The 567,918-nt window shown below is 45.6% G+C and overlaps 6 protein-coding genes and 2 long non-coding RNA genes across 47 annotated transcripts; 5 read left to right on the forward strand and 3 right to left on the reverse strand.

The window, feature by feature from the left end:
- Positions 1-19,061: 19,061 nt before the first annotated feature.
- Positions 19,062-111,587, reverse strand: TMCC2 (transmembrane and coiled-coil domain family 2). 6 transcript variants are annotated; one of them, XM_048826558.2, is made up of 8 exons: positions 111,486-111,587; positions 101,557-101,694; positions 101,326-101,438; positions 100,197-100,430; positions 82,645-83,151; positions 35,966-36,903; positions 33,520-33,655; positions 19,062-30,907 (listed from the first exon to the last, which is right to left on the reverse strand). In XM_048826558.2, exons 4-8 carry the CDS (start codon positions 100,386-100,388, stop codon positions 30,596-30,598), a joined length of 2,085 nt encoding a protein of 694 aa, XP_048682515.2. In that variant the 5' UTR covers positions 100,389-100,430; positions 101,326-101,438; positions 101,557-101,694; positions 111,486-111,587; the 3' UTR covers positions 19,062-30,595. The 6 variants fall into 6 exon arrangements, with proteins under 6 accessions (XP_048682515.2, XP_048682514.2, XP_074978053.1 ...); XM_048826557.2 differs by lacking the exons at positions 101,326-101,438; positions 101,557-101,694; positions 111,486-111,587 and adding an exon at positions 100,776-100,914; XM_075121952.1 differs by lacking the exons at positions 82,645-83,151; positions 101,326-101,438; positions 101,557-101,694; positions 111,486-111,587 and adding an exon at positions 100,776-100,914.
- On the forward strand, positions 111,303-174,479 carry DSTYK (dual serine/threonine and tyrosine protein kinase). 3 transcript variants are annotated; one of them, XM_048826394.2, is made up of 13 exons: positions 111,304-111,777; positions 133,919-134,307; positions 151,003-151,666; positions 157,025-157,257; positions 157,828-157,911; positions 161,073-161,249; positions 161,653-161,782; positions 162,896-163,052; positions 163,831-163,963; positions 165,719-165,832; positions 166,406-166,520; positions 167,479-167,613; positions 169,963-174,479. In XM_048826394.2, the coding sequence occupies exons 1-13, from the start codon at positions 111,495-111,497 to the stop codon at positions 170,148-170,150; spliced, it is 2,802 nt and encodes a 933-aa protein (XP_048682351.1). In that variant the 5' UTR covers positions 111,304-111,494; the 3' UTR covers positions 170,151-174,479. The 3 variants fall into 3 exon arrangements, 2 of the variants coding, with proteins under 2 accessions (XP_048682351.1, XP_074978052.1); XM_075121951.1 differs by lacking the exon at positions 111,304-111,777 and adding an exon at positions 123,887-123,904; XR_012665688.1 differs by lacking the exon at positions 169,963-174,479 and having other exon boundaries at positions 111,303-111,777; positions 166,406-166,779; positions 167,479-167,588.
- A 1,600-nt stretch (positions 174,480-176,079) lies between these two features.
- Positions 176,080-253,754, forward strand: RBBP5 (RB binding protein 5, histone lysine methyltransferase complex subunit). 7 transcript variants are annotated; one of them, XM_075122071.1, is made up of 14 exons: positions 176,080-176,204; positions 177,649-177,674; positions 178,547-178,719; positions 179,517-179,657; positions 180,256-180,418; positions 181,016-181,125; positions 181,751-181,870; positions 182,282-182,435; positions 182,551-182,622; positions 183,261-183,378; positions 185,241-185,310; positions 186,029-186,258; positions 187,178-187,372; positions 253,568-253,754. In XM_075122071.1, exons 1-14 carry the CDS (start codon positions 176,186-176,188, stop codon positions 253,588-253,590), a joined length of 1,614 nt encoding a protein of 537 aa, XP_074978172.1. In that variant the 5' UTR covers positions 176,080-176,185; the 3' UTR covers positions 253,591-253,754. The 7 variants fall into 7 exon arrangements, with proteins under 7 accessions (XP_074978172.1, XP_074978173.1, XP_048682946.1 ...); XM_075122072.1 differs by having other exon boundaries at positions 187,178-187,255; XM_048826989.2 differs by lacking the exon at positions 253,568-253,754 and adding an exon at positions 191,689-194,600.
- Positions 196,515-197,725, forward strand: TMEM81 (transmembrane protein 81). Its single transcript, XM_048826994.2, has one exon. It carries the CDS (start codon positions 196,822-196,824, stop codon positions 197,617-197,619), a length of 798 nt encoding a protein of 265 aa, XP_048682951.1. The 5' UTR covers positions 196,515-196,821; the 3' UTR covers positions 197,620-197,725.
- On the reverse strand, positions 215,584-266,928 carry CNTN2 (contactin 2). Its single transcript, XM_048826987.2, has 23 exons — positions 266,696-266,928; positions 246,417-246,521; positions 240,599-240,743; positions 239,360-239,535; positions 238,443-238,538; positions 237,869-238,078; positions 235,340-235,439; positions 234,845-235,020; positions 233,702-233,838; positions 232,953-233,082; positions 231,815-231,965; positions 230,102-230,229; positions 229,480-229,655; positions 229,107-229,227; positions 228,583-228,741; positions 228,306-228,455; positions 227,057-227,127; positions 226,310-226,544; positions 225,721-225,836; positions 224,857-225,043; positions 223,922-224,034; positions 223,656-223,824; positions 215,584-222,736 (listed from the first exon to the last, which is right to left on the reverse strand). Exons 2-23 carry the CDS (start codon positions 246,469-246,471, stop codon positions 222,627-222,629), a joined length of 3,111 nt encoding a protein of 1,036 aa, XP_048682944.2. The 5' UTR covers positions 246,472-246,521; positions 266,696-266,928; the 3' UTR covers positions 215,584-222,626.
- A 15,329-nt stretch (positions 266,929-282,257) lies between these two features.
- Positions 282,258-466,878, reverse strand: NFASC (neurofascin). 21 transcript variants are annotated; one of them, XM_075122073.1, is made up of 32 exons: positions 466,737-466,878; positions 413,541-413,627; positions 387,527-387,711; positions 380,637-380,654; positions 378,219-378,324; positions 377,302-377,498; positions 376,302-376,424; positions 374,940-375,110; positions 370,379-370,429; positions 361,630-361,741; positions 360,484-360,668; positions 359,444-359,575; positions 357,529-357,672; positions 356,714-356,825; positions 356,445-356,611; positions 355,407-355,554; positions 354,381-354,505; positions 352,037-352,138; positions 351,698-351,895; positions 350,671-350,741; positions 349,554-349,776; positions 344,220-344,335; positions 342,510-342,714; positions 331,419-331,541; positions 330,235-330,408; positions 324,007-324,045; positions 311,528-311,692; positions 307,186-307,302; positions 304,453-304,608; positions 297,758-297,889; positions 296,080-296,146; positions 282,258-288,606 (listed from the first exon to the last, which is right to left on the reverse strand). In XM_075122073.1, the coding sequence occupies exons 3-32, from the start codon at positions 387,618-387,620 to the stop codon at positions 288,378-288,380; spliced, it is 4,002 nt and encodes a 1,333-aa protein (XP_074978174.1). In that variant the 5' UTR covers positions 387,621-387,711; positions 413,541-413,627; positions 466,737-466,878; the 3' UTR covers positions 282,258-288,377. The 21 variants fall into 21 exon arrangements, 20 of the variants coding, with proteins under 20 accessions (XP_074978174.1, XP_048682927.2, XP_074978180.1 ...); XM_048826970.2 differs by lacking the exon at positions 466,737-466,878 and adding an exon at positions 434,573-434,874; XM_075122079.1 differs by lacking the exon at positions 466,737-466,878 and adding an exon at positions 434,573-434,873 and having other exon boundaries at positions 324,031-324,045.
- LOC142069768 (uncharacterized) lies at positions 338,012-350,681 on the forward strand. Of its 6 annotated transcripts, none has more exons than XR_012665723.1 (5): positions 338,012-338,097; positions 339,815-339,953; positions 346,027-346,317; positions 348,105-349,801; positions 350,109-350,681. It is a non-coding gene; the product is annotated as an uncharacterized LOC142069768 (long non-coding RNA). The 6 variants fall into 6 exon arrangements; XR_012665725.1 differs by having other exon boundaries at positions 348,105-348,935; positions 349,326-350,681; XR_012665724.1 differs by having other exon boundaries at positions 348,105-348,158; positions 348,870-350,681.
- Positions 466,879-527,420: 60,542 nt separating the features above from the next.
- On the forward strand, positions 527,421-543,116 carry LOC125625197 (uncharacterized). Of its 2 annotated transcripts, XR_007353476.2 has the most exons (5): positions 527,421-527,932; positions 535,989-536,196; positions 536,693-536,862; positions 536,996-537,201; positions 542,640-543,116. It is a non-coding gene; the product is annotated as an uncharacterized LOC125625197 (long non-coding RNA). The 2 variants fall into 2 exon arrangements; XR_007353475.2 differs by having other exon boundaries at positions 536,996-543,116.
- The last annotated feature ends 24,802 nt before the right edge of the window (positions 543,117-567,918 follow it).

The raw sequence follows: 567,918 nt of genomic DNA on the forward strand, positions 1-567,918 counted from the left end.
GTGCCACAGGACTCTTTGCCGCTTTTACAGCCCTCCAGGATTGTCCTGGAGTCTCCAGGAATTAAAGATTAATCTATAATTAAAGATTATGTCATGTGGTAAAACCTCCAGAAATACATCCAACCAAAATTAGCAACCCTATCAGAAACTGAATTAGTTAGAAACAGTTCAAGAGCGTCTTAAATTGGTTTATCGTAAATCTAAAATGACATAACCGAAAGAAATTTAAGACACACACTTGCATACATTTAACTAAGCAGTTTAAAATCCCACTTTTAGTTAAATTGGTGCAATTTTGTGTGTAGATAAGGTCAGACTAAGTAATTATCTGGGCTCCTTCAGGCCTTAAAATCCATTAATCTAAGCCAGGTTTCAATTGTATTATGGGTGTCTCCACTGTGTTTTGCATCAGTTGAGCTAAATTGGTTATTAAACAGATCCAGCTGGTGCAATTCTGAATATAGGCAGGGCCTGGTGCCTGAGGGGCCTTTCCCTCCCATGCTGCCACACATCAGTCTGTTGCCTTCACTGTAAAAGAGAGGGACAGCCAGAAACTGGGTGGTGATGGGCAGGAGGTGAGACAGCCTTGCCCCTATACACTCCAGCGCACCCTGCAGTCAGCTTGGCACATTATAAACAAGTCCTGGTAGAGCTAACGAAGCTGCATGAGCGATTATTTTTCTAATCTTATCTAGCTGTCTTTCCCCTGCTTTCACTTGCGAGCTCCATCCCTCTCTCTAGTCCTCTCTTTGACTTTCCCTCCCTCTCTCGTACTTTGTACCCTCCTGACAATAACAATTCTCGCCCTGCCAGTAATTTCCTTTGATCCCAGGAAGAAGCAATTGATCCTCCTTATCTCGGTTGTGGCAGAGACATTCCCGGCATTGCCCTTAATTAAATTCCTCTTCCTTTTCTCCTGCAAGCATTTTTTTGCCCCACTCCCCCTCCAGACTCAAGTTTATTTTTAAATGTGCAACTCAATTATTACATTGGTCAGGAGAAAGAACAGGAACCAGACCCCCCCGAGGTTCTATTTTTGAGCTTCACTCTGATTCATGCAACTGGCTATGGATGTTGCTTCCCAGTTCTCACCCCACTGTACCATCAGCCCCAACAAAGCCACGCAAGGTGTTCTACTGGCAGAAACCATTTCCAAATGGATCCTTCCAAAGGCATTGGAGCCTCTTTTTTCAAAGGGGAAGAGGCTGCTGGTAATCTTACCTATGTATCTATCTAATCCTTCCCAGAGCTCCCGTCACTGGAGTAGCTAAGCACTAAATACAATAACTGCATTTGCAAAGCATTCTCCATAGCGGATAGATGGCTATCAGTAAAGGCCTCAGCTCTGGACCATCCTCCCTCTGGGCGTCTGAGCTGGCTGTGACGGAGCTGTCAGTGCGTGCTGCCTGGCTCCCGTCTGCTTCTCTGGGTGGGGTGGGGGTGGAGCAGGTTCAGAGACAGATGTCTGGGGAAGGTCTTTGCTGGCATGGAGCCATTGTAATTTTCCATGGAGTTGCTTTTAGGTGCTGCATGTGAGCTCAGAGACTTGAGATCCCAATATTATTTTAGGCATTTTAATAAATAAACAAACGACATTCTTCACTGGGCACAGACAGTGCTGACAAGCTCCCTGGCAGGACTCCACAGCCTGCTGTGGCATGAAAAACACTCCCTGTGCTGATCCCTCTCTTAAAAGGGGGCAAGCTGGGGCTGCTCGTCCTCCTCTCGGTTTGCATTAAACCACAGAAAAACACAAGCCCTGTCTGTATGAAACTAAGATGCTGCATGTTGCAAATAGCCAAGGACTGATGTCATTCAATGTGACTGCGTGGGGGTGGGAGATACGATTCCCGTGTCATTCTCCTGGGCAAGCCACTTCTGCTAATGCATTTCCCACTACTAGATTTGAAAGTGGAGACCCTCTCCTCCAGTGTTGTCTTCCTGCATTTGATTTAATCAGGATGTCCCATCATCCAAGGTTGAGCCGGTTGTGAGCGGGCCAGACAGTTCTGTGTCAACGCGCTGCTCTAATACAGTGCTCTATCTCAACAGTGAAGGTAATTAACCACTGGAACCCCTGGGACTTGACTTGACGATGTGATGGATTCTCCATCATTTCAAGTTTTTAAATCAAGACTGGATTTCACTCTAAAAGACATGCTGTCATTCAAATAGAGGTCACAGGCTTGAGGCAGAAATTAATGGGTGGGATTATCTAGTCTGTGTTATGCAGGAGGTCAGCCTAGAATGACCACATTGATTCCTTCTGGATTTAAAATCTCTCTCTCTCTAGGCTTTGGTGTCGTGGCCAGCACCAAGGAACATGAGCCAGCTATCACCCTATGAGCCAGCTATCAATGGGGTTGCTTCTGCTTTCCTTATCTCCTAAACATGACACAGGGGTTTAGCTGTGTGACTCTGAATGAATGGGTGTTGCAATGCAGAAGCAGCCCACACAGGGTGTTGAGCTCACAGGGGAAGACCCAGGGCAGATCTGCTATCTTTCTTGCCCCAAATTCCTGCGTTGCCACCCACCTCTGCATCTCTGAGCACACAGGATTAGAAACAAAGCCCTGACATATTTCTAAGAAAGGGCTGGAGCAGAACATGAGAGCAACATGATGATGACGTATCCACTTCTCATCACTTCCCCAGCAAGCAGAACTTGCTCCTGTCTCCTTTCCTTCCTCTGCCTGCAGACCTGACTCACACATGGATCTCGACATTGTGCCTGGACATTTCCCTTCTGGGCAAACCTAGCTTAATTTCCCTTCCCCCTAGCAACACACCTGGAAGGCTTATGAAACATTCTGTGGTATCCACATAGAGCCTAGCTTTGTGAGGGCTTCTCCAAATCTCCCCCCCCCCACAATGGGCCTGATTCTCTTCCTTCCACCAGATTTAGACCAGTGTAACTCTGTCAGCGTCACAGGATTTATCCTGATTTACACTGGAAGGAGTGTAAAGGAGACTCTGGAAGGAGACTCAGGCCCAGTAAAGGGAATGGACCTGATTTCCCATCTCATATACACAGGTATGTATCAAGTGTAGTCAATAGAGCTACACAGTGTAAGTGGAGAGAGTATCAGATCCAATCTATCTCCCTCCTAAGTATTCATTCTACAGGATTTGGACTCATGGCTCCAAGCAGTGCCTGAGCACGACCACCCAGGTGAATGGATACATCCAACCAAATGCTTTGACATTCAAGCCAGGATCCCCTCTGGCAGAGAAGCAGGTGAGTTTCTTGTATTGCCCTACAAGGTTTTTGGTTCAGTATGTGTAAAAGAAAGGATGGATGGTGCAGTGGTTAGGGCACTAGCCTGGGACTTGCAAGACCTGGGTTTACTCCCCTGCTCTGCCACAGGCTCCTTCTGTGACCTTGGGCAAGTCATGTAATTGCTCCGTGCCTCAGTTTCTCCACCTGTAAAATGGTGGTAATGGCACAAGGGTGTTGTGAAGATAAATACATTAAAGACTGTGAGACACTCAGATACCAGGGTGTAAGGGGCCAGATAAGTATCTAAGACAGCTTCTTCTCTGAGGTATGTTCCTTTAGCAGATGCTTGGGTACAAATGGAACCCAATGGAGGATGGCTCTGCGGTTGGCACCGGTAGTCCATCCATCCATGTTAATATGCCTGGGGCAGTTCTCTGACAAGTGTGATCTTCCCTTCCCCTGCAGGAAAGAGCAGCATTTGGTCCTGGGGGCTGGATGTGAGGGGGTTAAGCTTTTCCCAATGGCAGAAGGACGGTGCTTTTCTAACAGCCGGCACGTGCAGGCACCTGCCTTTTCAAAACAGAGTCAGAGGAGCTCCTGTTTCGCTGTGCTAAGACACACATGGCTGATGTGCTCTGACATGCCTTTTGTGCTGGTGGATCCACTCAGAGAATTAGCGATGGTCCCAGTTAATGCCGCAGAAAGCCCTTCTGTAATCATGAGCATCTGCCTTGCAGAGAGAGATGAAAGCGTTAGTCCCCCACCATGCTCACAGCAGAGGCTGGGTGTGGAAGTGTGTGAGGGCCCAATCCCCCAGTGAGTCAGGTGGAGCCGCATACACAGCTGAACCACATCAAGCTGGGAAGAGCCTAAGCAATCGTATCAGCTGCGAGTTCTTTTTTTTTCCCAGACCATGTTAGACAGCCAAGCCCCGCTTTGATCCTCTCAACCTTCCGCACAAGTGTGCTCCCCGGTGAGTAACAAGGCAGAGTGCACACACTGCGTGTGTGTGCCTGGACATCATCAATTCAAAGGCACCAGCTCCAAACTGCCTTCAAGCGAGAGTGAGTTTGTAAAGATCCAGGCCACGGGGTTTACTGAAGCAGACTGGGAGGTCACTGACGCCGAGGGAGCGATCGCTGGAGTGGTTCAGATGTTTCACGTCCCAGGTGGGCTCAAGTCTGATCAGGTAGCCAGAAATGGACTCAATACTGAGAAAACAATTTATTCTTATTTCATATGAATGTATTGCTGCGAATGGACAGCAATGGCCTGGAAAATGGATCATGTTGATGGAACCACAACGCAGGCCCAGCACAGGCAGGACTAATCCAAGCCCGACAGCCCTCCTGTGTCCCCAGCTGCTTGGTTCTCAAACTCTTTCATTCTGTGGCCAGTGTGAGAATCCCTGCTTGTGTGAATGGCCACGTGGTTAAAGGACTGGCCTGGCAGTTAGTGCCTTAACCACTGTGAGTCAGATGAAGTGGAGTTTGTGGGGTATTTTCTGATCTCCGGTAATCCAGGGTACATCAGGAGTAACCCCACTGGGTGCTCGACCCTCGGGGAACTCCATTGCATTGCAACTGAGAGCAGAATCCAGTCCAGGCAGGGCCAGATCCTCCAAGGGCAGAGCTCCTTTGGCTTCAACAGAGTTTTATCAGCTCATGCCAGCTGCGATCGACACCCAGTGCAATTGAGGAGCCCCACTCTTGTTTGACTGCACTGGAGCCATGGACCAGTGGTCTGGATCTGCTCTGTCCATTGTACTGCTATGGCAGCCTTTACACAGACTCGTTAGAACAAACTTCGGACAGTCAAACATGTTTTCTGTAGTCAGGCACCCCAGAGGGTCCCCCTTCTCCCCTCCTGCTCCTCCTCTTCCTCCTCACACTTGGGGCTGGCGATGGAAAGGACTTTCCAGTCTTACCAAAGCTACTCAAAAGAAAACAGGTGTCCGACTCTGACCTTGGAAAGGAATGTGGACGCTGTGTTAGGGGCGAGTGCAGGAACGCTGCAGGCTTTTCCTTTGTCTAGGGTTTGTTTTGTATTCCCCTTGCCGACAGTGCAGGTGTGAACCATCGATCAGTGTGGGTGGAGGGGCAGAGGGGAGGAAAGAATAAAACCCCGGGACTCCACAGGATGGGGAATTCAACGCAGAGGGCTTTTTTTATGGCTATTCTCCCTTTCCCTTGCTGCAGAAAATCAAGGTAAAATCACTCGAGGGAAAACACAGAGATCCCCCTATCTCCATCCCAATCAAAATCAGCAGGAAGAAGCCAAGAAGGTTTAAAGGCAGCTGCAGCAAAAATTCTATTGCCATGCGTGTCCTGCCTGAACTGGGTGCTGGAGAAAGGTGTTGCAATGACAGCTCAGGGGACCAAACCCGCTGGCTGCAAATCCGGAGCCGGAACATCTACCACAGGGTGAGCCCCACGGGCCTGTACACCTGGGCTCTGAGACTTGCTGCCAGGTCCACAGGCTTGTACCTTAAGTGACTGGCCCAAGGTCAGAGAACAGGTCAATAGCCAGGGATTGAACCCAGATCATCTGACGCCACTAGTATCTTAATCACAAGGCTTCTTCCCAGCAAACCTGCTGGCTCAGCATCTCAGAGGCAGCATCGATTGCTGCTTACCACCTGTTGTGCTGATTGCACTGGCCAAAGAGCGCATGCCCCTGCCTGAAGCCTTTACTGACAGGCAGAGCGGGACTTGGCTTTGTCTCTCACCAGCTCTCTCTCATTTGCTGCTCTGTTTCCCATTGCACACCTGTTTCCTCCTCTCCTTCCCCCCAGAAATAACTCTCCATCTCCCAGTCCTATCTCCCCCACCCAGCCAAGTTGCTTTTGCAGTATCCCAGGACAGACCTAGCTAGAGTTATTCCCTCCCCTGGGGTTTGTCTGGCCAAGGCCCGACAGGTGAGATGAGACTGCCCGAGACCTGGATGCTGACTGTGGCTCAGCTCTGACTTCATTAAGCCTTTCCGCTAGGAAATTTGTCCTTCAGATGCTTTGACCTCCAGTGTGGTGGAGCATTTTTCTTGTAAATCCATCGAAATTCCCCTGGAGACAGCAATGGAATGCAAAGCATGTTATCCTTGGTACCAGCTCTTTCTTTTTACTAAGCTTGCCCAAGCTGGCGGGGTGGGGAGGGGATTCCTCGACGTCTGGGATCTCAAAGTCTCTCTCTTTGATGCTGTCTGTCCTGTGCTTGCGCCCCCGCCACACACATGCAGGTCTCTTGCCCCCCGCCCCCTTCCTGCTTCTTGGGATGCAGGCTGCTGAGCAGTGAAAGAAAGAAAACTCCCCTTCCCAGGTCGGACTTTTACAGGTTTCATATCACTGAAGTGTCTCTGTGATAAACAGGTCAAGGTCTCAGCCCTCCTCCCTCCCTCCCTGCTGGTACGAGTGCCTGTCTCACCCAGTAACCCCAAACAAGGGGTCAGGCTCCTCCACTGCCTCGCACCTCACTGGGATTTGCTAATGTTACCAGACCACAGTGCCCCGCTCTCGGGGGTGGTGGCATTTTTACACAGGTAAACAACCACACAAGGAGCGAGGCAGGGGAGAATCAGGCCCAGTTCGCCCCTCAGGAGCAAGGGACTGTCCTCAAGCGCCACACAGAGGGGAGGAAAGTGCTTCTGGAAGCTTTGCCTCCCCCCAGTGCTGGGAGGTGATGTGCAGTGTAACAGGAGCGCTTGGGGTTGCTGCCTGCACAGCACAGAGGAGAGGCTGCTCCGGTAGGTCTGCTAGGGGCACATCTTCACTGCAACACCCCCAGTTAGTCTGGCGCTGACTGGATGGATGCACAGACGAGCTGGTTGCAGAGATTTTTAAGGCGCAGCATTGGGTGGGAATGGGGGAGCTGGCACATTATTTTACTGTCTGACCTAAATGCAGCTGGAAAACTGACAGTATAGTCTTATCAAGATGAATCACTGGATTATTCATCTCCATTAAATGTAATTACCTCTTAGATACAAGTCCTATTCATTATGTTTTTTTACAAGCTCATTGCACTGAAGGGTAATTACACACACAAAACATGTTCTCCTTGTAACATAGGCAAGGGGCAGGCCGGCACCAATGACTGACCAAGCCTTTAGCGGACGAAATCAGTTCTTCCTGTCCACTTCCTACTCGCATACTACGGGGGAACATGCTCTGGAAACAATACCTTGCATGTATATTGCACTTTCCATCGCATTTCACTTTTTCAGACCTGACATAGGGATCACTGCAGCCAGCGCTGGGGTGGAACAAGGCAGCTGTTTAACAGCACAGCGCAACACTACAGAAAAGTTTAGAACAGGACATGAAGAAGAATGCCTTATCTCAATGGAACTGCAGAGGGAATCTCGGTTGGCAGAATGTAGTTACCCACCTTGAATTTTCAGAGTAACAGCCGTGTTAGTCTGTATTCGCAAAAAGAAAAGGCGGACTTGTGGCACCTTAGAGACTAACCAATTTATTTGAGCATGAGCTTTCGTGAGCTACAGCTCACTTCATCGGATGCATACCGTGGAAATTGAATTGGTTCAGATCACCAAAGGTCATGACCCTACTTCTGCAAAAAGTGCTATGGGATCTTTGCTGGTCACATGCAGTTAGCGTCTTGGTTCTGTATCCCTCCTGAAAGATGACACTGTAACATTGGCCACTGCGTGCTCTGTCCTACAGCTTGGCCTGCCTCCTGTATCAACTATTGCTGATGAAATAGGCTCTTTGAAAGGCAGCCCCCCCCAGCACCATGCTGGGTCATTGGCTAAATATGGACTCAAAAGGTGTCACCTCACCACCAATTGCTGCAGACCCCTGGGTTTTTTTCCTTTGAGGGCCGTATACAGATCAAGGTAAAGACTCTGTATAAGCTCTGATGAGCTCACACTCCCAGGAGGTGCATGTGGCAGACAGAATAAAAGTGGAGCGGGTGATGAACTTAGATCACATTGGGCCAAATCCTGCCCTTTTTTACATCAGTGTAAATCCAGTTTAATTCCATCATAGTCCAGTAAGGTTGCTCCAGCTTTTGACAGGTGTAACTGGGTAGAATTTGGCTCATTATCTTGATTCACTGGTGATTAAGCAGGCAGTCTTGGCTGTGAATTTTAGGAGAAAGACGAGCATTGTATTCAAGCCACATTCAGGTCTCAGGAGCTAAGATGGAAATCCACAAAAGGTGAAACTAATTTAAGCCACTGTCTAGCCTATCGTTAAAGGCAATTTGATCTTGTAACCATTATATGTAATAGTTGCTAATCTCCCACCAAGGCAAAACAGGACTATTGTAACCCCCCACTGGTAGATCTCTTGGACTTTGCAGTGCTGTTGCATGATCGATCAGGAGCATGCTTCAAACAGAGCTCAGGCCTGTCTGTACTGTCAAGAACCAGCCATGTCAGGCTGTGCTGAAACGAGGCCCCCCCAGCTTGGTAGTTTTGATAGTGTAGATGGGGCTTTAGAGGAAAGCCAGAATAGCAGCTAATGCACCCATCACACACTCTCTATTGCCCTGTCTTCCCGGTCTTATTGGAAGAACCTGGGAAGTGAGCGGGCGCAAGCCCACCCACTGCTAAAGGCCCCTCCCCCAGCCTAGCGGGAGGGACCACTGGACCCAGGGACCAACTGATTACGGAGGACAACTAATGAAAAACAGGGATCGGGGTGAAGGTCAGAGGTTCAAAATGAGGAGAGCGGATGGGGACACCGAGCAGAGAACCCCGGACAGCGCCCACTGCTCACCTGGCCAGGCCCATCTGTGAGTTGGTTGGCTAAGGCTCTGTCTACATGGGCAAGTGGCAGAAAAAACTTTTGTCGTTCAGAGATGTTAAAAAAACACCCCCCGAAAAACACAAGTTTTGTTGACAACAAGCGCCAGAGTGAACAGCGCGTTGTCGGCAGGAGCACTCTCCTGCCCACAACGCTAACGCCGCTCATTGTGGGTGGAAGTTTCTGTTGGCAGGAGAGGTCTCTCCTGCTGGCAAACAGCAGCTACACTGCGCGCCCTATAGGGGCATGGCTGTCGCGGCACGGACATGTCGCTAAAAGCTGCATAGTGTAGACAGAGCCTGAGACACAGTTAAATGGGCTAATCCTGGGGAAGTGTGTCAGATGTGCTTGGACCGAGATAATCCAGTGCTGCATTTGTGACCTACGGCACTGTGGTAGCTCATTAACAAATGCCAATATTTTGTTGTCGTTTATAAAGTCATACTTGGGAATTCATGCCTGGTCATTTGCTACGTGGGATAGTAGGCTAGTGGACAAAAATATCTTTCTGCCAACAAGATCTAGTCTCTTGGTGTCTTTGTCCAAAGGGTTGGACCAAAGCTGGTGCAGCCTGTTTCACTCCATGGCCACCTGGACCACGAAGGAGTTGGGATTAGGGAGGGAAAACAAGGATTTTGCCCCTTTGGAGGGCACAAAGCACTTCTTCTCAGCCTTCTTTGAGATCGGGCCACAAGTGGCAGGTGTGCACCAAATCTCTTTAGCAGGATCCAATATATCCTCGTTACTAGGGAGCCCTGCTTTGGAAGGAACCTAGCCTGGAGAATATCCAGGAGATCCAGGAGATAGTGGGTAGGTTCCTGAACCTCCTCTAGTAGGAGGTGAAGAAATTCAGCGATCCTTTTCAGAAGGTCTAAGTACTGCCTGTGTTCGTCTGGTGGCGAGGGAGAGGCCAGTGTCTGCCTCATCCGGGCAGGCAGAAGAAGGCACTACCAGTGGATCTGCCGGTACTGGCTGTACCGGCGGCTCCTCCTCAACCAAGTGCTCCTGGGGGGACTGTGGCTTCTTGCTGAGAGCAATGGCCAGCGTCCTCATAATCTGGTGCCTGAAAGTACAGATCCCAGGGCCCCAATAAGGTCAGTGGACAGGATGATAAGAGTAGGGAGATGGGCCCAAGGCTGGAGGATACCATTGGTCCTTTGGCCAAAAGTGCAGTTCATGAGGGCACCAAGACATCTGGGTGGATCTGGAAGCCATGCCAGGGCTGGTAGCTTTTCACCAGATCACCATGGAACCACTAGTACTGGCCCCTGTTCATCTGCAGAATAGGAGTCCTCTGACTCTACTGGGGGAGCTGATGGTACCAAGTGTGCCCTGTCTGACCATGAGTCCTTTATTGCTGGGTCGACAGATGCTCTGGGGCTGGGACTGTCTTTTTGTTATAGGTGTGTACAGCACCTTGCACAACAGGACTCTGGGGCCTCCAGGTGCTACCATAAGACGAATGAACACAACCAATAAGAATTAACCCCCTTCCCCCCCTATGAGTATGTTGTTGATAGTCAATTGTTTCTTAATGAAAGTGACAGGCAGCCCCATTAAAGATCAGGCTTTTCACCTGCACAACCCGCATGGATTACACAAGGAGCAGGTGATAACGGGCTTATTAAATGGCATCCAAAGGTGCCCTGGGGATCTCCGGAGTTCATGTGGCACCGAGAGGATTGTGAGTGAACGTTGTGCAGTGTGTGCTCGGAGTCAGAGTAGATAACCATGCACGCTCTCAGGGTTGCTGGGATGCGTGGCAGCAGCCCACCGCTGTGTGAGGCTTTGCATGACAATGCTAATAGTGGCAGGAAATTTATGAAAGGGGGCAAAGAATTGAAATCAGGAGGGTCAGCAGAAATGGAGGAGTTTCACAACCAGATGGCAATTGCACTTGGTGTGGATTCCATCATTCCAGCTCTCTTTATTTTATTCCTTCTTTTTCCCAGTCTCTGTCTCACCCCCCTTCCTTCCCTCCTGTTTCTCTGTTACAGTCCCTTCCCTCCTTCTCTGCTTTTGTCCCCCCTGCTCTCTCCTTCCCTTGACCTAGCATCAATTCCCATCACAGCCCAGAACTCGCTCTTTTGTGCCGAGACTGGGGAAGGCGTCTGTCTGGCTTATCCTATTGAAAGTGTCTTGAATGCTCCTGTTTCCACTAAACAGTGGGGGGAAAGGCCTGGGACAAGTCCCTGGGAACTGCCTGGCAGTGGCAGCCCTTCGTGGAAGCATCCTCTGTTAACAACCATGCACAATAATCTCACATGGGCAGGGAGCACAGAGGACAGAGGGAGCAGCAGCCTCAACCTGGTCCCTCCTGTTAGAGGCCTGTGTGCTCCTCGGCGGGGGATTTGCATGCTTAACCTACTGCCAGCACCGGCTCCTGCTGCCACGACAAGGGCTCTGCCTAGAGACGTCCTTTTGGGACTTTTCCAGCTACCTTGGACCGGCCCCACGAGCCTGATGCTGCTGAGGAGCCCCAAGGCTCCACCCATTTGGGGCTCCTGTGCCCCCCGCGATGTGGCTCTGCAGCAGCCCTTGTTTGCCTCCTCAGGGGCTCCGTTCCTGTCCCAGACCTGTGAGCCCTGTCACTCTGAGTTATCCCGCTTTCAACAGAGGAATGGGCACCCAGCTGCAGCTGTTACATAAGGTGCAATTAGCGACGCAGGCCAGGGAGGTTTGAATGGCATTAAGGAATTCTACACAGGGTGACGTCAAAGCCTCCCCGCTCCCCCCTGCCGCAGGGACAAAGGGGCCCGTTATGAGCCAGCCTGGACCCGCTGAGTGAATGTGGCCGCTGAGAATGCAAGTCATTAGGAAGCCTGGAGATGCACAGGCTGAAGCAGAGGAATTGTTCTGAGGACAAGCTAAATAAAACAATGGGCACATCAGGGCTTTTCAGACAGGGCCTGGCGCCCCTCTGCCCCGACGGTGCATGTTCAGAATGTCATTTGTCACCCTCTGTTGGCTGCGCGGGGCTGCTGGCTGGGTGAAAGCAGTTTGGGGGATTTCAGGCTGGCTGCCAGCGGACAGGTGATCGCATTGCAGACAGAACCCCTGCCTGGCTGTGTCAGCAAAGAGGCCAAGTCCTGAATGGGACCTGGAGACTGAGCTTTCCCTCTTATCCCTCTGGGGCAGGTTGGAGGCACATTGGTGGGAGTAGCTGTCCCTTGCTGACACCTCTGCTGGGTGAGCAGAGGCCTTCAGCCCTCTACGGAGTCAGCCTGTGCCTTTCACATGAGCACCAAGGCCCTGATCCAGCAAAGCACTTAAGTGCTTGGTTCCCTTAAGTCAGTGGGACTTTTCAAAGGGCTGACATGAATCCTACCTAGCCCTTTACAAAGAAGGTCAGTATCCTTATTCCCTTTTACAGATGGGAAAACTAAGGTACGGGGTGGGGAAGTGACTCTCCCAAGGTCACCTAGCAGGCCAGTGGCAGAGCTTGGATTATAACCCAGGGCCCCTGAGCTCCGGCCCTGTGCTCTATAATACACCCAAACTTCAAAGCTTAAATGTAAGCATGTGCGTTAGCACTTTGCTGGGCTGGGGTTAAATTAGCACACTTACTTTAAAACAAAAACCCAGAGCAGCAGCTGCAGATTCACTTGCCCTGATTGGTGCAATGACAAAGGCTCCTGTTCTGAAGGCTTCAGGTCATAAAAAGCTCCCCCAGCTGAGGTCAGGAACAAATTCCCACCGGTGGTGTAGCCTTGCACTACTGAGTGCTTTCTGGAAGCCTTACGCTTTGCCCTGAAATATCCACCACCAGCACTGATCGCTCCGGCCTGGACCCAAGGCTGGAAAATGCTGCAAGGAAACCCCAAGGAGCTCTGAGACCCTGGAAGCTACAGGGAATGGTGAGGAACCAGCCTGTGTGAGCCTGTTGAGATGCCAAGAATGCTGGAGAGCACAGAGACTGAGGCAACCCTGAGGCCAACCTTGAAGGCCTGGAAGACACCCAAGAGTGAGACAAGATTTGGAAACAGGTGGTATCAAGGGACCAGGAATGCAAGCTGGGCCAGGTGCTGCCAGACAACCACTGGCTTCTCAGCATTATGATTATTATTTGTATTACCATAGCACCTAGGAGGCCTAATCATGGACCAGGACCCCATTGTGCTAGGCGCTGTACAAACAGAGACCAAAAACCACTGGCCTCTCAGCACGCTCAGTAAAGATCTCTCTCCTACAACTCTGTCTGCCTGAACCACTACCCAGTGAGAGACATTCATCCCTGCCTCCAGCGTCATCTTCACTATGAGCTCCTTTGTGCTGGCCAGCTGCCATGTGAAAACATGCCATATTAATCTGCCCTTGATTGTCTTCCTCCACTTGCCACCAGTTCTGCCATTGCCAAATAGCCACATTGGAGAGCAAGATGCAGCCTCCCTCATACGCAGCAAGTTCTCTGTGCACTGGACTGGCAGAGAAGACCAAACCGTAATCAGAGCATGTGGTTTTACAGAGCTGCACAGTGGAGGAAGAGCTGGGGTGGACGGGCCGAGTCTCAAGCCAGGAAGCTAGTTTATAAATTAATCTGGTGCAGCTGCTACTGGAATCCTGTGTCCGATCCTGACGCCCTCAATTCAAGAAGGAGGTTGATGAAGTGGAGACCATTCAGAGAAGAGCCATGAGAATGATTATAGGGGCTCTGATCCCCTGAAAATCAGAGCCTGGGGGGGCCTAAATACTGAAGCACCCAAACTCAGTGACTGCTCTTGAAAACATTGGCCAGAGACCATTTACTGCAGTGGTTCACCTGGGGGTTGAGCCCTCCCCACCGGTCCATGCGGTGGTATATTTTGAGAAGCAAGCAGTGGGGGGGCTTAGTGGGGTGGCAAGGGCAGCTGGTATGTGAGAGGAGCCTCACCTAATAGAACAAGGCGCAGAACAAAAAAACTGGAGGAACGCTGATTTATTGAAGATACTCATCTGACCAGCTGCTGTTTGGTTGACACGTAGCCCTCACACAACACTGGGATTGCTCAACAGCCATTTCCCAGCCCCTTCACCTGTACAAGCTACTCCATGTGTGGGATTTCTCATACTCAGAGCCTGCATCGTACGATTCTCGATCTTCATTCTGCTACATCCTTTAATTCTAAGCATCTTCTCTGCTTCTTCTCCTTATGCCCAGCATTCCAGACACAAGAGAAGAGAAGCAAGATCCGTTAATGATGCCTCTGACACCCAACGGAAGGACAGCGATGGTGTAGGATACATGCTCCCCTGATCCTGAGTCACTGCCAGAGGGGAAGACAAACAATCCAGCCTCCCCGCAACAGGAAGTCTAGTGATCAGTGCTGCTTTTGTCATGTGAGCATGAATCACCAGGGTTTAACAGCTTTGCGTGATTTCACAGAATTATAGAAGTTACAGATATTAGGGTCCATCTATTCCCTCCCCAGTGCAGGATTGGTCCCCATGGCCTGTCTATTCCCCAGCACTTGATCCAGATCTGTTTTTAATGTCCCAAGGAATGGGGCTCCCAACCTTTCTGATAGATCCCACCGTCATGACCATCCCTTAATTTTCTCTATTCTTTTCCCTGCAGATCCTGTATTTCTTGCCCTAACCCGTCATGGTGTATTGCTGTGAGTTGTTAAACAGCTTCCGTGCTCCACCCCAGTGGTGGCTGGAGTGATGGCTGTGTTTAATCTGCATAAGCCTGTTAAGTATGTTGAGATCCATTCATGATGAAAGCTTATAAGCATTCCTGTAAATCCAAACTGTTGTTATTGCTACTCTCACTTGTCTGTAATTTCTCCCCAGAGGAGCAGAGCACCTTTAATCATTCTCGTGGCTCTTCTCTGAACCAATTCATAACTGGGTCCCTGATCCCGTCAGATTCTAGCTTGTGGGCAGCTGGGTATGAGATTTTCATCATGAGCTTCTTTGAAACCAGACTGTCTGCAAGAATTGCTGGCAGGGTTGACAATAGCAACACTTTGCATTTACGGAGCATCTTCCATCCAAAGATCAGAGAACACTTTACAAAGGAGGTCAATATCATAACCCCCAATTTTAGAGCTGGGAAAACTGAGGAACAGGGAGGTGTCTTTGCTCACAGCACACATCAAGTCAGTGGAAGAGTTCTAAAGAGGAACCAGGAGTCGCCTGCTCTAACCATTAGACCACACTCCCTTCAAGAGCTGAGCATAGGATCCAGGAGTCCTGGCGCCCAGCCCCGTGCACTGAACAGGAGAGATCTCTTCCAGTGCAATTTATCGTCAACACGGAATGGCAAGCAACTCTGCCACAATCCCATTTCCGCCCACTCCTATGCATTCCCTCTGCAACACCCTGGGGGAGGAGCCGGAGGCAGCAGCCGCCCGCTCTTTAGACGTGTTTTGGAAGAAAAACAGCAAGGAGCTCAGGCTTAGGAGCAGCAGTGAAATATCTGTGGTGAACATTTCAACAGCAGAACTGTCTGCTTCCCCACCCCAGCATCACAGGAATAACAGAGCATCCCCTGGGGGTCACCAGGGTAAGCCACCCAGGCAGGGGAAGCCAGTTCATGCAGAATCCAGAGGGCCTCACCTATACCCTTTGTTAGCCATAGGCACATAGGATTTACCATGCCATGCAGAGGCCACTACCTGATGGTTCAGAAGGTGGCCCTGCCCATAATGCACTGGGGCAATTGTGCAGCCCTGTGTTTGGCATGTAGGTAGGTGAGATGGGGCACACATGTTCGCTCCTCATCCCTGCTGTGGCCTGATGAGGCCATCCAGCCCTGGGTCTACACCTGGGCCCAAAGGGACATGACCCTGCTGAAGTGGGCACAGGGGAGTTCTGTCTGTGGTAGAAGTGATCTCCTGGCCCTTCATGAGAATGCCCCGGGAGGTGTAAGTGTAACAGCCCTGGCCCTGACACTAGTCCCTGCTGCAGCTGGAAGGCAGCTTGAGCTGGGGTGGGGGCTCGGAAATGGCCCAAAGGGGGCAGCGGAGAGGCAGTTAGAGAAGGAGGAGGCAGAAGGAGGCAGCGCTGGTCGAAAAGGGGATTGGCTGAGGAAGCTGGACCATGAAGCGCCGGGTGCAAGGAGCTCATCACGAGGGGCACAGAGCTCTGCCCAGTGGGGTTGCCCGTTGGGGCACTGATAGCGGGAGATGGTTTGGGCGCCTGGGGCTGGCTCTCGTGGGTGGACCAGCTGGAAAGAGGCACGGGCGTCACAGTGTTGAAGCCAGGAGCATCGCATGCCGGAGAGAGGGGAAGGCAGGACAGCTGGGGTGAAGCTGAGCGCAGCCAGGCAGAGGAGAAGTTGATTCCTCTTGGGGTGACAGCCAGGTGCTGAAAAACTTCGTTTCTGGTGATGGTAATTTACAGTTTATTGCCCTCGTAAGCGAGTATTTGATGTTACTCTATATTATTTATTGTGTACTATCCATCTATTCTTTCTATTCTGTTATTAGTTCTGACATATTTCTGGATTTTTCTTGTATAAAGTTGACAATGTTAAGGTTCTCTCCATTGTGTTGGTTTGCCCCTGCCTCTGCTCATGGTGGGCATAGGCTAGTCGAGGCTCGGGGCACCAGTCAATCCACCCTCTCCCACCACTCTCAATCAGCACTGTCACTGCCCCAGGGCTCTGGTCACCAAAGGGGCTGCCGTAAGAAGGGGGTCCCATGAGCAAAGACAAGCCCCTAGCTCCAGTTCTGCCCCTCTCTCTGATCCAGCATCCCTGTCGGCGTGGAGCTTATCCCTGGCTCCTAGCCATGCTTCTGGGGAGCAAATACTTCTTCCACCCCATGTTCTCTTCTCGTTCTCTGCCTCGACTCCAACAGGCTCCCTCCACGGGCTCTCTTGCTGCTGGGGGTCACGCCATTGCAATGCTAGTTCCTCCCATGAGGAATCTCCCACAGCACCAGCCACCTGAGGGCACATCAGGAAACAGCAAGGCTGCCAACACTCCCCCATTATATTAGAAGTCCCTTATTTACATAAAACATTGCCTGTCTCCTACTCAGTCAGCACGGGCCCTCTTATATCCCATGTAATGCCCTAGTGCATGGGATCACTGCACCACTCAAACTTGGCCTGGTCACCCCCCATCCCGGTCATGGCAGAGGCTCTCACTTAGCTCCCGACATCCATGTGGAACTTGAACAGGAGCTGCAGCGGCTTCCTGGCCCAGCGCCTGAGGCCCTGGGTTCTCTGCAGTGCCCCGGGCTGGGAAGAGCGAATCCCGAGGAAGGACGGTGCAGGGAAGGGACTCACCCCCCCGAGGCTCCAATCAAGAGTGGGGCCATCTCAGGTCTGTCCCCCTATTTGAAATACACTGTGGGCCACCGCAGGAAGTGGAAGCAGGTGCAGAGTCTCCAAAGGGTTAACCTTCACGCCAGGGCGCTGCAGATCTTGATCCACTAATTGCACCCACCGAAAATGCACTGGGGCTAACCCAGGCACTGGGCAACCCCCGCGAGGAGGCAGATAGGGCGCTAGAGGCAATCACGGCCAGCACACGAGGGGAATGTTGCCCCTTAGCCACCGAGCCAAACACTCAAGCTGTGTCATAGCCAGCATAGGGCCAGCCCACCCCCTCCATCCCCAGAGGGATCTTCCAAAGCCCCCTTCTCAATGGCCAGGAGTGTCTCTGGACACTGCTGTTCTGCGGTGTTAAACAGAGAGTCAAAGGTGGAAGCTTGGCGCCCTCTTGTGGTTAGAGCTGAGGAGCTTCTTTAAAAGTTCCTTTTTTCAAACCTGCCTTCACTGCCAGGCCCTTGGGAAACTAATTCCAGCCTGTACAGTCTGGGGTCCGCGGGCACTGGCTCACCCAGGCTGGCTTTCCAGGGAGCTGGCCTTAGAAAGCCCACCCCTGCTGCTCCTTCCCTTTGCACCCTCACCCTTCACATTTCCACCTTGAAATCAGCCTGATGATAGCCCTTGAGATGGGTGTGTATCCACCTAGCAGGTACAACCTGGCCAGAGGCAGGGCATACTTCCCACACTCTGCCACCCCAGCATGACCCACAGGGAACCCTTCCGGCGGTAAGAGGAGGGCTGAGTCTCCATGGCCCAGCTGTTCACTGGCCGCTCCAAGCAGAGTAACAGCAAAGAGGGCATTGTGATGGTGAAGGCCAAGAGTGGGGCTAGGGAGGTAGATGGAATTAGCCTGCTTGGAATGTGGGCAGGTGCCGGAGGTTAATAAACCCTCTCCCCCCCCCCACCACCACCTCCATCATTCATGTCCCAGGATTTTCATTCCCACTGGAGGTCTGGCCCTTGGTTTTGCATTTCACCTGCAACTGGCCCCTCCAGCAGCGCGGCCCCGAACAACACGCTGGGTCTTTCATTCAGTACTGGCTCCAAGGGATGAATGTAGCCAGCTGCCCTTTACTGCAGCTCCTTGGGGCGGGGGGGGGGGAAACTAAGTCACCCCACTATGAGGGACCCCGGATTTGCTAGAGCCTGACAGTGGTTTCTTCTTTCCACACCATGGCATGTTCTAGTGTAGACAAGGTGCTGGTGTTTTGTTACTTGTTGTAAGTCTAGAGGCCATGGTGCAAAACTTGGAAAGAAAACTGGAAGAGGTAACTCAGGTTAGACAAGGCCTAAGGCACTCTGCTACTGCAGGGATCAGCAGCGTATGCAGGCGCAGCTAGGCCAGACTCCCAGTGTATTTAGCTTGGCAGCCCTGCCAGCCTTACATTGGCCTCCGTGTTCTTAGCCTTCCTTCTGGGTGAAAATCAACCCAGCGCAGAAGCCAGCCCAAGATATGAGCAGCTCTTGAGTTCCCACTTACACTGTTCATTAGTAGCTCACCGTTTCCTTGCATGCCCCTTGTCTGTCTGTACCCATCTGTTGTCTCAGGCCTGCTTCTTAGATTGGAAAGTCTTTGGGGCAGTGACCAGCTTTTTGTTCTAGATTTATACAGCGCCTAGCACAATGGTGGGCTTGGTCCACACCTAGGTGCTAGCTCAATACAAATAAATAAAATAATGAATGTAAGTGCTCCAAACCAGTTTTAAATGGGGCTCGGTGCCTAGCCTCTCAGCACGGGGTGAATATCAACCGCACTAAAAGCGCTTAGGTCCAATTTTTCAACAGAAAATGAAAACCAAAGGGCCAAGGGAGCTCTTTTTGGAGATTTCAGACTTTGAAAGTTTATTCAATTTTTTTACAGCTATTTAATGGCATAAAATCTGACAATGGTACAGACACAGAGCCCCTCACCGCTTGCTCCTTGCCAACGATTCTTTTCGGCCGACTGGGCAAGGTGTGCTGAGCAGCCCAGCAGCAGGTGCCCGGTTCCACAGACCAGAACGGGGAAACCGAACAGGGGAGGGAATGAGGTGGGGGAGGAATTCCATGCCGCACTCCAGCAACAGCCTGAAGATAAGACGAAAAAGCTTCCAATCGGGTGTCAGCCGCACAGAAATCACACACAGCAGAAACGCAAATGCTCTAAGATGCACCCAACTCCACCTCCCAGAGATGTCGTATAAAGATCCTCAGCTCAGATCCTCAGCTGGTGTAAACCGGCACAGTGTAACTTCAGTGGCGTGGATTTGCACCAGCTGAGGAGCTGACCTGAGGCCGACGCTCTGGAAGCTCTGCCCAGGGCTGGAGGACAGGGGTTACTGTGTTCATTGGGCCACCTTTTTGGGGCTGTGCTGTGGGGCGGCATTTGCCCCTCTCAGCTTCACACCTCTATTCTTGCGTACCCTGTAGGCAGCTGCTGCCCACTTCCCCTCCTTCAAGGGCCCCCTCTCGTCTTCTTTGCCCCCCTCCACACTGCTCGCCTCACTTCCAACCTCTTCCCATTGCCCTGGGTTTGGTCTGCATTCCAGCATGAGCTCTTGGGGGCAGGCGCCATGCCCTTGGTATACATCCTCTGTCATGCCCCCAGCCTCTGTACACGTGTTCATTAGCCAGACTATAGTCCCTAGCTGCGAATCAAGTAGAAAACATGAGCTCCGGGAGACTGGCCCAGGGTAGGAAGTCATCCTGCACCCTCGAGGGGATGAAAGGCCTCCAGAGTACACTGCTCCATAGACACACGCCAGGAGGGACACATTGGGGGTGTGCTGGGTAACACATGCAGAGGTGCTGGCTGCCCACTCGGGCCCTACAATGGAAGGGTAGCTCAAGCCTGGGGGTAGACCCTTTCCAGTTGGTGTCTAACCATTCATCTGCTCTCAGTGGAACATAGAAAATTGGCAGCCCCTCCCCGGGGCCTTCACGAGAGCCACTCCACCCAGAGAGCCAGCTTCTTGGCTGGTGTAAAGCCGTGCAATGCCACTAAGCTGCTAGAGTCAGCAACGCTCCATTGAAAGCAATGCAGCGGTGCTGATTTACACCAGCCAGTGAGTGCCAGGGGGCCACTGTTGCACAAAGGGAACCCATCACGCTCAGAGAGCAAATTAACCCCAGGCGGCATTGGCCTCTCCGCTGAGCTGGAGCCATCTCACCATCCCTTTGGCTGGCCGGGCATGAAAGTTCTCCAGTGGGGAGGGAAGGAATCGCATCTGGAGCCCACTTGCCAACTCTCCACTGCCCTCCTCAAGCTGATTTCACATACAAGTAGCCTGGTAGGGAGAGGTCCTGCCCACGCACAACGCCCACCAGCACTCTCAGGGATGCTACAGCACCTGCCCCAGGCACAGCAAGTGACTGCCGCCCCCCCCTCCCAAGATTTGTAACTTGAGAGCCAGCCTGATTTGCTTCTCCAGCAATGGGAAGGGAGTGGGGAGCCCCTCATCACCTGATTTCCCTCTTCGGCCACAGAATCAGGCTGGGAGTGGGGGGGAAGCTTGCCAGTCACTCCTTCTGGTAACGGATATGGAGGCAACTCACTGTCTACTCTTCCACTCTAGCCATAGGCTGGAAGGGAAGAGGGCAGAAAGGAACAGGGGCCAGTTCACCCTCCAAGCCAGCAATGGCATCAGCTTACTTTGAAACATCAGGCCCCAAATCCCTGGTCTTGTTTGCTCAGCTGCTATTTCAGATTGCTTCGGTACTTTTCTAGGTCAGTGCAGGCAGCTGAAATCCAACCTGGGATTTGGCTACCTTATCACTTTCCAGTGGTTAAGAAATAGCACAGGATCCCATAGCAGCTGAGCACCAAAACAGACCTAGCCTGTTGGATCTCTGCTCCTGCACGTGTGCAAAGGGGAACGTGGGCAGAGGCCCTGGCTGATTATGAACATGCGCCCCCATGATCCAGCCAACAACCTGTGAGGTTTATCCTCAGTGCAACATAAAAAGCTCTTAAATGCAGTTAACCAGGATGGTACCTGGTTGGCCTTTCAGCAAGTTTTCAAAGTTTTCAAAGAGATGTTAAGAGTAACAAGAAGGGTTTCTTCAGGTATGTTGGCAACAAGAAGAAAGCCAAGGAAAGTGTGGGCCCCTTACTGAATGAGGGAAGCAACCTAGTGACAGAGGATGTGCAAAAAGCTAATGTACTCAATGCTTTTTTTGCCTCTGTCTTCACGAATGAGGTCAGCTCCCAGACTGCTATGCTGGGCAACACAGCATGGGGAGTAGGTGGCCAGCCCTCTGTGGAGAAAGAAGTGGTTTGGGACTATTTAGAAAAGCTGGACGTGCACAAGTCCATGGGGCCGGATGCGTTGCATCCGAGAGTGCTAAAGGAGTTGGCGGCTGTGATTTCAGAGCCATTGGCCATTATCTTTGAAAACTCATGGCGATCGGGGGAAGTCCCGGACGACTGGAAAAAGGCTAATGTAGTGCCCATCTTTAAAAAAGGGAAGAAGGAGGATCCTGGGAACTACCGGCCAGTCAGCCTCACCTCAGTCCCCGGAAAAATCATGGAGCAGGTCCTCAAGGAATCAATCCTGAAGCACTTACACGAGAGGAAAGAGATCAGGAACAGTCAGCATGGATTCACCAAGGGAAGGTCATGCCTGACTAATCTAATCGCCTTCTATGATGAGATTACTGGTTCTGTGGATGAAGGGAAAGCAGTGGATGTATTGTTTCTTGACTTTAGCAAAGCTTTTGACACGGTCTCCCACAGTATTCTTGTCAGCAAGTTAAGGAAGTATGGGCTGGATGAATGCACTATAAGGTGGGTAGAAAGTTGGCTAGATTGTCAGGCTCAACAGGTAGTGATCAATGGCTCCATGTCTAGATGGCAGCCGGTATCAAGTGGAGTGCCCCAAGGGTCGGTCCTGGGGCCGGTTTTGTTCAATATCTTCATAAATGATCTGGAGGATGGTGTGGATTGCACTCTCAGCAAATTTGCGGATGATACTAAACTAGGAGGAGTGGTAGATACGGTGGCAGGTAGGGATAGGATACAGAGGGACCTAGACAAATTGGAGGATTGGGCCAAAAGAAATCTGATGAAGTTCAACAAGGATAAGTGCAGGGTCCTGCACTTAGGACAGAAGAATCCAATGCACCGCTACAGACTAGGGACCGAATGGCTAAGCAGCAGTTCTGCGGAAAAGGACCTAGGGGTGACAGTGGACGAGAAGCTGGATATGAGTCAACAGTGTGCCGTTGTTGCCAAGAAGGCCAATGGCATTTTGGGGTGTATAAGTAGGGGCATTGCCAGCAGATCGAGGGACGTGATCGTTCCCCTCTATTCAACATTGGTGAGGCCTCATCTGGAGTACTGTGTCCGGTTTTGGGCCCCACACTACAAGAAGGATGTGGAAAAATTGGAGAGAGTCCAGCGAAAGGCAACAAAAATGATTAGGGGTCTGGAACACATGACTTATGAGGAGAGGCTGAGGGAACTGGGATTGTTTAGTCTGCAGAAGAGAAGAATGAGGGGGGATTTGATAGCTGCTTTCAACTACCTGAGAGGTGGTTCCAGAGAGGATGGTTCTAGACTAGTCTCAGTGGTAGAAGAGGACAGAACAAGGAGTAATGGTCTCAAGTTGCAGTGGGGGAGGTTTAGGTTGGATATTAGGAAAACCTTTTTCACTAGGAGGGTGGTGAAACACTGGAATGCGTTACCTAGGGAGGTGGTAGAATCTCCTTCCTTAGAAGTTTTTAAGGTCAAGCTTGACAAAGCCCTGGCTGGGATGATTTAATTGGGGATTGGTCCTGCTTTGAGCAGGGGGTTGGACTAGATGACTTCCTGAGGTCCCTTCCAACCCTGATATTCTATGATTCTATGATTCTGGTAACAAGGAAGGGAAAAATCCCTGAAGAACCATAGCAAAACCTTCACTCAAGTTCATCCTCCGAAGGTATAAAATGGCAGTCCCCCAGCGTGTGGGAAGTAGCTTTGCTAAACCAGAAGCCCCACGGTCCACAGAGAATGGCAAATGACACCTTCAGCGTGTCTCTTCCCGCACACCTCCATCCGTCCTTTGAAATATTTTCTCATGCTTTTCCTTCCTTCCTTTCTTTTTTTGCTTTATCTTTTGGAAAACGCTCTCATCATAGGATATATTTTTTTAAAGTACTTTCCAATTTCAGAAAATTTTTTCGTTTCATTTAATTGGTTAGCTGGTTTTTACACATTTATTGGAAAAAGTTAACAAACAAAAACAAATAGTAGCAAGGTGAAATTGAAGCTTCCCATGCATGGAAGTGCTGATGGGAAAGAGACAGTATAGGACAGAGAGAGGTACAAGTGTCAAGCAACGACAATAAATACAGCCACACACGGCATCAGAAAGGGTCGTGGTGCCGAGGGGAGCCGTGCCTCTTTCAAGCAAGGCTCGGGTCCTGATGATGCCTGCACCTGTTTAAGCCTGAGTAGTTCCCATTGACTTCACCTGGGATTTTCAAAAGGACCTAAAAGAGTGAAGTTCTTGTCTCAGACGATGGGCCAGATTTTCAAAGGTGCAGGTAGGCGCCTACTGGAACTTACAAAAAAGCCTCAGTAGCTTAGAAATCAATGGGCGTTCGGCAGTTATTTTAAACAGACACTTTTGCAAACCACACAAGATGCCTATCCGCGTCTTTAGGCACCTGAAAATCTGGCCCCAAGCTCTTGGGGTAGGGCCTGTCTTTTCTTATGTATTTGGACTGCACCCAGCACACCGGGGTCCTGCCTATGAGCAGGGCCCTCAGGTGAACTGCAATGCAAATATATGACAAATAATAATCATGAAAAGTGCCTACTGCTGATGGAAATTCAATGGTGGTGGGGGGGTGCTAACGTCTCTGGAAATCACAGCTTTCAGTGGGACTCCCCACGGAAGTAAAGCTACTCATGTGCCTGCGTGGTTGTAGGCTCGGGACCCTTCTGTCCTTGCTGCTCTGTGGCATTTGTGCTGCAGTCACACGGATGATCAAGGTGAGCAGGGATGGGTTTGTGCACCTCAGTATTGGTAAACCCTGCGGTTCATTCACTGCACTGTTGAAATCCCTAGCACTAAACATACGATTCATGATATTTTTTGGTTTAATGTTTTCAGGTCTGATGCTGCAAATGATAACTAGCTGGCACGGGGTCTGTCCCATTGGCAGGAGGCTTTCCAGTGACTTCAATGGGCTTTGGAGCAGGACCATTGTGATTATTACCATGAGCTTGCAATGGCTTGATGAGACCATCATGGTAATGACACTAAGCACAATGCTACCTAGCAGTTGTTTGGCAGGATCAGGCTCTTAGGGTGAAATTCACCCCTGTTCATAAAGGCTACAAACCACATAATGCCATGATTTAAACCCTGTTTTGAGGCTCTGAATAATGCCTCAACCTTGTGCTGGTGGGAATTTCACCCTTTGTTCTCCAAAGAACACTGTCAGATGACAAATATAAATGATAAAAAAAACAACAACAAAAGAGCAAATTCCTCATCCACGTCATTAACGATCCCCCCCCAGGAGAATCACTTCTGAAACCATTTTTTTACACGCTAAATGGCTTTTTGCCATTTACACAGTCGTTCACTTTTTGCATTTGACTCCTCTTGCACAATGGAACCACAGTGGTCAGTTTAAACTGTTGGGATTTTTTTTAGTCAGTTTCAATTCCTGGCTGTGAGGTTGGGTTGCAAAAACTGCAGGAAACTTTTAAGTTCTGCACAAAAAATCTGTTCTGGTAGAAATCACAAGAAAACCCAGGAAACATTTCTGTAAAACTTGAAACAAAATCTAAATTTGGGGGCTGAAACTCCCCGCCAGTGTCCCCGAGACAGAATATTTGTGGAGTCTCAGGCCCAGATCCTGCAAATACTTAGGCGTGTGCCTAATTATATTCATGTAAGTTGTCCCATTAAGGTCAGTAGGAACAACTGAGTACAGTTACCTGTGTGCCAGGGTCGGGGCCACTGTCATTGAAGAACAGGGACATAAAACTGCCCCATAATATCTATTAAAATCATTTTTAACATTTCAAAAGTTCTCTGCAATTTTTCCTAAAATAAACCATCTCCCCACCCTGGCAAATAACTGCAGCTCTTGCAGAACAAAATCAAGGCAAATATGCCCTGAAAATCCAGTGGACTGAGAGTCTGACACTGCCCTGATGTGTGACCATGGGCATGACAGTTGCCACGCTCTGTGCGTCTGTTTCCCCTCCCATCCTTTGTCTATTTAGATCATAAGCTCTCTGAGGCCAGCACTGTCCCTCATTATGGGTATGTACAGCACCTAGCATCATGGGGTCCTGATCTCAGTTGGTTGTTACCATAACACATATAATGATATATTATAAAACAGACAGTGATAGGGAGTAGTACTACCCCTTTAAGAGACAGTCTGGAGTTTACAGCCAAGAAAGGCTGGGCACAATCAAGGAGCACCCTGTCCCACCCTTGTGGCTTGGCTACATAAACAGGAAAAGGCAGCAGCTGGGCTGCTAAGAAAGAAAGGATCAGTAGCTATGTTGTCTGCTGCAGATCCCCAGGTCACTAGCCTGTCATGGGTCCTAGAAACTTTGCTATTTCTGCATGTAAGTCTGGTTGCCCTGAAGTAAGGGTCTTATGATTGTGGTTAAGTGGTTCCTCCCTGATCTGGTGCCTTGGGAAAAGGGAGAAAGCCTGCCTCCCTCCTACAACATTAAGGGTATGTCTGTGCTCCAGCCACTTCTGGTGCTGCTGCTGAAGTGTAGACTGAAGTCTACACTGGGGGTTAGGATGCCCTAACAGGTGCTCAGCGCTGTGACATTTTTCACAGCTCTGCATTGTGTAGCTTGGTTGACCTAACTTTTAAGTGTGGACTAGGACCTCTAGTGATGGGGGGGGGGGTGATTTGGAGGCTTTCTTAAAAGTTTTTTTGTTAGTTTGGTTTTGGCCTCCCCCCATTCTTGAATCCTGTGCAGACCTGAGAAGATCTGTTTGCTCAAAACAGCTGTGGCTTGTCCTTTAAAAAGTGCTCAGAGATAGAGAGGGAAACCTGTCAGCCAAATGAAACTTGGGAAGCTCTACAGTGCAGCCTGATCACTACCACCAGGTTAGCAACCCTTCCACTCTGTCTACTGCACCTCTTTGCCTTCTATGGCGTGTCTCTGACACTTAGATGGGAAGAGCCAGTGGTCAGCAATTGCCCATATCTCCATAAGGGAGAGCACAGGTCCTGATTCTGATTTTATACTGTTGTCAATTAGGAGCAGTCAGCGGACAAGTGGTGTAAGAGGAGATTTAGCCCCAGCCACCCAAGATGCTGCCTTGCATCTTGTCATAATTTGCACTTGAGTGGCACTTCCCCATCACTTGGCGTGGATGTAAATGATGAGACGCAGGTCAGGGCAAGGGCAAGGGCGAATCAGGCCCTACACTTCCCAAGTCTAATCTCCACTACATTTTGCATTCAAAACTTCCTCCCTTTATTTATCAACATGTCCCATCCCAGATTTAGTTCAGCCTCTAAATACTGCCGCTGGTGTGTGTGTGAGGCACCTCTGCCTGCCACCTGAACGGTTGTCACCAAGTCTTTGAAACCCAATTCCTCCAGAGAAACAACCAGCCATTAAAATGCAGGAGAAGCAAGATATTCTTCTGTTTCTGCTACAGTGTGGGCAGGAACAGCAGAGCTATACTTTGACTCAGGTGGGCCTGGCTGCTGAGGAGAAGTGGGTTTGGAGGGTAGCTTGGGAGTCCGCCTTGGAGTTGTTTTGCCTGTTCCCTGCTTTATAGCTCTGGTGCAGCTCATAATGCAGGAGACAAGGGGTGTAGCTGTGTGGAAGCAGTCAGAGACCACAGTGATCTGTGAACCACTGTTCCAGGTAGTAACACTGCCCCTGCAGCCTGTACAATGATACTGACAGTGATCGGATTAGGGATGGACAATGCTTTTAGTACGATAGACAGGCAGAAAGATCCCACAGATTCCCATCCATTGGGCAGCAGGAGAGTGGCTGATTGCAGGGAAATGCCTCATGCTCTGTCAGAGTTCTAGCTGCAGGAGGAGAGGATCAGGTCAACATGTGGGTCCTGAGGCATCAGGGAAATAGAGGGAATGGCTTATTGAGAGGGGGAGGAAACTTAATGGAGGGGTTAAAGGGCCCCTCTTCCTCTCCTTGCTCCTGGTGGAGCACACGTGACCTTGGCAGCAATAACTGGTGCTGCAGCCTAACTGAGACCCGACCCAGGAGTTAGTGGTCATCTCTGAAGAAGGGATGGTCCTCGCTTATCACCTTGCAGACCATGATCGCAAACTGGTTTTGCGCATGTAAAGAGCTGCTTGAGGGGTGGCCTGGTCCAGGGGGTAGGACATTGACCTAGGATGCAGGAAACCTGGATTCTATTACCTGGTGTGTCTCCTATTTAAACTGTAAGCTCTTTGGGGCAGGGACTTTCTTACTACATGCTAGTTTAGCACCCAGCACAATGGCGCTTGGACCTTGATTTGGGGCCTCTAGGTTTTACTGAAATAAAACAAAAATACCTTTGCAACGTCTTATTTACACTAGAGTGAAAAAACAATCGGGCCCCCTGAAAGGAGCTCAACCTTTTGTCTAATTAATCAGATCCCCTGCCTACTCCAGACTGGATGCTCCGTTGAAGTCCGTGGAGCTACCCCAGTGAAAGGGGAACCAGAACCTTAATTATTAGGCCCCAGTGCATGAAAGCATTTAAAGCATGTGCTTAGGACTGCCCTTCTCCAGGACAGCACTTAAGGGTGTGTTTAAATCCTACAGACTTCAAAGAGACTTTAGCAAGTGTTTAAAGTTGAGCATCTGCTTACATGCTGTCCTGAAGCAGGACACTTTCCTGAACCTGGGCCATAAGTTGTAGCCATTTGGAATTATCAGTGTATTAAGATTTCTGCCCCTCGGGTCTGAGAATATCAAACCTGGTGTCAATACATAAATTAGCTCGTCGTTTCCAACAGAATCCAAGTTTCCTTGGATAACTGATAAAATCAGGAATGTTAACTCTAGCTAAATCCTTACAAAAATACAAAATAAATAGGTCTATAGAAGAGAGGTTGGGGCTCACATCCCCCCAGTCTCCAAGAAGGCTCAGAGCATTGCTTGTACGTTTCATGTGAGCTTTTCCAACAGAGGTCTCTGCAGTATACGGCTGATCATTCTAAAGAGCAGTCCCCACCACCTAACACCAAAGCCGAACATGGTGGGGTGTTATTTCAGGCGTGCCCCCTCCCACTGCCCAAATGTTCTAGGTCCAGCTCTTAACCAGGGGTGCCCAACTCCAATGGATGCTCGAGGTTCCTGGACCCAGTTCCAGGTGCTGGTATGAGTGGCAGAAATGCAGGAGCCAAGCTTAGGTGCCCATATTTGATAAGTGGACACCCCACATGTGTTCATCCTTCATAACCGGCATGGAAAAAGGCAAAAGGATGTCGGAGTTTTTGAACGGGCATTTGCAAATGTCTTGCAGGAAGGATTGCCATGAGGAGGGAAGCAATCTATCATCTAAAGAACTCCTGGGGTCTGATTCTCCACCGCGTTGCACCCTGTGCCCTTCCCACGCTACATCAGAACAGGAACGTTCCACACCTACTCTGCACAGATGTGTCTGCACAACATGGGGGGAATCAGGCCCAATGCTTCCTCCTCCCAATCCATCCACCCTCTAGTCATTTATTCTTTATCATGTATCCATTCTGGCAAAGGTGCAAGGATTATACACAGACCAAGATCTGGAATGGGAAATGCAAGCATGTCCTTTATCAGCCATGCTTCTTGCATATCGTTTGCAACAACCCTTGAATAACTGACCTTTGCATCATACAAATGGGATCCTTGCACTTCTGCCTATAGGAGCAATCCTAGCTAGGATTCATTGGTCAATGAAGTTAGACCAGGAATGAATTTCCTGGCTAGATCTTTACACTCCAAAGTCACAGCATATCCCCAGTGTTCAGCTGAGAAACCAAAAGATAGCATAGAGGAGCCCATACCACCTTCTAGGTGTCAAAGCCCAAGAAACAAGGGGAGAGACAATGCAGGCGTTTTCCTTTAACAGACAAAGGTGACTGGCTGTTCACCAAATTAGGACAATCCCTCCTTCCAAGCACTCAATCCTGCATTCCGTGCCACACCACCACATCCACTGACTTCTTTAGTACACCTGTAGAATTTCTGGCTGTGTCAGGAAAGCAGGAATGAGCCTCAAAGATACGAAAGGCCAAATTCTCTGTGACTGTAAACTGGAGCTAAACCCAGTTGCAACAGGAGAGGATGTGATTGTGTGTGTGTGTATGTATACATACACACACGCACATAAATATGAAACCATTCAAGAAACTTTTGAGACAACATGCTCTGTCTTCTTTAGCAACATGGAGGCTGTGATAGCAGCTGCATTTTACCCCCACGCTCGATTCACAAATGGAAACAGAACCTCGAAATAAATTAAAACATGCGCACAACACTTTGCGTAGATCGTAAATTTCATAGGTGCAATGTTGGAAGGTCCACGTGTCCCTGAAGAGATCAAACAAAAGCCAAAGTAGGAAAAAAACTAACGCCAACCCACTGTGTTTCACCTGTGCCAGAAGTGTATGTGTTTTCTGATCAGAACCAGAACTGGTATCCGCTGGCCGTACGCCAATGATCAGCTGTGCAAAGGAAGCCATCCTAATAATAAATAGCAACCCCAATTCTGTGTTCAGCTTGTCAGCTGTTTGGTAACAATGGGAATGAACAAGCGTCTGGTCTGGAGAAGCTGGTGTGATGTGTACATTCTGTTTCATCAAATATGCAAGCTCTCCCAGGAGCAGAAACATTAGAATATTCACTTTGAGCACCACTTCTTCCTTTTGCTATTGATTTCTTTATTGCATCCCAGGTATGAGCTTTTCACCAGCCTTGTCTTTAAGAAAAAACTTCTCCTCTCGCTAGAGAAAGTTTCCCGGTGGCTGGGTTCAAAGGCAAACTCTGCTCTGGATACAAAGCTTTTAAATTACAGTCCCGGTAGCAGCTGGCATGTAAAGAAAGCCTCGTGCCCAGAGACTATTATGATAATGTCATTAAAAACAAACAAACAAACTAAGAACATGCCAGTTACAGGCTTCTTCCAAACTCTCCATCGCTCTCCCCATCCTCAACTCCCAGGGCTTCGCGGAGGAGTGAACAATTCTGGCACAACAGCCCACATGTGCTCCTGGCCACAATGAGGATGCAGGATGTGAATACGGATGGGTGCAGGGGGTGGGAAACCAGGCTGAACCGAATGAATGAAGACATTTTATGGAAGGCTCCAGTTTCTCCCCCACCCGCCAATCCCTTTCCTGTTTTCTCAGTAGGAAAATGGAATGCTGCCCCCAGGGAATCAGCTGGGGAGCAAAACATGCGCCAGGAAGTAAGCGATGGAGTCCCAGTGCTTCCAGAGGAGGAAGAGGAAGAGGAGCAGCAGGGTGGTGCTGAGGATGCGCATGCGGGTCTTCATGAGGGGCGTGATGAAGTTGGCGATGGTGGAGACGAAGACGAGCAGCACTGCCATGAGGGCCAGGATGACGTTGATGAATTTGCCTAGCAGGGCCCGGGCATTGGCGTTCTCCACCCCTTCCAGCTGCACCACCTGCTGCTGCTGCTGCTGGAGCTCCAGCTTGGTGACGCGGGTGAGGCACGACTCCACCGCTTCCTGCAGAGGTAGACGTGAACCACGGTTAGTTTGGCCGCAGGGTAGGACACCACAGCGTAGCGGCTACACCGCTACGTAGAGAGTGCTGTCTGGTGGTTAGAACCAGGACTCCTGAGTTCTGTGCCTGTCTCTGTGAGGGAGGGGAGGCTGGTGGGTTAGAGCTGGGGACTGGGGAGCCAGGACTCCTGGGTTCCGTGCCTGTCTCCGTGAGGGAGGGGAGGTTGGTGGGGTAGAGCCAGGGACTGGGAAGCCAGGATGCTTGGGTTCGGTACCCAACTCAGGGAGGAAGTGTAGGTGAGAGTGCAGCGCTCCTTGTTTCTGTTCCTGGCTGTGACACTTTGGGACAAGATGCTTAAACAATGCTGGGTGCCTCAGTACACCCACCCGGAATAGGGGAGTGTTATTCACCTACCTAAGGTAGGTTGCAAAAACAAAAGGAGTACTTGTGGCACCTTAGAGACTAACCAATTTATATGCTCAAATAAATTGGTTAATCTGTAAGGTGCCACAAGTACTCCTTTTCTTTTTGCGAATACAGACTAACACGGCTGTTACTTTGAAACCTAAGGTAGGTTGTCAGGCTCAATTAACATTTGCAAAGTGCTTTGAGATCTGCTGAGCTATCGCTGTGCAAAGTAGGGTTATTATTAGGGTTCTGCCCTGATAATCTTGTACCATTGAAAGCATCACCCCGAAGAGCCTTACAATGAAGGCGTATGATAGTCAGAAACAAACATGTTGCAAAGACTCCATTTTGGGATCCCTGGTTGACGGGATTCTTGTGCACATGGCACAAAACTTTCCTCAAAACCTTCCCCACCTGCATCCACGCGAACCCGCTATTCTGAGCGTTAAACAGAGGTATCAGAGAAAGGGGAAGTATATAGTATGCACTATGCATTGGGGGGAGGGCAGAGATACAGCTATATCTGCCCACACGTGCCTGGTGAAGAAGGTGCAATGCATGTAAGGAAAGCACAGAGCTTTTCCATTGCTTTGCAGATTTGCATTTTGCTTGGTTTGTTCTTAATTCACTTGAAATGTATTTGCTTCCCTTCCACGATACATGTGCTATTTTTTCCAAAGGCCAAATAAAACCTGAGCATCAAATATAGTCAATTCCACTGGGAAGTTCCCCCAATTGCCACGTGAGGGCAGAACAGTCCTCTGCAGACTGTGCTGAACAGCGACAGTCAAATCCACCCACTGGGGGCCTCTGATAAATGGCCCGTATATTATTGACACCCGAAAGGCGACAATGCAAAGGGCGGTGCGATGTGACAGTCCTAACGGAGCACTTTTGATCAGTCCTACGTACTGGGTGCAATACAAAAACCCCGACAGGTAGACAGACGGATTGACAGAGACATAGATTTCAATGGTCTAGCTGGTGCTGTCCGTAAGACCCCAGCAGCCCCGTTTTCAGAGGTGCTCCAGAGAGACGTTGGCAGCTGAGCACCTCTGGAAACCAGAACAAAGCAGGGAGCTGGCATCTGCTCCCATAGGTTTTAACAGGAATGTTGTATGTAAGACATGAGAGGTAATTGTCCCATTCTACTTGTCAATAATGAGGCCTCAGCTGGAGTGCTGTGTCCAGTTCTGGGTGCTACACTTGATGTGGACAAACTGGAGAGAATCCAGAGGAGAGCAACACAAATAATCAAAGGTTTAGAAAACTTGACCTACGAGGAAAGCACGCTTAGTCTTCAGAAAAGAAAACTGAGCCGGGACCTGATCAGTCTTCAAATATGCTAAGGGTTGTTATAAAGGGGATGGTGATCAATTGTTCTCCACGGCCACTGAAGGTGGGACAAGAGGTAATGGGCTTATACTGTAGCAAGGAAGATTTAGGTTAGATATTAGGAAAAGCTTCCTAACTCTCAGGGTAGTTAAGCTCTGGAACAGGCTTCCATGGGAGGTTGTGGAATCCCCAACATTGGTGGTTTTAAAGAACAGGTTGGACAAACACCTGTCAGGGATGGTTTAGGTTTACTTGGTCCTGCTTCAGCACAGGGGGCTGGACTAGATGGCCTCTGGAGGTCCCTTGCAGCCCTACATTTCTGTGACTCCATGGTCCCTGCAATGAGCCCCTCTGCTCACCTCAGGCTGCTTCTCTGCCCTGCTGCTAAGTGAGTGACTCAGACCTTTGCACTGTTCCCAGAAACATCCTGTGTTTACCTCTTGTTTAAAGTGAATTTAGTTCACTAGGAACTGGACACATTCCAGGCACACATTCCATGCGGGCCACGGAACAGCCCTCAGTAGTCCATCACTAGTCCCCAGAGCCATGCAGCTCTCTACCGGACTAAGAGTCTCGGAGGGTCATGGCTAAATTGTCCCACTGCTGTCTCTTCTAGGCTCTCTGCCTCTGAACAGCGTATCCCAGCAAATGACTGCTTTGGAAGGTGGTAGCTCATTCCTTAAAAGGGAATTCCTTCCCCTCCATCTTTCAGGTACTAGCCCCACACTTCCCCCCGAGGCACGTAGTGTCCCTTCTCCCATTGCAGAAATCTGCGCGCCCCCCGCCCCCTGCCCCTTTCCTATCTCATCTGCAAAAAGATGCCAGTTCAGCTGAGTAAGGATGGTGGCGTGGCCTCTCTGGGTTCCCATACCTGGATGTCCCTAGCTCTCTCATAGGACTGATAGGCCACCTTCTCCTCCATGCTGGCTAGCTCCTGCTTCAGGTTGGTCATTTCATTCTGGTGGAGCTCCGTCAGGTCATTCAGCTGCTCTTCCAGGCGTTCGTATCTGCGCGGGGGGAGAAGGTGCATGGGGAAGGTGTGAATGCTGGCAGCCGGGTTATTACATTTGATTCATCTTTCTCCTACCATGCAAGGAGAACAGCAGGGTAACAGTCTGTTTCCATCAAATTGAGATTCTATTAACTCCAGTTCCCCCCAGCGCAAACCTCACTGGCGCCCCAGATATCTAGCATACAGAGGTGACTTGGATGACATGGAAATGACTTTGTGTATCAAGCAATTGAGGCACTCCACACAGCAATGACACCATGGCACCTAAAACAAATAGGACAGGTTCCAGTGCTGCCTGGAGTCAACAAATGGACACTTTGAAGGATGCAAATTAGAAGCAGACAGAGGGGGCTGTGTGCATGCAGCGATTGATAATGTGGAGTTTATTTCATCTCTCTTCTGTTTTGTCTCTAGGATGTCTGGTTTGTGCCGCACTCCCCGAGGAGCTGGTCTCGCTCTCAGAAGCAGCCACCTCGGATTCTCCAGAACTCCCTTAGCCGTGGAAGGAACTCAAATGGCCCTGAAACCACAGGTCAGCGGAGCTTCAGAATCTCCTGGTTACACAGCTCCTAAGCCTCTCCTGTGCCTCCCTCTCTGAGATGAAATGTGTTGGAAGGGCACCTTGTGTCTAATGGGGTGGGGGAAGTGAACCTTCCACCCCATCTTATCCACAGCAGTACAAACAGAGCCCAGTGCCTTAGCCCTGATCTCTAAGGGTGAGAGGACAGCTCAGCTGCCTTTGTCACCTGTTCAGTCCTTGGACTTTGTGTCAAGACTGCCATCCAAGTGCACACGACAGGGGTGGCTGCCACTTGAGCTGCACTCCCACTTCGCTTCATATAGGCCACCAGATGGTAATGGCTTTCCTCCTGAACCTGAGCCCCTAAGCCGCATTCAAACCAGCACACTCTAGTCAATGAGAAAGGCTCTGTGACCCTTACCCCCAGTCCCCTTTGTTGGAGGGGGGAGGAAGGAAGGGAGGGGAGTTTCTTTGGCCACTTAGGACTATCTGGATTTGGGAACACGGTGTTTTATTTCCATCTCGTCTGACACTCGCAAGGATATTTCAGGACATTTTCCAGCTTCCGAGAAGGGCTTGGAAGACCCTTCAAATAGCAGGGCTGGGGGGAAAAAGGAACCCCAATGACATCACAAGCCGGCTCGCAGTTGGAGAAGTATTTTTAAACAGGGTTTCAACTTTTGTCCTCAGCCAAAATGATCTAAAATAAAGCAAGCCCAAGCCAATGCCCCCTTTGGAGGCTGGTCCTTGTTTCCCGTTCCCAAGAGTTGAGGGGGCTGGCACTGCCTGTCAAGCATTTCCTCTGGCCTCTTATAAATAGCAAAGAGCCGTTTTTCTCAGGGTGATTGGCAGAGGGGAAGCATCATGGGATTCCTTCAGGGCTACGGGCGGCTGGGAGGTCCTACAGCTAAACAAACGAGCAGAGCCTGGCTCGTCAATGTGGAGGCCACACGCAGCTTGCTGGGCTCAGTGTAACAAATCCTGGTTCCTTTCCCTAATGGGAACAGAATCCCACGCTTCCTCTTCCCATGGAAAACAGAACGCTCAGGTACTGCAGAACCTTTCCCCCCTAGATTTGCCCTTTTGAATGGCTCGGCTTTATATCTCATTGCCTAAGCCAGTGGTTCTCAGCCTTGTTATTGATCTGTGACCCACAAAATGGCCAATAGACCATCCCAGGATCTACCTTATTCCAGAATTCTTTGTAGCTGGGTTTGTGGGTTTAAACTATAGTGCCCTCCCCCCCATTAGTAAAATATATTGGAATTTACAACCCCCTAAAAAGCCAAGTGCGCTCAGTAACACCCAATTTTTGTTTCTTCAAAGACACTGTCAAGGTGTGTGGCATCATTGCGGTAAATCAGTTACTTTCCATATTGGGAAGCTTGAAACGTGAATCTACTTCCTTACCAATATCCTCATCCACTGTGCACCCACATTTATTTGTTATTGTTGTTCAAGCATGCACAGCGGCTTGTTATTGTAGGGTTGCTTCTGGGGGCCAGGCTGCATACACGGCTTTGTTACTGTGGAGTTGCTCAGGGGGTGCACTGGAGCTGCGCACAGTGGTTTGTTATTGTAGGGCTGCTCCTGAGCAGGGTGGCAGTGGGCGTTGAAGGCATTTGCTTTAACTGAACAGCTCTGCACAACGAATTGCAAAGAACTACATATAAAATAGCAATGCTATGAAGGGCCAATGGAGATGCAGGCCCACTGGTGTGAGCCACGTAGGAACAGCCTTGCAGAGACAGGGAGATGGCACCCATGCACTGGGGCTGGCCCTACCTGTACCGCTCCTCTTGCAAGCACTGCGTCATGTAGGTATAGTCCCTCTGCAGCTGCGCCTTGAGATCCTCCATTGAGTCCTCCAGGTGCGACTGACTGTCCTTAATCTCCCGGAGCTCCTCCAGGATGGTGTCAAAGTTATTGTGGTGACTGTCCAGGGTATTGGACTTTGGGCTCCCCAAGCCGCCGGGCCCTGCCCCTGAGTTGCTGCCCCCCGCCGATCCCGAGGTGGCGCTGGAGCACTCGTCATCGCTGCCGTACTTGGGGCTGGACACCAGGGTGACGCTGCCGCTCAGAGTCCTCGAGGCCTCCTCGGGGTGCCCGTCATCCAGAGCGTCCTTCAGGTGGGCGATGTTGTCGGCGCTGCCAAACTTGTTCCGGATCAGGCTAGCAAACTCCCGGGGCTTGGAGACCACAGCCGTGTGGGTGGCCTGGGACAAACCCGACAGGCTTCCCTTGACGCCTTCCACTACCCCACCTCCGAAGCCGCTGATGCTGGACCGGACATTGGCCCCCACATCCTTGAGGCCCTGGTGCATGTCCCGAAACACATCCTTGGGCTGTCGGGAGAGCCCGTTCTGTTCAATCTCCTTTAGCTTCTTGTGGTAGTGCTCAAGCTTCTTATGGAGCTGGGCGATGGTCTGGGCCGACTTCTGGTTCTTCTTCTCAAAGACTTGCTTGATGCGGGAGGCCTGCTGCTTGTCGGCGTTGTTGGCCAGCTTCAGGTACTCAGCTACGTTGTCGTCCCGAGCCTCCTGCTCGATCTTGATCTGCTCGGTGATCTTGAGGATTTTCTGGTGCAGGTGGTCGATGGCTGCTTTCGTCCTGTGCGGGTCTGGGGTGCCATCTGGGACATCCAAGCAGATGTTGCCGACGTCGGAGTCGCTGTGGCTGGCATTGGAAGGCAGGCTAAGCGTGCTCACGTCTCCTTTGTCCAGCTGGGAGCAAAGAGAAAGAAGAAGTCTGAATAGAGGGGTCTAAAAACAATACACCCAGGGAATGGGGGGAGCCTCAGGTTCCACAGCAATGAACAAACAGGGACAGAGAAAGAAGAGAGACAGACAGAAGCAGGTTGGTTCCTGGTAGATGTTTCCCATCAGTAACACCATTACCTGCACCATTTGTAGAAGCCAGTGAGCAGATGCAGCAACAAAACTGTTGCATTGGGTACCCTTAGGGCAGATAGGCTATTGTTTGAGTAAACTTCTGCTCTAAGGTCACCTGCACAGGGCAGCTTGCCTCTGACATTTTACACTCGTTCAGTGCAAGGATAGCGTGTTAGACGCTCCGGTGTTTTACTAGATTTGCAAATCCAAACCATCTGGGGAAAATATCATTGAAAAAAGTTATAAGTTTGGAAGCATTTCAGGTTCTAACATCTTGTACTCAGGATCTGTCTCCTCTCATCACAGACAAGTTACTGCTTTGTGAGTTCTAACAAGGCTTAGCACAACTTCCTCCCAAGCTGCAAAGGTGAGGAAGTAACATTTTCTCCACTTTCCAGATGAGGAAATGGACGCTTCGAGAGGGGCAGTGACTTGGCCTGAAGCCATTCAGTGAGTCAGTTTTCCCCCTGTAGCACCTGGCATTGGCCACTGTCAGAACACAGGATACGGTCTGACCCAGTGTGGCCATTCTGATATTCTTAATCAGCTGTAGAGTTACGAATTGAACCCAGGAGCCCTGGCTTACGTTGCTTTGCCACACCCGCTGAATCAGACTGCTTGAGTGGGGAAGACTAGGAAACTGAAACCAATGGTCAAATCTGCCACCAAAACAGGAGCACATGCAGAGATTCAGGAACCAGCCTGTATTTTGGCCTCTTTTTTTCAGGCTTTGGTTTCTAGAGCACAGACAAATGCCCCGGATTTTCACAAACAGGAAAGAGAAACCCAGGCGTGACCTGGATTTACAAATGGGGAAGAGACTGTTCCTTCTAATACTGCGATATCAGAAGGCTGAAAACACATTAACCCCCTTCCCCATCCCAGTGACACCTTGTCTTCTGCAAGAGGATTCCAGATCCCTTTACAAACATTTTCAATCCCTCACGTTCCGTCCCGCAGGGAGGGACAGGAGTGCTTTAACTTACATTTTACAGACAGACAGCCTGAGGCATAGAGAGGGGACGTGACTAGCCACAGGCCACACAAAAATGTCGCGGGTAAAGCCAGGAATAGAAACCAGGCCTGTCTCCCTATGCCCAGTTTGAAATGCCTAAAGCACACTGCCTTCCCATTTGAAAACCACACATTTTCCAGTGGCTGAGTTTTCTATGCAAACTGTTATGCAAATCTAGGTGATACATAAATGGTTTGTGGCTTCTAATGAAGAGTTGGCGAACAGTTAAATATTGTTGGCAGACATGGCCTGATTTCTAATTTCCATCACATTTTCACAGAATGACCCTTTAGTACAGTATAATTTTGATAGATTGTTACTTTGGAATACATTATCCCCAGGGAGCATCTTGCACAGGAGGAGTGGCGCATTCTCCAGAGACTGCACGTAAAGGTTTAATAAGTGACGTGTCCTAGGTGTGGATGAGACAAGCACAGATTTCATTACTAGGAAGGGATTTGCCTCTGTTGTTCACTGTTGATTCTCCTCTCCTCCATGGGTTGCTATTATATTAACCATATGGAACCCCCTATTAATGACATCAATGGAAGCAGAATCAGGCCTTTAGACAAATAAGCTTCTGGACACAGTGATCTTGTCTTCCTAGATGTCTGTGATGTCTCATGAGCACCTACAGTGCTATAAAAATAATAGGGAGTCTGATCTTGCATGGAACACCATTGACTTCAATGGAAGTTCAGCGTGCAGAGGGCGCAGAAGATCATGCCCAGGAGGTGATCTGCACTGTTCTGTTGCATGCTTTACTCCCCAGGCTGCAGTGGTCCATCCACGCAGTGACCAGCCAGTCCTTCTGTTGGGTCCATGCATGGCTCCTGGCAGCCAGCGCTACTACGTAAAGGTAGCGGGGGCTTGCGGTGGGATGTGCAGCATGTGGATCCTTCTAGGGAACTCGAAGGGCACTTCTGGAGACCAAAGGACGGAGAACATTAAGGGCCCATCCATGCTGGGGAGAGTTGTAGCAGTGCAGTACCTACGCTGGTGCAAACCCCCAGCGCAAAGGCATTGTGTCAAATTCGGGGCTTGCATTCGTGCAAATTTTCCTGTTTAACCCTGGTGCAGCACATCTACACTGGGGCTTTGCACCAGTACAGACAGGCCCTACGCTGAGGATTGAGATGATCTTTCACAATACATAGCATAAAGCGTTTTCTTTAAGATCAGACATGTTCCTTCTTCAGGCCTTGCCCCCATCCGTGGCCAAGAGAGAGATTACAAATGTGTGGAGGGAGGGGGGAACAGCTAATTCCCCTTTTTGGGGTGTTATAAAGACCCTGATTTCTAAAGATATTGTTAATATCTGCAAAGACCTTTGAAGATGCAGAGAAAGCCTTTGTCCCCTGCTGGTATGTTTTGCAAAGCGTTGGTGCTTGGCCAGTAATAACATCATGCCATAATTGTTATATACGGTAATAGACTAGGAGCAAGAATGTCTTTGAATTACAAACTGTTTGCCACAGGATTGAAAGCCACCTGCTGCAATATACTCTGGAGGTAGTTTTACTGTGTTTTTTTTAAATTTCTGAGTGCAATCCTAGCCACAGTGAAGTCAGTGGGAGTTTTGCCACCTACTTCCAGGGGGCCAGGATAGAATCATAGAACTGGAAGGGACCTCGAGAGGTCATCTAGTCTAGTCCCCTGCACTCAAAGCAGGACTAAATATTATCTAGACCATCTCTGATGGGTGTTTCTCCAACCTGCTCTTAAAAATCCCCAATGATGAAGATTCCACCACCTCCCGAGGCAATTTATTCCAGTGCTTAACCACCCTGACAGTTATGAAGTTTTTCCTAATGTCCAACCTAAACTGCCCTGGCTGCAGTTTAAGCCCATTGCTTCTTCTCCTATCCTCAGAGGTTAAGAAGAACAATTTTTCTCCCTCCTCCTTGTAACAGCCTTTTACATACTTGAAAACTGTTATCATGTCCCCTCTCAGTCTTCTCTTCTCCAGACTAAACAAACCCAATTTTTTCAATCTTCCCTCACAGGTCACGTTTTCTAGACCTTTAATTATTTTTGTTGCTCTTCCCTGGACTTTCTCCAATTTGTCCACATTTGTCGTGAAATGTGGCACCCAGAACTGGACACAATACTCCAGTTGAGGCCTAATCAGCAAGGAGTAGAGCGGAAGAATTACTTCTTGTGTCTTGCTTACAATACTCCTGCTAATACATCCCAGAATGATGTATGCTTTTTTTTTTTTTTTTTTTTTGCGCAGCAGTGTTACACTGTTGACTCATATTTAGCTTGTGATCCACTATGACCCCCCAGATCCCTTTCCACAGTACTCCTTCCTACGCAGTCATTGCCCATTTTCTGTGTGTTCAATTGATTGTTCCTTCCTAAGTGGAGTACTTTGCATTTATCCTTATTGAATTTCATCCTATTTACTTCAGACCATTTCTCCAGTTTGTCCAGATCATTTTGAATTTTAATCCTATCCTCCAAAGCACGTGCAACCCCTCCCACCTTGGTATGGTCCACAAACTTTATAATGTACTCTCTGTGCCATTATCTAAATCAGTATTTCCCAAACTAGGGCCGCTGCTTGTTCAGGGAAAGCCCCTGGCGGGCCGGGCCGGTTTGTTTACCAGCCGCGTCCGCAGGTTCGTCCGATCGCGGCTCCCACTGGGCGCGGTTCGCTGTGTCCGGCCAATGGGGGCTGCGGAAAGCAGTGGCCAGTACATCCCTCAGCCCGCACCGCTTCCCGCAGCCCACATCGGCCTGGAGCAGCGAACCGCGCCCAGAGGGAGCCGCAGTCGGCCAAACCCGCGGACGCGGCAGGTCAACAAACCAGCCTGGCCCGCCAGGGGCTTTCCCTGAACAAGCAGCGGCCCTAGTTTGGAAAACACTGCTCTAAATCATTGATGAAGAGATTGAACAGAACCGGACCCAGAACCGATCCCTGCGGACCCCACTCATTATGCCCTTCCAGCATGACTGTGATCCCCTGATAACTACTCTCTGGGAATGATTTTCCAACCAGTTATGCACCCACCTTATAGATTTTCCAGCCAGTTATACACCCACCCTTTGCCTTCCTTTTTCACGAGACTTCCCGATGCCCCGTTAGCTGACCAGCTGTGTATTATGCTCACACTGAGAGACCCTCAACCAAGGTCAGGGCCACATTGTGCAAGGTGCTGTACAGACATGAAGCAAGAAGCAGCCCTGCCCCCAAAAGCTAACAAAGGAAGGACTGTTACCCCGTTTCACAGACCGAAATAAGTGACTAGAACAAGGTCCCATAGAGAGTCTGTAGCAGAGCCAGGAACTGAAACCAGGTCTCCAGTCTGGTGTCTTAACCATATACCCATTCTTCCTCTGTCATTCACCTCTCTCCCTACAAACAGAATAAGAAACCTCCTTCTGGGCATGGCCCTTAGAGGAGCTCAGAATGCCTGGTACTTGGCACACCTCAGGATCACACCCAACCCCCTCAGCCTTTTGCTGCTGGCAGTTTCTCATTCAAGCCACACAGATCAGCATTTACATGGTACCTTCCATTTTTCATCTGGATCCACCAACCTCTTCCGTCTCATGGTAGTTCAATCCTCATGGCTGAGCAGCGTGGAGAATCCAGCTAAGCAAGAGCAGCAAGGAAATACAGTCTGGGGTTTGTAAATGATGTCAGCAACTCATCCAGGCAATTATCGCTTTGTTTCAGATGCCTTACTTTACATTGGGGCAGGGAGAAGAAAGACACGGGAACAAAACTCAACCCATACGCAACCCTGGAGAGAGTTGCAAACTTGCTTCATCCTTATTTAGATCAGCAAATTTTAAAAAAACCCTTGTAGACTTTATAAACTGCGCCTGCCCAGCTATTCTTAGCTATTTGGTTGCTCCTGTCCTTTTCCAGGCCCAGCGCCCAGGGAAGGCTTCACCCTTGTCTCTTATCGGCTGGCAGGAATTGGAAGCTGCAGGAAATGGATTTTTTTTCAGCTGTATATTTCTATACACAATAAAGGATAAAAGCAATTTTAAAAAAGAAATAAACCAACCCAAGATAGCAGCTCCGATGAAAGCTGAAAGAGGAAACTGGGCTCAGCTCAGCCAATTAACTGGAGAAGTTGCTCAACTTTGTTTCCGTGAAATGCGTAATTATGGCGGAGGCTGGGTCATTTAATTCCCCTTTTTATCAAATACACAGCCCACGCTGAGACGGAGGGAAGTGATCACTGAAAAATACTCCAGGTCACCAGCGTGACAAACCTATATCAATGGGAGATGGCCTTGAAAATCTATTTGCTTGCAGTGGTTCTGGAGATGGCTCTTCTGTAGGGTGGGATCATTTAACAGGAAGGCTGGCTGATTCCCAAACTTCTCGGCCAGATTAATTCAATCTAGTGATGCTAATTTACACCAACTGATGATCTGATCCTCAGTTGACCACGAGACTGGGGGAAAGTAAGAGGCTGGAACAGCAGCAAATACATGGAAAATACCCTGTGGCCCACATTTTTAAAGGTATTAAGATTTGCTATGCTAAGCACTGAAACGCCTAACTGATTTAGGAGCCTAAATCTCATTTTCAAAAGTTATTCAGGCACTTAGGAGACAAAATCCCTCGACTGTCAATGGGATTTTGGCTCAGAAATCCCTTTTGGGAATGAGATTTATGCTCTGAAATCAGTTAGGCATTGCAATGTGGATCGCACCACCACCTAAATAACTTTAAATATCTGGGCCTAGGTCCCTAAACAGTGCAACTAGTGGCCAATACACAGGAGACTGAGGCCAATACGTTCAAATGTGGGTGGCCAAAATTAGGCCTCTATATCCATATCTCAGTACCCAAAGCACTTGCCTCTGTGGAAGCTGTTTGGGTCACTTCTTTAAATGCACTGACTTGGACAATAGTGGCTAACAACTGGTGCTAGCCTGCAGGCAGAGACAAGGGCTGGCCGGGGTTTGCATCTATTGAGCTAATTAGGATTTACTCTTAATTACATTTAAGGTTGAGCCTTGACCAGCCCAGTCAGTAAAAACCCCTGTATGTCCTGATCTTCACTTAGGAGTGCCGTTATACCGACAACTGCATCGGGGTTATTCACAAGTACAGACAAGGCCAGCTGATCCCCGTGGCATTACCCAAAATAAAAGCCACTGGTTATTGAGAATTCTCTAATCTCTACATACATTCTCCCCCATATATATATATGTACGAGAGAGAGAGCATGCTTGAGCAATCCATGCTAGAGGAGACGTAGCACTGCACTCGGATGCTCCTAAGACATGCTGAGAACTGCCAGGCGATGCTACACCAAACACCTTCTGATAGGGAAATCAAATTGCTCACGGAGCCACAGAAATTACACTGCACTTAATGCAAAGCAGCATGGTTAATGCTCGCTTTTTAGAGAGACGTCCCTGGACTCAAGAAGCACATCAAAGAGGCAGAAGCACTGATGAAAGGGAGATTAAAGGAGTACCACACCCTGCCTGGCATGTATTATTCAAGAGTCCTGTCTCTTTCAGAAAGAGCAGGGCATGTCCGACTGGAGAAGTTCCATCAGGGGTCACGGCTACAAAGTCGTTGGGTTTTGATGTTAATCTTTTAATAAGAAATCCCATTTCACGCTGCTTCGTTAAATTAGCTGGGGCACCGATGTCATTAAGTGAGGTTAAAAGGTTGACGTGGAAACGAGACAGAGCCAGACAGTGCAAAGTCACTTTAAAGCAGCACTAAGGGAATAATCCTGCCAGGGAAAGGGGAAGCGAAGCAAAGAAAACACCGTCTCTCTGCACCGGGCAGCAGGACGACAGCCTCTCTCTGTCTGACTCTGCCCCTGATGGTATTAACAGCCCTGCGGATTACAGACTTAAAACCGTGAGGCTGGCATTGTTGAGATACTGAATGCAGGCAGTTGGCCACCTTCAGACCAAATTTACCCTTGACAACCATGGCTGCTCTCGCTGACTAATGGGTATCTGCCTCTTATCTCTCTGCACCGCTCTCATTAGTGCCAATGGGTACTCTCTCTCGTGTGTGAATTCTATTACAATGCAGCCCCTCTTTGGGAGTTTGTTTTCTCCTACACAGATATAAACACCCAAATTGTGAGCTCACTGGGGCAGGGACTCTCTTCTTCCTTACTTCTCTTCACAACGAAGCCCTGAGAATAAGAACACTTCATTTTCCAGAGAACAAAAGCAACATCTAAGCTTTTTTGTCCACCTGCCACTCTCCACAAGGAAAACCTGCCTAGGAGCTAGGAAACAGCTTAAGGTTTCCAGTGAGGGGCCAAATTCTGCTCTCAATACCTCTGAAGTCAGTGGAGTTATTCTGGGTTTACACTAGCATCGTTCATGGCAGAGTTCAGCCCAGGGCATTTGCCCTGAATTGCTCTGTGGGGAGAAGGGGATGTTTGCACTTGGCTGACAGTTCCGTGCCCCAAAGCTGCAATGTCCCGAGATTCATGCAGATCTCAGGATGGATGGAGAAGTCAGGAGCCTCTGTAGGACCTGGAAGTCCCCATCCTGAGCCCTGGGACCCATGCTGCCATGACAGTAGCTGCAATCACCCACTTCAGAGGGGGGTTTGCAGCTACATAAATGAATGTGGTGGAGGGAGGAGCTGCTCCCTAGCTCTTCTCTTTCCTTACTTCAGACCATGTCCCCTAAGCTATGAGGCTCCTACCAGGTGGAGAGGCACTGCTGCCGATGCTCTCCCCTTTCCACATGCTGTGCATGGTGGAGGGTAACATGAAGCCTTGGTCCTTAAACTCCAAGCAGTTTCTCCCCGCCATGGGGCTCCAGCTCAGAAGCATGGAGTGGGGGGATTCCCACACCCCAGTGCAGGAAGGCTTTGCACTTCCTTGCTTAGCACAGAAAGCGGCTTCCTCAGCCTGACCTGAGACTGATACCAGAGCAGTGCAGACTGCCTGGGCACTGAGCTTGCAAGCCCCTGAGCGAGAGCTTGTGCCGGAGCCGTGAGGACAGCCCTGAAAGGCTGCTAACCTAATGAGACATGACAAGCAGGCTGGCTGCTAATGGCAGAATCGAGGGGAAATGTCTGAGAAAACCCGATTCCTGGATGACTGTGTAAATAGCATGGGGGGAAGCAGCAAAGCAGCTCATCTTAGTAAGCTGGAAAGGGGACGCAGCCACCATTCAGGGAGGTTTACAAGGACACTGCGGCCGGACACCACTTGCATTGACTGTTTGGTGAAGAAAGCTTGGCCAGAGATAGGACACCGGCCTGGGGCTCAAAAGATCCGGGTTCCCTCCCTATGCTGCCACAGATGCCCTGTGTCACATTGGGCCAGTCACACAAGCTCTCTGTGCCTCAGTTCCCCAAGTGTGCAATGGAGATAGCAGCACTGCCCTACCTTGCAGGGGTGTTTGGAGGATACATATATTAAAGATCTTGAGGTGCTCAGATACTACAGTGCTGGGGGCAAGCCATAGGTGCTGGAACTAGGGGTGCTTCTGCACCCCCTGACTTGAAGTGGTTTCCATGATATCCAGGGTTTACAGTTTGGTTCAATGACTCTCAGCACCCCCTCTCTACAAATTATTCCACCACCGCTGGGGCCAGCTAAGTACCTAAGACGGAAGGCTTTGGGACAACTATCAGATAGACAAATCTGAGATCCAGGCTCACCTTAAACCTTAATTTTCCCGCCCACTTCTAACAATACACGCTTCACACACGTGCACGTGCAGGAACGATCCTACACACAAGCACCCATGAGAATCTAGCCCCACATTGTGCTTGGCAGGACTGTAATCTATAGAACATTAACACTCCATTTCTGGCTTCCAAGTTCGCCGCAGAAACCTCAGACACAATGGCAGGTCACGTATTCTGGAAGACAATTACTGTTCTCATTTGGAAAGCGGCTTTGCAGATACCAGGGGTGGGGAAGAGGAAAAGACAACTGCCGCATGTGATGTAATCGGACTAAATGGAATAATAATAATAATAATATAATAAAAAAAACCCAGCAGTAGGACAAGATTTTCAGGGCAAAGCTGTTTTAAAATCATAATGATCAGCCACATCTGGGGAATTATTTTGTTTTTCATTTTCAGCCTATGACAAATATGATCATTTTAGGCCTAATCTTCAATAAGGGCTTGATCCAAAGCCCATCAAAGCTAATGGGAGCTGCAGGGGTTCAGCGTCTCTGAAAATTCAGGCCATTTCTATTTAGGTGCCCAACTTTAAGCAGCCAGGTTTGGGCTTTTGGGCTGGCCCTCGACAGCTGAGCAGCTCCCTTTCTTTGCCTTGTGCTCACTTTGTTTGGTTCTGTTCCATTCTCTATAGTTTCTTATACTGCGTTCATCACCGTCGTATCTGAGCCCCATCCAGTAGTGCGGGGAGCCATGGGACTAATATGTGTCATGTATTGTTTGTTCTCTCATCCTCTCCCCAGGTCGGCAACTGGCAGCAGGATACAGGACATCTTACCTCCCAGTCTCCCAGGTCAGCTGGCTCTTCGGTGGCTTATGTGAAATGCATTCAGTCCAACTCCTTTTGAAAAAAAAGTTGATCTCACCAAAGCTCCCATCGCTGGGCCTGATCCTGTGCAGCACTGAGGGTATGTCTACACTGCAATTGGATACTGGCGGCTGGTCCATGTCAGCTGACTCGGGCTCATGGCACAGGGCTGTTTAGCTGAGGTGAGGACATTTGGGCTTGGGCTGGAGCCCAGGCTCTAGGAGCCTGCAAGGTGGGAGGATCACCAAGCACCTGAGCCTGAATGTCTACACAGCAATAATACAGTCCCTTAGCCCAAGCCCAAGCCAGCTGGCATGGGCCAGCGTGTGTTTCTAATTGCAGTGTAGACACACCCTGAGTGCCTCAACTCCAGCTGGAGTCAATGAGAGTGGAGAACACGTGACACCCCACAGCCCAGGGCCTACCCTCAGTGCTAGCAGACCCAGCAGATAAAATGGTGTCGATGGGGCTGGAAACCGAAGTCTCCTCTCCCAAGAAGGCTTCTCCAGGACAGGGTTACAACACACCAGCAGGGGGAGCATGGGAGTAACCTGCCCTGCTTCCACCCATGTTGCAACTTGTCCTGAGACTAGAGGACTTTGGTGTTCGGGGCTGTTTACCCTGCCCCTCTCAGGTGAATGCAACTCACGAAGCTCTGCTCTGTCTCAGACCCATAGCAACCCAGAGGGAAAACCAACCTGGTTACTGTTTTCCAAGCAAAAGGCCAGTACAGCTTTCAGCAGCATTAACAGGCAATGCCATTTAAATCCCAGCAAACCTAAATGACTGCCCAGTGGGTTTAACAGAGGGATTACTGAAAGCCGTACTCTCCATACACGACGAAAGCCTTTCAAACGTCAAAGCAAAATTAAACTTCCATTTGTTTCCCATCGTTTCTTTTCCTAGGGAGGCTGGGGAGGGAAGAGCAGGGATTGGTGTGCCTCTGGTGAGTATGTGGGATGCAGGAGGAAAAATGATTCTTATAAACACAGTTTGAACCAGGAGAACTGAGTTCTAAACAGAGCTCAATCTAATAAGCTGAGCAAGCATTACCTTAAAGGCCACAGCAGGCGCACAGTTATGCAACATTGATTTACTACTGCTGTTATGATGTCACCGCCGTTTGGACGCAGGAAAGCTACGAGGACAGAGCTTGTGTAGACAGCTGTTTTTGGGTCCTTAGCAAGCTCTCCTGAGAGCTGAGAAACTTCCTGAATCCCAGGATTCTGTGCTGCCCTGTGGCCTCCCTGGTACAATGGTTTGGGTCCCACTGTGCACTGAGCGTGCATTTATGAGTAGTCTATAAAATGATTAACAGATGTTTAATAAATGGTCAAGCAGCTGAAAGAGCTCCACGGGTTCTGTAGTGACGGACACCTGTGCAAAGTGGATCGTAAAGTGTCACCATTCCGATCCAGTCGCTGGGCCTTATGTCACTGGAGGGACCAAATGGTTTCGATGATATAATTTGAATGCATCACGGGGTCTTTGTGTATACAGGGAAATGGGAGGAACCTTTGAGGCCCTTTGCCCTGAACTGAACAACCCCAAAGAAGGATGTGGAAAAACTGGAAAGAGTCCAGCGGAGGGCAACAAAAATGATTAGGGGACTGGAACACATGAGTTATGAGGAGAGGCTGAGGGAACTGGGGATGTTTAGTCTGCGGAAGAGAAGAATGAGGGGGGATTTGATAGCTGCTTTCAACTACCTGAAAGGGGGTTCCAAAGAGGATGGCTCTAGACTGTTCTCAGTGGTAGAAGAGGACAGAACAAGGAGTAATGGTCTCAAGTTGCAGTGGGGGAGATTTAGGTTGGATATTAGGAAAAACTTTTTCACTAGGAGGGTGGTGAAACACTGGAATGCGTTACCTTGGGAGGTGGTGGAATCTCCTTCCTTAGAAGTTTTTAAGGTCAGGCTTGACAAAGCCCTGGCTGGGATGATTTAATTGGGGATTGGTCCTGCTTTGAGCAGGGGGTGGGACTAGATGACCTCCTGAGGTCCCTTCCAACCCTGATCTTCTATGATTCTATGAAAGAACACAAGAACTATTGTTGCTGGCGCCTACTCTTCCTGTAATCAGTGCTGCATTCCTCTTCCATAGCCCCTCTCATCTCAGGATCTCAAAGCACTTCACAAACATTAATGATACTTGCAACAGCCTTGTGAGTTAGGTCATTATAATTAGCCCTGTATCATAGATGGGTGCACTGAGGCAAAGGGGTTTGCCCAGGACAAAGGAGTGGAACAGAGAATAGAACCCAGGAGTCCTGACCTGCAGTCCCTACTGCTCTAACCATTTATGCCACGTTCACCTTGCAGAGCGGAGAACAGAACCCACTCCTGACTCCCAGTTCTTCACTTCTCCTCTCCTTCCACGGCCAGGAACAGAGCCCAAAATGCCCAGACCCCCCTCTACTCCCTGAGCACTCTGCCTTCCTTCTTGGGCTCTGACTACCATTGTTAATGACTGCAGCATTGCCTAGCATACAAGAACGGACTGTGGAGAAAAGTGAACAAATTAGATAATAGCAGATTCCTCCTCCAATTCACCAGCTTGAGAATATTTCTTTTATTTAATCTGGGGAGCTGAAATCAGAGCTTTCCATGCAGTCGCAGATGCCCTGAAATCAAACATGCCAGCCGATTTTATTTATTCAAGGAAGCCTGTCTCAATTCTGCAACGCGCTTTAGAAATGGAACTACTGACTGCCCCTGCAAATCCAGGTCCGTTTTAGAATGATCCTTCCCTCAACATTACTGTAAGATCAACAATTGCCAAGACCTACCTCCATCTCACGCAGGATACAGGAACCCAAAGGTTAGTCCTCATGGGCTTTTCTGCTGCTTCGCCTTAGACAAGCTGAACTGGAATGTGATGTGCCAATGCAAACCTGACACATCATGCCGACAGCTCTCCCTGCCATGCTGAGCAATGCTGGCGAGGGGAAGATGCCCATCCAATTACCTGCGAAGTTTAGAAGAGAGGGAGGGAACTAGGGGTATGTCTAAACTACAGCCGCACAGCTCCGACACTGCCATGCTGTAGCGTAGGAGCTTCCCGCCCCGACGGAAGAGGTTTCTCTGTGGCTGTAGCTAATCCATCTCTTCGAGAGGCGGTAGCTAGGTCAACAGAATTCTTCCATCAACCTAGCCGTATCTTCGGAGTGGGTTAGGTCAACCTAACTACATCGCCCAGGATGAAAAATTTATCACAGCCCGTAGCGATTTAGCGAGATCAGCCTAATTAGACTGACTCCAGTTAGAACTGAATTACTAGGGCGCTGTTCTGCAATTCCAATGCACTCAAAGCTCCCACTGAATTCCCTGGGAGTTTTGAATGAATAGGGACTGCAGGATTGGAGCCAGGCTGCTTTGCCCAACTAAGGACTGCTGAATCAATACATCTATTCTATCAATGCTGTTTAAAATCCCCATCGTTGTAGTAGCTAGACACAGAGAGAGACATAATATCTGACTAACTACCTGTGTATCTGGGTGCTTATACTGCACCTATCGATGTACTACCTGAGCACTTAACATGGCAGGTATTACTATTACGTGCCTATGGTCTTGAACGGGTACGTCCTCAGGGTGGCTAGCCCCCCCACTGCTCACGCTGCCACAGCTATCTTCTGTTTTTAGCGCTCTAGCTCCTACTGACTGGCGCAAGTACGTCTCCTTGGGCTAGCTGCCGGAAGCGTAAACATACCCTCACTCTGACACTGGTGTGACTCCACTGAATTTCGTGGGACTTACTCCAGATTTGCCCCAGCAGACATGAGATCCAAAGCTGACCCAATGCCGTCTCACTCTTCTGACGTCTGATTTCATTTCTTTTTTAAACTGTAAATGAGGACAAGATGCAGCCAAATAAGGGATGAAATGAGGGAGAAACCGCCTCTACCAATCTAGGAAGAAGAATGTGTTTGTTTCTATAAATTGCCATATTCTCCTGTGACAGGCGTAGCTCGTGGGCACCTGAGCCAGTCTCTGCAATCGCTGTGTTTGTGCTTTGCTGAGTGAACATTTTGGCATTTCTTCAGCAAGCAAGCCCCAGTTCTTTCCCAATGCACAGAGCAGCAAAGCTATTAACTAGTCCTGACACAAGTGGCAGGGTAGGGGTATTTTTCTGATCAGTCATTTTGTTGTTGGTGGGTTTGTTTTTCTCAGACTGGACTTTGTTTTTTAGATAAGGGAAAGGGTGTGATGCTTGGGTGTCCCCTGCTTACTGTGTCACCCTGTCTATCTATGCACAGTAGCTTGCAAGCTTGACGAGAAGAAGCACAGGTGTCTCCTCATGCTGGGATTCACACACCCCACTCCAAATGTAGACATGTCCCGAATGAGACCAGCCTCACTGTAGTTAGAGATGGGGCCCAAAGTAAACACCATGTAAACATGTCTAATGATTATGGCTGCCTCCATTTTTGGGTGACCAATTTGAGACATCTGAACTTCAGAGGATGGGTGCTCAGAACGGTCTGGAAATCAGGCCCTTTTAAGGTGTCTCAGGTTGGTGCACCGACAATCACTAGCCACTTTTGAAAATCTAGATTTAGGTTTGAACATCCCCAAACTTTAAGGGTGTTTGGAACCTAAACCCAGCTCTTTATCGTAATGCAAACCAAATCACTAGAGCCAAACACGCGCAAGCTTTGGGTTGTCCAAAAATCCAGATCAACACAGTACAATATACCAGAAGCATTTACACACTCTTATCATACAAGCTACAAAAGCAAAGGTTCATTTCCAGTTCTCCATTAGTCCTACCCCAAAAGCTACTAGAGACAACAGCTTCCAAGATATTCTTTTCAATGAATGTAATTGTACAATCCAAAATGATGAGCCAGTCTTGCCCCAGATATGTGTTGAATGGGGAAGACCAAGTAGATTATTTGCACTATGACATAATGATGCTGCAACGACTCAGCATGAATTTTTGTCTTGCTGCCGCAGGGGCAGAAACCTGCAGCCAGGGTGGCAACTCTACTGAATACTTATTGTTAGTCATGTTTATTCCGGGAGCGCCTAAGGGCCAACCAAGAATGGGGTCCCATTCTGCTAGGTGCTGTACAAATACAAAGTTCCTGCCCCAAACTGCTTACAATCTAAACAGACGAGAGCGCCCCATGGTGCAGGAAGGGGTATAAAATGCAGGCACGCTGAACAATGTTATGGCAGGACATGGCATGTTAGTGCCACTTTGGGGGGCAGGGGTGGGGAGGGAAGGGGGTTACTTAGAAGGGGATCAGCTAAATGGAAAGAAAAATGCAGGATAAATTACTTAGCTGTCACTGGGACTTGCCTATTCTAGACGCAACATACCTCCCCTTGTTTACACCAGAATGGGTTAAAAAACCTGGTGCTTTAGAAGGCAAGGTGGTCCAGTGGGTAGGGTAGCAGACTCACTCAGGAGATCTAGGTTCTGTTCCCAGATTTGGGGTCAGCTGGTTGAGTGCCCTTCCTGTGTCTCAGTTTCCCCATCTGTGAAATGGTGATAATGATACTGTGACCCACTTTTGAGCAGTGCTGCGTGTTGTTATTCCATCTCTGATCACCCAGAGAATGGAAGACATTAGGCCAAGTTCTAGCCAGCGTTGTCGCTGCTCCCTGTGGCCCCATCTACGCTAGAAAATGGATCCTGACCTGCTTTACCTGCTAGTGTAGGCAGCATAAAACCATCCTCTAAACTGACAGCACTCAAGACTCATATCTATCAGCCCTACAAATGCCCTGACCCCAAATCCCTATGCCTCCATGTGCTGGGACCGTGGGCTCCCCAAATCCTGCCACCACCAACTCTTCACAGCAGAAACTCTTATATTCTATTAAAAAAAAAACATGTCAAAGAGTGGCTGGCTCCTTTAAGAGGGAGTGGTGTTCAGAGATCGTGTGACTCACTAGCTGCTTCCCAGGTATGTGGGTCAGAGAAGGGGAAAAAGACAGGAAAGGCAAAGTGTGACCTGTCTGAGAACAGAAGAGAGACAGAAGGAGCAGCAGAGTTACTCAAGGAAAAGAGCTGCAGGAAACCAGGAGAGCAATAACTGTGAGCTACTGGTGATGGGTGCTGAGGAAATGTATGGAAGCTCTGGCTAGAGCTGGGGAACCCTGCCCAGTTGCAGGAAGGCATACGTAGGGGCCCCTAGAAAGATGTGAAGAACCAGGGTGGTTGGTGACAGCCAGGCAGCAGCAAGGGGTTGACTCTGGAGAGAGGTCCCCAGATGCAGGAGTAAAACTCACAGGCGAGGAGGCCTTGGGAGTGAAACACTGCAGGGAGCCCTCTTGAGGGAGACCTGACTTGGGACTACAGGAGAAGATGTGTGGGTGAGAAGCGGGTCTTGCAGCTCTCAGGTAGATGGTATGGAGAGTGGGGCCCTGGAACAAGGACCAGAATGGCACGGTGACCCTTGAACATGACTGAAAAGCTCCTGCATTGTCACCTTGTTTCACTATGGGGCTTGGGAAGGACCTGTTTTTACTATGAGGGATCTGCAGACTGTGGCACTTTACATGTATGAAAGCGGTTGAATTTGCTGCTTAAAAAGGCAATTGTCCTTGGCATGGGCTATAGAAAGGGGAAACTGAGGCAGGTGTTCATGCAGTGCCGTGGCCATGTTGACAAGTTATGAGCTTTTGGTAGATACTTTACATGTTACTCTTTTGGGATAAATGTCCTGCAAGACATGTGTTTGGTGTAATGAGTTTCTCAGGTCTGAAGTGAGAGTTGCCTGCAAAGAACAGGGGACCCTTTGTCAAGTTGTCTTTCTGTCACAACTGCCACCGAAGGGCACCCCAGATGGAGGCTGCCCTCTGACAAACTAAAAGGGAACATTTCCATTTTAAGACGCATACATCCACTGGCAGGTCTGAGGACAGGTCCATGCACTGGCTGCCTGCGTTATTTAATAGAAGGAATGCCTGCAAATTTTGAGATAAGCTAACCACTATGAAAGGAGGAAATAGCCACAAAAGCAGCAGGCCTGCTGTCAAGCTGCAGAGAGACCATAAACTGTCTGCAACCAGCCAGTCTTCAGCTGGCAGAACCGTTCCTTATAAGTGCCCTCACGCAGCTCCGACATTCTGGGGGCATCAGGTCCTCAAAAGCCTACTCTGCATATCTTGAAAGGGAGTGAAGCCTCCTTAGATAGCTAATCTTTGTAAAAGCTGGCTTTGCAAAGAAGGTGGGACCCAAACTGCTCACAGAAAGAGGGAAACAAAGTCACAAAAAGTAACATCCCCAACTTGTTCTCTGTATAAAAAAAGAATTTGACCTCAACAATAGCCCAGTAGTCAGAGGTTACCACTTTACCGGCAGATCAGAACACTTGGGTCCATATTTATCCCTCAGTACCACTCCTGCTACCTCACAAAGTTGGGCAAGGGTGTAAATCAGGGAAGAACTCATCCCTATGCACATCTGGTTTGTGTCTGCTTGTCAGAAGTAGAGTACTATAGCCCTAAAATGTTTAACAGCAGTTCATATAATATGGTATACTCACAGCGCCTTTCATCTCAGGATCTCAAAGCACGTGATCATTAAGACTCACACCCCGCTGATGAAACTGATGCACAGAGAGGAGAACTGACTTGCCCACACTGGGCCTGTGGCAGAGATGGACATAAAATCCTGTAGCCTTGAAACATCATAAACTGCTCTAACTACTAGACGACATTCCCTGCCAGGTTCCATGGCCAAACCTTGCTCTGAGGAAAATGAACCATGCTGGCACCAGGAACTGACGTGGGAAAAGAATCTCAAACCCAGTGACAGTGACACAAAACATTCCATCTGGGGACCTTGAGACTGAAGCTGTCACTCTGGCCCTGCCCTCTTTCCTCTAACCATGTCCCAGCCTGGGCAGCGGGGGCCAGGAGGTGGCTGATGCAGGAGCTAGCTATGTCAGCTCTGTGCCATGCAGGGATTTCCCCAGCATGGGGGAAATTCGGCCGGCTTGTTACACTGAGCTTTCCAGCTCCATCATGACACATTTTTAAAAGACAGTTCAATCCTCTCCTTTTCTGGTGTGTGGCTTAAAAGCAGGGAGAAGGCTGACAAACTAAACCACATGGATCAGCAGAGCTCATAGGAATAAGAGAAGGGAAAGAGATGCAAAATTCAGATCTGGTTCTCAAACAACAAAAGTTGATGATGTCTGGCTATATCACACATGAAAAGCAAAACTCACATGTATCCAAATACATATGTCCCTGGGTACGCAGCTTTCTGATGGAGTGATAGAGAGAGCGGTTTGACACAGACTGAAAACCCTCTGCTGGGATTCCAGCATCTCGATAAATCAAACGCCCAAGTTAACAGTGTCTTTAAACGGTTTGCTTTTTAATTCCACTCTTGGGTTTGCCTCTCCTGATAGAAAAGAAGTGCTTACTCAAATCCCACCACCATAATCAATTCCCAGCAGGCCAGGAAAAATCCCCCAGCATTTGAAACATGCATTGAATACCCCCTTCCTTCTCCACGCTGAACTTCCACTTATTTTTTAAACTTTCTGGGGAAACCCTGGATTAAATTCTGCCCTCACTCACTGGAGCAAATGCACTACAGTCAGTAGGGGATGCACTCATCCCTGCTTTTACGGGGTGGTGATTACAATCATGATTCAGAGCTAAGATTCTCCTTTCATGGCCCTTCTGTTAATTCTGATGCTATCGAGAGCCTCCTTAGCCTGCGAGCCAGTCCCACGGAACACATGCAAATCCCATGTCACTTGCCAGGCTCTTCTGAATCAGTTTAGGAAAGACTGAGATGCACAGACCTTCCCCCAGGATGTTCCAGCAACACTGATAAAAGTCCCAGAGCTCAGGATCACATCCTACACTTAGCCTGCATCTGAGGGAACCTGGAAAGCAGTTTTATATGTTCACTGATGGTCCCAAGTTCGGGGGCAGGTCTAGTCACAGGAGATCGCCTGTTTTGACCTCCCCAGCACAAAGGAGGTTAGTGGGCCTCCTAGCCTGATAGGATGGAACGTGCACAAATGTTTCCTCTTAACGTTCTAACTCCTCCAGGGTTAGCAGGCTTTAGACGACACACTAGTGCCAGTGTTTCGCAGTGTCTGCCGTCAAGGGGACTGACTGCACTTTTCAAACATCCATTCACTTATCCTCATGCCCTCCTATGATGTGGGTACGAATTACTACCCTCAGGTGGCACAGAGATCACCTAACGCACCAACATCATGGCTAGGAATAGAACTGAGATCTCCTGAGTAGCCAGCCTCTCCTCTAACAACTGTGCCACACTGCCATCTCAAAAAGCCTTATCGAACTGGTTCTCACTTGGCCCCACAGGGACAGCGGCTTGGTGGGGATCCCAGCAGGCAGGTAGGGAAAGTGGGTTTTTTTCACCAGGGTGTTGGCCATTGGCCTTGCTGGTAGGCTCCCTCTCATCTTTAGCCCTGGCCTCTCGCTAGCAGACATAAACCACTGCAAGAGCTACATATGTATTTCAGGTCCTGCTAATATGAGGCAGATTTTCAAAAGAGTTCATTTCTCGTTTAGGCAGCTAAAGAAGTGGCTGGATTTTCAGAGGCGTGGTGCACACTTGGCGCTGAGCTCTGGAAAATCAGACCCTGAGCTCTTTTGAAACCCTGGCCCCAATAAGCAAAGGGTCACCTAGAAATACAAGCCATACGCACCCAGCACTTTCAAGAGCACTCAGCCACACTGCCAGAAGCCCGTCCTCCAAGCTGCCAAACGCTGTGGCAGGGCTTAGCGGAAACACCTGAGGTACTTGATGAGATCAGAGCAGCTTCCAAATCAATACACGCCACTGAAAAAGTCAAACCATGGCAAAGCTCTGCGGCAGGGTGAAAGCCAAAGACTTCACCCATAAAGGTGAGAAAGTTGGGTCCTTAAATGTACGGGTTCACTGAGGCCACAATACTGATATATGCAGGATCTGCAAGTTGACCCCCTCCTATTCCACACTCACCCCAGCCCTCTATGTACCTGTCAGCCCTCGTGCTCAAAGCATTACAAATCATCTCCCAGCCTGGGCCCCAAAATGCTGCAGCTGGGCTCCTTACAGACCTGAGAGCCAGCCCCTTAGCAGCCTACTTAACAAACACAGGTTCCAGGCTGGTACTCATCCCTGGAAATCTTTTCCTTGTCCCAGCACAGAAGCAGGAAGGAGGAGAGGGATGTACTTACAAAGGCTCCCACTAGGGAGTTTAATAGCAATATCCTTTTCCCAGGATAGGAGTTGGAAGGGTGCATTTCTGGCATGAGGACGCTCCAGTGGCTTCTGCAAAGCGTCTGGCCGGTGATCCTTGTGCTGGCAAATTCTTCTCCCTCTGTCATGGCTGAAGTTAAGGATTAGAAGGGTGAGCGGAGGCGGGGGACTATGTATATCTACAATAAAAGAAAGCCGCTCTATGGGAAACTGAAGCTTCTGTATCAGCAGTCAAGAACAATTGTCACAGGCTGGTGCCAGTGAGAACAGAGGGAACCCGGAAGCTAGGTGCCGGAGGGAACGCTCCATCTCTCTCACATTAGCTTTTCCAACTGCGTTCTGAGAACAAATATCACTGTCGAGCCTGTTTGATCAGGTTGCCCTTTTTTTGTGCGACGCAGTTTAAGAAATAAACAAAAAAAAATATCTAGTGATATTTAACAGTACAGCTACCAGAGATATTATGGGATAACCTTTCCACCACATGGAGCTAGCAGTAATAGATATCTACCAGCAGCAAAGTACGAGTTCTCTCTTGTTCTTCCTTGGTATTTTGCAAAGAGCGACTGATCGAGCCACATAGTCTCAAAGGAAGGATGGTCTTGTGGCTAAGGAAATGGGCTCAAAAGTGATCTATAGGTGGTCAATTCCCTCCTCTGCCACAGCCTCCTGTGTAACCTTGGGCAAGTCACTTAATCTACCCTGTGCCTCAGTTCCCCATATGTAAAATGGAGATAAATGCTTCACTTCTCCCACATGATGTCCATTTAAATTACAAGCTCTTCAGAGCAGGGACTGTCTCTTACTAAATGTAAGTGCAGCCCCTGGCACAATGGGCTCCCAATCTTGGTTAGTGCCCGGGGACACTAGTAATAATGAAGTGTTATCATTCCCCTTTAAAAAAATGGGAAAAAATTCACAGCTTCAAATCTTGCCCATTCTTTGCATTTGGGCAAACTCCCATTAATGCTGAGGGAAGGTTTGTCCCAATAAAGGCCCCAGGATTTGACTGACTGAGAAATAAGTGTTCAAATGCCAAGGGAGCTCGTTCTGTGGAGAGTGTGGGTATGAGGGGTCGGCTTATACTTGACTCAGCCAGGTGGGTCAGTTGTGGTAAACTGGGGCTACGTTTTTGCAGAGATGAGTCAAAGATGATCCCTTAAGTGTGGGATTTGCTACTTCCTAGGTGGCTCCCAGGGTGATGTTATTTAAGGACCTGCTGACACCAGGGGAACTTCTGGAAAATTTCCCCCAACTGCTAATATCTGGTCGGCTCCACCAGAGAAAACATTGGCTGCGTTAGGGCTGGAGGTGTTTAAAGCATCAGGGCAATTAGGCCTGCTCTGAGTATAGTTAAATGACGTGGCAGCCCAAAGCCCAGCTACTCCAGGACACCCAGTGCTGCTAACAGCAGTGGAGACGAGTTGGCGTTAGTGTAGACAGGGCCACGAAGTAGGATGAAACTGAACAGACAAAGGCTGTGAATGTAACGGGGGTGAGGAGTCTAATGGTGACCTAGTCACTATACAGGAATATCCTTGTTTGTTCGATCTGACTTGGGCGCTGAGAGCCAAATTCTGCTCTCAGCCACAAAACCTCACTGGCTGAACTGGACTGCAACAGATGTAGAGGAGAGAACAACGTGGCCCTGGGAGTTTCTGAATGTCCTGTTGTCCACCACCAAAAATCTTTCCAAGTCAGCTTTGAGAGAGCCACCTTCTACATGAGTTAGCTTATACTGCTATCTGTACAGGGGGCATACAATGTGAATCTATATCGATTGCACTCTTCAAAGGAATCTGCAGTCTCTTGTAGCATTAACTGAAATGGCAAACAACAGCCATAGGTCAAAGGAAGCTTTGCAACACCAAGTCTCTTTGCTACATGGTGCATTGGTACCCTAGCTACATCCCCTTCAGGATTAATTAAATGAGACTATCTAGGAGCAGTATCTAGCCTCTTCTTGTGAATTAATTTTGACCTCTTCTAGCACCTTTCATCCAAGGATCTCAAAGCACCTTACCAGCATGAATGAATGAAGTTCCACAACACCCCAGGAGGAGCTTATCACTTTACAGATGGGGAAATGGAGGTGTAGAAAGTCTAGGGCTGACACGGTCACAAGTGGCTTCTGATGCCTCTATTTTCTTGATGCCCAACTTAAAACAACTTGGGCCTGATTTTAAGAAATGGCCTACAGAGCCCATTGACTTCCACTGGACTGGCAGGCCCTCAACACCTCTGAAAACCAGGCCCAAGTTGTTTCAAGTTGGGCACCCAAGAAATTATAAACCACTTTTGACAATACGCGTCCCTACCTGACTTATCCAGGGTCACAAAGGAGACAGTGACAGACCCTGGAATAAAACTGCAGCACCTTGTCTTCAGCTCCTACTCTACCACACTTCCCTTCTAAAGGGAATAAAACCCAGTGGTCTGGCCTGCCCATCTCCTGCTCCACTCACTAGACTGCGCTCCTGCTCATAAATGGCTAGATCCATGTCTGTACACTCCATTCAAATTAATGGATGCTTGCTGAACTTTTGAACTGAGGGGAGAACAGGCCCCGTAACTTCAGAAAAGAATCATGAAACAAGCAGACATGATGAACTGATCTCTCCATTCTCAGGGTGGAAAAAGCACTCAAAAAGCACATCCAAAGAACAATCCATGCTGAGGGTGCTGTATCTATAATGCATTCACTTGCCCTGCTTGCTTTGATTTCCCTGAAACATTGGTATTATTCATTATTATTAAATATCTGCAAGGTGTTGCTGGGGTGGATTTATTCTACCAACCACAGCATGAAATATCCCTGAGCTCTGCAGCTGTTATGAAATCACAAGAAAGGCATGTGGCAGGAATTCCCCAGGTCTGGCTAACACTGCTGCTGCAATCAATTTACATTCTCCAGCTAAGTGGGTGGGGACACGAGTCAGGGGCTGGGAGGGGACATGAGGCAGGGGGGTCAGAGGAGTGTGGGGGCCAGATTACATCATCTTTACGCTGTTTTCTTCTCTCAAGAATGGTTTGACTCTTAGCCCCTTTCTCTGTGACTTTTAAACCACGAACATTTTCCGAAGGTCCTGGCGTGACTTACCCTTCGCCTCCCTTGAGCACCGCCTCCTTGGGTAAGGAATTGAGTCTCACAGTTATTCCCTTTTTACAGATGGGGAAATTGAGGCGCACTGGCCCAAAATCCCACATGAAGCTTGAGCCACTGTTAGAAGCCAAGTCAATAGATACCTATGTGAATTAGGTCTGATTTGGGAGGCAGTGTTGCTTAGAGGATAGAGCACAAGACTGGGTCTCAGGAGACCTAAGCTCTATTCCCAGTTCAACCACGGGCCTGCTAGGCGATTGTGGACAAGTCATTTCCCTTCTCTGTGCCTCAGTTTCCCCATCTGTGGGGACAGTGCTACTGACCTTCTTTGTAAAGTGCTTTGAGATCCACAGTACTATTATTATTAATTGTTAAAAGGTGTTGAGCACCTCAGCTCCTATTGACTTCAGTGCAATTTGTGCATGCTCTGCCCCTCTGAAACACAGGATGCTTACTTAGGTGCAAACTATAGCCATAGGTGCTTAACTTTAGGCTCCTTCCTACGTTGGCCTGGATTCTATGCCCACAACCATCCTTTCTCCTAGCAAAAATGGTATTTAAAGGTCAAACAAAATTGCACTGGGAATGGCTGTGTGTCCAAGCAAGGTCACAAACTGAAGGTGGGCACTCAGTGCTGATTTCACTATCATCGCCCAGCAAACTATGATGCGACCAGGAGGGAAGCTGACTTTCTATTTTCTTTACAATTTTAAAATGTGCTCTGATGCCGTGATATATTGGTATCTCAATCTGTTCAGCTATTAGTGTCCCAGGCTGTGTCAGTCTATCCAGTTACTGCTATGGTTTACTCCTAAAACACAGGCAAATCACTATAATAAAACCTTGCTAATTTGTTCTTTGCTAACCCGCCAGCCTGATCATTCTCCTTACAAAAGCGATGGGCTTATCCCACTGCTGAGTAAAGATTTAACGGCTAGGAGCGCAGCAGTGAGTTCTCACGGTTGTATGACTTCACGGCCCAAATTCAGCCATTGAGTAACTCCACTGGCTTCTAAGGAATTACACCGGGAAACAACTGGGCCCTATTCCTTAATAAGAGAACATTTATTGTTACACTATAAATAATTGAGGGCCAGATCCTTAGGTGGTATCATAGCTCTAGTGAGGATCTGGCCCTTAAAATTAAACCACATTTGTCAGATTCAATCAGCAATGCAGCATCATACAATTCAGCATCCTGAAAATATACATATATTTAAACCATGCTTGCTAGTTAACACCTTACTTCATAAAACACACAATCCACTTTGGGTTTGCCAATAGTTAGGGTGAATTAATGAGACTCTTCTGTGCTAGCGGGTCCATCCAACATTGAACACGTTTTGATCTAAGCCAGCTGGCTTACTCTCTGCTCCCATCTCCTCATTCCAAGGTACAAGCAATACGCAAAGGATACTCCAAGGGTGCTGGGATTCCTCGTATCCCCTGTCTGACAGCTCACAGCACTGGGGAATTTCTGCTCATTCTTCAGACTCGAAATTGCTTCCTGGAGATGAAGTCTCCTTTCACCATCTTCTCGGCTTTAAATTCTTCCCCTTCTGAATTTGCTCGGTGTTTGGTCTGACTCAGGAGGAGTCACTGCCGGATGTGCAAACCCCTCTGGCTCTCTCCCGCTCTGCAGCATAATCTTTCACTGGACAGTTGTTAATTCTGACAAGTTCTACGTAACCTGATCCTTAAAAGGGGGAAAGCTCCCCACCTCCCTTGAAACCTAATTCCACCAGATGCCAGCTGGCGCTGAGGAAGGAGCCATTGCTGTGCCCGGTCCGTCGCAGCCAACAAGAACGCGCCTTGTCAGAAACGATGAACTTTGACTGACTTTCCTGAACTCTCTGCCCTAGGCTGCACTGCAGATGGCTAATTTATCTGCACTGAAGACCTTTCAAGGCTGAGAAATGGCCAGTCCTCAATGTTACAGGGACCAGTCTGGAGTTTTCCATAATACCAGGTCTCCATATAAGACCAGATAGGAACTGGGGCAAAGGTTGTGACCCAATATCTGGGGAATAATTCTTCCAAGGCGATCTCTCCAGAACACAATCCCTGTGTTAAAGGGCCTGATCCAACGAAACACTCCCATCAAGTTCAGTGGGATTTCGATGACGCCCTAAAAGCAGAGTCATAACTTTTTGTTTTTTCCAGAATTTCTGGGTTCAATGAACTAGGAGCAAAGATAGCCCCATAATTACACAGAACTGGGTAGAATTCAGCAGACAGCATGCAACCTGGAGCAACCAAAGGCAGCAATTTTGAGAAGGAACAGTGCATCTGAACAAACACTGCTATGGAATCCCAAAGAAGCAGAAGAGGAGAAAACGGAAGGCTACAGAATACATGTGAAGAACAGGGCATCTGGATACTCCATTTAAATTAGTGAGGGAGTGGGAATCAGGACACCTGGGCTCTATTCTCAATTCTTCTCTATTTTGCTGCACTTATTGTCACTGAGCCTTTAATGTGGACAACACACAGGAGCTCGATTTTTAAGGTTTCATATGCAAGACCCACCACATGGAAAACCACATGGAACTCACGCAGGAACCCATGATCCTTAGGCCCCCCTAAAACTGCCCAAACTCTGAGAATCCTCAGGCAGGAAATACCATTTACGCAGGGATCAGCACAAAGAAAGCATCTGGGTGGGAGGGTGTGGAGACTGACTAGGAAAAGATGATCGTGAAGCTAATGGTTGCCCTGCCTTACATTTGAGGCTACATGAACAGGGCAAGAGTGAAGTAATAACGGGGAAGGCTGGGGTCAGGAGGAGAATATTAAGAATGCCACAGAGCTGTCCTATTTTTGTCAGTTAGTATAAACAGAGTACGCAATTTCATCCCCCTGACTGCCGTTTACTGCAACCAAACTACAGCACCCCTTTTCACCCCAGAGGTGATTGCATTTCAGTGCTGGACCAAGTCACCCTTGTGTACAGTCACTGTATCTGTTTGTGACGAACTCTGGGCTCTTCTGTACTAAAACAGCTTGGTATAAACTCATCAGGTCAAATTCCCCACCCCCATGGCGCAATTCTATTGGCATCCATGTAGTTACACCAGGGATAAGGCTGACCATTTACATCCAGAAATGGATCTCTCTGTCTACTCAGAAGCCGATCTGAGGTATTAGCCCCTGCCTGTCTAATTACTGAAGTATCTGAAAAGCATGAAGGTATCACTGCTGGGGGGGAGGGAGGAGGAAGAAGGAGAAAAGAGCCCACAGCTGGTGCTGTCATTTGTTACTGTAATTTTATCCTGTCAAGAGAGTGAAGGGCAGCCATGCCAGGAGCCGACTGAAGCATTTGAATGCGCTGACAAAAAATTCAGTGGTTCTGTTACTGAGACTAGCTTCTCCCCCATGGCTCTATGGACCCCCACACGATGTATTTCATACAGCTCTCTCAGCATGGCTAACTCCAGCTACTCCAGTTCATCGGGTCAGTCTGCCTCAGGACAATTTATGTCTTCTCGTGATTATCTCACCTAGACGCAGCACCTACGGATCGAGGCCCCCAGGTGCTGAGTGCTATACACACAGCTAACAAAAGAGGGCCCCTTCCCCAATGGGCTTAAAGGCCAAGTACCCAACAAATCTCTTATCCTGGCTCTTCTCTCTAGCCCCCATAATTTTTGTTGGCAGGGAGATTTACGCTAGAGAGAGAGGGACAAATTCAGTTGCCCTCCCGAGGTTGTTCTGTCTTCAGCCAGTACCCAGCCAGGGGGCTCCCGGGGTGTTCACAGAGCGTGAGTGTCAATGTCCTCTCTTCTCTTTGGACAACAAGGAAACCCACCTTGCCCATGCAGGCAGACTCTCTGTGCAAGTCCTTCCTCCACCCAGCTCTGCTGATGCACCACAGCCCTGACCTGAAACAACCCCTGCTATTCCCGTAATGGACCCCTGGGACAGCTCTGCTGATGTGCCTCAATCCTGACCTGCAATGCTCCCTGTTATTCCAGTCCTAGGTTGCCCATCCACACAGCTCTGCCAGTTCACCTTGATCCTTACCCACAGCATCCCATGCCATTCCAGCCCTGAGTCCCCTCTGTGTTCTCTCACTGCCCCTCAGTCCTGATTTGCAATTCTGCTATTCCAGTCCCACCCCTCCTCACATGTCTACAATTGCATTTCAGTTCTGACCTGCACCCTCCTCCCCACAGCCCACCGCCGCTATTCCAGCCATTCACAGGGAATGCCAACGGGATCAAACTGCTCTGCTTCTGAAAGGTAGGCAAGGAACCACAATGAGTCCTCACACATTCGTTGCTGCCTTCAATCCAAACTGGAATCTTCTAGGTGTAAACCAGAATTGCTCCATTTACAGCCCAGCTCCTTATGCACACACACACACACACACACACACACACACAGACTTTCCCACAGTATCTTAATCTCTAGTTTAAATTCTGCTAAAACAATTGAATTAGGAAGCCTGACATATATCCCCATAGCAGCCCTGATGCAGGGAGTGATACAGTAACAATGCCATCTAATGACCAAAGGAGTGACCAACAATTGCTGCTGAAACTTCTTTTGGAGAGTAATATTTCAGCCCAGCACCTGGGCCCATGAAACTGTTAAATGGATCTCACACGCCTAATTCCCTGAGTCCTCTGCTGAAAACACACCTGTCAATATTAGAGGTGCATGGCTCAAATCTGCCCAGCTCTGATCTTCCCACTATGGCTTTGTTTGCAGGCTGGATGCAAAATTGGAAGAGGCCGATTTTCCACACCTAAGATTCTGCAGGTGCTCAGGCCCAGAAACGGGAGTGAGGAGCCTAAATACCTTTAACGATCTGGGCCTCTGTTATTATGATACTGAGAGCCTGATTTGACTGAGATGCAGCCCATGATGGGAGAAACAATGTGTGAGCAGCCGATCGAGGCCAGTTTCCTCCTCCTGCAGGACAAAATTTCACAGGAGCAACTAGTGAAGTTTAGGCACCAGCCATATGGGAACTCGAACCCGCTGGCAGAAGCTCCCACAATGCTCAGCAGCAGCCCCAGCCAGGCGATTAAGAGGTAGCAACAGGCTTAGAAAGATGGCCCATCTAGTCATGGTGAGACTGGCTGTGATGTGGAGTCTTGAGGATGATAAAGCAGAAGAATCCACAGAGCTCTGATGGGGACGTGGTAGATTCGGCAGGTTGGGACAGGGAGCAAAGAGTGAATGAGGAGTAATAGGTCTTTTATTGAGGATGGGAAGTCCCCACTCTTCTGCTCTCACCCAATAGCTATGTAAAGAACTCAGCAGTCCTTGTCTCCTCCCTGACGCCTCTGAAGCAGAAGATGATCAGCCCACTCCATCTCGGCCCCCTCCAGCCTGTGGTCTCACCCACCATTAGCCTCTGATCTGTGCAGCTTTCCATCAGGAACAGCAGCCACACATACCCCTCCCACACCCCTACGGAAGGTCTTTCCTGACCTCAGCAACCAACTGTCTCCTGCACTGTGCATGTGATGAGGCTCCTGCCACGCCTGGAGACAAAGGCATTAACCACTGCCTTTAGTTTCCATCAAGAAACTGATTCAGCACCATCAAGAAATAATAATAAATACTAGCCACTATTTTAACGAATCCCATAAATGCAGGAATACCCATCTGCTCAGAACAGGGCTGAGTGCTGCCACACAGCCACTGGGTAGAAATAACCCCCACGGGCTGGATTTGAATCAGCAACCTGGCCGCAAAAGGCTTTCTAGCTCCTTACAAAGCCCCTGCACCGCCACCTGTACGAACAGCTTCCTTCTCTGAGGGTCCCATTCTCTGGTTCCCAGCTCCACTGCAGTCCATTCCATGCACCCTCTTGCACCTTAGCTAGACAACGTACTTCCAGACAGGGAAGCACAGACAGCATCCAGTCGTGTTGGAGGAATCCTGCTTTCCTGTGTGGGATGGGGTGTGGGTAGGGTGACCAGATGTCCCGATTTTATAGGGACAGCCCCGATTTTTGGATCTTTTTCTTATATAGTCTCCTATTACCCCCCCATCCCCTCTCCTGATTTTTCACACTTGCTGTCTGGTCACTCTAGGTGTGTGTGTGGAATAGTCAGAAATGAAGGCACTCACCTGGTCATGAACCATCTTGTCGCATCAGGCAGGTAGTGCAATCCCAGGTGACCTTGTGCTCGGCTCTCTGGCAGCACTACGTTCAAATCTGGCTCGGGTCCCCTGTTCCTGCAACCCCTCTTGAGGAGGGAGGAAGGACGGGGAAAGGGGGAATATTCCTTCAACTGCACACAGAGGGAGCAGCCCCAGAGGACGCCATCGATCTGCATCAGCGCTGCTGTTAATCTGACAATGGCTGCAAACTATCCGGTCGGAGCAAGGGCCAGGGAGGGTTAGGACCCGCGAGCACAGTGCCACGGCTTCCCACCCCTCCCTCCCAGATGCGCAGCCCAGTGGGGTTGCGCCTCGGCAGCCGACTCAGCAGGGTAATAATCCCCTTCTGTCGGCCTCTCCCAGGAAGGCCTGGCAGGTCACCAAGGGGAGATTAGTGTGATAATGAAAAAGCTCCTCAGAGTGCGCCCACCGCCATGGCCGGCCTGCCTCCACCCTCCCCCAGCCACGGTGCCTGCACCACTCTTCCCATCAGCCAGCATTTTGAAAAGTGCTCGGCTGTGCAGGTGGTAAATCCGCGTCTCCCACGGCCTTTGGAAGCAGCGCTCCAATGTTCTTCCCCTGGGCTGCAGCAACACCTGCCGGCCTCATCCAGACATGCCACGCCCTGGGGAACGCGGCCCACCTCGCAGCACAGAAAACACCCCCATCAGCACAGGAGCAGGTGCTGCGGCTGCTACCCAGCCTCTCTCTCCTCCCCCTCTGCACATGTGCTGCAGAGACACAGAGGAAGCTCTCCACACGCGCAGAGCTGCAAATGGGTTAGGCGCATTAACAGGGGATTTATACCTTCCTCTCATAGGTATGGGTTGCTGTCTAAGGCAGGATATCTGATTTCAAAGACCAACGATCTGAACCTCTGCAGCTAATCCTATGTTTGTGCACACACACTGCAAAGGTGCAGGGAATATGCAAGAGTATCTTTACCGAGACACGATCCTTGCATTAAACTTTGAATAACTGATCCTTGCATCAACCAGGCATGATCCTTGCACCTTTGCTGCTATGACCATGCAACATACATAAATACTCACACACAATACACCATACCCACATGCCACATACAGACAGTCATTCCCACACACAAACCACACATACCAAGCACACGCAAGTCATGGGAACACACAGACCAAACACACCACACAAAAAGGGCCAGAGCCTCAGGTACTGTAACTCAGTATACCTCCACTGACATCAAAATGCACATACACAAACCACACACGCATATGCCATGTATACTCCATACCCAAAGGTAGCACACTCACACACTCCAACACACAAACCTTCAGCCAAATGCATCATACGCACACCCACCACGGTCATGTCACGCAAGTAAGTCTACACATCACAGACTGCTGGAGAAGCAAAGAGGTGGCAGACTGTGTAACACAGACCCTGACATAATTGGAGCCAACTCAGCAACCACAACCCATTAGCCTGACAGCTCCTAACCCAATTAAGCGATAGGTAGTGACATGGCAGCCCCTGCCAATTGACTCCATGTACATTTTTTCGGGGGGACAGCGGCATGTACAAACAGGGGGGCTGGTTCTCTGTAATGTGATGTTAAGCGGGTGCAGCTCTGTGCAGGAGATCCAGGGGCAAACGTCCACTCATCTCACCCGCCCCCCTGCACCCTGACACACACCCAGTGACCACAGCACAGTAGCTACACCGCTCCTGGGAAGCCTTCCCCGACCTCCAGTCTTCAGAGGGCCTGACTGGCCTTGCGCACTAACTATCTGCCCCAGGCTGACCACTGTAACTGAATCAAAATCCTGAGCAGCTAAGTTCTGGCCTCCAACGTGGCCTCTTCACACTATTCCAGCCACACAGAGGGGTTATAATAGCGCCCCAGGGCATATTCTGAGCGCAAGGGTGGCACTCCAAGGCACCCTTCTGTGCAGTCCCTGATGTTGGGGCATGCTGGGGTGGAGTGGGAGAAGGAGGGTGTGTGCCTGTAACACTCCCGGGGTTCTGGGAAGCAGAGCAGCCCACAGGAAGCCATGCAAGCCTGCTGTAGGATTGAATTGATCTAACATAGGCTGGGGGCCATCTCGGCCTTGCAACAGCCCAGAATTATGAAGGTGCACTTGTGGCATCCTTTGCCCTCTCCACCCCAGGCTGCACTGTGTCTCAGGAGAGGCGCAGCACAGAATCAGGGCTGGGCCAGTCCTTAAAGAAACCCAGCACAAGTGGCTGCATTGCCTCTGGTACAAACTGCCCGACTTCTGACCACATGTGGAACTTGAGATGGCTCCAAGGTGCAAAGTCTGTGTCTGCATCCAAACTACCCCATGTTCTAATGTGTTGGCATCTGGGGCTCGGTCTGAACTGGCTCTGTTTTGGAGACTAAATGCTCTAAGTATGGCCCTTGATGGGGACCATAAGAAGAAAGAAGGTGCAAATGAGGCACCCTGCTGGCTGATCAGCCCAGAGGAGAGTTGGCCAAGTGCTGGGTGGGACAGAGGATAAAAACGCTCGAACCCTCCACTGCTGCAAACTTGAGATCCTGGCTTGGCTCACTAGTGAAAAGAAGTCGTCCAGTTTCAACCTAGTGCCCAATGAGACATCCGTCCAAATCATAAAGCCAACACAATGGCCCAAAGCAGAAAAAGGAAGTAGAACATGCAGCCACTGTCGGTCAGAGCAACTGAAGTTTTAAGCCACCCACAGCCAGTCAAACAAATCTACATCAAACGCAAGGAAGTCAAATGCAATCGCTTGAAATCTGAATTAGTCACAAGATGCTCATGACTATATCAATCGCGTCCGCATTCCAGGAGAAAAGAGCTTCACGGAAGAGGTGGGGGACTCGGTTAGCCACTGAACTGAATTGTAAAGTGGCAGATAAAGATTCTCACTACCTGACTGGCAGATAAAAATGCAAGTGCCACGTGTTGTCTTGCAATAGCATGTAGAATCTGTGGAATTCTCAGTGCAGTGGGAAATAGCCATACATCAGAAGTTGTTTGCAATCATCTAGCCAGAGAGCAAGTGTTCCCTGGCTCATTCCATAATTATCCCGCTCTTAATACTCACCTGCTTTTCTAGACTACACAAAACAATAGAAAATGTAGAGTAGGCAAAGCATCCTGGGAGGAGGACTAGAGAAGCTGCTCTCAGGTCCTTTTCATCTGATTTCAGGAATTCATAATAGAAAACAAAGGTTTGCTCTAATTTTAAGATATTAATTTACCAGGGACTGGAGGCTCAAATGTCAGATAATGAATTACATTATGAGCCTGTCAGCTCCAGGTTGATGGTTTTGAATGCAGATCATGTCAACACTGATTAAAACTTGTTGCCACCTGAAGGCTGTTTGATGGTCTCAATCCAGTTCTTAGGAGACAAAGATCAGTGTCATAAACCTGGCCTCCGATGCAGATAAATATTATCCAGTTTTACAGAGGGTTATAATGAGGCACAGAGAGGGTAAGTGACTTGATTAACATCACACGGCACATCAGAGTCAGAAATAGAACCCAAGAGGCCTGAATCCCAGTTCTTTGTCCTAACCACGAGAGTTCCACCCTACCAGTCCACCTGGGTAGCATGCATCCCACTCCTGTTGGCTTCAGGGGCTAGGATGGGGCTTATTTACCACTTGTGTAACATGGATCTAGATCCTCTGAGAACATAGCTGAATATCAGCTTAGCCCAGACAACTGTTTCTTTACAGCGGACTTAGTAGAATTTGTGGAATTTCAGAAAATAATTTTCAGAAAATACTGTCACCAGTAGAGGGGGTTCTGGGTCAAAAGAGGCAGGCCTCAGGGAAATAGGCAGAGAGATCTTTAAAACAGAAGTGCCTTAAATTAAGTTTGGTAAGGCGGGCAGCGGGCTGCAGGGACCTAATTAAAAAAATGTCCATGGCTGCTCAGAGAACACTTGCTAAGGCTAAGCAATTATGTAAAAGATAAATACAGCTCTTATACTTAAGCTGTTATGCAATGAACTCAAAATTTAATACAAAATGCCTGGGTGAAAAGTTTATTCTTATTAATGCTGCATGTTAACATAGCAATCTGCTTTTAACAACACAGCTGGGGTTGGGGTCAGCCACCACTACCCATGTGGACGCATGCCAGGCCTGATTCAGAAAGCAAATCGGAGCTCAGCACACAGACAGCTTGCAGGATTCATCTTGTTGGTGCCACTGGGAGTTGCACAAGCTTCTCAGGAGCAGAACAAACACCTGCATTTGGAAGTGACAGGTCACTTTGCTTCTTGGTGCCTCGGTTTCCCCATGTGCAAAATGGAGACAATACTGACCTGCCTGCCATGGAGGTGCAGGGAAAACTAATTATTATTATTATTGCAGTAACACCTATGGACCACAGTCAGGGACCCAATCCCCATTGTACTGAGCACCATACAAACAAGTAACACAAAGGCCTCTTTGCCCCCCGATTGTTTGCAGATTTACACAATACACAACAGGAACCAATCAAACAAAGCCCTTAGGGCCAGATTTTAGAGGTATGTAGGCTCCTAAAGATGCAGAGAAGAGCTTTGGTGCATTGGCGCCTAACGCCCACTGGAATCAATAGGAACCAATGGGAGTTGGGTGCCTGGAGCTTTGGAAAATCCCATTAGGTGCCTATCTCCATCTTTAGGCACCTGAATACCTTTAAAAATCTGGCCCTTAAGCACAGGCTTCAATTTAAGTGCATGAGCAGTACAATTGCCCCTGGCAGGCAGATCATATTATCACCCCCATTTTGCACAGGGAGAACGAGAAGAACTGACAAGTGAAGGGACTTACTTCAATGGAACAACGTGTGCTCAACGTTAAACGTGCTCAGGTGCTTTTCGGGATCAGGACCAATATGAATAAACCAACACACAGGGCATGGGGAGAAAGCAAGGTGAGACTAGAGCCAAAGGCGTGTGCAGAAATTGGTAGTCACCCCAGCCTCAGCAGTTACAGGTGGTCACCTGCTAAAGTAATGCCATAAACTAGGGTTTGTCAAGCAGCCTGGAGACAAAGGCATTAACCACTGCCCTTAGTTTCCATCAAGAAACAGGTTCGGCACCATCAAGAAATAATAATAAATACTAGCCACTATTTTAACGAATCCCATAAACGTACATGGTACAAGATCAGCATGGAACACTGGACGGCGTCAGTGAGAACAGCAGTACGGTCACAGCCCCCAGTTACGGCTGCAGCCCGCATTTTGTCGAGTCTAATGTTCCTGAGTACACACCACACTCATTCCATCCTTCACCCCATTTTCATGCCCTTTCTGTACTAAAAGAAAAACCCCGCTCTTTGGTCAGAAATTACCTAAAGTTAGAACCTCAGCTGCAGCAGGCATGTTCAGTGCAGCTGTGGAGAGCGTGGGGCAAAGGTGGCTTAAAGTCACTCTTAAATATTATTTTTATTTGTATTACCGTCGTGCATAGGGTCCTCAGTCATGCACTAGGACCCCCCGGTCCTAGGCACCGTACAAACAGAGAACAAAAAGATGGTCTCTACCTCCAAAGAGTTTACAATATAAAGTCATCTTTGCATACCCCAATCCTGGGCCAGGTATGGACTCACAGTCCCCACAGTAATTTACAGCATCCAGTACCACAGACTGCACCCAGGATCTGAAATTCCAGCCAGGGTCTTTCTGCCTCTTATGTTATCCCTGGTATTATTCTTATTTGTATTCCAGTCGTGCCTGAAAGCCCCAACTGAGATCAGCACCACATTACACTATGCGCTGTACCAGTGCATATAGGGCTGAGAGACAGTCTCGGACCTAAAGAATTTACAATCTAAATAGACAAGGCAGATTAAGAGTGGGAGGAGAAACAGAGGCACCGAGAGTGGATATGACTGGCCCGTGGGCACACAGCATGTCACTGACACAGCTGGGAATAGAATCCAACTATTCTGAGCCCCAGTTCCATCCCCTATCCGCTGCCTCTCTCTGTAGTGAAGATTTGGCAATTGGCACCTCGCTGACAATGGTATTGAGGATGTATGAGCCAGAACAGAATGCATCTTGTTCACCTGCAGCTGTACAGGCAACTGCACGACTCATATTAATGAACAGTTTGTTTGTGTGAGCAGAGAAAGCGGATCTGAGTCAGAGAGATTAAGAAGCAGAGATGTTGAGTAAGACAAGGCAATTTTTACAGAGTCACATGATTTTAACCGCATCTGAATGCACCAAACTTTCCCTAACCACAGAACGTGCTACTGAAAATCAAAACAAAACATTCAGAACAAACTGGCAGAGGTGGAAACTCCCTGTGACTCAGAAATAACTGAGCGACTGCTTGAACCATTTCCATCAGACAATACTAGTAGCATTACAAGACACAAAGTGTAGGAATGCTAAAGAGACAATTACCTCTGAGTTCAATCTTGCTCTAAATTGTATCAGTATACTGCACAAGTTGGTCCTGTGTGTCTCTTTGCCCTGTCTGTAAAAACAAGGATAATAATACTGCCCTATTGTAATGATTAATGAATGAATGTGTGAAATTTGCCCATGTGCAGAGGGAAAACCACAAGGCCGACGTACCACTTAAGACCTCATATCAGAGCTCAAGTGGGAATTAAGTGGCTCTCTGCACAGGAATGAATTTCATCCAAATGTCTGTAAGGTGCTTACATACAATCTTCTACAAGCTGGGAAAGCGGTTTCATTGTCTTAACTCTCCCTAGCACATTTGATCGGGGGTTTTCACTTCAGGAAGAGGAAGTTCGGGTTATTTTAAAAAGTAGGATTGTTGGGGGGCTTCCTAGTCATAGGAAGTGGGGATTTTTTAGCCTGCAAAGTGTCGTTTTACTATTGATTTTCAGCAGTCTGGGAGCGCAAAACATTTTAATCATACCGAGCGACTCTCACCTGCATGTGACTCCCGCAGTCTGAATGGCTACTGGCTTTGCACGGATTTATAGCCCTAACAAAGGGACAGCTGTTTGGCAGAAACCCAGCAAGGCAGGCATCCTCTACAGTAATCTTCCTGGCTCCCAGACACCAGCCGGTGCATTCTCTCAGGCCACAGCCATTAGTTTAATTACAGTTAGAAATCTACACTGCTGAAATGCACGGCTAGATGCCCCATGGCTTTAGAGCAAAGAAGCACCTTTCTGAGTAACACTGAAAAGAGGGAGGGGAGGGAGGAGAGGCTAGATACAGGGCAAGATAATTTATGGCCGTGTGTGTCATGGACTCTGACATGATGAGAAATTCCCTTTTCTTGGTACTTTTCTGTGGATGCTAAAGGTTTTCTCGTTCCGTCCTTCTTTCTCCTCCCTCCCAAAGGGTGAACCAGGGTGTCAAAGGAGCAAAGGGCAGTATTTCTGCATGCTATACTTAGCATCACTGAGCCCAGCTCTCCCCTGCATGGCACCTTGTGCAGGCATTTACCCTTGTGCAGAGTGGGTGTCAAATGCTCCCATTTGGATATTTTATCCCCACTCTGCAGAGACATAAATGCTGACTCCAGAAGAGAGGTAGGAAAGAATCAGGCTCTGTAGTCAGACCTTGACCCTCCAGCTCCATGTGCTCCCGTTTCAATACAGATATTCACCCTTTATTATTATTTGTTTTGTGGTAACACATAAGGAGCACTAGTCATGGACCATGACCCCATTGTGCTATACAAACACAGAGCAAAAAGACAGTCCATGCTCCAAAGAGTTCTGGTTTTCTTCCCCTTCAGCCAAACCTTCCCCTATTAATGGCACCCCCAGGAGACCAAAAGTTTTGGAGAGTTTTCTTTACAGCCCAGCAGGCATATGCCTGTTTGGAGAAGCATGTGTCAGTAATGGGGGCAGGGCAAAAGAAGAAAGAGGAGCTCCGAACTCAGGAGCCCTGGCTGGCAGAGTCGGGACAGGGAGTTGGTACTGAGATTATTCTGACCGCTCTGCCATTTGTGTGTTTGTACTGTGGGAGTGCATGTGCGTATACTCATGTGTGCGTAAGTATTTTAAGCGCATGAAAGGGTAAGTGCATGTGAGTATGTGTGTGTGTGGGTGCATCAATTAATGTGTAAATGTACTTAAATGTATACGGGGGGGCAGGGTGTGAGGATGTATATGTAAAGATACGCGTTCATGCATATGTATTTATTAACCCTTTCACTACTGCTGGACCACTCATGTGTCTCGACTGCAGTTTTCATTCAGACTCCATCCATCTGAGCAGCACATCGGATTGCACCATGCACCACACCAGGGAGGAGCCGCCAATTTCCTGCCTGTACATAAACTGCCACCTAGCACGAAAGGGGTCACTAAAGAATAGACCCTGGATTAATTCCAAACAGGAGGCTTTATTTTTTCCCAAGGCTATGGACAAATAATTCGTGAGAGAGTTAATATTACAGAGCACTTGTCTTCCTAGAACACGTTTATTGTTTCCATTGCCCTAAGAAGGTCTCTCCGCCACAATATCACCTCTAATCTTACTTTTCTTTATCTCTTGTGCCTTTAATTATTCATCTGCCCTTTTTGTGCTCGTTTATGCAGCCTTATCAGCTGACATGAGCCCTGCTTTGTTTTCAAGTTCTGATATGTCAGTCTGAACTACCTGGTACGAAACTCTTGTGACAAGCAAACAGGGGTCAATGAGGCTGGGTGCTGCAGAAAAGGCCAATCCTAGACCATAAAAAAGGCCAGAACAAAGCAAAGCAAAACACATAACACAAGGGGCCAGAACAGATTCCCATGTCCAGTAAGTTCCTTTTTTACACTGCTCGGGCACTGCAAAGGGAGCTTTCAGGGGGGAGTGAATTTATGCACTACACTTGTTTGAAGGCGAGTGTGTATGTATACAGGTCTGTGTGCTTCTAAGAGCATGTCTGTGCCTGAGCAACTGTGTGAACAAGGGCTCGTGAGTATTATGTGAGTGTTTCCGTGTGTATTTGTAAGATGGTGTGTATGACCTGTGTGTGTCTGCGAGGTTGTGTCTCCATCTCTCAGTGTGTATGTGTGTGTTTTTTAATTTATGTGCGCAACTCTGTGTGCATCAGTGTGTGTTTGTGTCTGTGTGTAACTGTGTCCAGGTCTATTCATGTATGACTCTGTGTATATATGTGTGTGTGTGTATGTGTATATATGTGTGCGTTCCTAGAGCTTTAATTTCTGTAGCAGCTCAAAGTACGTACATAGAAAAAGCCAAATGCAGACAGCAAAAAAAAAAAAAAAAATTCTGTTGTTTTTGTTTCCATTGCCTCATCGGGCAATGAAAGGGTCCAGGTCATATTTCATTCCTCAGAGATTCAGTATAACATATAGAGAGAAATTCATTTCAGGCACCAAAGGAACAACCATAGGCCAGTCCTGCCGAAATTCATCTGTCCTGCTACCCTGGATCCCTTTCTTCTGATTGTACAAATCAGGTTGCCAGGAGGCTGCTGCATGGTATCTGCTTGGAACAGGAGGCTGTCACCTGGACCCGCAATCTCCCATTTGAGCCAACAAAGCTGTATCGGCATCCATCAGCAAAGAGAGCCGGGCCACAAAAATGAACAGAACACTGAGGATTGGGACCAGGGAACTAGTTTTTCCTCTTTGGGGTCCTGCCAGGCCATTGCTGATGTGAGTGCAAGGATCTGTTGTCATGACTTTTTCTATTTCTCGCTGTGAAATTACCTATGGATTTTGTTGCTTGCTGTAAGACAAGGACCACTCTGCACAGAGCTAGGCAGAGTGTAAATGGCTCACACTGAGCCTAATGCACATTCACCCGGCCACTCCAGCCCTATCCCGCCCCGCCCCACCCCACCACTCGGCCAGTGCACCTGGAGCCTGACCTGCAGCACCCCTACTAGTTCATCCCCGGAACCTCATCCCAGCATACAGCAACCCTTGTTAGTCCAGCCCAGAACCCCAAAGCACCACAGCCCGGACCTGCCACCTACCCGATGCACCTGAATCCAGACCTGTATCACCATCACCCCTTTGCTATTCCAGGCCTCTCCACCTCCTCAGCTCTGTCCACACACTTCAGTCTCCATCTGCAGCCATTCCTACTCTTCCAGACCTGGGACCCTCACCTCACCTCTGCCTGGCAGTAGCCTATGTTTCGAATCCTGGCCCACCCCCCACAGCTCTGCCAATTCACTCCAATCCTGACCATCTTTTCTTCCTCTAGGTCTGACCCCAGCCTATTCACATACCCAGCACTGCCCAAGTATCTCAACCCAGGGCTGCTATTCGAGGTCCCAGCTGTTCCTGAGGCCAAACAATGTTGCCCACTCTTGCGATTTTTGGTCTTTTTCTTAAAGTCCCAGCTCCTGGAGTCATGTTATCCCATGAGAATCTCAGCTTTCATCTAAAGCAAAAATAAGTTTCCAGCCCTCATGACTGCGGAGAAAAGCTTGAACATAGGAACTCTAAAGGCTCAAAACCCAGAAGGCAAATCAAAAGAACCCAAACTATATTATTTTAAGCCATGTTCCTGATTTTTGAGGGGCAGACTAGTGAGTTTTGGGGTTGGCGATGCTGCTGTGTGAGCAAGTGGCATTTCAGTCATGTCTGCCGATTGTGCAGCTGAGACCACCAAAATCATGACATGAGAGCTCCTGAATCCGCTTTGAACCACAGATCCCAGAGTGACAGTTTGGTGCATTGGGCAACTGCGCCTGAGAATGAAGTGAACAATAAACTCATCTTCTCCTCCCAGTCCCTCTGAGGCAACAGAGCTGAAAGCTGCTCCCAAGTAATGAGCAAGTGTCTTTTCCCTCACCGGCTGCACTTTGTCCTCAGAGTGCTGTGCAGCTGTGTTAATCTGCACTGTTTCATAATTAAGACGGCTAAATGCTAGATGGAAAGATCATCCTCTCTATTAGCTATGTGCAAAGCAATTTAAAAATCACTTTGGACAGTCCCAATTTGCAGCCACTTACCCTGTCTGCATACTTCTGTTGGCTGTGTTTATTGCTGATCCAGGATGAAAGCCTTCAGAAAATCTCGGCTAACAGGTGCCTGAGGTCTGGAGGTAGGAGACTCAACCCCCTACCCTGTGTGCTTGATCCTATACCATGTAGGCAGGAAATACTTCAAGCACTGTGCTGAACAGGCCAGGGGAGTGTGGGGGACCTGGATCTCGCATTAATGAGATGCTGCCACAGGAGCAGGAGAGAGGCCTGAGATAGGGGCATGGCGCTTAGCGCCCATTAAGCAGGATATGGGTCCCATATGAGACACATCCAGGCCCACGCCCCCTTTTTAAACCTTTCCAAGTAAGAAAGTGGGCATGCAAGGGGCGGGCATGCTCAATGCACTGTGCTACACATCGCACACAACCTTACATAGCCGCTGCTCATGCACAACACCACCCTGCATTCCCTGCTGAGCCTGGTGCTAAGACTTCCGGGATCAAGGCCTTTATGCAACACCAAGGATGTAAGGTCTTTGGGGGTCGCTGGATTGATTTATTAACTGTGCGCCCCATTCAGTAGCTCATGCCAAGCTGGCTGCATCGTAATAACAAACAACTAATAATAAAAGAAAGAAAGAAAATAATAAAAAAACCTCATGACACCATGAGGGCTAACGATGGAAAGGATCTGAAGGACGTGACACAACAGAGAAATGGAAATGATCATTAGCTGGCCCTATAGCACTTTCCACTCCTCCCCTGCATGCCTGGCTGCTGGGATGGAACATGGTCCATTTCCCCTTTCTCCCCACTCCTCCTGGATGCTTGTGGGGGGAGAGTGGAGTGGCAGGGGTTCCAATACATCTGCTCAGCTCTATCCTGCCAAATGCTAATTTTTTCAGTAGGAAGCAGTCTCATGATAAGTAAGTTCCTTGGGACAGAAATTTCTGGTACAGTGCCCAGCACAGTGTGGCCCCAATCCTGACTGTGGTCTCTGGGTCCTGCTATGATAATAAAAAACATCTGTGCTCTCTCTCTTTCTCTGTCTGGGACCCAGAATTTCATCTTTAAAACAACTGGCTATAAATGCAGCCCTTGCTTATCCCAATCTCTTCCAGGCAAATAAACAAGCTGGCATCCTTGATGTCTTTCCAAGCTCGGACACATTGTAGGAAGAGCCAGTGGTTCTCCAGGTCTTCTGCACCAGGCAGACACAGCTGTTTGTTTACAGTGAGAGAGAGGGAAAGTGAAGATTAAATGCAGGCATCAGGACTTCCAGGTTTTGTTCCCAGTTCTGGAGCAGATGTGATGTCTGATAGTTACAGCAGAGAACGGAGTCAGCCAGGATTCCTGGATCTTATACCTTAGTGTGGGAGACAGTGTGATCAGGAGATCACAGGAGATCAAGAGCCAGGATTCCTGGGTTCTGTTGTCAGCTCTGGGAGGGATGTGTTTCTGGTAGGTAGGGCTCAGGAATGGGAGTGAGGACCCATGGATTTGTCAAGAACAAATCACGCCAAACCAAACGAATTTCCGGCTTTGACGAGGTTACTGGCCTACTGGCAAAGGGAGAAGAGGTAGATTCTGATTTTGATGCAGTCGCAACATGACTTTCTCATAAGAAAACTAGAGAAATGTGATGTGGATGAAATTACCATAAGGTGGGTGCAAAACTGGCGGAAAGATTGTACTGAAAGAGTAGTTATCAATGGTTTGCCCTCAAACCAGGAGGATGTATATAATGGGGTCCAGCAGGGATATGTCCTGAGTCCAGTGCTATTCAAAATTTTCATTGAGGGTTTGGATAATGGAGGGGAGAGTATGCTTATAAAATCTGTGGATGATACCACGCTGGGAGAAGTTGCAAGCACTTTGGAGTACAGGATTAGAATTTTAAACAACCTGGACAAATTGAAGAATTGGTCTGAAATCAACAAAAAGAAATTCAAGAAAATTAAGTGCAAAGTACTGCCCTTAGGAAGGAAAAATCAAAAGCACAATATCAAAATGGGACTAGCTGGTTAGGCAGTAGGATTGCTGAAAGGGATCTGGGGCTTTTAGTGGATCATAACTTGAACATGAGTCAACAATGTAATGTACTTGGTAAAAAGGTTATTATTTTTATTGTATTAGCAGGGGTTTTGTACAAAAGACACAGGAGGTATCTGTCCTTCTCTGTTCACCACTGGTGAGGCCTCAGCTGGAATACTGTGTACAGTTCTGGGCACCACATTTTAGGGAAGATGTGGACAAACTGGAGAAGGTCCAGAGGAGAGCCACAAAAATGAAAATCTGACCTATGAGGAAAGGTTAAAAGAAACTGGGCACGTATAACCTTGAGCAAAGAAGACTGAGGGGGGAACCCGATAACACTCTTCAAATAGGTTAAGGGCTGTTACAAAGAGGAGGGTGAACAAGTGTTCTCCACGGCCACTGAAGGTAGCACAAGAAGTAATGGGCTTACTCTGCAGCAGGGGAGATTTAGGTTAGTTATTGGGAAATACTTTCTAACTATAAGGATTGCCCAATTTATGACCTACGGATGAAAAGCGCTGTGTAAGAGGTAGGTATTATTATGGTACGGGGCACTGAAAACACACAGAGTGAGATAGAGTCCCACCGCAACGAGTTTACAACTTAAAGAGACAACAGATAGGAGGGGAAACTGAGGCACAGAGCGGCAATGTGACTGCCCAGGTCACAGGCGGAGCTGGGAATAGTGCCCCAGTCTTCTGACACCCAGTCCAGTGCTCTACTGCATAGTCCATACTGTTCTTAATCATTGGGCTATAACCCATCATCGCAGCTGTTTAATTCCTCTCCTCTATCATGAGGGTATCTCCTCCTACTGGAGGGGAATGGACTGGATGATTTAACAGGCATTCTCCATTTACGATCCTATGGTAAATAACTGTATCTTTGACTCTGCTTCCCCCTGCCTGCCGCAGCTACTTTATAGGAAAACTTTAATCACGGAACAACGGGCAGCGTGTTAGAAAAAGCCATGGGGACAGATGGCTTAGCAGTCAAGTGACGTGGCACTCCTTAGGTGAAACGACCACGCAGTCCATTGTTCTCATAGCAGTTTGGGTCTCAAAAGCTGCTAAAGTCCTTATGCAGGATTTATACAGCTCTCCGCAAGATCCCCTTCTCTCTCCCACAAATCCCCTTCCCGGGAATATGCAACGGCACATTCCTCACCTTCATTTCACCCAGAGACATGCCGAAACAGCCGGCAGCCACCAAAACCAGCAGGCTTGTTTAGTTAGGTTGAGCTGCTAGCTAGCATTAAAATTCATCTCACGGACTGGGATAATTACAGCAGCTTCCTCCTGGAAAGACATCCTCTTTCCAAAGGTGCTTGGGCTGCTCTACTTTTCAGCAGGGCTCTGTCAAACGTGTGCGCTTTGAAGCTGTTGACAGGAAGGGTAGGGGGAGGCAATGGGCTAGGAGATCAGGATCTGGTATGTCGACTAGGCACTGTCTGAACTATTCACCTCATTGCTCTGGGGGATGGAAGGAGAGTTGTACATAAGACTTGAATCTGGTCCCACCAGAGCTATTGGGAGCAGGATTAGAATCTATCTCCGGGGAGCGCACAAATCTACCTCAGACTCTTCTCTCCCTGCTCCACAGGAACTAATGGCCTGATGACACTCTCTACATGAGCGGCATTTACATCAGCGAACCCAACTTCCAACATCCCTTCAGCATATCTAGGTGTGCAGCTGATAAGGTTCACGCTATCTAGCTAAGCATTTGAGTGCACGCATGATTGGTATTTTGGTGCCAGGTTAGATATCAGGATGATAGACCTCCCCCCCAGAAATACCTCAGACAGAAAGAAATAAAATCTCTGCCTATCAGTGTACACCTGATATGGAGGCTGCTTAAGACCCAGCCCCTGAAGGGTCCAATCCTGCAAGGTGCTTGAGCCTTCAATTCTGGGTTTTGAAGGTGCAGGATCAAGCCCTATGTGCTGCCAGACCTCTCTGAAGAGCACTTGAAAAACCCTGTGAAGCAGAATCCCATTCCTGGCACCCAGGGGCCATGAGTGGCAGGGCAAAAGCTTAGAAACAGGACTTGGGTTGAAGATATCAGACTGGATATAAGGCGTACATTTTTAATGGTGACAGTAAATAGCCACTGGAGCAATTTACCAAGGGTTGTGGTGGAGTCTCCATCACTGACAATTTTTACATCAAATTGGAGGTTTTTCTAAACACTTTGCTCTAGGGATTACTTTGGGGCAGTTCTCTGGCCTGGGTTACACGGGGGGGTGGGGTGTCTGTGTGTGTCAGACTAGATGATCACAGTGGTCCAGTCTGGCCTTGGAATCTATGAATTTTCACTCTCCGTCAGGCATAAGGCTGCAGATCTGGAGCCAAAGCCTGTCTCAGTTACACCCATGCACTCCCCAAAGATGTTCACATGGCAGTAACTCAGGACAGAACACTGTCGTGTAACGGAACACCCAGCCAAATAAGACCATGACTGCCCAACAAGCCAGCTGATAAGTTCATTAAATCAAAATGATTGCAAAGGGGGGATGAGTTATGAGTTAAAAATAGGCATTGAGGCCAACCCCAGGAGGAGGAGGAGAAATTATTGAGCACATGATGTTCTCTTTATGAGCTAAAAGATTCCCGCCCAGGAGACTACAGGGATTAAGCAGGAGCCCACAGTCTGATATTAGCTGAGTGGCCACTATGTGAGCTATGAGAAGTGGCTGGTTATGGTGCATAAGGCTTTCTGGACAATACATCGACCTGAGCATGCTTCTGCAGACAAGCTGCAACCATTGGGGGAGGGGAAGGGGAAGATAAGTACATTCCTCCCCACCCAATCTTTTTACCTTTCTTCGTGAGGTCCTCAGTGTAACTGCAGGACTCATGCATTTTCCCTTCTGGCTCCCAGACACCCACTGACACCACCCCCCAGGTCCTACTGCATTGACTCAGGGCTGGTTGACAGCAAGAGGAATTGGATCAAACTCCTCCTGGCTACAAAGTTGCCTGGGAATCCCTGCGCCTGAAATCACAGTCTGAAGGGATGACTGGCAGCTATGCTTCATGAAGGGGCTTCACAAAAACAGCAACACCAAGGGCAGCAGCTGGGGAGACCAGAAACTAACCACATCCGGACACAGCTTCCGTGCTTCTGTGTGTGTGTGTGTATGTGTCCTTCTGAAAGATGATCCCAACACTCCCCACAAAGCAAGCAATGCCGCAACGTGGTCAGACAGGGTACATGCAGGGGGCAGCGCAGGCTGAGTACCTCTCTACAGGATGCTGGCTGTGGCTGGCTGACTGTGTTGTACCCAGATATGATCCCATCGTTCTATACTCTTCCTGTTATAGGTTCTTGGGCCCCATGTCCTCTCTAGAGCAGACTCTAACAATCCCCTAGTTCACCTTCTGAACAAAGCGCGACCACTACATTAAAGACAGGGCCTATTAAGGGTGCTACAGGGTTTAATCCTACGGAGACGCTGGCAATTGCAGCCATCAGACAATCTGTTATTTCCTAGCATTAATGCCCAAAACAATGAGAGTCACAGTGGCAACCTGCCTGGAGCCTGAGGAACACACCTAATTTCCTTACAATGGAGCAGACGGCAGCTCCTGCATCTTTAATGTGGAGATACTGCCCATGAATACGGCAGGTACGTGGATCAATAAACACCATTGTGTGCTGGGACTGGCCTCTGTATTAAAGATGGGGCCACAGCATGGTAGAACTCTGCAGGCCATATTTGATTTCTCGTGGGGAGTGGGCCAGGCACTCCCAGGCTTACGTCTTTCCACGGTTAGCCCTACCTTGTCGGCGAGGCACTCCGACTCCTCCGGGAGGAGGTACACAGCCCCACTTTCAGCCAGCAAGATGGCGGTGTCTGTGGCAGATGAAGACCTTGGCCGGCCCTGGTGCTGATGCAGTATGGCTGTGAGGCTACTATCCTGGGGAGCCTTCCGGACCAGATGGGGGCTGCCTTTCTGGGGATCAAGGGAGCTGCTTTTGCTCCGGCGGCTGCCGCTGTGCAAGCTGCTCCCTCTCTTGATGGATGGGCGGGAGCGGATCTGCTGCAGCACCCTGTTGAAGGCAGTGGGGCGTACAGGGAGGTCGTGGAGGGACATGGCATAGGAGACACGGTGCATCTCTGGCGAGCGTTCCTTCTCATCAGGGGAGTCGTGGTCAGACATCCCGTAGTGCTGCGACAGAGAGTCCTGGGAGTTCTGGTGCTCTCGTTCCCGCGACCTGCGGCGACTGTGGAAAAGGTGCTTCAGGCCATGGCCAAACATGGAGCCTTCGGAGAGCTGCTGTATTTTCTGTGACAGAGGAGAGAAAACAAAGCACACGACCCACTATTATTATACCCTGGATTGTATGTCCCTGCTTTTAATCAGTCCATATACAGCAGCTAGATAGTACGGTGACGGAATGACAGATGAAAAATACCCTTTAATGACATTACAGCCCTGGGGCCAAATTGTCCACTGGGGTAAAGTGGTGCAACTTCAGTGAAATCCACTAAATAACACTGGGATCGGGTAAAAGAAGACACTGCTTCCCTGCTTGGCTGGAGGGCTTTCAGAAGGCTGGGACTGTGTTGAACCTGGGCACTTCAGCATGTGCTTTAGAAAGATCTCACTGCTTACAGCAGTTCCTTGCAGCATGCAGGCACAACAACCTGAATGAAGGCTGGTGTGGCAGCTGTAACTCCACATCTCTGTGTTCTTCCCACTCAGGTTTTTCTTTTGCATGTCAGTTTCCCCAAGCCCCCTATTTTTGCAGTTCTTTTCTGCCCTCCTTGCCTTTCAACCAGGATCCCTCTTCTCCCCATCCTGGGATGTCAAACCAACCAGATCCTAATGTTAGTGCCTTTCCCTTTGTCCAGTTCCCCATTGCACCCTTGAACCCCTCCTTCTTTTAGCAGAACATTACCATTGCCTCCCTCACTCGCACTATGCCATGGAGGTTCTGTTGCTTATCTCTGCTGGCAGAAGGGACCACCCTGCTCTTCCCAGATAACAGGTGCTAAGCTCTGCAGGCCTGTGAGAAGAACATGCCAGAGTCCCGTGAATAGCAGCACGCAGTGCTGCTATTGCCAAGCCTCCAGACCAGTTCAGGCTGCAGACATTTAAGTCAAACCTAGCTCTGATACACCTTGCAGGGGCCAGGGAGGAGTTAACTCCTCTAGCTACCAGATACTGCATTGCACAACAGGCATTCTGGGCAGAGAGATTCTCCTTCCTTTGAAGCACTACACATTGGCCACCATGGGAGGCAGGATATTGGCCTTGCTAGACTGATGGCCCTATACGCTTATGTAACAGCACCAACAGTCAGGGAGGGCAGCGTTGTGGTGCGGCAAGCGCGCCAGCCGCTGACTGTTCAGTAGACTTCGCTCTCATAGAAAGGAGCCAGTGACGATTCAAGATGAGGCAAGGTTATGGAAGAAGAGAGGCCAGAAACAATGTGGCATCTCTCTATAAAGATGACAAGGACACACGGTGAGTCGCAGCTCCACTCCGCTCAGCTGTGAATGGCTCCGATAGGATGTTCACTTCCTGTTAGGTTTCAGAGGAACAGCCGTGTTAGTCTGTATTCGCAAAAAGAAAAGGAGTACTTGTGGCACCTTAGAGACTAACCAATTTATTTGAGCATGAGCTTTCGTGAGCTACAGCTCACTTCATCAGATGTTTACCGTGGAAACTGCAGCAGACTTTATATACACACAGAGAATATGAAACAATACCTCCTCCCACCCCACTGTCCTGCTGGTAATAGCTTATCTAAAGTGATCAACAGGTGGGCCATTTCCAGCACAAATCCAGGTTTTCTCACCCTCCACCCCCCCACACAAATTCACTCTCCTGCTGGTGCTAGCCCATCCAAAGTGACAACTCTTTACATAGTCAAGTCGGGCTATTTCCTGCATAGATCCAGGTTTTCTCACATCCCCCCCACCCCCATACACACACAAACTCACTCTCCTGCTGCTAATAGCTCATCTAAACTGACCACTCTCCAAGTTTAAATCCAAGTTAAACCAGAACATCTGGGGGGGGGGTAGGAAAAAACAAGAGGAAACAGGCTACCTTGCATAATGACTTAGCCACTCCCAGTCTCTATTTAAGCCTAAATTAATAGTATCCAATTTGCAAATGAATTCCAATTCAGCAGTTTCTCGCTGGAGTCTGGATTTGAAGTTTTTTTGTTTTAAGATAGCGACCTTCATGTCTGTGATTGCGTGACCAGAGAGATTGAAGTGTTCTCCGACTGGTTTATGAATGTTATAATTCTTGACATCTGATTTGTGTCCATTTATTCTTTTACGTAGAGACTGTCCAGTTTGACCAATGTACATGGCAGAGGGGCATTGCTGGCACATGATGGCATATATCACATTGGTGGATGTGCAGGTGAACGAGCCTCTGATAGTGTGGCTGATGTTATTAGGCCCTGTGATGGTGTCCCCTGAATAGATATGTGGGCACAATTGGCAACGGGCTTTGTTGCAAGGATAAGTTCCTGGGTTAGTGGTTCTGTTGTGTGGTATGTGGTTGTTGGTGAGTATTTGCTTCAGATTGCGGGGCTGTCTGTAGGCAAGGACTGGCCTGTCTCCCAAGACTTGTGAGAGTGTTGGGTCATCCTTTAGGATAGGTTGTAGATCCTTAATAATGCGTTGGAGGGGTTTTAGTTGGGGGCTGAAGGTGACCGCTAGTGGCGTTCTGTTATTTTCTTTGTTAGGCCTGTCCTGTAGTAGGTAACTTCTGGGAACTCTTCTGGCTCTATCAATCTGTTTCTTTACTTCTGCAGGTGGGTATTGTAGTTGTAAGAAAGCTTGACAGAGATCTTGTAGGTGTTTGTCTCTGTCTGAGGGGTTGGAGCAAATGCGGTTGTATCGCAGAGCTTGGCTGTAGACGATGGATCGTGTGGTGTGGTCAGGGTGAAAGCTGGAGGCATGCAGGTAGGAATAGCGGTCAGTAGGTTTCCGGTATAGGGTGGTGTTTATGTGGCCATCGTTTATTAGCACTGTAGTGTCCAGGAAGTGGATCTCTTGTGTAGAAGCCCTCTACACCAACATTCCACACAAAGATGGACTACAAGCCGTCAAGAACACTATCCCCGATAATGTCACGGCTAACCTGGTGGCTGAACTTTGTGACTTTGTCCTTACCCATAACTATTTCACATTTGGGGACAATGTATACCTTCAGATCAGCGGCACTGCTATGGGTACCCGCATGGCCCCACAGTATGCCAACATTTTTATGGCTGATTTAGAACAACGCTTCCTCAGCTCTCGTCCCCTAAAGCCCCTACTCTACTTGCGCTATATTGATGACATCTTCATCATCTGGACCCATGGAAAAGAAGCCCTTGAGGAATTCCACCATGATTTCAACAATTTCCATCCCACCACCAACCTCAGCCTGGTCCAGTCCACACAAGAGATCCACTTCCTGGACACTACAGTGCTAATAAACGATGGCCACATAAACACCACCCTATACCGGAAACCTACTGACCGCTATTCCTACCTACATGCCTCCAGCTTTCACCCTGACCACACCACACGATCCATCGTCTACAGCCAAGCTCTGCGATACAACCGCATTTGCTCCAACCCCTCAGACAGAGACAAACACCTACAAGATCTCTGTCAAGCTTTCTTACAACTACAATACCCACCTGCAGAAGTAAAGAAACAGATTGATAGAGCCAGAAGAGTTCCCAGAAGTTACCTACTACAGGACAGGCCTAACAAAGAAAATAACAGAACGCCACTAGCGGTCACCTTCAGCCCCCAACTAAAACCCCTCCAACGCATTATTAAGGATCTACAACCTATCCTAAAGGATGACCCAACACTCTCACAAGTCTTGGGAGACAGGCCAGTCCTTGCCTACAGACAGCCCCGCAATCTGAAGCAAATACTCACCAACAACCACATACCACACAACAGAACCACTAACCCAGGAACTTATCCTTGCAACAAAGCCCGTTGCCAATTGTGCCCACATATCTATTCAGGGGACACCATCACAGGGCCTAATAACATCAGCCACACTATCAGAGGCTCGTTCACCTGCACATCCACCAATGTGATATATGCCATCATGTGCCAGCAATGCCCCTCTGCCATGTACATTGGTCAAACTGGACAGTCTCTACGTAAAAGAATAAATGGACACAAATCAGATGTCAAGAATTATAACATTCATAAACCAGTCGGAGAACACTTCAATCTCTCTGGTCACGCAATCACAGACATGAAGGTCGCTATCTTAAAACAAAAAAACTTCAAATCCAGACTCCAGCGAGAAACTGCTGAATTGGAATTCATTTGCAAATTGGATACTATTAATTTAGGCTTAAATAGAGACTGGGAGTGGCTAAGTCATTATGCAAGGTAGCCTGTTTCCTCTTGTTTTTTCCTACCCCCCCCCCCAGACGTTCTGGTTTAACTTGGATTTAAACTTGGAGAGTGGTCAGTTTAGATGAGCTATTAGCAGCAGGAGAGTGAGTTTGTGTGTGTATGGGGGTGGGGGGGATGTGAGAAAACCTGGATCTATGCAGGAAATAGCCCGACTTGACTATGTAAAGAGTTGTCACTTTGGATGGGCTAGCACCAGCAGGAGAGTGAATTTGTGTGGGGGGGTGGAGGGTGAGAAAACCTGGATTTGTGCTGGAAATGGCCCACCTGTTGATCACTTTAGATAAGCTATTACCAGCAGGACAGTGGGGTGGGAGGAGGTATTGTTTCATATTCTCTGTGTGTATATAAAGTCTGCTGCAGTTTCCACGGTAAACATCTGATGAAGTGAGCTGTAGCTCACGAAAGCTCATGCTCAAATAAATTGGTTAGTCTCTAAGGTGCCACAAGTACTCCTTTTCTCTTTCCACTTCCTGTTAGCATCACAGCTCTGTGGCTCCACAAAACATCTGTTCCTGCACTTTCACTAGAGCTGGAATGCACCAAAGACTAGTCAAGGTGGTTCAGTGCTCAGTAATACTTAACAGCTAGCACTTACCCAGTCCCTTATGAACTTCTCCTAAGTAAGCCGCAGTGGGCATCTCTGCAGCACTAATCCCATTTCACAGGAAGGATGAGCAAGAGGGAAAAAGGCTACCCGGCTCTCCCAAAGCAACAGAGGGCATAAGGATCAGAGCTGGGATTAGAATGCCACAGTCCCGATTCCCAGCCCTAGACTCAGGTATAAAGTCATGGCTTATTTCCGCGCAATGTATAAGACAGTGGCTGCTCTGTAAAGTCCCACCGAGGTTCCCACCCTGGCTTTGTGCATACTGCCGGTAGCGAGGTACAAAAGCCCTTTCAGAGTAGAGGGGCCCAGAAGGCCCCATTCCAGTGAGCTGAAATGAACAAAGGCCTGGGAAATGGTCTAGTAGTGGAAGAGAGGAAGCAGTTCTGGGGAATTAGGAGTTGGATGGGGGAAAACCCAGGCACACTGTTCCTTTAAGGGCTTGGGATCAGCAGCCCTGTAATAAAGGTTGGGTTAGGGCTCCCCTCCCTTCCAGCCAATTAGGAGGAGTGCACATTGGAGGAGGGCAGTATATAGTCTGCCTTCTCCAGCAGAATAAGGGAGATGCTGGCAAGAGGAGATTGTTAGAGCCATAAGGTCAAGTTCCAGGGAGAGACAGTGATGAGCTGTGACAGAAGAGCTCAGTGTAGAGCCAGGGGTAAGTGTGATCCTTTGGTTTTCAGTGTTGGACTTTATTGGTGGAAATGTTTTCAACTGTTTGTGGTCACTAAACTAGCCCCAAGTAGAGGCTTGTAGGACTTATAAGAGAGGTTGTAGGGAGGTCTGTAAGGGGCCCTGGAGAGGGAGGATTCTCCCTGAAAAGGGAATTCTGACTATGAGAGACTACTCAGTAAGAAGCAACCTTGTTAAATGCCCCATCCAAAGACTTCAGGCACTAATTCTCCAGTTTTACCTATGCAATCTCACTAATTTCAAGGGTGTTTCATAGGTATTGCAGTGAGGAAAATTTGACCACTTGGCTGTATTTTAGCCATGAAGTGGAGAAGAGAACTGGCTCCATGGTGAGGAAAGAACAGTTTGGGATATACAGGTATAGATTTTTTTTTTTAAAAGCTAAATCTTAGAGTCAATGTGACAATTTCTCACAGCCCTGTAAGGATTCTTACTCTTAGCACAAGCCCCAGGAAAAAGAATGAGGCTGTTCTTCCTAATGATTTCTGATGATTAAACACACCTGTGAGGTTTCTCTACAGAACCTTTGGAAGGGTTACCATGTAAGGGCCTGATCCCGCTATCAGATCTGCACAGGAGACCCCCTGTGTCCCTACAGAGTCCTGGTGAAATCAAAGATCATCTGTGCAGGCACAGGGATGCAATGCCAGGACTGAAGGATTGGGGTCTAATTCACCCCTCCTGGAGCCCAGCTGGCAAACCCACTTTTCAGGCAGAATCTTGTCACACCATAGCTAAGCTTGCAGAAGGAAACTCTGCCACCATCCCTCCATGCCCATTGCAAGGCATGATAGGTTCTAAATTACAGATCCACTCCTGCAGGCCTTCCTCAGGCAAAACCCTAATCTTCTAAGGCAACCAGCCACCCCAGAGGTGCTTATTTGTGATACCTTTATTCATTTCAGGGCAGATCCTCCACTGGTGTAAACTGTCCTAGCCCCACTGAAGTCAATAGAGCTATGACAATTTATACCAGTTGAGGATTTTTCCCCTAAGCTGTGAGTAGCTCCACTGAAGTCAATGGAAATACTTGGAGTAAAGCATTACCCACTATGAATAAGAGCATCTGGCTTTCATTTTTTTTACTTCTTGCATAACAAACTCCAGTAAAAGCCAATAGGAGTTTTCCCCAGGTAAGGGGCTGAGTGGGGGGGGGGGGGGAAGAAGGACCCAGGAATTAGCCCAAAATAAGTAAGTTCAGCTAACCATTTTCTCTGAAAAGTTCATGCAATCCCTGAAATCTTCACTGTATGACTGCAACATAAAGGAAAAGAACATAAAAATAAAAACCCAACCTTTTCTTTAGCTAGAAAAACTATAGTTACTAGTTTTTTTTTAAACTTTGCTGCCAATGCATGACAACGCACCACCTGTCCTGATCAACATGCTCCAGAAATTAAACAGCTGGAGTTCTGTCAATGTGCTCTTCCACTTCTTGAAACACAGACTGCAACTGTCTATGCCTCGTAAGATTAAACTGCAGCTTGTGGTCCAGGTGGAAGAGGTGAGCAGCAACCTGGAGACTGCAAAAGGCTCCTCACACTGCACAAGATTGTTCCAAGACATTCTTCTTGTATGGGACACCCATTTATTCGTGCCCAGAGACTACAGGTATTTAAACAGGTGCTCAGTTTCTGACATTAGCTGGGTGGCCACTATGTGTGAATTATAAAAAACAAAACAAGCTGGTGCCTTTCTGCACGATATATCAGTTTGGTCATGCATTGCTTGGCTATTCGCAATAGCTACAGAAAAGAACTGGTAATGGGATATAGCAGGCAAGATTCTGATCTTGAAGCTTGTCTACAAGGGGAGCTATTCCCAATTAACTGCATGTGTGGATGCTCTTATTGTGGAACAAGAGCGCCTTATTCCAAATAAAAGGGGATTTGGAATCCACTTCCTACCTTATTCTGGACTAATTTTCAGGTGTAGAAAACTCCCTGGTTACACCAGTAAAAACGTAACACCCAGATTTCTACCTGTTTAAGTGAGATCAGGATTTAGCTGATTGCCTTCAACCTCCACATCACCAATTCATATCTAGCTAGTGACTGACTGTTGCTGCCATTGGATGGCTGCTCAGTGACCTCTGTGAAATGAGCTTGTTGGGTTTCAGTCCAGCTACCAGTAGGTCGGATGATCCCATCTCACAACCCACCATTCTCATTGGCTGGGGGCTGAATGAGCTATGGTAGCTAGCTTATCCTCTCACCCCTCAGGGCAGCATCTCTATATCCATTCAGGCCTGAGGCTTGTTGGCAGGACAATGTGAGGGAAGCCTGCTGTGTCACTACCTGTGTGGTCTCTGCTTTGAGGCTAGTCTGAGCACTTCAGTGCAGTATTGAAATCCTTACCCTATGGAGGCAATGGGAGTCTTACTAGTTACTTCAGTGAGGCCAGAATTTTGCCCCACGACTGCTGATGTGTCACTTTCACCTACATGCACATTTTCTCCTGCCTGAAAAGATGATGTGATGTGGGCTCAGAACCAAGAGCTGCTTTTAGCAAAGCCACCAAATTCTGGAAAGGCAGCTGTGTTTGCAATACAAATTCTACAGGAACTTGCAGGTGACTGCAATATTCCATGGCTGGCCAAAAAAAAACCCCTGCAAAAAACCCAAAACTGTTTATAAACCAGAGTCTAAGTCCATAATCGTTCTGCTTCTGATATTTACAAGAATCAGAGTGATAACTAGAGAGAATTACAGCACTAGCCACTACAATTACACCATAGCCCAAAAACTTTAATCCTCTCATTATCCAACCATCATGCAGATGATATTCCCAAGGTTCTACCTGAGAAAAATGTAACAAATCCGCTGTGCTGTCTCTACTTCAGGAAATCGTGATCTAAAGTTTATTCTAGTTAGAGTTTCTATGGAAACAGAGACAGCATTAGATAACCATAAACCCACAGATTTTTACCATTCGGATAGAAGGTTTGTTTGCCCTTTAGAAGCTCCCTGGGAAAAGAAATGACCAGCCTGCATGCTTTGAAAGTAACAAAAAGAAAATAAAAGGAGGCTTTGAGAAAGGAGGGAGAGAATAAAAGAAAAAGATAACTTTGATAGCATCTAGGAGTTCCAGTTATATCAGTTTTTCCAATGGATACACAAGGCCCGTATCTTTCACTGATGTACACTGGCATAGCTATAAAGATCCAATGGCATTAAACCAGTTTACATCACGTAAAGATCTGGAGTGAAATCCTCTACCACTGACGGCAATGGGAGTTTTGCCATTGATTTTAATGTGGCAGGATTTCACCCCTGACCTACAGCTTTTTCAGTAGGTTCTAAGCATAAAAAAAATCATTTTGGCCTAAAACTGGTCTTAAAAGTCATCCTGGTGATTACATCATCCCAAATTTTTGAGGGGCTGTACCCACAGGATGCTCAAAGGAGATCTGCATGCAGAGAAAGTCAGAATCATGTATTGTGTTGGATGGGGCAGATTCAGTGCTACATTGAAGTCTTGTAAAAGTAAAGGAATTTACAAGGAAATTGATCAAAATAAGTAAAAAAAAAAAAATTCTGTTTTTAAATACGTGTGAGCCAAAGCTTTGAGTCCTTCAGTTTTTAGTTGGTTAAAACTTCCACTTGTTTCCAGTGACTTTAGCCTCAGTAAGGACTTGAGGGTTTGGCCCTATATACTTTAATCTGAAAGGAATAGAAAAGAATAAAGCAACTGTTCACTAGAGTCTTGTTTAGAAATAGGTTGGGAAATGGCTGGTGCTCATATGTTGGAGAAAACAACTTTGTTTTTCAAAACTTAACTTTACAGATGACTAGCCCAGAAAGCAGAATAAGCCAATTTAACAAACAAAAAAGCCTTTAAAAAGTGAGCAACATAGGCTGAGACCGTGGGTGGCCAAATCGCCTTAGAAAAATCTCCATCATAAATCTTTATAGACTATGGTGACTTTAGAGATTGTTTCATAAAGGAATTAAGTTTCTGAAGTCTTCATGCTGAAGTTTGATATAGTTTGATAAAAGGAATATCATCCAAAATATCTATGAATCAAGGCCAAAAAATTCATGGCAATCTGTTTGGTTTAAAAAAAATCCACTGTTTCAAAAAGTGACTAATGTACAAATCTCCATGACAGATCTCTTAGGCTTCAGATCTACCAATTATGCCTTGGGCTTTTTTCAGTACAAAGGCCCTGATTCTCCTCTCACTTATACCAGTTTGATTCTATTGACTTCACAGGAGTTACTCCTGGTTTACACCAGTGCGTGTATGAAAGGAGAATTGGGCCTGAATTGTTACTAGCTTTGGCAGGGTTAAATCAAAGGTTTTCACCTTGTTTGAAAATGGTTCTGGATTAAAAATGGTGTTTCACCCTATTCTCCTGTTAACTATTTACACATTGATAACATTTTAACAACCAGTTTTATCAAACACAAATGAAGAAACAGGAGGAATTTTGTAAATACTAAGGGACTGCTGGAATTTCAGATATCTTATCAGTCACTATCTGAACCTCCTGGTTGTGTATTCCTTTGTATACCTAAATCTTTCAATCAAGATCTGCAGCAGTGGCTCAAAGCACAGCCTTCATATACCATGTAAGTCCCACTTTATTTCTTTAATACAATTAATATCACCTAGAGGCTCCAATCAAGACTGGGCCCCCAGGGTGGTAGGCACTGTACAGACACAGTGAAAGATGCTTCCTTTTCCAAAGAGCTAAACAGAAACCCACAGGTGAGGGAAACTGAGGCACAAAGAGGAGAAGGGACTTGCCCAGGTTCCCACATCATGTGTTTGGCAGAGCTAGGAACAGAATGCGGGTTTCCTGACTCCCAGCCCTATGATCTATCCACTAAGCCCTGCTGCTCTCCTGTCTTCGTTGGGACTTAAATTGTATAGACAGACTCCAGTGCTGGTGCTCTCACAGGGGCAAATACCATCCCAAATAGAGGACTTAGTTCTTTAAGACCATTTCAGATTGCGTGTGCATGGACAACTAACTCAACTCTAACCCTGAGAGGTCGGGGGCCAGGCCAATCTAGGAATAGCTAGCAACTCTAGTGGAAAATCAGACAGGCCCTATTAAATATTTCAAATGGTCTCTGAGCTTCTGCTGGTGGCTCAATTGGTCCCCACTGGTCTCTTGCAAGTTTCAGCTGGAGGATGGGTAACCCCAACAGAACCACTGATCTCTTCCAAAATGTTGCTGACCAATTGGACACAGTGGAAATTTTTCCACATGGAAATTCGATTAGCTATTGCTGATGCCTATGCCATGCCTATCCTTCGGAAAGCCAGGTGCCAGCACTCGGCAGTCTGCTCCCTTTCACCAGCTCCACCTTCATATGGGAAATAAAAAAGATGGCAGTGACTTAAACAGTACAGAGCAATGGGTATATACACATATATTATCCAAAACAAGACTCTCCTGTATGCACGCTTCTCCCCCAGGGGAGAAGATGAGAGAACAAATGTGACAGATGTAAATCACACTGCTTGGTGCATTACTGGAAGGTGCTGATACTCCTGTAATGAGCACAGTATAAGAATCTATATAAAAATAGAATCTTTAGCACCTGTAATTATTTTTCAATAATGCTGTGACCTGCTCAAACGCCAAACTTGGAGTGAAATTTGAAGAAGGGCTTCAAAGCAATTCAGACTTTGACCATGTCCCCTTCTCCTGCCCCATGCATTAAAACAGCTAGATCTGTATCCTAAAGAATGCAATTCCTCTCAACGCACAAGCATTTCACCCTCTCCTGTCACCTATTTGTTTTCTGAACTGATTCCAAAGAAATTAAGAATCAAACTTTTCCTTGCTGAGGGGTGAAAGCAAGGCTGGCTTAACTGCTTGGATGATGATGAATATCATAGGTGCGTTTAAGCTGAATGCACCTGTATTTTCATTGTCCGAGGTACAAGCAGGTCAATTGCCCTGGTTCTGCGGCTGAATGCAGCCTCTATCTTGTTGAATGTACTAGACCTATCCAGAACACTGTTGGCTTCAGTGGAATGTTCTTAATGGACAAAGGTGAGTTCCTGAACCGCAAGGGACATTCAAAGTGAGCAGTAGCAGGGGGCGTAATGTGTAAAGGGGATTCACGGTTCTAAACCTGACCACATGTGTGAAATTCTCCCCTCTGCAGCCCAAGACCTGTGCACCATCCCCCCAGCTCCCTCTGGAAGGCTCAAAGGGGATTGTAGTGGCACAGGGTTTTGTGGCCGCTCACTGCATGGGGTGAATTTCATCTTGTGTGAGGTCACGTGCATGAAAGGAGAACGTGAAGGAACAACGGCATGTTGATGAGCCCAAGAGATCTGGGATCCTGTGGAAGGTTCAGTTAACCTGAGGCCTCCTCCTAGATGAGGCATGTAGATACATTTTGCCAGTAAGCCCCAGCGAGGCCTTTAACAATGAAAGCATGGAAATGTTAATGCTCACGAACGCAAGAGGCTGATATGTAGAAGCACAGTGCAAGCTTCCTCCAATTGCTAGTCCATCAATGCAACACCATCCTGAGCCAGGAAAGGAAAACAGGGCTTCCCCCTACAGAGACTGCAACACCACAGGGCAAGGTACTTTTGCTTTTGGCTGAGACCACCCACACTCATATCATTTGATGTAATTCACATTTGAACCCAGAACCTCTAGATGTGTGAAATGAACTTAGGTGCCACCCTTTTAATCTACTCCATGCCTCCCCACACCCAATGAGCAAGACTACAACTGATGTAGAGTGTGGTCAGTTGGTTATAGCAGGGAACTGCGAGTCGGGAACCCTGGGTTCTCTTCCTGGCTCTGTCACTGACTTGCTGTGACTTTAGGCAAGGCACTTCCTGTCTCAGTGTCCCTATCTGTAAAATGGGGATGATGATCATCATTCAGACATACCTCCCCACGCTATGTGAGCATGAATTATTAACGCTTGTAAAGTGATTTGAGATCCTTGGTTGAAACATGATGTGGAAGGAAAATGTCATCATCATTATTAATTAACTGCCTGGAGTTCTTGCCTCTGAGCAGTGTGAATCGTTAGAGAACCTACTCACACCCTCACACTTTTGAAACAGTGGTTGACATTAGCCAGGGTCATGCAGCACAATCCCCTCTATGTGCATGAGAAAGAGGCAGAGGGAATTGGAAAGGTCTGTGCCTAAGTGTGCTAAGCAGCATCTGATAAATAAGACCATTCCAGTGACCAAGGTACTTCTGTTCAGGCCATTTGACTGCAGGGACATTCAGGTAACTTGGGGGCAGGGACTTAACTTACCTTCATGGTGTCCTTTGAATGGCTGATGCAAAGGAGTGAATTCCAACATATGTGGAGGTGATGGCTTTTGTGGGGGAGGAAGGAAAAGTGTCTTATCTTCCCCCTCTAGGCAACCCATAGGTTGGGAGCATCGATAGTCTCTGGCTGGAACTGCAATGAGGGGCCTTGTAAGGCTCTCTAGGAGGGGAATCTGGAAGAGGGGGACTCTTGGCAGGTTCCTTTGTGGGGTCCAAACCCACACGACACAGACCCACACGAATAAGGAATAAAAGAGCAAGAGTAAAAGCTGAGTAGAAAGTTCAGGGTTTGGCCCCAATGAGCGTTTTTCCCTGGGGAAAGTCTAGGTTCCAACTGAGTTTAGCTTTTAGGGTTTGGCTCCACAGACCTGATCCAGTGCCCACGGAAGCCATTGTAAGTTTTTCCGTTGACTCCAATGAGCTTTGGGTAAGACTGTTTGCAAGGAGTCTAATCCTGATCTCACTCTAGGCCCAAACTGTCTCCTCCATTACAGCCAGGGAGCTGCCACTGATTCCATTGGGAGTTGCACCCAGGTGACCAGAAGCAAGGGCTTTGCCCTAGGAAGATGAATAATTCTGTCTTTAAACCATGCTACTACAAACTCATGTCACAGTGACAACACTAAACCGCAGCCCAGCCCACAGAGAATGAGACCTTACCTATGAAATCCTGCCCACAAAGTCAACCACCCCACCAGGGAAAGTCTGGGTAAAGAGCACCATGCCCTGATAGCAATAAACTGACCAAGCTGGAGGAGGTAAGTGCTAAAGTCTGTGATCCCCATCTAGGCACTGTCAACTTCAAGCCCAGATCATCTGCTATGTCCAGCTCAGGGACTGCTCTAATCTATGCCAGCTGGTTATGGCTTCCGAAGGACTCCCCACCAGCCAGAGACTGCCACAGCTCAGCGTACTCTGGCTGCTCCCCTTGCCCCAGGATGGGGTGTGGTGCCAGAACTGTCTACGCTGGCTCTGCAGAATTCCCCTGTAGCAGAGTGGGAATGTGCAGAGGGGATCTGGCTGCTTTCTGCTCCCTTCGCACACTGGAGCAGCACAAAGCGGGTCTGTTCTAGAGCTCACGGAAGTCAATGGGAGGGTTTCCACTGACTTCCACGGGCTTGCAATCAGGACCAAGGAGAGGAGTGGAACTCTGGATGGAGCCTTCAGCTTTCCAGCTGCTCTTAACTTCCAAGGCCAAACACATGGAGGCATGGGGACCATTAAGATTGACGTGGTGATGATTTTAGATCAAAACCATGGCTGCATTCAGCCCCTGGTTTCTGTGGCCATCAAATTCATCCAATTACAGACAAAAGAGAATATACACAGATCTTCACTGCCTGGGGAAAGGCAGGAATGAGATCTAAGGGGTAAAATGCCTTTATGATACATCCCACCCCCCCGGACACTCTGTCTACTGTCTCTTACAGTAAAAGATCTGAACAATTTCTTTGGCAGTATTTTGTACAGATTCAGCCTCTCTGCTGCAGAGCTCAGAAATATCTACCACCTAACATATTTTTAAGCAGAGTTGTGTCCCACATCTGCTCTTCTTGCCAGGACTTTTTTGGTCATGGGAAGCTTGCTCATACCAAAACAGCAGGGTTCTTAATTGTGTAAGAAAATCTGCCATGCACTTGCAGTGAGGGGGGGACCAGAGAAGTAAGGAGACTGGCAAGAACAGAAAAGAGCCTATTGTTTCCAGGTTGCTAGCACAAATCCAGCATAGGCCACTGGTGACTGAAAGTTACCATCTGATCAGTAGCCTCTGAGATTGTTTGGAGGGTAGGTCTCAGTCCACAGCACAAAACCACCATAATTAGCATAGCTGGTAGTCTCTCTGTACAGGAGCCAAGGGCTAAAAAAGCCATTGAGACTGATCTCACCTCTCAGCCCTTATAAGTAGCTGCTTCAGTTCAGGATGAGATGCACTAGCAGGTGACAGTGTGGGGCAGCTTGCCCCACTGTCTCCCTGTTGGATCTATTCTCTCATCTTCTTACCTCCCAGAACTATTCTCCATCCCTTCCTCTCACCTGCTTTCCCCCCTTCCTCTCTTAGGGGATCCTCCTGCCCACTTCTGCCTCTGCTCTGTTTCCCTGGTCCCGCCTCTTATGTTTCCTTCTCCCCTCATTTTTCTGCCCTACAGCATGAACATATCACTGCAGGCACAATCAGAACAGCTGAGCAGTTGGATCAGGTGTGCATGGAGCTGCTCCAATTGCCATGTAAGCCGAAGACCAAGTGGCTGTCAAAGGAATCAGCCAGCAAGAGCTACTTTAGAAGTGCTCTGGGTGAGTGAGGCTGCATGCCAGGTGAACATGCTTCTAAAAGCATGCCACTGTGGGCTCTGGTCATCTGTCTTACACATCATTCACTGCTGTTTATAGGACAGCAGTGACAGGTGCATGCCATTCCAGTAACTCCTAAAGCACAACAGCTACTGAAAAGAGCCAATAACTAGAGCCGAGAGCTCCACAACTCTAAGGTTAGTTGTTATACTTGCTCTTTCTTGAACTACCTAATGGACACGTTCACTTCACATCTGCCTTTGGGTAACTGGCAAGCATTGGCACATATGGATGAAGCCATGACGCCTACATACCGTTCATGGTTCGCTGTGTGAACTTGGTCAAGCTGTTTAAACTCTCTGCCAGATCATCGGCAGATATAAATCAGTGTAGGTCTGCTGGAGCCAATGAAACTATGATTTATACAAACTGAGGCCCTTGCATTCTGTGCCTCAGCTTCCACATTTGCAGCTAATCCCACATACCTTTGAAAAGCACTATAAGTTAGTAGTATAATAATGAATGCATTGCTAACTAACTAGGGAGGAGAACACGTTTTAGATGCAGTGAAATGTACAGCTGTGCATGGAGATTTTGAAGTGCAGTTACAGTCAGAATATTAGCCTCTGCAAAAATAAAGCAAGTCAGGTTTCCTATTTATCCCCTCTCTTTTTCAATGACTACACTCAGTACTGCTCATGTTTCAAATCAAAGGGGGGCTTGGCTAAATGTCAGTGCTGGAAACTCCACCTGGGACCTCCACCAGTGCCCTTTCTGCCTCTTGTATCACTACCAGTGACAAATAGGAACTGATTAGCCAGCAGCTCCAATGGTGATGTGCAAGACAAAACAGAACCCAGCTCTCTCTCCCAGAGCTGTACCAGCTCTGCAGTGCTAGTAAAAGCCTATTGTTGTAAGTATGACCTGAAGACCCCTCAGGGAGCAGCTCTGGGGAGTGAGAAGGGGGCATTTTTACCTAGTCATTGTTCTAACTGCAGCTGCACTTGAATCAACGCAGACAAGATATGTTCTCTAGTTTAGCTCTGCAGAACCTGCTGCCGTGGATTTTATTTAATGTGATCTGCTAAGTTCTTCTGCAGAATGCAGGCCCTGCCACATTTCCTCATCAAGAAAGGCCCACCTAAGCCACAGCTTCTGACCATGTTTAGCACCAAGCCAGATTCTGATTTCAATGCAATTGTATAACCTCATTTAAATCAATGGAGTTTCTCTGAATTTACACCAGTATAAATGTGGTCAGAAGTTGGTGTATAACTGTTCTTCTTCAACCTGGTCTTTTTTTTAAAGAGAAACATCAATTTATAAACTCATGACTCTTACCCCTTGACTCTTCATGTCCTATAAACCATAACCTTACCATCACCTGTAGCACCCACAATCAAAACCAAGGCCCACTTATGCTACTATAACTGCATATTAGAGCCAGCCCATGGTTTAAAGAACTTATCCTCTAATAACAATAACACCTAGCTCTTATTATACAGCACTTATCTGTAGGTTGCAAAGTGCTTTACAGAAGAGGGAACTCTCAATCTCCCCATTTTACAGATGGGAAAACAGAGGCACAAAATAGCAAAGTGATGTGCCTAGGGTCACCCAGCACACTAGTGACAGAGCCAGGAAAAGAATCCCAGTCTCAGGAGTCCTAGCCCAGTGCTCTACCCACTGTGCCATCCTGTCTTTCATAAGCACTATCCAGCCTGTGGCAAACTCTTCCAGATGACTTTTATCTAGTACCATTGCTCAGCAGATCACATAATCTCCACAAAGCTGAACCCAATACCAAGAGCCCCTTTTATTTTTTTAAATAATCAAAGTTTTGGTGAACAGTCTTATAAACCCATAAAATACTGACACACATCTGCAGGTATGATCCAGGAGACCTAAAAGAAAATACTGTCGTCATGTCAGGTCAATCATCGCTATTAAAGTAGAAAGTCAAGTTCCCATGTAAATAATAAGCCAATAAGGATCATTGGATGGAACTCTGGTTCCAGCTGCACACAGGAAAAACCCAAGTCTCTTTGTAATACCAGCTAGGGAGGCTTACCTTTAAATCGGGAGGCTTGCTCCGGGGAACAGGATGGGGAGCAGGATTCGGATTAGCAGCAGTGCCCAACTCTGACAGGGCAGAAGCGCAATCCCCAGGTTTAGCATCCATGGCAGCCAAGTTGGGGGCATCTTCAGCCCCAGCACAGTCCTGCTCAGGCTGCTGCAGCTCATCCGATGTGCACCTCTTCATGCTGACGAGGTGGGGTGGGAGGGCGATTTTGTACTTCCACTTCTTGAAGGAATGGCAGAGAAATGTAAATGAAAAGCAGGAAGGGGCGGGTGGGAGGAGGGAAAGGAACCAGAGGAGCCTTGGTCAGTGCCCAGACAAGCTCACTTCACCTGGGAGAGGAAGGCAGGCCACAAACAGGGGCTGGGGAGGAGAATCCTTTATCCAAACTCATTGCATGGGGTGGAGGGGAAGGAGAGAGTCTCTGACCCCCCCCACCTCCCCCCCAAACTTTCTCCTCTAATTCAGCCGCATGGGGTGCAGTGCGCAGTGACTGCATTTTTGCTTGGGGAGGGTGCATGTTTCATGCAATTTATCATCTCCTCCCCCCTCCCCAGTTCTGTTACTCACTGCTCAGGAGAGAAAACGAGTGATGCGAAACCCTGGAGCCTTGCATGGCTGCAGATCCTCGTGCCTTGGGTGCATCTCGTCTCCCCTCCCGCCCCCGCCCCGCCTTGACATCTGCTGCTTCTCTCCCCCCCCCAGCCAAGGAGCCGCTTCCCACCGCAAAGCTGCTGCCGCCGCGGCTCCTGCTCGGGAGGAGCAAAGCGGCTCAGCCTACCCCCTCCGCCTCGCCGGCTGGGGCGCCTGACGGACGGCCGCCTCCGCCCAATCAGAGCTGGCGGATCGAGTGGGGCGCCTGGAGGGGGGCGGGGGGCGGAGCCCGTTTCAGGCTCGGTTGGCCGGCGGCGCTGCCCCCCCCCCCCGCCCGCGTCCCCAGGAGCTGTCAGCGGCGCTGGTGCTGCACCGGGCGGCGGCTTTGCCCTGTCGCCGGCGGGCTGCGGCAGAGGCTGGCGGGGAGCCAGGGCAAGCCCCCCCCCCCCCCCAGGCGGTGGCCCCTAGGCAGGAGCCCACCTTGCCCTAGTTCTGCGAGGGGCGGAAGCTAGGCTGGCACAGTCACCTCTTCATTGCCATGGAAACTCCTCCCACCAGCATGCGACTCTTGGCCAGAGCCTCTCCTGTCCTTTATTTATTTCACCTCGGCCTCTTGCAACGCAGGTCAACTCAATTCCCCTTAAAAGAGAGAGAGAGAGAGAGATTTTTTTGGGGTGCCTTTCAAGGTACATGGACCTGCAGGGGTGCACACCCAGAGATTTAACCCTTGCGCACTCAGAGCTTGCCACGCTCCTACCTTGCTTGCGTCGACAGAGGAAAAATCAAGACGACCTTTAGCGCGAGGGTTGTTTTCAGGAGAGGCCTGAAATTCTTTATTTTTCTTGCGTGGAATTTCTTGTGCCCCTTTGCTGCCATCTTGCCACACACGTAGACCCTGAAAAATACAAAACTCGGCGGTGGTCTCACTTTGAAATGAAATGCCTTTTTTTTTAACTCAAACCACATAAACTTGCACTTTTTCACATTGTGTTTTAGGAGAGAGCCACACACACACACTCGCTTGCTTTTCTTCAAAGACTGGTTTATTTTCTGTGGAAAGTGAGGCCACTTTTAACACACAACTCTGTAACTAAAGCAACATTTTCTGGCCAAGATGGGCCGATGTTTAACCTTGAAAGGAAATTGGGGAGGGGGGGGGGGACGGACCTTGAACTGCACAGTTTTGTATTTTGTTACAAATATTTTACTGTGTTTTACCACCACTGGTTGTCTGAATGTGAATTCATTTAACTAGGGATGTCCTAGGGAGAAAGTGGGATAAGTGAGGAAGGGGTGAACAGAAAGGGAGAGTGATAGAAGAGGACAGAGAAGCACCAACATACATACATTCTGATGAGTTACCAGCTAGTGTAACTATAACCATATTTAATCATAAATTTATTCTGGGTTGAAGCCAATCTCTACCTATTGAAGAACAGCATAAGACCTATATGGGAAAAGTGTGTCCCACATCTGCCAATGGCAGGGTTCTTACATTTTCCTCTGAAACATCTGGCACTGACCACTGTGAGAGACAGGGTAATGTACTAGATGGATCATTGGTCTGAGCCAGTCTGACAATTCCTATGTTCCTACGACAACCTCTTATTGATCTAATGACTCAGGAGCAAGGTGTAGTGTCTAGAGCAGGGGTGGGCAAACTATGGCCCACAAGCCGTTTTAAGCTGGCCTACAGCTCCTGTTGGGGAGCTGGGTCAGGGGCCAGACCACACGGCTCAGCCCCGCTCTGGCCGGGTCGCTGGGTCAGGGGTCTCGCCATATAGTGCGGCCCTGCTCCGGTGCTCCAGCCAGGTCGCAGGGTCAGGGGCTGCACCACGTGGCTCTCGGAAGCCGTGGCATGGCCCCACTCCAGCTCCAACATGCTCCAATGGCCCCATCTGGTGCTCCAATGGGAGCTGCAGGGGTGGTGCCTGCAGATGGAGCAGCATGCAGAGCCACCTGGCCACACCTATGCGTGGGAGCCGGAGAAGGGAGTAAGCACCGCTCAGAGCCTGCAACCCTGAGCCTCTCCCCACGCCCCAGCCCTGATCCCCTCCCACTCTCCAGACCCCTCAATCCCAGCCCGGAGCACCCTTCTGCACCCCAAACCTCTCATCCCCAGCCCCACCCCAGAGTCTGCACCCTTAACCAGAGCCCTCACCCCCTCTTGCACCCCACTCCCAATTTTGTGAGCTTTCATGGTCCACCGTTCAATTTCTATTCCCCGATGTGGCCCTCAGGCCAAAACGTTTGCCCACCTCTGGTCTAGAGCCCAGGTTGTGGTTTCAAACGTCTGTACTTTCTCTATCAATTACTTGCTATCTGACCTTGGACAAGTCACTTAGCCTCTATATAAAAGAGGGATGTCACTCATTGGGGTGAAGTCAACAGGAGTTTGGATGCACAAAGTATGCAGGATAGGGTTACCACCTGGCCGGCATTTGACCAGCCTGGCTGGTTTGTTTTTTTATGGATTTGCCAGTGGCCAGAAAAATTATTTAATTTGCCAGGGTTTTCTTTTAATGTGGGTCTAAAGATTTGCATTAAATACACTGGGACATCAAATGTTGAGTGTCTGCGTCCAGCTAAAGATGCAGCAATGTTCCCATTTCCGTAGTTTAAATAAGAAAATTTTATTCAATCTTATCTGTGTTATCTCTCTAGATACTATAATAAGAGGCTGTTGAAGCGGGGAAGGGTGAATTGCAGAGTTGCCTTGTGGTTGGGGCAGGCTTGCCTCCTTGGGTAAGGGGTGAGTGCCGGGTTTTTTGCATATCATAGTTGATAACCCTAATGCAGGAGGAGGCCTAGTGTTTGTCGAACGCTTAAAAGATCTTTGGATGAAAGAAGCTATTCAGTGTTAGTCATGGTCACATTCAGTAATAGTACTGATTCCGTGTATCAATGGGTAAATGATGATGTTATAACCAATGGGCCAAACCCTGAAGTCCTTACTCATATTTTGCTCAGCCTTTATTCAGTCACAACTCCTGTACAATGGCTAAAAATTACTTCAGTAGCTAAAAAATAATTAAGAGCCTCAGAACATGGCCCTCTAACAATATCTTATTTGATGCTTACAGATAATTAGCAAAAAGAAAAGGAGTACTTGTGGCACCTTAGAGACTAACCAATTTATTTGAGCATAAGCTTTCGTGAGCTACAGCTCACTTCATCGGATGTAGCTCACGAAAGCTTATGCTCAAATAAATTGGTTAGTCTCTAAGGTGCCACTAGTACTCCTTTTCTTTTTGCGAATACAGACTAACATGGCTGCTACTCTGAAACAGGTAATTTGATTTACCCCAATGAAACAAAATGGTTTGGGTATCATAGAATCATAGAATCATAGAATATCAGGGTTGGAAGGGACCCCGGAAGGTCATCTAGTCCAACCCCCTGCTCAAAGCAGGACCAATTCCCAGTTAAATCATCCCAGCCAGGGCTTTGTCAAGCCTGACCTTAAAAACCTCTAAGGAAGGAGATTCTACCACCTCCCTAGGTAACGCATTCCAGTGTTTCACCACCCTCTTAGTGAAAAAGTTTTTCCTAATATCCAATTTAAACCTCCCCCACTGCAACTTGAGACCATTACTCCTCGTTCTGTCATCTGCTACCATTGAGAACAGTCTAGAGCCATCCTCTTTGGAACCCCCTTTCAGGTAGTTGAAAGCAGCTATCAAATCCCCCCTCATTCTTCTCTTCTGCAGACTAAACAATCCCAGCTCCCTCAGCCTCTCTTTATAACTCATGTGTTCCAGACCCCTAATCATTTTTGTTGCCCTTCGCTGGACTCTCTCCAATTTATCCACATCCTTCTTGAAGTGTGGGGCCCAAAACTGGACACAGTACTCCAGATGAGGCCTCACCAATGTCGAATAGAGGGGAACGATCACGTCCCTCGATCTGCTCGCTATGCCCCTACTTATACATCCCAAAATGCCATTGGCCTTCTTGGCAACAAGGGCACACTGCTGACTCATATCCAGCTTCTCGTCCACTGTCACCCCTAGGTCCAGCTCACAGATGTCCTGTTTTATCAAGAAGGAAAAGCTCAGATGAAAATGGATTGTGATAGGTATGAAAGCTTCTCATCTTGTCTGCAGCATTTTTCTTATCTTCTGTTTCTGACTGATGCATGTTATTTCAGCACAGAGCAGATGTGATCCAGTAGGTGGTCTTATTGCTTGGACTATTTCTGCAAAGAGTTATTTTTACTCTGTCCTGATATAGCTCCATAAGCACATTAGTTCATCTGCATGAGGTTTAGTATGCCTGTGTTATTCTTTGTCAAACACAAAACCTTAATGAACAAAGGTGCCCTTTTATTGATGTGGGTATGGAACAGGTTTTTTGGGTATTGAGGCTAATCTCTCCTGAGTGGAATTAAGCTTTGATTGATAAATTCACAAACATGGGAGTTTTCTTTAATTTTAAGGTATAAAATTTAAACAAACTATAATACATTGGTTTCAGAGGAACAGCCGTGTTAGTCTGTATTCGCAAAAAGAAAAGGAGTACTTGTGGCACCTTAGAGACTAACCAATTTATTTGAGCATGAGCTTTCGTGAGCTACAGCTCACTTCATCAGATGTTTACCGTGGAAACTGCAGCAGACTTTATATACACACAGAGAATATGAAACAATACCTCCTCCCACCCCACTGTCCTGCTGGTAATAGCTTATCTAAAGTGATCAACAGGTGGGCCATTTCCAGCACAAATCCAGGTTACATTGTTACAAATCCAGGTTACAATACATTGTTCTCCTACAGACTCTTCATTTGAAGATCTGAAAGGAGTTTACAAACATTAACCAGAAGAGTTTCCCAACACCTGTGGGCTACGTATTGTTATATTCATTTTACAGGTAACTTAACTAAGGCACAGGACGGGGAGGTAATTTTGTGTGCAGTCACTCAGTGATGCCATGGAACCACCAGGACCAGAACCCACAAACCTTTATTCCCTAGCACCTGCTCTAACCACTAAACAGCACAGCATTATCACACTATAGCCCCAATCCTGAGAAGTGCTGAGCACCTGCTGCCTCAATTGTCCATCATTCCACCTCTTACAATAAGGCCTAATGGCTGCATGATCTGGACTAAACAGTGAAGATACAATATATTGGTGAAGTTCCCTGTGCAGAAGGCCAGCAAAAGGCATACGTACCACTTAAGTGACACCTGAATCTTCAAAATGTGACTTAAATGGCATTCAGTGGTGGACAGGCCTCATGTCATCACTCTGCAGGGGGGGAGAATTTCACCCTTTGTGAACTATTCCAGCCTCCATAAACAATTTATTTCGCCAAACAACGTTGCACCGTTTTCATAAAAATCCTAACAACTGGGCATATCTTCTTAAAATAAAACATGGGAAAATAAAGGACTGTTTGTGTGAAGGAGAAGTTGCTATTTATTAGATACATTTTCCATTTGAATGGAAACAGTGTCTGTGGGATCTGTGCCAATTAGTTCTGTCTGGCACTCCAGAGATCAAGAGGGATCAGGACATGCCATTTGCAATAGGGGCTTAGTATTTCTTCTCTACGCTCATCCACTGAAAGATGCCAAGCGCCCTTTGTTGTGTAAGATACCGTAGATCAAGTCAAACGTACAGACTGACTTGTATCTGATCATAAAGAGCCTGATGTATAGTACATCTCATTGGTTTGTGGCGGCGCAGTGGGATTCTTGCTTTGTGGAGCCATGGTCAGTTTCTGCAGTCTTGGAAAGGGATCACCACACTCAAACAACTGCTAGGAGTTTGCTGAGGGTATTGTGGCCTCAGCAGCTCAGATGCCAGGAAAGAGCATGGAATATATAGATGTGATTGAAATGCTAGCATCTATATATTATGGTGATGTGCAGAGAGAGAGAATCTGGTGGCTTTATTTTTATCAACCACAAGGCAACAAAATGTATTTGATTTCAAAAGAACAATCAATTACATGCAAGATTTCCCACCATTCTTTTCTCAGGAAAAAAAAAAAAGCAAGTTAGTTTATTCGGTCTCTCTCTCTCTCTCTCTCATATGACCTTACTACAGCACTAACATAGAACAGCAAATTAATCAGCTCTTTCAACCATACGCCCTTTTAGCATGCACAGCAAAGAGGGCCATGCCCCTTTCTGGGATACAGCCTTCCAAAATTCTGCTTCTGACAGTGCCAACTATTTGGCTCAATATCTTGGGAAAGAAAAGGAACTGGGGGGGGGGGGGGAAGTGACTGTGGCAGTTGAAAAGTGCAGCTTAAGCTGATTTTATGACTGAAAGGTTAAGAGTAGGGAGGAGGGCACATTTAAATAGCGTTTTATCAGCAGGAAATGATATATAAAAAGGGAATCACAACCTCACACACAAAAATTGAATGTAATACTATGGATAATTTATGCATAAATCACTTATTTCAGCTCAACAGAGACCATAAGGGCCTAAGGGCATGGAAGGAGATCAAGAAAATGTGGAGAAGGCATAAAGAAGGGGTTTTGTTTTCTTTTTTTCAGATGGGAAATGGGCCATCCTGCTCTCAGTTACATAAGTGTAAATCTGGAGTAACATCTTTGAAATCTATGGAGTTATTCTGGATATACACCAGGTAACTGAGATCAGAATCTGGCCCTAAATACTGAGAACAGCCTTGGTGGACAACGTCACCATGGCAAATACAGTGGTGTTTTTGAAGATGCTGTTATATGCTTTCCTTAGGACAATGATGTGTTTTTTCATAGGGCACATGTCAGGGTGCATGGGATAGGCTTGGTACATTTTGTTATTACGGGGAAAAGTTCCTTTAACTAGTACAGTGAAAACAGAATTCTGGTCCCAAAAGTAGCATGCAGTTTGTTTTTGCATGTCACTGAAAACAAGGGAAGTCAGAAAGACCGGTGGGGTGGTTGTTTTTGAGGAAGTCTAATTCATTTCCACTTCAGACCCTATTCCCCATCCCATGCAAGGCCCAGACATTGGACTATCATTTGGAGAGGAGAAGGAGAATAACACAAAGTGCTGCCAACTCGTATCAGTGTCAAGTATCAGGGGGTAGCCATGTTACTCTGTATCCACAAAAACAATGAGGAGGCTGGTGGCACCTTTAAAGACTAACAGATTTATTTGGGCATAAGCTTTCATGAGTAAAAACCACTTCTTCAGATACACGAACTCTTTTCAGTGACTCCCCACAGTAACTGCTATCATCAATGCTGCTAACCGTCACGATTTCATTGCGAGTCTCACAGAATGTTGTTTGTGTTTGTGCACAAACAATTACATGTGAATCTCAACTTCCATTAAAGTACATTTCTGGCCCTTGGGTTGCAGAGAGAAGCTTGAGACTAGGACCCAAGTGCACCCTAAAGGTTGAGAAACAAGAAGACAAAAAGAACCCCACAGTTATTTTAATGTCTCATGATTTCTAAAACCATCTAATCTGGGGATCCTGAGTCATGATTTTTGCGCATTTGGAGTTTGCAACACTGTGTCATGCTCCAAAAGAGTTTTGAGCCACCTCTTTCCAAACTCAGCATCATCAATACAGCTGTTTGAATTCTTCATTGTCATTAATATTAGCTGAAAATCTAGCTCTTTTTGTTTTGCTTTTGAACCGTTCATGAACTGATCTCTGCTACAGTGAACAAGTTAGTTAATGGTAAGTAATCACTGAAGAGTTTGGATGGACAATTTTTAGCCTTTGAATTGTCTGGCAATGATCCACTGCAGCTATTCATTCTTGGTTATATGTGTAATTAATTGTCTAAGTCACATGGTACTGATTTCCTCTTTGATTGAATGAACTTTTTAAACTGGAGAATGATGAAAAATAAATATACTTCCCAGTAGTTATTTGTGCTAACATCCATGGAACTTCTGGAATTTGCAAACATTTTCATTAGTCCAAATACTTATGGATCCACAAATATAAGAGTAAAGCCAGTTTGTTCATTAATATACTGACAAGTTACTAAGATGGCTCTAACCACATGGCAGAAGGAGCAAAGAGAGCAGGTGCCCTAACGGAGCTGGGTTTACAAGGAATGTAGGATCAGATTCTTGAACTATAATGTTGACAGGGATTGTGAGAAATATTAAAAAGCAGAATGCTAAATTCTAAAGCAGAAAGCGCAAATGGAAAATGAATTACATGCGTATTACCAATATGTCAAGACAGCAATGGAATACTGTAAAAGAAACAAATTGTTCTTTACAAGGTAGGGAAGCTGTGGAAATTGCTTTACACTTGTCCAGGTCTGTGACATAAATAACTGTAGAGGGGTTTGGCAATAAATAATAACTTTAATTTAAAAAAAAATTTTTAAAAAGGGTCATCATCAGGATTAGACCATCTTTGTCATTCTTGCTGTAATACTTTTTTTTAATTATTATTTTTATCTTTAAATGCTGGGTGAATTTGGTGCTTTGAAAGCGAGTAAATGAACGACAGATCTGGCTAGAAGCCAGGCAGAATGACAGAAGCTACTGTGAAACCTTCCTCTTTCAGACCTGTGCTAATATTAACTCTGAGATGAACTGCAAGACCTTGGGTTGTCAAACTCAGGTAATTTGAGTGAGTGAGAATTAAAAACAAAAATGATGAGGTGAGTTCTTAAGTGATTCGTTTTATCATCATTACATGAGATCCAATTAATATTTCTTTCTTATCACTGTCCAAAACCAGTGCTGAAAAATGTTTATCAATACTAAAAATATTTGGCGGGTAGGGCAAAATATTTCTAGCAGGTCATGAGGTTTCAGGCTTTTAAATCATGTCATTCTGATTACCACCTTCTAACAAGTGACTCAGTGGGTCTTCAGCAGAACATAGGAATTCCCATACTGCATCACACCCTGTGGCTCACAATCTCTCTGGTCCCCAATCAGCAAAATATTTAAGCATGTGATTCAGTCTATCCCTATTCAGCAAACAGTTAAGCACATACTTAGCTTAAGACAATGGGACCTAAGCATGTGCTTAAAGTTAAACTCTTTAACGGTAGAGGGAAGGACTGCTGAATCAGGACCTCGCTGCCTCAGGTTCCTCAAGAACAGAATGAGTATAATACTGTTTACCTGCTTCACCAGAACTGTTGTAGGATTTAGGCCCTGATCCTGCTAAAACAAATTATGGGCAGATCTCTACACCTACATGTCCATGGGGTTCCACGCAATGACAAGGTTCTGCCCACTGAGAATCAGCTGGGACTTTAAATAGTGTTTGTAAAGTAGTTTGATGAAAGGTGCGAGAAGAGGGAAAAATATTATTAAACATCTTCAGTGGCTATATGTTCATAAAACACCATCAACAAAAGCCCTATCACACCAAAACACCATATTGCACACACAATTTTCCCTCTGGGAAGAGAATGAGAGAAAGAACAAACCACATGTGACAAATATTAAGTCATGCCACTTATTGCCCCTACTGGAAGGCACTCAGATGGTATGGGGATAAGCACGCTATAAGAACCTATATAGAGCGGAACAGAAAAGCATTTTTTTCTCATCCTTAAATTCAAGGCTCTTTGTGCTCTCCTTGTGCACTAAAAGTTCCTGTCACCATTTTTGTAAGTATGCAGCTCCTCATCTTTGCCCTGGTGTCCTTGCTAAGACTTCCCATCCCCTTTCCCCACCGTTGAGCTGCAGCTTAACATAGGAATTGCTAGACTGGGTCAGACTGGTAGTGTGTCTAATCCAGTATCCCATCTTTGACAGTGTCCAATACCAACTCCTCCAGAGGAAGAAACCCTCTAGTAGGTGCAATGGGGTAACCTACCTCTAGGGAAAGTATCCTTCTACCCTCCTGCCCCAATAAATAGAAGTTATAAAGGTCCCCATAGAAAGGGGATCTGACCTCTCTCCCCACAGAAAGGAGATGTGCCCCCTATAGAGGGGTGTCTCCCCATAGCAAGGGGATCTGCCCTCTCTCCCCCTAGAAAGGGGGTGTGCCCCCTATAGAGGGGTGTCTCCACATAGCAAGGGGATCTGCCCTCTCTCCCCCATCTGATGAAGTGAGCTGTAGCTCACGAAAGCTCATGCTCAAATAAATTGGTTAGTCTCTAAGGTGCCACAAGTACTCCTTTTCTTTTTCCCCATAGCAAGGGGATCTGCCCTCTCTCCCCATAGAAAGGGGGTGTGCCCCCTCTAGAGGGGTGTCTCCCCATAGCAAGGGGATCTGCCCTCTCTTCCCAGAGAAAGAGGATGATGTGCCCCCCACGTAGGGGTCTCCCCCCACGCGAAGAGGCCGGCCCTGCACCAGGAGGCTCACCCCCCCAAAAAAGGGGCGTGGCGACGGCAATGCAGCGCTGGTCAGGAATCCTATTGCAAAGGACTACACATCCCATGGTGCACCGAGGGGCAATCGCCGCAGCAAGCACCTCCCCACTAGAGGACTACAATTCCCACAGTGCCCTGCCCCAGAAGCGCAGATACCCTAGGCAGAGGACTACCATCCCCATGGTGCACTGCGACACGGGGGTCCTCCCACCCGCCGCCTCCCCCTTCCCTCCGCGGCGCCCGGATAAAGGTTCCGCTCCGTGCGCACTGCGGTTCGGCGCGGCGCTGCCAGTGAAGACGGCGGCGGGGCCCGGCCGCGGGGCGCTGTTCCCTCGCGGAGAAGGAGGCCGAGGCTACAGCCTGGCAGCGGCGGAGTCTCCGCCGGGGTGGGGCTGGGAGAGCGGAACCGACCTGGAGGACATGGACGGCGGAGGCGCCCCCCCGCCTAGGGGCCACGGCACCGGGGGCGGAGTGATCCGCGAGCTGTGCCGCGGCTTCGGCCACTACAACCGGCACCTGGCGCGGCTGCAGCACAACCTGCGGGAGACCAAGAAGTTCTTCCGCGACATCAAATACTCCCAGGGGCAGCCCTTCCCCGTCGTGGCCGTCCCCCCCGGGCCCGGGGAGCCGCCGCCGCCGCCGGCCGTCCTCCCCACGCCTGGCTCTCGGGACAGCGCCCCCAGCGGCAGCGTGCTGCAGGCCGGTGAGAGGGAGCTCCCCGACTGGGCTAATGGGGGGAGCACCTCTGGGGTGGGGTTCAGAGGGGGGAGGGGCAGCTCGGGGGGTGGGGCCGCGTAGTGGAGCCTCCGTGGGCGGGGGGAGCCTGTGGCGCAAAGCTGGGTTTAGGGGTGATGTGTAGGGTGGGGAGCGGTGGGGGGACCCCTGGAGTAGAGTGTGTGTGACTGTAGGAGGGTTGGGGGGCGGTGTATTGGGGGTGAGGGGCATGGCTGGGGAGTATGGCCGGGGGGGACGGTATATTGGGGGTGGGGGGCGGGAGCTGGGCGGGGGGGGCATGGCCGGGAGGGGTGGTGTATTGGGGGCGGGAGCTGGGCGGGGGGGGGCATGGCCGGGAGGGGTGGTGTATTGGGGGCGGGAGCTGGGCGGGGGGGGGCATGGCCGGGAGGGGTGGTGTATTGGGGGCGGGAGCTGGGCGGGGGGGGGCATGGCCGGGAGGGGCGGTGTATTGGGGGCGGGAGCTGGGCGGGGGGGGGCATGGCCGGGAGGGGTGGTGTATTGGGGGCGGGAGCTGGGCGGGGGGGGGGGCATGGCCGGGAGGGGCGGTGTATTGGGGGCGGGAGCTGGGCGGGGGGGGGCATGGCCGGGAGGGGTGGTGTATTGGGGGCGGGAGCTGGGCGGGGGGGGCATGGCCGGGAGGGGTGGTGTATTGGGGGCGGGAGCTGGGCGAGGGGGGCGGTGTATTCCAGGGAAGAATAGGGCTGATCTCTGGGCAGAATAAGTGGTTTATGGGGCTGGTGCAACAAAAACGGGGTAGAAAGCGTGGGTGGGGGAGACATAGGGAGAGATGCACAGAAAGGAGGAAAGGGCTGAGCTCCAGTGGCGCATTGGGGAGGAGAGGGGAAACTCGGTGTGACAAGGGGGCATCCATACAAAAGGTGAGATGTGGTGGCAAATTACAGGAGGTGAGGCTCTTGCTAGGAGATTATGGGTGCTGATTGGTGGCAGTTTTGCAATTACTGTAAAATTGAATGATTTATGTACATTGCAGTTTGCTTCAGTAAAAGGTCTCAGAAGTAACCATGTTCAGTTCTTTTCATTTCCCCCCCCCCACCTATGAGCGGTTGTAAACCGCCATGATACAAACCTCTTTATGGTATGTACAGGTTTCAGAGGGGTAGCTGTGTTAGTTTTTATTAGTAAAAACAATGAGGAGTCCTTGTGGCACCTTAGAGACTAACAAATTTATTTGGGTATAAGCTTTCTTGGGATTTGTTAGCCTCTAAGGTATCACAAGGATTTCTCATTGTTTTTATGATATGTAGAAGTTCAGCTTCCAGGGAATATCTTTTATGAGAAGGACCTACTGCAATTAACAGCTTTATAAACCTTTCCATTCACTCAGAAGTAATTCCTGAAGTGTACATGAAGTTTTTCTTTATTAGCTTTTGGCTCAATAGGCCTTGTGCCCCAACTGTTAAACATCCTGATATAAAAATCTGTTGTTCTTGTGAGACTTAAAATCTGTCACACTCAAAATAAAGTGTCCTATATAGAACACCTGAGACTGAAACGGCTACTCTAAAAATCCAACCTAATTCTTACCACTGATGCTTTTTGTTTACATTCTATTTTTTGTGGTTTTTGTTTTTAGTTTCCGAGGCAATAGGAAACAAACCAATCAGTTTCACTTCTGGTTTTAGCCAGCTTTGATGTGATTTGTGCATTGTCACAATACTGAAAACACTTGGCTTGCAAACATTGGAGGAGAAATGTTTAAATACAAATAAAACTGTCTGCAGTGATATTTTTGACTTCTATAATGTAAACTTTTTCCTTTTGGGTGTTAAACTTGTTTAAAAACCTCTCAGTTTAGGGCATAAACTGTACCTGTCTTCAACCCTTTAAACTGTTAGGTTATTCAAAATTTTACATTGTTTCTGTTTTTCAGTAAAAAGAAAAGGAGTACTTGTGGCACCCTTTAGAGGCTAACCAATTTATTTGAGCATAAGCTTTCGTGAGCTACAGCTCATTTCGTCGGATGCATACTGTGGAAAATACAGAAGATGTTCTTATACATACAAACCATGAAAAAATGGGTGTTTACCACTACAAAAGGTTTTCTCTCCCCCTACCCCACTCTCCTGCTGGTAATAGCTTATCTGAAGTGATCACTCTCCTTACAATAAAAAGAAAAGGAGTACTTGTGGCACCTTAGAGACTAACCAATTTATTTGAGCATGAGCTTTCGTGAGCTACAGCTCACTTCATCAGATGCATACCGGGGAAACTGCAGCAGACTTTATATATACACAGAGAATATGAAACAATACCTCCTCCCACCCCACTGTCCTGCTGGTAATAGCTTATCTAAAGTGATCATCAGGTGGGCCATTTCCAGCACAAATCCAGGTTTTCTCAAACCAGAAAACCTGGATTTGTGCTGGAAATGGCCCACCTGATGATCACTTTAGATAAGCTATTACCAGCAGGACAGTGGGGTGGGAGGAGGTATTGTTTCATATTCTCTGTGTATATATAAAGTCTGCTGCAGTTTCCCCGGTATGCATCTGATGAAGTGAGCTGTAGCTCACGAAAGCTCATGCTCAAATAAATTGGTTAGTCTCTAAGGTGCCACAAGTACTCCTTTTCTTTTTGCGAATACAGACTAACATGGCTGTTACTCTGAAACCTCTCCTTACAATGTGTATGATGATCAAGGTGGGCCATTTCCAGCACAAATCCAGGGTTTAAATGTTGGATAAAAAGCCTCACCAATTTGCATAGGTGACCACAGACCCAAACCCTTGGATCTGAGAACAATGAAAAAGTATTCAGTTTTCTTACAAGAAGACTTTTAATAGAAATAGAAGTAAATAGAAATAAATAAATCCCCCCTGTAAAATCAGGATGGTAGGTACCTTACAGGGTAATTAGATTCAAAACATAGAGAACCCCTCTAGGCAAAACCTTAAGTTACAAAAAAGAAACCCTGGATTTGTGCTGGAAATGGCCCACCTTGATTATCATACACATTGTAAGGAATCAAGGTGGGCCATTTCCAGCACAAATCCAGGGTTTCACAAGAACGTCGGGGAGGGGGGGTAGGAAAAAACAGTCTCTATTTTTTTTTTTGTTTCTGCCGGGGATAGACCAGGAATGGAGTCTTAGAACTTTTAGTAAGTAATCTAGCTAGGTATGTGTTAGATTATGATTTCTTTAAATGGCTGAGAAAAGAATTGTGCTGAATAGAATAACTATTGCTGTCTGTGTATCTTTTTTGTAACTTAAGGTTTTGCCTAGAGGGGTTCTCTATGTTTTGAATCTAATTACCCTGTAAGGTACCTACCATCCTGATTTTACAGGGGGGATTTCTTTTTCTATTTACTTCTATTTCTATTAAAAGTCTTCTTGTAAGAAAACTGAATGCTTTTTCATTGTTCTCAGATCCAAGGGTTTGGGTCTGTGGTCACCTATGCAAATTGGTGAGGCTTTTTATCCAACATTAAACCCTGGATTTGTGCTGGAAATGGCCCACCTTGATCATCATACACATTGTAAGGAGAGTGATCACTTCAGATAAGCTATTACCAGCAGGAGAGTGGGGTGGGGGGAGAGAACCTTTTGTAGTGGTAAACACCCATTTTTTCATGGTTTGTATGTATAAGAACATCTTCTGTATTTTCCACAGTATGCATCCGGTGAAGTGAGCTGTAGCTCACGAAAGCTTATGCTCAAATAAATTGGTTAGTCTCTAAAGGGTGCCACAAGTACTCCTTTTCTTTTTGTGAATACAGACTAACACGGCTGTTACTCTGAAACTTGTTTTTCATTGTTGTTTCAACATGAGCCCTTGCATGACTACCTAGTTTTGAATGTCCAATCACGTGACCTTTAGATATCAAGGTGGCAAAGAAGGCCTGAGCAGCCTGTTAAGCACTCACTGGGCAAGTTACTGTGGCCATGTACATAATGTCAATGACTGGTCCAGAACTGCAGTTTGTTCAGTGGCTGTGTAACATCCTGCCATTGTAGATATAAGAATGTCTTAAGTTATGACAAGACATGAGCATCTGCTGCATGCATGCTAAGGCCATGGTCCTGCATGTTATCTCAGCATGTGAGTAATCAACTTGGTTGAATGGAACTACTTGCTTGCATAATGTTGTTTCATGTGCTTAAGTGTTTCTTGGATGGGTGTCTAAAGCTGATATAACTGTGTGAGATTCTGGGGCTGCTTTCTTCTGGTTAAAATATTTAAAAGAAAAAGTTATTATCTTAGTGCCCGAACTCGTGTTTTGTAGAACCTAATTGTAACAGAGGGGAGAGACTTTAAGAGCGCCTTAGGAATCAAGGAGCACAGCTCCTATTGATCTTTCAGGAAAGCACTAACCTTGCAGAGTTTGCGTCTTCAATGCTGTAGCATTCTGTACAGTGCATGTGAATCAGGAAGTAAAATATACTAGTGTCTTTATTGTCCAGGGTTGAGATAGACTTCCTGAAATGCTACACTTCTAATTTACTTTCTAAATTCAAAAGGTGATATCCAAAGAGGTCTATTAAAATAATAAAAAATAACAAACCTATCCCTAGCTTGTTTTCAGTCATGGCAGCTAATGTTCTAAAATAACATTATAGAAATACCTGGCCCCAAATAAGCCACTGGGAAACAAGCTATCTAAAAGTTAGCTTGCCTTCACTTTGTTCTGTATCAATATCAAATGCATCTGGTAAGCTGAATCGCAGCCATTCTGGTTTTATTGAAAAAGGAGGTTAAAATAATAGTTGGCTGGTGGTGGGACCTGAGAGCCCTGTCTTTCATGTTGTATTTGAAAGACTTTTAAAACAAATCTTAACACATCTGGTGATTAGGAGGGTGACAGTTAAAAGCTGTTGGTAATGGACAAATGAATGATCACAGATTGAAAGGATGGGTCTCCTCTACCCAGTGTGCATCAAGCACTAAGACAACTACTGTAATTTCTTTGTCAGCAATACAAGCAAAATTAACTTCAGAGGATGGAAGCTTGGGGATTATGCTAGTTACTGTTAAAGGGAGAACACCTTTGTAGCATCACTGTTTGTGTGTCTTGGGTTTAATAACAAGACATTGTCACGGATACACATGTATCAAGAAATTTCTACTGTGGTTTTATAACCATGAAAAATGTTTCTAAAGAGAGGCTTCTCATTAGCCTACTTCAGTGTTAAAGCTGCTTCTTGTACAAAACGCTGGCTGTTCCTCTTTGTCTTCCCTAGCCGTCATGTTTCATATTGAGTCTTTACATAATGGAATCTCCCAGGGGTTCTGATCAGGGCTTTATTGATGCTACCAGGTTATACTCTCGTATGTAAAGAAATGGCAAAATAAAACCCACCAGACAATTGAGTAAGGGTTGTTTAGGGTTGCCATAACTCTAATTGAAAACTGGTCCCCTTTTGGCAGTGGTGATGGGGCAAGCTGTTTGCTCCATCTGATAAAAAGAGATCAATTAAGATATCTCCTGTGTAACGTGCACCTTAGGAAACTGAATCCTGTGTCTACTGCACTGAACAGTGATTAACAAATTGCAAAATACAAATGGAATCTAAAAAGAAGAGAAGATGCCTTACGTAACTCAGTGTTAAAATTGGTACCAAAGAGAAACCATGCAGTAATCAGGAATTGAGAGCTGTGGTACCAGTAGTGTTTAGAGTATCTGCAAAGATGAAGAGGTGACATCTGTAGGTGCTGCATGGAATGGAATGTGATCTAATTGAATTGTGGGATGGAGGGCTAATCTGAATTGATGTTGTAGTCAAGGTGAGTAAATGGAATGAACATATGTGGCTCTTAAATAAGGAATGCTGTGGTCTTGAACATAGCATGGTTGGCATATGTGGTAGGATAGCAACAATAGTTACCCTGATTTTATTTTGTGTATCAGCGGTAATTTAAACAAAATATATAGCAAAGAAAACACCATACTTTGCAAAAAGATGCATTCATGGGAGACGTACTTGGCTGCATACTTTTCTTAATTAAATAAAGTAACCAGGGATGCACTCGTAAATAGGTACTAACAATCCCTTTTACTGTTTGAGAAACTGTTTCCCTTACTCTAGACCTAGCATCCTTATGAATTCTTCTGAAACAAGACCCTACCATACCATGAGAGCTGGGGAAAGTTTGAGATGGGACTGGTGTGGAAAGGAAGGGAAATCCTCAGACACTGTTTTGGAGAACAGACTTTAAAACTGCCATGCTGCTCAATGTCCCTATCCTTACCTTGAGGTGATTAGCTCACTCTCCTGGTCTTTTACATCCGGTCCTCCAATAAACACAGTTTTGTTCTCTTCAAGCTCTGCCAGCAGTTTATTTGTAAGGTATATCATTCTGAAACCTAAAACCGTTTAGCCTGGGTTTCTTAATGTTTTGGCCGTCTTACTTTGGACCCTATTGTGAAGTTCAGTTATTTTCCTCTTTTTTTTTTTTTTTTTTTTTGGTATATAGGCATCTAGAGATGAACCCAGAGGTTAGTTTGATCCGCTGGAGCAGTGCTTCAGAACTGACAACAGAACATCAAGCGTAGCAGTTTTACACTTGACTTTGTACAATGCTGTATATACAACTATTGATCATTACTCTTTAGAAAGTGTTCTTAAACAGCAACCACAGAACGCTTGTCATGGCTTTTTTATGACCTGTTTTTGCTTCCTGTTCATCTAACAAGGTTACACATCATGCTTAAAATAACCACTTGCTTTATTTGTATTGCAGCAATCCCCAAAGGATTGAGGACCCCATTGTGCTTAGAGCTGGCAAAGATATGAAAACAAGATTCCTAACACTGAGACTAGTTTTAAAAGGCTATTAGACTACTTGCTGGGTGGTACTTGGCACTACTCTGGCTCAATGCTGCTTTGACAGATCCTGTTCAAATAGATGAGAGAAATGCTGCTGTGGCTTACAGGGTTCAAGATAAGGTATAGACAGGGCCCAGCTCCACATACCATGAAGACAGTGGCCATGTTATCAGTATAGTCATGGCTGCTCTTATAAGAGTCTGCTTTGGCATGTTGATTAGCAAAGTGTGTGTGTGTGTGTAAATATGTATGTACGTATGGTCTTTTTTTTTTTTAAAGACATCCGCAAAATCATTTTGCGGGGGTAAGGGCGCTTCACAGACACTTTCAATCTATGTACTTATATTCTAAATTATGTAATAGATCAAAGGGGTGCACTTGATCTATACAGGGCAGAAATGCCCCTTACTGGAACTCTTCAACTCCATAGTGCTGCTGTGTTCAAAATGTGCTATCCTTTGTATAGCATAGGAGATGGGGTGCCAGAATGTGGGGGTCACGGGGTCATGGCCCCACCACTTTTACTGGCCATAAGGGTGAATGATAGGTATGGGGGTGGGGAGGGAAAGATGGGGGAGCCTTGAGGAAGGGTGCCATGGGGGTCTATGGTTTGGGCACCAGTGACCTCCCCCCACTTTTAGGAAGCTTTCCACCGCTCATGATAGGAGGAAACTTACACCCATGCACACTGTAACTTTAGCTTCTATAACTCTTTCAAGGTCAGTAGTATAGTTATCGGTTTCCCATAGCTTACTGCCTCCATTAAAATGTAACTTGGGTGACTGACTGCAGTGCTTTCCCCTCTGGTGCCCCCAAACCAAATTTGTGAGTGACCTTAGATTTCATCTTTGCTGTACAGCCAGTTCTTTGGTTAACAGATTGTGAATCCTTCAGACAGGGATCATCCTTACCTCTGCCTAGCAAATGAGCCACTGGCTTTGGTCAGGGTTTCTGAGTGCTGCTGTAAACTTAGTGGTAGTAAATAGTTCTAAATGGGGCACAACTGCTGCTTTGGGCATGGCAAATGAGCAATACTAACCACAAGGAATATCCTTTCTCCAGTAAATCTTGTCATCTAATTTTAGTCTTGAGTTGCTGATTCAAAGGCTCTCATGGTACCATACATTTTTAGGTGGCCCATGAGTGAGAATCTCAGTTGCAATGACACTTACAGACCCAGGGTCTCTTCTCCTTGGATTCTGGAGCAGGAGGAGAGATTCTGTTGGTGGAGAAAGTGAAGTCACTTCAGGTGGACCTTGTTCACTTAAATCTTATTGATTTCTTCTTCAGCTAGTTTCTCTGATGCTGGAGGTGGGTACCTTAAACGTACTTTGGGATGCTTCAGGAACTTTAGGGAGTGTGGCTTCAAGTGTTTGAATTTTTCCAAGCTGCGGGCCACCAGACAGATACTGACTAGCTATTCTGTAGATTTCAGTAATCGCTGTTTTACCTTTATTGCTGAGGTGTGTTGGCCTCATATGGTTGGCTGTGGAACTGATATTTTCTTAATGATTTCACTTATACTTTTAACTTCTGTCTTGGGTGCCTAGAATATAGAGAAGGTGCTTTTTAAAAATTCTGTATTGCTTGATTGATAAAACCAAAACTGGCAGTATAGGGAATACAGTTGTATTCCGAAATGAGATGAGCCATAGGTAGTGCACAACTTGGCTTTGCATAGAAATGGATAACTGCAAGAGTGAAGGTGAAATTCTGCCCTATTTATGCACTAACAATCTCTAAGTGAATGTCAAAGAAGCCAGTGCAAGTACAGTGTGTAGCAGAAACTCTAGCTCTTTTTTCTTTCTTTCTTTCTTTTTTTTTTTTTTAGTGGATGGGTGCATGTGTGAGTTGATTTGTAATCTGTGAAGAAATGCCCTCAGCAAACTAGACTTTTTTTGCCAAGTAGTTGTGACTCTGAGTTATAAAATCCATTTTGGTGAGACACTCTTGGTCCTGAATTGGCTATTTTCATCAAAAAACTAAATAGGACCCACTTGTTTGGAAGCTTCCCTATGGGTACTTATTTGAAGTTTGTCCTATAACATCAGCTGATGTGGTGTAAATTCCCCCAGTAAAATCAGCATAATTGCTTTTGCCATAAGCGCACTTCATCATCTGCAGTACTCTGGATTTGGTTCACTCGTTTCCTAGTAAATAGCTTTAAAAATTATCTGACATACCAGTGACTTATTACGGAAATTGGGGTTTCAGATTCCCCCATCCTGAACCTTTCTGTGCTGACCAACTGCATCTGTGTCCTCTGAGTGCTGTTTGAACCTTCCCTTTGATTTCTTTGCTCCCAGTATCTTTCAGTCTCTTGATATGGCAAAAATAGTACTGTCTGGTGCAGTTTATATTTCAGCTTGGTGAATGCAATTCTAATTTTTTTTATAATTTTGACCGATACTATTTTGTTTTTTTTAAGCATTTTTATTTTTATCAATTTAAATCTTCAGTTGTTTAAAACACATAATTTTGTGTGGTGTTTTTTTTTCCCCCTATTTTTATTGATGTGAATTTTCACACTTGCGGGAAATTGTGTGTGACAACAGTGATTGACTTTTTAAATCTCAGTGTCTGCAATGTCACATGTCAAAATATATAAAGTAAATTTCCTCAATTTTAAGTTCTCAAACAGCATTTTTCTTACTTTGCCTGTTTGTAAATTTCAGTTATTATTGATAGAAATATTTTTTCGTGTACAGTGAAATCAACGTTTACCAACCATTACTGATAAAAATGTAATCTTTCCAAACCTTTTTTATATTTATAGAAGGACAGTCCTTAATGAGTTTACTGTTTAGAGGTTTGTTTGAATTGTTTTGCATCTCAGTCCAGTGTAGGCACAGCACAGAAACCACCTTCATAATTAAGCCCCTGGTGATAGACTGGTATCACATGTGCTACGGATGTCTTTTGTTTATGGTGTAAGTTCCAAGTTTGCTCTGAGCATGCATACTCTAGTCAAGAGTTGACACTGTATTATGGTAGGTTTCAGAGTAGCAGCCGTGTTAAACTGTATTCGCAAAAAGAAAAGGAGTACTTGTGGCACCTTAGAGACTAACAGATGCATCCGATGAAGTGAGCTGTAGCTCACGAAAGTTTATGCTCAAATAAATTGGTTAGTCTCTAAGGTGCCACAAGTGCTCCTTTTCTTTTTGTGTTATTGTAGTTGATTTAATTCACTGGCTCAATCTCTTACACTGACTATAACAAATTAACTTGTTGAATGGATGCTGGTCACTGATGGATGTTATGTGCAGGAAGAAGGATGAGAATATACAAGCTTGTAGCACCAGGCATGTTCTGATCCACTCAGTAATTCATTTTCTTTAGGCTGCTATATTCTAACCTTATCGATGTCTTGGTGAGAGGTGTGGGGGTGAGTGTGCAAGAGCATACATATACTTGTGATAGCTTTCCACACTAGTCAAGGAAAGTCTGGAAGAATCCTTACAAACTGTTTGTTTGAACATGTCTTCACAAGGTCCTGCTGTATTGAGTGTTGCAGCTGCAGTGATGACTTTGTGTGCAGTGTTTGAGTTTGATATGTTCATGCTAGGTCTTGGTGGAACAAGCTTGCATTCCAATCTAAGGTGCAGTAGGTCTGTAAGTATGCTAAGACATGATTCACTTCTTGCTTTGTCTCAGAACTTTCAAACCCAATGTTTTGTTGGCTGAAATTTTCAGTGCAGTCAGTGCTGAGGCTAGTCTGATGTGGGTATGAATTCTGGAAAGGTGTAAACCACAAAATTAGCCTTTTTTGGTATTCAAGATGCAGCTTCAAGTTTTTTCAATAGAAGAAATTAATCATTTCTCAATATCTGAGGGTTTTATACTGCTACCCATCACTGAGGGCCATCTGGGTAAAATCAGTACCAATAGCTAAGTCCCTAATGGAGTTTTGAGCACTCTTTCATTTTCAGGGTCAAATCTGTGTTTGGGGAGTCGGGGACACGTCTAAGGTGGAGGATGTTCATATTGTGAGCCTCACTTTTATGGTGGAAAGTTTTTTTCTTAATAAAAGTAAGACTTATTGAGCGTTGCTGTTGTACACTTGATGATCTGAATTATGGACCGGTAAACCTCACATCTTTTGTTTTGCTTAGACACTTAATTAACAAAGTGTGCTGCCCCTAATCTGAATGATGTTAGTAAAATTAGATTAATGGATAGCTATTGTAATGTAGGCTAAAATAATAGCCCTCTTTGTCAAATGTTAACAGACTTAGTAGTACTAACTTAGAAGTTAGTAGTATTGGGAAATATTTCCCAATATCAGAGGACTCATTGTTTCCTCAGGATTTGAGGTGCTGAACACAATAGCTGTTAGTTTAAGCAGGTTCCCTTCATAGCAAACCTGTTACAAAACCACACACTAACTGGCCATCTGGTCTATGGTGGCTTTTTAGAGATTCTACTGAAGACCTTTTAGATGGTGTTGATAACGCAGTTTTCCTGTGGAAAAGATTGTATTAAATGCTGTGTATGCTTACAAAAGCGTCAAGGAACCGGGGGAAAGTGTATTTGTAATTGTTGAAGTCAAGGGGAATCTTGTACATATATCTAGGGTGATGATGGTCCAGACTGTGTGCATAGAAAGGGCTGTTTTGAAATGGTCTGAATCCCACATAGTGGATTTTCTTCCTGTGCTTTCAGTGAGACAACGTACTTTCCTGAAAGTGCAGCCTGTGAAACATGTAGTCTAAGGCCATGTTTACGCTTCGTGGAGATGGAAGCTCGATTTTTAGCGGGTCTAGTGAAGACTCGCTAAATAGGGAGCGCTCTGCAGTCAGGTTGACTCACCTTACTCCTCTTGTTCCGGTGGCGTACCGAAGTCGACGGGAGAGTTTCTCCTGTCAACACAGCATGGTATAGACAACACAGTAAGTCGATCTAAGCTATGTCGACTCCAGCTACTTTATTCACGTAGCTGGAGTAGCATAATTTAGGTTGACTTACCCCAGTAGTGTTGACAAGGCCTAAGACTATTATACTCATGTCTGATTCAATTTGATGTATGGAAACTTCCCTAGGTCACCTTAATAAAACTTTTAGTGTGTTCAAAGCCCACTCTCTTTTTAACTAGTCTTACTTCATATGTCCACCAGGTATATGATCAAGGCTCTTCCATTTATGAAATGAACTTGCTGCTCAAGTATTGGCATGTGGTATTCATGGTGGTGTTGCATTGCTGATCTGATTATCAATTGAAGGATGAACAATTAAAAGCTCTGGAACATTAGCATCACATCATTTCTCAATGCTCTCTCAAAGTATTGGGGTGTGCTTACTGGCACATACATGTAAGTGTACTTAGTCTCTTGTAAGTGAAAATGTTATGAAACGCATTGAGTCTTGTGAGAAGTGTGTCTCTGAAACTAAACCTAATCCCTGAGCCTTATCAAGACCCATGTTACCTAGTGTCCTTAATGCTGCATAACTTCTGTTATGTTGAGCTTATGCTCAAATAAATTGATTAGTCTCTAAGGTGCCACAAGTACTCCATAACTTTTGTATGTGATACCTACAGGAATCACTTGACCTGACACTGAAGTGCAGACCCTTGGGGATACAACAACTGTTTAAACACTACCACTGTATAGTAACTTAGGGCAGGAAGTAGAAGAAATCCATATCCAATGGAAATTCAAAAGGGAATTATTAGGTGAGCAAACTACTACTCAAGTTAGAGTTGGACCAGGATACCTGGGCAATGCTCCTGGCTCTTCCAAAAATTGGGTTCTGTAGTTTCCCAGTGGTCAGGACCTACAAGTTAAGTCCACGATGCTCTGTCTGGCTGCACAGCAACCACTTGGCATAGGGTATCGGTTCATTATCGACAGGGCGTTAATGACAAAATAGATGGCATTATTTCTGCAGCATTTTGTTTCTTCCTTTGATGTTTACCAACCAGGTACTGACAAACTGTTGCTACTAGACTTATAAGAGCTTACCGGATAAGATGTAGGTGTGATTTATGGTCTGCTTCTGTGAGCTATTGGAAAAACCAAGTTAATTTGACAGTTAAGATTACATCCAGCACAACCTAAAATACAAATCAGGCAATTAAGCATCACTTGTTATTCATAAATATGGCACCCTATTTTCCCTAAAGAACAGCATTTTGGACCCAATCTGGCTTGTTCTCCATGTTTTTTCTATGAGCAGCAATTCTGTAACGTTCCTACAGTAAAATGTGGTATTGATGCAAGAGAAGTCCTGAGAAGGGTTTTTATTTTTGTACATGAATATATAATTAAGAGAAACAGCCCTTGCTCTGTGATCTTTTGTGTAGATGAACTGGATATCCCAGCTCTGCGTTTCTCTTAAATGTCCTCTTCAGACTGATTATAGTGGCAGAGGTTTTACCCACAGATACCAGGCAGCTGTTAAACTTCCTGCTTCTGGGTTGTCTTGTATCACAACGCACACCACAAATGACAGAATGGAAGCAAAGGTAATTTTAGGGAAGAATATCTGACCTCCAGGGTGCAAACGTCTCTTCTGTACCGATCTTGTGCTGCAAGCTGTTTGTCAGAACAAACTTTTCTTTTTAAAGTGGGTCATTGTAGGGCAGTTGCTTTTACAAGGGGTTCTCAAACTTCGATCCCCTTCTGACGATAAAAATTACTACACGACCCGGGGAGGGGAACCAAAGCCCAAGCCCCACTGACCGGGGGGTTGGGGGGCAGTGGGACAAAGCTCAAGTCCTAGGGCTTCAGCCCCAGGCAGGGGGGCCTGTAACCTGAGTCCCAACATGCAGGCCTGAAACCCTCAAGCTTCAGCCTCGGATGGTGGGGCTCAGGCTTTGGCCCTGGACCCCAGCAAGTCTAAACCAGCCCTGGCGACCCTATCAAAATGGGGTTGTGACCCACTTTGGGGTCCTGACCCACAGTTTGAGAACCGCTGCTTTTACTATAATGTGTAAAATAACAGCGTATGACACTTGTGAAGTGGTGGTGGATGGTGCCACACAAATGCCTCAAACTTGCAGATTGAAAAGTAGCAGATGCTAAGTGAACAAACCTTTTCTCCCCACTGGGAATATTGGGTCACTTCTGTGGCTGCTTCCCTGTCACTCTCTAAATGTATATTAGATGGTATGCAAATAAGATTCTTTGCTGGGTGCCAGAGCAAAATTTTAATTGCAAGGCTGCCTACTTCTCAGGGCTGGATAAATTACAATTGGATAAGGGGCTGGACAGCATCCGCCTGCTCATATGGAAAACTACTTAGACTCTGACAAGGCTTTTGCAATACTAATGTAAACATTTTCAAAATCTATCCACTGTTGAGTTTAAAATTACACAAAGCTTATCTAGAATAACAAATGCCTCTGAAGATAACCTGATCAGTTCATGTGTAGCATTGGCATTTCACTTGTTCAGGAACATGTCCTCTTGCAGCTTGACAACATCATGCATTTTGCTACTATCAAGTAAACAAATTTATTTTGCTTATCAGTATTTCACTGATGCCATCTGCTGATAAATCTAGATTCAGGTAAGGGAATTGATTAACTGGAAAAATGGTTTGTGGAAGTCTTTTCTGTTTTGATGTTGGGCCTGTGTTGTAGCAATGAAATCTTACCAAAACAAAGCGCTCTAAACTCAAGACTTAGAATTGAACGCTCGCCTTGTTTTAGCTGCTCTGTATCTGCAGGAATGTAAATTATGTGAGCCGACCAACAAGGAAAAATAAATAGTTTTGCTGAACCCTTTCCTGAAACTCTCCTCTCCTGATTGTGATGTCTCACTTAATCGACATATCAACAGTGGATTAAGGCCCCCAGATTCTGCACTTCCACATCAAGTTCTGTGTTGTAGTAGGAAATTGCTAGCAAGGCATGAATTAAACTCTACCTTTTTGTGCACATCTTTCACACGCTCACTGTAGGTGTAAGGCTCTTGTCCTGAACTTTTATGATGTCCATTTTATTCGTGGACAGTGAGGTTGTCCATGCTTATCTTAGAGCTAGAGAACTTTCTTTTCTGTCCCTACAACCCATTACAAACACTGCATTGTAGCAATTCTCCCTTCTGGCCTAGGGTGCCTTCCACCACTTCTTTGTTGGGGACAGTTGCTAGAGAATTATGAGAGGGAACTGAGCATGCTGTCTTTGTATTAAACTGTCACTGGGAGGTCAAGCTAGTTCTAGTGCAGAAAATGACACCACCCCCCCTTCAATTCAGTCTTGTGACAACTATTTCTAATTACAAATACTTGATGAGATTAAGAGGACAAGTTTGGGTTAGGTGCCATAGAGCAGCAGGTTTGGAATCTGCCCGCTTGAGTTTTATTTTTGGCATTGAGGGTTTAGCCCAAGGTTGCAGTCTAGCCACCTGTACAACAGTAATACTTGATGTAAGTGACAAGGGGGTTGTGTGGCTTAATGGCTTGCATGGTGATTGAGACTTTTTTTTGTTTAAGGGTCTAAATCTAAGCATATGAGGTTTTTAAAGTCTCAGGCGCAAATCAAAAATATTACGTAAAGAGCTACTTGAAAAAGTGGTTTTATGCCTTCTACTTCTCTCTTCTCCAGAAGACTTCCTTGATGCTGGAGGGTTAATTTTGGTTAAGTGCGGAGAGGCACAGTGATAGGTGGAGTTCTCCCTTCCCCCATCTTTAATCCAGCAGTATACTGGAGATGTTACACTCCTCTTGTCAGTGGTAAATGCAAACCCCATCGGCATTCCTTAACACTTGCAAAACGTGGATGGTTTATAGTCATCCGCCTGTGTGAGTAGTGCAGATAGGGTTTTTTGTTTTCTTTAATCTTTTTAAACTGACTTCGGCAACAGAAGTCTGAGAGAAACTTGACCAAAATAGGTAGTGACTTTCTTCCAAACTTTCCTGTTTGTAAGGATTTTATTCAATATAGAGCATCATCCTGTATGGAGTGTTATAGAAGGCGTATCCCAGAATGCTTTAGAGTTGAACAGAAGAGAAATGGAGATGTAGAAGGGAAGAAAATATCTGGTAGATTTGGAGAAATATTGGCAACTTTTGGTAGGGCTCTTTGTTCTATGCTCTGCACTGGCTTTACGCCGCTTTTTTTTTTTTTTTTTTAAATTGAGGAATAGGCACTAGACAGGCCCATGTCTAGGTGTTGGCTGCTGCTGCTCCTGAAGTCTTGTGGTTACACAAGAATCTTGGCATCCATGTAAAACAGCAAGTTTCTAGCCCTCATGGCTATGAAAAAAACTTGAAAATGTGACTTAAGTGTAACTGATTCAGGGATGTCTGCCTGAGATCATAGTTCTGAGTGTGGTAAATGGTCCCATTCATCTCATTATGGGGTTACCAATATGCAGTGCTCCTGCGGGTACGGGGGGGGGTACACTACCACTACCCCATCAAGTGAGGCTGTGGGTACACCTACACCACAAAATAAAGAACCGTTGCACTGAGTCTGAGCCTGGGTCAGCTGACTCTGCTCATGCTACGGGGCTTAAAAGCAGTGTAGATGTCTGGGTTTAGAGTAGAGCGTAGACGAAGATACCTGCCTGGGTTTCAGAGCCCAAGCTCCAGTCTGAGCCCAAACATGTCTACACTGCTATTTTTAGCTCTGTAATGTGAATCTGAGTCAGTTGACCTGGGCTCCGAGACTTGCTGCCACAAGTTTTTGCTGTGTAGATGTACGCTGTGGGAGGAGAAGAGTGTAGTGAGTCTGGCCACTCCATCCTGACTGCTGGCTTAAGTGTTGAGTGTCCCAACCCTGCCTTTTAGGGGCAGAGGACGCTTGTTGACAGTGGGAGTGAGGGCAGAAAGGTCTGCCATGCTGCTGCCCCAGCCTCTTGGGTGCGGGTGAACGTGGCAGGGGCTCTACCATGGCTGCTCCAGGACAAAAGGGCAGGTCCGTAGCATGGTGGTGGGACTCCATTTTGTGCTGTGTCTCGGGATCCAGGTTATCTTACTGGCAAGTGTTGGATTAAGACAAAAGCATACTTACTCCTTTAAATGTCTAGTCAAGCAAATAATCAGGACTCCATAAACTTCTGGAAGAATCAGCAGAGTGGTTTTTTTTTTTTTCTTCCCACAGTTTCAGTGCTCTTGTGAAATGTTGTATAACTGCCATATGACCTCAGAGGTTCCATTTGTAAAAGGGTTTTCTGTCCTTTTGTTAATAAAGTAGCATATGAGAGATTAGGTCCATAAAACTTCTACAATAACGTTCATTTGACCTAGATATTTGTAGTAACTCGCAAGCCAAATCTGAAATCCAGTGCACTTCAGCATTTTGAACAATATCATATATATTATATGCAACATCTTTGAATGGAAGCAGATTCAATTGGGTGCTCCTCTTGGACAAAAAGGCTGAAATGAAATTAAAATAAAAAACAAGGCCCTGTACTTGGACACAGAAATGCAGTAGTTTAGAACGTATATTCCCAAGCAATAGTTAGGCAAGATTGTAGCAGGAATATATGCCAAACAACTGTTTTTGAGCATAATAGTATGATGGATAAAGATATATATATTTTTTTGAGTCCCCCCCCCCCCCTTCCCCTCTTAAGTCTGGCCTTGTTAGCTCTTGCTGGCTGGACAGTTAAATCCATCTGTAACACTGGACTTGTTTCAATCTAATTTAAGGCCTTTCCTCTAACCTAGAGTAGATTGAATGGGGAAAAAAGTCAAAAAGGTCAAACGAAGTACGAACACCAAGTCTGTATTTCGTTTGACTAGTGTAGTGATGTTGACCACGGGGCCCCAAGGCAAGAATCTGAATCCTGGCTTAGCAATTGACATGCTCTGTAGCTTTGGGGAAGTCACCTAAACTTTCTATACCTCTGTTTCCTAATTGGGATGGTTTATCCCATTCATCAGGTAAGGATGGATTGTATAGTATTGGAAAGATGGAGAAAATGCTATATAATTGCTTAAGGTGCCTATCGTTATAGTATTTAGACTACTAAAGAAACTGTAGGACAGGAATCAAACTCTTGTCAATGATTGAAGGTGCTGCTACAGTGATCCATGGCTGTTCCTCCCACTCACTTCTTAAAGAAATCTTGCAGTGTGACCTGAAGATGCAGGAATTGGATGACTCTGCATGACTCTGTGCCATGGTATTTGACTGCTCAAGCTTCTTCAGTGGGAATGCCCTGTCTTACTGACTGCTCTTGAGAAGGCCACTTGTAGCTTCCTGAAGACCACGTGGATCAAAATAAGGAAGAGTGCATTGTAATGTGGCTTTGCCCTTGGCCCACAAGTAGAGGGTGATGGCACTAGCTTTACTGGTGCTCAAAGATTGAAAAACATTCCTGGACAGTGCTGCAAGGAATAAGAAATGTCATCCATTCATCTTAGTATTTATTATCTCTGACCTTGGATGTTGCCTGCTTTGCTACAGAGAAATCAACAACTCTCTAGCCTTCACTGTAAGCTAGTGCAGTGTCACGCTTTTGAAATGACTAATGACTAAATGACATTGTAAAACTATTGTAGCTTGTATGGTTTTTTTGTTACTGGGCAATAAGACATACTGTGTAACCTGCATAGAAACCGCTGCATTCCATCTGGTGACTTTGGCTGTCCCAGAAGGCAGTGTCTTTCCAGGTGACTAGACTATCTTAAATTGCAATTAAAATTAAAGCCATGAAAACAAAGCTCTTATCGATGCATTAGATTCTGGTATTCCATCAAGGAAAGCTGGTCTGAGCTGAGTTTGTCTATAGATGAATAAATCTGTTGTCCAATAACTTAAGAGCATATGCAATGTGATCCTACATGGGCCATTAATACAACCGTGGGGCACTTTGTTAGACCTTAATATTTGAAACAGTTTTTATAACATACATTTGACTTTTTATGCTACCATTGTGCTTCATTAGTAAGCTGCTATTGTGAGCCGCTTGCATTTTCAGTGGAAGGATGAAAATTATAAGGCCATTTGGGAATTAACTGTGAAGCTCAAATTAGGATGGCTGGCAAGATAACACTCAAACAGCATGAGCATTCACTCTCTGAATCTGCTCAGGTTTCTAGAAACAGGTGATCACAAGTTACCTTGTAATGTGAGGACTATCCTTCCATTGTTCATAAAAAAGAAAGCTCTCTAGTACCCTTATGGGTGCACAAAGTGAATATATAGATACATGAACAAACCCAGAATAACTTGGAGATTCTTTAATCATAAGAAGTTGTTTCAGCTTTGAAAGATTTCTTCTTTGCTGTTCCTTCCCCAAATTCACTTATGTTCTAAATCGATTTACCATGTTTGATGCCAGAGCTTGGTGCATTTTGTCATACGACACTACTTATCAGGGTGAAGTTCCTCCTCCTCCACCCCTAACAAGTCTTGTGCATTCCATTAATTTCTATTTTAAGACTAACTCTAGATTGAATTGGATCTCTATCCTTTTTACAGACATCAGTAGCTTGTCCTGTTTTGATGCATTCATGGGATGGGGGTGGAGTAGAAGAAACTCTGTTCCACCTTCATAATTGGCTTGGCTCCATGCCAGAGTCTGAGGTGTAAACTGAGTCTCGTATCTTTTTACTTCTACTATCCCTAACTCGTGCTTTCTTTTGAAGTTTTAAAAAGCACATCCCTGTGAAGTCTCTTCCCCCTTAATTGCAGAATCCAATTTAAATTTGCCTCTGTTTTGAAAACTTGTTGCATGGATATCCACCCCCCCCGCCCCATCTCATGGATCTTGGCTCTTTGCTATTAACCACCAGTCTAGCACTCATCTCTTCCCTGTTTCTGTGTGTACTGTTGGTGCAAGAATCTTAACCTATGCAGATCCCACTACCTAGAAGAATCGTTCTATATATCAGTCTTTTCAAATCTCATTCAAAACATGGGCCAGATTCTGGGCTAGTTTAAATCACTGTAGCTCTTTTGAACACAATGAGAATCTGGCCCCATATCAGTTTTTTTTTCCCCTCAATTTCTTATACTATCTAGAATTTCTCTGTAGTTGGATTTAGCGTAACTCAAAAGTCCTTAAGATGTGGTTTATAGGGCAGACCGTATAGGACAAAATCATCTTGTACAAACCAGGAATTAAAAAGGGCCAAAACCAGTGCTGTGCAGTAACTCTTCAGTTATGCTGAGCATCTCATATTGGCCTTATTGTGTAAGCAGGGGAGCAGACAAAGTATAGGTTAATGGATCAAGTATTCAAGTAATTCAGACTTCTCAAATGAGAAGGTGAGGGAGGGTGTGGCAGCAAGAAATATCACAGCTGCTGTGTGGGAGATGCAGATATTTAATAGACAATCTGTAGTAATTTTGATTATAAAGCAGTTTAGATTAGATTAAAGTTCAAGTTAAATCATATGTAGTGTTTCAAATCAGTATTTTTTCGTAAGTGAACTAATTTTGCATTTTGTGGCACTATTCTTACTCCACTCAACCTCCAGTATTGAAACAAAAGGCATATGTAAGAGGAGTGAAGAAATAAGGATCAATACGTGGCTACTTGCAACGACAATGTGGAGCTTCTTCCCCCTCCCCAGGTCAACTATTTTGTGACTTTTATTTGTTCAGCCTGACCTTTGACCTTCCCATGTAGCCCTCCAACACTTTATCTATTAGGAAAAAGTCAGTCAGTGAAAATTAAAGTAAAAGTAGACCCTAATTGTTTCAGACAATCTCACTGCAGCTCACTCAAACGACAGTACAATATTTACCTCTGACAGCCAGTGAACAAGGTCTCGCTTACACTGCATCCTGTCTTATCCAGATGTGAAAGCATTTAATTTCCTCAAGTTTTTGTAATGTATCAATATCTAGCCATGGGGGAAGCTTTACAGTAGCATTCCTGTAACTACTTTGATGTTACAGCCAGAATCTTCAGAAACTGTCACTTCTCATGTCAATGAACTTAGGCTTTGAAGGTGAGCAAGCCTGTCTTTCTTGTAACCCTCTTGGATGTGTTACGCACTGTGCGGGTGGTTTTAGTTTATCTGGGGCTGGGAGGAACTTCAACCAATTCATTGCTTGTTGGATTTTTTTTTTTTTTTCTTCCTGGTGCATGGCTCAAAGCATTCTATTCAAACAGGGCATTGCAGCTTGGGAAGCGTTTGCAAAATGCTTAATGGCATTCCTAATTCTGTCAGTCCATCTTGTTTTGAAGCCCCAAGATGAAGCACTATTCTAGCACGCTTCAGTATGGTACACAACCACCAGTAAATGTAGGTGCCTCTTAATCATGTCAACCTTCCCAGTTTCCTCATCTCTCTTCTCAATAGGAAGAGCAAGGGGTGGCTTTTAACTTGCTGAGGAAAGACTATTAAAAACTTACTTTCATACGAAGGATGTCTGGGTGTTGTTTTTCTTCAAGTACTTGCTGTAATAAGCTGCCAGTTGCTTTGCTCTGAACTCTTCTATGGAGGTTTAGAACACATCTTGAGGGATACTATAGAATAAGCTGATCTGTGAATTTCACATGGTGGGCCAAGGTGAGGGAATATATTGTACACAGGTAAAGGTAGAAAGAATTTTACAAGTCTCGAGGTGGTGGTCTAGCAGTTAAAATATGGGACCAGGTGCCAGTGCTCCTGGGATGTTGTTCTGGTCAAGTGACTTCCCTTGACCAGAACATTATCCAGCTTGCAAAATTGGGGTGGCTAGCCCAGGGATGTTAAGATTTGTTTAGTTTCTCTCCTGAGACTTTGTAGAAGTACAAAATTAAATTACAAAGATCATATGACGTTCCTAATAGTTGTAGCTATTCATTCAACCACCTCCCCAGCCACAACCCAGGCTTGCCTGGATCTTGTCAAAGTGTTACCTCTTAATTCCAACTCAACTTTCTGTTCAATTGATTTAGTAAATACAGAAACAGTGATGAGATCCTTCCTAACAAGACCATTGCATTTCATTTTGATGAAATTTAGGAACTTCTGCTGTTGGTATTAAGTCAATACAAGCCCTGAATGGGTTACATTAGTTTGAAGGAGCAGAAGACTTTTAGGAAAAACTTTTTCACTAGGGAGGGTGGTGAAACACTGGAATGCGTTACGGGGAGGTGGTGGAATCTCCTTCCTTAGAAGTTTTTAAGGTCGGGCTTGACAAAGCCCTGGCTGGGATGATTTAGTTGGGGATTGGCCCTGCTTTGAGCAGGGGGTTGGACTAGATGACCTCCTGAGGTCCCTTTCAACCCTGATTATGATTTTAAGACAAGTAAATACTTAGTGTTATTAAACATGAGTGTCTGGCTGGATTTCTGCTTTGCTTGTACAGGGCATGCACCTTTCTGAAGATAATGCTGTGCTGACTATAGATACAGAACTGTATGGCACGCATTCTATTGCGTATGTTAATCAGCATTCCTAATGCAATCTGTTTGTTTGAATTCTAGGACAATTGATTTCCTTATCCTTTCCCCGCCATGAAGAGGAGTACCTCCAACTGACAGTGAACTGGCACCCATGCCTTCTAATCCTTGGTCAGAACTGCAATGCCAAATGCCAATTACTAAACATGCTTTTGGGTGAGAAGCTGCTACCCACTACCAAAATAAGCAGTGAGGAGAATTGTAAGAGGCGGCGGATCCGTTTTACACATGGGACACAAACGCAGATTAGTCTGGCGCTGCCTGGGCAGTATGAACTGGTGCATATGTTGGCAGCCCATCAAGGGCAATGGGACACAATACCAGAAGAGGACTTGGAAATCCATGGGGACAATGAGGATCCAGCACACCAGATAGCAGAGCTGGAGGTGACGCTGCCTTACTTGCTACTAAAGGTACTGATCAGAGGCACGCATGTTATTGGTGCTTGTACTTGTCATATTTAGTCTTATCAGAAGATGATAAACTTTATTGCACATGAAAATGTTAAGATGTAAAACAATGTGAAGGAAGCTGGAAGAGGCAATATCTCCTCCCCCCCCCCCCCCCCCAAGAGAAGCCTGGAAGTGTGGTGGTGATGTAACTGATAGGTATGCACGTGCACCCTATGTTTGTTGCCCTAGCCACAAATAGATCACTTTTTTTATTACTACCCATCTCAAAAGACAAATTTAAACAGATGCGCCTTAAGCATTTCTTAAACCTGAACGACTGCAGTCCCTAATATCTTCAGAATCTGCCTCCTGTCCAGAATGACTGAGAGAGCAGATGTCTCCTCCAAGTATGACTTGCTGCATAGCACTCGTGTCAGCCCTGTGGGCACAGCCAAAGCATTCCACATCCCAATTCTGTGTTGGAACAGAATGACTTAATGCTCTGTAAGGGCTGAGTACCTTCCGCTCCCAGGCAGCTATGTGAGTTGAGAACTATTGGCGCTTACTCGGCTCAGGTTTTATAACAGAGTGCCAAACCAGGTAAGGCTTTTTTAGGTGGTAACACCCACAGGCGTGTGTGTGGTTTTTTTGTTTGTTTGTTTGTTTTTTTTCCCCTATATCGGCTAGAGCAGGGAACTGAGAATCTGTTCCTAGTTTTGTCACAGCTGTGCTGTGACCTTGGGCAAGTCCCGTAACCTCTCGAAATATCCTCATCCGTAAGATAAAGATAATGCAGTCTTACCTCGGGAGTGTTGAGACTCCACAATTATTTAACACATGCTTTTAAAGACGAAAGACTCATTTGCTGGGACTTATGTTCAAAAGCATTTACCATGTTGCGGGGTATTCTTATTCCTAGAACACAACGTGGTGACTGGCAAATATCTGCAGTGGGAGATACAGTAGTTGATATCTACTGTCTCTGATCTGTTTCTCAGATCAGTAAGATTATCAATGTACATCTACAGAACAATAAAATAAGTCAGCATTTTCTGTCAATGAGCTACTTACAAACAAGTCTGGTGGGGAGCTACCTTTCATCACTTCCAAGTCACCACATATATTGTATAAACCAGCCTACAGCTAAAGACCAAGTCAGCCTATGATCATTGAGTGTGGTTTTCTTTTGTGACTTTTTTTTCCAATAGCCATGAGTATTCATGTTGGAATATGCCATCATCTTTATACTGGATCTCTTGGGCATGTGATCATGTGATATCCAGTGGAGTTAAGCTTGAAAGTGTTTAGTTTTAAATTCAAATATCTAACTTATTTGGTTAAATTTTTATATAGGACATCTGAGCATGGTGCAGCTCACAACCCTCTTGCAAATTTCTCATGCAGGTGACAAAGATCTTTGTTTGGCTCCGATTATATTTAGGACATGATGAAAACAGTCACTCGGATTAACTTGAAAAGGGATGGCAAAGTAAGGAGACATTCTAGCAGAAGAGGGAGTGTGGGGGTTACTGCTTGCCTCAACTTGGGCTGAAGACTTTTTTTAAAAGATGAAATTTCATGAGACTAAAAGCAGGGAAGATCAAACATCTAAGAGTATTTATTTAATACATTGCAACAGTGGGAGACTTTGTTAATGTACATAAGGATCAGTTCACTAGGGATAGCTTTCTGTCGGTGTCAAATCATCTGGGCCTAGTCAGGGCCGGCCTTAGGGAGAATGGCGTCCTAGGCCCCGCTGCCTCCAGCCAGTGCTTAATTTGTATTGAAAGAGATGCTGGGGCTCAGGCCCAGCACAAATTAAGCACTGGCTGGGCACTCTCCAGCCACCCAGCTCTCAAGATGGCATACCAGAGAACCACTAAGTGACAAGAAATTTATCACACTGTCACATTTGATTTGGGTAAAAAAAAAAAAAAATTCAAAACGCCATATAGATCTTTCTATACATTATAAAAGATGCCACTTTGTAGAGTTCGTCTCTTATATCTGCTCTATCTGGCTGGTTTAATATAATGCCATAAGAAAGGATCATTTATAGATCAGCTTTCCCTCTTGCTGGTCTGTTACATATTTAATAATTTAAAACCAACACAATAAAGACTTATTTTATCTGTTTTTGTATTTGTAATTTTAAGTGATCTAAAAGAGAAGTACGCTCTTCTGCACATTCCAATAAAATAGGATGGATGCTGCATAGTCAACTACAGGAATTTCCACTGTCCGTAACTGGAATTGGAGTCTCAAGAGATTAAGGCTAAAAAACACATTTACTATAACCAGTCAAACAGAATACAGAACACAGTGTTTGCTTCACCAGGGTTCTGTTCTTATTATTGTATAATTTAGCAACCACTTAACAACTTTCTATGTTAGCTAAAATGTATAAAGTTCAGAAACCATGGCATAAAGGGTATATACATTTTAATCTTTGACTTGCATTGACTGCTATTAAACAGTTTTTACAAAAATAATAATTTGATTAGGCTAATAAATAAATTATTGCAGAAATTGATTCCAGTGCTTATTCAGAAGAAATTAACTTTATTAGGAATTAATTTATAGGGAAATTCCTCCTATGCAAACCCATGCATTCTAGCTTTAATAACATTTTACATCTGCAATGTCAGTCTCTGAATCAGCAAGAAAAACATGCTTTATCTCTCACGACACATTGGGCGTGTGTATAAAAAGAGGAGTCTGCCATATGTGATTTTTTTACTTCAGGATACAAAGACTGTATGGTAGAACATACAGTCGTTCTTTATTTCTCGTGACAGCAACAAAACTTAAATATGTTTGCAGACAAAGCAACACAAAAATAGTGCTGCTCCAAAACTCTGAACTGCTGAGCTACAGTGGGAGCTGGGGACAGATCCAGCAAGCTTCATGAGTTCAGTGGGATTAAGTGTCTGAGTAAGGACTCCTTGCAGATTAAAGGTTTTCAGGATCAAATCTTTGGCTCCCACTGATCGGTTTTTGCATGCTCACAAGAAAAAAGTAAGGGAGGGAGAGAACCCAAGCAGACAGAGGGGGAGAGGGAGCCATCTTGTGCTAGCGCAGAGAAGCTGAGAAATGGTAGTCACTGATAAAAATTTGTGTGAACAGGCATCTAATCTGAGAGGTATGTCTGAAATCTGTAAAATACACTAACAATAATGAATAACCCCTTCTCCCCTAAGACCTGCACTTGCCTCCTGCACCCCCTTCTCCCCTAACCTCTTCTGTGCCCACATAGAATCATCTCCTCAGTCAGCTCCTGGAGTATTCTAGGATGCATTTCATCAGGCCCTAGTGACTTGACAACATCTAACTGTCTAATTTTTAACTTCTTCTTTCCCTATTTTAGCCTCTCCTACCTCATTTTCACTGACATTCACTATGTTAGACGTATAATCGCCACCAACCTTCTTGGTGAAAACCAAAACAAAGTTCATAGGCATTTCCACATTTTCTGTTGTAATTTCCTCCTCTTCTCTCCCCCCCCCCCCCCCAAATTGAGTAACAGGCTAGCTAGTTTGATCTCATTTTGTGCCTTGGCCTTTCCAATTTAGTTTCCACTTTTTGTAGGACTCTTCTTTGGTTTTCAGATCACTGAAGATCTCCTGGGTAAGCCAGGGTGGTCTCTGGCCAGACTTCCCATCTGTCCTATGCAGTGGGATAGTTTACTCTTGTGCCCTTAATGTCTCTTTGAAAAACTGCCAACTGTCTTCAGTTGTTTTTTCCCCTTAGACTTGCTCCCCATGGGAGCTTACCTACCAACTCCCTGAGTTTGCTAAAGTCTGCCCTCTTGAAATCAATTTGCGTTTATTTCTCCCTCCTACCATTCCTTAGAATCATGAACTCATCATTTCATGTTTCAGAGTAACAGCCGTGTTAGTCTGTATTTGCAAAAAGAAAAGGAGTACTTGTGGCACCTTAGAGACTAACCAATTTATTTGAGCATGAGCTTTCGTGAGCTACAGCTCACTTCATCGGATGCACGGATTTCATGATCACTTTCACCCAAGGTGCCTTCCACTTTCAAAATTCTCAACCAGTTCCTCTTTGTCAAAATCAAATCTAGAACAGCTTTCTCCACTTTCTGAAATAAATGGTCTCCAGTACATTCCAAGAACTGGATAATCTGTGCCCTGCTGTGTTGTTTTCCCAACAGATGTCTGAGTAGTTGAAGTCCCCCATCACCACCGAGCCCTGTGCTTTGGATGATTGTTAGCTCTTTTAAAGAGCCTCAACCACATGGGGGGGTACAGACCTGGAAATGCGAAGCACCTGGTGTTGCTGCTCACTTCCCCCTCTCCCAGCTCCCTGGGGACGGGGGGTACCGAGGAACATGGGGGGGGGTGAGCAGTAACACCAGGTGCATCACTGTTCACCCCTCCTCACCAAAACATTCCTTCATAGGGAGGAATCAGAGAGAAATCTGGGCATCCCCCACATCTCCTCTGCGAGTTTGGGAGGTGGGGGATAATGCCCCTCTACCCTTCCAAACTCCACCTATGTGCAGCACTCCCCTCTGTCACTCGCTGCTCTGAGTGCTCCCCTGCCCACCGGCAGTGCACATGTCTGCACTGTGCCTGGTGCCCCCCTGACCATGGAAGCCTGGGTGGGAGCCCATGTCGCTGGTCCTGCCTGGAGTACATTGAAGGCTTTCTGAAATTCTTCCACCATTGTTCTGGCTTTGATGGGCTTGTTGAGCAGACTAGACCCACACCAAGCAGAGGTAAGTAACACAGTAGTAAAATGCCTGCTGGTGATGGACCGTAGTGCTGGCACATTATCAGAGCAATAAGAGGATTTACAAGAATACTTAAAATAGACATAACCCCTAATCTGCACCTCTGTAGCATGGCTCTTGCAAAGAAATTCCTGCTTGCTTTGACTAGAGACACAAAGCTAGTGAGCTGCTAGTAACAATTGCATGCTGGTGGAGATCATGACTTTAAGGCAGGGGTTCTCAAACAGGGGGTCGGGGCCCCTGAGGGGGTTGTGAAGTTATTACGTGGGGGGTTGCAAGCTGTCAGCCTCCACCCCAAACCCTGCTTTGCCTTCAGCATTTATAATGGTGTTAAATATATTAAATGTTTGTAATACAGCCTCTGTTTGTCAGAGGGTGGAGATGGATGGCAGGAGAGAGATCACTAGATCATTACCTGTTAGGTTAATTCCCTCTGGGGCACCTGGCGTTGGCCACTGTCGGCAGACAGAATACGGGCTGGATGGTCTGACCCACTATGGTCTGACCCACTATGGCCTTTCTTATGTTAATTTATAAGGGGGGGGTCGCATTCAGAGGCTTGCTATGTGAAAGGGGTCACCAGTACAAAAGTTTGAGAATCCCCACTTTAAGGCGTAAGTGTCCACACTACGGTTATTTTTTTACCAGAGGTTCTGAGCATCCCAGTTCCTGTTGACACCCACTGAGCAGAAGGAGCCCAAAGCTTTTGAAAAATCAAGCTGCAGATGTACCCTTGCTCTAGCTGTTCTCTGTTATTTCTGATAGTCTCATCTTTTTTTAACCCCCCCTCCCCGCCCCCAACAGTATTGAATCTAGATTGGTGCTTACAGATCTTTGTGCCAAGGATTTTGTTTGTGACACCATCTCCCCCTCACTAGAGTCACTGAAGAAACATTGTCCTGCTATGCTCTAAAAAAATTAGAATGGGCTTGACTGTGGCGTTGCCTTACGGACTCTGAACACTGCTTACTAGACCTACATTTGAATTCAGTAGAACTTGTTCTGCATTTGACTTAGGTGTTGCTCATAATGGTCATAACCTCTAATTCTCTCTCTTAAAATGTTTACCAATAGAAGGCAGTCTTGATCGTGGAAATGCTGACACATCCATTGTTTGTAATGGATGTTGTGTGGGTTTAAAAAAAATCTAGGCAAGATGCTTAATTACATAGGCAGGTTTGGACTGGGCACTTATAGAAAAGTGAGACAGACCTCATCTAAAGAACAAAGTGGCTCTTAAGTGACAGTACATCCTAGAAGGTTCTGTAAAGCTCTGTAGGAACACAGCAGATCTGGAGCATTATGCAGTCGGCACATGTTTGGCAGTCTTAACATGTTAACCTTTAGCTTGAGAAACTTCGGTGTTTAGGATAGGATTTGCTACTTTTTTCTGGGTTACTAAAGGATATCCTCGCTGAAATAAACATCTTGCTTCACAGAAAGAAGAGCCAGGAATTTGACTCTATGTGGGTATGGTGGTTTGGGAGCACAATTCTGTGCTGGCAGGTATATTTGCTCTTAAGCATATTTATAATATAGATGGCCCCAAAACCCCTCACATTTGGCAAGGCTATTCTACTCCCTGGGGATCACTTGTACAAAGGAATGCCTCTGGACCACAGAGGAATAATCAATGCAACCAAACAGATTTATGGTGAAAGTAAAAAGAAAAGGAGTACTTGTGGCACCTTAGAGACTAAGCAATTTATTTGAGCATGAGCTTTCGTGAGCTACAGCTCACTTCATCAGATGCATACCGTGGAAACTGCAGCAGACTTTATATACACACAGAGAATATGAAACAATACCTCCTCCCACCCCACTGTCCTGCTGGTAATAGCTTATCTAAAGTGATCATCAGGTGGGCCATTTCCAGCACAAATCCAGGTTTTCTCACCCTCCACCCCCCCACACAAATTCACTCTCCTGCTGGTGCTAGCCCATCCAAAGTGACAACTCTTTACATAATCAAGTCGGGCTATTTCCTGCATAAATCCAGGTTTTCTCACATCCCCCCACCCCCATACACACACAAACTCACTCTCCTGCTGGTAATAGCTCATCTAAACTGACCACTCTCCAAGTTTAAATCCAAGTTAAACCAGAACATCTGGGGGGGGGGGGGGGGTAGGAAAAAACCAGAGGAAACAGGCTACCTTGCATAATGACTTAGCCACTCCCAGTCTCTATTTAAGCCTAAATTAATAGTATCCAATTTGCAAATGAATTCCAATTCAGCAGTTTCTCGCTGGAGTCTGGATTTGAAGTTTTTTTTGTTTTAAGATCGCGACCTTCATGTCTGTGATTGCGTGACCAGAGAGATTGAAGTGTTCTCCGACTGGTTTATGAATGTTATAATTCTTGACATCTGATTTGTGTCCATTTATTCTTTTACGTAGAGACTGTCCAGTTTGACCAATGTACATGGCAGAGGGGCATTGCTGGCACATGATGGCATATATCACATTGGTGGATGTGCAGGTGAACGAGCCTCTGATAGTGTGGCTGATGTTATTAGGCCCTGTGATGGTGTCCCCTGAATAGATATGTGGGCACAATTGGCAACGGGCTTTGTTGCAAGGATAAGTTCCTGGGTTAGTGGTTCTGTTGTGTGGTATGTGGTTGTTGGTGAGTATTTGCTTCAGGTTGCGGGGCTGTCTGTAGGCAAGGACTGGCCTGTCTCCCAAGACTTGTGAGAGTGTTGGGTCATCCTTTAGGATAGGTTGTAGATCCTTAATAATGCGTTGGAGGGGTTTTAGTTGGGGGCTGAAGGTGACCGCTAGTGGCGTTCTGTTATTTTCTTTGTTAGGCCTGTCCTGTATGGCTGATTTAGAACAACGCTTCCTCAGCTCTCGTCCCCTAAAGCCCCTACTCTACTTGCGCTATATTGATGACATCTTCATCATCTGGACCCATGGAAAAGAAGCCCTTGAGGAATTCCACCATGATTTCAACAATTTCCATCCCACCACCAACCTCAGCCTGGTCCAGTCCACACAAGTGATCCACTTCCTGGACACTACAGTGCTAATAAACAATGGCCACATAAACACCACCCTATACGGGAAACCTACTGACCGCTATTCCTACCTGCATGTCTCCAGCTTTCACCCTGACCACACCACACGATCCATCGTCTACAGCCAAGCTCTGCGATACAACCGCATTTGCTCCAACCCCTCAGACAGAGACAAACACCTACAAGATCTCTGTCAAGCTTTCTTACAACTACAATACCCACCTGCAGAAGTAAAGAAACAGATTGATAGAGCCAGAAGAGTTCCCAGAAGTTACCTACTACAGGACAGGCCTAACAAAGAAAATAACAGAACGCCACTAGCGGTCACCTTCAGCCCCCAACTAAAACCCCTCCAACGCATTATTAAGGATCTACAACCTATCCTAAAGGATGACCCAACACTCTCACAAGTCTTGGGAGACAGGCCAGTCCTTGCCTACAGACAGCCCCGCAACCTGAAGCAAATACTCACCAACAACCACATACCACACAACAGAACCACTAACCCAGGAACTTATCCTTGCAACAAAGCCCGTTGCCAATTGTGCCCACATATCTATTCAGGGGACACCATCACAGGGCCTAATAACATCAGCCACACTATCAGAGGCTCGTTCACCTGCACATCCACCAATGTGATATATGCCATCATGTGCCAGCAATGCCCCTCTGCCATGTACATTGGTCAAACTGGACAGTCTCTACGTAAAAGAATAAATGGACACAAATCAGATGTCAAGAATTATAACATTCATAAACCAGTCGGAGAACACTTCAATCTCTCTGGTCACGTAATCTCTCTTCACCGTTTGTCCATTACAGGTGGCAAAGAATGTGACTGCATTTCCCTGTGGTCTTAACTGTAAAGAACATTCTAAGCAAAGGCTGAAGCAAACATTGGTTTCCTGTCTTGTTTCTGAGACCCTAAGGGTATGTCTACACTGCAGAGTTGTCAACTGACTCAAGCTCATGCTACAGAGCTAAAAATAACAGCATAAACATTTTGGGTTGGGCTGGAGCTTGGGCTCTCAAACCCAACGGGGGGAGGGGCCTTTGAGTCCAGGGTCCAGCCTGAGCCCAAATATCTACACTGCTATTTCTAGCCTTGTACCCAAGCCCAAATCAGTTGACCTGGGCTCTGAGGCTTGTTGCCACATTACCTTTTGCAGTGTAGATATATTCTCTGAGGCTGGCTTCTGGCTGAGCCTTTCCTCCAAACCCCAGTATAGCACAGCTGCAATTAAGCTTGACTGAGGTGCTTTTGCTGAGCACCAGAATTAAATATCTGAGAGTTGTTCTGTTTAGGTCTTACACTGGGCCTATCAACTTGGGTTCAGTGCTAGAGGGACGGTATTCTCAGAAGTACAATCACTGGGAAATTCATATTTCCTTCCACCCGTATCTGATTAGAGCTAGAGTCTGGGTCTTGTGCTATGCTCTGAATGTCACTACTTTCAGTTTTTGCTGGCTTAGAGTGATTTCTCTCTCTCTCTCTCTTGATGGGGCAGGTTCTGTGGCTTTTGCAGTAGGGTTAGAAGAGTCTAGTGTTAAACACTATTCAGACTGTTTCCTATGTCTTGTGTGTTATCTGTAGACTTGTTTAATTGGCCCTCTTGCTGATGGAAGAACACAAACTTCCATAGTGGAGCAGGATTCCTATTTATGACACAGATGGTCTTTATCCAAAGAAACAAAGTAGCACTAACAACCTTTTTATTTGCAAAGGGTGCTGGCACAGAGTGTTACTGTCAGTTTTAGTTTAGAGTGCTGGCCTGGGATTCAAAGTTCTGGGATCAGTTCCCTAATCTGCCATACACTTCGTGTTACCTTGAGCAAATCATTTAATTTCTTGATGCCTCAGGTCTCTCTGTTAAATGGGGATAATGGTACTTCCCTACCTCACAGGGATGTTGAGGGTAAACATATCAAAGATCATGAGGTGCTCTGATACTTTGGTAACCCGGCCATATAAGTACCTCCGATTCATAGTGCAGTTGTATAACTTGCCCCTAGCAGCGTCTGATTTTAATTATTGTGTTGCTTGTGTGCTGTGGTAGATCCATTCTCGGAATCCGAAGAGTACTGGAATTGGTTTAGTGTTTGAGTGAAATACTGAGTTGAGACTTGAGTCTCACTAAGCGTAATTTGCTGCAGCAAAAGCTTGTCTAACAGAGGATAGCCTCTGAGCACCTCTAACTACAAAAAGTCTTTCCTCAATAAATGGAAAGTGAAACTGTGCCAGGTCTAATAATCTGGGGTAGGGTCATTTTTGGAAGCAGCAAATGAATCTTATTCTTAGATGAATAGGAGGCAGGTATATGAAAATATGGCAATCCTCTGCCAATTTTTATCCTAAAGGACAAGGCAACTGTCTGTGTCCCTAAATAGCTTATTGCACTGAGATAAAGATCTTCAATTGCTTGTCTCTTCTTCATTATGTATTGTGTATAGTGTCTCTCCTTTTACCTGTATTTATTTAGTACTGGGGCTAACTTCTCTCTTTGAATAGAGGTGTACAGAATTTAGTCCATAGAAATATGCATAGGCTGTCAGAGAGAGGAGAATGGAATGCTTTTTTCCTAATTGGGTACATTGTATTACAGTTCTTAATGAGTAGGTGCTGTCAACATATGTCAGGCAATATTCTCTCAAGAAGCAGAATTGTAACCCAGCTAGTTGTGTAGTTGGTGTTTAGGTCTCCAAGTGTTCAATAAGTCTTGATTTTTAGACCAGGTTTTAACTTTGGAGAAACATGGACGTAATTATTTGATAGTAATGTATTTGAAGCTTTTGCTTCAGCAGAGCATACTGACTGAGAACTCTGATTTAGTGAGAACTGACTTAAGGTTCCAAGATATTTCCATAAATCACTGTGTGACTGCAGCAATTCTAGCTAACAGTCCTCTCAGTGAAACTGCCCTATGAGGTGTACATGCTGCTGGGCACACACAAGAAGACTAGACTGGTGCCTTGAAGAGTTTGTAAGTTTAAGAACTTACAACTGAATAGCATATGGAAATATTCAGAGAAGCACCATAAATTGGGGAAAATTACCTCATAGAAGTAAAAGCAAACAAATGATGCAAATGTTGCTAGAAAACCCTACAAGGTCTCTGCTAAAACAAGGACCAGTTGCTCACGCTGCATTTTGTGTTGGGTTTTTTTTTTAGCCCATCTCCTAGAGACAGTACTGGCTTCCTCCTTTGTTTATAGTCATCTGTGTGAGTCATCTTTCAATGTGAATATTGCAGAATTGCCTATCCAATTTTTCTTTAACTTGTACTCTTGTTTAGCCACGGACTTGGGAGTCCCATGACAGTAATAGCAGGAAAACTGCTGGCAAGACTTTTTTAGGGCAGAAAATGGGAGACTACTCAAGTCTTTCATTTGACTAAAAATTCGTATTCATGTTTTTGCTCGAGAGCTCAGTGGCTTCCTCTGGTGCACAGTGAAGATCTCACTTATGCCTTCATTTCTGGATTATTTGGGAGAATTTTTGAACTCTCTTAATAAAGTAGCATCCAAAATTGTAATTCTTTCAGCCACACCCAAAGGGGAATATTTAACTCTTCATCAAATGGAAAGGAAGTTTGTTTCAGAGCTGGCCCTTCATTGCAAGTTTTTAGTATTGGGACTTCCAAGTTGCATTGTCAACCAGTGGGGAGCAATCAGGATGTAGGACACCTCAGAGCAATCAATTTAAAGCACAGAGCAACCAGGCACTGGCTAAATGGAAGCTCTAAAAATGCATGCATCATGGTTAGCTAGTTAAAACAGAGAGCAAGTTATAGCTCAATCTAGCCTTTGTTAGCAGAATTATTTTGTGCCACCTCCTCCCCCCCATCCCCTTTTAAATGGGAGACTACTACTGTTGGAAACAAATAATACTGAAAGAACTGACTAGGTGAATGTTTACTCAAAAGGCTACGCATATGTTAAAATCATGCTTAAATTAAACCTGAGTCTGAAGCTACCCCCCTTGTGGACAAAGGCAAGGTATCCTACATAGGACTTCTTGACTACCCCAAAAGGTGACCCTATTTGTGTTGCCTTGCACCTCTTTATCAAAGGATCTGAAAGCACCTCACAGATATCAGAAGTATCTGATTAAGTCTCTACACGTGAGTAAATTGCATCCATTCTATTGAGATTTGGCTTCAATACAGAAGTCAAAAATGAGCTTTACAGACAATCTTATCTCCTCCACCAGCACTCAATTCCTTATGTAAATAAATAATCTAATTGCCCAAATGAAGGTCTAGACCGAACAAGTGAAAGTGAATCTTAAACTGTATCCTTAAAACTGCTCAGCTCTAGGGCTATTGGCCCTCCTCCCACAGCTCTGCCCTGAAGATGGAGCCCAAGAAGCTACTTGAATTTTAAAAAAAGGAATGGTTTCAGAGTAACAGCCGTGTTAGTCTGTATTCGCAAAAAGAAAAGGAGTACTTGTGGCACCTTAGAGACTAACCAATTTATTTGAGCATAAGCTTTCGTGAGCTACAGCTCCGATGAAGTGAGCTGTAGCTCACGAAAGCTTATGCTCAAATAAATTGGTTAGTCTCTAAGGTGCCACAAGTCCTCCTTTTCTTTTTGCGAAAAAAAGGAATGTTTTTCTCACCTTTTGCCTAGCTCTTGCCTTTCATTGTGATTTTTTTTTCATGGTCTAATGCAGTACTGATTGGGTTTCCAACTCTGCAGGGCAATACTGAAATTCAAAAACTTTTATATGGATGTGAAATTTTGTCTCTTGTTTGTAATTTTTTTTAAAGACCCTTTTTTCTTGGGCCTGTACTGCTGGAGTGTTTTATTTCTCTTCTCAGGGAGCACTTCTCCCCTAGCAAAAATCTCTAGTAAAATTTTTAAAGGAGACTCCTAGAGTCTCAGATTCTGTGGAAGTGAGTGACATCCTCCACTTGGTTCCACAGCAGAGAAACTAACTGGGATACTTTGCTCATAGCTTTTGAAGCCAATGCCATTAAATCAGATTTAAATAGTTTTGCCTGGCTACATAAAAGCATTTCCAGTTAATTTAAAATATTTTTTCCCTTCTAAAATAGTGATACTCCACTACAAATAACTGACTAATGTGCAAGCCCAGTGCTGTGGGGAAGTTCATGTAATGAACTGTCTGTAAACATGAAAAGATGATGTACTTGCATGAGAGGATCCCTGTGACAGCTCAACATCTGGTCCCAGGCACCTAAGGGACTCTGATACTGCAAGAATCAATAGCAGAATCTTGAGGAACAACACTGATTTGTTACAGATGCATTTCAGTTTTTCAGGTTCAGATTAAGGAAGGCTGTCTAACCATAGTGTCTAATGAAGATCTTCAATTTAAATAGACGATTGCCCTGTTTAAGATGCCTTCCTAATGTTCTCTCTTGGCTGTGAAATCTTACTTGTTGCACTGTAAACCGAAATGCCAAAAACTCTATTTAGAATGTTGATACCATACTTGTACCCAATGTCTAATTGTCACTGAAGGTAAAATGGTATGAAGATTGCAGCCTCATCCCACCCAAATGACGACACTATTGCTGTCATCACCATCAGTACATGCTTAACAGCTCATCAGTTGTCATCAGCCCCTTCCAAGTGACCAAATGGTAGGTAATTCATTTAACAACTGGTAGAACAAAGTGTATAAGCCACTGGAGTGTTTAGCTAATTGCATGATCTGATTGGTTGAGCTCTTGAAGCCCATAGAAGGGAGTGGTCTAAATACAATACTGGGAACTAGGAACCAAGTTCCAGTCATGTCTTGGACACTGACTCACTCCGACCTTGGGCAATTCACTTAATTCAGGTTTCAGAGTAACAGCCGTGTTTAGTCTGTATTCACAAAAAGAAAAGGAGTACTTGTGGCACCTTAGAGACTAACCAATTTATTTGACCATAAGCTTTCGTGAGCTGCAGTTCACTTCATCGTATGCACTTCATCCGATGAAGTGAGCTGTAGCTCACGAAAGCTTATGCTCAAATAAATTGGTTAGTCTCTAAGGTGCCACAAGTACTCCTTTTCACTTAATTCAGTACCTCAGTTTCCCAATCGTTGAAATGGTGTGAATACTGGACTGCCTCAAATTGTTAATTCTCATTTAGAGTACTTTGAAGCAGGAAAAAATTGTAATCTGTAAGTGTTAAGTACCTATACCGCTCCTTCTTCCAATTCATAGTCATTTCACCCATATGAAAACTTACCTCTATAGCACTTGAGAAAAGAAGGTAAGTATCTGTTACAGAGGAGGGGTTAAGTGACTGGCCCAAGTGTAACTTGTTTAATTCTTACTGTGTTGCAATGCTTATTCATGTTCCTATGCAACATTCACTGGGCATTACGTCAGTAATCAAAATACTACAGTTCTGACCAACCTCTAGACAGCTGTTGGTGCAGTCATTTGGGCAATTACTCCACAAGGTAGGCATTCTCCTGGAGCCTTTCCATCTATGAACACTGTGGCTAAGAACTGTAGCTAAAAATTTGTGGTCTAACTCAATAAAGTTATACCATATATGAATTTTACCTGTAGCTAATAATGCAGCCTCCTAACAGTATTTAACTCCTATTCAGGTGGTAGAGTCCCAGAGTCACACCAACAACTGAACTCTTACCTTTACAGCTGAAATGTTCAATGCTTGAATCACTCATTAGAAACACAGGATATGACTGGCAACTTAGGTGGGCCAGTCTGAACTTGGGTATCTCTTCTAGCAGTGGCCAGTGTCTCTTTCACCATAGGCAGGTGAAGAGCCTACAAATCAGTATATTGTGGGAAGGGTGAGGGACAAATTCACCACTGGAAGTGCCAGGAAGTTAACTTGTACTTGATTGATCTTCTTGGCTTGCATATCTACAAACTTTGGCAGTTTATAGTGTCATTGTACTTAACCCCACTGTAATAATGGTCACTTAGCTATTTTCATTTATGCAATAACTATAAGTTGTAGTAGCAGTGGATAGGAGTCTATTTAGGGCAGTAACTGTGTGCTTGGAATACACGCTTAAAGTTGAAAAGAGGCTTGATGCAGGATTTTTCATGACTTGTGTCCGAGCCATACAGGATCAACTTACAGTTGGTCTAAAGAGGACCAGTACAAATAACTGCAAAGTGGATAGAAGAACTTCTTGAAGCGTCTAGCCAGAAAATGTAAAAGCTCTCCTGCATGTCCCCACACAACCTAAAATTTACCTGACTGTCTGCTTGTATGTGTGGTGGTGTGCAGGTGTATTTGTTTTTGCACCTGGGAGAGGGGCTAGCTACTGTTTTTTCTGTGGTAGAAGTAATAGTAACTGAAAAATCAGGGATGGTCCTTAAAGATTTGGTTCAAGGTCAACAAACAAAAGTGAGTAAAGCTAGTTAAGGATTTTCCTTTCCTTTTGCTAAAGGTACAAATACAGAAGGCATCGGATCTTAACACTAAGTCACTGATGAGACTTTGAGCTTTTAAACTGTTTGGCCAACAGGTGGTTATAAAACAAATACAGTAAACAAATGTGGCTGCAATGTAGTCTTACAGGAAAAGCAAACTTTGTTAGTAAGCAGTGTCGTCTTTTTAAAATTAGAGAGAGGATGTTGGCATCTCGGACAAGCTTCTTGAGAGGTAGCGTGGATGGTGGAAATGGTTCTAAGATAGCCTTTTCTCTAGGTCAGTGGTTCTCAAACTGTGGGTCAGGACCCCAGAGTGGGTCACAACCCTATTTTAATGGGGTTGCTAGGGCTGGCATTAGACTTGCCAGGGCCAAAGCCTGAGCCGCACGACCCGGGGCCAAAGCCGAAGCCCAAGGGCTAAAGCCCTGGGTGGGAAGGCTCAGGTTACAGGCCCCGCATCTGGATCTAAAGCCCTTGAGCTTCAGCTTTGACCCCACCTCACCCCTCCCACCTGGGGTGGCGGGCTCAAGCTGTGGGTCCCCGCTTCTGGGGGTCATGTAGTAATTTTTGTTGTCAGAAGGGGGTCACCGTGCAATGAAGTTTGAGAACCTCTGCTCTAGTAACTAGTTCAGATCCAGCTCTGTGCAGTAGTGAATGCAAGCCACCTCAGTATGGTAACTTTTTTTGCATTAGCGTATGTATAATGAGTTGGTTGATGCAACTGGATTTCTAGTGTCCAGAAATATCTGCACACTGACTACCCTTTGTTGGCAGTCTAGAAATGGACCGAGAACTGAATAGGCCAGGGAGGCTGAACTCCCTTTTGTCCTAAATGGGGGATTTTCAAGACAGGTTTGAGTCATGCCAGCAGATAGCAGAGAGAACAGCACACGTGTCCCTGAGCTATTCTTGTGTTGCGGATCTACTGATTTCATTCTCCAGGCTGGCAGTGTGCTCTCACTAGTTCCTGTCCTAAAAATCATCATAGTAGTTTAGAAAACCTTCAATGCTGAATCACAAAAACATGGATCTTGTGTCAGTGACTTCAGTAGCTTTAGCTGATTTGAAGCATTCTAGCCATATCTCAGCGAGACACAATGAGTAAAAATTCTAAATGAAGTGACTCGAGTGAAAAGTCTGAAATATTGAAGTGAGCTAGGATATATTCTCAGTTCTCCAATCTTTCACAATGAAAATGAAATAAAAAGTCAGCTCTTGCAAGACCGAGAGGCTTGAGGTCTAAAATAGGACCATGGATCCTGTACTGCCACGTGAAACTTGGGTTGGATTTGAACCTTGTTTGCTGATTCCAAGACTTCATTGTCTAGTATTGCTGTAGACACCCAAAAGGTTGAGAAATGAGCCTTGAATAACTACTTCTATAGGCTAATACAAGGATCTGGGAGAAGCTCCAATCAGCCCCATGGATTCATGGGAATTGCATGTTTAGACCATGACAGGTCCTACCACAGGGATGAATTTTTAGTGGGGAGAGGGAAGTTGGGAGTTAGTAGCAGGGTTAATTGCTAAAACTTCAATGTGGTGATTTTATTTTATTACTCTTTCAGGAGGTGGACATTGTGGTAGCCCCTTGTCGGGGATTCCAGTCTGCTGAAGTCACCTTGGGAGAGTATGTGAACCATGTCTTGCCTGTCGTCACCTTTGCCATCAGTGAGACTAAACTCTCAGCATCTGATGAAAATGAACTGCGGGAAATCCAAGAGAAATTCTCTTTGCCTGTTTTCTTTTGCAAAGTGCCAGAGTCGGAGGCTGAATTGATCTCTCCCAAAAAGGCTGAGAATGAGAAGTCATCCCTCTTCTGTCAGCTGATGGACCTAGATTACCTTAGTACCAACCACTGCAGCTGTGGGGCCCCCAGCTCTGATGCCAAAGCCCAGAGCATGCTGGTGGAGCAATTAGAGAAATTCCGCCTCCTGAACACTTTCTCCAGGCAGGTGCTGCAGAAGCACCTGGTGGATGTAGCCACCATCCTGAACCTGGTGCACTGCCGCTGCCTGGACATCTTCATCAACCAGGCTTTTGACATGCAAAGAGACTTGCAGATCACCCCAAAACGGCTGGAGTACACGCGCAAGAAGGAGAATGAGCTCTATGAGTCTCTGATGGGTATTGCCAATCGCAAGCAGGAGGAGATGAAGGACATGATCATAGAGACACTCAACAATATGAAAGAGGAGCTGCTGGAAGATGCTGCTAACATGGAATTCAAAGGTAATCTCTGGTAAGAGGAGAGAGATGGGAAGAGATCTGAAGATAACTAAATTTATAAGCCCCTCCACAAACTTTGCTTCTTGGGCCAATGTAAATGTGGATCAGAAGAAGTCTGCCTTCCTGTGTGACCTCTTCTGAATCATCTAGTCCGTAAAGCAATCAACGGGTAGTCTGCTACACTGGACTATTTTCTCTAAGCATATCACTGAAGTAGGTTGGAGCACACAACTAGACCAGGAACACCTGACTTCTAATTAAGTCTGACAGTGATTCATGCTGCGTAGACCAGAACAGGCTACTTAGGCCTGGCCTACACTAAAAGGTTAGGTCGACCCAGCTACATCATTGTGGGGTGTGAAAACTCCACGCCTGTGAGCAACATAGTTGAGCAGATCTAACCCCTGGTGTAGACAGCACTAGGTTAATGGAAGAATTCTTTCACTGACCTAGCGCTATCTACTGCTGCTTAGGGAGGTGGATTACCTACGCTGACAAGAGAGCCCCTCCCGCCTGGGTAGGCAGTGGCTACACTGAAGCACTACGGCAGCGCTGGAGCTGTACCGCTGTCGTGTTTCAAGTGTACACAAGCCCTTGGCCTCTTTGCTTTAATGTGCTGTCTTACAATGGGAGACACTAATTGTCTACATTAGTGATGGGAAAATGGCTGTGAGTAGTCAAAACTGAATAATAAAACCACTTTTTTTTCAGCAAAAAATGCAAGTTTGTCGACACCAAAACATTTTGCAAATTTGTGTTGACTTTGTCAAATTGTTGGTCGCAGAGCCTCGATTTTTTTTCAGAATTTTTAGAATACTTCTCATTCTGACACTTTAAAATCCACTTCTCTAGAAACTTCCTTTACTATTATAAAAATAACTGTAAACATACGCTAAATAGGAACATTGTTTGACCCCAAAATATTTTTTTTTACTTTTCAACTTGCCAAAATATTAACAAAAACCGTTTGTTCTGGTTCAGCTCCACCAATCTTTGTAATAGTCAGTCAACTGAAATATTGCCAGTTTGCCTAGCTGTGGTTGTGAGGATAGTAAATCTCTTAAAAGAAAACTGTGAAGTGCAAGCCTCTACCCTGCATTCCTAGAATTTAAAGTTTCTTTCTCTTTCTCTCTGTCTCTTTCTTTCTCTTCCTTTCACAGGTGAGGACTGTTGTCTTAAACAGCTTTACAGTATTGAACCTTCTAAAATAAAACACTTTTATATAGATCCTTGGTTGTCCTTCTACTATTGTTTCCTGCTGACCTCTGGGCAGTTACCTGGTGGTGCATCAGAAAGCATGGATTGTTGCCCAAAAGTCTATTTGTCATGCTCAACACATGGAAGAATGCAAGGACATGTGGTGTAAATTTTAACTAGGATGCAATTTTATTAGTCAAATTACATCCAGGGAACAGTCCAGTGTAGTCACTTGGAGCACATCAATCCTTTTGGCTCCCTTACAGGGGGAGCACTCAAGAAGTGACAATCATCATACGAGAAGGTTCTCAGGGTGCCCCCAGCTGCCCACTATCATCCCATTTTTGGGAGTTGAGGTGACAAGTGACTTCGACAGCCAGAAAGCACTGCCATGAAGTGCAGTGGTGGGGCAGTTGCCCCAAGGTCATATCCCAGTCCTTGGTTTGCACTTGACCCAGGGTGGGGGTGAGGAAATGGACAAGTTGCCCCATCTCATAAGGAGATAACCTTCGGATGCCCACTTTGTTAAGACTTTGGACCTGGAGCCTAAATCGGAGAGTTCCTGCACTCGGCACCTTCCAAAAGTTGCAACAGCTAAACAATTCTCCTGTAGGTTCTAATGGTGACCTTCAGGAGCAGGAGAATCCCAGCCCTCCTGTTGCCCAAAACTCAGCCTCTGGGTTTCTCTGTGAAGACAAAAAACCCAACCAATCTTGGTCAATCTGGTGGAATGGGGAAAAATTCTTTCCCAGCCCCAAAGTGGCAATTGGCATAGCCCACTGTGACCTAATAAGGAAGGGTTGGGGTGAGCTGATTGTTGGGAATTAGTAAACAGGAAATGGCCCTGAGTACAGGTCTCCAAAGCTCATGCCAAATCCCGCACAATCTCCACCCTACCCTGCAAGTCGTATGTAGGCAGGAAATCTCACTGTCCTTTTTGCCCTCTCCCATCATGGAAACCACCAAGCTCAACTGTGGTTAGGCTTGGGGCCCTCTTTTGGGAAGAGTTAGCAAAACCTGCTCTGTTCCTGCAAGCTGAATGGCATGGGTGGTCTTTTTGTGTTTGAAGATGCATGGCTTCCCAATGCACTTCCTAGTGAGGTGTAACTTCTGTTGGTAGCTTTTGAGCTCCAGGAGTGAGGGGTTTATTAACTGTTGTGAATGGTTAAACTTAAGTAACATATTCTCTCTGAGTCTTTTGGTCTGGGGCACTAGATAGTCCCATGATTAGCTACAAATGGGTGCTTTGATGTGGCAAGTTTTATAAAACTTTCTCTTGTCAGGCAATGGTTTGCAATAAGTATTTTTGGTCCTTCAGGAAGGAATGTTGACATGGAAATGCACTTTGAAGTGACATGAAGGGGTTTTCTGCTTGAAACGAAATTGAAAATAGCTTTAGGCTGTAAGATTGGAGGAAGTGGTTTGCTTTTCTTTACGTTCAAAAGGCATTGAATGCTCTAAGGAGGCTTTTAAATCTCTAGGCCTGCACTTTAATTTTAAAACTGGAAAACAAATGCATGCAGTCCTCTAGGAGAGATGGAGGGTGTGGAATAGAGCACCTGCCATAAAGTAGAGAATGAGCATGTGGAATACCATGTATCCAGATTTTTGTCTCTGGAGTGCAGTCACGGTTGGGAGGGAGAAGGATTGTTCTGTGACTTAGAATATGTTTGCTTTGTATCAGTCACGTTAAGTACAGCCATAATCATGAAGGGTTGGTCTGCACTGCAGTGTTGGTTTGAGTTAATTCTGCTTGAGTGAGAGTGTCCACACTGAAATAACACTTGATTAAAAGTGTTATTAGTGTCCTGGAGTAATTAAATCCCCACTGTATTATTTGAGCATCAGCAGCACTCAAGCTTCAGCCCACATCCCCTGATGGGCCAGGTAGCTAGAGTTTAAAGCATCATTTAACTGGAGCTAGAGACTTTGTGTGAATGGGAGTTGGGTTATGGGCACCATGTTGCGCTTGGAGCTAAACAAGTCCTCGGGCTTTATCTGTGCTACAATCAGACTGCAATCAGATGTGACTGCAGTTTGGGGAGGTGTACCTACACCTAGCTTTAATCTAGCTAGTGCAGTTAAAAATAGCAGTGAAGACATGATTGCACAGGCTAGCAACGAAAGTATGTACCCCAAGTCCCTAGTAAGCGTGTACATCCCATGCTGAAGTCTGTGCTGCTATGTCTCCACTGCTTTTTTCTTTTAGCTGCATTAGGTAGTTTAAAGCTAGTGTGAGTATGTCTACTTGAGATCTAATCGCGCTTTCAACTGTAATGTAGACGTAGCCTTTAGTGAGTACATGCCTTCAGCGTGCACGCTGTTGTATAGAGCTGGGCATTCAGGAGAATGTAAAACCAGACTGCAGTAACTTGAGGGCCAACAGCATTTGAGAGTTTTTGCTGCAGGAAGGAAGGTAGATTCTCCTGTTGTGGCCTCTGATGTCATAAGTCAGTCACTTGATTTTATGTTTAAAGAAGCTAGACTCTCTCCCTTTGGATTTTGTGTTCAAATACAGGGCTCCAGCCTGACCTCTGAGCGTTGCTGTAGAACTGGGGAAACTGGCTGTGGTGCATGCAACTTGACCAGCTAGTTACCTCTTGAATAATACTTGGCATTTTATATACCAAGCATTGAATAAGCACCAGATAATCTTTGTGATGTGAGGAATAATATGGAGGAACTGAGGTACAGCAATAAGTGGTTTGCATGAGACCTTGCTTTTAACAGAGCTCAGACCAGATTTCAGTTCTGACTGGGAAATCGCTGTGATGTGCATTTGAAATCAGAGGGCAGGGTAATCCTTGTTCTCTTCCATCTTGAGGGTTAGATGGGAGGTTGGCAAGTACATCACGAGAGAGACTGACTCGTATGGCAGCCTTCTGAAAACAAGCTTTAGTGTCCAATTGGGAGCTAATTATAAGCTCCTTGGGGCAGGAGGGACCCTTTTGTTCTGTCTGTATAGTGTCTACACAATGGGGCTCTGTTCTATGACTGGGTTACTACAATACTACTGCTAATAATAGTCCTATAAATGTAAACAATCGGGCACAAGCATTGCAGTGGTGTGTATGTTGTTCTCGCAGGCTATTAAGTTGGCTTGAAATTGCCGTAGGACGCGCAAGGAATCAAAAAGTATATTTAGAGACTTGAGTCTCAAACTTTTTTGCATTTAGTGGAGCAGATAGCTTTTCAGTGAACTTAGTGCTGAGAACTAAAAAATTCTGTGTCTGAAAATGAACTGGAGGGGGTGAGATTGTGGCTTTGGAATGTCTGGGAATCACTGAGTTAGTTAAAAACAGGCAAATGGCCTGAATTCCCCCACCCTCCCAAATCACCATTTGAATATGCTTCAGAAACTACGTACTCTCTGCAAAGAAAGTTAATCTAATATGTAATGCTTTGCTCATCTTTTTTTTTTTTTTTTTTTTTTTTAAGCCTTGAAACATTTGCTAGTTGAATGGTGAGCAAAATATTTAGTCACATCAATAGCAGGAGTGTATTAAAACCTTCCTAATATTTCTCTTACTGAGAAACAAGTACACAACAAAGAAAAGTACACAGCTCAATCACCAAGGGGTCAAATGGTGAATGAATTAGCCTTTCATCTGTGTCTTTGGTCCTAGATTTAGTATATGGCCCTAGGGATGCAGTGGGATGCATGCCTGTAGAACAAGCTTGCACAGCTTCCACCTGCTTTTAAGCCCAGTTTGTTGTGATTTTGGAAGAACAGTGCTAATCATCCTACTTCAGAACATCTCTTCTTTCCTCCCTGCCCACCCCCACCCCCCAAAATAAAACAAAACCAAAGCGCGCCCCCCCCCCCAATCTCAGTCTTTTCATCTTACTGTAATGCTCCCCTGGGAGCAGTGGAGGGGCCCCTGTCCACATGGTTTCAACTAGCTTTCTTTCACAAACTATTGTTAGCAGCAGTTTGTCCAAGAGCATAAACAGGACCTAGAAGTCAAAACTCAAGATAATTTAATAGTGTTAGAAGGGGTGGAGGGTGAGCAGAAAGTGTCGAGACAAGTGCTGTCATAAGCTTGTGCTGTAGCTGCTTTGCAAAACACAGTGCAGAAGCTTGTCATGTTTGACTGCTAATAGTACAATTGTGATGCCTTTGTGTCCTGGCTGTACAAATTTTTCCTTCCTTCCTTCTTGCAGACATTATAATTCCTGAGAATGGGGAGCCTGTGAGTTCCAAGGACATTAAATGTTGCATTAAGCAAATCCAGGAACTGATCATTTCTCGGTTAAACCAAGCGGTTGCCAACAAATTGATAAGCTCCGTAGACTACCTGCGTGAAAGCTTTGTGGGGACGCTGGAGAGATGCCTGAGGAGTCTGGAGAAGTCTCAGGATGTTTCAGTACATATCACGAGCAATTATCTCAAACAGGTACGGTAGCTCAAACAGTTGCTGAGAATTTTCGTAGCGTTACTTTTTTACAAAGAATTTTGTTGGACTGTCACAGCAAGACTTGACTTTATCCTGATAGCATAAGAGAGCAGCACTAAAAAAACAAGGAAGAGTTGGGCAAAGCTATAATGTACAAGCCCTACTAAAATCAATAGAAGGAAGCAGAAATCTTTGAGAAACTGACGTAGTGGCTAGAGAAGAGGGGGTAGAATTGGGGAATTGTAGATTCTATTCTCCCCTCTTCTCAGGCTTGCTGTATGATCTCTGCCAAGTCACTTAACGTCCCTCTCGGTTTCCCAGTCTGTAAAATGGTGATAATTACCTGTCTATGTAAGGGTGTGGTAAGGATTAAATACACGGAGTAATCTGGTCTGGTAGACTGGGAGCCATCTGCAACATCGGGTATAGACCATTGCCAGAGGCAAGATACAAGATTTGCAGGACCAGTGCTCTTATTTGTTCTAGGTCGGTTTTCCATACTGAATCAGAATTAAGCAAGTCATGGGTCCTACTTTGCTAATTCTCCCCCTCCTCCCCTCCCCCCTCCAGATATTAAATGCAGCCTATCACGTTGAAGTCACTTTTCACTCGGGTTCATCAGTAACCAGAATGCTTTGGGAACAGATCAAACAGGTACGAATTGTCTACATTCCTTTCTGTTTGGACTGTAAAATAGACTAGTTACTATCACACCCTGAGTCTCGTACTAGAACGATGGACTGCTTGGATTATAAACGCTGCAGGGATTGCTTACGAAACTTTGATACTAAATATTAATAACTTCTGCTTGTCTCTGTTCTGCAGAATTATACTTCTTTTTACAAGCCATAAATGTGCAAATTAATAATGTGCCCCTAAAAGGGTGCTGGATGTTTCACAAAGCGAAGAATTGACTTGACGGTTGCTTGTTACAAGTATTCAGGCAAACCACTATATTATTATTATTTATTATTTGAGTGAGTGTCCATACAGATTCTGCTCTTCGTACATGAGATTAGATTCTTTTGTGATTGTGCCTGTGCCCGGAGTACCTTTTCATTCCTCATAATGGAAGGCATAGGGGGCGTGGGGCAGCAGCCTCCTGCAATCAGTTCCTTCTTACTGCCCGTTGCGGTTCCTGTATGGATGTTCCTAACTTTGTGCAGCTAGGACGCTATTTTTTTTTCTTCCTACTGTGGGGGGCGGGGGGAGTGCTGGTCTTTGTCTAGTGTTGATCGATCGGTTTTCTTTGCCAATTGGCTTTACTTACTTAATCTTAAACAGAGTAGTGAGAAGGTTTCTACTACGCAAGGAATCCCTTCCTTGTATAGATCGACTGTACAAGGGCAGACCCAAGTCATTGGAGTTCAAGGTCTGCCCATCCTGCACCTGCTATTCCTGTGAATGTCTAGCAGTCCCAATGGCTATTGTGCTTTGGAGCAGTGAGGATCTGGCAGAGTTCAAGATCATTTCTGAGAGGCACTGGAAGATCATCAGGGATGCAGAGCAGCCCTCCTGGTACCCACTCATTTGTCATCCTCCCTGACCGTACCAGCCATGGCAGTACTGGTCTCCCTACAAGTGAGCCTCTGTTCTAGGAAGCGAGCTTCGTCCACTGTCTCCAGAGCCAGATCCCCCTCACCAAAGAAGCTGTCTTGGGTTTCTCTCCTGTCTGTGTCTGCTTATGGAGGGTGAGAGGGAATATGGTGGAGATTACTACTCTCCACAAATTTATCAGCCTCTGGCAATCTCCATCTGCAGATAGACGTAGTTAAGCTCCCAACTGCTACTTCTGTGGATGAACTTAAAGCCCTTCCAAGACCTTGCTAAAAGTGGTGAAGACCCTAGATATTCCACTGGAAGTCATGCAAGAACATGCTGAGTGTCTGTCTTCTGAATGTCCTGCAGCCTTCCTCTGCAGTGTAACTGGCCATGCCCATTGGTGACTGACCACTTGACTTGGCATACAGTGGCCTCAGTCACAGCAACATCAAAAGGGGCTGTTGGATACCAGGTACCTGTGAAAGGGTTTGAATATTTTACTAGCACCCTACCCCGGGACTCTTTTTAATAGCGCAGGTGGCTCATGGGAAGTTGAGGCACCAAAGCCCGCCCAAGTCTACCCATGTGGATAAAGACCCCAAGAAACGAGATCTATTTCAAGAAGAAGGTATACTCCTCAGCAAGCCTTCAGATATGAGTGGCAAATAATCAGGTGCTGCTACCAGAGAAGGACTTCCTGTTATGGTACATTTTCCATTTTTACCGACAGACTCCTGAAGGGCCAGCACAAGGAATTGAAATCCCTTATAAAGGCCAGCTCACTGCCTGAATGGCACTTCAAGCAGCATTTGATGCATTGGCTGCAGCAGCCAGGTTCATGGCTACAGACATCAGGAAATCCACCGGAGGTCCAAGTCACTATCAGCCCTCCTGTTTGAGGGCAACAAGTTCTTTAATCGTGATATGGATGAGGAACTTAATTCCCTAAAAGACTCCAAAGCCACCTTGAAATTCTTGGGTCAGTATGTCCCAGCCCCAGAGAGGAAGTTACCATGATACAGACTGAAACTAGTCTCAATGCTATCCGCAGCTACTGACTTTAGAGCTGCTGAGGAAGGGGTAGTGATTTTACTGAGTCTGCCCCACAGTGTGGGGCTTCAAGCAAAAATGGTGTTTTATTTGTTTTTTTGCATTTGGGCGGACCTCCCTCAGCTCCTCCTTCCAGGCCTCTCTTTGACAACAGCCTGTCCTGCTTCCAGGAAGCCTGGGATGGGATAACCAATGACTGCTGAGTCTTGATGATCCAGGTTCAAGCTGTTTTTATCCCCTAAGTCCTCCTTCAGGGGCCTTTCTCATCAGAGGCTGAGGGAGTCCACTTCTTGCTTTACTTAAATGGGAGTGGTAGAGGAAGTCCACACCCCCACAGAGTTCAGGGGCCAGGGACTTCATTCCCACTGCATCCTAATTTCAAAGTTGGGAGACTCCTCACCTATCTTTGTCTCAATGCTTTTTTAGCCATTGCTTCAAATTCTGCATGGTTACCCTGGACTTTATAATCTCCTCTCTGGATCCCATGGACTGGCTCACTGCTCTTGACCTTCAAGGTATGTATTTTCCCATCTTAATCCTTCCAGCTCATGGATTCCTGGCAAGAACTTCCATACTATCAGCAGAGTTCTACCCTTTGGTCTCTCAGCATCCCGATAGGTGTTCACCTAAGTCCTAGCTGTGGTGGCTGCCCACCTAAAGGCAAGGTATCAAGGTGCATCTGTAATGGACAATGGTCTGGTTGGTACAGGGGAGCTCCCACAGCAAGTGACCGACCTTGCTTCAAAAGACACTAAACTGCTTTTTATCACCAAGTGTAGAATCTTTGTGGACAACAACTTGAACAATTACTTACAGTAACTGTGATTCTTCAGATGTGTTCTCCACAAAGATGCCATGACCCACTCTCCTTCCCTGATGATTGAAATCCTGCTCCTAGGGGATCCTTATTGGAAGGAATGGAGTACAGGTGCAGCTGGCCCTGCCCGCTTAGCTACAGGGAGCAAGGGGGTGCAGAGTGCAGATGTGGCTCCAGTGAAACGTTGCTATTCAAAAGAAACTGGACTCGTGCACATAGGGCACCTGCATGCCGAGAGTAAAAGCTGTGTGGGCAACTCATCTCAAAGAACCATACTTGCTCTTCTTTCTGAACCCAGTTCTGCCCTCAGATGACCTCTTAAGATTTCAAAAGAAGGAAGTAGCATATCAGGCCTTAGGGCAAGATTTGGCCCTTCAGTTTAATTGGTTTAGTCCTGTTCTGTTAGATAGTTCAGCGGATTACCTGGGTTAGCCCACCTGCTATCACCATGGAGTGGAAGCGGAAAGTAGCTCAGGATGCTATTGAGAGCCTCAGCGCCTCCAAGCTGGCGAAGAGCATCTGCAGCCAATTCCGGACCAGGCTAAACAGCTCTCACGAGGCTTTTGCAGCCTCTCTGCGACAGGTAGGTGTGGGGCTGTGAGGTGGGCAGTGCAAACGCAGAGCCCTATGAGGAGAAACAAATTGGGGTTTCTGTACAGTGCCACTCTGGGAAACCAGAACTGTCACAAGTGAGGTGGCCAAATGGTGGGCAGAATAGCCAGCCCATTGCTGTCCTCTTCAGTGTAGAAGTATTGCCTGTCTAGTGGGAGAGACACTGGCTTGTGATGCTTCAGCTTCATCAGCATGGCAAGCTAACTTAGAGCCATCCCTGCAATGAAGTGGGTGCCCTAATGAAATGAGCCATCTTGAAAATGGGACCCCATAGACTCCAGTGTCTTGCCTTGCTTTCACCTTTTGCTTCTATGTGAGGCATGTGACCATGTGGAATGACTCTACACATAATCTCTGGCCTTCTGTCTTGGTAGCTAGAGGCTGGCCATTCAGGCAGGCTGGAGAAAACAGAAGACCTTTGGCTGAAGGTGCGGAAAGACCATGCCCCTCGGCTAGCACGCCTCTCGCTGGAGAGCAGGTCTCTGCAAGATGTGTTGTTACATGGTGAGCATCTACACCCGATCTTTCCAGCCTCTTGCGAGGGTGTGTCTTGGATTAGTTCTGTCCTGCTTCTGCAGGGGTTGGGAGAGCAAGGGCAAGGGGGACTCCTCATCTAGCTGTAGATTATTATACCAGAATAGTGTTGGCTGGAACGCTGATTTGCTTCTGACTTTGCTTCTACTTGACACTAGCCAACTAAGTCGACGTATTGGGTATGGTTGCTCCGAGGCCTGCAGGCCTATGAAAGGGGAAAACCTTGCCCATCTTCTAGTATAGGATGTTGTGGGAAGGCTGATCAGGGGGCAGTAGGATGGATAGCTAAAAACAATTAGTTTGTAGACTCAGAACTGGGAGAATTCTATGGAGGGGCGGGGTGTAAATTATAGAACTTTGCAAAGCTAATTGTTTAAATCAAATATACTTCAATGCTGTGCTCATATTTAAAAAGAAAAACTTTACAACAAATTTGTGGGCCTAACAAGAACTTTTAGGCAGGCTCGATAAAGATAGAGATTTGTTTTGAAGACTTACTCTTAAATCCTATGAGACTCCCTGGGATGATTCATAGGGTTGGTAATGGGATATGGAACCACCAACTTCTGTGGTCATGGGATCAAACCCAGCCTTTGTGGGTACTGACCAAAAAGCTTGTCTGAGGGTTGTGTGGCTTGTATGCTGCTAGCTGGAATGATTCCTGTTCGTTTACAGATAGGTGTCTATATCCTAACCACCACAACCATTGCTATGTCTCCTGCGTTGGCAGTCTCAGATTAGACAAAGGATTGAATGAGCAATGAAGATAGAACTCCCCTTTTTCCTCTTTGGTACCTCATCATATGGGGGTGAGTCACACTTGCAGAAGAGTTCAGAGAGAGATTGTACAGGGCTGTTGGCTGTTCTGCATATAAATATTGTGGCCTATACCAGTTCCAATATAGCACCGACCTAACAACTAAACTATCTGATTTCAAGAAGGACCCACCTACCTCCCTCTGAATGTGAATGTGAAATACTAGTTCAGTTTATGGCATCATCCTAGCCAGATACTGATGCTAGAGGGGAAGAACGTGGAAAATTTACCTCTGATCAAACTGACACATTGCTGTGTGTTTGCAGGTAAACCGAAGCTAGGCCGTGAGCTGGGCCGAGGGCAGTATGGAGTGGTGTACTTGTGTGATAGTTGGGGAGGCCATTTCCCATGTGCACTCAAATCCGTCGTCCCTCCAGACGAGAAGCACTGGAATGACCTTGCACTTGAGTTTCACTATATGAGGTGTGTATTGGTAAACTCTCCTCTAATCTGCAAATGCCAGCTGAACCTGGTTAGATTCAGATAGCTATGCAGGTTGGCTTACGTGGCTTGAGGCAGAGACTTTGGTCCAATGTAGTTCCTTGCTGCTCCCAGTAACTTGGTCAGTGCTGAGGATTGCCACTAAATGCTGCACAACTTTGAGTGAGGACTTTCAGATGACTGTCAATGCTACTTATAGAATAGACAAGACAGTGCAAAGCTCACCTGCTGTCCCACCTCATCTCTCCCCAGGGCTGATTCTCTTGTGTCTGCAATACTCGCGTCCTCTGCTGCTTCATGCAATAAAAGTCAGAGTTAGTATTGCATAGTGTTGCACAGTTGTCCCTGTCCTGGCCTTGGTATCTAATGTACTGTCTCTCCCTTCATCTAGTACCGTGCACTCTTTCTGCCCAAAGTGTACTATTCTGCATTCACTGAACAAAATGACAGTGGGACTACAATGTAGGAAACGTAACCAGCCTTGGCTGTATAGAGCTGCCTATACTGCAGTGCAGACAATTCTGTTACAACACACTGACTCAGTGATCTGTCCTTTGCTGTAGCCATAGTGGTGGTAGCAATGAGCAGCATTGTCAGTCCTCTCCTGTCTTGTCCTACTATGCTTGTTAAGAGCCCAGATGTTGGGTCCTTTATAAGGAGGCTAGGCTTGATTTAAGAGGGAAGGAGGGGAACTAGGCAGAATTGTAGTCTATGGGAATATATTCCCAGATGTTTATCTGTTCTGATTTTGTTTCTACAGGTCTTTACCAAAGCATGAGCGACTGGTAGATCTCCATGGGTCTGTGATAGATTACAGCTATGGGGGAGGTTCCAGCATTGCTGTCCTACTGATAATGGAACGGTTGCACAGAGATCTCTACACAGGACTAAGGGTGAGAAGGAAAAATGGCTGGAAGCACCAATTGAATTCATAAACTGGTCTAGAAGAAAGCTATTGGTCTGTTTACCACTTTCTGGTGTCATTTCCCTCAATATATTTGTAACTGACTTTAGTCACAGCAAGTATTTGTTTAGCAATACATGGAAGGCATGTCATGCATCCATGTACAATCTCAGCAGCACTCAAAGTGATGAGAATGGCAGATTACTTAACTGTGACTGTTGCAAATTTTGTGTTTGCATGTAAAATTTAGCTTTAGCCAGTTCTGGTCTGTGATTCAAATGGCCAGGAAGCTAAATGTGCAAGTGGACCATATCTTTGATTTGCTAAATTTGGGCTGCAGAACAACCATAAAAATACATCTGAGCACATCTTTGGAGAACTTTTGACATACCTAGGCCGAGTTTTAATTATGGATCTGTAATGTTTTAGGAGCTTCCAATTCTCCTTTACATGAAGGCCCTCTTATACTGCTGGAGTGGTGTAAAGCGACATTAGTGTAGCTGAGAATTCAGGCCTGCAAATGGCCATTTTAAGTAGGAAAAGCTGTGTTGGCCTATTTTAAACAGGCTACCATACTGCCAGTGTATCTGACAGTGAAAGTCCCCTAAAAGGTAAGTCACTAGCTGAAGGCTCAAATGCTAGATGGAATCGGTACTTGAATTTCCCAGGGTATAACTCTCAGCTTCTATGTGAGAGGTCCAGTTCAGGTGCTTTTTCAGATTGCGGTTTGCAGCTATGTTCTGCAGCACCTTACACTTCAAAAATCCCTCTCAGCCCAGGGAACTTTTGGGGAATCACTTCTCCCATACTGCCAACCTGAAGCACATCCACCTGTGGGGTGGAACACAGCAGCTGTCTAGCAGAACAGTGATACTAGACTATCTAGACCAGAAAGTGAAGAACGCTCTTTTGCTTGACAAACCCAATTGAACAGTTGGTGCTTCAAACTGTTATGAACAGCACAAAGCTAGGATGCTGTGCCCTGTGTCGGTATAGCAGTAGAATGGACAACACTTAGTTTGATTTAAACACACGAAGGCATAAAATATAAGAATAATAAAAAACCTAGATTGTGTACTGTAGAAGTGAAAGGAAACATGACTTCTTGGGGTAGTGGTCTATAACCAAGATCTTCCTGAAGGGGAAGTCTTCAGGATGGAGTACAGTTGCATTGCTGTAATAGTTACATAATCCTTTAATCTGGCTGAGACTACTGTACTGTGTTTGATCTGACCGGTATTGGTGAAGGTGGCATAAGAGATGTTGCATTGCTTGATCTTTAGCAGCTGACAACTTGGAATGTTTCGGATACCTTACTTTCAGAAGTCATGTAGCCTTTTTGCTGTTGGCACATCCATCCCTTTCATCTTGCTGCCTGCAGTCCTCGCTGACTCCATCAAGCTGTCTGTACCAGTTTAGCAGCCACTTCAGGAGTAAATAGTGGGATCATGACGGCATGTTTCGTTACTGATCAAAAGAACTAAACAGACCAGGATAAGCAGATACCATGTTCAGAATCTTGTTAAACTAATGTACCAGGATGTTGGCAACAAAAGCAGCTCATGCCAAGTCCATTCCATTGCTTGGCATTCACCCATGGCTCTGGCAGGAGCTCCTTGCATGTGTTAAAGGGTCACTTAGTAGCTAGATATTATTTACTGGAAAGGACCAGGAAATCCCACAAATACAAAATAATTTACATTTGTGGGATTAGTAAATCCTCCTGTGTGCACCTCTTCCTCAGGCTGGGCTGATACTGGAGACACGATTGCAGATTGCCCTGGATGTAGTTGAAGGGATCCGGTTTCTGCACAGTCAGGGGCTTGTTCATCGGGACATCAAACTTAAAAATGTATTGGTAAGGGTGATCTTTCTATACTTCACTTTCTCTTGGTTAGTCTCTAAAAGCCTTTTTATCTCCACTGCCAAAGGGGAACTAATAAATTGTTTGTAACATTGACAGTAAATGAAATAATGGCCTTATTCACGTAAATGTTTCCGTAAGAAGACTTGTGAACAAATGCTTTTCACTTTGATGGCACTCTTCATGAACTCCTCAAAACACTTACTACAAATATTAGTATCACAATGTCCCTGTCAGCTGTAGAAGCATTATTATTATTTTGCAAGTGGGTTAGAGGTGAAATGACTTGTGAGAGGATAGTTTGTTACAGATGGGATTAGATTTAGGACTTTCTGGTTCCTGGTCCTGTTCTCACACTGCTAGACCATACCTCCTGGTTAATAAACATGTAAAAACTTGTCCTGTTACTTACTCTTTTCTTACAGTCCTATAGCAGTCAGTAATTAGAGCAAACTCCCAACAATTCAAACACGAATACATTTTGTAAAGTTGCTTTTAATATTAAAAAGCCAATAATAGGGTTGAAAGCATGATTAACCATCACCTGATGTATGGATGGCTCTACAGCTTGACAAAAAGAATCGAGCCAAAATCACGGACCTGGGATTCTGCAAGCCTGAGGCTATGATGTCTGGCAGTATTGTTGGGACACCCATCCATATGGCTCCTGAGCTCTTTACAGGTAAGGTGGTGAATGGAATCTTCTATTGACTGTCTGCAGCTCCAGTCCTGAAGGCCCCAAACTCTGTACTATGCCTTTTAACTCTGGAGGGGGAAAACATAGTCAAAACTGTGCATTTAACTTCACCTTCCTGTATTTTCAGTCTAAGTGATGATCATCTCCATTCTTTTTTTCCTTTTATGAGGAGAGAGATTACTATGGGATTCATATGGCCTACAGAAGTCAATAACAAATTAATACACTGGAAGGGCTATTGGAGGTATTTAATCTCTCTGGTACAAACCATTTTAAAAAAAAGGTCAGCTGTGTTTTAGGGTCTGATAAACGGTTTCATACAAATCGTAGAGTAAGTTGGGGAAATTCAGAGTTGAGGATGGGAAATGAACCTAGATATCCTCCCCAAGATGAAATAAATCTTGACTCAAAATTTGACTCGCAGCATTATGGTTCTGACACCAACTATTTTTCCTTTTTAAATTCTCTCTCCCCCCCCCCCATTTTTGGGGGGTCTATTTCATTTTTTACAGTAGTTTCTAAAGGGCTCCACCAGGATCAGAACCCTATCCTGTTAGGTGCAGCACAAAAACGTCACCAGGAACAGCATCTTTTTTAAGATTAGAGTGATCACAGCAAACCTGTTTGTGTATCCTTCAAAGGGTAACATGCAGATGCTCCTGATTTAATAAAGTGTTCATAGTTAACATGCTAGGTTCTGATCCTGAAAAGACTTAAGCATCTGCTTACCGTCTGTACATTGTAAGTAGTCCCCTGGGCTTTACTAGGACTGCTTTGAAGGATTGGAGGCCTTAGGTTGTTTCCATGCTGTACAATAACACACACCAGGCTGTGATGCAAATACTCAAATTAGTTTTGTACCTTTTATTTTATATTGGTGGCAAACTCTGGAGACGTTCATTTGTCCTGTTGCTCAAACCTGTTTGTTGCTCATTTGCCACAGGGAAATATGATAACTCAGTGGATGTTTATGCATTTGGTATCCTGTTTTGGTACATCTGTTCAGGACACGTGAAGTTACCAGAGGCCTTTGAGAGGTGCGCAAGCAAAGACCACCTTTGGAACAATGTTAGGAGAGGTATGTATGATTTTATGCTGCACTGCTGTTAGGTGATCTACTACTGTGTGAAACCTCTTGGGAAAACTAAATCCTTTTTACCCCCTTCTAGTTTTTCTTAACTAGGAACTGTATTTCCAGTTCCAGCCTCCCTGTGGATTTACTGGCCTTTGAGTAAAAAGTGCACTGCAGACTGTCACCCTCCAAGAGTATAGATGGGTAAATGACACTGGACACTTTTTCCTCTCTAAAGATTAGCTGGAATCTGGGCAGACTTGAGTGGGATATGCTGAAGGCCTGTCACTTAAGGTTTAACTGAAATCTCTCTAGTTACTGGCACGGTTCTAAAATAGTTTCCGATAAAACACAACCTGTCCCTGCTGATTACTGTAACGGTGCTAGCACGACGTTTTAAATGCTATTCTTGCCTCCAAAGGACGATGTATGAAGGTGAGAAGGTAGAGTAAACCACATCCCAGAAACAGCCGGATATGTCATCATCCTTTAAGGTTTCAGAGGAACAGCCGTGTTAGTCTGTATTCGCAAAAAGAAAAGGAGTACTTGTGGCACCTTAGAGACTAACCAATTTATTTGAGCATGAGCTTTCGTGAGCCACATCTGATGAAGTGAGCTGTGGCTCACGAAAGCTCATGCTCAAATAAATTGGTTAGTCTCTAAGGTGCCACAAGTACTCCTTTCCATCCTTTAAGGAATGCTTAATTCCTTTCTCTTTCCAGGTGCCATCCGAATCCTTCACCCTCAAGTGTTTTGACTAGGTGCTAAAATTGTAAAATGCTGGGGATCATTGATGAGTAGAAGGTTGAAAATCTTTTACCGTGGAAGACTGTCTATTATCGTTTCCCATTCTGAGCAATGAACTTCTACTTCCCAAGTTAGAAAATAGTTTAACAGTGCAGTTGCTATACTGTGGTAGCACATACTTTACGTGTATAAGTGCCTTATTCTTTTTAATCCCTGTCTACAACTTTTCCATGTATGAGAGACACTAAACCATGAATTTGTTCAGAAGGAAGCAAGATGTGCATTCATTCTCGTGTTCCAGGTCTGAGTTCTGCAGTTGTGGGCTAGCTACTGAAAAAGATCTTTCCCCTGTACTATTAAGCCTTTTCCTGTGGCCAGCTGCTCCAGTGGATCTGAATCATGCACATCCATACTTGGCTTGGTGCCTCCTGCCATTACCAGCTGTGGGATTTAACAGTACGCATTTCTACAGCTCCTAAAACCCCATCTGAAGTGGCTGGGGAAACTGCTGGGCACTGGTCTATTAATTTAGATCGACTAAATGGGCCAAAAGTATTAATGTAACTCGGTCATTGTCCAACATTAAACCGTGTTAAACAAGGTCTGGGGTTTGGTATACAGGGACGCCAGGTCACTTAGTGATATGGCACAAACACCATTAAAAATCCTTATAACCTTTAATAAAGGATGCAGAAAAGGAGGGACAAACCGTTAAAGCATTTGAAATGTAAAGTATTAAATAGGGCTTTCAATTAATATCCCTTATTCCCTTTCACTGAAGAGAGTTTTAGGACCGTCCCTCTGTTCGACAGTTTTAGATGGTAAATAACTGTCCTTTTGGAAGAAAGGAGAAGTTAGTTGAGATGGTGGTTGTTAAAGTTTGATCCTGTTTCATCCCAAGTGGTATTTGGGATTTAGCAGGAGCCGGTAGAGTTGGTGAATTCATCTGGGTCCCTCTCTCTGGTCTGGTCCGGCCTGGTCTGGTCTGGTCCGGTCCGGTCCGGGCATCTCTCAGGATCCGGTTGATGAAGGACAAGGACCCAATAGATCAAGGGGGGTGGCAGCCATGATGTGAAGCTTGTTCCCATAGCCAGATTTTTTTCTCACCAAAGTCTCTTCGTTATGGACCCCAAAAGGGAGGGATGTGTGTAATAGCTCATCCCCTTCATGATTTGGTCCACCAATTAGACCTAGTTTTGGACACACCAGTTTTGATTTTACCAATTTTTGGTTCTACACTTTTCTTGTTTACCAGGCACAGTCTTAACACAGTCCTGGGGTTATAGCAATAGGGCTTTTTGTTTGGACTAATTGTCTTCTGACCTCCCTTTCTTACCTTTTTCCCATCATCATTTGTTGTGATAGGTTATTATTACATCTTATGATCTTAGGCTCATTTTTCCCAGGGAAGCTCCTAATTAGGATACATTTCTAGACCCAGTTATCACAACAGCACCTTCTTTACTAGGAGTGTCTTGAGAACTGCTAACATTGACTCTTCCCTAGCCACTATAATCTGAGCCACAGTGACTAACATCAAAGGATCTCCTATGCCTATTTAGTCAAGATTTTATAGCAGTTACCAGCCCCTGTTCTTCCTTTTTCCAGGAGTACGCCCAGAGCGCCTCCCTGCATTTGATGAGGAATGCTGGCAGCTGATGGAAGCTTGCTGGGATGGAGACCCTTCCCAGCGTCCCCTCCTGGGCATTGTCCAGCCCATGCTGCAGCGGATCATGGACAGACTCTGCAAGTCAAGCTCTGAACAGTCAAACAAAGGGTTAGATGATTCTACTTGAAGGAAACATGAAAGAACTGTTTTATTATGGGAGCACTCTGACCCCCTACTTGCAGTTGTCTTTTTGGAAGAAGTAGCTCTTTCTCGGTAACAGGAATTGCACTGGAGCAAACAAAAGATGTCTCGCCTCTGAGAGCATTATGGATGTTCCGACTTGGGTAGCAGCCAGAAAAATTCCACTCCAGTGCACAAGTTACCCCAGCCCCCATTTTTATTACAAAGATGAGTGAATAAATAAAAGATGGAGAATCCAGGCCATTTGGACTGCAAGGGATCTCTGCTAATCACCTCCGGACTGACCAAAGGAAAAGCATCTAATGCTTTAGGTAGCAACTGAGTCGCTAGGGCTTTATTACTGCAGTTCTCACTCCCTGGTAACAGTTGAACCAAAGTATCTTCCATCTGCTGCTATCTGTGGTTGATCTTTAGTATATCCACCAGCTTTCCTTATCCTCAAAATGGAGCTTGGATGGTTTGGGGGACAAATGACGGTAACTACCTGGGGTGGAACCCTTAGGCTACAAGGGGTGGGGGGATATGAGTGTCGTTGTGCATTAGCTTCTTACAACACTCAGTATGTTTACATTGACAGGATCAGAGCATCCACACTTTACCTAAGGGGGAATTTCTGCATTCCACTGCAGCAGAAATACCCCAAAATCATAAGCTATCTGACTTTTTTTTTCTTTTCTTCTGACTTACTCTTAACCTGAAAGACCACTTTTTGTAAACAAGTTATTGCTTCAGATAACTCTGCTTAATAGTGGTTGTTGGGGTGTCTAACCTGGCCTTTCTTTCCCAGGCTTTTGGGAAGATGGGGACTTCAAACAAATGGCTCTGAGAAATTGCACATAGCGTGTTAGAAACACAAGACGTCATTAGCAACTATTGACTGGTGTCCAAACCCACTGGAAAATTACCAGTTTGTGTTTTTAATTAAAATGCTTTCCTCGTTTTGAACTAAGTGTAAAGGCAGTGACTGTTTTAAATTCTGGTAGAGACATTTTAAATAAGATTTCTTCAACTTTTTTAAAGTCATTTGCTGGGTGAAAAAGTACCCAAGGCAAAACAGGTCGGGGGGAGTGGGGGTGCAGCGGTTGCTGTGTCCACATCTGATCTCTTCACTTCCTTGGGCTTTGCAGTTTGGTTGTATTAAAAATTAGAGGTCAATTGCAGGGTGTGTGTGGGGCAGGACAGTCCTGATACCCCTTACATGAAGGGCTCCTTCTGAAAATACACCCTTGCCACAGTGATTCCTCTGTATTTGGTTGGGCAAGGTTGATACTTAGTAGTGCTTGCGGGAAGGTGGGGGTAGAAGAATGGAATCTGAATGGAGGACACCTTTTGTATGTGTGAGGAAACTGATTACTTGGCAGTTTGTCCCCAGGTATAACAGCACACCCCCCCACCCCCCGGCTTCAGGAGATGGGGCAGGCAGAGGCTTCATTTTAACAGGAAATCTAGTGTGCCGTGTGCAAAACCATGCAGGCATGTAAAATTATTACACCTTGCTGCTGGAATTGACTGGGTGGTACAAAGCAAAATTACAGCCAGTCGCCTTTTGCCTGTTAACAGCTTGAACAAAGGAGAGGGATAAATAACCCTGCAGTGTTACTCAACAGTCTAGTTTAAGCCATCTTCTGTGTGCAATAAAACTGAAATAATGCTTTTTAAAAAAGATTGCTTTTTACTTAACTACAGACGATGGCATAAAAACTGTAGTCATAGTTCCACAGACAGCTTGCAACCTCTCCAGTAACTTGAATAGAAATGGGCAGCAGCTATAAATCACATGCCCAGAAAAACCAATCTTTTCAAAGCAGGACTATTACTAGGAACGTCACTGCCTTGGTGTATATCTATGCCACCAATGACTTTAACAGTATTAATCAGTTTTATATCCGTTTACTTTGTTCTGTGGTGGCTAGTAACTACGTTGAGAACTAGAAGAGTATAGGTCAGTATTTTTGCAGCGATAGACATAGTTTGTGTAACAAAACAAAAAAAATAAATGAATAAAATTTAAATCTATATATGCAATTCCAGAAATGTCTTGTATAGCTTTCTCCTTTGTGGCACCTTCCTGACTTTTATCCTGTGCCTTTTTAATGCTGATTGTAAGTACCTTGAAGTCTTTGGGTTTTTTTGTTTTTGTTTTAAATTCCCCTGGGATTGTTTTATGTATCCACAACAGAGGCCTGCACAAGTTTTCCCACACTTAATACACAGCCACTTTCCTACTCTCTCGCCGCCCCCCCCTCCCCCGTTTGGCACTTGACCTCTTGCATAGCAGATTTCACATCACCTCTTTTTTTGCTTCAGAAGTAAGAACTCTTCATTAAAGCAAAGGGAAAACAAGATGCATAAATGATTATCCTGTTAAAAGGCTTTACTAGCTAATGATGTAACCAAAGGCAGTTATGTGAGTCTAATTCTAGCAGACCGAAAGGCAGTAACAAACTTGGATATTTGTTAATGTGTAATTGACAGATAGCCTTGTATAGGCTCTGTATTTCTCTCATATGAAGCAGCCTTCATGGCCTGCAGATGAATAGATAGATGTACTATAAAATGTACCCTCGCTGTTAAGCATATAGAAAGAGCTCCATGTTATTTAACAAGAATTCTGGTGGCTTCTGTTAGTATGTGGACCCAAATCAGTGGTGAGTGCCAGTAAAATAGTATCATTTGCTTATTTTAAACAAGACTCTCTCTGCATAAGACAGAAATCCTTCAAAAGGCTCAGGCTGCCTTAATGTGTGTTGCAAAAATATACAAATCAATGGCACACTCTGCCCCCAAAATCCACTAGATCTACCCAGCTTTCATTTCTAGCCTCTCTAAAGATGCAGAGGTGGGGTTTAGACCTAAAAGGATTTGAATGGAAGCTTTGCTTACTAAGCTGCATTCTGAGGTTTACGAACTGCCACTAATTTGCTGGCTGTTCCAGGTGCTCCAGCGTAAAGCTTATTCTTCAGTCAGTGAGTTGGAAGCATGTAATAATAGGATAAATCTAATTTACCGAGCAAACATAGTTGCAAGGTTAAGACTTAAACTTGAAAGCTGATAGTAGCTTACTGTGCAAAGATAAGAGCCACTCATCCCTGATTGATTTACCAAGGTAGCAACTTTTCAGCTATTGCTCTGTCCAGGACAGAAGTGACTTGATTGTTTCATTTACTACATATTGTGGAATGAGATGGAAGAAAATGCTTCCTAAATGCAGTGGAAGACTGGATCATTGTGATGCTGGAGGACTCCAGCCTCAATGTTCTGATGCTTTGCCACTGCTGTTACTCACTGTATAGCTGTTAAATGTACTGTATATCTGGATGTATAGGACTTTCTTTGGCTGGGCAACTGCTGGTTGGTGGGTGGGGGAACCCAAACATGTATCTAAACCTACTTGAGAGGGTTGCTAACTACATTAAACAAACTCTACAGCTTGCTCGTTCCTTTTTAAACTAAAAAGCAAGCTGCTCCAGTTTACGCTTTGCACATTTTTTTTGAATGGTGTTGCTAGCCTCTTTTTCCTCCTCAGTTTCTCTTTGGAGGGTTAGAGGATATTTACATTTATATTGGTTTACACATGGTGACAAGTTCTGTAGAATTTCAGAATGGGATTGAGTAATCCCTTTGCATCACGTGGTGAAAGAATAGCTGTTCTTTCCTTTGTGTTTATATTGCATTCTCTGGACCTGCTGGTCCTACTTGAAGATCTAAAAGTGATGTGACTTTTTTTTTTTTTTTAAAGACTTTAATATTACAAGGGTTTCCTCTCCAGGAGAAAACAGGAGCACATCTGCATTTAAAAACTCCCTCAGGGGCTTAAGTGGCACTAATGTTAAAGGTTTTTATTTTTACTTTATGCCCTTTATTTTGGGAGCCTGTTGAACCTTAGCTGACTGAAGTTCAGTGGTGAAAACTGTTACATTTTTGGGGTTGGGGGAGAAATTAAGAACTGTACAGCCCCATTGTAATGCCTTTAGATTTTTGTATTGCTTTTTTTATTTTAAACTTTAAAGGACTGATGTATATTACATTGTTAAAGGAAAAGGTAACAAACTTACCAAGTGTGTAGGAAAAAGTGCAATAACCAGGAAATTGACATCCAGAACAAACTAAAATTTTCCCCTTGTATTGTAACTTTCTGCAATACTAATTTCCTTTCTGTACCAGGTCCATAAGGGTATTTTTAAGAGATGTGACTGTGGGTTAAGAAGGCTTCATTTAGTGCTATTCTCAACTGTCTGTTTTATAGATATTATATATAATTGTTAGAATGCACAGAACACTGTGCTGTATAATAAAGGTCACATTAACATTTTAAGTTTTTGCATTATGTCTGGCTTGTTTCCCCCCTTGACTATACCGTCCCACCCTATGTGTCTTCAGATAAAGTCCATAACCCATAAGTGCCTAGGAGCATTTGCTGAACTCCAGTGAAATGTTGCAAAGCTAAACCTAGCCCTTGGGATTGACACTGGTTTGCCTCTTATCACTGTAGTTATTAATTTACACTAGTATATCAGTGGAATTGGACCTGCATAAACCTGGTATGAAATGACTTCCCTCTTGTACTCTGCTATGGAGGATACTTTGGAATGGATAGGTAGTGCTCTGAGCTGATGCTTTCTGCACAATCCCCTTACTTTCATCATATTCCCTTTCAGTTCACTCTCAGTAAGCTTTCCAAATTAATTATTGCTATTATGGCTGTAGCTTTTACTGAGCAGAGTAAACAGAATTTTGTTCCCAGCCGGTAGCTATGAAGGTTGAACTCTGTCATCTAGCTAAAACTCCTGTAGTAACCCTATAGTGCTTCTCTGCAACTCAATCTCATAAACTCTGTCTTCCTATCTAATGATCAACCTTGCATAAAGTGAGTGCCTAAGCAGAATGAAATGACTGACTCAGTAACAGGCAATAAGTGTGGCTTTCATCTTACAGGTAAGTTAGTAAAACATACCTCCTGCCTGTGTCTGACACTAGCACCATGGTCTATTAATGTCTTCTTTTGTATGTGTGTTTGGGGGTAGGGTAAGGTATACTGTCACCTAATGAGTGGGAGCTCTTGCCCCTTGCTTTTACTAGTTTGTCAAGTTTCTTAATTTTGCCCTTTTGGAAATGGCACTCTCCCTCTTTTTTTTTTTTTTTAAGCAACTGGTCTGCTGGAGAGTAGAATCCTCCAGTGCAGAATCCTATCACAACCTCGCGAAGGAGTGAGAAGAGACACTTTACTGTATGAATGAAAGCTGCTTATCAGGGTCTCAAGCCATGTTCTTCATACAAGTCCAGCTTCTCTTTCACAACTGAAGTCAAGTCAGTGTCAATTTTCTCTAACATGCTCCATTACAAACCCTGTTAAGCACAGGCAGAGGGCAGGGTACTGTAGGGCTAGGCCTCTTCCACTACAGAGCATGGTTAGTTGTTTAGTCATTTCTGTGCAGAGGGAAGAACAGACTAAAGATAACCCAGGGCCTGCTGATTCCACACCACTCCCTGGGGCCATTGCACAAACCATAGCAATGCCCCAATCAAAAGTCTGAGCATTAGAGAGGGCTTTAGTACTGGTGCTGTACAGTAACTCAGGAGCCTGGAGCAGAGCTTGCCCCCAGCAGGGAAGAGGGGAAGTCTGTTAGGATAGTAGGACTCCTCCCACGTGATGTTTCACTGAGTCCCGCCTCCTCTCAGCTGTTCCTAAGCCCTGCCCCTGCCCCTGCCCTCGTGCACCCGGAACCTCTCTCTCGACTGTCTGCTGCAGGAAGGAATCTTTTTCCCCGTGCACCACTACGGGGTGCCTGCGGCGGTGCCTGACTCCCTAGTCCGTGGCCCGGCTCGTGAGGCTGTGCTTCCCCTCCACCCTGCGCTCCAGAGCCGGCCGAGGGGAGAAGCCGAAGTCGGGGTGGGAAGCCGTAGGAGATCTGGGGGGGGGGAGGAGTTTATCAGGCAGCGCTTAGGGCAGCCCCGTTCAGGGAGGAGGCCCCCGGGGTCTTCGACGGTGAGCGGCGGGGACGGAGCGAGGCAGCGGCCAAGATGAACCTGGAGCTGCTCGGTGAGTGGGCGCTGGCGCTTTGCACCCCCCCCCGGAACCCCCTCTGCTCCCCTCCGCCCCAGAGGGGCGGCCGCGGAGACGGCGGGGAGGGGCCTCCTCGGTGGGGTCCCCGAGGTCGGGTCCCGTCTCTGGAAGGGTCCCCCAGCGGGCGTGTGGAGTTCTGAGGGGCTGGGCTGGGCTCGGGACGGGGGGGGGGTTCCTGGAGGGAGGAGGCGCGCTGGCCTGGGGAGGGGCCGGAGAGCGGGGCTGGCGCGGGCTTGGCAGGGGGGAAGGGGCCCCTTGTCCTGGAGAGTCCAGGGCCCCACGAGGTTCCTGGGGCGGAACTGTCTCCGCGGGGGGCCCGGGCTTTATGGGGGGGGCTCAGGTCTGGTCCCCTCGGGTGACACTTGCTGGTGTGTTAGCGTCATGCGTGGCCTGCGTTGTGCTGCTCCCGCTGCCCCTCGCCCCTACCTCCTGCCCCTCGCCCTGGGCAGACGCAGAGACAGCACCTTGCCTGGGTCTCCCCCCGGAGCAGCAGGCAGCGCCGTTCCCACCCTCCCCGCTGGCCGGGGTGTGAAGCAGGTGAGTGTGGGGCTGTCCTCCTTTAGGCAGAAATAATTACTCATCTCCCCTCCCTTCCCCCATATAATACTTCTGTTTTATTATTCTGAGAAATAGTCCCATATTTGGAGTCTGCAAATCGGAAAAACAGATTTTTGAAGCAAAATCATGGAGCACCTGTTACAAAGAGATGGGGAGGCAGGAAGCTGCCTGTTGGAGGGTTTTGACAAGTGTTTGGGGGACAAGAGTGCTTTTGATTCTCCTCTTTAACCCTTTTGTCTTTTCGCCTGTCACTTAGCGTGGGTGGGAGCAACTCTGAAATAGGGTTACCAAAAACTGGAAAACCTGGCCAAGAGGCTGGGTTGACGTAAAAAAAACAAACAGAAAATTCTAATTTTGCAGTACAGAAGGACTCAGACTACTCATGCGGGTGGATGAGGTGTCAGCCTGATGGTGGTACTGATGCAAGCATGCTCTCGGTCAGTTTCACCAACACAGCAGCTCATTCATGTAGCCAGAGTCTATGCAGATTTATGAAACCTTGGGTTGGGGGGGAAGAATCTTATTTGAGAACTGACAGCGACACTGGGACAGGCCTCGATAGTTGGGTAAGTCTCATTACATCTGGGGTAAAACTTGAAGACCCACAATGATATATGCATGATTTATCTATGTTCGTTTAAGACATGATCCTGCTATATGTAGAGTGCCCTTATTTCTCATTGACTATACTAGGAGTTTAGCGTGCTTGTAGGATCAGACCATCAGTGTGTTTGTAAACCTAATCTATTAGAATAAGGACAGCAGACTTGTGTCTAAATGGAAACAACATGGGATTGTTCAGTATGAAGTATGTGATTTTTATAGAATTTAATTAAAGCATTATGTTTTTGTTTTGTTGCAGAGTCCTTTGGACAGAACTATCCTGAGGTAAATCCTGTTTTTTGAGTGGTCACTCTGTCTTTAGTTTTTGTTGGATTACTCACTTGATTTTCCTTGTATTCAGTTTTAATCTTTCTTGTATCATTTAATTGTTGTTTTTAAAAAGCCAAAAAAACAAGGCAGCTGTTACAGGGCTATGCTTAATTGAGTCTCTAAAATAGGAAAGTCATTATGCTTTGCAAATATATCCATCCCAAAGTTAGCTGTGCTAATGCAGCCATTGTGCATGTCTTGTTATGTAAACAGTCAAGTGGAGTAGGGAAGAGATGGCTGTGTGGGTATAAATCTCTACATTGAGTAGTTCGGTCTTCTTTGAGAACCAAAAAACTATTCATTCATGAACTTGTTACTTCTATATTATCATCAAATCTGGCATCAGGCTATTTGACTTTGAAATCTATCAGGTTAAAATTTGTGGCTCCCAGAATTCATGAAAAGTACGCTGCTAGTTTAAAACTTGGATTAAAAATAAAAAGTAGTCTCTGTCTGTCTTACATCTGTGCTGGCTATTTGTTTTGTTTTGTTTGCCATTTGGCTTGGAGAAGGGGAATTTTAAATATTCTCCCTTTTCTGCTTCAAAATAAATTGTGAACATATTTCTATACTTAGTGAGCTTTAGAAAAAGCCCTTTTAAAAGCAATTTCACTCCTAATAGTTGGGCTTAAACCTGGTTGAGTGTTCCTTCAAGATCGGGCTACTGATCATTCAAACATCTGACTTTTGGTGTTCAACTAAAATCTCAGGTGGTAGCTCATACATTTTGCACTTAAGGTTTAAAAGCAGGTAAAGTAAAGTGGGCACAAAGCTTGAAAACAGAAGTTTGGCTTCTCACTGTCTCTTCTGCCATTGTTTATTTCCAGGAGGCTGATGGGACACTAGACTGTATCAGTATGGCTTTGACGTGTACCTTTAACAGGTGGGGCACTCTGCTTGCAGTGGGCTGTAACGATGGCCGCATTGTCATCTGGGACTTCTTGACGAGAGGCATAGCCAAAATCATAAGTGCCCATATCCACCCTGTCTGTTCTTTATGGTAAGAAATTATTTTAGAGGTTGAATGTGAGTTTAAGTATTATGACATTTCTGTACTAAACCAGAGTTTATGGGAGTCTCCTAAGGGATTATCGTATTCAGTTAATTAATGCCTCATTCCTTACCTCTCCTCTGAATTTCCTAAGATTCTCTTTCAAGTTCAAAGATTCTCCACCCCTTTGATGTTGGACGTCACACTTTCCTCTCCGGGTTCCTTTGCCTTATTTTGCCTCTTTTCTCAATAGTTGTGAATGGCAGCCCTTTCAAATTTGATGTATCAAGACCACACTATCAAGAATGCACTCCTATAATCTAAAAGAGGTCTCTTTTTGTCGAGATGTAATTGGCACTTAAAAGCAAAGAGTTTTAGAGGATACTTTTTCATAAAGCAACTTCATTCCAAGCTTTCATTCTATTCAGGATTATAATCTATGTATTATCATAATATTTCTGCTTTGCTGTGAATGGAATTTGGTCAAATCAGTGCTTGCTATGGGCCAGATACTGTGAAGTGCTGGCCGTTCTCAAGACCCACTGAAGTCAACATACAAAAACAAATAAATGACTGTCTAAGCCAGTGCTTTGTAGGATCTGATCCTCTAAGTGAGTTTTAAAGAAATGATGTGCATAGTCAGTTTGTGGAAACACAAAGATAAAAGCTACTTGGAGCTGTCCAATAGACAGTTTTATAATAGCAGCTCATAGTTCTAATAGACTAGTTAAACTATTTTTTTTGTGAGCATAGGTTTTGTGTGTGTTTTTTTCCTGAAAGGTTAATATGTTTCTCTTCTCTTGCAGCTGGAGTCGAGATGGTCACAAATTGGTGAGTGCTTCAACTGATAACATCGTATCACAATGGGATGTTCTGTCTGGAGACTGTGACCAGAGGTTTCGGTTCCCTTCACCCATCTTGAAAGTTCAGTATCACCCCCGAGACCAGTAAGTTGTATGAGCTGAATGAATGCTCTCTTCCCTATGGTTATATAATCATGAAAACATGTTTATTAGATCTTGTAAAAGGATTTTCTAAAAACCTGAATGTTGTGTCTAGTCCACCAGATGCTCTCCCTTTAACGTGTTAGTAATGTGAACAAAATAAAAATGTTTTTGTTGTGACTCTAACCTGCTGAAAAATAGTTTTGGGAAGTGGAAGAGGTTAAACAAAAGGATGTGTGTTAACAATTTATTTACAAATTTCTTGTTGAGTTGGCACAATTGATGTATAAACTTGGAAAAACATCCATAAAGAGATGTAAACAAAAAGGAAAAAATAAACACCAGATCATATTGTTTTACGATTGTATGCAAGAATCAGTCAGGACAAGAAAACAAAGATATTAGGGTTTTTCAGTTAATATCTGTTGCTCATGAATGCAAGAGAGAAGTCAAGGAAACAAAAGAACTTGTATCATGGTCAGCTACAATACGGCCCTGCTTTTCTCAAATTCCTTCAACTTTTTTCATACTGGTAAATGTGAAAATTGGAGTCTCTAGGAAAAAAAGACAAACTGTTAAACCTTCCTTTTCTCCTCTGCAGAAACAGGGTTTTGGTGTGTCCCATGAAATCTGCGCCAGTGATGCTAACACTGTCTGATTCAAAACATGTTGTTCTACCCGTGGATGATGACTCTGATCTGAACGTGGTGGCCTCTTTCGACAGGCGAGGGGAATATATCTATACAGGCAATGCCAAGGGGAAGGTGAGATGACACTGTGCTGCTGCTCAGTGAGTGAAATAGTTAAAATAATGCAATTCATGGTCCAGGTGTCTAACCCTTCTAGGGATGAAGTCCTTTGTTTTGGCCAGTGAGGCATGTTCCCTGAGAGCTTCTTGACTCATTTCTATTATAATGATGCTGACCTTCCTTGGTAAAGCACTTTGACTCTATCTTTGAAATCTATAGATGAAAAATGATATTTAAGCACTCTAAGTATTACTTGTATTGCTACTGTTTTTGAGAAGATTTGTAGGGGTCTTTCTTCCTCTAGTGCACATAAACTGCATGATAAAAGGTGCTATAGATGTATAATTCTTATCAGAGGTACTCAGTAATGTACACCTGCTGATTTAAGCCTCTCACTGTGAGGTAGATATTCTCCCTATTTTCCTGAGAGGCAGCATGGGGCATAGAGTGGACAAGTTCCTTGTTGTTCAAGGGCACAAGAATTAGTTGCAGAAACAGGAACTAGAACCCAAGAATTCTGCCTTAGTCCTCGGCACTATACCTAGGTTAACACTTGCAATGTGAGGCTGCGTAATGAAGACACTGATTATTTTCTGTTTCTTTAATCTTCAGATCTTGGTCTTAAAAACAGATACTCAGGATCTGGTTGCTTCCTTCAGAGTAACAACTGGAACCAGCAACACCACAGCTATTAAATCAATAGAATTTGCCCGGAAAGGAAGGTGAGTAGGAGGAAAATTGGAGGTGAATTGAAAAGTTTTAAGATGGATGAATGGGTTATAAAAATACTAACAGAACATATGTTAATCCGTATAGACGCAGACATTAAAAGTAAATATATTTCCTTTCCAAAATTAGTTGCTGTGGGGGATGTGTCAACTATATAATTCGGGGGAATCCTAACAGCAATACACTGTCTGTTATGTAAATAGAAAATATGAAGAGCTGGACATATAACAGAACCGTGTGTTGGTTTCACAGTTCTGGCTAGGTTTTAAAGGATAAAACCTTTAATTTTAATTTTGAATTAAAAGTGGGAGAAATAGAAGGAGGGGAGATTAATACATCTCTGGCATACATTTTTTTTTCTTGTTAGTGTTGGTTCATGTCATAGGAAATGTTTTGTTTATATGGGGCCCATACCTGCAAAGTGGTGTGTGCCTTCAACTCTCATTGACTTCAAGAGGGAGTTGTGAGTGCTCAGTATCTTCTAGGTACATGTTGAATGTATAATAAAAATTATGGTATTTTTCATGTTAGTTTAGGATTTAAAAAAAAAATACTTTAAAAAAAAGTCCTTGTTTCAATGTAATGAACTCTCTTCTAACGGTGTTCTCCTTCCCACAGCTGCTTTTTAATAAACACAGCTGACCGAATAATCAGGGTTTATGATGGTCGGGAAATACTAACCTGTGGGCGAGATGGAGAGCCTGAGCCAATGCAGAAGCTGCAGGATTTAGTAAACAGGTAGGAAGCAGCAGAGAGATTGGTGGCTTGAGATACAAAGCTACTTGCTTTGATGTAGCATTCACTGCTCGGTGTGTTCAGATAAAGAATTGATCTCATTCAGGGTGGCCTTTGGTGTAACAAGGCTTTTAAACAAACTATAAGGCACAGGTTTCAAATGAATAAAAGAATTCAATGAACCTCTCACCCAAGAAAACCTAATAACCCTTTCCCATGAAACCTTCGCTAGAATCCTTTCTTCTCCGCATTTGCTTTGTTTTATGAATGGATCACTTGATGATTACCTGTTCTGTTCATTGCCTCTGAAGCACATGGCATTGGCCACTGTCGGAAGATGGGATACTTGGCTGGATGGACGTTTCACCTGACCCAGTATGGCCATTCTTATGTTTTTAATTCGCTTGCATGCAGGACACCGTGGAAGAAGTGTTGTTTCTCTGGGGATGGGGAGTACATAGTGGCAGGATCAGCACGGCAGCATGCCCTTTACATCTGGGAGAAGAGCATTGGAAATCTAGTGAAAATCCTTCATGGGACCAGAGGAGAACTGTTGCTAGATGTAGCAGTGAGTGTGTCTCCCATAATTTTTCTGTCAGTTATAATTCTAACAAACAAATGTTCTTAATCCACTTAAAAATAGACTCTTTCTTTCTCCCCTTTTACCATCTGAATAATTCCAGTGGCATCCTGTCCGACCAATCATCGCTTCCATTTCCAGTGGTGTTGTATCAATATGGGCTCAGAATCAAGTGGTACGTATTTTACAGATTAATTTCCATAGGGAATAGTAGCCAGTTAATTCTCTCTGGGCGGGTTGTGTTTTAGGCATTCTGGCAGGCGATGCACCGCAGAATTTTCTTTCCAATATGTTACTGAATTAGGTCTTGAGTGAGCAAAATACTTAATGTGTGCTTAACTTTAAGCACAGCAATTAACATTAAGGGATTACTTATTTTCTTAAAGTTAAGCCTGTGCTTAAGCACCTTTGCTGAATCTGGGCCTTATTGCAGAGCCTGAATTCTCAGATAATGGGAGCAATGTCCTTCTCAATTTATTATTCGCAGATAACAGATCTGAGAACATAATCACAAACAAAAATGGTGAAACAGAGCATGCATCCTTCTGGTTATGGGAGTCCTTATCTATGTGCAAAGATTCTATTAGATTTCAAGGGATGAAGGAAATAAAAATGACCAGATGACCACAGAAACTCACTTTTCCAGTGTTGAGTCTGCCATGTGACTATGAAGCTCAAAGAGGGGCTGGTCTTGTGACAGTGCATGTGGTTTGGAGGATTTTGGGGCAGAGCTAGAGTACAATTACACAGATGTCTCACTGCAGCTGCTGCTTGTTTGCACAAGGTAAAGTTCTCTTTGAATTTGCGGTTTAGGAAAACTGGAGTGCCTTTGCGCCTGACTTTAAAGAGTTGGATGAAAACGTGGAGTATGAAGAGAGGGAGTCAGAGTTTGACATTGAGGATGAAGATAAGAGTGAGCCAGAGCAGACAGGTAACATGTAATGCGAGTATGTATGTAAAAGAGGTCTGGCTATCAGTGCCATTGTTTATTAAATAATTCCTATGTCTGGATACATAGTAAAATAGAAATTAAAGATATGTGATTAAAAGCAGTGGTAGCAAAATGATAGATGATAAAACAAGCTAGGATTATTGGTCATAGGCAAAGCAACACGCTTCACTTATGCTTTTGTTTCCAGGGTTTATATCTGACATCCAACACTTCATGTAAAAAATGACTTCAGCACCTATCATAGGCCATACAAAGTGAAATACCTCTGCACAAACAAGATAAAAGCAGTAAGCATACATGCAGTCAACCTCTTGGAGGGAGTCACTATTATTAGTGGGAGAGGAAATGTTGAATTTCAAGCAGTAACAATGGCAGGTTTCAGAGTAGCAGCCGCGTTAGTCTGTATTCGCAAAAAGAAAAGGAGGACTTGTGGCACCTTCACCACCTGGTGGTGCCAAAAAAACCCACCAGAGGGAAAGATATTTAAACCAACAAAGGGTAGGAGCTTCCAAATGACTTATAAAATTCTGCCATTGCCAAACACTTTTTGTGTATGTTTTGTAGCGCATGCAATGTTTAAGATTACTTGATGTCGGGGCCTTTTCAAGCATAATCATGGATTCATAGAATTGTAGGACTGGAAGGGACCTCGAGAGATGTTCTAGTCCAATCTCCTGCACTCAAGGCAGGACTAAGTATTATCTAGACCATCCCTGATGGGTGTTTATCTAACCGACCCTTAAAAGTCTTCAATGATGGAGATTCCACAACCTCCGTAGGCAATTTATTCCAGTGCTTAACCACCCTGACAGGAATTTTTTTCTAATTTCCAACCTAAACCGCCCTTGCTGCAGTTTAAGCCCATTGCTTCTTGTCCTATCCTCGGAGGTTAAGAAGAACAATTTTTCTCTCTCCTTCTTGTAACAGCCATTAATGTACTTGAAAATTGTTATCATGTTCCCCCTCAGTCGTCTTGTCTCCAAACTAAAGAAACCCAGTTTTTTCAATCTTCCCTCATAGGTCATGTTTTCTAGCCCTTTAACTGTGTTTGCTGCTCTTCTCTCGACATTCTCCAATTTGTCCACATCTTTCCTGAAATGTGGCGCCCAGAACTGGATAATGTGGATAATGTTGGAATTGAGAATGGAATCAATTTTGTTATGATTTTAAAAAGTTGTTTAAATGGCAGCAAAAGACATTTAATGGTAGTTAAGTTATTCTTATAGATAAATAAAAAAAGACCTATTTAATCACCTGCAATCTGTACAATAATTTAAGTCCATTTTAAAACATGATATAGAAAATAGTAAAAACTTGAATTTTTTACTTATAAACCTGTATTTTTAGCACTCATTGTAAGATGTGGTTTATGACTAAATAGAATCAAACGTATTTTTGACATGCTACCCTGTAATTTAAGATCGACCTACACTAGGAAAATGCTCTGCCATTTGCAATGGGCTCCCCCCATTTTCTCCCTCAGAAAAAAATGGTTTGGCTGCTGGTGTAGATAAGGGCTAACCCTTTGCAACCATTACAAAAAGCATGTTAGACACCTGAACCTGTCTGCTTACGTGATTTTTACAGATTCCAGCTGCAGTCAGATTAACAAGGTAGAGGTTGTATTTTAAAACATTGTTGCTGCTGGATTACCCAGACACTTAGGGAAGAGGTGAAAAATCTGATTCTGGTGTATTCAAGGGAAATGCCCTAGGTCTTTCTGCCTAACTTCAGGATTCCAGATCTTGCATGGTAGACATTCAGGCATCAGCTAAAGCTTCCTAAGGAGAGGTCTTTGTTTTCCCTGTCAGGCTATATTGCTCCATTTCTTTGTTTTTCAGGTGCTGATGCTGCAGAGGATGAGGAAGTGGATGTAACCAGTGTAGATCCTATTGCTGCCTTCTGTAGCAGGTAATTTTTTTTTAAAAAAAAACCTGGAAATTCCAAATGTGTGCCCAAGATTCTCTTTGTAATATATAAATTGCACTCATTCTATATGTAACACATGGCTGCGTTGGGGTTTTGCATGTGTTCCCAATAGTGCTGAGAGGAGTTACATGTCTAGAGAATAATTTACTGAGACCAGACTATATCTCAGAGGGTACAAAATGATTGTATTCTGCAGTCTTACATGCTTCACTAACAAGGTGTAAAACCCTAGCACTTCACACTAAAGCTCAATCTTTAGTTGGCCTTGAGAAGCAATAAGATTATAGTCCTATCCCATTGCTCTCCCCTGTTGTTTTCCTCCATATCCCTGACAAACTTCTAAAGATACTTCTATTTCTACCTTTTTAATTTGCCTAATCTTCAAATCTTACATCATAGCCAACGTAATTTCAATCCAGGGAGACCTATGGAAATCCATTAGCACAACTTTGTGTATCGTGAGGAACACTGTGCCTCCTAGGGGTTAAATGCCTTGCCTCCACAATACTTCCCCTTCCCTTCTCAATCTTCTTTGTTGTTGGCAATACATATTTTATTCTCTGGAATATTCTGGTAACTGTGTAGTGTCAGTGTATGGCTGGTTTCTGCATGAAGCAGCCACACAGTCTTACTTTAGGGACCTAGAGAAAAGCATATTAAATGTGCATGTTTTAAAATGAAAATATTTTCTCCTTTACAGTGATGAAGAACTGGAGGACTCCAAAGCGTTGCTGTATTTACCTATTGCTCCTGAAGTGGAAGACCCAGAAGAAAACCCTTATGGACCCCCACCTGATGCTGTCCAGACCTCCCTAACTGATGAGGGAATAGGCTCTGAGAAGAAGAGGCAGTCATCATCTGATGGACCTCAGCCACCAAAGAAGAAACCCAAAATGACCAACATTGAACTGCAAGGAGTACCTAATGATGGTGAGTGAAAGCTGCCATCATTTTAGTGCCCATTCTGCACTGAAGATGGGTGTTTCATCTTTGCAGCATTCCCAGCTCCCACCAGTTTCAAGACCAGGTGTTACAAAATCAATCTCTGATCGTGCTAATAGTCAAAAACCTTTATGTTGCTTTTGATAGTAGTTGTCTTTGGCCATCACCCTGAACCAAGTTCTGTTATAACTCATATTCTTTTACGAATGAGTGAAGTCATTCTAAAACAATGATTTTTAGTGTTCTTTGTACTTCATTCATTCACTCATCTGCTCATTTAGCCATAGTGGGATAAATTGGAAGAGCTTTGCCATTAAATAAGTCACTTCTATCTCTGCTAGCCCCCGTATTGAAATAGAATTAGAGCCTAGGCCTACACCAACAGAAATGCAGCATTATATGACATTAGGTAAAGGTGGCAAAGTCCAGGTATATTAGAATTCATAAGGAGGACCAGGAATAGCAAAATACATTTCTTCTGTGTTTGTGCCACGGTATTTTGCCTCAGAGGGTCAACTTCTGCTAAAACTGAATTTGTCTCCTTGATAAAAAGCTGACCTGCATCCTGTGGGAAAGCGTTCTCTCCCGCTGCATTGATCTAGCTGTTGGAGACGGTGACACTTAGGCCAATGGTGGCTGCAGGAATCGTTGTCCTAATCCTAGTCTCTGTTTGCGCTCACTCCTCTGATTTCATGCAGCCAAAGTGATTGGGGTGTTTCTTATTTCTTGAAATGACTACACTGATCCATCTCTTTTACAGATTTAAAAAAATGTTTTTTCCTTCTTATAAATCCCATCTTGTGACATCAGAAATGTAAGGGGAGTGGCGGGTCATGTGACTTCAGTTTGCCACTCCAATGGCTATAAAGCATATGCAGGTATTTCAGGTGTTTCTGTCTCTTTGCAGAAGTCCATCCGCTGCTGGGTGTGAAGGGAGATGGTAAATCCAAGAAGAAGCAAGCAGGCAGGCCTAAAGGATCAAAAGGTAAAGAGAAAGATTCTCCATTTAAACCGAAACTCTACAAAGGGGACAGAGGTGCTTTACCTCTGGAAGGAGCAGCGAAGGGTAAAGTGCAGGCGGAGATGGGACAGCCTTTGACAGGTAAGGACCCAGCGTGAGCGTCGTTGGCTTGCTTGGTGGCCTTGCTTTGTACAGACCCTGACTTGATATAGTCTTACCACTTTATCTTCCCAAATGGCATTTGCTCACTAAGTGTTTAGCTGCTGTCAAGGATAGGCAAAATTTTCCTTTCTTAAAGTGTAAATGACTATATATTGATCACAAAACCAAAACAATGTACAAAATCAAAACACACACCCCATTGCATATACTGCAACTAAAGAACATACAGGATTTTCTAATATAATATAATAATTCAATGTTATGTCAACAGCAAAAATGGTGGTAGTGGTTTGATTCTTTAATGTAGTATGTGACAGCTCTTACATTCATAATAGGCTTCAGTTTGCCAGTCAGGGCAGTTGATTCTTGAAATATGTGTTAGGAAAGAATGTAAGTGGTGGAGGTTTTTGAGGTGTAAGGTATTGCTCCATGCCATCATCAGTAGTGGTTGGTATGCCAAAGAACCTAAAATTTGCATAAGCAAAATTGAGAGAAAGGGGAAAAACTGCTAGCAGTGGCTGCTTTCCCTTGGTTGCAGACGCTTAGCAGTGCAAAGAGTATTGCTGCATTTTAGAAGCTTCTTGCTGACTTGATTTTTCTGTTCCTTGTTTTGGTATATAGTACATTTTAGGGATTATCTCTGGTTCTTAATTAAATAGGTAGCTTTCATGTAACACTGTTCACCATACAATCCTTCCCATTCAGTACACACGCGCGCACACACACATTCTGCAAGGAACTAACCATTTACCATGAAGTAATTTATTAATATTCAGTGGATTTCCACAAAAAAGTATTTTTTTTTGTTGAGGATAAAAGTATTTTCCAGTAACTTTGCTTATGAAATCCTTTATTTTCTCAACCTCTGGGCCTCTTCTGAATGAGCAGCGACCAAAACTCATGTTTTCCTTACTGTATCAGAGTACTGTCTGTGTTTTAAATGGTTTCTGCCAAAATATATACCTGTAACTTTCCATTAGGTAAAAGCTTAATTTCCTATAAAGAAATGTTATGATCCTCCTTTTAGCAGATGTACAACACTCTGATCTGGCAGGGGAAGAGGAGCTCTACTTCAGCCTTTATTTCTTAAAGGATATTTTAAAAAGGACACTGTCAAGAGAAAATTAATTTTTCTCTTATATGTGTGTTGTAATTTCATTGAATTCAGCGGGAGTTGTATTGCTGTAAGTGAGAGCAGGATTTGCTGACTGTATCTACATTTTTTGGGTCACTTTCTGGTTCCTGTGCACTAACATTAGGTTGTGTTTGGCTTACCTACGTATGGGGGTTTAGCTACTTGACAATGCCCTTTTCAGCTGAAATTGACTGAAAGCAAAGGTCTGCGTCTGACACATGCTGTGGTAATAGATTGGGAAGCTGCTCTTCTACCTGCGTGTTTGGAAAGGCTCATTTAGGTACAGAAAAGCAAAATATGAATTGGAGTTTGCTGAGTTGAGTCCCATTTTCTAGGTGTGTTTAAGTTAAGAGTGATGCACAGAGACCCAAAGACATGATTGATTCATACACAAAATTTTGCACATCCTTGAGCTCAGCAGCTGCTGCTATGGATTTTAGGCTGTCCAGATTTGATTTTTTCCCCCTCCTTCTCCACACTGCTGGTCCTATGTTACCCACCTTGCTCATTGTCCTTCCTGCTCTGCTCCTGTTATGTTGCTTGTATTGGTATCAATAAGTGCTTGTTCTTTGCATATGAGGGGATATGATATCAGAAGTTTGTCTACCTACCAGGGCAAAATCTGTCCATTGAGTGTGCAGCTTGACTGGTTTTTATTGTTGCTATTTAATCTCTTGATGTACTGCACACTCCAAAATGCTTGAAATTAAACTGAAGCTGTTAGCCCAAAACAAACTTGACACTATGCAAAAATTACTCCTGATGATGATGTTGTTGAATGGCTTCAAATGTCATCCTCATTTTGGCACTTTAACGTCTCTAAAATTATCCTTGATTGCCCAACTAACTAAGCACCATACGTTTTCTTTTAAAGCAAAAATATAGTGTTAGAGTATCTGGGTTCTGAGGATTCTAAATTACCCAGGCAGGCTTCCATTGCACATCGTGACTGCACCATGTCGTGCTGGAGGAACCGAACCAGTTTTAAAACCAAACAAATATAAGAATGAGTGTTTGCAGAATACCATACATTTTTTCTTTTATCACACTGCTAATTAACATAACTGTATTCAGGCGGCTATAAATGGAAAAGCATTATACACTGTTCACCGTTCACCACTATTTGCAAACAAAAGAAAAAAAACACAAGTTGTTCAGTGCTTTTAATAAATGTACAAGGTGTCTAACCTTTGAGCTTCTGTGCCAATGTAGTCTACCTGTTCCTAGCCTAGTGCCATTATCATCATTAGCAGGTCTTTTCCAGATACTGTGTTTGTGCAGTCATGCAGGTGTAGCTTTATGAATATGTTTGACTTGCCTGAGACATTTTTTGAAGGCGGATCACAGCCTACATTTCCTTTGCAGCTTGCCATCAGTATTACTTCCATCTCCTCTATAATTCCCTTTAAAAGAAATTTCCCCGCGTGTATTTTGAATGCAGCAAAAGTTAAAATAGGCTCCTTCTTCTTTGTTCTTGCACATCATTATAAACTCATGGATATCAAAGCTAGATGGAACCATTACGGTATAGTCTGACAACCTGTAGCACCCCGGCTATAGAATTTCACCCATTATAGTTGTTGATGTTGGGATCTGAGCACCTGTATGGCTTGTGTGAAATGGTGGCTACAGGGCCAGTGGAGGCCACATGCTTTTTCAGAGAGCCTGAAAAATGGGGGCTCCTCTCTCCTAAGGAGTAGTGGATTTAAATAAATAAATCTTTAGCCATTCCCCCACTAACTTTAGCAATCTTAGTGGATGTTAATGGGCAGTGGAGCCTTTTATTTATTTATTTATTTATTTATTTGCTTTGTGCAATCAGTACGGATTTTATTTTTTCATTAGTGTTAATTCAGATGTTCTTGGGCATTAAGCAGTTAATTAGTATTATTTTTACACAGTACATATCTTATAATGAGATCCATGAGTGCAGTGTTTCTCAACAACTGGTCCGTGGACTGGTGCCGGTCCCTTAGATCTCCCTGACACAGTTTAGGAAGGCAGCAAGCTGGTCCCTGATACCAAAAAGGTTGAGAGACACTGCATTAGTGCATGCCTCTGTGGAGTCATATGGACTTACTGGGCCTGCTCATAGATCCATGTTCGTGTATCTCAGGGTAGGACTGAGGTCAATATGAGGAGAACAAACTGGTGAATCAAGTTGATGGAGTAGCTGGAGATGCCCTCCACAGAGGAGCATGCACTCTTTCAACTCCTGGAGCCCTGTTATCTCAAACAGAAATGTTCAGGCCTACCTTCTTTCTCTCCTTTCCCTTGTCCACCCTGTATTCATGCATGTTCCGTTAGACAACCAATCTTTTCTTGAGGGCATTAGTGTACGCCACTTGTGGATAGTCACCTTCAAACTCAGCCGGCTTCCCCTCTGCTTCAGGAGTCTTGCCTGCTTATAGTCTGACTCACCATGTAGAAGCAGACACTTGGCTAGCGAAGACTGATTTTTACCATACCTCCTGCTTAAAGCCACTAATTTCTTGCAGTGCTGCTTTGTGAATTAGTCAGTCAGTTGTTAAAACAGCAATGCAACATGCATACTTCCTCTGGAAGCTGTTTGCTGCACTGCTGTGATGCATTCCATCTCTGCAAGTCAGCCGCCTGGGATGCTGAGCCCAGTACAGATGAAACTCTGCCATTGTACTGCCCAGTCTGAGAGTAAATGCATTTTCTTCAAGTGAAAATGAGGTCTCAGTATAAACAAGCTCAATTGCCTTGGCCCTTTGATAATTTTAAGACTGAAACTGTTTTAAAAAAAAAAACAAAAACAAAAAAAAACCTGTTTAAATCCAAAACCAAGTGGAACTTGTGTTTGAGTTCAGTTGTGTTTTGATCGGAGTTTGGGGATTAATTAAAGTCCGAAACTTAAACCTGGTAAGTTTGCTTAAGTTCCTGCAAAATGAGATCAGAGTTCCTCTAGTCCATATCTGGTATTTCTGTACATGTTTAGGATTCTGTGCACAGACAACTTGAGTGGTGGTATAATCACCAAACCAGTGTCTGTCATGCTTCTGAAAAGCGTCGCGCTACATTGAAAATATCTGTTTTAGCCTGCTCTTCTGGCAATGTTAGCATATTTGATGGCCTCCAGTTGTTTGGGTTCCCTGATGATGAAATATTTTTCACCTGTCTTTGATCTCTTTAGCAGGTGGTGCAATCTCAGAACTGTTATGAAGACATTCTGCTTTCTCTTCCTCTGTTCTTTCCTATGTTGGCACCATAATGTGGAATATGGACAAGGTGCTCAGTCAGATAATGGACTGACTTTAACTTAATACAGCAACCTGATTGCTCGTGGATGCAGGGAGTGACTTTTATAAGAAGTGAATTATGGAAGAGAAAATGGCCTGCATTCCTTCTCCTCAACCCTCTTTCCCACAAACAGTGTAAGATATTGACTCTCAGGACAGGAGATTTGCAAAGAAACTGTGTGGATTGTCTCCTTATAGCATTTGCTAAAGTGAAGCACCCTGCTTTCCTCAAGCTAAGAAATCATTTTCCGTTTGTTTCTTTCAAAGATTTTAGTTCTGAAACTGAAGCATGCCAAGATTTTTATTCCCGGGACCATGTACCCTCTGACTATGTATTCCTAAGAACTTCCATTTAATTAACTCTCATTTCAGTGAATTGTTGTGTGTTTTATTCTTTCTTCTGTGCCATCTCTACAGTACTTTACAGTGAGTTAAAAGAAAATCTGTTAATATCTTCATACACACACCCCTTTTGTACCACCACTGCGGGTTGTGTGCAAGGTCTGATGCCTCGTCATCAGGCAAAAATTTCGGATTAGGAGCTGAGATAGTCTCTGACGTCTACAAAGAATGGTCGGTTTGTGCAGGTGAAAGATGCCAGCTTCATGACACTGTTTTGTTGGTAGAATTGGGGAGGGAGAAGATAGAAGTAAGTCTAAATAAAAGACCCAAGAATTTGACTTTGTTGCCTTTAGGCTAAGGTATAAAAGGTTGCATTTTGCTACTTTATCTCTTTGCCTGCAGTGTTGGTTCTTTTTATATTGTCATGTCAGGTACCATAGTGTAGGCAGCTGGTTCCCTCTTTTGCTGACCCATTCTTGCAAGTGGAGAAGGAAGAGAACCCCATCTTTATCTCAAAAGAAACGGTAGTATAAATATTCAGGCTTTTTTTCAGTTAAATATTGAAGACCTTGAATAAGAGCCAAGAAAAGCCAATCATGAAACAGTAACACGGGTTTAAGAGCCAAGGATCCTTATTTATTGTTTTAAATGGTCCGATTTATTTCCCCTGGTGAAATAAGGGGAAGAGAAAGATGGAGGTTTGTGTGTTCTTTCAAAATCTCAACCTTTCTTCTTCTTCCCGTGTATGCTTTAATTCCCTTGTCCCCCCCATGACCTGTATAATGCTGCCACTTTCCTTCTGTGCAAGGAGAACTAGATGGCAAGGTCTCTAAAGTCAGTCAGCATTGTTCCTTAACAACTGCCCCTGCTGATGATTAAGTGACATTGATTAATATGTACACAGAATAGCTAAGTTATAGAACATGTACACTGGGCATTGTTGAGGTCAGGCTCAAGCCACCATTTGGAGTGTGCCACAGGAATGGTCAGGAGAGAACTTCTTGCAAACTTGTGGAGATAAGAAATTAGGCAGCAGATGTCTTGCAAATTATACTCCTGGTCCTTCAGTGTGCTGAGTACCCTCAACTCTCATTGAACTCCTTGGAGTTGAAGGCTCCTAGTACTTTTCAGGAGGTACTCCGGACTATGTAAGAGAGGACCCTACATAAATAACATCACTATCTTAGCTTGAGTAGCAAAAATGGACCATTGGACTAGCTTCCACACACAGTCTTGCAAAAGTGGGCTTTGGGGCTAGTTTCTGCATGCAGTCTGGGAGATCAGTTGTTAGTTTAATTTGTACAGTTTTTGTGTAATATTTTTCATAAATGCTTACTTATTTAATACTTTTTAAACCTGTGATTCCATTATGGGATGTCATATTTCATGGTGATAACACCTAGAATGACAAAAATTGGCAGGTGTAGTAGAATGATGCTACCTTCTGAATCACAACCCATAAGTTGTGTGGCTGCTCATTCTTTCCATTTCAGATGTAGACGACAAACCACAAGTGACAGATACACACAGAAGTCATGGAAAAACTGAAGTTTAACAGTACCATCTCCCCCAGTAACCTCCTTGTATTCTCAGGATTATGTGGGCTACACACATCTGAATTTAAGGTGATCCTTATTCAGTCCCTGAGCTGAAGAAAGTCTGTTCTGCTTGAGACTTAGCAGATGGGACATCATAGAGATTCTCTTTCTCCATCCCTGCCTACTTTCCGGGTGACAGTAGCATGTTATTGGACGTTTTGTGCAACAAATTAAAATAGAGCTTTCAGTCTTAGTGCTCCTCATTGCTCAGGGTGTGTTACACTTGCTCTTCAGCTACTTTCATTTATTTCCTTGGCTTAGTAAATTCAGCCTGTTTTCACTGCTTCTTTTAATTTCAAAACATCCTTCATACAAAAGTATCCACTCATACCAGAAGCCCAAGAAGTGAGTCAGGCAGTTACCTATGTTAGGTCTAATTTAAGCAAAGCAGCCAGTAGCAGCATTGGAAATAAAAAAGTTCATAAGAAAGCTGTTGGTTTTGTTCCTAACTTGCAGTCCAGTGTCTTGCTTCATTTAATGAAACTATTTTTGATTCCACCCTCACATATTCTGATAAGCTTTCTTTGCCCTTTGAACTCTCTGGACAGCTCATTTCGTAGCTTAAACTCTTATGGTGTGTCTGAATCCATCACAAACCCTAATGCTGCCCAGGTGATGGCTCTGAAGATTGTCTTAACGCATATGAATTTTCATGGACTCCAGCCTTCAGTTGTGTTGAATGCTTCTCCAATTGTACAGTGTATGTCCTTGGTTTATTTTCTTCTGTCTTTTTAATTCATTATTTTGATATCTCTGTAGTTTTTGTACAAAATGTGTCAGATAATGGCCAGTTGGTAGTCATCGCTGCAACATAGCAGTGATGTTAGCTTCTGTGTTTGTAAATAAAGAGGTATGTTTTATTTCTTAAACTTGTGGGTAAGTCTCTGTGTTCCTTTCATTCTATTATTATTATTTGTGTATTGTGGTAATTGTGACACTCCCTGGAGGTCCTAGCCATGGATCATGACCTCATTGTGCTAGGTGCCATAGAAACTTAGAAAACAACCATCTCTGCTTCAAAGAATTTACAATCTAGGGATTATTTATTTATTTTGCAGCAAGAATTTGCTTGAAAAAATTTCTTTATTTAACAAAAACAAATTCTTAGTCTAATAAAAATATTTCCATATTCTATTAAACAAACAAAAAAACAGTGCGAACAGATGGTCTTAAGTATGAGTTTGCATTTGTGTGCAACACAAAAGTTCCTGGACAGAGAACCTGAAAGTGAAACTGACCATAAGGAAAAGAGAAATTGACTTAATTGAATTTATGTTCCAGTACTCTCATGCTATGCTGAGCTTAGTATCGATATTGAGAGAATGTAGAGATGGAGAAAGTGAACAGCATAAATAGAGAACAGTAAACTGGATTTTAAAAATTCTTTCAGATTTAATAATCTAAGGTAGTGGTGGTAAGAGAGGTGTAGTTATTTGTTAGCACTGTTCATTTTTAAGGAAAAAGTCAGTGTTCCTGCAATCTGACCATAGGTAATCCTGATCTTTAGTAATATCAGTTTGCTGGTCAGGGACTACTTTTGTTTACTGGACTATTGTCACAATACTGTATCGCTCCATCAGAAATAAATACTATGTTTACTTCTCATGACACATGATACTTGGCACTTCATTGCACCTGTCTTCGAAGACTTTCACAGCTCTTTGTGAACCATTGCTTTGGAACCATTCTCTTCTCTCCCTGCACCAACACCTGTGTATTGTAAGTGGTGGCTTCCATTTTGCTAATGTATCAATTGGAACGTGAAGGTTGTGACTCTCCGACGGTCACTCAGTGAGTCAGTAACTGAGTCCAGAATACAACCTGGGAGTCAAATTCGCAGCTAATATAAGTGGCATTTGAAGTCAGTGCAGCTGCAGCCACCTCTGCAGAACCTGGGGCTCCTGACTCCCAGCCTTACGCATGAACGCTGATACTGTCAGCTCAAATGGGGCTGCCTGGCTTTACTAACTTCAGTATTCTAATGTGCTGTGGCCATTTTGGAGCTTTCTTCATCAAATCATCCATTTAAGATGCTTACCTGGATGAGTGCGACGTTCTTTGTGCCATCATCCTGCCTTGTGGAAGGCTGGAATGGTAGGCAGGAGTGGTGTCCCTAGCCTTTGTTTGCCAGAAGCTGGGAACGAGCAACAGTGGATCACTTGATGATTACCTGTTCTATTCATTCCGTCTGGGACACCTGGCACTGGCCACTGTCGGAAGACAGGATACTAGGCTAGATGGACCTTTGGTCTGACCCAGTAGGGCCATTCTTATGTTCCTATGCTGGTTTATGACATCATCATTGTTTCACAGTAGCATGTGTTATGGAAACTTTAGAGACTTAATTGAGCCATGGAAGGAAGTGGAGAACCAGGTCACCTCTCTGCATATACAAAATGTCTGCTGTCCTATTAGAAAGGAAAATAGCCAAGCATATAAGTGGTTATATTAAAATATTTACCAGTTTGCCTTTAAACTCTTGATGTTCTGATGACAATGAAGTCAAAAGCTTATCTTCGTGATCCTGGAGATTTGGGGAATGCTTTAAATTTCAAGGTACAAATATGTAAGACAGTACTTCTCACATGGTAAGTACTATTTTCCTATTGTTTTGTTGGCATTGTATTGGGGTTTCAAGATTTTATTATGGATTGTGTTTTATAGTTTGGGGTTGGAGAAATTCAACTGGAATAACTTCTCTTTGCTGCAGAAGTTGTTTTAAAATCATTTTTCGGTTCTCCCTTTTGCTCCCTGAGAGTTTAAATTAAAATATTTTGTATCAAAGGGGGTTTCCTGTTGTTCCTGGAGTTGAGTAGTTTAAAATGAGCTATGAAACATCTGTTATAGAAATAGGAACCCATGTGACGAACAAGGACTAACCTATTAATAGGTTGCATTTTCTTTAGCAGCGTTTCACTTCAAGTCCTTGTTCTTGGAGGATTTAATGTATGTGGGGAGTTAGTTCATGAAGATTCTGCTGCTGGAATTTCGGTAATAAGTAGGATGAACACTTATGAAGAATGACTTGCACTTGTTGGACTACTAACTGCCATTGACTTAGAAGTGGCTTATGAAATTGACTATGCAGAGATGAAGACCTTGGAAAACAGTTGTATCTGTGGGACATTAGCTTTTGGTTTCTATCTGCCTTTGTTGGCAGCTTCCCTTGAGACAGTTACCATCCCAGCGCAGCTGAAGTCAGCAGTGGCTAAGGTTTTGGTCAGTACCACATCCTGCAGTGTCACCTGTGGCCTGGGCTTCAAGGTGGAGGAGATATGTCAGATTGATCCGCATGGCAAAAAGAGTCATTGTATCTTCCGCAGGTCAGACTGCCTGACCAACTGGATCTGTGGGTTACTCCATTTCACTGTCCCCGTTGGCAAACCATTTGAGCTCAGCTGCCTGACTTCTGAGATGATTGGTGTTGGCAGTCAGGCCTTTATCTACACTTGGAGGCTTGCCAGAGGCATAATCACCACAGATGATCTGCTTTTCAAACCTTTCAAGACCCCAGGCTATGTCATTAAACTTTCCCCTGCCAAAGAATCTGATGCAGGGACTTACAGGTGTGATGTGCAGCTGATGAAGACATTCAAGCTCGTCAAGAGGATCTACTTTGGGCTTCGAGTGATCCCTAATGATTTAGTGGATCTGAACTTTCAGAAATCCTTGACTCTGGAACAGAAATTAGCAGCAAATGAAAAGGAAGCAAACCAACAGAATGCCACCAGTGTTGTAGTACAATGGCATCAGCAGCCTTGGCAAAGAAGGGCCTTGTTGGTGTTCCTGATAGGAATTGGAAGTGGGGTGGCAGGAGGTGTGTTGGTGGGCACAGTTCTCTACTTTTTGCTGGAGGCTCGCAGGAAAAACAGACCCACAGAGGAGTGAACTGCTTTTTAATGTGGTCTCTCCTGACAGAAGGATAGCTTATTGCAATACTTATGCTGTCTTAGTGGCAGTATTTCAAACTGATGTAGGTGTGTGTTTCTGATAAACTGAGATTTAACTATTAAAGCAATAAAATAATCTCTCATAATGTGCTTGCTTTTAGTTTCATAAGTCTGTGGTACGTCACCACAGGACTTCGGAACCAGGAACTCCTGAGTCTTAATGATAGCCCTGCTGCAGACTTGGGCAAGTTACTTAGAACCTACATTTTCAAAAAGGTCCATTAATTTTGGGTGTCCAACGGAGCCACCTAAGACTTGAACTTTAGGAGGGTATAGATGATTGTTGATAGAGTAGACTGCTCATTGCTCACCAGTTGCCATCCTGCTACCCTCTGACTAGTTCAGAACAGTATTTCCCTAGCTAGTATTGATTCCACTACTGGCTTTTGCAGCTAGTTTTCTGGGCTCCCTCTCCATACCTTAATTGTACTGCAGTAGTGCATATAGGTCCTGCCTGAGATTGGAGCTCCCTTGTGCTAGGTGCTGTGCAAACATGTAGTGAGACAATCATAGTACTGGAAGGGACCTGAAGAGGTCTTATAGTCCAGTCCCCTACACTCAAGGCAGGACTAAGTATTATCTAGACCATCCCTGATAGATGTTTATCTAACTGACCCTTAAAAATCTTCAATGATGGAGATTCCACAACCTCCCTAGGCAATTTATTCCGGTGCTTAACTACCCTGACAGGAATTTTTTTCTAATTTCCAACCTAAACCACCCTTGCTCCAATTTAAGCCCATTGCTTCTTGTCCTATCTTCAGAGGTTAACAAGAACAAGAGACACTCCTCTTTGTAATGACCTTTTATGTAGTTGAAAACTGTTATCATGTCCCCCCTCAGTCTTCTCTTCTCCAGACTAAAAAAAATCCTATTTTTTCAATCTTCCCTTATAGGTCATGTCTTCTAGACCCTCAGTTCAATCATTTTTGTGCATTGTCTACCTTATCGCATTGCCCCAGTGATGAACTTCGTTGCTGGGTCTCCACTGCCTTTTCTGTGGGTGCGTATGCGCTCTCTTCCCCACTGGACCTTGGACAGTTCTAAACCCCAATCATGCAACAGTTTGGAGCCACTCAAGCTTCCTTTGCAGGCCAGAATGGGGAGGCTGCAAGCATTAGCTGGCACAACCATAATTTTCATCTAAGTTGGCACATGTACCGGGACCCAACCACTTCAGAGTATGGATAAGTCCTCCTTCAGCCATTCAGAAACCAGTTTATTCTTAAGGATTTTTTTTTTTTAAAGGATTCAGTGCTCTTATGAATCTGCTGATGTCACTTTCCCTGTGTTGAGAGAATAAATCACGTAGCAATCAACAGTAGGGAACAGTGCCCCACTGGCAGTGAGATCCACAGAGGTCTTTTCTCACTCTAGTCTCTGTCTCTGGTTTACTGGGTCTTTCACTCTGTGAAAGAAATTAGGAAAGCAGAAAAATCTACAGTACATCTAATTCAGGGAAAAATTATGACAAGCTTTAGTACTGACATTTGAAATGTATTATGCAAATCCCCATGGTTACTTCTTTACAAAAATGTGATATTTTATGGCAGAAGGGGATGAATACAAAAGTAAACAAGTTCTCTGCAGAGCATCTTCGAAAAAGCCAGTATGAAATATATTATGTTTAAATACACAGGGCTGGGTCTTCAGCTAGTGGAAACTGGCACAGCTCCTTTGACTTCTGTACCTTAATTGCTAGTCATTGAGAGTGCGCATACTGCAACCTCTTTGAAAAGTCAATTTGATTATATGGTTATAATAAATGACTGTCCGTTACTACTTTGTTTCAGTTTCCAGAGCAAATTCCTACTTACTCCACAGATGTATTTGCAACAATGTTTCTTCAGTTTAAAGGACTTCTCAGAAAAATAGGGCTAGAACCCAAGCTCTGGAAAATAAAAACTGTATTACCATGCTTGGGGAACAATAGGTGCGAGGTTTCTTTGATGTACTTGCAGCATTTCCTCTCTTGTGCTGGCCCTGAAAACTGGCCTTGTGGGACTACGGTAGGTCAAGGATTTATCCATAGTCCTCCAGGGTAGTGAGGAAAGTAAGATCTGTGAGTTGCTACCACTTGGCTATATAAATGAATGTAAATGCAGAGGAAGAGGAATTCAGGGTCACCACTGGGGGTAGATATGAGGTGCAAATGAAGGCAAGGAAGATTTAGGCTGAGTACCAGGAAAACTTTCTTTTCTGTGATGTCCATATTGTGATATAATCTCCTGTGAGAAGTCTCCAAATCCCTGTCACTTATAGATAACGTACTGTAGGGAGAAAAGTCCTGCACTGGCAGAAGGGAGAGGGAGACTAGACGCCTCTTCTGTATCTGTTTTCTAATAGTCCACGGATGTGCATGCGTGCCAGTGTTACTGAGAATTCAGTGTACTCTGTTGGCTTCCTGCAGGGGGTCAGTGGTACGTGGAGCTGGTCACAAACCTGTGTTTCACATTTTGCTGAGCCCTGTCGGATGTCCACTCTGGAAAGAGACATTGGAGCTCTACACTGTGGTGACTGACAACAAAGGGCTATACATTGTCCTGCCATCTAGAGATTTGGTCCCATGGGATAGAAGCTCCTGGATAGTGATCCAGTTGTCCAAGACTCTCCTGCTTCTCCTCTTCATCAGCTTCTTCTGACTCAGCTCAATAATACTAAGATCTCTTCTGCGCTCAGTCCCTGTTCTGTCATCTTCCTTCAGCTGCTCCATCCGGCTTTGCACCATAAGCTCCTTTCTTTGTTTCTGCTGCTTGGACAAGAGCAAGTGTTGCCTCCTCTCAGCCTTGTTCCAGTACTTCCCAGTCTTCAGCTCGCTCAAGGCATCGTCATCTGTTGTCATTCCACTGCGTTCCTCCATGATCCTCAGTGCCCTGTCCTTTAGCAGCTGACTCTTCTGCTGTTTATTCAACAGTTGTCTGCTCCTTTTGCATGTCAGGCTCCACCTGTTCCCCTCATCTAGTTTGCCCTGGATGCCTTTGCTGCATTGATGTGAGAGCATTGGTGGACTAGGCTGGTTGCTTAAGCCCTCTACAGAGGCGTCTTCCTGCACTAGGTTCATATAGCTCACGTAACGGCGTGCATGATACGGAATCACAAGTGCTTTTGGTCCAGTAGCAATGTTCTCGGGTGTAAGAGAAACTGGTTCTGGCTCCTTCTGCCCTTCTGTTGATTTATCCACATTTGCTTGTTTTCTGACTCCATTCACTGCATTCTGAGGACGAAGTCCAGCTTTGTGGTTTGTCCCTTTTTCTTCGCTCATGGCGCTGTCTCCAACCAGTGGAGGGCAGTCTGCATGAGACTGGCCCAAAGGATACTTAGCAAGCCATTGGTCTTGCAGTGAGGATTGCTCAGACCCCTCCTCCTGAGCTTCTGAAGCATGTGGTGTTCTTTGGTCTTGATTAAGAGTCTTAAACAACTGATATTGGTGGCATTTTCTTTCCAAGATTTCTTGAAATCTCCTGTACTCTTCTGGGCTTACACCATAGAAACTGGAATCACTTAACTCCTCGTAGGTTAAGAACTCCTCAGTAGCTAGCTCACTACTTGCACGTGTCCCGCCCGCACGGTGATCTGCCCTCTCCCTCTTCTGGACATAGGGGAGTTCAGCATCCATATCGGGTCCTGAATTCTCATCCAGCTGGGTGCTTCCATCGGTACAGCCAACCCCACTGTCCCAGTCATGGGGGAGCAGAAATGTCTGCTCTCCTCCCTTTTCATCCTCCTCATCTTCCTCTTCTGTCTAAAAATGAACACACACACACAGTTTTTAGTTTTTCCTAATGCAGTTTTCCTACCCAGCTATGCAGGAGTCCCTAAGCCAGCTATCAAGAAATGGAAACACAGCACTCAGTAAGCTACTGCAGATGGATTACAATGCATTGCAGACTTCATGGGAGTGGAACATTTCCCATCTAATGCATTACATCAAAGGCAGATTATAATAACTGGCTGAATAGGGAAATGCAGGATTAATGGAGTCTTGTAGCAAATTATATTTTAATTTGCCTCCTCACTCGCTTCCATGTTATCTTCCTTGCTTCTCACTGAGCAGAATATTGTTAAACTCTAGGGAGATGCTCTGAGGCATTTTTATTGAGACTTGCTTTGGAAATACATTGCAATGCAAACGCATTCAAATCCCAGCCCTCTACACAGCTCTACCAGTACCTTTCAGTCCTAACCTACAACACCTTTCTATTGCAGGCATGGACGGACCTCTACTGAGCAGAGGTTGACCAAACCATAAACCACAGCACACTGGACAAATATGGGATCAAATTTCATTCCTGCCTCAACCCAGGGCTTAGCACCGTCCTTCAGAAGTTCAAGAGTTGCCCGTCACCCTCTTCGGTCCCCATGTTTGCTGTATAAATACGTTTGGGCCTGTGCTTACCAAGCTCAAGCAGATGCTGTAGTTATCTTTAGGGGTGGTATGACAGCTGCTGAAGCTCAGCTCCTTTTGACGAACGAGGGCCAGTTCCTGAAAGAGAGAGAAACAAAATGTTACATGTACAGAGAATGTTATGTCTAATTTAGCAGCCCTGACTCAGGGTAAGGCTGAGGTGGCTGAATAAGATTTTCAGAGCCTGACTGCTCCAGTTCCCTTCCTCCCCAGCCCAGGAGAGGAGTCTGATTTGATTCCATTATTAATTAGTATTTATATTAGCATAGTGCCTAGGAGCCTCTCTATGTACAAAGGCAAATATGAAGAGGGAGAAATGCTACCTTGTAGTCCAACTCTTCTTCGTTTTCCACGTCACGAGGTGCAGTTGGCAGGTAACCAAGTTCATTGTCATCATTCTGATCTTGGGGCAGCAAGTAATTGTAGCAGGACCTGCGGGGAGTGTTAAATAAAAGACAGACAGTGATCCCCTAGGAGGATGGGTGTGGCCTATGAATCTGAAAGCTTTCCTTTTAAATGTCATACACTCAGGCAGCGGTAGTGGTTTGCTCTTATGGTGTGATTGGCCAAAACTGAACGGGCAGGGCAAGAGCTAGATTGGGCTATACTCAAGTTACAGGATGTCGCCCATTAGAAATCCACTCAGGTTGACAGGAACCAAAAATGAGTGAGCAGTCTGTGTGGGAAGCTTGCATTGTTGATAGCTGTGTGACGCACAAATCTCTCCGGAAGTAGCACTTCAGTAAGAATGGGCTTTGTGTAAATCAACACAGCATTTACTAAGCCTAAAAGGATTCAGATGGGGGAAATATTGGTCTTTCAGCTATCGGTTAACTTGTGAATAACCAGTGCTGGGCCGTCCATATTCATAGTGCTCACTGCAGGATCTTTAATCACAGGATAGTGCAGTTGTGGACCCAGTGAACCTTGTGGCAAGGCTACTACAGTGGGAAGGCCAAGGAAAGCATGAAGAGCTTTTCCAAAGCATTCACCAACTTGCTGAGGCATGGGGAGTCTAAGAGTAAGATTCATATGTCTATTGCAAAGCTGTTCAGGGCAGGTCCAGAGGTGAGAGATGGATAATTATCCCATCTTTGCTTCGTGGAAGACCCCCAAGCAAAGCCATGCACATACCTGCCAAGGAAGAGATTAAAACCCGATGGGGTGAAATCCTCCCTGTGTGGGCACTGCTCATCCCACCAGCTGGAATCCGTCTGGGTTGCAGCATCGGATGTTTGGGGCGGTTTGTGGGAGGACTTCTCTCTCTGCACCTCCAGCGTGATTTGGTCGTCTGTGCTCTGAAGTATTTCTAGTGCCTCCTGCAGGGCAAAACTGGAGATGTCCTTCCCGTTGACCTGGTGGAGGTTTACGAAATGAAATGTTAAACGTCTACTTTAGCAAGTAATATTCTGTAAGTGAAACACGTTTCAAATTTGTCAGTAACTAAGCCCATCCTCCCTGCCACGGGCTGTTCCCCATCTCAAAGCAGTACTGACTGCTATTTCTGCTATGGCGTCACTATTCAGAATTTATCTGTTTCTAGGGGGCATAGAAATCTATCCCATTTTAAGAAGAAGATCACTGATGGTAAGGCTTTTAACAGCTGCCCTATTCTACTGCAGAAGTAGCGAATGAAGTGATACCTATGTATCTGTAAAATGCTTTTGGGATCACTGAATATATTATAACAATAAGAATAAGGGGTTGTCTACACCTAGTAGTGCACTGATTTAGTTAAACTGGTGAAAACTCCTCTTTGGACGCTATTCTTTTCAAAACAGACTTCTTTTGGTCTAGCTTCAATCTGTTCCTAATTTTTTTAAACAAAACTGCAATAGGCCTGTTTTAAATGGAGGTAAACATGTCCACACTGCAGCAGCTTTTGCAATGATTTAACATGACATCTCCAGTTAAACCAGCACAACTCTGCATATGCACAAGTCCTTAGATTCCTGTTTCTCACTGCCCCCAGAATTCTTATCATCCAACGCACAGGTCTGCTCTTGCCACGGTTTTTGATGAGCAGCATTTTAGTGGCCTTAGTGTTAAACTCCGTAGGAGCTGCTTGTTTGTCTGCTTGCACTGGTATTCACAAGTGCAATCCAAAACACTGCCGTGATGGTTGCCTTTGCAACTGATGCAACGCATATCCCAGGACATACAAAGGTCTCTCACCCACCCTTTTTCTTATATGCAATACACAAGAAGGCAGATCTTTAATGGAGAGGAGCAAGAGGGGCTTTGTAACTCAGATTCCCTCTCTGAAATCTCCTGCCACAAGGGGAGGAGGTTGCTGCCAGCAATCCCATTGCATGAGCTTTGCTTTTCATAATGCACTGTGCATCAACTGAAGGAACAGGGTGAGTCCAACTCTGGTCACGTTTGGGGCAGGCTGCCTCTCAGTGCCCAAAGAGTGGGGGCAAACTCATGCTCAAGTTGTACGCTAACAGTTAAACCAGCAAAGAATTTGCTATCCCATCTGGACAGGTCTCCCTGCCCTTTGCAACCTACATACAGAGCTTATGTGCTATGGTGATGGTGACTTTAGATTTTGAGGGGACAGACCAAACCATTGTCTTATTCCCAGGTGGAGGAGGTCTCATGGTGGGAAAGGGAGAATAATGGCACTTTTGCCTCTCAATAGCAACTGAATGTCTCAATTGCTTTACAAAGGCGTTCCCATTTTAGAGATGGAATAACTGAGGTCTAGGTATGTGAAAGCCAACATTTTCCAAAAGTGTCCACTAATTGTGGGTGCCCAGATTTGGGCATGATGGTTCTGATTTTTCAGATGGGATGAGTCTATGATTCACCTTGAGCAGCCAGTGTGTTAATTGTGATTTGCCCTGTCTCACTAGAGATCTAAAACATGCTAGTTAAAATATGTTGGCTAACATAGTCCAGCAGACTTGCTGGGAGGAAGATCCCAGAGTCTGTACTGAGGTGGAGGCATAGTCTGACCTCCCTGAACAGATCCAAAATGGATGAAGTCCTGAAGGATGCTGGCACTGTCTAATCTTTATCCATCTCTGCATTTGTTAATCCTCTTTCCTGTTATGCTGTGTATCATGCCCATTCATACAAGTAGGCCATCCCAGCTCTACATGGCTGCTCTGCAGGAGAAAAAACATTTTCTGCCCCTAACTTATAGTGCACTAAAAAAAAAAACCTCTTTCCCATTGTTATCTAAATCCCCCTTCCCCCTGCTGATGCCATCTGCCCGTCTCGTTCTCTCTCTCTCTTTCTCATGCACGGGCAGAGCTGGGTGAGCTGCTGCTGTCTAAACTCAACTCTTGCTACGTGGATTCTTGGCAGGAGGCCCTTGCAGCACAAATGTCAGGTCCCTGCCAATGGTCCTGATAATTAGGAAACAATTATCTTTGCCCATTCTAAAATCAGCCAGATTGCATGCAGGAAGGAAGTCAAATTTGCTAATGGCATTACCGTGTGCATAACAGAGTAATGGGGCAGAGGCAGCTGTTTAAATCCCTGTTTGCTATTGAAGTTTATCTACATTGAATAACCAGATTGCCTTAACTTCTGGAATTTTGATGGTGATGAAGAGGAAAATAAACCCCATATGCTGCTTATAGAGCAGAGATGTGGCTGGTTAAGGTCGCTGAGCTTTTTGAGGTCACTGCTGATCCTTCTCTGTTTGTCACTCCAGTACTCCACCCATTTGAACTAAGGTCATCAAAGAGAAGAAAATACTGTGACAAATCTGTGGCCATCTAGGGTTTTATGGATCCCTCTGTCCCTGCACATCACAGCTGCTCAGAACTTCCAGGAGGCAGTGGAGATAGAATTGGCTCTTTCTTTTCCAAAAAAACCCTTAGGCTTTTACCACTTGAGCCTAAGGAGAATCTCTGTTCACCATTTACAGGATTTATGACACAGATGAGCGGTTATGATTCCATCCAGTAGAGGGCAGTGGTATACGAGGCAACATTCTATAGATTTTGTATTCTATGCGGTAAAGAGAGTGTTTCACACTATCTCTTGATTTTGGTTCTCCTGAACCACAAAAATAGAGTAATTCATCTGCTTAGCAGAGAAATTGATTGGGTGTTTTTATATGCTTGCTATCTACCACAAGAGCTCTTGTTCTTTCACTTGTTCCTGCATCGTGTGTTTTACCTTGAACACTTCCCTCAACTGCTAGAATAAATGAAACAATCCAGCTTGAAGAGTACTGCACTTTTGTGTCACATCTCTTCAGACATCTCAAAGCAAGTTACAAAATAATCATGAATACTGTGAGAGCAGCAACTGTGCGGATGCTACTAGGTACTCTATCGACAGCTCATGGACAGCCTTGAGGATTGATTGTGCAAACCCTTAGCTCTCGGTGATTTCAGGGAGTCCAGGGGGGGGAAAGTGTGACATATGCTCTTGAGTGCTTATATGAATACATAGAATGTCAACTGGCTAAAGTGCATATAAGTGTACCCCTGCCCTGTAGGGGAAAGGACCATAGCTGCCCAGTTGTGTCACACGTGCTCTCCTGATAATGAAGATTCTCCTTTCACTCAAGTAGTAGGAGTCTGGTCTCTTGGAAAAGCTGGGGGATAAGTTTAGTCTCTGCTGCCCTCAGTGCCAAATGGCCAAGGTGTACGGCGGTGAAATCAGTTGGGAGGCTTGCAGGTTCTGGTGTGGTATGTTAGAACTTTGTTTTAGAGATGGGGAGAGAATGTTGGCTGGTGGGGATGCTCGGATAATTGGAGTTTAGGCAAATCGGAACATCTTAAATAGCATGAGTACACTGGGTAGCTGTTACAATTGTAGTACTTGCCAGCACTTTCCCCTTATACTTAGAAAAGGAAATAACTATCTGAAATAACTGACTGACTTTTATGGCGACTTCTGTGGATTAATTAACTTCTGAATTTATTTATACTCTTCTAGTAATCACAGTTTATATGTGAGGAAGCCTTGTACATAAAGAAGTATAGGTGATAAGAAATATCATTTTACTCCCCTTATCACATTGGTCTTAGATATTACGAAAACCATAGTGGATCTAGCACTGCAGCATTTATTCTAAGCAGTAATATTTATATGAACTGTGTTAAATATACTGAATTAAACAGATTATTCATGTCTTAGTTATTACAGCAGGAATTGTACAGTTGATATGCTGTGAGTATGCAGCAAATTAAATACCAAATATGTAAATAACATAAATCTATTATTACAAAGTGACTATACATTTTTCCACTTAGTTCAGTCAATTTTTAATTTTGCTCCTCTGATTTGATCAAGGTCTCTGGAATCAAATCATCTGACACTAAAAACAACCCAACTTCCACCTTTTACTTTGATTGCTCTGGGTCTCATTTTGCTCCCATGGATTTTAGTGGGAGTTTTGTGTGTGGCTTCAATGAGCTCAGGCTCAGGCTTCTATGCAGATATTACTGCAGAGCCCAAATGCATCCACAGAAAGCTGCCACTTAAGGGCAGATTTTCAGACGAACTCAGCTTCCACATAGATACCAAAATAAATGGCCAGATTCTCAACCATTGGGTGCTGAGCTCTTGTGAAAACTTGGCCCCCTGATGTGAGTACTGGGCCCTTGAAAATCTGGCCCTGAGCTCGCTTGAAAACCTAGCTAAACACGAATAAGGAGGCAAAAACTAGAAGGTAAAAAACAAGAAACAAAAAAGCCCTGGAGGAAAAATCTAAAGACCCATGTGATGTTTTTAAAATGCCATTCACCACTGTTAATAATATAAGCACTGCCATGTGATGTGGACACTGGTGTCCACAGAGATAATGAGATCAACTGCTAATGTTTTAATAGGAATTTTTTGGGAAACTGCAATGTCTGATCACTTATTTCAGCCTCTGTGATAGAAATGTATTTGACTGAAATAAGAGGAAGGGTCCCTCTATGTTGTTGGTGTGAAGCATCACCAGTGTAGAGAGCAGATTCTACCATCTATTGCACCTCTTGGCATAAGGATTTACTCATATGGAAGCAAAAGATAATTTCTCTGTACCTTAATTCGGTCCCAAGAGGAGAAGAGAAAGATCATGTTTGAGCCGTCCCTTTTTCTTGGGGCTGTTTTTGTTGTTGGATTCTCAGAATCTTCAAAGCCTTGTTCAGTTCTTTCCCTCTGTCTCTGCCCCAAACTTTTGAGTTCACTCAAATGAGCAATCGTCCCATTCTTTCTCTGTGTCCCTTACATTTAAAAGGGCTGCACTTGTTTATGTTTCCAATGGGTGAGGGGCCTTCATTACTGCCCTTTGACCAATCCCAGGGCTAGTTTGTCTAAGCCTGTTGGCTTATTGTGGAGACAGACTGTTTCTCCTTAATGCTTTTTCAGTATTGGGTTTATTTATTTATTTTGGTCTTTCTGCATCCTGCTGAGGCAGGGGGATGGGTTGTGTGATCCCTTTACTTGCCCATTTGGAATTCACAAAGTGACGCAACAGTTGTGTAGGAAGTAATTAACAAAATCTCTTGAGAAGCTGAGCCTGGGTATTAGCAATCTCTAGGGATCTAGAAGGCAGTGTCCAGTGTTGGGTCCACAGCAAACATTATAGAATCAAAACAATAAACAATGCAAAAGTTGGAAGCAAGAAATCCTCTAAAATGTCCTTGATGACTTGAAGTGGTGATTTTTTTTCCCCCCAGGTGGGATACAAATCATGGCTCTTGATTTCATGACTGCAAAGCAGCCTCCTCTTGACTCCTGGAGTGCACTGTTTTGATGTTACTGAAAGCATTTGCTTAAATCATCCTTTTTTTGCACGTTGGAGTGACAGCTTGTCACAGCTACATTTCACTAATTACCTTGTGCTGGGAGTGATATATCAGTTCAGATCAAGCAAATACTAACCTGAACCTTGAACTGAAACTTTTGTAAGGATGACAAAAATTTGGCTAACTTTTTACTCCTTAAGTATGGGGGGGTAGCCGTGTTAGTCTGTATCCACAAAAACAACAAGGAGTCTGGTGGCACCTTAAAGACTAAGATTTATTTGGGCATAAGCTTTCGTGAACACCACTTCTTCAGATGTATGCAGAGTGAAAATTACAGATGCAGGCATTTTATATAAGTTAACTCCCTTCCCTTCATGTGTCATTATATAATGCCTGCATCTGTAATTTTCACTCCATGCATCTGAAGAAGTGGTGTTCACAAAAGCTTATGCCCAAATAAATCTGTTAGTCTTTAAGGTGCCACCAGACTCCTTGTTTTTTCTCCTTAGTCACTGTAGTTACTGAATCAGAATTGTGCTGGGGACATATGCGGAAATGTCACAACAAAGGCTGTACTCATGGTATTCCTGGTCTGACTCAGATGTCCAGGCTGTCCCAGATGAGTGTTTGAGGTGGTTCCTAGAAACATCTGAACTTCTGCAGTATATAATATTTTGCAAGTCTTTAGTGCTTTGGTTTGCTGATCTGAAATTAATATGCATTAGTGACGCCTAACAACGCTGGGGTATTGTATTGCCATTTTATGGATAAAGGAAGTAACTTCCCAAGGTCAGTGGTCACACAGTGTATCTATGGCAGAAGCAGGCATAGATCTCAGTCATGTATTTTAAATACTAGACAGTGCTCCTTGAACCAAGCTTTGGGGTCTTTTTGAGGTTTGCGCATGACTAATGTATAGAGCAGACCATGGTAGTAAAGAAGGTAGAATCCCCTAGAAATTAGAGCTAGAAATGGTTTTCTCCCTTGCCAAATGTAGATTGTTCCCATCGTATTCTCCAGGCCTATGTTTAGAATGTGCTATGCATTCAGCAGTTCCGCCGAAGACTGGAGGATTTACCTGCGAGGATAAAAGTATTTGCTCGTGCTGAATTCTGCTTTCAGTCAAAGACATCCTGACCCCAGGCATTAATGGTTACAGTTGCTGAGAAAGCAGAACTGCCATCTCAGCCTGGGACTGAGGGATTTATGAGTTCTGGCTGATGCCTGCTAACTTTCTTAATAACACCTCCTTCACCTTTACGAAATCTCTTTGGAATGTAAATCCCTGATTTTTACATCAAACTGGGTAATGGGCCCCACCCATTAATGTCCCAGCCCATGGATCTCATCAAACACAACACAAGAAACAATAGGAAAGGGGGTAGTGCCTTCAAAATGAGCCTGAGTGTGCATTTGTGTGCCTTCTTGGGAGGTCATTTTAGACTTGCAGAGGCTCCTTTGAAAGTGGCACCTGGGGCTGCCTGGACAGCACCTGGTGGCCTGGATTTTGGAAGCAGTTTGTATAGCAACCAACTATACTTTTTCAGGTTAGCCTGTTTTTAACGGAAGCGGCTGTGATGGGAAGAAGAAACAGCTGCTGTCTTTGTGTCCAATCACACGGACTTTGATGCTGGGCTGGAGTGCTGCCCTACCCACTTACAGGTGCCCTTTTTTACCATCCCTGTGGAAGTACCAACTGGAGCGAGGACAGTGAACCTGACACTGGAGAAGTGGTGCCTATGGCTCTAGCTATGTACATGAATCTAGGCTTAATCTGGCGTGTAGCATTAGTATAAGGTAGCATAAGATACAGCAAGGGGTTCTGTTTCTACCTTTGTAGCTGACTTTGTGTAGCCTTCGCATCTCTGTGCCTCAGTTTCCTCATCTGTCATATGAGGATAAAAATACTTATCCACCTCTGTAAAGTGGTTTGAGATCCCTGTGTGAAAGATGTGGTGTGCGTGCCGTATACCCTTCCTGATCCAAATGTCATGGGGTCACTGATTAAGTTAGAATAATGGGGATTATTTACCATGTAGTTAATAGACAACAGGGAACATGACCCTTTTTGGGTGGCAGGGAGTTTTAAATAGATGGGGTTTGGATAATTGAGGCTTTATTACGTAAGGCATTATTCTTCTAGGATCTGAATGTTGTGATAATGATGTTTATGCGTTGTAACATAGAGCATACGAGGGATGGGAAGCTTTGTCTGAGTGGGTTTGTAATCCATGTTACTTACCATGGATTACAAATGGTAAGTGTGCACGGTGCTCTGCGGGCCACAGGAAAACACCCAAATCACTCCTCAAGGTGAGGATGAGGAAAGAGAACCTTTTCTGCCCTCTCCATTACCCCCTCCCTGCCCTTTGAATCTTTCTTCTGCCGTCCCTTCTCCAGCGGAAGGATGCTGGGTGCGTGTGAGATCTAATAAATATAATAATAATAGCTAGCCTTTAGCGCGTCTGTTAGGAGAAGAAGGTTGTCTGTGCAGCTTGCCCCTCGGTTTTGCTGGGGCAGGGATGAACTCTGGACCCACAGCTGTATCTTCCCCCTCCCTCCGCTCCTAAGCCAAGACTCTTATTAACTCTTGTCAAAGTAAACTGATGTGCCACACCGTGAGCACAGACTAGCTCACCTGGCGTGTGGGGGGCCTCTTCTCTTTGTGGCTCTTAGAAGCAGACCAGGCCCTCAGCACAAACCACTTTCCATCCAGTGAAGGGCTAGCTGTTCTGAGGTCACTTAGACCGGGCTGCTTTGTGATTTATAGAGTCCGGGCCTCATGCAGTGTAAATAAACTCAGGGTGTGTCTACACTGCAATTAGACACTCCTGGCTGGACCTCGCGGGGCTCAGGAATATTGGCTCTGTGATGTCCTCCTTGCTCCCCTGCCCAGTTACCTATGTCCCTCCTCTGCTCTCTCGCTTTCCTTGTGTCGCTCCAGCATTGCTTGGTGTGCTGCCTGTCTTGCCCATTTTGAGCTTTTGATTTCCCATTTTGTTTAACTATGTCTATTAGTTACTTACAGGGCCCCAGTAGTGCAGCGTCTGAACGCCTCACCATCTTTAGTGACTTTAGCTTGGGAAGACCCCTTGAGGTAGGGCCACTGTCCCCATTTTACAGACGGGAGCTAAGGCACAGAGAGTCCAAGGGACTTGGTCAAAGCCAAGGTCACACAGGGAATCTGACAGAACAGGGACGTGAATCCAGGTTTCCCAAGTCGGATGCTAGTGCCCTAACTACTAGACCAGAAGCTATTTGATTGTGAGTATTGATGAATTCGTTGTAGGCAAGGAGAGTACAAGCACATCCTGCTTATTCCCTGTCTTACTGCAGAGAGAGTGGAATCTCTATCAGAACTACTCAGGGGTGACCCCCTAAAGACCACAGAGCTTCTAACATGCTTGGGTCTCCTGGGAGATGGGGAGAGAGCTTGGTAGCCCTGACAGGCTGCTGTGATGGGTTGGGAGTCATGCCACCCAAACCAACCAAGGGAGATACAGAAAGCATCTGTCTTGGAGTTAGCCATGCGATCTCTTAATGCACAGAGATGAGGAAAGGGCCAGGCTCTAGCTGCAAGCAAGGCACTGAGAGGCTGGCGTAAATCATTCAGCTTTTGGTGCTGCTCCAGCATCGAGAGCACTTATTTGTGTATGCCGATCTGACAGGCAGGAGAGAAATCTTATTACGTCTGTCCAGACCCCCTGAGGAGAGTCCCTATGTTGCTAGGCCACACAGCTGGGCACTCAGCCATATGCTCTAAGGGACTAAATTGAGTGTCACTGGGGGATGTGGTGTGGCTGAAACAACAGTCTCACCAGTGTCTGGTTCTGGACTCACTTCCTCAGAGCAACCTTGACTTGCTGTCAGTTTTCTGTTGTAATTTATGTTCTTCCAGGGCGTAATGTAAGTAGCATGTCAGTTTTGTCCAGACTCCTCTCCCCCATTTCTTCACATCACACCCACTGACTTTGGTATGTTGCAGATCCTCATGAGGATCCTCAGTACAGCACCATTTTTCTACTGTACGGTGCTCGGGCAAGTCAGCTATACCAGCTGCACAATTCTAGCTGCTGTTTAGAATGTGGAGGCAGGTTTTTTCTAAGATACTGAGCTTTTCAGCATGCATGCCATTGCAGCATCTGCCTGTGGATTTGCAAAATGTTTTGGGATCTGGATGAAAGGAGATTAATAGAGTTTAAGGCCAGAGGGGGACTATTATAATCATTTAGTGTAACCTCCTGTATAACACAGACCAGAGAATTTCACCCACTGATTCCTGCAGGAACGGAAAAGATTGCTTTCTGTGTCACTGAACATTAAAAAGCCTGATAATTTGTACCTGAACCAGAGCACATCTTTTAGCAAGGCATCCAGTTCTGATTTAAAATCTCCAAATTATGATGAATTTTCTATGTCCCTCGGTAAACTGTTCCAATAGTCAATTACTCTCCCTGTTAATAAGTTCCCTCTTATTTCCAATGTGAATGTTTTCATTTCAACTTCCAGCTGTTGGTACACAGTAGCCAGATACATAAACATGACATGAAATCTCCATTCAGACCCCCAACCCCAGCAGTTCTTTGCTTTGAGGGCAATAAACATGATTCCAAAAAGCCCCTTCTCCACTTGCTCATTGCCTCTGCCTTGGAATAGGATTAGGGCTTCCTCTGTGCTGATTGCATTTCCTTCTGCTGCAGAGTTCGGTTACCCACTGGTAAAGCCCCAAGCTTTCCTTGTTTTGTCAGTATGTTTAACTGGCAGCCTACAGGAAAAGCATCAGTGCTGGTGTGGGAATCCCTGGGGCAGTTGGAGCAGACGTCTGCCTGCAAATCTCGTTGAATTGTCTTACACCCTTAGAGCTACTGGCACCTTATTCCTCTTCCACCAGAATGGCAAGGAGGCCGTCACAGAGACAAATGGAGCAGCAAAAGCTTTTAGGAAAACCCAGCCTCTGGCTAGGATTTTGGTTTGATCTGTGTCCCATAGAGGGGAATGCTGACTGAGATGGGAACGTTTTAAACCCCTACGTGCCCCCAGAGTTTAATAATGTGAGGGGGAGGGACTGGCACAGATTTGTATATGCCATCAGTGCCTTCATCTTTACACGGTTTGCAAAGGAGAGTCCCTCATGAGCCACAGCACACAAGAGGTTAACTTATCTCTGTTCACACAGTCTTAAACATGCACGCCAGGGACAACAGCTGTGGCATGTAGGAGAGAATGGCCAACCAGCTGTGGTCTCCTAGCTTGAGAAAAAGGCACAAGGGGTTGCTGGCTACATGGGGTTCTTGTTCCTCACTAGTTAGGAAGCGGAAAGGACTCTGTTTGCCATGCTTCAGTCCTCTTTTAAAAAAAAAGAAAAAGTCAGCTGCATTGTGGTGTTTGTCTAATGATTGCTCCCCTTGGAAGGATCCTGTTTTGAAACAAAGCAAATGCCCTTTCCAGTCCATCAAACATGCCAGCGGATGATCACTTTCCCTTCCACAGAGAAACAAAAATAAGCAGTGGGCTAGTAAAAATACCTCCCTGAGGAACAAAGGGTGCCCCAAACAGTGGATGACACTGTGTAAATGGTGATGGATTAGGGATAGATGGGGTTTTCCTGTCTCCTCAGCTCAGCAAGGCAGCTGCTGCTTTATCATGGGGGTGTGTTTGTGTTTGCTTCACTCTGGGGTGAGGAGCAAGTGACACTAAAACTGTCAAGATCCCCACCTCCTGCTGGAGATTTTATCAGAGAGTCCTTTGACACCATGACTAAATCTGCAGCTGGTGCCCACCAAAGCACTAGATTTTGCTAATTGACTTTAGTGGGAAGGGGTGGGCCTGAGCTGAAATGTTTGGGTCCAGATCTAGAAAGTTCTGGGGTCCCCAGATTTGAGGATATGAGTTGAGCCTCATTTCTACTGTTTGGAAATCTTCAGAGTAAAATACAGATGCCAGCACTGAAGGATAGTCTCTCTTGGGGACGTATTTTCAAATGTGGTGTCCAGATCCTGCACTTGGGAAGTCAGATAGGCAGATGGGCACCTAGTTAGGCACCTTAGTTCTGAGCATCCGAAGGTGAGATTTGGGAGGGTTTCACTTAGTTGCCCTCCCTTTTTAAAAAAGGGTCCCTAGGGTCTTCCTTCACCATTTTAGCAAGGGTGTATTTTTTCAGGGTTACCTGGAAGTATCTTGCACTTTTATAGGGCCCTTGTTCCAATGATTCCCAGAATGCTTGAGAGACCCTTGACCAAATTCAGATGCCATGTAAGTAACTCCCACAGAAGTCAGTGTTTAGGTTCAGGCTGAATTTGGCCCTCGGTATGTATTGTGGATTTTGCTGCATCCACCTCTAAAATGCAGGTGCAAGTCTCTGCCACCAATCTTGGAGAAAAATTAGAGGAAGTGTCCCTACATCCCAGGATGTCTAGCAGTAGACAATTACCTGAGATGGAACTTGGCCAGAACATCAGCACAGTCTCATTACTGGACTGTTTTTTGGTGGAAAAACCCACCACTCTCTTTCACAAAGTTGTTTGCCAAGTGACAGTCAGCCTTTCATTTTGTGTGAGCTTAGTGCTTTCAAATGCTCTTTAACTTAGCCACACAACCGATCCAGCTTCCGCTGCAAGCTTTCCAATCCCATTCTCAGCTCTCTAAACAAGCCGTTCTGTAATCCTTAAAAAGAAAAGGAGTACTTGTGGCACCTTAGAGACTAACCAATTTATTTGAGCATGAGCTCAAGTAAGTAATCCTTAACTGCGTTTAAAGCTGCATATAAATCCTTTGGACTCAAGCAGGTGTCTAAAGCCTCTGAAGATCTTTATTTACGAACTGCGTGCTACTGTAGCCAATAAATAACTTTAATTACAGTAAATACAGTATGTTTACAATGTTACCTTTTTGTTTTTCTTAAAAAAATAGTGTACAACAAAATTGAGAAGAAAACTGCCCCTGTTCCTGTATAGTGAAGTCAGATTAAAATATTCACAGCAGAGAGTTAAACCAGTTAATACAGGGGGAGCCTTGCAGGTTAAATGCAGATGGGATCTTAAAATAATTAGCGGAGTGTGATTCGAGTGCCTGGGCAAGGTACAAAACGGTCTCCCATCCAACACAAAAACACAGAGGGACCCATTCTTCTCTGTTGCATTGCTGTAAATCTGAAGTAGTTCCACTGAAGTACTCCAGATTTACATCCATGTACTAGTGTGCAGAATTTTGGCCAGAGGACATAATTGGAAGCCTAACGCTTGGTGTTGAAAATCATATCGTATCAGTTGGAAGATTATATCATGTTACCTAATTTAAAATATCAGTAAGTCACTGCTGTGTAACATGTGTCACTTGAGGATATCCGAGAACTTCACACCTGTTACTGAAGCTCACAACTCCCCTGTGAGGTAGGTATTACTATAGATGAGTACAACAGACTCAGCAAAGTGACACTTCTCAGAGAGCTGGTGGCAGTGCTGTAACAGAACCCAGGAATCTTGACTCCTGGTCCCCTGCATTAATCCCTAAATCACAATTAAATGCAGGGGATTCCTAATGAGGCAGGAAATTGGTTTGCAGCTTAATGCCAGGGTGTAAAGCCAACACATCCATTTAAACTACTTTGAAGCCAAGTTGTTTTTCTCTCCTTGCTTTGAACCCCACCCCTGACAGCCTGAGGCAGCCCTGTTCAACTTCACACACGCCCCTTTGTTCCTTTCCTCCCTTTTGAGGGCTCTGGCTGAGTCTGTTATGCCATTTCACATAGTTTAGACCCTGTTTGAATATCCACCCGTGCCGCTTTGGCCTTGTCTTCACAAGGAAAAACGGTGTGGGTTTATTACCAGGTGTTAGCTAACTGCTAATAACTAATATGTAGTGAACTCGTAGTGTAGATAAAGGAGTTGTATTTTTAACACATGGTAACAGGTTGTACTAAAACTAGAACTGCCTTATCCCCAGTAGGCTTCTACTATGTGTTAGCTAACTCTCTAAGCCTGAAATTGGCCCTTTGCCCCTAGCTGAATGCAAAAGGGTAATTTTTCTTCCCACACTCTGCTTCTACCTTCATCCACAATATTTCAGTGACATCTTGCTGCTCTGTTGCTCTTTAAACCATCCGCTTCCTTTCCCTCTCTGCCACTTCCCTCCTTGAGATCAAGAGGGAACAAAACCTCACAAACCAACGGAAAGAAACCGAGGGGGAGAAAATACTCATTGATTTAAAAATCCATAGATAAGATGCAGCAGTCACAATGTATTGTGTTTTCAATCTGCAAAATACTTTGCAAATGTACACAAATGAATCACCGGTGCTGTAGGTTAGTTTAATTATCCCACAACAGACTCACACAGAGGTGAAATGACTTGCTCAGCGCTACAGATGGACACAGTGTTGGAACAAGCATTAGACCTTGGGAGTTCCTTGTTCCAAGTCCTCTGCTCTGGCCACTGGATCACACATTTCTATTTGTGTGTACAGTACAGTCTTACATATACTTAAGATATTACAAAATTTTGTTTAAAAATCATGCTGAAGAATAATACTTAATAATTAATATAGCGCTTTACATTTTCAAAGCACTGTGCAAACCTTAATGAATTAAAATTGAGGACAATTGATTTTCAGGGGGGCTTAGGTACATTTGTAAATTTTAGCCACTGTATTTTAGATATTAGAATGTATTCCCTCTATTTAGAATCTAGAGCCACACTCATGAAAACTGGTCAGTTTGTAACATTTGAAATCCAGTTCAAATAATTTGTCACATGTTGCATAAAATGTACCTGTGATATAGTTTAACAAAAATGTCTGGAAAAATGCATTAACCCCCAGGGAAAATGCTATGAGTTGCTACTATTTAAAATCCATTGGTATCTCCAAACTATAAATTCTTATTCTCTAGACCCTGTCACACTCAGATACTTTGTCTCTGACCAGGAATATCAAGTCCCTTATTTTCCTAAGGCCATAAAATTCACTAAAATTGGCACAGCTGCAGGTACAGACAGTGGCGTTTGCAAGCACTTGTTTGGGACAATGTCTAGATACAAGTGCCATTTAAATAAGTCTTTGTTAGAACAGGACAAAGATGCTGAACCTCAGTTCGTTAACTCCCTTGGAGTAACTAAATGGTGTTCACCAGTGAGAGCACCCCTCAGCCTAAAATGTAGTCAATGAAAACACATTCACATCCTATACAGATACCTACTGTCACATGCTTTAGTTTAGCTACTCTGAACTAGTCAGGGGGACACAGACATCTCGGCCCTTTTGGTGCCCTTGGAAAACAGGCCACTTTCCTCTTCCCCAGAGGTGCAACAGCCAGTTTAAATGCAATGGAAGTAGCTCACAGGCCAGTCCTGCAACCCTCAGCATCAGCCTCTTGATACATGGAAGCCTAGAACTCCTGAATTCTAATCTCAGCTCATCATTGACTCTCTTGGCTGGTCATTTAACCTCTCTGCCCCAGTCTCTTCATCTGTAAGGTAGGATTAATATTTATGTACTCAACCAGCACGGGTGCAAGGATTGTTAGTTCACATTTGTGCAGTGCTTTGAAGCTACATGATGCCATATTCGAGCTAAGTATCGTTGTTGTTATGACCCTGGCTATAAATAATTCTGTGGTATTTCCACCTGGCCAGGTGGTTGATCAAGCATCAGGACTGATCCAGCTCCAAATCTCTAAGCTTTCAAGCAAGATTTTATTCCTAAATTCACCTTTGCCCCAGCTCCACTGGGACAAAGGATGAAGGCCCAAGAAAACTCTGATATGAGATAACAAAGTGAGGCATTATTAATAACACAAAATAATTTGCAAAGCAAAAGAAACACGTCAATAAAATAGGTTCAGATTTTTAAACATAAAATGTACAAAAATATAGATATAATAATTTATATTTAGACAACAGCTATCATTCATAAACACTGTAACAATCCACTAGGGGGAACCAGCAGGTAATTTGTTGCTAAATAGATTATGGTGCAGAAATTCAAGCTGCATAATTAAACAGAGGTAGCGATGGGCGGGGATCCTGGTGAGGCTATGGCCTTGTTTTCACTGCTAGAAAAGGTACATTTATTACCATGGGATAACTGGCATCCATGAGCTATTCAGATGTAAAAACACTTCAGTTTTACCATATGGTGAATAGCCCTGTACCCATTCCAGGGGCTGACCTCTCGTGTTTACCTCATGGTAATTCTAAATGCCTTGTCTTCGCTGTGTTTTTACGTTGGGGTAGCTCAGGAGTGTTAGTCACCCCGAGGTAAAAAATACACATTTTGTAGTGATGGCAAGGCCCCAGATCAGCTCCCTCTACTCTGTGTATGTCATTTCTCCTATCTGACTGGTATAACTCACTGCCCTTCATTTGGTTTCTCTCAGTGATTTATTTGTAGAGGAAACCAAGAGAGGGGAAGTCCTCCATCTTTTGTCTGGTCTCTCATTCTAACTATTTAGCAATTTTCCATGCCATTGAATTTTTCCTCTCTCCTCCACCTCTCCATATATTTCTCTCATTTTCCAAATATATTAACACCCATTCTTTATCTCAGTTCCCAGCGTTCACACTGTGTGCATGGCTTCTTGTGTAGGAATTCCGCTGGTGTACTTCCCCTCTTACCAGAAAACAAATTGTGATGGTGTGTAGGACAGATGCTGTGCAATTATATTGGGATCTCGCTAGTGTATGCTGCTGGAATAACTCCTTTACATGGGCAGGGATTTACGCACCTAAGCTCCTAAATGCGCAATAAGAGCCGGGACACACAATAGCTTTAAAAATGATTAGCTAGTGCAAGCCATCCCTGACCCCTCTATGACACTGAGGGCTGGACTGTGGTGTTTAACCTCTTGGGGAGCACTGGAAACAGAATATCTCCTGGAGCCCCCTAGTTGCGCTTTGTAGATCAATTTAAGGGTGCAGCAAACTCCCCAGTTAGGCCTGCCTGGTGTATTACTTTCCATCACTTCTTGCCCCCTTTTGGGAGAATAGCACATCTGGTCCCTGGGGGAAAGACAGCAGTAGCAGCTCTTATGTACCCTCTAGCTCAAAGGTTGCAATTCTGGCCAAGCCTTACACAGACTGTGTAAGGAAGGGCAGGGGCTATTTGGTCCCTCCTCTACTTACCAGCCCCCTTCCATCCTCACTGCACAATTCTGTGAAGTCCAGACAGAATGTAGCCCCTAGTCTCTGGACACAATCTGCATAGTTTATGAACCAGCTAGGATTGGGGGGAAAAAATACAGCTAGCAATCTTCAGGAGAAAATCACTTTTGCTACAAATCCAGAAGCAAATCACCTGGAGTCTTAAAGCCTTCCCCAGGCCCCTAAGTTTTCACAATCACTCTGTGAAACATTCTTTAGCAGTGGTTTGATCCTGAGAGTCCAAGGGAAGTGTGGATGCTTAGAATTGGGCCCTAGATGCTGGATATTCATTTCACTTCCCCAGTCCGTACAAAATATGCTGTCCTTAAAGACGTGAGCCCAACCCTTCAGTCCTTACTCATGGACAAAATTCCTTTGTCTGAACAAGAGCTGCGGGTGCAGATCCAATTGACTTGATTGGCCTCAGCTACTGCAAATTAGAAGACCTTTGGAGTCCATGAAGTTATGCCAGTTTACACGAGCTCAGGATCTGGCCCCTATATTTGTGGACGTTTACGTCATCACTTCAAATCCACACAAAAAACTCCCCTTAACTTCAGTGGCAGGTCTGCATACACCAATAGTAGCAGGATCAGGCTTAGATTTTAAGGGGCAGATGTTCAAAGGCACAAAGATCTGTTGGGCTCCTAATTCCCATTGTGCCTTTGAACATCTGCCCTTAAACCAGATGTGTATTCTGATCTGAATACTTGGGGTACTGACCTGCATAAACGCTTATGCATTGAGAGGATAGCACGTGGTATACTTGACCATCTTATAAGTCAAGTGTACTATTTGCTCACTGTAGATAATGACTTTCTAGTCTCATGGGATCCTTGCAGTGCTAGTGCCTCTCAGAGGCATTTTGTGAAAATACGTAGCCTTCTGAGAAGCAGTAGACTCCATGACACTGGTAGCTGGGATGCCAGAGTCCCTTTACAGCATGTAGTTGGGATTCAAATACCCTTATACCGTTGGTAGTAGCTATTCCAAAACCCCTTACGTTCTTGTAAAGTTTTAACAGAATTTTGTCTGGTAAGTTTTGTGAAGAATTTAGCAGGCAAGAGGAAGGAATTGCTTCTAATGCTGATATGGTGCTGTTACTCCCCCGGAGAGATCCCAGCACTGAAATCTGCAGGCCCATCAAGGATCAGTTCCATACACTTATTGCAGGAGGGCATGAATGCATGGCAGAGGGTCATAACAAGATTCCTCAACTAGCCTCACTTGTTCATTCTCAGCGAAGCTGGAGAGGACAAGGAATTGGGTGCCTAGCACGGAAACTGTATTTCAATCCTCCTCCTTCCCATTGCACAGTTTGGCAAATGTAACCTCCTCAGGTAATTATGGAATAAAGTTGGTCAGGTAAGCAATACCGTCAGTTATGAAGAAAGAAGATGTGGGCAAGTACCCCTGAAGACAGCCTGGGAAACACCAGAGAGAACAGCGAATCAGGTTGTGGATTACTCTGGACATGCAATCTTCTGGCATTACAAATTTTGCAAAGCAACAAACTTTTCTCAACCAGACCAGTCACTGAAACAGCTGAGCATCCTGTCACATCTGCATCCCCCCATTAGCTGGCTGTGTGCATCCCGCATGTGAAAAGCCAGACTCACTCACTGGTTAAACCTTGATCTCACAACCGTGGGGCGTGGCTAATACTTTGGCTAGATGGAAATCATTTGCACGAGAGAGAGAAGAGTCTCCTCTGAGTCCAGAGCAACTCTGCTGCCTCAGCTATCTTTGAGTCACCAATCCTCGGTTGAATTGTCTTCATTCTTCCCCCTTTAAGGCCCCTCTCTGTGTGCCAAAGATGAATTCCTCTGAAATCGCTTTAATAGGCTGGATCTATCTCCCCAAATTTTAGATTCGAGAAAAGTAAAAAAACAAAACAAAAAACAACCCAACAACAAAACACCCAAAGGGAAAACAACAACAACAACAAAACAATCCCAGGATGTGGGTAATACTGAAGGTTGCACCTCTTAGCATAACAGCCAGGGTGACCTGTTGTACAGGATTGCAAGTCAGCCCCAGCATTGCCAGTAAGAGGCAAGTAAAACCATTTCAATTTCACCTATGATCTATTTCTTTTTCACCACCTAAGTAGTAAGCTCATCCCTCTCCTTCAGGATAGGCAGGGCACAGATATTCCTTTCTCTTGAGGCTTTTTCTCCTTGAGCTGGTTGCTTCAAAATAGCTGATTTGGCTCAGGATCTGGGAAAAGCTCCTCCAATAATATTCTCTCTTATCTTTGAACACCAGAGCTGTCAGTTCAGAGATGGCTGTGGGGTTGATATGGAGCATGCTGATAACGTTGAAATCTTCCCCTCAAAAGCTAATGTACATATTTTAAAAAAAGTCTAGTTTAGCAGTCTGGTTATTTTCATACATGGCTTCGTAAGGCAATAAACCTACTGGATAAAGTACATAAGACAGCTGGCTCCCAGAATTCACACACAATTCTTCCTCTTTTTTTTCTTTTTTCTTTTAAAAAAAATCTTGTATGAAACGTTCTACTTTCTAAAAAAATGGGTGTTTCTTTTGTTTTCTTCCCCCTTACATTGATTTTGACGACCCCCTTTTTTGTAGCGCTGTTGTGGCACAAACTTGTAGTTGCAATGGCCAAATGTCGAATAGTTCCGTGCAGGCTGAGGAGGAATTGTGTCCAGTGATCCTCAATTGGATTGGCTAGCATCAGAGCTCCAAGTAGCCAATCAGAGCCAACATTACTAGAGAGTTAGTCGTAATAACGGCAGTATGCAGTGCTGGGTTGGCTGCAGAATTTTTCACCATCATACTTGTGCCTGAAAGAGAGAAGAATAAGAAACAACCGTGATGAATAATTCCCTTGTTGTACTGGTACCACCTGTTTTCTTTTTTCCCCAAGGAACCAGTGAGAATTTGGTGAAATGTTACTTCTTGGAATGCTGGATGCTGCTGTTTTATTTATTGTTGATGCATCTTGAGGAAATAATTTTGTTTACAAAGAGAATAGAATAATATTTACTGTGGGCTAAATCCTGAAGGACTCAGGCAAAACATGGAACTCAGAGGGAAATTTGCCTGAGTCGGAGCTAAGGGTGAAATCCTTGCCCCATTGAAATCCATGGGAGCTTTGCCATTGATATCAGAGTCAGATTTTCACTGTAAACGAATATATATTGAGTACAGACTTCAAGGAGTTTGGCCAACAATGAATAACACCCAGCTTCAGTGTAGACTAAAGGGAAAGCATGATAATAGTTTGCCTGTATGTGAAGAATTCAAACAGCGAAGTGGGAGAGGGTTAACTAGGATAATCCAGCAGCCACAGCTGAGTTCTGGAAAAGGGTATTTGCAGAAAGTGCCCTTAACTAAAGCACGTGTGAAAGTAGGTCAGGTTACAGACCAGGGCTAGAGCTGCCCCTGCTTTCCCACCCCATGTGCTAGATGGAAGAAGTGGGATCTGGAGCCAGTGTTCATTCTGCTCTATGGGCCTGTGTTGGGAGAAAGACCCAGACTGAGTGCAAAATAGGTGCAAAATAGGCAGCGAAAGGAATGATACAGGATTAGCGCCTCTAAATTTAAATACCACCTCGGATGCACCATTGTTTCCAAGGGTCAGTAAAACGTTATGGCATAATGGCCATTTGGTACGTGACCAAGGTAAATGAGTGTCCACTTGTGGGACATGTGCAAGGGAATAAGGCAGGGAAAGGAGAAAGAAGAGCAGAGCAGACGCACCGCCATTTCTGAGGATGTGAACCTCTGCTGGGACTCCATCTCCTCCTGGCCCCGTTGCCCTAATCTGCACCAGGGCGTGAGTGGAGTCTTCAGGCACTGGGATCTCAATCTGGTTCTTGCTGGCCAGGTACAGTGTGGGAGTGGAGTGTGAGTCCTGCCGGTAGAGCATCTGTTGGAAGATACGTTTGAGTTTAGTGTCGGGGGGTCCTTCTTTGTTTTGTTCAGCACAGTATGGAAGAGAAGAACTTGCTATGTGCTGCCTGTACCTTGTATCCAGTGACAGTGGACTCGTTCGCCTTTGCAACCACAGGGTCCCACATGACGCTGACACTGGAGCCAGAAAATGTCCAGGAGATGTTACCAGGTGGCCTCCTTGGGGCTAGGAGATAAAAGATGATTGAGAGTTCAGCGAGGATGAGAAACAGAAGAAAGCAAAAGGAGGGATGCTGTAGCCGAGACCAAGGGCTATCAGGTCACCTTCTGAGACCCACTGGCCAACCTGGAGGGTAGGTAGCACTAACATGGCTAGGAATAGCAGGAGAGCATTTCAGCTAGAGTCATCTGAATAAAAAACAACCCGATATAACTGGCAACAAATCAGGTTTTCCCTTTGCTGGATTTGAAATGGTTCTTTCTGATTGACTCCCAGCACACAGCTGGGAACAGTTCTCAGCTCGAAAGCATTCTTGCTCATTTGTCAAACTGTTTCTAGACCTTGTGTGTTGTGAGCTTTCACACCTTACATTCACTTCAGATCGGATTATCATTAGCTGTTTGCTTTATTTCATTGGCAACGTATTAGTAGCTGATGTCTCAAAAGCTGGCAGAGTGGGTGAGTAATAATTAATTCTAGAAGTTAGGGATTCCCTGGCTATCGTCAGGTATAAAGCATTGGTGCCTAGCTTCAGCAGCAGCTCCTCTCCGGAAAACGGGTGCTAAATTCATGCTAGAATTCAAATAGAGAGAAAATCAATAGCAATGGTTATTAGAATGATATGATTTGGGGACCAACATCTCAATCTTTCTGAGCTAAAAACAAATGCCTGATACCAGCGGAAAGCTCAGATTGACACTTCTTATTGTATATAAAACATTTTTGTCTGAGCAGATTCTAAACTGTCAAACCTTAGAATCAACCCTGGTCTTTTGCCACTGATCCAACAGGGAGAGAATATAGCCGTTGTGTCTGGCGCTCACTCACGTGGCTTTGTTGTTGTGATGTTGGTAGAGGGACTGGCTGGCCCCGTTCCAGCCCGGTTGTAAGCTCTGACTGTCATGTGGTACTTTGTGTTGGGGTTCAGGCCTGTCACGTGAGCTGAGGTGACGAGACCTGCCGTCCTCACTCTGTCCGCTGCTGCCTCTTTATCACCATCCTTCCAGTACCGGATCTAAATAGACGAGTACACAGAGGTTTTAGCACCTAAGCCATTGAGCCATTTGCACTTGTGAGTACCAGACCCACTCCATCCAATGCAGGAGACCTGGGTGCTGGAGCAGTTGCCTTAGGAGTCACTCTCTCTGTGCCAGAGGAGCTCAGGTGTATCAGGCTGCGGGTCATCCTGACCCCCCTCCAATTCTGTTTTTTTTTTTAAATTGTACCATGATTGACACATTTTCCAGAGAAGCCCTCGGAAACTCAGATTGTAGGTTGACTGCCATTTTCATACAGGGGATTATTAGCCAAACCCTGGGGCTCTTACTCAGTTTTTTACTTATGTCAGCTCCTACTGGAGTCATAGGTGTCCTCAGTATTTGGCCCTGTGCATCTTGCTCGGCCTGTGGCCAGGATCGAAGCCATTGGCTGAGGAATGGCCGGTGGCAGGAATGGGAAATCCCATCATGACCGTTTCTCTAGCGGTGCTAGTACTGGCTGCATAGAATCAGCATCGCCTACAGCAGAGTGGATGCTGGAATCCCCCGACCCCCTCCTGCGCCCTTGAAAATGGAGGCCCTGCAGCCATGTTGTTTGCTTTCACTTCCTGTAGCCTAGGGAGATAACTGAGTTGCCTCATTGTGTGCTCCAGCCTGAGTCTCAGTCCTTGTTCTAGCCCTTCCATTCCCTTACCTCGTAGCCCAGAAGGACTCCATTTGTGTCTCCCTGCTCAACGGGCTCCCACGACACGTCCATTTCCGAGGACAAAACGGCCTTGGCTGTAACCCTGGAGGGAGCCACTTTTGGTTCTGGCAAAGGACGGAAGAAAAACCCAGCAATAGAAGCCTGTTTCATGACAGCAGGTGACAGGGTCACTGCCCCGGAAGGAGTGGTTTCACGGCCAGAGGCCAGCTCTGTGGCTATGGGGTGGCTAGAGAAGGCACTGCTCACTGGAGGCAACATTAATTGAAGCTGTGAATGTGGATTTTATGTAACTAGGAGGGCAGCCTGGCTTGGGGTGGTGTGCGACAGGAGCTCTTGGGAGCTGAATGTCTCTTCTTCTGCAGTGGGTGTATCTTTGTAGGTGCACTTAGGAGAACGTGTGTGTTTGTATTACAAGGCACTATGTGAGCACTTCTAGCCTGATCCTCAAACCAAGGTCAACCGACCTTCTAATAACAGGAAACAATTCCTAGCAGTGATATCTATTAGACTGGAATAGCTTCTCTCAGAAGAAGCAATAGCAGGCGCATCAGACGGAGTCACCACAGTCCCTCCTTACCTTCCTCTGCAGAGTACACGATGGCAGTCAGGCTCTCCGGTCCCTCCCCCTTCCTGTTGTATGCTTTGATTTTCACTTCAAATGGGGTGTAGGGCCCAATGCTCTCGTTGCGGTAAACGTAGTGCAGCGATTCTGGGTGGGGCACCTGTGCAGTCTTCCACGCCTGGGTGCCTTGCTTGCGGAACGACAGGATGTATCCAAAACCATCTCCGTTCTGGTACTCCCGCAGCATTGGCTACGATATGGGGCAAGAACAAACGGAGACATTGGCCCGGCGCTCATTTTATACCCATAGTGCATGCAATAGATTTGATCTATACGGTAGACGGAATTCTGCCCTTGGGCATGTGTGTGCAAATCCCACTGAAATGGCTCTGTAATACAGCATCAACGCCACTGCAGTGTTGCTAAGTCTTGCAGTGTTACCACAAGTCTTGTGATATTTTGTGTGTTCTTATGGCCTCTGCTCCTGGAGTCTTGTGACAGTCACAAGAAAATAGCCCACATCCTTTATATTTGTATAGAAAGGCCTGTATCTGCTCCCTCTAGAGTCTGCAGTGGAATCAGGATCATATCAAAGTGGTAGTTTACATACCCCCCTTTTTCTTCCATCTTTGCTTTCATCTCCTTTTCACCCCCATTCTCTGTTTTGTCTCCCTTTGTAGTGCCTCTCTGCTCCCTTTTCAGAGCCAAGCCTGTCTCCCTTTTTCTGCACTCTTTGTTGGCCTGTGCCTGCTGCCAACTTACCGTCCAGTTGATGATGAGCTCACCGGGGGCCCCTCCTCCTCCACTGAGCCCAGATGGTGCCACAGTAGGGGCTGTTATATTCCCCCAGAAAGAGAAGGAATGTGTGAGTTTAAAAACAAAACAGTGAAAGAAAAGCACCCATGCTTCAAAACCTGGGAAAAACCAACTTCCATCAACTCTCAAACCTGCGCTGGCCCATCTGGTTCTAACTGTTAATACTGAAGGTATTTTAGGTGTGATTTTCAGAGCTTCTGAACTCCAACAGTCCTTACTAAGTTCAGCTGGAGATATGAGTTTTCAGAGCCTGTGAAAACCAAGCCCTAAAAAGTATAGCATGGGTGAAATTGTGTTAGGTGTGAGCTGCCAGTTCACCACACACATTCAGAGCATTTCTTGTGCCAATCTTGCACTTCAAGCTCCTGAGCAATACGACCAAGAGTAGTACTGATTTAATATACAGTAAGCTGTCCACAGGGGACTTCATCCTGTCCTTGCAGTGGGTTGGACAGTGGTTCTCAACCTTTCCAGACTACTGTACCCCGTGTAGGAGACTGATTTGGCTTGCATACCCCCAAGTTTCACCTCATTTAAAAACTGCTTGCTTACAAAATCAGACATAAAAATACCAAAGTGACACAGCTCACTATTATTGAAAAATTGCTGATGTTCTCATTCTTATAAAATAAATTCTGACACCCCCGCCCGATTTGAGAAACACTGATATAGTATAAACATGTCACTGTATGATGATTTAGTTTGTACTGACTTTGCTAGTGCTTTTCATGTAGCCTCTTGTAAAACTAGGCAACTATCTAGATGAGTCGCTGTACCCCCCGAAAACCTCTGAGTACCCCTAGGGGTACACATACCCCTGGTTGAGAATCAAATAGCTCTTTTCCATTTCTTACCACTAGGATCCTATAAAGTTCTCAGAGTGTTAAATACTCAGGGCTGGGACTGTCTTTATTTTGCATATTGCACAAGGCTGAGCTCATTGTCAGTGGTTAACATATAGTAAATAACACTTGTGAAGCAGTCATCCAGCACTGTTGCGCCTTTATCTTTGGCATGTAAATGGGTAAAGAAAAAGGCATATTTTGTGTCATCACCATCTCTAGGAATACTCAGTGAGATGAAGAACTTGTGGCAATGCCTAAGTGAGCATGCAAACCATCCTGTTCCATTGCAGAGGGGTAGGGATAGATGATCCCTGATGTCTCCTTCTAACCCTGAGCGTATATGCACCTACCGGCTTCTTTGGTGCGGATTTTGCTGGAGGGCCCACTAGGATCCCCAGCTCCAAGGATGTTGCTGGCTAGGACACGGAATTCATAGTCCATCCAGGGAATGAGGTTCACCACCTGGGCTGTCTCTGCATTGCCCTCAATATTTGCAGGATCTATAACCCAATAACATGAGAATACAACAAATAGAGCAAGTGGCAGTCATAAAGCAAAAAAATAATAATTCCATCCCAGAGCAATCTGTGTGGGCAAAGGCACGGCTGCTGCCGTGAAAACACTTACTGGTGCGCACTTGCTTCCATTTGTTGGAGAGTAGGGTGCGGGCCTGGATGGTGTATTTGGCAATCGGACTGTGGTTATCAAAGCCACGGCTCCAGCTCAGCTGGATGGCAGTGTCACTGATGTCCACCACCACCACGCCCCCAGGGGGCCCAGGAGGTCCTACACAGTGAGAGAAGGACAGTCACATTAACAGCCACATGGGGGAGTCAGCAGGGTTTGTTGCTCTTCAAGCAACGTCCCATGTGGTAGGTCATAATCAGGCCGCTGTACCCCGAAGCGTAAAAAGTGTAGCCTCAAAATTTTTCCTCCCTTAAAACATTTGGGATCTGGCGTGGAACCTCCGCTGGATTCTAATTCCCTTCTCACGGTTTAAATGTGTATCGCAGATCATGAGGAATTTACAGAGCTCTTGGTGGGAGGTTTTCGGGTGTGAGAGCATGTTGGTCCCTGGCGGGGAATCGAGTTTGTTCGGGCTCGTTGTACGCTGCATGCAGGATGTGGGAAGGAACGGCCAAAAAAATTACCTCTTACAACCAGCATGGCCGACTCAGATGCGCTGTCCACGACTGTCTGGGCTGTGCATGTGTACCGCCCGGAGTGCCTCAGCTGAGTATTCAGGATGGCAAGGTCCCCAATAGCCTCTTTCTAAGCAGGAGAGAAAGACGGCAATGGGGGAAACGTCAGAGCAAGCTTGGGGACCATACAACATATGAGTTGGCAAAAGAGACGTAGGCATTAAAACCCAGGGCTCTCCCAGCAAGGTCAAGAGGATTGGCAAATTGGAAACATCCTAGAAGAGCCAAAGACACGGTGGCAAATGGGACTCAGGATGTTTTGTTTCTCCCTTTGCCCCAGGTTTCTGGAGAGGGCATCAGCACAGAACCCCTTGATACTCACCCTGCTAGCTCGCTTGTAGTGCCCTTCAGACTTTTCAAAGTCAATGGGGAAGTCCTCCAGGGACCAGGTGAAAGTTAGGTCCATAGTTGGGTCATGGGAGGCATGGCACTGCAGGGTAATGTTTTCGCCTAAGTTGATGTCAGCACTAGATGGTGCCAGGGTGATTTTGGTGGCATCTGCAGAGGAGGTGAGAGGGCTGTTAGTTGCAGATGTAACCTCCATGCACCAGTCATTGTCCGGTTAACAACACACAGGCTGATTTGGGGTTTGACTTTGCAAAACCAAAATCTGATCAGCAAGGAATTGCAAAGCCAAAACCACCCCTGTTTTTGTCTCTCTCTAACTAGGAACCATCAGTAGTTTTCCAAGGGGCAGAAAAGGATTAAATTAGATGCAAAATAGAAATATTTTCTCAGGGCCAATTGCTCATGGTAACCTTTGTGGAAGGGTGGGTGGAATTGAAGGATTGTCCTGATGACTGAAATGAGTTAAGGGTGTGAGTCCCTCTGAGAACCGGATTATTTTCTGGGAATCGGAGAAGGAAATGTGTCCCCCTTCATGTTAGGGCACTCTTAGCACCCTCCTTGCTGCTTCAGCTCAAGTACAAGCCAAATATCTCTACCTCGAACTGAGAGGATTCCTGTGCTGTTGGCTTTTCCCATGAAATTCTCAGCAAAGCAGGTATACTTCCCCTCATCAGATTTGCTGATATTCCGGAGGATCAAAGTGCCATCTGGGGTAATAGTCACCCTGGAGAAGGAAAAGAGCCTCAGCAATAAGATTAAAGTGGCATGGACAACAGTCCTATTCACTGTGCGCACCTACTTCGAAATGGAATTCCCAGATGCTGCTGACTTCTCTAGGGATGCAGGTCATAAAGACCAGGCTGCAAAATCTAGGTAAGACTTTTTAAAGAAGAAGAACAGCCGTGTTAGTCTGTATTCGCAAAAAGAAAAGGAGTACTTGTGGCTACAGCTACAAAAGCTTATGCTCACGAAAGCTTATGCTCAAATAAATTGGTTAGTCTCTAAGGTGCCACAAGTACTCCTTTTCTTTTAAAGAAGAAGCAAATGGAGTGCAGCAAACATCACTAGCTTTTATAAAGAAGGGATCTTTGATGTTCAGTCCTATGTAATGTACCCTCCGTGGAAGCTCTGAAATGCAAGAATGTGAGCATTCCCTAAAACGGAGTACAGGTAATCGGTGCTCCATGCTGCTCTTCCATGTTGATTAGCTGGAGGGCTCAGGATTTTTGCTTCCATTTCACCTTGAACTCTCTTTGGTTTTTACCATTTTTTTGGATCATGGGGAAGCAAACCTACTCCATTTATCTCAGCCTCTGGGGATAGCCAACCCGCGTGGGACTTGGTGGAGCGTGATGGAGTGTGTTCCCCACACGAGCCCTACAAGAGCTGAGTTAGGCCAGGTGGGCCCAATCAGCTAATTAGGCTGCAAGCAGGGGAGCCTTAGGCTATGAGGAGGCCACTGATTGGGAACAAGCTCACTTCTGCAGGAACAGGGGGGCTGTATAAAGCCAGGTAGCGGGCTGCAAACTGGGGCTGCTGCTGGGAAACACTTCGGTGAAGTAGGCTGCCGTCCCTCCCTGAGCGGAGGGAGTTGGAGACTGGCAAGGAGAGGGTGGGAGCCAGTGATGTCGGAAGAAGACCAGAAAAACAGCAGCAAGGAGTGAGTTGTTATAGGGTCCTTGGGCTGGAACCCAGTGTAGAGGGTAGGCCTGGGTGCCCTACCAGCCACTGGGGAGTGGCAAAGGGCACTGGAGACACCAGCCAGACAACAGGTCTGGAAAGACTGTGAATTCCCTGGAAGGGGGGAAGACCTTAGTGACCTGCCTGGAGGACCAAGCCATGAAGAGGAGACTGCAGTTCCTGGAGTGAAAGGGGCCGCATGGCGAGACAGGATGAGGAAAATACCACTGGAGGGAGAATGCAAGACTGACACAGCTTGGTCCCAGAACAGCCAGCGAGAGGCGCTGCGAGCAGTGAGTGCGCCCTGTGACCAGGAGGGGCACTTTTTCAGAGGGTTTTGTTCACCCTCCATTTCTTTCCTGCAGTTTGTTCCTCCCATCCCCCAAAGCCATCCATCTGGCTGAGGAAGGCCCAAATGCATGTAGCTCCTACATCTGCCAGAGGGCTTGCTGCCGAGCAATACAAAAGGCTTTCACATTCCCAGGGCCTAGCAAATTGACCCAGATCTAGCATGATAGTAAAGGGTGCTAACTAGAGGGCCACCAATTAACAGCTGGGTGGTCTTCTGCAAGGAAAACATATTTTTAGCTGTTGTTGTTCCTAGCTAGAAGCAGACTTGGTGCTAGTACCTGCTACTGTTGATCAGGAGCTCAGTTCCTTTGGTCCAGAGCACAATGGACTTTGGTGCTGCTCTGGGCTGGCACGGGATGATGACCTCCCCACCTCGGGCTGCTGGTATCAACCGCTTCACGGGGTTTAGCCGAAAATCTGGTGCTAAAGCTAAGAAGAAAAGAGGATTAAGGGATCTTCTCAAATACTGATCTATGAGCATGGTAAAGCTGCAGCGTAACTGGATTCTGGTGTGTTACCAAACTGCATGACAATAGCAGTATAACAATAGCATGATGGATGAGCGATTCCTTCACTGCTCAATGACTGCTGGATTGATTTGGCTGTTCCATCATCAACCATGAGAGGTGCTACCTGATTCCGATGTAGCACGCTTGGCAATGGGGATATGACCTTAATGCTCGCAAGGTCTTTGCCGAGACCCACAACCAGCCAATTTCAAAGAGGATGGGGATGTTCGCTTCAGTGTCCTGAGCAAAATTCCAATCGGTGTAAATACCTAATGTCCCCTAAAATTTCCCCTTTCAACTGGATCGGAAATTCTGCTTTACTTGCTGTTAAACAGCTGCTGCTTAGAGCATTTCACTGCTAAGCTGCTGGTTCAAATCCAGCTCAGACCAGTATCAACACCAAGACAGCATCTTGTGATCGCTGTTTGGTCTCTGTGAAATGAGGTTGGGATCTGCCCAGTTCCCCTTTGCTGCCAGCCACAACAGACTGACTGGGTCATGGGTGCTGAACTATTTTCTCAGCCCCCATTCCGAGGTCAAGGGAAAACTGCGTAGTGGGAGGGGGGGGGGGGAAATTGTTATACTTCTATTGTCGTGCAGTTTGGTGACCACACCACACTGCTGTAGTTGGTGCAGTATCTGTTCTCAGGCGAAGCAGAGGAGTTAATCCTCCAGAACAGTCTATCTTTTAGGAGAACTACATGTACACAAACATGTAATAGATGTGCCCTATCCCAGAGGTGCTGCATTTCTGTGGTGGGTAAGTGGTTCTTGTGTGCTTGTAAAGGACTGAGATGAAAAATGTAGCGTACGAATACGGTAAATGTGTTCGGACTGTGTCTACAACACTGCAGTGTCTAGATAGTCCTTGGAAACCCGGGGGACCCTTGGGAAAATGATGAGTTACCTTGCACTGTTAATTCAGCACTTGCATATACTGTGCCGTGTTTGTTCTCAGCTACACACTGATACATGCCAGAGTCCTCCAGGGCTAGCTTGGAAAGTCTCAGCTCTCCGCTGCTCACTTCGATGCGGTTCTGTGCAAACAGGAACATCAGCGGATTAGATGGGAACAAAGAAAACAAGACTCAAGAACCAGGTGTTCAAAGCCGAGTTTCATTTCCGCTCCTATGCTGGCTTGTTCCAAAGTTTATGTAGTTTTTCTGTCTATCAAATGCCTTTTTAGCCAAGCATTCACAGGGCTCTCATCACTGTGGTAGCCGACTGCCAGTGCAGTGAAGTGTGTAGGTATGTACTGACTGATCAGTGACTGGTCTGAGGTAAGCACCACTCTCTGAGGAGGCTTTCCTGCCCCAAGGCCTGGATGTAAGGTCCCAGGGCTGCTGGTAACAGTGGAGAGTGACTGGAGAATGGCATGATGGGAATAAACATGTGAAATGAGCTTGGCAGTCTCACCAACTTCCCTTCGGGGCGGGAGGGGAGCGGGTAAAACTATCACCCACATCAGTGCAGTTGGCAGTCTGCTGGGCAGGGTCATGGAGCCAAAAGAGGAGGGGATGTTACAGGTAAGGACTGAGGTGAACTGGCAGAACTACGTGGGGCTCTAGGACTGGAACAGTAGGGTCTATTGCAGGTCAGGGACACGTGTACTGGGAGAGGTGCACCCTTCACTGTTCCAAGCAAGGGCTGTGGTACCTGAGAGGTTAATGGCTGCCCGTTCCGGAGCCATCTGATCATAGGCCTTGGCTTGCCAGCTGCTGCACAGCTCCAGCGTAAGTCAGATCCAATGTCTGCTTCCGTGTCTGTGATCACCTTCAGCCACTCTGGCTGAGCTGCAAAGGGGCAAGAGCGATGTAGGAGCCCAGAAGGTCAGGTGGGAGGCTGCTCATGCCAGGCACACGGTGGCACAGCCATGGGAATGGAGTGATATATCACTGCACGTTACCCCATAGCAATAGCCTTTGCCTCCTGTGTGCAGAGGCCAGGCTGATTCTTCTCTCTGGCTGCACCTACAGTATGAGTGAGGGCTGTGATTCCCTTACACATGGCCATGCACTCGTGCTAGCTCTCATCGGGCTAATGCCAGGATCAATAGCAGCATAGCCACGGTTGCACGGGTAGCAGGAGCAGAGGCTGTGCAGAGTACAAACCCGCCCGAAACTGGTGGGTATGTACTTGGCATGGCTCAGCCATGCCTTGACTGCCACTAACCGTGTTACCACAGCTACACTCCCGTCTCGAGCTAGTATGAGCGTGTGTGCACGAGCAGAGGAATCACACCCCTAACTCCTAGCGTAGCTGTAGCCTGTGGGTCCCCCAGCCCACAACCCTCATCCAAACTATTCCTACCGCATTATGGGAAAGTCCAGATAAGAGTAAGAACACGGTGACTCCTCTCTCTAGAAATGAAAAGGAGCCCTAAATCCAATCAGCGCTGAGTGGTGGGGAAGGCTGGATCTGGGTTGGAGACTTGATTATAGCTCTGTCAGACTTGTATAGTGGATTCAGTCTGTGACCCTGGATACAAATACCCCTGTTCTTTGGGGAGGTTTGGACTGAGAGCTGAATCTGATACACCCAGCTGGGGTTCTAGCTCTGTTATCTCATCTCTCTGTTAGTTGCTCAAGAGATAACTCTTTGGTAGGTTTTCATTCATCCCTACTAGAGCTCAGCTGTGTTGAAAGAAAGGGGAAACCAGAAAGCTGGGCATGTGTTTAGTAGGGTTCTGTTGTGGATTTGATTAGGGCTGGTTCAGATGCAACCAGTTCCCTCCCCAGAGCTCAGCTCACTGCCTGGGGCTCCTTGTGCTTTGGGAAGGGACCTGTTTAAGGGCCTTACCCTGAATAATAATGCGGCCCTGGTAGGTGTCTCTTCCCTTAGCATTTTCAGCCTCACACTCGTAAGTGCCTTCATCTTCAAAGTCCACGTTTTGGATCTGCAGGAGGGGCTCATTGGAGATCCACTTGGAGGACTGTGAGCTGTCCACCTTTCGCCACTTTATCCGAGGGACGGGGCTATGTAAAAGCAAACGCAGTGAAGCAAAACTGCAGGGTCTAATGCGCAGTGCAACATATAATCCAATCCAGTGCAGCAAAATATAGTGCAGCGTAATTGCCTTCCACAGCTACCCCCCGCACCCTCAGTGTGGCGGACAGGACAGAATCTCCACCTTTTGAAATGGTGGCTTGGCCCCTCGCCCTACTCTGCACTGGGAATTAAAGCAGCGAGGCTGTTCTTTCTACCCATCGTTATGAAGGCCCGAGGGTCTGTGACTTTCTTCCAATGCTGCTGCCACCATCAAAGGGTGGAACAAAAAGGACCAAGAATACTCACTTTCCAAAGGCAAAACATTCCAGAGTCACCTGCTGCCCAGCCAGGGCATAGGTGTCAGCAGGAAACTTGGCTTTAATGCTGGGTGCATACTGTCTGGCATCTGCTGAAAGAAAAACATTGGTAAGGAGGTTGCTGGGCTTTTAGAACTGCACACACAAAGCATTAAAAGGCAAAGGTCCCTGCAAGGATTCACCTCCTAAAAGCACATATTTAAGTCTCAAAGACAGCAGCTGCTGCACTGCCTTCCAGCTATCATCCAGAGCCTGCTCGAGTATTGTCTAGTAGTTAAAGCAGAGCCCTGCGTTCTATTCTTGGCTTCGCCACAGATTCACTTCATGATGCTGGGCGAGTCACTTAACTTCTCTATGGCTCAGTTTCCCATCTGTGAAACAGGAATAATTGTATTTATTTAGATTTAAAATGATAAAAAGATGCCTATCCCATGCAGTAGGTGCCCCCGACATGTTCATTAATCGCACAATACAATGAAATCCCAGAAGCATTAAAATAATCATTCCAACAGGAACTCAGTCAGCCGGACAACTCCAGAGACCCCATTTCATCCGCTCCTCATTATGGGATACATACCCTCAGCCCTCTGCAAAACCCCCTTTCAAATAGATGTCCTTTGCAGCCTGCCCATAAGGTCATCAACTTCAGGGGGTGGGAGGATGGATTTTGTCAAGTTCCAGAGTCCCAAAGCCTTCACAGAGAACACCCTGCCAGTTGCCCCCTCTCTTTTATACCAAGGGGGAACCAGCTCAGGCACTCTGCTGACTGAGCTGTGGTAATGCGTCATGGGTGGAGAGGTGGTCCCTCATGTAGGCTGGTCCCAGCCATTTAAGGTGTTATAAATCATATAACCAACATTTTAAACTCCTCTCAGGGACCAATGGGCAGCCTGTGCAGTGCAGATCGTGGAGAACTGGTGTCATATGCCGTCAGCAAGTCACCCCGCTAAGTCAGTGAGCTGCTGCGTTCTGCACCATCTTCCATCTCTTATTGCTTCTGAAGTGTAGCCCCGTCCCTACGGATGCATCCTCCTAATGGAAACAGGATGAGCTCTTCTCCCCCTATGTGAGACTCCTAAATTCTTAATGATGAAACACTGCAGCTGGCAATCTCAGTGGCTCACACTTTTGACCGTGGGGCTCGTGCAGTTTATTTTGTATCTTTAGGTAGTTTGATAATTTTGCTTTTTACGAAAAGCAGGAGCCTTAAATCTGTTCTGAAAAGAAACGACATCCTGGAACTTTCCTACCATCGCCAAAATCCTGCAGATAGAAAGCGTTTTCCAAGGAAAATGTTCCAATTCCAGATTCTCTCTCCTTCCACTTTCTCTTCCCCAACATCTCCAGCTGCTTAAGCAAACTAAAGGCCTGATCCAAAGCACATTGACTTCAATAGGCTTTGGATCAAGCCATAAAATTTTCCCCATTGAATCTTGAGTCAAAGACCTTGTTTCTGTGACAACCACAAGTGCCACTGTCTGTGGGAATGACAATTGTAATCACTGTGAAACCACCTACAGGATTCTGCAGCGTATCCTACATTGGCTCCCCATTCATTTCTGAGTCCAGCTTAAAACTGTTGTCCTTGATTTTTAAGACTCCTCTCCCCCCCCCATTCCCCCCCCCCCGGACTTGTTCCAATCAGCCACAGGTCACCTGTTGCTCTTTATTTCCTATCCGGCTCTTTCACCTTGTTTAGCCTTGGCTCCTGCTCTGTAACTGTAGATAGCCTCACCAGGGCTGGGCAGAGAGCCTCCTCCTCTGCAGCTCTTGCCACCTGGCACAGCCTCCCTGTATCTCCTCCTCCTCAAATCTCCATCTGTTCTCAAACCTCTTTTCTCTCTCATTTATGCCTTTTAATTTGTTTGTCCTCCTGCTACATTGTGGAAGGTTTGTCATGTCAGTGTGCTTGGTATAAAACCCACTGGTGCGGTGCAGCTAATTCCCCCATGTGCAGCTAGCCAGTTCTGCAGGCATGTGTGGAGTCAGGGTTTCGCCTCCGCATCCCCTCTTTTGGGGCAGTGAGTGGTACCAGAGAGGTAGGGAGGGAGTAGCCCTTGCAGTCCTTTGAGCAGCTGCAATTGTGCATGACCCATGAGAAGGCCCCTTGCAGACCAACCCCCATTGCTGCCTGGGAGAGTCTTGGTGGTGTTGGAGGTGGAGGCAGCCAGGGTCAGTAGGTGTTGTGGGCTGCAGAGAAGAGTCTCCCGCTCCTACAACTGCAATAAATGAGACATTGGGACTGCAAGGTAGCGCCACTGTGGTGATGCTTTTGTGTGCCAGCAACCAACTTGAGACCCTCTAAATGCATTTCTGATAGGCCACTGAATGGCAGATTGCAATAACCATCAGTAACTACTGACTGGGCCAGGATTTCAACCAGGGACCCAGAGAGGAAAGGCTTGAGCCATCCAGTCTCCCTCTTTCCTACTTTATCTTGGAGAGCTGTTCCCTCTCTCTATAAGAATCAGCTTCTAGAAAGCACCATGTTCCCACTCAGTAGCCCTAGAGCACTGACCCTCTGCAATAAGGGTGAGTCCGGCAAACTTGCTGAAGACACTCTTCGTGATGAAGTCGATGTGGCTTGTGGCAAAGCAGGAGTAGTTGCCCAGGTCCGATGCCTCTGTCTTGGCAATGTAAAGGTTTCCTGTCATCTGGGAGACAAAGCGCCTTCCATCTGCTGGGATGAAGTTGGGAAACTCATTCAGGAGCCATCGATAGGACAAGCCTGCATGGGAAAGAGTTGAAGGTGACGTGTGAGAAATGTTGGTTCACCTAGACCACTTCCAGAGCAGGCTGAGCCAAGAAGGTTACTTCCCATGCTGACACAAGTCTGACCCTAAGTTTCTCTATGGGTGGTATTCATCTTCTCCAGGTCTCTAGCCCCATCACGTGACTCCTTTGATTCATGGGACTTGACATCAGAAGTAACTCTCGAAAATTGGCTCTTCTAGAATTCCCAGACAAAGGCTCAGCAAGAAAGGGCCAAACCTATGGTCTGGTCCTGTCTCACTGCATGAGGCCACTTCAAACATCACCTGCAATCCCTCAAACCAGTTATTTTTGATATCCCCTTTGCTCTAGTGCATTACCTGGGTAATGTGGAGGGGGACTGCAGGTGAACATCGACCCCCATCCCTCTGTAATCTTCACGGGGTCTCGCTCTTCTGTGGAGAATTCCTGCAAAACTAAACATGCACAGTGAAACCAGCAGGTGAACAGCCATCGCAGCTGCAGAGGGAATAAGTTTCATTTGAATCAGGTTTTGTCATGCCCCAGCGTGAGAGGCATATTGTGTGGTTCTGGAGTGAGCATGGCTCATGTCATTTCCAAGAGAATTAAAGGGGGGAGAACTGCACTGTGGCAGGGCAGTGAGGCGTGTTGCTCACACAGTGACTACCTCCTGCAGGGAGCCAGGATCATTAGCTGTCTTTGCAAGAATGCAGCCAGCACTGCCCCACAGACTAGCCAGCAGGAGGCGCTGGAGAACGATGCAACTCCTTCCCAGCCCCCTCCAGGCCCATGCATTCATCTCTTCAGCAATACACCTGGATTTCCATTGGCTTTGCAGATGGAGGTCCAAAGACCATTCCCAACACCCCTTTCCTGGTAGTGCATTGAATTAACTGCACCACCAAGCATGGCCAGGTCCTTTCCCATTAGTGGAAGGGTCTATAAGATTTAATCGAGGGGATGATGTTGGGTACAGTGTGATTTCCAGCACTGAAAAGGCAAAGGTTGATATTCATGCATATTTTACTACTCCCAACAGAGGCATAAATGGCCCTTGTGTTGGCTGCCCTCATGGCACTGAATGAATGTATCTTGAAAAGCAAAAGGTGGTAGAAAGACAGTGGCATGGAAGCCTTTTGCATCCAACTCACTAACAATGGGGGGCTATGGAAACATCTCCCTTATCTTCCTGTGTCAACAGTGGGAGGTTTGATTTACCCCCTTTGCTAGTGCGGCTGCATTCCGTTTGCACTGTGGAGATGAACAGGTGACTTACAGCCAAAGCGGACGTAGGCTTCTCTGCTCACGACCGTGCCCATGGGGTTAGATGCCAGGCACTGATAAGACCCAGCATCCTTCGCTTTTACTGGGTTGCTTATCTCCAAGTTGCCCCCAACTAGCCTGTAACGGGTATCCGGCTCCATCTTCATTTCTGTGCCATTCATCTTCCACCTGCCCAGAACACGGTTGGGGGATCAGAGAGGAGGAAACAACGATCACAGCTACATGTTCACATCAGGCTGATACCAATGCATACTGACCAGCCCCTGGTATGAGGGGGACACCATCGTGCATTGGAAGGTCAGTTGTATCTAGTGCTAGATGAAGTCAATATTTACTATGCTAGGGTGGTGCCAGTAGGCACACAGTGGATTATCTCTCAGCCGCCTCTACTGCTATGGGTGGGAAAGAAGCATAGAAGCCCCAGAGTTTCAGAAAGGCCCAAAGCGTCTGCCCCTTGTCCCTCTGATCCCAAGTGAATTTCAGCTGTACGTTTTGGTGGGATGGAGTATTTCTGTGTCATGACTGGGATACAGTTGAACTGAGACTAAAAGGCCCACGGTGATTTAGGATGGACGTGCTGGGACAACATGCAGTAGGGCAGGAGAGGCAGCACCTGTCCGTATTCATGATTTTCTTTTAAATAAATGGTGGTGTGTGAACATAATGCTTGTGGAAAGTGCTGGGTGGGCAGCTCTGGGGAATTTTTAATGGACGGCCCTAGGGCAAGCTGCCCTGCTACCAGGCTCCAATCCTGACCTAGAAGGGCAATAGGACCCAGGCAGTGGCTCAGTCACCCTTCGCGGCTGAGAGAGCTTGACTCTATATCCCTCTCTGCTGAGAATGCCAGTGTGGGGACTTCTGTTATATGAACAGTCATCCGTTAGAAAATGCCCCCAGTCATTCTACATAGGTTCTACAAACTGTCGTCAGGTGCTAACAACTTGGAGTCATTACCAACCTGGGCTGGATTCAAACCAGTGACCTAGCAGGGCAAGACTTTGTGTACTAAAGCCAATCCTGCAGGACTCTTCATAAGTACACCCCGCAGCACAATAAGGCAGCTAGTACTGGTCTAGACATGGGAGGCTCCTCCTCTGCTGTAGTTCAAACCCACTGCAGTTGTGTAGGTGTTTCTATGATCTGTCTCCCTAAGGCATTTATAAATGCCCATCGCTGCAGCAGCTTGGCATTTAGGGATACAGGACAGACAAATGGGAGCAGGTAACCTCACCTGTAAGTTGCAGGAGGGCTGGCTCTTGCTCGACAAGCCAAAGTTATCTTCTCTTCTGTTGAGCCTTCAGGAAAGAGGGTGTTGACTGGTTGATCTTCAAAGATTGGCCCATAGTTCCTTATGGTACCGTGTGCTGGGCACCGCCCTGCAAGGGAGCAGCACGAGAGAAATCCTGCTGAGCTCAGCTTCTCCAGGAGGGGTTGTGGAGCAAGCTTTTGTCAAACCATTTTTAAAAGGGAGACAAGTCCAGCTAGAGAGGAGGACTGTACCAAAACCCCACAACCAAACTCCTCTGGACTTTGGAGAGTTCAACTCCGGGTTAGAACTTTGCATCTCAGGCTCCTCTCTAGTCCAGATGTTGAGCTTTTCTTACAACGTTAATTTCTGGATTCACAGTTTCTCCCCGATAGTAGGGGAACCATGCAAAATAAAAGCCATCGTAACCTGAAAACCCCAGCCACTAGACAGCACAGCCCAAACAAATCTATCCCCGGAGTTGGGATGGTTGTATTTTGACATGTGTGTGCATCTCGCACAGTCTCTTCTCTCTCTCTCTTTGCCAGCGCGATTTGGGAGTGGGCAACATGACTTAGGAAACAACAAATGGTTAACATGTTAGATTAGCATGCAAAGAGCAGTAATGACAGGTGAATGCAGCATGGAGCAGTGGACTGGCCACAGGACTAGGAGCTGGGAACCTCTGAGTTTTATTCTTGGCCCCGACACTGACAATGTCAGCTTTGTGATGCAACTTACGTCTTTATATTGTTGTACGAACATTACCTCATTAATTCCTCCAATTCACCCCCTGCCTGAGAAGTAGGTAGGCAGGAGTTAGATCAGGGGACCAGGGGTCTGTTCTCAGCTCTGCTTTTGACTCATTTTCGGGCACTGGGTAAATCATCTGTGTCACCACCTCTTTCTAGAACTTGAAACCTGCCGTTCCCATCTGCCATGCAAAGTGACCCTGCAGTCACTAAACAGGCAGTAATTGTTAGGTCTGTTTTGCCTACCAGCAGGGGGGCTGTTAAGTTTGCTTGGCTGTGTTCAGATCCAATGGGCTGGATTCTGGTCTCACTTACAGCAGCATAAATCAGGAGTGGATTTTACCAGTGAAGTTACCCTGGCGTAAAAAACTAGGTGAGATCAAAACTGAGCCATTTGCTCAGTGGAAATAAATTGTGGGTATTTTTTTACTTCTGATCTGGATCAAACACTGGACATTTTTGAGTAAGAAACAGTAAATCTCAGAGGGATGCTCCTTGAGCAAAGGTAGGGGCCAGATTTTTAAAGGTAAAGATTTTTATAGATGCAGACAGAGGCCTATTGAAATCAATGCGAGTTAGGCACGAAGGCACTTCTGAAAACCCTACTATGCACTTCTGTATCTTTAGGCACCCAAACACCTGTAAAAATCTGTCCCAGGGTGCTTCATGAGATTTGCAGGTTTAGTGATAGGTTACTGGTGTAGAAGTGGTGTTTGCCTTCCTGTGGAATGGTTCTTGGGGCAGCACCTGATGCTTCCTGCTTTGTTCCCTTTTCCAGCTACCCTTTACATAAAGGAATGCCACCTGACTTGATTGCTGCTGGTTTCCCCCTCTTAAATTCCATCACCTCTTTGTTTCATGATGGGGAGGGGGCCCTCTCTATTAGATTTATTGTAGATTTCATGGACACTTCTGTATTCAGAGACTGAGTGTGACTACTAGATAGGGAGTTGCACTGGGAATCAGTTGACCTGTTTTCTGTGCCCAGCTCTGGGCAAGTCAGGTCACTATTCTGTGCCTCAGTTTCCCCTTCTGCAAAATGGAGGTGATGTCTCTTACCCTCCTTGGATAAAAAGCGCAAAGTATGATGTCGTAAGTGAGACGGAGGAATTCAACCTTGTTATCAAGACAAATGGAAACACTGACAGAGCCACCCGCCGGGGCATGCGTAATAAAACCAGTAATATAAATACATATTTCAGATTGATTTTTATTCTTAACAGCACAAGCAACTAGTGAGATAACCATCAATTTTGTGTCCTTCCCCCGCGCAATTGTCACCCACCCACCAGCTGAAGTGGACAGCGAGCTCCTCAGTGTGAGGCCTGTCTGCCCCATAACTGATAAGCCAGGGAGAGCTCAGCCACCCTTGCCATCTGAATGGGATCGGCGGAAGCTCTTGAGGGCTTTGTGTTTGATTTAATATCTACCCTATGCTATCTCGCCAGCCGTCACTCTGTCTCCTTCCCTGCGGGATGCCGTGGGACCCCTGTTTCAATGAAGCGCCTCTGATAAGTTTGATGTTTTATGCAAGAGTGAATTCCAGCTGGGAAAGGCCCAGCAGGATTCGTCTGGGCTTGGACGCCCTTTACCTTTGGTTCATAGGGTTCTTGTTTGATGTCTAAGCTGCCATGGCATACAGGGACGGGGGCAATAGGGGAGAGGGACTCGCTAATTGGCTAAGTCCTCTCTGAACAGCTGGCTGCTTACTGCTGTGTCTGTGGACTGGTGCCTGAGCATTAACCAATTACCTGAGTCCCCCCACTGAGCCTCAGTACAGTGCTTGGACGTGCTGCTGCAAGTGAGCTGGACTCAAACCGGGCCCTTTATGATGTATGGGTATCAGTGGCCAAACACACAAGGACAGGTTGACACACACACACACACACACACACACACACACACACACACACACACACACACACACACACACACACACACACACACACACACACACACACACACACACACACACACACACACACACACACCATGTTACTCACATTGGTAGGAGCCACACTGGCATCACAAACTGGCCTACAGATGGTGAAATCAGGGCAGTGGTATTGTGGGGCTTCATAGCCCCTTCCCCAAATCTATGTAGATGCCCCCCACTTTGCTGCTGGAATAGTCCCTTCCCAAAAGTGAAAGTATCTCCTCCTGACCATGCCAGTAGCAGACACACTGAGCTGCTCTCAGCAAGAAATCGCTCTGTGCTGATCTTACCACTGCTGGACAGTGGATAAAATAATCCGGGTTTAATGCAGAATTAATAAGACTGTTGTGTGTTAATCCATTCCAATAGTAAAAAGCAAACGTACTGAGGCTTAACAACTAAGCAACCACATTTCCATTTAAGTCATTAGAACTTAATAAGTAATGAATGGCAAATTATTTCTATTTATTTATCACCCAAAAGCCATGGTATTAATACTCAAATGCATTGCTCCGTGTGTCCACGCTACACAAGCCGAGCCTGGCTAATCTTTTCTTCTAATTCTACCAAAACACTCTTGCTGTCCTCTACTGCTCTTCTCTGCAGTGGTTATGGACTGCAGAGGTCAAGCATTGATTTTCTATATGTGAACAGTGCAAGAAGTTCAGGCAAATTTGTGTCCATGATTCCCAGGTGTCTGGGTGAAATGGCCAGATCTCACTTGTTCACCAACACAAGCCTATCAAGGTTAAAAAATAAGACATTGAAATTCCAGATGGATTAGGGCGAAGGCCTGGGAGCCCAGGAGAAAATTCTAAGCCTGCCTGAGCCACGTTGACTCCGTTGTAGGACCCTGGGCACATCACTCCACCTTAGACCTGTCGTTTGTAAATCTTCGTCCTTTGGGACAATGTCTTCTTGTTGCAACAGCAGGAGGTTGCATTGCTGGGTCATGATGTCCAGCTGCAAATTTTCAAGCCCTGAGGACATTTTGAAACACAGTCATGTCCTGCAAGCTTAGTTTGCAGGAAGCAGGATGATCCAGTCAAAACTGGGAATGTCCCATGAAAAATGGAACAGCTGCTACCTTACTTGACCTCTCATCTTGCTGCCCTAGGCCATCCAGCTGGTGAAATGGGGCAAGAAAAGCTGTGTCTCAAATGCTGCATCTGAGCAGAGTGGAACTCACTTGAGGAAATAAATCAGACATCAGAATAAATAGAAAAAGATGGAAAGTGGAGCACCCAGAGAGATTCCAGACACTGGTTTAGGAATTGTAATATTTCACTCTCTGAGCCACAGCACACCACAGGCATAGCGACCTCTATCAATATTAAAAAAGCTACATCGTGTATTATGAAAATAGACAAAACTATAGTCTCAACTCCTTTGCCACTGCAGTGAGCAGGGGAGGGGACTGCACCAGCCCCACCCCGTGTTGCCGAGCCAGCTGATTTCTGCCAGTTTGATTTTTCTTGTTGGTGCTCAGAATATGCTGAATGCCAAATCTGGAAAGATCAGCTGTCTGGGAGGTTGGATTCTTTGGCCCTGCGCACCGCATGGGAGGAACAGGAGGAGAGCGTCAATGCTGCAGTCGTGCTATCCAGTTCAAAGTTGCGTCAGCATCAATTCCATTATAAAGCACAGAGAGTTTGTATTTGTTGCTTTATGGCATTGCCCCCAGCCTGAAGGCTGGCACGTGAGGGGAATGAATGGGTTTTATAGCAAACGTGAACAGGCAGACAAAAAAACAAACCAAAACCCAAAGCAGTTATTTTTAAAGAGAAGCTTTCTCGTGGGGACAAATAGACACAGCTGTGGTTAGTAGCAGACTTCAAGCGTTTTCTAGGGCTTCTTCTCAGTGAAGAGCCTCAGAGATATTTTTAGACTCTCCTTAATCATATTTTGCACTCTGGTAACACTGTTCATCACAGAATTTTCTCTGCACGTTACAAGCTTTTAATCTTCTCAGCACTCCTGGGAGGTCGTCACCATCATTTGACCAATATACAGAGCGGGGAAGAGACTTGCCCCTGGTCCCAAGGGAGTCGGTGGCAGAGCTGGGAATGGACCCCCAGAGTCCTGAATCTCCTGCTTGGCCCACTTGAGATGTTTCACTGCGAGGTGCTAGTCCCCTCACAAGCTTGGTTATTGAAATTGGTTGCATCATAAGTTAAAGGTCACTAGAAAATAGCCTCATAGAGTTTTTCAGTGACTCATTCTTTACGGACTCAGCCTGAGTGGAGAGCAAGTCTCATAAACGCAGCTGGTTAACAGTGAGGTGCAGCCCTGTTTTGCTGTATCCACCATAGTTGGGTCATACCTATTTCCAGACAGGTTGATTGCCTCCTGATCTAGGCCAGGCCATGTCCCTCCCCTCCCTAGGGACCCAGAGAACATTAAAAGGTAATTAGATATTTATAAAGGACAGCAGAGCAGCCTCTCCCTGGGAGGATGAATTAGCTCAAAGACATTATCTAATTTTCAGCTGTCTGAAGGAAAGGACTCCCTGCTGAGAGGATGTCCCTTTAAAACACAGCCTGAAATGACTTGAGATCCAGTTGTGGTCCATTATTAACAGCAAATGGGGGTCTACACGACAGAGGGATGGTGGAAAATGCATCCCTGGAAAAGCAGCGAGAGGAGGTGCTGTGTCAACAGTGTGATCTGCTGATGGGGTGAAATTCACCCCTGTGCAGGGGGCCAAAACACATCCTAGGCACCACTTGCTGAAGTGGGACATAAGTGGTGCAGAGGGGTGAATTTAATTGATAGTGAACTCAGACAGAGGGCAGCCTATTTGCAATGTGCCACACATTCCCTCCCTCCCTCGCTCTGACTGCTGCAGTCGGACCGTAGACACTAAAGTTGTGCTCCTGAGCTGTATGAACGCCACATGAGAAACATGTACAAGCCATGTTAAAGCCATATGTAGAACACACAGGATTCATGCTAGGCAAGCCATGTAATAGGTGAACCATGTGCCCCAAATAATTCCACCTTCGGCATTTTGGATGAAGATCCAAACAACCTAGCTGGTTCCCCAGCTGCTGCATATCTGGTAGTTAGTGCCACCGCCCGGCGTGCATTCCCAGGCAGAGATGCTCCCTCTTACCCGTAAAGGTGATGATGGCCAATGAGATGAAAACCAGCTCTGTGGGAGCTCCCATCGTGTGCCTCGTGGTGGGGGTTATCTTTATCGAGGAATAGGGACAGGGCCCTGCAAGAGAAAGAAAAGAGGATTTATTCGCAGCAGCTGGGCAGTCCAGTTCCAGCTGTTCCAGAGCCCAACATCCACCTGGGAAATCCCCACTGGCTGTCTCTCTGACGTGGAACGCTCCCTCTAAGGGGCATCCCACTGCGTGATGAAGTACACCCAAAGAACCATTTCCCACTCTTTTATGACCCTGGAGTTGGCAGGGGTTGGAAAATCATTCCCCTCCAGACACACACGTTCTACAAAAACAAAACCTTTTTTTAAATTATCCAGGTTTTCCTCAAAAGACTGAAAAGCAAAAATGTTCAGGTTTGGGGGTTTTGGACAAAAAAAAATATTTATTTGGTGAAAATTTGTTTTGTGAGAATCCACGTTTTCACTGAATAAATAGTTTTGACAGAAAAACTTGTGACCACCTCTACCTCCAGGCACTGCTGCTACCCTGAACATTTTCCATTCAGATCCCCTCTCGATTTTGTGTTTCTCTTCTTAATCTCATGGTCAGACTGTCTCTTGCCCCTGCCTCCTGGTCCACAGCTCATGATAAGCCAAAGGAGACCAAATTAAACAAAGAAAAGCCTCAGCATTCTCTTTCCTCAATCACATTCTCATCCCACTGTCCCATGGGGTCTTATAACTTACAGAGCCCCATGTGCCTGGGTGAGTGTGTGTGAATCAGCCCAAGAGTTGCCTCCAGTGTCCCTTTGGGCAGGGTGGGATGGCCCTGCTCAGTTAACATAGTGACAGGTGTACTGAGATGGAGAGGATCAGCTGTCGTGCTCAGAGGTGATATTTTGGGGAGTCCTCTTGGAGGTTTCGCTGCAACCTACTTGGTCTTTTTGTATTTCTCTTCACTGACGCCTCTGCGGAGTTAAAACAAGAGGCAAGGGTGCACTGGGACATTTGCTGATGCAGTGATGTTGGTTAGTGGGTGCAGCAGTCTTGCTAGTCCCCTAAGACGGTTCCCTCTTTTCCAGCTTCTCCGTGGGATCAAAAAAGCCTGCAGCAGCTTATGAACCTCCTGCTGCAACATTCCCCTGACCCCTGCTGCCACGCCCACTGCACACACCTGGCAATCGCAGTCGTGCTGCTGGTGCATCATTTTGAACTCGATTTGCCATCTGACTAGCTTTAACTAGCCCAGCCATTTCCCTTTAACAAGAATATTGAAACGGAGCTAAGTTTTTTCTCTTAACAAAAGTGACTTTTAAAAAATGACAGTCAGGGGCTTGCTTCTTAGCCATGTATTGGGTGCCCCTCTTAAAGTGAACCCCAAATAAACCAGTACTGAGACCACTTGACAATGGCTAGGCAGGTGGAATACTGCGATTGCTGCTTAGCCCCTGTTCGTCGCTCTATCACTTTTCCCATGTGCTCCCCACACCACCTGTTTGCTGTACCCACTGATGAGCTCTCGTCTTAAACTTAGACTGCAAGTTCATTTGGGCAAGCATCTATGTTATATGCTTGTCCAGTGCCCAGGACAGTGGGGGCTTAGAGACATTTCCGCTGCACGAATAAATCGTAAATAATTGAAATACACGTGCCTGAATACAGAGCTGGTTCCATGTGTATTTCTGCTCACTGACACCAGATCCAGCATGCTTGATTTGCAAGGTGGAAAGATGATCTATCTCATGCCACACATGTGAGATTTGAAAAGCCTCTTGGACTCTTTCTGCCTCTTACATGCTCACCAGGAACAAAAGTCTACACTGTTGGGGCTTAGGAGAGAGAAGACTGGATCCAGATCTAAACCTTCCCAGGGTTCTGGGGAACGTGGATACAGGTGTTTGGATCAGACCTTTGATTTTAATGATGTGTGAAGCAGATGAGAACCGTGCTGTCCCATAGCTGTTGTGACTTTTCAGGGCTCATGTTGTTGTTATATTTGTATTAAGGTGACGCCCAGTCCCCAACCAAGACCGGAGCACCATGGTATGCTAGGAGCTGTACATACCCATAGTAAGAGCCCATCTCTGCCCGAAAGAGCTTAGAGTCGAAATAGACAAGACAGACAAAGCGTGGGAAGAAAGTGTGTCATTATCCCCATTTTACAGATGGGCAACTGAAACACAGAGAGCTTCAGAGCCTGATTCTAATTTACATTAAAGCTGCTTTAGGCCACTTTTATGGTGTAATTGGGACTCGCTTTAAATGAGAATCAGGCCTCGAGTGTTGTGCTGAGACCCCCTTGCTGACCAGTCTTGTTTCACTGTTTCCTTGTACTGTCCAACTGACCTATCTGCATCAATCTGTGCTCTCTTGTTGTAGGCTCCTTAGGGCAGGGAACATCCTTTTTGTTCTGTGTCTGTACAGTGCCTAGCCCAGTAGGGTCCAAGTCCATGACTGGGACTCTTAGGCGCTATGGTAACGCATGCCAAGTGACTCTCCCACGTCCTGTAGACCAGTGTTACTCAAACGGCGAGTCTCAAAAGGCAATTGGGGGTGGGAGGGGGTCATGAGATGTTGATGATTTTATTATGATGCACAGTGAAGAAGATCTCACTCCCTGCACAGGCCACGTAGTCTCTGTCAGCCTCTCGCAACACACATGCACACACACAGTTATCTAGGCTTCGCATTGATACACATTTCACTCTTACTGTTAGAGTATATGGAAGGAGGTCACGAAAAATATTGACTTCGAATAAGAGGTCTCCAACTTGAAAAGGCTGAGAAACACTGGGCTAGGGCTCTCCTGAGTCCTTGTCCAGTGTTGTATCCACAGGGACATCCTCCCTCTTGGGGTAAAAAGATGCATTTGGTCACCAGATAAGGCTTGGTGATACATGGAGAGCAGATCTGTGGATCTGTCACTTCTCTCATTTTAATTGCACTTTACGTTTTTCTGCTTTATAAAATATAGACGCTGCATTCGAATGAAAGGAAATTTCATTCTGCCTTTCCTGAGTGTGTAGCTTAAACAAACACTAGTTCCAAGTGTACGTGACTGGGCAGGAGCTCTCATCATAGAAGGAGCGGGGTTGAGTTTCAATAACCCTCTGCATATTTACGTGTGCCAGCTCCCCACTTTCTTCTCCATCTCCCAGCAAGGCTGCTATCTCGTCACAAGTGAGCTGGCTTTAATTATTTATCAAACAGCTCCTAACTGTATTTTGAACCCCAATCCTGCTTGTTTGCATTTACGCTGAGTCTCAGCAGCTAGAGCCCACCCCCAGCTTCACAATGCCCTGATTGCTGCTATTCAAATCATCTTCTCTTTTTAACTCCCTTTATCAGTGGATGCCCTCCATCTCTCTCTCTCACAGCTCTTTCCTTTACAAAGTTTTTCATGCAAGATTGCCTGGCTAAATTCCAAACTGGATTATTCCATTCTGCCAAATTAGCAGAACCCCTCTGTGGATTCAACTGAATCCAGTCTTCATTAATTTGTTATTGGTGCAGAATACCTGCTGCATTTCATCTCAGAAGTGGTTGCATCACACTGGTGGATGAGAAGCCCCTCTGCACCAGACCCCTGTTTATCTGACTAGTAGAGAGAGTGTAGAATTTATTTAGATTTCTAGTGTGAGTGCTGCAGGGTAACGGATGTTCTCTAGTTTCAAATGATGGATGTTTTGGATAAGAGGAGTTTGGATAAATCATATTCTATTGATTATACAGCCTGTAAAGTATTTACGGTTCCTTCAGGAGGAAAGGCACCATACAAATGTGCTTTGCTATTGTGTATGTACTCTGCAAACTAGCATCGGGAAGGCCAGCTGAGGACACTTAACTGCCTGCAAGACAGGACTTCACAGTTCTGCTGCAGCAAGTGTTGGCAGTGCCCTTGTGTGTTTCAAACCATAGGATTCATTCCTTATGGCCCAGCAGAGACGCTTCATAGGCGATGCTTGAAAGTTCCCCAAGAACGCGAGTACCACTGAAGCTAGCTGTGGAAATGGAAAGACCCATCTTTGTTTATTTCATCAGATGACAAGAGAGGGGATCAGTCACATCTAACCTCAGAGCCTTTTCTCTCCCCCTTTATTGCTACATCCAGGGGACAATCAGAATGGACCTGCATCCAGAACAAAGTAAAGTGACCCAGTGACATGAAGCAAGACCTATGTAATCAGCTAACAGAGTCATGCCATTGGAAGTCCAGTTTATGAAATAATGGGCTGGGGTGGGATTTATGGGCTCACTGTATCATTTCTCTCATTTCGGTGACATTTTCATTGCTTCAGGATTCCAGAGGGATGTTAATGCTGATCTGCTGGCATCTGCCTGATGTTATGGTGAGCTGACCCATCTGGTATCCCCCAAAATTCATCTCAGTATCTGGTTTATGTGTAAATCCAGGCTTGGACTGCAGGGTGCAGGAGGAAGAGGAGAGGAGGTTAGCAGGGAGAAAACCTGTTTAAAATGGTTCTCGTTGGTACTGAGCCATCCCAAGGAGTCTTATCTGGAAAAGGGAAGTACATGTCTCAAAACAAGATTCAAGTCATGCGTACATGGGAAGTGGGCACTTCTCACATGTTGGGCCTCATCCGGGCCTATGTTAGCCCCCTTAAAAATGTCTGGCAAAAATGGGAACATGATCAATAGGAAGAGCTCAAGGTGGGGCCAAGGTATAGTCAACACTTGGCAAGGCTGCATAATGGACAGAGAGATTGCTGCATTGTTTGCATTATCTACAATTAGAGATGGGAATAGAACTTCCCCAGGCTATTCTGGAGTCCATGTTCCCATTCATCTTGGTGTAGAGCCTGACTCAAGAAGATCAGAGCTGGACCTGCATTTGAACTTCCCCAAAGTTCAGGGCTTTGAATCCACCTTAGAAAGGTGGGTCTGAGCCCTGAATACTACATTTGGAGCTGAACTTCCCCAGAGTTTTGGATCTCTGACGATCCAGCCCAGACCTGTCTCTGCCTCTAAATAGAAGAGGGGCCTCTGGGACCTGGTCTGGGACTTGTTTCCCCATTTGTATCTGATGTTTTGACAACCACTCCAGAGCCTTCTGTTGCACTAAAAGGGGATCTGTCAGGCCCACTGATGGATGCCCTCATTAATGGAGGAAGGGTGTGCATGTCTGAAAACACATACATGTAGCCACTGAAGCATTAAGCTTTTCCTAGGAAGCCCCTGGGAGCTGGGAAAGATCCATTATCATGGAAATGACGTTATGGTGCTACAGTGAGACACTTAGAATTCCCCTGAGCCTCTCTGCCTTGAAAGCCCCCCTAAGTACGAGAGCTTTCTCTGGGAGCTGATCCTGTGGATGAAGTCACTCTAAAAGGCACCGAGGTTCCTTGTGGTGAACAAGTGCATGCGGATGCATATATGTGAGCACATTCACCTGGAATCACGGCTTCAGTGGGGAAAATGACTGGTGACTTGATAAAGGCTGGAGGGTTGGAGATTAGGATGATGTGACACTGTCTTCACAGATGGATTTCACTCCCATTTGGTTGGTTACCTGTGACCAGCTACTTCAGTTCCAAGAACCTGTGAACACTTTCTATTCGGGATCTAAACAATCTATGCTAAAGTCTGTCCCACCTTGTATTTAGCTGTGACACTCTGGTTACCTTCTCCAGCTCTGAGGAAGAGCTGTGTGAAGTTGAAAGCTTGTCCCTTCCACCAAGAGAAGTTGGTCCATTGAAAGATATTACCTCGCCCACCTTGTCTCTCAGATCTGCCAGTAACATATGTGGAATGAACCATCTGTTAAGTCTTTAAACCGCATTACTGGAGACCCTCATCCACTGTACCATCACTAACCATTGACGTTTAATTGATATCAGTGGCCATTATGAAGACTTGGAGTATATTACGCAGTACGCCAGGCACTTTCAGCATGGATTCACTGGCGGCAATTGGCCAGCATAGCAGGGGTGGTCTGCATGGGTCATTCAGTAGCAAGGCTGGGACAGTCTGCATGGTGCATTTAGCAGCACGGCAGTTATATTCTATGTGAATGCACCTGGAACTCACAGCGGGAGTCAGGCAGATTAAAAAAAATAAATAAAAAAAATCCAGACTGCCTGTTCATTCCTTCCCTACCCCAGCAAAAGACCTATATTAAAATCCCTGTTCGTTCTGTCAAAAAGTAACAGCCACCCTTTCCCCTGAAAACCAGTGCATTTGCACCAAACTAGGTCCATTGAGAAGTAAAGTCCACAGCCTCTCCCTTCCAGCCTCCCATCTTGCCTTGCATTTTGTGAGCCAGCCCATCCCCACCTTTTACTCCCTGCTCCTTGAGAGTTTTTAATGTGTACCCTTCTAGAGTTGCTCTGATTTACTCTGACGTGTGTGGGACCTCGTGGCCCCCTAGGGCTGCCAGCCTAGGCAGTGCGTACCTCCTCAGCAGTGCTCACTGCCTCAATCTGTCAGCTCCCACCCTTCGGCGAGGAGCTGGGCTCTAACAGGAGGAGACTATGATGCCATCACAGCCACAGTGCAATCTATTAAATGAGTGTAGCTTAATCCCCCTTGGTTAAGTGACAATATGAGCATTTGGGCATAAACATAACCATTCCTACAGCAGCAGTATCCCATAATAAAAGGGCATTCCTGACTCTGTTGCCATGGCTGGGACAGGGAGCCAGGCATTCATACAGTGCTGAAAGAGAATGGTGAAGTTGGGAAGGTCCCAAATGTGACCTTTTTTTGGCTTTGGTTTGCAAAGTCCATGCAATATTTGTTGTGTTTTTTTTCTCCCCAGAACAAAATGCCTCAGTGTTTTGGATTTTAATTAATTTTATTATAATGTATTTGTTTGCTCATTCTTCCTAAGAACCAGTGCTTTTACAGCAGCCCATGTTCAGGAACAGGGATGGGACTGGATCTAAATACCAAACTTAAACTTTCCTGAACTTCATGGGATTCAGCATCCAAAACTGGATCCAAGTTTTGCAGTTGGTCCCTGCTTCCATAAGGAGACCAGTATAAATTCTACACCCCTGACCAGAATATCCTCTAATGGTCAGGTGTCCAAAATCCAAACCAGGATCCAGGTTTGGCAGCTGGCCTCACTGTCTGTAATGGGTGAAACCAAAAATCCAGATTACAGGGGTTCAAAATCCATCTCTGTTTTGCAGCTCAGTTCCATCTGGATTCATGAGCAACCCTACAAAAACAAGACAGTGCATGATGCCCCTGCACTTGTGAGCAACCCTACAGGAAAACGAACAAGCCGACAAAAACCAGCGTGTGCACAGCCCCAGCGATCCTGGACTACTCTACAAAAGCAAACTGGCTCTTCGCACAACCGAGGAAACAGCGCTGGTAAGGTCACTGATTGGCGTGTGCGATGGGGTATCCACCCCACACAGGACTGAGTGGGGTTAAGGTGGCTGGGATGGCCAATCAACTCCACAGGCTGCACCTGGAACAGGAGTCAGGGAGCAGGAGATTGATTAGGATCAGGCTCATAAAGCCAGGCAGCAGGCTACAGACGGGGCTGTTGAGAAAGGACAGTCACTACAGTCATCCACTCTCTTGGGTACCCTCCACCTGAGCCTGCTGGCCTCCCATGAGAGTACCGGGTATCCCTCACCCCCTTCGCCCTTCATTTTTGTTTTTTTGTCACTTTACACCCATTTAATTTCTTTAAAATACACACTGATAAATTCCCAGGAAATTTTAAACAAAAAACCCCCCGAAAACAAAGGCCCTCTCCGTGGCACAGCCATGACCCTCAGCACAGTCTCTGGAGATCATCCTGAGCCATGGGGGCAAATCTGAGCTACCAGGGCTCAGGCAGAACAGCAAGGTGGCTTGTTATCCCCGCTGCAAGAGCTTTGCAAGGGGGGGTCCATTCTTCTACCCTAGAATCTGCCAGCCGCAGCTGTGCCCTGAAGTGACCCAGAGGAGCTGGAAGCTGTGGGTGGGGTGGGCAACTGTATGTGGATTGCACTAAAGATTTTCCTGCACAGGCTCTCTCCTCACTGTGTGGTAATTGTACAAGCCCAGTTGAAAACGATGCTGGGTACAGTGTTTCTAAAGGAAGGAGCATAGCCCCAGGAGGCTCTTTCTCTGCGGGATTACGAGGGGAGCAGATGGTGCTTACAGCCCGTAGCTCATTCTCTACTGGTTGTCCCTCTGGGGCTGCAGCACCTGCCCCCGGGGAGGTCTGGTGCTGGAGGTTTATAGGGTGTGCTTTCTGGATTCATTTTATTGGCTGTGGGCTGTGGCTCAGCGGAAGCGCTAAGAAGGCTGAACCAAAGTGTTGGGTCTTACCGTACGCTCCCAAAGCTGCCCGGTTCCCACGGACTCTGAAGTCCCTGATTTCAAGTTAAATCTAGTACAGCGGGTTAAATATTTTGGGGGCAGGGGAATGCTCCTCAGTTTCTATCTACTGCCATCACTCTGCACTTGTGAAGAGGGCTCACTTAGTGCCGGGAGTGAATGCACTGGCCTATTACCTTTGGAGACCTGGGTTGAGATCTAGTCTCAAATCAATACCGAAATAAGCCAGGTGTTTTCATTCTGCTTATCTTACATTTACTGCATCACAAAACCACTGCACATTTGGCCCTGATTAGCTCCAGTGGGGGTGGGCAGATCTGGAATAGCGTTAAGAGGCGGAGGGTGGGAAGGCTGAGATGCACTGGCAGAGTGGTGTTGGGAACTATAAGGGCTTCAGTTGTCCAGACAAAGTATGAGGGGCAGGAACTGCAGTCACTGAATCAAGATCTCTTTCAAGCACCCTGGGCCCAGATTGGTTGTTGAACATCCCAGACAGGGCTGTCTAGTAGCCAAGGTCCAAAGCAACAAGTGGGATGAGGTCAGGACTGAGTGGCATTGGCAGAGCTGTACAGGTGGTTTGTATAACATTTTGTCCACGCTACACCTGCAGTCTAGAGTTATTTTGTCACCACTAACATAGGAAACACAACAGCTGCTGAGCATCTGCTCTGTCCCATCTGGGGCCTCTAGGCTGACTGCACATTCAGGGCAAGGGATACTTCACATAGGACAGTAGCTAACTTCTCCTTCTGGTCAAAGACCTCCAGGGGTTGAATCACATCCAGTGTGGTGACGGTGCTGCAGACATCAAGCCATCGCTCTCTGAAGCTTGAGTACTGAAGAATGCTGCTCACCCATCTCTGGCAGGGCTCCAGCCTGCTCTAACCAGCGACTAGAAAAGGTGACCAACTAGGGTGACCATCGGAAAGTCCCAACATTAGGGTCTTTGTCTTGTATGTGTAACTACACCCTCGTCAGCCCACCTGGAAAAAACAAGTGTCCTGATTTTTTACACTTTCTGTCTGGTCACCCTATGACCAACGGCTATTGGAAACTTAATGGTGCAAAGCCCCTCTAACCAGCTCTAACTCTGAAAAGTAGGGGAAATAAAGGCCCTGATTGTGGAATTGGATCTGCACAGGCACAACCTTGCACTTGCCTGGAGCCACACTGAAGTTAATGCAAAGCTCCCTCTGCCTGGATGTCAATGCAGAAGTTGGTAAATTCCTTTAGCTTTCCAGAGCCTCCTACTGGCTGGGAAGTGGCTAGAAACACTTAACAAAAGAGGAGGCTAATAGTGTGGTGTGGGATGGGGAGCGGAGGGGAAGAAATAACCACAGCCAGACTGCTTGCGCACTCAGGTGCTTTCATTACCAGACATGCTTATTAAATCCCAGCAGTGTGAGCAAAATAAACAAACAGAACAACTGCCTGTGTCTGAAACAGGCCAGAGAACAACCCCCAGCTGGGCCTAACTGAGGCTAATTGCTCACCAAGTCCAGTCTAGCTAACCATATCTTTGCTGGCTACTAGCCTGAATTAGCACTAACTGGGGGTGGGATTTAGTCTCTAATCAGCTGCTGTCCATGTTGGAGCTCATTTGCCAAGCAGAGCTTGAGGTGCAGAGCAGCAGCTTGGAACAGGTAAGTTGCAGTGAATGAAAGAGAAAAAAAACAGGGATTTAAAATAACAAACTGAGAGGGGGTGAGTGGTTAGACTGCCCCAGTGCTGCCTAGCTCCCTGTTCTCTTGCTGGAAAGGAAAACGTGGCAGAGTACCCCATAAACGTCCCTCTTTGGGCTTTGCTGGAACAGGGCAATCACAGCCCCGGGTTCATGCACAGAGTTTGAGGGTTTGGAATCTAAGCCAGTAAGAATCTGGTGTTGGTGGGTCTTCCTTTGATAGTTAAACATTTGTCCTTCATCTCTGTGCACAGCCATCAATGCCAGCCCCACTCTGCATTCCCAGCTATTACAAGTTTGGGGAACCCCCTGAGGGCCTGTGTTGTGTTACTACTGAGTCACTGGCCTGGACTTATTGCCCCCTAAAAATGACTGTCAGAATCTGGCTCACCTTCCTGAGTTAGATTGCTCTTTTCTAGAGATGAGCTCAGAGCTGCAATGTTTAAAACCCAAGTATTGAGCACCCTGTCACTTGCTTTTGCTCTGTAGTAAAGAGGGGGGCCAACTGCATAATTTGGATCCAGAACCCAGTTCAGATTTGGAGGCAGCTCCAAAGTTTGGAGGTTTGGGTCTGAGGTTTTAGGTTGGGCCCAGCTCTGATTTTTAATTTCCTTCCTTCTTTCTTTCTTTTTTTTTTTTTTTAAGGAGTCATTCTGAAACCCTGCCCACCCCAGGTCTCAGTCTCATCTCAAGTGTATTTACAACTTCATGCAAAACAACTGATTTGGAATTATTTTAAACATATAGAGTTGCTATCTATATCAATGGAAACTACCCTACTTTTGAGACAGGCGTCCCCAGAGACCAATGCTCATTTCTGCCACTTTCCTTACAGAGCTGGTCTTTTAGGGCCAGATCTTGATTCTGTGGACTCTGCGCAAAGGTCTAGCCCAAGTGAATCAGATTGCAGGATGTGGCCCTTACGAAGGGCATAATGCAAAGGGTGGAGGCTTGAAGCTTGCAATTGTTTATTGGCTGTAGGACCCTTAGTGTAGGGGAGTCTGTTCGTTAACACATAGGCCTGCACACAATATTTCTGCATTTGTTAATTGCCTAAAATGATCTACATGAATGAATGCAACACAGAGCTGTGCGTCCTGAACCCAAGGAAACTCCAGTACATTTCAATGACCTGAGTTACTTGGCTTGTGGTGGGGTGTGTGCTGCCTGGATTGAAGAGAAGAGGCTTTGGGAGTCTTTATTTTGTAAGTTGGTAATGCAGCTGGGCAAACAGAAGCATGCGGAGATGAGGCTCCAATGCTTAGCTGATGCCCGGTTGGTGATGGTTTCTCCTGCAGGATTCTGCAGCTGCTTTGCCTGCATTTGGCAGCCCCACGCTGGAAAGCTGGTTCTGTCAAGGTCAGGCTTCATCCTCTTTCTCCTTGCTACTTTGCGGGAATGTTGATTTTAGCTCCAAGACGTGCCAGTTACTTTTTCTTGGCTGCAATGGGGTGACCTATTGGTCACTGATTATTTTATTCCTTAATGGAAACTGACTGTTGATCATTATCAATTACAGATAAGTATCTCCTGGTTCCTGTCTCCCAAAGTGCCCCTAAGGTGTCATCTATGTTTGGGAATGAAAAGGAATTATTTAGCATGGTATATGGTATAATGGGATGAGCTTGAGAAAAGGGGAGAATTTAGGCTGTATTAAGAAAAACTTCCTGACCGTGAAATATACTGAGCAACAGATAAGTCTTTCCCAAGGCAAGTGGCAAAACCCCATCACTTGGGACATGTGAAACTAGACTGGATGAACAAACCATGAACACACATGCAGTAGGGAACAATCTTTCATCAGCAAGGAGATGGATGGGGTCTAGAGATCTATGTGGGCCAGATTCTGAGAGGAGCTCTCAGCACATTGGGAATCTGCCTTTTATTTAGGTGCTTAAATGGGAGCTGAGCTCTTTGGAAAGTCTGGCTTAACAGATGGATTTGAAATCTCCAAACTGATATTTCATAGGAGCAGATTGTTCTATGCATTGTGAAAACAGGTGCTCTGCACCTCACAGGTTCTGCTCTCGATGCACTTATATGCCTCCCCCTAAGGTCAGTGAGAGGTTTATTTCCACACCGGGACAAAAATATACCCATCTTATTTCTCTCATGCTAGTATAAGTATCAGGCAGAGCTTTCTGATGTGCTCTGAGCAGGACATTAGTAAGGCTATCAGGCTTAAGGCAGAGTCTTCTAAAATCCCTCCTTTGTTTCTGCTTCTTTTAAATGCTTTTAAATAGTAATTGGGGAATGCATTTATGTAAGTCACAGGTCCCAAGGCTGCATTGTATCAGTGTCTCTGTACTTCTCAATCTTTCCCCTCATTTAGGCCCTGCTCCTGAAAGTTGTTCAATACAGGCAAATCAGCTGCATTGACTCCAGTAGTTGGATGAGGCAGGATCTGTCCACATACAGCAGCTTGCAGGATCAAGGCCTTGATTGTAGGGTCTTGGGGGCAAGGACTGTGTCTTTGTACATGTTTGTACAGCACTTGGCATAATGTATCTCTGTTCCTGACTGAGACCTCTGGGTGCTACTCTCAGAGACAAATTTAAAAAGAGATCAAAATACCCACTATTAGAGATGGACCAACACTTCAATATTTGGGGCTATTTGGAATCTAGGTCTGAGTTTTGCAAAGGGACTGTTTCTTTGTAACAAGATGCAATGTGGCCAAATGGATAGAGCACTGGGTTCGAAGAGTCCTGTGTTAGAGTCCTGACTCTGCTGTTGGCCTGCTGCGTGACATTGGGCAACTCACTCCCCTTCCCTGTGGCTCAGTTTCCCCATCTGATGATGACCTCCTTTGAAAAGTGCTTTGAGAGGTGTTGATGGAAAATGCTATATAACTGGCCAAACCAAATTCCTGCCTCCTGCCCTGGGACTGTCGGATGTTTGAAATCTGAATATGGTTCCTTCAGCCTGTCTCCACCTAATCCTTCCAAGCCTAGAAATATTAGGTTTTTATCCCTAAATGTCTGCAAATATTGATTTCACTGTGTATGCACAAATGATGAAAAAAATATTTCCATAGATGATGATCTAAATGTACAGCTAGGCAAAGTAAGAAACCCACTGCCTGAGACCATAGTCTGATTTAAAGATATTTACTTGGTCTATTTTGACATGTCATGTTGACAGGTTTTGTTTGAATGGTTTTGAAGCTTTAACTTTTTGAATCTCAGTGTCTACTGTTGTTAAATCATTTATTGTCTGATCCCCATCCCCACCGAATAACTTTCCCTCAGTGGTGAAAATGTAAGTTGATTAAAAATAGGAAAAAGTGCTAATTCATCACTTAGGTGTTTATGAGACTGTTTAGGCTGATTTTGGCTCCTGATAGTAGGTGCTGAAATTTAAAACATTGGGTCCCCGTAACAGGAGCTCACTATGGCAATATATTGTGTTTCAAGGCCCCTTAGAAACATGATTGAATTTAACCTCACAACCCCCTCCTCATGCAGGGGATATTGACTATTAACTCCATTTTTCAGATGGAGAAGCTGAGGCACAGACAGGCTAAGTGAGGTGCCCAAGGTCACATGGTTGAGTCAGTAGCAGAGATGGGAATGGAATCCAGGTGTTCTGACTATGTCCCATGCTCTGTCCATTAGATCTCCAGAAAAATAAAATCTCCAAAACAAGAGAGGGGCTTTTGGCAAATGCTTTAAATAAAATCTCTTGTTCTTAAAGTCTTGCATCATCTATCATAGGTACACAGCTCAGCAAAGGGAAATTCTGACTAAAGCTTAGGGCATCCACTGCACTGACAACTCCCCAAACTACCTGCTCTTCACTGTCATCGTTACCATGGTGGTGTCAGCAGAAACCCTTTGATGTGTGGATAAAAACAGCTTCCTAGCCCTGAGGTAGTCTGTCTCTGTGCTCTCCTAGCTGCTGGAGGGTGCATTGCTTGGCAAGCGCCAAAACCAGAGGAGAGATTATAGGGATGAAAGACCTCACCACCCGCCCCTTGGAAAGCCTCAGTAGTGTCAAAGGGCTCCAGCGTCTCTAGAGCACAGTGATTGCACTGCTTCTAAACTCACCACGTGGGCCCTGTCACAGCATCAGCACTCGCAGGTCACTGCAGCAGCTGGGGCTACAGTATCCTTCGCTCTTCCAGCACATAGCTGCAGCACCGTCAACCCATTGCATTAGATGGTGGGGGAGCTGGCCACGCTGCCCACGTTGGCGCTGCTGCAGCGCCTAATGCCAGCCCTGGCAGCATGCAGGAGACTGGAAAGTGGTGACCACCCAATGCCCCCACATGAATGCACAAGTAGGATAAAGTGTTCATCCCTTCCGGCCAAGTGTGACTCAAGAAAAACAATACTTCACACCCCACTTTTATTGATACCACACTGCGCATTGTTATGTCCATGTGATAAATTCCAGAGCCCTTTGACCTCCTCGCTCCACTTTCTGCTCCCTACTCTATGATGGCTGGGGTTATTTTTAACATCCGGAAGTGTCAAATAGCCCCTCCTTAAAATAAAAAGAGCCTACCACAAAAATCTATCCCTTTCCCCTCCGAGATTATGGATTCACCACCAGATTACACAGCTCTAGGAAATAAGACCAATAGCTTTATACATTGTACCATAAATAACAAAAATAAATAATTCAAGTCTTGGATCAGGGTCAAGAATCAGGACTGATATCTTACAATCCTTCCAGGATGGAAACACCTGCCATATCCCATTGGAGAGCATGGGAATTCTCCCTTTACCCCAGCATTAAACATCCTGCTAGGTTGTAAAATACTGGACTGTACAACTGCTGTCAAAATATGTGGATCATAGGCTGTTGTAAACAGGGCACTCTTGTAAAGAAAACAGCTATAAAAACAAGCAAACAGACTTCCACATAACTCGTGTTCCAGCTTTGTTTCTTTTGTTTAGCAGGAGCCACACTCTGCCTGGACCACTGTACAGCACACAGAGACATGTGGTGGCTGAAAAACATTGCAGATAAACATATTACATCTGAGGGTATGTCTGCACTGTGGGAACACGCCCCCCCCACCCCCGAACTCCAGGACGGCGGGTCTCAGATCCTGGGTCAGCTGACTCGGACTTGTGCTATGGGGTTAAAAAGAGCAGTGTAGAGGTTCCCACTTGGGCTAGAGCCCAGGCTCTGGAACCTGGTGGGAGGGAAGGGTCTCAGAGCCCAAACTCCAGCCTGAGTGGGAAGGTCTCTGCTGCTACTTTTAGCCCATACTGCGAACCTCGCAAGCCCAAGTGAGTTGACTTGAGCTCTGACTGGCTGCTGTGGGTTTTTTTGCAGCATAGACATGCCATGGGATGCCCTGATTTATAGAAAGACTGATGCAGATAATTTTTAGAATTTTTTGTCTGCCTCCGTTTGCCTCATATGATTTCTCTGTGTGTAACTTTTTTGTTACTTTCTGAATTTCTGCTGTTTAACCTGTTTCTAAAACCATCCTTGAAACCCCCCTTTTAATTATTGAGTCTTTAGCGTGTGTTTGTTTACATGACAACATTGCACGGTTGTTTTCTAGTTTGAGATAATCTGCTTTTGCATTGGAGGACTGGTAGATGGTTACATGTCTGGCCACACGCTTTCATTCCTACAGAGAATCCCATATTCAGAAAGGCCAGTTGCCATTCCCAGGAATCCAACCACATGGATGTAGTACTCCTGGGAATAATGTTTGCAGAGCAGTAAAGCCTCTGGCAGTTTTAGAAATCTCACTTGCCAAGGATGGTGATAGCGCAGCGGTTTGTTGAGGAAAGGGATCGTGCCCACAACTACGCAGAATAGCTGCAGGGAAACCTCTGTCAAGCAAACAACCCAAGGGACAAGCAAAATGCCGGCTGCCCAGTGGATTAATAATTCTGACTAGTGTATGTAGCACAACTGCCTTCTGCTGCAGGGAAACAGAAGTGAGGATATGTATGTCATAGGCCCTGTATTGCAAACACTAATTCTGCTTTAGCAAGAGCAATGGAACCCTGTGCATTTGGCTCAGGGAAGATCTGTCCCTGTAGTTGCTGTCAGGTTCCAAGTGGCTGTGAGGTGCAGCATGTGGTAATTGTGGTGTTCAGGTGGCTGCGTGGAATTGCTACTTTTTGAAGAAAAATTTCGAAGCATTTTACAGAGATGGCGCAGCCTTTTGACATAGTCTCTAAAGGCCAGACAAAATTCTGTTGGAAACCTTGGGACTGATTTAACATGGTTGCTTAGGGCAGGGAGTTGCCTATTGGGAATGAGTCCTTGGTTCAAGTTCTTAATGAACGTAACACTTAATAAATTTATTAAGACTTTATTAAAACAAGTTGGGGCTTATATATGTTTTCCCCCTAAAGAGTAAGCTTCAGGTATGCAATGAAATGTGAAAACCTGAAAAACTGGCCTTGCTTTGATTTATCTAAGGTCAGTTTTCACATGGGTGCCCATGTTTCCATGGGTGTGAATGGTGTACTCTGTTGTGTATAGATTCTGCACTGTGCTCAGCTGTGTGACTTATTTGTACAGTACCTAGCACAGTCGCACTCTGACTGGGGCGCCAGATATAAATCATAAAAAGATAGAGGCTGAAACGAAGCTCTGTGTGTGTCTTGTGTCTGAAAGCTAAAGAATAACCATTCATGCCACTGAGGTGATTTTTGTGTGTAACCTGATCCTACCCCCAGTGGCAATTTGTCGCTCTCCCTTGGCTGTTGCACTACGAGCTGGGACAGAAGCCTGAGTAGAGGTGGCTGAAAATGTTGGTCAAAACCAGTTTTCTTGCAAAAAAAACCAAAAACCCCGCTGTTTTGACCCAAATTCTAGGCACTACCACGATGCAAATTTTTAATAGTAGCAGATTAAAAATGAAGGAAAGAAAGGAGACAGAGAGAGAGAGAGAGAATAAAAGCAAATGAGAGAGGCCAGGAAAATGGAGGGGGAGAAGAAGAAAAGGAAAGGAAAAGAAAAAAGAGGGAAGAGGCGAAGGAAAGAAAGGGGAGGAAAGAAGAAAAGATAAAGAAAATGTTAAAAGATAAAGAAGTGAGAGGGAAAGAAAAGGGAGGAAAAAGAGGGTACTAGAAGGGAGAGAGAAGACTGAAGAAACTATAGGTAAGTGTGGTGTTCCATGGTGTGTTTCCACAGGGCAGGGTGGGGCTGTCAGGCTGGGGAAAGGGAGTGACTGTGCAGTAGTGAGCCATGATTTCAGTTCTTCAGGGGCAGATGGTGCTCTTTAGCCTGCTGCTTTCTCCACTTTGAACAGGAGTTTTCCTCCAGCTCAGCCCCCTGCTATTAGGAGATGCTGCCTCTAGAAAGCCCTGATGTTGAGCAAATATAGCTTCCATACACCCCACTGGGAACTGCAGGTTCTCATCCCTGTGTTCCCTAGAGTGCCTGTCTGGCCCTAGTGGGGAGAGGCCACTTCACCTCGTGAGCTCCTCCTGGGCGAGACAAAGGCCAGTGTTCAGAGAAGTGAACACGGCTTTGGAGGCTGGAGTGGAGGATCACACAAGGTCAAACCTCAGAGCTGAATTTCTTCGAGTGTTTGCATTGTTTTGGGGAAGATCCCGCTTCTGCCAACAGACAGACTTCTGAAATGTAACTTTATCTCTCTCTAGACCTAACAGCGAATTTCTAGTGAGCTTCTGCCACAGGGGGACTTGTTTACATTGTGAGGACAGTCCTTTGTGACAGAGCAGGAGTCCGTGCCTGGGAAAACCCACCCATGGCCTGTGAGGGATAAAAGTCATGGCTGGAAGGAATTTCGGATTTTCACCAATTCATGGAAAAAAGGGGATGTTTATTCCAGCTCAAGCTAAAACCACACTGTAAAGTCGATGTGAGCTTTTCAGGCTGACAGTGTCTGAGCAGACCCACTCTCCTGATCACCTAGTCCTAGAGAATTTTAGAGTACTCAGTACAAGCCTTGCAGCATCATTGCTATTGTAAGATGGAGCATGCTGGGCCGCTACTGTAGAATATTATGATACATTTACTTGAGGGTAACTTTTGAAAGTTACCCTCAAAGGTTAGCCTCAATACTCTCTTTGCAACATGCAGGGCACCTTGAGGGAAAAGATTTTCACAAGTGCTTCAGGTATTTAGGAGCACAGTGAAAATCAATGGAACTTGTGTGTCTGAATTCCTTAGATGTCTTTTTAAAAACTCCTCTTAAAGTACACGTGACCCGAAACACTTCAGCTTACAATGCTGGTAGCCCAGTGGTTAAATGAACATGTTGTGTGTGTAAGGGATGCAGGCTCTTTGGAAGAGGAGGAGATGGTGCCAACCCAGAGTTTGGCTATCACAGTCCTCAGCTGACAAGACAAGGTTTGCCAGTTTTTAAACCCAGCCCCTCTCTGAATTGGGGTAGCAGGGAAACAGTCCACATGGACTCTTTTCTTGCCCTGCTTTGTTGACTGAAGAGGACTCAACAACGAGACTTCCACTGAAGTTCAATATTATCTTACCCCGAGTACACTTTTCACCCAGTGCTTTACTGATTCACTGACCCCATTCTCAGCCACTGCTTGGTTGGCTCTTAGAAGCTGATTAACAGGACATCACTGTTTAGGACAGGAAGTGAAGAAGAATCCAGTTGAAACAAAAGGATGCATTGGTGTTGGGCTAGCATGTGTGCGTGCTCTCAGCCGCCAATGCTCTTAGGCAGTGTCACTAAATGATTAGTGGGTCTTATTGGATTTAGGAAAGATTCATTTCTAGATTGGTTTCAGAGGAACAGCCGTGTTAGTCTGTATTCGCAAAAAGAAAAGGAGTACTTGTGGCACCTTAGAGACTAACCAATTGGTTAGTCTCTAAGGTGCCACAAGTACTCCTTTTCTTATTTCTAGATTGCTGTCTTATGGGTAGCACTGGCTGTTGCTTGCTAGTTGCATCAGAAAATGAGGTTCCCTGCCCAAAGTTGCACTAGAACAGGGCTGGCGAGGGAGGGGAATTGCCCAGGACATGGCTGGGAAGGGTTTTAGTTCCTGTCCAAGGGATCAACTAGTGTTCCTTTCTTTAAAGAAAAATAAGCTAATTTTAAATGACCTCCCTCCCCGCCCCACGAAATAAATGCATGATTCTGAAGTCCCGGAGACCCTTTTAAGTTGTAGGGAAGTCAATGGAACAGGAGTGGATGGGATAATGGGGCAAGGGGTGAGACCCACTTTTTAAAACACAAGCTGCAGAAAACAGCCTCAGCCATTATCGCATTCACCCTGGCACTGACCCCATCAGCAGTCTGAATGCCTGGGTGCGAAGAAGGCCGAGAGGAGCCCTTAGGCCCTCCTGCCTGTGATCTCCTGCATGTCATCCATCCCTCTGTCTTCGCTCCTGCTTGATGTTGCAGGGCCAGCATGGAGGCTTTCACCTGTGACTTAATTCAGGCAAGCCCCACTGAAAATCACTGTGGCCCCACCAGTGCCCTGTGCTGCTGTAGCACTTCGTAGCACCCAGACACGTTACACAAGCCCTCACCAGCCTGAAGCACGGACAAGTATCCTGTGCACACACAAGAGCCCGAACTTTTGCCCTCCTGCTTGAGCTCTGGAGTCCTAATTAGGCGCAGGGACAGGAGGGGGGACGCTGGTGGCCAGGGTCTTTCTGATCCCCTCTTTCTGCAGTGGAGAACTCAGGTTCACCACATCCCTCTGCCTGCACCCTGTTCCAGATCTCTCTCAGGTTGTGTTTACAAGCTGCCTTGGGTGCAAGCCTAAAGAGCTCTACAGAGAGGGCAGGAACATTGCTTTGGTGAGCTGCACTCTATGCTTCCTGCCCTCCGAATCAGAAATTCAGGAGCTGTGATCATAGCAATGGTCTTTTTAAAGTGCCGCCCTCACCCCCAACGTAATACCACACCGTGAAAGCAGGGCAGTAAACCCCAGCACTATTCCACACAAGCAGCCTCGGCTTTACAACCCTGTCGGTTTTGAAATTGCTGGATGAGGCTATCTCTATTCCGCCACCAGAACTGACAAATTCCTGGACATGTTCTTTGGATTCCCCCCCCCCACCCCCGCGCACACACACACGCACTCCACCTCCATCCCTTTTCCAGCACAGCCAGTGCCTGCATTTCCTGCAAAATGATCACCATCTGATAAACACACAAAACCAGCCCCACACTGTTGCCTTAGACCATCCCCTTATGGAGCCGATGGGTGGCTTGCAGGTGCCCTAGGAGGTATTACCAGTGCCATATTCCCTGGAAAAGATGAGCATCACCCTGGGGTCACTGAAAGTTAGCTTGGCTTAGAAATGGTTCCCTGAAATCCAGATAATTCTTCCCCCACCACAAATCAAGGCGCAGAGAGAGACCACTTACCTTGTGCTGGATGACACGTGTGTTGATGTGTGTGCGTGTGCGTGGCGTGTATGCAGGGGAGATCCTAGAGCCCTCGATGCTGCAACAACCTTCCTCTCTCCTGCCCGCTCTCCTCCTTCAGACGAGTTCTTGCTTTGTGCTGCTGCTTGGCTGTGTGTGCCCAAAGCCACTGCAGCATCTCTGCATAAGGATGTGCTCCTCCCTCCCCGCCCTCCCCTGCTCGCTCGCTCCCTCTCAGCCAACGCTCTGGGTCTCTGGAGAGTGGTCTCTCGCTCGCTCTCTGTCTTTACCTCCTTTGCCTTGGTCCAAGGACCAGTCAGAGAGGGCCGGCGACTTGCAGCATCATACATAATTCATGCTTTGCCTCAGCCTGAGCTGCTGCTGCTCTCATCAGCCTGGATCAGGAAACCCCGGCCCTGTATTGATTGTCTCCAGCTCCTCACCCCATCAGTAGGGCAGAGGGAGGCACATGGTGCGAGGGAGAAGCAAGTGGAGGGATAGAATTCCAGGATTACAGCCTCGTGGCTGTGAACTGGGAAGTGAGGGGCTCTGTGTCCCGGGCTGGGATATGAGGGTGAATTTGCCAGGAGAGGGTCATGCCTCACAAAATATATTACCGGGTACTAGACCCAGTGGAACCCCCTTAGCCTGAGATCTTGAGGAACCCCACTGAGCAGGGAGGGCACAGAATTATGCAAGCCTTGATTTGTTGGCTCAACACCTTGCGACATGCTGCTGGTGAGGGGGAAACTCTGCTTGCAGCCAAGTTTATTTGGAGATGGGGAGGAAGGGAATTGACTGTAGGTCTCAGGCCCATCTCTTAAAATACATTCAGATTAAAATTTTCCACAAGCATGGGGGGAGGGAGGGGCATATTCCGGTTCTGTCCCATTACAGAGAGAAGGCTAACGTCAAAGCTCGGACCCAGTTCATAAACTTCCTCTCATGTTCCGGGGATGGAGTCCAGGACTCTCTCTGCTGCCTACAGAAGCCGGGGTCTCCACTTTGCACCAGAAGCAGATGCTGTCGTGATTTCAGCTGACAGGTGTCCTTGTCAATGTTAGTTCTGTCTAGGCATATGTCTGCCCTCCATGTCAGGGATGTCTGAGCACCTCACAGACGGTAATGGATTTATCTTCCCAATAGCCTTGGGAGGTAGGGAGGGAAGGATCACTATCCCCATGCTGCAGATGGGGGACTGACGTACAGAGCATTTAAATGACTTGCCCAAGGTCCTACAGGGAGGCTGTGGCTGAGCTGGGAATTGAACGCACATTTCCTGTTCCCAGCCCAGTGCCTTAACCACGAGCCCATCCTTCCTCCTTTGTAGCTGTCAGAGATACCGGGGGAGGTGAGACATTTATCAAGGTAAAACCGTTCTGCATGAAGTGTGGCAGGGATGCCCATGAGTTAGCAAATCTGCTCCACGATGCCCCAAGGGCACTGAAACCCCAGAGCAAGGGGGATTTCAAAGCACGCTGCTTCCTGGGGACCTGCGCGCAGAGTCCCTGGTTGAACTAAGGTTCAAACCCTTTTTTTCCGCCAGCAACTGAAAATATTGATCCTCCCCAAATCAGAAATGAGATGAATAAGGAGAATAAAAGCAGAGTAACCCTCTGCCCCCACATTCAGGTCTTTCCATTCACAAGTTTACACAGCCGGAGCATGGGAGAGGGCACTGGGACCCTGGTGCAAGCAGGTGCAATGCGCTGACTTCAACAGAGCTGTGTCTGCTTCCACCAGACTCGTGATTTCTCTCCACAAGCCATGGAGACGGGAGGCGTCAGGCGCAGCAGAGGCATCAGGGCAGGGCTGCCCACCTCGCTTCTACCCTGGAGAGATCCCTCCGCAGGGCAAGACAGGAATTCACTCTCCATAGCCCATTCATCCTTGGCCTGTCGGCTGAGACTGCTCAAAGGGTGCTGGTTGGTTTTGTGATGTAGACATTTGTCCCTGGAGGGGGCTAGATTGAGATCCCAGACTCACTTCACAGACCCCTCCCCCCCCGAACAGCTGTAGATGATAACCACTGGCTGTTGCTATCACCCGGAGTTGCATCATGACTTTGGCCTGGCCGCCCCCTCAACTCCCCTGTGCTAATTAATATATTCCACTATGCTGCAAAGCACACGGTGAAACTGGACACTGCTCCCAGATGGAACTCTCCGCACAGCCCTCGGGGCGTGCTAGGCAATGATGAATATGCCCTGAACTCCCATCCGATGGCAACACAATTTAGGGTGGCTAATCAAACAGCTCTCGAATCAGACTGTGGACCTTTCTGGATTGGGAGGGGGAGACTGAGGAAGGTTGCAGAGACCACCCCTCACTTTCTATCCATTCCATCTGGCCCTCCCTGGCTCCAGTGTAGGATCATTAATAATGTAGAGATCAGGTTTGGGTCTGTCCATTCATTAATGGCCTGCCATTACAGAAGAGTAATTAATGCATTAATGTCTCTGTATTGATTGGCTGGACTCCAGAAGTCCGGTGTCCTCCAGCCACGTGGGAGTGGGAAGGAGGAAAGTTGTTTTGCAACTTAGTGGGTCCTCTTGCAAAGGGAAAAGCAAGATGTTACAAAACAAGAGTGCATTTGTTCTGTATTCCTCTCCTGTATCTATCCATTCCTTGGTCCTGCCAATTGCCAGAGTTTGACTGGCTGAACTCCTGCAAGAGTGAATTCCACAAGTTAACTGTATGCTTTCAGATGAAATGTAAACCCAGGGTTGATTGGTTTGTCTGTACTATATGGCCCATCTTTGTAGTATCTGAGCACTAAGGGTAGTATTGAAAATCCCCTGGCACTTTTTACAGTTTAGTGGGGTTAACCCAGTGTCTCTACCAAATTTCAACATAAGTATATACATTCTGTCTCCTTAAATTCTTCCTCCAGATTCAAAATGGATACAAGATTCCTTTTCACTTCTTGCTCTAAACTGTTGTGCCGGGTTGCTGTGTGCTGTTAAGCATCTGCTTTGTTTCACCCCAGATATGGCTGCATTTCCTTGGTGGGTCGGTATATAGTAGAATCTCAGAATTACGAGCTGCCCGGTCAACCACACATCTCATTTGGAACTGGAAGTATGCTATCAGGCAGCAGCAGAGACCCTCCCCCCCCCCAAAAGGCAAATACGGTACAGTACTGTCTTAAATGTAAACTATAAAAAAAAAAGGGGGAAAGTTTAAAAAAAATTGATAAATTAAGGAAACTGTTTCTGTGCTTTTCTGTTTAAATTAAGATGGTTAAAAGCATTTTTCTTCTGCATAGTAAAGTTTCAAAGCTGTATTAAGTCAATGTTCAGTTGTAAAGTTTTGAATGAACAACAGAACGTTTTGTTCGGAGTTAGGAAGAACCTCCATTCCCGAGGTGTTTGTAACTCTGAGGTTCTACTGTCATTGGTCTATCAGTTTCTGGGTGGGCTTTTTGGACCCTTGAGGCTGACAGGTGTTGTCTATTGCTGGCACTTGTATATTATGCTGAGGGGCTTCACAGAAATAACATAGACAGATGTACATTGTCACTGTTGCCACTCCCACACAGAAGTGCAGTTTCATTCCGTGCTGAGCAGGGGAGGGTGATGAATCTGGATTTGAAGCAAATCTCTGCACACATGCAGTGCCAATGCTTTTGGCAGTGAGTGGGTTCCATTCAGCAGTCCCTGGTGCTTTGCACGAATAGCCTCAGTCTGAGGAGGGGTTGCTCACTCTCTTTAGAATCATAGACTATCAGGGTTGGAAGGGACCTCAGGAGGTCATCTAGTCCAACCCCCTGCTCAAAGCAGGACCAATCCCCAATTTTTGCCCCATATCCCTAAATGGCCCCCTCAAGGATTGAACTCAAAACCCTGGGTTTAGCAGGCCAAAGCTCAAACCACTTAGCTATCCCTTCCCCCCATTAACCATTGGGGAACCATTGCTCCAGTGTCAATAGCAATAATTTATATAAGTCTGTGAGTTTACACTGTGATTTACAGACGCAGGATCTCGTTCTCCATGGCCGTGCATCTCGTGCAGTCATCCTGTGCAAAGTGCATGTGAAATGCTCCTAGATCAGAATGGGCGCATCATACCGTGCACAGAGATGTGCGGTAACCTGTAGCCTTTGCCACTACGAGGGGGGGAAGCAGGCGTAACACAGGATAGAAAGGAGGCCAGCTCTGCTTAGTGATGTCTGTAATGGGGCTTTTATCTGGCGTGGCCCAGCCCAGGTATGGCGTGTTGCACACACAACGTCAAAGTCAGAAGTGCTGAGTAGGCCATGGGGCATGCCAGCTATCTGATGCTGCCACATGGCCAGCAAGGGGCCTTGCCGTAGTAGCAGGAGGGCTGTGGGGAGCTGCCTGCCACATTGGTGCAATTGCTGCTGGACTCCTGTGTCCAGTTCTGGTGCCCACAATTCACGAAGCGCGTTGATAAATTAGAGAGGGGTCAAAGAAGACCCACAGGAATGATGAAAGGAGTAGGAAACATGCCTTATAGTGCTAGACTCAAGGAGCTCAATCTATTTTGCTTAACAAAGAGAAGGTTAAGGGGTGACTTGATTATATTAGTATCTACATGGGGAGTAAATATTTAATAATGGGCTCTTCAGTCTAGCAGAGAAAGGTGTAACAGGATCCAACTGCTGGAAGCTGAAGCTAGACAAATTCAGACTGGAAGTAAGGTGTGAATGTTTAACAGGGAGGGTAATTAACCAGTGGAACAATTTACCAAGGATTGTGGTGAATTCTCCATCACTGGCAACTTTTAAATTAAGATGGGATGTTTTTCTAGAAGCTCTGCTCTAGGAATTATTGTGGGGCAGTTCTCTGGCCTGGGTTATGCAGGAGGTCAGACGAGATGAGCACTTCTGGCTTCAGACTCTATGAATCTGGCCACCAGTTACTCTTGTCACGTAGCAGGAGGGAGAGAGGCGTCCGGAGCCACCTGCCATATTGACACGATGAGCATCCCACTTAAGTAGGTCTCCTTTGATGTGCCCCTTCTCCTCACATACCATGTACCCTGGAGTGGAAGGGGAGCCCTGAGATGCGCTACCGCTCAGCTCCACTGAGCTATCGGCCTGGCATGCGCTCATATCCAGCCTCGAGCGTTGTGCTGGAGGGCAATTGCCATGCACTCCCCTGCTGCAAGGGCTTGGTAGCGTCGCTGCAAGTGAGCCACGTGTGCCGTACGTGGCTGCGTACGTGATTTCTCTGATGATCTTCAGTGCTTTTGCTGGTCAGACAGAAAAGTACAGATTGGAATCTGTCAACCTCCCCGTGCCGGGACCGTATCCCACAACAGAAGGCCATCGATTACGTTTAACGGAGGGACCAGCCTAGAGGAAACCCAGATGGAATGTTTGAAACATGAGCCAACTGCCGCAAAAGCCAGGGCTGTAAATCAGTTGGAGGGAGAGATGGAGAGCCTGGTGACCGGTGAGGCAGAGGGGTTGTGATTCCAGGGGTTATCGGTACAGCTGAGAGTGCCGGAGGTAGAAGGTGCTTTTGTTGTGCCCATGGCAGGTGAACAAGCAAAGCTTCTGTAAAACGAACGGGATGTTTTCCTCTAGGACAGCGGATAGGGCTGGATGCCCCAGGCCAGCTCAGTGCGGCCCAAGTGAAATAAGCTTTTTTGGGTCTCATTTCAGGTTCTAGCAGACTAGTGGCCACGTCACTCATTATCCCTCTCTCAGCAGAGAGGCCAAAATCTTGAATGGGCCATGGAGACGGAGATTGCTCCAGGTCAAGCCTGATGCACAATGGCCGGGCAGTGTTGGAGAAACTAATGCTGCTGTCTGAGTTGCTTGTTCTGGGGATGGAACAGACGGAGAGAGCAGGAGAAACCATTCTTGTGGGCAGCAAAGACTAGAAGCAACTTACTGAGTGTAGGGACACTCTGCCTGTCTGTCTAGCTTCCGATATTGAGCTCATCCCTGTGGTATCTGGGCACCTTCCTTTGCAGGGGAGCATGTCTCTTTAATATGGGTGTTCTCACTCCCTTCGCAGAGCAGGTAAAATGAGTGGCACTACAGGCTTTGCAGAAGGAATTTCAGGCAGAGTGCATTTGCCCAGATTGTAATTTGTCCTGGAGCTAGAATACAGAAGATGCCTAATTGTTTTCCCCTGTTATCACAGCTAAAAACCAACCCGCTGCCTCCTTGCAAATGTCACTGATACGAGTACTGCCCAAGTCACTGCTGCAAAGGGCTGGGCTTGGTTTTCTTAGAAAGTTTTGGTTGGCGTGGAGGTGACAAGCTGACAGTACTGTCAAATCAGCTGGGGGGGAGCGGTTCAGGTGGTGGTCATCTGACGCTGTGTCCCTGGGGGGAGGAGAGGATGACTCTTGGTTGGAGTGATGGGAAACGGACTGAAGCTTCCATTCCACCAAAGGGGGTAATTTAAGGCAGTCTGCCGACATTGATCCAGACTCCCGGGAGGGTAGGCAGAGGTCAGAGAAGAAGTGGGTATGGTTATCCTGCCATAAAGAGCGACTGTGGCTAATGTGTGCATGTCTCTCTCTCAGTATTGATTTAAAAGATGAGAATGGTTCCATTATCAGTCACCTCTGGCTAATAAATATCTTGTGTTTCCTTTATCGACGATGGAGGCAGCAGGAGAAGGTGGGCCGAGTTTTTTTTTACTGATCTGCTGCCTCGGATCATCTGATATTTTGGAGGATCCAGGGAGTTCTCCTCAAAAGGGGGTGACTTATAGGCAGTCCCATATGGCCCCCACCACTGTAGAATCTAGATATTAATGACTTTATCCTCCATTATCCTTCCCTGTAAGGTAAGGAAGAATTATCATCTCCACTTTAGATGAGGGATCTGGTTGCTTCTGCCTTCTCCTGAAACATTGCCAATAGGTTGCTACCAGTCTCGATGGGACCAGTGGCCTGATCTGTTATATGGTAAATCTGAGCTTCTGAGTGGTTTTCCCTCCAGGGAGTGAACGCAGTCCACCTGCAGCTGACTCTCACCAGTTATCCATGTCCTCACTGTTTGGAGTGCAAAACACCCTTGAGGAGAGCAGCGATGTTGGTGGCTAGGGGATAAGGTCAGAATTGACTTCAGCAGAACTGAATGCAAAGGAAATGAGAGAAACCCTGGGCTCAGTCTGCAGTTGTCTCTTCTGCCCATCTACGCTGAGAGTACGTCAGCACAACAGAAACCCCCCCACCGTAATGAATCTCAGCGCTTGAGTCAGGTGAGGCAGGCTTATGGGGCTCGCACTACGGGCCTAAAAATAGGTGTGTAGACGTTTGGGCTCGGGCCAGAACCTGGACTCTGAGACCCCCCGATCCGGGGTCTCAGAGCCTGGGCTCCAGCCCGAGCGGGGATACCTACCCTGCCACTTTTAGCCCTGTAGTGCAAGCCACAGTCATTTGATTCAGGTTCTGAGACTTGCTCCCGCAAGGGTTTTGGGGTTTTTTGGTGGTGTAGACATGCCCTCAGAGTCCAGGCCCCCTCAAATGTGACATTGATTTGTAGCACTTCGGTGCGCCTGCAGGACCAGCTCACCCCACCTGGCGTGGGGGAAGAGGGTCGTTCAGAGGTCCTGGGGATGTGGCCCACCCTGTCGGGAACACCCCACATGGGCCTGGCTTTGGGATGTTGCCAGTGCTCCAGTTCTCTTGTGTGGATGCTGCCGTACTGGAACAGATGGTGCGGGGAGTGCAGGCCAGGTTGTGTTTTCTGAGCCGTGGTAAGGAGCGCTGCTAAGCACCCTGCCCTTCTGCTCTGCCAGAGGTCCCAGCAGATCCTGCAAAATAAGCAACTGAATAACTAAATAAACAGAGTCACTGAGAGGTGCACTTTAAATAGGGTCTCACTGAAGCTGCTGCTCCCAGATTTTGATAGACACCTTTCCAGGCGACTTTAAACACTGCCTGATAGACGGTGCAAAGTGGTGGTGTGAGATGTTGCCCGAGATTTTATCCCGTTTCCACTTTGGCAGTCCAGGGCTGAGAACCCCCTATTCCTTTCCCTTCCCCCTCCACAAATCTAAAAGGGTTTGGGGAGCTGGGCTGATCCGTCAATCCTTCCAATCCGGCTAAGTTTCGACAACACTGGGCTATTTCAGATACTGGATTGTGAAGAGCGAAGGGAAGAGCTCAGGTGTTTGCAGGGAGAGCACCCACTGCAGCTGCAGGGGGAATTGGGAGGCTCTAATACTTTCATCCTATTAGTGAGATTCGGAGCAATTACCGCTTCATTAGCCAAATAGGCTCTTCTGTTCATCGAATTTTCCACCTCCCCATAATCTCCCCCACCCCCTCCACTTCAAGGCTTTGCACTGGGGATCTGCTCCTAAGAGCACTGTAGAGTGTCAAGGAGGCAAGACAGGAACAGATGAAAAACACCGTGTTGGCCAAGAGGCAGACGAGGCGTTGCTCGCCCCCGCATCTGCCAGGCATGGACCCAGAGACTGGTGTGTGGGAGGAGGAGAGAGACAGTTTAAAGCCTGACTCTCTTGTCTTTTCCATATGTTTGCTGACATGCCTGAGTTTTCTCCTCCTTGTGACTCCTGATACTGGGAGAGGGGCACAATGTAAATTGGGGGACGTGTGACCGCCCCACATGTTGCCTCTGGGAGGAACTTCCAGCCCCACCTCCCTGGGCCAGGGAAGCCAATCTCACTGGCTCCTGGGGAGCTGGGGCCACAAGAGTGGTGAGCATGTGCCTCTGAGCCCCCCAACCTGGGGGGGACTCTCAGCACCATTGTCTCCCCGGAGCTTGCGGACAACTCAGTAGGGGAGGCACAGGGCATGGGCAATGCCCCTAACTCTGGCTGAGCAGAGGCCAGGAAACCTGCTCCCGGCGCCTTCCCCAGCAACTTTCCACCCTGCACCCAGCCCGTGGGCTGTCATGCTCTCCCTGCCCCACCAGAGTTAGGGGCTGGGAATGGAAGGATCTGTCCTTCTCCCTCTGCGCCTCTATGGGGGGCACATTTGGCCTGATCATTTAACGTATGTGCCCTTTACCTGAGCTTCAGTGGATGGATTACAAGCCCCGACTCTGTGGTGCTACTGAAAGGAGTTGCTGTTTGCCCCTATCCTCCTGTGGATAAGAAATACACACCAGGCTGGTGCTCAGATGAGAGTCCTGCCTCGTTAGAGAACAGCACGTGACAGTCTGGACTCTGGGGTATCTCCCAGCTCTGTCACAGGGCTGCTGTATGACAGGGAGTGAGTCCCGTCCTGTCTCTGCCCTGTGTGTTCCCTGTAAAAGGGGGATAATGATGCTCCCCTGTTTCCCAGAGGCATTGTGAGGCTTTTGTGACTAAGGCAGTTAGTGAGGTGCTTTGGGAGTGTTGGATGAGATGTAACATAGCTGTGCAAATTATTTGAAAATGCTGTTCACCATTATTGCCGGGCTTCTCTGAGCCATAAGGGGAAAATGAACCCCTTGTTTTAGGCTGGAACGTGTGTGTGGCACAAACATTTAAAACCGAACAAGATATAAAATAACTGTGAAACTAGCCGTCTCTCACAATACCTTCCCTGTCCGAGAGGGCACCAGACAGCCTCTCTGTGATTCTTTTCATTCCGTCTCTGTGAAATGGGCCTTTTCCACTTGCTAAACATTTCATATGGTGCTTGCCTGTCAAGCAGCTGACAGGGTGCCAATCCAGCATGTGGAGGTGCTGTATTAAGGGCGCGAGTCACCAGTCCAAGGGCTACCCATTGCAAAGAGGAATCTTGCACTGGAAAGGCTGAAGTGCAATGAGATGTGACTGGCCTGAGTGGGCAGGCATTGGTATTTTGAGGACTTGCTTCCTCCCTGTCTGGATGGCAATTCATTCCCCCCCCCTTCCCCAATTTTCCCAGGATGCCTCCAATGCTCTCTGTCTTGAAAACAACTTATTCTCCGAGTGCTCTGAAGGGCCTTCCTAAATGGTGTCAGGGAGCTCTCCAGGACCGGTCGTTGAGAAACGCTGCCCTAGGCAGACTCGTTCTTTGTGTAACCCACCTGAATGCCACAGATCCCCCAGCCTGTAATGGCTTCGTCTTAGAGATGAACAAAGGCTCCCCTGCAGGAAGGTGCCAGGCTCAGGAGCTCGGGCTGTAGAACTAAGCGTCAGTAGACCTCCCCTGCCTGAGCCTGGTGGTTCTGGCACACACTCTGACGCCATGGTGCCATAGGCCATGCAGGGGCATGGATAGCTACATACTAGGGGGCACAAGGCTTGGTGGGTGTCTATTGTATTATGGGCCCAGGCCAGCAAGATGCTGAATGCCTCCAGTGGGGTGCTGTGTGCTCTCAGCTCCTGTTGACCTCAGCAGGAGTTGAGGGCACTCATCATCTCACAGGATCAGGGCCTAATCAAGACAACTGCCAAGATGGTCAGCACTGGCAAGTGACTCTGTGTGCCTGTCACAGGGTGGGCTGGCCCTTTTAAGGAATAGGGATCAGCCCAATTGTGCCTCTTTAGTCTCCTCCCAGCAGGGCCAGCTCCAGCTTTTTTGCCACCCCAAGCGGCGAAGAAAGAAAAAAAGAAAAACCCGATTGAGCTGTCCCCGAAGAGGAAGAGAGGGAACGAAGGACTCGCGGCCGAATTGCCGCCAAGGACCCGGATGTGTAGCCCCAATAACGCATGGAGTGCCACCCCTGTCTATTGGCCGCCCCAGACACCTGCTTCCTTCGCTGGTGCCTGGAGCCGGCCCTGCCTCCCAGATCCTTTCCCCTGACCTGGCATATCCCTGCTGGTCCCTTCCTGACTGAGCTGTTTGCCTGCTTTTTAACTGAGGACCTGGTGACTTGCAGGGCCACCACCTCGCCTTAGCTGTCTCCCAGATGGGGCTAACTGGGCACAGGAAGGGCTGAGCCTGCATCCCTTAAAGGGCCAGCCCATCCTGAGACAGCACTCAAACTGTGACACCTTAAAGAGCTCCACTTTTCAGAGAGCGCTGAGCTCCTGTCCACAGTAAATAAGGCCTTTTACAGTGTTTCTGAAAATAGAGGTGCTGGAGTCAGTGTAGTCACTTGACAGTCTTGGCCAGCGTGTACGCTGCTTTGCCTGGAAAAACACGGGGGTCAATTTAGTGGATAACAAAGGATGGATTGAGCTTTCTAAATGGCCTGATCACATCCATTTCAGTGAATACTTGAGCAAGCCACAAAGCTGCTAAAAGGATCCACTGTCTTTTACACAGTAATGCCCAAACTATTACTCATTGTTTATAAGAGGCCAAAAGAGTGTGTGTCACTTTACAAATGCGGTGTGAGACATTCCCTGAGGAACTTGCATTCTTGTTTGGATTGATACAGTACGAAAAGCTGACAGAACATTTAGCATGAGAACCCACACCCCCTAAACACGAATGCACTACTGTGCACGTGTGCAATAAAGACCTAGGATCCGTGAATGTTTGCCCATAAGAGGGGAATATTGTAGATATTCAAATATTACAAAAATGATTTTGAAATAATGTTAAGGAACTAAAGACGGGCACACAAATGTGAGGAAATGCCCAGCTATGAAATACATACGCAGTTGGGATAAAATGAGAGAGGCTCTTAATCCTCATACTTCAGGGTGTAAATATTCACCTGCTTGGATCGGGAAGTAATTTCCCCTTGTGGCAAGCTACTGCATAAATACCGGTAGGCACATTGCATTTTGGCATTGACCTGAGACTTCTCACCAGAGAAAAGATGGCAGACACCTAGGCTGGTCTGTTTCAATATGGTACTATGCCTAGTATTCCTACCCGTTTAGGACGGGAGGGAGCGATTAGGACAATTAATGATGATGGGAAAGTTTTGATAAAAGCTTCCTGCTATGTTCTGTGTTGTCACCATGCTTCATATAGTTTTGTCTTCAAAACGCTATAATCTCGCATTATATGGGCTGGCCCCAGTCCTCTATCCTGGAGAAAGTCATTGAAGGCAGCCAAGCCCCACCCATTTACACCAGTGGAGGACCTGGCCCTGCATGTTGTAGGCTCTCATTCCATACAATGCAGGACTGAAGCACTTGGGAATTGTTAAAACTTTGAAAACAAAAACTGCTGTAAATTGGGCAAGTGCCAGACAGCATCTTCTTATGTGTCCATAAGCGGCTTATTGCTCTAGCGCTTGATCCTTCCCTCTGATTTATGGCATGAATCTTTCTGAAAAATCAGCCACTGCCTACATGTGCATGAGTACAGGTAGCTTTTTCTCCAGGACACATACAATGAGGAAACTTTGTCGTGCCGTTTTGTTTTATGTATGTATTTATATTTTTTTCCGGATCTGTCTTCTCTGCCAAGTTTTACCAACAATAATATTTCATGAGCCAGTTATGGAAGCTGGGAATTCTGATGCTCATGCTGCTAGCATAACATACAAAGTATACATATCCTTACCATGCCGGTGGGACTCGAGCACCATAAATAAGACTTTTTATTGTCCACACTGTGCAAATAAACATTGTGCAGTGATTTCCGCTCAAAGAAAAGACTCTGCCTTTGGCCAAAGAGGGTTGCCACGTGGTTGACCGCTCCATCCATGTCTTGGTGGATAGTAACCACACACGCAGGATAGTCAGCCCACCCTCCTCCATCTTTGTCAGACAAACCAGCCAGAGCTCAGTCCTACAATAGGTGACTTCAGTGGGAGTCTTTACTGAGGACTGCGGGACTGGGCCCTTAATGAGGGACAGCAGTGACTATAGGAGCAATGGACATTTCCTTTCCTGTGCTGTTGCTATGATTGAGGGTGAAACTGAGACAGGCTGGAAGCTGGCTTGATAACCCTGGGGACTGAAGTTATTTTATTATTATTTATATTGTGGTAGCACTTAAAGGTCCCAGTTGAGAGTGGGGTCCCATTGTGCTGGGCCCTGCACATAAGAGGGCAGTTTTTTGTTTTTTTTTTAAATCCACAGAACTATTCCAGCTTTGGGAACTGCAGAGCAAGGTTCCCCTGCACTGCACCACCCAGGCCACATGCCTCACTGCTCTTCTGGAGAAACCCACCACCCCAGGGGTGAATGGAGAGTTAAATTTCAATACCCCTTTCTTTCCTTGGCTTCTGCTGAGCCCAGCAGAGGGACTTAGCTGTGGTGGTTGCTGAGGTGCGGATGCCTGTCCTCCGAGAACAGGGCTGAGGTTTTTTCCTTCCATTTAAACCAAAAATACCAACAAGTGTATTAAAAAAGACAGCACAGGAAAAGCTTTTGCCATCCAGGGAGAGATACACTTGTCAAGCCTCCAGGCGAGGTGCAGTTTGCAAACGTCCCTGAGGCCTTTGGTGTACTAGGGATTCCAGCCATTGGAGCAGCTACACCGGTGTAAACTCTCAAACCTTTACTGCAAAGTTGCTATTTGCACCAGTGATGATCACATTTTGAAATTGGGGTGGGTGGAACCAGTGCAAATTGCAATCTTTGTCTGTCCATGTTAGAGATTTGCAGCTATCCTGGTGGTGGGAACTGGGGCAAATTCCCCAGTATAGACCAAGCTGGTACAACAGAGTTCTTACGGGGCCTCCTGTGCATCCCCCCATCCCTGCTCCCAACCCCAAATCATCAAGGAACAGCACTCCTGGCTTTAGCCTATGGACACTCCTCTCATGAGTGCCAGGGGAAAGTTCTGATGCTCTGAAAGTGATTGAGCCCTGCAATCTGACTAAAGAGCCCCATTCTACCATCTTCCCAATAACCTGGAATGAATTGTCCGTTCCTCCAAAACTTCAGTCAGTGGGCAGCTAGTAACCTGTTCAAGTAAAAGGAAATTGCCCGAGGGCTGCAACAGCTGCATGTGAAAGAATTTGAAGAGAGCAGCACTGTGGCGAATGCCCGTTCTCAAAAGGACTGGGATCCTTCCAATCTGTTGGCTTCAACATCTGTTAATGGAATTTTCCCGAAGGGCAGATGGGAGGTGGAATTTAATCCAAGCCATCCCTGGTGCCCATACAGATTTACCATCCCCCGGGCCCTGCTCTCCCAGTAGCTAATATGTCCGGGGTAATCCGTTCAGTTGTGGATCATCAATGACTTCCCTGTGCTGTAACTTTCTTCTGTCTGCGAAGGGAAAGCATCCTGCAAACACCACCCTGACAGGGCAGAAAGGCAGGGAGCAGTGTTGCTAAACCTGTACTTGCAGCACCCCTGGATGGGAGCATTCGGGGCGAGCATGAGGTTTGCCCGTCTGTAGCCGTGCCGCTCTCCAGCACAAGGACGACGCTGATGGTCCTTCAGGTTGTCCACGTAACATAAGCCACACAACGTGATGTGGAGCTTCCCGTGTGCGTTCTGTTATGCGTTTCGTTCTCAGGCACAGCAGTGACCTAGGCATTAAAGGGACTAGGAGGGGTCTTCAGCCAGCAGCGCATCACATTGTTTTGGTCATGGCTTCCGTGCCTGGCACAGCGGGTTACAGCAGCAGATGTTTTTGGCTGATGGAATCTCAACAGCCTCTGGCATGGTGCCCCCCAAATCCACCAAAGACGTGTGGCTGTCCTAATACGGTCACCCACCTCGTCAAATAGAACAGTTCGCCTGCCCTAATAACATAGGGTCCAGTTAGGCCCCCTTCGCGCCTCCTGAGCTGAACCTAAGGGTACTGCAAGTCCCACTGCAATCCCTGGTACTGCCCGTGAGATGAGGCACTAGTCAATAGGATGAGGGGTGACGCAGTTCCGTCTTTAAGGCGCAGTTGTAGCTTTGTCATGTTTCACTGTCCAAGGAGCAGATTGTGGGTATGTCTGCAAGTCAAGCCTGGGATGCCCAGCTGAAGGGGACATCCCCGCGCTCCTCGCACTGCCGTGACTAAGGTACTTTTAGCACAATAGCTCAATGCGAGTGGCAGAGAGGCTAGCTGCTTCCAGGCCATACCTTTCCAAGATGCTAGACATATATTCAGGGTGGCTAGCCCCTCCTGCGGCTCGCACCGCTGTGGCCACACTCCATTTTTAGTATGCTAGCTTGATCTGAGCCAACGTGGGTATATCACCCCCTGTTTGAAATGCAGACCTGCTGCGCAATTCAGAAGTGTTAGCCGGTCCCTGGTTTCTCCTTGCTGCATGAGGGAAGTACCCCATGCTAGCTCTCTGCTTAGTGCAGATTGCTTTCCCTGCCATGCTAGCCCAGCTGGAACATTGTGGGGGATGGGATTTCCCTGTGCGTGCTTGCTTGCTCTCTTTGCTTGGGAAGGAGAGAAGTGGCCCTGTGGAGAGTGCATCTACTCCGGTAGGCAGGGTGGCCTGCTAGACCAAGCACGGGATTGAGCTTCAGGAGGATCTGGATTCTATTCCCAGATCTGTTACTGACCAGCTGGCTAGTCTTTGGCAAATTACTTCCCGCACTCTGTGCCTCAGTTTCTCCTTCTCTAGACTGGGGCTAATGACACTGACCTGCTTCATAAAACAGTTTGAGTTCTACTGATGAAAAGCACTATAGAAGAGCTAGGTGGTATTCTTATTACCAGCAATAAAGGTAGAGAGTGCAGGGGAATAAGGGGCACTTTATGCTCTCTTATACACACTCCCCGACCCCAGGTAACAATCTGATCCTTATTGAGCAACATCAGAGCCATAATGGGGGCCATGTTTCCTCTTTGGAGTGGGATGGAAACAGATCTCAGGCTCAGCTTCAGTTTTGAACAATGTTTTTATTATATGTTTAGTGTTCTCTATACAAAAAATCAAGTTTTTACAGCGATTCTCCCCCCCTTTTCCCCCAAAGAAAGATAACTGGATATTTTGGCCTTTTTCGTTGCTCATGCAGTCCATGTATAAGTCCATATATTAAACATTTCTCTATCGTCTTGCTGTAAGCCTTTCTATACAGCCTCAGATATGCATTTATCACTGGGGGGGAAAGTAGATTAACACAAAATAATTGTTTTCTTTTTTAAAAAGGTAAATAAATATGTAGAATGTATTAGAATGACCAGGAGGTTTTAGACAGAGATGGGGGTTAAATATTTACAAATGAAAAATAAAACAAAAAATTGAAAACCAGAGTAGTCCAATGTTTTCTTTCCAACACTAGCTGTGGAAATGAATGTTTAAAACTCAGTTGTGCAAAGGAAGAAATCTGTTTTGCAGATTCGACACAGGTTCAGACTGCAATTGACATCACAATCTGAGAATGATGCCCAATTAAAAAGAACACGTGGAGAGACGGGCATTGCTGGGCAAAGGGAAAGCCACTGATATAGTGGAGTTTTTAAGAATTGGAAAAGCATTATTATTTCCTGTAATAAAGTGGTTTGTTGTAATGCATGGAACAAAAAAGGTTTTTCATTTTTACAAGGTTTTATTTTTTTATTGCTTCACTGAAATCTTTTGCTGCTAGCACAGAATTAACCTGGTGCAATGCACGTTGTTACAGGTGGCAATCACTGCTGTGCTAGGACACGCCCTTCACATCTGGCTACATTCCAGGAAATGAATTCAGTGCCTCAGAATTCTTCCCGGGTCAGGACTGCTGCTAGCGTGGATGGGAAAAGGCCACGATGGGTCGACTGAGTGCTGCTGGTCAGGTAAAGCATGTAACAAGAGACAAAATCCTAATGAAGGTCAATAATGCTTCCCCCACCTTCTTATCTGTCCCAGTCCCCCCAGAATATCTACAGCAGGATGTCTCTACCAAGTAATGGGTTGCATCTTGTTTAGTCACTTAAACACAATTCATAATAGGCCGATGAATCTCTGGGGTCAGAAACTTAGTAGAACAGTTGACCTCCAGGTCATTTTTTGCAGGGTCGAAATACGGGAAGGGGGAAATGTGTGGGTGTGAGGAGTGGGATGACCTAGGTAGCTTCCAGGCAATTTAGACTTCAATAGCATTTCTGAAATCAGGATTTCAAGAGTGTGAGCTGTTATTCCATAACACAATCGATCCAACTCCCATGTTTACTGTCTCTAAGGAAAATTAGGAGCAGCCTCAATATCATGCATATGTAGCCCCTGTTTCTCCCTCATTATTTATGCACATTGCTGTGTTTAGGATCTGCTGGAGAAGAAACAGCAGCTTGCTCTCCTAAGGCCACATTTCAAACAGCTACAGAGCTTTTTCCCTGGCTTTGGGTACAGTGGGTCTCTAGCAATGGAGTGTATAGCTAAGCGTCCCCAAAATATATATATGGTTTTAGTTCGCCATGTTACAGAAGAGAGTCCAGACTTGCTAAGTCTGGATCCAGATGTGGACTCTTTCCAGGCTTCTGAGAGTGCTCAGATCTGAGATTTTGGTTCAGGCCTTTGTCTAGTTCCTCGTGTCTTCCACCAATTACAGATTTTAACGAAAGAGCTGCCAGTTTAACAATGCAGGACGTAGCTTGAGTGATAGGGCAGTCGAAAGCGCTGCCTGCGTCTGGATGGAGAACCAGATTGTTTAGGGGAAATGCTGCCTTCACCAGCAGAGGGCATGCTTAGAGGAGTGGACAGTGCAATGTTCTTTCTATGTCCTTTTGGCATCACAGGCGGGAAGGCTCAGTTGGTCAGACACACCACAGGGTGGGGTGCTTGGTTGACCTTCAGAATCGGAGCAGTGTGCACCTCTGGCTGCACAGCGCAGCATATGCCCTGGGCACCTGACAGTGCTCCGTAGCTGATGGACTCTGCCTACTTGAGGCCATGGTGCACAGACCAGCCCGGTGACTTGGATGAATCCCCCATGAGGGCGAAAGAGAGAGAATCTGGATTGTTTGCATTGCACAGACCTCTTTGGACAGCCAGGTATTATAGATGAACAAGACCTATTAGCTCATCCAGTACATCTCGGGGGAGACAGAGCATGACTGTTTCCTGCAATATGTCTCCTGCAGTACAACTCCATAGGTTGTTTTAATAGCTTATAATCTACCCAACTAAAACATATTTGATGCAGGCATTGTGTGTTAATAGCTCTAGGGCCACTGTGGTAATTTTACAGTAAGGTCTGGTAGAAGTCATGCACACGTATTAACTTAGCCACCAAAATTCTAATTAGCCTTCAGTCAGATGGCTTTGCAAGCCATGAGTTAGCTACTAGTACACAATGACTACAGGGAAACACCTAATAAACCTTTATGGAAAAGACCTATGGAATATAATAGGAAATGTTATGCTCTGTGTAAGTTTGTCAACCTCTCTCTAGATTTAACAGAGAATTATGTGTGCCTGCTGCAAAACTCTAGAGCAGTGGTTCTCAACCAGGTGTCCGGGGCCCCCTGTGGGGACCACGGGCAGGTTTCAGGTGGTCCACCAAGCATGGCCGGTATTAGACTTGCTCGAGCCCAGGGCAGAAAGCTGAAGCCCCGCTGCACAGGACTGCAGCCAGGGGCCCTGAGCCCCACCACCTGGGGCTGAAGCCAAAGCCTGAGCAACTAGCTTTGTGGTCTCCCTTGTAGTGTGGGGCCCCAGGCAAGTGCCCTGCTTGCTACCCCTTAACGCCGACCCTGGCATTTATATGCAGGAAAGCAGGTGCAGTGGCCCAGCTGGGCCATGGCGTTTTGACAGCATGTTGGCCTCAGAAAGTAAAAGGTGGATAACCCCTATTTTAGAGGCTGCTTCAAAAAAAACCAAAAAAAAACAAACCCCATACCACTGTTCTTCTGTATCCTATAGCTTTTCAATTTCCAGAGATCCCGACTCCATTTCTACAGACCCTTATTTTCATCCTTGGTAAATCATATAGGACTTCTCCATAAAGGATGTGTGCTCTGTGCTTGGCTTTCTTTTTTAGATTCAGATCAATTTCTGGTGTAACATTGACTTGAGTGGAGTTAAACCAGGGATACATTTTGTCCCTTTCATCCTACATAGGCATCTTTTTTCCTTTGGTGGTGACTCAAGGAACAAGCAACACGGTGTCAGGGGTCAGTATGCTGAGTGTAAGGAACCTGACTCCTCTGCTCTTTTTGAGGTAACCTTCTCTAGTCTCTGCTGATCTAGGAATGTTATGGTGGCTTGAGTGAGCAATATGTGAAATAGCCACAAAGCGAAGCACTTCTCTTTCCTTTTCCAAACAGATGCTATGTAGGTGGCTCAGTAAAGTGATTCACAGGGGACAGAACATAGTGGGTGTGAATCACAGGCCAGGCTGCTCTCACTGCACCCTTGCAGCTCCATAGGGTGTAGGTGTAATACGGTGGCCAATGGTGTCTCATTCCCCTCTAGTGGCTGGTCCAGAGGGAGGATAAGAACTTCCTATTGCTACCCGCCAATGGAGGCACTCCTTTAGATCAAATGACAGAGGCCTGTGATTTGGTGGTTCCTAGGTACGTTCCCTGTGATGATCCTGGGTGGGTGGGGAGGCTGTTACACTGGTGATTTGGCCTGCATGTACAGCATCACTTTTGATGATGATCCCAGATGTATACACCACACCATCTTAAACTCAGCATTATTTGAAATTTGGCCTCGTGTGTTATAAACTGCTCAGAGGTGGCTGCTTTCTTCCCTAGAAGTGAGTGGTTTAGGGTCTCCCCTCGCTATGGAACAATGCCAGCTGAGTCCATTAAAATTAAGCCTCTGGCTGTAATGCATTTACATTGACAGTAACAGAGTGATGGTTATGATTTTTCTCCCTCTAAAGGAAAAAGTTAACTACCGTGGCAGGTGATTTCCTTTGTGGCTTAGACCATGTTAGCAGGAGTAACCCTATGCATAGGAGGCAGCTTTGGCAGTCTTTTATCAGCAGTCTATGACCCATTCTGAATCACATGGTGCATCCAACTTCTTTGCCACAGCTAAACTCTCCCTCCTGTTTCTTTGCTTGTTTGACTGAGTATGTTGCACAGGAATGGACCTAGTTTGGGTTTCTTTCTTAGAAATGCAAAATAGTTGAGCTGTTAGATATCATGGCAGCTTTAGAGAATGTGGCAAATGTGTCTAAACTATCCCTTTTAGTAAAAACATCTTTGTGAGCAAGATGTCTTTGTAGCAAAATAGCTTGAAAGCTAAAACAATTGTATGAATCCTACAGCATTTAGTCCATTATGTCCAACAGAACCATCTTCTTCAGTAAAAAATAAAAACCCTGCCTAACGTTGTATAACTGTGAAACTGTCTGAAGTCATCTGATCTCTCTCAGCAAAGGTACCTTTGGTTTCACATGTGCACGAGATGGGGAGAAGACAAATGGCATTTGCCACTAAGTACGGTCTATTATAAACCTCTGTCTTCTACAATGATCCATGCTGTCTCAGATGGAAGGGCTGCACAAGCATCCTTATTCCTAGTGGACTGACAGATTAGAGACCATCACGTCAGGGGCTTAAGCTGTGGGTGAATATTCTTAGTTTATTAAACTTCAGGGGAAGTTTGAAGCTGTATAAGGCATATGGAAGAGCATTGTAATGATAGAACTTCCTATAAAGACATGTTATTACAGTGTATTAGCAGGTTAGCTGAACTGAGTTGTCTTGATATGTAAATAACAAAATGGAGCCTTAAGCACATGGTAATTTCTCCTGTGGGGTGATTGATCGAAGGGCAAAAGGCCGCTGCACCAGCCTAAGAGGAGATTTTTAACTGAGAAACTGAATCACACCCTATTGATCAGAATAATGTGGAAGGAGATCCCATGTCCTGTGTCTTTGCCATTTACAGGCCTGGGCATCCCTGAAACTTTCAAGGAGCTTAGCAGCAGCTGCAATTCTGGGTTAATATAATTTGTTCTTTTACCCACCCCCCACGGCTGTTAGGTGTCATCTTTTCATGATTGGATATATGATATCAACCCTTAGTCCCTTTTTCGTATGTTAATACTTGTCCTTCCTCTTTGCTTTCCACTGATTTATGGGTTCTTCCTTAAAAGTAGTGGGGTTTGTGGGGTTATATTTTTCTCTTATAAAATAAGAATAAAATAAGAATCTCCCACATAATTATCCAGTGGCTAGCAGTCGCTTGGAGTCAGGTGGTGAGCTGCATCTGTCTGTCTTTAATCAAGTCCTAAATTTCTTCCCCAACATCCCTTAAAAAAAAACAAAAATACTTTGCTAAGTAGCATGGATGCAGGGTAACCTCACCCATCGGTTCCTTGGTGACAGAACCCAATGTGGATGTTTAGCATTAATAAGAGGTATAACACAAATCCAACTGCACCAATGAAAACCTCATGAGCAAAGTCTTCCTCTGGGGTTCAGCGCAATGCTGCTTCACCTTACAGGAAGGGTCTTTGTGGTGCTGACTTGTTTTGGCGGTGTTATGAGCGAGGTGCTGGCTGTAAAGACGTCCATCTCAACTACAGTCACAGAGAACGTCCTGTTAATACAGTAACATGTTGTTTCTATTCCTAGCTGATTGACCCCTCCTGCTTCCTTGTGTGGGTTCATGACCCGATCCCCCTTTCTCTGATTTGGGACCTTTCTCCAAAAAATAACTTTGAACCTAAAAAGGAAAAAAACCAGAAACCTCAGCAGTGTAAACGAGTAACCAAAGAGAGTGCTGTGTTATCTAAAAAAGAAGACATGGGGAGGGGTTGGCGGTCCAAGTTCTGAAGCCTGGGGTGTAGAACCTGTGTGTCCTGCTCTTTCTCTGGCCCCTTTGGTTCAGCTCAGATTTCAGCTACAGCTACAACACATTAGCACCCCATAAATCCTTGCGGTTCACTTGTTTGCTCAGGATAGGATGGCACTGGTGACCACCTGGACTGTTCTGGTTTTGTTTGATCTTTTTTCGTTGGGATTTTTTTTTTTTTCCATACTCGGGTTCCTGTTGGCGGCGGTGGTTTGACCACCACGGCTATGTATATATTTGTCGTTGTGGTTTCATTGTATTTTGTTACGCAAGGGAGTAGATAGCATTGACGGGGGATGTGGCTTCTGAACTCTCGTTGCCTTCTGTCTCCTCCTTGTCCTTCTTGACTGTGTATTGGCCAATAAAGGAGCCATCCTCGTTGAACTGCCCTTCGCCCCCCTCTCCATAATCCACCAAGCTATCGTCGCTTTCCTGCTTTATTGTGCCGTCCAAGGAGGTGTGGCTGCCTGGCGGTTCCTTGTTGTCTTCATCGCTGGGTGGCAGAAGACAGACACACACAGTAAGAATTGGCAGGGTGGTGTTTAAGGGACACTGTTAAAAACTGCGGGCTGGGTTCTCAAATAAAATCCAGTGTGTTTGCTTACAAGATTCAAATGTGCAAACGAATCAGGCTGCTGTGATTGCGAATGGCTAGTCACAATTTCCCTGCTATGCAAATGCAGCTGCAGTAATTGCCTGCCTCTGTCAGGCACCCAGCTGCATGGGCAGTTCGCACACTTGGCTTTTTTGAAAACCCAGCCTCGTTTTTATTCTGTTTTTGTTCAGGAAACCAAATGTCCTTACCTAGCTTATAGATAACCCTTTGATCGATCAATCGGGAAGAACACTACAGTTTTTTCCCTTTTAATTGTTTACCCTCTCTATTTACTTTTTGCATTTCAGTCATCCTTGGACAGTAAAATAGTTGGTTCCACTTTTGTGTCTAGTGAGTTTCACTTTCAGATTCTCTTGCACAGATATAATCTGTCCTTTAGATACCCACGCCCACATGCAAGTGGGGGTTGGTTTTTTCAAAGTACTGCAGGGGGGGAGTACAGGGAGGGTGCCAAAATCTGTGCATCTCTCAAGTACCTGTGGAAATTTACCTCTCGGAGTTTATTTCCAGTAATTTCATCTCATATTTGAGGCTAATCCGTTTGAGTCTTCATCCTTAACACTTCTGACATTTTACACTATGAAACTATATTGTTTTCTACCAGAAAGATGAATAAAGCCCATAGAAAAAACACTTTTAAGAGACATATCTCTCAAAAATCAGGGGAAAAGTTGCATTTCCCCTTTATAGTAAGGACGGGTGTCTCATACACATGAATAATATGTGAGTGGACTACAATATACGAAAGAGATGCCTTTCATATCCGTTGATAATGTGTCCATATTTGATCTCATATGTCCAGTCCATATGCTACCTCTACTGAAATTCTATATGTCAAATTTAATTTTTCTCTTAGTGGGTCTTTTCAAACTCAAAACCGTCTGCTTCAAAATTTGCTACACAATAAGCAACATTATTTCTTGGCCTACGTGTGTGTGTGTGTGTGTGTGGTCGGTCTCTGTCTAGCTAAAATGTAGGAAAAATTTGGAATGGTCCAAAGTTGCTTTCGCTGAGTCATCAATCTAAAAAAAGATCCAGCATTTAAAAGAAAAATGAGGAATTTTCTGTAGCTTTCCTACATTCGGTCAGTACCTCATTGAAAGCAGCATTTATGCTATGCTTAGGGTATTGTGCTCTCAATGGAAACAACGCACCTTCCTTACTTGTAGCAAATAAGCTCAAAGACCTCAGGGCTCTTTTGTAATGTTCTACAGCCATCAAAGCAACAACTGAGAGATAAATGGTTGCTCTGCAGGTACAGCGTTGGGCAAAGCTTGGGTCACAACGCAACTCATTTCAATACAGAGATGGGAGATAAACCATTGAGGGCTATTTTCACTTTTCCTTTCCATTCCTGCCCCGGAGAATTTAGATTCAGATTGTGGCATTTGACAGTCAACTTCCTCCTCCTATGAAGACATTGGGAGCTGCCATTTGGCCCACAGAGCTTAGCGCTGCTTAGCAATGGGAATGACCTATTAGGTCATTTAATCTATCCTATGCCATGTAAGTGATAGTTTCAGTGCCCCGTAATGTAGGAGGGATTCGGTGTCCCACAGAGCATTTTGCCGCTCTCAATCGTATTACCTTGTAACAGCACTTTGTAAATCCAGTAGCACAACAAAAGCAATGCTTGCGGCCTTGTGTTAATTGGCATCACACTAAGAATTAACATGGTAGCTTTACAAGCAGCTCTTTGTTAAGAATTTAAATCTGCAAGCAGTGCCACCCTTTAGAAAGCCCAATAACATAAGCAGAGAGTGGCAATAACCAGAACAGTTGATCTGAAATCTCCTTTCCCAAGGTTTGGGGTGGGGTCTGATAAAATGGGATCTGGATCAAAAGTTTTTCTCAGGTGGAGTTTGCAGGGCCAGATGCCAGGGCAAGGAAGTTTTCCAAACTCACCCTCTGGCTTTGCCTCTCTCTTGGTTCTATTGTGTCCTGTTAGTGCATTAGGAACGTGATGTGTAGAGTTGTCAGCACGTTGATGCAACTTAATCCCATTAAAATGGCCTTTCATGGTTTTGGATGTGTGGATTAGAAAATAAGAGCACCCAGTTCAGCACCATTTGGGAAGCGTTATCATGAGTGACGTGGGTCAGAGAGAGAGAGGTGGGATTTCTAGGATCCTGTTCAATATGTATAACTGACTGATTGTTTTGGCCTAATATCTTTTTGCTTGTGGTTTTGTTGTCTTCACTCCCTCAGCTCCTCTGCATAGTGCATAGACTGAGTGCCCCTTGTGGTCAGTACATCAGAGGTGCATCATGCAAGCAGCTGACTTGAGGATTCTTAATTCATCTCCCTCAGAACCTGATCCCACAACCCTTGCCCACATGAGTAGTCCTTAATTGTGCAATTGGTCCCACTGAAGCTAGCTGGATTTTTTGCATGAATAAGGATTAGTCACTTAAATGTAGGTTGCAGATTGGGCCCTTAGAATCTAACTGGTTCTGATAGGTGCTCCCAACTCATTGAATGTTTTTCAGGAGGAATGCAACTTGCTGGACATGAAGTGCCCAAAATCTTGGTGTGAGGGAGATGACTGTTGTTTAATATGTTAGGTGGAGGGGCAAAGGGTAAGGTGTATTTCAGCTATGAAAGAAACAAACGGCTCAAAGAAAAAGCTAAAATGTGCCGGACTTCTGGCAGCACACGGGTCCTACCTTTCAAGAGACCTTCATGGTCCATGTGGATAGACAAGGTGGAAAGGAGAAGAAAGAATGGGAATAAAACAGAGAGAAGCAGAAAGAGCCGGATCAGAGAGAGATATGATGAGGTATGCATTTAAAGGGGCAGACGCTGAAACACCACTGCGTTCCTCGAGGGGCAATTGCCTCGTTATACCAAATGGAATTGGTGTTACATTCCTAGCTGGCTGAACCTCACTGGCTCCCCCTCAAAAGTTAATACCCAATAAAGGAAAGTACCAGGCGGTCAGAAAACAGATTATTTGCAGATGTGCTACAGGGTGTGCCTGTCCTGGGAGCCAACTGGATGGCCTGCAGTCACTGCTGTCAGTGGCAGCATCTAGAATAAGCTGCCTGAGGCTTAGCCGAGTGGCTCTCCCATTTTTTTGCCCCCTTTCATCTCTCTGGTTTTTCAGTTGAATGTCGTGCTGGTGAAAGGTGGTGCACTGACGACCCTGGAACCTGAAGGTAACCCACGCTGGTCCAGGGACCACAGGCTCCTCCCAGAAAGGCCCAGTTGGACCTCCTCTAGGGATAAGAGGACAGTTCTATCTTATGGCCCATTCCGTTCCTGGTCTCTGCTGTAGACTGGCTGCAGTGGACGGGCTGGCACTACTTGTGATATCAACACCTTGTTGCAGGGAACTGAAATGAGACCTACTGAACTCTTTACACGTAGGTCACTGAACAGCTGGCAGAGAGCATCACGTCTTTCAGTCAGTCAATCTGGGCTGGAAGTGAACTGGAGCCCTACAGGTGAAAGGCTCCGGCTCCCTGAGCTCTCCAGCCAACTTCCCCCTTCACAGCGCTAAGTTCCATTTGAATCATTTGGTAGAATGAGGCATGGGCACTGGCACTGAACGTTGTCCAAAGATAATGGTCTCCCACTTTGAAAACAGGCTCCTTAGCTCAGCCTCTGCACAGGGTGACCATTGCTCTTTCAGCGGACTCGAGAGATGCGACAGTATCTCGTAATTACAGGCTGCGGAGATTTGAAAGCAGCATGCACAGGCCATTACGGATGAGCGCACATCAGACATGCTTATGTGGCGGTGTGGAGGGAAACCAAAGAACTCCCGTCAGCAAAAATTCTGTCCTCCTCTTAAACTCTATTTGTTACCTTCCTTCAGCCTAACATCACAACCATTCTGAATCTTAATCAGCCAACCAGATTTCATACCAATTCTTCGGGTTCACCTTCCTCTCTGTTGGCTTAAGGGAGGCCTTGTTTCCCCCACCCTTCTCTGTAACCTTGGGACATTGTGGTCTGATTCTCCGGAAGAGAATCCAGCGAGAAGATAGTAATGTCATGTCTGGTTCTGCACTGCATGGTTGTGCTAGTAATGATACTTCAGACACTTCCAAGATGCCTGTGATTTGAGCACCGCAGAACTTTACACCAGTGCTAATCTAAAGCCAGATTCTGATGCTCGTATACTGAGTGGAACCTTCTTCCACAAGCTGACATAACGCAGGCCAGGCCTACGCTAAAAAGTTAGGTCGACCCAACTATGTCACTTGGGGTGTGAAAAATCCACACCCTTGAGTGACGGAGTTAAGCTGACCTAACCCCAGGTGTAGATGGCGCTAGGTCAAAGGAAGAATTCTTCTGTAGACCTACCCACTGCTTCTCGGGGAGGAGGATTAGCTACAGCGATGGGAGAGCCCCTCCCGTTGCTGGAGTGAGTTTTTACACTGAAGTGCTCCAGCAGCGTTTGTAATGAAGACAGAGCCGAAGTCACTACTCGCTCTGGGGTAGAATCTGCCCCAGTTAAACTCCTTGATAGTGCCAAGAGGTAGATGACCGCTAGGATACACTATAAGGAGACAGCCTCCACTGAGGTAGCAAAAAACTCCCCAAATCAACCAACCAACTATGCTGTTTTTTTATATATATATATAAATTGCATCTAAGTTGTCTGTCATTTCCCTCCCTCTGACCTCTGCCTTTCGATGACAAGCTCTTCAGAACAGGGGCTGTCCTTTAGCATTTGGAAAGCACCCAGCATGTGATGGGGGCTACCACATATTAGCAATAAAGAGGCATTTCCAATCCCTTCCCATTGTCCTGACAAATGTCCTGCTGCCTGGACGGTGCTTGGGCAGTAAATGGAACCCTACAGAACTGCTCCTGTTGTGGTAGGATGGCAGCCAAGCTAAGGGCTGGGTTTTCCTCTTCCATCTGCTGGTGGTGATCACATTTTAAATAGCCACAGTGCCTTATAGTCAATAGTGCTTCATAAATGCTTTATATATACCCCTTGGGGGTGGAAATAAGGGAAAATTTTGGCCTCAGGTTCCAGGGCAAACCCCTGCTCTTTATATAAAGTGCCATAGGGTGCCTGTCCACGCAGAAAAAACCGGAGCTTGAGTTGTTAAGGTCTTGGCTGAAAGAACCACAAGCTGGAATTGAATTTGCCATTATTTGAATCAGTAGCTCTTTCCTGAGTGTTCAGATATTTCAAACCTGCAGCTCATACCGCTAAGCAGTTCCAAAAGGAAGCGACCTATAAGGGCATGTGCCAGGTCACTGAGTGACTACTTAGATTAAAGTGACCGAGACCCAACAGTGAGATGTACAGCTATAAACGTTATGGATCGTGTCTGCACTCCACAGGGTTTCAGCAACACTGATGAAATTCCCAAAGTCCGTCCCATGTGTACTGGGCCCAGGGTGAAACCTGAAATGGACCTGCTAGGGGCTGGTCGCTCTTTTATTGTTCTCAAGTCCTGGTCAGGGATATCCTCGGACTTGTACACAGTGCATGGAAAATAAGTTACAGTCATTAATGTAAATTGCAATGAACTTTCGTAAGCTATTCTGTCAAGGTGAGCTTGCCCTTATCACAATAACTATTTCCCACCAGCAGAACAGCCTCTCAGAGTGAATAAATTCACTCTGGCTGCCTGCAGGCTAATAAACCATATTGTGTTCCAGTCCTGCTGTGTCCCACTGAGCCAGCTGGGCTGGCTTCTTAGCACTGGCAGAAGGTGATAAACAAAGCAAGTCCCTTCCATGTGATTATCTTGTCAGAACCTCACCACTGGGTGCTTGACGGACGGCTTGGCGTCAGAGTGCAGGCATGCACAGAGCAGGCTGCTCTTGCAAAATGAACATTCAGCTATTGGGGGCACAGACTGTGGCTGAAGCGACAGAAGACAGCCTAAGCAACCAGTTGGTACAAACTGACGTTTCAATGGCGTAGCATGAGAGTGCTAAATCCACAGCTCAAACATGCAAGGGATTGAGAGTGTGGAGGAGGAGTTTCTATTTGTCTGACCCTCCAATGTGTTAGCTTTTCGGTTTTTGCTGGGGGTTTATTTGCATCCTGTATCTTTGCATATGCCATGCAGAAAATGAAACAGCTCTGGTCACATGGCATCCTCTTGAGAAAAACAGCCACAACTGGAACATAATTACTGTAGCAACTTGCTACTAAATGACACAAACATGATTGTCCAGAAGGATCCAGTTATTTTGCCTTTTATTCATATAGCTGTCTGGGGCGCTACAGTCCTGTGTAGCTTGATACCAAAGCATCGTAGCTTGCTCTGCATTTTAAATAAATCCTTCCCATCTTTGGTATTTCAGTTTATCATCTAGTAATGCTGGGAATATTGTGCAATAGCACAGAGCTTAATCTAAAAACTCATTAAATCAGGGGAAAGATTCCCATTGAGGGCAGTGGGCTTTGGATCAAACCTCTATGGAAAGGTTCACAGCAGTTACTTAAGTAAAACAAAATCATAATGTAAAAACAAGCTACAGACCCTCGAAGGAGCAGGGATGCTGTAAATCCCCGTTACTAATACTCTAAAAGGCAAGAAAATTAAAGAGCTGGCAATTTTACCCCTTTTCTTTCTGTGGAAGCAATGAGGAAACCAATGTGGAGCTGTGAAGACAAAACCACACGCAGCCACAGAAACTCACTTAGCCCCTTGTTAAAGTATTGTAGTGGCTGGATGGAGACATGGCTGTTGTTCTTTCAAGGATGCCATTGAGTTTGAGAGGGGCTGATAAGATGTGGGGTAGGTCACAGCTCTTGGAGCAGTGTCTGTTAGGCAGTGAAAGGCATATTTCAATGGAGTTTGTTGGGATCCTCTAGGGTAAGGTCTGGCATCTGATTCCATACAGGTCCCCCTGTATGTATGATGGAGTTCTTACAGGCTCTGAGGGCTTATTTGAACAGCTTTGGGACATTTCTTTTCTCGATAGCGCACTAATGCTAAGAAAAAGACTGAGCAACAGAGTGTCAAGTGGCTGTAATAGCCTTGCACTGTCTCAGGATCTTTGGCTCTTGGTGTGTTACTGTGTGTGTCTGAGGCCAGTTTCCTCCCAAGGGGAACGATCTTGTCCCCAGTGATTGTTGTCAGAGCATTCTCTGCCTCAAGAACGCAGAGGGTGGAGAAAGAAGGAAACCTTTTTAGAACATTCTAGTTTGGTTACTTTTCTGGATATTTAGGCAGGAATGTCTCCTTTTGCAGAGATCTTGCACAGTGGGAGACAGGAGGAAAAGGAAGGTGAAAAGTAATTCATGAGAGTGCAGTGCCTTGGTGATAGTTATGTGGGGCGGGGGAGAACAGAAGGGGTGAGACTGGAGTCGGGCAGGTGGTGGGATGGAAGTGGCTTACTGAACACACATGCCAAGTAGAGACATACCTGTAGTCAAATGACGGATCATCTACTTTGTGGTCTTCATGATCTAGGACTTCAACTTTTTCACGCACTGTGATAAGCACACCAACAAGCAAACGTTAAGTTAAATATGGGAGATCTTAAAAAGCTAGCTGCATAGTTTCAAGGACCTCCTCCTTTCCAGGGTGTGTGTTGTGTTTGTGTTTGTTTTTTGTTTTTTGCTAAGGAATGTGGATGAGGAGAATACAAAGCGAGGACGGTAACTGACATGGAAACTGAGTGAGACAATGCTCTTACACATCTGATCAAGAGCCCTTGGCAAATGTACTGGGAAAGTCATTATAAATCATTTCATGTTTTTAATCTCCAAAAGAGCTGTCATTCTATTGGGATGGGTTTATTTAGAAATCAAAGAATAACTCTGTAGGGGTCAGTGGAGAGAAGTATCACACAATCCCAGCCAGGAAGGGACCCCTGGATTCACCTGGGTCTACCGTGGGTTCTATTAAAATCTTGCACTGCAGTATCTACCTTGCCACTGGTATTGGCGGTTATTTCCTGCGTTAGGGGCGCCTGATTCGCCACTGCTACTCTGGCACAACTCCCTTGATTTTGCAGATGTAAAAGTGGAGTGTAACAAAGGTGAATTAGACCCAGAATGAGGAATGTTGCAAATACCGTGAAAGATTTTATCGAGAGTGGGACGCCACAGGAGTTTAAGGGTGCCAATTGTATCCGTTTCTTTATCAAGCCTTAAGCGTGGGTTTAAAGTGGTACATGAGATACAGTTATTATGCTCGTGGTTTTAATTCTTTCTAATGAGGCTCCAGTGGTGAATAGATGAAGCAATTTAAAGAGTCAACATTTGCCAGCTGTTGCCATACAGTAAACAGATACATCCCATTCTAAGTATAGTGGAAGTAATGATCTGATAATATTACTGTGGGGCAGCTGTTGGCAAATGCTGACTATTGTACTTCATGCACAGTAGCCTTTCATCTGAGCAGCTCAGTGTGCCCTGCATTAGCCCCAGGGTTCAGTATTATTCTCTTCCCTGGAAGGAATTATCTGCATTGGGATCAGAACACAGGCCATTATTAATACTGCAATTTGACCTCACGTCTGTCTCTCTTATCTCCTGTGAAGCAACTGCAGGATATTTGCCCTGTATCTTACTTGGGACCCAATCCTGCAAGCTTTCTGGCTGCAGGGCTGTGTTGACTGGAATAGGAGTCCTACATACGGAGGGGCTTGCAGAATCGGGTACTGAGCGTTACCACAATGCTTGGATACCAAGGCTTAGGAACTCAAATGGCTATAGAGGGGGCATCGTTGGGTGAATTCTCCTAAGTCCGGTCTCTGCCTTGGGAAAATTTCAGTGAGATGTTTGCAGGAAGAGATCCTTTTGCAGAGAGAGAGAGAGAGAGAAGTCTATTTGTTGAGCAGATGTCAGGTCACTCTTAAGAGCAATGAACTATGCAGCCTTTCTCCCGCATAGCAAGCATAGCACAGAGCGCTCACTTCACCTTTAATTAACTGAAATTCTTTCTGGTGCCACTAATTTTCATACCAGGGAGGAATAAAAACACTTTGACTCAGAAGTGTGTAGCGGAGATCAGTAAAGCTGACTTAGCTCCAGAAAGCGTAGGGGTTTCTTTAAACTCAACAGCGTGAATAAGATTGTGCTGGATATTGCTCTTACCTGGATATTTCCCGCCTCTGCTTCTCTTAATGAAGCACACTATCAACAAAATCAGAACCAGAAGCGCAATGGCACACATCAGCCCAATAAACCAGCCCTGGGTTGCAATGTCCACGTGGTTCTTGGTATAAGCTGGTAAGAGGAATGTCAAGAAAACAAGTTAAAAATGACAGAATCTAACAGCAGAGAGAATTAAAAACACTGAGCCAATTGGCTAGGAAAACCCAGTTCACCAGTTCACAAATGATCCATCTCTACAACCACGTTTCTGCATTGTGTGTGTGTGTATGTATGTATTGATCAGTTTGGTATCTGAGATTACATGGGAATATGGGCTGTGTTTTTTATGTTGTTTTTTTTTAAAACGCTTTGTCAACTCAAAATTCTGGCCGGAGCTGTGCATGGCAGAGGATCACAACCAACATAAATAAAATAGATTTAGTACAGACTAATGAAGGGTGTATAAAAAATGAAGGCAAAAGAAGCTGGGTAACAGATTTGATCATCCATTTACAGTGATGGGAAGTAAGCAGAAAGCTATATTTCAGGCGGCCTTCATAAATGGGGTGTGAAATTCATCCAAGAAGCATCTAAAAGTCTTTATTTTCCTGGCATGCAGTTAGAACAAAAGCACCAAATATAGAAAGTTCCCTGACTCTGCTGTGCTCTGTGCATGCAGTGGCAGAGTTGGGGAGAACCTCTCAGGGAATAGCCCCAGGTCAACATTTGGAATAGTGGCTCCAGCACTGGTTCTTAAGCTAGGACAAGCCAGAGTTTCCATTAATCAGGCTACCCTTACTTTTAACTCTTGCTTAGAAGGCAGCTCTGGTGTAGCTCCACCACTTTTGCTCGCTCTGGGCAATGCCGGAGTATAGACCAGGACCTAGGTGGTACAACCTATCTTGTTTGATAAAGTGTCAAATTCCCTGCCGGCCCGGGTTGAAAAGAGCCATCCCCGCTGATGTGAGGAAACGTGACCAACCCGAGGTGACCAGGCTTTGCCACAACAGGTGCTGAACTCGGTTGACCCTGTCCACCCCAGTGGGGAGGTCAGGGAGCTATATCTGGCACCCGAGAATTTTCCTAGGCAGATTTCCTAGTGGAGATCCCTGATGGCAGATCCTTGATGAGCAACCCTTGGATTCCAAGAAGAGGAGACTTGGCCCTAGAGCCCTGAAAGATGATATGTCTCCTTGCTGGAGGGGGCTCTCTATTACACAGCTTATTTCATACGACAAGGCCATCCATCAGAATTTAATATTAAGCAAGTAAAAGTATCCCAACACTTAACTCCAGTCCCTGAGCTGCCTTCTACAACATGCTGGCAATGGTTATTTGCAGCTCCTAAACACAGTAGGACAAGCAAAGCTCTAGCCTATAAATAGCAACTCTCTGCTATTTTCTGGCTCTCCTAATTGACATGCACCTGGTATTCAACAAAACAGAGCAGAGAATAACCTTCAGTGCATTAGCTGGCTAAATGTAACCAGACTGCAGTGTAAATATAGATATTCATGGCAAGAGAGATGGGGGACTGCCAGGGTCTGACTCCAATGGGTTCAAAAGTCTGAGCCAGAATTTGCTAGGGTTCATTCTGACAGGACTAAGATAGCGAACGCCTACTGTTAATTCTCTTGTGATAAAGAAAACAACCTCAACTAGATTGGTTTTGTTTTTTGTTCATCTGACATTGGCTATGAGGAACCAGTACCAGAATCCTTAATATGCTACATTTGTTAAATATCACCTAGTTAGGTAAACAATATCAAATTCTAATGTGAACAAGGGCTCAGAGCCAGTCAACCACCCAGCTTATCTAGTGCTCAGTACCATCTTCCATAGGCACACCCAATTCTTTCATGACAAGTGGTCATGGAGGACTGGATCTGCCAAATAGTGCTGATGTTATACCAGCTACTTTAGATGAAGATAGAGAATATGAATGACATGGGGAAAAGCATGTTTTGTTGGGAAGCTCTCTTAGGATGATCCCTGATTAGGTTCTGCAAGCCTTGCTTGCATCAGTGTTCCAGTTGAAGTCCATGGGACTACTCATATGAGCAAAAGCCACAGAATCAGACTTTAATTTCATTTCATCTTAATAAATTCCCCAAACTGATCATTTTTGGATTGTGCTCAAACATGGTAACATGATGTTTTTAGAGATACTATACAAAGTAACACCATATAAATACACTCTGAAACCTACACATAAAAGCCTATCTAAAAGAGGCATGGTATACTGGTCAACACCGTCAAAAATGGGTTTAATTTTAAACATTCCAGAGCCAGGGCGTTCCATACCTTTAAACACAACTTTAGGATATTTCATATCTTTTTTTTTTTTTTTTTTGCCATGACAATTCATGCTTTCCCTAAAAATTGAACCCTGATCAAATTGAAATCCTGATGTTAGTGCGTGGATGTTTATAGCTAAACTGCTACAAAGATTAGGATTGTTCAAGGGGGAAAAAGAAAAAAGGAGTTTTTATTAATGAAAATGGAGTTAGAACCTTGCACGGTGAATTGGCATAGCTCTATTACTGATTTATGCCAGCTGAGGATCTGACCCAAGAGTTTTAGGAGGAGATTTTCAATGCACAAAAGGGAGTCAGGCCAGCTGTATCCTGGAACTTTTGCTGATATGGTAGTGTTGGTTGAGCGGGCTGCTTTTTTAAAAAAAAACCATTATTATACTGCCAAAACCCTAGTGTAGACACACTTATAGCTGATTTCATTTGGCAAACCGGTATAAGATCTACCGGAAATAGCACTTTATCAGTGGAAGCTGCATCTTCACTAGGAGGGTTTGCTGGTATAGCTCTACTGGCAAACCTTCTGTAGCATAGGTGTCCAGTTTTCATTGACTTTCAATGGGAGTCAGCTGCCAACTTAAACATTTCCCCCTTTAACACTGTCAGCTGGTATTCTGTGCCTGCCCCTTTTCTACTAAAGGACCCACTCTCTGGGAGCTGAACCCTCTTTAAAGATGCAAGTTTTTATAATGAAAGGGGTGAGATAATTTAATGGAGTTGAGAATTGGATTAGAGTAACAATGTTCGTGGTGGAGGTGGGGGAAGTAAAATTATACTGGAGAGCTTTGAAATGAAAGGAAATTGTATTAGCAATGCTAACAGGATGGGATTTCTACAGGGAAACAATTCTGAGAAATGGAGTGGTTCTTAACTGAAAGCAAAAACCGCCTGAAAGAAAAGCATCATGCCACTGTGGAATGAGGCCAGATTTGCCACAGCAGGGAGTGTTTTAAACAGAGGGTCTTTCACTAGGATAGTGGAACTGGGCTACTGTCAAAGTAGGCTGATAATTGCCTTCCCTACCCCCCAAAAAATCACGATGCCAAAATTACACCTACAGCAAACCTATATTTAGTGTAAACAGAGTGACTGATCACAGCGTTTGGAAAAAAAGGGAATAGATGGGTGGCTGTAATTTGACAGGATGTTTTGATCTGCCTTTATGCATGGCCAGCAATTTAGCTAAATAAAAGAAAGAAGCCGTGTAATCCAAGAAGCATCAATTTGAAACACCGTTGCACTAACTTTGGATTTCCTGAATTAATTATAAACTGAGATTCAAAACATGCTTTGACTAAAAATGACAAGCTTATGAACTGACAGCGAAATCGGTCATAAACCACTGACCAGGCGATTAGCAAAACTCACGTGCCATTTCTCTGAAGGCTGAATCTTGGACTGGGTTTAAAGAGGTAACTGTGCTTCATGTTGTAGGTGGTCTTTACAGTCGGCTTCACTGTACTGTTGCTTGTATGACAGCTAATTTGCTCCAAAAATTTGCATGTGGGGTTAACTGTGGGTAGAATTTTCAAAGCTGCCCAGAACCAGGAAACCAGTTCCCATTAAAATCAACAGGGATTGAGCATCCAAACCCTTTAGGTGGTCTTGAAAATCTCAGCCTATAATTATACTCTATGAAAAATACTATGTTTATTGTATGGCAATGAGCCCTCATGTTGTACTAACAGTACTGTAAGCTACCGTATTTGATCATTTTTGTAAACAACGGTGTGTGTTCATACGTACGCATACATATGTATATAGAGAGATATAAAATACTGCGCACAGAAAGACATGCAGCAAAAATATGTATCCAGTGCTAGTTTGATTTTTATACACTGTTGGTTTCTAGGTACCAATGTAACTGGTACGTTTTGAGAAAATTGCATCCTCCTTCCCACGTTTTTAAGGGGTGAAAAAAGGAAACCCCCCCTTCTTTTTAAATCAAGCTACATTTGTAGTTAAGCATCACTTACAACTGGAAAGCACTGTTCTGATTAACCAAAAGCTCAATAACGTCGGCAGAGAAGTCAGAGTGCAGTATACTGCAGCCGCGGTGCAGGTGGGCTATTTCAATTTGAATGCAGATAAATAAGCAGCAACCTCTAGAATAGATATTTGCAAAACATAACCAAAAAAAATGGACAGTGCTTTCTTGTCATAAAACATTAATGATGGCACATGATGGGGCAGTGGACTCTCAACCCTCACGTCAGTAGCATCCAGCCTGGGTAAAAATGAAACTGCAGCATGCATGCATGCATAAACGATTGATAGCTTTGTGGATCCCATGGTGATAGGGCTAGGGTAGTCATCTGGACTTTATCAGAGGAATAAAGATGGTGACTCCTCAAATTTTAATGCCAATATAATAAGCAGCCCTTCAAATATAGAAAGTGTGGATTTTGGAATAACAAAAATAAAGGTATAGTGCATATCAAAATCAAGCAAACTACTTGCTTTTTGGATTCCCTCAACCTTGATTTCCCTTGTGGTTCCTATGCACGAGAGCCCCGCAAGAAGGGGTACAGAGGCAGGCGGGTAAAGAGATATGTCTGTCTAAAATGGGCAACGTACAGCTATTCACAAAGAAGAAAATAGGAACATCTTATAGAAACAGTGAGAGGGGCAAAGGAGATAGAGTTGGGATCTGGATTAGGTTTGGGATTCAGAATTAGAGACAAAATCAAGGCTAACGTGTGGCAACCAGAGGTGTTCTGGAAATCTTCCAGGCCACATCTGAACTGGAAAATAGCCTCCTTTCAGTTTTGGATCCAAACAAAACCTGAAACTGTAGGGGCAAACTCAGATTTAGGGACTTGAAGCCAAAATGCTCAAAATTAGAAGGTTTTTTGGATTTGAGGTTCCAGTTCTAAAAGTATAGCCACAAAAATGGCCCTAGCTAGGAACACCCGTACTCCGTACATCACGTAATGTAAAGTAGCATAGAAATAGGAAAAACCCAAGTCAAACTAACCCTTCTCCCCCCAAGGCTGTCCTTAAAGGATTCTTTACAAAGATGGTGATAAGAGAAACATTGTGGTGTGGGTTTCACCATTTTTCACAGGATAATAGTGGTTAGAGATGAAAGAGGCAGATCAGACTGAGTCAGTTCCCAGGCAAGGTCAGGCTGTTCTTCCATGGTACCGTATACTTGCTAGAATTTTATCAGAGTTGTGCATTGTTATACAAAGACGCTGCACGAATATTAGCATTTTCCATCTGTCGTGTTAGCATCTTATGGTATAAGGATAACTCAATATAGTTAAGGACGCCAACACTTTGAACTTCACAAATAAGGTACAGAAAGGCCAAATTCTCCTCCGCATCTCCATCTGGAGCACTGCATGATGCAAGTGCAAACAGAATTTGTTTCAGGGTTTCCTACTTAAAGAGAGATTGTGGAACACTATATTTTGCTTTCAAGGTCCTACATAAAGGTTGGTTATTGTTTGTTTTTCAAATAAATATTTAGGGCCAAATTTCAGCAGGCATCACAGAGATAGCTCCCTGCCACAAAATCCATGGCTGACCATGTTATCCCTATTATGGTTCTACCAAAACTCATGGAATGATAACACAGAGGTTTTAAATAAACGAGGCCTGATCCAACAACCATGGAAGTCAATAAGCGTCTTTCCATTGGCTTCAGTGGGCTCTGTAGCAAGCCTATAATTAGCATCTATAAAATGCAGTCAGGTGATAATCCCGGAAAAATTGCTCATGCAATTACACATGTTGTTCCCGGAGTACTATACCTGCCTTCTTATGCATCTGTAAAGTCCTATGCACATACCCCTCTGTGACCCCCTCTGTGGGCCTTCTACAAACATTACATTCCCCTGGCATTATTCCTCATCCGTATCTTGTCATGAATGTGTGAACACCCATTCCTGCAATAACCCAGGTATAAAGACACAGACGCTTTGCTGTGTCAGAACAACCGCCACCACCACAAGAAGCAGCACACAAGTGAAAGTGCAAACACAAAGCCTGCAGTAACCAGCAGCATCCTTTGCAGGAGTCTGTCTTAATGTTTTAAGCATAGCTGCGTGACAAGCGCATGGTCTCTACCCTTATTGTAGGATTCCTTGTTTGAAATGGAGCTTGTTACATTATTGGCTGCACCAGGGATTTTGGTTTTCATAACGTGCAGTTGAGACAATGTTAGCTGACTGTGGGAATTTTATTGCTTCTTGAGCCAGCGCTATAATAAGGGCAGAGAGGGCACAATGTCAGTGGAGTGAATGAAATTTGCTCCATGCATGGTCATGGCCAAACCTCCCCAGCAAAGAAGATACAGCACACAAGTGGTAAAGCTCAGGATGGGATGAAATGTCTTGGAAAGGTGTCGCACAGCGGGGCTGGAACCCGTCTCACCTGAGCTTGTCGTAAAGGTTATGTAAGAGGTTTTGCTGGGGCTAGACCATTTGGGAAAAACCCACAACTGGTACGTCATCCCGGGGGTAAGGTCAGCCAGCTGCACGGAGGAAGGGGTCTGAGCTTTAACAGGGATAGATCTCACTGTATTGTTACCTGAGAAACAGAAACCTCACATCAAAACCAGGCGGCAGGAAGCTCAGACATATTAGTGTCGACTGCATTATGCTACACCTCTCTGTTGAGCAGAAATAATATAATTTGATGGACCGGGATCATAACATTTTAATGTCCTCAGTGTCTGTGATTACTGCCCATTTGGGAATATCGAAAATGCAATGATACAGGTAAATGACAGTGCTTTAATAGCACCCCCATTTGTTGCATTGAAAATGGCTTTGTAACCACCCAGGAGACCTCTCTCTATTGTTAGAACCCGGGGGAGCTCTTTTGCTAAACAGTCTTTAGGTTTGGGTGTCTGGGGGAATCAAAGCAGTGTGTTCACAGAGGAGGGGTCTGGAATTTGTCTACTCCCGCTGATCAGATAAAGTCAGTCTGCTGACTTACAAGGCAGGGGTTAGAGCTGTCTCTCAAGCCTTTGAGAAGAAGGGGTTGATAGCAGAATCTGCACACGAGTTTTCTTTGCAGGACAGAAATCTACATCTACTGGTGTTGGTTAATGAATCGCTGATGGTTGTAAGCATTTTGAAAGACTGACTCGATGTGCATGATTGTGTCCCTGCTTGTGGTCGGCCCACAAAGAGCCTCTTGCAAGTTGGGAAGCTGCTCCTTCAGCTCAAATGGGCAGGGTCTTGTGCTGCTGATAGTCCATAGGTTCATGTGTAACAAACCCAATTCCGGCCATACACGAGGACTGAACCTGGGACCATGTGTGGGGCATATTTTATACCTTTAAATAAAATCTGCAGCACTCAGCAGAGAAAAGGGTATATTTTTGCTGGGGGCTTATAGAAAATTATACAGGACAACCTGTATCGCAAATGGGTAAATGCCTAATGCTGTGGTGGTCTAGCAGGGGAAGGGGAATGCTACATGGCAGCTCAGCACTAATGTCCAATTTAAATTGAGGCAGGAGTTATGGAAAAGCCTGTTGGCTGCATGGTGAATACCCCACTGTAGCCTTGGCTTGAAACATCATAGGGTGCAGACAATTTAAATGGGTAGGTGAGACTGTGTTACCAGAGAATGAACAGATTGGTGAAAGTCTAATAACCCAAGCTCAGACAGCCCTTCCTTCTAGGGGTGCTTGTGGTATATGCTGTAGCCAAGACAACTTTCAGCCTCTGTGTAAGACGCCTGGCACTAGTATAAAGAGGTGGGAAAGCTCTTTGAGTCCTTTCTGACCAAAGACAGAAGGGATCTGGTTGCTCCAGTGGCAAGGGAATCTGAAAGAATTAAATGGAAACCAGCAGTACCGTTTGTATGAGCAGTTCAACTCCACTGCGGTTTGCAAATGGCAGCTGAATAAGTGCAGTTTTCCAAGATATAGGAGCACCTTTAGACCCTTTTGGGTATCGACAGTAAGAGGTCTCCTGGGGAGTTTTCCTGAAAGGAGATTTGGGAGGCACCATCTGATGATGCGAATATCCCAGATCCTGAAATCCTTACTCAGGCACAACTCCCATTGGAGCCTGTCCTGAGGAGGGACTTCAGCATCTGGCCTCATGTTAGGCGCAAGCTGTGTGTGTTTAAGATTTCTCTGCAGTGAACGGGAGTACTAGGGATGGAAGAGACCAGCACGCGAAGCTCCGAGAAATGCATTGCATTCTACTATGTTAAGAGCAAGAATTAGGGAGTTGAGCGCCTGATGAGTATTGCAAATTCTGGAGTATGATGCAGAAGGGAAGAAGATAAACTAATTTCCGTAAACCAGTACTGTGAACTGCAAATATTGCTTTGCCTCATAATTAAAGGTGTGGAAGCCTTACAGAGGGAACAGGTACTGTCTGGCAATCAAAGGGATTCTAAGTAGCATGTGAGTTCATCTCTAGAACAGTGTTGTAAACAAAGTTAGATCACTGTCAAGAATTAGAAGACTGTTTAAATTCATACCAGACATTATGAAATGTTTGAGAAATAGATGCAAACAGTGTACGTTACTATCTGCCTATTGACACCACAAAAGCAATATTTAAAAAACAAAAACAAAAAAAAACCCCTGACAGGTGCCAGCTTTGAATTTCCAGGCCAGATAGAGCCCTGTAATTTTATGAGACAATGGAATCTATTATACAGGAGTAACTGATCACAGGTGATTCTGCCCTTTTCATTCCAAAGCAGGTACATTTTTTTTTTTTTTTACTGTTGTGCCATAGATTATCTATTAAAAGTATTCATTTTCCTCTCCTTAAGAATTCGTTCCCAATTTGGTTGGTCTTTTTCTATAGCCCTTAATCTCATGACAAGCTGCAGCCCTTACAGCTTCCTTTGCCCTGCTAATTCAGAATGCATGGATCTGAACCCTCCATTGCAAGAAATGAAAGGAGAAGGTAATTGCATTTAGAAGAATGGCAAAACACACAATTCCAATGCATTCTTAGTGGCAAAGAGAATCCTTTGCAATTTCCCCCCAGGAACAGGCTGGACAGTAGGTTTCAATACACTGCAGTTAGTTAATATTGCTTAAAGGGGCTCTTTCAAACCTTGAGAAACCTTATAGGATCTCTAATGGTGTAACAGCCCTGCGGTATCTCCACGCGGTCTGATGCTTACTGGTGATATACTCAACCACAAAGTCAGTTCCAGCAGAAAAATTGTGGCTCCAGGTGATGTTTGCCCAGTTACTGTTAGTGAAAGCTTTTACGTTCCATATGGATGATCCATTCGTGGCTGGTGGACAGGTTAGAACAGGTGTTAGTACTTTGGATTATACACACATGGACCTTAACCTCACATCTGGGTTTGACAAACTATTTCAAAGTTGTTATGAATTATAAAAGTTAAAGCCCCTTGCATTAGTTGGAGGATATGCCCTCCTAGCTAAGTATGCTACACTGCCTAAGGCACGTTTTATTCATTGGCAGATTCAGAACCTGGCTGACGTCTTAACTCTGAACCTTCAGCCTTGTGGGTGAGTTTAGAATCAAGAGTGTGAGTGCATCACAGCCTGTGTATTTAGGTAACTCCGTTCTTAAATTCAGAGAGGCTCTGCCTCACACGATTGATAGACTAATGGCTGTATCATAACTACTGTGCTCAAGCTAAAAGAGTGCCTAACCCAAGGTGACAGAAGCATGCATCAATTCACGGGCTCACTACCACAATCTAGAGGAGGGACTGGGCAAGAACATTTCCATGTTAATAGTCTGCAAACTACATGTTGGATAATGCAATCAAGCTGTTCCTAGCAAAAACACAAGTGACTTTCAAGTTGAGGAATGTCAACATTACTTTGGAGAGTGAGTAAACACCTCTTTATGTTAAATGACAGGTTTCAGCGTAGCAGCCGTGTTAGTCTGTATCCGCAAAAAGAAAAAGAGGACTTGTGGCACCTTAGAGACTAACCAATTTATTACTGTAGCTTGCACCTGCAAGTGACTTAGGGCTGGTCTAAACTGGCAATTTACAGCACTGCAACTTTCTTGCTCAGGGGTGTGAAAAAACACCCCCCTGAGCGCTGTAAAGTGCCAGTGTAGACAGTGCCCCAGCGCTGGGAGCTCCGCCCCTCGTGGAGGTGGTTTTCTAGAGCGCTGGAGAGCTCTCTCCCAGCGCTCTGCCACGACCACACAATCTGTGTTAAAGAGCTGCCACGACAGCCCTTTAGCGTTGCCAGTGCAGACTAGCCCTTAGAAGAAATTACATTGTGATGTATACATGACACATTTCAGAGTAACAGCCGTGTTAGTCTGTATTCGCAAAAAGAAAAGGAGTGCGTGTGGCACCTTAGAGACTAACCAATTTATTTGAGCATGAGCTTTCGTGAGCTACAGCTCACTTCATCGGATGAAGTGAGCTGTAGCTCACGAAAGCTCATGCTCAAATAAATTGGTTAGTCTCTAAGGTGCCACAAATACATGACACAGTTGCACAGGCTTTGGTGTAGCAAAGTAAAGGCTAGAGATTTCTGACTCCATTCCTGTACTCAGCAGAAAAAATTTAATTCTTAAAAAATGGAAGATTTTTCCATAATATAAATGGATTGCAAAAGGGCATCTCTTTATCTGATTCTTTAGGGCCGTGCAATCCCATTGGATGGACAATGTGGAGCCATGACAAATGGAGTAACTAGAGACTGCTGCAGGAACCCTGCCCCAACAAATCACAATCAAGGCCCCAAGCCTGTGAAGACTCATACTTGTGGTTAGCTTTATGTGTGTGGGTGTGTAGACCCATGGAAGTCAATGAGACGACTCATGTACATAAGTGTTTTTGCAACACTGGGGTCCAAGTGATACGCTGTCATAGCTGTTCCAATGCAGCATAGTGTTGCTAACTCCCATCATTTTATCATGCACGTAGACATATATTGGTGTTTTTTTTTAAAGCCCAGCTGCTGTAGTCAGGTGATTGCAAGAGAATTTCAGCTTTCAGTTAAAACCAAAAGTGAGTTTCTTTCCCTTGCCAAGAAAAGCTTGAAAACATGCACCGAGTGCAGCCTAAAGGTTCTGAAACCAAAAAGGCAAACGAAAAAGAGCCCCACATTTATTATTTAAATAAAATCCTCATGACTTGCGGGGGTCTCGCACAAGATTTTTGAACGGCTGGAACTGACAATTCTGGGAGTGTAGCAAGTAAAATTTGGGGATATGGCCAAGGAATAAGAGGATGGAGTCAAATGAGAGACGAGTTTCTTGACATGTTCCTGTTTCAGAACACAGCAGTTTCTATTGACTGCTACAAAGCGAGATAAACTCAACCAGAGTATCAGTCACCAGTGAGGTTATTTGGGCAGCATAGGAGAGGACTGTTAATGTTTCAAGGATCATTGTGTGGGTGAGTTCTTGTACTAACATTAGAGCATACTGGACCCCATTCATCTCATTCAGTGACTTCCCAGAAGCAGAAGAATGTTGTAAAAGGCTTACATTTTTTTTTTAAATGTGCAGTTTCTGCATTTCATGCTGAGTTAGTGATAATGGCCCATTTTCACAATTTTTTACTTTAAAATGGTTTGCATTCTGACATACAGCTTAACATGTTCTCCAGTTTTGAATTTCATAATTCAAAATTCATTTCAGCTGAAAATCGATTCACTTAAAACAAAACAAAACAAAACAAAAACTTGCAAAAATGTTGATTTGGTCATTTTGTGGAAACCTAACAAAACCCACATACTTTCAAATCATGAGATGATGGCCCAGAATTTGTTTCCCTCCTCTTAAAAAATGGTGCATTACTTTGTCACAACACTGGTAACTGCATTAATACATGACCTTTCTGCTTATGTTCTGGTGCGTGGTTTGAGACAAACACTGCTGATTTCTTCAGCTTGTTGTGTTGCTATGAGTCTTTTTCAGAGTCACCTTTTCTGTATTGTGGTAGTACGCACTGCTTCTGTGATACTGTCTATTTGCAATTACTGAGAACATTTCTCATGTAGTAATTTGTCTGAGACCTTTCTGGTAGCAGATCCCTTTATGCTGCTTGGTTGTGGAAATCCTGCATAGGCACTACGCAGCAGAGTCTGTCTTTGGCCTGGTCTGCATGAGAAAGTTGCATCTCTTCAACGTAAATTGATCTGGTTAAACCAGTCCAAGCCCCTTATGGATGTTCTTACTTCATTTTAAGAGTAGCTTATTGCAGTGTGATTAGCTAATTTCAGCTCAATTGATATGTGGATGAATAGACAGGGGTTTGCATTGGTTTAACATCTTGAGTTAAACTGGTGTAACTTTATCATGTAGACAAGGCATTTAGCTACTCTAGGAGCTAGAGAGAATCATAGAATATCAGGGTTGGAAGGGACCTCAGGAGGTCATCTAGTCCAACCCCCTGCTCAAAGCAGGACCAATCCCCAATTTTTGCCCCAGATCCCTAAATGGCCCCCTCAAGGATTGAACTCACAACCCTGGGTACAACAGGGCAATGCTCAAACCACTGAGCTATCCCTCCCCCCAAGCATGGGTTCTGTCTGCATCTAGCAACCCCCATAAAGAATCCTCTTTGTTTTCATTACTAATTAGTGTGATGTTTTTCCTCTCTCAAGAGGAACAACAGGGATTTTTTTGCACGTGATCCTTACCTGTACAGTTGTCTACGGGAGCTGAGTCTTAACTATGAACTATTTTGATTGTATTAGCTTCTGCCACAAGCTTAGTGCACTTTTTGGGTAAGTGAATACAAATGATAATGTAGTCATTTATCAGTAAGTACCAGTCTATCTATCAGAGATGCAATTACAGTAACTTCTTTTTTAAAAAGCAACAGAGACCTCTCTCCATTTTCCCCGTCAATAGATTAAGGATATTTAGAATCCTGTTACATTAGAGAGTCCATCCCCATGTAAATGCAGGATGTAGTCCTCCCAGCAGAGACACATGATAAATTGATCCTGGCCCAAAGATGGAACTTGTCTGCATCCTGCAATTTTAAATACTTCCCCAAATTTCCCATGGGCTATAGATCTAGATTGCACTACAAAGAGAGTGGTCAGCATAAACCAACAGAATCCCATGCACAATAATGGGTCTGCTAGCTCAGTTGCTCTGCTTGACTTGATGTGGAATTCTCTATAATAATAATAATAGAATCCCTTTTCTGAGATGGTAATAGAAGATTTAATAATACTTGGTGACCTTCTGTATGGTCTTCCACCTAATTATTTAAAAAGTTTTGCATACGTTCATTAAAATCACACCACTCCTGGGAGGGTGACATTATCCCCACTGTAAAGATGGAGTAACTGAGGCACAGTGAGTTAGATTCGAACCCAAACCCCTGTGCTTTGACCCCTAGATTCCCACTGATTTCTTGTTAAGCCACCCGCAAACCACTAAGAAGTTCCCCACTTGTTGGGTTAAATTCCATCCACGGCTTGTTGTTTGAACCTGAGTACGGACATGAAATAGGTGACAGCTACAGTTAGTGGGGTAGAGGAAATGGGGAAGCGTAGTACCAAACTCCCGCCTAGTGGTGGCTGTAGGAGCACTCTGCGTAGTGGCTGCAGTGCCGGAGACGGTTGTCGTGGTTGTCGTGGTTGTGGCTGCGGTGGTGATGGTGGTTGTGGCGATGGCTGTGGTGCTGGTCAGACTGACTGTAGTTGTAGGCAACAAGGTTGCAGCTGGGAGAGGGAAATGTAGAAACTGCCGTTTTAGAAGAGGTTATATCCTTAGCTCTTTCCATCCCCAAAGGCTAAATGCACGCACAAGAGGGAAAGCAGAGTGGCGTGGCATGACACAGAGAGAAATAGGAGTTGGTGGGAGTGGGGGAACAAACCGAACCATCTGAAATGAGAGAATGAAGCTTAGTTTTCATTTTCTTTCCATGTGCACATTGCAAGCGACAGTCACGCGCTTCAGCGCCAGCAGAGGTGGGTGTGTGGGGGCCTGGAATCTCTTGGATAAAGAGAGACGCAAAAAATTCCGTAGGTGAGTGACAACAAACATGTGAAAAGCAGCAGGAAGTGGGTGAGCTCAGGCCCCAAACAAATAGCCCCCAGTGTTGTTCTGGGCTGGCTGTTGGTTTTATTCCCTTTCCCGTGGCTTAACAACTTGCCTCTCTTTTCAGCTGCTCTGCCTTAAATCACCACTACCACCTCTACCCCTTTTGGATTTAAACAGCAAGAACTGGCATCACTGGAATGAGAGAGAAAAAAAAAAGTGACCTATTTATGTTCTCTTGGAAGATGAACAGAAGGGCCAGTTTCTGCTCCCCACTTTACACCCAGTGTAACTGAGAAGAGACTTTAGCTCAGAGCAGTCAAGTCCCCTTTAAATAAGATTTAGCTCTTAACAAAATAGAATAACCCAGTTTGTCACAGACTAGGCAAAGCAAAATTCAATTAGCTTAGCCCACCCTGAACTAGACCAACACCATTTCTGAGCTGACAGCAGTCTGCCTGCAGCCACTTTACCTGTTTCCATTCTAGCTCATCTTAAAGATGCTGGAGACTGTTGGCGCTGAAGAGGCATTTGTAGGACAGGGGATGCAGCTTTCTGTTTTAATCTAGTGGGGGATGACTTCAGCTTTGCCTCCCCCACCTGCCTTTTCTATTTATTTATTTAAGATGAGGTTTGCATAGTCTAGGTTTTCTATAAACCCATTTTCTCCTCACTCCATCCAGATCCCCCTTATGCTGTATTTCAGGAGAGAAAAAGGGATCTAGGATACACCCCTTTCTCTCCTAGTCCATCAATAGTTGTGATGCAAATCTAAAGAATACTGAACCCTATCGACTGATGGTCCAGTAGGTAGAGATTGGTGTTTTTTTCTGTGCTTGACACCACAGGCTGAGTTACGGTATTTAAGAAATCCTTTCACTTCTTGGATTTGTCTACACACTTTGGATAAATCAGGACCCTAATCCTCAAAAGATTTGAATGGGAGAATAGGAGCCAGTGCCTTTAGCTAGGTATATGACTGTAGATGGCCCTTGTTAATAGGAATCACTGGGTGAAATCCTATGACCTGTGCTGTGCAGGAGATCAGACAAGTTGATCACCATAGTCCCTTCTGGCCTTAAAATCTATTACAAATGTAGGTATGAGGGTTATTTTGCTATTTGTAGAAGCGTATCCAAATGCTCTTAGCTATGAATGAAGGTCAGGCCATGTGAAATATTTGCACCACCACTTGATAACCTAAACCTCAGAGGGTTATTGCCTTGGGCTAAATTTGGATTTGATCTAAAATTAAACAGCACTTGTCAGAGTAATTCATCAAAAATTTGCTTTGCGATCCTTGTGCTGAAGTATCCTAGGTTTTTATAAAATTCTGCTTTGCTTATTTTTGTGATTTGGTGACATGAAATGCCTCTCCTGGTTATGAGTGAGAATTAGTAGAGGACCTATTTTAAATATGACCTTTATCCAAATAAAACCAACTTTAGGGGAGGAGTCTAAAAAGACTGCCCAGAACAAAACCAGGTCTTTGCCACTTCCTTGTTTTCACTTTACCTGGGTATGCAGTTTGGCAGGTCTTGTGCCCAGGTAGACCCCAGTTGTTTTCAAAGGGGCTCCCTGAGGGCCCAACTGCAGGACTAGGGCCTTATTTTGGTTCTTGAAAGAGATGCTTCTTTGCACATGACTGCTGCATTCCAGGGTCCCTTGTTGCTTAAGAATCAGGATGTGCCTCAGTGGGCTTCCCAGAGGCCCATAGAAGGGTTGTGTGCACGTATTATGTACGTTGTTGGTTTCAAAGCAGCTAGACCCAAAGAGTCCCACCCACAAAATATTTGTAAAACCAGAACGTTTCTGGTGGTCCAGAAATTAGACTCGTAAGAGTTCAGCGATGGAATAGAACTGTTAAATCACTCAGTGCATCTCCCTGCCAATTTCCCCTTACAGCATGTCACACCGACACTGAAAATCCCAGTAAACCACTCAAACTGAAAAGGAAACAAAACAGTTTACAGTATGCAAGCAAGATAGTGTGTCTTCCCTTTTCACAATAGCGTGTCAGCTACAGACCTTTAGCACTCAGACACAAACACAGAACTACAGCCAGTGTCATGCACAAGCACAGCCATCAAAAGCCTTCTGCCATCCCCTTGTCAAAGGTTTGACTGATGTTGGTGAAGAAGCAAGAATGCCAAAAAACATGTGAGAGAATCCAGAGAAAATGCCATATATCAGAAAGAGAGCTCAAGTCAAAGAACCACAGAACTTGTGTTTGGTGCCATATGAGACACAGAATAATAAAGCCCTTTCTTATTTGATTAGGCTACCACAATACGAGTGCCTCTTTGAGAGGAGAGGACTGCTATCCTGCAGTTCTGCCTCTTAACCATTATAAGATCAGGGGTGTTTTTTATGCCCTGTGGCTGTAAGGTACAAAAGCCTGAACTGGGCTGAGAAAAATTAACAGCACTATCTCTGCAGATTCCTTGCATTTTTCTGAAGCTCAACAGAGCAGTGTGGCTACTGGCAATATTAACTCAATTGACCCTAAAAGGACAACCCTCTGAATACAGAATTTTGAACACACACGATGAAAACATCCAGAGTAGGAACCAATATTAGCTAATGAATTCTCACAACTTTCCTGTGAGGCACCCTTTTCCCATTTTACTCAGGGGGAAATCAAGGCACAAAGAAGTAACTTGCTCAAGGACAGAGGAGTCAGTGGCAAAGTTGGCATTAGAACTCAGAAGTTCCTGCCTCCCGGTCCTGCTTTCATACCACTAGAGTGTGCCTCCTGCTAAATTCTTAAAGGTCTATTTTGTACCCAATGCACTTCTAGGGATTTAGGGTCTGGTCTCCCCTCAATGCCCCTTTCTTGGTGCTTGGCTTACTGCCCTTGTATGAATGGCTCAGCACTGTATTACGCTGGCTGGTGTGTGTTTATTTACTCATCCTCACATTAGGCTATGATCCTCATGTATTTAAAAAACAACAGGTGGAGTGCAGTTAGTAGAGTGGTCCTGCTGCTGGAGGCGTCCTTCACACGCCAGGGTGATGGTCTATTTAATAACAGCCTGAGCTGTGCCTTTCCGCTTTGGCCGACAGTGATGACATGAAGTATTTGCCCAAAATACTGTAACACCGTGATAATTCCATTGGCACAATACCCCAGGGTAGCGCCATCACATTGTATCAGGATAATGCAGTATGCAACTGCCATAAAAGTCAGTGAGAGAGATTCGGGGTGTGTTTGTAGTGCTTATAAAAATGAATCATCATGTCAAGCCTGTCGCAGACTAGGGACAGGTAAATGCAGGGTCCTTAGATCCTGAAACCCCATAGCTCAAAGGGGCCCCAGATGGAGCTGTGAGAAAGAAGCAGGCTATCAGGCAGCAACCCCATGCTGTACCACTAAGATCAAAAGTGAGAGGAAGGCAAGAATCCATCTGGAGGAGCTGGGAAGGAGAGTGCATCCCCAGGTTTGGGGGATTTAGCCTTAATCTGCCCATGATAGGAACAATGATACAAAGAGAACACCTCATTTGGTTTTTAGTATGAAATGAATCTTAAAGAATAGCTCAGCTGGTAATTTGAGAGGGAGGGGGAGAGAGGACATTTTCTGTCCTTTGAATTCTAGCCCTTAATGAGGGCTGACTCCAGGCTGGAGAAGGATAAAGGGTGACTTTCAGAGAGAATCAGAGCTTCTCTGAATATCAGGAACATAAAAGGCACTGTCGGGTGATGGGCAGACAGGGAGTGAGTCTGAAATGAGTGGCAAGGGGGCAATAAAAGCTACACTAAAGAATTAAACCTTTACAAGTGTCAGACTCTTGGGGATCTCAAAACGCTTTTACACTTTAACTAATCCTGTCCTGATTGAGAATATATTGTTGTACCCAGTTGGCAGAAACCTCAATGGATCCACAGGGAAATTAAGAGTCCAGGGGTGGGATTTTTAGAAGCACCTAATTGATGTAGGAGCACAAGTCCCATTAATGACAGGTTTCAGAGTAACAGCTGTGTTAGTCTGTATTCGCAAAAAGAAAAGGAGGACTTGTGGCACCTTAGAGACTAACCAATTTATTTGAGCATAAGCTTTCGTGAGCTTACAGCTCACTTCATCGGATGCATTCAATAGAAAACACAGTGAGGAGATGTATATACACACAGAACAGCTGGGTGTTATCATACACACTGTAAGGAGAGTGATCACTTAAGATGAGCTACTACCAGCAGGAGAGCGGGGCGGGGTGGTGGTGGTGGTGAGAAAACCTGTTGTAGTGATAATCAAGGTGGGCCATTTCCAGCAGTTAACAAGAACGTCTGAGGAACGGTGGGGGTGGGGGGAAATAAACATGGGGAAATAGTTTTACTTTGTGTAATGACCCATCCACTCCCAGTCTCTATTCAAGCCTAAGTTAACTGTATCCAGTTTGCAAATTAATTCCAATTCAGCAGTCTCTCGTTGGAGTCTGTTTTAGAAGTCTTTTTGTTGTAATATTGCAACTTTTAGGTCTGTAATCGAGTGACCAGAGAGATTGAAGTGTTCTCCGACTGGTTTTTGAATGTTATAATTCTTGACGTCTGGGATTTGTGTCCATTATTCTTTTACGTAGAGACTGTCCAGTTTGACCAATGTACATGGCAGAGGGGCATTGCTGGCACATATCACATTGGTAGATGTGCAGGTGAACGAGCCTCTGATAGTGTGGCTGATGTGATTAGGCCCTCTGATGGTGTCCCCTGAATAGATATGTGGACACAGTTGGCAACGGGCTTTGTTGCAAGGATAGGTTCCTGGGTTAGTGGTTCTGTTGTGTGGTGTGTGGTTGCTGGTGAGTATTTGCTTCAGGTTGGGGGGCTGTCTGTAGGCAAGGACTGGCCTGTCTCCCAAGATTTGTGAGAGTGTTGGGTCATCCTTCAGGATAGGTTGTAGATCCTTGATGATGCGTTGGAGAGGTTTTAGTTGGGGGCTGAAGGTGATGGCTAGTGGCGTTCTGTTATTTTCTTTGTTGGGCCTGTCCTGTTGTAGGTGACTTCTGGGTACTCTGCTGGCTCTGTCAATTTGTTTCTTCACTTCAGCAGGTGGGTACTGTAGTTGTAAGAATGCTTGATAGAGATCTTGTAGGTGTTTGTCTCTGTCTGAGGGGTTGGAGCAAATGCGGTTGTATCGTAGAGCTTGGCTGTAGACGATGGATCGTGTGGTGTGATCTGGGTGAAAGCTGGAGGCATGTAGGTAGGAATAGTGGTCAGAAGGTTTCCGGTATAGGGTGGTGTTTATGTGACCATCGCTTATTAGCATCATAGTGTCCAGGAAGTGGATCTCTTGTGTGGACTGATCCAGGCTGAGGTTGATGGTGGGATGGAAATTGTTGAAATCATGGTGGAATTCCTCAAGGGCTTCTTTTCCATGGGTCCAGATGATGAAGATGTCAGCAATATAGTGCAAGTAGAGTAGGGGTATTAGGGGACGAGAGCTGAGGAAGCGTTGTTCTAAGCCAACCATAAAAATGTTGGCATACTGTGGGGCCATGCGGGTACCCATAGCAGTGCCGCCGATTTGAAGGTATACATTGTCCCCAAATGTGAAATAGTTATGGGTGAGGACAAAGTCACGAAGTTCAGCCACCAGGTTTGCCGTGACATTATCGGGGATAGTGTTCCTGACGGCTTGTAGTCCATCTTTGTGTGGAATGTTGGTGTAGAGGGCTTCTACATCCACAGTGGCCAGGATGGTGTTTTCAGGAAGATCACCGATGGATTGTCATTTCCTCAGGAATTCAGTGGTGTCTCGAAGATAGCTGGGAGTGCTGGTAGCATAGGGCCTGAGGAGGGAGTCTACATAGCCAGACAATCCTGCTGTCAGGGTTCCAATGCCTGAGATGATGGGGAGTCCAGGATTTCCAGGTTTATGGATCTTGGGTAGCAGATAGAATACCCCAGGTCGGGGTTCCAGGGGCGTGTCTGTGTGGATTTGTTCTTGTGCTTTTTCAGGGAGTTTCTTGAGCAAATGGTGTAGTTTCTTTTGGTAACCCTCAGTGGGATCAGAGGGTAATGGCTTGTAGAAAGTGGTGTTGGAGAGCTGCCTAGCAGCCTCTTGTTCATATTCCGACCTATTCATGATGACGACAGCACCTCCTTTGTCAGCCTTTTCGATTATGATGTCAGAGTTGTTTCTGAGGCTGTGGATGGCATTGTGTTCTGCACGGCTGAGGTTATGGGGCAAGTGATGCTGCTTTTCCACAATTTCAGCCCGTGCACGTCAGCGGAAGCACTCTATGTAGAAGTCCAGTCTGTTGTTTCGACCTTCAGGAGGAGTCCACCTAGAATCCTTCTTTTTGTAGTGTTGGTAGGAAAGTCTCTGTGGATTAATATGTTGTTCAGAGGTGTGTTGGAAATATTCCTTGAGTCGGAGACGTCAAAAATAGGATTCTAGGTCACCACAGAACTGTATCATGTTCGTGGGGGTGGAGGGGTTGAAGGAGAGGCCCCGAGATAGGACAGATTCTTCTGCTGGATTAAGGGTACAGTTGGATAGATTAACAATATTGCTGGGTGGGTTAAGGGAATACATTGCTGTGGCCTCTTGTGGCATGTAGTAGTTTAGATAGTTTAGTGTCCTTTTTCTTTTGTAGAGAAGCAAAATGTGTGTTGTAAATGGCTTCTCTAGTTTTTGTAAAGTCCAGCCACGAGGAATTTTGTGTGGAAGGTTGTTTTTTTATGAGAGTATCCAGTTTTGAGAGCTCATTCTTAATCTTTCCCTGTTTGCTGTAGAGGATGTTGAACAGGTGGTTCCGCAGTTTCTTTGAGAGCGTGTGGCACAAGCTGTCAGCATAGTCTGTGTGGTATATAGATTGTAATGGATTTTTTACCTTCAGTCCTTTTGGTATGATGTCCATCTGTTTGCATTTGGAAAGGAAGATAATGTCTGTCTGTATCTGTACGAGTTTTTTCATGAAGTTGATAGATTTCCACTCCATACGGCTAAATGCAGTGCCTTGCATAATGACAGGTTTCAGAGTAGCAGCCATGTTAGTCTGTATTCGCAAAAAGAAAAGGAGGACTTGTGGCACCTTAGAGACTAACCAATTTATTTGAGCATAAGCTTTCGTGAGCTGCAGCTCACTTCATCGGATGCATTCAGTGAAAAATACAGTGGGGAGATTTATATACACACAGAACATGAAACAATGGGTGTTACCATACACACTGTAAGGAGAGTGATCACTTAAGATGAGCTAATACCAGCAGGACAGCGGGGGGGGGGAGACCTGTGGCCATTTCCAGCAGTTAACAAGAACGTCTGAGGAACAGTGGGGGGGGGGGATAAACATGGGGAAATAGTTTTACTTTGTGTAATGACCCATCCACTCCCAGTCTCTATTCAAGACTAAGTTAATGGTCTTTTTGTTGTAATATTGCGACTTTTGTTCTTGTTAACTGCTGGAAATGGCCCACCTTGATTATCACTACAAAAGGTCCCTGTCCCCCCCTTGCTGGTATTAGCTCATCTTAAGTGATCACTCTCCTTACAGTGTGTATGGTAACACCCATTTTTTCATGTTCTGTGTGTATATAAATCTCCTCCTTGTATTTTCCACTGAATGCATCCGATGAAGTGAGCTGTAGCTCATGAAAGCTTATGCTCAAATAAATTGGTTAGTCTCTAAGGTGCCACAAGAAGTCCCATTAAGTTTCAAGGACCTTCCAATAGGACCCGTGTTCTTAAGTCACACAAAGGTGCTTTTAAAAACTCTACTGTAGAGTTTAGCTGGCACAAAATTATGACACTTGGCAGCTTACCTTATTTAGCCACCTACGTATGGTCCCAATTTGCAGGCTCAGTCAAGGATTTTAGCTACTAAGGCCAACAATTTCAAGTGGAGCCTCTGATGTTCAGTGCCCAGTGGGAGACACTTTAGGTCTGGTTTTCAAAGTGCTGAGCATCGACTGCTCAGGTTAATGGGAACTGCAGGTGCTCTGAAATCAGAGGCCACTTTTGAAAAGTTTGCTGTGTAAGCTTCTTAAACGGCAGGGCAAAATTGCACCCACCAAATCTGGAAGCCAACATATGAAAATCTAGTGCTGATTCGCCCAAGTTCACACAGCAAGTCAGGAATAAAACACAGGAGTCCCTCTAGTCCCCCATTTCCTTCCCCCTTGCTCTAAACCATTAGACAACCTACTCTTCCTAAAACATGGGTTCAATAATATGTAAACAACCACTCTCAGCCCTGCAAAGTCACCTCGCCATCAACTCATCTGAGGACAATCTAGGCTCTGATCCAAATAGACCCTGAGTTTTGTGACCCGGGCTCTTTCTCTCCTAAGCCGTCCACTGCCACTTCCCTCTATAGATACTAAAGATACTGTCAGAGGATGGAGTCCCAGGGGTGTGGCACAGTTGCTCAAGTAAAATAGATGGAAAATGTAGCAGACACACTGGCTGCTGGAGTTAATAGGTTAATTAATCCAAAGTAACCGAGAGAGAGAGAGAGAGAGAGCGCGCCGGTACATAATGGTTTCTTCATGGCATGCTGGCTCCACTTACGCTCTTTGTTGGAACCTGCATACGCTAATAAACCCACCACTGTTTGCTCCCAGGATTATTCAGACCATCAACAGGGATGGATGGTTGATAGGAGCCTGCACCCCATTTGACAAACCCATGTGAGGGGAAAGTTTGTCATTAGGCAGATGGGCTGTGTTCTGTGCTACGATCACCACACAAGAGAGTGGGTTTTATTTACCACTCCCCCACTCTTTGCCTCCTTTTGTGCTCCATCGCTAGAGATTCATGGCTCCCTCCAATTCCACTGTGAATTCAAGTCATTTGAAAGCTGGGGGTGCAAGTTCTGCATGTACAGTGAAATATGACCAAACAATGCACACCCATATTGCTCTTTAATTATTTAGGGAAGCTTTTAATGTTCTGTTAGGCTGTAATAACTGCTTTACCCCTGAGCATGTCTATAGCATCAGTAGGCTTAGAGGGAGTTCATGAATTTTTTATGAATTTGGATGGAAAGCCAAATGTATTGCCAAGAGATTTTTCTTCCCTTGTGATATTTTTTTTGCAACAGGAGGAAATGGTACAAAGAAAAAAATTATACTAATTTGTTCCAAATGTAATAACTCTAGAAGATTCAGAAGGACAATCAAGTGATGGGTTTGCATATTAGATGGCCAGATTGAATGGACTGCAAAAAAGAGAAGTCAGCAGTTCTCCACAAGTGCTACATTTCTGTCAATGTCCAATGTTAATGATGGAGTTCTCCCCAACCCCACTCCCCTTACAGAGGGGGAAAAAGGAGAAACCAACCTATATCAGCATTTAGCTGTTTAAAATGTTATCCTTCCAAGCCTGGCAAAAGCTTCCAGTTCTAATCTGTACAATGCACAGACTGTGTTATATGGAGGAAAAAAACTATTTATGGTCCCAATCTTGTACGACCGAAGCTTTGCTATTGACAATAGGGCTACAGAATCCAGCTCTATGTGACCTATCAAATATTTTCTTCCTTCATTGTGTAAATGAGACCCTTTGGGTTTTATAAAGTAATCCCTTCCTTTTGCTTCGCCCATCTCTAGATTTGGCTTGGTAATGAAATAGAAACCTCATAAGGTGAAGTTTTTGTTTTTTGCTTTGATTCCATCAAATCTGTCTGATTTCCCATACACACTCACAACAAACATGAAAACTGTGTGTTGGTCATCCCCCCTCCCCCAGACCCCCCAAAAGGACCATTTTTGAGAAAAAACAGCTTGAGATTAGTAGTAGTTAAAGACAAATTTCACTGTTCTAGAGCACCTAAGGGACCTGCAAAATCTAGGTCGCTAAGCAGAGAGACGAGTCTTTAGAAGAAGGTCAAACAAAATTATATTAGAAACCTGTACTTGTTAGGAAGATAAAGAGCCTTCTAGGTCAAATGCAATTTAAATCAGGTGACTCCAACAATCTTCTACTTGCTAGCATGAAACTACTAATCGTATACTGTGGCGCAAGGTGGAGTGAAATTTTAAACTGATACAAAGGCAGGGATTTGTTCTAGTCAATTTTATGTATCACTACTAGTTACATTAGACTAAGGGACAAGTGGTTCTATAACAGACCAGTATATCACAAACTGTTATGGGAAGAAACAAATACCGTTTGCCACTGAAAAGCTAGGAATGCAGTCTACAAAGTATCTGAGCTTAACAAGCACATCGTTTCAATTACTAACATTTCTCCTCATTTCAGTTCAAACATAATCTTAGTGGCCACTTATTGCTTATATCGGTAGAATACAAACCAAACTCTGTCAGTCCCTTTGGTCAGTAAGAGCTTTGAACAAACTATTCAGAGGGCAAGACATTCCATCTCACTTCAGCAGTCTGAGAAATATGAATTGCTAAAATCATGATGAAACTGGATGCAATAAGAAGAAAGACGTGATTTTAAGGTTCAACAGGATCCACCAAAGCTAGAAACATTGGTCCTGGCCCAGAGAGGAATTTTAGATCCCTGTTAAACTAGGCTTCAGATGAGCTGTTCCCTGTTTCACTGATGCTATGAAACTGTACGGAAAAAGTTGTGTATGTTTTATATTCAGTTCTTCAAAGCAGACCAATCTGGTACCCTTTGTTTTAGGAAGTGACAATACAGTAAAAGAAAGAAAGGTCTGTAAGTGAGGGAAATTTGCAAAATAATATTGATTAAACAAACTCTGCTGTAACAAAGTAGAGGGGGGAGGGAACATCTGCAAAGTAGAAAAGCAGAACCTAAAATACACCATTTTGTGACTGAAAACAGGCCCTGTGTTTGCAGTCAGCACACAGGAAAATCTTCCATTGAAATCCCATTTCCTTACAAGGAAAACCAAATGCCCCTACCCAATCCTTAGCACTGTGTCCACAAGATAAAGCATGGCTTCTTACAGATCCCTTTAGTGCATTCAAAAATGGGTGCTGTCATCTCAGATCAATAGCTTTTCATTGGCACAGGGCATTTGAGATGCATTTACTGGCAGACACAATCCCATGTGCTGCTCATCTGAATCACCCAGGATTGATCAGCCTGGCTGCAACAGCTTCTGCAAAAATCTGCTCAAAATACTCTGCTCTGAAAAAGCTGTTTCTCTGAAAGTTGCACGCCCGTGATGCTATTGCATTTACAGAGGGGAAAACCCCTCATTTGTACCAAAAGGGAAAAAAAATTCAGAAGTGATGCTTTGGCGTTTGCTGTGTTGACACATTTTGGGTAGTTGGGGATTTAGGTTTCCTAGAAAGCAGGCAGAGACCCCCTTTCAAAAGAACATGGTTTCTCTGTGTCTCAGTGTTGTTACGGAAATATGCAGTAGAGGGCAAAGCCAGCAAATAGCCTAACATGCAAGCATGCATAGCTGCTGCACAAACATTATGCTTAACCCTTTCAATGGAAGCCTGGGATAGAGAGAACTTTTTAGCTGCTGGCCACTGGAGAATACAGTGTGTCATGTACATTGCAGGGTTCGCATGTAGAACTTTGGCTCCGCAAAGCATACACGTAAGTAACGCACCCCTGTATTTCTAGAAGGGAGTAACAGCTGCCGTAGAGTTGTACAGGAATTTTCATTTGTATAAAATGCTGCATAATGAAAAGAGAATACACCCTTAGTACCTGCAGGGGGTGTTTATATATGATACTACTTTGCATTGTCACATGCATTCTAAGGATAAACATAAATTAAGCTGCACGTAACACACTCAGGCAGCATGAATGCAACATATTGTCCCCATTGGACAGAGTGGAGGATGGAGATGCAGAAAGGTAAAGCAGTTGGTGCAGAGTTGGGACTACAACCCTGGTTGTCCCGCTGCCGTGCTCTAACAACAAGGCTGCACCCCGTTTTCTCTGTGTTGGGCCCTTCTGGAGCAAAAGCAGGATTCTTATAGCCAATTTATCCTCCGACAGCTTAGTTTGCTCATTGAAAGGGTTAACGTGGTGCATGCTTAAGTGCCAGCACACCCTAGAGACAGTCCTTGACTGCACATTGCCCCCCATGCCTGTTACCTCCTCCTCCAGTTGGTACGGTACCTGGGGTTGGAGTGGCTTCAGAGTGCAGCGCCAGGTATAGGGAGGGGAATACAAGGACAGCATAGAAGAGAGGGGAAGAGAAAACAAAGGAATATATAAAACCACAGCACATTAGTGAGACTGGGGATCAGTCATACACACAGTCACCAAAGGGTTTAAGAGAGAAAGAAAATGCATTAGCTACACCGCAGCAATCCCCTTTCTGTGCATAATAACTATAGCTATTTGCATAGGCCAAAGAGAAGGAAGATTCCATTGAGTCAGAGATGAATCATCATTCTCAGTTACACATACCCCACCTCCCCAGCAAATGGATGCTAATGGTCAGGTTCCGCCCTTGTGCGCGGCTTTGATTAAGTAAAGCATTTAAGCATGTGCTTACATCTCATTCAAGGGAGGACAAAATTGGACCCTCCACGTTCAGCTTGCTCTAAAATCCAACTAAAGGGCGTATTATGTACATAAGGTGAAACTGACCCAAGCTGTTGTAATCTATGAATCAAACAGAGCTGTGTTTAATTTTACCCTCGTGGTTGAATGCAGCCTGACAGAAATGGAAGCAACATCTGGGTAAGTTTATTTATGACTGAGTCTGGTATCCATCTCTGAAGACAGAACTAAAGCAGTTGATTTCAAGGTTTGGTTTTCTGAACCTTCTTCCACTGAGTTCCAAGTTCTTTTTAGGGGGTCTATAGCAGGTATGTAAAAAATCAAACCAAAGTCATTTAAAGCTGCTAAACAACGCTCTGCTTACTGAGGTTACATACCATTCATTAACAGAATCCTGCCCAACCTAGCCTTGTGTTAGATATATACCAGTTCTCGTGTTCTAGGGCCAAATCCTGCTTGCCTTACTCATGCAGCTTCAGTGAGACTGTGTAAGTAAGTGAGATGAGCAGATCTCACCCTTACTCTTTGTTTTCACTAATGGATAATGGATTGGTTGACCTGTCAAAGCCAACTCTCAATGAGTGCCATTGTCTGTCTTTACCAAGGAAAGGGAAACTTGCCTTTTTTAGGCTGACAATTCATGGCCTGTATTTACAGTGGTATCTGAGATAGTTATTTCTCATTCCTAGTAAGGGGAAGGAAATGTAATGCATCTCAGCTAGCACTGTGGGATAGCGGTGGGCAAACGCCGCAGATCTGTTAGGAAAGTAGAACTATCCGTGACCCAGCAAAGTGAACAACAAGCATATGTGGAACAAACCAACCTAAGGGTTGTTATTCATGTCCTCTAAGCAGGGCATTCACTGAAGCCGCTGCTTCAGAAAAAAACAGTGTATGGCAGGGACCCACGCCACTGAACGTCAGTTTTGCCAATATTACAATACTGTGTAACAGTTCTGGAGCCTGTCTGCTTAAAGACATATAGGAAGCCTTTCATTTTTACTCTATTTTCAATAGGATACCTTTCCAACCCACCATACAATTAAGGAGGAAAAAGAAAAGCAAACACCCATTAAATAAAATCGGAAGTTTAATTGAATTGTATGTCAGTGAGTGCTATAGAAGAGAAAGAGACAGCTTTGTCTGTCTTCCATCCCTAAGGGCTCCTGACCTTTCACTCCATTTGATCGATGTCTCACAATGGGCGTTTTATCCTATTATGAATCTGTGAGTTGTGGCAGTTTCCTTCTGCGGGTCGTCTGTTGATTACTGGGGTGATGGGAAAGTGGCACCATGCCTCCCCCAGCCTGTCTCTGCAGTGGCTCTTGGGGTTTTGTGGACTAGAGAATGCATTTGTTTTATAACTCTTCTTGCACCAATAAAAACAATTTAAGATTGGCAGAAAATATGTGGGCCCTGCTGTGCGATGCTTAGCACAGGGGAGTTGCTATTGCTGCTGTGATTTGAATGTTCCAAAGACCTAAAAAGGTAATACAGGTGGGGGTTTATATTCAGAAAGCGCTTGATCCAGATAAGCATGTGGCCTAACCTAACTTGGGTTACGATAGCTTACCACAATAAATGACCTCCCTAATGGATGAGGGATATTGATAAAGGGTTGTCAAGCACACGGTTTTGGCAGAAAAAACGGTTGCTAACCTTTCCATAATGGTGGTTGCTCGAGAGGTGTTGCATATGTCCATTCCAGAGTAGGTGGGTGTACACCCCGAACACAGTCGCCAGACATTTTTCCCTCAGTGGTACCCGTCGGGTTGGCTCTGGCGCCCTCTGGTGCAGTGCGCTCATGGCACTGGTATAAAGGGATCAGTTGATCTCACGCTCCCTCTGTTCCTTCTTTCCGGCCAACTCAGGAAGGAGGGTGGGTCTTGAAATGGATATGTGCAACATATCTCGAAGAACAACAGTTATGGAAGGGTTAGTAACCCTTCTTTCTTCTTTGAGTGATTGCACATGTCCATTCCAACGTAGGTGACACCCAAGCAGTTGTACAGGTGGTGGCCTCGGAGTTCACGGACATCCTGACTGCAACACAGCTCGACCGAAACTGCCACCGTCGCTGGCCTGTTGAGTGATGGTGTAATGAGTAGCACACGTATGCACGGACATACAAGTCACTGCTCTGTCGATGTCCTAGACAGGGACATGGACCAGGATCACCGCTGATGATGCCTGCGCTCTTGTGGAGTGGGCAGTCAGGATAGCTAATGGTGGAGCACCTGCCTGCTCGTAGCGTGTGCGAATGCACAATGTGATCTAGGGTGAGATCCTCTGAGTCGAGATAGGGAGGCCTCTCATCCTGTCAGCTACCACTGTGAAGAGTTGGGTGGTCGTCTCTATGTAGAATGCTCAGGCACGTCTGAGATCCAGAGGGTGGAGACGTTGCTCCTCCCTGTTCATGTGTGGTTTCGGGTAGAAAACCGGCAAGAGGATTGACTGATCACTGTGAAACTGCAAAACCACCTTCTAGGCCCTTGAGGAAACAAAGAGACCTCTCATGTAAGAAAACAGAACAGTTATCCACCGGGGAGTGAAATGCTGAAATCGCTGTGAGGTGTACCTTAATCGATGAAATCGCTAACCCCTATTGTTTCAGGTGTAACAAGTACTCAAGCATGACCTGTAGTGATGACTGCATGGGTGAGAGACCGTGTTGGGAAGCCCAAATGGAGAACCATTTTCATTTGGAGAGGTATGTAGCCCTGGGAGAGGGTTTCCTGCTACCTAACAGGACCTGGCAGACCTGCTCCGAGCAGGCCAGCTCTGCGGTATTTAGCCATGTAGCTTCCAGGCTGTCAGGTGGAGGGCGCCAAAGTTCAGGTGGAGCAGTCAACAGTGGTCCTAGAAGATCAGGTCGGGGAGTCCAGGGAGCAGTATCGGAGTTGCTAAGGAAAGGCCTAGCAGCGTGGCAAACCAGTGCTGACGGGGCCAGGCTGAGGCTATGAGAATGACCCACGCCCTGTCCAGCTCGATTTTCAGCAGAACCTTGTGCATGAATGGGATAGGAGGGAAAGCGTAGAACAGGTGCTCCACGGGAGCAAGAAGGCATCTGTAAGTGAACCCCGGTCTGTGACCTTGCAGGGAGCAAAACTAGTGACACTTTCTGTTGAGTCTGGTCACAAACAGGTCTTTGGGGGAGTTCTGCACCGCTGGAAAATGTCCCTCACGATGTCTGGGCAAAGGAGTCACTCATGGTGATTGGAGAAAGATCTGCTGAGGTGATCTGCCAGCTTGTTCTGTGCTCCCGGAAGGCGAGAAGCCTTGAGCTGGATTGAGTGGACTATGCAGAATTCCCATAAGCAAACTGCTTCCTGACACAGGGGGGAAGGGTGAGCCTTCCCTGTCTGTCGAGGTAGAACATGGCTGCAGTGTTCTCTATGAGCACTAGTATGCTCCTGCCAACAATGTGAGGTGACTGCTCTGAGCTCTCTGGTGTTGCTGCAGCAAGGAGAGTAGCTCCAGTGACCGTCACCAGCGTTCAGAAAGAACTGATGGGGCGCAGGGTCGGCCTGGCCCTTTCTACCTACACTATGGGCCGCCAGAGCCGACAAGTCACCACTGAGAGAGAAATTTCCACCAACTGTGCTTGGGGCAAGCGCACACCTATATTAGAATGGACATGTGCAATCACTCGAAGAATTGTACTTGACATCTGTATCTGAAGATGGTTGTTGCTAGACTGGGTCAAGCTGTAGCATGCAGTAGGCCTTGCAAAGAACACAGCATGCCAGTTATTGGTCACAGTTGTTGACTACACTTTCTCTTTGTAGGTTGGCAATAGCTCAGTCCAAGAGTGCCAACCCACCTTGTTTCTCTGTCAACAGAATCCTATCAGGAGTTATACAGTAGTGAGCTATTATACTTCAGAGTTTGGGCACCCTAAAAGTAAGAGAGGTTGTTCCCTCATGTTCTACATACTGGCACAGTCTCAGAAATGCACTTTGTAACTACAGGGAAGATACAAAGCTATTTCAGAGGAATTCCTAGACCTGGGTAAATACTGTTGGATAGTTCCCTCTGGTGGCTACCTGAAGTGTGCACTCTCTTCCAGGAAAAAGAGAGAGCTCAGCTCAGTAGAAGCATCTTTGTGGATCAATGGCACAGTCCATCTGGGGGATGGATTAAGTGGACCCTCCCACCCCAAATTTAAACCCTGTCAGCTCTGATTCTAACCACTAGACAACAGTGCTGTCTCCCTTTGATTGTCTTCCTAGTTATACTGATAACCTAGATCTCCTGACACTGGCTGGGTTAAAGTTTTCTCCTCTTCACTGGACCCTCCTAGGGCAAATGCCAAAATACTGTATGTTGTAGCTTTTGAAGGTCAATTACAAATATCCTGGCATAAACCCCACCATTAATGACTAAACACACAGTGATCTCCAAAACCCCTTAATTAACTTGGGTCTTTTCCTCACTCCCTTCATTTCTTTTGCGAGATTGAGTGCAGACCCCCAACAGCCTCTCCTTCCTGCCTGTGGGCTAGCAGCTAGAGACTAACATTCCCCATCTACCCTGACAGCGCACCAGGTTGGGCAATGAAATCCAGTCGAGGTGCTGCTTCTCGTTCGATCTAGCAGCTTGTCAAACTGCAGGGATTCCCTAGCAGCCTGCCAATGCCTGCCGCCTTTGGAATGGTTAGATCACCCAGCTACGTTTTTGTATCCCATGGATACGTCCTCGCTGGATCGCTCTGGCCCACTGTCTCCCAAGCATAACATCGACACAGCAGTATTGTTCAAAGAGATTTTTCAATGTAAATACCATTACTGGAATCTGCACTCAACATTTCTGTGGTGAACTCCATGTGGAGCTACAGTAAAAGGGTCATAGAAATGTATGGCTGGAAGGGATCTCAAGAGGTCATTTACTCCAGCCTCCCACACTGAGGCAGAACCAAATAAATTGGTTCTAGACCATCCCTGATGGGAATTTTGTCTGACCTGGTCTTTAAAATTTCCAGTGCCAGGGATTCCACAACCCCCCTAGGTAACCCTTTCCTGTGCTTAATTATCTTTGTAACTAGAAAGTTTTCTTAATATCTAACCTAAATCTTCTTTAAGCAAAGGCCTACTAGAAAGTTTCTCACTCTGCATACACTGTCTCCCCATAGAGTATATATGTAACTGATGCTACACAGCATGTGAAGAGGGCAGGCATCAAGAAGACTGTCTACTGCTGTGCATGGAGCAAGCATTTCTCTGTAGTTGTAAAAGAGAGAAACCCTCATGCTTCAGGGCATAAGACAACCACTAACTGCCTGGGGTCAGGAAGAAACTTCCCATAAGGGCAGGTTATTGTTTCATAATTGTCCTCTCTGAGGGTTTTTGCACTTTCCTCTGAAGCATCAGGTGCTGGCCATTGTTGGAGACAAGATACTGAGGTAGATGGACCATTATTCTGCTGCACTATGGCAGTCCCTATGTTCCTAAATTTGGAAAAGCAGTCACTACTTTTGCCTAACTAGCTACTCATATGGCCCTCATTAATGGAGTATCTGAGCACTTCAGAATCATGAATGGATTTTATCTGCACAACATCCTTAACAGTGCTATCCCCATTTTACAGATGGGTAACTAAGGCATAGAGTAGAACTTTCTTGCTCAGGGACTATCGGCTCTGCTCATGTCACAGTGAGAAAGTTACCCCCTTTTCCCTTAGTAAAACCACATACTGCATGTGATTTTCAGTGTAGTCTGTAGTTTTGGAAGATGTGCATAATGCTCCTTGTGTTTTAACTTCTCTGGGAGCATGTACCCCACCCGCAAAGTCACAGCAATGCTCTCCTCCACTTACCTTCATTCAGCGGGGCTGGCGACTCTTCCACAATGGATTCTCCGTCTCCCACCTGTGTCCTAGCACGCAGGAAGAATCTATAGCGCGAGATGGGGTCTGTCCTCTTGAGCGTAAACCTTGTTTGGTTTGGGGAGAAGGTCTCTACCAGTGTTCTGCCCATTTTGGATCCATTAACTGGGGAGAAAGGCAAGCTGAATAGGCTTCAGCTTTGTTTCAGACACATGCTATGTTACACATTTCATCTCCTCCCACCTTGGGCCAGGAGCGGAAATCAGCTGATGGTCCAATATACTTCTGGATTGACTATGGGTCAACAGAAAGATTTGTGGAGATGCAACAAAACCTGTCTGAGAGAGCAACAGCAGCCAGCTGCCTCCTGGTGGTGTGTGCATTGAGTAATGGCACAGCTGAACTGTACTGACTAGCATAGGTGCTGGAATTAAGGGTGCGGGGGGGTGCTGCTGCACCCTCTGGCTTGAAGTGGTTTCCATTATATCCAGGGTTTACAGTTTGGTTCAATGGCTTTCACACCCAACCCCTCCCACACACACTACACAAATTGTTCCAGCACCCCTCCTGGCTAGAGATGAGATTCACACCCATGGAGAGGGCTGGTACATGTCCTGCTTAAGCTCTCACAATGAGACTTGTATTGTGCATAGTCCTTGTGTTTGGCCCTCTGCATTGCAGTGAATTCCATACTGTTTGGGGATACTGTGGGGGCAGTTTCACTCTTTCTGCAGTAATCTTCCGGGAGGGAGGGGGGTGTGCGTGTGTGTGAGAGAGAGAGAGAATCTGCTGTACTGATCTCACTGTATTTAGACTTTGCTTGCAATTTATTATTGCAGCCTGGGGCTAAGCCTTATTTTTCCTCCTATGGCCAAGTACTGGGAGATGCTGAGCATCTGCAACTCCTCCTGGCTTACACTGAAATATTGCAGGCACTCAGCACTGCAGCAGGACTTGTCCCCTTCAGAAATAGCAGATGTTTTACCTTGTCATGGAAGTCTCTAATTCTTTAAAGCGCTACTCTTGTGCCGTCATATTTTGGAAAATACCTTTTAGCACCTGGGAGAAGGAACTCTTTCGGGGTTTGGCACTGAATAACCTACTCACCCAAGAGAATACTTGATGAGTTAAAAATAATTGATCAGTTGAGAAAAACAAACAGGTGTGGAACGTACAGGCTTGGTATCTAAGGTTGTATCCAGTGAGAATTCCATTGGGGTGTTCAGGGTGGTCCCATTCCAAAGTGATGGTTTCCAGGTTAGGCTGTCGGATTCTGATATACCTGGGGGCACTGGGTACTTGGGAGGAGGATGGGGCCAGGAGGGAAAAGGAAAGAAAAGACAACATATCTTACAACATGGTACACGTTGCAGGGTGGCTTACATAATAAAGATGCACCCACAAAGATCAGATGCTAATGGAACAAAAACTGCATTAAAAACCATACAGCAGCACTGGGGGTTTCATAAGCACGCTGAGACTCAGAACAATTCTGCACATGAATCCAACACTAGATTCAACAGAATTTGAATTATTCACTATTCATTAACTGAGATGCGTGTACTGCAATCTGATAATTCTCTGCTCATGGGACCCATACCAGTGCAGTGTGCATATCATACCTATGGTCAGAAGGGACTGTCATGATAGTTAGTCTGACCTCCTGCACATTGCAGACCACAGAACCTCACCTACCTACCTACCTCCTCCTGTAATAGATCCATAACCTCTCACCAAGTGACTGAAGTCCTCAAATCATGGTATAAAGACTTCAAGTTACAGTGACTCCCCTATTTACACTAGTTTAAACCTGCAAGGGGCTTGGGCCCTAAGCTGTGAAAACCCCCAGGCTCTCTGGCAATCTGACATGGGGAAAATTGCTTTTTGACCCCAAATATGGTGATCAGTTAGACCCTGAGAATGTGGACAGGACCCACAAGCTAGGCACCTGCCCAAGAATTCTCTGTAGTAACTCATAGACCTCCCCATGCAATGTCCCACCTCTGGGTGTTGGAGATATTTGCTCTGTGGGGGCTAGACCTACCACCACCACCACAGTTTGCAACAGGCAATCGCCTTTGGCTCACATGGTAGACACTTGTGTTTTGGAGATGAAGAACTAGTGTTCTTGGCCCCATTTCATAACTTGTATGTGTAGTTTATCTACTGAGATACCTTTTGTGGGTATCATTACACCAACCCTCTGCACCTGCACCCCGACGTCTTGTTTCCTGTTACACAGAGAGGCTTGTCCAGGTCTCTTCCCCTGCCAAAGAAAAACTACAACTGCTGTTCTGTTTATAACAATGCCCAGTAAGGTATCCTGCCACTGCTACCTGTGTAATCTACTGCAGAGCAGGGAGGGCCTGGTTTACTAACATCGTCATACAATAAAACCACATATGGCCAGGCCCCTGGCTGGCGTTAATTCATCTTTTGACAGGAAGGCTACACATTGACGAGCCAATATGAGGTGCAGTTATTGAACAAGTTGCCCTGGGATACTTCGCAGTTTTCCCTAATCCTCCTCCAAGCCAGTCAAACCCCTTGTTAAGATATCAGTTTTGCTCCCAGCAATCTGAGGAAACCGTCCTCAGTGTACAGGGATTTCTAACACCTGCACTGTATGAGTATGCTTAGAGCTACAGGAAGGGTTTTTCCACCTTTAGCATATCTCCTGTGGAAGCAGGAGGCTCCCTAAAGGGGGGGGGAGGGGAGCACCATTGCCCAAACCCTGCCCTCTGCACTGCCCCTTCCCCTGAGGCCCCACACCGTGCTGTGCCGAGGCCCCACCCTCATGGCGCTCTGAGCCCCTGCCCTTGTGCTGCCCCTTCTCCCTGAGTCACCGTCCTAGCACTGCCCCTTCCCCTAAGGCCCCGCTCCCATGCTGCCTTTTCCCCCCAAGACCCTGCTCACTCTCCTCCCGTGCTTCACTTTCCCTTACAGCCGGTAAAAAATGGGAGGGCTATCAGTTCTAAAAGTGACGAGGACCTGGGCCCCCTTGTTCCAGTGCTCCTGCCTAGCTTTTGTGAGAGCTTGGAAGATCACCCAGCTCCCCAAGAGTGTCTTTTGGCTGGGATGTCACATATGCAGCAGTGTGCACCCCCCCTCCCCTTTCCATTCTTGCTCACTTGGGCCCAAGCCACACAACCTGGATGGCTCTTGGAATGTACAGCTTGTTTGCGTGCAGCAGTAGGGACAAGATTTTGCCCTTAAATCCTAGCGCTTTGTGTAGAGAGGGCTGGTTGGCAGGTCCCATTTGGCTCGTTGAAATACGTGGTTATGGTGATGTGGCTTGCTTTTCAAATGCAAAGACTGATTCAAGTTGTACTGCCAGTTGATGGGGTGGCTCCGTCCTGAGATGTGCATGTGACTTCCCAGTGATCAGAGTGGCACATGGTGCACCCAGAGGCACAATTGGTAACCTTTCAGTCACCCTTTGCTCAAAACCAGAGAGCAGCTCAGCAGGGCAACTGAATTGGTGTATAGATGCATTTGCTGGTGGTGTGTTTGTCTGACCGGTATTTGATATGTCCTATTGAAACTGGACAAACTGCATGGCAACTTCAATGCTCCTTAGCACAGAACAGTTTTAGGGTAAGGCCAGGGGCGCCCCATTGTGTGCTCGGCACAGCACACATACCATAGGCCCTGTCCTGAAGCGCACATGGCCGAAACGTTCAGAGCTGGCAAAGCAATAACTTGCTAGGTAGTGTGGGCCAAATCCTGCTCTCAGCATTGTTCATAACTGCAGAACTTGATTCAGATTCTGTCATTAAGCTGGGATATTGAACAGGGTTTGTTTTTTAAATGGAAGCTTTGAAGCTAATACATATCAATTTACACCCATTAGAACAGTGAGGAGCTTCTTAAATAATTTCCTGACAAGCTGCACCTCCTGAGAGCGTTATCAGACCTGGTTTTGTGCTGAAGGGAGTTATAAAACCAGCACAGCTTGCTGGGATTTGTATGTGCACAAAACTAGGTCAAATGGTACAGAACCATAACACACAGCTAATGGACTACATCTAGAAAAGCTCTTCCTTTTTTGGGCAAACCCATTGTAGGAGTTTTGCATTATGAAGGACTTCAGGATTTGGCCCAATGGCTTTATTTCCCCCTTTAATTACAACTTTCAATGAACGATGATACTTTTACTCACAGTAAGGACCACAGCGGAAGAGTTACAGCCTCCATCATGGCTCTCCATTCCACATTGTTACTTATAATGCACAGGACCATAAACATAAACCTTAAAAGATTCATTGCCAGTTGCTAAAAGGTGCAGCGCTAACAAAAATCTACTGAGCTGTTTACAAATAGGATCTAGAGTAGTGGTTCTTATTGAAGCTGTTCCATTTTAATTAACCATTAATTAGGCCAAAGCAGCAAAAATGAGACACCCTCTGTAGTTCAGAGGTTGGGGTAGTTCCCTGGGATGTTGAAAACCTGGGTTCAATCCCTATGTCTGGTTGGGGAGGAGCAGACCTTTGAAGAGGGAGTACCCTTAACCTTTGCTGTTGAAGCTGTTCCACTTTAGCTATGAATTGGGGTAAAGCAAGCACTAATAGTAAAGGGCCCTCTGTAGCTCAGAGGTTAGTGTTTGTTCCTGGGATGCTGAAAATCCTGGTTCAGTTCTTCCCTCTACCTGGGGAGGGACAGGTCTTTTGAGAGGGAGCGCCCTTAACCTTTCCTCTTGAAGCCGCTTCCACTTTAATTAGCTATGAATTGGGGCAAAGCAAGCACTACTAGCAAAGGGCCCTCTGTAGCTCAGAGGTTAGTGTTTGTTCCTGGGATGCTGAAGATCCTGGTTCAGTTCCTCCCTCTACCTGGGGAGGGACAGGCCTTTGGAGAGGGAGCGCCCTTAACTTTTCCTCTTGAAGCTGCTTCCACTTTAACAAACTATGAATTTCTCCAAAGCAAGCTCCTCTAAAGAGATGCCTTCTCTGGTGTAGAGGTTTGGGCATTCCCCTGGGATGCTGAGGGCCCTGGTTCAATCCCTGCCACGGGGAAGGGGTTTACAACATGTATTGGCTGCCTCTGGGGTCTTTTACTTAAATATTTATTGGGGGGGAGGCACCTTAAAAAAGCAAGTCACTCTTTTGTCCCCCGCAGCTAGGCTACCCGCCCAGGCTGTGGGAGACCCCAGGCCCAACCCCTCCTCTGCAAGGGGTTGTGCCAAGGCTCTCCCACCTCCCAGGAGACCACCCACCTCCCGCCTCCCGCTTACACCTCCCAGCCCCACCCCCCACCTGGCCCCCCAGCCACCGCCCCTCCCGCCTCCCAGGCCCACCCCCCACCCCTCCCGCCCTTGCCCCTCCCGCCTCCCAGGCCCACCCCCCACCCCTCCCGCCCTTGCCCCCACCCACCACTCTTGTGAAGTGAGCGATCTCTGTTCAAACCCCCTTCTGTTTCCAGAAAGACAAGGGCCTTCCGCAAGCGAAAGGGGACCTAAACAGGAACCTCCCACTTCTCTCCTGGGAGGTGGGACAGCCTTCTCCAAATCCTTTTAAATAGTCAGAGGAAGGATTTGAACCAGAATCCTCCACCTCCTAAGCAAGCAACTTAACCACTGGACTATAGAGTGACCCTAGACTGTTGCCCGGCCCAGTTATAGTTAACTAAAGTGGAGACAGCTTCAAGAGAAAAGATACACGCAGCTCAAATCCTAGCTCCTTCAGGACCAGGGACTTGAACCAGGCTCTCCCACACCATAGGTACAAGCCCTGGCCACCAGGCTATACAGGGCTGCTTGCAAATTACCTTTGCTTTGGACCATTTAAGAATTAATTAAAGTGGAAGCCACTTCAAGAGGAAAGGCCAAGGGCACTCCCTCTTCAAATCCCTGCCCCCCATTCAGCACAGGAAAGACTTGAACTAGGGTCTTCAGCAACTCAGGAAAGAGTCTTATCCCCTGAGCTACAGCACGCTTCTTATCTTTAGAGCTTGCTTTGGCCCCATTCATAGTTAAAGTGGAACCGTTTCAACAGGAAAGGTTAAAGGAGCCCACACAGCAGAATACCTTATAGCCCAGCAGTTGGGACCACAACTTGAGAGGTAGGTGGGTGCTATACAAATTCCTTTTCATCAAACATCACTCTCCCCCAGCCTTGCTGACTACCCGAAACACTAGATGATAGAGTGATTCTCAGGCTGTCTGTGGCCCAATTAAGAGTTATTTAAAGTGGAACAGTTTCACCAACCCACATGAAAATATCCTTAGCTCAGGGCACTCACTTGAGAGACGGCAGATCCCTGTTCATCTCACTTTTTAGAGGAGAAGGAGGGGAGGGCTGTGTGGGGTGTGTGTGTGTTAAACTATCATCTACTACAGCCCACGTGAGGCCCCTAACCACTGGGGCTTAAAGGTTACGAGGGAAAGCTCATTCCCCGCTCAGGACACTCATCTGGGAGGCGGCAGATCCCTGTTCTCAATCCCCGCTGTGCATTGGGCAGAGGGAGGAAACTGCCTCAGGTTCTCCCCTATCCTGGGTGCGCACCTCAACCTAACTGCTATAAGGGATGCAGTCTCCCCGCTTGTGTGGAGTTCGGCGGATGCTGAGTGTGCCTCCCAGCTCCAGTGCTGCAGGGACGACAGGCAGGGCAATGTCTGTTGGCCTCTGGTTTGAGAATTGGGCTGGGGCTCAGGCATGATAATAGGCAGCTGGTGCCCAGAGTATGGCAGCAGGGTATGTGCTCAGAGGCAGACACATATGCACGGAGGGAACTTTTACTGCAAAAACCTAGGCACCAAGTGAATTGAGGTGCATCCAGGGTCAGGCGGCAGCCGAGCAGGGGTTTTGTGGATCACAGCGATGCCGAAACCTGGGACTTAGGCTCCACCCGCCCTTTGTGTGCCTATACTGTAGACTGTGTGTGTCCACTCTTGGCTGCCTTGAATGCTGGGTTGTGTGGCTGTGGCATGAACTGAGCTCACTCAGTTCACTCCCCTACTCAGCACTGCATGCCTGCTACCTCAGTGCTCTCTGTACCTCCAACTAAAATGCTGCTGGAGTTCAGGGGAAAGGAGAGGCTCAACTGACACAAAAACTAAACCCTGACAGTATTCTGGGTCTGCATCTAGCATACCAGTTCTCAAGCCAGTCTGGCTCTATATTTGCATTTTACAGCACTTTAAAATTAAGCACAGGTCGTTTGCTAGCAGGAGAAGGGAGCTTCATCTCAGCAGTCCCTTGACTGTGACCCTAAATTTGCACCACCAATGATACCCAAGGCCTGCTGCAGGCTTTGTGCATCTCTGGCACCTGTTGACATTCCAGGTCTTGCTCACAGACCCAAAATAAAAGTCTAGTAATGCTGGGCTCATTGGGTTTTGGAGCTGTGTGTTGGTCAGCTCAGGGGAAGGCAAGTAAGATATTTTCTATGGGAATACTGCTCCCTCCCCCCCCAACTTTGTGCAAAAGAAAAGTTATTTCTTCCCAACCACACCAGCTGGAGTAGATAAACCCCCACCTCTGAGCCAGACTGTTTCCCTGGGTTCACTGAGTATTGTTGAAGAGTTAACAACTAACCCCTGTGACGCTGCATCCCTTACTCACTCAAACTCTGTGATATGCCCAGGCATAAGCCTGGAGTGAAATCAGGTGTGTGTGTGGGTGGACCCACATCTTCCACTTGCACCCAACCAGTGACCCTTGAGAAGGTCTTTAATCTCCACCTCCTCATTCAGTAAATCATTAACGCCCCCGCAGGGGCAATAACTTTAAAAGGCCCAGCTGTTACAGGGACACCCCTCACTACTAGGTCCCTGCTCTGAAACCAGCACAGGAAAAAGCTTGTGGCTCAAATCCTTTCTTCTCCTCCTGTGAAGGGGGGATTAAACCAGCATCTCAGGTAAGGTATCCTAGGTCATACCAGGCTTCTTGCAAATGAGTCCTGTTTTGCCCCATTTAATAGTTAGTGGAACAGCTTCCAGAGGAAAGAAGCTCCCTCTTCAAACCTGTTCTTAACAGGCAGGGAGAAGAGTTGAAGCAGGGTCTGTCCCCACCCCCCAAACTCTCTCAAGATCAGCAGCCTAACCTCCAGTCTATAGAGCAATTCTGAGCCTTTTGCTGGCCCAACTGGTAATTAATTGAAGTTGAAAAGCTTCAAGATGCTGGCTTTTCTCCTCTATCTGGTGTGCAAAGCTGTAACCACTGGAGCTCAGAGCCAAGTCTGAGCTGGAGGTTGCTCTGTCAGCACCAGTCACAGCAGATCAGGGAGTGTCTGAGGCACAGTGAACATCTGTCCTGCCCCAAAGGCCCTGAGTCTGCTACTGCCCATGCAAAACCCAGTGGCTGTTTGTCAACACCACAGAAACACCATTCCACAGAAGAGGGAAACATTTATTTCATGGCTCTGCAGAACCCGTAACTCACCACAACTGGCAGTGTCTGCTCAGATGAGGTCTGGGCCTACAATGCCAAGGTGAAGGAATATAAGGCAAGGGTGAGCTGTCTGTTCTTGATGTTTGGAGTCGGGGAGCCCAGGACTGGCATAGCAGTGGACTGTGGGTCAGGATGGAGAAGCGCTGGCAGTGGGGTGCTCAGGACTGGATGCGGGGGGCTGTGGGTCAGGACTATGGGCACAGCTGGGGTGTGTGTGTGGGGAGCTCAGGCCTAGAATTGCAGAGGGGGGTTATGAGTGAGAGCCATTGGCAGAGCTGGGCGTGTTGGAGGTTTGGTGAGCTCTTGCCTGCCCTTCTCTCAGCACTGTTAGTGAGCGCCAAATCTCCCTGCAGAAGACAATAAGTGAGTAACTCATGCCCTGACACACAAAAGGTTTGCAGGTGCCTCCTGGGTTTTCAGATCAGCTTCTCATTGCTCTAAACCCCCACGACATCCCATCCTTGGCTGATAAATAAGTTGGAGAGCCCTGGGCTTGACTCAAAGCCCACTCAAGGCAATGGGAAGACTTAGTGAATCCAGAGCTTTGGATCAGCTCCATTTTGAAGAGGGTGGGGATTAGGAGGTGACCTCTGCCACATGGAAACCACTTCAGTTTCTCAGGAAATCATTTTCCAGCTGGTTTTTCAGACTGTCTCCTTCTCTCTCCTTAAATACCCATAGAGAGAGGTGTGGGATGCTGTATGGACTATAGATGACCATTTATAGCTTTTCCATTGATACTTTACATGGCATATCTTGTAAGATGCATTGTAATTGGGTAATATTGATATCAATAATATTATAATTTGCTAAGTATGATCTTGTTCATAGTAACATATCATCTTTGTATTGTGAGTTAATATGTGATATCTGTATCTCAAACTTGTGCTGTTTCTGGGTGACACCCCCAGACAGATTGTCCTTGATAGGCAATTAAGCAGGCTACATAATGCTGACGCCAATCAGCTATACAGTGAAGCCACTGAGAGAAGGCAGCCATTGATGAGTCAGCAGGACCTGTACTAGGGACATGCCTGTGGGCAGGGGACTCAAATGCTTTTCTGTGACCATGTGCTGTGAGCTTCTGTTTGGGACAGAGGCTGTACAAGCCACATAGGAAAGGCTATAAAAAGGCAGCTGCATAGTCTCTATTTTCTTTTCAATCCTGCTTCTCACCTCTGCAGTAACTTCTCTATAAACTGAAGCTTTGAACAAAGGACTGAGACACCCATCCAAACTTTGGATGTGTTCCAGGGGGACTTTACAAGCCAGCAAACTCACCAGTACTGCTAAGAACCTGATATATGGACTCTGAAGTCATATGTATGTATCTGATTGCTTTGACCATTTAACAACTCTGGTCTTCCCTTTCTTTTATAATAATCATTTAGCTTTAGATACTAAAGGAATGGCTGGCAGCATGGTATTTTGGGTAAGATCCAAACTAGCATTGATTTGGTAATGTGGCTAGCCTTTTAGGGATCAGAAGAACATTTTGTATAGCAAGTTTTAAATTCCCTTCTCACTTTAATGGACCTATTTGCTGGTGGGAGTAATTTCTTTTTTAGCCTCTTGATAACCAGTGTGGGGGATCAGGAGCACAGTTTGACTGGTTGGTGAATCTAACCAAAGTGTGAACCACCAGTCTTGGGGATAATCTGCCACAAGGGAGGATTTGGTGACCTAAGATGGCACCATCCAACACTTTCTTTGTAGTAACCACATTGTTCCTCTGGCTGCTGTGCTCCTAATAACTAACCCTCCAGCTGTTGCAGAGATGGACATGGGTCTTGTGGGCTTTGGCCTATTTTTCATCCTTTTTGGGGTGCTCTTGTACTTTGACTCAGTGCTGCTGGCCTTTGGAAATGTGAATACCTCAAAACCTTGGCCCCCTTCCTTGCTATTCCTGAGGGCAAAATATAGCACTAGGACAGGGGCCCAGACACCACAACCCCTCTGCAAACAGTCATGGCTCTCATGGTGGAGTGTGCCAGCCCTTTGGCCCGGTACAGCTTCCTATTATGAGAGGAACAGGGCTAGTCTCTGTTCAAATCCCACTCAGGTTTGTGTGACAAACTTGCTGGGTTTCAGTCCAGCTGTGCTGGTGTCCCCATCCTTACACTCACCACAATTGGTGCTAACTGATCCCCTTGAAGGCAACCTTGAAAGAGAAGCCAAGAATCAAATCACATGGAGACTAAACTATTATCTCCCTACTGGGGATGCTCCTTCCCAATCAGGGTTGAGACACATGGTGTTGGGGACCCTTGTATGGTGCAGCACATACCTTCGGGGTGGGTGGGGGGAGGGGAACTGAGCATTTCAGTCTCCAGGGAAGTCAGCCCAGCACTTCTCCTGCCAGGCACTCAAGTACTTCTAAAAGTTGTCGTGAATTTACAGATACAAATTAAGGGCTTGTCTACACATGGAAATTCATTCAGACTCAGGTAGGGTGTAAATTTAAGATTATCTATTCCTGATTAACTCCATGGATGGATGCTCTTATTCTGAACTAGTTTTAATCCACTCTGGAAACAGATTAATGAATTAGGAGTAAGATACAGTTACTCTGGGATAAGCGCATCCATGCATGGTGTTAATCCAGAACGGCTATTCTGGAATAACTCTCCATACAGATGAGTAACTATTAATGGAATGATGTCAGACTGGAGGGAGGTCTCCAGTGGGATTCCACAGGGATCTGTTCTGGGTTGGGTGTTTAACATTTATAAATGAGCTGGATGTAGGAATAGAGTACACTGATCAAACTTGCAGATGACACAAAGCTAAGGGGGGTTGTTAACACTTTGGAGGACAGAGCTAAAATTCAGAGGGATCTTGATTAAACTGGAGAACTGGGCTATAAGCAACAAAATGCAATTCAGTGAAGATAAATGTAAGATGCTACACTTAGGGAAGAAAAACCAAAAGCACAAATATAGAATAGGTGGTAACTGGCTTTTCAGCAGCACTGCTGACCAGGATTGGGGAATTGTGGTGGATCACAACCTCAGCATGAGTCAGCACTGTGCTGCTGTTGCAAAAAAAAAATAGTTTGGAGCATAGCATGCAAGTCATGGGAGATGATACTACTGCTCTCTACTTAGCCCTGGTTAGGCCTCAGCTGGAGTACGGTGTCCAGTTTTGGTCACCAATGTATAAAAAGGATGTAGAGAAACTGGAAAGGATCTAGAAACTAGTGACAAAGATGATCAAAGGGCTAGAATGCAGCTGTATGAGCAAAGGTTTAAGGAACTGGGTCTCTTTAGTTTGAAAAAGGAGACTAAGGGGGGAAATGATAGCAGTCTTCAAAGGCTGCCACAAAAAAGATGGAGAAGTTGTTTTGCCACAGGAGGCGACAATGGCTTCAAATTACAGTGTAGTTGATGTAGATTAAATCCGAGGAGAACTTCTTAACTATGAAGAACAGCAGGACAATGGAATAGAGGCCTCAGGAGCTTGTGGAAGCTGCTTCACTGCCAGTTCCCAAAAGGAGGCTGGATAGCCCTCTGTCTCAGATGGTTTAGACCCAACAAATCCTGCATCTTGGCAGGGGGTTAGACCAGATGACTCTTATGGTCCCTTCTAACCCTATGATTCTATGGGTACCTCTGCCATTAGGAGCTACAGCAAGATGTACATACCTGTGCTCAGGTAGAGAAATGCAGAGTGACAGCTTTGGCACCTTAGAGCTGCACCTGTCCTGCACAGGATAGGTGGCTCTGTTCATTTTTAAACTGGATCTGTCATTCTATGGAATTACCATACGGGGCAGGAGGAATTTTAAGGCTCTAGGTCTGTACTGTGGAGCAGAGTTTTCCCAGCATGTGCACAAAGCATACAACAGTGTAGGCCTGCAAAAATTCCAGAAGAACCTACCTCCTTCAGGTGTTGTGAACTCCTTAATTTCACTCCGAGGCCCATCTCCTCTCCCGTTGACTACAACCATCTCCAGTTTGTAGTTGCTGTAAGGAAACAGCCGGGACACTAGGCCCCGTGGTCGGTCTCCAACAAAACCCACAGACTGCCTTTTTTTGGAGACCCAGAGGTTCTTCAGCAAACTACTTTCTCTCCAGAAATAGGCCTTCAAGAAATATGTAGGGCAAGTGAAGCTTTTCCCATTCAGGTACAATTGGTTTTAATTAATAAAGCATAACAATTCTTTGCCTCTCAGTGCTTTAGAACAATTAATTAAGCCTCATAACTGCCCAGGAAGTAGGTCAGTAATATTATCTCCATTTTACAGATGCAGAAGCTGAGGAATGGTCAGGCTAAGTGATTTGCCCAAGGTCACAGTGAGTTAGCTGCAGAGATCAGGATGAAACTGAACAGTTCTGGTTCCAAGTCCTCAGCTCTAGGCAGAGAGCATTACCCCTCCGGATGAATTAGTAAATTTTAACTATAAAGAAAGGAAGAGGCTTAATATGTCCAGGCACAATTAAAAGTCTGAACTTGAAAAAGATGCTGATTCGAATCCCTACAAATATAGATATTTTTTAGATAGAAAATAGATATACAATGGTGCACAAGAGAAAGTAATGAAAATGAAGGCAGAATTCAAAGAATTTTCTATGAATATTGAATTCTTGGATTTGAAAGGTATGAACATGTACAGAATATGCCACCAACCTGTATTGCTAAATTCTCAAAAGCTGTTTCTATCAGATTTTTGACTAAGTCCAGACTTTTCTGCTTGTGATCAGGCATTGCAACTGGCACATGAGATTATTAGCAGCACATATGTTTGATAAAGGACAGTTGTTGCAATGACTATACAGTATATTTAGCTCTATACTTTCTTTAGTTTTCCGTTAGTATGGTTTGTTTTAAATCTTGACCAGAGCAAATCCAGATAGCATGTATTAAGACTGTCTACATTAGGGATGACACAAATAGTATATTGGTATCTGAGGATTCTTTCTCCTCCTCCCCCCTTCTCCCATGAAAACCATGCAAATTGCATAATGCTGAAAGGGTGTAACTGAACAGTTCTAGAGACAGGAGTTGTCTTATTTAGGTATAATACAAGCAGCAGCGATAACCTTACTTAGCAGCGGCCACCTTTAGGGGTGGGGAAAGTAGTACTGTTTATATGGCCCATGTATATATGGCCCTACTGTAGGGCTCAGTGATGTGGGCACCGAACAGACTCTTTTCTGACTGTAAGAGCAAAGACTCCAATCAGTAGCACATATTAGGCTGTGCATGTTTGCATATGCAGGACTAAGTCTCATTACAAGACCAAATCCTACTCTCACTCAAGTCTGAGTATTGCCATTGATGTTCAATGGCAGCAGAATCTGGCCCTAAATCAGCCCCTGCAAACAAGATCTCCATAGATCTTGTTTTCCAGTCATTAAACAAAAGCCAGTCTGTGTGTTTCTTTAGTCTTCAACACACAGGTGTTCTTCCAGAATGGCTAGGCATGATCACTAATGTGCCCACATAATGATAGCACCCAAGCTTATTAGGCCCAACTTACTGTTTTATGTCATCCCCACTGCATACTGGCCACATTTCCAGGTCACCCTTTGTGAGCAAGGTTAGCTGTATTAATAGTCAGTATCCAAACAATTTGGTTTTGCTCACTCTGTATTCCTTAAGTTGTCCCTGGATGGTATCCGGGTATACTCTGCTCCATTGGAGACTGACTGCTGTGCTGTTTATAACTTTTAGCCTAATATCAGTGGGGGCAGCCTTGGGATCTAAGCGTTCAGGAATAAAGCAAAGTGTAGATTAGGCACACATTGGGTTGGTGGTTTTTAATTCCAACAGTAGTCTACACCCCCTTTCTTTCTGAAGTTTACCTCCTGCAATTCCTGCTAGGCAGGTTTTTAAGGCATTTTGTTTTTCATTCTAGAGTCATCTTGGGGTAAATATAATCAGACTTGCAAAAGCCCCTGCTGCCACCTTGTGGCATTCAGGAGCAGTTCTGCCTATGTTAGAATATTTGCAGGAAGACAGGATCTCATTTGTGCAGTTATCCCAACAAAAAGTCACAATCTTGTCACACTTCAAGGATTTCCACATCTGATGCAACAAAACAGCAGAAGCCGGTCAATTCTAGAGTTCTTGCTTAAACTACTTAGTTACTTAAGAGATGAATGTGTGTCCCACTGCCATGCAGTAAATATACCCAGATAATGAAATTGGAGAAGCAATATACAGATTTACCTCCCTAACACCTTTCATCTGAAGATCTCAAAGTATTTTCCTACACTAGCAGGGAGCTGTGAAGTATTACATATCCAAGGCACAGAGGTCAAAATCCACTTCAGGTGTGTACCCTTCTCTCCTCTCCTCCTCGTGTGCCCCACCCCCCACACAGTCAGTGGCAGAGTTGGGAATCCAGTCCAAGAATCTCTGTTCGGAGACCTTTGCTCTAACCATTAGTCAGTACAGCCAACTTTCTAAAGAGAATGGTTTAAAAATGTTTCCCATTATATGCTAGTATTCTTTTTGGCTGTGCCAGATAAAGGAATTACTTCCTTGTTTAACAAGATCTTGCTAATTTTAGGAATCTTAGATTTTGAAAAGGGCAATAGCTCATGTTCAACCATGGGCCAGATTCTCAGCTGGTGTGACTTGGCATTGCTTCACTGAAGCCAGTGAAGCTCTTCAGATTTACACACCAGCTGAGGAGCTGATCCAGTGTGTCCACAATCCACCAAGACTCTGCTGTTTGGAAGCAACAACACTGGGTCAGTGCAAGGCAGAGTATCCAGCTGTCATGCAACATGTTGACCATTTAACAATTCCCCCAGTAAACACTGATGCAGCCACACTTCTCCACACAGATTGTTTGCATGTTTTTAAACTGGCTAGCCCTCTCCCCTCTTAGTTTTAAAGGATCCCAGCTGTCTTTGTGCCTTGAATGCAGCTACTGTGCTAGCATGGCTTGGAAGCATGCCTGTCTAAGTTGCGTGCTCTAGGATGGCTCGGAAGCTAACAGAGTGAGGTGCAAGGTGACTTACATGAGAGAGCAGGTGCAAATGAGTCTGAGTCCAGCTTACCCAAAGTTGGATCCCAACAGGCCAGCTCCTCCGCTGGTGTCAACTGGAACTCCAGTGAAGTCTCTAAAGCTATGCTGGTTCACACCAGCAGATGATCTGGCACAGTGTCCTTAAGTGATCGTCCTCTTCCAGATCTAGACTAATCTGGTTCTCCTGAGACTTTCTGATCAGGAAGGTTCTGAATCTAGGGGATACTTGGGTTGCTCCTGGCGGTGCCTCTCCAGGAGGGAACAATGTGTTACAATCTGTCAGCCACTCATGGTGTTGCTGTGCGATCACTCCTGATCCATTTAACAGCAGCACTTCCCTCAGGCCTCTGCAATGGATCAGCTACTTTGAGAAGCAAGCATGCAATTGGTTGCCCCTCTCTGCTTCCATTACAGGTTAGGACTGACTGGGTCAGTCTGCCACAAACTTAGCAGTCTGCTGCAGCACTCGCTTTATGGACTTCCTCTGACCTGATGGGGAGGAACCCTGTGCCTGGGTGGGAGGAGTCAGGCCTGGCTCACCCCACCCACAGGAAGTATAAAAGGTAGAGCCTCCAGCTCAGTTGGAGCTGAGCCTGGGAAGGAGACAGACTTATCTTGCTTGCTGCTAGGCCTCTAACTTCACTGCTGACCCTGAGGAGATGCTGGCTATCTACCCCAGAGAGACAGGACACCCAAGGAGCTGAGGTACCAAACAAAGGGGTAGTTGGAAGTAGCCCATAGAGACTAGATTGGTTTTGGGTTGGGTTTGCCTGAATCCAGGCCAGCATGTTTCAGGCAGATCTCCGCTGACCCAGTGGTGGATGCTCGACCACTGTTAGGTCCTTGGGCTGGGACCTGGTGGAGTAGGATGGGCCTGGGCTCCCTGCTGCCAACCCCAAGGTGGCAACCTCCCCACGGTAGGCCAAGAGGTAAGCCCCTAGACTGTTGGGTGCTCCTCCCTGCCAAGAGGGTCAGGGGCTAGCCCCTGATTCACTAATTCCCCCTGATATGAGGCAGTGATCCAGCCTAACTAGGACCCAGAGGGGGAGGGACGACCACCACTACATTACACAACAGCAGAACAACCCTTTGCTTTCACAGCCAATCATCTAGATTTACATGGTAATGAAGAATGGTGCAGAAGATCTTTGTTCACTCAGTACAGACTAGCTTTCTAATGGGGAAATGCACTTGCTTTGGTTTCACTGTAGCTTGTATAAGAACTTCTGATCTCTGCTGGAATACTCATTTAAAACTACTGCACCCACCCATTGGAGAATCTCAATGGACATCCCTAGCAAAAGTGATTGGTGGTGAGATTCAGAAAGGATGGAGCACACCTATCCTCTGAATCCCCTTCTCTTAAAGGTGTCATGTGAGGCACCCCCCATCACTAGTCACCGCTGAAAATTATTGGAGGAAGAAAGCTTGTAATTAGGGCTAGATGCAGGAGTCACTAGGCAAGTTTCCATGGCTTCCTTTATGCCAGATGTCAAACTAAAAAGGATCATTATAGTCATCTAGCCTTAATCTAACGTTATGTATTTAATGTGCAAGAGTTAGCCATTTACAAAAAACATACTATATCTTGTGGCAGAAACTGCTCCCCAAAACAACCAGTTTATGGGGGAAAGGGAAAACTGGGCAATAAGACATAACTTGCAGTAAAGCCATCCCAACAAAGCAAGAGCCAAGTTTAGTTTGCCAGAAAAACTATTAGACTTTTGCAATAGGAATTAAGTTATCTGAAGCTTTAGACAAGATAGTCTGGTGATTTCAGGACCAAGGACAGAGCAGCCCCTTAAAGGCCAATGGGATTTTTTTTCCCTCTCTAGAAACATTTTTCACTAGTGCACTTTGCAGTAGGAGAGGAAATGGAAAATGTGTGAATGTCTAAGGTAAGCAGAGATTCCTAAGGCCTATCCCAGGGAGGGAGTGGTATGGTCCCTTGGAGGTTTGAATTGGTTGAAGATACCACCAAACAACCATGCTGAGACTGATTTGCTTCTAGCAGTGGGTGAAGTGCCTGAGGATCTAGCTTGCACAGCTCTAATATTGATTGGCACTGCAGCATGTCAGAGTCAAAAAGCCTGTGGAACAAGGTGGACATGTAACATTATAAATGGTACTTAGCACAAGTTAGTTGGGTCAGAGGAAACTCTTCTGCATCACCATTTAATTATACACAGCAGAAGAATCTGCTCTTTCTAGTGTGCTCACCCAGGGAGTGAAGCAAACAAACGCTGATGGCCTCTAATGGATGCTGGGTATACAGTGCATACCCTGCAATGGCTGAGCTGTACAAAAGTCTTTCCACAGCATGGCCACAAAACCCAACATTTGATTGGCTACTGTTAAAGCAGCCCCAGTTATGTGCCTGAGAAGCCTTTGAAAAAGCTAAGGCCACACTAGCCCATTACGATGTTGCTCAGCTTATACATGTATTAACCCCCAAGAATGTTCAGGCTGTTTGGTTTTTTGTCTCATCCTAGGTCAAAAGCAGATGTTGGCCACTCTGAATCACACACAAGAACAATAAGCTGAAGGTAAAGATACTGTTACCAGGGGAGGGCTTGGGAGTGAAGTAAAAGCACTCCTAAGGTTAGCATCTTTAGAGAGAAACTATTGGAACAAACCTATCCAGTAGTTTAGCCCATTGCATTCACCAAGGGCATGTGCAGGATCTAGTGTCCATACTTAGATTGTTTCCCATCTTTTTATAATTATCCCAGTCATTTAGGGAGCTAAATAATGAGATCTAGTTTCAAAGAACTGAACTCTCCAAGACCAAATCTCACTTTAGTTTAGCTCCAGCAAGACACACATTCAGGTGTATTTGAGTCCCTGCAGAACCCAAATGCAGTCCCCAATATCTACTTTAAACTGAGAGAAATACCTTAAGGCACAAAGCTGGCACCTGTGCAGCATCACAGTGGTGTGGTGTGTAAGGCAATCTAAGCTGTATTCTTTAAGTTCCTTACCTATCCCTGGCTCTGCCTCTTGAAGCTTGTGGCTAAGAGCAGGGGATGTTAGGATTGAGTTTATTTTTCCCCTTTGTAGTAGTACTGCCCATACTTTGTGCTCTGAGCTCAGCCAGTCAGGGGGAGGTGGTCCTTGTGCTATTCCAGGTGACCTATTGTGGAACTCCTTAGCCCATAGCCCCAACAACAATCCTAGCAAGAGTTCAAGGCAAGACTCCCCATCCTGTGGTGCAATAGAGTTGGAACTAAAATACTTTCTCTTTAAAAATGTTACAGTTCAGAGCACCCATCTGTTGCAGACAGTGAAACCAGTAGGAGATAAACATGCAAGTAGCTATAATGGTAAATTTTAATTATCTAAAGCCATGGCACAGCAATCTAATCCATGATTTCCCTCTGACCAGCATGCAAGATTATGACCTAATTAATCTACACTTCCCTCAGAGCAGAGGGAGGAGTTACCTGCAGCTCAGGTAGGCACCCATACTAGCTCTCATCTTGCTTGTGTGGCTAAATACAGATGTGGCATCACAGGTTCTCTCAGAACCCTGGGTAATGCCTACCAGAGTTGCAATCACACCTCTAAGTTCAACAACTACTTTGCCCAGCTGTACCTTTCATCCAAGGGCCAAAATACCCAAACTCAAACCTCCTTGCCCACATCACTCTCAGAAGTGATGTCGTCCAGTTTGCACAAATGGAGGCTAAGTAATTTGGCTTGGGGCTCCACAGGGATTTTGGTGACAGCAAGGAATGGAACCTGAAGAGTTGTCTTCTCCTCCTCAAATCACCTGGAACTGGATTGCTGTGACACACCAAGCATGGCTCTGAGGGTGTCCACCCTGAGCTGCAATGTAGCTTTTCCATCTCCAGTAGGTGAGGAAATCTTGGCTAACTTTCACTTTTCTTTTCCCCTCCCCTACGGTAACACTTAATAGCTCTGGCTAGGAAAATACTCACAATCTTCCCCTGAGTAGCCGATGATGACGTCAGGCTCTGGAGCTCTCCCGAAGTCGTTCTCTGCCTGCACTTTGATCTCATAGGGCACATAGATGGGTGTATTCCAGACAACATGCCTTGTGGTTCTCACTGTCTCGTTGCTCCAGCTGTCCCGCGTATCCCTTTGCCTCCAGTTGACTATGTACCTGAGGTTGGGCCCATAAGCTTGGGTTGCGTTCAGCGGCTTAATGGATGAAAAGATAAGTAAGGTATTTACACTGCACAATACAGGCATGAACAAAAAGCTGCAATTTATCCCTCCCCCACACCAGACTTTGGCTTAATTCCTGGTGACCGCTGTGTAGGTCCATCTGCTTCAGGAACGAAAGTCTGTTTATAATTATCCTCCTCTCAAGCTTCCTTCAAGAAGCAAGCCACAGAGTAATTCTTTATGTAGCCTGGAAAATTTAGGAGTGACACTTTGCCTTCAATTATTCTTTAGGCAAGAGAGGTTATACCTGATTCTCAAGGAACTGCCCCTAACCACTTTTCTTTTGCTTCCATTCCTGTGAACAGATCTTGGAGACCAACCTCCTCCCTAATGCAACACCTGAGTACACTGTATGAGCAGGCTTCTGCAGGAAGACTGAAGACATCGCTGTCTATCACTTGCACCTCCAAGGAGCGAGTCAACAATGGTGTTAGAGTACTGTCACTGTTTCTGAACTGAGAAACAAAATGCTCATGCTTGTGTAACCTTCACCTTAGACTCGTGTCTTAAATGAGTAAGCTCTTTGGAATGTGTCTTTCTGGGTGCTATTAAAACAATCAATCAAAATTGCATGGGAATTGATGTATTCCGGCAGCTACCTAGAATGTAAAGGGAAGAGCATGAGGAGTGATTTAAATATACTCACCTTAAGAAGGCTGATGCACTGAGAGAAATCTTAGTATATGTGACACTTCCTCAGTCTAACTTTTCTGAATGGTAATAGCCCTTGGTGGTTAAGGGGAAAGAATAAGCAGGATCATCTTGACTCAAGAGTAGCCAGCAGTTGAAAGTTTTATCTAAGCCCATTGAAATAAAATGTCATCCAGCTCTAAATAAATACTCTGGCACCCAAAAAATTAAACTCACAGTCCAAGTTATCTCCATGTTGTTTTTTTGAGTCCCTGCTCCTCGAACTCCTGTTGGGTTGATTTCTGGACCTGAAATCCACATAAAAATCTTGTCTTACAATGTTGAAAATGTAGGCATTTAAAAAGCCCTGCACAGAGTAAACTGGTTATTAATACACAATGAGTTGCCTGAATTGGCTTCCAAATATCTAGTCCTATATGTTTAGAAGGTGCCTTCTGTGTTAAGTAAATCTGAACAAGAATAATCAATACATCCCTCAGCTTTTGATTAACAGATGTCAATTGAAAATGAGTAGGCCCTAAGCAGCCAAAAACCCAGAGATTTAGGTTCATAAGCGCCTTGTGCTAAACACACAGAGGGCATTCAAAAATGAGCTATACTGCATTGCATTGCACACCCAGCCTGTTCTGGGATCTTTGCCAAAACTTGAATAGTGGAGGGAGTTAGCAGTTTTGGGAGCATGCCTCCCTCCTCTGAGCTCAGCTGGCTAGCCCACACTACTTATTTAAGTGTGCTCATCTACAGGGGCTGGGGGGAGCCACTGCCAGCTGCAGTGTAAACAGGCCTAGTGTCAAACTTTCAAAGAAGCTTCCTGCAGGAGGAGGGGATGAAGGATTTTCCTCCTTTCTGCAGTTGCAGCATCATGGAAAGATTGATTTGTTTTGAGGAATACCCCCCTCTAAGCAGCTTACACTGGAAAAATTACCCACCTTAGCTCTTTCAACTTGAATTTTGCTACTGTGCACAGGGCTTAACCAAATACATCATTCATCCCAACCCGTTAGTACATGGATTAAGTTCTGCTCTCAGTCATATTATTCTGGCTTTACAGTACTGTAGCCAAGAGCAGTATCTAGCCCTGTGAGTTCAACACCCATGGAAAATGGGCTTGTAAAAGAAACTCACCTAGTGTCTGATTTCTGACATGACAGCTGAAAGCCATTCAGAGAGCAAAGCAGTACATGGCTGATTGGCAGCAAAACCACAACAGTGAGTTAAATGGAACTTGACTCCAAGTACTTACTTGCCCCAATAGTATGGTATCGTTCAGAAGGAAGGCTGGGCAGGCTGCTCCCAACTTCATTCACAGCGATCACTCGGAACTGGTAGTTGACATAGGGTGAGAGGCGCAGAACAGCTGAGTTAACGCTCCCTGGATAACGGGAATGGTTATGCCACGACCCAGGCTGGAACTTGTCCTCTTCAAACTGAACCACATAATCTAGACAGGAGAGAGATGGTAGGTCAGGTTAATGGCAGGGTTTCTCCCAACTCCCAGAGAAAGAGAGACTTTTGTCAACAAAAACAATAGCTTGACAAATACAGCCTGGTCTGGTGTTAGAGGGGAGGGGTGAGCACCAACCTGTGATTGGGCTGTTATTGTCATCACCAGGTATCCATGTCAAGCGCACACTCCTTTCCGCCAGGTCTGTCAGCTCCAGGTCACGAGGCCGCTCAGGTCGTTCTATTGGCAAAGTAACAACCAAAGTTTGGCTCCTTTGGCAATCCCACTGAAAGTCAATGAGAACTGAACACCTAATGCCTTGGGTGCCTTTGAGAGTTCTGCCTAACTCTCAAAGGCAGCAGTGAGAAAGTCATTGGCAGCAGCTGCATGTGACAGGAGTTGTTTCCATTCAGTTCTTAGCAGAGAAGTGTGTTTTCTTAATCTGAAAAAATATAGTGCCCTTCAGCAGGGCTCTTTGTGGGAGTGCAGTTGGCCTTTCCAGGATATATTGGTGGGGCTAGCAATGCCCAAGAATGTAGTGTATGAAGATTAAAAAAACCCTCTACATTCAAATGTAGAAAGAGGTGTGCATACATAGAACAAAGGCATCAAACCTAAGGAAAAACATGGTGGGTTATATACTGTATGGATAGTGAATTGACAAAAAGACAAGGAAATCAAACCACATTTGTTCTTGTAGAGCAAGGTCATAAGACTCTACACTCTTGGGTCACCTTCCTTTTAGAGGGAGAGTCATTAATTAAGAGAAGCCATGCAAGAAACTAACTATTTTCACCCCCATTTTACTGATAGGGAGAGTGAGGCAGTGACTTGGCCAATGTCCCAGAAGATCAGTGGCAGAACCAGGTTTCCTAACTCCCCATTCAGGGACTTACTACAGGCAAAGTAGCGGTGGCAGAGTGGGTGAGTGATACTATTCTTGTGCTATACCATACTGCACCTTGACATCCAGACAACCATTACAAAAATACCACAGCAGCTTTCTGCTCATGGTTAGTTGTGACAACCCTTAGAAATAACATGCCGTAGCAGGCTTTGGAGCGTCTTTTCAACCCCTCCAGCCCTACATTTCCCATTAGAGTTATTGCAAAGGCCAAACAAAACAAAGCATATACAAATAAAAGGGTTTCAATAAACCAAACTGATTAGTGGTGATTACCTTTGGGTAAGGCTGTCATACGATTAGTTGGAGCAGACACAACAGCTGCAAGGTAAGACATTGGCTGTTAACGGAGTTAGTTTACTGATTAAACTTGGCTCATCAAAGGGGCATGTAGTAAAAACAAGTTAGAGGTGGATTCCATTTCCCCCAGTGTGGGATCCAGTGAGCATCAGTACTTGTAGCCCGCCCCCTAGAGACTCAGAGGGGCTCCCATAACCTCTAATCCATTTTGTGCTGGCTGCACATGGGAGAAACAAACGAGTTAATTAGCTTAAGCACAATTATCTGTTAAAAAAAATGGAAAAATCAAATTTAGCTGAGTGATTAGGGATGTAGGATCCTTATGGCATGCTGAGTGAGCCAGCAATACATTCAACATTGATTTAAACAGGCGCAGGCTCTTCAAGAGGTTTCTGGTAGTTGAGAACTAAGGGTAGATGAGCCTCAACATGGAGTTCAAAGTTTGAGAGTAGGTCTAACGGCCACAAACCCAATCCCAGTCTATAAAACCCATTTCCCCTGTACTTTAAATCCATTCCTCCCCCTGCCAAAAAGGGAGCTTCATTACCACTTCCACCTGGAGCAAAGCCTGTAGGACTAGGGCATGTTTCCTCTTTCTCCCACTATAGCTTAGCATCTAAATAAGGGGCCTAATTTTCAAAGGTCATGAGCAGCTTGAATTCCTGTTGACTTCAATTGGAATTGCAGATGTCTAACTCCACTGAAGAGCAGACCTCTTATTTGGATGCCTAACCTTACGCACCCATGTTTGAGAATTTTTGGCTCCATATAGGAATTGATTTCTTTCCCCCTCAGCTCCTTTCAACTCAGTCTCTCTGTACTTGATTTCCACATGGCTTATTTCTCCTTATGTATTCTGTCTTTTCCTCTCTGCCCCTTTATTTTCAGTATCTGCTGAATTGGAAGGTTCAATTGCAACATTAGAGCAGGTTTGAAATGAGGCTGCATGCATTCACTAAGTCCCATTAAGACACTGGTGGAGAAGCTAACCATTTTTACTACACTACTTTGCTTAAGAAGCTCACAGCAAACCTACGTAAAACCACTGATAGCTATGGCAATAAGGGCTTGTCCTACAAACGTATTAGATTACATTAAATGTTAAACATTTTTTAAATTTCACTGTGTCTGATCATGCATTACCCAAGTTTGGCTGTGAGAACTTGACATGAATAATCAGTCTGTACTAACAAACCAATGCCTTTAGTTCTATTACTTTGCTTTCTATGAGGCTCCAATCTCTGGGTTAGTAGTAAATTCAAGTGGAAGAATGGTTACCTAGCACGGTGAGGAATGCTTTGGCGGAGTCTTTGTCCAGTTCAGTACTGGCTACACATGTATAATCTCCTTGATCTTTTTCAGCCACACCATAGATTATCAAACCGTCATCTTCCTTCTTCATCCTTGAAAGGATACAATTGATAACAAAAACACACAGTGTTAGGTGTTGAAGGATTTTGTCCTAACCTATGTGAAAAGTCCCATTGGATTCCATAGGACTATTTGCATGAGTAAGTCTAGCTGGGTTTGACTCATGTTTTACATTCATCAGAACAGGGATGTACTTTTCATTCTGTTTATTGTTTTTTGTATATTTTGTCCAGGGCAAATGCATAATCTGTCTATCCAGGTATTCAGACTGAACTTATTCCCATGGCATCAGAGTCTCTACAGTGCTGTACAGCTATACATTACTAAGCAGATGCAATAATCCTAGCAGGCCAGGAGATGGAATCAGATTCTTCTATGGGAACAAATTTCTGACCAGGGAACAGTTTGAGTCCCATGATCAAAAGCTCATTTCCTTTTCTCCAGATGGGAGACAGAGATTGGGAAAGGGGAACTGCAATTGTACTGGCACAGTAGATCAAAGCAGACAAGTATTAATTCTGAAATAGTTTGTAGTTATTAAACCAAGATACTTTATTGAGATTCTTAAAAAACAAACACTGATTTCCATCTTTTTGATATTTTTATATAAATGAAACCTGAGATCAAAAAGTCTCGCGTAACTATCAAATCAATTCCAAATTGCTAGTCACTTTCTATTTGAAGGAGCTAACACCACAGAAATGTAGCACCACTCAGTGTCGAATCATAGGGACACTGGGTATTCTATGCATACTCTCCCCCTCCGGGTTGAATGTGAGAAATGCTGTCTGGGCTGTGAAACCAGACCAATTGTTTACACGCACTGGCTCTTGAAATGAGCATCCTATAAAGACAGAGCAAAGAGTAATACTATCTTAGGAGACAGAAGGAGCGTGTAACTACAGATATACAGTCATATGCCAGTGCACAGACCTGTTTCCAATGTACAGAGGTGTATCATCTTTCAGCCAGGCGACTGTGAGTTTCAGCGTAGAGTCATGTTTTATACGGCAGTCTAATCGAACCATGGAGCCCCTCTTTACAATCAGATCTTCTGGCCCTCTCACGATCCTAGTTGGGTCTGCAAAGAATCACAAGATGTCACTTGTAGGCATATAACAGTAGGGTCTATAGCTCGGTACCCAGACCAAAGGGGAGATGGAGTGTGACTTGTAAAAGTCAGGCATATGTGGACATGTGCCAAATGCCACAAGCCATCCAGCTGGCCACACTCTGCATTACTTACAAGTACCTGCTTATAAGCTGGGTAATTTAGTATCACTCTATCTTACACTCAGCAACGCACCTTCCCTTTAATACAAACGGACATGATCTAAAACAGGATTTTTGAGTCAAAGGGCATTTCACTAGGAAAGCGAAGCCACAACAGAAACTGTTCGCTTTACTCAAACGTTTCATTGCTGCTTGAACTGTGACCTTGCTCCACTGCTGCGCATCTTTTGTGTGTTTCAATGTGCCTGGTATTTATCTCATGCTCTAGGCAGCTCATCATGTTTAAAAAACAAAATAAAGTCCTCAGACAGTCATTCAGATCTTCAAGTATCCAACCACATAATTCTGATATTAAACTACAAAAACAAAGCTAAACTACGCCATACTCCAGCTCTTAAGATCTGCCTCTTTGCCTATAGGCTATGAAAGTGTGTAACAAAAAATTGGTAAAGGAAAAATAAATCCTTTATGCTGTGATTTTCAATGGAGCCCAAGAGAGTTAGGCACCAGCCACCACTGAATTCTTTTAGGCTTCTTTGAAAATCAGTCTTGCATATAATGGAAACTAAATGTGTTGGGATCCCAGTTTTGTGGGTATGTTTGTGCTTGATGCACAGCACGAGAATTAACCAGCTAACTACCCAACTTGTGGGTGTAAACTGATGCCCATGGAAAATTGTGGATGCTTGTGAGAAGGTGGGCCTGTACGTGCAACACTTTGACAGCACTGTCTCTTACCTTTGATCTCCAAACGAACCTGGTTCTCTGCTTTACCCAGAATGTTGGTGGCGACGCAGGTGTAGATTCCCTGGTCCTCCTTCCGAGCCATGTTTATTTCCAAGCTCCCATTTTCATGCCTCTGGTAGTTCTCTCCATCCAGGGCGCTTCCCTGACCATTCTTAAACCTCATAACAATACAAGAAACTATTGTAAGAGGAAGCAGCAGCAGGAAGTGGCTCATTCCAAAGCCCATTGCAATCAGCAGTTCTGAGTGTTGGAATCCTTACCAGCGCAAAGTGGGGATCGGGGAGCCAAAGAATGGGCAGTCAAGGAGGGTCCTGTTATACTGAATCACTTTGATCAGCTGGTTCCGTGGGGCAAGAATCCGGGGAGGCACATCTTAAACAACAAAGAGCATCCCACCCATTGTTTCATGTTCTCTGTGTATATAAAATCTCCCCACTGTATTTTCCACTACATGCATCCGATGAAGTGAGCTGTAGCTCACGAAAGCTTATGCTCAAATAAATTTGTTAGTCTCTAAGGTGCCACAGGTACTCCTTTTCTTTTTGCAGATACAGACTAACACGGCTGCTACTCTGAAGCCTGTCAAAAGAGCATTTTGTGTCTTTAAAATCCCATGTGCTGTAACCACACCATCTCCCCATCTCTCCTCTCTAGTCACAGGACTCCCTCTTTTTCTTGCACCTCAAGTTCAAGTTCCTTCTTCAAGGCTTTGCAAAGCTCCCACATTTCCTCCTATCCCGTCCCTTCACTTTTACCCTTCCACTGCTCTCTCTGTCTCTTACTACCTTCTATTTATGGTCTTCCTGCCAACACCAGCCCTGATGCTTGGCGGTCCTGCCACCAGCATCCTTAACAATCTTAACCCACTACAGTTGCTATCTATCATGACTTAAATTAGCCAGAGATTTTGGGAATGGGAGATGGTGATTTCACCCATGAATTCAGAGATTACTGTTTTCTTATGAACACCTCTAGGCTGGGAAGTTAAAGAACTCCTGTGTTCACTGTAAAGACCTTCCCAATCCACCTCTGTAACACAGATATCAGCAGACCATCTGTAGCATTAGATAGTTACCCAGAACACTGACGAAGGCATTAGCCAGAAGGTAGCCATGTTCGTTGGAAGCATTACATTGGTACACGGCACTGCTGCCAATCTGGGTATCCCGAAATACAATGGTGTCTCCGGCCACTTCCCGACTTGGGTTGGGAGGAGCAGCTTCAGAACAAACAGAAGGAGGAAGAGAGAGCTCTTCAGTTTGCTATTAAACTTTACTTGGGTGGAAGGCTCCAAATCCCATTAACCACCCCCCGAGACATCCAACCCCCTGACCCCGCTTACAATTGGTTATCCTACTGAACATACCCAACAGAGCAAGCTGAGGATGGAGTAAAGCTTTTCAGAGTGCCAGCATGGGAGTCTGTGAAGTCCTCAGGTCATATGCAGACCAAGATCATTAGGGGCTATGCCCGGTGTCTGGCATGGCCTGTGGCCAATAGTGCTCATGTTCAGACACTGGCCCCTAGGGCACAGTGTGACTCTTTAACCCCAGCACAAAGCAGGGTGGTAATGCCTGGGAAATGCTGAGTTCATTATTTTGAGGAGGATTTATAGAGTCAATTTCAGTCTCAACCTGCTCCTCTCTGCCATCCACTCTATAGTGAGTGATTAGTGAGCAGGGGGAATGTAAATTATTATTTAAGGTAATCATATGGGCCATAGTTTAGGGTCTTTTATGTGGCCTAGACCTTATTTATATGACAGATGAGACGGTTACTCACCTTGTGCAGTAACTGAAGTTCTTCAAGATGCTTGTCCCTCTGGGTGCTCCACTATCCTCCCTCCTCCTCTCTACTTCAGAGGTTCACGCCGATTCTCTGGGGTAGAGAAGGAACTTGGGGACGGTTGGCTGCGCACCGCTATGTAACCACTCAGAGCAGCGTGAGACAGCTATGGCGCACACGCGGCCCAGTTGAGCACTGCTACTACAAATCTCCGATTACAAGAGCAGGGCGCCAAGACACCTTAAGTGGAGTACCCACAGGGACACTTCTTGAAGAATTATCAGTTAGCTTTTAAAAGACAGATGACCTTTCTCTCTAGTTTATCTGAAGTGACCAAAAGAGTTTAGCAGGATTAGTTTCAGGTCATTTTCGGTTTCTTTTTAGAAGGATCTTGTTGAAATGTGATTGCTCCATAATTCATAACCATGCATCTAAAGCCAATGAGCATTACAGAAGGATTCTGATGCAGAAGCAATGTTACATTAAGTTAGGCATTGATAATATTCTTCAATGATTCCATGACAAATTACTTTTAGTGAGGGAAATCAATAAAAATCCATTGTTTTAGGAACTAATCCTAAAATAGCAAGCGCTAGACATTACGTAACACACACAGATATCCAGTCATTTAGTTGCCTGAACTCTGTCACACCTATACACACTTAACTTTAAATTAAGACTCCTCTGTTCAACACAAATATTGGATTTTTCCTTGTTATTCTTGGTCTGTCCAGTCCAATGTTAATTTCATTCTAATCCTCATTGTAGTTTTCATCTCCTCATTAATGGAGGGGAGTGTATCTTGATGGGACTGAAGGATAACAAGAGAGCTACCGGCATGATGGACACCTGCCTGCACTCTTCTTGGCTCTGACCATTGCTACTGGTCATTTTTAAGTGCACCAAAAACTTTTTTTTTTTTTTGTTTTAAAGTGACCTTTGGTGTCACAGTTGTAACACTATCATAACTAGATCTTCCACTCATGGAAAGGATGATGAAAGACACCATGAGGAAGGCACATGCGCTTGAAACATCTCAAATAACTACGATCTTGAAAACACCCTTAGCATGACTCATGCTTATTATTTTTCCACCCTGAAAAGAGGAGCAATTTATATGAAATTCCTCATGTTTTGGTGCATGCTTCTATAATGAATATAATTCAGTCCCTGCTAGGGAGCCCCAAAGCCATCAGCTTGCTTACATTCTATGGGCTCTCCATTCACCAACCACTGGATTGTAGGCTTCGGGTTCCCGTTGGCTCGACACACGAGTCTACCATCTTCACCAGGGGCCAAAATAAGGTTTTGTGGTTCGTCCAACCAGTAAGGGGCCGCTTTAAAGACAGGAATGTGTATATAGACAAGTTATACATGCATTGTGGTTACCTCCGCTGAATTCCTCTCCATTATTTAGTTGTTGAAGCTGACACCACAGAAAGAGTTCCCCACCACATGCCACATGTAGGAAATGGGCCCTTCCCCAATGCGGAAGTGATGTCGCTGTAAGTCAAGTCCTCTATTTTAGCCACTAGAAAACAGATGTGCATTGGCTATGCTGAGTATTGAAGAGTAAAATCTCTACAGTCGACCTTTGCCTAATGTTCCTAGCCAATCCCAACCCTGGAGTGGCAGCCTCCCGACCTGAGGCCCAGAGGCCTACGTTTGTCTGCCAGAACAAGGATGTCAGACTTCCCTGAGCCCCTAGACTGTTTGCGGGCTCTGCCCTGCCTGACAGCCTGAGCCTATAAACACTTGGTTGCTCTGCCCTGCCTGAGGCCAGAGCCCTGGACTACCAGCCACTTGGCCCAGCCTAGAGGGCCAGGGCCTCAGAGGCTGCTAATCTCCCAACAATCTTGGCCTAGGGAGAGACCTGAGCATGAGGGGGGCATGGCCTCCCTCTGAGATGGATGGGGCGGGATGACCATGCACTCCTACGTGAGCTAAAAAAACAGCAAAAGAATTTTTTTCTACTGCATGATGTAAATTAATGTAGCTCTATTTAAAAAAAATATCCACTGAGCTATGCTGATTTTCACCAGCTGAGGACCTGGATCAGGAGATCAGTCTGGTTGAGATGCAAATGTGTGTGGGTATAGGCAAACATCCATCTCAGTTCCGCAAAGCACAGATTATCCCATTAGCATAGGTCTGAACAAACAAGAACAGCCCCCCTCACCCTCCCCATGGCTCTGGAATTCTAACGGCTCAAGTAATTTGAATGGTAGGATAAAAAATGACATACCCTTCACTCTCACTGAAATAGTGTGGCGGATGCTGCCCATTTTGTTGGACGCTAAGCAGAAGTATTCCCCAGAGTCTTCCTCAGAGACGTTGGTGATGCGAAGGGCCTTGTTAAAATTTTCCAACTTGGTTTTGTCCGTTGGGAGCTCTCCTCCTTTCTTGTACCACATGATATCTGGTGCTGGTCTAAGGAGGGGAGGACAGATTAGGGGTCATATCTGAGAGGAGGCTCGTCAAGACATGTACTGTACAGGAAACAAACAGATTTGGGGTCAGGAAGGAATTTTCCTCCAGGGCAGATTCGAAGAGGCCCTGGAGGTTTTTCGCCTTCCTCTGTAGCATGAGGCATGGGTCACGGGTCACTTGCTGGAGGATTCTCTGCTCCTTGAAGTCTTTAAACCATGATTTGAGGACTTCAATAGCTCAGACATAGGTGAGAGGTTTTTCGCAGGAGTGGGCGGGTGGGTGAGATTCTGTGGCCCGCGTTGTGCAGGAGGTCAGACTAGATGATCATAATGGTCCCTTTTGACCTTAATATCTATGAATCTATGAGATTCCTCCAAATTCAGAACCACTTAAACCAGTCCCCTTAGATTTCATCCTCCCAATGGTTTCCACAGATGACTCACTCTCCTTCCCTCCTGACTTACACCAGGATCTTGATCAAGGATCCTGACCTTCACTAACACCACTAGGAATGAATTTCTGACTCATGGATACTACTCAATCTCTTCTGCATAGTTTTAGCTGGTGCACACTCCTGTAGCCAGACCTGGCCAGTTGGGCATTCACAAGGACTACAGTGGGGCCTGTTTCCCTATATTTGGTAGGACACTGTTTCATGTGTCACTACATCCCCAAAGTGGACAAATAAAAGGAAATTGATCTAACACAGAGAAAACAGAAACATAGTGTCACCCGCTTCCACTTTTGTGATGCATCTTTCCACCTCTTGCCCATAGGACATTTGCAGTTACCTGTCCTTCCATTGGGGAGCAAGACACCGTGGACTGGATCCTACTTTCACTGAAGTGAATAGCAAAAGTGGAGCATCAGGGACTGTACAGTTTGCTTACTACCCAGAGCAGAACAGATAAGGAGATGCCAGAAACCATTCCCCCTCCCCCCTGGGGCAAGTGGTACGTACACTCCTGAAGCAATGCACTCGAGTAAGAGGTCCACCCCTCTCAGCACTATCTGGTTGCTTGAGGTCCCGTAGGGATACATGAAGCTGGGGGTCGTTTCCATAACCCCTCGGGCTGAAATCAGCAGAGAAAAAAAAACAGACCACTTTTAAAATCTCCTCCTCCATGCCGTTTCTACCAGCAATACACAGAACTGCCTGAGTGGAGAGAAGCGATATAGCAACAGGGGAAGAAAGTATCTGTAGCATCATGAGTGCACACGGTACTTTACTAAGTTAGCTGGTTTTCACGACCATCTTGCAGGACTGTAGTAGGTCATCAGACCATCATCCCAATAAAGCTGGTTCTACTTGGATTCATGTGGATGCACCAATGTTCCACATCAAGCTGAACGAACCCAGAATAGAACCACATAACTTCCCTTCCGTCAGCGTTATGGGACCAGTTGCTACACAAGGGTTTGCCAACACACTGAGCTCAGAAGGAATTATGTCCGATTAATAAAGTGCTCCAACTCAAAGCATCTAGAGGGAAATCTGATGATGAATTTTAAGCAATGTTGGTTATGAAATACAATCCGTGCCAAACCAAATTAAGGCCAGATTTGGCATTCAGGCCTTGATCCGGCAAAGCACTTAAGAAAATGTGCAACTTTAGCATCACTGCATACACACATGCTTAAGTGCACTGCTGGATGATCCCCTCAGTTATCCCAGTGCAAGACCCTACCATGGTCTATTGGCCGGATAAGTGTAAATTAGGGCAGAATCTGGCCCTTAATTTCTCTCTTTGATATGGTTAACAAAGAAAAAAGTTGTTAAAGGAAATTCTGTGGACAGAGTGTATAAAATCTCATCTGTAGTTGGGCATCTGACATGGTTCCATATACCATTTCCATAAGGAAACCAGAGACACGAGACTGACATGGAATCACTATATGAACAGGTATAAAACTGGCTAAAACAAAAGTGCAGCTCAGAAACAAGATTAACAATTTAGGGTTAGTTTAGGAAGAGATACTGAGTTGTATTCTACTAGCGTGTGTTCTGGATCTGATACTTCAGTATAAGCCAACTCCTTTCATCCTTATCCAGTCAAGACCCCTGTTGGCTGCTCAGTGGGAATTTTGTCTGCATAAGGACTGTAGGATTTGACCCAGGCCTCAATAGGATTTTGATGCAGTAGACGAGTACGCTACTTAATTTTGTAGATTAATTGGAGCTGAAGCGGTAGAGCTCACAAACAATTTGGTGGACGGAATTAAAACACAGTAGAATCTTGGAAGGAGAAGTTGGCTGAAATCAAATGAGATTTTAAAATAACAAAAGACAAAGTGCTTCATGTAGGACACAGTAATCCAACACACAAATGGAGGCATTTACTATACTGGCCAGGCAGTAGTACCACACAAGAGGATGTGGGTATGAGCAGGAAAATAAGTTGGAGTGACAGTGTTGTCGAGGCCTGTAATAAGGGTGAGGTGATTATTCTGCTCTATTTAGTAACTTTTAGGCCTAAAATGGGTATCGTTCTTTAAAAAACAAAATGAAATTGGAGAGCACAGAGGACAGTGACAAAAACTACAAACAATTAGACAAGGCAACCTAAGAGGAAAGTTTAAGGGAACTAGGGAAAGGTTAGAGAGAAGGCAACTGAGAAGAGACATGACCACTGTCTACAGATACATAAAGGTCTTTCTGTTAAAGATGATTGTAGTTATTAACTTACAACCATGAGGACATAAGATGCAATGGGCTCAGAACAGCAGTAGTGGAAGTGGAACAAAATGGCCAAGGGTAGGTGATGGATTATCAACAATGGGAGACATTCAAGGCTAGAGGAGATGTTGAGTTAGAAAGGGATAATGGGCCCAACTCTGCTATGATGGATGAGTAGGAGTGGAAGTAGCTGGCCCCCTCTGACCCAAAAGATTCTTTAGCTCAATAACCAGCACACATCAGAAATACAGCTCAAGTCAGTTATGCCCAGTGTGTGCCTGTGAGAGCAAGAGGGGGGGATTCTGTGGTACCCGTAGGATCACACATATCTGAGGAGCATCCTATCTGACAGGCTAGTAACTGTTTTTTATTGTTTGTTTCTTAAGGGGAGGGACTGGGATGACAAGGGAAAACAATTTGTGGCGTTCACTCCATTAAGACATCAGGAAAGGTTTGTGATCAGACCCCTCAAAAGAAAAGCTACCTGCAGCCCAAACCACAGCTTCCCAATTGGCTCTGAGCCTACCACACCACAGCTGCGCACACACATCACATGACTTTTAAAATACAAAATGATTAATGGTCAACAAGTGCTGGTGAGACGGTTAGTCAATTATTCGGTTAATGGATTACCACCACGTACAAGCCTTGACCTTACCTTGACGATACAGTACATTTACCAATGCCGTAGACAGATACACATATTTAACTTCTTTCTTACCACTTGATAAGCTCCCTTTCCTAGTTAAGGCAGCCCTACAATACCAGCCCAACACTAGCGTATGAAGGCGAGGTTGCAAACATAGTGGCTGGTGTTATGAAGGCAATACTTGTCTACAGCTACCACGCCATGGTAACAGCATTTCTGGAGGTATTTCCTATTTTACACAGAGAGATGCGGGAAATACGTCCTCTTTGACACTACTCAGTAGGCAAATGTTCATTTTCATGGCAATCACTGTATGGTATAGGTCTAAACAGGGTGCATGTCTCACTTCAACAAGTATTTTGTTTGTTCGGGAGCCAGGGAAGGTACCAGTCAGGGAAGAGAAGCAGTACAAGCAATTTTACCAGCCATATATTAATGATGACAATTAAAAAAAAAAGGAAGGGAAATTAGTATCCTGTCCCAGTTCTTTTAAAGCACCCTACAAACACACTGGGGAGCTCATAATAAGGTTCTGTCTTAGTACATCTGATAAACATTTGCCATTTAACATTAGGGTGCTGCAGAAATCATTCCAGGCAGACATAAACTTCCAATTCCAGATTTGTGGGGACAGTGACAGACAGAAAATGTCAGCCTGCTAGAAAAGTCTCAGTCCATTTCTTTGGTTGGAACATGGAAATAAATAAATAAATAAATTGGAAGTGGATTTTTATACCTGCTCTGCTAGTCATACACCCCGTTATTGCCACTATTGTTCATCTATACAAAATAAACCTCAAGCAGGCGTGATCAGGATAGTTTAAAACAACCACGTAACTTCAGTGCCCGCAGCCCCAAGCACTGAAGTGCTAATCAAAGGCATTTTTATTATTTTCATATATTAACCTTACAGATTTTAAAATTTGGAAACAGCTTGCAGAACATTTAATTTCTACTAAGAACCTTGAAAGAGGAGTTAGATACACATTTAGAAGCTGTATCTATTTGCTTTCTGTACAGCGAGCCACCTTTAAAAAGTTTTCCACTGGTTTGAAATAATTCTATCATTTCCAGTGGAGTTCCTTATCTTAAAGGCAAGAAATTTCTGGCGCCGGTGAATCTTTCCAACTAGTAGAATGTTAATAATGATGATACTTAGCTCTTATATAGCACTTCTCATCCAGAGATCTCAAAGGACTTTACAAAGGATGTTAACTATCATCATCTCCCTTTTACTGAAAGGGAAACCAACGTACAGACACTTTAAGCCCACCCACTAAATAGGCTTTGAGAAGACGATAGCCATTTACTCATTATCAGCCTGGGGTTTAGGTTCAAGACGGATATGTGGCTAGCATTCAGGTCTGGATTACATGATGATGATAATCTCAGGAATTGCTCCCATAACAGTTTTACCCTAAGATCGGACCCTGATCTTATTACATTTCCACCGTATTAGGGTAAAGTTTCAGAAGATGCACCTGCTGCAATTTTGGGTGTGATCTAAGAGAGATGCAGAGGAATGGAAATTGAAGCAAGGTGTTCTTTTGGTCACCAGCTCTGGGGGAGATGTGGGGGCAGGCACTGCTGCATCAGGGCTCTAACTGCATGAAAGTTGGTGGGATTTTTAGGAGACCCCTGATAGCGAAGTTCGATAATAATGAAGCTTTTCGTATATGCATATAATGCCACGCCCCAAATATCAGGATGAAAACACCCCTCTACTCTTTAGCTGCTTCCTTCAATAACAGGTCAGCTCCCGTGATTGTTCAGTGTCTAACTGCAATTCTCAGGATCCACATGCAAGGTAGCATAGACATAGATATCTGGCTCCTCGGAGAGCTGCTCTGTTGGCAGCTCCTGCCTCCGGCATGGTCGCATACAGTGGACATTGTTGTGGGGACGGGAGAGGAAGCAGCTTCCAGCAGCTTCGCTGTAGCACACGCACGGCAAGTTTGCCATGTAATCTCCATCCCAACACACTGTCCACGGGCTGTACTAGTGGGAAGCTCTGCACAAGCTTTCTCTGACACTGGGCTGCTGAGGAGGTTGCCAAGGACTTTAGAATGTGACAGGATCTCAGCTGGTGGTCATCTAAGCATTCAGAAGATGCTGGAGCATCCATTCCCTCCTTGGTGCACAGCTAGAGCCCTGCAAATCCGCGGCCCATTTGTGCGGATCAGATGCGGATACAAATTTTGTATCTACAGCCCTGCAAATCCACTGATATCTGTAGACTATTTTTGCGGCTCGGATGTGGATACACATCTCCTGTTAACTGGACTGATGCATGTGTCTCAGGAGCAGATGCTTTCCACTACCTTTTATGCTTCTGCAGACGGGGAGTTATCCATAGAGGGGGCAGCAATTTAAATATGTGCCAGGGGAGGGCCAATGGGTCTGGGTTTAGGGTTTTGCTACAATTTCTGTTGTATTCTTCAAGAGCGAAGAGCTATTTAATACTAAGTGGTGGTGCTAGCCCTTCTGGCTGTCAAAGGAGGGCTATCCACTGCTGTCTCATTGAGCCTGTATACAAACTCAGACACAGCACTAAGAGGTATGCACATCCCTTGTTCATCTGAATGGGGCATTGCTTTGTGTCCAGCTACTGTTCCTCCTGAACCCCAATGGACGTTCATGGTGCAGCTGGATGTTCCATTTACTGAGCAGTCAACTTGGCAATCTTCCCTCTCATACATAGCCCTTACTCATGCAAGGAAACCCACTGATGCAAATGGAACTCCTTGCATGAGTAAGGGATGCAGGTTTGTGCACCCAACAGGGGAACCTAAGTACCACAGCTAGATGCTATGGCACAAAGTTTTGATCTGAGTCCACATGCCGTAACCGAGAGCCCTATAAAAACTGCTCCCGCTGCCTTCAAAAATCTGCTATTTGGTAGTAATCTTGGCAGCAGGAAGGGGTTTATACAGTAGGCTGGAGCAGATGGGTCTCTTTTGACTCTAAGGATCAACAGAAGGTGAGGGGAGGAGGTGGAGGAAGGGGAAAAAAGCCAACACATATACGTGACTGGTGTCAACTCAGTTACTCCAGTACAATGAAACCTGCGCTAAGGATCCAGAAGTGCAGCAGGTCCTCCTCCATTCCCTTCCCCAAATTTTGAATAGCCATTTAAAAGTATCCCTAAAGTTTCTGCAGTCACGTCCAGCCAAGTGCCTGACTTTTACTTATGGCAATTTGCACTGCAGAAAGACGTTACAGCTATAAAACTTTTCTCTGCAGGTTTACTTTTTACATGAAACTGGTTTGGGCAAATAATCCAATTTGAATGACTAATTAGACACATTTTTCTGTTCGCTAATTTAGCATGATTTTCTCAAATCGATTAGTTATTAAAATAAATTTTCAGAGTAATTTCTAAGAACAATTCTTGGTCTGTAGTTCACTTGTCTACAGTTGATTGGGAGGGTCTGGCATGGAAAGTTAGAGCTGTTGGATTAGACACACAAGGTCACCTAATATGTTTCTTTTCCCCTGATTGGAGGAGCTCAACTCTTGGGGCATGTCTACACTTCAAGCTGGAGATATGACGTCCAGCTCAGGTGCTAGTTCACTAGGAATACCAATGGCTTGGACAGGACAATGGGCTAGCTGCCCCCAGAACCTATGGTCCTGGGCAGGAATGTACTCAGGGCAGCTAGCCTGTCCTGCCACTGTGGCTAGGTCACTCAGAGCTAAAGTGCAGACATCTACATGGGCTGGAAATTACAATCCCCAGGTCAAAGTGCAGAGGGACCCTTAGATTCAGTTTTCCTGTGCGGAAACTCACAGAGAGGAATTCAAAATTCTGTTCCTCTTATGCAGTTTGTGTTACCTTCCTGGCAGAAAAATCTCTGTCCCTAGATTATTTGAGGAGAGTGAACACAAAAATGGTGCAAACAGTGTAAAGGGATTCACTTAGAAATTCAAACTTCTATTTATTTAAACGGCATTTGTCCAGCTTCATTAGCCAATGAGTATTAATCAGATACATTTTAAAGGACAATTCTCTATAGGATTTTGTCTCCATTTTCCCATGGATTTATACCTACTCACAGGCACAGAGGAGAAATCTCCTACTTCCATCGTATGGAGACTTGAATCAGTTTATGTAACAACCACTGCTCCTATTGGAGCTAATTTCACTCTTGACCATTCAAAGCCATCCATACTGGGCATAACTAGTCTTCTCCCATTTCAGGGGCATCCCTGACTTCAGTTAAACACAGCATATCTTCTGACACTGCTACTTGCTTAGCAGGGTGTTTACATTGCCAGCACCGTTCTGGGTTTCTAACATGCCAAATCCCCCTCAATAGTTCTTGAGACAGTTTTCACTCAAACAAAAAAATCCACATTTCAAGAATGAGTTCCCTCCCTCACCCATACGGCATCCCTATTACTCAGAGAGCTCTCAGCAAGTCTCATACAGGGAGATACAAAAGGGGTGGGGGATGTGAATCCTCTCTTGGCCATCTCATTTGGCAGCAAATCATGGCAGAAAGCGCATTTCAATACTCTTGCAAGATTTTATCCAACTTGCTTAGACTTCTGCAGTCAGGCAATATGTTGCCAAAAAAAACCCTGCAAGATTTTCAATTGCTTAAGCAGCAGTATTCCCTATTCTTCCTGATAGTGCAAAGCTTCTACCTGATTTGGAATTCACCTGCTTTGCAGAGCTTTGCTACCTTTCTGATCTAGATAATTCTCCAAGCCATTAGTAGGATGATAGCGTCACAATAACATGCCCATATTACTGCTATTTTCCTCCTTTGGTTGATGACAATGAAATGGCGATCTGATTATAAGGTGGCAGACCTTCTTTGGTCCAGATTCTCTGCTGCTGGGGCCACTAGTGACCTGGTTACTGCTCCCTGATTTCCTGCCCAGCCTTGAATGCACTGGGGGCTGCTCTGCCAGGCACCAAGGAACTGTACGAGACAGTGTCTCTCTCTCCTGCAATGCACATCCTGCTGCGGGATGCAGAGGGGGAGGATAAGAGCTTTAGCATAAGAGTCAGCTATGCTGGCTGTATGCCTAAAAGGGACTCCCCAATGGCAGGGTTCTCCTTAGCTGGGGGTGAAAGGTCTGTCCTCCCTCTGCTCAGGCAGTGCAAAGCAAGACACCTTGAGGAGGGAGGGTCTGAAGAGTGCTCAGACTGAAAGCATGGAGAACCTTTGCATTCTAGCTACCTGAGCGTGAGGACACCACTAGGGGTTGCCTGTGCATATCTGCGGGCAGAACGTAGTCCCTTGTGTTAAGCAAAAGTCCTCTTATGGTTTCAGAGGAAATGGAATCTCTCTCATTATTCTGGAGTCAGTTTCATCCCTGAATAGTCTAATGAGGGGGGAATGATACAGGCTGCATCAGCACTGGGGACATTCTCCCCCAGAGCAGCCCAAACATAACCATGAAAGGCATACTCTGAATTCACTGCATTTGGGCACATCCTCCCACTTCCTCAGCAGCAATATCTTGGGGTATATCTGCCGGAGCTTACAAAGACTGTTATGAACCAGTTTCCAGCACTTTATGCAAACATCCTCCCTCACTACACCACTGAATGAAATAAACCCAGGCCCCCCACTATTATTTACATTATCACATCACTTCCACGACATTCTCAATTTATTTCAGAAGGAAGATCATGCCCTGGGGAGCTCAGCAATTGTGCCTCTGAAGCATAATTTATGAGTATGCTGTGGGCTTCCCCCAACAAATGTATTCTCCTGAGGTAGTTTTTCTGCTCAGACAAAGGGGAGAGAAAGAATCTTCAAAAAGCATTCAAAACATGCATAACACCACTACAAAGAAACACATTACCATACTTTTCAGAAAACCATACATTTCTTTTCCCTTCTCAATGCCTACATTTAGCTGCAAATATAATAGATGCGCTTTCTGAATGGTGAGAAATATTGGATTTTCTTTTTAAGTTTTCTGCTCTTTGGAAAGGGGATCCTATTTGCAGTAGAAATGGGGATTTGGATTCAATTTGGCCAAACCTCCTTGTTGTTTGGGCTTTGTTTTGGTTCATACTCAATTAATCCAAATGCCCCTAATCTGGGGGTTCAGATAATTGATCAGCTTTAATTTTCAATAATTTGGACACTGTATGATATTTTAGGGGGTTTTCTCCCCTCCATGTGCAGTATTTATTAAGTTGAAACTATAAGTACAAAATCAGAACAGGACTACATATATATGGTGTGTAGGTGCATATATATATATATATATATATATATATAAAAATATTGCTAACTTGTTCGCTCAATTGCCTTGTCAGTTTCAATGACCAACTAGTGGGTGTTAACACAAGAGTAAGTTGGGTTAGGTAGAAAGGAGTTAGAACATGAAGTTCTCCAGAAGTCAGTGTTGACTCACCACTGTACATGTCAGTGTGATTTCGAAAAGACGTTTCATTATGGGGATTCTCTGTAATAAACAAAAGAACATGAGCGCACCAAAGGCAACAAAGCAAGCACTGAGTAACGGAAGGCGTAACGGAGGAACGCAAGAAAGCAGGAATGAAATACCAAGACCAGAACACAAAATGATTTTGGAAACGTAAAAATACTGCAGCTATGCAACACAAGCACACAAAATATTCCGAAAAGAACAACAGTCCGGAAAGAAAGAAACAGCAACATAAGACAGCAATGAAAGGAGAAAGGACTGCTTCATTCCTACAAGATGTAGAATCAAAACAAAATATAAAAATAAAATATCAACTAAAGGTTTCATAAACACTTTCTGCAATTTAAGTGTTTGATTCTTTTGGTATAAAGAGAGTGTCTGTATCTTTGAAAAATCCAGTTCCAATGTGAGACAAGTGGCTATTTTGCTCTTGATTCCTTGAACACATGAGGGAAGCATGTTTCTTGCTATTTTATGTCCATATAAAACATAGGTTGGCTAAGCCACAGCACAACCACACAGAAAGGTGTGATAAAAATTAACAAAATTAGGATTTAAAAGTAGTTAACTGTAAAATCCTTTTAATTAAAAGTATTTTAAAGTGCATTGTGTCTCATAAAAATCCACTATTCACTAACACACATCCATCAGTCGGTGACAGGCACTCAAATCTAACAACTCTATTTTATGAAGAACATTAATTGGCATTACAGGATTGCTGGATAATAGCTAGAAACATGGGCCAAGATCCACAGCTGGGGTAAATCAGCATTGCTCCAATGAACAATGCTGATATACACCACCTTAGGTTCTGTCCTCACATTTTTAAAATGTATCTTATATTAAATGCTGATTTGGGATCTGCTAAGAGTGATCAGATTTTAAAAAGAGATGCTACACAGCCATCTTACGACATCATCTAATGAACAGAAAGTTTTAGAACATTTAAAAACTGGGTACATTGGTTACAAGAAGAGTCACTGCCCTGAAGCTTAAACATCAACAACATACATCATCTGTTTCGGAAGGGTTAAGATGACTCATCAGGGGTCCAAGAGCTACACGAATCAAGTGGGATTAGGTTTGGAACAAGAATGCAGTCCTACCTCAGTCCACTACAGGAAAAAGTACAGCCTTATCTTTCTACTGAATTTTTACAAACTGCAGGGGCAATTTTCTTCCCTCCCATATGGAATGTAAATAATGGAAATTTAATGTAATCATTTTTCAACAGCTAGATTACTCATTTCTTAAAAGTAGCCAACACCCATAAGGCACATCTCTCTCAACAGCTTTAGACAAAAAAAAAACAACAAAAAACACCCAAATTCAACCTCTTTGAATGTGATATATACAAAGAATTTATTATTGTAACAGCCAGAAAATTAGAACTTCAGTCCACCTTCTATTCAGGGGCCTCCAGGGGGCTTTTGGGATGAAATTTGCATGCTATAATAAAGCCGACATTTCCAAGGGAAGACTTAAGAGAGAGTCCAGTATAATTGGAAGCCACAGTGCAGCAGCCTTAATGAGCCTTTTAAAGGGCCTGAGAGAATGGATGCTGTAGAGATATCTAGATGAAGAATAGCTATCCTACGTGGGTTAGCGTTTACAGCTAAGCATAGACTTCTTAGAGCTCGTCAATTCATCAATAGTTTGTTCTGCACATTCTTTCCTTCAGTCTATTAATATATACAGCTACATCCTCAGCTGGTGCCAACGAGCCCAGTTCCATTGTCTTTGGTGCTGCTACACCCATTTACACCAACTGAGAACCTGGCCCTTTTTTTGCAGCTCAATGTTTTCATTCTTCGACCATCTGTGTAAGTGGATAATTTATCTGAATGTTATTCATCTGTGACTATTCCCATCAATCGGCCAAGAATCTATGTACTTAGCCTTTGTCAGTCACTAAATACTTACGGCCCAGCTCACCTCAGTCTTATTCCTAAGCCCACATGGGGGAGAGAGCACAACAAAGCAGGTAGAATGCTCTCTGCCTGTTTTGATTCTCATGTCAAGTTTTATGCCGTACTGGGGCTCCACTAATTTCAACATACACTGATGTGAGATCACAGTCGAGCCCTACCATCCGGCTCTGGCAGTGTTCTACTCTCACTTTGCAGAGCTCTAAATACGCTCGAGCTGTTCCACAATGTGTAGTATGGTACCTATTGAAAAGCCATATTCCTCCTCCTCTCAAACTATGGCAAATGCTTCTTTAACAGAGCTCCTGTTCCTCTAATTCGGTGGCTGCTTGCCTAGCATAACATGACCCTCCAATCACGTGTTCAAGGCGTGCTGTACCATTCCAAGTTCTCGCGTCTGCTGGCTGCTCCTGGAAGGGTGTGCGGAGGCTTTCAAATGCAGACTCTCTGGCTATGGGAAAAGCTGCCAAGCTGCTGCAACAGGGAGGTTGAAATAAAAAGGAGACGGAATGGAGACGTTGTTGAGGAAACAAATGGGCAGCAGGGAGGGATTGGACTCAGCTTCTGCTGACTCTGAACTGAGACAAGGGGCAAACTTGCAAGGTGAAGCTATGCAGAGAGGTATAACGTTAGCTGTTTCTACCTGGGATGTTCATCATCCAATTTAATGAGAACAGAAATACACAGCAAACCATTGGTTGTGGGTCCTCCTCCTAACTCCCACAGTGTATAGCCCTGAACTCTCTCTGCATTAGACTTGCAGCCGGTTAATGCTGCTCTCACTGCTATTTCTTTATACAGAGCAGCATCTGGGAGAGCCTGCCCTGATCAGGCGTTTTCAAACACCAGGCCCGCTTTCTTTGATCATCTCTCCCCCTCGAATTATAGTTACAAGGTCTTAGGCCTTCTTCGGTCTTTAGATTTATACTCCAATTTACACCACAGTGTAAACATACACAGGGAGCAGCTAAGCTTCTTGCTCTCAAACTGATGTGACATTATGCTTGCCTCAACCGAGATTGTCCTAGGTGCTATACATATACATAGCAACCGACAGTCCCTGCCTTGCAGGTTTACAACTAAATATTATCTCCTGTCTTCATTCTCTCTCTTACTCCCTCCCTTACAAAATTTCCACATCCGCTGGTGATCAGAACTATGATCTCGCTCCAAATTTCCTCCAGTAGACCCCCGTGAAATCCATCAGCATTGGAGACCTGCCTTCCTCCATCAACCAATCTACTTTTAGACCACAGAAGAGAATACTGGTGCCAGGAACTAGCATGTATACTCTCCATCTCATCCCTTGGCTCTTTGACATACTGAGTTACTAGATAGATGTGCATCCCTTATACCTAGAAACAACAAAAATATTCAGAAACAAATCCAGGACTGTCTAGCCTACTATCACTGCAGTGGAGAAAGGATTTTGCAGTCAGCAAAGGTCTCTCAATGAGATTAGAAACATAATCTGGTTTGTCCATCTCCAGCTTCAATGTCTTCTCAGGAGACTTCTCATTATGTAGTTAGAGTGCATTATAAACGGGCTCCTCTTGCCCCTAGAGAGAATGCCCTTCTCTGGGTTGAAATTGAGGTCACCTGCAAGCCAGCACAAGTTTTCGATGCAATCGCTTGGGCTCCATAGGGTCAATTTTCCTGTTAACGTAAGTGGGAGTCTCACAGCTAAACAACAGATCGTTGTTTATAAATAATTTAGCCCTGTGCCGTGCAGCTCATGAGTTAAACGAGGAGACTACATGTGCCAGTCACCTCAGTGTTCACAAGCACATCATCTTCCCTACCCAATAAGAGCAACAATAGGCTTAAATTCAGGCCAGGCCTAAGCAAGTGAAACTCCAGTGGAATCAAAGGAGTTGCACCAACTTCGAATGGATCTGAATTTGGGCCCAGTATAATTCTGCTCTCAGTTACAGTAGTGAAATCTCAATGAGATAGCACCAAGAACAAAATTGCATCCAGCACGTTTTAAGGATCCCTGGCTGCCCGGGGCTCATTACCGTATTCTTGCATATATTTCTGCATTAATTCAGACTTGTTTAGGGAAGTTCTGTGGAGATGCAATGCAAATGTAAAAGAACTGAGGTCCACAGCACAGGAAATAACCCTAACCCCGGGGTCATCAAGAGCAGCTCTGAGCAAACCCAGGATATTACTCACATATGAAGCCTGGAAACTAAACAGATTGATCTCCCACTAACTGTGTATATAAAAGCTCCCCTACAAAGCGCAGACACGTCTCATCTCTGTTGAAGCTGGTTTTGGGTTAACACACACACACACACACACACACACAGAGTTATAGCATGAATTATAGGCCTGCTTAGCAGTGAAGTTCTGAAGCATTAGAGAGACATCAATACCCTGCCTTTAGGTTATTGGTCCAACTGCTACATTGACCTTCAACCACCAATTCTTAGGTTATTCTAAACCCTGTCATGGAAGGAATCGCCCTCCCCCAGAGAGATCTCAGAGCTGCACAGAATGCCTTCTCTGCAGAATACTGCCAGCATGATCCAGAGGGGAGCCCTTGCGGAAAAACTTAAAGAAGCACCAGCCCAACAGGTCAAGGCGACACTTACTGGTTTGGACCTTGAGCGTGTAAGGGTTTTTCTGCTGGATGGTGTGGGTGAAGTGGAAGCGCGCGTTACAGCTGTAGTCAGTTTGGGCATCCTGCAGCATAACGTTGGAGAAGTATAAGTCGCCGTTCTGGCCCTGGGAGACGCGCTTGTCTTGGTGGATTGGCTCCATGGCTGAGAGAGAGAAAACAGGAATTCAAAACAAAAGCCACTGCACTGCTGGACGTCTTAACATCTGCCTTCAAACAACTGGTGCGTCTTCTGGCAAAGCATCTGGAGGGGGCAGCAAATGCATAATTGAGGCAGAGTCATCCAAGTCCAACAAGAGCTGATGAGTACAAACCAGTTCTTGTAATTAGTGGCGTGAAACACTCCATGAAGGAAACAAAATATGAATATTGAGGCTGCCATGCCCCTCATAGACTTTAGAGCAATACACAGCCCCCCTGGCTGGCTGGAAGGGATTCTGTTTGATTATAAGAATTCACTGATTTCCAATGGAACCAATGACGTGGGATGGGAGGGATTTTAAAGAGCTAGCTCCATGTACGAGCAAGGCACTTCCTATCGTTGTAAAAAGTGATTTGCCCCGTAGCTTTGTTTTCAAGCTGCTGCCATCCCCATGCTTGGTTACAGCAGAGGCTCACCTTCTTGGGCCAAATCGCAGGCCCGCTACTCCATCCAGCAGCACGCACTGGCCCCTACACTCCCTTCACCCAGCTACCCCCAGAGCAACAGCTCCCCATCCTACCCTCACAGCACCGAACCCCTATGGTTTCATAGATTTTAAGGTCAGAAGAAACCATTGTCACCTAGTCAGACCTCCTGCATAACATCAGCCATGGGACTTCCCTGCTTCATGTCTAACAGGCTGTGATTGAAGTAGAACAGATCCTCTTGCAAAAACATCCTATCCCCCACCACTTTCAGTAAGTGATTCCAATGGTTAATTACCCACACTGTTAAAAACGTGCACCTTATTTCTAGTCTGAATTTGTCCAGCTTCAGCTCCCAGCCAATCCCTCCCCTCCTTTCCATTCCAACCTTTTTAAAACCTGTGAACCACAAAGTGGCTAAAAACTCATGCCATGATCTAACCCCCACAATTCCTGCCTGCAGAGGAGGGTGGGCTGGGACATGATTTTCTCACCAGTTTGTGGGTCACAGGACAAAACGAAACAAAAAATAGGACATTGAGAACACTTGGGCTATGCCAGAAAGCATCAGCTCCGCTGTAATTAAAACGGGGGCAGGGGGAGGTTGAAGTTCTGCATTAAAATACATATTGCGATCGGTCAAAAGATTTCCCTCACTGAAATGAACAGTTCAGGGAGCCCTGGCCACCCAACCACTGTCCCAACTTACAGCTGCTCATCCAGAAGATAACAGGAGGTGGCAGCCCAGGGGGTGGGTTGCATTTTAAAGTCAGTGGGGATCCTTCATCGATCTCTACGAGGTCCAAATGTTCCTTTGGCCACAAGGGAGACCCTGCAATCAGAAGATGTGAGAGACATAGCAGACATTGAGCTGAAGGGAATACACTGGGAGAGATTTGTTTTTTAAATCACATCGCCCTCTCCGAGGACCTGGCCTGGTTTCAGTGGAAAGGCCCTGATGCAATTTTATTTTTATACACACAGGTTTCTTGCAGGGTCCATGTGTTCCTGCTCCATAATGATATTTCACCCTCCGAAAACTACTTATATTGGAGGGTCTCTCAGTGTTGTACAAACATGACTAATGAATTAAGCTTCACGACAACATCCTCTGTACGGCGGGCGTTATTACCCCTATGTTACATATGGGGAAACTGGGGCATAGAGAGGCAAAGTGACTTGGGCATGGTCGCAGAGCAGGTTAGTGGCATAGAAGGGAAGAGTCTCCTGATTCTCTGTTCCGCTTCCTAGCCAGCAGACTATGTGGCCTCCTCTAGCAGCTGAGATTGCGATCTACTGTGATCAGCTACAATTGTTGTTTGTGTGTCTGATGCGCCCAGATGCCACAGTGGCAGGTCCATTAGAAGTTACACAGGATACAGTTATTGTAGTTGGGTTGTTGGATACAGGAGTGGGAGGGAAGGAAAAGAAGATCAGCCTATCAGCCAATGCAGGTAATGGGTATTTTATCACCACTATACATCTCTAGTCTGTTTGCAAGGCTGAATTAATAAAATGAAACAGATACACATACCACCAGATGTGAAGCCAGATGTGGCATTTGCGTGGCAAATATTTCCTTCCCAGCTTCTGCAAACCCTATGTCATGCAAACATTTTTTTAACCCAAACCAGAGCCACTCAACTACCTGAGGTTATAGACTGCCTGGCTCAGTCTTGAGAGAGGAGCGACAAGTTTGCATTACTCACTGGAAACCTGCAGGAGGATTTTGCTGGAGAGCGCTGTCCCGTACTCGTTTCGAGCAGAGCACTGGTATTCCCCCTCATAATCCTCTGGCCTTCCACCGCCACGGAAGTCGATGACCAGTGTCCCCGACCTGCGCTGCATCGAGACCTTCGGGTCCTTGGCCACGTTGAAGAACTTCCCATTCCGTGTCCAAGAAAAACTGCCAACATTGGACATTGCATGTATTATGACAGGTTTCAGAGAAACAGCCGTGTTAGTCTGTATTCGCAAAAAGAAAAGGAGTACTTGTGGCACCTTAGAGACTAACCAATTTATTTGAGCATGAGCTTTCGTGAGCTACAGCTCACTTCATCAGATGCACACGGTATGCATCTGATGAAGTGAGCTGTAGCTCACGAAAGCTCATGCTCAAATAAATTGGTTAGTCTCTAAGGTGCCACAAGTACTCCTTTTCTTTTTGCATGTATTATGTAACCATGTGCCATGACCACATAGGAAGAGTCTTACTAGCTACAATACAGTTACATTTAATGTATGACCCATTAACTTTCCTATCTAATAAGAGACACGACATGGAGTTGGTTGCTCTTCCACAGAGTGTGCCAGGCTTTTGCCCCTTGTGTATTCCCACATTAAATCTATTTGGGTATTTATATGGCCCTTGTCACCATAGGGTCTAAATTCCATAGCTAAGTTCTGTACTGTGGAAGGTAAGGAGCCCAATTCTCTGCTGGTACAATGGAGCTATGCCAATTTACACCAGTGGAGAGTTTGGCCCGAGGTACCCAGAAAGACTCACTGTTGTCCAGTGCAAGAATGTCTTTAGATCTGGTTCCCCTTTTTGCTGACATCAGTAAACTTTTCCGCATCTCAAAAATAGCAGGACCTCAAGGTCATGAGAACTTTAAAATGCACTCACGTAGGAATGGGGTTCCCTTTGGCTTCACATTCAATGAAGATGTTATCCCTTGGGTCTACAATATAGTCCTTCACAGACTGCTCTGTAATCGTGGGAGGTTGAGACACTGCAAAGGACACAGAAAGAATGAGGAGAAACCCTTTACTCATCATCCTGCAATGGAATCCTCCTGGGAATTGAGACTTCCCCTGTGGGAAGTCACTGTTTTTATTCATTATCTTTGAAATTGCAGGGGTCAGTAGAAGGACCCTTCAAAACGTAAGAGCCGCATATTTCTCATCTAAGTGACTCAAGCTCCCTGGTCAAGCAGTTCCCTGCCACCAGCAGGCCATCTGATGTGAACTAAAAATTTAAAAAAATAAAATAATCATCTCTTTATGAAAGAGACTGAACATGAAAGCAAAACTCAGCTAAGAGCTTTCAAAGACAGAACACAAACGTACGTGTTTTACCTAAAAGTTCCTGCAAGGAACAATCAAGGTAGCACACATTCAAGACAATGGTTTGAAAACTTCCATGTTTAGCCAGAGATAGTTCTAGATTGGTATCTAGGAGTTAATGGTTTGGAAAGACTAAAGAATATACCAATGACAAGTTTAAGGTCAGGTTCTGAACCATTATTCTATATTTAACATCAGTGTAGCTCCAGAGACTTCAACAGACTTATCCCTGATTTGCACCAGGATAACTGGGGATCAGACTCTGAACCCTAGCCTCTTACCCCAGCCATTGGAAATAGCTTAAAGAGGAGATACATGTTCATTACTAATTTGGTATATGAAATTGATCTGACATGCATGTTCATTATTTAGTAGGGTCGGCAAAACAGATGCAGTTCTCCTCCAAAACAGACTTTTAGCAATAACAATTCTCCAGAGAGTTAGTGTTTGTGTTGCAAGATTAAGGTTTTGCTGGGACATGATAGCCGCTTTATTAGAAGTGAAATCTCCTTAGAGCAGTGGTTCTCAAACATTCCCACAACATGATCCCCAAATTATGGATTACAATTTCCCCCCAATCAAAGGTCCACTTCCCTCACAAAAGGCTCCAACTCAAGGTTAGCTTCCCTCTCTCCCCCCTGCAGAACATTTCTGAATCCATCTTCTCTTTGCTGCTATTCCCTGTAGCAGATCATCTTGCAGGGGACATTTTGAGCACATCTGTTTCGTTAGTGTCCTCTCTGGTTCTGGTTAGGCTTATTTCCTGCCCGCACACCCCTTATGTACAGAAAAGGAATTGACATGGGGCTAATTAAGCCCGGACACTTCTTAATCTGGGTTCCAGTGTCAGATGTAGTCTAGGGGGCAGTGAATCTAAGGCAGGATGTAGGACAGAATACAGCAGAGTCCCTATCCCCTTCCCCTCAGCTAACACCACAACCTGGCTTCTTACCTTCCCATTCCTCTCTAAAGGTGCCAAAGGAGGGGGAAGAGCCAGGCTGCTTCGGAGCGGAGATACATGCTCATCTCTGAGCTACGCAATGAGACACGGGCAATTCTAATGTTGCCCTTACAGAAGATCTGTTCCCCACAACCCAGAGTTCATGCCCTCTGCGCACACAGCAATTCAAAGGAGACGCTGTGCACGCCAGGAGAACGGGTCTTCAGGCAGTTTTCAAATTCAAAGGCACCAACTGCCCACTGCTGAAGGGGAAAGAGTAGAGCTACGCTGGACAGGAAGGGGGAAGGTAGGGAGTTAGGTTGGAAGCAGACAAATGGTGGTAGGAGGATGGTGAAAAGAAAGTGAGAATCTCATTGCAGGATAAAATTGGAAAGGAGTCCTTATAAACCACCATTAAAAAGGATAACCTCTCTGAAGCTCTCCACCTACAGTTTGAGAACCGCTGCCTCGGAAGCTGGTCTGCTGTGTCTAGCTGTGGCCCATATTTGCAGCTCTGACCTACATTGAGAATCCACTCCTTTGCAAGAGCCATTAGAAGTATCTGCAAATTAGGGCATCAGGTTCCAGTCATGTACTGGCCCCGATTTAAAATTAGGAGCCAGACTCTGATCTAGTGTAAATCCAGAGTAACTCTTGTTAGAGTCAACGGACTTATGTTGGCATAATGCAGATCAGAATATAGTCCTAGGATGGGGCCCTTTTAGAGGCAGCACTGGTTTAGAATTGTTCAACCATTTCCAGATGTCTCAGTCAACTGGCCAACGTTCAGATGCAGTGGATCAGACAGTCTGAGGAGGCAGGGGTGTGGCCAGACTCCCCAAGCTCCAAGGAACAGCTCATGCTCTTAAAATCTCAATCTTGCAACAGATTCTGCTTTAGTGGATTCTGTTCCTGCCTCGCCATCACAAACCATTCAAATTGCTCATGCTGCAACCCCATGCATTTTGTGCCAGGCAACAACCTCTGCTTCCCACCAGTGGGACTAATGTACAAAAAACAAGTCAGGGTAGGACTTACATTCACTCTGAATATTTGCTGTTAGTTCCAAAGTGTAAGCATTATAAAAAAAAAGAAACAAAAAAAGGTTAATTGAAAAATAATCCAACAGATTACGTACACAACATGGCTATCGTAGGGACTACAAATATATCAATATCCAAACATGGCCACTTTAGAGTAAACAAAGCAATTGCCTTCTAGCCCACTTACCTTCATTTAAACATGGGAAAATCCCTCCATCAAAAACATGAGTCTTTCATATTCACAATGAGAATTACATGTTCACAATGAGAATTACGTGTCCCAGGCCACTTCCCTCCAACCTGCCTTTTAAAAACTGCCCGTGTGAAGTTAGTGAGGTTGAATGGTGACAGATCGGCAGCTCTGGAGACGGATGGGCCATCCTTATTCCTGAGATCAGTACAGAATGCACACTGCCAGAGCAAACGTCTCATCCCACTGCCACCAATATGCCCCATCCCAGAGTTGGATGGATCGCCTTCAAGGATAAGAAAGCAGTTCAGTCTCTCTGGGCAAATTCCGTCCTTGGCCTTGACTGCTGCGACTGCCAACAAGGGGCCACAGGTGCCGACCGTGGGGGTGGTGGTTGGTTAGAGAGATGCTTTTCCGCTAGGCACTACACTGCAAACCAATGACCGCCCATCAGGATACTTATCGGATAGTGGTAACTTGTGATCCCTAACCTTGGGCTTGAACTGGTGGCAAATTCAAAAGCCAGTTACTGAGCCCCTTATGCCAGCCCTCCAGGCAATCAAGTAGCTGATGTGGGGTTTAATAAGTCTTGATTTGGCTAACTAAGTAAAAGCCCAAAGCAACCCAGGCACCTGTCAGATGTAGCATCTGACCAAGGGATCATAAGGCATCTTAATTGCCATGGGAGACATCATGCCTAATGTACCTGCCTCCCCACAACCCTGCATCAGGGTCTGCCTCCAGGCACCAGTGTTTATTTCCAGAGCTGAACCATGAAAGGCCTGTCAAGCTCTTCATTTAGCTGTTTAAACAGATACTGGTAGCAGCTGGCTCTCTGCCAAGACCTGATGGACCACCGGGGCAGGGTGAAAGGGGACAAGGAGGCAGTTCCGTTGCCTGGTTGTAAGAGCTGAACCAGAAGCTTTCCCAATGTAAAGAGAAAGCTGAACACAGCAAATGGGGAACAAACCGCTGACTGGCCAACCAAGCATATGGAAGATACTGATTCCAAGCTGGAGGAAATGAGTGTTAGCACAATGGTCCATGGTAGGGTGACCACATGTCCTGAATTTATAGGGACAGTCCTGATATTTTGGGGCTTTTTCTAATATAGGCACCTAATTACAGCCCCCACGCCAATTTTTCACACTTGCTATCTGGTCACCCTAGTCCACAGACAACTTCCCTTCCTCCCCATGGTGCATCACTGTTGTGCTGAGATGTGACACGTGCACTGTCCACACATCATAGCGGGAAGCTCCAGCTCCATATTCAGCAATGCCTGCACAAGACTTTGGTCTCAGTGAGCAAGAGTCGATAGAAGAAGGGAGCAGAAGGGTCTAGGAAAGTTTTTGTTTAGAAAAAAAAGTGGAAGAAAAATAATCCAAGCTACTCAATAGCAGGGAGACTTTTCCTTGTGATACACATGTTTTCAGATATGTTTGTAGAGCACCTAGCACGAAGAGGCACTGAACCCAGACTGACCTCTGGATACTACTGTAACAGAAGGTGAGAACCACACGGTTAATTTTAGAGGGACCTAGTTAGGCTTTTAAGGAGAGTCACTGATTTATTTGGATTTTTAATGGTCTTGTTTTAGTTGCTTATCGTAACTTGTTATATTTCTTTACAAATTTTATTGAAAGCAATAAGCAGGTAAAAATAAAACAATATTAAGGCTAAACTATTATACTTTGTGTTAATGAAGGGTTAAACAATACAATTCTATTAACATTATAAGGTTAGAATTCATTTAAACTAAAGACAAGTATTATTCCAATATATGCTATGTCTTTTCCAACAAATAAAAATTAACATTGTCTATAATACAAAAACAAAATTGGTTTAAGAAAATTTGGAGGGGTGAGAAGAAGAGGTGCAAAAAACCATATTTTAAATTATAGAGCTATAGTTTGGTAGCGTTAAGACCCTTCAAGTGCCACAGTGGTTTATTAATTGACTGCATGAGCTATGCATTATTGAATGGTTCACCCCAGGATCTCTAAATGCAGTAACGGAACTATTCTAATGCAGCTATATAACAAAAGACATAAACTTTCCTCTTTATAGTGCTTTGAATCTTCAAACCCCACTAATCTGTGTTTACAACACTCATCACACAGTAAGAGTATTATCCCCGAAATTACAGATGGGGAAACTGAGGCAGAGGGGGCAGTGACTTGCCCAAAGTCACAGCGAGTCAGTAATAGAGTTGGGAAAAGAACAGTCTCCTGACTCCTAGTCTGCTGATCTAACCACTAGCAAGCACTGCCTCCCTATTGCTATAAAGGCTGAAGAGTGAAATACTTTAACTCTCCACGACTCCCTTTGCACCTTCTTAAACTTGACTGCAATCTATGCTCAAGCTGGACACGCAACCCACTAGCAGTTGTGTTTGCAAGCTCTTTGAGAGGGAGTTTCCCAGTTAAAGAGGCAGTGTCCCCATTTATGGAGATTTGCTACAATCCATGCACCTGTGGAAAGAGCTTATCCCCATGAAGGAGGGAAGTCCTGTGCAGTTTGTAATACACAGGGAATAAAGCTCATCTGCTGAGACAGCTTGCGATTTGCACACTTATCAGGGCCCAGCACAACCCAGGAACAGCTGTGGCTATTTATGCGCCACCTGCTCGACTTAGTAAAACCTGTAACCTTTCAGGTTCAAGATGGGAGTGATGAATTAATTAGTTAAATCTTGGAGCTCAACAATGGGAAGCCACAAAAGGGCTAGCGAGACCTGATCACTGACTGGGTTAAAAGTGAGATTAAAACGCCAACTCCCCAGCAGCTCTAAACGTTTCGTCAGAAGGAGAATGCAGCTCACATTTGACGCTGTCAAAGAGTTAAATGAAACTATTTGAAATGGACTCAGCTGGGTGGGACAGATGTTGGCAAGACCTTTAACTCCTGCATTGATTTGGGACGCCTCACTTTTGGATTTCATCCCACCACAAGTCACTGTGGCGAAGTCCAACAATGCTTTGAAGTTCCCTACATTGCGCAGAGTTCATTTGAATTTCCTCAAAAGAGGATAAATTAGGCAAAGACAGGCACACCCTGCCCTGGAGCCTGGCTTCCCCTTTGTTTTCTCATCTGGCTACATGCAGTCTCACAAAGGTCCTGTCTGAATGGTGGTTATGGTAGTAAAATATGGTTGTTGGTTTCAAACTCTGGTTTCAAACAAAGCATGGACAGGGTCAGAAAGGGAAATGCTGTCCCTCAAGAGTAGGGGCAGCCAGTGGGGTACCATTGGCTCTTTTCCTTGCTCTGCCAGAGGCACATGGGCAAGGCACCTAGGGACCATCTACACTAGCAAAACCATCATATCAGTGGGGTTGGAGAAGGGCCTGGTGTTATAATTTATTGTCCAAGGATACTTATGATAGATAACAGAGTTTGGCCCTGCCTGTATAGCTAGGACCAGAGTATATTAACAATCAGGGCAGTAAGCACAATTTGGCTATGTCTACACAGGCAAGATCAAACTGGCTTATGATACCATCCATAGTTTTGCTAGGCTAAATGGATCCTGTTCCCTATTCAACAAATGGCAACTCATTTTACTATCGATCTTAGGTATTTAAAGAGTGCCCGTCACCTTATTGAACGTAGCAGAGTAAAAAAATCATAAAAGTAAAACATGGCATTTAAAACTACCTCTGCTTCTGCACGTCTCACCAAGAGATGTCAATACTTTCCTTCCTCCCAGGCGGTGGTGTGAGGAACAAGCAATAGGCGCTTTAAGTTCCTTAGATGGGAGGTAGCCGAGAAACGGAAAGTAATATTCCACTGCACAAGCTATAAGCATTTCTCTCTACTTTTCTAGGGTCGCATTACACTTGACTAGGCAAAACGACTCCTTCCTCCATCCAAGGCACAAGGAACAGCAGCAGGAAGCTCTTTTAAAATCAATTACGTTTTGTCTGGCCATGCTGCTTCTCCTTCCGTTTCCGGGAGTTTACATTTCCAAAAGGGCTCTAAGTTCTTAACAAAGCCAGGCCTGATACGCGACACAATCAAACTGTGTGCGCAAAATACATTCTCACTGTTGGGAACAACAAAGTGCAGCGTGCTTGTTACACCACCACCAACTGCAGCTACACAGAGTTTTTCATCCCAGATCACTCTGAATTAGGCGGAGCAGGGACTTGAGCATTGGGCCCGGGTCCCAGGCTAGGACCCTGTTCACCAGGATCCGGAAGGCAATGAGAGAAGAGTGTGCCTGTCCAACTCTCTTTCGCTCTCAAACCTTCCTGACGAAAACTTTTTCAAAACCGATACATTTAGATCAAAAGAGCCTATTTCACCACCAACTAGCTAGCATCGATGTACGTAAGACCTGTGTGAAAGCTCACCTGTGGGCGCATCCTTTGGAGCTCAGGCCCACATCTCTCCTTCTGAAACTCTCAGAAAGAGCAAACGTCCTTTCCATCCATCACGGACTTTTGTCCATTTAAAGATCCCATTACGAATTACCTTATCTGTGAATTCACTCCAAGCCTTCCTCATACACCTTGTCTCTCTCTCTTCTCCTGTTCAGTCTCTCTCTACATCTAGGCTCTGTTTCAGCCACAGACTTAAGCATGTGACAAACTTAAAGCATGTAAACAGTCCCACAGAAGTCAAGACTGTCCCCATGCTTCAAGGTAGACACATGCTTAAGTGCCTTGCTGAATGGGGCCCTGCATTCACCCACTCACCCAGTTGGCATGAGAGCCTCATCCATTGCAGCTCCTGCCTCGTGGAGCCGTCCTACATCTTTCCACCTGTTTCCAAACTTTGCGTAAAAGCACCTCTCTTGCCCATAATTTTTCAGTCCCCCGCCCCTCCTTGGTCATTTAAGTCAGGAAAGCATTTGAGCACAGTTTGTATAACTAGAGTGTCTAAGACAGACCAATATTATACTGTCAAGGGTACAACCTCCCATCTCAGGAAGCGTCATGCTCCCTTAGCCGGAAGTTAGGCCTTGATAATACTGTGCCCGTCTATAACACTGTTCCTAAAAGGATTTCCATGTGCTTCAGAGTTGCAATGAATTCTGTGAGGGGGTGGGGTGGTTAACAACACCCCCTTTTACACAGGGGGAAACAGAGGCACGGAGAGGTTAAGTAATTGACTCAAGTGGCTGAGCCTGGAATAGAATCTCAGCCAATGTGGCCTTTGCTATACTCTAACCACTTAGACGACACTGTCTAGAACAGGACAACACAAGGTCAGACATTTTCTAAGCACTGGCCTTAAGGTGGCTTAACAAAATCATTCAGCAGCAATTTCATTAGCCTGCATTTTTTCCCCATGTTTATCCTCCTGAATAGAATATAAAACCTGCCTAATAATTAACCCAAAATGGCCTGATGGAGGGGGATAAAAATTGCAGAGATGTACATGCAACTTTCCCGATATAACCCAGTTTCCTCCTCCCGTTGGGACCAGACCTCTCTACATCTTGATGACAGCGTCTGCCTGAAAGGACTGCTAATGAGATTCTCTCCTCCATGAAGGAGCACCCCATACACAGTCTCCATAGTAATTGCCCATATCGTACATCTTCAGAGTCTCTTAATTATCAGTGGCAGGTCAGCTACTGGCTGCCTTAACACAGCAGCAACCTGTAGGATGGAAGTGCCCTCATTTCCAGTAAAGCCCATTAGGGTGAATCCATGTTTCTGCTGGCAATAAAGGGTAATTACACAGCAGCAGAGCACCTAAGAATAGCAGAAGAGGATTCTGTGCATCTTGGTGAACTTCAAACACCTATCAAAGCCAAACAAATATGACAGGGTTTTCCTCAGCCCAAGTACAACACAAGGGCCTTCAATTAAGTGGGAATAAAGAGGAAACCTTCTTCTCCCCTGGTTCTCCTCTCAGCTCCAGCATGCTTCCTCCCTGACTGTCAAAATGAGCCCCACTTCTCACCCGTCTTATATCACACTAGGGAGGACAGTGCGTTACTTACCCTGCACATCTCTGCTGACATGTGCACCTTCACCTACTCAGAGGGAGAGGGTTATCCCCTCCTTCTCACCTATGGACAATATCTATACGCCCTGTTCAACTCCTCTCCCAAGGCCATCATCCCCGTGGGAATTATACAAAGCAACACTTGCAAGTGGGCACAAGGGTCTTCCCATGTGAAGTCACTGCAGGACTGGAGCCCCAGGTAGCTTCAGGTCCTCCCCTAAACAAGGGCTCCAACAGCTTCAAAATCAAAACAGTTTAGCTAAGCAACCAAACAAACATGAGATGCATGTTGGCACTGGAACGGGACTTTAGGTGTGGACCCTGGGGGGGAAAAAGGGGAGGGGGGGGAGTCACTTGGACTCCTGTTCTTCCCTCTTTGCAACTACTCTCCAGCCGATTAGCCTGCAAAAATGATCAGCATCCTCATGGGACACGTTCCAGGAAAATGCCAGAAATTCTGCACGAATATTCATCTTGACATTATTTCTTTACAAGGAAAAGCTTAGCTTAGATGCAGCATTCACTGCAGTTTCCAATCTTTAGCCAATAAAGTTGCCTAAAGCACAAAGAGCTCAAGAGACTTGCCCAAGGTCACATAGTGAATGAACGGCTCAGCCCAGACTGGAAAACCCAGGGTCGCTCTGGCTCCTGAGTCCTTCGCTCCAACCATTACACCACATGGCTCCCCGAACGGAGATTTTTAGAGAAAGCTGAACATAAATCTAGAAACTTACGATCGAGGGGAACTTCGATGGCTCTGATGACATGATGAAGGTACAGAGCAAACACCACTCCTGAACAGGTTAGGAGGGACTGTTGCATTACCATTGTGAACGTTTGGATAGTACTATGCTTCCACTTTCCTTCACTAAGGCAGGCCGGCCTCTTGCCACAGTAGCTGTACTCCTCGGATTCTTAACTGCAAAATAAACACAAGCCACAAATTAATGAGCTGATTATAGAGCGCTCTGTATTCCTCGTTTTCTATTGGGGTAGCTCCTAGAGGCTCCAGTGAAAGATCTGAGTCCCATCGTGCTAGGCACTGTACATACACATAGTAAGAGAGGGGTTTTGCCCCAAAGGGCTTACAGTCTTAATATCTGCGTGCTCCAGAGATGTTAGCTCAACAGAGTCCTCTTGCATCTTCGCTGGCTCCCAGTCATTTGATGACATACAATCAGAATACTTGGAAAGATGTACATGAACTCAAGATTTAGAAAAAAGAACAGGAGGACTTGTGGCACCTTAGAGACTAAAATTTATTTGAGCATAAGCTTTCGTGAGCTACAGCTTATGCTCAAATAAATTGGTTAGTCTCTAAGGTGCCACAAGTACTCCTTTTCTTTTTGCGAAGACAGAGTAACACGGCTGCTACTCTGAAACCTGTCAAGATTTAGAATCTAACCTATTCAAAGTGCTTTACATCAACAGTCACTATTTCATCTTCACAACACCCCCCCCCATGAGATAGGTTAGTCACAACTTCCCCACTTTACAGGTGGGGGAAAGTAGACACAGGTCCAAAGCCACACCATGAGTCAGCGTCAGAGCCAGGATTAGAACTCTAGAAGCCCTGGCTTCCTGGCCTGTGCTCCATCAGATCACGCTGCTCCTCATAAATAATTTGATAGTCAAGGAATCCACACCTCCAATCTTGTAGCAGAATCCCCCTTTAATAGGAGTTGCCTAATCTGCTATAAGAATTGCCCTAGCCAGAGATAATAAAATACACATATTTAAAACCTGGAGCACATTTTAAAAAAATGCATCAATGATCAAATTCTGCTCTCCATTACAAGGGTACAAATCTGGAGCAGCTTAACTAAAGCATCCTCTCTGTATACAACCAAGGAATAGTTCCCAAAGATATACACTGAACCAAAAGCAGACTGTGCTCCTGCAATCGGATCTACACTGACTAGCCCTGATGCCTTATGCATGGATCCAATTGCAGGATCGGGGCCTTAGAGCACCTTAATGGAGTCACTCAGAAATACGGGGGACAGATTTTTAAGTGCTCAGCACCCACAAGTTCTAATCTGCACCAAACAGTTAAGCAGCCAGCAGCTCCTGCTGTGACCTTTATGGCTAAACGGTGAGTATTGAACTCTTGAAAATATGGTCCTGAGTATCAGATAGAGGACCATGCAAACTATCACTGTAGCATATGTCCACTGTACTTAAAATTCAAAACACAAGGAATGGTCAAAATCCAAAGTAAGAGAATTCCAAACACTTCAAGGAAACCATTCTGTTTGTACTCAGTTACTCTTTCGAGAAGTCTAGAGATAGTTGAATAGTGGCAAACAATTTTCACAAACCCTGACGAATTAGATACCAAACTCAGGTTTGTTATGTTCACAATCCCACTGATAATTTTCTTCACAAACATTCATCCTAATTCAACTCTGATCGGGAATAATACTGAGAAATCAGATATTCATTTCAGGATGGAAACAGGATCATCATGCTGTGCCTGGTGACTAATTGTAAGTTACTCAGAACTAGTGAATAAAGAAGCGTGAAACCAACAACTGTGTGAAGGAAAACCAACAGGATTTTCTTCTTTAAAGGCTGAGTAAAAATACAGAAGATGCCTCAAAAAAACCCCCAAAACAACCCCTCCCCCTACCAAAACCCCTCAACCAACCACATTAAATAAATAAATAAAAATCCATGTTGATTTGTGAATATCAAAAAAGTGCTACATTTCACTGAAGAAAGCTATGCTGGGAACAGTTCGAAGCTCTAATGAAATCCCATGCAATCTACTTCAGCAGAGTTGATTGACAGTAACAATTATCCTTCTTCCACTATGCGGTGTTAATACCATACAGTATGTTACAAGGTAACAGGAAGATTTTCGGTCATTTATGGATCAAGGAAAGCTGAGCTCAGCTGTAGCACCTCTGTGTCAGGAAGCTTTCTGCTTTTTACTCAATTTTCCAGCTGGACTGGCCGAGCTACTGAAGGTCAAGAGACTTGCCTGGGGTCATGGCAGTGAGTCAATGTCTTAACTGGGAGCCTTCTGGCTCCTACTCCTTTGTTCTAAACACTACACCACATGGCCCTCTTCTTATCATGCTTATGACACACAGAGGAGTTTTACTCATGAGATAAATCCTGTCTTCCCTAACAGCCCTCTTACGGAAGTCAATAGGCCCAGTTCTGCCCTCTGACAGGCAAGCAGAGCTCTCAGTAACTCCAATGTGAGTTGTACAGATAGAAGGGAAGAAAGAACTGGCCCACCTGTGGTTGACAAGTATAAAGAGTAAGGGCCTGATCTTACTCCCATTAAAGGGGGTGGAAAAACTCCCTTAACTTCATTGGGAGCTAAATCAGACTTCAAAACAGGAAAATCCTCCCCCTTGTGCAGAGGGCCAGCACAGGGGCTTATGCACCACTCCTATTTGGAGAACATAAGCAGTGCTTAGGCCTGGCACTGAACTGCTGCATGGGTAGAAAGGCACCCAAACAGATGGCGCGAAGCAGTGCTGCAGAGAATCTTGCACATATGCAACTCCTGCCCTGCAGAGGGGCATTGCGCATACTCAGTTTATGGGAGCCTTTCTAATGGTTTTTAAATGAGCGGATTTTAAAACCTGCTCCAGTTATGGCTGCTGCAGTTCAGAATAACTTCTACTGCTACACCTGGAACTGGCAGACTTCTGATTAGTGCTTTCTAGAGCATGCCCTCAGGGACATTTTGGGAATCAATGAAAACTCCTACAGAAACTAGGGGAAATTTTGCCTGAGAAGGGACTGAGCACTTCAAGGTTTGAGCCTTCACGGACAAATTTCCTCCTCTCCCTCCAGTCACACCTAAGAATCATACTGAAGCCATCTGGGTTGCCCAGATATAAATGGCGGCAGAATTTGGCTCAGCATAATAGCCATTTAGTTCTGCTTCATCTTCCCATACATAAGAGAGTCTTTTGAGGCACACAGGGTACATCTGTGAGATGCAACCATACACTGTCACATCAACAAATCCAACACCCTCTAGAGTTTTCACAATGTGAAACATTTCAACCCCACCCGTGTTTTTTTAAAAATCAGTAACATGGATTAAAAGACAAGGCAAAGGAGAATAAATTATCTTTTTCACAGGGCTTTCGTAATTCATCAGAGATTATGTCATGCCTGAGTTATGACGGTGTCTTTAATAGTATTATAAATATTGGGCCTCAGCGGCAGATGTGCAGACAGTCCTCTCTTAGCTATTACCCAACATTAAGACAGGGCAGCAAATAGAAATAAGTCTGGAGATATTCTGCTATGTGATATTTCCTCTTTCTTTGCACAAGGTTTTTTTCCCCCCGCGTGTTACCAGATGAGAGAGTGGTGCAAGGGCAGGTCATTTGGCAGACAAGGAAAGCCCAGATTCATGATAGATAAATAAACTGCTGGATGCTGCTAAGACTTCAACTGACCCTGAATGTTGTAAAACACAAAGTCCATCAAGAAAAAAAAAAGGGGGGGAGCGATGCCTGGGTTTAATCCACAGACCAGTCTCCCCAGGGAAGTGGGGGAGGCTTCATCCTTGGGTGAACTGAAAGCTAAACTGCACTGTCCTGGAGAATGCACCACAAGGAACAATCCTGCCACAGGCAAGGAGAGGATGACCTCTAATTTCTGTAGTTCTAGATACCATGACTAGCCACCTGTAGGAAAAAGCAGCCGCGAAACAGAAGAATATTTATTAGCTATGATTAAGTTGATTTGCTAACTGCTTGCACGGGGCAGTACATGTGGGAAAACCCCACTGAAAAATACACACTAGGAAACAACAGGAACAGCCATGCAGGATCTTTCCATTCCCCTCACATCGCTGCAATCTGCTGTGTTCCATCAGCCTTGGTATTGCCTGATACCAACGTACTAGCCACTCCCACTGAAAGCACTCCTCCTTCCAACATAGCATGGGATTATTTGGCCCCAGGGAGCTACCACCATTTTCTCAGAGGAAAGCTCTCAAATGTAGGGCTTTCATAGTACTGTGCCATAGTCACCTATGAAATTCACCCCTTCTGCAGAGATCTCACCACCTTCCCGGCTTCAGAAAAGGTGTTAAGAACATAACTGCCAGACCATACGAGACCCATTGTCCAATCGAGGCCAGTATCCTGTCTCAAGACCTGGCCAGCACCAGCAGCCCAGAGAGGTGTAAGAAACCTTGTAGGAGGCAGTGATGGGATGACCTGCCCTCCACATCAGGTCTCCTCCTAATCTCTAATAAAGATAATCTTAAACCCTTAAGCATGAGGTTGCATAGGTCTTCCAAACTTTGTTAGCAGTAACTGTTACAGAGCTCACAATGAACAAACATCTGAGACCTACCAAAGGTCCTCCAGCAAAAAAAAGAGAAAAATCATTCTCCACATGCCTGATAAGTTTTTTTTTTTTACGGAACGGGAATCTCCCCCACCACCCCAGCATTCACTGCAGGATATCTTTACCCACCAAAGAACTAAAAACCAAGAAAAGCCCAATTTTAAAAAAGCCCTGGCAGGTCTAGCAACGCGCAGGTCTGGCGCCACCTGTGCAGGATTGAATTTCACCCTCAGAGCAAATTAAAAGGGAGTTAATTTGTAGGGCTTAATTTGTAGTGAAAGAGGTGCCAGGGCTCAAGCAATTTTTTTTTAACTTTCATAAGTGATGTGGCAAGCAGAGGTGCCAGGGCTATGAACTGCCAAGCCTAGAGGTGCTGGTGCTCAGCCCTGGCACAAATTAAGCACTGATTGGCCCCCCTTACCAAGTTGTTTATTAAGCAGAATGACAGTGGGAAAGTCCAATTGGATCAATATCATCATCTCACAGAAGATTAAACACTTGGGATTTCAAACACTCTTAAGGGAGCGAGGAGATGGACAGTCACTGGGATTCAATGGCAGTTGGGTATTTAAATTCCCTAAGTGCCTCTGAAAATCCCAGCCACAAGAAAAATGTTTTAATTTTCCAAGTATGACAAGCATACTGGTCCCAATCCATTCCTGGTGTAACTCCACTGCTGTCAATGGTGATACATCAGCTATGTTTGGCCCATTAAATGTCACATATACTCCCACCTCTGGTAAATTCAAGGCAGCGTGGTCTAATGGCAACAACACTGAACTAGGACTCAAGAACACTGGCTTCCATTTCCTGCTCTGCTACTGGCTTGCTGAGTGACCTTCAGTAAATACTTCCCCCTCCCTGTACCTCAGTCTTCACATCTGCACAATGGGGATAATGATGCTGACCTCTTTTATAAAAAGTGCTTCGAGATCTGAAAGCACTAGGTAAGAGCCAGCGATTTTCAGTATGGCACTTCTTATGGATTTGTTAGGTTGTTCCTGCGGCAGATGCCTTGAAGATTTTAATGCCCCAATCCTGCAAACTGCTCTCCTTGGGTTCATAACCCGAACTACGCAGCGCCCGACTCACTTCAGTGGGTCTCTGCATGGGTGCAGGAGGCCGCAGGAGGCAGACCCAGTTGCAGGGTCATCACCTAAATTTGCAGCACACAGTTGCTGTGTATCTGGGTATCTGACACTTATAAAGGCAAGTACAGATTCCACCTTCCTCTATTTCCTCTATTGCTAGTATGCCCAATTTTTAAACAAGTCTCCCCATATCTGGTGGTTTTCTTAAAGCTTCAGCTCTGGGAGTCCTGTGATGATGAGAATCTCTGCTTACATTTAAAAAGTAAAAACAATTGCTAGTCTTTGTGCTTGCAAAGCAAAGCTTGAGAAATATGAATGCTACAGGCTAAGAAATCAGAAGGCAAAAATACTCCCCTCAAATTATTATTTAGATCTCATGATTTTTGGGGAGCTGGATTTATGGTTTTTGAACATTTGGGGCTGGCAATACTGCGGCCCTCAGGCCAGTGTTCTGATTCCATTATGAGCATTGCAACCCTATTCTCTGACTGCAGCTCTGCCTACACCAGTAAGTCCCCTCTGTGTCCCAATTCCACCAATCAGATTATAGATAGTTAAAGGTTTTTTATTTTGTTTTGTTGTTTAGTTTTGGTTTTTTTCAAATCACGCTCAGGATTTATTTCCCCTTGTTTTTTCCTACCCCCCCAATGTTCTGGTTAAACTTGGATTTATGCTGGAAATGGCCCACCTTGATTATCATACACATTGTAAGGAGAGGTTTCAGAGTAACAGCCGTGTTAGTCTGTATTCGCAAAAAGAAAAGGAGTACTTGTGGCACCTTAGAGACTAACCAATTTATTTGAGCATGAGCTTTCGTGAGCTACAGCTCACTTCATCGGATGCATACCGTTTTCCGGTATGCATCCGATGAAGTGAGCTGTAGCTCACGAAAGCTCATGCTCAAATAAATTGGTTAGTCTCTAAGGTGCCACAAGTACTCCTTTTCTTATTGTAAGGAGAGTGGTCAGTTTGGATGAGCTATTACCAGCAGGAGAGTGAGTTTGTGTGTGGGGGGGGGGGGGGGAGGAGATGAGAAAACCTGGATTTGTGCTAGAAATGCCCCACCTTGATTTTCATACACATTGTAAGGAGAGTGGTCACTTTGGATAAGCTATTACCAGCAGGAGAGTGAGTTTGTGTGTGTGGTTTTTGGAAAAAAGGGGTGTGTGTGTGAGAAAACCTGGATTTGTGCTGGAAATGGCCCACCTTGATTATCATACACATTGTAAAGAGAGTGGTCACTTTGGATGGGCTATTACCATCAGGAGAGTGGGGTGGGAGGAGGTATTGTTTCATGGTCTCTGTGTATATAATGTCTTCTGCAGTTTCCACAGTATGCATCCGATGAAGTGAGCTGTAGCTCACGAAAGCTTATGCTCAAATATATTGGTTAGTCTCTAAGGTGCCACAAGTCCTCCTTTTCTTTTTGCGAATACAGACTAACACGGCTGTTACTCTGAAACCTCTCAGGATTTTCTGATCTAGCTCTAGCTAGCAATACAAACACTTGAAATAAAGAGTCATTGTGGGACTGGGTCAGAAATTGCACCAGTGCAGGACTTCCATGGTACACTGAAGCCAGCAAATTATATAACAGTTCTGGACTGAGATGCATGGGTAGAATTATGTCAGTGGGGGGAGGGGTAAGGAGTACCAGGGGGTGTGTTCCAAGTAAGGATGACAGTGTGTTGTCAGAGCACTGAAGTACAGCTAAAGTTACTGCACATCTGGCTCAAGTGGCATGCGGAGAACTGCGTGGAACAAGGCTGCACAGTGTTGCCAGAGCTGTTCATCAAATGCTTCCAGGAACACTCAACAAACAAGAAAACACCGCCAAAATTATCCCCACATTCACAAAACCTGCATCAAAGCCACGATCCCTGAGAGCCCCATTGTTATCCGAGGTACGTGGGCATGACTCACCGTGCATCTCAAAACTTCTTCTGCCGTGCTTGTGCGTGTGGGAGGGTTGTTCAGGACACACAGTGCTGCTGCATGCCCACGGCTATATGTCAGAGTGGAACACAGCCCAATTTGTCACAACCTTTCCTCTCACTGGGACAGAAAGCGTGGAGAGAATGTCACTAATGCAAAGGAATGGAGTTGCATTCAGGCGTATGCGCGCACACATCCGCACACAGGGAGATGCTATTGGCCACGTGACTCTCCAATGTCTCAAATCCACTTCTTTGGGTGACTCAAGGAATCTAAGGGTTGAAATTTTAAAGAAGAGACTTTTGAAACATCCCAATTACATTGCCGTGATGGAAATGAATTGAGAATGGGGCTCTGGCACGTAAATCGCTACTCTTAAGGCAAGGGATTATGAGCTCCTCCTCCTCCTCGCATTCAGTTCCGTCCTAGAGCTTTTTAACCTTCGCTACTGGACCAAAAATATAAGCCCATCATATTACAGTTCAATGCCATGTCATGGCACCAAGCCTTTAGGTCACAACATTGCATGAGACATCACTATGAAACACTACTGCACTGTGAAACTAAAAGGGTTCGGATCCCATCAAAAAAGCTGGGCAAGTCCACAAACCTTAAATCTATTACAGTCTCTTTTTCCCAGGGCTGGCCATGTTGGCTGGTATCCTGGTCATGACACCACCCAAGCTACATTTGCAAAACCAGGACCCATAAAATTCAGCAATTGTCCCCCATTGCAGGTGGCATGCTTGGGGTTGGGAATTCCTGTCATTTCCACTGTAGTGTGGCCTTAATCTTCTCAAGTTTTCAGCCCCTAGGCCAAATCTTGGAAGCCAGCACACGGCCAGGCAGCCAGACTCTGTATCTCCGGTTCCAGATTAGACTGGACCAAACATCCCATCTGCTGTTTGCGAGATCCTGGTTTAAAACAGCAGAAATCTGATGACATCAGCTGCTCTTGAAAGATTTTGATTCCATTAAACAGGAATCTAACCTACTGAAGCATAGCCCTGACTCCAGCATCATCCGTATCATGACACCACTTCTCCAACCCAACTAGAACAACAACAAGATGGAACAATTTTTACATTTCCCCAAATACTCTTCCAGAGTTCAGAACAAGTGCATGTCTCAGACTGGTTGGTGCTATGTTTTCCTACCCAGAAAGTGGGATACACTGCAGCATTGACTGTCACAAACTGTTCAATCCAGATTGGAGAATATAGCCCAAATACCACCATCTGCCACAGTCCTTACTCCAGAACTCTTTCCAGATGAAAAGATGCCTTTACCATCAAAGTGTATTTAAAACAATAGCAACCCTCCCCCATGACTTTTCAGTGCAATGTACAGTTCAGGGGGGAAGTGGGGGAGGGGTACAATGTCATTCCTATGAACATGCTAAAAATGCTGATCCTTCCCTCACTGCAGTGAAAGGGAAATTTGCCATTGACTTCAGTGTGAATAATATCAGACATTAAGCTCCTTCCCCTCTATCTCCCAGCCTCAAATTCACAGATTCCACTATAGAGCTTCATGGCTTTTCTTTCTGAGTACACACACAGATCATCACTGTTTTATTTGCAAAGCTCCAGCATTTGGCTTCACATATTGTAACAGCTCATGTATGATTGATTAATCCCACCAATCATGTTTGGATTTCCCAGGTTACATTCCATGTCATGCCACAACAGGGTGATGTTCTACCACCACTACCTTTCTCTCCTGCTCCTCCCCCTGCACCATTTGAATCCTCCTTCTACTTAAAGGGCCTATTTATCCATGTATATTTGTGCCAATTTCGCACAAACTTCTCATCCTTCACTGCACCAGAACCATGCAGCCCTTTTATCACCCAAAGCAGCAGCCACCTCTGGATCACCATTAGAGAAAGAGGGGAAAGGCAAGTGCAAACAGTGGGTACAGTCGGCCAGCAAAAGTACAGAAGGAAAGTGCAGGCCAGGTGATAACACAGGAAAAAGCAGTGGATGGGCATTTCATTGTGATGCATGATGTTTTATGCCTCCCACCAAAGATGCATCCTAGCATTAAGATTGCATATTATTACTATCATGCAACACACCTAAATGGGAATTCAATTATGCAGGATTAAAAAGAGATCATTACAAACAGGGTACATTTCTTCCCTCCCACAACACATACGTATTTTTTACTAATGATTTTTTGTACCAAATATCATAATGCACAGGGACCATATTTGTTTTAATTCCTTTTCGCATCCTTTACTTACCTGTATAACCTTAGGTATATTGTGTGTGCCTAGCTGCTTACTCACAACTTCCCTATAACTACTCCTTTGAAACACAAAAAAAGTGATTTAATTAAAAATATTCATTAACGAGGCATTCCAATCAAGTCTGGCTTCAAGTTTAAGTTATGTCAGAATAAATTTCTAGGAAGCCGAAGCCTCACAGAATTTTTCCATTAATTTAGAGAAAAAGGTAATTGCAAAACAAGTAACAGTTTCACTAGTGCCATGCTGGGACAGAGAGTTCGACAGAGAAATTGATCAGAACAGAAGCGTTATGCTCATCCTCTGATTTGAGACAAACGCAGGAGTGATTAAGGGCCATACATTGAGACAATTAGAGTAAAAATGTAATAACTTCAGTTATCAACGCTGAAAAGGGTGTGGATACGGTGCCAGCTGTAAAATATGTAAAAAATTTGACAGTAACTTTTTTCAACCATTTAAAAAGAAATCTTCCTAGGGCCTGTTTAAAACTAGAAATGGCCCCTATCCAAAGACTCAAATTCATACAGGTCTGCTTTAGATCCTCTGAAATCTGCATGCCTATCTACATCTTGCAGCTTGAGCCCATCTCTATTGAAAACCTAACAATGTTTGCCCAGAGAAAGGAGGTGGTAAAACATTAAAGTAGAGGAAGCCAAAAGGGAAAGGACACATGGAGATAGCTGCAACACACAAGATGGGGAGACTATGTTCCTGCTCCAGGAGAATACAAACAATGGAAACGATTACCATTCTATGGAGACAGGTGCACGTTACAGCTGAGAGTCATATGACGGGTAGACAGACAACAGAGTTTACAGCAGAAATAACATTTCCCATAGCAAAATTAGCCACACTTTTTATTCGTGTGCAGCAGTCATGACAAAGGATACATGGGATCCAGGAGGAGATTTCCTATCATCCACTGTATATTTTGCATCTCAAAATAAACTGACAGTGAGTGGATCCCAACACAGCATTGTAGGTATTCCACCCTATTGTAAAAGGCAGAGGAAAGATTCTGTGCATCCATGTGTGTTTTCTTCTAGTCCAAGTAAATCCTCCTCCTTCCAAAAAATAGTTTGCACTTATATATATATAATATGAACATTTTGAAGTGTTTACAAACATTAAAGAATTCTCAAAATACCCAGGTGAGGTACATATTAGCCTATTACATAGATAGGGATACTGATGCAACAAGAGGTCAAATGACTCCCCCAGTGACACAATAAGCCGAAGAAAAGCACTGTGTAAGCTCAAAAGCTTGTATCTCTCACCAACAGCAGTTGGTCCAATAAAAGATATTTCCTCACCCACCTTGTTTCCACAATCAGTGTCATTGTAAGGAACAGAACTTGGCTGACTTCAGTGTAACCTTGCACTGTATCCAGTGCAGGGATTGAATACCTTAAATATTGGCATCGGTGGTTTATAAAAAGAGTTTCCAGGAGGGTGGCTTTGCATTTGAAAGTGCGTTATTTGCATGTGTTTTTTGCACAGTTCTGTTATGGGTACAAATATAAAAATGGCTCCTCTAATCAACTGATTGTAAGTGCAGATCAGGTAGAGGTGCAGTTACTCAGTGCATTTAGCATGAGGAAATTGCATTTGCAAGCAGGGAATGTGCACTTTCCCAAGCTAAAAATATAACCCATTATTCTTTTTCTGGGGAATACTTAATGCAGGAAATACTGGTCCACGTGTACCACTGAAAACAGGAATACAGTTATATTTAGCCCGAAATTAATACATTTCACATGCGTGAAATTGTGATTCAAGTACTGTTGTACACAGAATACTGTCTAAAATTAAACTTCATGCAAGTTGCAGACATTATAGTAACAAAAGCTGCACACCAGTGGATTGCAATGTACAAAAAGAGTGATAATTAGTACTTCTTTAAAAATAAATGGGTAAAATAAGTTGGTTTTAAAAAATCAGTTATTGTAAGGAAAACGAGCTGGACAAATGAACAGAGCTCTCCAAAAGCCATCATAAAGTTCATCAAGTACACTATCTGACAAATACGATTCAATTGGCTCCACAAGGCAATAAACGCAATTCCCTGACGTTTTGACCCAAGGTTAGTGAGAGTTGCAGGTGCAGCCTCTTTAGGTTTAGCCCATTATTTTAGGAGTCTATTCACCTCTTGATATGCATATGCATCAAAGAGGAAAGATCCCCTGGCTTAGTATTTGCTATTGGATAAGTGCTCACCAGGGCCGGCTCCAATGTTTTTGCTGCCCCAAGGGACAAAAAAAAAACCCAAAAACTTGCCGCCGAACGGGGAGGCGGAATCCTGCCCGCCAAACACGGAGGCGGAGCGATGGTGCGGCTGCCGAATTGCCGCCAGCAACCGAAGAGTCGTGTCCCCGCTGCCGAATTGCCGCCAAGCACGCAATGTACTGTGATGGAGCGGCCGCCGAATTCCTGCCGCTGCCAAGGGCGGATTGCCGCCCCAGAGCCCCTTTACGTTGGCCGCCCTAGGCACCTGCGTGGTTCACTGGTGCCTGGAGCCGGCCCTGGTGCTAACAATATAAGCTCCTCTAGGCAGCGATTGTCATTTGCTATATGTTTGTACAGCACCTAGCACAATGGAGCTACACCTGGTCGGTGTCTAGGTGATACTATTAAGTTGAAAATGCACGTTATGCAAAGACAGTCTTTGCCTAGGGGAGCTCACAGTCTCAAGACTGGGTAAAAGTTCTTTATTAGTAAAAATCTCTGTCAGTTAATTAGATGATACAGAAAAAACACTTCAAACCCATTTACTGTTATAATTCATTTCAGAGTGCGCACCTTTTCCTAACGGTTTCACAAGCTCTCAAGTTTCGTCTTCTTTGGTAAAGACAATATTTATACACCAACGATCAAAACTGAGCAGAATGTCTGCAAACAACTCAAGTTAGTAGCGAAGGAGAAATAAGTCGAGGCAACTTTTAAACTCTCTCAGTATAACAAAGTAATGAAAAAAATCAAGCTTTAATTTTTTTTCCCCCACTAGGGTGACCAGACAGCAAATGTGAAAAATCGGGATGGGGGTGGGGTTAATAGGAGCCTATATAAGAAAAAGACCAAAAAACCGGGACTGTCCCTATAAAATCGGGACATCTGGTCACCCTACCCCTCACAGAGCTGTGTAACTGCAGCATTTTCATCACACGTGATCTTCCTAAAAGAATTATAGTTCTAGGTATTTGACTGCAGGTTCCTGCCCTTCACTTTCTCAGACAGGTTATTCAAGGACACTATTTAATTTCAGAGGCAGCAGTCCACTCACCCAGCCTGGGAAAACTAAAAGGATAACTGTAGAAGATTAGAGCCTTCGACCTGCTGTTTGTACATTCTACCTTTGGTCAGCCTGCCTCAAGATGACAGGAATCTATTCTTTCCTCTGTCTCTGGGCAGCTGAGTTAGAAAACCTTTCATCCCTTTCCTGATGAATCTGCCCAACCTCTCTCTCCACCCCCACTACCCCTGCAACCTGAGACTTCCATCTGCTCTGTGTGAGCAAGTTTCCTAGCTAGCTTCTATTCATGCGGAGACAAGAGAGATGGGAGGGGAATGTTTAACTATCATTGGCTAGCTAAGGCAGCAGAAAGAAGGGCCAGAAGAGAGACTTAGGACTTGCTTTGATCATTAATAGAACATGAACCACATGCTACTCAAATAGGTCATTATTTCTCCAGCCAGGCTGCTCATGCCCGCCCCTTGGGCATCAGACATTAACCATTCGAAGCAGGCACACAGTCTGTGGCTGAGCAACAATGAAAGGTGCACTGCATGTGAAAATGTCTCCCCTTGCTGCAAACATGCAACTTTCAGTGAGAATCAGTGCTGGGTCCAAGCAGTAAAGTCTAGATCCAGATTTGGTTCCAACCAGTCCCAGGAATAAAATATCCTGGATTTTAGGGGTTTAATTCAGGCCCATATCTCTTTGGAATATTGCCTTTCGTCCAGATTCAGCAAAGCCCAGGCCATAAGTAGTCCTCATCCCTATTTACCAAGGGCTTGATCCAGCCCCAATGAACTCGATAGGAGATTTACCACTGGCTTCAATGAGAACAGGATTGAGTCTCAAAGCACTTAAGCAGGTACTTAGCTTTAAGCACCTGAGCAGTTCCATGGAAGAAAAATGGGACCACTCACATCAAGTTAAGCATGTGCTTAAGTGCTTTACTGAAATCGGGCCTTAGTGCGTTCTCATTAAAACATATTCCTTCCTTGTAGCCGGAGCAAAACACTGAGCATCCTGAACTCTCGATGGAGTCCTTGGCTACAAAGGGTGCACAGCTCTTTGCAGGACTGGGCCCTCGATTTGGAGCAAAACAAAAAAAAAAGCAACAATTGAAAATAAAGAAAAAAATCATCCCATAATGAAGTTAAATAAATAAAATACCCCACAGTGGAGAACTGTTTTTAAATCAACTCATCAGATCCACCAGGACATTCTTCATAGCAATTAGAAAAACTCCTGTTACTAATGTTCCCAAGACGACACTTAACCGTATCATTTTATGGGCTTCATTCACAGAATTAAAAAAAGTGACAATTACAGAACAGTGCTTTGGCATCACTTTTAAAATGAGGGAAAACATTAAGTTTTATGCAGTGTAAATTGATGGTTTAAAAAAAAAAAAAAGTAGTTCCCTAATGAAAACTAGAGAGGGGCGGAGGGGCGGAAAAAACACTTTCTGGGGTCTCTCTTCCTGTCCTGCTTTATTCCCATTCCCTGTCACTGCCCCCGCCCCCCAACATGTAATATGCTAGCTGGGTTTCCGGGTTGCTGACTTCAAGGTTGTAAATCTGCCCTCTCCTTTTGTTTGGCGATAACAGGACCTGTTGTCACTTGCGTTAAAAGCCATCACTTGCATGTAAGATGACTGTTAGGGCCCCGATCTTGTGAGCTGTTCATGTGAGAACTGCCTCCCTGGAACAATTTGCAGGACTGAGGTTTAAGATGGCAAAATAAGATCCTTCATTATATTATATTATGTATGTACACAGACCCACACCCTGTCTACTTTAACCGCTATACTACATACATCACCCCCCACAATATAGAATACTCACACACAAACCAATTCTTTTTGAACGTGTGAATCCCTACAAGCATTTTTAAGAAGCCACTTAAAACATTTGTTGCATTATTGTGCAGGTGGCAGGGTCAATGTATAGCAGTATCAGCACACTACATAGCAGATATGGGGAAAGGATCTTTTGAAACTTTTATCCTGTAGGTCTAACTGGAGCGGAGAGTACCCTTCCTCCAGACAGCAGCTATCTGAAACTCTTAGGAAGGGCAGCATTTTCTGTCCTCTCTATTCAGAAAGGAGAGAGGAGACCTGTGTACTTGTTTCTGAAGTTACGTTCAGCTTTCATAATTGTTCTTCAGAACACAGTGATGGTCACAAACAAACCCAGACAAAGCCAGGTGATTTCTCTTCTTTCATTACAAAATCCCTTTAGCAACTCTAACACTCTTTTCCCCTGCCCAGCATTAGGGGGTGGGTGGGTACGAAAGACAGGTTTGTACCGGGAAGCCCGTTTCATAGTTTAAAGCTCTGGAAGGTCTCACACCCCTCACAATCCTATTCTACACGTCTTGGGGATTAACCCCAAACCAGAGACCCCAAAAGACCTTCTCCCAAAAAAGAAATTTCTCAAGATGTTTGGATCCAATCTCTATGGCTGGGCCTGATCACTACAATGGGTCAAACCTAACAGCCGGCTCCAAACTCACACAAATTTTGCAAGGTTCAGATTTGAACCCAAAGGTTACAGTTTAGGCTCATATCTGTAGGGTACCTTTAATCCCAAAGCATTTTGCAGATTATATCCAGTATTATTAACTATTTATATTGCTATAGCACCTAGAAGCCTCCATCAGGTGGGATTCAATGTGCTACATACCACACAATTATATCGTAAAATGCAAGGGTGGAAAGCAGCCAGCAACTGGCACACAGCACAACACAGTGCAGGGATGTAATTTTTGGACAGTGGCACTGGGGGTAATCCCTACTTTTAGGAAAAGCAGTTGTGGGACCCTTAGTGTCCAAGCTGAGCAAATTGGATCTGACAGAGACTGGCCGAGGGGTTAGGGTACGAGCTGGGAACCAAAAACTAGAGTAAAGTTAGGAAAAGTCTGCAAGACAAAAATTACATGGGATAAAGAAAATACTATCCATCCCAACCATATTGGAGTTATATGGATTTCAACACCCTATAGTTTTGCACACAGATGCTATACCAGCATGCTGGCCTGCTGAGAGAAATTGGCAATTAACTCCTCATTAAAATTTCATACCTCAGCTTTCCTCTTCCCTCATTGTCTCCCCTATCCTCCTCCAGGTCCCGTCTCCCCCACTGGGTTAGTCTCAGCAAAGGGCCTGAAGCAGCCTGATGCAGTCCATCTGCAATGCCGTGGAGCTGTAATCAATGGCTGGAGCGGTGAACCTTGGTATACAGTAGCCCTACCTCCCCCACTGACAGCTATTGTTCAACCCTCCTGGAAGGCTGTCCATCTGTTTCATTGTTCTGCGGGTGTGAGAAGCCTCCTACAGGAACCCATATGCTGCAGCTGTCAATCAAGGAATCCACACAGATCAAGGGGTCAAGGAAACGGGTTTTTTGGGGGGTGTCACAGTTCATGCTATTCTAAAATGTTTAATCTCCATTCACCAGCGACTCCATCCATTCCCATTGCCACTCCAAAAGGATGCTGGGATTTGTTTGGACATGAGGCAGACGATGATGTGTTTAGCTTTCCAGACTATCAGAGTTGGGATTCGCCATTGAGGGACTCCCAGCTTGCCTTGTGCCTCAGAGTTACAGAAGCTTTAACAATGGGTGACACTCCACTCTTTCCTTCCCGCCTGAGAAGGTCAAAGGGTTCTAGGAACATCGGCTAATATAGCCATACAAACCAACCTTGAGATAGGTGCAGTGCTCACCTTTAAAAAGGCAACAGTTTGTGCGCAGTGGTATGCTAGATACCACAGTTTTTTCCTATATTTGGAATATGACGTAAACCTTATGGGTAAAGTACCATCAAGAGACTAGGATACAGAATATACCTATAATACAACTATAAAAACATACACCACAACAGAAAATTACATCTTCTTTATAGGCTTTAAAAAAACCACACAGCATAGAGAAGTATAACACTTCTAGAGAGTTCTACGGAAGTTATTTTTTAATACATTCTATGGGACTCTTCCCTAAGGGCATGGGATTCTGTGGGCTTTTAAAATGGCAATTGCCATAGGTACCATGATAATTTCATAAAATGGGGAATCTGAGGCACTGATGGGTTTGATGACTTGTCCAAGGTCACCGAAGATGTCAGTACCCAAGCTGGGGACTACCAGTTTCCATTCCAACTCTCTAGCCTACGCTGTGGCCACTATTGTCATTCTTTTCTAATGGCTTCCCGTCCTCCTCTCAGCCAATTCTTTTTCCCACACGCAGCATGATTCCCTACGTAAAATACTGGATACAATCCAATGGAGGGGCTGAGCATTTTCATCCCCCAGCAAAGTTAACAAGAGCCGATGGTGCTCAGCACATTGCAGGAATCAGGCCTCTTATTCGGAGCATGCCAAAATGCTTGGCAATATAAAGGCTGATGTTTGGAATTTTGATTGTAACCCAATTCTAACAGTCCTCTCGGCTGCTATCAAGAGGAAAAAAATTCTTCTTCTATTCCATACTCTGTCCCCCTTGTCCTCCATAAAATTTCCTGTCCTTTTACCTTGTGCATGCAATGGCACGAGTTTGAAACGTGCCCTGGGATAAGGAGAATGCCTGCAGAATAATTATTGGTATTGTCTTGTTAACAACACTGCTACTCTTATTATTGGGCCAAATCTTCAGCTGGTATAAAGCCACATAGCTCCACTGAAGGCAATGGAGCTATGCTGATTTACACCCTGTGAGACCCAATCAGGAAAAACAGTAACGTGTACCAGGTCTGAGCAGTAGTTTCAGAGTTGCTTAAAGTTGAGTGGGGCTTTGCTTCATAAAATCAGTTTGTTCTGCTGCAACAATAAAGTAACACACAGAGAGGCAGGAATCTCAGTCAACACTAAACCCAAGCCATGATGCCAAATCTGGGGCTATTGTGGGCATCCTGGCATGTTCCACTCACAGGCCACACACCAACTCAGCTATCTTAATTTGTTCTCTCTTTTGCCCCCCCTATCCCCGGTTTGATGAGCAAAAGCGGAACACAAAAAAGGGGGAGGCGTGCGAACGTAGCAAATAAGGGCTCTGTCACTAAAGAAGTGTGCATCATGGTCTCAGTGCATTATAAAGAGGGAATGCCTGTAATCAGAAAGAACGCTAGCTCTCATGATCAGAGAAATGCTTTTAGAACGACACTTCAGATAACTACAGCCAGAGGACTAACACACAGCCTCAGCAGAAGAGAAGTGTAGATGCCACTTAAAGCAGGCAAGGTTTGACTGGTCTCAGCTCACTTGAACTCTCTGGATATCTGCTCACAAGTTCGTGCTTTTTACAAACCAACACTTGCACTGCCTCGCAGGGGAAGTCAAGATAATCTCTCTCACTCACGTCCAAACACTCCTCTTGGTATATAAAGCAGGCAGCTTAGACACTACAGGTTTAGGCCTTATAGAAAACCCAAGATAGATCAATGTATTTTGTATTAAAATCAATAGCCTCTCCTGCTCAGAAACCTGCCCCCGGAAGAAAGGCACAGGGAAACAGAAGCTGTTCCTCGCACCACTTCTCCGTGTTATTTCACAGTACATTGCACCCTCTTCTCTATCTCACCCTTTGTAGCAACCCTGCGGCATGCATATCCATTGGGGGGGATTACGAGTAGCTCATGCCCTGCGAGCTGTATGTATAAAAATTTGCACACAAATGCACACAGCTTTTGATTATTATTACTACTACCACTATTTAAAAAAATGCAGGAGGAACTGAATAATCTGACTTGCTGATACTCAAGGCAGTGGCTGTAGCTCGCAGCTTTGGAATTTATCAGCCTTGTTATATAAGTCCGATAGTTAAGGTGACAGTTTTATAATGTAATCGGTTTCCTTACAAATCTCTGAGTCACACTATAGCGTGGGGCAACTTCACTTAAGGTCTCTCTGTCTAGGTAGGTTTCAGAGTAGCAGCCGTATTAGTCTGTATCCGCAAAAAGAAAAGGAGGACTTGTGGCACCTTAGGGACTAACAAATTTATTTGAGAGTAAGCTTTCGTGAGCTACAGCTGAATGCATCCGATGAAGTGAGCTGTAGCTCACAAAAGCTTATGCTCAAATAAATTTGTTAGTCCCTAAGGTGCCACAAGTACTCCTTTTCTTTTTGTCTAGGTACTTATCCACCATTGTCACATCTGAGCACCTCACAAACATTAATGGATTTATCCTCATACCACCCCTCTGAGACTGAGTGTACTGCTACCCCCGTAACATGAGTGGTGGCGACAGATATACATTACCTCACAGCTCTTTCTAAACAAGCTTACTTCATTCTTAAGGTAAAAGGCACTACAGAAAAAAAAAAAACACTGAAAACAACAACAGAACCTACACAAATTCTAATAAGCTTACCAGAGTTCTCCCCAACTCTAACATGGGCTCTGGCAGAAGTCTTTCAGCACCCCACCTTAGGGGGTGTACACCCCACCTTAGGGGGTGAATTTGTAACCTTGTGGTTACAAATTCATCACAGCTTCAGCTCAAAAGAAGCACACTCATGACAAGTTTAGTCCACCTTTTATACAGATCAGGGGTCTTGAATATGGAATTTCCAGAAGCAGGTATTTAGTATACAATGGGTCTCTCCTCACAGGATGTATCTTCAAAAGGTTGGCTGCAGAGGGGAAGAATTTGCATTCCCCTCACCTCAAGGTAACTTCCAAGGAAATCCACTTCAGACATATTGTTCCAAAAAGACCACTGAATTTCCTAATGCCTTCCAGAGATAGCATTTATCTTGTCTTCCTGCTAAAGAAGTTCCATGCAACCTCACAATAGCCCCTAAACATTTGTATTGGTAATACAATCAACTCCAAAGATGCTAAACTTACTTCAATAAAGCTCATTCAGGATATTATCAGTCTGTCACAGGGAATCCCAACACAGTGAGGTTAAGTTACTTGCCACTGGCCACACAAGCAATGTGGCAGAGATGGGAACTACACTGAGATCACCTGAGTAGCAGTCCAGTGCCTTAACCATAAGATCGTCAACAGAAGGAATTACTCTAGCTTTATAGCTCTGTTATCAACAGCAGAACTTGACTTAACACATGAAAACATTCCGTGGAGAGAGATGATTTGGACTTCATTGACTGAAGGATGATAACAAGAAAAACCCAATGCTTCATAGTTATGAAAGCACAGTACCTGCTGGGAATTCTCAATCTGACAGTTGATCAGCAGATTTTTAGGGCAATTTCCTGTAGCAGCAGGGGTACCTTGTTGAAACAGCTCTACTAATGAGCAAACCAAACACCATCTCCCACTGTCCGCGGACAAAGCCGCTCCCTATATGCTTGTTTGACATCTCCTCGTTTCATCAGTGGGACTTGGAAATGGTGAGAAAAATCATTCATGGAAGTTCCTTTTGTTTTCCATTAAGTATGTCACAGAATACAGTTTATTCATGTTTCCTTTCAATGACAATAAATGTTGCATTTAAGGCAGATGGGTTGGGAAACGCAACCTTCATTTGAAATGAAATCAACCAAGATGATCTCTTGACAATTTGGGGATGTCTAGGGCTCTTCTTTATATTTAGGCTTAGAAGGATGAGATAGTTATTGGTAAATATTGATTTCTTTGTACACACACAAACCAACAAAAATATTTCCATCGATAATAATCAAAATTTATAGATAGGCAAAGAAAGTAAAAAAGCTGCTTGAGAACTTTAGAGTTTGATTTAAGGATATTTATTTTGTCTGTTTTGACATGTGATGTTGACAGTTTGTGTTTTAATAGTTATAAAGCTTTAACTTTTTGACTGTCAAGTCTATCTTTATATAATTATTGCTTGATTCCCTCATTGTCTGACCCCCATAATTTCCCACAATGGTGAAAATGTAAATAAATAAAAATATGGGGTAAAAATGCTGAAACCCCATAATTTTGCACAAGTGTGAAAATTTAAATAAGTAAAAATAAAAACACACAAAATAAACATGGATAACTGTCGAAATCAGAAAAAAAATTAAATTCCATCAAGCCTATTTATACCGTTACTTATGGGGGGGCACACTCTACATTGTAATCTGGTTTATTATTATAATCTTGTTTAAGGAGAACAAGGAGTAACTTTAAAGGAGTACTGCAAAGGGAGTTTGAGGAGAGATGAGCTTAAAGGGCAGCATAGCACATGCAGAGAGCAGATGGAATTACACACCACTGATGGGCCACATTCCTGCCCTGTTATCACACTGCATCATATAAGGTACATTGAGCTTTTATGAAAAGCAAAAGAGGAATAGATGGTTCAGTGGATTGGTGAGAGGCTGTGGAACCTCTAACCTTCAGGTCATCATTTCTAAGCCAGCCTTGGTTTGATAGTGACTGAAAGTTGTGACCGAGTTGTGACTTTCCAGTGGCCCTTGCGTGAAATGAATCTAGTGGATCTTAGTCCAATTTGCAATAGACTAGATGACACCATATAGATCGCTTCCACAACTGGCATTAATTGCTCCTCCAGAAACCTGCACTGTTGCAGTCTCAGCAGAGATGCAAGGAATTGATGGGATCACGGAGACAGAGCTCCCTTCTTGGACCATTTAAAGACATTTGAGGCATATAGGCAGAACAGCATGCAGATAATTTTTCTCTGCTGCTGCCCATGCTCTGTGGATGGACAGAGGCCTTTGGCCCCTAGGACTGGCAACCTGGCACCTTTCATCAGCACTATATAGAAGGGAAACTCCCTCACAATGTGGAGCAAATAGCAGGATCAAAAACCCATCACCTCCACATAAAAGCTGTTAATGTTTGTATGCATGCTCCCCTGGTTCGCCTCACCTCAGAGGAAGCAGCATCTCTCATCTGGTGATTAGCAGATTGCTAATCACACACTGCAATAACTATGAACAGCTGTCGTTACACAATTCATACAGCAAGTGCTTTGGAAAAGCCGGCTTTCTCCTTCTGGACTCATACTCTAGTTCACTTCATCTCCCCTCCATAGACTTTCCCTCTCAAGGCGAGCATGCGGGGCCCTGTGGGATTTGCAGCAAGCAGCTGATAATCACAGGCAAAGCCAATAGAAGCAACACCCAGAGAGAGGTGACATGCTCTAGTAGACCAACCACACGGTACTGGGAACCACAGACCGAATTCTAACTCTGACTCACTACGTGACCAGAGGCGAGTCACATCCTCACTCTCTGCCTGAGTTTCCCCATCTGTAAATTGGGGATAATACCTGTCTTACGTGATGCTTCATTCATTCCTATTCAGGAAGTGCTATTAGATGCTCAGATGGAATTTGCTAGGAAAGGCAAAGTATCGTCAAATCGTATCCACCAACGCAGAAAACTCCACCCAAATCCAGCCTGATGGAACAGAGGATGTTACAGTTAGAGGAGAATTATAGTTCTCTTTACATGCTGCATTTGCCATTCTTGTGATGCTTCAGCACGGCAGGTATCTTCATCCCCATATTATATATGGCGAAACAGTACCCGGGTACTATGGCAATGGATGTTACATGAACCCCCAAGACAGACAAACTAATGCAGAGAGGTTAAGAGCCCGCTTTTCCGGTGGTGCTGATCGCCCACAATTCCGTTTAGAAGCAATGAGAACTGCAAGTGCTCATCACTTCCAAATACCAGGCTCTCGGTGACTTGCTGAAGGCCCATGTCATTATCATTCCAACAAGACATTAGGCTCCAGCCTTATACCTAAGGTCCCACACAACATGTGTTCATGTGACCCAGCAAGCCAGAATGCCACTGCACGTTCCCTGTCCACAGTCCTGGGAGACCCCAATACCAGCAAGGCTACAACTGAGACTCAGGGCTTGTCTACACAACATAATAAGACTGCAGCAAGCTGGGGTGTGAATCTACCCCACGCTAGCCAGCTGTTCAGGTAGACCAGTGGCTCTCAACCTTTCCAGACTACTGTAACCCTTTCAGGAGTCTGATTTATCTTGTGTACCCCAAGTTTCACCTCACTTAAGAGCTACTTGCTTACAAAATCAGACATAAAAATACAAAAAAGTGTCACAGCGCGCTATTGCTGAAAAATTGCTGACTTGCTAATTTTCATCATATAATTATAAAACAAATCAATTGGACTAAACACATTGTACTGACATTTCAGTGTATAGTGTACAGAGCAATATGAACAAGTCAGTGTCTGTAGGACATTTCAGTTTGTACCAACTTCGCCAGCGCTTTTTATGTAGCCTGTTGTAAAACCGGGCAGATATCTGGATGAATGATGTATCCCCTGGAAGGCCTCTGTGTACCACGGGTTGAGAACCACTGGTGTAGCCCCTGCCGCTGCACCGTTAACAGTTCGTTAGAGTGCTCTGATGTAGTTCCTCTTTGAAATGGGACTAGCTCAAAGTGTTCTAGCCAATGATTAATGCAAACCACCCGGGTGCACATGGTCCGTTAAACCATGGCAGGCTAGCGTGGGGGTAGATGGATACCTCAGCTTCCTGCAGTCTAATTGTTCATATAGACAAGCCCTAAATTCCCAAACTTCCCAGACTACATGAAGGGGTCGCCCACAGGCCACACTGCTTTTCATACTGGCAATAATAATGGCTTCTCTGCAAATGAGGAGACAGTTTGTCACCAAAGTCAGCTCTTCTCTGTGCGCCCCATGAAGAGTTTACATTCTCCTGCACGTGGTGTCATGTAGGTTAAACTGCATCTGCTCAGCTGTATCACAGCAGCCTTTGACAAGATGTAACATGTCACAAATATACAGGGCCAGACACTGAGTATGAGGTTTCCCCGCTGTTCAGATGGAAAAGGTTAATGAAGCAAAATTGCATAAGCTGCATTGTGTGGATGCCCAGGGGTTAAATTTCCCGACTACTCACAAACCAGGAAATTATTTGGTGACTAATTGAATTCCACAAGTACTCCTTTTCTTTTTGCGAATACAGACTAACATGGCTGCTACTCTGAAACCTGAATTCCACTGTTCTTTATACTTAAATCTTCCAGGGAAGATGCAAACACAAGGTCCTGACCACTAGTGATCAGTAAAGATCCCAGGACACTGTCTTTAGGAGAAGGAGTGTTAACCTTTGTGGAGTCCCAGTCAGAGTTAATCTCAGGAAGCTACAGTGTCAACCCAAATTGCACTTTCAAGTGGATATTTACTTCTGCACCTCCTGTTCCTGTGCATGGCTAAACAGTTATTGTATTCCACTGGATTTCAGATAGCTGGATTTCAGAGCTGTGTTAAGAGCTCTCAAATTATTTCACTGACTGCAAATGGGTACTGAGGTTTTTAGTTAAGGTTTGAAGTAATATAAGATGATTTGATGGCATTTGATTATTAATAATATTTTTCTGCTATTATTATCCTTTATTTTGTACGAGCTGGGAGGATTGTTTAAGTAATTCACTCACAACAAGGGCAGATCCTCTTACTTCATTCAAGAAACAGGCTGTGACTAGAGTATCAGACCAGAGACGCATAAAATGAAATCTTGACCCCACTGAAATCAGTGAAAGTCCGCATGGGGCCAAGATTTCACCCACAGCAATAAAGAACCATTTTTGATCATAGAGTCTGACCTTCTGTATAACATAGGCCAGAGATATCTACCCAGTGATTCCCACATCATGCTTAATATTCTGTGGTTCAGTGAGAGCACATATTTTAGGAAAGCATCCAATTGTGATTTATAATTTAAAATATTGGAAAATCAACCATGTCCTTTGGTGAAAGGATCTGACACTTGCTGTCAAAGCATGCCATTAATTCAATTGTCAAAGTATTTTTTTTTTAAATCATGCCACGTAAAGCATAAGTAGGGCTCAAACGCAGAGCTAGAAATTAACCTTTTTCTGAAGAAGTGAAGGACTAATCCAGATGGATTATTTATTTCAACCAAGGGCATTCTGATACAACTGAAGCTGATCTGATCTGCTGTGCCACTGCCTGGAGGTGATGTTGCTTTCCAGACACTGAAACTGACACATGGAGTGCCTGCTGCTTGCAGGCTCTTCTGTTTTAGTGTCTGGACAGCAGCAGCTCTGGATAGAAGCAACCACGTCACAACAAGCTCAAATTAGGTGAGCTGGGGATGCATCTATTCTCGGTATTTGCCCACATCAAAGCTGACCAATCCCAGAGTCGGATCTCTGCACCAGAGTTTCCAATGCTGTTAAAGATCCACACACACTTAATTAAGATAGGAAACAAGTTGGGTAAATATTAAACTGATTTACTGAGCTTTTCTTTGGCCTATGGAATAAGTTAATTAAGTTATCATAGACTGCTCTTGAATTCGGTAAGCAGCTGAACGTGCTTTCCACCAAAGTAATGCAATTATTTCAGTACTATTTTCACCAACCAGGAAGGAAAGGGGAATAAGGCACACAGACAATCAAAGTAGCTTTGGAATCATCATTTTAGTCCCCAAATTTTTCACTGTCTTTAATTGGACAGAGGCTCAAGTCACTAAATTTAGAATCACATGGAAAGCGAGAACACCTCCAGGATGAGGAGTGTTCAAGATCTGAGGTTTTCATTGTGCTGTTGATATGAAGCTGGGGGATCATCTGTAAAATTCAGATCAGGATTCATATTTCTTTTTGGAGGGCTAGTGAAAGCCATTGGTGAGTGTGTGTTACAGGTCCTCCTGTTTGTGGCCAATCCTCAGAGGATAGGACTTGTTCAAAATCGCCCTAAACTGTCTCTCTCTAGCTGTAGCAACTCATGCATTTAGTTCTGGAGGTCCCTGGTTCAATCCCCGGTGTGCTGACTGTCACACTAGGCCTTTACTCGGGGGTTTGGTTTGGACAGCAGCCGTAGCCACAGTTAGCCTTGTGCCCAGGGTTAGCTTCTCTAGTTTGTTAACCAGTATGAAGTTCAATTCAAAACTAACTTGGTTATGACTGAAATAAGCGAGGTGCTGTGTCTTACCTTAACACTGTATCCTTGGTCTCTTAAATATTTGTTGCTTGTCTTAAAGATTTCAGGTGACTATTATTCAGCCTATGGAAAATGGGGCTGGGGAGGGGACACAAAAATCAGAATGAATGAATGATTTGTAAAGAATCTGTACATTACCTTTTATAAGTTTTCTACGAGTTCTCTAGAATTTTTAAGCCATGATTTTTAAAAGCAACTAGTGATTTCCAATGCCCAAACTGAGACACCTTAAAGGGGCCCAATTTTCAGAGGGTGCTGAGCACCCCCACCCCAAAATCAGGACCCCTTCGAAAGGTGTTTCTGGTTAGGCATCACAAAGCTACGGCACTTGAAAAAAATCACTAGTTACAACTGAAATCTTGGCTTTAGCCTCTTGATCTCCATCACATTTTAACTAGTCACAGACCATGAGCACATTTGTACATTATTGCAAAACATCAAAGCAAATTTTCAGAACATCAGATTCTGCCCTCAGGTTCATCAGTGCAAGTCATCAGTGCAATATTTGATGTTTTGCCTTGGGTTAAAATCATGTTTTTTAAGCATGTAAGTATAAGAGTCTTCTCTGGAATATTTCCCCTCTTGGGATCTGAGATTTTGGGGCAACTTTTATGTAATTGTGCAATTGGATTGTTTTTCCTGAGAAGACTTTTTTTTTTAAATTAGTTTCTCAAACAGCAAGCATTTGACACAGTAAAGAGTGGATGGAGTTACATGGGGGATGCAAATCTGGAATAACTGAGAGTAGAATTTGACCCCCAAAACAGAAACCATGTAAACGGACAAACCTTACAAAGATTTAACATTAGCATCTTTGCTTCACAGAGCTTAGAACATACATGTCAAAAAAGCAACCTTAAGATGACGTGATGAGCCACTCCCTCTATGGCTGGCTCTAAATCATGGGATCACAGATATAATAGATAGGTTTTGATAATTAGATAATGCACTTCTTCTCCCTTAGGATTGTTCCCTTCAGTACATTTATTAGTATTTTGCCCAAACGAGGTGTAAAAGTCCCAAGCAATGCAGAGTCCAGTACTTCCCAGAGAAGACAACTTCACAGCTTAATCCTGCTCGCTGTCAGGATTTCCCATCTCCCCATTCAGTCTAAATTTCCCCTCTTTCCCATTCCTCGTTTTACTTCTTTGTACCAAACTAAACAATCCCATCTCCCACAATACCCTTCAAGTATTTACATAAATTCATGCTCCCCTCATCCCCAACCAATTTAATTATGGTTTTGGCAAAATGCACATATTTCGCTCCTTTAACCTCCCCTCAAACTCAATCCATTCAGTCCCCTGATAATTTTATTCTCTCAACTCCTTTCCAATTGGCCAATCTGGCAAATGGAAGTACAGAACTGAGTGCGATATTCCAGATGTGGTCACACCACAGCTGTATGAAGCAAACTTCCTCCCACTGTCCTGGGTGGTGGTGGTCTTTGCACACACACTGCTCAGAGCTGCATTTACCCTCAGCTCTCACAACATATACCACTTTTTTTTTTTTTTTAAGTCCAGGAAGAAATAAGCCAAGAGGACCCCTAGCTAAGTTGTTAAGAGTGTAAATAATTCCTTCACAAAGCCCTTATGACCAAAACTGGAACATACAGGGAGAGAGACTAATGTTATGGCTCAGTGGGGTAGTTCCAGATACCATATCACTTGGTCATCTTTTTGACAGCATCACCATTCCATCGTTTGTACAGCTAGGAAAACAAGTTGCCTCTAGACACGTTCCAATCACAAAATGGCATTAAGCTACAAACCATCAACAGACCTCAGAGAAGCCTTTGTTACAGACATATTTAAAAGCCTGATCTTAACCAGTAAGAACATAAGAACAGCCATACTGGGTCAGACTAATCATCTAGCCCAGCATCCTGTATTCCACCAGTGGCCAATGCCAGGTGCCCCAGAGGGAATGAATAGAACAGGTAATTATCAAGTGATCCATCCCGTCACCCAATTCCCAGCTCCTGGCAAACAGAGGTTAGGGATACCATCCCTGCCCATCCTGGGTAATAGTCATTGATGGACCTATCCTCCATGAACTTATCTAGCTCTTTTTTGAACCCTGTTATAGTCTTGGCCGTCACAACATCCAAGTTCCAGTGGTACAGCCTCAATTACGTACCACTGCCTTCAAAGAGAATCTGCTCTTAGTCTCACCTTCCTTTGTGGATTATATCTAACCAGATATATACCTTCTGCTGGGGTCTGAATGTGAGCTATTAGAAGCCTCATCCTTTCCCAACTCAAGCACAAAATAAAAAGGTAATATCCATTGAGTAATTACCAGCTGCTGAGCTCACCCGTGTAACAAAATGCTGGAGGGGAAAGGAGGATGCAGGAACTTTTATATCCACAATTTGCGATTATGAAATCACACTCACCTGGGAAAACATCCAAGAACAATGTTTGCCTGTACTGGAGGAGTCAAATTTCTGGCAACACAAATGAAACCAGAGGCCAAATCTGCTCTTGCAGTTACATCAGTGTGAATCCATGTTAACCCCACTAGAGCCAATCGAGTCATTCCCATTGCATAGGTGAGAGTCTGGAGTAACTCCAATGAAGTCAGCTGAGTTGGTCCCGTTAGGCTAGTGTATCACAGCAGAATTAAGTACAATGGGTGTAATAAGAGCCAATAGCCGCATTTTATTTGGGAAACAGACAGGTAACAACGAAGGAGAGTTTGGTGAAAACCCAACACCTCCTTCTCACATACCCAAATTCCTTAACATCTTTCCCTGGAACAGGAAGCAGCCCCTCTGCACTCGGTTTAAAGCACATACTCCCAGTCCTAGGCCCTCAGAGGATTCAGGCTTTAACCTTTCTGTACAGGAAGGCATGCACCTTATCAACATGCAGCATTATGGGACGGAAACCACAGTCAGGCGGAATAAAAACCAGTAGTGCCAGGCAACCCACCAGACAGGAGGAAAAGGTCAGCAGGAGGTTTTGTGTTGGAAATAAGCTCATGTCACTGATCGTGCTGAACCAAGAAGTTAGGAAAGCCAAGTATGGAGTACAGGGACAGGTTTCTAGGTTATACTAAGAAGGGGGGAAAAAAACCAATGTGGGAGACCCCCATCTGCAGTCGGCTCAGCTCAAGGCCCAACACACTGCTTATAACCCATTTGAGACCTGCACGGAGGACCTGCTCCCGAGGGAGCTTGCCTGAGACAAACCAAACAGGGACCTCTGAATTGTGGCCTTGTGCGCGCTAAATTTAACTGCCTCCATCCTACTTCCCGGAGAGAGAGAGCGCGCGCGAGCGCCCAGGGAATGGAGCTCAGTAATACCTTAAAGGGAGGGGGAAGTTGATAAATAGCGTATCCTCTTCCCTTCCCAAATGTAGAGCTGGGCAGTGTGACAGCTTTGGGAAATATTCCGAAGGCCAACTCTTCCATCCCCCCCTCCATCAACAAGCGCCCACAGCCAGGGTCAGCAGAGGTGGCTTCTGCAACAACGGGGAAGGAGAAAGGAAGCCTCTTTGTCCCCAAAGCCACTGAATGGCAGCAGATTCATTTCAGGGTTGCTAAAGCTGTAACTTAAGGGTCTATGATGGGAAGGAGGGTGGAGTGAGAGTGGAATCCACCTGTTTTACAAACATGCAAAATATACACCAACTGGAGCACCAGGTCCCCTCCTGCCCTGCCTTCCTCAGCCCTGTTGCACATGGACACTCACAAAGTTCCTTGTGGGGCTGTCCTCTGCAGACATCTCATTCCCTACGCCACGCATTGGAAACAGAATTCCACTGCCTCTGGGGTCACCTATGGGTATAAGGGAGCAAGCAGGAGCCAGCCCTGAGGAAGGAAGAAGAGGGAGCAGAAATAGGAAAAAGTCACACCAGCTGCCGTGACAAGCTCAGAGAAACAATCAACAGTCTCACCAAGAAAATACTTCTGTTTGTCCTCAAAGGGCTGAAAGAACAAAGCAGGATTTGTGGTTTCTCACTCCCCTGCAGGAATTCACATTCTGGGACATTCTAAATGCCATTTTTCTACAGAGAATTTAATTATCAGCCATACCCAGAATGCAGCAAGCAAAAAAACACCAACATGCGCCTGCATTAGCACAAGCACTGGGATAGGCTCAAGGCAGTGACATTAAAGAGATCCATACATCTGAGCCAGAGAATCACAGGAGTCGCCAGTTATGTCTTGACTGCAGAGCTAGCCTGCGCTTCAACCCAGGTGTTGCTCCAACCCTCCTTCCATGCACATACAAAAACCTCTAACCTGGTCTTGAGGGTGATTTAAACCAGTGGTTCCCAAACCTTTTACTAAGGTGACCTGCCAACTGCATTTTATCTTTTTTTGCCATTCACAACAACACATATGCCCCGGCACCACAACCCAAACCTTGGCCAGGTGGAGAGGGGAAGCCCCAGGGAATGGGGGGGAAGAGAGGCAGAGGGGTGGAGAGCAAGCCCACAGCGGTGGCTCCTGTCCCATAGGGCTGGCCCCAGTTCTCTGCTCAAGGCATTGCAACTTGGCATGCGGTGTCACAGCATCACTCAGGTTTGGCCCAGCCGCCCCGCATAGTGTGATATCAGCAGGACCCATCCATTGTGAATGACCTCACAGAGTGGCCCAGTTTAATGCATGGCTAAGAACCAGCAAACAGCCTGCTCGAAATCCAGCCCAACACAGAGGCTATCACACAACGCACAGGCACCATTGTAGACGCAGCTGCACAGGGACGCAGCCGCAGGCTTTGCAATGGGAGTGCTCTAGCACGGCTAGCCTAACTCAGCAGTGATGGCATTGAGTCAGAGTTTAAGGCTGAAGACCAGATCTAGTCTGACCTCTCAGGTATCACTGGCCACCAACATGGCCCAGCACCTGCAAACTAAACCCAATAACCCAAATTAGACCCAACGTGCTCAATAACTTTATAATTTAGACACAGAATACATTTTTTTTCCTTTTCACGTGTAAGGCTGCAGGAGCCGGTGGAGGTCCAGCTTCTGATACAGCTCCAGAAAGCAGGTATTCCTTCAGCAATGTATCAATCTCTTTTTTAACAAGATGTTTTACAGGTTGCTGGCCACCTCCCGATCCCCATACATTGTCTATATGTTTTCCACCTTTTATCACATTCAACAGCATGGTAGCTTGGACCAACTCAGCTTGAGCCTGGACAATCCTCAGGGACTTTGTTGCAGTCTGTGTAAGTACTACATAAAATCCCATCTCCAACCGTTCTTGCAATAAACTGGCCCACTAACTGTGGCGCCCTGGGAGAATCCAACACCAGTTCAGGTAGTTCTTTAAGTCATCTCTGTGCTCACTACTCTCCCACAGAGGTCAGAGGAGAGCTCAGATATCATTTCCCTGCGACTATCCTTCCCCTCTAATGCCAATGATATTGCCAACACAGACATACCCACAGATGGCAGAGATCTGCTAGTCACACGCACAGAGTCGCCGACTTTGTGATTTCCCCAGGGCTGCTGGACCCCCGCTCCACCCCAGGCCATGCCCCCACTTCACTCCTTCCCCCAAGCTCCCACCTCCACCCCACCTCTTCTCACCCCATTCTGCCTCTTCTTGCCCCTGCTCCTCCCCTCCTGCACGTCACTGAACAGCTGATTGCAGCGGCACGGAAGGCCCTGGGAGGGCAAGGGAAGAGCTGATGAGTGGGCCTGAGAGGTGCGGGGTGGGGGAGAGAAAGGAGCCGATCCGTGGGGCTGTCAGATTTTTTTTTCCGTGGGTGCTCCTACCCCAGAGCACCCACAGAGTCAGCGCCTATGCACACACCCATCGGTAGATCTTTCCTCTTGGTATCCTGCACTCCCAACCCTGGTCTCTACCTTCTTCCCAGTCTTTTCACTTCACTCCAACCTTTTTAATCATGCTGCTCCCAAACCCAGGGTCCAGAACTATCTCCCTGTCCTTCTCTGCACCTTCAGACCCATCTCAAGCAGGCTTCCCCGGCTCTTTACCTCACCCCCTCCCTCTCCTGAAACAGTCTTTTGTTTGACTTGTGTCTTTACTTTGGGTCTGACTCTGCAACATACCATGTGCTCCGTGTGAGGTGATAGCTACCACCCGGCTCCCGCTGAAGTCAGTGGGAGCAGAGATCCTTCAGCATCTTAGAGAACCAGGTCTTTACATTCTAAGCTCTTTGGAGCAGGGAACAGGCATCACAGCGAGGAAAATGTATCCCAGGAAGAATTGTGGGTATTAGTCCTACAGTTCCCTCTTGGACCAGATCAAAATTCTCAAGTCACTGCTGACAGAGAACATCTGTTTGGTAGTCACCCTTCTCTGTTACAGGCAGAGCACCATAAGCCCATGTCTAGACCTTTGGGGTGTGTCTCCTACGTGCTATTTCCATGTCCTTAGATAACATGCCTTGGAGCTTTCTAATTAGATAGAAGGAAAAAGCGTCACCAACAAGATAGCAACGTGACCACTGTTTACTGATTTAGTAAGTGATCTGTATTTACTGACACTGATCCCTTTGCCAGAATCCAGATGAGGGCCCCCAGGCTGTCGTCATTGTAATTTCACAGAAAGCTGGCAAGAGGTACCTAGCTGCCAGATGCCACATCTGCCTTCAGCACACAGGACAAACATTAGCCCTGCTAGGTGGAGGTTTCAATAACCCCAGCTGTGTACAACGAGGCTATTATATACCATAATGGCCCGTTCAAAATTAGCCTGTAACATTGTGAGTCAATTTCACTAAGAAGATTCAATGTACATGATTAAGCCGCTGCAGCCTTCCCAAAGACAATCTTCAAGCACATCTGGTTTCCATGCGCTACAAAATGCCTTTGACATTTAATTTCAAACCCCAGGCACTTAAAAAGAGCAGTGACAACGCAAAGGAACACTGAAGCTGACATTTCATCCCTGAGCTATCTGATGTGCAACCTTTAGACAACACTGCAATACACAGAAGAAGGGAGAAAAATGTGGGACAATTAATGAAAAACTTAACAAGAGTCAGATGACAAGACTGCAAGACCTCCTGGATCATCTCTATATCCTTTAATATCACCGGGCGGTCTTCTAGACTACCTCTCTCTGGGGCTGGCTTTCCTTGCCAGACGCATGCATAGCTCCGAATTATATTGAGGGGATTTGTGGGAAAAAGTTTAGATCTAGCCTATTCTTGAACACTTAAATAGATCCTCAGTATCCTCCCTTAGGATTAATCCACTGTGTAATGCTGTTAGGAAATTTTAGTTTAATAACTTTGCTGCTCTAAAATCCCTTTTAAAATTCAAAAATTGCCTGTAGCTTCACAATAGCCCCGTTAAAAGGCATTTATTCCTGTTTTACAGATGGGGAAACTGAGGTACAGAGAGGCTAAGGCCTAATATATTTATTTATAAAGTGAATAATTTTGGGTGTTCAACTTCAGATACTTAGGTCTGGTTTTCAGAGATGCTCTCACTCATTTCAAGTGGAGCTGGAGATGTTCGGCACTTCTGAGAGATCAGGCCCTATGTATCTCCAGCTGGGCACTCAGAAATGGAGGTAACCAAATTTCTGAAAATCTGGGCCGAGGCAAAGTCAAAGAAAATTAGTGGTAGAACTGGAATTAGAACCCAGGAGTTCCGAGTAGCTGATCCGACACTCTACTCACTCTATCACATTGCCTTGCTGCAAAAGGTTGCAATTGCATACTTCATGTTTTCACTTGTGGCTTCAGGCCATTCCGTTGTTACACCACTCCTAAATAATTCACTCCTTTTATATTATTTCTTCCTAAATCTTTACACAGGGTCAACTCCTTACTCTTCTTTTATTCAATCCTTAAGACAAAGCTCCCAAATCCTGAGAGGTACTGAGCACCCACAGCTCTGTTCAAGTTAACAGGAGTTAGTGGTACTCAGCACCACTCAAGATTTGGCCCGCTGACTTCAGAGAGAGTTAGGACTTCAGGATTCGATTCATGCTGGTTGCCATCACATCATCGCTCTTCCCTTAGGGCTGGATCTGAACCCACTGAATTCAATAGAAAGACTCCCCAGCCTTAGTGGATTTGGACTAGATTCTAATTTCACTTACAACAGTGTCAGAGTTACTCGTGATTTACACTAGTGTGAAAAACATAAGAATCTCACAATCGGTCTACACACTACATTGTAAAGCCCCCTCAATACTCATGCTCCGAGCCTTTTATAATTCTTTTACACCTCACTTCACATTCACTTCAATTTATCAATGTCTTTTTTTTTTCTAGTGAAGCAGTAAAAACCTGAACTAGCTATGAAAATATATTTCAGTGTGTAGGTTTGTGTTTTTCTCTCTCATCTGTATCCTGTTCCAAATTATATTACTTGTTTTAGCTCCAAATATACCAGCCTCCTCCACTCACACTGCTATGATCTCACTAGGTATGCCTATACATTTTTGGAAGAAATGCGAGATCAACCACCTCCATGCAGGTTGACGACATGTGCAAGTGAGTGGGCAAAACGAACATGTGAAGGTGCCATGTCCCAGAGCCAGTTTACAGTAATGAGTAACGATGCACCTGATACAACCCAGAGTAGGCAGTGCCAATCAACCCTGCCTGCTGCCACTGTTGAAACAGAGATTTATATAAATTTTTGCCCTGGGCACATTAAGGAAAGAACTCATCATTGAAGCCTCATTTGTTTTTATTGTGTTCTTCATTTTGAGTCACTGTCCTCTCTCTTAGAACAGTCTGTGTCCCAAATCTGGCTTCTCTGGATGGAGCTACAATTCTGGTAGCTTGGAAGAGAAATTATTTCATGCTCTGTTCCACCAACACAAGCCTCCGGTTACTCTGTGGCGGCACCCACATACCCCAGAGCAAAATGGCAGCTCCTGGGGTGGACACACTGGTGCCTGCATCAATCTTTGAAATGCCAGGATGAAGAGAGGGGTTCAAGCTTCAGGGTGATGATTAAATTTTCCATACAAGAAGCCCAGTGTTGGGGTTAGGAAGAGATGAAGCACTTACTCTGATACTGCTAGTGGGAGTTTTCCTAGAAGTCAGTGCTGCTAAAGGTCAGGTTACATAGTCCATCCCCCCCACCCGTTCGGTTAAAGAACTGGACTTCAAACAGTTAAACGTTATTTTTTTCTTGCTGTAGGTTGTAAAATATTCCCATCGTCCCACAAGCTGCAGCTAGCACACAAGGCCTGGAATACTTTTCCTCCCAAGCCTCACTGATTGTAAATCTTCACTAGAGAGCGAGGACTGAAGCAGAGGAAAGCCAATTAATTAGGATCCGTCTAGATGTGCAGCGCTGCAACTGGACTGATACATCAGCGCCACTGCAGCGCCTCTGGGGAAGATGCTCTAAGCCAACGGAAGAGAGCTCTCCCATCGGCACAAAAAACCCATCTCTGCAAGCGGCATAAGCTATGTCAGCGGGAGAAGCTCTCCCGTCTACATCATGCTGTGCACAACAACACTTATTTTGGTGTAACTTATGTCACCTAGGAGGGTGGAATAGTCACACCCCCAAGCAACGAAAGTTTTGCCAACAGAAGTCTATATGTCTACAGTACAGCCTGTGGTAGGATAAAGATAACATAAAAGAAAGGGTGCTTTGGGGGTACCCCAAATGCCTGTTTGTTGCATCTTTCCACAGCTCACTCTAACAGTGTACAATGAAGCTCTGGTTCATAAAGACTCATTGTTGCAAAGTCATGAATAAAAAAAAACTAAACATGTGTTTGAGAAGAGGTGGCATAGTCCAGTGGTTAGAGAAAAGGACGGGGAGCCAGGAAGTGCTGAATCAGCACTTGGTGATTGCCTGTTCTGTTCCTTCCCTTTGGGGTACCTGGCACTGGCCACTGTCAGAAGACAGGATGCTGGGCCAGATGGACCCCTGGTCTGACCCAGTATGGCCGTTCTTATGTTCTTAACCCATAACAAGTTACTTGAGCTCCTTGTGCCAAAATTTATGTGAGGTATAACTTCCAGTTTTCTAATAACTTTCTTATCTAGCTTCCCATCAGAGGGCTGGACAGCTCGGACAAATTTTCTTCAATTCACATCAGCTCTGGCAGGGATACTGTCAGATTTTCCAAGATAAACAGGTACGGAACTAGCCAGTATGTTTATTGCAGATGAGTCACAGCACCACAAGAAGCATTGGAGGGGACTCCACCTGAATCAGTGCTGAACCCAGTCCTGCAGGTTGGGGCTAACGGGCATTATGCTGCGAAACAATGTCCTATGGATGAAATATACAAACTAAGGTCCCATAACATTTGGGACCATTGAATCTCCCACAGCATCTCTCCAGAACAGTCCTAGCATTCTGGCCAAATTCCAGTTCAAAGACTCCCTTAAAACTTCCCCTGCAGTTTAGATTGAACACAGTATTATTCCCTCTTTGGTCAGAATTCTTCGAAGAACTCAACTTCCCAGTTAGGCAAAATACAGGCCAAATTTTCAGAAGAGCTTAATACGCTCTGTACGAAGCTCTTTTGAATATCTGGCCTCAAACTTCCAAATTCTTGACTTTTAGCAAGACTTGTAAATCACATACAGATGTAGGACAGGTTCCACCATTACTCATAATTAAAGCTGCACGATTTCTCGTAGTTTTTTGGAAAAGGTTGAGGTTTTGGTGGTGGGGGGGTGGTTTTGGTGCTGTTTCACAACACAAGTTGTCTTGGTCGTAAAACCTTCACAAAACTACTGTCTTCATATTGAAAAATAGGCAACATTTCAAAATTGCACATGGTTATTTACAATTAATTTTAATATAAAAGTGTTGACTTGGGTTTCAAAATAAGATCATTTTGTGTAGTCCTATTTTCAACAAACATGCACACAAAGCGAAATTTTGGGCCACAGAGTTGGGCCACTTTTTAAAAAATAAGCAAATCCCTTGATTTTTTTTTTAAGCTTATCCAATTTTCAGCATACCTCTGTTTGTAACAGATAGTCCACTAATCCGTATGTTTTGTGGACCCTAATAAATTAACCAAGTAGCATATGCACCAGGGCGATGCTTTCAGCTGTCACGCTTGTAGATTTAGTCTGGGGTTTTCAAAAGCTGGGGTTTTCAAAAGCTGCCTAAGGGAGTTAGGCTTCCAATTCCTCTGGAAAGTCAATGGGATTTGGGAACCTAAATCTTTTAGGCACTTCTTAAAGTCCCTGCTTCACGGTCTTAAGAATTTTGGTAAGTCAAGCATGCATTTAAAAAAATAGCTACATTAAATCATCTTCTCCCCACAGTTATGTTCACAGCCCGTTTATTAAACCCCCTCAAAGTCAAAGAGAATTGGGGAGGGAGAACGCCAGTGTCACTTGCTACATCTTAAAAACAATTGAGGGGAGAGAATTCATTTCTGCCATCCAGCTCTGTTAATATGGTCTTGATGCTCACAAGATTTAAAAAAAAAAAAAAAATCAAGGCAATGCAAGTACGACATTATGTAGAGCTCTATTCTAAACCCCTGAGAAGGAAGAGAGGGCTAGTCACAAGTTTGATCATTTCTGCGCTGGAGTTGAGTCCCCTCTGGCTACGTCCCTGCATTCAATATGGATATCCTGTTTGGTTCTAGAATTTTTAAGCTTTAATTTCAAATCAGGAGTTTCATGGCCTCTTCCGTCCACTCACTGTGTGCCCAGTAATTCAGAATGGCAATATGACATCATACCCCTTCAGCTGGTACAAAGGGACTTCCGTTAACCAGATTAAAATGTGTCTGATATAGCACATGAGAGTGGTTTTCTGATAATATGGGAATAGGCACATACTCCCAACAAGAGGCAAACACAGCAGCCTGTGTAGTGATGAGCTGAAGGTCTTTCCTAGGCACCCTCTTAGATTATGTTTAGAAGATTATAATGTTTACTTTCAGTTTCTTAGATCAAGGAACTAAGAACAGGATGGAGGGAAATAAAGCTGCCCTCGTGGGTCACTGGCCTGATTTTCAGAAGTGCTGAGCACCTACAAATCTCATTTTAGTCAATGGGAACTAGAGGTGCTCAGCACCCTTTGAAAAATCAGGCCCTCTAAATTTGTACGAAAGAATCATCATGGAAATTGACAAGTGCTACCACTATAGGGCCTGATCCTGCAAGGTGCTGAGCATCATTCAAATGGGAATGGTGGACTCAGAGGTTTTCAGAGAAACCGTTCAGCATCTCTCCAGGATTAGGCCTAAAATGCGTTCTGCGACTTGAGGTACATCAGAATTCGGTCTCTAATTAGTGCTTTCTGTAGCGATGGCATAAAGTGCCAGTTCCCACAGTTATTCTACAACACAGAAACAACAGGGCTGCTCAGTTTCTTGATTACTGTGGCTGTGCATTATGTTAGACCCGCAATCCCTTTTTTAAAGTGATCACAACGTAGAAAGAGTATTGATTCCTTGTTGAATGGTACCACTGCTATTGACAGCATAGGTAGATGTGTGGCTCTTAAATCACCTACCCCACAAAACAGTGGGCTGATTATGAAGCGGATGCTTCCAATATATTTTCCAATATTTAAAATTCCTGAAATTATTAGGTTGGCAATATTTTTCAGTTTTAATGTAATGGGACTTCAACAAGGAGTTTGCCCAAGCAGACTAGAACCAGACCTGATTCTCAGATGCACGATAAGGCACCAATCATGCTCCCGTTGAAGTGAATGGGTAGACTCCCAAGGATTTCAGTGGGACTTCCACACAAGTTCTCACTAATAGAGTAAGGGCTACGCAAGTTTATGACCTGATTCTGTTTCTAGCAGTACCTAGCTCTACGGGTAACTCCACTAACTTCAGTGGAACTACCTGTGGTGTAACATACCAGAAGTGTGTCAGAATTGGGCCCCTGGTGACAGCTCAATATAGGCATGGTATTTTTTGTTTATTTGAAAAGCCACATTTGGTTTTAGGATATTGTAAATTACAAACAGCTGGTATTTTGGCTGCTTACTAGCGGCAGAGATTATAAATTCTCATTATCCTTCAGACAAAATGCATAAAAAAAACCCCCATCACTGTCAAGTCCCAGTGCAGATAAAGTTTGGCACACTATTATTTGAAAATGACTAAAAGCATGCAATTAGCTTGAGAACAAATGTCTATTCTAGGTAGTAAGCTTAGGATTCTTTATCTGGCTTCCAAATATGGGTCATGTGACAGCTGGATGTTTAACAGTTGCAAAAACCTCACTCCCTCTAAAGAATGCATACAATTCTCATAATATTTGCATTCTTGTCACTGCTCTCCGTTCACAAAGCCAATCAAGAACGGGAGGCATTCATAACCCTACTTTGCACTGTTCAAGACTCTTCCAGCTGAGATCTCAAAAAATTGTACAAACACTACAAATCAAGCTTTACAATAGTCCTTTGAGAGTATTCCTCTCCCCTTTCTTTACACATGTGGGAAACTGAGGTACAGAGCGGTGAAGTGACTTGGCTCCAGGTTGCACAGGAAGAAATCAGCAGAGAGTTGGGAATAAAAAATTCAGATTTTGTAGCTCTCAATCCTCTACGCTACCCCCAGGACAACTCCTCCCAAGTTGTTGGGTTTAGCGTGCAGATGCTGGGCATGAGAGCATGCACTTGATAACCCAGTTCACCATAAAGCAAATGCATGACATGGCTTCCTTAAATACAACGCTCTGTCAATGTACCTCATTTCTGACCAGTATCCCTCATTTGCTATCAGAGATCTACTAGTCCTCTAACATTTATTCTTACCCAACTGTGTGTAGCTCACAGTCCATTACAACTTCTGTCCTCTGGAGCAAGGGCATTTTAAAAGCTGATGACTTTGTTTGAAATATTTAGACCAAAATCCTTTAAAAAGCCATTAATGATGAGACAAAGACACTGATCTCTTACTTATGAAAGAGGTTTCCGACAACGTGAAACCCAAAGAAAAAGCCTCATTGAGGTTCCAGTCTGGCAGACAAGCAGTACCACGTGGGAAGCAGGAAAGTAGGTGGGGTGAGATGATGGAGCTAAAAAGGATATGGGGAGGGTGACTGTGCCCTTCTTCAGGAAAAATGATCATGTCCCCCAGTCATGTTGAAGAAACCTGACCAGAGCAGTGAGAATACACCTGAAGAAGTTAGCATAAGTGCCTTTTATGGCATTGAAGTTCTGATCAGCTTCCTAAATGAGCATTTGCATCTTCCTCCTCACCTGCCCTTCCATTCTGAAGGGAACACAGATAGTCATGGCTACTGAACTTTTTGTTACATTCTTATAGGGGATGGCTTAGACGTCTAAGTCTGCAATACACAGGTGCTTTGAAACCCCAGGTTGATACTGCAGAAGGGTCGACTCAGCCCTTTAACTTGAGATAGGTAAGTGGAAGTTCCCCATGGAGATGATCAGTCAGATACTTGGATGGGGCCCAATTCTAGCCTCAGTGTTTTTTCAGTGGCATAACCATTTTCTTCAATGCAATTTATTCCTGATTTGTACCAGTGAGAGATCAGAATCAGATCTGGGAGATAAACTTCATGGAGTTTCCTGTCCTGTATGTGGGACTAACCTGAACAGGTGACAGTCTGGCCCATAGATTGGAAAGATCTCTGGTATCCTTTGGGATGAAGGGTGACATGTAAAGAGAAGATATTTATCAATGCAACACAGCAGTCTTACCATGTGCAATTGAGGCAGCATAACCTGCTAGATAAAGCACTGGACTGGAAGTCAGGAGACCTAATCCTGGCTCCGCCATTGGTCTGCTATTTGATTTAGGAAGCCATTTCACCACCCTGCCACTGCTTCCCATCCCATCTTTTGTCTGTCTGGTGTATTTAGATTGTAAACTCTCTTGAGACAGGACCTGTCTCACTGCATGTATACACAGTGCCTAGCACACGAAGGTCTGCATGCTGCTGTCATTTAATACCAGAATACCAAAACGCTTTACCCGAGAAAGGTAAAAGGAATCACCTTTGAGATAGTCCCTACATGAAGCGATGGAGATCCTGTTGGAAATATTCTTCCAGCTAAAGTGTCTCACACTCACAAAGCCACCACCACCAAGAGGCAGGAGTCTGGCAGAACAATTAGCGTCAACAAGACCAGCGCTGTGAACCAGACAAGCTGTAAGATTAAATCACAGCAGCATTTTATCCATCTCTTATTTACTCTAAACGAACAGGTTTCTACCATCGAGGTCTTGTTGTGGCTTGAGAAATGCAAGAGGGATATTAGCACTGGGATCAGTGTTTAAAGCCAAGACTGGGGGTTTCGAGGGGGTGGGGGTGGATTGGAGGAAGGAAACTGTGCAGCTGGTAACCTGGATGCTTCTACAAAAGCTGGAACGAGTTTCCTTTTCACAAGGATGTCTGTGATACACAGAGAACCAGATTCGGTCCTAACTTAAGTGGATTCAACAATAACTAAAGTCATTCAGGGTTGCACCAGTCAATGCCATAACTGAATCTGGCCGAGTAATTTCGTTTTGTAGCAATGGTTACAGTTCCCTTTTGCAAAGTTATCACCATTCAAACCTCGCTTGGCAAAACACGCAGACCCCAATTGTGGTAACAGTATCCTCAGCTGTTTGGTTTGTTCCACTGGGACCATGGCCGTTCCATGTATCCATAGCAACCAGCATTTATGCACAGAATTTCCCATGTGAACAGGTCGGGGGGTGGAATTCAGACACTACTTCAAAAATTATTCATGAAAAATTAGTCAGAGCTGTGACTCTGCCCCCAGCAATGCATGGAAATCACTAAGCAGGAGACTTTCCCTTTCATTTCCCCTTCGCAAAAGGTGTTAATTGCAAGAGAGGGAAGAGTGTCATTTACTGGAATTTTCATTCTGACATGCCAATTTCAGTCCATGGCTCTACTTAAAAACTTCTTGTTGAAAAAAAATACACACTGGTGGGGACGCAGAGCAGTTGGCACAGTACCATCCATCAGACCAGCCATCTACCACTGCTCTTAGACATCTTGCATTCCTCTAAATTCAGCTCACGTTACAATTTAAGCAAAACTAAAATCTCCTAAAATATTAATATAAAGGGGATTCTTTTGAGATTGCTGGATGCAGATACAGTAGAACCTCAGAGTTATGAACATCTTGGAAATGGAGGCTGTTCGTAACGCGGAACAAAACATTATGATTGTTTTCAAAAGTTTATACCCGAATATTGACTTAATATAGCAAAAGAAAAATGCTGCTTTTAACCATCTTAATTTAAATGAAACAAGCAAAGAAAAAGTTTCCTTACTTTGTCAAATATATATATACATATTTTAAAGTCTTTTTTTAGTAGTTTACATTTAATACAGTACTGTACCGGTATTTGCACCTTTTTTGGGGTTGGGCATGGGCGTGTCTCTCTCTGCTGCTGACTGACTGTGTATTTCCAGTTCCAAATGAGGTGTGTGGTTGACCAGTCAGTTCACAACTCCAGTGTTCATAACTCCGAGGTTCTACTGTAGATCTTGTGGTTCTCTCTTGCTTTTGGACTGACTCATGTAGCCAGTACTCACCCTGAGCCCAGACCTGCACTAAGCATGACATGTTCATGTCGCATCCTTCCCCCCTCCCCAACTTTGTATTTTTTTTTTAAACATAAAAACACTTAAGGCCTCATCATACAAACGCGAGCCGTTTCTTTGAAATCAGTAGAGCCACTTCAGCAGCATGCAGACACTAACAGCTTGGGTATGAGACTCCACTACAGCTGGGGTTCTCAAGTTATAACACTGTGGTAGCTTAAAAGGAACATACCGGTACATTCACCATAAGACTATGGGCCAGATTTACAAAGGTATTCAGGCACCTACCCACATTGTCGGTGCCTACGCACCTTTGTAAATCTGGCCTTGGATAAACAGTCATGTCTGTTCACTCACTATTGGACTTCCCCTCCCCTGCTGGCTGGGTTGCTGGTGGGTGTAGTTTGAGAGAGTGGCTGAGGAACAGGAATGGAAAGATTATTCTTTTGAATGGACAGTGCTGCTGGTCTCCAGCCCTAGGGGAGGCAGGTGAGCATGCTCACTCTGTACTCAAGTCCAAGCTAATCAGGGCCTTCGGTTCCCAATGAAACAGGTGCTAGATCGTTTAATTACAGCGGTGCCTCAAGAGGCGAGACAGGCACAGAAAAACCAACATGATTTGTAGTGAATGCGGCCTTCCCTTGACATCCCTGTAGCACACAATTCACCTCCTGGGGAGTCTATTACACAGCTAACAGTTACACTTCAGCCAGTTCATGCTAATGATTTTCAGTGCAGTCTCATACTAATTTAACCACAGAGCAAAAACATGTAGAAATATACTCACCGTACCCCAGATCCCAGAGGTACAGTCAGTTCCATATTAGCTCTGATTCACTCTTATTTCCTCTCCATCTATATTTGTTCATAATACACTAATGGGTCATTACTGAGAAACAGGCAAGGTTGCTGTGTACTATGCCCTTTTCATGGACTCATCTTTAACTAGCTGGCTAGATATTAAGTGTGACTAATGACTCTTGTTGCATCTGCTCTACAGCTGCTCAGCATGGAACCCAGGGAAGGTATAATTTAGAACTGCTTTCAAACATCGGAACTGCAACATGCAATTACATGTCAGGAAAAAAAGAATGTGGGAGAGAAAGACACCAGGGCAACTTGAGAAGCAACACAAAAGCCTCATCAACACTATAGCTTCACACACACACACAGCACCTCCTAGGAGAAACAACTGGCCTAGGTTTTCAGAAGTCTTTTGTGGGGGGGGGGGGGGGGGCGGGTCTCAGTTTTTGAGTGAGAGGTTTCAGAAAACCAGGCCCCCTTAAAGCTTGATTTTCAGAAAACAATGAGCATTTGACCTCTGGAAGAAGAGGCCCCTTTAAAGATGTTTCAGATTGAGACACCCAAAGTTTACTAGTCACTTTTGAAAATGTGGACTAACAGAGCTTAAACAACTATTGTTGCTAGAAGGGTTCTAGCAAGGTTTCCTGGACCAGCGCAGAAAGAGTCTTTTTGGAGGTTTAGATTTTATCTGAGAACACAGTTACAACAACATTATAAAATCCTGTTACAGACAGCCTGAAGCAGCCACTTGTGGAATTTGGCTTCAATGATTCTCAGACAACCCTCCCCCCATCTTTACCCAATCTCATCAGGGGAACTAAATTGGAATATTGAACATGATTAGTGCTAGTTTGCTTTCACCCACAGATGGGACAGTCAGGGCCTTGAGAGCAAAAGTCACCTTGATGTACCATGAAGAATTAATTAGCTGAACAATGAAAAGACGTTATTCCTGACTAATTCATTCGACAGCTGACTGGAAAGAAATTCACTGAATAAGGTATTTGAGATTATTATTCACAGAACTCTAGAAATAAGGTCACAAGTTTCATTATACTGACAAAGACTTGAGCTTTCTGAACTGTAAAAATAGAAAGTGTGTAAGGACAAAAACAGTGGGTCAAGATCATGCTCCCCCATCCTGGGCGGGAAATGGTCTGTTGCGTTAAACTTAATAATGTCGAAAACCAATATTTAGTCATGGAAGCATTTTCATAGCAAAGCAGGCTTGTTCTGCAAGATTGCCCTCCACCGAAGAAGAACGAGATTTTTGCATAGCTGGTTTTAAACAGCTGATTTGACACTGTAAACAGGCCCTTACAGTAATAAATGTGTTTTCTAGAGCAAGAACAGAGGCCCAAGCAACAAAGAAAAAAAAAAGAGAGAGAAAGAAGAAAAGCAGAGAATGACAAGATTTTGAGAACCTCAAAGGAAAGACTATAAAATGCTAAGTGACCTGTAAATATTAGGGGTCTAATCCTGATCTCAGTGACACCAATGTAAATCTGGAGAAACTTTATTGGCATCAACACATTTACCCCAGATTCACACCCACATAACAAAAAGCAGAACATAGTGCAGAGGGCTGAATTTCCCACTCATGGGGAGAGCCCTCTAGACCAGTGGTTCTCAGTCAGGGGTCCCCTGTGGGGGCCGCAAGCAGGTTTCAGGGGGGATCCACCAAGCATGGCCAGCATTTAATACACTGGGGCACTGAAGCCTGAGCAATTTAGATTTGCGGTGCCCCCTATGGCATGGTGCCCTGGGCAACTGCCCTGCTTGCCACCCCCTAATGCCAACCCTGGCTTTTATATGGAGAAAAACAACCAGTTGTTGTGGCACAGGTGGGCCGTTGAGTTTTTATAGCATGCTGGGTGGGAGGGCGTCAACGAAAAAGGTTGAGAACCCCTGCTCTAGATGGCAAAAACTGTTTCCCAACTCCATGGCTACCCGCTCTGATCTCAGGCAAAGGGCTACGTGGAACAGGGAAGGGGCCCAGCTTTGGAGTCACACATTTGTAGGGAGATCCTGCTGCAGCACCACTGATTGTGGGTACCTCTGTGGGGAGCTAGCGCTCCTTCCCTTCAGCATGTTTCCTCCAGGGGCTGTGGTGTCATCAGCCCCCTCTACTCCTATATCACCTACTCCAACTGGAGCAGCAGCAAGGAGGGCATGTACAAGCCATGGAGCTGGCATTAACTATGCAGAGAACAGTGTTAATTTCTGCGGGAAAAACCCTCTGGGTTGCTACCGGAGCACGGCTCAAAAAACAAAAAACAAACAAACAAACAAACCAAACAGTTTCTTCCCAGCTCTGCTCCAATTTTAACCCAGTTTCTCCTCTAAAAAAAGAGTCAAAATAAACTGCAGATGTGGTTTGGGAGGAGGGAAAGCCTTCTGAAAAAGCTTCCTTCCCCATTTCCAGGCATTTCAGACCCTTTGCATCAAGGTTTCTGCTCCTTTGCTCTGAATAATGCAGCCAGGGTTGGGTAACTGGCTCTCTCTAGAGGATCCAAACACTTCACTTCTCACTGAAATGGGGTAACTCTGGGGTGCTGTTTTACAGCACAAAGCAATGGAATAAAACAGGCAGTGAAGAAGGTGCCTGCATTCAACTGAAGCCGCAGGGGAATTTAGGAAGGCAGGAGACAATCACTCAAATTGAGACTTTGGCCAGGACATTGGGGCCAATGCTCCAACTTCTCTGAAAAGAGCTTGTTCACGACCAAAAGTGATCAGACCTCAGTTTTACTTCTCACCCAAAAAACAGGTGAATAAAAAAAAGAATGAAAAAAGTGCAGAGGCAAGAGACCACAGCTCCAGATAATGAGCAAAATACATTTGACTAAAATAATGTAATGACTAAATACATTTAAAAATAACTAGAATTCATTCAGATGTTCCTGTTTCTGTGCAAACTTCTATGGGAGTTTTTGGCATTGGCTTCAATGGGAGCAGACAAAAATCAGAGTGAAACATGGTTTATATGTAAAAAGGCAGAACAAACGGCTGAATGATTTCAAGGTAATGTTTATCAGAATTTCAAGGTAATTTTTTTTCAAGGATTTCAAGGTAATGTTTATCAGAATACTAGTACAATGCTGTGTACAGTACATTGCTGTGTGCACAGGGCTTTCAAAACAGGGCAACAACCTCACAATAGCTGAAGAGGTACATAAGTTAGCCCTCTTCTCCCACTGAGAGAGATGAACTGCTTGATTCTACCTCCAGCTACACCAGCGATTATCAGACCTGCCTAGTTTCAAATGGTCCAGAGACTCTGGAATATCTAAGAGTGAAAGGGTCACGAGATCCCTGCATTGTTTGGGAGACACTGGAAAGCCGAGCAGGGGAATCAAGAGAGAGCCAGAGTTTGAATGCTGCACGGAGCTCACAGCAGCAAAGCAAAACTCAGCAGGTAACTCAAGGATTCACATGCAAGAGGTAAGATCAGGTCATCTTGGATATCGTATTCACAAAGGATGTCTGCCACCAGAGCAAAACACACAGCCTGGTGTGGAGCTTGGATTCACTTGGACGTAGTGTTCTGCTGAGACCGGACAAAGGTCTCACCTCCAAAGATTAGAAAAAGTCTGCATTCTTGCTCCCTTTAAGATGCTCACAAGGGGTGCTGGGCGGAATGAGGGTATACAACATTTCTGACCATTATGCTATATATGCCTACTTCTCCGTTCCGCCTCTCTGTGTGCTGTGCATATGAAAATCCCCTCCTGTAAGTAACTCCCAAGGTATCTAATATGCAGGCCAGCCTACCTTTGCTTTTCACGTTTAAGCCATGGTTTATCCCCTCTGAAATTCAGGGTAAGGATCTTTCAGTCTCCTTGATCCCAGACAAGGAGGTCCTCCATGTGAACAGGGAATATTGAGTTAAGCGCTCAAAGACCAAAGCAGCATCCAGGCAGCTCAGCTGGGGAGCAGAACGCTGGGACCTGCTGTTTCCAAGGGTGCAACGCTCGGACCCGTCTCTAGCCTTCAGCTGCACAAACAGACCTTCCCAGTGTCCAGCAGAAAAGATAATCCAATTGCTTCAGAAGGTCCACCCCCCGCCTCCCCACCACACACAGAGCTTCAGCAGCCTTCTCTGGCTTACACAGAGCTTTATTATCTCCAGGACACCAGGTCTCCAAGTACCACAGTGAATGGGAGAACACACACTACCATTTATTAACAACTGCTCCCCCATTCCTCTCTCCCCCTCCTTCCATCCCAACTCTCTCACTGGATCTCCCTCATGCATAATGCAGGAGTTGTAGCCCTGGACACTACCCACTCTGTACTCTGCGCCTCTCCGAGTCAGCTGAGAACAGGCTTGAGTGCCAGTCAGGGCCTATCCCCGTGTTCCGCACACTGGAGGCCAGACACTCTTGTACGGCAGAGGTTTGTTTGTTCCAAACGCAGCCTCGTTCCGTTTCAGCCCTTTTTATAGAGCTCTGCACTGATGAGACAGCTCCACAGAGCACACATCAAGCTCACAAAAAGGAAGTTCTGCTCTCTCATACCCCACTGAGAGTCCACAGAAGGCAGTGGGGGGGCAGGGGGAGAGGAAGAGGGGCTCAGCTCTGTTACACCAATGCATTTGGCCCCATATATTGTGGAATAGCTTCCAGCAGTTTAACTCAGATTATTAGCATTTTAGTGAGGATTTGTAATACTACATTGCCCTTCTCCAGCACCACCAGCCATGAATCTCAAAGGGCTTTATACCTCGAACTACCCATGCCACATTGACACACATCACAACCCTCATTTTATAGATGGGGAAACAGAGGCACAGAGGGCAATGGCATGTGCACAAGGGCATACCTAGAGGAGAACGGACTTCTAAAGAGAGTTAGTGGAGGAGACAAGAATAGAACCCACAAGCCCTGACTCACAGTCCACTTATCTAACTACTTGACCATCCTTCCTCATTCTTTTAAAATATTAAGACTTCTTTTACTCATATTAATAGGAACCCACTAATATGGAAAACAGAGTTAGAACTAGTCAACAAGCCAGAATGTCCAGAGCTCAGAAAGGGAAAAGAACCTTCTGCTGGTTTCAGACGATACCTCTTGTTCCCAAAAGGCAGATAGGGTGGAAATCAGACAGCCAACAGAACTGGAAGGAGAGAAGCAAGCCAGACAGCTAGGAGAACCAAAACAGAGACAAGGAAGATGTGAGGAATAAAAATACTAAGTCTGGCATGGGCACATCTGGAACTCACTGGAGACAGAACAGGGGACTTATACACACTCAGTTTGCTAGATGGCTTGGATGCCCTAGATCCAGGTTTCCACTTAAAGGCAGCCATACTCCCTGCTGCCCAACCCTTCAAAATCCCACAAGGCCCTTAACTCAGTTAGGTTCTCAGGGACTTTGCAAGGACTGGAGCAGTATGCCAGGGAATCATTGTTCCTTTCCTTCCATGATTTTCAGTTCAATTTCACATACCCTTCAGAATGGAAGAGCGCATGCGTCCTTATATACACAGAGAGAAATTTCTCACCACTATGCAGACATGCGGCTGCCTGTAGGGTGGTGGATGGCAACTAGTCAGAGGACAGGTACATGGCATGATGCACATCAAGAGAAATATTTTGGTCAGAAAGTTCCTACTCTTAGGGAAAGCACTATGTGATCTTTAAGGGCTGCGCACCAAGACAGATGCAGTTTCTAAGGGCCACATGGCATGGAACTCACTTCATGAAGCCCAGAAAGACAAAGTGCCAAAGTGAATCTGTTGGACTGTTTACCGGTGGTTCCAGGAGAGAAAGTCTGGAGAACACCTGATGTTCAGCTATTCCCTTATTCGTCACCTAACTAAGGTCCAGATCTTGGTGCTCCAAATGCAAGCACAACTTCCATGACCTTAGTTGGAGTTCTGTCTACATACAGTGTTTGAGATGAAGCCCAAAGTGCAAACCATTACTGCATATTACGGAATCTCTGGAACTCCTAACAAACGGAGTTAAAGCACTAAGCACACCCGCTTTGGTAACAAGATATCAGAGAAATTAACAGACTGTACTCCCTATTAGAGTGAACAGCTATGGAGTGGCTTTTTTAATGCTGTATTTATACTGGCCATGGCAGAGAAAGCAAAAAGCAACTCACTTTGAGCTCTGCCGGGGCTTGATCTTGAGAAGCAGGAAGCAGTGAGCTCTCTTCTTGCTGGGCCAACACTCTCAACTCCCGAACACGAACAATCCCGATGGCTCCCTTTGCTCCCAGCAAGCAAGCCCTGCCACCGAGAAACTCACGCAGCCGCTGCCTGTGACTTGAGAACGGAGTCTTTCCCAAAGTCCAGTCACCAGCCGAGCTGAAATCCAGACACCTTTCCTTTTCCAAACAGCAGCATCAACAATGACGGCTGGGCAACACACAACGGGCACCTGAACCCTGAGCTGGAGCACCTCCAAACAAAACCAACTTACCAGCCGCCTCCCCTACCAGCTTCGCTCTGTTCTGCTGAATCACTTACTGCGTCGTCGGCAGTGCTGAGGGGGCAATTTTACTGAGGCTCGTACGGCTCAAGCCTAGGACGCAGTGCACAGCAGCAATAACTGCATCTTTAACTCGCATGGCGCTGTGGCACAGCCCAATGAGAGGATAATTACTTCACAGCAGGCGCTCCTGTAGCCCAAACTGGTCTGCCCCTGGATAGAACTGTCTGCTCCTCTAACCGTTAAATGCTTGTGCGCTGACCGAGAACTAGCTGCAAGCAATGTTTCCCCTGAGGCGGGGATTGCAAATATGACCGTACCTGGGCTAGGTGTGGAAGGGAGGTTACTTCCAGCAGCCAAAGGATATGCTAGGGACAGCCAAAGTTGTCTCCCTCACATTTCAAAACACTCCAGCAGCATGGGCTGGATAGTTGGACTTCAGAGACAGGGTGATGCAAGGAACAGAGAACGGAAATCCAAGCGGAACAAATAGAAGTAGGGTGCTCAGAGGCAGAAGAGCAGAGAGGGGGGAATGGAAAAGATTCTTATGAAATAATAAAGACAGTGGCCTGGCTTTCGTACACAGCATGCAGCTACCTGCTCTGTACTTGTTAAAGTATAAAATGCAACCAGGTCAGAATAGCAGCATTTCACTCTCACTTCACACGGCTGTAACTGACAGCACAAGGTGCAGAGCAATGAAGAATCTGTATAAACTGTCTACATGGAGCACCCACTCCTAACTGGGGTGGGGTGGGGCTGGAGATGGGAGCGATGGGTGCTTGCATCCCTATTGCACATGGTTTTAATGGATGAAACCCAAAGTAACACTGGGGAAAGAGAGTTTGAGAGAGAGAGAGAGAGAGAGAGAGAAACCTGAACTCTGGGAGATTTACACACACACACACACACACACACACACACACACCCTTAAAAATCCAACTTAGCCTGTAAAAAAGGAGGGTCTCGGTTATAAGGTTAAAAGTGTTACTCAATGCAGGGCAGGAAATGTCCTCAGGAGGAGGAGAACTGTATGGCTGCAGGACGGTGCTTTCCATGTGGCATTATTTATATTACACACAGTTTTTTTCCATTCATGATGAAGCAATGTATAGTAATTTTTAAGGGGGCGGGGGAAGGAGAGAGAGACGCTCCAGGTTCCTCCACTCCCCCCGCCCCAAATATGCCTTCAATCCTCAGTAGCTCCACATCCTAGTGGAGTCTGCAGCATCTGACCTCCTCCAGGGCTTGAGGATGTTCTGCATCAGAGGGGAAGGCTGGAAAGCGACTCAAGTCCCTTCCTCCATCCCAAGGAACAAGCATGCTGACTCTACAGGGCTCTAAGCCACTGCCTGCCCAGGAGACGGGGCTGCCAGCTTGGATCCCCTATGCGATGCAAAGCACTTGACCACGAGACTCTAGGCGTGACAAGTTATTGAACATGTTGCTGTATTCAGAACTGTGTGTTCCCTGCATATTACCAGCACAAGGGCTTCCTCAATCATCTAAAGAGCCCTGAGTCATGCCAAACAATGGGCCGTGTTTCAGAGTAGCGGCCGTGTTAGTCTGTATCTGCAAAAACACACACAACCAAAAAAAAAAAAACCTACAACACACACCAGGAGTACTTGTGGCACCTTAGAGACTAACAAATTTATTAGAGCATACACATCCCTACTTCTAATTTTTCCCCATGGAGGAGAAGGGGAAGTTTATATGCTACATTCACCATATAGCCTACAGGCAGATCAATAGAAAAAGGTGTTGAAACCAGACCTTTGAAGTTATGTAAACTAGAGACATACTCAAACATCTGAAACTGGATCTAGGATATTAAACATTCCAAGATTGGGGCAGTTTGGAACCATGTCTTTGGTTTAGTCCAATACAAAGAGATAAATCCACGTGCATCCCAGTTCAGATTTTGAACACTCCTGAAGTTCAGATACTGGGGCTCTGTTTTGAGCTCTTCTCTTGCTTGATCTTAGTTCTTATTGCTTTAATTGCACATGGTGAGTTAACAAGCTTGACACCAGTAACTCTCAGCTCTGAAACAACACATCAAAGAGAGGTAATTTAATTAAAACATGGACCACAGTCTTTAGGCCTCCTAGTTCTTCTGATAATTATGAAAACAGATTGAAGGGAGGGGGAGAGAAACCTTTGTTAGGTTAATTGTATGAAGCCTCGCAATGAAATACGTCTTATAAGCAGCCTGATTTCCCTAGAGGGCCATGTGCAAACTTGACTATAGGCTTTTGTGGGGGATAAAGAGGGGAATTTCCCCCTGAAAGAGTGAGAGACAAGGATTAATCAAGAACAGAAGAGATAAACCAAAGGGGGAAAAAAGCTTCCATTTCTCAAAGCACTTGAAAGGAGGTATCCACCACCAAGAGCTGCAGTTTTGTTGCCATCTTATTAATATGCTGTTTTCATTTCACTGATTAGATGGGAATAGGGGGGAAACCCTTCCTGGTATAGAACTATCTTCCCAAGTGAAAAGACGCTGCGTCCCCTGGGAGATCTCAGCAGTCCAAAGACTTCCGACAACACCATTTTTATGGATGCATTTGTACCCACCCGCTTGCCATAGCAGAAGGTGCCCTCAAAGATGCAGTTTCATCCCCTGATTCTCATGTGTCAAAAACTGGACATTTTATAACTAACAGGGCGATATCTCCATTGTTTTCTGGCTCCTATCCCTAAAGTGTTAGTTATTAATGCTGGTTTGATGTTACATGCTTAGGGGTACGTTCTTATCTCGATGAAAAAGGATGCACATAACTCCCCCACACATTGCGGCAAAAGCTACCCTTTAGTAGCAATTACAATTCTAATGACTTTAAGCCTCAAACAGCTGATTAGGATGGGGGATGCACATTATTAGTGACAGCTAATGTCATCGTAGGCACCTTGAAATTCAGTTTAAAGTTCAAAAACCAACACACACAACCTGCTCCCTTCCCACCAAAAGGACATGGCAGTAACTGCCATGAACTGATTTCATTTCAGCTCGGTCTGCACTTCTCATTAACCCAGAATAGCTGCAGAGATAATTATACAGGCAGCCTCACTGATCTGGATTATTTGGATGTGGGTGATGGGAAGAGGGTAGGCCAACAATCCTAATCTGATTTCTAACCACTGGAAAATTACAGTGGTGTTGGAAACGGAAGGCGCTGCGGTCCAATCGAACGAGAGGATCAGGCCTGTGGGCTGGAAGCCAATAGAGAGATGCCAGAGATCCAAACAGCCATAGCAAGCTCTACTTTTGCCTGTGGTCCAGGCAATGTTTTCCCCACTGCCGTGCAACTTTGGTGAAAATAAAATACCCCTTCAATCATTTGAAAAATAAAAATCAAAGTTACAGGCAAAGTCTGAATTTAGAAGCTAAACTACTAATACATAGTGCCAGCAGAGCACTGTGCAAACATTCACTAACTTGGACACACAACCCTCCCATGTGGTATCAACTCTACCTTACAGTCAGAGAAAATCAAACAAAAAGTGGGTGTGTTCACAGATTCCAAGGACAGGAGGAGCCACTGTGATTATCTAGTCTGATCTCTTGTATACCACAGGCCAGAGAACTGCTTCAGCATAATTCCTAGAACACATATTTTAGAAAAAACATCCAACCACCCCTCTCCCCCCGCCCCTCCCCGCTCCCTGTGTTAATGAGGGCATGGGAAATACAGGCCTGAACAGACTCTCACTGAAATAAGTGGTTGTTTGTATTACAATAGCAACTAGATTTTAACGGAGATCTGGGCCCCACAATACAAGTGCTGTACAAACACAAAGAAAGACAGTCTCTGCCCCAAAGAGCTTGCAGTATAAATAGACAAAGGAAGGATCACCACCATTTTACTGACAGGGGACTGAGGCACAGGGAGATGAAGTGGCTGGCCCAAGGTCGCCCAGAGAGTCTGTGGCAGAGCTGGGAATTGACCACAGATCTGCCAAGTCCCACTCCAGTGCCCAAACCGTAAGACCATCGTTCCTCTCCAATAGTTAAACTGCCTGACTTCAGTGATGCAAGATCAGGACCTAGAGGCTTCCTCCATCACCTTATCCCTTGTGCCTTTGAGTAGGGGCCCGGTAAAATCCCAGTCCTTGTACTGCTGTTCCTCAAGCACTGGAGGAGTCTAGCAAGGAGGGCAGCATTCAACTTCCTCACAGGCAGGGATGGGCGAGGACCAGGCCATATCTCTATCCCCTCAACAGCTACGAGAGCCATATCAGGGGCCACACGGAGCAACACACCAGAAGGCATCATGCTGGCTTCAGGAACAATTACCTTCGCAGCAGCCACCAGCTTTCCACCCCTTGGCCATCTCCTCCTTTAGATACAGCAGTTTAGTTTGACCGAAGCAGTGGCAGCCAGAGGCCTTGCGATCTAGCAATAAGAGCAGGAGGCTGGAAGTCAGGACACTGGCATTTCTATTCCCAACTCTGCCACTGACTCTCTCTTTTACCCTGGGCAAGATCCTTCACCTCATTGTGCCTCAGAATATGTCCTGCTTCGTTATGTTCATTGATCAGCATTGAGTAGCACTGCACTGAAACACACACACCCTGTGCTTGCCAGGAGGGATAAGAGACCTTAGTGTAAGGAACCTGCTTTATCTGAGCCACAATTGATGGCGTTGTCATTAGCAGCTTCACCCCAGGGCTCTACCTTAAACCCTTATGTTAAGCCAGACTATCCTTGTTTATAACCCCAGACCCCAAATTTAGCTCTGTGTCAAGCACCAGTGACAGACAGATCTATGAAGACGACAGGTTAATGCACAAGCTACCTCCATGAGCATGATGTCGAGCTGCTCTGTGAGATGGCCATGCTGCATTTCCGTGTTGTTGGTTTGTTTTCTCTGTCACTGTGCAGTTGCAAAGCATCCTCACTTATGAGCACAAAGAATCCCCAGAGATCCGCTTGCTGCATCCTCCAAACTGCAGCTGGCATGTTGCCGATGATGCAGAGTAATGACCTTGAAACTTCCGTTCCCCCTGCACATGGCGTGCAGGCAAGGGAGACCCAGGACCTCAGGTTACAGAGCTAGACAGAGCTTGACAAGAGGTAACGAAAACTTGCTGTCCCACTGAAATCAATAGCAGGTGCTCAGTACCAGGGTTCACAGTGGGCAAAATATATCCCTTCTGTAAAACTACTAAATCACCAGGGATTAGCTCAGTCCAATATCCCTAGAGCTGCTATCTTGAAAGATGGAAATGACTTGGGGACATTCCTCCCCGTTAAGTCTCCCCAGGGAAAATGGACCAAGTTCTGCTTTCACGACCCTTAAAAACTCATAGATTTGAATGGATTTGCACAGAGCAGGTACAACCAGGGGCAAAGTCTAGCCCATTAGCTGTTTTGTTTTTGTTTAAAGGAAAAGAAAAACCATTTTGTTTTTTCCTGCAGGAGAAATTCGGAGCTACTGTGTTTTTGTTGTTGTTGTTGTTTTTTGTTTTTAAAGTTAATGTGTTTTACATGTTATTAGTTATAAGAGAGGAAATCATTTTTGCAACGACCAATTCATTGCTGGAATAAGCAGCGACACATGCAGCCTCTTCAGTGCATGTTTTTCCACACTGGGTCATTCAGGACTCAAGCTGATGGACTGTCCCACACCTGTCCTATTTGCCTGGCTAGCAAGAAGCTGAAAATCTCCCTGGGCCAATCAGAGAAATAAGTTAAGTTTACTGGGACAGATGAGCAGGGGTGGATTCAGTCTTAACTTCTCTGTGGCTCAGTTTTCCCCTCTGTGAAATAGGCAGATTACCCATCTACCTCACATTTATATGATGAGGTCTAATTTTCAACTTGTGAACTGCTTTGAGAGTCTTCAGTTAAAGGTACTAAAAAAAAAGCACACAGTAGTATCTTCTTATGTTGTGGGTAACTCATACCAATGATACTCTATCACTTTGTATGTAAAATACACATTTTCTTCATGCTATTTTTTTTAAGCAGGCACGTCAGCTGATCATGCCAAGCTACCCTGTAGGAATGGATTTTTAATAAGTCAACATCCTTGTTCTTCCCATGCTGAAGCAGTAAAGCCGTTAACTCACGTGCAGCCTTTCTGCCTGGTTGGCACTGCAAGTCTCTCGCTATCCCGGCCACACAAAATGAGTCTGACAATCCTGCAAAGTTTCGGCACTGAATAAACTAATCAGATTTTTCATCTGCCTTTATCCTGAAGGGAACTGCAGAGGGATCAAAATATGCAATGGTACAAAACAAAATAAATAGCAGTAGCACAGGCATATTCTCTGGAGAGTGTGTCTGGGAGCAAGATGTCACTGTGGGGTCAAAGCAAACAGTGGGGACCTGTCACTTCACATCTGTATCCATGGAAACTTGCAAGGGGTTCAGAGACAAAATTATCACATGAAGTGACACTCACATATGAAATATAAACCAAGGGACATAGGAACCTAACAAAAAGCAGTTAAGTAGGTATGTTTAAACACTGATAAGTTATAAAACTTACCTTTAAGATCTCATCTAAGTGATTAGTGTTTTACTAGGCAAGCACAAAGATAAAATTCTCTGCTCCAAGGAGCTTCAAATCCAAATGGAGTAAGAGATGAAGGACAGTAGATGGGGAGAGGTGATTGTGAGTGGTCACATTTGGCACGGGTGTTCATTCCAGGCTTTTTGATTTCTTTTCGTATTTGCCAACATTTCTTTCCAGGTGAGACAAGAGTTTGTATGAGCTCTTGTCCTTTGTGGACAGCATTGGTATAAACTGATGTTGTCCATTAGGAGTTCAAAGTTTTTCTACAGGCACACAAACTGCCATAAATTATAGCAAGTGAAAAAAAAAATAGCTTAAGAATGACGGAGGGGCACAGGCTAGTATTCGGAATACAGGACTGGCCCAGGAATTCCCAAGTTTGAATCCTGGTTCTCTTTAGCCAGGGGCAAGTCAGTTCCTCTTTTGCTTCTGCTTTTTCTCTAAGACAAAGAGACTGCTTACCTACCGCCCAGGGGTGGTGAGAGGACTGTCTGAAAAATGCTACAAGTTATAAAACAAGAATTAATAGGAATTAGAAGGTCTTAAGCTTTCATCTGAAAGAGCACCCACTCTAGCATTCCCCCACCCCACCCCTCCAGAGTCACAGCGGGCATCATCTGAGCCTTGTGCAATAGAAGTTCACACCACAAAAATCACAGCTGGCAGCAGTGGGTTCTGGAAGGTGGAACAAAACTCCAGCAAGAAGGTTTTGCTCCAAGGAAAATGCACTGGAGCACTGGGTACAAAAAACATTGGAAGGCATGGTGCATAAACCAGATACTCGCCTCCAGCACAGGAAGGTCTGACCCTATGGATCTGTGCACAATGCCACTGACCACACCCGTCACTTTCTCCACCCCACAACTCTGCTGTGCACTCTGGCAGTCATCACAAAGGTAGGTGGGGATGCAAGACCCCCTTTGTGAGCTCTCTACAGATCAAAAGACTAGCAGAGCAGAAACCCTGCATCTTCACTGTTCATGACCTTAACAGGCTTACACAGAAGGGCTTGGGAGGCAGGGTGTAGAGTAGCAGACCAAAAAGGCACTGCACCAAGGAAGCTCACAGCAACAGAGTCACAGCTTGGAACAGCACTCATGGTTTCAAGCCTCTCAGTAATTGGTGTTGACAGGATTGGGCTAGAAGGAAGTTCAGACTTGTGCAGACATAGCTCACTGTGGCACGCCACGCTCCTGAGCTCACTTCCTCTGCTGGAGTCACAGCTGGCAGGAGCTGGCTATAATTAGGCCTTAACATATGCAGACAGCGACTGCGAACTCTCAAAAATGTTTCTCTTGGCCTCCAGAGTCTGATGTTAAAAATGGCTAGGGGTTTGTCAAGGATTGAGGTTGAGAAATAGCAAGGCAGCAGCGCACGAAACGCCAGGCTGCATTTAGGTCCCTAGGCATTGGAACAATTAGTTTTTAGTCGAGTGTCAGGTTTGTTTGGCTGCAATCAGAATTGCCCATGTTTACTTTCAAGAGAACTCCATCTGCACTGCAGAAAGATGCTATGAAAGTGCTGAGTATGGGAAAGCATCACTCAGCCAGCACAGCTTCCAAAGCCAGCCTCTTAGAATCTGGACCAGATCAGACCACCACCATGCAGCATCTGGCCAACAGCAGTGGGTCTAGGGTGCTGTAAAGTAATTACATTGCAGCGTTCCATCTGCCTTCCCAGCACCTAAACATCTGTTTAGAATCAATAGCACCATGCCTTTCTGTAGCGAATGGAAAAGGTCCCTTTCATTGGACAACAGGAATTGCTATTGTAGTCATTCTCTATTATATGGTAAGCAACCCCTACTGCTGTGCATTTGTTACATCAGTGCTGTCTGCATGGGCTCATTTTATTTTCTAAGCTTCCCCCCTTTATTGACGATTGGGATTTATTGCAAACTGGTTGACATATGTTGAACTGAGTCAGGCAAAGAGGAGATTTAATACATTCAAATACTCTCATAGTAAATACTTTGTACTGGTACAGTGCCTTCCCTCTGAGGACCGCAAAGGGTTTCACACAGGCTGATGTAATGAGCCCCGATTCCTCTGCCAAGAGGGCAACTACACTTACCCCCATTTTACAAGTGGGGAAACGGAGGCACAGAGCTTTTAAAGGGTCACCCAAGGTGACAGTATGGCTCAGTAGCAGAGGGGGAAACCGAACCCAGATCTTTTGACTCTCTGTCCCATACTTTACGCATCCTTTCTCCCTGTTTTATGGAATAATCCTACATTGGGCCAGAAGGAGGATGGAGATGTCCTAATGAAGGTGTATTTCCAATTGCTTTGATTTGTTCTCCCTTCAGAAGAATGTGGTGATAACAGGGTTAAATCACCTGCAGCCTGCTGCTTGCTTAGCACTGAGCACTCTTGTTGCCCAGATCACACAGACGGTATCTGACAGTAACTTCCAACATCTGTTGGGAATCGATTCCAAGCACACATGACTGATACCGCTGGAGTGACGTGCATGCCCTTGCCCTGCCAGGGCACTGGAAGGGGCAGATGGAACCTGGATCGGGCCACCAGTATGAAGCCATCACCCCAGCGCTCCACGCAAACTGCTGGCACCCCATCCGATGCGACACAGAAGGAGCGTGCTATTAATAGAAGCCATTAAGGGCTAAATCCTCCCCCTGCGTCAAGCGTGAGTAACCCGGCGAGGCAGAGAGGGATTTTGCAGAGGAAGCAGTCCTCCTCTGGGCTGCACAGGGCCGTAAGATGCAGCAAGCTTCCTATCCCTGCTCCTGGGCTGCAGGGCGAGTTGGAGAAAGGAAACAGGAGAAGGCAATAGCCAGCGGTTTGGTGCAGTGGCTGCACCCTGCAGCATTGGGTCAGGGAGTTTCTACCGTAAAAATTAACAGCCCCCCTATCGCTGGCTCCCTCTACCCTACCCAGCAACGGAATTCAGCCTCCAGTATTGTTAATCTGGCATCTACCATAAGCACTTAGAACAACATTTCCAAACCTCTGCACCTAAAATTAGGCACCCTACATCTATATCTAGGCACACGTGGCCGAGTACCCACAACTCTCCCTGGACTTCAGTGGGAGCTGCAGTTGCTCAGTACCTCTCAGGATCAGGTCCTAAACTTGAAAATGGGCATGGAATGCAGTGTCCACCAGAACAGATGGGAGATGGAGGTCCAGGGAATCATCCTTAAAGTAATCACTGGAATCCATTTCTTATTAAAGTCATCTGCTTGTTGGCTCAAATAGTAAGTAATCTCTTCCCTAATATGTTACTCTCAGAGCATATTGGTAAAGTCCAGGGGGGTTCCTAAAACCTATGTTATGCAACAGTATATTTTCCAAGTGTAACTAGCAACATGGCTTGGACATGTAGTTTTGTCCATGCCAGTCATGTAATGAAGGTCAGATATATTTTCAGGTTCCATGGTTCAGTAGATTTAAGTTGTGCATAGGCTGTATCTGCAGGGAGGGAGTCCTACACCATAAGGTGTTGAGTAGCCTCAATTTCCATAGACTTCAACACAAGTTGAAGGTGTGGAGCACTACACAGGACTGGATCCTCAAAAACACATGACAGACACAACCTTGGAGCTTACCAGTTAAGTGCAAGGATATAAACTCTTAACAAAGCAGTTGTGGTCCTGTGAACTGAGCACTGGGCTGGCAGTCAGGAGAGTTTGCTTCCCAGCCTTACCACTGGGCTGAGTAAGTCAGAATGTAAGGCCAGACTGGACCATCAGGATCATCTAGCCTGACCTCCTGTGTATCACAAGCCACCAGCACCCGCATGCTAAACCCAGTTTCGGATCAGATTTTTAATAGGTGTCTACCAATTGCATGTGGCCAGCTGGAGACATCTAGGGCCAGATTTTCATAGGCGCTGATCATGACATCTCCCATTCACTTCAGGCAAGGTTGTAGGTGCTCAGCAACCTCAAAGGTCAGGCCCACTGCTCTTAAGTCAGGTACCCAAAAAATTAGTGGACTTTTAAAATTTGTGGCCAAAAGCTCTCTGCGCTTCAGTTACTCTACCTGTAAAATGAACATAATGGTTTGTGTGGAGCTTCCAGTTCTACGGATGAGAAGTGCTATACAAGTTAGATGGCTATTCAGATGCCCATCTGCTATCCTATCTGACTTCAATGGAGCCAGAATTTGGCCTATAAAGAGTCAACAAGCCTATAACAGAGGTGATAGAGGGTAACAGAGATGGAGAAGAGAAAGGTCAGATACACTTACTGCAATAATTTTTAAATATGAAACCAGGTTTGGGTCATTTTAATTTAAATATAGGGGTTTGGGGAACAGTGTCCCTAGACTAGACTGTAAAAAAGCCACACACTACTAAAACAGTTATATTTGTACTAGCTTGATAACAGTGCAGTGGCTTTTTTCGAATGCTGGCAGTGTTACACAACAGCAACACAAGATGTTCTGGTGACAAATCATTAGCTCTCTGCTGTCATAAATTACCACGAGCCCCTTGATGGGATTATAGACAATTACTTGTATGCCTATTATTCCCATTATAATAGAAAGATGGCAGCAGCAGCTATATAGTATCACATGCCATTCTTCGCTCATAATCCAGCAGGCTGAATGACGGATGTTCTTGGAACATTCAGGTCAATTAAATGAGGTTTCTGGGAACTGCATCTCAAAAAGGAACCCAGGCACAATGTTGAGTCAGCAGGACTAAAAAGCCCTTCACTTGTACTTTTACATGGCCGTACCCTGGCTTTGGATACATGCGCCGGGCTCCAGTGAGAGATGTGGCGTTTTAAGGCTCTAGCCCTGTACCATAGGTAGATATACAGAAGACAACCATTGAGCTGCAGTGCATTACCTGGAACCAATTCTATCCCTGGTACCATAAGCCGCTTAAGTGAACCCTTTAATGGAATTATTTCCATGTAAATCACTACAATCCATCCATTCCTCTATATTGGCTTTTAGCACTGCACGCTTCTAAGGGTCTTCGCAGCTGAAATTCCCTTGAGCATGAAGCGACTGAAGGGACATGGCCTGGAGAATCCACACCTTAAAGTGCTCATTCTGCTTCTGAAAGCTTCATTCACCACCTGGGAATAGACGTGAACTCTCTAAAAGCCCCACTGTGTGAGCAGTTGTTATAGCAAGAATCTGCCCCAGCATGTAGCTACAATGATCCAAATCTGCCTGAGCAATAGATTATGCCAATATGCAAGGAGGAATCGAGGCACCCTTGGGTCCCTAAGATGGTACCAGACACCACACCTACAAGGAGCACTGATTATTCTTTTTCTCAAATTAAAAGCTACATTGGGATTGAGACTAGAACTTGAAAGCCAACTTCACCCCCTTCACTTTTCTATGGCAGGTCCAAGCACAGGACAGAGTCAGGATGCTCAAGCTCCGATAAGGACTCCCTAAAGCCATCTTGGGCAAATCAAACCCTTCAAGCCTTAGAGCTTGTCTTCATGTACAGCGCTACAGAGAGCAGCTGAGAGAAGACACCACTAGGCCAATGGGAGCGCTCTCCCCTCTGTGTAGTTAATCCACTTGCCCAAGAGGCAGTAGCTATGTTGATGGAAGCAGCTCTCCTGCCGACACAGCGTGGTCTACACAGTGGGTCACGTCGATTTAACAATGTCACTCAAACATGTGGATGTTTCACACCCCTAAGTGACAGTTATACCGATATAGGTCTCTGGTGTAGACCCAGCCTCAGTATTGCCATCCAAGGAGCGGTGATGGCAGCATAGCCACCCTGGCAGAGGCATGCAGGGGAGATAGTGAAGATTAACATAAAGCCCTTGGAGGAGGAGGAGGAGGAGAAGTGCTAAGCAAGTAGCATTATCTCCACCAGCACCCTGTGCAATTTTAGACAGTACGCTGCGCTCGATAGCCCATCCTCACACTACCCCTGCCTGACCATATAGAGGATCAAACAATGAAAAGTTCATTAGCACCATTTTCCCCTTATCACCGAATGCTCTGGCTAAGTGAATCACAGGAGGGGACCAGAACTGGCTTATTAATTGGTCAGAAGAGCACTATGCTAACGCCCACTAAGTAGATTTGACATGGTCCCCATTCACCTGCTTTTAAATGTGTAGCCTGAGTGGACACTATTTACGTACAGTCTGCTTCAACAGGATGGCACTAATCTCTCTCCAGGACGCATGCTGGTCAGTACAAATCCAACACCCTTCCATGACACTGGTCTATTACTTTGCAATCTTTGCGTGGCAGGTGCTGCGGAGATGCCCCATTCCCACTCATGAGTGTTTGGAGGCCTTACTCCCTTAGGGTCCTTTGAAAATCCCAGCTTGAAGCCTCATATTCCCACTGTGCATCAAGTATTTTCACCCCTATTACACAGCTGGAGAAACGGACATTAAGTGACTTGCCCCAGGGGATAGGGAGGAAACCATACACTGAATCAGTGGCAAACTTGACACAGACCCCAGTGTCCTGACTCCAGCCCCATACTCTAATCATTCCCACAGTGACATGAGTGAATCCCAGGACCCCGTTGTCAGGAACTTTTTGATTTGCACATGGCCTAAGTAATTGAATGACAAAAGTTCTCATCCTCATTACACCTTAAATCCAAGACTTTCAAAAGCAACCAGTGGCCAGATGCCTAATTATCAGAGGGCTAGGAGCTTGGCACTTTCTGAAAATCAGGCCCCTTTAGGAGGTCTCAAATCGGGCATCTGAAATCACTAGTCAATTACCAAAAAAAACAAAAACAAAAAAGGGACCATGACCTAAATCTTTTTTATTCATTAACAAAGGTAGGAAGAGGCACCTCAATTTAGCCTTGGGACTCTGATGCGATATCACCCATAGACCGATTTATAATCTACCAAAGGCAGTCCAGAACCCCTCTCCCCATGCCCCTTTCCCCCCACACCCATTCATAACATTGCTGCACTGGATTTTATAGACGTCGTCTGCTTCACCAGTTCAGCCTCTTAGTACATGTCAACACAGTGACAAAAACAACTCAAAATATTGTGACATCACCAAAAAAATGTCAACCCAGGTTACATCACAGACTACAGCCAAATATAATTGCACCGGCATGGACAGTGAAGGTTAGATTAGGAACGCTGAGCTTTTTTCCTTACTTTACATTTAAAAGATGAGAAAAGGGAGAAGAAAAAACAAGCCTTTAAGAAAACAGTTAAAATGCTGATTTGTAGCTTTGTCCCAGTTTTGTCAAAGTCCCGAATGCCTGAGAGAACCACAGAAAAAGGTCATTGTATACAACAGGAGACTGTGTTTTAATTTACCTGGATCTCCAGGTACTCAGCAGATCTATGCAGACAGCTTGCAACAATACACCGAGAAAGAGCATTTGTTTTTGTTTGCTTGGCAAAATATCCCCAAATTTCCCCCACCCTTGATTCATAAACATAAACACCCACATTCCCTTCATGTCATTCTTTTAGCATCAAAAAAATGCCAAGTTGGTGTGCAAGGGCACCCATCACATAAACCTTAGGCATGGACGGTATTTAAAATAGTATTTGAAATGAGAGAGTTTCAGGAACAGAAATCATTTTTAACTATTTCCCTCTACTGGGGTGCTGTCTCCACCGTTCCTTTGACGTACCAGAGGCTCTATGATCTATGGGGGAACTAATTCTCACAATAGTAGTTCTTGTACCTTAAGAATATACTTTACAGGCTTGATGATTCAAAGAGCTGGTACCAGCCGCAAAGCCTTTCACACACAGATCATCAGTCCCAATTCAGCTACTCAGAGAGACCAAAGTTTGTTACTGTCTGACTGTTGTTGGTGGGCTATACAGGGCTGATGTCAGCCTAGGTCCCAGTGAACAGGGGTTGACGTCATAAAGGCTCTGTGATAATGCCTTGCTGGCTGCTTCAGGCCAAGGATTTAGGGGCCATACAGGTCACCTCATCCTAGGAGTGGTCTCCCTTGGTCAGGATTGAGGTAGTGGGCAGAGAGGTGCACTGCTGCTGTCTACATGGTTATCTCTTGTGGTTGAGGAACATTCACCACCAATATGAATACAAGGACGATAAAAACCTCACTCAGAGATGTATTGATACAGGGCTTGGACAATCCAAGTTTAACGGTGAGGAGGAGAGGATCAGAACAGGACAATGACAGAAAATCTGTTGAAGAGCCCTCGGCTATCCAAAGAACGATACGACTGACAGAAACCAGGTGTGAAACCAGAGGGTTGAGAGGAGCCAAGAGAAGGATGGAGGGAGATAAAGTGAGAGAAATGTTTATTTCTTTTTTCTAATATTTAAACAAACAGCACTCTTACTTCCGTGATCTAGCCAAAACAAAGACAGTCATATCAGAAGATGTACTCAGTAGTTGCACCTCACACCCAAGCGAAATAAATCAATTCCCCTTCCCCGTGCACAGGAGCCCCTTAGCATTCTCTTCCCTCTCCAAAAACATAGGCAGCTTGCAGTGTGCCCTGAAAACAAGAAATCCAAGCTACGTCAGACCAGGGGTCAAGTAGGTTCCAAAGTGGAGGGCCCCTCATAGAGGGCACACTGTGAGTAGCCTTTTCTCAATCAGCCTTCTCTCATTTGGATATGAGGAGCTCAAATGCACAAGTGTCTCAGCGGCTCACAGGGAGACAGGATGTCTCCGGTGGGAGGGGTGGGGGACCCAAGTCTTCAAAATAAGGTTCCGTGCCCTCAGCCTCTTAACTACACACAAAACGCTGCCAGTACCCTGGCTAGTGCTGTGGACCCCCATGAATGTCAAGACAAGAATGGAGATTTTTTTAAAACAGACAGAGGAGGGTGGATTCATGGCTCAACTCTAACTGAAGCCTAGACACAATACAAGGCTGTTTTATATGGACCATGGTAGAGTTATGTCAATACCTTCACTTATTCTTAGGCAGGGTTTTAATTGCTTGTTTTATATACCTATTTCAAAGAAGGGTAGGATCTGGCAAACTCTAGGTGCCATAAGGAGAGCGATGGTAAGTGGAGGTCTGGGCAGGGAAGGTGACTTCTTTTTATCCCCCTGCAAGGCCTCTGTTCTACAATTCACTGCATTACTGTAACGTTCTGAAAAACAAGGCTATATTTAAAGGGGAAGCCAAGGGGCAAACACATTAATAATCACATCTGGGGATCTATAAGGATAGGATCCTTCAGTGACACTGGGAGAATGAGATGCCATTTAAAATAATGCTACCCTGGTAAAGCTCAGTTGCATAAAGACCAAATAAGAGCTGATAAGAGGATATTTTAAATGCTATTAGCTGCCTTCTAGAGCCACCCCCTCATCTTATTGTTAATTACACATTCATTCAGTTTGATAAGTTCTTATTTAAAATTTGGTTTCAGACCCATCTCTTCTGGAGAGCTGCACTGTAATTCACAGTGATAATGAATTTGACATTCTCAGCATTATTATTATACATTTACAGTAGTAATGTTCTAGTTGCTTCCCCACACATTTTGAAACTGCCCCTGCCCCTAGGGGCTCACACTCTACAACAGATCAGGAAACAGAAGTGAAGGAAAGGGGAACAGTAATAGATAGTTTCCATACAAGCCAACTCAATCCACTGCAAAGTAAGCAGCATGGCAGAAGAGGGTCTTAGAAGTAACACATTTCACCCTGCTTGTGTCCCGTGAAACTCCTGGTTTTTTTCAAGCAAGCTAGAGACTAGGTGAGCAGCAGGTGACTAACCAAGATTAGGACCCCTAAAGCTGTCCCTCCATGGCCATAAGCAAAGTCCTGTTAGAACATTTACATTTTCAGCAAAAGACTAAGGGGGAAATTCTCGGCAACACTGGTGAAAATCCCACTGAAGCCAGAGGTGTAATTAAGAGCATAATTTATCTGTTTATATCAGACAGGTGGCGCCTACGTTTACTGTCGCAAATATTCGGTTTCCCTGTTTCTCCACACACAGCTCCTGTGTTTCCCTGGAAAGCAGTTTATGCAGGAATGTCCAACCAGCCTGCTACCAGGTTAGTCCACGCGCAGAGTGTCAATTTCAGGATTACAAGTTAGACTAACACTGAGACTCCATTGTTACAGAGCTAGCAAGGTTGGAGCACTATGCAATTCTCTTAGCGTTCAGACAGTTAATGTCTTGGGCAAAGCAGGAGTAAGGAAGACCTATCCCAGCGGGGGTTCATTTCAAAAATTAAGAAAATAAAATCAAGAGCAGTGCTGGTAGGAGCAAATAAAAATTGAAAGGAAAAGAGATTAAAAAGGTGCACACCTTAAATAAGCCTACATTTAAATGATACAAGGACTGGTCTTTGCACCAGCCTGACTGTAATCATCAGGGATTCATGCAAATCTACAAAGAGGTCACAAGCATACTTTAAATGAAAGGGGGGAAAATAGGTCCTTGCACCATCTAACGCGTAGGTGTCCTTTTATAAAACAGTTCAGACAAAGTTGAAATGCACCCTCTGAAACAATAACCCTCATGCCCCTACCCTCCAATGACAATAGAAAAGTAGACACAGATGGGCAGGACAGTTTTGGGGGCTTTTTTTCCTTTTTAGTAATAAAACCCAAGGTTATTCCACTTCTTGGATGTAAGCTCCCAATATTAAGGCTGTAATTCCATTGTGGGGGGTGGGGGGAAGGGAAACTAGCAGAATGGGAGATAATACACAACTCCAAGAGGGAGGCAGGTCTTCAGAAAACAGAAGAACATGGACTATTTTACTGTCTGTCATGCTGAAGTGGTCTCATCCATTGTGAGGTTCTGCTAAGTAACAACTCTAGATGGAGTACAACTGAAGTTAAACACACAAACCACCAACGCGGGACAGAGCCAGATTTTCAGAAAAACTCAGCTCCCATTTAGCCACCTAAATAAAAGGCATATTTGCCAGATGAGCTCAGCTTTGATTTTGGCGTCAAAGTAAGTGGCTAAAGCTGAGCTCCTCTGAAAATCTGTCCTGTAATTATGCAGACCCATGTTTTCAGTGGGGCCTCTGGTTATGCACAAACCTGAGAAAATCGCAAGTCTTCTCAGCACCCACAACCCTAACTAAAGTGAACAGAGCTACAGGTGCCCATCACCTCTAAAAATCAGGCCCAAACAGTCTCAAGATCAGTTCCCAAAAAAACCAAGGCACTCAAAATTAATCACCAAAAAAACTAAGGCATTCAAAATTAATCACCACTCTTGAGTATGAGAGTCTTACACAAAGTATTGCAACAGATTCAATGATGTTTTAAAGTGCCTTGAGAGAACTCAGCAGATGCCAGAGACAAAGCCATTACTGGTTTCCTTCAGTTTCTGTTTAGTGCTTCAGTTCTAACTTGGAGCAGTTTTTAAATATTTGTTTTGCTTGTTCATATTTTGACTGTTCCTTCACTGGAGATGATTTGGGCTTGCAGTTCCCAAGAAGCATTTGGGCACATGATACCAACACATTAAAAAGGAACAATGATTAGAGATGAGCTCCCACCACAAGACTGGGAACCAGGTTCTGAACACCCCAGAACGCAAGGGTGCTCCAACCTAGGGGTTTGGATCAGCTCATTATAAAGGTAGGTTATAAAGCCATTTGCAAAGTTTCTTTCTGGATTTGGATTCAGATGAACACTGTTGCACAGCAGGTCAGAGCAGAGAATTAAGAGCACGGTCTCAAATTGCAACTAAAAGGGGAATGTAAGGGGGCAATGACTGAAATGACATGCTCACCTTGGCCCAAAATTCTCCTCTCAGTTACACAGGTGCAACTACCAGTGCCTGCATTAGGGCAGACTCCATCTTCCCTCATCTAATCCCATGGGAAGTTCTCAGAGTTCCCTAATGGCTACATGTTGTCATGACTATAGTTTTACATCACAGCCAGACAGCACCCCTGCCAGCATGTTGGGTGACTTGGTGCATAGGGAAGAATCTCTCAATCATCAATACAATCCATTTCTATTTTCCAAGGAAATCCATCTAGCCAAATGGCTTGGCTGATCCTTGCTTAGCTTGTGATGGGATCACAGCACAAGGTAGCCTGTCTTTTAACCGTATAAACATATGAGACCGTCTGAACAGTAACTTCCTAGCCCAGAGTATGCTACTAGCCACTCCTCCAGCTAACCAGAACTACCATGGACACAGTCAACACAACTGCTGCAGTAGTCATCAGCCATGTGGAAACTTGGACAGATGACTAGGGAGGAGTATAAAAATATTGCTCGAGCATGCAGGGGTGTAATCAGGAAGGCCAAAGCCCAACTGGAGTTGCAGCTAGCAAGGGATGTGAAGGGTAACAAAAAGGGTTTCTACAGGTATGTTAGCTACAAGGTGGTGGGCAGGGAAAGTGTGGGACCCTTACTGAATGGGGGAGGCAACCTAGTGACAAATGATGTGGAAAAAGCTGAAGTACGCAATGCTTTTTTTGCCTTGGTCTTCACAGACAAGGTCAGCTCCCAGACTGCTGCACTGGGCAGCACAGTATGGAGAGGAGGTGAGCAGCCCTCAGTGGTGAAAGAACAGGTTAAGGACTATTCAGAAAAGCTGGAAATGCCCAAGTCCATGGGGCTGGATGTGCTGCATCTGAGGGTACAGAAAGAGTAGGTTGATGTGATTGCAGAGCCATTGGCCATTATCTCTGAAAACTCGTGGCGATCGGGAGAGGTCCTGGACGATTGGAAAAAGGCAAATATAGTGCCCATCTTTTTAAAAAAAGGAAGGGGAATCAGGGGAACTACAGACCCGTCAGCCTCACCTCAGTCTCTGGAAAAATCATGGAGCAGGTCCTCAAGGAATCCATTTTGAAGCACGTGGAGGAGAGGAAGGTGATCAGGAATAGCCAACATGGATTCATCAAGGGCAAGTCATGCCCGACCAACCTGATTGCCTTCTGTGATGAGATAACTGGCTCTGTGGATATGGGGAAAGCGGTGGATGTGATATACCTTGACTTTAGCAAAGCTTTTGATACAGTCTCCCACAGTAGAGTTCAAAAAAATATGGATTGGATGAACGGATTATAAAGTGGATGGAAGCTGGCTAGATCGTCAGGCTCAACAGGTAGTGATCAAAGGCTCGATGTCCAGTTGGCAGCCGGTATCAAGTGGAGTTCCCCAGGGATTGTTCCTGGGGCCGGTTTTGTTCAACATCTTCATTAATGATCCGGATGATGGGATGGATTGCACCCTCAGCAAGTTTGTGGATGACACTAAGATGGGGGGAGAGGTAGATACGTTGGAGGGTAGGGATAGGATCCAGTGACCTAGACAAATTGGAGGACTGGGCCAAAAGAAATCTGAGGAGGTTCAAGTGCAGAGTCCTGCGCTTAGGACAGAGGAATCCCAGGCACTGCTACACCTTTGGGACCGACTGGCTAAGCAGCAGTTCTGCAGAAAAGAACCTGGGGGTTACAGTGGACGAGGAGCTGGATATGAGTCAGCAGTGTGCTCTTGTTGCCAAGGTGGCTAATGGCATATTGGGCTTCGTTAGTAGGAGCATTGGCAGCAGATCGAGGGACACGATTACTCCCCTCTATTCAGCACTGGTGAGGCCACATCTGGAGTATTTTGTGCAGTTTTGGACGCCCCCTCCCACTACAGAAGGGTTGTGGACAAACTGGAGAGAGTCCAGCGGAGGGCAGTGAAAATGATCAGGGGGCTTGGGCACATGACTTTTGAGGAGAGGCTGAGGGGACTAGGCTTCTTTGGTCTGCAGAAGAGAAGAGTGAGGGGCAGATTTGATAGCAGCCTTCAATTACCTGAAAGGGGGTTCCAAAGAGGATGGAGCTCGGCTGTTCTCAGTGGTGGCAGATGACAGAACAAGGAGCAATGGTCTCAAGCTGCAGTGGGGGAGGCGTAGGTTGGATATTAGGAAAAACTTTCACTAGGAGGGTGGTGAAGCACTGGAATGGGTTACCTAGGGAGGTGGTAGAATCTCCATCCTTAGAGGTTTTTACGGCCCGGCCTGACAAAGCCCTGGCTGGGATGATTTAGTTGGTGTTGGTGCTGCTTGGAGCAGGGGATTAGACTAGATGACCTCCTGAGGTCTCTTCCAACCCTAGTCTTCTATGATTCTGTGTGTTCTACAGTCATGTCCTTAAGCATCACAGCCACTTCCTTTTCCCCCAAGGCCAGGTGTGGAGCCAAGTCCTTCTCCTCAAAGCTAGAGCAGAAAGAACAGAGTTTCCAGAGATCCATCCCATTTCCCCACATGCAACTGTCTGAGTCACACAACTGAGCTTAATGAAAGTATTTGGGCTTGACTTTCTGCAGTCACTTCTTCTGAAGTTCTGAATTCAGAGGAACAAAAAAAAAAAAAACCAACCAACCCACAACACACCAACTTTGTTAGCTCTATTAGCTGTGATGACACGTTCTTTCACACCTATTAATTTGGGGGTGCTATATCAAGGTCATCTCTTGTAGATGACTAATCCATGTCCATTTATCTGCAAGGCTAGTTGGGTGACAGGGAGGAACATTACCGCTGACCTCACAGAAGGATTACTTTTCTGTGAAGAGTTTGCATGGGACATTCACAATACACACCATCCCAAATTAATTTGCTGTCAACCATGGGAAACTTTCATCCCAGAAGCCAGGATTTTTAATAGCAAGTTGGGTTGGAACAGCCAGGCACACAAGGAAGAGCTCTGTTATCAGGCTGAAGCCAGGCCAGCCTCACAGCTGCTACTGTGGCCAAGACAGCTGAGAAGAGGTCAGCCAAAAATACAAAGCCACAGACCCAGATGCTGATGCGACTGGAAAATGAAAACCCTAAAGGCTTGGCATCTGGATCCTGGAGCTGTCAATCATCTAGATGCCAGTCTCTGAAAAGCAGCACACGATGACTGTTTTTTGTTAATGGCTACTGTCCTGTTTAATTTAGAGCATTATGTGAACCAGAGATGTTCTTGGGAGTGAGACTTGGGGATGAGTGGGTCTGGGAGAGACTATGTTTAAGAGTCTGCGTGATAGTCACCATACAAGGTACATGTGTTCTGTACAAGTTACCGGAGCTTTTGTAGTAAGTTCTGCAGGGAGAAGGGATGTTAGTTTAGAGGAAGGCCTGGCTCCATCTAACTTAGTATTCAATAATCTATTCTTATTTAATAGTTCCCCTTCCCCCACCCCCTTCTCCATTGCATTGGCCACCTAGGACTTCTAAGAGGTCATTCTCAACCCACACAACTGTGCATCATATATTAATGTAGAGGGCACAACATCCTAACCAGAGATCCTATTTTGAATTTGTAACTAGAGAGATAAGAAGATGTGCCAAGCTCTCAATCACCAGCTACACTGAAACCCTAGCAAAATCAGCATGACACAGGCTGCACATAACAATGATACCAAAAAAAAAACCCTGCAAAAAACCCTGAGGTTTGGTATCTGCCAGGAGTATCAAGAAATGAAGACTAGACAGAGAGGCTTCAGCGATGCCATGTGTGCAGTCAGATGTGCACAGCTACAAAGGCTCAGTTCTATCACTCTCCTCTCCCTCTCGCCTGCACACATCTGTGGGGACGTCACAAGGATCCAAACACAAAAGCCAATGAGCTTGCAACAAGCATTCTTTGTTGCTGGGTCTACTAGAAATCTGAAAGCAAGATGTCACGAATCCTGACGCCATTTAAGTGACTGCAAAACAGAGCCCACATATATTATATATGCCCTTAACCCAATAAGGGTACAGCTCAGTGTACAGATACGACTTTATCACCATGGAGTCAAGCAGTGCTGTAAGGCATATTAGCAACTCTCCCAACTTGTCACAAACAGGGCAGTGTAATTAAAATGAGGTGGCTGGTGGTACCATACCCTACTGTGAAAGAGTTATGCAGAGGTCAGAGCTCATAGAACAAAAGGATACAGGAGGACTCCAAGTACCAATCATTTTGATTACTTTCAGCAGAATGACGTACACCATGCACATGCAAGATTAGTGCCAATTACACATTAAACTCCCTGTTAAATAAACCTACCATGTGTGAAACTTCTTAAAGCATGTGAAAAGGCAGGGTTGATCTTAAGCTTTTTTTCCTTGAGAAGGCCTCAAAGTAGCATCAGCAACGTGTGGACCCATCCTTCCCTGGCAGAAGGACCATCTTCCCCCCCCCACACACACACTTTTAGACAGAACCTGAACTTCCCCCAGACCCTGGTCATAAGGAAAAGGCAGTCATTGCCATGTTTGTTTTAACCCTGAGAAGACAACTCGTTTAAATGGTGCTAGCGAAGGTGTATTATGTGGGTCTTGGATTTCAGCACCCTGGACAGCTTTTGAATGAATCGTGTTAACCTTGGGTTCCCTGTTCTCTTAGGGCAGTGGTTTTCAATCTGTGGTCCGTGGATCCCTGAGGTTTCGCAGACTATATCTAAAGGGGCACACGAAAGGTTGCTGTTACCATAGAACAATGATTTTCAACCTGGGATCTGCAGTCTAGGTCTAAGATTTCCAATTGTAAATCCCTATTGTAATTCTGAACCATCTGCTCAAACCAGTATCTGGGTAGTGTAATCTAGTAAGCAGACTTTGCCCCTGAAAGAACAAACCAGTGACAGGAATTCACTGCAGGAACTTGGCCATGGACAGCTGCAGTGAATCCTCCCACAACCTTTTTGTGGAAGATATTTCCTCTTAGCCATCCAAACCTAGCATCTCTCCATTGTACATTTGGTCCAGAAGAGACCAATTCAGGGAGGTCTAGAGCAGCCCTGGACATTGGTGTCCTTCAAACCATTGTTGGATACCAGTTTCAGAACAGCAACAGCCAGGATTTCTAGATCAGCGGTTCCCAAACTTTTCGGCATCATGCCCCCTTTTTAATTTTCAAGAAACCCTCACGACCCCACCTCTCCTTTACCATCATCCAACTCTTCTCCCACTCCCCACCCCCTTACCAGGCTGCTCAGAGTGGCAGGACTATTGGAAAGCCTGGGAGGTGGGTGGGCGTAAGCCGTGTTGCCTGCCTGGCTATGGGAGAGGGTGGACAGGAGGGGAGGGGAGGGGCTGGGGGCAAGCCTCCCCAGCCGGGAGCTCAAGGGCTGGACAGCCTCATGCCCCCCCCCAGAATTTCTTCACACCCCGCCGGGGGGCGCGCCCCCCCAGTTTGGGAACCAATGTTCTAGATAATGCTCTTCCTGCTAACTCTTAGCTTCCCCCCACCCTCTGCAACCCAGACCTTCCCAGTCCTCCCTACAAGCCTCCAGCACAGGAGTGATGCTCTTGCCGTTTCTACATACCACAGGCTGCTCCCTCTGCCTTTAGTTGAGTGGGAGTGAAGCACCAAGCAGAAAGAACCAGAGCATGCAGAGATCACCGCAGGCAGAATGATAGGATTTACAGGTGTAGGGGCAACAGCCCACAAATGGAGGGATTTCTAAGAGGTACAGTTACGGTTTATCCCTGTGTATTGCCCTTGAAAACGCTCACCTGAATTAGCCACACAAATCCATTCCTAGTTGTTAAGTTATTAATCCTTGGCCTGTTCTCTCATTCACTATATATTGCAAGCCCTGTAGGAAGGCTGAGGGTCTAATCCTCTTTTTTTTAAATTTAATCCAACATAACATAGCAAGGTTTTCTTTCAGTCCTTGTAAAATATTAACAGCCTCGTTAGAACAACAGTGAATGCAAGCTAATTCACCCTGGGCTGGGCTTCCAGGATCATATAGCAACTATCCAGGACAGCTGGGGAAGGAGCAGCTGCACAGGTGAAAGACTGTCATGACATATGCTTTACTGGAGAAAGCAGTAACCAAAAAAAAATTAAAATAAAAAATTAGCCAACAAGATTTAAACCTGTAGTCCTGGATACTTCACTTTAAAGAAGATAGTTCTGGAAAGAGATTACCTACTGGGCAAGGAGGAAAATGAGATCCTTGGTGAGATTTGGTTAGAGACTACAGAATTTTTTGAATGAATCTAGTTATCAGTTTTCACAGGCCACTCTGCTTGAAAATACCAAGGAAACTATTTTTGTAATGATGAGCTGTAGTCAAATGAGACACCCCAAGAGTGTTAAGGAGACTGCCTGGGGAAGTGCAGACAAAAATGTTAAAAAGAACACCAAGATCAATAGAAATGTGTTTATTTCTCCCCTCCCCCATGCAAACCAGGCTTTAAAAACATACACACATACCCCACAACAGCAACTAGTAAACACTCCAGTGCAATCAAGCTAAGCAATTATGGATGGGGAGCATTCTAATTATGGCCCAGATCCTGCAATATGGTCTGCACAGGCGTTTGCACCTGGAGAAAAACCCACTGGCCTCAACATAGTTCCATGCAGGTGCAAAGGTCTGTGCAGATCATATTGCAGGATCTGAAACCATAATTAGAATGTTCCCTGTCCATAATTGCTTAGCTCAATTGCATTTAATTCCCATGGACTGCTTTGAAAAATCTCAGGAGATAGTTCAGACCTCAGCTCAAATCTTCAGAGCTTCAGACTTCAGCTCTGCCTATCTTTGTTTGTCTGTATAATGTCCAGGTTTAGCAAGTACCTTTAATCCCTTCCTTTTACAAGCACTAACAATCACAGTGAACAAAAACAAACACACAAAGAAACACACAAAAAACCCCTTTCATTCAGGATCCATAAGCGTGTCCTTTAATCAAAAGGTTTTAAAAAATGAAAATTCAAAGCAAAGTGATTCACGCTTTGTGATGGCTTGGTCAGAACACAAGTGTTTCCAATATGAAAATAGAAAACATTGCTGGACAAGACTCTTAGTAATTGATCAGCTGTGCTGTTTACATGGCAGCATTCACACCAACAAGAAGTGCCACTTACAGTAAGTATCGATTCCCACCATCTCAGAGTCCTGGTAATTCAGGGTTTGGCAAGTCACTTGCCATTTAAGATTTCGCAAGGAAAGGAGCACACTTTCATCCCACAACAACATTGCTTACAAAATAACTGGACACAGTCTGGATACAGCATTGGACACTACCAGTTACACGAATGATTGTGGAGGTAAAATTAAATTTCAGTATAAACCGCTCCAACAGAAAGACAAAATTAAAGCTGCTTTAGAAAAATGTCTATTCGATACTTCCCCTTCATTTGTGAAACAAATACTAATAAAAGCCTCATTGCTTTTGTCAGTGTCCATTCTCTTTCAACTTGTCCTTCTCACGACCACAAATAACCAACAGTATTTCAAACCTGAGATCCCAATAACCAGTACTCCTCATCTACAAATTCTGATCTATTTTTGTTCTGCCACTTCTATGCCATCCAGCCTTCTGCTGTTTTTAGTCCAAGAACCCAAAATCCCTTCCCAAACCACAATTCAACAAGCTTCACCTGATCATATAAATAACTCCTTTTCAATAAACACCTTTAAATTACTGCTTTGTAAAACACAAAGGGGACAAGAGACCAATACACAAGCCCTCTCTCACAAATGTTTACTCACATAAGTAGCCCCAACACATGCAAGAAGCCTCACTGAAGCCCCAAGACAGCTTTCAGAAGTATGGGTGTGCAGGATTAGGCCTTATCTATTGCTATTATGACTGAGCATCCCTAATCATTTTTGGTGTTGGTACACCAAACCACCCCAATGGCACTTTGCCAGCAACAGTGACAATTATACAGAAGACCCAGAAATGTTGAGACAGTTGGATCACATGAATGTCTGAACAGGCAGTTGAATAATTCATTGCAAATTAACATTCATTGTGAATTTTGGCAGTTTTCTCATCTAATAATTATTCAGGAGCAGATTATTTGACCAGCTCTGATTTCGTCGCGGAGCCTACACAAAGGTGACAAAGTTACAGAAAGAGGTAATATCAACTCTGCAGCGCACAATCACTGCCAGCGGTGCCAACTCTCACAGTACTGATGTTTTACTTAAAGCTCCAGCTCCTGGAGTCATGTTATTCCATGAAAAACTTGGCTTTGTTTTTATAAGGTTTCTAGCCCTCATGTCTGCAGAGAAAAAAAGCTTGAAAATGTGACCCTAAAGGCACAAAAAGGGGGATGGGGGGGCAAATAAAAAGAATCTAAGTTTTACTCTTTTTTAACTCCCAGGATTTTTGCAACCTTGGCACTGGAAACACAGCATCCAATTTCCTGCCATCCTGCAGGAGGACCTGGATGTGCTTCCGTAAGAGACTGGAGGATTTATTAACTGAAATCCACAAGAAGAAACTGCTAGCTGGTGGAGGGACAATGGGATCACAGCCACTGAAGGAGATGTGCTGATTGTACAGGGCTGAGAACCTATGAGCCACCTGGAGGAGATCGCCTAGGAACTGATTTCTTGGGATCGGTGGGGATTTCAGCAGCAACCCTCATCCCTCCTTCCTTAGCTTATTGCAAACCTCTCCCATGCTTTTCAGGGAACAACTCTCTATTCTAGATGGTAGAGTGTTGCTCCCCGCCCCCTCATATGTTTTCCAGGAGGTGGGGTGGGTGTGCATATCTCATTTCACGCACGCACACCACTTCTGTCAGCAGGCAGGGTACAGAGATGCATGGTAGAGTGAAGCCAGGGAGGGATTTTAAAACCAAGAGGGCATTTCTATCTTGGATTCAGAAATGGACAGGTAGCGAGTAACATGGACAAAGGCCCAGAGATGACAGTTCCACGTTCTGGAGCAAGAGATAAAATAAAATAACTAAACTTTTTGCTGCAATAGGCACCACTATTGTTATTAATTATTACTGTAGCCCCTAACAAGCCCTAGTCATGGACCAGGATCCCTTCATGTTACATTAGTACAATGGGACCCCAAATCAACCCTCCAAACCCGAACCACCCTGAACTAGGAGTCCATTTCCAAGTTTTGCAGACTGTGTCCACTTCTATGTTTAGCTGAGATTATCTGTATACACTATGTGAATGGAATATTCTCATGTCAAATCTATAAAAAGGAGATCGCATGTGCTCCAGATCAAAGCAATTAAGAGAGAAATAGCATGATCCTGAATTTAAGTGTCTATTTCTCATGCTAGACTGTGGTGTTAAGAAGTTTTGGGGAAACAAAGCAGCCATGCTGGCACTCAATTTAACTGTCTGCCAAAGGGTAGGCATTTTACAGAAACCTGGTTAACAATGAAGGAGCCAGCATCTCAATCAAAATCCCTGAATTTTTGCTTTTGTCTTCGGCATTTGTTAGGAGTATCTAGGTAACAGTGGCATCTCCACCATATTCATCTTAAAACAGTAAGATGTCTGGATCTCAGTATGCCAGATTTCTGTCTCTCTCACACACACACACACACTTAGTATAGCTTTGCTCTCAGAAAGAGAAAACTGGAGATAACGCTTCAGAAATAATACTGAATAGACAACCTTGCTAGTCACAGGATCTGACCTTGAAGAAAAACAAAAAACCCAAAGACAGATTCTAAAAAGAACTATAATAATTTTCAGTGAAAACATCTCTCTCTACCTTTCTGACCCTTAGTATAACCTCCCCATACACATCATTCACACTGTCTTATTCAAAGATCTCGCCCACTACATACATGTTATTTGTGTGTCCATGTTTTCCAAGGAGCAGACAAGGCCAAATAAATAAATATCACACTGTATCACACCAATACATTGTTCTTTCAGGCCCCAAAGGTTCCTACAGCAGACATGGACTGTTCACACACAATAAAACGAAGAGCGTTTATATGTCATTATGACCAGTTCCGGCACATTTCCTAGAGACAGCGAATAGCCAAACCTGCTGTACTGTCAGGAGTACACATGATTCAGCACTTAAAACCTGACTAATACCAGCTAGCCTCACACACTGACACAACAGAACTTGCATATTTAAAAAACAATATTAACAGGGATAAAGCATCTTATAAGCAACGCATTTTCTTGGCAAGGCCTCGATGCTCATATTGCAACCTCACACTCCAGTTATTTTCATAATAGCCACACTGGATTAGGTCAGTAGGCCAGATAAGCCAGTACCCTGCCTGTGCCAGCAGCCTTAGGGGGAAGGTTACATTAAATAAAATACCCTGTGGTAAACAATTAAGAAATAACCATGGGGGGGGGGGGAATTCCCTCCCCCGTCAGAGGCTGGTACATACCCTGAAGCATGAAGAAGACTCATGGTTTATGTCCATGGTAGCTTTCCTTTCTGCACCCAAGTACCCCCAAGAAATTGACACAAGTATTTTCACACACACATACTGTAATGACATTCATCATTTAGACATCACAGACCAAAAAAAAAAAAAATTTTTGGTATCAGATACCAGCCCTGATGTTCACATTTCCCTCATGAAGGGAGAGCAAGATATTAGAGCCAAGAGATCTTCCCATGGGGTCCATGGGGTCCAAAAGCAGACACCTGTCCAGTGCCTGGTTTTGTTTTATAAAATTTGGAACGGGGGTGGGGGGAGAGAGAAGAGATTGAAAATCTCTCTCTCTAGCAGATTCTGCAGCTGTCTTGTGGGTGGCACTTCTGTGGGATTCCACATCTAGAGTGAACACAGAACCAGACCCCCAACTGACCAGGTCTCTCAACTCTCCAGGGATGGCAGGAAGCCAACTTACACCCTCCCTCCCAGGAGGCTGTGTCACACCCAGATGCTGCCCTTGGGTGGAGAGGGCCCCCAGGGAAGCCGGTGAGGGCTGCGCGCCTCTGCAGCGGGATGGAATCGGGGCCAGGTTGAAGAGGATTGTCCAGATCCCCCTCTAAGGCGCAGGGTTAATCAATATCCCTCCCCAGCCGGCTAAGGGAGCCGCCGGACAGCCGCTTACGCAGGGACCCCAAAGATATCCAGCCCCGGATCTCCCCCGCAGGGCGATCCGCTCCGCGCAGGGAGCGCGGCGGGATGGGGACTGCAGCAGCAGGGAAGAGGACGGGGGGGGGGGGAGTTTGGGGGGCAGGGAGCAGCAGGAGGAGACGGGGCAAGAGGGACCCGCCCGGGAGGGATGCAGGAGCCACCTTTGCGCAGCCCCAGCCGGGAGAAGGGGACAAGCCCCGTTGCAAACCAGCCACTCAGAGACACGCCTCTCTGCACCTGTCCCTGCCCGCCCGCAGCCCGGCCCGCAGCCCCGCTGTACCTGGCCCCGGCCGGGGCTGCAGCTCGGCACGCGCCTGCCTCTGGCCTCCCCGCGCCGGCTGCACGCGAGCCCAGCGCATCCTCCGGCAGCCTCCCCCCCGCCCGCTCCCGCAGTAGGGCAGGGACCAGCGGGCGCGCCGCCGACCGCCGCGTGCGCGCTCTGGGCTGCCTGCGCGCCCACGGGCAAGGGGCTGGGGGCCGGAGCGCGCCTCTGTCGGTGCAGGTCCCGCAGCTGTGCTGCGCTGCACCACTGGTTACATGGCGGGAGGGGAGGTGGTAGCAATTAGTGAAGAGCCATTAACCCATCCAATGCCTCCGTATTCCCCCTTTGGTAATGAGTGGGGTTATTGCCTCCCTCCTAGGAAATGAGATTAAACGAGAGAAGTCATTGCCCTGAGGGGTAAGAGCAAGAGGGGGCAATTAATGAGGAGGCGAGAGTAATTAATGAGGCAACAGAGGGAGAGTTAATGGGGTAAATGGAGGAGTAATTAACGCAGGAGCTGGTCTCGTTGACTACCCCCCGCTGGTAAAAATGCACTTTTACTGCTTTATCATTTAATTCAGCATAGTCATGTCTGTTTTGCTGAATTTGAGTTTTTAAACTAGGATAAATCTATGAATAGGGTGGGGTAAATTAATGAAAGGGGTAAATTTATGGAAGAAGGTGGTCTGGGTAATGAAGGGCAGTTAAGGAGTGGGGATCAAGGGTAGTTAGTACTACATAGTAATTAATACTAATTTACTAGTAGTAGACTTCTTACTCTTTTCAAACAAAAAAGGAGAAATTTTAATTTTGAAAAGTCAAGATGTTTCCTTTTGACCATGACTTTTCCTGAATGTTTTGTCAACTCAAAACATCCACCCTGATTCACAAGACACCTTTGGTTTCAATAAATCAGCATTTTTTCCAATGAAAAATGATCATTCAGAAGGATCCTAGCTTGCTCTAGTTTCATCTATCAGGCCACTTTCTGCAGCCTTTTAGAGTGGTCTATACACAGCAGAGCCAGGCTCTCAGGTGAAAGATCCTCATCTGTTTACTGACACTGCTGTTTTCTGAGGAAATCTGATTGCTTAATGATTAAGCAGAGGTTCCAGCCTCCCAGAAAACCATGTACAGCTGCCCATTTAGCATAGGCTTATCCACATTATGTTGGGCTCCAGCTGAGAGTCAGTAGCTTGGATTGGCAGTCCACCTTCTCCTTTTAAAGATTTGTGGGAACTACTTTGTTTTTGGACAAAGCCCTATTATCTGGGAGAATGACCTACTGTTGTATCAACCTATCATTGGAAGGTGTTCAGATACTAAGATAAGGGGTGCTTTATATGAATTTTAACTGCATACTGCTCTGTGTTTTACAGCATAAGTAGGATTTAAGGTTGATTGGGGTCTACAGAAACTCAATAGGCTTCTATGGAAATTACTTAGGCATTCTGCTACATCTGTAGTCAAGGACAAAAATTACCCAATGATTCCATTCTATAAGACTATTTCCATAATGATAGCTACAAGATTTGAAGCAAACTGATTCATTTTAGAAGGTGAACTGGATATCAAGGGGAAAAGATTATCAGAATTGGATGTTAAAACAAGACCCAGAGATATAAAATTAAGCATAGGAGAATGCCTTATACACTTATTCCCTACCATGTGATTAAAATGATGCTGTAAAGTATGTCATAACAGCCTTAGCTCTATTACTGACCTTTTAGATTTAGACCCTTTAAAACAAACAAGAGGTACGTATACCCTACTTGACTTTTCACTATTTATGCTATTTTGTATTTTGCACTTCACTCAGATTCAACAGTAATAGAACTATAAACCAAATCATTCTATTGCAGTAGCACCCCCTCACTCAAGATCAGCACCCCATTATGCTAACTGTAAACAAGTAACAAACAAGTCCCTGCCCTAGACAGCCCACACTCTAAGGTCCCAGTCCTGTGCTCTGATCCCTGCAGGCAGACCCTTACACCCACAAAAAGTCCTGTTGGAGCCAATGCAAAGATCAGGGCTGGACTTGGAGGTTCTAAGCACTTGCCCAATGTTGTCACATTGAGATTCACAGCCCTGCAGGGCAAGGGTGAAATGAGAACTGCAACACCCTTTTGGCAAAACAAATACAATACTGAAGAAAAGATACAAATATAGATGAACCCCACTGGTTTCTACAGATCCTAACTAGGATTACATAGACATGACTTGATTAAATACTACAGGTTTTTAAGATAATTAACTCCATTTAGTCACTAATCCTACAGAGAACTCCAGGCAGGCAGGCCCCTCTGCCTGCCCAGACTCGCTGCAGGATCAGGATGTTCTGCAAGTGCTCAGTTTCCCACACTGAGTAGGGACTACTTGGTGTGTAAAGTTAAGCATGTACTTAAGTCTCTGCTGAACCCTGGCCTTAATTGCTGAGGAACCCTGTTTGTTTCATCTCCTATTAAAATTACATAGATTGTACTGTAAGATTAGTGGAATCTTCTTCTAGAAAAGGAAAAGAAACTGATCCCACAGGGCCAAATTCACCTCTGCTGTAGCTCTCTTAAATTCATTGGTGTTGCATTATGGCTAAATTTAGCCCACAGAATTGTATATAATAAAAATGTTCTGATGTTTATTCTCATTCCTAATTCACTGCCAGAATAATTGAGTTTTTTCTATGAACATTTACCACAGCAAATATAGGCTCTTATTTGGGAAAATATTTAGGCAAGTACTTAAATCCCAAGGATTTAAGAATGTGCTTAAGTACTTTGAATAGGGATGGGATTAATTACATGCTTAAAAGATAATAATGTGCTTAAGTGGTTTGCTGAAGCAGGGCCATGGGCAGCTGACAAGCCCTGTATATAGTTTTTAGGATTTCACTGAAAGGGTGCAACTATTAGAGTATCTCCCCATCCATACCTTTTGCTTAGTGTTTATTATCCTAGCAGAGAAAAATGTCACTTGGTAAAACAAGAAAAATACCAATAGGTCAACAACATGCTTATGTCTGCTGAACCATGCAGAGCAGACTTATTTGGAATGGTGGTGTTGCTTTCACAAATGGATAGGAAAGAAATATTCAGAATAGCTAAGGTACAGGGCCCAGTAGGGCATTAGCTCCTCAACTCTGCCAGACTGGGATCAAAGCTGGTTTAGATTACAAATTAAAACTTCTTTAAATGGCACCCATGGAACCCCATAACCATTAGCTCAATTACTTAGGATATAAATGTGGGGCAGAGATTTGCCTCTCAGATTCAAACTGTTGCTATTCTGTAGTGTGAAAGCTGTATTTCAAGGAACTAAAACATACTAAATCTGCAGCAGCTGGTAACCCTATGAAGAAACATGGCTGCCAAATATTCCAGGAAAAATCTGTAGATATTCCAACTTTGTGGCTACTCTGACAGTTGGAGAGACTTTTGGGGTCCTGATCCTGTACCACTGTTAATAAGTATTTTGCTGTTAACTTCAAGGAGAGCAACTTCAGGCCCTTAGAAATCAGCTAGCTGGGAGGCTGCCTGAGATACTTTGGTTACATCAGAATTGGACTCCATGTAAATCAGAGGTAATGCCCCACTGAAATCATTGGGCCTGATTCTTTGATACACTTTGGAATAAATTGGAAGGCACAACACTGATATCCCTAAGGGTCACATCAGTGCAAAATACAAAGACACTGAAAGTAGAATCTGGCCCCTTGGTGTCCCTGTTACTAACTAGCATGCCATTATACTTCTGCAGAAGTTATCTTATGGGACTCAGGAGACCTGGATTCTATTCTTGGCTCTGCTTCTAGTCTGCAGGGTGACCTTGGGCAAGTCACTTTCATCTCTCCATGCCTCAGTTAGCCCATCTGTAAAGCAGGGATAATGCTACCAACCTCCACTGTGAAACACTGAGATACACCAATGAAAAATGCTACATAAGAGCCAGGAAAGATTATAAAAGTTACCCATGGAAGAGAGCTGTATGGAATCATTCCAGGTCTGCAGCTAGGAAAAGATAAGTGAGGAGTTCGGACAAATTTAAATTGAAAGGCCTGGTGTCCTCTCCAATTTTAGGTCCCAGGCAGAATTTCTTAGTTGTATTTTTTAAAAGAAGCTTTTAGAACAAGACCGCAAGCAATAGCATCAAAAGCCAACCAAGTGGTGTCAGTATTTGATATTTTGTTCATTTCTGGGCTGGGATTTCATTCCTGTGTTCCCCAGACTCACTGTTGGACCTTTGGCAAGTCACTTCATCTTTGCTGTGCCTCAATTTCTCCATCTGTGAAGTGGGAGAAGGGATATTTAGCTTTTACTGAAAGCATATTACGATCTAGGCACTATGGAACACTTGACTCCCATAGCCAGATCCTGCCCAAATCTCTCAAATCACCCCTTGTCCTAGCCAAAAAAGGAGTATACAGAAGCCTTTTGTACAATATTTTGCTACCAATTCTGTTAAAATGTTTGAATCATACAGTCTCCATTGTCTTTTTGCATGCACACACAGTCCTCGCCCCTCTTTAGCCAAATGGTTTCCTCCCTGATCTCTTCTTGTTTTCCCTACAGATAGCTTTTCCTTCTTCCCCTTTCTAGGCAGCTCCCCTCCCAATTTTCTGTTTCACTGCTTTTTCCTCCTCACTCCCAGCCCACTTTAATTCAATAGTGAGTGAAGTATCCATGTTCTTCTTACTCCTCTTCTATTCTATCTGATCTCCTCTTCCCCACATTCTGCCTTGATACCACCCTCTGTCCCATGCAGCCCCACCAACAGGCACTCTCAGCTTCCTGGCCATGGACTCACCTGTTCAAGCATCTGTAGTCAAGTCCCAACCCACACTCTTAAGACCCTGAATCAGAGCATAAGAGACTATTCTCTTTCTCCCAGCGCCTCTATCAAATTATCAATCATGGGGCTTTGAGACAGGGGTCTGTGGAAGACCTGACTTTTGGAGTTTTACTAAATATAATTCAGGAGACAGACTAAGGTTACAGAGCATGTAGCAGGACCACCTTACCCAGGTGGGCTTCAGGATAGCTCCTGCCCCAGTTTTCCCCTCACAGAGGCAGGATCTCCTGACTCTCCCCCCAAAAGGACTCATTACCACTCCCCAGTCTCTTTCAGACACAGTTTTAGTCTTTAAAACATTAGCAAAATATAACACAAAAGCACTTCCTTCTATATACATATCCCCCAGCTACAGCTCCCAGAAGCTAGCTTTCTTGGGTCTGTCTCACTCACACAGCTGAATAAAGATCACTTCCTTCCCCCAACTGCAGGACATTCTATAAGAGCCCTTCTCCCTCAAACAGTTCTCTATAGGGGGCTCTCCCAGTCCTTTATAGGGTTCACCTGACCACTTCCCAGCTGGGCCTCATAATTGAACAGGGCTGGTTAGTCCCAGGCCATCTGACCTTTAAAGGGGAAGGCCACCCTGCTACAGGGTGGCGACAACACTGAAGGGGATTGAGGAAAGGTGACAAATGCTGCTACTAAAAGTGAGGGAAGAAAGTTTGAATAAAACTCCAAGAAAACAGGCAGAAGTTTGAATGATTAAATAAATAATAAATTAAATTAAAAAGGAACCAGAAAGATTATTATAAAATAAAGGAGCTAGGCAAAGTTTGGGTTTTTTTAAAGTATTTTTGATATTTTACTTATGATGTGTGTCTGTTGCTGTTTGCCTTGTCTATTAAGGCTCCGATCCTGCAAACACTTATATACATCCGTAACTTTTCCACCACGGGATAGCACTGCAACCGGCGGTAAAGTTAAGCATGTGTATAAGTGTTTGCAGGATCAGAGACTTGGACAGTAAACTTTCTGGTGCAGGGCCTCTCTCTCTCCCTGTGGGTTTCTACAGCACCTAGCACAGTCTGCAGGTCTCAATCTTCATGGGAGCCTTTGGGCATTATAGCAGTATAAATAAATTAATAGTAAATACTAATTCCCCGGCCCGTGAATAATTCTCCACTCCACACAGGCCACCAGATAAATTATCTGTCTGTCCCCCTACAACTAATCGATTATCCAGTCCATTCAGCTTTGTCAGTATACCTCACTGACCCCCACACTCCTTCCCAGTTCACCATCTGTCCCTCCATGCCTGCTGGACCAGTCCATCCTCTGTAACTAATCAGTTAGCTGCTTCCCCACTCAGCTAATTCCATAGCTGCCTTCCTCCCCCATCCAAATCAGGCTACCCCTCCCAGCTCTGTGCCCAATCTGTCCATTCCCCCCCGCCTGCCTCCCCAGTCAATGTAATGCTCCCCCCAAGTCATGCTAGACCCTCCCTCAACCCAGTGGATCTACTATTGGAGCTGGGTGATGCTGTCTAAAGAGGAAGGTGACCGTCTACACTTATATGGTCACCACTGTTACAAAATTGTGATAAATCTTGTACAAAGTATGCCTTTTGAGGTATCATTGGAAAAGTTATAACCTGCTGAGTATTACTGTCTTGTTATAATGTGTGTATTGACATTGCATGTGGAGTTATGAAATGCTGCTATATGTTTGTAACTCATATAAGTTGTGAGTCTGAGAAATGCCCACAGGTTAGCTCTTCAGGAAAAACAAAAGAAATATAAACAAGGGTGTATGCACATCATTCCCAAAGACACCTCAAATGGAAGGTCTGCAAAGGTGCAAGCTAGAATTTGCAATACCTATCAAGGACTGATGGCCAAGCACGTACGCCATGACACTACCTGACCCATGACACAGCCAGGATTTTTCCAGCAATAAGGGTCAAGATATAAAAGGGGAGAACAAAGGCCCCTGGCCACCTCTTTCCTACCCCATCTCTGGACTGGTGACTTCTGTCAGGGGAAATTTCAAACAAAAGGACTGAGGTTCTCAAAACTATTTGGGAAACCCAGAGAGACTTATAGACAACCTAGCAGATTTAAGATCCCTGTTATTGTTTTGGACTATATACTTTGATCCAACTGTAATGTATTTTATTTGCTTTAGTCTTTTAGTGTCTCTCATTTCTTTTTCTTAGTTAATAAATCTTTAGTTAGTGTACTAACGGATTGGCTTTCAGTGTTGTCTTTGGTGTAAGGTCCTGAGCATCCATCGACCTGGGTAAGTGACTGGCCCCTGGGACTGGAAGAACATAATGTGCGGTGAATTTGGTTTTAATAATGTTTCATCACAGAAGTCCAGTTTGTCCGGGAAGTAATATAAATTGGAGCATCTAAGAGGACTGTGTGTGGCTCCATGGTAGCTAGTATTGCGATCCAGGAGCCATATGTGTTGCTGGGTTGGTTAAATCTAACTATAGACTATACCACCAGTGTGGGAGTTTCCGCCCAGTTTTTTAACAGTCTGACCTGAGATTGGCCCTCTCAGCTGTGTTTCCTATCAAGCACAGTGACAAACTGTGCTTGCTGCTGCCAATGGTTTTCATTGTTAGTGACTAGACACGTGTGTGTGTGTGTATGCGGGCGTGGAACACTACTGTCACTTATTTATCTATCTCTTTTGATTGATCCTTACAAGCCAGTTCTGCCAGCCCCCTGAAAATTTTTTATTGTTCTGAATTCATTCCAGTGTGTTGACAATGTCCTGGTATTTCACTTTACAAATCATCAAACCCACCATGGAAAAACACATCTCTCTTCCCAAAGGCTGGGTCTCCGAGAATCTGGGATAGGAACCCCATTTCTTGGGAAAGGAATCTTTGATATTGAAAAGAAAACATGGTCAGATGAAAATGGAAATCCAGACAGCAGGCTCAGAAGGGGATCCATGCACCATCTGGCATAACTGAAGGAAGTCAAAGGAATAAGGAATAAATGAGACATTGCACAGTCCCCCTTGCTCTAATCACCAAGCAACTCCAACTGCTGGGATGCTCCAAAAAGCAGAGCTGAAAGCTCAACCCTGCACTGGGAGGACACCAACTATCTAGAGGTAAAGATCTTAGGCCAAATCCTGGTCCTACTGAAGCCAGTTGGAGTCTTGGTTTAATGTCAATGGGGCCAGGATTAAAGCTGCTCAGAAATTTCACTGAAAAGGTTTTCCATCTGAAAATGCCTTACTGTTTATATGTTTACAAGTCAAGAGTAGTGACCCTGTTTTCCATCCTCACTCTTGTTCCTCTCAGTTATGAGGAACAAGGAGACAACAGTGCATGGAGAGCTGGGGTCCTGCCCAACCTTCCTTACATCCTCCACCCCCCAGACTGCCTAGGGACTTTCCCAGGGACCTCCAGAACTTCAGTGAGATTTCTGTGGGAGCAAGTAACTCAGGATCACGTCCAAAAAGAACTGTATCTGCCATGGCAGAGTTGAACCTCTACAGCCAGCTCATCCCCTCTGGCTCTCATTCTTTCTGCGCCATTACATAGCTTCACCCCCACTAACTAGCAGAGATTGCAAAGGGTCTTTTGGTTGCCTCCTATCAGCCACCACTTCATTGTATTCAACCTGATTACCCAGGGAATAGATAAGGAAGGAAAATTAGATGAGTCGAGGCATTAGAAGAAAGTATTGATTAGCTTTGAAAAGGTTCTGCTTTGGGAGATTTATTCATTGGCCCCCTGCTAGAGACAAGCTAGCTGCTCATAAATAGTTTGTGATGGATGTTTATCCCAAGCAGTTCACTTCACTGGAGTGGCAGCCTCTCTCACTCCCCTCAGACATGAATTACTATGCTACAGCCACCTTCCTCACTTAAATGCCTGTCCTAATTACTGCTTCTTTATAAAGAGTAAATTAAGATTTAATCAACACAGATCTAGGGGGTAGGATTTGAAACCCAAACAGTGGAATATGCTTAGCCTGTCATTAACTGAACTGAGACAAGATTAGAATCTCAGTGGTGTGATTCAGGCTTTCATACCGGCAGCCAGATTTTCAAAAGGGGCCTCTAATTTTGGGTGCTCAACTTCATACTCCTTGGCCCTGGTTTTCAGTAGTGCTGAGCACTTGTTTATGTGATTATATAGTTTAGTTCTCTGTGCAATACAATGGGATACATACCTCACATGCATGATGATCTGGTTTTTTATGCTGTGCTGCCACCTCCTGCCCAAAGCTGGAAATGCAAATGAGTTTTCCCACTTAGAGCAGGTTTCTTTTCCCCTCGTCTTTTGACCTTCTGATCCCCGGAGCGCGCACATGGAGGCTAGCATGTTGCACACAAAGCCAGCTCAGACCTGGAGATAGGGTCACAAATGAAAATGGGGTTAGTGCATTTTAATCTTATTTGTCTGTATCACAAAATGACCACAAGTTGGCTAAATGTGACGTAACTGGCCGGATCTGATCAAGAGAAGCATATTGCAGGGTCACTGACAGTAGAATCACTGAGGTTCTGTCAAGTACTGGTTATTATACTGGCACCAGCTGTTTTTAAGCCCCTAGTGATTCCTAGATGAAGTGACTTTAGGGCATCTGCCAATATCTATGTATACATTGGGAGGTTGCACATCTGCAGCAGGATCTGGTGCCTGCAGTGACTTCCTTTGCAGCACAGACCCTACGTCTCTTTCTAGCTCTATATGAGTACCAGGGTGTGTGCTACACATCAGAACAGTGAGAGAGCTGCTATTCCATTGGACTGTTATTAAACAAGGAGCTTCAGCCTACAAATTCTTGAGAATAGGAGAAAGCCACTCCCTGAAACAGAAAGTTATCAGCTTTCTATATGTGCAGGAGAGGAGCTGTGCCAGGCACAGGGCTGGCTCCAGGCACTATCTTTACAAGCAGGTGCTTGGGGCGGCATTTAGAATGGGGTGGCAGTCCAGGTCCCGTGGTGGCAATTCGGCGCTAGGGGCGGCGACTGCTTGGGGTGGCAAAATTGGTAGAGCTGCCCCTGGCCAGGCAGATGGTTCAGCTCTGAGATACATCTGTTTTCCATCAAAGCGCTGGAATCCCCTCTTCTACGGGAGAAATCGGAAGGGATGCTGACAGGCTGAATTTTGCCCCCTATGAACTTTTACAAAACCACATCCCAAAGCAGATGTTTTCATTAAAGTTACTGCCCTCATTCCCATACAGCCCACAGGTGGAGAATTTAGTCAAAAATTCCCCTGCAGTGTTCGCAACCGAACCTAGCCGCAAGGGAACCAGCATGTGAAACTGACCAGAAGGAGCACTTTCGTTGCCCATGGATAAGGTTGGTTTCCGGTCAGAAGCCTCTAACAGGCAGGAGATGATGGAAACTAATCTTGACATGGCACTAAGAGCAAAGCTTGCTAGTATAGGGGTGGAATTTACACAGTCTCCCATCCAGTCCAATGCCTTCATTCCCTTGAAATTGTGAAACATCAGAAACTTCCAGTAAGTCTACAACTGGGTGTAATAGAAGCGCAATGGGTAAAGCAAATGAAATACTTCCCTCATAGATTGTATTTTCTAAATGGACAACCTACCTTAAGTCTCAATTACTGAGGGACAATCTTCACTCATTGATATATTTTGCTTTCCACAATCAAATCTCTGTACAACTTTTCATGAGTGATGTACCCGAATACTTGGATGCTAATATCTAAACTGTATTCTTAAATTTATTCACCTAACTTTGGGTTATTGCTGATTAGGTACTATATGTATCATATGACTTTTAAAAACAAACTTTGTATTTGTGAATAATATAAGCACTATACCCAGATGTACAGACACTCCTTTCTCAACCTGTGTATTATATAATTTTAACATTAGCTTTAATAAAAATTTTAAACTTAAATAGGAAGTGGTTCAGCGTGAACACAGCTTGTGGTCTGATTCCATTCTCTCCAGACAGACCTAGAGATCCTAACTAGAAGCAAGATTGCTTGTTGATTTGTCCCGTGTGCACTTAGAGGTCCTCAGCACCTCACACTTTCCCTTCCCAACAGAGAGAAGCCACTGAGAGGTTCAGCTTCTCAGGACCTCTCCAGTTCGGGTTCTCTTCCCCTTATGGAAGTGTTCTGCTGGAGAGCTAATAAAAAACTCACCCTTTCACCTCCCTGTTTCAAACTAAAGAGTTTGTATAGAAAACAGTGATGAAAACAAAGAAAGTATGTTCAAAGGAAAGCCAAATCGTGTCACCCGCCCTGACTCCCTAGAGTCCAGGGGCCAGATTCTGATTGGTTTACTCATGCTGAGTAGCACCTTAGTGCATGAGTAGTGTTGCATGGTATTTAGAGTTGTGTCAGTAAGTAACTTGTGCGGTGTCTATCATCTTGGTAGCTGGATCCGAGGAATGAGGTGTTTCTGGACTGATGATTTTAATGATCAAGAGAACAATTAAGTCTGGTAGAAAAGACCCACATGCACACATGCACACACACCCCATCAGATCCTGCAGCTACTAATCTGTAGTTCTCATGAGGGCCTTGAGTGCACCAGTTTGGGAATATTGTTGCTGTAGCCATGTTGGACCCAGGATATTAGAGACACAAGGTGGGTGAGGTCATATCTTTTATTGGACCAATTTCTGTTGGAGAGACAAGCTTTTGAGCTTACACAGAGCTTTTCTTCAGGAAGGAGCTCGAAAACTCGTCTCTCTCACCAGCCGAAGTTGGTCCAGTCAAAGATATTCCCTCCCCCACCTTGTCTATCCAGCTGGGGAATAGATCTTTAATCGGTAGCTAATTCTGTGAAACAAGCCAGTGTGACATAGCCACTAGGTAGCAGCAGAAAACCAATCTCTAATGTGTCCTCACATTTTTAGAATCTGTATAACATAAGGAAGGGATGATACTTACAGCACGGAAACCTCTTAAAACAATGCTACTGAAATGCCAGGCTGGAAATCCCACAGCAACAGCGAAGGGACCCCTACATCCATTCAAAGGGAGGAAAGCCATCTGCGTAGATCCATTCCTGTGAGAAGAAAAGGAGTACTTGTGGCACCTTAGAGACTAACCAATTTATTTGAGCATAAGCTTTCGTGAGCTACAGCTCACTTCATCGGATGCATACTGTGGAAAGTGTAGAAGATCTTTTATACACACAAAGCGTGAAAAAATATACCTCCACCCACCCCACGCTCCTGCTGGCAATAGCTTATCTAAAGTGATCACTCTCCTTACAATGTGTATGATAATCAAGGTGGGCCATTTCCAGCACAAATCCAGGTTTTCTCACCCCCCCCCCCCCCTCCAAACCCACTCTCCTGTGAGAATCTCTGAAACCATTCGTTCCTTATGTTGCCAAGAAATTTCAAGCCTTGGAAACCCACATGTCCCAAAATGCAGGTTTTCTGTTTGCTTTAATAAAAATGTTTTCATGTGCAAGCTATCAAGAGTGTCTTATGTTTACCGAATTCTCTCTGCCACAAAGTATTTGCTCAGGAGTCGCATATCCACGGAAGGTCGGGTACCCTTCCCTACCATTGTTTTGCCTAATACATGGCGGTGCGATCAGGGGCTAGATTTCCACACATACGCAGTGTGTCCTATAGCTCCAAGTGGTCTCATGTTTCTGAAACCGTGGCCACTTCATTTATACCCTTCAGTGAGAGCTGAGCTCTTTTGAAAACCTGGGCCCAATTGTGGGTGCTGAAACCTAGAAAATCTGGCACTTAGCCCCTCAAAAAGAAAATGCCTGCCCTACGGGAGAAATGGGTAGTTGAATATAGACAACTTATGCTAGTGGTTAGAGGGGATCGGCAGGCAGAAGGTGTTGGTTCTATTCTTGGCTTAGCTGGGAAAGTCACTCCTCTGCATTTCTCTTTCCTCCATATGTAAAATAAAGCCAGTGGCAGCTCAGCAATTCTCAAAATCAACCCACTCATTCACTGAACCCTTCATCAGGATTTTAGAGCCTAACTTTCCGCTCCTAGTTTTGGAAGCCTTAGGCATAGGTTTTGCAGGTTAAATTCTATTCTCAACTCCACCCATGCAAACCCATTCCACAGTCATGTATACATGTGCCACTCCAAGGTGGCGAGGTAGGCATCTGTATCTCCCCCTCCTGGAGCGGAGCTGACAATTTAGCATCTGTGCCCCCTGCAGAGTGGGCACTTCTACAGCAGAGCTGTAGCTGAGACGGAAGGCAGAATTTGACTTTAGTTTGTAGCTCTGTTGATCAGGTGTGAGCCAGGATAGGCGCCAGTTTACAATTCCACCACTGTGGTCCATTATCTGGACTGTCTTTTGACTTCTGCTTTCCAATCCCTTGCCCAGAAATCTTCCCTGATGCTGAAGTTCTCAGGCTGTAGGGCCATCACTGCCCCAGGTTCTGGAGGGATTTCTTTAATCCTGTGTCCTTTGTTCTTTTCTGTTGCTCTGGTTGTTCCATGCCTTTTGCGGGGAGGATTCCTATGCACTGTATCCACAGTGGTCAAGGTCACCTGCATATTCAGTGGAGTCCCACGAGGAGCTAGGGCATTCACAGCTACTGCATCGTCCTTTCCTTCCACCACATCAAAGCCCAAAATCTCTCCATCTCCTACTCTGCACCAGGGTCTCCTTGGGTTATTTTTCTTTATGTCAATCCATTGCATAAACACATCATCTTTGGTGTTTATTTCCTACATTGAGCCAATGTATGATAGCTAGGACCTTTGTTGGAATGATTTTCTTCTTCCACATGGCAGCTGCTGATTTTGGGTGGCCTTGGCTTTGTTCCACATGTGTGCCAGCCCAGGTTGCTGTCTTGGAAATAGAAAAGGAGGACTTGTGGCACCTTAGAGACTAACCAATTTATTTGAGCATGAGCTACAGCTCACATCAGATGCATCCGATGAAGTGAGCTGTAGCTCACGAAAGCTCATGCTCAAATAAATTGGTTGGTCTCTAAGGTGCCACAAGTCCTCCTTTTCTTTTTGCGAATACAGACTAACACGGCTGTTACTCTGATTCCTACAAATGAAGCTCTGAACAAAGGACTGAATGACCCATCCAAGCTGTGGGTGTGCTCCAGAGGAATTTTCAAGACAGAAAACTCACCAATACTGCTAGGAACCTGATAGACTTTGAAGTCTTTGTATGTATGTGACTGTTTAACCATTTAACATCTCTCTTCTTGTTCTTTCTTTTTTCTTTATAATAAGCCTTTAGTTTTAGGACTGGCTGGCAGCGTGGTATTTTGGGTAAGATCCAAACTATAGTGACCTGGTGACGAGGCTGACCCTTTGGGGTCAGAAGAACATTTTGTATATCTGAGCACAGTTTAAAATACTTGTTCACGGTACTGGACCCAGGTTGCTGATTGGAAGCCAGAGAACTGGAATGCAATAAAGGGGGCTGTGTGAGTTCTTTTTTGCTTCTTGATAACCAATGTGGGGACCAGAAGCTCAGTTTGTGACTGGTTGGGGAGTTTAACTTCAGTGTTACCTACCCATCTTAGGAGTATCTGCTTTCCCTTTTGCAGCCTGCCCTGACCTTGGCATTTCCAGTGAGGGCTAACCTGGGCACAGCAGGACACAAGCTCATCTGGTAAAATGTTTTTTCTCTTCCTTCTTCATGCCACATTTTAACCCAAAGCGATAGAACATAATCATTAGTCAGCTGTTTTTAGTGAGTAGCATTCCAGGCCCTGAGTGAAAGAGCCCCTGGAAAGCAAAGGGACGGAACAGGAAGGGGTTTTGAAGCAGGGAGAATATGGCCTCAGAGATATGCTAAGGCCAATGGCCAATAGTGCTGGAAGGATTTTGCTGCATTTGGTCCATCACTCACAATGCTGCCCTTTTGCCCTTGATACCCGCTGCTAGATCTGCCTTTGGTGCCGGGGAGGAAATATCCAAAGTGCACTGATTACATTGCATCTGGCAGACGTCAGTCCCAGAGCAATGCTCCTCTCCAGGAATTGTCGATGGCTCTGAGCTCGTACAAATCGCAGGGCCCAGGGCAGACAGGGAAAGTGGAAAAAGGAAGCAAAGGCTCACAAGGCAATGAGGGAAAGAAAGCCTTTTCTGCAAAGGAGCGCTGCTGTCCTTTCAAAGTCACTCCTCCCCCCCACTTGTGAAATCCCTGCCCTTCAGCTGAGTTGGCAGCAGGCTGAAAAGGCACGTGCTGAAATTGCAGTGCCTAGCAGCTTCTTTCTCTGACTGGTGTGTGCAGTAGATCCCTGCACTCCCGCTCTTTTACTCACAAGAGGTGTCTAAGATCCATACGTGCATATATCTGTTTCTGTTTTTAAAAGGAGGACACAGGGAGCCATTGCATTCCAGTGGCATCATAATCTATTGGATAGGATAGTGACAGGGAAGTCAAGGAATACCACTACGCATCCAAGTATTTATATGGCCCCCTCACCACAGTCTCTGAGAATCTCATACACATGAATGAATTTACTTCACAACATCCCTATGAGGTAGGGCAGTGCTATTGTCCCCATTTTACAGTTGGGGAAAGTGAGGCACAGAATGATGAAGTGACTTGCCCAACATCATACAAGGAGCTTGTGACAGAGCCGGAAATTGAAACCAGCTCTCTTGCATCTTAGAACAATGCCTTAACACCCGCTGCCTCCCCCACCCCCCCGCCATCCTTCCTCTGAGACCACTTGGTTTCTGCCTCCAAGATCTTCAACGATCCCTGGGAATGAGGCCCCAGAGTGCAGCCATTTTGAAATTTTCCACCCAGCTCCCCAAGTCCTTTGGACAAAAGTGGTCGGTAGGGCACACCGCATGCATGTGTGACTTACATCCCACCACCAATAAGGCCTAACTCTAATTTTATGCAGTTAAAATTGATGGAGTCACACAAGTGTATAACTGAAGAATCTATGCCTCCATCTAAACCTACACCTCCATGGAGATAGATTATTGGTTTATTAATTAATTAATAGGCAAGATCCTTTCCAAGCACTTGCAAAGACCTGCCTAAGGAGAGCAGTTAGTAACACATAGGTTTCTGGTACCTATTTTCCCACTCAGATTCTGACAGGGATGCAGAAGCAGCTACAAGCCAGATTTTATTTTTAATTTGAAAAAGCTTATTAAATGAAGGGCAAAGATCCAGAACACTTGTTTTGCAGTCGACCAGCAGCATGCTATTCCCATGAATAATATGAGTCTCTTGTATGAAGAAATCCCACCTGAAATGCTGGAAATCCAATAAGTCAACTGCATTAGCTACATGTCATAAATATTTATGCTGTTACAGAGGAAGGGAGGGAAGGGTTGGATTTCTGATGGACTCTTTGCAATATGCAGAAAAATGCACTGGTGGCAGTAAAAGACACAAAATATTATCCCTGCTGAGGAGAAGGCTGTGTTTGTGTGGCTCACGGGGCTTTAGGGTGGATCACACGTGTTTGGCCTGTTGGCGCATGCATGGATCACATGACTTGGTGGATTGCTGCTCATGTTTCATACTTGGAGATCAAGTGCATCACATGATCTGAGGGAAAGCCACCTGTTTTCGCCTCTAGCCTGGCATAAAGCACATAACATTGGTCTAGGCCATGTAGTCTCACCCCTGGCCTTTGTGTAGTTCACATGATGTGGATCTGGCTCACATGCTGTTACATCTGGAGTTTGTATGGATCACGTGACATGGGGCTGGCCCAGGCATTTCACACCAGAAGGCAGTACAGGCTGTATGGTTAGGGTATGCATTCTGTGGGTTATTAGCAAAATAACCCACGCTATCAATGTGCATGTACCGATACAGATTGTGGGGTCTCTCTCTTCTACGAGTTGCTCTGGGACTCATGGTCTCTGGAAACAGAACGCATAATAGAAGAGATGGGCCTGGCTGTACCACTGTTCTGGTAACCACCTCCCTTCTTCTGGAGTGTCTGGGACACCTCTGGTGTCGCGGTAGAGATTTCGAAGTAATAGCAGGCACGTACAGCTCCTGTTGAAGTTTCTGGTTCCCAGGGTGAACAGGTGCTTTTTGGGGAGGAGACGCTCCCCTTGCATGCTGAGGGGTTTTGGCAGGCATCGGATGCCCTGTCACAAAAACAGGCCGGTACCTATGAGTCTGGCTCTTAATGAGCACATGCGTCCAGGTAAACTTATGCCATTGGACCCAGAGATCTAGCAGGGCGTTAATATTCTCAGTTGAGAACAAAACACATGCTAGTTGCCACAAGACATGCTACCCTCAAGGAATGTACATTGTCCATGGACTGTTCCTGCATGCTTCTATGATGTTGATTAGATCCACAACATCTGGTGATGGCCCTGTGAAATATTTGATACTGGACCAAGAGAACCACTGGTTTCCCCTGTTCCTTCAGGTACCATCTAGCCATCCTGAGCTGGCCACATAGTGGCCATTATACAGTGGGACAAACTGGGACTCGGAGCTCTGACAGGTATGCACCCCCTCCATTTGATGTGGGAGGTGCGATTAATTAGAGACGCTGATTCCTTTTCCTCCATGTAAGATAGAGTTGGAGACGGGGAGGTAAGAGAAGGGATATTGAACCATTTAGTGATGCAATCTTTACCAGTCCCTGTGGGGGTGCCTGCAACCTCCCAGCTGATTGAGGGTGGCAGGCAGATTGCCTCTGGGCAGGCTGTCCCATTTCCCCTCTCGTTGCTCAAAGAGGCACTTTCACACCTCATTGAATTAGTGGCTGCTGTTAACAGCAGCACTTGGGAGCCTGAAGAGCCCTTGATGGATTAGATACCGCAGAAGACAGTGTTGACAATCAGTGGCAGGAATCCCTTCCCCCACCCCCCTGCTCTTCTTTTTTTATTTCCTGGCCCAATGACTGTGATCCTTAATGGTTTCCAAATTTCAGGTTGCACAAGGTGTGTTAAACAACTGCCTGAGCTTCCATTACTGTTTATTATTCACAGCAGAACCAGACCTAGACAGCAAATGACTATGTTGATCCTGTGAAGAGAATCGATTCTTGCCAGTATAGCACATCTGACATATTTATGGCTGGGCTGGTGCCATGGGAATATTCCACACTGATTATGCAAAAACATGGGGGAAATCTGGGATAGATGGAACCCTAGGGTTGATGGGTGTTCTCGCTCTCTCTTTGAACCATGAAAGTCTGGAGCTGCAGCTCAGATAAGTCCCCTCCATGTTCAGATGCTGAATAAACTAAAAGATCAGGACTAGTTTCACAGATTTCAAGGTCAGAAAGGACAAATCTGATCGTCTGGTCTGACCTCCTCCATAACACAAGCCAGAGAATCTCACCCAGGGATTCCTTCATGAAGCCCAAAAACTTGTGGTTGTATTACAACAGTGGCTCTCAACCTTTCCAGACTGTACCCCTTTCGGAGTGTGATTTGTCTTGCATGCCCCAACTGTCACTTCACTTAAGGACTACTTGCTTACAAAATCAGACATAAAAATACAAAAGCGTCACAGCAAACTGGTACTAAAACATTGCTGACTTTCTCATTTTTATATAATTATAAAAGAAATTAATTGGAATATAACTATTGTACTTACATTTCAGTATATAGAGCAGTATAAATAAGTCATTGTCTGTATGAAATTTTAGTGTGTACTGACTTCATTAGTGCTTTTTATGTAGCCTGTTGTAAAACTAGGCAAATGTCTGAATGAGTTGATGTACCCCCTGGAAGACCGCTGCATACCCCTAGGGATATGTGTACCCCTGGTTGAGAACCACTGTACTAAAGCATCACTTTTAGAAAGAGACCTGCTCTTGATTTGAGGAGTTCCAGTGATGGAGCATCAACTATGCCCCTAAATAAATTGTTCAAATGGTTAATTATCTTCACTTATTTCTTTGCACTTTATTTCCCTACTGAATTTGTCTGATTTCCATTTCTATGTAAATGATATAGATTAGAGCGGAGACTAATAAGAGGGAACACAACATAGGCATATACAATAAGAAATGGTGTACAGTTGGTAAATCAGGAGGCAGCAAAAAAAAGTAAAAGACAGCACATTTAAAACTGATCAAAAATATTGTTTTATTCAGACTGTGGAACTCCCTGCCACATGATATTACTAGTGTCAGGAGCTTAGAAGGATTCAAAAAAGAATTTGTTGTTAATATGAATAATAAGAACATCTGCAGTTATAGACAGACCCTGTGGTTCTCTTTGGCTCTCTAGCTCCCAGGCTGTACAGCCTAGTGCCACCACACAGGGTCTCCCTAAGTCCTGGCTTGGACCACATAGCCATAAGAAGGGAGTGCTGGCTGCACTACAGCATGTCTCCACTGTCTATGGTGCTTTGTCTACACTAGGGTTTTTTCCTAAAAAATTCTCCCATCATTACTAACAGTGGCACAGCTGCACCAAGGTATACAGCAATAGGTGCCCTAGTGTAGGCAAGGCTCCCAATGCCCCTGGTGTTTTTCACTGACTGTCACACAGGGCTTGTGTACACAGTGTGGTAACACGCATCAGTGGGGTGCGAATTCTAATGCACCGCAATGTGTTGGGCACTAGCTGACCCGCGCCAACCCTGCTGGCGCACACGTAAAGTTTGCTAGTTCACATTGGCTCATTTCAAACAGTACTACATTGCCACACCCTAGGGGACTTTTAGTGAGCGCCAGCAGGGCCAGTTAGTGAGTAACACATTGATGTGCTTTAGAATTCACACCCCACAGATGTGCACTGCGTAGACAAGCCCTGAGATTCTCCTCTTATACTGGTCTGACATAGGGGTACCTGAGAGGAGAATCAGTCTCTGTATATCTATTTACCTGTAAAATGACAACTGAGGTGACGTGACAGGGCAATGGCATGATAAGGGTTGTGAGAGGCCCGAAGAAGAAGGCTGATGTTAAAGAACATTTTCATTCCCATACAAATCCTCTGGTGATCAGCAATGTCGGTGGGGGGGGGAGGGGGGAGGGCCTGTATGTGTCAGGTTAATAGAATTTTGGTAAAATTCAGAGATAGGTCCAAATAAAAACCATGGATCCAGGCACTTTTGTGCTTTGGCGGTGTGTGTATGTGTGTTTGAAATCCAAACTTGCAAATGGCCTCTCTCCAAAAGTCTGACCTGAAAACCCCATGAGCTTTTGTGTGTTTAAAATCCAGAGTCATCTCTGGATTTGAGCCCATCCTTGGGTGGCAGGAGGCCACTCGCCCAGCACAGTTTGCTAGAGGCCTACTCTCTCTCAGCTGCCATTAATATGCTGCCAACCTATCGTACTGCATCAGCGGCATTTCATGTCAGCGGCGTACAAGGCTGTGGCATTCAGAATGGGAAACGGGACTGATGCATTTCAGGTTAGATGCAGAGATTCAGCTGCTGACAAGTTCAAGCAGAGGGCAGTATTCGATTAACCGGAAAAGAATCTGTGCATTTTCCCCCTCCTCCCATGATTCCTGTCATTGGTGCGGCACAAGAGAGTTCAAAGCTCCCTCTGAGCTAAGGAAAATGAGCCAAGAAATGAACACAACTGAAACGCGGGCTGAAGAGAAGGTGATTATTTGTTAATGGATCAGACAGCACACTGGCAACAAAGCTGTCCCAACACTGCATTCAGTCAGTATAACCCACCGGGAGCCTCTGTTGCAAAGTCTTAATGAAACATTACAGAGAATAACAGATCATAAAGCCATAGTACACACAGAGATTATTAATGTAGCAGCACAGCTAATGCCTGCACAAGATGAGAAGCAAGAAACACACACAGTATGAAAACTCCTAGCCAGTTTGGGCAAGGTATGGCTCTCCTTAGCTTTGGGGATTGGGGCCCCATTGTGTTGATGTTCCCCAAATACAGAATAGGAGATTGCTTATATTCTAAATAGACAAGACAGAAATAGGAACAGATAGATGTTGTACAAGCAAAATGTTAAATAGTAAGAAACTTAGTAGTTAATTAGTAATTGTTTGTTTCACTACTTTCTCCCAAGCTATTCTCCAATCTGCCTACCCTCTGGAGACATCACGTTAATGTCTCTGTAGTCTTTCTGTACCTGGCCTGTTTCTGAACTCATTGGGCATCACCATGTGTTTTTCCTCCATTGGTCTCAGAAATGTCATCTCTTCAACATGTTATTTCTGCTAACATTTTGACTGTATTTGGAATTCTCCTTTACTTCCTGTCCTAAACTGTTGCATACCGCCATGTTGCTGTGTGCAGTTCAGCAGACATTGCATTCCACCCCAGAGATGGGCACATGTCAGCAGCAGGTTAAATTGATTCTTAGTGAGGATCAAAGACTCTAATGCGGGTAATTGTTATTGCTACTTGGCTGACTGAGATTGCCCTTGCAAAGGCAGTATAGGAGGGCTTGCCTTGTTAGGAATGGGAGTCACTTTGGCTAAATCGGGTATTTTGGACATAGTGGATGAGATCCACAGCTGGTGTAGAAAATGGAAGTTAGCTGATTTCCTCCAGCTAAGAATCTAACCTAGCTTTCAGAACCTCTGGTAATGAGTATTTCTGTGCTGGATTATCTCTAAGCTTTCAAAACTACCCAAGAGGATTGGATGCCACTGTAGACAATAATGCTTTGTACCTCTCCAAAATCTTTCATCAGAGAATCTTAGAGGACTTGACAAACATCCACAAATTAAGCCACGCAGTACCCCTGTGAAGTGGACAGTATTCCTATTTTGCAGAGGAAGGAAAGCTAGGCAGAAAGAGCTCAAGGCAAAGGGAGAGATTTCCAAAGTACCTGAAGGTTTTCGGAACACAAGTCCCAGTGAAAATCAAAGAGACGTATGCTCCTAAATCTATTTTTGAAAAGGTGCCTCCCAATGCTCCTGACCTGGGTGCCAAAAATTAGGCACCTAAATCCACATTTAGTCACTTTAAAAATGGCCTGATTTTCAAGGATGCTGAGCACATACAGCTCCTATTCCTTTAGTTGCAGAGGTGAAGTTCAACATTTCTGAAATGGGAAATATGAATTTGGGGGCCTCTCACTATGCACCCCAGATTTGAAAATTTTGACATCTGTGTCTTATCCCGTTAGCTGTTAAGTCTGTGGCAGATGCGGGAAGGGAGCCCTCGATCAGGGAGAATGGTGGTGTGGTTAGGTCCCTGAAAATGAAGGTTTAGTTCCTACCTCTGCCACAAACTCCTGGGTGAGTTACTCAACCTCTCTATGCCTGAGGTCCCCACCTGTAAAATGGGGACAATAACATCCTTCCTTTTGTCTGTCTTGTCTATTTAGAGTCGTTGGAGCAGGGACTGCCTCCTACTATGTGTATATACAGCAGCTAGCACAATGGGTCCTGATCTTTGTTGAGGACTCTGAGTGCTATCATAATACAGGTAATAAGAACTCTGTGGCCTGTGTTGTGCAGGAGATCAGACTAGATGATCATAATGGTCCCTTCTGACCTTAATATCTGTGAATCTATGAAACCCAGGAGTCCTGAATGCAGGAACAAGCCCTAACCACTAAACAACACTCCCTCCTCCACACCCTATAATCCTAGCCCCGTGCTCATATGATTTAAACTTCTTCACATCCCTAATGATCTTAGCCAATTAACTGCATAGCCAATTAACTGCATGACCATTGCACAGCTATCATTGCCACCTCTATTGCTCACATTTCTAAAGAGTTAATGAAAAAAAAAAAAAAAGTTGGTCCTCAGGACCAGCAAGACTTGAAATCCATTAAAGGAGCTTTTATTTTACCCAGTACCTTGGGGGTCTAAAATCTCATCTGTGTTTTACTTCTCCAAATGGAAAACCACAATGAATGCAGATCTGAAGTAATAAAAGCCCTTTCATACCAAATCCGAGTACAAATTAACAATTACTAGTGCCATCTAATGCCTTTCTGCCTCAACATTTTCATTTAACAGCCGTTCTTTTATCTTCAATGCTCCAGTTATTTTTCCCTCCAAGATATTTATTGTTAGGTTCGGGTTTTTTTCCCCCTTCCAATTTAACAAGGGGAGGGAAAGATTTTATTTGCTATGCAGGTGGATAAAAAAAAGAGGAGCCAATACTATTCCTTTCTTGCAGGGAGGCTTCTCGAGACTTCAGGTCTAGAGCTGGATAGGTTTTGAAAAGCCCATGGATACCCCATAAATGACAGTTTTTCTACCAGGTGTCCCGCATAGCATGGCATGGCCAGCACTGCACAGCAATTCCCTTGAGCGCCTTTGCCAGGCAGGGACCTAGTGCCTCCTCCAGGGCATATCGCTGTTGTTGGTTTTACAGCATCACCTAGAGGTCCACGGCCAAACTCAGGCCTCCACTGTGCTGGGCGCTGAATGGATCCACAGAAAGAGACAGCAATCCGCGTGTAAAGGGAGCGAGTTGGATGACTGTGCACCAACCCCTCGCTGTGTAGACATCCCACCTCATCTAAAGCTCCCTACGCTGGTACATTTCCTCTCGGGAACTCTGTGTATGCGGGGTGATGGGGATGCCGCACCCTGTGGGTAGTACTGAGGAAGGGAAGGTTGGAAGGAATGGAGCTCTTGCGTTTCCACGGTACTTACTATGTCTGCAAGCCTGGAAAGGCCACACACTGCCCCTGGCATTTCCCCCCTGAATGCTTTGCCCATTGTGTTCAAGAACTGAGAAGCCCCTTCAAACTCAGGTCAGAAACTGGGTTCATGGGTGGGTGCCTGAGGAGCCATAGCAGAGAATATAAAGCAGAATGGAGATATCTCATGTCCTGCACAATGAGACCAGGCAGGTGTGTGTAACTGGGCTGTAGAACCATCCTTATCAATCAGAGCTATCATAGAGAATGAAATCAGCCCATCTGTTAGGGTTTTAATTCCCTTTTCTATCCTGCCTTGATCAGAGTCCTCCAGACTCAGCTTTCAGAAGGAATGATCCAACTGTGACTATGAGGAACCTGTGATACGTACAGCTGTCCCTGTCTGACATTCTGCAGCATCCTGTCTCTATCCCCACTAGGTGGCAAAGTGGGCTCAGAGACTAACTGAAGCTAAAGAGTCTTGGCTTTACACACAAGTGAAATAAATTTGAGGGATCTCAGCTTACCCCCAGAGCAAAAGAGAAAACCCTGATATTTTTATTATTTGTTTGTGTTGCTGTAGAGCCCAGGAGCCTCAGTCATGGACCAGAACCTCCTGTGCGAGGTGCTGTACAAGCATAGAACAAAGGGATGGTCCCTGCCCCTATTCCACAGATGTGAGCCCCAAATGGAGTGATACTTAAACTGAAAGTAGAAAAGGAAGGTGGATGAGGGATGATGACCTGTATTAGACAAAGGTTGTACAGTGCTTTGAAAATATAAGGCCTTGGACAACAATCCTTTGCACTGCTAGTGCACAAGGATCTCAAAGCACTTAACAAACATGCATACATTCTCACAGCCTCCTGTATTATGATGTCCATTTTCTAGATGGGAAAATTGAGGAACATAGGGGAAGTGACTTGTCCAAGGTCAGAGAGAGAGAGAGAGAATTGGTGACAGAGCCAGGAAAAGAACCCAGCTCCCCTGGCTCCTCCCCCTGGCCTTAAGCACAAGACCATCCTCTATACATGCTAAGAGTTATTATCAGCAGAGCTGCACTTGCATGGCCAAATGCAGCCACGTGGGCATCCGAATGCAGGAAAGGGGTGCAACATTCTGTTGCCTTCAGGAGGAGTTGGGACTGTTTACACTAGGGCTGGATTGGTTCAGAGTTGCTCTGTATCCAGTCCTACCTCACCTAGATGGGCACCAAGCCACTGGAAAATAAACTAAAGAAATAGTGAAGGACTGAGATGAGACCCAAAGGGATAGGGTCTACACTAGTGGTGGGTCTTTTCTTTTTACACACCATTAAGAATAAGAGGAAGTTGCACGGACACAGTTGGATTCCAAAGAATTGTGTTTACTGTGTATGTACAAACAGGCAAGGCCTAGCTGCATAACCACACTGCTGCTTTATAGGGCTCTGGTGGCTTCTGCCACAGAAGACAGAGGCCCACTAGAGGGCTCCTCTGTCTATTCCCCTTTTCCTATATACGCTGCACTCTCCTTCCCGCAAATCACCGGCGGTGAATTACACAGCTGGTTTCTGCCTGTGTAGATAAGGGCAAAGAGGTGGAAAATGGGTGTGTATGAATGCGAAGGCTGCGATTGCTGCTAGCGCTGGTGCACGGATCACGCCGCAGCGTGGAACATAGAGCTCCTGTGGATGGGGCTGTAAAGAACTGTCTGTCAGGAGATGCCATTCTCTGTTCCAGTTCCCCATGAAGACATGGCACTGAACCAGTGCGAAAGCTACTGTTGCCAGCCCATGAATCTCGTATGTCCCTGAATCACGCACCAACAGCGGAGGCTTGGGAGTATCTTAGTAGATGAATAATTACAGTCCAAGAAAACAGCAAGCAGCTGCTAGGCTGCCCATTCATTCCATTCTTTCACTGCAAAAACAGTCAGATCTTTGACCTGTCTGCTGTGAAGTGAATCTCCCTATACAAACGTCAGGCATATGTTTAAACCTGCCAAGGTCCTAGCAACAGCACTGTGACTTTTAAGGCTTGGCAGCATGGGTCAAGGGAGGGAAAGGCCGCAGAGCCCTGAAATGAAAAGGAATGTGTTTTCTAAGAGTGAGCCACATTAAGTGTGTGGCTTTGGTGTCATCATGCTGAACAATGAGAATTAACATGTTACTGTAATCAAAGGATCAGCCTGCTTTGTCTTATATCACAAGTGTAAGGAGCCAAGTTTTCTCTACCTAGGTGCCAGTGGTTGTTTGTTTATTGCAATCCACCCTTTAGACATTGTGCACTGTTAGAAAATTCTGCTCAGAAGAGGCTCTTAAAGGCAGGAAGAGCTGCCCTGGGAGAGCTGTGTGGGCCAGGGTCACGGAACAGGAATACCGGGGTTGTTGGTATTGCTGAGTATCAGGACTATGATGCATAGATACAATGTTTGAGGATGCTGCACCGTACCTCCCTGACCCCAAAATGCACAAACATTAAATGTGGTACAGAATTGCAATTTTCTTTGATACTGAAAGAGTGTTGGAAAAACATGCAAAGCTTAAAAAGACAGGAGTACGCAGAGATTTCCTACATAACTCTCCTTAGTAAGAAGGGACAGGTATATTTTAGTAAAGTATTGTTTTCCTGCCCTGTCTTCAAAAACTCTTCCAGTCCACTGAATTTTTTTCCCCAAAAGCCTCTTCTTTATAGATTCAGATTTGCTGGCAATTACTGAGATAATGTGTCTCCATTCCCATCATTCATGACTAGTGCCTGGGTATGGCAGAGATGTAGCTTGGAGCCAGAGTCTCCTCTCACATACACCAGTGTAAATCAGGAGTAGCTCCACTGAAGTCAGTGGGGTGGCATGAATATTAAATGAGTGTGGGAGGAGATTCAGACGGTTGGACTGCATTTAGGCTGAAGGCGGTTACCAAAGATCATCCAGTCCTGAGTCCTGTGATCTCTCCACATGTTCCCACAATGGATGATGGCTGGCAGTCTGATATTACAGCTATGAGCACCATTAACAGGTTCCAGATAGACACAGATAGATGGGATGGGCATAGTCAACCCATATTTTTCCTTTCTCTGCTTATCTTCATACTTGTTTGTATGTCCAGGATGAGTTGTCAGACAGTCTAAAATTCCTTACATCCATACATTCAAAAGGCCTTTTCATTGATTTTCCTATTGTTACACTTAGTAATACAAACTCAAGATGATGGGGCCTAACCCACTTCCCAGTGCATGTAAGGTCCTTTTCCCAGATACAAATATTTGTAACTATTAATCCATCTAAGGAACTCTTGCAAAATGTAAGGGCCTCCATGTGAAGATGAAACAATACTGATTCATGCACAAAGAGCGACTGGAAGGAGCTAAAGTTAACTTACAACACTAAAAATGTCTACTTGTCTCAAACTTCAGGAGAGAAGGGCATGAAACATGTCTTTGAAAAAAGAAACCCATTTGCATTTTTGCATAACTTAGCCAGAGCTGCTGTTTGTTTTTCCTCTCCCACAAGGATCTGTATCTAGGTTCTCTTTGATCAGGTTCTTCATATCGTCAATAAAGCACAGCGTCAAGAAAGCAACACCGAGGGATTTCTAGCAGAGAACGCCAGCACTTTTTAATTTTGCTGCAGAGGTCCTCTGGGAGTCTCCTACTCCCCCACAGCTGCAACGTATTGGAGATTCTGCCAGACCAGCTGTCCCCCCCCCCAACCCGACCTCCTTCTAAACACACGCACAATTCTCATCCTTTACTACTACATGCAGAAGCAGGATGCTGTACAAGCTCTTAAAGCACCACGCCTGTTCCAGGGGGATTCCTTTGGGGTGGCCAACCTATGGCTCTGGAGCCACAGGCGGCTCTTCAGAAGTTAGTATGTGGCTCCTTCTATAGGCACTGACTCCGGGGCTGGAGCTACAGGCACCAACTTTCCAATGTGCCGGGGGGGGGGGTCACTGCTCAATCCCTGGCTCTGCCACGGGTCCTGCCCCCACGCCACCCCTTCCTGCCCCCTCCCCTGAGCCTGCCGTGCCCTCACTCCTCCCCCTCCCCGCCAGAGCCTCCTGCACGCCACAAAACAGCTGATCGGGAGGTGCAGGGAGGGAGGGGGAGGCGCTGATCAGCGGGGCTGCCAGTGGGTGGGAGACGCTGGGAGCAGGGTGGGGGAGCTGATGGGGGGCTGCTGACATATTACTGTGCCTCTTTGGCAATGTACATTGGTAAATTGTGGCTCCTTCTCAGGTTCAGGTTGGCCACCCCTGCTCCAAGGGATGGCGACTGGTATGCCCTTGGAAAAGATGCAGTACGCACCTGCCTCTGGGTAGGGCCAGGGAAGGGTGACACTCCACTGCCACTCCTATGGCTAGCCTGGCAGAGTTCTTGTGCTCCCTGAGCGGGGAGGAGAACTGGAGTGAAATGGAGAGGCAGAGAGAAGGGGACCGCTGTATAGTCTGAGCATGAGAGGGGGCTGATGACTCTCAGCTTCTATTAAAGTTAATAGGACTCGAAGGGGCAGCACCTCTCAGCAGTGGCTCAAAACTCTTCGGGATCAGGGCCATAGCAGCAAGAGAGCCCTATAGGAAGGGAAGCCTGAGGCTTTGCACGCTGGGGATTTGCCCTGACTCTAGTTACCTGTGTGACGGTCAGGTCAACCCCCTCATGCAAAGCGGCAACACCTCTACACCGCAACTGGCACCGGTACAGCTCAATCTCTGTTCAGACAGGGGAATTACCCCCGGGCAAGGAGCTTCTTTGCCTGTCTACACTAGGGGTTTGCCCTGGCACTTCTACTCCAGTTGATGGAACTGCGAGAAGCCCTCAGTGCAGACAAAGCCTGAGTGAGGGTGATTCAGTGTATTCCTTTCATACCTGAGGTTTGACCAGGGGCAGCTACTCCAGTGGCTAGGATCCTTAGTGCAGACAAACCCTCAGCTCCAGGCTGGAGCTAGGTTCCTGTGATGGAGGCCTTGGGGCCTAGTAACTGAGATTCAGAAGACCTGAGTTCTATTCGTGGGTCTGCCACTGACTTGTTGTGTGACCTTTGGCAAGTCACGTCTATTCCTGTGCCTCAGTTTCCCCATCTGAACTTTGGGCATATTGACCATGACTTCCTTTGCAAAGAGCTATGAGATATGTAGATTGAAAGTGCTAGGAATTGTTATTATTCCTGAGCTCACGGGTTTGCTTACACAACCCCCTTTAGCATGATTCCTATTAGCCACCCCTGCCTCTCTCACCAGGGAGCAAACTGGGCCCTCACTGTTGCCACAGCAGGCTCTGAAATTCAATTCAGTGCAATCAGCGGCAGCACTGAAAGAAAATAGACTCTGCAGAGAAAGCAGAAGACATTGTCTCAGTTAATAAGGTAACAATTTAATATGAGGTGAGTTTTTCCCCCCTTCCTCTGTCCCCATTCTAAACAGAATAGCAAGTGTTCAGAGTTGCCTTTAAGTCATTTAGTGGAAAGGCTGCTATGATTTCAAATCCCCATCTGCCCTGCTACCATCCAGTGATGTTTCTTGTCACCAGCTAGCGGCATTTAAAATATTTACAGCCCTGCCTTTACCCTGGGGAAGGATCAGAATAAATCACGGTTGCTGGCGATAAATCAAAAATTAATCTCCTGAAAGCGCAATGCCTGTCCTATCCCTCAAATAACAAGCCAGGGAATTCATCAAGGGAATTGGTGCCGGTGTCTGCTCAGCATTGCTGTGGGGTGTAATGGATGGGGCGGAAGGGCAGGATCAGCCAGACCAAAGTGCTTAGACACTGAGAGAAAAATGGTCAGGCATGGGAATTAGCATCATTAAAATACCATCTACATCCACACAAGAATACTCTTTGTTCAATGCCTCCAGCTCGGGGAGCTGTGTCTCTCTGTATTCCCCTGGCTTGGCCCCTCCTTCTTAAATGTTGGCTATTCGATTGCCTACAAGTCCTGTAGTTGATCTAAACTGTCTTCCCCACCCTGAGGTCTGAGGATGTTCTTAAGGTCTGGTGTTCTCTGTGCATGGGCCGATGGGTTTAAGATCCTACAATTCTCAGTGCACGGGCCATAGTCCTCTAACGATCAGTGGAGCTCACTTCTAGTGGCCCTCAGAAGGAATTCCACGTACACTGTCAACATCAAAGGGAAGACAGAAAGCCAGGAGGCTGAGAAAAGGAGCTGGGGAGTCAGGGAGTGATGCAGATGAGACGGGATGGGGAAGTTAAGGGCCCTGGAAAATTGGGAGCATGAGGTGTTGTGAAATTAAGTTCACAGATGGGCCTAACCCAAAACCCTGGCTCCTGAACTTTTGTGGAGTTTGGATCCAGCTCTGAACTTTCAAGCTTGGGCCAATATCTAATGAAGGCACATTGGTAGAACTGTGGGGGGCAGAGGTGTCGGGGAAGCCTGCTCGGCACTGGTCTGCCCTGTTAGCTGTCTTAAGCCAGGGCTATCTTATTTCCTTATTCACACACAGCTAATTTCAAAGGGAAGACCAGTTGGGAGCACTCTCAGTCAAGGCAGGCTGTCATCATTCCAGGCTGACCTGGTGCACCCCAGGGAGTCAGGGAGGGTCCATCCACTGAAACTCTTCTCCAGGGACAGCAGGTGATCTTCGCCAGGCTGGGCTGAGACCAGGCCCTCTTGCCTAAGGTTACACAGGGAGTGTGTGGCTGAGTTAACAATTGAACCCAGATCTCCTGAGCTCCAGGCCAGTGCCTTCACCAGAAGAAACCCTCCCTCATCCTAATAATAACAGCAAATTGGTTCATAAGAACCAGACCAGATTGCTAATTAGTAATAATAGCGTCTATTAATGATTATGGTGGTTATTATGCGCAGGGAGGCATGCAAATGAAAAAACAATAATGAAATGGAAAGCCTGTGACACTGTTTCTGATCTCCATTGTCTGGATGCGTTTTGGGCTCAGATGCCAGTCCTGTTCTCACCTTATCCTAATCAGTTTGCTCCTCCCTAGGAGAAAAAGGGAAATTCACTCCACTGAGAGATGTCACTTTCACTTCCAGGGCTGGAGTTTTATGGTCCCACAGAGTGAGAGTGGCTTGGGGGAGGAGAAAAGCACTGGCTTGCTGTCATGGGAGAAAGAAAGCCACAAATAAGAAGAAAAGACAGAATAAGTTTCCTCGGCGTGTCCGAGCATGTCAGAAAGCTAGGAGCTAAACTTGGTGCCTACCTGACATGCAGCAAGGAACCCGAGGCTGCTGCACAATTACTCTTCCAAACACACCAATGTTTATCCTGTAGCAATTTTCTATAATTACACTGACAGTACCTGACAGCCCCATGTCATCAGCTGAGGGGAAAAAAGAGGCAGCTGACACGCTGGTGTTCCTGGTTCTCTGCTGCTCTTTTCTTGATGCTTCTCTCACCAGCTTTTTGATTGTTTTGATACCGTTCAGCTAGAGAAGGGCCCATGCTGTGAAACTGGGATCTTCATTTCAGACAGCACTGGGGACGTACAAGTGCTCCAATGAAGTGAGCTGTAGTTCACGAAAGCTTATGCTCAAATAAATTTGCTAGTCTCTGAGGTGCCACAAGTCCTCCTTTTCTTTTTGTGAACACAGTGGGAGTTTTAACATAGCCTTCAAAGTTCTTCCAGGCATAGAAAATGGGGTTAGAGCAAAACTGTGACATTTGGCTTCTGGATTTGGGTTTGCTTTCTGAATCCCTGAAAGGCTGATGGCGTTTGGCTCAGGCTTAAATAGCTGGAGGCCGTATCCTCAGCTAGTGCAAATCAACATAGCTCCATTGATTCCAGTGAATCACCATAGACTTAATCCAGCCAAGAATCTAGTGTGTAAAAGCTATTGGATTTCAAGTGGGTTTAACTACAGAAGGTGTATTTTTCTCTTTGCAATGACACTGCTTCGACGCCTGCCAAATGTCACCTAAAGTTTTTACTCAGTGACACTAATGTCTCTGCTGAAAGGAAACCAACAGCAAGAGTGAGATGGGAGAAATAATTAGAGCTGCATGTGGTACAGATACCCTCCAGCTAATAACAGTGCAGGGACAGAGAGCTTGGAATTCTTCTTCCTCTATTATTTTAATCTTAATTTCCATGTGCCTTCCCATGCAGGTGCGGAAGTGTGGACACATTACCTGTTTCAGCCGCAAACTCCTCCACTAGCTCCAAGTTAGCTTCTGGAGCCTGTTAAAATTGCCTGGTTTGGTTTTAAATCCCATTATTGCCCTACCTATAGGATTGGTCTAAAATTTTCTATCTAAACTTATCCTAGACAGAAAACTAGTTTGACTAAACAAAACTTTCATGGGAAGTGTCTGCTCTCCTCAAAAGAGGTCTCTTTTTAATCAGAAAACCAAAACATTTTTAGTTTCCTGCTGAAATGTTTCAGGTTTTGATTGTCAAAAACTGAACATTTTGGTTGTCAAGTCCTCAGTTTCTTGATGAAAAATCAGAACTTTCCTCTGGGGGAGAGAGGGACAATGGACATTTCTATTGTATTATACACCTCTGCAAAGCGTTTTGGAATATAGACTGTATGAAACATGTGATGCAGAATAAAGCTTTAGGGCTTGGCTTTCAGAACTGCTGAACCCACCATCGATTTCAGCTGGAATTGCGAGTGGTCAGTGCTTCTAAAAACCTAGTTCTTAATATATTGGAAAGATGGGCAATTGCTTTTCTCAAGGGGAAGCCACCAGGCAGGGGTCTGGTGACAGATACAGATGAGATTTATGGGACAGATGTGACCTTGTCCTGAATATACTCTTAAGAGACAGCTGGGTCCTTATTTTGAGCTGGATGGTTGATAGCTAAAGCTAGTTGAATCTTTAACGTAAATAATAATATTCATCAGAGTTTTTAAATGAATTCACTCTGTCTAAGTCTCTGCCCCTTTTGTGCTCATTCTCCGTGGAAAGACAAATGTTCACAGCAACAATGGGCCAGATCCTCAGCTGGCATAAAAGATCGCAGCACCATTGGCTTCAATGCAGCATCACTGATTTGCACCCTGCAGGGAATTTGGTGCAATAGATTATATAGGGCAGTTCAGGTGGTTTGGGCATGTGGATGATTTAGAAGCAAGTTTACAGGCTTTTGTTGAAGACATAAAGTGAGGATTAGCTGGAATTTTAATGTCTAATTCCCAGCTGCCTATGCATCTTCCACTGAATTCAACTGAGGCTGCACGGGCCATGGCACTTCTGAAAATCAGAGCCAGCTGGAGGCACCCAAAGTCAGAGGCCACTCATTTTCCCTTTGCTGCCAGGTTCAGCAGAGAAGGCGAGGGCTGAATGGGATGTGGTGACTCCCGCTCTTGAAGGTCATCCCTCCAGATCAGAGATGATGAGTAGTGTTGCATACCCGATCTTTAGCTAAACAGAGGGCTCTGTTCTTCCAGGCTCTTAATTTGGCATTTCACCACGGTGTGGGTAAGGTGAGTGGGGACTGCTTATACTCCGATATCAGGAGGCAATTAGGAGGTAGGGTTCTGGCACAATCCCATGCCCTGGAACAGAAGATCTATGTTAGTTAGAAGAAACACAATCTTCTGGCTAAAGATGAAGACAAGGAGTCAGGAGATTATCCATTGAGACAACAACAGGCCAGATGTCCTTTGCCTTGCACTTTGTGCAGCCATTTACACAAGTGCAAAGTCCATGCAGAAAGTTATTGTTCTGCAGATAACAACCCTGCGTTGCATACGAGAAACTGAGGATTTTCTGGACAAAAGTCAGGATATGCTTCTAGGGGCACAAAGCTCTAAAGATATACAGCAGGTTGCACAGAGGAGCCAAGAGGCCAGTGAAGAAGCTTGGCAACATGTGACCTCCAGAAGAGGTAAGAGGAATGTCCGGGTTCCAGTAACACAGACACAGGTAACTAACCGCTTTCATGTTCTCTCCACAGGTACCGTTGCGGAGAGTGGACCAGATGATATGTCTGGGGCGAGAAAGCAGAAGGAGACTCCGCTGGTTAGAAGGCATGAGATGCGATGTCCTGAGGTTGGGGGTTCCACGACCACCACTCCCAAGAGGAGAAGGTGGGTGGTGGTGGTCGGGGACTCTCTCCTCCGGGGGACTGAGTCATCTATCTGCCGCCCTGACCGGGAAAACCGAGAAGTCTGCTGCTTGCCAGGGGCTAAGATTCGCGATGTGACGGAGAGACTGCCGAGACTCATCAAGCCCTCAGATCGCTACCCCTTCCTGCTTCTCCACGTGGGCACCAATGATACTGCCAAGAATGACCTTGAGCAGATCACTGCAGACTACGTGGCTCTGGGAAGAAGGATAAAGGAGTTGGAGGCGCAAGTGGTGTTCTCGTCCATCCTTCCCGTGGAAGGAAAAGGCCTGGGTAGGGACCGTCGAATCATTGAAGTCAACGAATGGCTACGCAGGTGGTGTCGGAGAGAAGGCTTTGGATTCTTTGACCATGGGATGGTGTTCCATGAAGGAGGAGTGCTGGGCAGAGACGGGCTCCATCTTACGAAGAGAGGGAAGAGCATCTTTGCCAGCAGGCTGGCTAACCCTAGTGAGGAGGGCTTTAAACTAGGTTCACCGGGGGAAGGAGACCAAAGCCCTGAGGTAAGTGGGAAAGCGGGATACCGGGAGGAAGCACAGGCAGGAATGTCTGTGAGGGGAGGGCTCCTGCCTCATACTGGGAATGAGGGGCGATCAACAGGTTATCTCAAGTGCTTATATACGAATGCACAAAGCCTTGGAAACAAGGAGGGAGAACTGGAGGTCCTGGTGATGTCAAGGAACTATGACGTGATTGGAATAACAGAGACTTGGTGGGATAACTCACATGACTGGAGTACTGTCATGGATGGTTATAAACTGTTCAGGAAAGACAGGCAGGGCAGAAAAGGTGGGGGAGTAGCACTGTATGTAAGGGAGCAGTATGACTGCTCAGAGCTCCGGTACGAAACTGTAGAAAAAACTGAGTGTCTCTGGATTAAGTTTAGAAGTGTGTGCAACAAGAGTGATGTAGTGGTGGGAGTCTGCTATAGACCACCGGACCAGGGGGATGAGGTAGATGAGGCTTTCTTCTGGCAGCTCATGGAAGCTACTAGATCATATGCCCTGATTCTCATGGGTGACTTTAATTTTCCTGATATCTGCTGGGAGAGCAATACAGCAGTGCATAGACAATCCAGGAAGTTTTTGGAAAGCGTAGGGGACAATTTCCTGGCGCAAGTGCTAGAGGAGCCAACTAGGGGGGGCGCTTTTCTTGACCTGCTGCTCACAAACCGGGTAGAATTAGTGGGGGAAGCAAAAGTGGATGGGAATCTGGGAGGCAGTGACCATGAGTTGGTTGAGTTCAGGATCCTGACGCAGGGAAGAAAGGTAAGCAGCAGGATACGGACCCTGGACTTCAGAAAAGCAGACTTCGACTCCCTCAGGGAACGGATGGCCAGGATCCCCTGCGGGACTAACATGAAGGGGAAAGGAGTCCAGGAGAGCTGGCTGTATTTCAAGGAATCCCTGTTGAGGTTACAGGGACAAACCATCCCGATGAGTCGAAAGAATAGTAAATATGGCAGGCGACCAGCTTGGCTTAATGGTGAAATCCTAGCGGATCTTAAACATAAAAAAGAAGCTTACAAGAAGTGGAAGGTTGGACATATGACCAGGGAAGAGTATAAAAATATTTCTCGGGCATGTAGGAATGATATCAGGAGGGCCAAATCGCACCTGGAGCTGCAGCTAGCAAGAAATGTCAAGAGTAACAAGAAGGGTTTCTTCAGGTATGTTGGCAACAAGAAGAAAGCCAAGGAAAGTGTGGGCCCCCCTTACTGAATGAGGGAGGCAACCTAGTGACAGAGGATGTGAAAAAAGCTAATGTACTCAATGCTTTTTTTGCCTCTGTTTTCACTAACAAGGTCAGCTCCCAGACTGCTGCGCTGGGCATCACAAAATGGGGAAGAGATGGCCAGCCCTCTGTGGAGATAGAGGTGGTTAGGGACTATTTAGAAAAGCTGGACGTGCACAAGTCCATGGAGCCGGACGAGTTGCATCCGAGAGTGCTGAAGGAACTGGCGGCTGTGATTGCAGAGCCATTGGCCATTATCTTTGAAAACTCGTGGCGAACGGGGGAAGTCCCGGATGACTGGAAAAAGGCTAATGTAGTGCCAATCTTTTAAAAAGGGAAGAAGGAGGATCCTGGGAACTACAGGCCAGTCAGCCTCACCTCAGTCCCTGGAAAAATCATGGAGCAGGTCCTCAAAGAATCAATCCTGAAGCACTTGCATGAGAGGAAAGTGATCAGGAACAGCCAGCATGGATTCACCAAGGGAAGGTCATGCCTGACTAATCTAATCGCCTTTTATGATGAGATTACTGGTTCTGTGGATGAAGGGAAAGCAGTGGATGTATTGTTTCTTGACTTTAGCAAAGCTTTTGACACGGTCTCCCACAGTATTCTTGTCAGCAAGTTAAGGAAGTATGGGCTGGAAGAATGCACTATAAGGTGGGTAGAAAGCTGGCTAGATTTTCGGGCTCAACGGGTAGTGATCAATGGCTCCATGTCTAGTTGGCAGCCGGTGTCAAGTGGAGTGCCCCAGGGGTCGGTCCTGGGGCCGGTTTTGTTCAATATCTTCATAAATGATCTGGAGGATGGTGTAGATTGCACTCTCAGCAAATTTGCGGATGATACTAAACTGGGAGGAGTGGTAGATACGCTGGAGGGGAGGGATAGGATACAGAAGGACCTAGACAAATTGGAGGATTGGGCCAAAAGAAATCTGATGAGGTTCAATAAGGATAAGTGCAGGGTCCTGCACTTAGGACGGAAGAATCCAATGCACAGCTACAGACTAGGGGCCGAATGGCTAGGCAGCAGTTCTGCAGAAAAGGACCTAGGGGTGACAGTGGACGAGAAGCTGGATATGAGTCAGCAGTGTGCCCTGGTTGCCAAGAAGGCCAATGGCATTTTGGGATGTATAAGTAGGGGCATAGCGAGCAGATCGAGGGACGTGATCGTTCCCCTCTATTCGACATTGGTGAGGCCTCATCTGGAGTACCGTGTCCAGTTTTGGGCCCCACACTTCAAGAAGGATGTGGATAAATTGGAGAGAGTCCAGCGAAGGGCAACAAAAATGATTAGGGGTCTAGAACACATGACTTATGAGGAGAGGCTGAGGGAGCTGGGATTGTTTAGTCTGCAGAAGAGAAGAATGAGGGGGGATTTGATAGCTGCTTTCAACTACCTGAAAGGGGGTTCCAAAGAGGATGGCTCTAGACTGTTCTCAATGGTAGCAGATGACAGAACGAGGAGTAATGGTCTCAAGTTGCAGTGGGGGAGGTTTAGATTGGATATTAGGAAAAACTTTTTCACTAAGAGGGTGGTGAAATACTGGAATGCGTTACCTAGGGAGGTGGTAGAATCTCCTTCCTTAGAGGTTTTTAAGGTCAGGCTTGACAAAGCCCTGGCTGGGATGATTTAACTGGGAATTGGTCCTGCTTCGAGCAGGGGGTTGGACTAGATGACCTTCTGGGGTCCCTTCCAACCCTGATATTCTATGATTCTATGATTCTATGTTCTGGTAGGATTTCACAACCACGTTGTATCGGTGTGAATGACTCCAAAGGGTGCAAGGCTGTGGAGAACCCAAGTTAGACAGAGGAAGAGAGAAAAGAAAATGTTTTATGGTTAGGGCACAGGACTGGGACTCAGAAGGTCTGAGTTCAATTCCCAGCTTTACGACAGACTGTCTGCATAACCCTGGGCAATTAATTTAATCTCTCTGAGCCTCAGTTTCCCTGTTAGCAGTAGCACTGAATTGCCTCAGAGGGAGGTTGGGCATCTCCGTTAATCAATGTATGTAAAGCATTCTGAAGCTTCCACATGGGAAAGCACTATTGAAATGCAAGGCATTCTTAGACGGATTAAGTGAGCAACCCAAGAGCCGAACAGACCCATAGAGAGAACCATGATAAACAAACATCCCTGCTCCATTCACTCAAGTTCATTCAGTGTTAGTCAACAGTGATCCCACAGAAATCAGCCACAATGATCAAACCACATTCCCGCACACCAGTAATGGGTTTTGACAGCATGACATAATGGGAGAAAATAATATAGCTAAGCCTGAGGGACATTGTAATGAAAATTTCATCACCCTAACTGCCTCTTCCACTGACCCAAACTGCTAGACAGATAATTGGGATTCCACAGTTAGAGAGATAATCGGGACAAGGAGCTACAGGGGCTTTGGGGACAGTTTGCTCTCCATACAAAGAAATGCAGACATCTTGATATTTACATTGACTGGCAGATCTTGGAATTCACACGCAGGCAGCAGGGTATAAGACCGTCATGCTCTTGTGCTTAGGGACCCCCCGAATGGTTTACACAGTCGTAGTTCCCTCCTTTGCTTAGAGGGCTTTGGGACTGGTTTGTTCGCTTGTGTTCCTTTGCTAAAGAGGAAGCAGAGCTGAGGGGAGAAACAACAGGGGCTGGGTTTGTTGATATCCCCGGCATGAGCACTGAGGTAAGTGGCTAACCTGAACTAGCCTGCGGCTATACCACCAGCCGGGCTTTGATGCTGGCAGATTTCTCATACTAAGCAGGGCTGAGCCCAGTCAGTGCTTTGATGAGAGGCCTCCCAGGGAAATCCAGAGCGATACGGGAAGCGGTGTTGGTAATTCAGGAGACTGTGTCATTTCCTCAGAGTTGGAACTGACCCAAATGCTCCCTCCATGATGCCAGCAGTCGCTGAGCTGCTGGAGCTGCAGCCCTTCAGATAAGACATGAATCCAGGTCCCAATCACTTGTGATCATTAAATCCCTCTTCCAGCTAAGCCCATAAGCATACAAAGGCATGTGGAACAGCCACGTGATGCAAGTTAATCACTTGCTTTAAGTGTTTTGCTGGATTGGGGCCTGAACAACCTGTGGCACTTTTCACAAGAGTAGAGGTAACAACCATGATGTCCTAATCAAATTCCCAGGTCAGGTAACTAGAGTCTTCCTCCTGGAATTCCTCCTGCAGTTTCAAATGAGCATGGGATTATTTTTGCTTTCTGAATGTGGCTGGTGGGACCATCACAGGGCCTAATCACATCAGCCACACTATCAGAGGCTCGTTCACCTGCACATCCACCAATGTGATATATGCCATCATGTGCCAGCAATGCCCCTCTGCCATGTACATTGGTCAAACTGGACAGTCTCTACGTAAAAGAATAAATGGACACAAATCAGATGTCAAGAATTATAACATTCATAAAACAGTCGGAGAACACTTCAATCTCTCTGGTCATGCGATTACAGACATGAAAGTTGCGATATTACAACAAAAAAACTTCAAATCCAGACTCCAGCGAGAAACTGTTGAATTGGAATTCATTTGCAAATTGGATACAATTAACTTAGGCTTGAATAGAGACTGGGAGTGGCTAAGTCATTATGCAAGGTAACCTATTTCCCCTTGTTTTTTCCTCCCTCACCCCCTTCGATGTTCTTGTTAAACCCTGGATTTGTGCTGGAAATGGCCCACCTTGATTATCATACACATTGTAAGAAGAGTGGTCACTTTAGATAAGCTATTACCAGCAGGAGAGTGGGTTTGTGGGTGGGGGTGGGGGTGGGGGGGTGGTGAGAAAACCTGGATTTGTGCTGGAAATGGCCCAACTTGATTATCATACACATTGTAAGGAGAGTGATCACTTTAGATAAGCTATTACCAGCAGGAGAGTGGGGTGGGAGGAAGTATTTTTTCATGCTTTGTGTGTATAAAAAGATCTTCTACACTTTCCACAGTATGCATCCAATGAAGTGAGCTGTAGCTCACGAAAGCTTATGCTCAAATAAATTGGTTAGTCTCTAAGGTGCCACAAGTACTCCTTTTCTTTTAACAAAAGAAATGGTATTAGCTGATAATAAGCTTCTTGTTGTGTCTCCCATGTATCCCAAAAAGAAAAGGAGTACTTGTGGCACCTTAGAGACTAACCAATTTATTTGAGCATGAGCTTTCGTGAGCTACAGCTCACTTCATCAGATGTTTACCGTGGAACCTGCAGCAGACTTTATATACACACAGAAATCATGAAACAATACCTCCTCCCACCCCACTGTCCTGCTGGTAATAGCTTATCAACAGGTGGGCCATTTCCAGCACAAATCCAGGTTTTCTCACCCTCCACCCCCCCACACAAATTCACTCTCCTGCTGGTGCTAGCCCATCCAAAGTGACAACTCTTTACATAATCAGGTCGGGCTATTTCCTGCAGGAATGGATGGGCTAGCACCAGCAGGAGAGTGAATTTGTGTGGGGGGGTTGAGGGTGAGAAAACCTGGATTTGTGCTGGAAATGGCCCACCTGTTGATCACTTTAGATAAGCTATTACCAGCAGGACAGTGGGGTGGGAGGAGGTATTGTTTCATGATTTCTGTGTGTATATAAAGTCTGCTGCAGGTTCCACGGTAAACATCTGATGAAGTGAGCTGTAGCTCACGAAAGCTCATGCTCAAATAAATTGGTTAGTCTCTAAGGTGCCACAAGTACTCCTTTTCTTTTTGCGAATACAGACTAACACGGCTGTTCCTCTGAAACATGTATCCCAAGACACTTTGCAGGCTCAAGGCCAAATCCCGACCTGCATTTCACGATTGCACCACGGAAGGAAGAGGATGCCTGGGGGCTCTTCACACTCTCCATGTATCATCAGGGGAAGTACCCAGAACTCAGCAGAACACTACAGATAGGGGCTAGCTACCATACCAGCTGGCACATCATGACCCCAAAGAGGCATGATCTGCTGACTAGAAGCTGTGACAGTGATGTACAGTGCTCTAGACAATGGAAAAGCAGTGTGTCTCTGAGCATTTTTGCCACGCATTCCTCTGCCTGGAATTCTTTCCCATCTAGCAGGATCCTGGGAGCAGAGGATTTACTAATCACCATCTCTTTTCCTCGTCTGAGAAGTGGCTAGGGCAGTCTTCAAAGTTAAGGCCAAAATGTAACATACAGTCTGTAACACCCAGACATAATAGGGCCAGTCTTAGTAACTCCCAGCTATGTCCTATAAGGGGAGCTAAATATAAGAACTGAGACCAGTTGTACAGGTCTGAGAATCCAGCACTTCATAGCAGTGCCTCAGATAGACCTTACATTCAGCCTTGGAAACAATGGGCCAAGCTCCCCTCCTGGTGTATACCAAAGTCGGTGGAGCTACATTGGTTTACACCGGGGAAGATCTAGCCCAACAACTTTCTGAAATTGCTTCTTTCTCATAATCAAGTGTTTTCCTGCTCTCACGAATGCTGGCCTTGCGGGACGATCCGCTGACTCGTGTCTCCATTAACCAGATGCTTGGAGATGCACCCAAAACACATGAGTTATTAGAAGGAATGGCAAGATTACTGGTAATTAGCATTCATAAAGGATAGGCTGCTATATTCCCATGTCGACAGCTGACACGATGAGTGAGTCGTACTGAACATACATGATAACTAAGTACGTTATTATTTATAATAATCCATACTCAATCCCAAATACAAAATGACTTAATAGGCAGCTTTTGGATGAGAAGGAAGGAAAAGACTCTTATCCTGAATAAGGACCCCAAACCTAGGTGATAAGGGCAGGCCCAGCTCTCTTCCTAGGAATGCTTACTCACAAATTAATGCACCTTATCCATGCACCTAGAGCAAATCTTTGAAATGTCCAAGTTAGATCTTATTGGTGTTTCCTGTGTTTGACATAAAGAGGGCACATTCATACATGCATCAAAGGCACCTACTGAATGCATGATCATTCACACTCTGTACACGCTCATCCACAGATAGTGCATGCACACTCATTTGCATACTGAACGTGTATATCCGTTGAGCTCACACCCAGTTACACATATAACATACGCACATACACCATGAAGGCAGGCATGCAGCACACTCAAACGCACAGTGAATTTGCATCTGTTGCAGCGACTTACGCTACAGACACATTGAGCATACACACAGCGCGTGTTCACAACCGCATACACATATATACCCTGAGTGTACAGAGCCCATGCATTTCCACCTACACACACCCTCTTAACACACAGCACACACTCAAGAAAGGGCATGCAGCACTGACACACACCTTCACATACACCGAACACACAGTCAGCGTTTACACTCAGCCCACAGACATGCGTGTGCAGATTCTCACACCCAGCTTCTCATGCCTCCGTCTGCAGTAGGAGGCTTAAATGGCCATTTAATTAATAATACTTAGCACTCAGAGAGCACTGTATATTTATTTTCAGTGTGCACAAACACACGAACTAATTAGAAAAATTAATTAGTGCTGCCTGCAAAGCAGAGAAAAATGAGGGAGAAGAAAGAGAGACAGAGAGAGACGGAGGGAATGTGAGAGGCTGAGACAGTTGAGAGAGACAGATAAAAGGCCTATATAAAAATAGAAGCTGACTTGTTCTCCCTTATTCAAGTGCAGCATGGCTCTGCATATCAACTGCCAGAGACTGGCTCCCCACCTGGGGTTCTGATGCAGCCCTCCAGGGGGAATATCCATTATCGAGAACAAGTGACAGACAAACTCTTTCTCTCTCTCCTGTTCTGCCAAAGAGGGGCGTGCCCTTGCTGGGAATCCAAGAGAACGGCTCATGCCCCCGCTGGCCAGCCAGATTCCTGCCAGGATGTTCCTTTCCCCTTTTATTTCCCACCTGCAAGGAATTACAACCTGGCAAGAATTGGCTGGTAGGGAGTCTGGGCTCTTTCTGAGCACATGAGGGGAGGAGGAGCTCTGAGAACCAAACGTGGGTTTCAGGGCTTGTTGGCAAGCTCTGGGCCTGGTTCTGCAAGACTGTGCGGCACCGGGGTGGATGATTGCTGGACAGTGCCTCTTAACAGGAGGCTTGCTCTTGGACAGTCCAGTGGTTAGGGAGCTAGCCTGGCCTTTAGGAGATCCAGGTGCAGGTTCCTGCTCTACCAGACTCTCCGTGTGACCTTGGGTAAGTCATTTACTCGCTCTGTGCCTCCGTTTCCCATCTGTACAGTTGAGATAACAGTGCTGCCCCAACTCACAGGGTTGCTGTGAGGATAAATACATTAAAGATCGCGAGGTGCTGGCGGCTGTATAAATACAACAGGCAGACAGTGGTGGTGTATGCAGTGCTGCACCACAGTTAACTGGCACCTGGTCAGCTAGTGTAAACCACAAGCACTCAGGGTAGCATTCTGTCCTCCTCTAGTGATGACTGACAGCTCAGGCACTGGAGACTCATGCGTGAGATCCATAGGCCCTGGATCTGATCCGTACCGCCGATGCCTCACCCAGGGGTGCAGCGTTCCACTAGCAGTGTCCGCACCCTAAAGGCATGAATGTAACACGATACACAGCAGAGTCACAATGATGTGCCGCCTTTAGAGCCTCCAGGATTCAGGGGAAAGGAAAGATCAAAGAGACCAATTGCAAGAGAAAGCAGGGCTGCACCGAGGCGCAAAATCTGAAACTGAGACCCCTCACCTTTCCGAAACAGTTACCACTGCGGGGAAGCCAGGGGGGTTGGAAAGTGAGCCTGTACCATGCTTTCCCCATGGCCGAGGCGGTGGCTCAGCTCCTGACCCCACACTCTCCACACTGGGTGTTGAGACCTTGCGTGGGGGGTCACAGTGCTGCTTGGGTTTGGCCAGACCGCCCCTCCACCGTGACAGAGTGAGAGGCTCCGTGACCTCATGCACCAACTTGCACCACCACTTGGTTCAGGGGCCCTCTCAGATGGGAGGCCCAGGGCAAGCTGCCCCCCACTTTCCCCACGCAGCCCTGCAAGCAGGGAGAGGGTAAAGGGGACGCCTGGCACATAAGCTGCTTGGAAGGTCAATGGCTGAAGTAAAGAAGTTCCAGCACCCTCCGCTGTCGCACTGTGGGGAGCTGTAGGCGGAGAATGGAGCAGCGTGTGCTACTGCAAGGGGCATCCTGGCAGCGAAATGTCAGGTATGAGAACGGTTCTTATTTGAAGGTTGGCGTGTGTGTGTGAGAGAGAGAGCGAGCTGGTAAGTACAAAGTACAGTCCAAACCTGGAAAGCAAAACTGTGCAGCCCATGTGACAGAGGAGAGAGAGAGAGAAGCACTTTCTACCCATGTCCCAGACAAAAGGGAAGGGGAATCAGAAAACAAGATGCCTCGTCCAAAAGCTGGGAGAAAAACCCACCCCACGGCCCTGGGGGAAAGGAGAGAGATGGTATAGCGCTGTGCCACTGCACCAGGAATGGACACTGCTGGTGAATAGACACAGGATCAACGCCCAAGATGGCATATGGCCCTCTCATGGTGGATCGTGTCCACCTCTGACAGATGCCCGAGCAGTCTGACTCGCTCACAGATTGGCAGCACTTGTAGAGCTTGTCATACTAATACAGGGGCATTGAATTTAAAGTGGGCTGTGTCTGGGCTTGTGCCCAACTGCACATGTGTCTGTCTAGCACAATATTCCACCCCCGCAAGCTGCCTGATAATCCATTCACCACCCATGATTAACCCACTGAAAAACATGGGGAAGGGGCACTGCATCATTTCCTGTAACTGCCCCATGATTTTAGGATGGTGCTAGGGGCATGGTGGAGCATTCACCTGCTTTCATTCTGGGTGCCACTAGCCATTCTGTGTTCCCCTTAATACTGCTGTCCAGCCATATGTATCAGACAGTCATCTTGCACAGCCATTCCAGATGGCATCTCTAACTCTAACTCCAAGTACCCTTCATATAGGAACCCTAACTCTAGGGTGGGGGGCCCCATATATAGGAGCTCTAATCCTAACTCCAAGTGTCCTACCCATAGGAATCCTAACCCTAGGACGAGCAGCCCTACCCATAGGAACCCTAATTCCAAGGGCCCTTCCCATAAGAACCCTAACCCTAATTCCAAGTGTCCTACCCATAGGAACCTTAAGCCTAGGGTGGGGCACCATACCAATAGGAACTCTTAGCCTAGGGCGGGGAGTCCTACCGATAGGAACCCTAACCCTATGGCAGGGAGCCCTATGCCTCGGAATCCTAACCCTAACTCCAAGGGACCTACCCATAGGAACCCTAATTCTAACTCCAAGTTCCCTATTCATAGGATTTATAACTCTAGGACGGGGAGCCCTACCCATAAGAACCGTAACCCTAGGGCAAGGAGTTCTACAGATAGGAACCCTAACCCTAGGATGGGGAGCAATACAAATAGGAACCCTAACCCTAACTCCATGTGCCCTAATTATAGGAACCATAACTCTAGGGCAGGGAGTCCTACCCATAGAAACCCTAAGCATATACTGGGTAGCCCTACTTATAACAATACTAACCCTAACTCCAAGTGCCCTACCATAGGAACCCAAACCCTAGTGCGGGGAGCCCTATCCATAGAAACCCTAGGACTCCACGTTTCCTACCTATAGGAACTCTAATAGGTAAGCAGCACGATATGGACCCTGGACTTCAGGAAAGCAGACTTCGACTCCCTCAGGGAACGGATGGCCAGGATCCCCTGGGGGACTAACTTGAAGGGGAAAGGAGTCCAGGAGAGCTGGCTGTATTTCAAGGAATCCCTGTTGAGGTTACAGGGACAAACCATCCCAATGAGTCGAAAGAATAGTAAATATGGCAGGCGACCAGCTTGGCTTAATGGTGAAATCTTAGCGGATCTTAAACATAAAAAAGACGCTTACAAGAAGTGGAAGGTTGGACATATGACCAGGGAAGAGTATAAAAATATTGCTCGGGCATGTAGGAATGTTATCAGGAGGGCCAAATCGCACCTGGAGCTGCAGCTAGCCAGAGATGTCAAGAGTAACAAGAAGGGTTTCTTCAGGTATGTTGGCAACAAGAAGAAAGCCAAGGAATGTGTGGGCCCCTTACTGAATGAGGGAGGCAAACTAGTGACAGAGGATGTGGAAAAAGCTAATGTACTCAATGCTTTTTTTGCCTCTGTTTTCACTAACAAGGTCAGCTCCCAGACTGCTACGCTGGGCATCACAAAATGGGGAAGAGATGGCCAGCCCTCTGTGGAGATAGAGGTGGTTAGGGACTATTTAGAAAAGCTGGACGTGCACAAGTCCATGGGGCCGGACGAGTTGCATCCGAGAGTGCTGAAGGAACTGGCGGCTGTGATTGCAGAGCCATTGGCCATTATCTTTGAAAACTCGTGGCGAACCGGGGAAGTCCCGGATGACTGGAAAAAGGCTAATGTAGTGCCAATCTTTAAAAAAGGGAAGAAGGAGGATCCTGGGAACTACAGGCCAGTCAGCCTCACTTCAGTCCCTGGAAAAATCATGGAGCAGGTCCTCAAAGAATCAATCCTGAAGCACTTGCATGAGAGGAAAGAGATCAGGAACAGCCAGCATGGATTCACCAAGGGAAGGTCATGCCTGACTAATCTAATCGCCTTCTATGATGAGATTACTGGTTCTGTGGATGAAGGGAAAGCAGTGGATGTATTGTTTCTTGATTTTAGCAAAGCTTTTGACACGGTCTCCCACAGTATTCTTGTCAGCAAGTTAAGGAAGTATGGGCTGGATGAATGCACTACAAGGTGGGTAGAAAGCTGGCTAGATTGTCGGGCTCAACGGGTAGTGATCAATGGCTCCATGTCTAGTTGGCAGCCGGTATCAAGTGGAGTGCCCCAAGGGTCAGTCCTGGGGCCGGTTTTGTTCAATATCTTCATAAATGATCTGGAGGATGGTGTGGATTGCACTCTCAGCAAATTTGCGGATGATACTAAACTGGGAGGAGTGGTAGATACGCTGGAGGGGAGGGATAGGATACAGAAGGACCTAGACAAATTGGAGGATTGGGCCAAAAGAAATCTGATGAGGTTCAATAAGGATAAGTGCAGGGTCCTGCACTTAGGACGGAAGAACCCAATGCACAGCTACAGACTAGGGACCGAATGGCTAGGCAGCAGTTCTGCGGAAAAGGACCTAGGGGTGACAGTGGACGAGAAGCTGGATATGAGTCAGCAGTGTGCCCTTGTTGCCAAGAAGGCCAATGGCATTTTGGGATGTATAAGTAGGGGCATAGCCAGCAGATCGAGGGACGTGATCGTTCCCCTCTATTCGACATTGGTGAGGCCTCATCTGGAGTACTGTGTCCAGTTTTGGGCCCCACACTTCAAGAAGGATGTGGATAAATTGGAGAGAGTCCAGCGAAGGGCAACAAAAATGATTAGGGGTCTGGAACACATGAGTTATGAGGAGAGGCTGAGGGAGCTGGGATTGTTTAGCCTGCAGAAGAGAAGAATGAGGGGGGATTTGATAGCTGCTTTCAACTACCTGAAAGGGGGTTCCAAAGAGGATGGCTCTAGACTGTTCTCAATGGTATCAGATGACAGAACGAGGAGTAATGGTCTCAAGCTGCAGTGGGGGAGGTTTAGATTGGATATTAGGAAAAACTTTTTCACTAAGAGGGTGGTGAAACACTGGAATGCGTTACCTAGGGAGGTGGTAGAATCTCCTTCCTTAGAGGTTTTTAAGGTCAGGCTTGACAAAGCCCTGGCTGGGATGATTTAACTGGGAATTGGTCCTGCTTCGAGCAGGGGGTTGGACTAGATGACCTTCTGGGGTCCCTTCCAACCCTTATATTCTATGATTCTATGATTCTATGATTCTAACCCTAGGGTGGGTAGCCCTACGCATCAGAATCCTAACTCTAACTCCAAGGGCCCGACCCATAGGAAACCTAACCCCAATGCCAAGGGCCCTACCCATAGGAACCCTAATTCTAGGCATGGAGTTCTACCCCTAGGAACTCTAATGCCTTGTGTTCAAACACGTGGTGCAAGGATACCTACATCGCCGGGGCAGTCAAGTGGATTAGGCACAGTCACTTATTGGCAAGCATCCCCAACTTCCAGCTGATTTTCTGTGGCCTTGTGGGAGATCTTGTCCACTTGACTCGGCAATGCATGTGGAAAGTAGAGCTGGTCAGAGAAAGTTTGACAGAACCACAGTCTCTCAAAATCTAAATGCTTCACAAAACTGAGTTGACTCTGCTGGAATTTTGTTTTCAGGACAATAAAAGAGAAAAAAGTTCCGGCAATTTCCAAACATCCCCATTTTGACATTTTTGGAATAAAACATTGTGATACTTTGTTTTGAAGTGGCTTTTCATTTCATATTTTTCATTTTGTATTGCACTATAATAGACCGTAAAACTCCTTTGCCTTCTGTCAAAATGAAACTTTTCAAGTGACTCAAACGAAAATGTCTTTGTTGTTTTACTTCCGACACATTTCAAAGTTTTTGGCTTGTGCGCCGATTTGAAATGAAGCCAATTTTCAAAAGCCGTCATGAAACGGAACTCCCATCCTCTGCACAGCGCTTCTGGAAAGGTCACTTGAATTTAAACTCCCATAACCCAACCCTTTGCTAATCCTGTTGCTTAAAGAACATTCCCCTGACAAACGGATGGCAGCGCTGGTGTTGAAAATTAAAGATAAGCAGAAATGTTAAATCTCTGGGGCTAGATCCTCAGCTGGCATAAATCAGCATAGCTACACTGAAGTCAATGGAGTGATGATGATTTACACCGGCTGGGGCTCTGACCATTGTTTAAGAGGAGACGCTTTTCAGCTTCTACACAGCATAGGCTCTGCTTGCTCATCAGGCGCTGCCAAAGATTTGGTAGTTCACTGAACTGGAATCACAAGCACATTTTTTATTATTCCTACGATGGTAGTGCCGAGGGTCCCCTGGTGCCAGGCGCTGTATGAACACAAAGCAAGAGACAGCTCTTGCTCTGAAGAATTTACAGGCTCAGCAAGACAGACAAAGGACGGGAGAAATGGAGGATTATCATCCCCATCTGTAAAACAGGGGAACTAAGGCAAAGAGAGATGAAGTGTTTTGCCCCAGGTCAAAAGTGAGTCTGTGGCAGAGGCAGGAACTGATCCCAGATCAGTGCCTCCCTCCAGTGTCTTTTTCACAAAATCTCCTTCCTCTGAACAGTGCTAATTACAATGGCTTTGTGGCTATGCTAAGAAAAGAACTAATTCACATCTTAGTTTACATAGGCCAAAGAGCAGTCAGGTGGTAACAAAAGTGAACCAGGATGGCTATGGAGCTCTGTAACCCTGAAGCCCAAGCCGTCCAATCTCCAGTAATAAGGATTACTACCCCACCGTATAGATTGTTAAGCATATTTGCAAAGTCAGATGTTCAATATGTTTTAGGAAAGCACAGCATTAGACAGATGTCCCCTGGCTACTGCTCTGTTAGCACTGGCAGTCAGAGCCTACTGCTGCCTACAGTAGTCAGACCCACTTGACTAAACTTGATGCTGATATGTTTTAAATGTTATCTATCCTATGCAGAAAAACAGGCCCCTGCTGTAAAATAACAACTTCCATACATCCCTCCTAGACCTCCTGCCAATAAATCTTTGCTTTAATTAAAATTCCTCTAGCACCAGGCCCTATTGATTAGCTGAGGAGCTGCCAATGGAAGTAAGAGCCCTGCTAGATGCAATCCTAAATGCCTGCTGTGCTGATTGCTACCGGAATTGCATCTGATGCCTTTTCATTATTGTTTGCTGCTGAGTATCTGTGATACGGCTAAAGCTTTCTTCTGAACTACCTCAGTCTGCCTAGCTCAGACTAGCCGAGGGGGTTATGGGAACTTTGCAATGAGTTTTCTTGGCAAGGAAGGTGGGTTTAGGGGGGAAACTTGTTCAGTGAAAAGAGAAGCATAATTGTTATTGTTTGTATTACAGTGTTGCCTAGAAGCACCAACAGGGATACGCTCTCCATTGTGCTAGGTGCTGTACATACACAGAGTAAGAGATAGACCCTGCCATAAGAGCTTACAAGCTAAACAATGAGACAAAGGGCAAAAGAAAGGATTATTGCTCCCATTTTACAGCTTAATTGAGGCGGACAAAAATTGAGCAAAGGTCACACAAAGAGTCTGGAAGAGCTAAGAACTGAGCTCACGTTGCCTGGCTAGTGCTTTAACCATCCTGCTTAGTAAGAAGCGAAAAGTGAACTGATCAGAAAGTGAAAATGACCAGTGGAGTTCCCCTGTCCAGCCTGAAAGGATTAAACCAGCCCCTTCACTTGTGGAAAGAGAAAATTGGGTTTTAAACATTTCATTTTTAATAATCCAAATAAAAACTAAGCAACAATAGAAACCTGAAGTGGATCTCTCTCTTCCCTGGATTTTGGTGCAGAAAGATCTTCAGTGGGTGTAACCAGATATAGCTACTTCAGTGGAGCAATTCAGATTTATACCCGCTGAGTACCTAGTGGTCTGAGTCCAGCCTGGGTTCTGCAGCTCAAGGTGCTAGCTGGGTATATGCATTATGTTGTTATTTTATCATATTATTGCACAGTATTTTCATTTAGCAGAATAACTGCCGGTGCTTTTGCTGCAGATGCCTGTGCTACTTAGAGCCACTATGGAGAAAGTTAGCACCTAAATTGGGGAGCCGGCTTAGCATCTTAACCTAAAGCAGACAAAGAAACTTTAATTCCATCATTAGGTGTTCCAGGTATAATAGAGGGCTCAGAGGAAGATGGCTAGTAAATGAAGCAGGCCTACTTCCCAGGTAACTGATTTAATTGCTCACTGCCCTGACATGCTGGAAAAGCTGAAACTGGATCCAAGGCATCATACCTTACAGCATCTCTGCAGGCAAACTCTTTCCTGCCACCCACCTGAGCCAGCTGACCCAGCTCCCCTACCAGTGAGCACGGCTTAAATGAGCAAAGTTACTAAATGCTCAATTTTCGTATATGGTTATTGGTCTGGAAGTGGATCAATATAATGAGAACTACGCAGTTAAAAGGTAATCTGAGCTGATTCCTTGAGAGCGGGGCTGCTATGGAGAAAAAGAAACTCGCCTAGAGAATTTAGTCAGGTTCACAGATAGGACACTCATTTTGGACTCAATCCTACTCAGAGGTGAATGAATACTAATTCTAAACACTTATAAGGCTCTATCCATCTCCAAAGTTTTTCATGGCTATTTGTCCTCACAGCAACCTTGTGCTGTAGTGGGGTATGAATCAAGATCCGCACTTTGCAAATGAGGAAAATGCAGCTCACAGAAGTCAAAGGGCCTGGTGTTTGGAGGTGCTGAGCTCCTGCAGCTCTCATTGACGACAGTGAGAACTGCAGGTGCTCAGCCTCTGTAAGAGGTAGGCCCTAAAGAGCAGATTTTTTGAAGAGCGCAGGGCCAGAATTTCAAGGTTTAGCACTCACAGTTGTGGCTGGATTTTCCAAAGAGCTCAGCTCCACTGTGGCACCTAAGTAAGGGCCAGATTTTCAGAGGTGCTCAGCATGCAGCAGCTCCCAATGTGACACCGAAGGGCAGAATTTAGAAAAACTCAGCACCCAACTTGTCCTGCTGTCCTGAAAACCTGGCCCCCGGTGTAGCTGCTGAGACCTTCTGAAAAGAAAACCTGGATCTATGCAGGAAATAGCCCGACTTGACTATGTAAAGAGTTGTCACTTTGGATGGGCTAGCACCAGCAGGAGAGTGAATTTGTGTGGGGGGGTGGAGGGTGAGAAAACCTGGATTTGTGCTGGAAATGGCCCACCTGTTGATCACTTTAGATAAGCTATTACCAGCAGGACAGTGGGGTGGGAGGAGGTATTGTTTCATATTCTCTGTGTGTATATAAAGTCTGCTGCAGTTTCCACGGTAAACATCTGATGAAGTGAGCTGTAGCTCACGAAAGCTCATGCTCAAATAAATTGGTTAGTCTCTAAGGTGCCACAAGTCCTCCTTTTCTTTTTGTGAAGACACCAAAGTGACTCAGCCAGGGCTAAAACTCTACTGCTTCTTGCTTCCAGTACTAAACACCAGAGTCCCGCAGCTTTACACCAGCTGAGGATCTGGCCCTGGTTGGTCTATTTTGCTAAAGCTCCCTTGTACAATTAACACATATAATTCCATGATACAGGAAATAGCCTGCCCTTTGCTTTCCTTCACTATGCTAAATAATAACCCATTAAACTCTATTTTGTAAGTGTGCCTACTTTACAATCCTCAGCCTCGCTATAATATTTAAATATTGTTAAGGACAGCTTTACCATACGATGATGTATGTGCTCTTAGCAGGAATCCAGGCAGCGATGCGTGTTAATGTGACCTGCTGCCATACAGCTATCATGTTACTGCCTTCAAGTTCTGGAAGCAAACAGTGCAACTGTCCAAGAGGATATATGTCAAGGTGAGCGTGGGGCTGATGAAGAGTAGGCTGCGGTTTTACTTCCTGACAGAAATGCACCGGATTGCTAAGAGGTGGTGTTGCTGGCACAGCAGACTTACACACCCATCTAGAGCTCCCAGCTGAGATGAAGGCCTGTTGTGCTAGGCATGATGTATACAAAGCATGCAAGAGACAATCGCCGCCTCAGAGAGCTCACATGCTAAACAGCTGGTTAGCAGAAGAGCTAGGAACAGAACTGAGGTCTCCTAGCCCACAGTCAAATACCGTCTCCATTCAACCCATGGGCAGGTCTCCCTGGGCAATGCTTTGCCCAAGCAATATTAGCAGCATCGTCCATGACTAGCCAGCACCTTTCTCACTGAAGGACCTCAGCGCTTGCAAAGTGTATCCACAGAGGAATCACGTACCATCTAAAAATATCTGGTTACTCCTAAGGCCTGACGACAATGAGACAAAATTACTTGCCCAGGCCCACAGAGTGAGCCTGTCGCTAAGCCCGGAATAGCACCCAACTTGTTCAACTATTAGCCCAGGGGTAGGCAACCTTTGGCGCGCGAGCCAAAGGCGGCAGGCGAGCTGATTTTCAGGGGCACTCACACTGCCTGGGCCCTGGCCACCGGTCTGGGGGGCTCTGCATTTTAATTTAATTTTAAATGAAGCTCCTTAAACATTTTAAAAACCTTATTTACTTTACATACAACAATAGTTTAGTTATATATTATAGACTTATAGAAAGAGACCTTAAAATGTATTTCTGGCACGCGAAAACTTAAATTAGAGTGAATAAATGAAGACTCGGCACACCACTTCTGAAAGGTTGTCGACCCCTGTCCTAGCCCATGCCCTATCCAGTAGCCCCTGTCCTAGCCCATGCCCTATCCAGTAACCCCTGTCCTAGCCCATGCCCTATCCAGTAACCCCTGTCCTAGCCCATGCCCTATCCAGTAGCCCCTGTCCTAGCCCATGCCCTATCCAGTAGCCCCTGTCCTAGCCCATGCCCTATCCAGTAGCCCATCCTTCCTAGACTAATACTTTTTCTGGGACAGAAGATAGCTACAAACTCACATTCTACACAGCCCTGCAGGAGAGGAAATGTCAGTTAGGGGCAACAGGGCAACCCTTTACTGTTATTAAAAGTCCTAGGGGTCTTGAGTGTCCATGCAGAACAGAGGGAATGTTGGTTTTCAAAGTCTCAACCAAATGACCCACATGTTTCAGCAGAGACCATTCAGTTAGGATAGGAGATAGAATGGGGTGAATGGGGAAGGAAGCTCAGCCAGGAGCAGCTTTCCATGAGAATTTATGGGATCCAGGGCTACTTTTGTAGGCAGAAGACACTTCATATCATGGAACGTCATCCAAGAGCAGCGCCATAGCTATGACAACCCTAACAGTAACATTGCCTCCTAGTGGGAAGTTCTTCCAATGGGATCCTTAATCTTTCCACCCTGCAAGCTCCTTCCAAGCCTGGGTGGAGGGTCCATGTCTAATCAGCACCTTGTTTTCCTATGTTGATAGGTGGCTTAGCAGTGGCATCTTTAATAAGCAAGGGCCTGCTAATTCCCCAGCTGCCTGGAGATTATAATGTCATCCAGTGTCCTGCATTCACTCATCCCCCTCTTCCTGCATTCTCGTATCATCCTGCATTATCGGATCAATACATCTGTACTGTCAGAAATTGCTGATTAGCGCTAAAAGGAGAGAGCTAAAACCTCGCTGGAGAAATTACGAGGAGCAGAGAAGATAAGAAGCAAGGACCCTCAGAGCATTAAGATAACATTTGTTTTTCTTTCCATTGAGCTCATACGCTGGGTAGCACATATGAGCTTACAGAGACACACATTTTTGAGCTTTTATAAGCATACGTAAGACACCGTGCATGAGTAAGAGGATGGTTTTGTGGTTAAGGCCTTGCAGTGGGACTCAGGAGATTTGGGTGCTATTCCTGGCTCTGCCACAGACTCCCTGCATGACCTTGGGTGAGTCACTTCATGAATATGTGCCTCAGTTTCCCCATGTGTAAAATGCTGAAAATAATCCTTCTAGTTTAGAACGTTGGCTGTTCAGATCAAGGACCTGTCTCCACTCATGTGTATATTAGCTCCTAAAACACTGGGTCCTCATCTTGGCACTTCTGAAACATGAATAACAGACATCAACAACAAATAGCAGAACCTTGCTAATTCACTGCAATATCTGGGTGATGTAAAGAAGTCTATGAAATAGCAAGGAAATCAACAAGCATCATAAAACCCCAAGGAGAATGCATCACGAGATGTATTTTGTGCATCGACTTTGAGCAATAGAAATGGGTTTTAATTATCTGCAATCCTTGTCCTGGCACTCCTGTACTATGCTGCAGCACACAGCTGCACTAACGTATCGGCACGTGTCCCTGTGTAGTGTGTGTTGAAAAGGTTATGAAGACTTAGGCATGAAAGTTCAGCACACACACACACATTTCAGCAGAACAATCTTAGTCTCGATGAGCAAGGTATTTTCTTCCAGGAATATTGTTTATAAGGAAGCAAAATAAATGAACATAAGCAGGGAAGGAAACAGGAGATTTCCTGGGCTCAAGTTCAACTCAAGTCCATGACCCCAGCTGTGGAACCGTGATATAGCTGGAAGGAGACCTCTTCCCGTCCCAAAAACATTCTCCTGTCATCCAGGCAGCCAATTTATAGCCCTTTCTCTGAGCAGCTATGCAAGGGGATGGGGATCCTGAGATAACCTCCTGTTCACTGAGGACCAGGTAGTGCCCCCCTGTACCCTGTCACAGCCAGCTATGTCTCTCTGTTACTAAATCGTGGCTGAGAAGTGAGGAGAAATATTTTAGAACATTTGTCTATTGTAGGGTTTATGCACCTGCCCCTCACCATAGTATCTCAGCGCCTTCCACATAAAATCAACAACAGCACAGTAATTCGAGTTATCAGTATTCCACTGAAGGGGTGCCTTAACAGGGCTTGTGGTGGCCTTCTGCACAAGGATGAATTTCACTCTGAGCATGCATGTAAGTGAATTATCTATGTAGCACATTTGTCCATAGACACTGCATAATCATTTGAAAATGAATTTCCAGCATCCATGCCCAGATGTCCCTGATCTAGCACAGGCCTCATCTCTGTGGTATTCAGTCATCACTCAGAGACAAGGTGCTTGATAGAGACCTGCTTCATTCAGCATCTCAGTTTCAACTGTCTCTGAGTTATCTAACATGAGTTTCTTAAAGGTGCAGTTCCCCACACGTTCCTTTCCCAACCAAAAAAGGTAACAATAATAAATAAGAATGAACTGTCAACATTTATATAACACAGAATTCCAAATACTTATCACCAGCCTACTAACTATACTCACTACCAATGTTCGATTCATCCCTATGGTGCCGTACGCTGTTGCTTGGACTTTTTCGTCTCCCTAGACACATCAGTACCACTGCTGTTGCGAGTTCCTTTGTTCAGACAGTGCCATGTCCTAGAGCTCATCTGTCTTAACCTGCTGTGATTGTTGCCTGTCTGAGTCCTTCTCAGGCAAAATAGCGGACTCAGTGCCCCTTATCTCCCTCCTTTCTGGAAATTGGAGAAAGAGTTTTCTATTTCTCCTCCATATGTGTCCATCTGCGGTGAAACCTCATCAGACCATGGTACAATCTCTGGGGACACCACCGAAGTTTGTGACCATTGCTTCTCCATCATAGAATGCCCCACATCACTTTCTTGGTGGGATGGCAGCTCCCAGGACCCCAATTCATATAATTTTTTGTTTGTTATTTTGACCTTATCTGTCTCCTTATATGTCTGCAAATCCCCACTTCCTCTGCCATCCGATTTTAACACTCTGGCATTCTTATTCTCAGTTTTCTATTCAATAGAATGTCAGCAGATTCTGTAATTTAACATGCTTAATATGGATCACTGTCAACCTCCACACCTTTTCCACTAGGCACTTTATTATTTGACACCATTTTCCACCAACCCCGTGGGATTCCAATGGGAGTTAGGTGCCTAGGCACTTCTGAAAACCTCACTAGGTGCCTTTCTGCAACTTGAGGTGTCTAAATACCTTTAAACATCTAGCCCTAAGTGACTTGTCCAAGATCACATTGAGAGTCTGTGGCAGAAGCAAGAATGAACTATATCTCCTGAGTGCTAGCATGTTACCTTAACCAGCATCATTCCTCCTGCCTTAGCGGCCCTCCCATCCTTCACTAGGTGGTGAGACACAAGTTAGCGAGGAGGGAAATGAATGTATCTCCTCCACAGTTTAGTGGAGTCACAGTGTGAACAAACAAAGGACGTTATGTGGCCTGATGTGTTAGGAGAAAACCTCAGAGGGGATACTAAGAATTGCAAGACGTAAAATATGAACAGATGTGTTGTGATTCAAGTGTGAATCTTCAGGGCTTTGAGTCTCTGTGTGTAGCTGGCTCAGTATGGGATGCAATGAGCTTTTATAAATGGACAGTTTTGTCTCTCATTCACATTAGATCACGAATGAAAGGACTTGACCTCATTGTGAATGGAGATTTGTCCACAGTACGAACTAGTATGACAAGTTGCAAGGTATGACACTAAGCTGTGTCAGCAGAACTATGAAGGAGTCCCAGGGTTGGTATAGCAAGACGTGCTGCAGGTCAGGACTCAGATGCCTCTGCAGAGCTGCGTATGGGCCCAAGACTATTCTGTTCTATTTAGGTTTTCATTAGAGTATGCCTATCACCCTCATCTCTGAGCCCGTACGGAATAGTAGGGGTGTAGCAGGTCAGGATGGAGGTGCATTGACAGAGCTACATGGAGGAAATGTTGCTTAATGCTTGACCACTCTGGGGCTACAACTTAATACACCAAAATTACTCCCCTTTCCCACAGAGTTAAAAATGAAATAAAGTCTGTATGTGGAAACACCATCACTGTGACCCTCCCAGATTTTGCTCACTTGGGAAGTAGCTTGATGGGATTTGGGATGCTGTCCCAGAGCCATCTCCCTCCACACTTGTGCAAGCTATTACTGCAGGGCCATGCCAAGCAATCAGAGTGAGGCAATCAGAGCTAGCCATCTCCTGTGGCCTGGCCCGCTTTGCCACTCACTAATGCTTTAGGATATGACAGCAGCTTTTTATTGCTCAGTGGATCCGAACTTGGCTAAACTTTTTGCATAAGCAAATTTGCAAGGAAATTTGACCTCAGATCTGAAGACATCTTCAGTCCAGGGGGCACTTCACAGGGCAGAATACCTGCTTGCTTTAGCAAATGAATTCCTCTGGCATTAAACAGTCACGGCTAGGGGTTCTGTCAAGCCATCCTTACAAAGAGACTTTTCAAGCCTTGGGGCAACAGCACAAGCATCTGCCCTGACAGCAGTCACTAATAGAAGGGCAGCCTGCAGCTGTATCACCTTGTGCTCTGGTCCTGTTTGTTGTTATGAGATCAGCCTGGTCAGGCAGTGTCAGTACTGGGCTGAGATACTGACATGAAACAGCTAGGCACTGACTCAGTAGATGTCACTCTATCCCCTGAGCCAATACCAAATCAGTGCCTTGCTCTTAGTGACAGGAGTGGGCACTATGCTGCAGGAAGTGCCACCTTTTGTATGAGATGTTGATCACTAGTGGACACTAATGATCCTAGGGCACTTATGTAATGCAACAACTATTTAAGGATCGGGATGCCTTGCTGGCAAACTTTGGGCACATTCCGCCTACCTAAATCCCCCTTACAATTATACCAATCTGCCAGGGGAGAAATTATTCCTGAGCTCCTCTCTTAAGCCCTGTGTAACAGTTCACACCTGAGATGGCTGCATTTTGGTAGTAAACAAAGCAATCCCTGTTTGTAGTTTGTGTATCAGCTTCTGACACGCTTTGTGATCCTCTGGGTTGTATAGATAATGCACAGGAATCTGGGACCTTTTCCTGCCTCTGCAGCAGTGTGATGCAAAGGCTTATTCCCTTTGTAGAAATGCCACTGGGGTGGGGGGGGAGGGGAAGAGGGAGGAGGCATGGCAAGTACTAATAGGGTGTTATTAATGCCAATGCCCTGCTCAGCAGTGGTTTGAGGTGCTGAGCCTTCAGCTTTCTGCCTTCCAGTGTACCAGAGGCATAGACCCTCATCGGAACCCCCTCACATGCTTTATGGCTTCTTTGGCTCACATCACCCACAACACAAGCTGCATTAATTCAACATCCTCTTCCCCCCCACCCCCTTCCAGCCTGATTCAAACTCCAGCTGCCACCAGAGAGAGAATTTCCATTTCTATTTCATAGGCAATACAGTCCATTAGGTTTAACAAGTGAATGAACTTCATATGTAACCTACAGCAAGCATCAGTTCGGTGGCAATTCATTTTAATTGATTACCTTGTTTGCTACATCTAGGAGCCCCTGGCGTGGCCATGGCAACTGGTTTTGCTTAAATGCAGCTGAACAGTGAAGTTAATTTTAGATTAGGTGAGGAGGAGGCTGGAACACCAAGGGAAGCTCAGCATTAAATTTCACTCTTCTTTCTCTGTAATAGAATTCACTCCGTTTGCCAGTTTATTTGCAGCTGGCAATATGTGTGCTGTCATACACCAAGCCATAGACACACATATATGTATACTGTACTAGCAATTATATGCCAGACCCAGGACAGATATTTGCTCTGGTGATACATAAGCCCACAGTCTTGCATGCATGTACAATTAGCCACTACGGTAATGGATGCATGTTGCAAATGCTTTAAAAGGTCTCTCTCTCTATTCATAATCCATTTGAATAGACGTGCGTGCAAATGCTGTACATAGTCATATCCTGGCCAACAGACACCCATTAATGCACTATCAGTTAGCTTATACATAAGCTCTACAAAATTCCATATCACCCCACGGACATAAATACTGCCTGTCGCACCTACTGTCATTCACTAGCCCTTAGACCGACACCCTGATATGTCTAGGTAATTCAGATGATGGGCATACTACATATTTCATAGACGGACACACAAAAAGGTGAGTCATTAATCAACTCACACCCATACGCAAACATCATTCTACATCAGCACACAGAAACATATTGATATACCAATATATAGTGCTCTATACATGTGGTATATATATATATATATATATATATATATATATATATATATATATATATATATATTCTTTTATGTATCAGCATTTAAGACACAAACATACATATACTATCCCTGTGTATCAGGCCACATATACAGATATACTCATACAAGAACATAACATTTAAATAACAAAGTAGACTTCAACTGACCAAAGCCAGGCAGGACTTGGATTTGCCTTAGATTCCAAACTGGCTTCTAATGTTGCACAAATTTATCCCTTCATCCCTGGTGTAAAGCTGAGAGGATGAAATCAGCAGATTTACAGCAGGGATGAACCTGGCCCCTTTGGTTCAGTGATGTTCTAGTCCTTCTGGGTAAGAGGGTATTTATTTAGACAGGAATTTAAAAAGTAACAAAAGCCCTTAAAAAGATATGAAATTATCCTACTTTAATGCTGCTTCCCCATTTCGCATGCGCATATTGCCCTCTGCTTCCCCTTGCCCAGGGTGCTGAAAATACTGCAGGATCCTGTTGGAATTTTTGTAACACAGTAACATGTAGAGGGAATGTGTCAGAGTAACAGCCGTGTTAGTCTGTATTCGCAAAAAGAAAAGGAGTACTTGTGGCACCTTAGAGACTAACCAATTTATTTGAGCATGAGCTTTCGTGAGCTACAGCTCACTTCATCGGATGCATACCGGTATGTCCACGGTATGCATCCGATGAAGTGAGCTGTAGCTCACGAAAGCTCATGCTCAAATAAATTGGTTAGTCTCTAAGGTGCCACAAGTACTCCTTTTCTTTTTATGTAGAGGGAATGTTATTGTCGAAGCAAGTTCCGTGCTGGTCTTATTGACTTAAGACAGGCAGAAAGCACTCAGACTTCCCAAGGCAGTTCTGCTGATACATCTTATTCCTCAGTCATGAATCCCCACCCCTCCAGATCAGTTTGCTGCAGTCACCATGAGCTACAGCCCCCCTTGCTATTCCAGTCCTGGGCTCCCAATGCACTTTGATTCTGACCTTCAGCCTCCTGCCATTCCAGTCCTTAGCTCGCCTACCTAGCTCAGCCGATGGACCTCAGCTGTGGAGTACTCCCTTCCTTTCCAGCCCTGGGCTCCCACACACACAGTTCTGCTGTTGCACCTCAATCCTGTGATGCAGTGCTCCCTGCTTTTTACATTCTAGGCCCTCAGACATGTCTACTGATGCACCCCTTCAGTCCTGACTGGGGACTTGCACCACCCCCTGGTCTTCCAGCACTGGACTTCTGTGAAGCGCTTTGAAATCTACTGATGAACAGCATTATCTAAGACCTTGGTATTATGATTATGATTGTTCTGCAGCACTCAAATTGCTCATTGTCCTGAAATTACGTGGTCATTCTGTGATGCAAAAAAACATAGTGGAAGCCACATTCTTTGGGACTTCTAAAACCAGCCTGCATAAATCACTGGATAATGTATCGTAGCGAACACTGTTGTATTGGTCAGGAGGAAAAGCCTATATAGCTTAAGCTAGGTCTCTTCCATTTCTAATTTCTCCAATTCCAAGATTCACTAGAGACTGGCCTCTTTGCTCTGCCATATCACCAGCATATCCCCTGCTCTGGGAGCTGTGCAGCCATTATTCCAGCTGTACCTCACATGGGAAACTCCCTGGGTCCTGGGCTGGGAGTATTCCCTGTTTCAGCAAACATCCTCTTTCTGCCTCCAGAGTGATGCAGACAGGCTGTAGCAGATCTGTGAATCAGGCCCTAGATTTCTCTTTGCTTGCATTGGGCTTGGCTCTGAGTTTAGCATGTCAGAGTCTTGCCTCTTCTTTTTGGTGCATGCACTTTTTTGCCTGCTCGCAGAAGAACTTCAGAATAGATAAAAATCACCAGCATCTTTCTGACAATTGCTCCTGATGCTGGGGCGGGGGGGACGGGGGGGACGGATGACAGTCGAACAGTCGTCTCTGGCAGAAAGATTTTTTTTAAATGCATGCAGAGAAACCTATTCAGATTGATCAGCCAACATTGTGATGTGTGATTTTTTTTTAATGCTATTACAGAAAAGCATTGACCATGTGTGTGAGAGAGCCTGGCAGGATGCCAAGATTTTGCATAATGAATTCACAGGATGAATCCCATTAGTCTTCCCCCTCCCCCCCCGGCGCCACCTCCACTGAATTTTTCTGAAGGCGAATTACAACTGCAAACTGACCAAATAGCCAGATATTGGCTGGGCTGCATCTGATTTCTCTGAGACCTTCCTGCCGAGGCTGTTAGGTACCAGCTTGACTCAGTACACAGTGGTAGGTGATGGGAACAATGGAAGACGGTATCAGGGGGACTGGGAGAGAATTTCAAAGCCTCTAGCAGCTGAAATACACAGAACAAAAGAGGAGAATGGGACTGTGTGCTTTACCAAGCGAGATATGCATTTTATTCGCAGGTTATGCATAATAAGCATGGTTGCAGGGGAGAAGGGCATTTCCTCACCGACAATATGGCAGCAATAATAGTCACATGGAGGACAGCTCCTGGTGACTGACCCCAGTGCAGTCTCATGGCAACATGGTGAAGAGTGTTTTATCATCGCTGTAAGCGTGGGTTGTAGCAGGCACCCGTAGATCGGCATTTTCCATGGCTGAATGTCATCCTCTGGAAGGTGCCCTAACCTGTGAGTCAATGAGCCTTGCGAATGCCATTGAAACGTGATCAGCGTCACTCTCATTTGTGAGCAGTAGGAATAAGAGGGCTGGGTTCTTTACAAACGTATGAGTGTCACTCTTATTCAAGGTGAGGTACTGCCATGTGTTTTCCTTTGTCTATGTTTACTGCTGTTCTGTGTGTATGCACGCCTGAGCTCCAATGGAAGACGTCAAAGTAGCTGTGTGCGTGTGCGCGCGTGTGTGCGCGTGTGTGCGTGTGTGAAATAGTGCCCTCTACTGGAATATCTCAAAACTGCTCACATGCACAGCTGCTCCTTGCACTCACTGAGCCAATGGGGCAACATTCTCCATGAAGAAGGTTCATGAGTTCTGGTTCCAATGATGTAACTCTGCAGCTAGCTGACAAAGCCTGATGCCTGCCTGCATGCAGCCAGACTGCTGCACCATAGGGCTGGGTGCATTCTACTGTAGGAGAGGCTGTGATGGTGGAAGCAGTATGCACTGTGGGGCTTTACTGTTTTCTAAAGGAGTCCTGGAGTCTCCCCGGTGCTCTGAAACACCAGGGAGAACAAGCTGAAGCTGGCAGGAAAGGTTTTCTTTGTATTGACCCAACGTGGCAGTCTAATCCCATTAGCGGCACTTCAGTCTGCTGTATTAGTGTCATCTCACATTAGTATTTGTTTCCACTTGCAGTAGGAGCAAGTTGCTAATGTGAAACGGCCCGTTGGAACATGCTAGTGAGAAAGTGGAGGAGGAGGATGTGCGTGCGGCTTTGCTTTTGCAGAGGGGTTGGCTGCCTGGCTGGCATGTTGGTTGGCACTGGATACCTACAGAAGATGAACTGCTCAGTAGTGCCAGTTCCTGCCATTCTAGGGCATAGCAGGCTACTTTCAACAGAGTCAGAACGATTGGTGATCAAAGCTAGGCCCAAGCCAGACTGCTTGCTCAGATTACTGATGGGATAGGGAGACTTTCCCTTCTAATGACAGGTTTCAGAGTAACAGCCGTGTTAGTCTGTATTCACAAAAAGAAAAGGAGTACTTGTGGCCCCTTAGAGACTAACCAATTTATTTGAGCAAAAGCTTTTGTGAGCTACAGCTCACTTTATCGGATGAAGTGAGCTGTAGCTCACGAAAGCTTATGCTCAAGTAAATTGGTTAGTCTCTAAGGTGCCACAAGTACTCCTTTTCTTTTTCCCTTCTAAGTCACTGGTAGAAATCTGCCCCCTTCAGTAGTGGCCAAAAGTTGCTCCTATTTGGTGGCCTGACGAGTCTCTGTCTGTGACCCAGTGGACAGGTGTTCACATCACACAAACCACTGGCATTAAGTGGCTTCCTTGTTGGTGATGTCGGCAAAAGGGCCCCAAACCAGGCAGACCTTGAGGACTGAATGGCAGTTTCCCACTATCTGTCTAAAGGTCTCTCCGGTCAGCATTGAAGGGACTTTGGTGGGGACTCTGCTCCTGACACTCTCGGTGTGGTACCTTAAAACCACCAAGATGACTTTGAAAGAGGTTTAATTAAGAGTTCTGAGCTTCCCTTTTCTTTCCTCCGGGGAGGGAGGGAATAGCTCTCTCCACTTTGAGCTTTCTAGTCCCCTAGCTGCTCAACAGAAGTGTGAATGTCTCTAGAACAATGTGTCATTCGCCAATGTCCTCCAGTGCAGCACCTCACCTATGCATGTCACCTACAGACAGCGTCACATTCATTTCACATCATTACATGTGACAAACCCTGGCATTGCAGCCCATAGATATTTATATAACATGACTACCATGGAGACAATCGAGCCAACAGCTCACGTTGCGAAAGGATGCCAAGCAAGGGATGCCATTTATGGATTCCCTTCTAACATGTATGACCCTTCCATTCAATTTGCCCCTCATTCTTCCCAGCTAGTCATCCTAGGAAAAAACAGCTGTTGGAGTTTTCTCCTCACTCTACAGGCATCAAAGATTTTCCTTGGATAACTTTTCAGGCATGAGTTGATCACATGATTCTATCACCCCCGCCCCTCCATTGGGAATATTCCAGGTAAAGCCTTCCTGCCACTGGGACAAAGTAATGTTAGGGCTTTGGGAGCAGTCAGGGTTACCTACTGCATAGCGAGAAATACAGATGACGAACAAATGGGCTGCCAGTGGGACACTGATTAACCTGCTGTTTCCAGCCACTGAGATGGTAATCCACTAATTGCTTCATCTTTTGTAGGGGCTCACTTCAAAGTCAGACCTGATGGAGCTAAAACTTCCGGATAAAAGTCTCTGATTCCAGGTGCCGTTTCACGGAGGACAAATCATTGCATAATATTTCCCGGCTGACAGTCTGTCCCAGGCCAGTGAGCCCCAGCGGGTGTGGTGATGGGGAGGTGCCGAAGCCTACCAGAGAGATACCTCCTGGAAGGTAAAATCTTCTCTCCACAGAGCCCAGAATGGGCAATGGCACCAGGCATTTCCCCACACATCGTGTCCCTCATCCCTGACCTGGGGAGACCACCTCCAGGACTGGAGAGGGTTGTTCAATCGTCATCCCACACTGAGTTCTTGCTGAGGCTCTCGGCTGGGATGGAGGCAGGTAATGCCAATTGCTTTTAGTGGGTCAGATATTATGTCTACACTGTGAGCACTACAGCAGCACAGCTACCCCGCTGTAGCACCATAGTGCAGGCACTTCCTACAGCAACGGAGGGTTTTTTTCTGTCACGGTAGTGAATCCACTTCTCTGAGAAGCGGTAGCTAGCTAGGTCAATGGAAGAATTCTGCCATAGACCTGGATGCATCTACTGGATGCCAGGGGCTAGGTCAGCTTAACTACATTGCACGGGAGTGTGTGAATTTTTCACACCCCTGAGAGACACATCTAGGTAAATCTAATTTTTGTAAGTGCAGACCTGGCCTTAGTAATGGCCACGAGCTCTCTAGATGGTCCAGGAGGTTTTCTTTCACCCATTGTAGGACAAGGACCGAAGGTAAGACAAGAAGTTATTGGCGTTATCTGTAGCAAGGGAGATTTAGGGTAGATATTAGGGGAAAAAAAACTTTTTATCTATAAGGGTAGTTAAGCACTGGAATGGGCTTCCAAGAGGTATGTGGAATCCTCATCATTGGAGGTTTTTAAGAACAGGTTGGACAAATGCCTGACAGGGATGGACTAGGTTTACGTAGTCCTGCCCCAGTGCATAGGCCTGGACTTGATGACTTCTCAAGGTCCCTGCCAGCCCCACGTTTCTATGAGTCTGATTGTACATCTGGGAAGCAGATGGGTCTTTTGCAAGTGGATCTTAGCACAACCATTCATGCTCATCGCCTCCAGACTGAATAACATCAATGAACTCTCCATAGATCTTAATCTGGAGACCACCTGAAAACTTGAGCAGATAGTAGTGAATGCAGGACTCCCTTTTCTTAGCGATTTTGTTCACAGGGTGCTTTATATTCTGCATTTCCAATTTTTTTCCTCAGGTGTAATGAAAGATGCTGACTTTGACAGAGCTGAGCAAGCGTTGAATATTCACTCAGTTTTTTAAAGTGAATTCTCATTGATGGGCATTCACAGAACTTTTTTGCATTCATTTTTCATTAATATTCTAGCTAATGAGTTTCCTGGCAGGAATATTTGTGGAAGCATCCAGATTTTTAAGCAGCTATAGGAGAATATTTGCAGAAAGCAATTTTTGAACTCATAAACATGAATATTCAAGCCTGAGTCTAAAAGTTATCCTATTAGGAAAACACAGAAATGTCAGACGAGATGTGTACTCAATCAAAAACTCACCAGAACAGCTTGACTTTTGTCTGTCCAAACCAACTGCTTATTTACAAGCTACAGACTGAGCATACATGGAGAAAGTATTCAACAAATGATTTCAGATGTAAGGTGTAGCCAGGAAAATGTTTAGCTACCCATGGACAAATTACAAACAGAAAAAAAGCAAATTTGTCTTATGAATTATTTGCTGTGATGAGTTTGCTCAGTTCTAGCTTTGATCTAACAAACCCTGTATAGTTTCATAGATTTTTAAGGCCAGAAGGGACCATTACTATCATCTAGTCTGATTTCCTGTATAACACAGGCCATGGAATTTCACCCAGAGATTTCTGCATCTAGGCTAATGATTTATGGTTGAACTAGATCATGTTTCTAGACCACCTGTATGCAGACAAAGGGCAACCCATCGAGACAGTGAATGGAGGTGAGTAGCGTTTCTTCACTGCCTTGCACATACTCCAGCCAGCGTTTGCATGGCCCACGGTAGTGCTTCTCTCAAACTTTGCAGTAACATTTCACCCACTGAGATTTCATAAGAAGCAAGGTTCAAACCCTGCAGAATTAGCTCCCATTAATTTTGATATACCACCGACCTGACCACGGCATTACATTTTCATTTAGTTAAGTGTGCATGGGGCAGTGGAAGATCAATCAGTGGGAACAAGCATCTTGTGGCAATATATCGGCAACAGAGTGTCAAATGAAACCTTTCCACAAAGATGCATTGTGTGTGCATATATAGATGTATACATATACACACCGTACAGACACCATGGAAGGCTAGCCAGGGCTAAATGGAAAAAAATCACCATTTTAGACCTTTTAGTGTCCCTTCTGGTTTTATGGTGTGAATTCCTTGGGGGCAAGGATCCACTGTTCTTTCTGTTTGGAAAGCAGAAATAAATAATACCCTTGCAAGATCAGCCTTGCTCCCTATGGTACATTTTCCATTAGCTTGCTCAGGTTTCTTTAAATGACACAAACAATGGGGAACCCACTATTCTGCTTGTAGAGATTATTGTGCAGCCTAACTGCTCTCACTGGGGGAGGAGTTCCCTCTGAAATTCCTTTGGACATTTCCCTGTGTATATTTCCAGGCTGGTCCTCCTAGTCACACCTCAAGCAATTCCTGTCCCTCTCAGTAGAACTCTTGTACTCCTCACACCTCCTGACATTGCTGCTTAGCCAAGCTGTGCATCTTTCAGCTCTTTGGATCATGACTCATAAATCAGCCACCCACCCCTAATCAATTTCGCTGCTCCTCAAGGAATTCCCCACTATTTGTCCTGGCAAAAAAAACCCAAAACATTCCCAAAGCACAGAACAACATCCTGAATAGCGTGGGGTGGCTAAACAAGAAAGGTGTCACACACACCCTGAGTCCCTGCCCCTCGCTTTGAGGCACATGGTGCCAGGGTGCAGCCAAACTCAAAAGAATATTATGTTGAGGGTCTCCCTAGTCTGTAGTCCCGCCTAATGGAGCAATTGATTCCAGTTGAGCCCAGGGTCCCGCCTGCTGGGTTTCCTAGCAATCACTGCACAGAGAGGAGAAACCTGGATTCCATATTCTGTTTAGGAGGAGAGGCTATTAACTCTTTATCTGACAGATGCCACAAAGGTGGATTTTCAAATGCTCGGAACCAAATGTGCTGAGCTCTTTTGAAAATCTGGCCCTAATATGGGGAATACACTATGGGGAAAATTTTCAAAGCCACAAAGCACATTTAGGTGTCCAAATCCCATTGAAATCCAGTGGGCCTTGGGTATCTAATTCCCTTAGGTTCCTTTGAAACTCCCAGCCTATAAAATGACACAGAAATATAGCTATAATACAATCTCGAAAAGCATGGGATTTAAACACAGATAAATACATTTGGGGTTCTTTCTCTTTGTCTTCTGGTGTGTGCACCGTTAGGATCAATATTTTCCAGGTTTTCTGCACAACTATAGAATCATAGATGTGTAGGACTGGAAGGGAGCTGAGAGGTTTTCTAGTCTAGTCCCCTGCACTCAAGGCAGGACTACATAACAACTAGACCATTCCTGACAGGTGTTTGTCTAACCAGGCCCTAAAAAACTCTAGGTCTAACTAGAAATTTGCATTATTTTTTTTTTGGTGGAAGCTGAGATTCTCATGCAACAACATGACCCCGGAGCTGGCTCTTTAAGAAAAACACCAGCTATCATGAAATGTAGTGCCACCAAATCACAAGAGTTGGCAACACTAAATAGCCAGAGATATAGGACCGTCTTTTTGTTCTGTGTTTGTATAGTGCTAGCACAGTGGGGTCCTGGTCCACGACTGTGGCTCCTAGGCATGATTGTAATACAAATAATAATAGTATAACAAAGGTAGACAGATATCACCCATTATAGCACATCTTTTTAAGTTAAAAGGTAGAGCTATCCCATCAATCCATCCTTGCTCCTGACGTGGTAACTCTTGACTATTCAAGTGCATCTCATGCAGGGACGGGGTAATTATCACGCTGTACAGGTTTGGATAATTACACAGCAGCTTCCAAGTCATTACAAAAGAGAGACAAGATCATTCCTTGGGGATCCTCTAAGTGCACATTACCCTGGAACCTTCAGGGCTAGTGCGGGCTGGGGCTCATAATTCACTTAGCAGAGGGATAATCTTGGGAACTCATCTGGATCCCGAGGACTGCCCCTAAATGTAGTGTACTGCAGCCACCCTTGTTCTCTGTATTGAGATCTAGCCACGAAGGCGGCTGCTTGAATAAACGGGGGTGAGCAATCTACGCTGTCATGCAAATGCACAGACCCTGCTCTGTGGACTTGCATCTTGTGCCCAGGGAGAAGCGGTAGCAAGTGTAACCCACTGGTAGGTGTGTGTTAGAGTCCTCTCTCTATGCCTGATTGATCGAGGATGTGGGGCTGTTGCGAATACAGACTAACACGGCTGCTACTCTGAAACCTGTAACTACGGAGTGTGTCTCTTTAGCTCAAGCTGTAGTGACCCCTGCATTTAGCTCTGGCAGTCCCTAGGGCTGGCTGTCACACAAGCACGCTCTGCTGTGGGATGGCTGTTGCAGGCAAGGCCTAGTCTGGCTTCCAGGAGTGCGGGGACAGCTTCTTGCTAGCCTCTAATAGGTGGCTGTGCAAGAGGAGCTGTCCTTAATCCATCCCTAGTAGTCCACACAATCCAGAGAGCTACCGGGATCACGCAGCTGCAGGGTGGAGTCTAGGTAGATGGATGTGGAAACATTCCTCAGTGCAGTGGGGCTGTGCTGCCTGGGTGAGGAGAAGTGGCAGCAGTGCCATGCTGCTTATGGGCGGTGGCACTGTGGCAGGGCTATGCTGCCTGGTGCAGTCGCTGCTGGAAAATTTAGCAACAGCCAAATGGTGTATGGCCAGCAGGAAACTTGCTACAATCCGGAAATACTGCAGCTGGAAAAGCAGATCCTAATAGCTAGAGTGTATGTGCCTTTCCCCCATCCCCTGTCACTTAGGCTCTTCAGCAACAGAAGCCGAGGCTAGACAAATCTACAGCAACCACCTATTCAACCGGAAAACCCGTCAGATCAATATCCCTGACTGCTGCAGGATGTTCCCTCAGCAAACATACACCCTTTCTCCCATTTAAAATCCTCGTGCACTCTTGATAGGAACAGATCCCACAAAGAGTGGGTATGAGCGCATTAGGGGATGTGACGAGGGAAAGTTCGGGGGAACAGTGCAATTGTAACGCTGCTGGCAGATGCCGTGGAGCCCTTCTATTCATCGGGGTTTCTGGACGTGAAAGAAACATCCTGGAAAATTGTTCCTGTCTTGTTCCCTCAAAGTGTTTTGTAATGAGGCTTGCAAACCATAAAATTTTCAATACTACAGTGATTTTGCCCTCTCACTTTGCGCAGACTTTGTGTCTCAAAGAATTAGCTGCCTGAATACCTAATGACTGTCTCTGCTAAAAGAAGCTTATGAATGCATGGTAGGGTGTCCTCCCAATGGCCTGGGCTCTCACAGCCTATTACACACCAACTGAGACTGGAAACTCGGAACCCTCTCCCCAGGTTATACTTGTGCAGTTCCTGAAGAAAATTCTCCAAGGCCTGGTCTACAAACAAACTTACACTTAAATATACTAAATAAACATGGCTAAACTCAATGTAGCTGATGTCATTCTTCAGAAATAAGAGCATCTGTACAGGAATAACTATGTGGGTTTTAATTGACACCTTTTGTTAATTTGGTGCAAGTTTTTGTGTAGACCAGCCCCGAGAGTCATTGACTCTGAATAAAGAAAAGGAGTACTTGTGGCACCTTAGAGACTAACCAATTTATTTGAGCATAAGCTTTTGTGAGCTTCAGCTCACTTCATCGGATGAATGTTCTCATCAGCTTGGGAACTAGGATCTCACCCAAATGTCAAGTGTTTTTCCCATTCTGCAGCTGTCTCTTGGGGAACCTTGCCAAGAGAGTTAACTGAGTGCAAAACCCCAGGCGGTGAAAGACTTGGCATCTCTCAGGACACCAGACTCACAAACCTCACAGCTTACGAGAGTGAAGGTGATTAACCCATGGAACAAGCTACCTATGGAAGTGGTGGATTTTCCATCTCTTGGCATCTTCAGATCAAGACTGGGTGCCTTTCTGGAAGGTATGTGTTAGTCAAACACAGGTTATTGGGCTTGGTACAAATTCTTTGGCCTGTGTTATGCAGCAAGTCAGACTAGATGATCTAATGGTCACTTCTAGCCTTATAGTCTATGAACCTACTTGCTGGGACTCTGGGCAAGGTAGTTTCCATTCCCTTTTTCTCACCACTTCGGTGTAGTGCTTTACTCAATAAAAAGGGACTATGAATTAATGGTTCTCTCTGACAGCCACCAAAGAATTGGGGTAACCTGGAGCCATGAAGCCGACACAGTCAGGATCTGGATTCCTGCTTTCTTCAGTTTCTATACGAGTGCTGCTCAGACTGGCTGCTGCTGAGGGGTGGTGGGGAACTTCGCGCACGTTAAGCATGTTAGCTGAAGAACACATTGTTGTATGCCTGCCTGAAGGCTATTTACACAGTTCCAATTGATTTGTTGTAACCTGCAATTATTTTAACTGATTTTTTTTTCATGCCGTTCGTGTTGGCTCGCGGGAAGATGAGTGATATTTCTCCCTGTTAAAGCGACTCTGGATATGACGGGGAGGAAACAATACTGACACTACAGTAAATCTTGGCTGGAGTAATGGCCACAAAGCCACTTTCCAGGCAGATGCTCCCAATGCCTCAGGAGGAAGTAACTGCTCATTTCTGGCTGCGCTAAATCAGGTAACAAAAGTTCAGCTTTACTAGTTATTGTTTGATTCCTTCCTCTCTCTGTGTCTCCCTTTCTTTCTCTTGTCCTTTCTTTCTCACTTCCTTTTTAATTTTCTCCTTTTTCACTCCCTTTCTTTCTCTCCAGTGCCACCCAGCCATGGTGAGCATGGATCATTGGCAGGCCCAGCAGCAGCCAACGGCTTATGGGAAGAGCAGAGTTCGATTCAGGACAACGTGGGAACGAGGCAGCAGACTAGCAATCCTCCTACAGAACCCTTTGAAAGCAGTCATCTCTCTCTTCACCTCCCCCCAGACGCCCACTCCCAAGAACTCAGTCTGCTCATGTCCCTAGTGAGTAGTGTCAGTTCATTCATTGTTCAGAATGAATTAGCAGCCAGAGGGAGTTGTGCCCTGTGTGATTCTAGCGGCGTCTTTGTAAGCAAACACTTTTTACCTGTTAGTCATGGGGAAATCCCAGACAGGGCTGGTGTTCTCCTCCCATGGGCCCTGGCTGTTCTTCCCCTGGTTTGGGGTTGGTAAACACAAGATGGATTCATTCCCCAGATCAGTTTAATGGGTCAATGTCTACTTTTCTACATTTTGCCTCTCAGCATGCTGGGAATACTTCAAATATATTGCAAGGGAAATAAACTATTGATTGAAAAGGGAGGAAAGGGGAAATCCGCTAGCGATTCTAATAGTAAGAGCAATCCTTAATAATCGTCATAATTTGTAGACAGCAACAGCCTCAGACCATTCCAAAGTGGACACAGAATTTTAAAAAAATAGATTGTAGAAACTGGATCTTTTGCCCTCCTTAAGATGGACTCACACTGCTGAAATTTACTAATGATATCAATGATGGTTATTATTAAGTCAAATTTTCAATATGTGTCTCATTGACTTTCAATGGGATTTAAGAGCTTAAGTCCCTTAGGTGCTTTTGAAACTTTAGCCCATTATTTGTGTTATGGTATGTGACAAAGCTTTGTCCTTGTCTCCGTGGGGCCCGCGTTTCCTGGTGGATTTCGCTAGCCTCAGAGGCTCACTGTGACCCTCCACGTAGCCCTTCTCTCTCTAGAGACAAGGGTCACAGCCTACTGAGCCATTTTCATCAGAAGTCAGCGAGGGAGGTGAGGAGAAGCTATCCTCCCTTGCACAGTCTCTGTTGTCTCCTAGTCTCAGTGATTAATCAGGGGGGCAAAGGGGAGAGCCCGGCCCCGCCCTCTACTCTGGGCTCCAGCCCAAGGACCCTAATAGTATCAGCAATGGTGGCTGACTTTTTAGAAACAGGACATGTACAATTCCCTGGGCTACTTCCCCACAGCAGCCCCCACTTCCTCAAGATCCACTTCACCCTTACCACAGGGCCTCCTTCCTTGTGTCTGATATGGTGTGCACTGCTCTGTCTCTCCAACAGCACAACTTCCTCCTACAGCTCCTGACATGCGCACCTACCTGACTAACTGGGAGGCTTTTAACTAGTTTCAGCCAGCCCCTGATTGGCTTCAGGTGTCCCAATCAACCTAGCTGTCCTCCCTGCCTTCTGGAAAGATCTTAATTGGCCCAGGTGTCTTAATTTGGACCAGGAGCAGCTGCCATTTGCTTATTTTGGTAGCAGAGATTTGTTTAGCCTGTGGCTAATATATCTGTCTCCCATTACTTCACTATAGCCATCTGGCCTTGTCCTGTCACAGGTAACACTTAAATAATAATAGTAATTAGTATTACGAATACTTTTTGGAAAAATGGTCTGTCAGTGGCACAGTGGGACCTGTTGAATTCTGGACACATTTGAAAATGTGATTCGCCCAAGGTCACATGGGGAGGCTGAGGCAGAGGCAGAATAAGCTGAACCCAGATTGGCTGAGTCTCAGCCCAGTGTCTTCATGACACCATCATGCTTCCTCTTCGCTATTGAGACAAAAGGTACCGATTTCCTGGTTATTACAGTGTCGTCATTCATCCTTCCATCTCTCTACTTTGCATTTCCCAATATCTGCAGCATATTCTATTTGTCTCCTTGTGGTAACTTTGCTGTCCACTTCTTTTGTGCATTCTGTATTTCCCCTGCCTCTTCCTAACTGGCATCTATTCAGTTTTCTCTTCCAAACATTGACTTCTTAATTAGGACAGTGACTGCGCCCAGGGCAAGTGGCTGGCTGCAGAGCACAGAGAGTTCAAAGGATTCCACGTGGCTATCTCATCAATTAGCTGTTCAAAGATTTTTCTCCAGTCAGACACTTGTAAAAAACATTTTTGTGTTTAATTCCTTTTTTCATGACAGAGTTGTAAATGACAGTGGGGGAAAGGGAAGCTGAGAGGCTATATTTAAAGTGAAGACATAAAGGATCTAAATTCAACAGATCTGCTCCTGATCTCGTTCACACTGGGCTGTAATTTGATTGACTCGAATGAAACCTGGCCCATAGGGAGATCAGAATCTGATCCAGTGCTCCGAATAGGTGCAGCATTTAGAATGTGATAGCAAAAAGTGTCACCAGGTGTCTTCGTAGGAAACACCTTAATGTAGTCCAGCGGGCAGTCATTGCAGTGCAAGGGATGGGTCAACCAGTATAGAGAAGAGGGTTAAGGCTCTGGAATGGGACTCAGAAGAATGGGGTTCAATTTCTGGCTCTGACACAGACTCCCTGTGTGATTCTGGGCAAATCACTTAATCTTTCTGTGTCTCAGCTTCCTATTGGTCAAATGGGGATAATGATACTCTCTTGGGGTATAACTTCACTGCCGAGTTAACTCAAGTTACTCCTCTTGAGTTAGCCTAGCTTGAGTGGGAGCAGCCACGCTATGAAATAACATGCAGGCAGCAGTGCCCATGCTGGTGTTGCTCTCCCTCATGAGGTGCTAGGACGTCTACGGGCACGTCCCACTGTTCTGTGTGCACTGCACTAAGTTGAGCTTCTTTCCCAGTGAATTGTGGGAGAACTTCTCTCTCCTTTTGGGGCACACACAAAAGGGAATTGTGGGAAGGCCCTGGAGGACTAGCAGCTAGGGTGACTGGAGAGCAAGGATAATAAATAGGGACAGGGGCTGGAGGGTAATAGGAACCTATATAAGACAAAGCCCCAAATATCGGGACTGTCCCTATAAAATCGGGACATCTAGTTACCCTACTAGCAGCACCGACATGACATTAGCCTACATCTGCGCTATTCAATGGTCATGCTAGCAGCTGAGGAGTTGTGCTCACTTGAGCTGGGGCCTATATCCCTGATGGGTCAGCCAACATGAGACAAAAGCACCGCCATGCCAGAGTTCAGGGTTTTTGTATGTGTATGGGACTCGAGTTAGGGGTAACGTTCTGGAGGACGTGGGGAGGATGTTTGTGTTTCTTATGCTAAGCCCATACAGTTTCCCTGCCCTGATGACAGAGCAAGACTCATCCTCCCCTACCCAGGTGCGAGGGAGAAGAAGAGATCAGAGAGGCTTGTACTGCCAGCCAAGCATTTAGATTAGCCTGAGTTGCCTGCGTTAAATCCCCCAGCAGGGCCTGCAGCTATACAGCCTGCAGAAGGTGTCTCCATGAGATAAAGACCCTGTTAGTGCTTTCTCTCACTGATGGCAGTGAAGTCTCATGCCAGGTTCCCCAGCTCTCATTCCCATGGAGATGGGAAAGTTACTGTTCCAATGTCATTGTGCCATGCTTCATGACAGGACGGCTTCGGCAGTTGACCAAGTTTTGGGTTACAGCGACGAAATCTAAGGAGCAGAATACTGCCTGCATTTCAATAATTGCAGAGGGAGAAAGCCAACTGCTCTGGGATGTTTATTTGTGTGTCTAAGAGTATGTGTTTGTCAGTGTGTGCGTCTGAGTGTTCATGACATGTCAGTGTGTACGTCTATCCCTGTAACAGAGAGATTGTGTAAGTGTGTGTGTGGGGGGGAGTATGACAGTCAATGTGTGACTCATGTGTTTGTGCCTGTCCATGTTAGAGGGTATCTGTGAGTCTTTGTGTGAATACGTGTGTGTGTGTCTCTTTATGACAGTGCAAGTCAGCGTGTGTGTGTCCAAGTCTCTGAGGGTGTATGGCTCTGGATGGGAGAGCATACATGTGTCTCAGTGTCCGAGTCTATGCGTGTGTGCATGTCTGTGTCTGAGTACGTGGATGAATCATTGTGTCCCTGTCTGATGTATGTGTGTGTTTCCGTGTCCAAGCGGGTATGTGTTAATATCTGTGTGTGGATCCAGGTGGACGGGTTTGTCTCTGTCTGGAAGAGTGTGTGTGTGTTGATATATTGTATATGTATGTCTGAGTGTATCCGAGTATACACTGTCTTGGGCAAAATACTTCAAGTACTGAGGGTTAAATACCAATGTACTCTTCCTCTCCACCCTGGGTGATAGATTTCAGAGTAGCAGCCGTGTTAGTCTGTATCTGCAAAACGAACAGGAGGACTTGTGGCACCTTAGAGACTAACAAATTTATTTGAGCATAAGCTTTCGTGAGCTACAGCTCACTGCATCAGATGCATTCACGCTGGGTGAATGCCTGATGAATTGTACCTGCTGCTGGACCTCCGACAGAGATCTCAGTTTACTGGCTTTTTTATACTTTGGCAACACTTGTATAGCTTGTCATGCCAATAAAATCTTATTGAACTGAATTGAATTGTATCTCTGGGTCTGATACTCAGTGTAGCTGTATCTATGTCTGTGCTTCTGTGCACTTGTCTTGATCTAAGTGCATCTATAGTGTGTGTGTGTGTATGTATCAGGGTGGATAAAAATCAATGATTTTTTAAAAAAAATTAAAAAATCCAATTTTTTTATTTAAATTGGATTTTTTTGATAAAATGCTTTTTGAGGAAAAAACCTATCTAAAGATAGTTTTAATTAATATATATTATAGCTCAAAGATATCTCATCATGGAATAGGGATTATAAATTCTAATTCTATAGTATGAGACAATATATTCATGTAATGTGTAAGAAAAGTTTTGTAAATGAGTTCCAATAGTTCATGGATTAGGGACCCAATTTTATGGGGTTCCAGGGGCTTCCGTATAGATTATTTAGGTTAATCTTTCTGTCTACCCAGTAGGACTCAGTGTTCAGTCTAGAAGATACCATCAGAGATGCTTGGTTTTACATTTCTCAAACTGTGGATTTGTGTCTCCAGAGATAACATGCTTGTTAACAGCAAAAATGGTTTAAAATAAATAAATAAATAATATATAGAGTTGAGAAATAACAGACCTCAACCCTATTGTCCCTCTGCAAATTTGTATACACAGAGTCAATCCCTTACCTCTCTCTAAAAGTGCAAAGTTTCAAAAGGTTCAATGAATAGAAGATTGTTGGGGGTGGAACAGATCTGGACAAGGAGAAGAAGTCTGGAGACAAATGTGAGAAGGGAGGGACAGGCAGCAGAAACAAAAGTGAAACTGTTTGAGCAGCATATTCCAGAAGTCTTGAGGTCTTTCTGAGTGTAGCCTTCATTGATTTGAAATCTACCATACCATTCTCTCACTAGAAGGGAAAACCTGTAATGGCAGCAGGCCATAAAAGAGACCCAGTTTGGGAATAAGAACCATTCAAGAAATATGTGTTTGCAGATGATGTTTTAAAGAAAGTCACACCAATGAACTGGTGGAAGTCACTTAAGCACTTGGATTCAGAGACTGTTGAGATGATAATCTCACTTTTAACAGCAGTAGCTTCTTCTGCCGGTGTAGAAAGAATATTTTCCTCCTTTGGACTAATTCATTCCAAATTGAGAAATCTTTTGGGACCTGAAAAAGCAGGAAAGCTTGTTTTTCTTTTCCAGATTAAGAACAAACAGGAAAATGAAGGTGAAGACGACTGAATTAGCTGCAGAAACCAATATTTTAAGTTTCTCAGGTTGACCTGGCTGACCTAGTCGATTTAATTTTTGTTTTTTTTTAAAAAAAATTTCATTTAACTATTTTAGTTAAAAACAATTTTAACAAAAACAAACCTGATTTAAAAAAACGTGAATGTTTAACTAAATTCAAAAATTCATATGCTTGTTTTGTTAAAATATTATGTTTGCTGTTGAACAAAAAAATCCAGAATACATAACGGTGTTGTTTTAATTAAATAAAACAATTTAAATGTCTGTCTGGTTATGTTCTCCTCCGAATACAGCATGGCAAGCAATCCTCCAAATATTAATGATTAACTCGTTGAATTGGAGATAGTTCACCTCCCAATGACTTCATAAATATCTGCTTCAATTACCTTTGGTAAATGAAATAACCAAACAATCATTCATTTTCTGATATAGCTGTAAAACTAATCCGAAAAGTTTTCAAAATAAATCACTTTAAAAATGTACAGTGTGTAATTTCTAAAAATGAAACCTACATCTATCTCTGAGTTGTGAAGAATATGTATTAAGGTTATAACAACCAACAAGAATGCACTTTTATGTAGAAATCCATGATTACATCGAGTCTTCCTGAATTTAAATCAAATCCACCCTGGAGTGTATACATATCTGGATCCTAGTGTGCCCATGTCTTGTATTCAAGTCTGTACTTGTGTCTCTGTGCATGTGTCCGGATAAGAGTGTGTCCAAGACTCGGGCGCCGGGGCGGGGGGGTGTGTGCATGCAGGTGAGCATGTCTGGATTGATGTGTGCTTGTGTGTGAACATGTCTGGATCTGAGTGTGTCTGTGAGTGTGTGTATGTGTGCCTGGATCTGTGTATGTATGATAGAGAGAGATCTCCAAGGCAGTAAGATGATTTTCCCCTGAAGCCATGCTGTCTCCATCTGGGCCTGCTCACTGGGAGAGAAATTCCATGTCTCAGGGCATACAAATGACTCTGGAGTGAAAAGCCATAAATCAGGCTGGTGACAGTCTGTGAGGCATTTCAGTGGGGTTTCAGCTGTTTATGGGGAAGGAGCATGTTCAGTGCTGAGTGATGGTGATAAATGGTTTGGGAAAAATGATACCCCTGTAACTAGCCCACCCTGCAGTCACACTCCACTCCCTTTGTGACTATAGCTATGCATGGTGGAGATAAGCACCTAGGGGCGTGTTATAAAGAGGTGGCTTTGTGCACAAGACTGTCGTAATAACCTTGACCCCAGAACCGCATCTCCGGATCTCAACCCCACTGAAGAGTTGTGGGTGTTTGAAACTCAGAACCCATACAAATGAGACGGCTGGGGTCCATCTCTAATAATAACGTGGTCCTTATACTGATCTCCTGCTGCAACAGGGCTACAGCTTGGATAAAAGTGGCTTGAAGCCACCTTTGCAGCCCCCCAGTACCAGGAGCTGCTGGGAGGCAATTCACACACCCAGAACTAGAGCAACATCAGGGCTGCTCTAAATTACATCCAGTTGCAACAGCCCCCAAGGGATCATTCTGCAGCTGGGGATTGCCACAGCACAGCGGCATGCTAGCCACACCCCCTTTCCCTGGCCATGCCCCCCGACTTAGGAAGGGAGCTCACCCGTTTATAGAGCTAACACAAACGTTTAACTTTGGTTTGTGTGTATTAATGGGCCAGATCCTCAGCAGGCGTAAATCTATGACTTCAGGGAAGCTATGCCGAGCCACACCCACTGAGGAGCTGGCCTATTATTTCTATAAAGGAGGGGGGCTGTAAATCTGGGGTGGGCCCTAGAAATGCTGTTTCACTGGGGGGGGGGGGGAGGGGGGCTATGCAGGCTCAGTCAGCCTGCCTTGCCCATGCAACCAGAATCCTCTCTCCGGCTCAGCAGATGGCTCGGCACCTGCCCCATCCCCCTCAGTGGACAATTCATCATTACGCAAGTTTTTCTTTCTTTATGAGCAGGCCCAGCTTCCATGGCCTTGTAACTGGGCCAAGATCAGGGGCTCTTCAGCCCTTCTATGAGGCCAAACACAAGCTCTTGGGAGCTGCATAATGTGTCTGAGCAGGACTAGTTCGGAGCATGGGGGCGGGAGTGTGGTGGATTCTGGCAGCTGTGTCCGACTGACATTTCTCTCTTTTTCCCTGCCTTTGTTTAACCAGGTACAGGAGGCCGTAGAAACTGACAGTGGAATTACCTGTAACTCCAGGCTCTGTCAATCTCTATTAACACCCTGGCAAAAGAAAGGCCAGCACAACAAACACAGTTTGCCTGCGTGTTACGACATAGGTTTTCTTAAGAACCACCCGCATTGTCCACTACTCACAAGAAAACGGGAAGTTCCAGCAAGAAACAAGAATGGGTTAGCCAGGGCTTGTATGTGGCACTTCCTTTCCACAGAGGTGCCCTGGCAACTGTACATGGCCAGTGTACTATCCCGCGTGGCTCAAGTGGAAAATTCCCAGGCCAAGGTTTGCATATAAAGACTGTTTCTTCTTGATGTTCAAGGGTGGCTGCGAAGCTGGTGACACACATGGGCCGGCTTTTACAAGTGCTCAGCATGCTGGGGGCTGAGCTTTTGTGGGAATCTGGCCTTAAGCATCGCACTGGGAACTGCTGGTCATAGAGCAAGTGAAAACCTAGCCCTTTAAGGAACGAGAGCAACCAAGGGATCCTCGCTGACTCCTAATGGGGTGGTTTAGGGGCCTCCCACAAGCTATAGGGCAAGTGTGCAAACTGAAACTAGCCAGTCAATTTTTCTTTACTCTAAAGGCAATTTATGGCAAACAGCTCAGCTAAATGAGAAGTGGCGTGTCCATGTTTGCACACATATGTGAAACAATGCCCTCTACTGGAAATGTGATGGGCTTGCTTATATTGAACAGCTCCCTCCTTGCCTTTTCACAAGAGTAACTATGTCATTGTCTTCAGCAGCTCCTTGCTTAGACATGCCAAGTCTGTTAGGTTCCTCCTCAGCCAGTGCTGCTACATTATAATGGATACATCTGCCTGCTGAAAAAAGCCAGGACTTTGCTGTCTGTAGTCCCTACTAGAAATAGCTGGAAACTGACCTATTCCTATCGCTTCTAATCACATGCCCCTGAGGTTGCTGGAAGACAATAGATCATTTTGCTATTTCAATAGAATTCCTAATGCAAGTGAAATTAAATCTTCCCTGATATGCAAGCAGGAGTCATGCAGTGAAATTACAGGCTCTTCAATGGAAAACAACACTGCCCATATTTCATTTCTTGTATATTCTAAAAGAAACATTGCACAGACTCAGAAATCACCATTTGTTTGCCATATCTAGGCCTGTAGAAAGCAGGGTAATTACTTGGTAATGTCTCATCCCACATCAGATTGCAAGGAGGACAAGAATTAGCATCCAGAGCCGGGTGAGAAGAGAAAAAGCACTGGAGTGAGAATGGTCTTGTGGTCTGGGTACTGGGCCGGGACTTCAGGAGGTGGGGGTTCAACTTCTGGCTCTGCATAGATACGCTGCATAACCCTGGGCATGCCACTTAATCTATCTGCATTGCAGCTCAGCATCTGTAAAACAGGAATGCAATATTTCCTTACTTCACAGGATACATTTCTTAATGCTTGTGAGGCACTCAGATACTATGGTGACGGGACCGTAAAAGTGTTTAGACATCTGGACTCAGAGATATCTGTGGGCAAAATGTCTGTGGGGAGAAAGACACAATAAAGAGAATATGTGGAGAAACAGGAAAAGGAGAACTTCTGGGAGACTGAGGATGGAAGAACATCTGGATACCAGCTGGAACATCTGGATCATCTGGAAGAGAAAGATCTGTCAGAACAAGAGAAGTTAAAAGAAGACTAGCTTGGAGAAAGTGGTAAGGAGAACATCTGGGTGAGAATCTATTAGAGGTGAAAGGGGGGGAAAAAGCAATGAGCCACTGAACAGCCCAATAGGAAGAAGCAAGGCCTTGGGGAGAAGGGAAGCCCAAACATGGATCAAAATTGTGGGCTTGATTCCCCACAGGGACTGATAACCAATGCCAAGGGGGTGTGCTCTGCCCAGAGGTGTAATGGACAGCACAGATGCAGGGCAGAGGGGAAGCAGGCTCTGTCCCTTTAAAAAAAGGAAAATTATCACACATAGCAAAGATCTTCACTGGAGCTTCCCCACTGCTTGTAAGATCCCAGCATAATGCAAGGTGAAGGGGTCTCCTGCATTACAACCAAATGTGCTCTTTGCCTGTCTCCCCACATTGTGACTCCCACTGTGCTTTTCTGCTGCTGGGAATCTCCCTCTCTAGAAAGCCATTTCTTTGCCGCTTTTGTGAGGCTGCCAACACCACGGAGCCAGCTCTTCTTTCTGCATTACCCCAGCTGGACCTCTTCCTTAAGTGGAAAGAAAAAGAACCACCAAAAATCAAACCTGAACCCATTCCTTGTGAGGTTTCAGGAGTTAATGATCCCAGGAAAATGGGGGTGGCAGGAACAGGGAGAAGGGAAAACCACAACTTAGTATGACAACAGATTCATTAAGAAGTCATTAGTCTCTGTCAGGAGCTGCTTTAATAAACAAATGCCAGGAACTGCAGTTCTGCCTTAACACCACTGCTGTGCTAAACACCATTGGGGCCACCTGAATGCAACTAATTAAATGCCATTTAAAGCTCCCCAAAACCTGGCAGTGGATTTCCAAGGCTCTGCCAGCTTCCTGTGTCATCTTGGAAGCCACCTCATTTGTAATTGTCTTTCTCAGAGATGAACCGGGCAGAGGTGCTGTCGCTTCTGGCAAAGAATTCTGTTTTTCTTTCTCAAAGAAGGAGAAGAAGTGCTTTCGAAAGTCTACTTTCTTCTTTCACTTGTTTAATCTAAATCGCAAGCCTTCCAAATGTCTTTCTAATGAGAACAGCAGCCTATTTACATTGGCTTTCAGCAGCGTAAACAGCCAAGGTGAGAAACTGACCCCTGCACACAAAAATGGATTCCATCAGCCATCAGTAGGGAAGGCCCATCTCTCAGAAGGTGCAAGCCAAGTCTATATCTCCTCCAGCTTAACCAAAAGGACTGACTTCCTGCTCTCCTTCCCTGCACATGCAGTTGTCAAGGAAGCATGAGTCTGTGATATCTTCTCTGCAGTCTAAGGGGGTGTGCGTATTAGGGATTTTTGCTCTGGGGTTGCTACACTGCAGCAAGCTGTGCTGATATGAACCCTGCTGTGATCCAGTGCACTGCATCTATGCCAGGGTTTCACGGATGTAGCTACACCAGTGTAAAACCCCTGTTGTAGACAAGCCCTAAACTCAGCGGCTTTGATTTCAGCTTTGGAAGGCAGGTAAGATTCAGGCCTGTCAGTAACAATCAGGAGAGGTCCGTTGAGCTGATCTCCCGGAATAAGTAGGCAGATCACCATCTGGTGGAAGAAGCCTCAGCTGGGAATTCCCAGGAAAACAAAGGCTGCTTAAAGTGACAGCCTGAAGCTGAAGAACATTGAGTCCATGTGCCCTGGTACTGTGGAAAGGTTGGGATCTGGGTCAGGATTTCACAGCTTGACCCTTTCTCTATAATGAGCTGCATCTAAACCCTGGCTCTGAACTCCACTGGCTTCTGGGGAAGGTCGGACTTCAGGGCTGGGGCCACTCACCTGTTCTAATGGGCTCTCACTGCCAATGCAATGCCTGTTTAAATATTCCCATGACCCATTGCAGTCTTTCAACTGGCTTCAATAGGTTTTGGATCAGGTCCTGGGGGCACAGCTGGAACAAACTCAGTTGGCTTTATTCTCAACTCCCCCATTCCTATGCTTAGGAGAGGGATGAGGGGTCCATGTGTGGGTGGGTTTTAAGGTGGCTTTATCTACCTTTGAGCTCCGCATACTCTGGAGCCATGCCGGGACTTGCCCTGCTACAGATGTAAATAAGAGCAACCTCGGGGCTGCTCTAACTTACTCTCTGTTTCCCATGGCTCCCTATGGGCCATGGAAACAGAATTGTTGTAGTGCCATGCCTCTGACATGTCCCCTGTCTGTCCCCTGTGCTTGGGTTTGGGAGCAGGGCCAGTGTAGATCCCTTAAGCCACCTTTGCCCTCTCTAGAGAGGCCCCATCGCACAGGAGGTATTCTCAGGGCTGTTTGCATTCACTTTGTGGTCCCTTTACACTGCCAAAGCACTTCAAAGGTAGAGTTAGCCATCCAGCAGGAAGACTTCCCATGTAAAAGGAAATCTCCAGTGGCTTGGAGCAGTATAGCAACTCTTATGCCACCCAGCTACAGGCTTAGGGGTGGCACTCAGGGAAAAGGTGTGTGACTGAGGCTTCCCTGATCTCTGACAATCCCCAGCTGCCATATTGACCCCTTGGGGCCCATAAGAACCCATGTGTGATTTAGAGCAGGCTTGAGTTTGCTCTAACTTATGCTGAGGACCGTCCTGATGCAGAGGAGTCTAGGTGAGTTTTATGCCACCTTTGTACATTCCCAACCTGCATTATGCACTTCTCCACTGCAGCAGAGGATCTGGTCCCAAGTACTGAACAAGGATAAAGGTCCAGATCTTCTGGGACTGTAAATCAGTGAAGATCTGTTGAAGTCAATAGAACTACACTGATTTATACCAACTGAGGATTTGCATCCAGGACATTTTAATATGTAAACATTTATCAAAGTAACTTAGGTAAAAATCAGCTCTGATCTTTTGGTCCTGGCCATCCTTTGCCCATATACATCATGTCCTCTTGTGTCTGAATACAGCTTGGCTTCTTCTTAACACTGGGAATTCTCTCTATGCTAATTCAGAACCTTAATATTTGCATCTATCTGTATAATCAAATCAATGTAACCACATGCTCTCTGTTTTCCTTGAGATTCTCTTTGTTTGTTTTGTCCTTATATTTCCTGACATTTTTTTTTGATCCCGTAATCAGAGGTACTGCTTTAGTTCTGCACACACTAAGGAACCTTGGCAAACACGCAATCCATAAAGTATACAGCATAGTTATAGAAGGATTTACATAACAGTGACAGAGAAGACATCAAAAAGACTCAGGGATTAGATTTAGAAGCAATTACTGAAATGTCTCAAATAAAGGAAGAGGGGGTTGAAGCTGATGGGAAGTTTGATACACTGATAAATGTTCGGGTCCTTTTCATCTCTATAAGTGGCACTTGTCATTCAGTTTTATGCTTTGCAGAGAAGTTTCCAACCACTCACAACTAGAAATCACCCCAGACTCCCCTTTTGTATTTTACAGCTGGAGCGGCAGAGAGACACCCTCAAATGGTTCAGGCTCCACATTACTCACACTTAATAGTTTTTAAACGTGAATTAAGGATCATCTGGGCGAGACAAGGTGGCTGAGGTAATATCTTTTATTGAACCAATTTAGGGTTTGTATGAATAGTCATAGAACACATAGAATCACAGAAGATTAGGGTTGGAAGAGACTTCATGAGGTCATCTAGTCCAACCCCCTGCTCAAAGTAGGACTAACCCCAACTAAATCATCCCAGCCAGGGCTTTTTCAAGCTGGGCCTTAAAAACCTCTAAGGATGGAGATTCCACCACCTCCCTAGGTAACACATTCCAGTGCTTCATCCTCCTTCTAGTGAAATAGTGTTTCCTAATATCCAACCTAGACCTCCCGCACTGCAACTTGAGACCATTGCTCCTTGTTCTGTCATCTGCCATCACTGAGAACAGCCGAGCTCCATCCTCTTTGGAACCCCCCTTCAGGTAGTTGAAGGCTGTTATCAAATCCCCCCTCACTCTTCTCTTCTGCCGACTAAACAAACCCAGTTCCCTCAGCCTCTCCTCGTAAGTCATGTGCCCCGGCCCCCTAATAATTTTCATTGCCCTCCGCTGGACTCTCTCCAATTTGTCCACATCCTTTCTGTAGTGGGGAGCCCAAAACTGGACATAATACTCCAGATGTGGCCTCACCAGTGCTGAATAGAGGGGAATAATCACTTCCCTCAATCTGCTGGCAATGCTCCTACTAATGCAGCCCAATGTGCCATTAGCCTTCTTGGCAACAAGGGTACACTACTGACTCATATCCAGCTTCTCATCCACTGTAATCCCTAGGTCCTTTTCTGCAGAACTGCTGCTTAGCCAGTTGGTCCCCAGCCTATAGCGGTACATGGGATTCTTTCGTCCTGAGTGCAGGACTCTGCACTTGTTCTTGCTGAACCCCATCAGACTTCTTTTGGCCCAATCCTCCAATTTGTGTAGGTAACTCTGGACCCTATCCCTACCCTCCAGCATCTCTACCTCTCCCCCCATCTTAGTGTCATCTGTGAACTTGCTGGGGGTGCAATCCATCCCATCATTCAGACCATTAATCAAGACGTTGAACAAAACCGGCCCCAGGACCGACCCCTGGAGCACTCCGCTTGATACCGGCTGCCAACTAGACATCGAGCAGTTGATCACTACCTGTTGAGCCTGACAATCTAGCCTGCTTTCTATCCACCTTATAGTGCATTCATTTTTTAATGGCAAGAATACTGTGGGAGACCATATCAAAAGCTTTGCTAAAGTCAAGATATATCATGTCCACTGCTTTCCCCATATCCACATATCCTGATGATTGGAATCCCCCACTCACAGTGCAGTTACAACATGGGCAGTGTCATGGTAAAGTTACTTGCACTGATTGGGGTTCTAGCTTCGGACTCACAAGACTCTGGGTTTAATTCCCTACTCTGCCACAGCAGTGTGACCATGAGCAAGTTACTTAGGCTTACATAGGTCACATCGCATCACAAACGTATTTCAGCACCTAAATACCTTAGAGAATCTGCCCTTAATTTCTGTCTGCTTCAGTTCCCCATCTGTAAATAAGGAATAATACTTCCCTACCTCACAGGGGTATTGTGAAGATAAATACATTCAAAAGATTGTGAGTTGCTCTGATACCTACAGTAACGGGGGCTGTATATGTTCCTAAAAGTAGACTTGTATATTATTCAGACATCTTCTGTATTTTCCACAGTATGCATCTGATGAAGTGAGCTGTAGCTCACGAAAGCTTATGCTCAAATAAATTGGTTAGTCTCTAAGGTGCCAAAAGTCCTCCTTTTCTTTTTGCTAATACAGACTAACACGGCTGTTACTCTGAAACCTATTCAGACACTGTGGCCAGAATTTTCAAAAGAGCTTTCCCAGCGTTTTGTTCAATGGCTCTCATACACTATTACTGGCAGGCAAAGCCCTCTAGAAGTTTTGGACCTGTAGGCAGATCTAGGGCACAATCCAAACCCCTGTAGACACTAAAACAAGCGGTCAGATTTTCAGAAGAGCTGTGCACATGGGTGCCCAGCACCTTTGAAAATCTGGCCTCAGTTATGGGTGCTGACTAGCATTTGGAGCTCTTCACTGTATATAGTTCCAGACAAGGTGTGGCCCATGGTAAACAAGACAGACAAAGCTGGAACTCAATCTGTGTGGAAGCCTGTGTGTGTGTGTGTGTGTGTGTTGCAGCTGTTTTGTTCAATAAATGCTTCCTGTTTAAGACAGAGTATATGACAGCCATAACCAAGGCAAGCTTCTCCCAAGATACCCCTTATCCATGTGCCTCAGACCTAACCTACAAGGAATCCATCCAGTCCGATCTCTGCTAAGATGATTCCCAATTAGTTTCAGTGGTGATGATGGTGGTTTTTTGTGCTGAGGGGACACCTGTGCCATTGGGAAATGGGCTGTGACCCACCGAACTCATTTCACTTCCATCAACAGTCAGCTGATAACAGCAACTAGATTAAAAAATGCTCCTTTAAAAAAACCCTGAACAACTAGTCAGTGAATTTGTTTATGGCCAAATGCCATGCCCTCCTCTTGGATTGGAAGTGACCTTTGAGTACTAAGAGGAGAAGCTGGGGCTATGAATTGCTGGGAAGTGGGACTGAGATTCAGAGTGCAAGATTCTCCTCTCACTTACATTGAGTTCACATTGGTGTAACTTCACTGATTTCACTTGGGCTTACACCAGTGTTACTGAGGTCAGAATCTGGCCCGGTGTCTCTCACACTCTCTGGGCCTGATTCTTAGATATGTTGGGGGCAGAGATTCAGGGGCAGAGGGGCAGAAGTGTCTTTAAGCCAGCACCCTTCTCCCTCCAGTATGCTGAGGCCATTCAGTGGCCTGCCTAGCCTGGTGTGAGTTAGAGCAGCCTCAGGGATGCTCTAACTTATGCTCTGTTGAACATGGCTCCCTGGAAAGCAGAGAATTTCTGTAGCAGGGTGCACTCCAGCCACAACCACTCCCCACCCTTGGCCCACCTCAATACACCCCTAGGCCGGGGGCTAGGAGCAGAGCTGGTGCAGAGCTGTTATGCCACCTCAGCATGGGCTGGGGAGGCCCCGTGCACAGGGCATATTCTCCAGGGCTGTTTCCACTCTAAGAGCTGCCAAGGGGCCTTAGTGTAATTGACAAACAGGTCCCAGGTCCCAATCCCCCCTGTCCATACACACTGCCTGTCTCACTCTTCCCGAGGCTCTCCTGTTGATTCTAAAGGGTTTTGCCACCTAGCAAATTCTGGGTTGGGCCACTGCACATAATCACATGAGGAGTGCATCCTGTTTCCATGCGGTCCAGTTTGCACTAATGAGAATTTAGATCAAAGAAATGTGGGGTGAGCCCAGCTCCCCAGGGGAGTCAAGAGCTGCTGCCTGGATCCAATCCTGCCTCCCATTGACATTGCACGGGAGTTTTGTGTTGATTTCAATGGGAACAGAATCAGACTCCGTTACCAGCTTCTTTGCCTACCCCAGGCTCTAATTCAATAGTGGGCTATGTTTTGGTGTCAGCCTGCAGGAAGGGTTGTGTTGAGGCACTCCTCAAAGGCACCGCTAGCACCCGGGGATTTAAGTGCACACTTGGTATTCTATTCAGTTTGAAACTAGGAATTATTTATAAAAAGAGAAAGCAAGAGAAAAGGGGGTAAAAAAACCTCAGAGCTTTTGAATGTTCATGCTGTGTGCAAGTGATCAGCCCCTCCAATCGTAGCCCAATGCCAGGGGCTGCTAGCAGTGCAGTATGAAGGTCCATCATGCTGTCAGTGTGATGCAGAAGTCGGAGCAATGGAGCAGAGCTAAAGCCCAGCACTGATTTGGAATATAGATAGATCTGTAGCTCTATAACCAAAGGTCTCAACTCTTACCTGCCTCACTTTTTCACTCACCCTTGTACAAAGTTACACAGTTCCGATCTGGTGGAATTGTACGCTCGCTCTGCTCAGGCACAAATGAGCTCACAAGATGCAAGTGTACCCACACAAGGAAGTGGAGAATCCAGCTCTGTATCTATATCATCTTTATCCTTAATGTTTGGCTTCAGGTCCAGCTCCAATCTGGTAATAACCAGCTGGAAGCTTCCTTATTGACCTCTACCAACACATTGCATCATGGGCTCCATTTCCATGGAGACAGGGCAAATGGGTCCATTAGACCCTCACACTCCTCCTGGGGATGGGTGATCAGTGCAGGTGGGATCCCGAGATGTATTCCTTCCCATAGTCTGCGTCTTTCCTCTTCCCTTCCCCTAGTGTCTCCCAGTCCCACACAATAGAGGGTTATTATTGGCATTGCAGGGAGAGGGAGGGGAGGGAAGGAACTGGGAGATACCAGCAGTGACTTTGCAGCATGATGCCTCTGTCCCCCTGCCCTCCCCCTTTGCTACCAGGGAACACAAGGAAGTGCCAGATTTGCTTTGTCTCCTCACAGCTGATGTTCCTGCCCCAGAAATATATCATCAGGTTTCATTTGCAGTGGGTCCTTTGACTAGAAATACCCTGCCCCTGCCCTCCTCCAGACTCAGCGGCTGAATCCAGCTGTCCTGACAGCCAGGGAAAGCTATTTATTCTGTCACTTATTTATTTATTTCCTCCAGGAGCCACTTTAAATAGCTGAAGGCTGGGAGCTAGCCTGACAGCGAGCCAAGGGCGATGGGGGTGGGAGCCGCGGTGGAGTTTCCATCCAGTTCTTGAATTCTCTCCCTGGGTTGCAGTGAATGATGGGGATGGACTTGCCTGAACTCTGAGCTGAGAACCAGGGGAATCTGCTCCATGCTGTGGGGAGTTCCTTCCTCCTCTTTCCTCTACATAACCACGCCCCCGGTCACCTCCCCAATTTTTGGGGTGAATTTGGTGCTGCTCAGAGGCTGATAGGATAGAGAGGGTGGAGGCTGAGCAAGCATACGCAGCTCTTTGCTGATGTATCCTGCTTCTGAAATAACCCTCCATTTGCACTACTGGACTTGCACACTTGCTTTGCTAATATACCTTATTTATGCACTTCAGCAGACCCTGCTATTCCCGTGCTAGGCTTCCCACAGAGCTCTGCAGAGTCCCAGGCTCCAATGGGGAGCTCTGCTGATGCCCCTCAGTCCTGACCTTCAGCTAGTCTAATTCTGCTTTGCAGACATACCGGATGCCTCAGTATACCAATCCTCATCTCCCCCTGCTATTCCAGTCCCACGCTCCCCACACCGCACTACCAATGCCCTCCATGCCAATGTGGTAATTAACAAGGAGGCATGTAGTTTTGACAGATGTTAGCAGGTCGAGGTAAAGGCTGTGGGGGAATCTAGGGTGAAAACTACACATTGCCTTGTGCTCATAGGGGGTTGGCTACATTGCAATCATGCGCGTGTGTGTAGACATACCTGAGCTTGCTTTTACGTTGCTAGTGCAAGTACCAATAGCAATTAAATCGTTGCAAGATGAACTTCAGTGCATGCTTTACTCCCCCCTCCTGGGTCCCTGAGTAATTACTCAGGTGGCTATTCCATGCTGTTTCACTGCTATCAGTACCCAAGCTAACTAGATTACATATGGTGCAATCACACTGCTGCCTGAAATCAGATCTTCTCTTGCTGTGTAGACCTATCCTAAGATATAACTAACTTCACACATGTTGAGGACTACACTGCCTTTTCAAGTGCGCTAGCTAGCACTTTCGAACGTCAAGCCTTTAAATCCTGGTCTAGACCAGGCCTTGGGGGTCTGATCCTGTGAGGCACTGAGCAGCCTCCGTTCTTGCCCAAGCCAAAGGGAGCTGAGGATGCTTGTTGCTTCCTCAGCCTGGGCTTGCCGAGCACCAAAGCAGCATCAGCAAGGCACAGAGTGATGGCTGCTAATAGATGAGTCATTCCTAGTGATTAGAAAGGGCCCTTTTTTTTTTTTTTTTTTATAAAGGAGCCATGGAGAGATGCCAGTGAACATAACCTCTGTGACTGCTGGAGGAATCATTCCGCGGAAGAATTAACAGCGGAATATTAGTTGCCGGCAAAGACCTTAATTAGCAGATTCAGCAAAGATTCCAATTTAAAAAAAAAGCCGTGTGCTCGCCTCATGGCTTTTCTGGAGATGCAGAGAAGTGGAGGGGGGTGGCAGCCCTGACTGGGTTTCTGAAAAGCCTCTGATAAGGTGCCATGGAGGGAGCTAGGAAGGGAAAGCTAATGGGATTACTGTGACTAGGGGTAGCTATAGCAAGAGCCGTGGGTGATGATTAATGAGGGATCTGTTTCAGTTAAGAAGGCAGCAGCTGCAGGGTCAGACAGAAGCAAGGCTGGGGGATCGTTACTAATCTTCTCTGCTGGAAAGGAGGCAGAACGCTAGGTCTGCCAGACTGATCTCACTCATGGAGAGAGCAGTTCCGCCCCAGTTTTTAGTGATCAGTGCCTGCCACCCCAGTTTTAACCCTTTAGATACAGCAGGCAACAGACAGCGCATGCATGTCCTCCTTAGCATACCACACACATGCCTGGCTGAATGGAAGTTGAGAGGGTTGGAAAGACAGTGCAGGGTTTTTGCATTTCTCCCAGGGCACCTGGACTTTTTCATAAATGCACAACACTCTGCTCTCACCAAGGGAGTCTAGGCCAGTGGATCAGATTTGGGTTCTGCATGGCAAGGTCCAGCTTGTGACATGGAACAATGGGGGAAGGATAGCTCAGTGGTTTGAGCATTGGCCTGCTAAACCCAGGGTTGTGAGTTCAATCCTTGAGGGGCCGTTTGGGATCTGGGGCAAAAATTGGAGATTGGTCCTGTTTTGAGCAGGGGGTTGGACTAGATGACCTCCTGAGGTCCCTTCCAACCCTGATATTCTATGACTCATTGACAGAAAGGAAACCCAGTCCCTATGTCACTGGGGCCAGTTCTGTGGTGGAGAGGAATGGATGGATTATACGGATACAGATCAGCTCGGGTGGATAATATTATGAGCTGGGATAGTCTTGAAATTTGTATCCAGATTTCTTTCTAAGACACTTCCCACACAGCTCACAGCAGTTTGGATGTAGGGTTTTGGTTTGTCCCAGTTATGGAGATGATGGGCAAAATTCAGAATTGGATCCAGCTTCAGATTTCAAACACCTACCCAGGATCAGAGGTGTCTGGATCAAGGAAACTCTTCTGTCTCCTTACGGTGAAGGCCAGTCTTATGACGAAGACACTGAACTGGGACCCAGGACATATGGAAGCCAAACTTTCAAATACTCAGCCCTCTTAGTTGAGGCCACATTTTCAGAGGAGCTTGGTAACTCCCATTGTGACACACCATTTACATATGTGTATTGTGGTAGCACCTAGGAGTTCCAGCCATGAGCCAGGACTCCAGTGTGCGAGGTGTGTACAGACTTATGGGCAGGTTTTCTAAAAAGCTCAATGCCCAATGTTCACCCAACCTGCTGGGCTCTTTTGCAAAGTGGCTTAGTCTCTCTGCACCTCAGTTCACCTATCTGTAAAATGGGGACAATAATTCTTTCCTCTCACTCTTTGCCTGTTTTGTAGGACAGGAAGCTCTCTAGGATAAGACTGTTTCTTAGCCTGTGCATGTACCACACCTCCCACAATGGGGTCCAGATCTTGGCCAGAGGCTCTAGGCACTTATGCATTACAAATAATAGGAACTGGTTATTTAGTGTGGAGCCTGTATTGGTGAAAGGGGATGATGTTTTCCAAAATCCCAGTAATCAGTGGCCCTCTTGTGACCCACAGCAGACAGCAGCCCTTGTGCTCGTGGTAAGGACAATGAGCAAAGGGGCGGGGGCGGGAAATAAATGGTACAATAACAGAAAAACAAATAAAAGCTACATCTTGTAACTGCAGCTTTCCTCTCTGTAGTTTTATACCAATCAGTGTTCAACCGCCAGAACAGACACTAAATGCAGCCAGCCCGTTATTGCTTGTTAGGAGCAAGCAAAGCCTGGAGGCCTGAGAAACCTGCCTTTCAAATGGAAATGAAGAGATGAAGGGAGCAGAGAGGGGAGGCATGGGTTGTGTGAGACTTTGGGGTGTGCATGGCACACAAGGAGAAAGAAGGTGGTGTGCATTGTCATGGTAACCCAGACAAATACAAAAATGCCAGTAAACACCACTCACTCTCTTTCATTCTGAATCTTTTATTGAGCAATAGCTCTGGGGCAGAGAACACAAAAAACACAAACAAGGGGAAACAGGAGGAATCAAATGGAGCCAGGCCCCTGTTCCCACTCCCTGCCCTTTCTGCCCATCTTGCTCCAGTCTTTATCTCCTCAACAGGTTGATATGGCACAAAGCGAAAGACGAGCACAGTGCACAGAGAGACACCAGGCGTTGGCTCCATCCCAGGGGGAGAGGGCAGAGGAGGCTGATAGCTACAGAGCTGAGGAAGCTTTGTGTAGTGTGACAAAGGGAAGATCTCTGGGGTGTTTATATGCTGTGGTGCGTGAATAAGATGAGAAAAGGGTTTGCTGTGTATCTCTCTCTTAATTTAAAAAGATGGCAGCAGAGCTAATAGAAAAATCCAGGAGGGGATGGGGCGAAGCACAGAAAAGCACATCCTAAGCTCCTTCTTCCTGGCTGGAACAGAGATTCAAGGAACTTTTATTCACCCTGGTACCAATTCCATTCTTGGTAACACAGGTAGGCAACACACCCATTGATGTCTGAGAGAGATGCACTGGAATGGCAGTCTCAGATCCAAGCCCTCCTCCCCCTTTAAGCTTTCAATGAGATTCTGACGTAAGGTGAGATTTAAACCTCATAGGTCCATTGCTATTTTCTGGATGTGCCTGTAAATTGCAAGCAAAGATTCCTCACCAGTGAGGGAAAGCTGTATTGGACACCCAGTGCCTTGAAACAGGCTACATAAATCCAGAGACACGGGGGAAAGAAACAAAGTTAAAATGGGATGAGGTGTATGTTGCTTTCTCTATGACATCTTTAAATCTCTGAAGGATCTTGCTGTCAGCCGAGGATAGTGGCCATTTTGTTTGCCATTCAAGCAGACTGTTACAGAGGGGACACACACACACACTGCTCTCTCATAGGATCTTTACTTTCTTCACTTGTTGTTCCCCTTACATTTCTACAGGGCTGCTCTCTTGTGGAAGCAACTGCCATTTTATATTCAGTTCAGGTGTAGAATGTTACAGAGGAGACACACACTAAGCTCTCCTACAGGCTGGGTCTACATCAGCTCTTTTTGGGGAACATTTCCTAGTATTTCACTGCCATTGTTGCAGCTCCCCTGCTGATGAAAATGGTGGGAGAGCTTCCATAGATGGGACAAGAGACAGGAGGTTTCTGCTATTTTGTCTAACGCTTGTGCTCATGGTGTTGCAAATACCAACGGTAGAGCATTGGATGTGAGATTTCCAACACATGGCTTACGTAGAGCAGGCAATAGAGACTTTACTTTTGTTCTTTCTTATCTTGTTGCTTGCCCTTGATCTAAAATAAAAGTTAGAGTAAAAGCTTGTGGTTGCTCTTTGTGTATAGAACACATAACAGGAAAGCAGTCCCCTTAAAACCACAAATTACTATTTGATTAAGTACATTCATGTCACCTTCCAAGGGCTTGATGGAAAGACTCCCATAACTTCAATGGATTTTGGCTCAGCTCCTAACTGATACTAAAACACACATACAGAAAATGAGTTAATGATCAGCATCCACTAAAGAATGCAACATGTTTGATCACCACTGGATGACACTGCAGCCTGTTAATTGAATTCTTGACTGGCAGTAAAAAAAAAACCCTGACCATCTTAAAGCTTAAAGGAGCTCTGAATACATCAGGCATTGTAATCAATTGTTTTTTAAAACCCACAAACATCGTGCTCTTTAAAGAGTTTATTTCCCCCTGCACCAACTGCCTGCCTGTAAATTTGATATGAGGGTGTAGGAGGAGGAGAGAGCAATATAAAACTTCTGCAATGCAAAGCTCTTCCTGTAAAAACTGGAATTCAGTGCGCGCATAGCCCATGTGTTCATATAACGAGGGACTCCATCAGCTTCACTTTACCCCTGTAACTTCTTTCCCAGAGTGGCTATAAAGAAAACTGACACGGGAGGAGGAAACCAAACTACTTTTCCTGCATTGGCAGGGGGAGTTCGATCTTTTTAGGTCTCCTCTAACTGTGGTTAAGTATCAGAGGGGTAGCCATGTTAGTCTGGATCTGTAAAAGAGGCAAAGAGTCCTGTGGCACCTTATAGACTAACAGACGTATTGGAGCATAAGCTTTCGGGGGTGAATACCCACTTCGTCGGATGCATGTGCTCCAATACATCTGTTAGTCTATAAGGTGCCACAGGACTCTTTGCCGCTCTAACTGTGGTTGTTCCTTTATTTTATAGTATCGGCCCTGATTTATTATCCACTTTTATGGTTGCTGTAAAACAGCCACAAAGCAGAGAAATAAAGTAACTAGAGGAACAATCCCCATCCCGACCTGACCTGTCTCTTTACTGTAGCTGCTGAGCTGCAGCATCGGATAATGGGAGAGGAACAGATTTTGGTTCCTCTCCCATGACCTTAAATTTGAATAGCAGAAAAATTTTGTTTCTCTCAAACTCCAAGTATCCAAAGATTTTGGATGTCTGTCCCCTGGGCCATTTAGATGATCAGAGTTTACCTCTCTAATTTTGCTCAATGGGACAACCTCATTGGAGTTGCAGGACTATATTATCAGACAATATAGGGCTTGTATTGCCCGGCATAATTACTCGTGAAATTGACCGGCATAATTATTATGCTATAGCCATGCCAGTATAACTCCCTCATGCAGACACTCTGTTATGGAATGAAGTCACTAATAGCTACACAGCTATAGCTATGCTGATCAATTTCCCCTTGTGCACAAATCCCAATTCCAGCGTCCTGCATTGCAGTCCAGACAATACAACGCGGGAGACTCCAGCTAAACTAACAGACAGAACTGAGCATTCGCCCTTTCCGTTCACTGCACTCCTTGAGATAAGAGATAAAAACTTTTCTCCAAACAGACAGTCTCAAAGGAACAGGTGGCTTACTCCGGCTAATATGATATAACAATGTATGATTCTGTTTGATACAGCATCTTTCTTACTCAAGCAATGGGTTACCAACATAGGTAGGGCGCTGAAAGACTGAGAGTGATTGTGCATAAGGCAAAGGCTAATTTTTGTTGAGCAACACATACAGCTTTGGGCAAAGGAAGATGGATAGAGGGAAAATGCCCCCACCTTTGTGTTGGCTTAGGTTGTAATAGAGGGCTCCATCTCCCTCTGGGCTTGTTCAGGGCAAACTGCCCCTTTGTTGCCAGCCGACTTTGAAGCTCACCTGGTACCTAGAAGAACTTGGAAGACTTCTGAAGTCAGTGGACCAGGTGTGTAAACTGGCCTAGCCCTCTTAACTTCTATGGAGCTACACTGATTTACACAGCTGAGGATCTGGCCCAGTCAGTACTTAAAAAGTGCCCCTGGGTATCAGGAGAGCTTCATTTATCCTGTCTCTCTTTCTCCTTAGTCCCAGCACCAACTGATGTACTCACTTCTTCTTCCTATGGCGCTTAGACCTTATGCTCACCCTTTCTCCACATGGGGATGCACAGGCATGTGCAGAACACAACTGACTCCTGCCAGTGCAATGGGCTCTCTCCAATTACACTCTGTCCCTCCTCAAGACATATTTCTCCCACGATGCCTTTCAATCCACCTATATGCACAAGAATATCAATATGCCCTGTCCAATCTGGAGTCTGGACTTTCTGATTCTTGGTCTCCAGGTGCACTATATATCTGCACATGGTGATGAGGGCCTGTCTAGGGTTGCCAACTTTCTAAGGGCACAAAACTGAACACCCTAGCCCCTCCGCTTCCCCGAGGCCCTGCCCCCTCCTCCGCCCCTTCCATGAGGCCCTGCCCCCCACTCACTACATTCCCCCTCCCTTGGTGGCTCACTGCCCCCCACCCTCACTCACTTTCACTGGGCTGGGGCAGGGGCTTGGGGTGAGGGAGAGGGTGAGGGCTCCGGCTTGGGGGGCGATGAGGGATTCGGAGTGCAGGAGGGGGCTGTAGGTTGAGGCAGGGAAGTGGGGCAGGGGATGAGGGGTTCAGGGTGTGGGAGGGGACTCTGGGCTGAGGCAGGGGTGCATGGGGGTGAGGGCTCTGGGCTGGGGGTGTGGCTCTGGGGTGGGGCCAGGGATGAGGGCTTTGGGGTTCAGGAGGGGGCTCCAGGCTTGGGCAGGAGGTTGAGGTGCGGGGGGGTGAGGGCTCTGGGCTGCGGGGGTGGGCTCTGGGTTGGGGCCGAGGATGAGGGCTTTGGGGTGCAGGAGGAGGCTTGGGACTGGGGCACGGACTTACCTCTGGTGGCTCCCGGTCAGCAGCGCAGTGGAGGCGGGGGCTAAGGCAGGCTTCCTGCCTGTTCTGGCACCGTGCTGTGCATGCCCCAGAAGCAGCCAGCAGGTCCAATGCTAGTAGGCCAATGGGAGTGCGGAGCTGGTGCTTGGGGTGGGGGCAGTGTGTGGAGCCCCATGGCGCCCCCGCCTGGGAGCTGGACCTGCTGGCCACTTCCAGGGTTCAAAGTGGTGCCAGGACAGGTAGGGACTAGCCTACCTTAGCGTTGCAGCACCGCCGACCGGACCTTTTACGGCCCAGTTGGCAGTGCTGACCGGAGCTGCCAGGGTCCCTTTTCAACTGGGTGTTCCGCTCCAAAACCAAACACCTGGTCACCCTAGGCCTGTCTCATCTAGCCGTAAAACCCATGTGCCTGCACACAGGCAGCATTCAGCCAATAAACACTAATAATGCCTATGGTCTTGAAAGACACTTGCAGGATCTGCTGCTGCCTTCCCTCACAGCTGCGTGGCCCGCATTGAATCCAATAGGTTTAACTGACAGCTCAGTTTGGCCCACTGAGAGCACATTATGTCTAAATCTAATGTTAGCAAGTGACTGGTCTCAGCATTCCTGAAGCAGGGGGCTGAACCTGATACTGGGCTTCTGATTTTAGGTTTTACCTGATAAAATTCCCCAATTAACCCCCCTCCCTCCCCCGCAACAATAAACATCTGAAAAACACTGGAAATTGCTACTTATATCGAGGGCTTCTCTACGCAGAGCAGTATTGCATACGATTGGGATGTGTATTTTAAAGTGCAATAATGTATTGCACATTAATTGGGGCATTTAGACCTTGCTGGTGTGCACTAGGGAACCTTTAGTGCACTTTAACATAGGGCTGTTTGAAACTAGGCAACATTACAAAGAGAAGGTGCTGAAAGCCCCCTGATTTCTGGCCATCCACGTAAAACTCAAAAATAAACTCCAAAAAATGAAATCAATAACCCCCAAACCCAGAAGCCGTGTTGATGGCTAGCCTTGTTTGCCTCTGCGCCCACAGGGGTGAAACACACCATCAGTCAGTATGTCTCCACCAATCCTATGCACCAACTAACAGGCTGGCCTGCCCCTTTAAGGGTCAGGGGCTCTGGGGCCAGCCAGCTCTGAGTTGATCAGACCCATCTGGAAAGGGGCCGGTGAAACCTCAGTTCAGAGGGAGTGGCAGGAGGGACAGAGAGAGGCAAAGGAAGAGAGAGGCTCGTCTGAGAGCCGTAGCTCAGAGTGGAATGAGGAACTGTGTGATATTCTGTATTTGGAGAATAAAAGTGTGGGCCTGGAAAAAGACTCTGGGTGTGGCAGAGTCCTCATAGGTGGGCTGAGAAGACAGGCCAGCAGGCAGCAGCTAGCTTAAAGCCAGACTCTGTAGGTGGCACTATGAGATACCACTTAAGTGCCACTTTAAGGACATATTGTTTCCTTCTTATTCCTTTCCCCCCACGGCTTCCTATTGTCCGTTACACCCACATGCTATGTGTATGGACAGCGCCTAGCACAATGGGACCCTGGTTTGGTTTGGGGTATGAATTTTGCCTGTTTTCATACAACGGGTTTGCTCCCCCTGCGAGGACTGGGGGAGGCTCCAGGCCACAGGCCCTTGCATAACTCTCAGAGGAAGAAGGGTCCGTTCTGACAGCTCTGATCTCTCCTTCTCCATTTCCATGAGCAGCATGGTTTCTCATTCTGCCACTTAAACCCAGGCTCCCCGGCGCGCTGTAACTTTCAGGGCACAGTGGCAAGTGGTGCTCTGCCCTCCAGTGGATTCTGTCTCCTACGAAATCATCTCTCCCAGTTCCAAGTGCACACAGCCTTCCAAAAGCCCTCGTTAAACATATAACTCCAGCCCCAGGGAGCATTTGATTTGACTACAGAGGGAAAGTTATGGGTTGGGGTTGGGTGAACAGAGCGGGTAGGTGAGCCAGGTAAGTACTTTCCCGGCAGAGAGATGTGGGAAAGAAAGAAGAAGGAGAAGAGCACATAGCAGTCCCTTAAAATATCTGTTTGCTGAGATTGATTGGTGAAAGCTTCGGGGCTTGGGCTGAGCTGGCCCGTTTGTATTGCACACGACCAATATTTCTCAGTGTCGTCGCTAAGGGAGGAAGGCTTATTGATCCCTGCTTAAAACAAAACATATTGGGAGACCCTGGGTGCCAGGGGTAACATATAGCAGCTCTGCCACTGGCATAAGAAACACTATAACTCAGGAGCGCCCAGGACCTGCGTGAGTTATGACTTTGTCCTGCACAAGCGACAGGCCTGCAATAACTTACTCGGCACTGCTGGTAAGTGATTCAGTTTATTCCGCATGGGGGAGAAGCATACAGGGAGGGGAGATTACTCTTTGGGCCTTGAGGTGGAAAAAGGGCAGCAGATGGCTTTTTTCCAAACCCATCCAGTTTATTTCCTCTCCCCCAGCATGTAGCCAGTGGAGCCAAGTTTAGTTCCTTAAAACAATTAAAAAAATAATAATAGAGAGATTTCTTCCACTGAATAAAAATGAACCATGCTTCAGATGGTGTTAGAGCTCCGAGCATATTAGCTCTTATTGTCCAGTCTGTGTTAGTGTAGCCAGGATTTCCCTGAGTACCATCTACAACTGAGGGGGAGAGAAAAGTACGGGGAAAGGTTGCATCAGTCAATATATAAATAAACATTGTTCTCCTAGTTAAATTCACCCCTGTGCAGCATGAAGCCTTGAGCATCACTTAAGTTCCTCTTTAACTCTCAGAACAGAGCTTAAGGGCTGTATAGGTGTTGTGCTGGTCTGCTGCACAGGGATATAAGGACTGCCAAGCTGGATCAGACCTGGGCTCCATGTTGTCCAGTCTCCTGTCTCTGCCAGTGGCCAGCACCAGCGGCTTCAGAGGCAGGTGCAAGAAACCCCACCATTGTTATTATTATTTATTATTTGTACTAGTGGCGGAAAGCCCTTGTGGTTACACCCGTGTGGCAGCTGGGCCAAGTAACCCACCCTCTGTGCAGTCTCCCTCATACAACCAACTAAATTGTGGCATGGAAATTGGCTGTAGAGTAAAGGTGGTGATTGGTTGAGTTGCCTCTGATCTCACAATGCGCTCATACAGGGGTTCTCAAACTGGAGGCTGGGACCCCTCAAGGGGTCGCGTGGTTATTACATGGGGGGTTGTGAGCTGCCAGCCTCCACCCCAAACCCCAATTCACTTCCAGCATTTATAATGGTGTTAAATATATTAAAAAGTATTTTTAGTTTATAAGTGGGGGTCGAACTCGGAGGCTTGCTCCGGCCTCTTATAACTAGGGCCCTACCAAGTTCACGGTCCATTTTGGTCAATTTCATGGTCACGGGATTTTAAAAAATCCTACATTTTATGATTTCAGCTATTTAAATCCGTAATTTCACGGTGTTGTCATTGTAGGGGTCCTGACCCAAAAAGGAGTTGTGGGGGGGGTGTCTCAAGGCTATGGTAGGGGATGTGCGGTACCGCTACCCTTCCTTCTGCGCTGCTGCAGGCCATGGCGCCGCCGTCAGAGCTGGGCAGCTGGAGAGCGGCGCCTGGTGGCCGGGAGCCCGGCTCTGAAGGCAGAGCCGCCGCCAGCCGCAGCGCAGAAGTAAGGATGGCACGGGATGCTATTGCCACCTTTACTGCTGCGCTGCTCCCTGCAGAGCTGGGCTCCCGGCCAGCAGCTGCCGCTCTCCGGCCACCCAGCTCTGAAGGCAGCAGCTCTCTCTGGCCCCCAGCCGCCGCTCTCTGGCCCCCAGCTGCCGCTCTCTGGCCCCCAGCTGCTGCTCTCTGGCCCCCAGCCGCCGCTCTCTGGCCCCCAGCTGCCGCTCTCTGGCCACCAGCCGCCGCTCTCTGGCCCCCAGCCGCCGCTCTCCGGCCACCAGCCGCCGCTCTCCGGCCCCCAGCCGCCGTTCTCTGGCCACCAGCCGCCGCTCTCTGGCCACCAGCCGCCGCTCTTCTGCCTCCACTGAAGGCAGCGTAGAAGTAAGGGTGGCAATACTGTGGCCCCCCTAAAATAACCTTGCGACCCCCCCCCCCCGCAACTCCCTTTTGGGTCAGGATCCCCTGTTTGAGAAACGCTGGTCTCCCCTGTGAAATCTGTATTGTATAGGGTAAAAGCACACAAAATACCAGATTTCACGGTGGGAGACTAGATTTCATGGTCTGTGATGCGTTTTTCATGGCCGTGAATTTGGTAGGGCCCTACCTATAACCGATGCTAGGAAAATATGCTGCTCTCGATTTGTAAGCCACAATAACCTGCAGATAATTCAAGCTGCAGTTCCCAAAGAGTTCCAACAGACATACAGGATTGCCCACTCAGGAGCTTCCCCCCGCACTGCTCAGTGGATTCTCTCACTGTCTTTATTGCCAAGTTACTGGGTTCGTGGCTGGAATCACTGGGTGGAATTCTCAAGCCTGCACGACACAGGAGCTCAGCCTGGATGATCGGAATGGTCCCTTCTGGCCTTCAAATCTGGGATAAACATACCCTAGCTTTCAGAGTAACAGCCGTGTTAGTCTGTATTCGCAAAAAGAAAAGGAGTACTTGTAGCACCTTAGAGACTAACCAATTGCTCACGAAAGCTCATGCTCAAATAAATTGTTTAGTCTCTAAGGTGCTACAAGTACTCCTTTTCTTTATACCCTAGCTTGGGAGCTTAGTAGTACAATGAGTTAGGGCCAAGCCCTGAGGTTTCTAACCTGCTTTCACCTGTTCTTTACTCAGACACATTCCCACAGAAGTTCCTAGGCGTTTGCCTTAGCGAGGCTCTCAGGATTTTGGTCCTTAGTGTGCTCTCCTTTCACCTCTGTGTTTGAAAATCATGGTTTCATGGTTTCTTTGCAAAACCAATAGAAGTGCAGTGGTTTTGACTGTGTTTTGCTTTCTGATTTGGGGTTCAAAATAGGGCCTCAGTGGTTCATAGGACTTGTAAGGGATGAATTTCAGGCATTAAGACCTGCAAGGTAAGTTGAGCAGTATCATCCCCATTTTAAAGAGGGGGAAATGGAGGCACAGGAAAATGAAGTATCTTGCTGGGATCAGCACTCACATTGCCTCAGTAGCCACAACTGTCTCATAAGACTGTAGTGGCTGCATTCTTCCCAGAGCCAATCTTGGTGGCTTAGAGGAGAAAAAACAGGGACGTGAAGTTCTGTAGAAGCAGAGACATGTAAAAGGTTATTGAAAAAAGATCTGCCTTGGATTTTTATGAGCTGCATCTCCAGTGAGATAATCTTTTAACCCTGTGTTCTTGGAGAATACGTTCAAGGTGATTTCTACTGTGGTAAAAGTGTAAGAATCCCTGAAGTGGCAGAGAAAATAAATTAGCGCCATCTCAACTAAAATCACACACAATTAAAACCTCGATCGGGAAATACTTGTCTGTGTGGAGAAAGCATCTTGAAAATGACATGCATTAGTCATTGGCTGCAGCTAGCCGGCTCAATGTGCAGTAACAATATGTTCCGGAATGAGGGGGTGGTCAGAGAGGCTTCCGGTACAGGTTCCGGTCCAATCACAGGCAAACTCTTCTCTCTTCCAGGCATGTTTGATATCCTGGCTGTGGGCTGCGTCAGGGGCCAGTGGTATAAGTGCTTCCACACTCAGGGGCCTCCAATGAAATTTCACCATTTAGAT

The sequence above is a fragment of the Caretta caretta genome, chromosome 21 (genome assembly GCF_965140235.1).
Source record: "Caretta caretta isolate rCarCar2 chromosome 21, rCarCar1.hap1, whole genome shotgun sequence".
NCBI lineage: Eukaryota > Metazoa > Chordata > Testudines > Cheloniidae > Caretta > Caretta caretta.

Coding starts and splice junctions, on each gene's coding strand:
- TMCC2 (XM_048826558.2), bottom strand. CDS start 100,388: ATGAAGAGGTGCACATCGGATGAGCTGCAGCAGCCTGAGCAGGACTGT. Junction 33,656..35,965: donor TTGCAAGAGGAGCGGTACAG/GTAGGGCCAGCC, acceptor CCCCCCGCGCAG/ATACGAACGCCTGGAAGAGC. Junction 30,908..33,519: donor AGAGAGCTAGGGACATCCAG/GTATGGGAACCC, acceptor CTACCTCTGCAG/GAAGCGGTGGAGTCGTGCCT.
- DSTYK (XM_048826394.2), top strand. CDS start 111,495: ATGGACGGCGGAGGCGCCCCCCCGCCTAGGGGCCACGGCACCGGGGGC. Junction 111,778..133,918: donor CGGCAGCGTGCTGCAGGCCG/GTGAGAGGGAGC, acceptor TTTGAATTCTAG/GACAATTGATTTCCTTATCC. Junction 161,250..161,652: donor TTGCAGCCTCTCTGCGACAG/GTAGGTGTGGGG, acceptor CTGTCTTGGTAG/CTAGAGGCTGGCCATTCAGG.
- RBBP5 (XM_048826988.2), top strand. Junction 178,720..179,516: donor CACCCTGTCTGTTCTTTATG/GTAAGAAATTAT, acceptor CTTCTCTTGCAG/CTGGAGTCGAGATGGTCACA. Junction 180,419..181,015: donor CAGGCAATGCCAAGGGGAAG/GTGAGATGACAC, acceptor TTTAATCTTCAG/ATCTTGGTCTTAAAAACAGA.
- TMEM81 (XM_048826994.2), top strand. CDS start 196,822: ATGAAGACCTTGGAAAACAGTTGTATCTGTGGGACATTAGCTTTTGGT.
- CNTN2 (XM_048826987.2), bottom strand. CDS start 246,471: ATGGGAGCTCCCACAGAGCTGGTTTTCATCTCATTGGCCATCATCACC. Junction 238,079..238,442: donor TCCCCCTCCACATTACCCAG/GTAATGCACTAG, acceptor TTTCCCATGCAG/GCTTGTCCTATCGATGGCTC. Junction 226,545..227,056: donor AGCTCATCATCAACTGGACG/GTAAGTTGGCAG, acceptor CCCATATCGTAG/CCAATGCTGCGGGAGTACCA.
- NFASC (XM_075122073.1), bottom strand. CDS start 387,620: ATGGTAATGCAACAGTCCCTCCTAACCTGTTCAGGAGTGGTGTTTGCT. Junction 376,425..377,301: donor AATCCTCCTGCAGGTTTCCA/GTGAGTAATGCA, acceptor TTCTGATTGCAG/GGTCTCCCTTGTGGCCAAAG. Junction 360,669..361,629: donor GAGTGCATTGCTTCAGGAGT/GTACGTACCACT, acceptor TCCCCTCCTTAG/ACCAGCACCAGATATCATGT.